The 576,716-nt window shown below is 41.2% G+C and overlaps 3 protein-coding genes and 2 long non-coding RNA genes across 11 annotated transcripts; 2 read left to right on the top strand and 3 right to left on the bottom strand.

The window, feature by feature from the left end:
- Window positions 1–82,142: 82,142 nt before the first annotated feature.
- On the top strand, window positions 82,143–92,551 carry LOC117084827. The gene is made up of 3 exons (XR_004437692.1): window positions 82,143–82,244; window positions 83,899–84,110; window positions 92,038–92,551. It is a non-coding gene; the product is annotated as an uncharacterized LOC117084827 (long non-coding RNA).
- A 58,399-nt stretch (window positions 92,552–150,950) lies between these two features.
- LOC117084826 lies at window positions 150,951–162,437 on the bottom strand. Its single transcript, XR_004437691.1, has 3 exons — window positions 162,380–162,437; window positions 158,381–158,468; window positions 150,951–151,575 (listed from the first exon to the last, which is right to left on the bottom strand). It is a non-coding gene; the product is annotated as an uncharacterized LOC117084826 (long non-coding RNA).
- A 73-nt stretch (window positions 162,438–162,510) lies between these two features.
- Window positions 162,511–247,990, top strand: GATB (glutamyl-tRNA amidotransferase subunit B). Of its 6 annotated transcripts, none has more exons than XM_033215485.1 (13): window positions 162,511–162,725; window positions 164,617–164,767; window positions 198,064–198,177; window positions 200,515–200,713; window positions 201,451–201,573; window positions 209,430–209,543; window positions 212,313–212,397; window positions 213,085–213,129; window positions 215,475–215,664; window positions 228,807–228,940; window positions 237,925–238,003; window positions 244,881–245,180; window positions 246,481–247,990. In XM_033215485.1, exons 1-13 carry the CDS (start codon window positions 162,550–162,552, stop codon window positions 246,607–246,609), a joined length of 1,839 nt encoding a protein of 612 aa, XP_033071376.1. In that variant the 5' UTR covers window positions 162,511–162,549; the 3' UTR covers window positions 246,610–247,990. The 6 variants fall into 6 exon arrangements, with proteins under 6 accessions (XP_033071376.1, XP_033071378.1, XP_033071377.1 ...); XM_033215487.1 differs by having other exon boundaries at window positions 244,881–245,015; window positions 246,481–247,270; XM_033215489.1 differs by lacking the exon at window positions 162,511–162,725 and adding an exon at window positions 170,950–171,161 and having other exon boundaries at window positions 164,636–164,767.
- A 6,184-nt stretch (window positions 247,991–254,174) lies between these two features.
- On the bottom strand, window positions 254,175–524,991 carry FAM160A1 (family with sequence similarity 160 member A1). Of its 2 annotated transcripts, XM_033215483.1 has the most exons (14): window positions 502,211–502,849; window positions 488,701–488,792; window positions 439,679–439,803; window positions 351,872–352,097; window positions 339,838–340,464; window positions 330,991–331,149; window positions 329,044–329,130; window positions 287,431–287,598; window positions 278,631–278,710; window positions 270,990–271,180; window positions 267,164–268,300; window positions 261,359–261,537; window positions 260,905–261,043; window positions 254,175–255,315 (listed from the first exon to the last, which is right to left on the bottom strand). In XM_033215483.1, the coding sequence occupies exons 4-14, from the start codon at window positions 351,974–351,976 to the stop codon at window positions 255,062–255,064; spliced, it is 3,126 nt and encodes a 1,041-aa protein (XP_033071374.1). In that variant the 5' UTR covers window positions 351,977–352,097; window positions 439,679–439,803; window positions 488,701–488,792; window positions 502,211–502,849; the 3' UTR covers window positions 254,175–255,061. The 2 variants fall into 2 exon arrangements, with proteins under 2 accessions (XP_033071374.1, XP_033071373.1); XM_033215482.1 differs by lacking the exons at window positions 488,701–488,792; window positions 502,211–502,849 and adding an exon at window positions 524,624–524,991.
- Window positions 368,311–369,425, bottom strand: LOC117086021 (28S ribosomal protein S22, mitochondrial-like). The gene is given in 1 exon segment (XM_033215484.1): window positions 368,311–369,425. A coding segment is annotated over 1 exon segment (1,083 nt). The 3' UTR covers window positions 368,311–368,342.
- Window positions 524,992–576,716: the final 51,725 nt, after the last annotated feature.

Below are 576,716 nucleotides of genomic sequence, written 5' to 3'. Positions count from 1 at the left end.
TCTACTTTGTGTCTGTGTGAATTTGCTATTCCAGGTAAAGCATCCTTTTTTTTTTTTTTTGACAGAGTCTCATTCTGTCGCCAGGCTGGAGTGCAGTGGTGTGATCTCGGCTCACTGCAACCTCCGCCTCCCAGGTTCAAACAATTCTTCTACCTCAGCCTCCCAGGTAGCTGGGACTACAGGCACACGTCACCACACCCAGCTAATTTTCTGTATTTTTAGTAGAGACGGGGTTTCATCATGTTGGCCAGGATGGTCCTCATCTCCTGACGTCGTGACCCACCTGCCTCAGCCTCCCAAAGTGCAGGGATGACAGGCTTGAGCCACCGCGCCCAGCAGCATCTGCTTTTTATTTTACTCTCCAAGTCAGGCAGTGTGCCTTGATACCCTGCTATACAGAGACTGACTACCAGGCCTCCCCACACTCATACAGAGGCCAGAGACCGTCCATTCTAAGTTGTGGTCTCTCGGCAGGAAGTCCATCCTCTGTACACATCATCTTATTTAAACCTTATAAAACCTTGCAAACTGAAGATTACTATCCCCCACCTTATAGCTGCAGAAAATAAAACTCCCACAGATTAGATCACAATGCTGGTAAGCAGCAGAGCTAGATTCAACTCAGGCTGAGTACCAATTCCTGCTCTTAACCTGTATGCTGTCCTCCCTTCCCCACTGACTACTGAAGTTGTGTATCTGCCAATTCCTTGGCAACTCAGAATAGCTGTCCTCCAGGTTCTTGCCAAGGATTAAAATCATGACCTCTGTGTTGTCCAATGTTTACACAAAATCCCAGGTTGGAAGAAATGTAACCTCTGTAGGTGGTCTGTGCACTTCACTGAGGGGCAGTATAGTATTGTGGTTAAGCACCCAGGGTCTGGGACCAGGCTGCTTGAGCTCAGCAGCTGAGTGAATTTAGCTAAGTTACTTAACCTTTGTGACTCACTTTCTACTTCTGTAAATGGAAATGATAATGAGATAATTACGGGGATGATAATACCAATCTTACTGAGTTCTTCTGATGATAAATTAATGTACATAGAATACGAAGACCACTGCCTAGTGCTTAGAAAACATTATGTGACAACTCTTATGACCTGTCATCCATTTCTTTCTCTTTTCCTTTTTATTTCTTTCTTTTCTTTTTCGAGAGAGAGTCTTGCTCTGTGGCCCAGGCTGCAGTACAGTAGCACGATCGAAATTCACTGTAATCTTGAATTCTGGGGCTCAAGTGATCCTCCTACCTCAGCCTCCAAAAGCATTAAGATTACAGGCATGACCCACCACACCCCGTCTGTCATCCATTTTTATAGCTAACTGATTCTTACATCCGTTTAGTCATAGTTTCTTCAATGGCAACTTATGCATCTCTGTATCAGTTACAATGCTTACTGATGCAAGTCATAAAAACATGATTCACATTGGCTTACATTCGATTAAAATATCTGGAAATAGCTGAAATCTAGATGTAGAGCAGATTCCAGACATGGTACAATCAGCAGTGAATGGTGTCATCAACAACTTACTTCCCTCTGTTACTCCATTCTGCCATCCAGCATCAGTGGCATCCTAAGGCTGGTTTATGGGGGCGAGATGGCTTCCAGTGGTAACCAGAGCTTTGTGCTTCCTGTGCAGATCTAGAAAAAGACAGAGCACAAACAAGCTTCACCATATGATAATTGAGCCAACTCAGGTCTCATGCTGGAGTGGATCCCTATACAAAATCAGACAGGACTAACAGCAACAGCCTCAAATCTCTGTACCCCAAAATGCAACATGCAAACTTGGCAGACAATTCCAGAAGTTTCACAGTCTGCCGATTAAGACCCTGTAGGAAGCCGGGTGCGGTGGCTCACGCCTGTAATCCCAACACTTCGGGAGGCCGAGGCAGGTGGATCACGAGGTCAGAAGATCGAGACCATCCTGGCTAACATGGTGAAACCCCGTCTCTACTAAAAATACAAAAAATTAGCCGGACATGGTGGCGGCACCTGTGGTCTCAGCTACTTGGGAGGCTGAGGCTGGAGAATGGCGTGAACCCAGGAGGTGGAGCTTGCAGTGAGCCGAGATCCGGCAACTGCACTCCAGCCTGGGTGGGAGAGAGACTCCGTCTCAAAAAAAAAAAAAAAAAAGACCCTGTAGGAAATATTTAGAACATTACCCATAGAGGAAGCCAGACTCTCAGGAAGTTGTATATATGACAACTTTCATATATACATATATTGTTTCAACCCCTCTTAGAATCACCATGACTGAATTGCATATCAGTATCATGCCATGGGTCTCTTCTTCACCTATAACAGTGTTAGGAAAAAAGTTTGCTTCTCCTGAGTGATTCATTCAATTTTATTTTATGGACAATGTAAAACATATTTAAACCATGCTCCCATCTCCCCTTAAGCACCTTAGGTTCATTGCTTACCTCAAGGAAAAAGTAGAATTAATTTTTCTGTGCTTACCCTTATTTTGTTTTATTGTTTTCTTATGAATAATTTCCCTTCCTCCTAACTCAATTCATTACTTTGTATTTCATGTAACTTTTAATATGCAATGTATGGAAAAATACATGTATACCCAATGTCAATCCCAGCATGACAGTTAATTTTAAAAAGCAAATAAATATAAATGTTCAGTTAAGGAGACAATTGAGTAAATTATGCATGTTTATAAAATTAAACACATTGCCATTAAGAGTTGTGTTTACAGCACTGAAAAATAAAGAGATGAAAAATGATACAGAAATTTTAAGAATTTGGAGGATAGGGAAGACAGATATCTAAAAAAAAAAAAAAAAGAAACAATAAATGGACTGATGTTTCATCAGAAAAAATAGAGCCGAGATATAGTGGAATGCTATCCTCAAGGTATTCAGGAATATAATCGTCAACAAGGAATTGTATACCTAGAGAAACCATCACTCAAGAGTGAGGACAAAACAAAGCAAAGAGAGTTTATCACTCACAGGTCATTGCCGAAAGAACGACTGAAGAGAGTTATTTATTTAGAAATAAATTGAACCTAGAAAGTAGAAGAGGAACACATAAAACATTGTGGAGCAAATAAATTGGTAAATACAAAGGGAAGTCCAAATAAGTATCAACTGTAGAAACGAAAGAAACACAAAACAAAAACTCTATACATAATACAATGACTAACTTTAGGCATTTACAAACAAAGAAGAACCAAAATTTTAGATAATGACGTGGATCATAAGTGAGAGTCACCAGAATTAAAACATTCTAAGGCTCTGGTATTGTTCCATGGAGGGTGGATGTGTTGATTTAATGTTAGATTTCTTAAATCAAGTATGTAGGCTAAAAATTCAAGGGTAACTGCTAAAAGAATAAAAATGGAATACGTACTTCTAAAAATATAAATATTCAAAATAAATATAATTATATTAAGTTTACCCACTAAAAGACAGATTATAAAATTGTTTTTTAAACATATGCCCTATTGGCCAGGCGCAGTGGCTCATGCCTGTAATCCCAGCACTTTCGGAGACCAAGGCAGGTGGATCACAAGGTCAGAAGGTCGAGACCATCCTGGCTAACATGGTGAAACCCCATCTCTACTGAAAATACAAAAAAATTAGCCAGGTGTGGTGGCAGGTGCCTGTAGTCCCAGCTACTCGGGAGGCTGAGGCAGGAGAATGGTGTGAACCCGGGAGGTGGAGCTTGCAGTGAGCCGAGATTGCGCCACTGCACTCCAGCCTGGGCGACAGAGTGAGACTCTGTCTCAAAAAAAAAAAAAAAAATATATATATATATATATACACACACACACACACACACACATATATATTTCCCTACTGGCCTTAAAGAAATTACATAAACATGTTACACTTTTTCCAGAAAGGCTTTGATTTAGAAGGATGCCCATTTTAATATGTGCATAATATTGATATCATATTCATTATCTTTTGATTTCTAGGTTACCTAACTAATATGCATTCACATGCATATTCAATTATTAATATGCATTTATCCTCCTAGACATGGGCAATATGTGTCAAAAGTAGAATATTCTCATCAGATTTTTGGTAGATGTTTGTCATCAAGTTTTGAAAAATATTTTTCATTTATAGTTGGTGAACAGTTTTTATTATGAACAAGTCTTTAATTTTACACTTTTAAAACATTAGAAGCTTTACAGGATACCCAGTCCTTTGTCCCAAGTTCTATTCAACATTGTTCTACAGGAGATCTTACCCAACAGAGTACATCAAGAAAAAAAATTCAGAGGTAAATGGACTAAAAAGGAAGAGACAGCACTGGCATTATTCACAAGTACTATGATTTCTTGATGTGGAAAATCCTTGAAAATTTCCATATGGACTATCAGAACTAGGAAAGATTTCAGCAACTATGTTAAATACAGCCACCATACAAATGCAAACTCACATGTCATCATTAATATTGCCTATGTCTAGAAGGACACATCATGTCACATTGTTAGAGCAGGCCTGGAAATCAAAAGATAGTAGATATGAAATTTACTATGATTTACATACTAACATTGACAGTCTATTAAACCAAAACATTTCTGGGAAAAAAATTAATACACGTGTGTATAATTTCTAAAGACCATTCGGGAACATTCCAAAATGTCAAGAATGGCTGACTCTAGGCAGTGGAATCTTCATATATGGCTTTTAACTTTCATCTCGATAATTATCTGTTTTACAAAATTTCTACAATAGGCATGTACTACTTACAACTGAGGGGAGAAATGCTTTAAAAAAAAAAAAAAAGAAACCCAGACCTATCCAGCATCTCTACCTTACCTCCCACCTCCTTGAGGAGGCATTCTAACTAGCCTGAGAGTTCTTGCCAATCCAAACTGCTTTCTGCCCCATTAGTTCCATCTTACTTCAATTCTCATTTGAAAAAAAATATTTTTTCTCCATTTCTTCGTAGTGTATGCCTTAATTTCTCCTGCTCTGTTTCCTCTACCTATATCATCCAATCATGTGGTGTTTTAGCCCAATAGAACCTAGATTATTACCTTTACTTAAACATATGGTTTCCCACACTGCCACAGTCCTTGGCAGATAGCATAGCAGAGACATTGTGAGCAAGACCTGCCTTTAACACACAGTGGAGGCAGTTGCTGGGATGGGACAGTGTCATACGATCTCAAATTCCACCATTAAAACCTTTAGGTTAAGCATTTTCCTCTCTGGGTTCGTCTTTAAAGATTTAATTCTGCTGGAAGGTAATTAAACATCAAAGAATTCTGTTTAAAATCTCCCTCACAGTGAAAAGGAGTGGAGGAGGTAGACAAAGGAAAAACAGTTTTACGTAGTCCAACTTTGGACTAGGCCCACCTTACAGTGAATTCCCAGCTCTTCTCGTGGCAAGGAAGAATCCTGGGAAGATCAGAAAGGAGATTGGCTCACCCAAGCAGACTTGTTTCATGATATGCTGGTGTTACTTTCTACTAAGAAAGACTTTTTCAGATTATTCTGCCAGAGTGTTCTGTAGAAACTATTACATCCAAGTTTCCAGAATTTGGACAAATCCTTTTAGTCTTACATCCAAGTACTTGGCTCATAAAAGTGAGTGAGAAAACCCATCAGGAAGCCTCTTTTGATAGACAGAAGTTGCTAGGATAGGGAGGTTTCTCTGCCTACCCCTCACCCCAGAGCAGGGGCCCATGCTGAGAGCAGCGGCAGGGCCAGCTCAGGGTCCCCTTCCCGGCCAACAGCCCCAGAGGGGTCTGGGCTGTGCACATGGAAGCTCCCCGATGTGATTCCAGCTCTAGCCTCTCACTCAAAACCCTGCAGCCTGGTCCAACACAGTCACTCCCTTGTCCTGTTCAGGTTGGTGTTTAGGTTTATTAGTTTAGAGGTTCCCATAAAATAGGCGTAGGGAAGACTGGGAAACCCAGAAACACCAAGTAAAACCTGGGCATCTTAAATGATCTAATTTTTTTTTTCCAGGCCCCACATGAAGTTTAAAAGAGTTGGCAATTTAGTCAGGCATACAGTCATTCACTCATTAAACAACAATGGAGCATCACCCACCGTGTAAGGCCCCTGCTAGGCCTTGGGGTCGCAGGTGGATACAGCATAATCTCTGTTCCAAGAACTTAGCAGCTAGATGGCAGGGATATAATAACAGGCAAATAACCATGAAACAAAGCAGCAGAAGAGAAGTATCATGAGAGAGTTCCAAACCAACCTTGGGGCCAAGGGGTTAGGCAGAGGGGTTGGAGTCCTGGATCTGACAATTTCTAGCTGTGTGACTTTGGACATGGCCAAGTATTTACTGAGTGTGTTCTATATCCCAGACATGGTGAAAAGCACTCTACTATGCATGATCTTGTTTTGTCTTTATAATAACCATAGGAGGTGCTATCTCCTTTTATAGATTGGGAACAGAATTCAAAGCAAACACTGAGTTTGTAGTACAAGATGTTTACTAGGGATCAGAACTTTTGAAAAAACCAGGAAGACCCAAGATTGAGCAGAGGAAGAAGCTGAACTTTGATGAAGACCAAACAAAGCCTTGACCCCAGAGCTTTGGAGCGTGAGAATTGTCTGATGGAATGTTCCACTTCGGGCTAAAATGGCTGGGCATTTACAAGGATGCAGGCTGCCCTGAGAAAGACAGCCAGTCCTCCGCAACTGAGAGAGACCCAAAGGAGCTGACAGCTTGAGGTCATTTGCTGGCCGCACCCCACTACTGGTGAACAAATCCTGAGTGACGTCTCTCTATGTCTACCACAGGATACTCCCCTGCTCAACTTAGAAGGATTAGAAATAACTTTTGTAAGTATTTGGCACAAATTAGCTGTACAATAAATTGTAGCTTTTGTTATTCAACACAAAGCATGGGTAGGAAAAATGTCGTGGTAACTCCTGGAGGATGTGTCTCAAGGAAAATATCATCCATGTTAGTTGGACCTTAAAACAATTTCTCCCCTCCTGTCTGTGGCTGAATGATGCTGAAACTCACCTTAACTACAAGGTAACACAGCCGTAGAGTGTGATGTGGAGGCCTGTTTGTAGCACGATTTTCTGAAAGTAATAGCAGATGGATTTTGTTTGTTTTGTGAGCATTTAGTAGAAATATTTTGTAGCGATAGTGTTTGTGAAAAACTGCCTCGGGTGGGTGGGGGGGCGGGTGTTATTTACCAGCAGGACAGGGAGGAGGTGCTTGCAGCAATTTGGGGAGTACATCGAAGCTGAGCTCTGAAGGAGCCAAGGTGGAGCAGGGTCTGTGTGGCCTTCGTGGTCAAGTTGAGAGGCAGTGATGGAACCGTGGTTATGAGAGACCCCACGCTTTCCAGTTACTCACAGCAAGATCTGTCCTTAAAATATAAAAATGACAACTGAGACAATAAGAAACAGGCCTTTGGAACATACATCCCACATCCTGGCTGCTTAATGCCATTGATCCTATCAGTTCAATGGAGACTAAGTACCTGATGTGTATGACATTGGGAGAAAATGGTTTATCCACCTATTATTTTTAATTAGGAAAAGGTAAGAGTCAAATATTTTACTATTTTATGTTCTTTTCTGCACGTTTGTAAAGCACTTCATAGTCTTTGAAGCATTTTCACATTTGTGGTCTCTAGGCTTCTCAGCTTCTCTCTCCTTATGGCCTCTGTCATGAATACCCAGTTCCTCTCTTGCTGGACTCTACTACCTGTCAGAGCAACTTTTGAACCTATTTTGCTTGCAAATTCAAGGAACAGGTGGCCAGCACCCGCAGCCTCTACTTCTCTTTCCATTACCTTCTTAACCTCTTGCAGCATGGATCCCACCACTCTCCCGCCCCTTGACAGAAAACACCCTCACTGCAGGTACTACCAGGTACTACCCAGACAATCAGGGCTATTCAGCATGGCCCTCTGAAACAGCTGGCATCTCCCAACTCTTCCCCTTTTAGAACTTTGTCTGATTTTCTTAGAACACTAAGCATAGCAAATACATTTAAAATTGAGTGCTTGCTTCTACCAGTTAGTAATGGTTGCTTGGAGTGCTGTGTGGAGAAGAAAACTCAAGTTACATCCAGGACACTGTGACTGATTAACATGTCTGTCACAGGCCTGAAAAAGAGAGAAGTGGCACATATTCTAGGCATTCACCTTCTTATACCACACATCTTGATTTCTCTGATTTCTCTTTGGTTTCTCCTATTATTCTTTCTCTATTTGGGCACATGATTTCTTCTGGGCCCCTAATGGGGTCAAAAATAATTGAGATGATTAAATGAGGTGATATATAGAAAGTTCTTTGAATATATTGGATTCTGAATCTATAACAACCATTATTATCATCCTCAGTTTTTTTCTATTGTCTTTATAGATTTACTTCATTAGATATCTGTGTCTTTTCTTTATGCAACTTAGCCACTGCCTTGGCTCCCAAGTCTAGTTTTCCAGCCCCAACAACTATCTACGCTTAAAAAGGAAGACAAGGTAGAGAACAGAAAGCAAAAAACTGTGCAAAGGGTAAAGCAAAGACAGGAAGTCCTAGCTAGAGCAATCACTCAAGAGAAAGAAATAAGTTTGATGATATGACTCTGTACCTAGAAAACTTTAAAGACCCCGTCAAAAGCCTCCTGGAACTGATGAACAAATTCAGTAAAGTTCAGGATACAAAATCAATGTAAAAAAATCAGTAGCATTTCTATACACCAATAATGTTTAAGCTGAGAACCAGATCAAGAATGCAATTCCATTTCCATAGCCATACACATAAAAAACTGCCCAGGAATACATCTAACCAAGGAGATTAAAGATCTCTATGAGAAGAACTACAAAACACTGCTGAAAGAAATCAGAGATGACACAAACAAATGGAAAAATGTTCCATGCTCATGGGTTGGAAGAATCCATATTGTTAAAATGGCCATATTGCCCAAAGCAACCATAGATTCAATGTTATTCCTATCAAACTACCAATATCATTTTTCACAGAACTAGAAAAAACTATCCCTTCATATGGAACAAAAAAAGAGCCTCAATAGCCAAAGCATTCTAAGAAAAAAGAAAAAAGCTGGAGGCTTCACATTATCCAACTTCCAACTATATTATAAGGCTATGGTAACCAAAACAGCATTGCACTGCTACAAAAACCAGTGAAACAGGATAGAGAACCCAGAAATAAAGCTTCCTACCTATAGCCATGTGACCTTTGACAAAGCTGATAGAAATAAGGAATGTAGAAAGGACTCCCTATTCAATAAATGGTGCTGGGATAGCTGATTAGCCATATGCAAAAGAATGAAACTGGACCTCTACCTTGCACTGTATACAAAAATTAACTCAAGATGGACTAAAGATTTAAAGGTAAGACCTCAAACTATAAGAATCCTAGAAGAAAACCTTGGAAACACCATTTTGGACGTTGGCCTTGGGAAAAAAATTTATGACTAAGTCCTCAAAAGCCATTGTGACAAAGACAAAATTAACAAGTGGGACCTAATTAAACTAAAGAGCTTCTGCACAGCAAAACAAACAAACAAAACAAAACAACAACAACAAAAAAAAATCAACAGAGTAAACAGACAACCCACAGAATGGGAGAAAATACTTGCAAACTATGCATCCCACAAAGATCTAATGTTCAGAATCTATAAGAAACTTAAACAATTGAACAAACAAAAACCAAACAACCCCATTAAAGGGCAAAAGACATGAGCAGACACTTCTCAAAAGAAGACATACAAGCAGCCAACAAATATATGAAAACAATGTTCAGTATCACTAACAATCAGAGAAGTGTGAATCAAAACCACAATGACACATCATTTCACACCAGTCAGAACGGCTGTTATTAAAAAGTCAAAAAGACAACAGATGCTGGTGAGGCTGCAGAGAAAAGGAACCACATACACTGCTGGTGGGAAGGTAAATTAGTTCAGCCACTGTGGAAAGCAGTTTGAAGATTTCTCAGAAAACATAAAACAGAACTACCATTTGACCCAGAAATCCCATTACTAGGTATATATCCAAAAGAAAATAAATCGTTCTTCCAAAAAGGCACATGCATTTCGCAAGTTCATTGCAGCGCTATTCACAATAGCAAAGGCATAGAATTAACCTAGGTGTCCATTAATGGTGAACTGGATAAAGAACTGGTACATATACACCATGGAAACTATGCAGCCATAAAAAGAACAAAATCATGTCCTATAGGAATCCTAGAAGAAAACCTAGGAAACCCAATGGATGCAGCTGAAGGCCATCAACCTCAGCAAATTAACTCAGGAACAGAAATCCAAATACCGTGTGTTCTCACTTATAAGTAGGAGCTAAACATTGTGTACTCATGGACATAAAGATGGCAATGATAGATACTGGGAACTAGTACAGGTGGGAGGGAGGGAGGGAGGGAGGGGAGAAAGGGTTGGAAAACAAACTATTGGGTACTATATTCACTACCTGGGTGATGGGATCAATCATATCCCAAACCTCAGCATCATGCAGTATACCCATGTCACAAATGTGCACATGTACCCCCTGAATCTAAAATAAAAGCTGAAATTACTTTGTAAAGTGGAAGGTGAAATTATTTTCTCCTCTAGGAGCTTGTTCATCGGTTTGTTTTCAACCTAACTAGAAAGCTCTGGAGGAAAGAACGATTTCAGAAAACATCTTCTGTGTCTTTATGCTCTAGCAGAGATAGGATCCCCCATACCAGAAACACTGACCTCAAAGTGCTCTGACCTCTGGCTCCACAACATGACCTCCTGATTACCCCACTGCCTGGCTTCCTGTCGTATCTCTTGCCTTCTGCTCACCTGCTGTGAGCCTTCTTTGAGTGCCTCTCCGAGAGTAGAAAAGCCAGGCTAGGAAGAGAAACAGAAACGCAGAAGTATTAGTAGATCAAAACAGAGAGAAGAGGGAGAAAATACGAGGAGGGGAAGCAGCCGCCAACAGTGGGGCCCTCCTCCCTCAGAGCCACTCTCAGCCTCCACTCCCCTCACCTGCGTCTGGTCCTTAGACACCAGATGCTATCCTGGCCAACCCATTGTGGAAGGATGTTCAGCCCTCACTGTCTATTTTCTGACCCACAGATGAAAGTGAAAAAGATGAATTTTGCTTTTATTATGGGATAGCTGTAATCCCACAGTTTCTCTTTCCTCTAAGCCAGGGGGCATCAGAAAGATTTCTGCTGGCCACAGACGGAGCTGTTGCCCTGGCTGTTCTTGATTAGTCAGGGCTCCCAGTGAGAAGAGCCTCGGCTTCACAGGCTCCTTATTTCACCACCCCACTCTCAGAAGAGGAGGCCTTCCCTCCACAGTCTCCTCGGGAATCGCAGATTCTAGAAAATAAAAAGAATTTCCTCCTCACAGAAGGCTTAGCCACCCCTGCTTCAGCTGGTTTCTACCACCAGTGCTAGGGCTTTTTCATGCTCAAGAGGTTGACTTTTTCACAGAGAACAATTCAACTCTTGTTTGGTGACCTGCAGGGTGTCCCTTCTGGGACTGAAGGGTGACGTCTAAAGCATGGCTCAGCCCCACTGCCTCTTGGTCTCTCAGGGATGGGTCACTCATGGTAATGACTCAGCCTCAGGGCTGTAGCTCAGGCAAAGAGCGGCTGCCTCCAGCCAGGGACTGGGTGTGGATTCTGCAGTACGCCTGGTCTCAGGCTCTCAGCCCCTCGTTCCCCATCCGAGGAGAAAACTCTCCCAACCATAAAGACATGAGTTGCCTTGTTGCATTAAACCACATTATAAAGAAATCCATTAGCCACTCTGAGCACTGCTCTCCTCTGGGGCCTCCCTTGCACAAAGATATTTTATCTTTTTAATGAATAAAACATGCCAATTTCCTAAAATTAAAAAGTGTGGTGGTAATGGAGAATTCTCAGGAAGGATTCTGAAACCTGTGCACTGTGGAGCAGAGGACCGAAAAACCCGGCTCTGCGGCTTCCTGTCTCTGCCACTGAGTGATGCTCCTTCCCCAAAGGTCCTTGCCTCTTCCTTCCTGGAGTCCACTGTGCTTGCCTGCCTGACACGGCAGCCCACCAATGAGGCGACTGCGTTCACTGAAAAATCGCTGACATGAGGCCAACCAAGTAATAGGAGAGAAAGCATCCTAATTCATTCCATGTGTATCCATGGAGGCTTCAGAATGAAGACCCCAAGACACAGGGGAGATTGTCTGTTTTTATGTTTAGGCTTAACAAAGTATGGACAGCCAGGTAGAAGTCTGATTTGACAAAAGGGGGGATGATCTAATGTTAACAGACTGAGTCAGAAAACCCAGCAAGACCTGTCTAGATCCTTCTTGGCCTCTGTAAAACATTCCTTCCCTCTGGGTGTGGGGCAGGGCCTCTCTGGAATGGGGGTCTTGTGACCCACAGTCAAACCAGGTAGGTCAGATACGTTCTTCATGGTCAGTTTTCACAGATAATATTTTCAGATTTTATGCCTGGCTTTGGGGAAAAAGGGTTCTGGTTTCTATAACCTGCCTTGAGAAAGAGGGATTCTAGTTTCAGTGGCTGACCTTGGGAGAAAACGGGAATGAGACGAGGGCAGGAGAAGGTCAGAGAGAAACGTTTGCTTCTGAGGCTGCTGCTGAGGCCTTCCTTTGGGGGTACTGTTTTCTGAGCCCCAACAGAGCCATGCCCTACGCAGAAGGTGCTCAGGAAGTTTCTACTGTCCACATCAGGAGAGATGTAGAAGCACTGTGACCTGTTTTCCTGCATTCTCCCTTCTGCATTCTTGTTGACTCGGGCTCCTCCCTCTTTCCCAAAAGCCCCAGCTAAGTGTGAACTGTAATAAATAACTGTGGAGACAGGCCAGCCCGAAAGCTAAGACCAGACTCTTACTACGTTCAGAAGACATGGCTCCCAGCTAGAAGCCACAGCCGTTTTCCCAGAAGTGTAAAGAGACAACTAAACCTGGTTGTCAATGATTTGCCTTTGGAGGAGCTAGAAACACATGCTGGGAAAACACAAAGGGTTGTAGTTTTAGGGAAAAAAAAAATAAAGTTCACAAAGCTGTGTAACTTTTCCCCTCCCTCCCTACCTCCTTGCATTTTGCTGGGTGTGGGAAAAGCAGGGAAGGAGCTCTACCCAACGTGTGGAGCTTGAGCAAGGCCAGCTACATCATTTGCAGGACATAGTGCAATGAAAACGTAAGGCTCCGTGTTCAAAAAGCAGAACAAAGCATAAAATTGAAAGCTTTTCACTTTCTTCTGCAGTCTTTCTCTCTCGCTCAACTTGTCATGGAGCTTTTTATTTGCTATTTAATGTTGTTCTAAGTAAAGAAAAATTAGAATTTAAAATTATTAGCCTGAATTTTACCATTCTATTTATATTGTGCAATGCCAGCTTTAAATGCAAATTTAAGAGCATTTAACTCATATGCAGAAGTGCTGACATTGCACAGTTTGTATTTCATAGCTGGAGTGTGCATATGTATTTTGTCCTTTCCAGAACAGGGGAGATGCTGTCTTTATTTCCCTTTGTGATATACACACATTCTACTGACATTCTTGACCTTTGACTAACTGATGAGTTAAGGAAGGACTGAAGACAAAAGTCTCTCTCTTTCCCTTTCCTTCTATGTCACCACTTTCACTTTAGTGGTTGGTCAAATACAAGGAATTAACACAAATGCTATGTGCAAATGGGACAGGAAGAAATGGCAACATGCATTATGCACACCTCTCCTCTGCTCAGGTGCGTGCACTACTTCACAAAAGACAAATTCAAAGATAAGATGATTATGAATTTCAAGATGGTGACAGTAGAGCATTAAACCAATCTGCCCCCTGGCTGCAGCTTGGGAGGGGAAGCACCAAAGACCCACCCTACACATGGGCACAGGACAAGCTGGAGGAACAACAGCTGACTGCCCTTGGTCGTGATGGGCCCTACCTTAAAAATGGCTTGGAGGGGACCAGCAAGGCTTTCAGCATTCAGAAAGAGGCCCACATATAAGCAGGGACATTGACATCCCTGTTTGAATAGACTGCCTGGAGGGGTGTGGGAAGGAGCGGCCACGGGCCGCCTGTGACCCAACTACAAAGAGTCAGGGAATCATCTGTCTCTCTCTGAAGACTTAAACTGGCTACAGACAGAGCTTGGAAGAGCATGGGGATTGAATTTGACCAGAAGTCACTAGATTGAACTGATTTACCCAAACATCACTGTTTGATACTGTCCGCTTGGTGGATCTCGGAATCAAATATTAAAATCAGTTGTACAAAGAAAGCTCTATTTCCACACACCTCCATTTTATGGATGGTTGTAATTTGTGAAATTTTCCTCCTATGAACATCAGTTGAACACTCACTGTGTCGCCAAGAACTATTTTAAACACTAGATACACATTTATCATCGCATTTAAGAAGACCCTTAACATCCTGAAGTTTTGCTTCAAAGCACTTCCCCATTTTGTCATCGTCCATGTATTTGGATGATTATTTTGACTAATGTCTGTCTTCCCAGCTAGACTGAGCTGCCTGAGGGCAGGGACCTTATAAGCCAGCCAGCCTTCCCCAGCAGCTTGCTAAATGCTGCATCAGTGGTGGTGCCGGGTGTACAATTGTTTAGGCCATGTGGTACACAAGAGCAATGCATCTAAAGAGATAGTCTTCGCATTGAAGACACTGTAGGTTTCAGTTTGTATAATGACAGCTTTCTGGCAGGTGGGAGTAAAGTGTCTTACTCTAACATATTCAATGTAGTATGACAATTTCCCAGGAAATAGAAGTAAAATGTCTTGAGCAAGGGTGCCTTTTCTAACTTTCACAAAGACATTATTTAGACTAGTGCAGCATTGCCTGATTGGCTAATCAAAACATCTCACTTCACCCTTAGTGACTGGCAGCTCTGTCCGATTAAGATGTTGCCACTAAAAACAAAAAAGTTACATATATATATATATATATATGTATATACACACACACATATATATAATGTAGTATATACATGGTTTTTGTAGTATATACATGGCTTTTGTAATATATACATTTATGAAGGAAATGTGATATATATACACACATACATATAAATTCCTTCATAAATACGAAAGGAACAGGTCATCCTGCGTCAGCCATTTGGCTGCTTTCATATACTGAAGACTCAGAGTATTTGATTTGCTTCAAGCTGAAATACAACTACATGAGCTCTCTCTCTCTCTTCCTCTCTCCTCTAATCAATAAGGAAAAAAGAAAGTCTTTTCTCACCAATTCTAACAACTGGCCTTACAGATGGGATTCATGCCCCCAAATGAATAAGTTCCAGGGTGGCAACATGCAGATTAATTAGGCAGGAAATCATCTCCCTGCAGCAGCCCGCTCCGCATTCTCTAACAAGACTAAAAATGATTTGTGCCACCTGTTTATGGCTCCAGGCATTTGCCTTGGTCCTTCAATGACTCTACTAAAAACTTTTTGATTATCTTGGTCCAATGGTCAATCTTTTGTTTGTTTGTTTCTTCGGAGTAAATAAATAGAGTTTCCACATCCTTGTGCCTGGAGAGCCATCTGGGCGAATCAGCAGCAAGTAGTTAGGCTTGAAATACCAGGAGTGTAAACATCACTCTCAGGTCTGACGTTACCTGCAAGACTCAAAATTTGTCTGATTCATAAAAACTCCATTGCGCAGATGTGCAGAGTAAACTTTCTTTCCCATTTATTTTAAGGACATTTTAGCTGTCAGGAGTTAGGAGGAAGGTGGCTTTGTTTCTTACAAGGCTGCAATATTTTTCACGGTTAGATGTTGAGAGGTCATTGCATGTGTGTGTATATACAGACACATTCCCCAGTTTGGACCTGAGTCATAATAAATTTATGTGCTATTTACACATGGCTCTAAATCATTTCACTAAGAGAAGCACACAGCCTAGGAATTTAACTGTTCTTTCTGGTGCATAAATGACTACCTCTGTTAAAAAAAAAAAAGAAAGAAAGAAAAAGTAAAAAGAAGGTAGGGAAAGGAAGTAGCAGCTTTCCCGGTCACCAGCAAACTAATGATGATAGCTTGTTCTTGTCTAGCACTGAGTGAAGTGCTCTCCCAAGTATGAGCTCATTTGATTGTCATAAAATCCCTGTGAAGTAGGAAGAACAGGAATTATTGGGCTTTTTTTTTTTTTTTTTTTTTTTAATAAATGGAGAAACTGATGCTTAGGAAAGAAACTGACCTTCTCAAGTTCATGCAGTTTGTGAGTGTTCCAAAAAAAAAAAAAACAAACCTAGACTCTGGGGATTATGCTATCCAGTAGTCCAGCAGTCTTTCTAATCTATGTGCATTTGTAAGCCACTAAGGCTTACCATCCACTACAGGTTCATGCTCCTGTGTTTTGGACATTTTAGTATAATACTTAATTTCCTAAGCCTCAGGCAGTTACTGAAAAGTTATGCCCCATTGTGGATTTGGGCCTGGATAGGACTAAGCACCATCACAGATGGACGCAAGCATATTTATTACTGGACTCCTGGAAGACATCACCATTCAGTTGCCTTTCTCATTGGCTAATGGCTCAGATCAGATCAAAAAAGAAGTTAGGTGAAGTCCTTGTGTCCTCAGAAAACACAAGCATGATTTGCTTCAGAACATACTGTTCTTTGATTCCAAGGGTGCCAAAAGAATAATGACTCGTGGCCGGGCGCAGTGGCTCACGCCTGTAATCCCAGCACTTTGGGAGGCCGAGGCAGGCGGATCACCTGAGGTCAGGAGTTCAAGACCAACCTGACCAATATGATGAAACCCCGTTTCTAATAAAAACACAAAAATTAGCCAGGCATGGTGGCATGCGCCTGTAATCCCAGCTACTTGGGAGGCTGAGACAGGAGAATCCCTTGAACCCGGGAGGCAGAGGTTGCAGTGAGCTGAGACTGTACCATTGCACTCCAGCCTGGGCAACAAGAGCGAAACTCCATCTAAAAAAAAAAAGAGAAGAATCACTCGCTTTGCTTTAGCTTGCTTCTAACTCCTTCTGAAATTGAAGGAAACAAAAAATATTTTACCCTAAAATATACTTTTTAAAATTTTATATTTGTTTTGTTTTTTATTTTTTTAAGACAGAGTCTCACTCTTGTTCTATCTCCCAGGCTGGAGTGCAATGGTGTGATCTTGACTCACTGCAACCTCCACCTCCTGGGTTCAAGCGATTCTTCTGCCTCAGCCTCCCAAGTAGCTGGGATTACAGGCGCCTGCCACCACGTCCTCCTAATTTTTGTATTTTTAGTAGACAGGGGGTTTCACCCATATTGGTCAGGCTGGTCTCGAACTCCTGACCTCAAGTGATCTACCCACCTCGGCCTCCCAAAGTTCTGGAATTACGGGCACGAGCCACTGAGCCCAGCCAAATATACTTCTTTGGCATAATTTGATATGGCTATTCAGAGAGGCTGCAAGCACAAGAATAGCCTTGCAATTTCCTCCCTTTTGGGGGAAAAGGAGATTTGCATCTGTGGAGGAAATAAAGTGAAGTAACTAGGACATGCAAACAGGCCTCTTCTGAGGCAACCCCTTGTCCAGATCTAGGAAAGATTAAGTGATGGGGAGAGAGAGAAAGAGAGAGAGTCAGACTCAGAGTCTGACACCTTTGAAGGTCTGACAGAGAAGCTGTTATTACAGGCTACTATCTACCTATTCTTTAAGGGTTGCTACCTGTGAGGTTCATCAGCATGACAGGACCATCCTCACTAGCCAGGCTAGTGGTCTTATGCTAGCCTTTTTCTCTTCTCTCCCTCTTGTAACCTGTCTTGCCATGCTCCAAGCCTCTATTTCTTCCATAATCTCAGGATGGTATAAAAACTTTAATCATCAACCCCCCACCTTTAAGCCTCATATTTTGTGTATGATTCTCATTCCCATAGGCATGTCAATAAATGTGTATGCCTTTTTTCTTTCATCTATTATCAATTTGTTTTATAGACTCAAATTATCAAAACTTCAGGGGAAAAATGTAAACTTTCCTACACCAGAATTAGCATGAGAGAGAACCTAGCTGCCACCCTAGCCAAATATTTTTGAGGAAACTGTTTTTGATTACATTGGTTACTATATAGTCACCATATTATTTCATTCCTAATCCAGTCATGACAAATCAAGGAGACACCATTACTCCTCATCACTAGAATCAGGACACTAACACAGGAAGCCTCTCAGGGCATAAAACTGGCCGAGCTCAGTGGTTCATACCTGTTATCCCAGCACTTTGAGAGGCCAAGGTGGGAGGATTGCTTGAGGCCAGGAGTTTGAGACCAGCCTTAGCAACTTAGAAAGATCTCATCTCTACAAAAAATAAAAATAAAAAATTAACCAGGTGTGGTGGTTCATGTGTGTAGTCCTAACTACTTGGGAGGCTGAGGATCACTTGAGCCCAGGAGGTCAAGGCTGCGGTGAACTATGACTGCACCACTGCACTTCAGAGCAAAGCCCTGTCTCAAAAAAAATTTTTTTAAATTAAAAAATAAACCCTATGCAGACCTACCACACCCTCTGCTGGGTGTGATTAAAAATCTATGCTGAGCCTGGACTATTGGTTTGCAAATGAACCTAAGACAGGTCATCTACCATCCCCCGCTAAGCCTCCACGGCTATAGGTGGAACTATAAAATGACGAAAGTAGCATACACTCTTCACACTCTGTATAACCCAGTATCTTAACCTCAAAATGCATTTTGAAGTTTCATTTTCTCTCTTCTTAATCTCAAGAAAACCCTTCTTTTTCTTTCTATTCCAGACATTCCCTTGCACCATATTTGCTTGTCTAATGATGTACTTGCTTAGAAGTTCCAGGGGCTAATCTTGATACAAAGCAGGCATAGAGATCCAGTTGTGGAAGTCTCCCTCACCTAGAAATTGCCCCAAGGTGGTTAATCTACAATCCAACCATTGTCAAAATGGTTCCAGTCCACACTTCAGGTGGACAACAACTCAAGATAGCCATTGGAGCAAGATATGCCAGCCTCCATTCTGCACCACTCCCACATGCTTTGCATATCAAGTTTCCCTTCTCAACCCCCTTCACACAGCCTAAAAATTTGAGATGGTTCTTTGAGACCTAAGTCCAGCTTTTCTTTTCAATGGCTAGCATTTGAATAAAACTGCTTTCCTCCATTCCATCTTGCTTCTTGTGTTTTGGCTTCTAAGCAGCAAGCAGCCAGATCTGAGTTTGGTTAAATCTGGTCATTGCGTGTCAAGCTAAACTCTTTTAATTTTCTCATAGAACTATAGATACCTATTGTCTGTCTTCAAAAAAATTAGCTGCAAATCTCTACAATCTCTGTTAAAGGGAGGCTGGTGGACCTCTCCATGCCCAAAAGGGAAAGTGAGCATTCCCCGGTGGCTTCTTCCCTGGCTTGCTGCATCGATAACTCCAGGCCAGGATGCTCCCTCTGCAAGGAGGGTCTGAGACTTCTTCTTTCTTGAACAGGAGAGTGAGCACTTTCTGCACTTGCTTCCCCAGCTTGCTCCAGTGAAAATCCCAGCCCTGCTATCTCTCTGTAGAAAGAGGTTGGAAAACTGTACTGGCAAGAATGACAGCACTCCCTGTGCCATGATCCCTGGCTTACTCTAAAGTTGAAGTCTTGGAATCTGTCATTGGAAGGATGTTGGGGGACCTCTCCATGCCTGAAAGAGGAAGTGAGTACTCCCTGCACCTTCCTCTCTGGCTTGCTTCGGTGATAAGACCAGAAGTCTCCCCTTGCTAGGAAGGTGTGAAACTTCTGCTTGCTCAAACAGGAGAGTGGAAATTCCCCACACCTTCTTCCCTGGCTTGCTCCAGAAATGAATTCAAATCTGCAGACTCTCCCTGGAAGCAGTTTCTGCATGCCCCAACTTTTCCAGCTTTCACCTGAAGGACTAGCTCCTAAATCACCTCACTATGGGAGTTGACAGACTCTGCACTCCCGAGTCTCCTAGACCACTGAGAACAAAAAGGTGACTTTTAAACTCAAAGTGAGTAGTCTGATCAAGAGTACAAGCATCTGCTTCAGACACTGTCCCTGATGTAGAGTAGAATGAGTGGAGATAAACTCTAGCTCTCAGTTTCTCTGCAAAGGAAGAAGGAACTAGAACACACATCTACTACCTAAATGTCTCCATCTGCATCTCAAAGGACTGGCTTCTATCCCACCTCTCTTAAGACAACAGCACAACTTGACACATTAATTCCTTTTTTTTTTTTTTTTAAACAGGGTCTCATGCTGTCACCCAAGCTGGAATGCAGTGGCATGATCATGTTCATCGCCCACTGCAACCTCAACGTCCCAGGCTCAGGTGATCCTCCCGCCTCAGCCCTGCAAGTAGCTAGGACTACAGGTGTGTGCCACCACGCCCACCTGACACTTTAATTTCTTGGAAGCAACTAAGAACCAAAACATCAGGTTGGTGACATGCACAAACAGTTTGGGGCACCTGGAATGTCTGGCCAGGCAAATGGGACAGGAGCAGCTCCCACAAGAGAGCAGTATAACAAGACTAGGGAATGTAGTTGTTTAAATCTAATGTGCAGAGACCAATGCAGAGAGTGAAGGAAAATGAAAAAACAGGAAAATGAAGAAAACATATTATGAAAGAAGAACAAGATAAATCTCCAGAAACTGACTCAGTGGAATGGAGATATGTGATTTACCTGACAGGGAATTCAAAAGGACAGTCATAAAGATGTTCACCAGGGTAAGAACAATGTGTGAAAAAACTGACAACTTCAACAGAGAGTTAGAAAAATGAAGAAGAAGAAGAAGAAGAAGAAGAAGAAGAAGAAGAAGAAGAAGAAGAAGAAGAAGGGGAAGCAAACAAACTGAAATCATCAAGCTGAAGAATAACTGAATTCAAAAATTCAATAGAAGGCTTTAACAATGACTAGATCAAGCAGAATAAAGAAGTAGTGAACATAAAGATGGGTTATAGAAAATCATACAATATGAGGAGAAAAAAGAATGAAAACAAGTGAAGACAACCTAAGGGACTATGGGACGTCATCAGGTGGAATGACATGTGCATTGTCAGAGTATCAAAAGATGAGGAGAAAGAGAAAGGGACAGAGCACATATTCAAACAAATAATGGCAAAAACTTCCTACTTCTGGGGAAGGAAATAAAAACTTAAATCCAGTAAACTCAACATACACCTAATAGAATGAGTCCAAAGAGACTCACATCAAGACACATAAAGACAAAGAGAGAATATTGAAAGCTGCAAGAGAAAAGTGACAGTTACTGTCAGGCTTCTGAGCCCAAGCCTGCATGTATACATCCAGATGGCCTGAAGTAACTGAAGAATCACAAAAGAAAGTGAAAATGGCCAATTTCTGCTTTAGCTGAAGACATTACCTTGTGAAATTCCTCCTGGCTCAGAAGCTCCCCCACTGAGCACCTTGTGACCCGACCCTGCCCTAACTGCCAGAGAACAACCCCCTTTGACTATAATTTTCCACTACCTACCCAAATCCTATAAAATGGCCCCACGCCTATCTCCCTTCCCTGACTCCTTTTTCCAACTCAGCCCACCTGCACCCAGGTGAAATACACAGCCTTTTTGCTCACACAAAGCCTGTTTGGTGGTCTTGTCAACGGACACACACGACGGTTACATATAAGGAGACTCTAACAAGACTCCCTGAGGGTTTTCAGCAGAAATCCTGCAGGCCAAAAGGGAATGGGATGATATATTCAAAAAGCTGAAAGATTAGAAAACAAATAAGCCTGCCAACCAAGAATACTATACTTGGAAATCCCACTCTTCAAAAATGAAAAGGAGATAATCACTTTCTCAGACTTAAAAAGGGGGGGAGTTGCTAAGCAGCAACATAAAAATATATAAAAATGTAAAACTCATTGGTAAAAGTTAAATATATGGTCAAACTCAGAACACTCATACTATAATGGTTATCTGAAAATCAATTATGTCTCTAGGATGAAAGTTAAAAGACAACTATTAAAAACAACTATAGCTACAGTAATTTGTTCAGGGACACAAATTATAAAAGATACAAAATGTGTGACCAAAAACAAATTAGGAGGGAGTAAAAGTATAAATTTTGTGCAAGTGATCAAAATTATCATCAGCTTAAAATAACCTGTTATTAGTATAAGATGTTTTATGTTAGTCTCATGGTAACCACAAAGCAAAACCTTTAGTAAATACACAAAAGTTAAAAAGAATTTAAGGGCATACCACTACAGAAAATCGTCAAACCACAAGGGAAGAGAAAAACAAGAAGGCTGGAAAATCCTGTGAGCCCCAAGATGATGGGATCAGGGAAGGGGAATCCACAGCAGAAATTCTGAGCTGGCTGTCCACATCTATGTGGGACCTGAAAGCCACTATCCATGATGGATGGGGTCCAACATATGAGCACAGGGATGCCCCAAAATGCTGAAGGATCTGGAAGAGTCGTTGCAGGAGATGGATCTGACTAAACAAGGGTTAGATGCCCAAGTGGTGGCAGCTGCAATTGGCTGGTTGCTCTGCAGAGTAGCCACTGAAGCTGACTTCACATTGCAGGCAAGTGTTTGTCAGTTACAGGATGAACCGCAATTGGAAAGAGATGCCAGGTTAGCTGAGGCTGAAACATTGGAGATCTTACTGTCCTGACTGCAGGCACAGGATGACAAGATGGAGACCCTGGATTGTCAGGTAGCCCACTTGAACAATCAACAGCTGCCACATCAATGAGTCTGAGCTATCATGACTAAATCCTCCTGAGACCCTAAGTCCTGAGACCCTAAGGAGAGCTCTAGTGGGGAGGAGAGTGAAGACTGGGATGAACTTTTAGAGGTTCCCATCCCCTCTGTGCATCTAATGGTCACCACCAAGATAAAAGCAAACCAAGTGTGCCCATAGCAGGTAGCCCTGCAGGACTTGCCTCTGCCTGGAAGACCACAGTGCACCACCATGTGGGACCACACAGCTGTGGAATTGGTGGAGCTGGGAAATAGCTTCAGGCAGAAAGGGAGAGAGGTGACTGTGGAGTGGCTTCTCTGTCTCTGGGACATGGGGGCAGAGGGTGTGGTACACTCCGTGAGTGAAATGGCATCCATTATAGACCACTGGGTCTCGAGGCAGCACCTCTGTGGTGCTGGTAATGCGGATCAGGCTGTGCCATTGGCTGGGTGATTGTAGGTTGCAAGGCAGCTTTGCCAAGTATGGGAGATGTCCCCATATCTCCTTTGCAATGACAGACTGTGGAAGAATTGCAGGACATCCTCTAGGAATTAGGGATGAAGCATGCTGTCTATGCTGGGCATTACGGAGGTCCCAATGATGAGCTTTTCAGTGCTGGCATGAAAGAACCATCTTATAGTTGGCACCAGCCAATGGTATGGCACACTAGTGTCTATCCTGAGGCCCTTGGTAGGACAGCCAGTGTCTCTTGTGGCCCAAGCAGACACTGACTTGGAGGAAATGGTGGCAGGGGTGGGGTGCTACATGGGTGAAGGGTACACACTGCTGGAATAAAAGGAAAGGAAACAGCAATGGGGCCCATCACAGTGACCCACCATCAAATGTGGCACAACCTCTTAGTGGCAGGGACATCTGCTGTGAAAACAGATAAAAAGTCTAATGCTATTCTGGTCAGACTGGGGCAGAAGCTCAAGTTGGAACAGCTCCACTAAGGAGCCTCAGGTGCATCCCACTGCCCCTTCCACAGAGAGATGGCAAGCACCAACCTCTTTAACTAGGATGCAGGCCAAAGCCCCAGGATCCCAATAAGAGCAATGATGACCAAGCTGTCCAGGGACCAGAGGCCACATGTAGAGCTGTATTTTGGTCACCTAAAAATAACAAACTGTGCATGCCTCATGGATACTGGTGCCAATGCACTCTCATATATGGTGATATAGTTTGGATCTATGTCCCCACCAAATCTCATGTTGAAATCTCATGTCCTCAGTGTTGTAGGTGAGGCCTGCGGGGAGGTTATTGGATCATGGGAGTGGATTTCTCATGAATGGTTTAGCACCATCCTCTTGGTACTGTCTTTGCCATCATTGAGTTCTCATGGGATCTTGTTTAAAAGTGTATGGCACCTGCCCCTCTCCTCTTGCTCCTGCTCCTGCCATGTGAGGTATCTCACTCCCCGTTTGCTTTCTGCCATGATTGGAAGTTTCCTGAGGCCTCCTCAGAAGCAGAAGCCTCTGTGCTTCCTATACTGCTTGCAGAACCATGAGCCAGTTAAACCTCTTTTCCTCATAAATTACCCAGTCTCAGGTATTTCTTTATAGCAATGTGAGAATGGACTAATACATATGGTAACATGCATGTGTTCCAAGGGCCTGTGATAACAATAGATGGTTATGGGGCCAGGGGGCCATGAAAGTCAGACAGGTTAAACTAGTATTACCAGTTGAGAGGCTGCCACCAAAACCCTATTAATATACATAGCTCCCATGTATGGGAATGGATATCTTATGAGCCCCCAAACAACTGCCAGGGAACTCCAACTGATAGTTGGGGCAGTGAAGCATGTGATCAGGGGAATGTGAAATGGGCACCAGCACAGTTGCCAGCCCTACAGCAAAAAGTATCCCTGAAGCAATACCAACTGCCTTGGAGCAGAGGGATGTGATGTAATCACAGGACTGTTGAGAAGTTGGCCTGGGTAGGCATTATAAGGCCAGTGCACAGCCCATACAGTATCACTGTATGGCTTGTGTGGAAGCCTGATGGACATGGAGAACGGCAGTGGATTACTGGAAACTAAATAAGGTGGTCCTCCCAGAGTGTATGCAGCTGTTCCTCCTCCAAGTATCATCTCCCTACAGATGAGGGGAGGAGAGGTACTTGGCATGTACCATTTTGTTACCGATTTAGCCAGTGCCTTCTTAAGCATTCCCATTGCCCCAGAGAGTCAAGGCCAATTTGCAGTCACCTAGGAAAGAGAATAATGGACCTTTACCATTTGCCCCAGAGATATTTAACTTCTGAGTCTTCTTCCAGTTTACAAACTACAGCCCACACTCTGCTGTCTCAATTGGGTTGGTACAGACAAAGTCCAGGGTCTAGGCTTGGCAGTCAAATACTTGGATGTCATCTTGTTGGGTAAGACTAAAGTCATTCCATCTGCCGTTATGGATAGGGTGCAGGTCTACCCATGTCGTAGCACACCAAAGCAGCTGCAAACCTTCCTAGGCCTTCTGTGGTCTTTTATTCCCCATTTGGCCCAATGTCTTAGGCCCCCATATCACTTAGTCAAAAAGGGGGCCCACTGGGATGGGTCCACAAGGAAGGATGAGGCCTTTGAATAAACTAAAGTTGCAGTGAAACACAGGATGCGGGGACTCTTGTGCAGGTACAGCCTTGTGAATTGGATATAGCTGGTTGCCCTGAGGGATTTATGTGGGGCCTGTGGCAAGGGCAAGGAAATGAATATGTGCCTTTAGGATTCGGGTCCCAATTATGGCAGGAGGCTGAAGGTGGATGATAGTGTCGTGGAGCAGTGGCTCTGCACTGCATATTGTGCCTTGCAACAGGTGGAGGACATTGCAGAGGGGGTCCCAGTGCTGGTGCATGCCCAGGATCCCATGGCAGGTTGGCTACAGGATACCTTCCAGAGACTGAGGTCTGGGAATCCCTGGATGCAGACTATGGCCACATGGCATGCATGCCTCCAACAGGGGAGCACATTGACTGGTAGCCCCTTGAGCATTGGGCTCCATTTAGTGCTTGGCCCTGTCACCTGAGCTGAAGGAGTCTTTGACAGAGGCTGCTGGACCTCCATGGATTCCCTCCTTCATACAGGAGGGACAGGACACCATTCCTAACATGACTTTGCACTAGCCTGGAATTGGAGACAACCTGCTATTGCCCTTGCCTCAGGACCTGCCATCTAAGGAGCACATCATTATGTGGCTCTAGAAATGACAAATTAGCCCATGATGGTTCACTTTTCCCACTCCATGGGGGAAGGGACTGGAACAGGATACACAGGTCACACCTATTTTGCACCCTATTCCCTCTTGTACTTCTAGAATGGTGAGTCCTGGTCCTTCCTTGGGCAAGGGGATGATTACCCTCTTACTGTGAAACACTGGGTGCCCTGGTGTCTTGCTCCGGCCTCCCACCACATGTCACAGAGGGGAGCCAATCCATTGATATTGTAAACCAGGCACCAGGTCCTTGCCAAGGGCGGTGCTCTCTCAATGACACGACTTCCTGTGTCTTGTTAAATGGTCATGACTTGCCCTTTTTTGTACCCACTAAATATCTCATCTTCTGCCCATAGATGATGTGCAGCAAACCTCTTCACCAGCTTGGCACAGATGGTGGTCTCTCTCCAGAACAAAACAGATTGTTGGGTCTGTGGAGAGCCAGCCCCTCTCCTCCACAGTGGGACTGCTATGGCATTGTTGGGTCTGTGGAGAGCCAGCCCCTCTCCTCCACAGTGGGACTGCTATGGACATCCAGGATCAACTCTCAGCACACGGAAGGACTTTTTGTTTCTGTAGTTTGTATTGCAGCGTGGCATCTGGCCACAGTGTTCCTCTGCATGCCTGGCCCCAGGGAAATTGCAGAAAAATAGATGATAAGAACATAAGGGCCATTCAAGGGCATTTTGGGGTGGAGCGTACAATAAATTCACCTGACAGCAGCGACTTCAGCATACCCTGAGAGTGACCCTGTATGGCAGATGCACCTGAATGTGTGTTAAGAAATTAATTCCTTATCTATGAAAAATATCTGAGCCCCCAGCCCAGCCTGTGAAACACTGGCCTTACAGGGAATTCAGGCCTTGAGTTTGGGGTTAAATGAAAATTGCCAGGTGGAGGTTTTTAGGGGGAGGGTCCAAAGTGAAAATGCTGTATAAACTACATGCTTTTTGCAAGTGGATGTGGTTCTTCTGCGCAGATCTCCACCGCTGTACTCTCTCCCCTGTATGTAAGCCCCCGATAAAACAGCCTGTCTCATTTACTGGCTCTGGGTCCCTTCTTTGGCTTCTTAATCCTGGTGCCGTCCCCACTGAGGTTGATAGGGATTTAGCAAAACAAGGCTTGAACTTCTTGGGGTGACCTCAGCCCATCTAGCATAGATGGAAATGCCACCATAACATGAGAATGGACTCAGCCTCCCCAGGCTGATGTCTTGAATCGGGGAGAAAAAACTGAAGTCTTTGTGTCTTCGTAAATAAGTGTGGACTGGCCTCAAATCCTACTACCTTTTGGGTGAATATCTAGAGTGTCAAAAGAAGAATCACTTGCTTTGCTTCATTTTGTTTGTCCTTCCTTCTGAGATGCCTCTACTCTCACAACTGTTATCTAAGCTCAGATATAGAAAGCACCTTTCTTAAGTTCCTCTCTTCTTTCCCACCTTGATTCCTAACTGGTAAGTTTCATGAGGTCTCTGCTTACCCCTACACACAAGGAGCCACTGCTCTGAAAGGGTCCAGCACTGTCCTGCCTAAATCTCTCTTCTCTTCCATATCCTCATTTATCCTTTGATGCTAATGGACAAATCAGGATTGGAGAAATATTTTATATAAGGATATCTAGTGTAGCATTCACTTATACCAGCAAACCCCAGAAATAACATGAACATTTATCATTGGAAGAGTAGGTAATTAATTATAGTACTTACATAACAGGGAACATTAAGTAAATTTTAAATAAGAGTATATATTGGCACAGAGAAATGCTCCTAATATAATGTTATGTGGGGGAAAAAATCAGATAAAAACTGATGAACCAGTTATATAACTATATGTATAAATGTATATACATGGAGAAATGACTAGAAGCAAAATAAGGGTATTAATAATTAACTTTCTTTTTTTTGAAACAGAGTCTTACTCTGTTGCCCAGGCTGGAGTACAGTCGCACAATCTTGGCTCACTACAACCTCTGTTGCCCAGGTTCAAGCAATTCTCTTGCCTCAGCCTCCCAAGTAGCTGGGAATACAGGCGCCTGCCACTGCACCAGGCTCATTTCTGTAGTTTTAGTAGAGACAGGGTTTCACCATCTTGGCCAGGCTGGTCTTGAACTCCTGACCTCGTGATCCACCTGCCTCGGCCTCCCGAAGTGCTGGGATTACAGGCGTGAGCCATCGTGCCTGGCCCAGTTAACTTTCAGTGTGAGATTTTGTGGGGGTTGGTTTCTTGTTCACACTTTTTGTAGTTTTCTAAATTTTCTACATGAAACATAGTATTTTATAATTACACAAAAAGCAGCATACATTGAGAGGTGTGTGTATATCAGTCACGGTTTATGATAAGAAAATAAATATCTCAATAGGTCAGTGGTTCTCAAACTCTAGTTTACATCAGAATCACCTGTAGGGTTTGTTAACCTGGATTGCTTGGCACCATCCCAAGGGCTTTTGATTCAGTAGGTCTGGTATGGGGCCCAAGAATGTGCATTTCTAACAGGTTCTCTGATGATGATGATGATGATGATGATGATGATGATAATGCTGGTCCAGGGCCAGTCTTTGAGAACCATTACTCTAAGTATTTTATGCATAAAGACTGACTTTTAAGCAATGCAGGAAGAGGATAAAATGTCAGCAAAATTATTGGCTGTGCTACAGGAAGGTAATTTAGAGGAGGTGCCACTAGTTTTCAGGTTACACCACTGTAACCTGAAATCTGTAACCTGTAATCTCATGATCCAGAGATTATGAAGTCAGGATATACTAATATCCCAGGGTCAGAAAACTGCAGGAAAACTCTGCTGGCTTCATAGCTGTCTCTTGGCCCTGAAGTTGGGACTGACAGTAGAATATGGAGTCTGCTACAAAAACTCATATCCAGTGCAGCCCATATCTTTGCCATACCTCTTTCTGCAAGAGGAAGAAGACCCTATTCTCTGCCTTCCTGGAATCAAGGAAGCCTAAGAAATATGAACTCCAGGTTTCCAGCCCCTGAGATACAAAGAAGAATATACGTGTAATTGCTGATGAATGCTCATTGACAGGAAACAATATCTAGCAGAGAGGAAGACAGACAGAAACAGAGAGAGAAAGGGAAGAAAATGGAAAGGAAAGGGAAGAGAAGAAAAAGGAGGGAAAGAAAGAGAAGAGAGCTAAGGGGGAACAGGAGAGAGAGAGAGGAAAGAAGTGCATATCACATTTGGGTGCAGAATTCTGTGAAATCACCAGTTTCAATGGGAACTGACAGGGGTTAGGGTTGGTGTGGGGAACAAGCCAATGGCTGCATCAGGCTAACAGCACAGAATTCATTCAGTTCTACAGGCAAAAAGGTGCACTGGAATCTGATCCAAAATATGCTAACAGAGAGGTCAACATTAGCTCCGACCAGGACAAGAAAAACAATCTCACCTGAAATTTGTGATTGGAATACCAAGTTTTGTGATTCCTCCTGTTAATTTCCATCCTAGGCCTAAAGTGATACAGTTTAGGTAGGGAGATAAAAAGTGCTCTTAGAACTGTAAAACACTACATAAATGTAGAGAACCATCACCTTTCTTTTTTATTTTAAGGTGGCCACCTAAGAACAGCTACTGAATTATCTGAAAAGCAGGGACAGGACTTCTTCCTAAAAGCCTCTGAGAAGCTAAAAAAGGCAAAGGAAGTCAGGAAGGTCTTGGATTCCCTTGGCCTCCTCCTCATCCCTTGCAGTTGTCTCCATGGAGAGTCTTGCTTTGCTGCACAGCCACCCATAGGCAGAACGGTGCCACACCACAGGCTGATTGGAATTGCTCTGTAACTCTACACTGATGGGCAGTAAACCCTGTTGCTTTCTCTTTTTTCTTCAGAACAGTCCACTGAAGTAACGGGTCCTCAAATGGATGAGCAGGAAGCTTCCAGTCAGGATTCTCAGGGCAACTTAGGGCTGGGGAACCATGTTCTGAGAAGCATTGAGGTATGGGAATGCCTGGGAAATTAGGGGAGATACGAAGAACAAAAGAACAAGAGGAAGCCTGGAGTGTTCTCAAAGAAAGCAGGACAGGAAGTTCTCAAAGCCAAACGATGAAGTAGGTGAAACATTCCCTTACATGACTGAGCGAGGAGACAGATTCAGGCTTGGGGAGGATGGCAGTGGGATTCTCAGGTGCATTCCCCTAGGTGTTTCTCCACACTGCCCATCTTATGTTCTCTCCAACATCCGTGATTCAGGCTAACTCCCACTTTTGAAGCCAGAGGTCTACTGAAGCTAACGAGGCAATGCTAATGACTGAAGAGGACCGTGATGAGCAGGGCCAATCGCCCAAGGCTCAGGGCAGTCTGCATCCTCTCCTGTGACAGTCCCCACCCGTTTGGCATCATGGAAACACCAGCACCTTACAGCCTTTCTCTGGGCAAGGCAGCACCTCAGCCTGCCAGAGACTCCACAGAAATCCACCCTTCTCCCTTTCACACCTTGCTTTGCTGTTGTCATTTGCTTTACTTTGCTTTGTTTACTGAATTGCCCTTGCTGGTCTCCAGCAGCAAGCAAGGCTGCTCTCCTCCACTCCCCCTGCTCCTCCCACCCCTCACCCCCATGCAGACAAGGACCACATCTGCATATCTGCCCTCTACCAAGGTCAAGGAAGCTGATGAGGCCTTAGGGTCAGCCCTATCTTATCTCCGCTGCTTTCCCCAGCTGAGAGGGGAGGTCAGACCTCAAGTTGCTGAAGAGGCTCAGGTGCCTGCCAGCTTGGGTGGGCACATTCTTTTTTTTCTCTGACTCTTCTCCGTGGCTTGTGGCCTCTGGATTGCCTTTCCTCAAAAGAGAGTGGTAACAAGTGCAACTTGGGTATAAACTTTGGGAAGGGAAAGCAAAAGCAAACTTTTCAGGCCTCTGTGGGTCCAACCACCGTATTCCTCATGACCCTTCTCCTCTGGACTTAGGCGCCACAGCCCCAGAGAATACTGGACTGCTCTTCCGCTTTGCTGGGCCCCTTGGGATGTCTCAGGTGCACGTGGCAATTGAGCATCAACTTGAGAGCTGTCTTCAGGCCATGGGGCTTTACATGAAAGCATCCATTGGCACTGAACTTGCAATTCTGACCACTCACTCAAGGCAACAAGTGACTTTTGATGTCGTCCTGAAGAAATGTGCCCTTTCCTGCCAGCCCTTGAAGCAGTCAATCTCCCATCTTGCATATTGTTTTTGTGGCCAAACTGCATTGCTTATTACATATGATTGATCAGATAAAAATTATGAGCAGAACATTCTGCTAGCTTTTCCTTGTCCTGTCATCTGGTAGAAAGAGATTTTTCCTGAAGCAAGTGGGAAACTTTTCTTTCCAGAAGTGGTGAGGTTGCTGCCTTCCTCACCCGGACACCCAGAGGGTTTTCCAGGGCTGGTGCTTTTAGACAACAGCATTCACAGCATGTCTTACAGATCTTGAAAAGGCTACAGGGTAGTATACCATCTACCTAGACATTTAAAAGGCTTTTAAAAATGCCAAATGTCTATTCTCTGTCTGGTCAGGTGAACTTCTTTCTATGCTTCATTTCCAGAGGGTTCCTGTGGAAGCCATCAGTACATAGAGAGAAGGGAAAATGTGGTCATTCTGCATCCATTTTACTGCGAGGAGATGGGGGCTAACGTGGCTGGCCAATTCACAACCTGTCTCTAATATATTCGCGTTTTAGAAACTGATCATGGACAGCTAAGTGACATGCAATTGCAACATATGATGTGCTCCCAGGAAAAACCGCGAGTAGATGAGAGAGGTTCAAGCAGCAAACAGCTCCAGGGGAAACCCGAGAGTGGGAAAGAACTTCTCTGCTGAATGAGGCTCTTACTTCTCATTTGCAGTGGGTTAAGCTGTTTCCAGGATGCCATTTTCTGTCTCTGATAATGTGTGTGTGTTTTGTTACATTATCCCAACATTTGGCAAATGGTTTCCAAGTCCAAACATTTGGTATTATTTTATGCTAGGTGAACGTGGAGCTCTAGGCAGGCTCAGGCTTGATTCAGAAATCTGGCTATGAGTGTGCAATAATTTGTCTGGATTGTTTTATTTCACAGCCAGGCTGTCCTTGAAATGCTTAATTCATAAAGAGGGAGCGCTGCTATTTGTTTTAGTAGCCCACAGTCCAGGAGAGAAATTGGGATTGAAAAAAGGTACATGTCTCTCTTGCCAAAGACCTGGATCTCCTAACGTGGTTTCTCCCAGGTTGACCCCAATTTTGCCTGATAACCTCAGTCATATAAAAGTTGATAGGCATTGACTAATACTGAGAGACACAAACTAGCCATAGATATGTAACTAAGGAAAGGTTGTTATTATAACTAAGTCTAGTTACTATGTATAACTAGACTATATATAATAGACTAGAGAACTGAAGCATGTAAATAGGGTGCCATGAGGAATAGTACCAATATTTTAATCAGGCATGTAATTAATCAGCAACTATTGATTACATCGATTCATTATTTTTTTCAAAAATGTGAACTGAGTGTCTTGAGCATCATGCCAGGTGCTGGGAATGTATCAGTGAATTAGACACCAGCCTGCCCTCAAGGAGGTCACAGTCCAATTGGAGAATCCTAGAAGTAAATTAACAATCATAGTACACAAAGACAAGGGCCATGATGGAAAGTCCAGGCAGCTGGAGGAGTACAAAGAAGGGTTCCTAACTCAGTTGTAGGGGAGAAGAATGACAGAATCGAGAACACTTCCCAGGCCAGACAATATCTACCGAGTACTGAAGGGTGGATGATAACCAGTTGGTAGCTAAGCAACAGGTATCAGTTAGGTTCATGACCTACTCTGATGCAAAGAACTAACTGGAAGCAGAAGATGAGCATAGGATGTGTGGTTTAGTGCTGTTGGGATTCAGAATTGAGCAAGAGTCAGAATTTCCAGAGGATTTTATGTGGGCCCCAGAAGATTGAAAAGGTTCACCCAGGTAGGCAGAAGAAACGAAGGCCCTTTATGAAGGAAACAAATGTACAGGAATGACTAATTGGATGCTTAGAGGTCGATAAATGTTCATTGAAGGGTACAGGGTTCTGTAGGAAGAACAAAGTCATTTATGACATGCTTCTACCCCCAAGAGCAAGAGTCAATACACTTTTCCATGAAGTGTCAGGTAGTAAACATTTTAGGCTTTGTGGATCATACAGAATTGGTCCTCAGGCTATGGTTTGCCAACCTCTGCTCTACAGGCTCACACTATTATTGGGAACACAAAATAGAGATACGAAAAATTTGTAAAGCCAAATGACCTTGCCTGGAGTCTTGGAAGATTAGTCTAGTAACAAGGCCTGGGTCAGGTTGTGGAGAGCTTTGAATGTCAGACTTAATGTTTGGATGTCAGCTGGTAAGCACTGAGGCACCATTGATGGCTTTGAGCAAGGGATTGTTTTTTGGAAGATCAATTTTGCAACAAGATGCAGAATGGATGAAAGCATAGAGAGCCCGGAGACAGGGAAACTTGTAAGAACTCTGAAGTGGTACTCAGAGCATCAAGTGAGAACTCAGATTCTGCAGGTAGTGGGGGAATGGAATGGGAAGTACAGGGTGAGAGATATTTCATAGTTTGATGACCAGATATGAGGTCTGAAGGAAGGAAGGAAACACAGATTCTTTGGGTGGCTAAATGGTGGTGCTGAATGAACAGATACAAACATTTGGGAAAGGAACATGGTATGAAGGGACAATTCATTTATCTTAATGTATGTTAGTTTTGAATTGATAGCGGTACATCCACATGAAACTGTTCTGTTCATCTAAAATACTAGGAGAGCTCATCAGTGTGGCCAGTACTGCAAAGTGGAATTGTGGGCCATGCATGAAAAATCAATAGCAACAAAAGGTAAGAAGGTTAGTAACAATGGACACTCATGGATAGCCGTTGTCCTGCCAGGTATCGCTTTAGACAAGTTACATGGATTATCTCCTTTAGTCACCCCTACAGTCCTCTGAGGCATATATTATTATCCTTATCTTACAAATATGGAGATTGAGCCTTAGAGAGGTTAAGTGATTTGCCCAAAGTCACACAGTTAATAAGGTGTCACACCACAACTAGAAGTCAAGTGTGTCTGCCTTGGAAGGCTGTGCTCACAGCATCAAACCTCAGCCTGTTGGTTCAGAGGATTTCCTTCCTGCATGCAGAAGTTTTCTTTCCTCTCCACTAGCCTGTCGAACTCAGAGCCTGTGTTCGCTCTTGGTTTCCCAACGTATATGGAAAAATCCCCTCTTTTGTCACTGCATTAACCAAAACCCCCCATGGTGCTGCTCACACACCTACTCATCCTCTGCAGGTCTAACTTCTCTCCTGGAGGCTCCCTCACTCTCTTCTGCCACAGAAGAGACCTAGGGACAAACAGCAGCATCATCTACATCCCTGCTGTAGTTGAGGTCACTGAATTCCCCTAATCAGTCCCTCTCTCACAACTTAGCATCTAGAATTCATGGTCATGGCCTCTTCCCCCCACCTGGTATGGTAGCAGGGCCAGTTCACACCTTGCATGTGTTCCTTCATATATTAGCTCCCAGAGGTAGATGGCAAAATAACCACAACCCTTCTTCTTCCTGCAACCATACCCTAAAACATGACTCTGAAGCCCCTTCCATCAAGAGGTAGAGTCTGTTTCTCTACACTTTGGGTCCAGGCTGGCCTTGTGACCTGCTTTGACCACTAAAATATGGTGGAGTGATATTTTGCCAGTTCCAAGCCTAGGCTGTAAGAGTTCTTACACACATTCACTCTCTTTCGAGACCCCTATCTCTGCTTGGGCTAGCCTGCTGGAGGAGAAGAAGCTATATGGACCGGAGAGGCATAGCCCATTGTCCCAGCCAAGGCCCAAGACATAAGAGAGCCCAGCCAAGATGAACACAACCACCCACCCACCCAACACACCAAAACCACTGACTGTGGGTGCCTGACGGAGCAAGCTGTGCCCACACTAAATTGATGACTTACAGAATCTTGAGCTAAACAAATGGTTGTTCATCTTTTTTAAACTACTAAGTTTAGAGATTTCATAGTGGTATCTAACACACTACCCCTGTCTCACTAAGATCTCAACAATATCTACATTTGAGTAGCAATCAGTTAACCGCATTTTATTCTAGAACTTCCTGGACTGCACATATTTGAGGACTCAGAGAGTCACCGACTTGCCTGTGGTTGCTATGAGTCGCCTACAGAACTGAAAATGGGAAGCAGAAGTAGACTGGCTGTACTTCTAACCACAAGGACACTCTCCTTCTCAAATGAAAAGGCTCTAATTAAAAGGCAGGAAAGATCAGATATCTCTGGAGTTCACTGTTAAAATTGTCAAAAGAAACCTCAAAGTCGCTTTGCTTCTGACTATTCATACATTGGAAGACTAATTAACTATGACAAGCTGACCAGTGGAGACCATTTTCATAAGGATGACACAATGATGGATGGGTCCATGCTGTTACAATGTCATTGCTAAAAAAGACGTAATGAGTCCAAGTTCCAATTACTAAGATACGTATACAATACAGAGGTCTTTTTCAAGCCACAGAACCCCACTGCAATGAGCTGACGTGTCACTTTTTCTGTATTTAAGAGCCACATTCATGGGCCGGTGACATACTGAGCTATGCATGCTAGGCCTTCTCTGCATCTGGCAGCTGGAACGAGATCCAACTAAATCTTGTTGCTTCAGGGCTTTGGGTACCGAATGAGGCATTAGCACAATAGAAACAAACCCAGAGCAATGTTTTCCCATCTTCAGACTTGGAGGCCTAGAGGCCATAGCAAGGACATTATGTAGATATTTATATAACCATTTAAAACATAACCACTCAAAAATGTCAAAACCATTCTTAGCTTACTGGCTGTAAAAAAGTAGGCAGCTGGCTGGATTGGGCCCATGGGCTATAGTTTGCCAACCCTTGCCTTAAATAAACAAACTTGTTAGATTTCTCACTAGTGTTATATTTCTGCAGCTAAAGTTCTCTTAGTTACAGAAAATTTCTCTTAGGTACAGAAAATCTGGTCACAAGAAGTTTGAAAAATAAACTGACATAAAATTAGATATAGTCATATGTATATGTAACATATTAGTATATGTTATCATAATATACTATTTTATATTAATATACAACATGTGATATGTGTATTAATATATTACATTACATGCATTAAATTACTATATGGCTATACTAACAAATTAAATTAATATACAAATATGCTAATATATTTTATATTAACATAATATATACTATAGTAATAAATTATATACAGTAATATATTAATTATAATTTGTTTCAGCTAAAGTCACAAACTGTTTTCTTTCCTTCATACAAAAGCTAAAGCTCCCTTACATGGTTCCGGATGTTTCTACTAACTCACAGCTCACCTAAATCTCTCAGTTTCGTAAAACAAAAAATAATCCCTTGTTTTACAAAACTGGGAGATTTGTCTTAAAAAAGCAGCAAACAAACACTGATTTCATTATTGGAAGTGGATGGAAGGGAGAATTTTGCAGTCTGCTATTTTTTGTCATCTGTTGAACGAAATGTATTTTCTGTAAGAAAGTTGAATATTCTGTGACACTAACATTTTGAATTTCAAATTTTTAGTAGAGAATACATTCACGATTCAAGAATCAAATCCACATAAGGAAATATCTTCTAAGAAATCTTGCTCTTCCTCCACTGCCATCCACCCTGTAGATAACCCAGTACGTGTTTCCAGGGCAGTTCCTGTTTGCCCCCTTTTATTTTCGAAAGGTAGCCTGTTGTGCATGCTGTGTTGTACTTTCCTCCTTTTTCCTTTAACTTAGGATCTAAGAATCGAAATTAGGATCTTTAACTTAGATCTAGAAATCTTTCCATATCAGTACATGGAGATGTGGGGGTGGATCTGAGAGAACTGAAATTAAGCAGATGTATGTTATGAGCAGTTTATTGAGCTACTTTAACTCTCTAGGGGTACAGAACTGAAATAAGGTTGTTTTCCAAACTGTCTCTAATTCTGCTGAATCCAAGCCCTTTTTTGCACTGGGTAGTGGCTCCCTTACCATTTCAACCTGACTCCAAAACTTGACAATTACTTCTGTTTATTAAAATGGTCATTTTCAGTTGTTAAGAGTGGTTTAAACACTTATTCCACACACTGTCCCACGGGCCGGATTTAAGTCTCTTGAGGCTTGGCGTGGAGCAGTCATTGGGTGGCAGGGTGGGGTGTCTGTACTCACACTCTCCCCCTTTCCCTTCAGTGTTGGGGTAAGAACGGGGACAGGGAGGGGGGCTTTCTCCTTCTGTTGTTGCCATGGAGAAGCTGTGGCCCTCCTTTGGGGCCAGTCACTAGCTGCTCATCTGGCTCACTGCCTGTGGGCTTCACGGAGATAGGTGGTGGTGGTTCTAGCTCTTATAGGCAGTGGTGGTATGTATGATTAGGGATAAAATGCTGTTATAAGTAGCAGAAAATCGAAACAATCGTGGCTTAAGTAAGGAAGAGGTAATGAGAAGTCTGGAGCTATATCGTGGCTTCACAATGTTTTCATTGACTTAAGCTCGTTCTAGCTTATTGCTCTGTCATCTTAGGGTAGCCCTCTCATCCTCATTCTCACAAAATAGCTGCCATAGCTCCAGCTATCTCATCCAAGTTACAAGAAATAAGGAAATAAGGAAGAGCAAAAAGAGCTAAAGGAGGAAAGAATATTGTCTATCACAGGAAAACAAACCTTCTGAGATATCCCCAGCAGGCCTCCCCTCGTTGACCTATTTTACTCAAACAACCCGAGCTGCAACTAGGCAATGTGATTTTTAGCCAGGTATTTTAGCCAGCAATGTTTTCTCCAATAGAATTGGACTTCTCTTCATAAAGTAGAAGGTGAGAGTGGCTGTTCAGTACATAACACACCATCTTTGCTGTATGGTTCCTTGCAAGATTCAGTCACATTTTCCAGTGAACCACCAGCACGTGACCTCACAGCACTCTGCTGGCCATGCCTCTTGCAAAATTGTAACCATCAAGTCCATCCACCCTCTTCCACCCCCACCTCCAGAATCTACTGGTGTGTGTGGTATGTGCGGGATCTACCCTTAGTCCTCCTCCGACACCAGAAACCACAGAGCGTGCTCTTGCCCCCTGTCTGCCTGGCCATCGTGCAATTCCATCCCTCTCTTGCCTGCCTCTTCCTCCAAGTACCCCCTGCAGTGCCAGGCACCCTGCCCTTCTGGAGCTTGGCGGTTTGCAAACAACTTCATGAAGGGGGATAATTGGGGCAGCCCGATCTTTATGAGGGGCCCATTCAGGAATCACTCTCCTCTCACCAGCACTGCACTTCCCCATCAAGGAACCTGCCTTCAACCCAAGTTCTCATAGATTACCAGAGGCCTGGATGGTAGTACTGTGACTACAACCAGTCACAGTCGTGGGTGGTTTCCTGAACTTAGTTTGGCATCAATTTAGAGCCTTTCATTCCTAGTCTTAAGCTTTAGATGAAACTCTGGAGTGACCAGAAAATTCCCCTTGTCTTCCAAACATGCCCTATTATACTCCGTGTGGACTTTTTCACACCCGTCTTCTCCCCACAAAAGATGCTCCCTCACCTCCTTGATGGTGCAGTTTTAGGGTTAATGGACTGTTCCGACCTTCAAGCCCCGTTATTTTTTTCACCAGTATTTATAACTACAGATGCATCGGCCATAAACGTACATCCCAGCTACTTCAAACCAGAGGGAAGCTGCGTGGCGAAGCTCAAGTCCAGTTAATGGGTTTGAAACAGTTGTTGGGCTTCGAGCCTCATTGCTTCTATCCTTTTAAAAAGCTTTGGGGTAGCAAGTCATACCAGAGGAGATGCTGTAATCCATGTCACAGATAAAATGCCTAGTTTATTTTTTCTTACATTCTGAATTTTATTTAATGCATAAGGGCTTTGGGAGCTTCGAGAGGGAACTGGGGTGTATGTGTAAGTGCTGGGTGAAGCTAAGAGAAAAGAAAGAAGAATCTCAAGGAGTCTTATCATCATCAAAACTCCTGCATCTGCAGGCTTCCTCTTTCATCCTATTTGCTGTTACCTTCCCCCAACTTCCTCCAGGGACAGATCATTCCCTTAAGCTCAGACTTTCATTCTTCAACTACCATGGCAATTTGGCTTGTTTTCATCCTGAGTTCCACAAGTGAGCAACATTTGCAGCCTTGCCTAGGAGGCTTAGGTAATACCAGGAGGGACTGATTCTACAAAGCATGCTTGGCCAGAGGCCTTGACGGAGGCAAAGGCCCTTTGGAGACCACATAAGGAGTTTTGGCAGAGGCCAGGCCTGGCTGACCCACCCCTGTTCCTGGGCCCTGGATCCTGGTCCAGTCCAGCTCAGCCCTGAGGAGGTAGGTAGGTCTGGAGAAATGTCCTGCTTTCTTCCCTGATCCACCGCAGCCCTGGAGACTCTGGGATCAAAACTTGTATCTTGTCTGTTAACTCCTAGAATGTAAGCTCCATGCAAGCAGGGAATTTTGTCTGTTTAATTCCCTACTGTAGCCCCAGTGCCTGGAACAATGCTGTCACACAAAAGCACATAAATATTTGTCAGATGAATGACAAATCTAAGGTCTAGATTTATCTGTACACTTTGTGTAGTCTCCATTATGCCTGCAAAGTAATTGTTCTCTTCCATTGAGATCTTGCACAGGATTCCACAGACTGTCCCGAGTTGCTGGTTGAATGGGCCAGGTGAGAGGCAGGCTAGACTCTCAACAACAGGGCAAGAGGGCACAAGAGGAAGCCAGACCTGGGCAAAAAGGAGTGTGGGGAAATGAAGTTCTGCAGCTGACTTGGGGCTTAGGCCTGGATCCTGGTCACAAGCGGATCAACTGGAGCAAGTTCAGATCTGATGGGTCCCATTCGGGTGTATGCACCAGAGGCATGTCCAGAATCCTACAGAAACCGTGGAGCTGGGTAATACCCTCATTACTTTTCATCTCTGCAGCCAGTGACCTGGGATGGAGTGGAGATGCTGAGTGAAGAGTGAAGGCCATTCCCCTCAATCCCACGACATTCACCTGTCCAGAGTGGCTGGGTCACTGTGCTGTTATTGCCTCTCAGGGCATTATACCAAGTCATCTCAGTATGCAGTTTCTTGTTCTAGACAAATAATTCATCTCCTTTTAAAAAAGTGAGGATAATTCAACTCACTGATCAGGCTTCCAGATGAGTCAGTTAAGCACTGAAGATAGTTTCGCTATTATACATAAAGAAAGAGAAGGTGGGAGAAAAAAGACAAAACTGAAAAGAAAGACTTATGTGGTTTACAGTTTGAAGTATTTCTTTTCTGAACCCTTAGAAAATTTTCCATGTGAGGCTTAATACAGCAAAGGCTAGAGTAGAAAGTGTGCTTATCTGAGATCTCGGATGCCGGGCAGCCTAATAAATCCAGGCCTAGGTTAAGATTAACATTGTCTGAAGCCATAGCATCTTGGTCTAATCTATAGTCATAGGGGTAACCAAACATCTTTCATGTGGATCACTGCTTAGTTGTTAAAAATCGCACAAGTAGGACCAAAGGAAAACTTTAAAGCTGATATCATTGAACTTTATAAACTGAAAATCACCTGTCTCTGCTGAATGGAGAAAATGAAGATTTGCATGAACTACCAAAGCAGCACGCAGAGAAACCCCGAGTTTTCCTAAGCAAGACTCATTCTGATTTCCTAAAAAGCTTCTAGAGTTAGAGCCCAGGGTGGAATTTGGGAAAACTGAGGCAGATAATTATTGATTCAATGGAGGGTAAAAGACTTTGGAATTGATTTTCTCAGTGCTTAAAACCCTGCACTAGCTCCCCGTTGTAAATGGAATGTCTGTGTCCCCAAAATTTGTATGTTGAAACCCTAACCCCCAAGGGGATGGTATTAGGAGCTGGGGACTTTGGGAGGTGATTAGACTTAGATGAGGTCAGGAGGGTGAGGCCCTTGTGATGGAGTTAGTGCCCTTGGAAGAAGAGGAGACACCAGAGCTGCTTCTCTTTGCCATGTGAGGACACAGCAAGAGGGCAGCTGACTACAAAGCCAGGAAGAGGCTCCTCACCAGCACCTGACCATGTGGTCACCCTGATCTCAGACTTCCTGGCCTCCAGAACTATAAAAAAAAAATGCCTGTTGTTTAAGCCACCCAGACTATGGCATTTTGTTACAGCAGCTTGAGCTGACTAAAACAGTCCCTATTTCATTCCCCCATTCCGGAGGCCTAAACCCACCTACAGGTGCTGAATTCTCTCCCTACTTCACCTCCCCCTCATTTTCTCTGTTCTAGCCTACTGACCAGGCATATGCCTACTTCAGGGCCTTTGCACTGACTGCCCCTTCACCTAGAATGCTCTCTTCCAGGTACTCATATGACCTGGCTCACTCCTTAACATCCCCCTGGTCTTTCCTCAATGTCACCTTCTCTGTAAAAGTTTCCCTCACTTTGTTTAAAATCACAACAGTTACCTCACATTGCCTGCCCTCTCCTCTGCTTTATTTATTTCCACAACATTTACACCTTTTTCTCACTTCATCTTTTCTATTGTCTATCTTCTCCCTACCAGATCATAATATTCATAAGAACAAGTATTTTTGTGTTTACTGCTATAACCCTAGCACTTAGAACAGTGCCTGGTACATAAGCCCTCAATAATCTTTTTTATTGAATAATGAGTCTAATCCATCCTAAACACTAAATCTAAGGTCTAGATTTATCTGTACACTTTGAGTAGTCTCCATTGTGCTTGCAAAGTAATTGTTCTTCCATTGAGATCTCGCACAGGGTTCCACAGACTGTTCCAAGTTGCTGGTTGAATGGGCCAGGTGAGAGGCAGGCTAGACTCTCAACAACAGGGCAAGAGGGCACAAGAGGAAGACAGGCGTGGGCAAGAAAGAGTGTGGGGAAGTGAATGGGGCCACAAAGATCAGCTCCAGAGAGGACAGCAGGCATCTCAGGCATCGCACTCCCGGTTATCCTGTGCATCCCAAGAGGATTCCTTGCACAGCAGCAAGGAATTCAGATGCCAACCAAATCCTCAGGCAAGCTATGGGCTTACTTCCAGAAAATCTGTCCATATTGGACAAGACTCTAGCCTGCGGCTCAAGGGCCAAATTCAGCCCTTAGGGAAATTGGCCCGAACGATGGATGGTATCAAAGCCTTAGACATACAGCCCTAGAAGAGTATAGACAGTGAAGAAATTAAGAGACTCCAAAGAAGTTCACCCAGGACATAGGATAGAGCATGTCACCTGTGGGGAGGGCACCCAGGGATGGGGTAAGGACAGGAGGAGCCCCTTAACTGGCCCTCTGGCCCATTGGCCTGAGAATGAGAAGTGGCTACTTCCTTGGGTCTTGCTTGCTCAGGAAGTAAAATAGATCTGAGCCTGGGGGTGCAGACAGCCCATGGATTTGGCTTTGAGAAGCTAGGAAAGGCAGAGGAAAGGGAAGGAACCAGGGCTGCTGATACCACTATGGTTGTTCTAATATTATTATCATCTTGTCCCTAAGGGGGGCTTAAGGAATTGCACTTCTGCTCTCAAGAGTTGCTTCCTAACAGCACTCTCGTCATTTAGCCTTTCTTCTCCATTCCTGGTGCTCTATTCTGTTCGATGGATGAATTTAAATTCACTATTTTAAATACCGTTGTTTTAATGAAAGCTTATCCAGGGTCCGCAGGACTTAACCAGCCCCCCAGAGTCACAGCTAACATTCCATTCAGAGCTCAAGCCAGTGGTGGATTAATTAATTCTGCCTTTAAAAAAGAGAAAGAAAAACCTTGCCTTTCTTTTAGAACCACGATAAACTACTTCTTTATTTTTTGTCGGTTTTATCAACCTTTTTTTTTTTTTTTTTTTTTTAAGAGCTGGGCTCAGCTTTATTGGTTTTTTTCTGTGCCCTTTCAAGTCAAAAGAACTTTTATTAACACTGTTCCTTGCCTGTTAAGCACCCGGGCTTCTGAATAGGATCTTCCTGGAAAGCCCTGAGTGATAGATAGCACCCCCGTGCTGTGCTGGGTTTGCACTTGGCTGCCTCAGCTGGGGAGCCTGTTCTTGTAGATGCCACAGGGCCCCAGCGACTTCTGTATTGATAAAGGTACAGATGTTTGGAAAGTGAGTGACAAAGGACAGAAGGGAAAACACTTCCCAGGGCTCGGCTCCTTTCATACCATTTTGTGCTGCCCAGCTTGGATCTGCTTTCTAATTTGGGGCCGGTCAAAAGAACAAACTGCTTTAATCAAATTTATTCTACTGCTTCCCGGTGCCCTACTCCAGTGAGCTCATCTGGGGGCTTCTTATCCAGGATCTCCAAGGTGCTCACAAATGCCGGGTCATTCTCATAATGCTCTTTCTCTCCCTGCCCTGCCCAGCTCCTCTCCTGAGGAGCCCTGTATTGTTTTCTGAGGAAGAAGACTATATAGCCTGCACCGGTCATTGCTTTTCTTAAGTCATCAAAATGTAACAGGGCCTGGACATCAGTCCATGTTCAACCCAGGTCCTGGGGACCAGCTAGGCTGGCTGCTCTTGCCCCTCCCAGGTGCCTTCACTGCAGCCACAGCCAAATTCCCCTAGTGCAGGCCTGAGTCCCTCTGAGCCCCAATCCTAGGACGGACTCTTGATTTCTTGATTTCTTCTCTGTCCCTACTCTTCTAGAACTGCATGCCTAAGGCCTTGATACCTTCCAGGTGCTGGTCAATTTCCTTTCTTATGAACCGGATTCTGTCCTTAACCACAAAACACTGTGATTCCGGCCTCCCTGAAGCAATTGGCCTCATCACAGCCCTTGCCCTTGGTCAATCTGCAGCAGCCATGCTTGGAGTACGTTCTCCAACTGTGCTTCTGCTTTCAGCCCCTTTCCCCGGCCATGGCAGAAAGAAACACTGAGCTGTAAAGCCTGGCACCTATTGTCTTCTTGGACCTGCCTGGCCACTGGGTCTCCTGGGTTGGCACCTGCTGGGAACAGCTCTTCCTGAAGAGATGTTTCTGCTACTTAGCCTCCCAGGACAGCATCCTTCTCTTTCTTAATTTTTTTTTTCTGAGCAAGCTAGAGCCAGTTCCCAACCACCATATCTCTGTTGCAACTCTGCATTGCTTTTCAAGGTGGATTTTATGGTTGTTCACAGCAGAGACTGCTCCCAGCTCTGTTTTCTCTCCTATCCCCCGAAGAGCCAGGCTTGACAAAGTAATTCTGAACATCTCCCACCAGCAGGAAGAACATCAGCAGTTCAGACACAATACAATAAAAACCACCAGCTTGTTTTCTCACCAGTCGCCTTGTAACTAAGTGCTAATGGTGTCTTCTGTTGAATTGATTAGGTCTGTTGGCTGGGTTTCTAATACCCTGGCCGATCTGCAATTATAGAATACCTGCTGCTTTTTCTGTCTTCTTACCTAATCATAACATAGCTTCTTAAGGCAAGGTAGGACATTTCCACCCACTCCTCTGTTTGGAATGAAGAAACCAAGGCATTTCATGTAAAAAGCCCATGGCAGAATTGAGCCAATGACCTTCCAAGGTTCACCTGAGCACTTTACCCACAGTCCTCTGCCATCAGGGTACTTTAGTCAATTACACTAAACAAGCCAATTTCCCTGCCCCTTGCAGAGACCCCTCAGAGCATTGTATGACCTCACCATCATGCAGCCAGGGGGACCTGTTCCCTGCCTTCAAAGCTGGCCGGTAACCGATGCAGTGGCCTGGAGAGAAAATTTTGCCAAGTAAGGACAAGGAGCTTGAACTCAGAATAGGCAAAGGGGCCAGGTGCAGTAGCTTACACGTGAAACCCCAGTGTTTTGAGAGGCTGAGGCAGGAGGATCACTTGAGGCCAGGAGTTCAAGGCTGCAGTGAGCTATGATCAAGCCACTCCGCCCCAGCCTGGGTGACAGAGCTAGACTCTGTCTCTTAAAAAGAGAGAGAGACAGAGAGTAAATAATATACAGACCATCCTGGCCAACATGGTGAAACCCTGTCTCTACTAAAAATACAAAAATTAGCTGGACATGGTGGTGCACGCCTATAGTCCCAGTTACTCGGGAGGCTGAGGCAGGAGAATTGCTTGAACCCGGGAGGCGGAGGTTGCAGTGAGCCGAGATCACGCCACTGCACTCCAGCCTGGCGACAGAGCGAAACTCTGTCTCAAATTTAAAAAAAAAGAATATACAAAGGTAGGATCAGTTTTCTTCAGGAGCTGCAGAGACTGTGGAAGCAGGGACAGAGGAACTAAGCACTAAGCCTTCATAAAGCAGAGAGCCACTGTGCGACCCAGCCTGCTGCTGCTGCATCCCCTGATACACCTGGCGGCTGTGGGATGAACTTCCTGAATGTGCCTACAGTTAAGTTATCGGTGCTTCCTAGTCATCCTCGAGGCCCTTGGAAGTTTCAGAATTCCTTATTTTTCATGAATCCTTACCATCAGCCCTCATTATTAAAGATAAAACAAGCACTGTCACATGAAAGAACCCAGCAAATATTAGCAATCATGGAAACAAACAATTTGTAATGTCTGCATTTCATTTGCTGATATACATTTTTTTTTTTTTTTTTTGAGATGGAGTTTTACTCTTGTTACCCAGGCTGGAGTGCAGTGGCGTGATCTCGGCTCACTGCAACCTCTGCCTCCCTGGGTTCAAGTGATTCTCCTGCCTCAGCCTCCTGAGTAACTGGGATTACAGGTGCTTGCCACCACGCCCAGTTAATTTTTGTATTTTTAGTAGAGATGGGGTTTTACCATGTTGGCCAGGCTGGTCTTGAACCCCTGACCTCAGATGATCTGCCCACCTCGGCCTCACAAAGTGCTGGGATTACAGGTGTGAGCCACCGCGCCTAGCCCATTTGCTGATATACATTTTATTAGAAACATGGAAGATGTTTGAGAATCATATCAGGGTTAACACTTTTAAAATATTCAGGTACAGGTCCTGCCAGCCTTCCTGAATTAAATCACAATTGAATAGGTTACTCTGGTTCATATTTGTGGGGGCAGCTAGTACAATGTCTGGAAGTTATTTAGGAATCCAATAAATGTGAAACTTTAATTTGGATATTGAAACTTATGATTGGCATATGACAGGAGAAATCTGAGTCAGAGCTTCTGGAGGAAAGATGGTAGAATGGCCCCTGGAGGGCACCTGGCCCATGTGCCTCAGACCTCTGAGTGTGGGCACAGCCTCCAGGAAGCTCTCAACCACAGGACAGGGCATTGGGAAGGGCCGAGGAGCCAGGTTCCAGGTTTTCAGGCAAGACGCGTCTTTAGTCCCTCTTAGCTCCTCTGATGATCTATTTTCTCTAGGGCCGGATTGAAACAGAAGCAAGAAAGTGGATGAAGGAGACAGAAACAGAGAACATTCCAGAGGTCTGGAGCCCAGGACAGGACATGGCAGGAAAAAAAAAAAAAAAAAAAAAAAAAAAAAAGGCTAGAAGAGGAACGAGGGATGAATGAAAGAAGGATAAGCTAAGCCAGATCTCTGAAGCTCAGTGGGGATAAAAATTCAGACTACACTTTAAAGTTGCTCTTGTTTCTTTAGTCCAGAACCAGCAAGCAATGAGTGCAAAGGCTACCCCAGTCATAAATATGCGTGATGGGGCTGAACTCTGGTTCCTCGGGGTTCAGTGGTCTCCCTGGGTCAGAGGAGCTCACTGCACAGGCTCCTTGCCTTTAAAGCACATGGCCAGCTACAGGACCACATTAGCCCTGTAGCCTGTAATGTCTTCCTAATCCCACATAAACAAGTTTCTACTCTGCCATGGTTACCTCCATGTCACCCTGTTTTTATAGGTCATCAGGCCTGTCTGGTGGTCATGGCCTTTCAACAGGTCACAGCTGCCAGAAAGTAGCTTGGCCTCCAGCCATGTCCTCTGTCTCCTGCACCCTGTCCCATCATCTCAGTGGGAGGTGGGGGAAAGGGGCAGGGGGACGGAATGTCCTGGAGATGAGAGTCTCTGAAACTAAGCCTGTGCCAGGAACAGTTTCTCAGCCTTCTCTTCATTTTCTATCACCAACGCAGGTCTGGATGATGTATACAATCCCTTACAGGAAGGGGAGAGGACAATCAACTATTCTAGAGCTGCGTGCCTGGTATTTTACATGCAATACCTCATTTAATTTTCACAGACCCTGTAAAAGAAGCATTATTACATTATTAACCCATATGATAGACAAGGAAACTGAGGTGCTGGGAGATCAAGCGGCTTCCTCAAAATCACAGAGCGAGTAAATGCCTTTAAAACCCAAGATCATCTGACGCCAAATCCCAGGCTCTTCCCCAGCACCCCGATGCCCTACAAAATTACCCAGAGCTACCCAAGTTTATAACCTGTAGGTGTCGCCGAACTCCACTGGCATTCACACATGTGGGTTAATATTAGATTGTGAGTGTATTTGGTTTATTTCAGACTTTCTTTTTCCACTCTTCCAATTATTCCACTCTGTTTTTTCTTTCTCTCATACCCCACATACAATCCTCCAGGAAATCCTGTTGGGGCCAGTCTCAATGATTTATCTAGAAGCTCACTCTCTACTGCTACCACCTTGGTCCAAGCAACTAGTCTCACTCTCCTGAATTCCTGCCATAGGACTCCTGGCCCCAGTGCAGCTACAGATGGATTTGAAACCTAAGTCAGATATATCACACTGTGCTCCCAACACTGCCATGGCTCCCCTGTTTGTGCAGAGTCAAGCAAAGTCTCTGACCTGCTCTACAAAGCCTTAGGTGGTCCAGCTCTGTTTCTCTCTCTGTTGTCTCTCTCTCCCTTGCTCTCTCTACTCCAGCCACACGAGCCTCCTCGGTGCTTCTCAGCACTTTCCCACCTTTGAGCCTTTGCCCTGAATGCCCCTACCCCTACATATCCAGTTGGCCAATTCCTTCACCTCCTCCAGTATTTGCTCACACGTCACCCGCTCCCCGAGGCCTCCCCTGCCTACCTTTCTTAATACATTTCCATTTCCACTTTCCCTGCTCCACTTCTTCTTTCTCACTTATTATCTTGTATCTTACTTATTTACTGTGTTTGTGATGTACGTCTGCCTCCCTCCCCTAGAATGAATGCTCCCATAAAGAACAAAAATCTTTGTCTGTTTTGGTCACTGATATATCCTAAGTGCCCAGAACAGAACCTGACACTTGGTAGGTGTTTGCTAACCATTGGTTGAAGGGATAAAGTGGATGCAAAGCTGACAGAATCCCAAAGTCTTTACGTTCACCTCTCCCTGGGTCTGACTGGGCACAGCTGCAAATCCATCATCCCTAATGTTCATTTCTAGGGCAAGATGCTGGTACATCGTCGACGCCTCTGCTTCTCTGCTTAACTTCTTCTCTCTGGGAGGAAACTTCCTGTTATGTATGTGTCTCAGTGAGCTATCTCAGCCCTCCAGTTCTGTTATAAATGCAAAGCATTTCGCTCTCACACAAGGGCAGCTCTTAGTTCTCTCCATTCCGCAATGAATGAAGACTTGAGGCATCTGAAACTCCAATCAAGTGAAGACAAAACCATGCAAATCCCAGTGTGCATTAATGAACAAAATCCCCCCTGCAATTCTTTTTATTGTAGTCAGAAATGGCTAATGGTGAACATCATTAGAATAACACAGGCTTAAAAACTGAATGTGGGTTAATGTTCATAACAAGAGGAATAATTAGTTTCTCCACAGACATTTACACTTAATTTCTAAAGCTTATTATTTATGATATTTTGTCTTGTTTAGGGCCCTTGGTAAACTGTTTGCATTTAACAAGTTGTTCGATTCTTCCAAGTCTTGTATTTCATACTCGAGAAGTCAAAGCAACACCTTTGATCAAAGTGGAATGCTTAATTAAATAATCATAAAATTCCCCTCAAGGAAATAATTACACCCAAAAGCATGGTTAACATAATTTCTTGTTGTTCCTCTCAATTCTTGACATTGGCCTAGTCTGGTCACTGTAACGTATTTATGTGAAGTTCAATGTTGTCTTTTTCACTCTAGCATGCTAGGGCAGTGATTGCCAAGGTCACCATCAAAACCTTGGGAGTTTCCCATGAACAAGGAGTCTCTGGAGGCTCTGATCCAATATGCAAGTGATGGGGCCCTGGAATCTGCTCCCTGGAAAGCTTCCTGGGTGTTGCTGGTGGAAACTGGATATGGGAACTGGTCCATTAGTGACTTACTCCAGAAGAGACCGAGCAAGGCACTTTGCACATGACAGTATTCACTCCAAAACATGCATTGACTCAGGTAGAAAGAAGCGAGCATTACTGAGAGTTATAGAGCATTCAACGTGGAAGTTCCAGTGTTGTGAGAATCAGAGGACCAGAGAGACCAATATGGGTGAAGAAAGGAGGATGTTTATTAAGGTGTGCACCAGCTCAGTGGATTCACATCCAAAAAGCTGAGCATAGAGTGCTTGTACTCCAGGAGAGTAAGAACTTTGCTAGTCCTATTCATAAAATTATCTCCAGTACTTTGCATAGTACTGAGAACACAGTAGGTGTAATAAAAGTCAGTTGGATAAGCCGGGCAAGGTGACTGACACCTGTAATCCTAGCACTTTGGGAGGCCAAGGTGGACAGATTACCTGAGGTCAGGAGTTAGAGACCAGCCTGGCCAACATGGCGAAGCCCTGTGTCTACTAAAACTACAAAAATTAGCCAGGTGTGGTGGTGCATGCCTGTAATCTCAGCCACTCAGGAGGCTGAGGCGGGAGAATTGCTTGGACCCAGGAAGCGGAGGTTGCAATGAGCCGAGATAGCACCACTGCACTCCAGCCTGGGCAACAGCACGAGATTCCAACTCAAAAAAAAAAAAAATTCGGTTAGATAAATGAACGTACTCTATGCCAATCACTTTATATACAGTAATCATTTAACTTACACCTTACAAAATCAGGTAAGGTAGACACTATCTGACAGACACACATATTAATATTCCAACAAGTTAAGTCAGTTGCTCAATTACCCTGGAAGTGACCGAGAAAAGATTGGAACTTGGGTTTGTTTAGCTTCAAAGCTGTTGCCTATTGCATACCCCATGGTGGCCAGGTGGGCAGGTCACAGTGGATTCAAACTGTCCCAGTTATTGCCTCTCCCAGGCCCACCTGCTGTAGTAGCTGAAGACCTCCACCCTGCAGGTTCAGTCCACTCACCTTCTCCAAGGCCCATCCTGAGCCCATGACTATCAGAAGGTAGATTCTGGAGTACATCACACTGCCGTGAGTTCAGATTCTGTTGGACTCAGGATAGCCCCACCCATCCAACATGTTCACAGAGATGGACAATCTCCATCTTGTCTGCTTTCTTCCCACTCCCTGCCAAAAGGGACCTGTCTGTAAAATACAACTTCTCCTGGATCCCTTCTTGGAATTTTCATCTCTAGTTGGGCACCTTGACAATCTGTCTGGTCCTTATTAATTCCCTTCCCAGGCTCTCCAGCTCTGCACCTCTCTCCCTACCTCCTCTTGGTCAGATTCTACTCATGTTCAAGACCTCCTTGGGCTTCCTTTGGCACATTGTCCCAGACTCCTTATTGGTCTCCTGGCTTTGAGAATTGTTCCACCCTCCAGACTCTCCCAGTCTGACTTATTAAAGTACACTTTAAGCCTTGGTACTGCCTTGTTTAAGATCTTTGAAGGGCTGTCTTCACTTACAGAGTATTGTCCCAGCTCCTTAGCAGGGCACATCCATCCTTTTGTGATCCGGCTCCTGCTTCTCTGGCTTCATTTCTTGCAAGTCATGGTGTTTCCACATATCTTTGATGTCCTTGCTCTTTCCTCTGCCTAGGATGTCTTCCCTACTGTTGTACAATTATAACTCCATTTGACTCCTCTTCTAAACTTCAGCTCAAGTGTCATCTCCAGAAAGCCTTTCCTCCATTCCCATCCAGGCTTGGCTATCTCTCTTGCATGCACTCATAGCAACCTTAGCAGGTTATGTTAAAGTCATCTTGTAAGTTCCTCAAGGGAAGGATCAAATTTAATTCATTGCTAAACCTAACATGGTGCCTGGCACATAACTGATATCCAAAAAATGTGTGTAAATCTAATTACATTGAAGTCTAGTGGAAACCCCACCACCACCAGAGAGCTCAGCCCTCCCTCCTACATGCCTGACCACCATTCTAGCTTTCTGGAGACTTCTGACCGCCTGCCCACTAGATCAGTACCTCAGGGTGTCAAAGAAAATCTGGAGCTGGTGCAACTTTTTGCACAAGGAGATACAGACCTTAGGCTTTTGCTGTGCGGCGGCTTTGTAGGCAGAGGGTCCTGTCCACTCCCAGCCTTTCCTCCATGTTAATTCCTGCCCTCAAACCAAGCCCAGCATAACTATGAGCTCCATCCTTCACACAGACCAGGGCAGAGGCCACCTCTAACCCAGGTCACACATCTAGCAAACAAACATCACTCCTCACAAAGCACCAGGAAGGCAGGGCTTGTGGCTCAGCACACTCTCTATATGAATAATTTTAAAATGGATTATCTCCTGAGTGGAGACCAAGAGCTTCCATTTTCTACATGAGTAATAGCACATCGATATGGTAACTGCTGGGTCAGTACGGCCCAGTTTTCTTACATCACGGGAACGAGAGCTCCAAGGCACCCCTAAAGCTCCGAGCCCCTCTGGCTCCTATTGCTTCTGTGCCAGGGTTCTGATGATGAAGGATGATGGTGATGGAGAGAGTTTCCGTACTGCTGAGACACTCACTCCACTCCAACACTAACGTCTTAGAGCCATAAAGGCACACGATATTTTCAAGGCTTGCCTGATCCTATTTCTTTGTAAATTGAATTAAGCTCTTTACTGTGTATTACTGATATTAAAAAAGAATGAATTCACATCTTGCAAACACAGCAAAAAGCAATCACTCCCATGACAAGGAAGTCATTGGCCAGCATCCACAGAACTCAATTTTAACTTTCGAGCCCAGTCAGCAGGCAAACATGCCGGCGTATGGCAGGGTCAGCCCTAGGCAGCATCATGAGCAGGGTAATGTGAGCTGTCAGCATCCCAGGTCTCTTGTCTTTCCTCTTTTTCCTCACCTTCCCCTTTCAATGCCTCTTCAGCCCAATCTCTCCACCCTATTATCCTTCCAGGTCTTTCCCGTGTCTTGGAGCAAGGGGCCTGTACAGTGTCCACATGAAGGCGAAGTAGCTAAGGAGCATAACCCAGGTACAAAATGACTTGTAAAGTGCTAGACACGAATAATAATAATAATAATGCCTTCTCTGTGAGCTGTCTTTACACTTTGCAAAGACTTCTTGTCATGGTGGTGTAGGAACTATTATTAATGTTTTATCCCCACTCCTTTATACCCCCAGTTGCTCTGCATTTTTGAAGGGGATCCTGGTGGTAAAGAATGAAGAAACAAAGGCATAAAGAAATGAAGGTTAAAATCTCAAGCTTCGGGAGAGTAGTGATTTTGGGTAGAGCCTAGAGAAGGGTCAGGTAGCTTTCATCACTCCTCAAGTTGCCAGAAGACAGTATCTCCCCATCTGTCTTTTGACTTTTCTTTGAATATTTTTAATGATTGGGATCAATAAAAGGGTGAAAGGAGCATGGCCTACTTTGGTATGAAATTTCCATAATCTGAACGTCCATGTTAAGAGAATGATTAAATAATATGCATCCACTAAAGGAATAAGGTAGATCTATATGTACTGACATGGAGAATTCCCCAATAAAAAAACCAAGTGATTGAATAATGTATCTAGTATAGTAGGATCTCATTCACACACACACACACACACACACACACACACACACCATGTCTGTATGTTACATATGTGATAATACATAAAATAGGTCAGGATGGATTCACCCCAAACTATCAGCAATGGTCATGGATAGGGAGGATAATGAGATTATAGCAGTAAGGATTAAAGGGAATTTTCATTGTTTATTCTATATACTGCTGTATTGTTTGAATTTGGGCTTGTAAGGAACATGCATTGATTTTGTATTTTTTCACAAAAACAACAAGATATTTCCACACCAAAAGAAATGTAAAAACTGGTCCCCCAGTGTCAGGCATTTATGACAGCCATGTGAATGGCCCCGAAGCTGGTCTCATGGCTCCAGTGAGCTGAGCACTTACTTGGAACCTGTACACCTTCATTGTGCCCAGAAGAAGACCTGCAAATTTGGAGTCTGGATAGAAAATTCCAGATAACACCAAGAACTTGCTTGTACTATATCTGACTGGAATACCAGGCCCTAACTGTTCTTCCTAATAGAATTCATGTTGAGAATCAAGGAAAATATTTTGTACATCTTTCTGTGGCATCTGGCTAAACACACATACACAGTAACCTGACTAATTATCTTGCTTTAAGATTATTTTTTCAAGGAGCTTGGAGGAGGGTAATCACAGAAATTGTACCTTCACTAGGAAAATGCTGTCAGGTTTTAATCAAATATGTGCAGAAAATGCCAACTGTGGGGTGTGTGTATCTATTTCTTCTCTACATTGAATGCAAGTTAAAATTCTGGTTGATGGCCCTCAAGTGAGGGAGTGGACCTCCATCTCTAGCTCTCCCTGTGATGGCTTCTCCATGCTGAGTCTCCAGGTGTCTGCTTGTCTGGGATGATATTTGGCCTAAGCTATGGCAGGGCCAGAATCTCCTGTTTCCTTTCTCCTGCCAGGCTTAATCAGGTTGATACCCATGGTCTCTCTGCTTCCAGCTTTCCTTCTAAGAGGAGAGAACACATGGCTCTCCAGGTTACAATAGGGTCAGGCTGCTCAACCCCAATGTGACATAATTTCTAAAAAGGTCTAGGCTTCCTTCCTGACAACCGTATAGAAGCTACCTATTGTTTCTCCTTGGGGCACTGGGTAGCCACTGCCTGGAAATATGAGTGTCTATTGATAGAACCTTGCCCAGGGCAGTCAGGAACCCAACAGTAAGAATCATTGCAATGAGATACCCAGGAAGGTGGAGGGAGAGGTTTGCCCTGGCTGCAGGCAATCACAGCCTGAATTAGGGATGAATTATTTATGGAGATTTGACAAACAATGATAGAACCAACTACAAATTGGTCTGCTTTGTATTATAATCATGCAACTGGCAATTCCAAGCAATTTCAAAGAAAAAAAAATACTCATCCCTGTTTAGATGGGTCACTGTCAAGTCCCATCCCTTCCCCGTTCAGCAATGCCCAGCAGCCTCGTAGCATAATCAGGTCAAGAATGTGAGGTATGGGATGGACACGGTGGCTCATGCCTGTAATCCCAGCACCTTGGGGGGCCAAGAGGGGTGGATCACTTGAGGTCAGGAGTTTGAGCCCAGCCTGGCCAACATGGTGAAACCCCATCTCTATTAAAAATACAAAAATTAGCTGGGCATGGTAGAACACACCTGTAGTCCCAGCTATTTGGGAGGCTGAGGCAGGAGAATCGCTTGAACCTGAGAGGTCAAGGTTACAGTGAGCCATGATCATGCTACTGCACTCCAACCTGGGTGACAGAGCAAGACTCCATCTCAAACAAACAAACAAACAAAACGTGAGGTCTGAAGTTAGACAACCTGGTTAGAAACCTAAGCCTATCACTTATTAACTCTTTGAGTTTGACAAGTTACTTAACATCTCTGAGCCTCAGTATCTTCTACCATCAAATGTTAATAAAATATCTCACAGGGTCATTGTGAAGACATAATAAGAAAACTATGTAAAAAACTTTGGTAAACTGTTAAGAGATATAAAATGTTATATAGTTTGTAGTTAAAATTAGGTTTGAACTTGAGATTCCCCAAATATGGCCAACATTTTCGCTCTTCTGTGCTTTTACACGTTGTGCCCTCTTTATACAATCCTTGCCCCCTGTCTAACTGTTAAGCTCTCATCCTCTTTATCTATATAATCTGTATTGTCCAAACCTCCCCAGCCTGCCATTTCAAAATGAGTCCACATTTCCTTTTTAAATCCAAATTGAGTTGGCCAAAATCCCTACCTCACCAGGTAGGGTATAGGATCTGTCTTTACGTGGATTTTCCCTCTCAGGGATCCCAAAGGATCACCTTCACTAACTCATAAATCAGTTCCCCTTGCCACTTACCTGCTGTCACTCTCCAGGAGCTCAGACACCCTCCAGGCTAGACTCTGCCACCATAGGTTATGGTCAGCCCCTGGGCCCTGTGGCCAAGTGAAGTGCTGCTGAGGGCTTTGCTGGAGCACAGGTGATCCGCACAGATGCTGCTTCTTTCAACCTGTATCAGCAAGGGGGCAGTGCTCCCAGCAAAACTGCCTGGGCTCCAGGGGCACAGTTCTGAGCATTCCCTCTTCCAGGTGACATTCACTATCATTCCCTGAGGATACCTCATGGTGCCAGGTGACTAAGCCAGAGGGGCTCAAGCATCATTTCCTTCCCCAATCTAGGCCAAGTGCCTGAGTCCCGGTTATTTAACCACATCCCCTCACTTATGTGGAATGCACTACCCAGCTCAATCTGTGCAACATTTGAAAATGACCCCATTCTCTGAAATAATCCCCTATTGCACACTGCCTGTTATTTTACCTGAATGAACAAAAACCTGATCCACCTCTGACATGACTTGGGTGCAGCACTTAGGCCAGGTTTAATCAGGTTGACGCCCACAATGCCAAGCCCCTGGGCAGTTCCATTGCCAACACTCCTGGGGCATCCCTGGTGGCTTGATCAGGAATCCAGCAAAGCCTTAGGGCATTAGAGGGCCCCCATTTCTCCTCATACTGTGCATCCACTCACTGAAGCAAGGGAAATTGGACTCTGGCTCAGCCAACAATGAACTATGAGAGGATGAGGAGTCAGAATGTGTCCTTTTGAACTATCTCAGGCTGTTTTGCTTCTCCAAGTGGGTGTTCTTTATAGCTAGACTTATGAAAGAAAACCTTTTCTGACCACTGTTAGAGGCCGAGTTGTGTCCACTCCCAAAATTCATATGTGAAGTCTCAACCCTCAGTACATCTGAACATGACCGTATTTGGAGACAGGGTCTTTAAAGAGGTAATTAATATTAAATGAGGTCATTGGGCTGGGCCCTCATCCAATACGTCTGGTGTTCCTTTAAGAAGAGGGAGTTTGGACATAAAGAGGTACAGAAGAGGGACCATGAGAAGAAGCAGAGGGACGACGGTCACCCAGAAGCCAAGGAGAGAGCCCTGGAACAGACGCTTCCCTCACAGCCCCCAGAAGAAACCAACCCTGCCAACGCTTTGATCTCAGGCTCTAGTCTTCAGAACTGTGAGAAAACAAATTCCTGTTATTTAAACCACCCAATCTGTGGTATTTTGTTACAACAGCTTTATCAAACTAACACAACCACTCGGTGGGGGAGAAAGAACTCCATGAATCAGGCATGCTTGGGGCCTGAGGCTCTCTTCTGGTCCACTGCTTCCCCATCTGGGTGGTCACAGTGCTTGCCAAGGTTATCCCAGGCTGCAGCTCTGCACTCGATTCCCCCAAACACTCATAGTCTTAGTGTTTTTAACAGTAGGTCTTCCTTGCAGCCACAGGAATTTGAAGCAAGACCGAAGTGCAGCAGATTGGAGGGTGAGGTGGTGGGTATTAGCAAGGCAGTGGAAGTGGTCACAATCTCTCCCTTCAATGACTGTTGAACCTTCATCCGAGTCTGACTCCCATGCATGAACTACTCAGGCGGATGCAAACAACCAACGAGACTTAGAGACAAACGGACCACCGAGGAGGGGAGAGTTGTGTGGAGACCGGAGATTGTGTGCTGCCAGCCTGTTTCTAAAAATGGAATAGAAGAATGGTGAGTATCCTTGAGGCAGAGAGAGAGAAAGAAGCTCTCCCATGAATGCTGCTGTAAGGGAAGAGGCATCTGCAACTTGCCTTTCTAACCTACCCAGATTTGTGTTTTACAACTGGCCTGATACTTGCACAGGTAACTGGCCAAGAGAAAAAGGAATCATTTGGGTCTGGTGCTTCTTCCATGTTTTTCTTTTTTTTTTCTTAAAAGAAACATTATAAAGCTGAATGCCTGAAATGATTTTGGATTCACACCCACTGTCTATGGAACAGCTTGAAGCTGACTAGTTTAGCTCGTTGAAACACTCGGATCCACTCAGACACTGCCCACACACAAGAGCCTCGCACTAGCCAGGCTCCAAGAGATCTGGTTCTTGCAAACAACTCCTTTTGCTTTCTCTCCTCCTGTCAGTTTGGGCTGCTCCTTGCTGTCTTTTTCTGGGTCTTGAGGGCAACTCCTTCCATTCCTGTCCAAGCCCCTCTCTTCCAGCTTCCAGGATATGCCAAAATTGACCACTATGCCTTCCTAGGCTAGTCTATAGTGCCACACTCCTATTCTCCCTCCTCTCCTTGATTAAACTTGTATTTCCACACATCTGAACAGGCTGCTGCACAAGCTTCCTTCTCACTCACTTGCTTCCCACCCGCTCTTGTTCTGCTTCCTCTTCTCTCTCCCATAACCAATTCACTCAGACAGAATGGATCTTATGTAACATGCCTCCCCATCACTCCCCCAAAAGGTGGCTTCCAAGCCCTGGTTGAAGCACAGACATCTGCATTTCCACTTGCAGAAACAAACACCATGTGGGACTCCCTGGCACCTCTCCAGGGCTGTGAGATCAGGAGGGGCACATGCTGAAAGAAGTGCTATCCTGCTTACAACCCACAGTCCCTCCCTGGGCTACCTGGTCACAGATTACACGAGCAATTGTCACATACTTGTCCTTTAATGTCTTCCCAGAGATTTCAACTGGCTCCAAATTGTTTTGGCTAATAAAAACTAAGGAGATTTGCAGGAAACTCCAGATGCAGTCAAACACTTGGGGGGATTGAGCAGCCTGAAGGCAGATGAAACTTAACTCAAATAAACATAAGGTAATGTGCATTGGCAAAAGTAATCTAAGATGTGAGTGCACATCTGTGCACTCCAAATTTGCAGCCGCCTCTGAGGAAGGAAATCTGGGACTAGCTCGTAATGGATGAAGTGGGCAGAGCAGCCAAGGCTATCCCGGAGTAACTACTCCTTGACAAGGAAAATCGGATCTCATTTTGTACAGACTCCATCAGTGGCCCAAAGTGGACCGTGTGGCTTGGTTCTGCTACAGATTCCATAGTGTCACTCTTAGCTTTCAGATGTGTGAAGACAATAAGAAGTGGCTTCCAGGTGCTCGCCTCTGAGGCCAGGGGGCTATACGGTGTTCCTGATGGGGTAAGTTGAAGTACGTGTCTTTGTTTGTCCGTTTTTACCATTGATTGCCAAACCCTGGAAGGGGCCGAGTTATCTGCACCTGCTGATTAATCTCCAGGGCCATGTTGAGATGAAGGGCCAGCTTCCAAATTACAGCACCCCCTGACTTCAGACAACTCTCTAATTTGTTACATAAAAATTACTGAAAAGCAGTGTTTTGGTGTGCTATACAGGGAGTTTAGTTCTTGGACTGGGAGAATATATACACACATACATATAAACACACATAATAAATATATACATATCTGTGTGTCTGCACACAAACACATGTACATACATCTACTAATTGTGATTTCTATGGGTGTGACTCTGCCCGGTCCAAGAAACCCAGTAGACAGGTAAGTGACTTTACCAGCACTTTAGAGGTACCACTGTTTGAAGGGCAGGAGGAAGCCGGCACAGGCCTGCCAATCATGCCTTGTTCAGCCAAACCTCTCTCCTCCAAACTTCTGAGAGATAGGGGCAGAAGGCCACCAGCCCCACGTCTTCAGCCTCCTCAGAAAGGTGCTGATACCTGCAAACAGGACGGGGAGTAATGGCCTGTCACTTCCCTCTTGCTGCAGCAACAGGAGCTGAATAGAGTCTCAAGTCAGCTTGGCTTACCTTACCTCGCTTCTCCCACAGGAACCATGCACAGAAAAGGTGTGATAGAACTGAGGGAGGCCATGGATTGGGAGGAGAGGTGGGGTCTGGAATATTCTCCCTTCTAGAAAGTAGCAAAGGAGTTCCAGTGCCTGGCAGTCCAAAGGTCCCTCATGGCATAGAGGAGAAAGGGAGACATGGCCACAGCCCCATCTCCAGGAACTGGGCAGGTCCATTTGACCCACCCATCACGCATGGCTCTATGTCATCATTATCCAGCTGATTGTATAGCAGTCCCACCTGGCATGTGGGAGCAGTTCACAGGGTTAGTGTATAATGTGCAGAGCTTCTAGGTGTGTGACAGCCAGTCACTGAGAGCTTTGGGCTTCTTCCTCGGTCCCCAAGAACTGAAGCCATTGCTCTCTTCAGTCAGCACCAGTGCTGCCTGGGGGCTGTGTCCTCAGGCCTGCTGGTGAGCAAAAGCCTTCTCAATTTCTCTGGTACCTGATGCCACTGAAACAAGCATACCACCCCATTTGAGAACTTTAGGAGTCTTTTATATTTAATAATACAGGGAATGGATTCTTTTTGTTTATGCATCAAATATTTTTCTACTGCTCCATACAAAACACTACACTAAGAAGTGTAGAAGACAGTGTAAATTTAGCAGCCAACTGGAAAAGAGAAACTGTACACAATTTGCAATGTCCATAAGAGCAACAAAGTAAATAAAATGCTCTGAAGAGCAATTTGTCTTGAGACTAACAAAACAAAAATTTACCTGTGAAGTTCTAACCAAGAGGACACCAAGCAATGTCATAAATGAGGAACTGATCAGTTCTTAAATTTTGCTGTGAACACTGGAGAATCTGGTTCTAAAAGTCTGAAATAGGGCTTGAGATTTTGCATGTTTCTTTCTTTCTTTTTATTTTCTTTCTTTTTGGACTGAATTTCGCTCTTGTTGCTCAGGCTGGAGTGCAGTGGTATAATCTTGGCTCACCGCAACCTCCACCTCCCGGGTTCAGGTGATTCTCCTGCCTCAGCCTCCAAAGTAGCTGGAACTACAGGTGCCCGCCACCATGCCCAGCTAATTTTTTTGTATTTTTATTAGAGATGGGGTTTCATCATGTTGGCCAGGCTAATCTCAAACTCCTGAGCTCAGGTGATCCACTTGCCTTGGCCCCGCAAAGTGCTGGGATTACAGGGATGAGCCACGGTGCCCAGTCGATTTTGCATGTTTCACAAGCTCCTCGGTGTTGGTGATGCTGCGATGCTACTGGTTGTCAGACCACACTTGGATAGCGAGGCTCTAGACCACGTGATATTTCACTGGGCTGTCTTATACAAACTCTCGGTACTGGCCAGAGGTGTAATTATACTGGGAAGGCTGGCCAAGGTTGCTCACACCTATAATCCCAGCACTTTCAAAGGTTGAGTCAGGAGGATTGCTTGAGGCCAGAAGTTCGAGACCAGCTGGACAACGTAGTGAAACTCCATCTCCACAAAATAAAAATAAAAATTAGCTGAGCGTGGTGGTGCCTACCTGTGTAGTCCTAGATACTTGGGAGACTGAGATGAAAGGATCAATTGAACCCAGGAGTTCAAGGCTGCAGTGAGCTATGAGCAAGCCACTGCACTCCAGACTGGGTGACAGAGCAAGACTCTGTCTCTGAATAATAATAATACGGGGCATTGGCACTCAACTCCAGCAATGCATTGGAGACTACTATGACACCCAGGTAATCAGCTTCCTACCAACCTGGTTGCACCCAGAAGAAGGTTCAGAATATTTAGAAAAATGGTAGAGTGAATAAGTTTTAAAACTCTTCCTAAATATCATTTTTCCCAGTCTAACTTCTTTATTCTTATCTGGCTATGAACTCAAGATGGTCGTCCCCAGCAAATAACCGGAGAGCTGCCAGGGCACCCTGGGAACATAGGCCGGGGGCAGACATCAATCTTCTAGGAAGCCGAGGGACCTGGAAGGGATTGGCTCAATTCAGAATGAGTAGGATGTGGTTAGGAAAGGACTTTCCAGGTCCTTTACATACAAGCTCCAAGAGGAGCTTGTATAAAGCCACCAATGCAGGAAGAAAACCGTAGAGTGCTTGAAGACACTGTTCGCATGGAACACTCCCGGGAGCCCTGCCCCCACTGATACGTGTGGTTTCTCCCTCACTCCCTCACCCTTTGAGTTCTCTGCTCAGATGTCCCCTCCTCGGACCCCTCCATGTAAAACAGCCTCCTCCTGCCCCTGCTGGGACTCACTAGCCCCTTACCCTGCGTCACCACAATTATCACTACCAGAGCTCTGATCAGGTAGTTGAAGAACATAAAATTATAAGTGGAGGACACAGCAAAGGCAAAACCCTGGAGCAGGAACACACTGCTGGAACGCCATCCATGAGGGCGAGAGTGTACGAGAATGTCATCAGAGAGGACACCCGGGGCCATCAGGTAGGGCTTTGGATTCTGCGTCAATCAGCTCTCGCTGCGTGGCAACGACAGATGTTCAGTGGCACATAGCAGCAAGCGTCTCACTGCACAGCAGCAGCTCAGCCTGGACAGGCCTCCTCCATGTGTTTCATTCTGGGACCCAAGCTGCAAAAGGCAGGGGCAACTGCTCTTGTTCTTGTCCTGGCAATATTAGACACGAGGAGCGTAAGTCCAACCACACAGGCTCAGGACGAGCACCTGCTGGAGTCAGGGCCACTGCCGTCCCAAGGACAAAGCACATGATGTGACTAAGTCAAATCAAGGGGTGGGAAATACACCAGGGCCACGGTGAGGCTGCGCAGAGTACCAGTGATCGAGTGTCATGAAAATGGAGACAGGAATTCATTCTATTGCAGGGTAATGTGATGGGGGAGCCATTGTGTGTGGGAGGAAGGCATTGGGCAGAGCAGTGGCATGACTGGATATGCATTTTTTGGCATCCCCTCTGGCTGTTGCATGAACAATAAACCCATTCCAGGGGGCCAGAGTGGAGGCAGAGACCCTGCTGGAATACATCCATTGATGAGCACCGAACACAGGCTCACTGAGGTCTTCCTATGTGCCTAGAGGATGTTGACCTTGCCTCAGACACTCTGCATGAAACTAGGGGGGTGCCAGGAACCACAGCCTTGAGGAAGGGGACGGCATGTATGATTTTTATTCCCATGGTACTCACAGCCCTAGCACAGACCAGCTAGATGGGAGATCGAATAAGAAAGCAGGAGGCCCCTGCTCCACTGCAGAGGTGGCTGATAAAGGCTGCTGTGGACATCATGGGAGTGGAAATAGCCACGTGGTCTGGATGGGAACAGAAAGACCCCTGGCAGTAGTCATGGGTGTGCAGTGCTCAAAACGAAGGCTGAAAACAAGGAGGATGGCATGTACCTCCTTTTTGCTGTAAAAATAAGACAGCAGGATGGTGAGTCAAAAGAAGCCGGCTGACTTCACACCCTCCAGAAAGATATGCAAGGGCTTCCCATCTTATCCCATCCCACTTCAACCCTGCGTGTGTCATGGCTCAGATCTCCCGATAGAGATGGCAAAGTGAGATGCTCTGAGAAAGCAGCCTTTTGGAAAGCAGACCGTTTTTATAAAAGGAACACACTGTAACCAGGAATTTTTATCTGTGGAGAAGTAAACAAGTTCTCTGTGAGAGGGTGGTGACAAGCCGAAGCTGTAGCAAATGTCAAGGCAGAGAGATTCCTGAACTGGGCAGGGTTGAGCAGAGGAGGTTGCTACCTTAGGCTCCTCTGTGTCCTGGATAGCAGAATCAAGCTCGTCAGTGGCCAGGTGGACAGGCAACAGTGCTGATGAGATAGCCTCTTTGTAGCACCACAGAGACTTACAAAAGAAGGACAGCGTTTTAAGGTCCAAAAGGAAAGCCATGTTATTCAAAATTTCGAATTAGCAGAAATACCAAAAAAATAAGCACACACAACCAAAATGGAAACAGAAGCCATTCAATGTGTCAGATCAAGTCACAGAACTTCTTTCAACTTCAGCTTTTTTCATCTTTAGAATGGGGTGTTTGGACCAAACTACTTTTTAACATTTCTTTTACTTCTGAAATTCTATGATCTATTAAAGGGCACCTTGTAAGAAACTCCAAAGAATGTCAAAAACAAAAACAAGAAACTGATGGCATTCATGGAATGCACAAAGGAATGAAAAGAAAGACAGAAGCGACAATGCATTAATGCTCTGCCTTGCCCTTTACCAAGGAAGATGCATGCCCTTGAAATGGGCAGATTGGAGCATTCAATAAAATCGTAGTAAATGCACAGAATGTTCTAGTCTTCTCTGACAAAACAGATATCAATAAATCACCCAGACAGGATGTGATCCACCTAGGAATTTCAAATGAGTTCATAGGCAGAACTGTGGAGCTGTTGACTGTGATGTGAGACCAGTTGCTGCAACAGCTGTGGTTCTGCAGGACAGTCGGGTTGCCAATGTCAGTCTCAGCCTGCGTTTCCAGAGGGGACCCTGGGAAACCACCAACTGTTAGTTTCTCCCTTCCATACAAGCCAGGCTGCTGGAAGAAAGTACAAATTTATCTTTAAGGAATCAGCTCTGATTTTCAAAGCTCCTTGGAGGTACACAGGGTAAGGGGAATGAGTCACTTGGCAGACTTTGGAAATGTCTTTGACAAGTGTCTACACTAAAATCTGATTATGGGTGAGTAGAGAATGAATGGATCACCATAGGAGTCACAGACTATTCGAAGTGGACAAATAATTAAATTTCAGCAAGGAAAACTGGGTAATAAAAAAGACTCATTTCTTTGTAAAAGGTAAGAGCTCTCAGAGGTCAAGAGGTGCCAATCTTGGTGAATAATTTTATTAAGAGATTTGAAGAACTAGGTGCTCAGTGAAACTCTCAGAGTGGTAGATGACCCCGAGATACTCTAAGTGAAATGGTAAGTCAATAGGAGAGAGACTTTTCGAGGCTAAACAGAAAACGGTACAGAAATTTCAACTTCAGGGCAAGTTTAAGTTAAAACACTATAAGAATAAGCAGTTGTAGAACAATAGCCTAGAAATAACCTGTAATGCCAGGAGAAGACCCTGGGAATGACTTGCTTTCCTGAGAACATGAAGCCTAACACAGGGCAGTAGCATCCAAAACAATAAAATGCCAGGCACTCCATAAATATGTGTTAAATGAATGACATGCTGAGCCATCAGAATGACACAATAGAAAATATGTCCCAAACTTGAACAAAACTATTTGTAACGGAATGTTAAAATGGAACTTTCCTTGCCTCCCCTTCGGCTGACGCACAAAAACCATAGATGTTACTTTCCAAAGTGAGACCATTATTTTTTATGGGACTTGGAAAAAGGAGATGACTGACAATCCCAAAAAGATACATACTGAATGATTCCATAAAATAACAATTATAGAGATGGAGAACAGATCAGTGCTTGCCAGGTTAGGGATGAGAGAAGGGAGTACGCTGTAAAGAGGTAGCGTGAGGACCTTGTGGTGATGGTACAGTTATGTATCTTCAATGTGGTGGTGTTTCCATGAAACTACACATGGGAAATCATTGCACAGATTTGCGAACCACACACAAGTGAGAGCATGTATAATTTGTGGAATCTGAATAAGCTCTGTGGATTGTACCAATGTCAGTTTCCTGGTTCTGATATTGCTTTACAGTGATGCAAGATGTTAACATTGGAGGTGAAAATTGCATGGGATGTCCCTGGATGTTTCTTTGCAATTCAGCTTCCTATAAGCCCACAATTATGTTAAAATACAACATCTTTTAAAAAGAGGTGGGGGATGAAACACCAGTTTCAACCCTGAGCTGACCACCCACCTCTAGCCCATATAAAAGATTAGAGAAGTCAAGAAAGGAGAAAGTGGAGGTTGAGAGAACATTTTTAGAGAATGCTCTACGTATATTATGATTCTGACTCTCTCCTTGCAGTAAGGAATAGAGTGCTGGTCCCTCGTGTTAAAATTAGTGAAAAGCCCTCAATAGGAACCCTCCGAAAGCGTGGTCTGTGTCCCCTGCAGTTGATGGACACATTAAACTGTGCCTAACCCCTAGCTGAGAAATTTCAAGAGCAAGAGGTGGTCTGGCCATCTGCCGACACACAAGCCAAGGAGAAGGGGCTGTGTTAGGGGCCTGTTCTCACAGGGTCTGTCAGTGTAAAAAATACACTTGCTTTCCGTGAGCCAGATGTGGACCATAGTCTTATCCAAGAGGGCTGCCTGAGAGATGAAGAGAGAGCAGCAGAGATAAGACAGAGATAATGCCAAATGCCAGGAAGCAGGGATAGAGTGTGCAATGAGCTGGAGAAGAGTGTCTTGCTCATGTCAATGGACTGCAGGTGAGAGGAAGGTCTCTGGTGATGGGAATGTCTTAAAACCCCACAGGATACAGATGAGAACAAGTCAGCTTAAAACATTTCCCAAGCCCAGAGAGGGTAACACCAAGCTCACAATAGTACCAGGCAAGATAAAACTTTTCTGACCGATGTTATTTTTTCTCCCTTCCCACAATCCACTGAATAGGGACCAAAAATCACAGTTAATTAGATGGAAGGGGGAGATGGGAAGCACGAAGTGCAAAAAGGTGAGGATGTATTCCCTCTCCCAGCTGCCAGACTCTACTCGCAGCAGGTCATGATCAGGAAAGGAAGGCAAAACAATATTGAACCAAGTCCAAAGTATTATCTGTTACATGAGACTGGATTTTTAAATTATTGATTGGAGAACGCTGTGACTAGAAAAACCTGCCTGAGTTTTTACCCAGACACAAGAGAAGAACTAGGCCCACAGAGCAGATTTAAAGTGGCAGTGGAGGGTAAAATGTTGGTTCGTGTTACATGCCACAGTCTTGCTTGTTCAATGTGATGGTTGCGTAGCGTGTGTACTGAGGTCTGTGTCCATTCCTATTTCATCAAGAAAGATATCACAGAACTGGAGGGGCAATGAAAAAATTCATAACGTGGGGGGAAGGAGGTCTGGCATACATGAAAAGATTTAAAAAGATGATGACTTCAACATAAAGGCAAAGGTTAAAATGGAAATTTTATTGAAATCAATACAATCATAAATGATATGAATAAGGTCAATAAAAATCTTTGCCAGACCCCAGAATACAGTAACAGGAGGGCATCACTCAAGGTAAGAGAAAGACCCAGCAAGGACAAATATTCTTGCGGAAAACATTGCTTCTCAAGAAATGATATAGGCTAAACACACAAATGGATACCTTTAAATATAAATTCAGTTGAACTTGAAAAATAAATATATTTCATACAATACTTTTAGAGAGAAGGAAGAATCCAAAATCATATAAACAAGATGAAAAGTACTGAAATGCAACTAGAAGTATCCATACTATACTCATATTTAATGTACTTTAATAATTAGCATTAATTTTAAAAATATATACTATGCAACACTTTTATGCAACAAGAGGTGTCTATGAGTTATAACCACACCGACAAGGTTCATATTAATAATCTGAAGTATCAATAACTACCATACTGACAGAAAATTTATTTCATAAATACGTAAAACCACCAATGGAATGTCACTAATGTTCCTTTTATCGATGTGACCCAGATTATTTTTCACCCCTTCTGAACAGGCTACAGAATACTTAAAAGTATTCTCTTTTAAATGGTTTGGAATCAGTGGTTATCCACCAGAGTGCACATTGCATGATTACGCCCCAAGGTCCTGGTGGGTGCATCCTCTTTCCCTAGAATGCTTGTTCCCAGCCCTGTGCATCAATCACATCTCTGCTCAAATGTCACCTGCTCGGGGGACCCTCACCTTTTTCAACCTATTTACAATTGCTACCATTACCCATCACCCCCTGAAATTCTATTATTTATTTTTTGCTTCTTTATTGTCTGTCTCGTTGCCGGAATATAAGTGCCAAGAGGGCAGCAGCCTCGCCTTTTCATCACTGTATCCCCAGGACACTAACTGGCACCTAGTGGGCTGTGGCAAAGGCTGCCATTTTCCCACCTAACGTCCATGCTCCCTTTCTTCCTTAATAATGGAGTCCCTGTATTGTCAGGTTCAGCAGTTGTGCCCAGCTATACGACTACATCTACAGCCTCTCTTGTCCATAGAAATGGTCAAAACAGAAGACATGGAGTGGAGCTTCTTGGAAAACACTTAGAAGGAGGCTTACTCTTTAAAGAAAATATGCCCTTTCCCCCTTGCTCCTTTCTTCTTCCTACTGCCTGAAACATGAATGTAATGGCTGGAGCTGCAGCAGCCATAGTTGTGACCATGAGGCAAGTTTACTTAATAGGAGCCATTCTAGGAGGGGTACAAGTCTTCAATGACCATACCAGGCCTAGACTGTATACTTCTTGACTTCTTTCCCATGGAAAAATAAACCTCTACCTGTTTAAATCACATGATTAGTGTTAATTGTTACATGTAGCCAAACCTAATTCTGATGTAAGAATGCTTAGTAAATATTTGTAGGATAAATGACTGTGTTTTTTCTTTTCTGCTTTTCTTTCTTTCTTTTTTTTTTTTTTTTTTTGGAGTTTAGTTCTTGTCGCCAAGGCTGGAGTGCAGTGGTGCAGCCTTGGCCCACTGCATGCAACCTCCACCTTCCAGGTTCAAGCAATTCTCCTGCCTCAGCCTCTGGAGTAGCTGGGATTATAGGTGCCCGCCACCACACCCAGGTAATTTTTTGTATTTTTTGTAGAGACAGGGTTTCACCACGTTGGCCAGTCTGGTCTCGAACTCCTGACCTCAGGTGATCCACCTGCCTCAGCCTCGCAAAGTGCTGGGATTACAGGCATGAGCCACAGTACCCGGCAGTGTTTTTTCTTTTAAACTCTTAAAAACATTTTTTAAAAAACATACATTGTTACATTCCCCACTCCAAATCTCTGATTAAGCAGTTCTGGAGGTGGGAACTGAGTGATTGTGGTTACTAAATTAGTTTGCACACCACTGGCTGGCTGACCCTTCCGTTAGGCTAGATCTACACAGAGGAGAATCAGAAAGCGTTCTGGAATCCTGGTGTAGTCACTTGCCCACTAGCTGTGTGACCTGAGGCCACTTGCCTCTCACTAAACCTGTCTTATCGTCAGTAAATCAGGTCAACGTTGTAAGTAGATACTTCATAAATATTTATTGTTGTTGTTATACGAGCTCTAAGGCAAATGAGGATGTTATAAGAAAATGCCATGGCTTTCCTCACATGGCTGTCTTTGAAACAATGCTGGGAAAACCACACAGGGAATCTAATCTATCGTGACAATTCCCCTGCTCTAATGCTTGAAGGAAAAGAAGGTGAGTCATATATACAGAACTCTTTTACATACAAGCTACAGAGACCCACTGGGACTAGCTAAGTTGGGAAATTTTGCTGAGCCTTAGAAGCAAATGAACTAGGGATTGAACATCCTAAGCCTCTCTCCATCTCAGTTTCCTATCCATAGGTCCTCTCTTTGTTTCTGCTTCATTCTTCTCTTCCTCTCTGCAACCTTTCATCCTCTGCTTTTCTGGTTCATAGAAAAATGTAGCTACAGAGAATTCCTAAATTCACACCATCCATGAGGAGATTCAGTCATTTACATTTCAGGTTTCCAGGGAAGAGACCCTGATGAGCTCAGCTGAGTGATATGACCCCCTCCCTGGCCCCCACCACCACCACCATGCCTCACATCCTATTGTATGGGTGGGGGAGTGAGTCACACTGTGGGAAGTGGCTGGTCCTAACAACAACATAGATGGAGACAGGAGCAAGGCTGTGAGTTGGAGGATGAACGTGACAGAAATACAGGAAGTTCATTATGATAACTGAAGTCAAGTTTTGTTTGGGTAAGCAGAGAACTTGAGCCAGAATCAGTGAAGAAGTAAGGATAGGGAGATGCTAACTCTTCAAAATGCTGGCCCACCTCAACTGGTTCCATCAACCTATGGGCTCATAACTGGGGGTGATTGAGAGATTGACCTGAATTAAGGCATCCTGGATACTGCACAGACAATTGAAGGGAAGGTGACTGGTGAATAGAGGGCTTGCAGTGCTCAAATGTTTGGTTTGATAAATATTCAACCAGTTTCCCTCAAACACCAAAGGCCTGTAATGGACTGAACATAAGAAAAAAAGGATGTTTCAGATCAGCCACTTTTAGCCTATCTTATCTCTGGGAATAAAAAGACTATTTATAGATTGTTCATCTTCTTCTGCAAGGGCTGCTTTGAAGATGATCTGCAGGCAGTCTCTGTGCCCCTCCTCTAATGCAGCTACCACTGGGCAGGTGTCCTTCCCCACTGAGCTCCAGAACCCCGGCCCCTCCCCCTGGCCCCATCAGGTCCGGGATGAGTAAGAGCACACCTGTCACTAGTTTCTGAGTTCTCTGTGTTTTTTGCTGGTTTCCCTAACTCTGCCCACACCTCCTTAAGTCTCTTCCTTTGAGAAGGAAAAAGATGATGTGTATATTGTCCCTAGGCTATCAATGGACAAATAGCTTTCTTGCTTTTCATTCCATTGATGGTTTGCTTTATGTGTCCATCAGTGATAATCTGCTTGCATCACAATTCTGCCTCTCAAGAAAGGTTCCTTGGCAACAGTGCTCTGATACCTGTACCAGGGTCTGGAGCTTTTTTAGTAGCCAGGAGCATCATCACCCATGAGTTCCCTGGGCCACATGAAAATAGCTGTTCCAGAGAAGACATTCTGTAAAGGTGGCTTAATCTCTTTCTAGATAGACCCCTCCAAGACTTTTTATTTTGACATTTATAGAAGCTTATCAGATCTAAATAGCCTAATTAAAATCAGGAGTAAATCTCCCTGTGACTTCCGAGGGGATAGAATAGGAAACACTTTTGAAGTTAATGCCATTGACTCTGAGAGATGTTGGAGGCCTGAAATGCAGGTAAAAGAAAGAGGAAGTCCTGTCTGGCCTTGCTTTTTTTGAAACATCTGTTGATTCTCTTGCAGCTCAGGAATATGCTTGGTTTTGAGGTTGCAGGCACCGGGACTTGCATCCTGGCTCTAACTCCTAGCACTTGCAAGTCCTGGGGAAAATTTCATAATTTCTCTGGATTTCTGCTTCCTATTCTGTGAAATAGGATTAGTGTGAGGATTAAATGAGATATCACGTGAAGACCTGATACTAGGCCCAGCACAAAGTAGCATCTCAAATAAATCACATTTATAGTTGAGAACACAGTTGAAACAGCACAATACATCAGACTTTCAGAAAATCTTAAAGATCTGCATCTCTGCATTTCTTAAAATTTTCTGTTGGATATTAATAATGCCCATGAGTCCTTGTCTCAGAGGGATGTTGCACTCACATCTATAGCTGAGTCTGTCTGATCATGGTGCTCACAGCTCTGACATCTGTTAGGCTTGTGAAACTGCAGAATCCGGGCTCCCGACCCAGGTCTCAAGAATGTGGGGTCCAGGACTCTGCCATTTAACAAACACTCTGGGCGAGTATCACATGGGAAAGCTTGAGGACTTCTGCGCTATATGCAATGGGGTTTTTAATTAATTAGTGATTTTTTTCTAAAGGCAGAATCAGAGAAGTGGGGGTGGGTTCGGGGCATGGTGCTTTTAGCTGGTGAGGATTAGCTTATGACGGCTGGAGGAGGTCCCCCAGGCCCTAGTCCCTGGTTGCTGGTTGGCGTGCTAACCATCCTCACGTTCCCAAGAAAAGATGCTCTCCTCTCTGGAAAATGTGTCCAAACAGCCAGGAGCCCACCCCAGATCTGAATGTACTGTCAAAATTTCATAACATTTTGGAAATTTTTTTAATTCAAAACTACTTTCTCCTTAGCAAATTTCAAGGTTTATACTAGATTAGGAAATTCTTACCCATAAGAGAAACAAGGCTGAGGACTGAGTAAAAGTGAGTCCCCCTCCTAAAGATCAGTGTAAAACTTTTAAGTGCATAATAGGTTACAGAGTCCCCCTGACTGCTCCTTATCGAAAGGCAAAGTGCCAGGAGACCTCCTGACTTATATATGGAAGCACAATACATCAGGTGTCCGGAGCCATGAGGCCCGGAATTAGCCGACCTCTGTTGTTGATCTCCGCAAAGCAGAAACAAGATGGCACATTTCCGGGTTCTTCATTAACAACCTTTCCCGCGCACGCCTAAACTTTTCCCGCGCGCCTAAACTGTTCCCGCGCGCGCACCAACCTTTCCCGGGCGCGCGCAAACATCTTTCCCGCCCAGGAAGATATGCAGCCTATGGCGCAGGCGCCATCCTGCGCCCGGGAAAAATTAGAAACCCACGGCGCATGCGCAATTGTAATTTGAGTAAGCCCAGCCTCCTGTCACCGCCCTGGCCCAACCTCTTCCTCTGCCAGCCTATATAAGGCATTGCACCGCCACCATTAAACGAGACTTGATCAGGCTATTTGTCTTGTCTCCATTTCTCGTGTTTTCTTGTCTCCTCCATTCCCACTCCCCTTTCCAGGGTCCGTTCGACTGCCCTGCAGGTCAGGACAATCAGGAAGTACAATAATTTTGGCATTTTGTGGAGTTCCTTTTCCTTCTTTCCTTCCTTATTTTTTTCTTTAGTTCCATTCATCAAAAAATGTTGTGCACCATGGTCTGAATATTAGGAAGCAAATGCTGTCTGAGGCCATTTCAAACTAGCACGCCCATGCACCCTCAGTTTCTGTGCATCTCCTCAGCCTCGATCCCTGTTTGCTGATCTCTTGCTTCTAACTAATGAAGAACAAGGAGTTTTCTCTTCCAGATCTCGGTTGAACTGTCCTTGTCAAATGAAATGAATCACATTCAATACAAGAGGGTCTTTGTGGTCAGAGGCACCAGGAATTAAGGGCCCTATTTTTTTTGAAAGGATCAAATCTACAATTAACATAAATAAAAATAAAAATATTTACTGATAGTCCTGTTGCTCTTTGCCAAGATAACGCTGTAAATAATTAACCTTTATGTTATTTCCTAATAGCTGTCTAAGAATAACATTGTGAGGGAAGATGGGGATTATCTTGGGGCTTCTAAGATGCAGAACAACATGAAGAGTACCCCACGTTGGTCCTTGAGCAATGTTACTCTACTGGTTCATAAAGTCTTCTTTTTGGGTGACTCCAGAACAATTGCTCCTTAATCAACCCTCCTTTGTTGCCTCTACAAAAGAAAACCTGAATGTGGTTAGGTCATAGGGGAACCATGTCTACATCTAGTGATGAGCTCTGTAACACAGCTGATTATGCCAAAGTTTTTCCATCTCACAAGAGCATGTGAGACGGAGGCAGATCCATTTATCTCAGGCATTTGTTCTCACCGCATGTATTTATCTCATGACAAAAGGGACCAGGAGAGAAGGATGGATAACTTATTCATAATTCAATAACTCATTCACTCATTCAACAAATATTCACTCTATTCTAAGACAGGCTCTGCGCAAGGCACAGGGGTTAGAGTGATGGACAAGGTATATTTCTGCCCTCAAGAAGCTCACATGCTAAGGGGAAGATAGGCCAACTATCACAGTGAAGTGTGAGTAGAGCGTGATCAAGATGCGATAGGAGTGAAGGAAAGGAACATCCAACCTGCCTGAGGCAGCTCAGAGGATCAGCCAACTACTGAATACAGAGCTCCAGACTCAGATCCATGGCAGGTCAGTAGGGTTACTTTGTAGTCAAAGGAGAGCATCCTGAGCATAGTTATTTGAGTGGCAGGGGAAGAAAGAGTTGCCTGTTGCTCCTGTAAGCCCTACCTCTTTGCTCAACATTATGGAAAATTACAGCCTACTTGGTGGAGATCATTTCTCCCTGACATGGGAAATCATGTTCCTGTGAATCACTCCACACCCCACAGCCACTATTTTTCATCACATATGAGCTATTAGTTCCAGCTGGGTGTTGACAAGACAAAACTGTTCCCTAATGCTTAAGTAATAGAGTGGAAAATAGTTGACAAAATATGAAAAGGTTGATTTTGATTATACATACAATCTCTTCTTTTAAGAACAAAATGTACTTGAGCAAGCATGAATCACTCCTTACAGGACTGTGAAATGATTTATATATATATTTAGACAGTTATTTAATTGGTTAGTTTTAAAATAACAACTTTATTTCTTTTGCATACATATTATAAAAACTCAAGATATACACAAAAAAAAGCAATGCATTACTCAAATCCCACTACCAACAATTACTAGTGTTAATATATGATGAGCACCAATTCAGACATCTTTCTATCTGTAATTGGGTGAAGGAATGGATGAATGGACAAAAATAATTTTATAAGAATGTCATCATGTTATATTTCTCTTCAAAATAAAAATACTAAATTTAGTTTTGCATAAACTTATTAGGAGATGAAAGAAACTAAAATGAAAATAAAGGAAATGCTAAAATTCATAGAATTAATTCATATTAATTCATTGAATCCACACACACACACAAAACCCCAATGAAATATTGACTATTATTATCCCCATTTTACAGATGAGGAGACTGAGGCACAAAAAAGGTTACTTAAGTAACTTGCTTAAATTACAGAGCTAGTAAGTGGCAAAGCCAGGATTCAAATTCAGGCAGCCTGACTTTAGAGTCTGTGGCTTTGAAGGCTTTCTTCAAGAAGGTTCTTGGGTTCTATATTCCCTGAGCACTGTTACATTTGCAAATGCTCTCCTTGTTGCCTTTACACATGGATAAAAATTTGACCAAATAAAAATATTCCAGGTCACAGTTCTTTTCCTGTGTTAGCTATTTCCCTAGAGTTCTCTGGCACTGGGAGGTGATGGGGAGGAATTTGTAGCCCCCTTAATATTTTTCCCCTTTTGCTTTTTCTGTTGGATGGCCAAAGAACTCTTTATCTTATAGGCTGACTAGCTTAATCACTGTATGACTCAATGTTGTTCATTCTGCATCAATTGTGCCTAGGATACAGTTTCATCTTTCAAGTGTGTATTAGTCTGTTCTTGCATTGCTATAAAGAACTATCTGAGACTAGGTAATTTATAATTTGTAAAGAAAAGAGGTTTAATTGGCTCACGGTTCTGCAGGCTGTACAGGAAGCATGGCTGGGGAAGCCTCAGGAAACTTACAATCATGGCAGAAGGCAAAGGGGAAGCAGGTACCTCTTACAAGGCCAGAGCAGGAGAAAGAGAGAGGGAAGGTGCTACACACTTTTAAACAACCAAATCTCATGAGAACTCTATCACTTCTCATGAGAACAGCACTAGGGGGATGGTGCTAAACCATTAGAAACCTCCTCTGTGATCCAATCACCTCCCACCAGGCCCCAACTCCAGCATTGGAGATTACATTTCAATATGAGATTTGGGCGGGGACACAGATCCAAACCATATCAAAGTGGTGATTCAGTCCTGTCATCACTTCAGGAAACGTTTCCTGTATTATGTGTTTCAGTATGTTTACTGTTTTATTTGTTGGGTTCTTATCATGAATATCAAATATCCTTATATTGAATTATCTTTGAGCTTCTTAATTAGTAGTTAATTCTTTTTTCCCCTGTATTTGCTGTGATCCCAAGTGCTGTAATTAATATGATTTTTAGTTGTGTCTACTATCTCTTTTTCTAAGTTACTCAGAATTTAATTTTGTTCCTTTAGTTGTTTGGTATCCTGTTCCATCTTATTTTGTTGTTTTATCATCTTATGTTGATCTTTTGTTTTATTTAACTTGTGTTCTTATTAAGTTCTTATATAGCACAATGCACTTACAAGGAATCTTTTTGCTGTTTTGGTTTTGGGTTCCTCCCAGACAGGATTTTTCATATGTTTTTAACATACATTATTTTCTTAGAATATTTTATTGAGATTGTGTGATTTATTTTCATCTTACTTGTGTCTAATATGGACAATTCTGAGTGACTGTGTATCACTTTGATGGAATAACATGTGGGTGAATTTCCCTTGTCATCTCCCTGCCTTATATAGACCCTTTATCTTCCCCACCCTGACTCCCTTTTCAAGTGTCCATCTGGCAGCATTTAGTACATTGACATTGTTGTATGACCATCACCTCTATTTAGTTCCAAAGTGTTTTCATCAACCAAGAGAAAGCCCTGTACCCACTGAGTAATCACTCCCCATTCCCTGCCTCCCCACCAACCTGCTTTCCATTTCTATTGGGTCTTATTTCCAATCCCCTTCTCTGTAGCCTGAAAAGGTGGGCATAAGCAAGAATAGTTCAGCTGGGCCTGAGTACAGTCCTCGCTTAGAGCCCAGTTCCACTCCTTTTTGAGATGAATCTAAGTTTTTACTGGTGCCCAATCGATCTAGCTGAGAGTACAGTCCACGCCTCTAGATCTCAGCTTGTTCCTGCAGCTCAACATATTGACCTGATAGCCCTTCCTGACTCCAACAAATCCCCCAGGGTCAATCACGGAGAGTTCTTTTCTCAAGGACTTTTCCTGGAATTTTCCCAGAATTCTTTACTCACTCCTTCAATCTGTTTCTCTTGAAGCTGGAGAGCATTGGTGAGAGTCATCTGGGTTCCATTAACTGGCCTTCCTTCCTCTAAAGAGCTTGGCTTTGGGGAAAGGGAGGGAAGGGGGCTGTGAGGTCAGGAGCCCTGTTCAGCTTCAACAGCATCTTCTGTTTCTTTTTGCGGCTGCTACTTCTTGACACTTACGGCATAAAGTTGTTCCTCTTTCCTTGTTTGTTTGGTGCTGGGGAATCAATCAATTAATCTCTCACTCACTTATGCTACTTTCTGAGCATTTTGTTAGATGGTAGGGAAAAGAGATTCTATGATACTACTACTTTTTGTCATCCTTGTTCGGATTTTTGAAACAGAAGAAATTTTCTGCCCAGCTTGCTTTATTTCTTAAAAGTGAGGTAAAATTCACATAGTAGTCATCATTTTAACCATTTTCAAGTGTCCATCTGGCGGCATTTAGTACATTCACATTGTTGTGTGACTATCGCCTCTATCTAGTTCCAAAGTGGTTTCATCAACCGAGAGAAAGCCCTGTACCTCACTGAGCAGTCACTCCCCATTCCTTGCCTCCCCACCAATCTGCTTCCCATTTCTATTGATTTTACTATTCTGGTTATTTCATACAAATGGAACCATGCAATATGTGACCTTTTTTTTTTTTTGGTCTGGCTTCTTCTGTTTAGCATAATGTTTTCAAGGTTGTCAATATTGTAGCATGTCTCAAAACTTCATTCCTTCTGTGGCCCAACAATAAAAACTAATTATATGAATATAACACATTTTGTTTATTTAGACATCCACTGATGGACATTTGTATTGTTTTCATCTCTTGGTTATTTTGAACAGTGCTGCTATAAACATGTGTGTACAACTTTTTGTTTGAATACTTGTTTTCAATTCTTTTGGATAGATACCCAGGAGTGGAATTAGTGGTATACAAAATTGCATGTGGTAATTCTCTGTTTGACTTTTTGAGAAACTACCAAGTATTTTTCCATGACATTGGCACCATTTTGCATTTCTACCAGTAATGTACAAGGGATCCAATTTCTCTACATCTTTGTCAGCATTTGTTATTTTCCTTTATTATTATATTATATTATTATATAATAAATATTATATTATTAAATTATATTATTATATTATCCAGTACACTTTTTAATAATTTTGTTTTTAATATTATTAGACTAACATCCTGGTAAGGATTCATCAAACCTTGGTCCCCTATTTACCTCAGTATTTCCCATATTGGTCCCTTGGTTAGCCTGAGCAAAGCCATTTGTCATGCCTTGCACAGACATTTGTTGACTAAATCACTAAATATTTATTGAGTACCTACTGCATGCCAGATTCTGACTAGACACTGGGGATAAGGAGTGAGGGACGCAGGGTCACCTTCAAGTTGCTCATTAGAGAACAGAAAAGACAGACATTTATTAGTTTCCTGTCACTGCCATAACAAATTACCAGAAACCTAGTGACTTAAAACAACACAAATGTATTATCTTGAAGTTCTCTAGATTAGAAGTCCAACATAGGTCTCAAGGGGCTAAAAATCAGCATGTCGGCAGGGCTGTTTTCCTTCCCAGACACCTTGGGAAAGAATCTGTTTCCCTGACTTTTCTGGCTTCCAGAGGTTGCCTACTTCCCTTGCCTCATGGGCCCTTTCTTCACCTACACAAAGTCAGCATTGAAGCTCCTTTCCATTGTCATGTCTCTTTCCCTTACCACAGCCAAGGAAAGTTCTCCCTTTTCGAGGATTCATGTGATTAGGTTAAGACTATTTGGAAAATCTGGGATAATCTCCCCCTCTAAAGGCCTTTAAAAATCCCTTTTGCTAGATTCCCTATTTAATAAATAGTGTTCGGAAAACTGGCTAGCCATATGCAGAAAACTGAAACTGGACTCCTTCCTTACACCTTATACAAAAATTAACTCAAGATGGATTAAAGACTTAAACGTAAGACCTAAAACCGTAAAAACCCTAGATGGAAAACCTAGGCAATACCATTCAGGACATAGGCATGGGCAAAGACTTCATGACTAAAACACCAAAAGCAATGGCAACAAAAGCCAACATTGACAAATGAGATCTAATTAAACTAACAAGCTTGTGCACAGTAAAAGAAACTATCATCAGAGTGAACAGGCAGCCTACAGAATGGGAGAAAATTTTTGCAATCTATCCATCTGACAAAGGACTAATACCAGAATCTACAAAGAACTTAAACAAATTTACAAGAAAAAAAATCAACCCCATCAAAAAGTGGGCAAAGGATATGAATAGACACTTCTCAAAAGAAGACATTTATGTGGCCAACAAACACATGGAAAACAAGCTCATCATCACCGGTCATTAGATAAATGCAAATCGAAACCACAATGAGATACCATCTTACGCCAGTTAGAATGGTGATCATTAAAAAGTCAGGAAACAACAGATGCTAGAGAGGATGTGGAGTAATAGGAACACTTTTACACTGTTGGTGGGAGTGTAAATTAGCTCAACCATTGTGGAAGACAGAGTGGCAATTCCTTAAGAATCTAGAACCAGAAATACCATTTGACCCAGCAATCCCAGTACTGAGTATATAACCAAAGGATTATAAATCATCCTACTATAAAGAAACATACACAAGTATGTTTATTGCAGCTCTGTTCACAATAGCAAAGACTTGGAACCAACCCAAATGCCCATCAGCAAATGTGGCACATATACACCACGGAATACTATGCAGCCATAAAAAAGGATTTCATGTCCTTTGGAGGGACATGGATGAAGCTGGAAACCACCATTCTCAGCAAACTAGCACAGGACAGAAAACCAAATACTGCATATGCTCACTCATAAGTGGGAGTTGAACAATGAGAACACATGGACACAGGAAAGGGAATATCACACACTGGGGCCTGTTACGGGGTGGGAGGATAGGGGAGGGACAGCATTAGGAGAAATATCTAATGCAGATGGTGGGTTGATGGGTGCAGCAAACCACCATGACATGTGTATACGCATGTAACAAACCTGCACATTCTGCACATGTATCCCAGATCTTAAAGTATAGTTTTTTAAAATAGTCCCTTTTGCCATGTATGCTAACACATTCTGGAGTTTGTTTCAGAATGTTCTATGACAGGTTCCAGCAATTAGGGACTAGGGTGTGTACATCCTTGTGGGGCATTATTCTGCCTACCATAGACATGTAAACAAATACTAACAATAAAAACAACTGACATTTATTAAAAGATTACTGTATGCCTGATGCCCCTCTAAGAGTTTTACCTGAATTAACTCATTTAGTTCCTACAATATTTCTATGAAATAGAAACTATTACTACTTGGATTCATAACTGAGAAGGACGCTGAAGTACAAAGAGGTAAAATGACTTGTCTGAGGCCCCACAACTGGTCAATAGCAGAGCAAGAATTTTAACCCAGCAATCTAGCTCCAGAGCCTGTGCAACTGAAAAGAGGTCCTCTACCTAATAACCCTTGTCCTACAGTGTGGAGTCTCTCCTAATTAGGCTCCCGCCTTAGGTCCTGGCTGGCCCGCCCCCTCCCTCAGGTGTGGCTGTGCACCAGTGAGGGAGGTGGTCCCATGAGCTAGGCTTCAGAGCCAAGCTAGGCTTGGGGCTCCCACCAAGGACAGACAGGAGTCCTTAAATTTTTGTGAATTCTGACATATTTGTTGTCTTTATGTCTAGCCATTGATTGAGAAAATATATACTGGCAAAAAGGCACATTAAATGTTGGCACTCATTTATTAATGTATCTTCTATTGATCAGTATATTCATACTTTTAAAATAAGACAAGATAGGTCTACAATCTCTTATCCACAATCTCAAACTTCACAAAGCACTGAAAACAGGATTTTTTTTGGTAACTTTGTCGCAAACTAATTTTTTGGGACAAAACCTGACCTGAACTAACATGAAGCTATTTATAGTCTTTCTTTATCCCATTAGTAGTGAACATTTCCATATTTAACTGCAGAACTAGTCATGTGTTGGATTATAGGGTACTGCTCAGACTCTGCTGGGAATATTATTAATATATGATATATGGTGTGTGTGTGTGTGTGTGTGTGTGTGTATATATCCTATTACCTTTCTAAAACTTGAACTATCTGACTTCCAAAACACATTTGGTCCCCAAGCTCTGAAATAAATACTTGTGGACCTGTAGGAGGTATATGTGTAAGATGTGTTATTTGTTTAGTCTATAATCAGTGCTTAATGTACACATGAATCTATTGACACCTTGCAGTAAGTTCCCTCATGGGCACAACAAGCTTCCTGGCCTACTTTGCAGTTTTACCCAGGGTCTTTTGTCCTAATTTAAAATGCCTGACTACCTAATCCAGGAACTACCTCATCTCCTAAAGGCTAGTTCCCCTCTGTTTAAAATAAATACTATATGACTCCAATGCATTTAAAGGAAACATTTCAATGTAATAAGAAGCTACCATGCTGCAACTACAGAGTAACATAGAATGGTTTATAATCACCATGTGGAATTATAGAGAAGAGTGGATCATGGAATGGCTTGTAATCACCATGTGGAATTACAGAGAAGAGTGGGTCACTGCAGATTACTTGTTACAGCATGCCTTAAACAGCGATAAAGAGTCGAATTCCCTGGCATAGAAGGCTCTGATCCTACGGAACTCTGATCCTATGGAGCATGGCAGAGAGAAGGAGCACCAGATGCTGGATTCCAATTCTGCTTCTGTCATCTCATGCTGAGTAATTGGTTCAGGGGTTGCTTTGCCATTCTAGGCCTCTATTTCTTCACTTATGAAAGGAAAGGAAATGGGTTTGATTAACTCTGCAATGCCAGATCCTGTGATTCTAAGGAGCACCCTTTGGAGGGCAGATATGCATTCAGGAGCACAATCTAATCGCATTCCAGACCCTCATTTTTAACCCAAGTCAGCTGCCTGTAGAATGAAATGTATGTTTTACATAAAGTTTAAAATTTGTACCAACTAATACATATTCATTTATATACATGTTATAACTCATAAATAACTAAAGGAATCAACAGTTTATCAAATGTTTATCTGAGGTCAGGGAGTGGACAACTCCTTGCTTTTTCTGGGACTGTTGTTGAGAAGTCAACCCAGCTCAGAGTTGCCCCCAGTGACAAGCTCATTAATTCAGTACTTGCTATGCATTGAACACTGTGCTTGGGAGAGGAGAAGCAGCAGAGGTTTTGCATTTATTGGCTTGGGGTACTGAGTAGCTATGTAGATATTATAGAATAATAGTAGCTGCTGTCCCCCTAGGTCTGATAATGATGGAAGGAGTTGTTGACTGGCATGTAAGTTGATTCCCACCCCTTTTTGATGTATCACAAATAATTAAGCTATAATATTGACGGTAAGGGGCAGGGGATTATTCTGGAATCAGGTTTTGTTTGTTTTTAAATCAGAATACTGATTTTAAACTGACCATCTGAATATAGAAAAGCATCTCATTATAATTGTCTCTACCTAAAGTAGTGGGCTTCACTCAGGGGTGGCAACACTAACCATCAGACCCAATTGGTCATGCACCTGGTAGCAAGCTCAGGGCCTCTCAGCAAGCTGGGGGTAGCTGGGTTGTGGCCTCCTTGGCACTGTCTGTGCCTGCCTAGAATGAGCAGAGGACATCAGCTGCCCCAGAACATGATTCATGGACAACACCAGTGCCCTCTGCACCTGCTCCACAGCTGCAGAGGAACAATCGGGCACTACTTTCAGCCACATCTGGCCAACAGACCTCCCTATGAGATTTGCCCATTCAGAGAAGCAGATGGCAGGTGAGACAGCCTGAGTTTTTGAGGCACATGGCTCTCTTGGCTCTGAACCTTATGATGGCTGGCAAATGGGGACCTGGACGTGCTTTGGGGAGTGAGAACCTACTGAGCAGAAGAGCTGCCTGCCATGGCCCTCGCTGGGAGCCCTGGCTGCTGCCTCGCCTACTCTCATCTTTCCCACGTTCTGATTTCCCAGGTAGATGGACAGCACTGCTGGCTCCTGGTACCAGACTTTTCTTGCTAAAATCCATTCCTGGGATCTGTGCTAGAATTACCCATGAAGGTCAGGGATTCAGTGGATTTGAGAAACTGGCACAGGGTACATCCAAAGCTTGCTGGTATGTTTGTTGAGAAACACTTTCAGTCCTCACTTCTAGGGCCTGGTTCCTTTCTGCTCCTTGGGGAGCAGGCAGAGACAGCTCTCTGGTCTATGCTGTAAAGCTCCACTGTAGGCCTGGTTAATCCTCTACCTGTCACTATCACCCAAGACTGTTAACTTCCCTCTGTCTTTTTTTTTCCCTTGTTTCGGGCCCCCCTCCGCCCTCAGATACCCATGATTCTCTTTTTGTTCTCTTCTTTTTCTGCCCCACAGGTGAGGCATTTGCTGGAGGACTCAGTCATTTCCTGGGAGGTTTGGGTGATTTGAGATGCTCTTCATTTGAGGAAGATTTACATTTGAAAAGAGACCCAGGAAGAAGGGCACCGCTTACCTCTGAGGAATAAACCAAAACCAGTGACATTTCAGCCTCCAGAGATGGGCCAAAGAGAAATTACTTTCAGATTGGAGCTGCCATACCTTAAATCAAACCACAGAGACAGATCCTCCTTCTCTGCACATAGGCCTGTACTGGTTCATCTGCAAAGTGGGTTTGAAAGGCTCTTTACCCTCTGAGGCTGAACCTGGATTGCAGTGACTGGCGGAGGGCTTGGAGGGCAGGTGTCCTTGTGGACCTTTGCCCCCTTTTCTTTTCCAGACATTCTCCTCCACTGGTTCCCTCTGAGAGGAGTGTAGGAGTGCGTTTGCCTTCTGCCATGGCCACTGCAAACCTGGCTCCTTGCTCATGTCGGGCTGCAGTGCGGAGAGGGAGTGACACAGGGATGCCGCGCAGGAGGCTGTGGCAGGAGAAAGAAAGGCGACGGAAATGGTGATCAATAAACTCCATTCATCTCCTACCCTTGCCCACCGGCCCAGATGGTAAGTGGATAATCAAAGATAAACCCACTTAGTAAGTAGATAATCAAAGATAAACCCAAAAGGAGGAGGGGGTCTCCTCAGCTGCTTTTAAAGCTGAATCTGCCTCCTCCCCTTCCTCCCTTGTAACATAGACCCCTCTGGGTGATCCGCTTTGACTGGAGAGGGAACCATGGGCAATCCCGGGAGGCAGTGCGGCCACGCGGAACTCTCTTAACATGGCCGCATGCAGAGCAAGGAGGAGGACCTGAGGCCATCTGCCTTATCCTCCAGAAGCCCACTTGCTGTGTCTGTACCCAGCTTGTTACAGAAACGGCAGGTCATTTTCCTCACCCAGCATCCCACTGGGGCTGGAGCTGGAGGAGGAGCTGAGGGGAAGGGGCAGGCAGTGCCCTCCCACGGGCTGTCAGGAGCAAAACGCTGACTTCCTCGGGGTGTTCTTGGTGGTTTGTTTTCTACATGATTCTTCCCCCTCTATCAGCCATTCTGTTTGTTAAAGGGAGTTACTTTCTGGGCTGGATTTATTGGATATATCTAGAATCTATTTTCTCCAAAGGTGTTATGGCAGATTCCCACTCTTACATTCTATCCTGGGGTGTAAAGAGATCTGAAACGGTCAAGGAAATGGAAGAAATTTAAAACCTAAGAGAAAACTAAGCGGAGTGATACAGGACAGCCAGGTTCTCCCTGAGTCAGATCATTCGCGCTACTGGTGCGGCTCCTTGGCAGAGAGAAGGATTTCTCAAATCCATTCCCCTCACAATCCTGCAGAAAACCTGACGAGCGAGGGTCTCTTATGGGTTAAAAAAGTTTTTTATTTTAATCTTCTCCATTTCCTTAATGTAACACATTCAGCCCATTTGTGAGAAATCCCAGCCATATACGTATCCAAGAGGCAAAGTCTAGATTTGTGGGATCCCACTTATTTATACAGTAAACACTTTTATATTTGGCCCTGGAGATATGACGTGATGACGTGATGATGGATTGGATATGAGGGACTTTTGTTCAGTCACCCCCGTCGAATTGTGAACCAAAAGTAGCAAAAACAAAAACAAAAACAAAAAAACAAAAAAAAACTTCAAATCTGTCCATTTATGTCTGTCTTTACTGATATCATCTCAATCAAAGCCACCATTATCTCTTATTGGAGTTACAATATGGCCTCCTATTGTACATTAGTTAGTACACAGAAATCTTTCCATGGACTTCCATGGCATCTAAAATGAAATCTGAGCTCCCTGACATGACTCCTGTTTGGGCCCTTGTTTTTTTCCTATTGTCCTCTCATGTCACTAGTTGTGTTCCAGTTTCCTGGAAGACAATTTTTCCACAGACTGGGGGTGGGGAGGATAGTTTAGGGATGATTCAAGCACATTACATTTATTGTGCACATTATTTCTATTATTATTACATGGTAATAGATATAATATTACATTTGTAATAGAAATAATTGTACAATTCACCATAATGTAGAATCACTGGGAACCCTGAACTTGTTTTCCTACAACTAGACAGTCCCATCTGGGGGTGATGGGAGATAGTGACAGATCATCAGGCATTAGATTCTCATAAGGAGTGTGCAACCTAGATCCCTCGCATGTGCAATTCACAATAGGATTCATGCTCCTATGAAAATCTAATGCCACCACCAATCTGACAGGAGGCAGAGCTCAGGCAGTAATGTGAGCAATGAGGAGTGGTTATAAATACAGATAAAGCTTCGCTCGTTTGCCCGCTGCTCACCTACTGCTGTTCAGCCTGGTTCCTAACAGGCCATGGACCAGTACTAGTCCATGGGGTTGGGTTCCCCTGCCCTATTGCAGTGGTTTTCTTATTCTTTTTTTCTCAAATATCCTCTAATAGAATTTTGAAAAACTAATATATCCCTTATCTTAGTTCACTTTGTGCTGCTGTAACAGAATACCATAGACTGGGTAATTTATGAAGAACAGAAATGTATTCTCTCACAGCTCTGGAGGCTGCGAAGCCCAAGATCAAGGCACTAGCATCTGATGAATAGAAGGATGAATGTTGTGTCCTCACATGGCAGAAGAGTGAAAGAGAGCAAACGCCTCCCAAAAGCTTTTTATTATAGAAGCCATAATCTATCTATGAAGTCAGAGCCCTCAGGACCTGAACATCTCCCAAAAGGCAACACCTCCCAACACTGCTGCACTGAGGAGTAAGTTTCCAAAACATGAATTGTGGGGGCACATTCAGACCATAACACCCTGCAGCACATTTATAACTTAGTATTTAAATTCTTCATTTATAAGTTCAAATATTTGCAAAGGATGTAATTTTTTGTATTATTATTTTAAATGCTGACTTAAAAAATCACATCACTCTTACATTTATCTAATTGAACTAAAATACTATTTTGGTGCCCATCATTCTTTAAAGTATATAGATGTGATCTTCCCTTACAGTTCCAAGTTTTACATCATTCTTATTTCTCTTTGAACTTGTATTTTTATTATATTTTCCCCACAGAATTTTATACTAGTATAAACTTCTTGGCAATAAAATATCAATATATTATAAATCTTGATAAGTAATTGTTAAGAGGCAAATTTTTTCCAAAATATAGCTTGCAATGAGATAAATGAGGCTTCTTTTTAAATTATTGATGAATCTATGGATTAACATTACTTTTTGCTAGAATAAGACAGTTTCAGAAACAATTTTACTTCTACTTACTGTGTTTTAAAATATAATTGCTGAGATACTTTCCTCACATAAATATAGATATTTATGTATTTATGGAAGGTATGTATGGAAGGTGTATATGGAAGGCAAATATGCATGTTTTAGAGATACTACTCAATTCTTTAAACTCTTTCTGATTTTCATTCCACAAATAACAAAGTTATTCTTTCATCATAAATTATTTTAATGTCTGAGAGCTGACAACTCCATTAAATCCTCCTTTAATGTTATTGAAAGCAAAGAGTTGAAACCCACCCAACTAATCAAATAATTTGGTACCCACTTACTAGAATCATCTGCTTTCTTAAATGCTGAGACATACACTTGAAAGTTTCTACCAAAATTTATCAAATTACTATCTTTTTTTAAAATTGTATAATTCCATTTACATAAATAACAAAAAAAGAAGGGAGAACTAATCCGTACTGGTACTGATGAGGATGGTGGTTCACCTTGGAGGGTGGGTAGTGATTAGAAGGGATCACCAGAAAGGCTTCAGAACTGTTGACCTTGTTCTGTTTTCTGACCTGGGTATTGTTACACAGGTGTGTTCAGGTTGTGGGAATTCATTATGCGTATGCTCGCAATCTGTGCACTTTTTAAAGCTTTTATTTCAAGTTCAGAAGTACATGTGCAGGTTTGTTACATAGGTAAACGTGTGTCACAAGAGTTTGTTGTACAGATTATTTTGTCACCCGGGTATTAAACCCAGTACCCATTAGTTATTTTTTCCAATCCTCTCCCTCCTCCTACCCTCTACCCTCTGATAAGCCTCAGTGTGTGTTGTTCCCCTCTTTGTGTCCATGTGGTCCCATCATTTAGCTCCCACTTATAAGTGAGAACATGCGGTATTTGGTTTTTTGTTCCTGCATTAGTTTGCTATGGATAATGGCCTCCAGCTCATTCATGTCCCTGCAAAGGATATGATCTCATTCTCTTTTACGGTTGCATAGTATTCTGTGGTGTATATGTACTACAGTTTCTTTATCCAGTCTATCATTAATGGAATCTATCATTAGCTTGATTCCATGTTTTTGCTATTGTGAACAGTGCTGCAATGAACACACATGTGCATGAGTCTTTATAATAGAACGATTTGCATTCATTTGGGTATATACCCAGTAATGGGATTCCTGGGTCAAATGGTGTTTCTGTCTTTAGGTCTTTCAGGAATCTCCACACTGACTTCCACAATGGATGAACTAATTTACATTCCCACCAACAGTGTATAAGCATTCCTTTTTCTTCACAACCTCACCAGCACCTGTTATTTTTTGACTTTTTCATAATAGTCATTCTCACTGGTGTGAGATGGTATCTAATTGTCATTTTGACTTCCATTTCTCTAATGATTAGTGACATTGAGCTTTTATTCTTATGATCGTTTGCCACATGTATGAATGACTGTCATTTGTACAGTCTAGTCATTCACTGAGGTATACCTTGTTTAACCTGATACACACTTAAAGGATTGGGAAAACCAAATTATTGCTTATTTCACTAGACCTTTTCTAATATTTATATTTCTTATTAAATGCCTTCGTATTATCACGTTTTAAATATTTTTAATTCAACTTACGAGATACACGTTTACCTCATTGATTAATGGAAAATGTCTGCCATATAAAAGGTCCTCATTGTCAAACCAGTTGGCCAAATCAGGCTTACTTTTTGTCACACATATCTGGCTTCGTTTATTAATCCAAATAAATGTGTTGAGACATACCTCCGTAACAGTCACCTCTACAGATAGACAGGTAACACTCCCAGCCTTACCATTGAAAAACATCCTGCCCCTGTTATTCCTTTTCGGAGTCACAGGGATCTCCCTCAGCAGGAAATGTTTCTTCAGCAATATGTGGATTATGGAAAATTCAAGGTCTTTTAAAAAAAATAGTGTACTCTATGCAGCCATAAAAAAAAGGAATGAGATTATGTGCTTTAGAGGAGCATGGATGGAACTGGAGGCCATTATCCTTAGCAAACTAACCCAGGAACAGAAAACCAAATACTGCATGTTCTCACTTATAAGTGGGAGCTAATGAGGAGAACACATGGACACAAAAAGGGGAACAGACACTGGGGCTTTTCACAGGAGGAGGGAGAGGATCAGAAAAAAATAACTAATGGGTACTAGGCTTAGTACCTGGGTGATGAAATAATCTGTACGACAAGCCCCTATGACATGAGTTAACCCATGTAACAAACCTGTACATGTCCCTGAACTTAAAATAAAAGTTAAAAAAAAAAAAAAAAGAGGCCCGGCTGAGGCAGACAGATCACTTGAGCCCTGGAGTTAGAGACCAGTCTGGGCAACATGGAGAAACCCCATCTCTACAAAAAATATAAAATTTAGCCAGGCGTGGTGGTGCACACCTGTAATCCCAGCTACTCAGGAGGCTGAGGTGGGAGAATTGCTTGAGCCTGAGAGACTGAGGCTGCTGTGAGCTGAGATCGCACCACTGCACTCCCGCCTGAGCAACAGAGTAAGACCCTGTCAAAACAAACAAACAAACAAAGAGTAGTGTATTTCTACTTGTCCCTTTGTTTGGAGTCACAGTCTTTTTGACATCCTGGGCATGTACTGTGGTATGCTTTGAGATAGGTGGGAGATACTTGCTTTTCTCTAGTGAAGTAGAAGGGAGACTATTAAAGGGAACACGGAAGAGAGAAACAGTCTTGTTTTCAGGTCACCTCTACTCAGTTTAGAAGGAGTACATATGAAAGCTGATGAACTGGAAATAGAGTCCCTTAAATCTAAGCATGCCTGTGTATCTCTTGGAAAGTCTTCATGGACCTCCAGATTTGAAGACCAGGGCCCTGTTGCTTTCCAGAATGGTCTACCTTGGGCTGCAGACTGAGCCAAAGTCCTCCCCTACAATAGATCCAGACAGCTTGGGATGATGAGGAACCACCAGAGGTTGCCCCCATCCATCCTGCTCTGGACCTGCCTTTCTTCTCACCACGTCCAGAATACCAGCAGTGGCCACAGGAGGGGGACTGCTGTGGGACCAGTTACTGCTGGATACTCTGGGTTTGGGAGCAGTCATTCTGTTCACTGAGATGGCTCCATCTTCTTGGAATGGGTAAAATGGGGAAAGCGTTGACCTCCTGGCATCTGTATTTTCAGCTCAATATCAACCCAAGGGACTTGCTAATTTTACATTCAATGACTAAGTCAAAATGAGTCAAAGCAGTTGGTTTCAGTAAATGAAAACTTTGCCCAGAAACTAAGTCAAAGTAGAATACAAAATAGAAATGAGATTTTTCATTTATTTATCCATTGACTTGTTAACACTACAGTTTCAATATGCCAGACATTTTGCATAATTATACTTAATCCTCTCAATAACCCTGCAAGGAAACTATTATTGCTTCTGTTTTATAGCTGAGGAAACAGAGGCTCAACGAGGATGGTTATCTTGCCCTGTGTCTCATGGCTAGCCAAGGGCAGGCTCAAAACCACAAAGCCTTGCAGGCTCCACCAGGCTCTGCTGCCCCTGCATCCTTTGCCCACCATGGCCACCACACACAGGCAATGCAGCTGCATCACTAATAAGCAGTTCATGCATCTTTCTTTTTGCCGTTCTATGCCAATTATTTAGACTTATGAGTCATGTCCCAATTAACTATAGAAATTGAATAGCATGGAGAAATTCAAATCGCATGTAATCCCCAAATCTCATTTTGGCCAACAATCTCAGCTTCCTATTCCATAAGGACTTTTAAAAGAGTTTCTAACAAGTGACAGTATTTGACAGATTCTATTTTCACCACCTTGCTTTTCCATCCCTACCTTGGGTAGAGATAGTAGCTTGCAGAAGGGGTATTTGAAAGTTAAACAGCAGGAAGAAAGAGAGAGGAGACTCCAAGGATTTGAATTACATCTGTATAAGATGTAAGATGGCTACTGTGATGTTAGTCCTCACTTTGTTAACTTTAGGTTAGCACCAATTTTAAATTGTCTCCTTAGTTAAAAATGTATAATCAAATGCATTGATGGGCCGGGCACAGTGGCTTATGCCTGTAATACCAGCACTTTGGGAGGCCGAGATGGGAGGATCACGAGGTCAAGAGATTGAGACTATCCTGGCCAACATGGTGAAACCCCGTCTCTAATAAAAATACAAAAATTAACTGCGCATGGCGGTGCACCTATAGTCCCAGCTACTCAGGAGCCTGAGGCAGGAGAATCGCTTGAACCTGGGAGGTGGAGGTTGCAATGAGCTGAGATCGCGCCACTGCACTCCTGCCTGGCAACAGAGCGAGACTCTATCTCAAAAAAAAAATGCATTGATGATAGCCATGAGGCCCAAATGAAACTGCTGAGCATTAACTGAGTTCCAGTTCACAGACAGAGACTGCAGCAGACACCTCTGGTACTCACCTTCTCCCTCCCCATCGTTCCCCCTCAATCCACCTCTGACTTTAGCTGTAGCTGCAGCAGACAGCTCCAAGTAAATGCCAGACTCACCTTGTTCTGTCATTGTCCATCTCAAATCAAGGTCTCATGAGCCTTTCTGCAAGCCAGTAATGATCAGGGTTCTCTGATGCCAGTGAGTACTCTGTCCACACAAGTGCACAGCCCCAAAGTCGGGGGCTGCTGTATGCTAACGCCCCTGGGGCAACACACAACCAGTAGGAAGGGTGTCAGTGCAGAAATGCACCAAACTTCCATACTTCAGAGGGACAATTCTGGGACGTATTTGTATACTTTTCTGTGTCCTGGTATAATGAAGACCCTATTGCCCATAGTGTGACCTCAATAACACACTCGTATATTTTCCTCCTTCCCTGTCTTAATCTGTTTTCTCACTCCTTCTGAGACCACCTACCAGATACACAATCCGCTTCCAAGACCCTTAAACTTTGTTTTTGAAAGAATCCAAACTAAGATCTGGAATTACCAGATATTATATACAAATGGGCCATTCTCCATGGATGCAGCTAAACAAGATAAAAATTAAATAGCAATGCAGATCATTCCAATAAGGCAGTAATTCCTGATTTACAAGTGGGTAAGTCATCAGAGAGAGGGACACGTGCCCCAGTGGATGTGTATAAGAGGCTTTAAGGGGGCTTTTCAAACCACACTCTGAAAATTCCAGTTTATCTTTGTGAGGGGTTGCAGAATTCCCTCCCTCTGAAAGAATCACGGCCTCACCAAGTCACTGTCTTGTCACCAACGCTGATGAAATATGTTGTGTGGGGCACAAAAAGAAGGTTGCTGCAATGACAGCTTTTTAAAGACATCATTTTTTAGATGCAATTTGGTGCTTTACTCAATAGTCTTAGCTATTTTTAATTGCGGTTTAATTTAACTCTGGCCTTTTTGTCCCCATGCTTGGCTTGTTGGAGCTAAATAAAGAGAAAGCCTAAGCGTTTCTTTCTAGCATTTGTGTTGAACTTGAAAAGTCCTTATCACTCCTCCAGGCCCCCTCTTGCTTTCTAAATGAATCAGAAGATACACATGTCATAGAATTGCATCTCTGCTATGACAGCATAAGACTCATGACCTGTTTTTCCATTTTGTCTTTTAAAGAAAAGCAAAACTCTCTTTTCCCAGCAACTTTCTAGTAAGAATTTGCCAACTAAATGTAACTTGGAATTTGCATATAATTCCTTTAGCAACACTCTGGATCCCTGTGAAATTTAAAACTACACAAGAGAGTTCCACATAAGAAAAAAAAAAACTTGCAGAGAATACTATCTTTACTTAGAATAAAACACTGGACACAACAAATTTAAATAAGGCCTTTTGGCATATAGATTTAAACTGGCTTTATGGTAGCCATACATTTCTAAGCATTTTAGTTGCAAGCTCGTGGTTATAGAGAATGCTTAAGCCAGTAATAGTAAAACCCAACACACATGGATGGACCACCGCAGACAATGTTAGTTGATCAAAGCACCCTTTCTCACTGAATCTGAATGCAGTGTCTGTATTCTTCTCAAAACAGCAGTCTGGTTGATCAATGTTCTTAAACTACCAGAAAAAAACTCAGAGAAGAGAAATATAAAATAATATTAAGGCTACAACCATGAAGAAAACAAAGTCTTTGCCCATGTGGAGCTAGTTTCCAGTGGGGGAAACACAAAATAAATTGATAAACACATGCATATTTAATATTTGGAGCAGAGTTATCTAATGACATTCTTGTTCTCTGTATCTCTCCCAAATTAACAGAATAATGATTTTTATCAGGGCACATGGCCTCCCAGCTAAAAGACCACATTTTCCAGCTTCTCCCATAGCTACCCACGGCATAGAAATAAATTCTGATTAATGAGATGTAAGCAGATATACTTTGTAAAAGTATAACCTTTTGGAACTTCCTCCAGCAAGTTTTTTCTAAAAAAAAAAAAAATAAGAGGTGGCAAACTCTTCTTTTTTTCCATCCTGCTGCTGGGAAACTGGATTTTATGGCTAGAGAGACCCAGTAGTTGCCTTGAACATAGAGGATGAGCACCACATTCTATACTCTGTGTTTGAGAATCTGGAAGAATCTTTAGTTCTCAATAACCATGGAGACACTCTACTGGCCCAGGGCTGTCCAACTCCATGCATTTTTTTTTATTAAGAAATAAAAGCATTTCTACCTTATTTAAGCTACTACTCTTCAAGTTTCTGTTATGACTTAACCTAATTTTAATGGATAATTTAAAAATACGTATACATACCATGCATAATATTGAACTAGACACAGAAGGGTGAAATAGATGTCCAAGAGTGGATATCAGTTGATTATAGAAGAGAAGCAGGCTTCAGTGTTTCAAGTGGAACAAACAGTTGTAGATTTAGATTTTGAAATTTGGCAGGAGTAAAAGCACATCTTTTCTTTTGTGTTTTTTTCAATTTTTTGTGGTTGTAGATTGTATTTATGGGGAGCGTCATTTCTGAAAGTTGCAGTGTTTGCACTGAGTAAATTAATGAATGGGTAAGCTGCTATATTAAATTGAGGTATTGTTTGATGTTTTAAAACAGTTTACAGAGCTATAAATTTCCCATTTGCATTGGGTAGTCCAAGGAAACATGTTTCATCTGCATTCTAGCCCTCTTTGTCTTCTTTCCTCAAAGCATCAGCACCATTGAAATGCCAGTGCTGCAATCCTATTCTCTTGTTTTTAAAGCACCAAAGCCAACCTGATTTGCATCTTAGTTGGCATAAATTTGAATATTAATTTCAATAGGCATTGTCTCTAAATCCAGAAAATAAACACAGCCTGCTGCAATTATCCAGATAACTGGTATTTAGGGCTTATGAGTGCCTAAAAGTTTTAAACCTTCTACATTTATACTCAGATTATTCTTACAGATACTCACACAAACTCACTCGCACAGTGGTCAAATTACAGGTTGTGAACTTTATAATGAACTTATTCTCTTCATTTATTTCCAGGTTTCCAGATGTCAAGGTTTCTGGTTTGCAAGATCTGATGATCCAATTTCAGGAATATATTGGTCTGAACCACTTTTTTTTAAAGCTACAAATGACAAAAAAACTAACTTAAAACTGCTTTAAGCTAAACTGAATGTATTGGCTCACTCAACTGGAAAGTCTCAGGGTTGTCTGCCTTTGGGCACAACTGGTCTCAGGTGCTCAAATGATTTCTCTCTCTCTCTACCTTTCTGCTCTGCCTGGCTCCTCTGGCTTCATTCTCAAGCAGATTTTCTCTACATATGGTAGCTAAGATATCCCTGCCAGTCCCAGTCTCAAGCCTATATTTTTCCTGCACCTTAGGATTTCAGAAGAATAAAGACACTCTTCTCTAGATCGATCCCCAGGAGAAAAACAAATTGTTTCTAGCCAACCTCAATCTAGTGCCCAGACTATATGACTGACAGCCTTGCCAGAATCACATGCAGTGAGGAATTGTTCCCAAAATGAAACAATGGGAGTGGTCAAAAAATAAGTAATGAAGGAAAGCATAGTCATTCATTGGATTTTACTGAAATGAGAATGAGATCAACTTTTCACTGGGCTAGAAAATCTGTGTCCCTTCTTAGTAAGTTCAGGCTTCTACTGTGGGAAAACCAGTAGGGAAATGGTGTATACCAGTGCTTCTCAAATCTTCATGTGCAAAAAATCACCTGGAGTTTTGAAAAATGCGTATTTCTGATTCAGTAAGTTTGAGGTAGGGCTCAAGATTCTGTAGGTAGCATAAGTTTCCAGGTCATGCTGATTCTTCTGGTTCATGGGCCACACTTTGAGTGGCAAAGGTGAACCTTGATCACTACTGAAATTCTGTCTGACCCCAAGAGCACAGCTCCCTTTCTTCAGAATTGTTTCACCATCTTCACTTTGCCAGAGCCCATGGATAAAGCTGTCTTTACTACCACCATCTGAGGGTTAACATGGCTAAGGTCCCTGCCTTTTTTAACCTCCTGGAGCAGTTTTACCGGCTTCTGCTTTGGGTATAAAAGAATCCCTAGTGGGCAAGAGCCTTCTCTGTGACTGGCACCTGTCGAAGCTGATACACTGTGCTGAGCAATTAGGCCTCGTGGCTATTTGACTGCCTTTCAGTTTGCATTCTCCTAAATAATGGAGAGTTTAGAAAAACTGTACTACTGATAGTGCTACTTTCTGGACATACAAAATTACTTTTTGCATAATTTACACCAAATTCATAAGTCTTCCTCAGCATCTGGATGTTCCTGCTCATTTAGCATGCAGGTGTGTAAAAGATGTATCAGACCTTCACTGGGATGCTCTCCAGACATCATACCCATCAGCCACATCCTGAACAATGAGAATTTCATCTAGGCTTTCACACAGGGACACGAGAACGTGAACAAGTGGAACAAAGCATTATTTGGCTGAACGTTACACTTCTGTGCCTCCTTCACTGCTTTTTTACAAGCAAAACCTGACTTCCTCCCCTACCACCACCCCACAACTGAGCCCACATCCAACTTTCTGCTTGTTACCTCTGTGAAGGAGCAAAGGGTGAAGAAACCACCTAGCAGGACTGAGGAAAATCACATCATGTACTTTTCTCCAACATCTTTAATAGGCGAATGACAATGAACTTCAAGGATGGTCTTAATCGGGGAAGAGAATTCTTGAATGGTACATGTGGAAGCAGAGAGGCAATCCTACCCTGACCTGGGAGATCTCAGGAGTTTATGGGTTGACTGCATGTAGAAGAGTGTATGTAAATTTTATTTGGAGAAACCATCTCCTTCTTCTCTGCTTTTCTGCCTCTCTGAGTCACTGCCCAAGAAGCAGCCATGCTGAGGAAGAAAGCGGGACATGTGGAGTTCGGGCACCACCAGCCGACTCCCTCACCGCACCCCACTCCCAGCCCTCCAGTTAAGAGCTGCATGCACCATGCTCTCACAAATATCTGTCCCGGAGTCATAGCTCACTACACAGTGCCTAAGAAGATGAAAATGTCAGGCTAGTCAAGTGCTTGATTGCAGCCACTTGCTTGAGGTACAAGATTCAATTTCCTTTACGCAAAATAAGCCATTCTTGGGAATCAAAAATTCATACCACATTTTGTGTAAATCTGATGGGAAATTTTATCTGGGGAAATTCTTGCAACTTAAGATATGCAAATTCACTATTTGATTGTAATGCCAACCCATGATCCAGTGCTACTACCCTGCCTCTTATAAGATGAGAGGCTATAAACACCAGTATATTAAAAATGTATTCACCAAAGTAAAATTAGTGCTCAACAGACTCTTATTTTTCTAGAATTTTATTTCTCAGATGGATTGGTATAATTTTTAATGGTACGTATTGCCAGCCTATAATAAATATGTAAGCCCATCAAAACCTGATAGAAAACTCCATTAGATAATACACTGGGAACTGGGGATTGATTCTATACTAGCCCCAGGGGATGCCCCTCGTGACCTAATAGAATGTTTCCAATTCTAATTTATCTGGTTCTGTGAAATCAATTTTTCTACAAACTATAACCAGTACATGAGTGTTTTGCAAAAACTAATCGTATTGGCATAATAAGCATGTCAAGTTACGGTGAAATGGACATTCTGTTGTTCTTTTATTGAAACTAATGGGCTAGCATTAGAAGGAATAAAATACTGGAAATGACAACAGTTTATGGCTTTGTTTTTTTTAGCTTTTTAAATTTGATGGTACAGCATATTGGCTCTCAATCTCCTTTTATGAGTATTTGAGTTTGACCCTGTTAAAAATGACAAAGAAATTGCTAGGAAGAAACATTTTCTCACTATCTTACCCTCAGCAGTGCAGTCAAGAAATAGCCATGCTATGGCATCTTCATCTGCAAGGTTCATATGTCAGCAGCTGCTGCTGGGAAGGTTCAATGAGGGAAAAGAGTTACGAGGATAAGTCTTCTGCTTTGTAATATTGACAAATTAGCCGATCACAGCTCTTCGTCTCAAAAATGCTTCTACCCAAGGAGAATCAGATGAAATTGAAGTTGGTCATGCCAACCCAGGATGACCTTGAAGGAAATAGATCTCTCTGTTTACCAGGCAAAAGAGATTACAGTGGACTCATCAGTCAGGAGGCCACCAGTGTCATAGATTTACCTTACTCATTTGAACTTCCCAGGCATTGGAAGCTAAATCCTGATTGTTAATTATGATTGTTGTCATTATTTAATGGGATTCGGAAGCCTCTCTCAAAACGGATGGGCTTTCATGTTTGATACTTTCACAATTGTGGCTGATAATTTGGGGATTATATATTTAGTTTGACTCCCCCATGAGCCTATAAGTTCTATGAAGGTAGAATTACATTTGGCATTTCTAACTATACAGCTCCAGTTGCTAGCAAGGTGCTCAGTAAGCAGAGGGTCCAGTTTGTTCAATAACAGTTTTCACATGTTGTCCTGACATAATGATTAAAATATACAGTCACTCTCTCAGTAACTATGTGTTAGATGGATGAACGGATGAGCCAACACTTGGCCATGCTTGGAAATGACACTGGGCTTTTATCAAAAGAAACTGGATTGAGTTGTAGCTCTGCCCCATATCAGTTATATGACTTGGACAAGTGACTTAAGCTCTTTCCTTCACAGTGAAATAGGAAAAAGAAAAATATGATGTCTGTCACATTGTAATTTCTCAATAAATATTTATTTTCTTCTTTTTTTTTTTTCTTCTTTTTTTGAAACGGAGTCTCGCTCTGTTGCCCAAGCTGGAGTGCAGTGGCGCAATCTTGGCTCACTGCAAGCTCCGCCTCCCAGGTTCATGCCATTCTCCTGCCTCAGCCTCCCGAGTAGCTAGTACTACAGGCGCCCACCACCACGCCTGGCTAATTTTTTGTATTTTTTAGTAGAGATGGGGTTTCACCGTGTTAACCAGCATGGTCTCGATCTCCTGACCTCATAATCCGCCCGTCTCGGCCGCCTAAAGTGCTGGGATTACAGGTGTGAGCCACCACGCCCAGCTATTTTCTTCTTTAATTAAGGCAGCACTATCCAACACAGGAATATTTCATTGTATTGCACTTCCCTTTATTGCATGTTGCAGATATTGCTCTTTTTTTTAAACAAATTGTATGTTTATGGCAACGCCACGTCAAGCATTTTTCCAGCAACGTGTACTCTCCTCATGTCTCTGTGTCACATTTTAGTAATTCTCATATTTCAAACTTTTTCATCATTATCAAATTGGTTATAATGATCTGTGATCAGCCTTTGATGTTACTATTGTAATTGTCTTGGGGTGCCATGAAACATGCTCATATAAGATGGTAAAAATTCATAAATGTGTGGCTCTGACTGCTCCAACTGACTATTTCCCATTTCACTCCCTCGCCTCAGGCCTCTCTATTCCCTGAGACACAACAATATTGAAATTAGGTCAATTAACAACCCTAAAACAGCCTCTATGTGTTCAAGTGAAAAGAATAGTTGCATGTCTCTCACCTCAAATCAAAATCTAGAAATGATTAAGTTTAGGGAGGAAGACATATTGAAAGCTGAGACAGGCCAAAACTAGGCCTTTTGTGCCAAACAGTTAGCCAAGTTGTGAATGCAAAGGAAATTAAAAGTGCTACTCCAGTGAATACATGAATGATAAGAAGGTGAAATAGCCTCATTGCCAATATGGAGAAAGTTTCAGTGGTCTGGATAGAAGAGCAAACCTTACAACATTCTTTTGAGCCAAAGCCTAATCCAGATCAAGGCCCTAACTCTCTTTGACTCTATGAAGGCTGAGAGAGGTTAGGAAGCTGCAGAAGAAAAGTGGGAAGTTGGCAGAGGTTGGTTCATGAGGTTTAAGAAAAGAAACTGTCTCTATAACATAAAAGTGCAAGGTGAAGCAGCAAGTGCTGATATACAAGCTGCAGCAAGTTATCCAGAAGATCTAGGTAAGATAATTGATGAAGGTGGCTATACTAAATAACAGATCTTCAATGTAGAGGAAGTAGCCTTTTATTGCAAGAAGATGTCATCTAGGACTTTCCTAGCTAGAGAGGAGAAATCAATGTATGGTTTCAAAGCTTCAAAGCACAGGCTGACTCTCTTGTTAGGGGCTAATGCAGCTGGTGGCTTGAAGTAGAACAGTGCTCACTTACCATTCTGAAAGTCCTAGGGCCCTTAAGAATTATGCTAAATCTACTCTGCCTGTGCTCTCTCAAAAGAACAACACAAGAGCATGTCTATTTACACCAAGGTTTATTGAATATTTTAAGCTAACTGTTGAGACCTACTGCTCAGAAAAAAAAAATATGTATATCTTTCAAAATATTGCTGCTCATTGACAATGTAACTCATCAACCAAGAGCTCTGATGGAGATGTAAAAAGAGGTTTATATTGTTTTTATGCCTGCTAACACGACATCCATTCTACAGCCTATGGATCAAGAAGTAATTTTCACTTTCAAGTCTTATTATTTAAGAAATATATTTCATAAGGCTTCAGCTACCACAGACAGTTATTCCTCTGATGGATCTGGGCAAAGTAAATTAAAAGCCTTTGGAAAAGATTCACCATTGTAGACGTCTTTAAAAACATTCATGATTCACGGGAGGAGGTCAACATACCAACATTAACAGGAGTCACGAAAAGTTGATTCCAACTCTCCACTCGTGATGTCCATGTCCCAGGCAGCAATAAGGAAGAAAGAAGAAAGAAGGATACATCCCCTGAGTTTCAAGAGACTTTCCGTTAGTCCCATAAATATTTCCACTTACACTTCATTGATGAAGATCTAGTCTCATAGCCCCATCTACCTACAAGGGCAGTTGGGAAGTGTAGTCTTTTAGCCAGGCACATTGTTACTCCAAATAAAGTGAAGGCTCTATTATTAGGAAGGGAATGAAAAGGATGTTGAGATAGGCATTCCTGCTGCAAGGGGTTCAAGACTTCAGTGGAGGAAGCAACTGCAGATGCAATGGAAATAGCAAGAGAACTAGATTTAGAAGTGGAACCTGAAGATGCAACTGAATTGCTGCAATCTCATAATAAAACTGGAACAAATGAGGAGGTGCTTCTTCAGGATGAGCAAAGAAAGTGAAAATGCTCTAAGCATTGCTGAAATGACCACAGAGGATTTAGAATACTACATAAACTGAATTGATAAAGCAGTGGCAAAGTTTGAGAGGATTGACTCCAATTTTGTAAGAATTTCTACAGTGGGTAAAATGCTATCAAACAGCATTGCATGCTATACAGAAATCTTTCCTGAATGAAAGAGTCAATCAATGCAGCAAACTTACTTGTGGTCTTAATTTAAGAAACTACCACAGCCACCCAAACCTTCAGCAACCACCACCCTAGTCAGTCAGCAGCCATCAACATCGAGGCAAGACCCTCCATCAGCGAAAACAGATGATCATTAACATATTTGAGCAATAAAGTATTTTTAATTAAGGTACATACATTTCTTATATACACTGGGAAGCAAAAATTTTGTGTGACTCATTTTATTGTGATCTTTGCCTTATTACAGTGGTTTGGAACCAAATCTACAGTATCTTCAAGGTGTGTCTGTACAACTTGCTGTAATGACAAAAATATTCAGTGTCTGAACTGTACAGTATGGCACCCAACAGCCACACATGGATATTGAGCACTTGAAATGGGACTATTGCCAACCGAGAAACTGAATTTTTTTTTTGTTTTATATCGTTTTTATTAACCTAAATTTAAATAGTCACATGTTGCTTAGTGGCTGCTGTTTCAGACAGCATGGGTCTAAGGGACTCCACAGGTTTTAAAAGGCCCAAATTGGGAAATTACAGAAATGGCAAGTTATATAGAACTTTCAGTAATTGTTCTTGGATCTTCAGCCTCTAGGATTAATGAGTATATTTCAGTTCCTTTTGTGAATCATGTATTCTGGGGCTGACCAGTGTGCATTATTTTAGTAAGTTATCACCATTGGGATGATTGTTAACTTTCTTAGCACCCAGAACAGTTCTCTAAATAGCATACATCTGATATGAAATGACTTTGCCTTTTCACCCACGAGACCCCTGGGGAACCTTCGCCTTGTCAGAAGAACCATAATTTTATAACACCACTTGGCTACATTAAAACTTGTGAAGCCACCAAATGCTTTTTTACTTATGACATAAGTAACTCATAGTTGCTTGGACTTTTTCCTAGCTTTGGTGAACAATATTTTAAGCAATGTTGGTCAACCTTTTTAATTTTGGATTTAAATTTAAATTTGGGGGGAGATAAATATGTTTTGTTCAATTAAGATTTCAGATTCTCGCATTAGTCTTTGAGCAATGGATAACTGTTCCCTTAAGGAGGGAGAAAAATGGCATGGTAGATTTTCACTGGAGTCTAGAAAAAATTAAAAGGAATAATTATTTTTGACACTTTACCTGGAAAGGGGTAATCATTTAAAAACTCAGATGACTTTTCTCTGTATCCACCTACCATTTAAATTTGTAGTCATGAATCATTCATTCAAACCACAGTAGGAAATTGCATTGTGAGCTGATTTCTAAAGCATTTTGTATACATAGTAATATCAGCGCTTATGATCACTAGAGGAATCAAATGCGTACAACTGGTTACCAAATACTCGGTATTGGAAATTTCAAAAAACTGAAAGGAGACCAAATCTGTATTTTTAATTTGTTTGAATCAGCAGTAAAACTAAGTTTCTCTAAAGATAAAGCAAGTTCTTTTTTCACTACAATATGTGCGAAAGGACCAATAATACCTAATTGGGCAGGCTGGCAGACTGCTGTTAAAGACAGTTGAATTACAGCAGCTATCATTTTGTCCCTTTTAGGTTACCTTACGCGTTTTCTTCTTTATGGATGCCCAGAACTGGCCTTTCAGAATGTGCCTAGATGAGAAATTCATTTCTAGTCATTATTGCCACAACTCTAGCTAGCAAACCAGCTCTGTTCCAAATCAGGACAAAGTAAAAGCATAGATTTTTATATAGGCAAATGCAATTTTTGACTGACTCTCCTCAGAAGCCATTGCCCCTGGTTGCCGGGTCTTTGCTGATGGAAAGCCAAGCCAGGCCACATTATTGGGTAGCTCAGTGCACAGCAACAGTTAATTATTAACTCTAGTGGAGAGTGGTTCATGAGATTACTGCATATGCTGTTACAACATGATTAACTCTCTGCTCATCAATTCAATTTTTTATCATAATTGTTGCTGCAAATACGGCATAAATTTCCTGGGCACAACATTCAGTTCCACCTTATTATGCAGCACATCTTCAAAGACATGAGGTTCCATGTCTAATTTTAATTTAATTTTAGAAGTTAGCTCTCTGGCTTGCTACAAGCTGCATTCCATTTCTGATGTTATCCACAGTTCTGAGACAGACTAGAAATACCTGTGTAGACTGTGGTAGAAAAGAATAACCCTGGATCTGGAATAAAAGTGTAGTCTCAGAAATTTCCTGGCATTGTTGAGTCTGTGCTGCAACAAAGGCAGCTGGATTCCACAGCACAGTTTACATGTGGGTATCAGCATTTGTACACCCTCAGAATCTCCTATGAAGAGTATCATGCCAATTACTAGCATCTCACAATTCCCAGAACCAAGCCACTGGCCTTTCAGGAGAGAATTCAGTGTTCAGAGAAGTCCCTCTCTATTAGAGGAAATAAATAAGTTGATGCCTTTTTAATCTGAGCAGATGCAAAGAATTTCCTATGGGGGATTCTCACAAGGATGTTTGTACTTGAATGTTTTTCTGCAAGAGAGAAGGAAGAGCCTGGTGTCCTCCTGGATCAAAAGTAGGGGCTTTTCATTAATTCTTGATGAACACCTATGTATCAAATCCACATCCACTTAAAAAGGTGGAAGTTACTCTCTCGGTTTATTGGACCAGGCAAGGATTGTGGGTCTTATTGGTTCTTAACAGAGCCTCAACAAAGCCATAATTACAGAAATTCTTCCAGTACCATGGACATTATTTAGGCTTTCTATTACCTAGAATTCACACCAGGAAAATTATGTGCACATGCAAATCAGACATCTTCCTGGGATTTATTTGTTGAGTGTTGCTTGGAGAGAATTCCCACAGCATAAAAATTATGCTTGGAGAAAAGAAAATGGAAGAATCAAAGTGAATCACGCTGCTTTTTGCAGGAACAAAGCAATACAAAAAATAAAGCCTGCGAAGAACTATTTTGCTCCCCACTGCTACTCTCTTATCAAGGAATCTTCTTTCCATTTTTTGGCCAGCCTCAATGTCCAATGGTTTCTTGGACCAATACTGCCACACTTTCTGCCTCTACAGGATTTGAAAATATGCTGAAGCTAACAAACAAGGAGTCTTTATATAAGAACCAAAAGTCTTTATATAGGTACATGTTTGTGAGCGTGTGCATGAATGTGTGCACACATACACATGTGGGAGCAATGAAGGTTACTTCATGTAACCTTGTTAAGTGAAAATAACATTAAGCACCTCAAATTCAAGCTGCTAATTTGTTCCTCCATGATTTCGGGAAAACTTTGCAAAATTATCCAATTGTTCATCTAGAAAAAGAAACATTCAGGAAGAGGCAAGAAAATGATTTAAAAGAATAAAGGAGAACTTGCTATACTCAACTTTAAAACTTATTATAAAGGTGCAATAAATCAAACAGTGTGATGGCAGCACCAGGCTATACCAATGGAGCATAATGAAAGCACACACTAAAAAATTACACAGTTTCTGCCTTGAGAGAGAAAGAGCACTCATATGTGTGTGTGTGTGTGTGTGTGTTTGTGTGTGTGTGTGTGTGTGTGAGAGAGAGAGAGAGAGAGAGTTCATGATAATGTTGGAATTGTGTGATAGAGTAGAAAGAGTATGAACTTCAGAATCAGACAAATTCAAACCTAGATTTGAATTCCAGTCCTATTACTTCCTAGCTATGCACTCTTGAGCAAGTTAATACTCTTACTGAATATTAATTACCTAAAATGGAATGAGGATGGTGATATGTATCTTTAAGGTGTGAGGATTTGAAAATCAAATGATATCCTACCTGTATTAGTCAAAGTTTTTAGTTATAAGTGGCAGAGACAGTCTGGCTAATCTGAGCAGATGAGGAATTTATTCAAGGCTCTTGTGTTGCTTACAAAATTTCTGAGAAGGGCAGAGAAACAGTCTTCGGAAAAGGGAAGAACGAGGAAGACTAGGCAGCAACCAGGACCACAGAAATTCAGGCCCCCAAAGAACATGTGAGGACTGCCAGCCCTACCACTGAATCCTGGATGTCACTGCTGGCATGGCCACATATGCTCCTAGACAGCAGTTGTTGCTGGATCACTCATCCGAATGGCGTTGGCTTGGTCCACCCTCTTCGAATCAATAGATCCAGTTGTAAATTCCAGAGAGGGTCTGTTGATTGGTTGCTCCTAACCTAAGTGCAGAGGAGTCTGGGAAAATAAGTTCTTGGCATTTTCGAGTTTTATAGTGAAGGCAACCTCTCCTTGCCTAGCAAGATTCATAAGAGAGATAATTTATCAAATGCAGGATGGAATTTCAGATTCTGGGCCACCTAGAAAAGGCACAACTCCATTACAAAACATATCAAAGCACCTGATACATAACAGACATTCAGGAAATGGTGACAACTTATATTTTCACAAATCAGTGGGGGAAAGGAACAATTCTCTATTCAACAAACAGTGCTGAGACTATTTGTTATTTGGAACAAAAAAAAAAAATCTACAATTCACCAAAATAAACTCCAACTGGGTCAAAGATTAAAAGGAGACTTTTTAATCAAAGATTTAAATCTGTAAAAAATAACTTGACCCACTGTACCCATCAATTCAGCCCCCAGATCCACAGGAAAGGATGTTAATTTAAGCTCAGTGTGTTTTCCAATGGTGTCTCTTCCAGTTCTGGAAACACAGGAGAGGCCTACAGCTCATCACTTAAAACAGATTCACATGCCCCACTCTTAATTTTGCATCTGACCTCCAGTTGAAACCCTTCTCTTTTATTTACTGAAAATAAAATGTTAAAATAGTTTATCACATGCTTGACTTCTACAAGTCTTTCTTAAGATCATTCAACCAGCGTTGTGGATAATGTTACCAAGAGTGCTTGATCAGCCGGGCGCGGTGGCTCAAGCCTGTAATCCCAGCACTTTGGGAGGCCGAGACGGCGGATCACGAGGTCAGGAGATCGAGACCATCCTGGCTAACACGGTGAAACCCCGTCTCTACTAAAAAAATACAAAAAACTAGCCGGGCGAAGTGGCGGGCGCCTGTAGTCCCCCAGCTACTCGGGAGGCTGAGGCAGGAGAATGGCGTAAACTCGGGAGGCGGAGCTTGCAGTGAGCTGAGATCCGGCCACTGCACTCCAGCCTGGGCCACAGAGCGAGACTCCGTCTCAAAAAAAAAAAAAAAAAAAAAAAAGAGTGCTTGATGGCTTGGATTCTACGACTCCACTAAACTGTGGGTTTCAAAGGCAAGGAACTTGTTTTACATATCTTTTTTATTTTTTTTCTATTATGCCTGGTACAATGCTTTCAACATAGGAGGTGCTCAATCCATGATTAAGGAAGAAAACGGAATTGCTGGTTAGCTGTTTCAAAATGTCTGGTAATGGTTTCAGCTTTGAGCACTAACCCAGATAAAGTACTAACCTCTTGGATCCTCAGTTTCCTTTTCTTTAGAACAAGAAGAACACTTACATTGCCTTTACTCCCCCAAAACTTCACATAACAAATATTGATCATTTTGTGCTTGATGAAACAATTCATAGGTGATGGCTCTTAAGATCGTAGATGGACAGCTTTCCAGAAGGTGTACTACTCTTTCTCTTCTCTTATTCATAATCTTTACTGTTCCCAATTTCCATCTGCCACTCTTATGTCCAGTTCTGAAATGCTAGTCAAGGATGAGTGAGGCTGGCCAAAAATTTTTCTTTTCTAGCTATGTTTCTTGGCGGTTACATTTTTCCTCTTAATTTATTGCGTTTCTCTATTGTTAGAATAGATATGTGATCTGAAACATCAATTTCCTCATGACTTAGGCGCTTCTTGCTTTCTTTTTGTTCATCTAAAAGATCCTAATATTATTTATTTAAAGTTGAGGGAGCACTTTGTGTCTCTTGGATGCAAATAACTGAGTGTGTATATTATTATTGTTTCTATTGCCAAAAAGGAAAAACTCCATTTATTATAGATACAGTATTTTTATTTTTAAATGTTTAGAGAGAAAAAAGAAAAAAAAATTAGCCATGATATATCCCTAAATAACACAGGAGTAAGGGTTCACTGTGTCTGAAAAATTCTACTCAGCTCCAGATCTGAAAAAGGCCATTTGTCTGGCCTCTCTGATTCATCCCTGTGAATGAAAAGGACCAAAAGTCAGTTCCCTTTGGTACAAACTCTCTTTCATATTTTATTTTCTAACGCACAGCTAATTTCTAAATTAAGACCATGCTTACAAAAAGTGTTAGGAAGTTATTCACTTCAATCCATTAGTAAGTCTGTTTTTGATTGAACTTTTAAATAACTTTTGATAATTAGTACATCTTGTTTTTTGGATTTCAAATAAGATAAAAGAATCAGTTTTCTTTCTGATTTAAAATTATGCCAGATTTAGCCCAGTCAAAAGATTCCAGAATTTCTCCCAGCAAGATGAACACTTTGGGGAATTTTTTAATTCCCCACATGCGTGCTGACCATATACTCCCATTACCAAACTTTAAGTGATCAAAGTATTGAACTATATTTGTGAATAGGTCAAGGGTCAGCAAACTTTTCCCCTAAAAAGGTAGAGGGTAAATATTTCCAGCTTTGCAGCCATACGGTCTCTGTCCCAACACCTCAACTCTGCCATGATCATGCAAAAGCAGGCATTGATCATACATAAGTGATCAAGTGTGACTGTGTTGCAATAAAACTTTATTTATAGACATGGAAATTGGTATTTCATATAATTTTTACATGACATGATATACCATTCTTCTTTTGCCTTTTAAGGTGTAAATGACATAGTCTGTGGGTCATATAAAAATAGGCAGTGGGCCAGATTTAGCCGGGGGTGACAGTTTGTTGACCCCTGCTTTAAGTGAACTGGGAATGAGCTTCTTGAAAAGTTTTCACTAAATAGCATATAACATTTATTTCAGAAAAACTTCATCGTGCTTTTTCTCTGCTCTCACACCACAAAAACCAATCAACACAGAAGACTTCTGTGACCAAATGCACGGGTTTTTTTTCCCCACCACCAAGCAGTGGACACCAGCTGGGTGTCCTCCAAGTCATCTCTGACACTACCTGGAGATAGCTTCCAATTCCACCAATTGAAGGTTCAGTCACTAAAACTGGCCCCCACCTTTCACCAGTAGAACTTCTGACCCACTGGCTTCAACTTAGGGCTCCCATGACCCCTTCTTAGATTAATTTGCTGGAGGGGCTCACAGAACTCAGGGAAACACATTTACCAATGTACTATAAAAGGGATATTACAAAGGATACAGATGAAGAGCTGCACAGGACAAGCATGAGGGAAGTGGGCGGAGCTTCCGTGCCCTCCCTGCACGCACCACCCTCCAGGAACCTCAATGTGTTTGGCTACCCGGAAGCTCTCCAAACCCAGTCCTTGTGGATTTTTATGGAAGCTTCATGATGTCAGCATTGCTTCCCCAGGGTATAGGGCTGGACCCTCTCTAGAATGAGGGGGTTATAACTGGCAATCATAAAGGCAGGGAAGATTAGAGTCCTGCCTTGGGGAAAGTGAAAGGAGAGCAGGAGAAGTTCAGATAGATTCTGTCTTCTGAGGCTTAACACAGTCATCATTATAACAAAAGCCTGTAACACGGTTTATGGGAGTTATGAGCCAGAAACCATGGACAAAAATAGATAGATAGATGGATGGATGGATAGATAGATAGATAGATAGATAGATAGACAGATAGATGATAGATAAAGATATATATGTAATAGATAATACATGTATTAACACCACAGTACTGAATTCCAAACTTTACCATATCTTCCATAATTGAAGCCCAAATTTCTTCCATTTATGCCGTGTACTCATTAAAAAGAAAGATGTGGCTGGGAATGTACTGACACTGGATGTTCCCAAGTTACATGTGGGCAGTAGACCTTTGTTTGTGTTTATAAAGGAACACTTTATATACATATGCGCCTCTATATCAGAAATGTGTAACAGTAGTTGCATCCAAGGGGGCAATTAGAGGACAAGAGTGGGCAAGTGACTTACTTTTCACCATACACTATTTTGTACCTTTAGACTACTGCAACACTTACATGAAGCTCTTTTTTATATAATATATTCATTTTTTAATGTTTAAATGCTGAAAGAAATGACTAGAGGGGTCCTGAAATCGGTGCTTAATATTGTCCAAATTAAAAGAATTGCCAGTTCTGAGCATATTTTATCAGATGACCTCTAGCTGATGAAAGGAGCTTGTACCAACAGCAGAATAACAGCCTGGACTAAAAAGGTGAGCATCTTCATAAGTGCAGGGGTATATGGACAAGAAACCTCCTTAAATACAGAGGAAATTTTGATCTTTTTACAACTTTTGCCTTAAATTTTTAGAATCGCCTCACAACCTAAAGATTTTTCAGAAGGGAAAATAAACAGGTGAACACACGAAAGCAGCCCAGTGACACTTCCCCAATTTTGTCATTAATCAGTGTTTCTATACCCAAGAACCTCCAGATCAGCAGAGCATAGCACTCCCTGCATGCACTTAGAACTGGGGTCATCCTAAACATCTGTGGGACCCAGCAAGGGTGCAAACACAGGCCTCAGCTGGTGGCTCACACACTTCTCTTCCTACTCCCACTCCCTGCAGCACCAGGACAGCTGGCATGCCTGTGTGTGGACACCACAGCCTGGGTGTCCAGACTCTGTCCGCCCTATTCCCATCCTGTACAAAGAGCTGCCCCAGGCCACCTCATAAGGCTGGGATATGCACACTAGGTGAAGTTCAGGACAACAAGTTCTGGATGCTCAAAGCCCAAGAATTTGGAGCTTGGTCTATAAGGAGAGACACTGGACTCCAGTTGGGCGATTATCTTTGGTGGGACAGTTTTCTCTAAATAGGAGGACTCTGTGGGTTGTACTGCTTCTTATAACGAAACTGCTGCTAGCAAGACAGGAGGCCAAAAAGACTACATAAAACTCTAGCACCTGTGCAGTGGCTTATGCCTGTAATCCCAGCACTTTGGGAGGCCGAGGCAGGTGGATCACTTGAGGCCAGGAGTTCGAGACCAGCTGAGCCAACATGGCAAAACCCCATCTCTACTAAAAATACAAAAATTAGCCTGGCATGGTGCCTGTAATCCCAGCTACTTGGGAGACTGAGGCAGGAGAATCACCTGAACCTGGGAGGCAGAGGTTGCAGAGAGCCAAGATTGCGCCACTGCACTCCAGCCTGTGCGACAGCACAAGACTCCATCTAAAAAAAGGGGGAAGAAGAAGAAGAAGGAAAAACGAGCTAGGTTTATTCAGGAGGCTCCATGAAAAAAGAACTCTGTAGACAATAGACTTGGAAACTATATTATAGATCAGCACTGGACAACAGAAATATAATACGCACCACAAATGCAAGCCATGCATATAATTTTAAATTTGCTAGTGGCCACATGAAAAAGAAGTAAAGAGAAATAAGTAACATCAACTTTAATAATACATTTTATTTCACCCAGTATATCTAAAATATTCGTTCAACATGTAATCAAATAAAAAATTTATTGAGCTCTTTAAAAAAAAACTCTAGTACCTGTGCTCTTGCAAAAAAAAAAAAAAGAAAAAGAAAGAAAAAAGGAAGGAAGGAGGGAAGGAAGGAAGGGAGGGAGGGAGGGAGGGAGGGAGGGAGGGAGATGTTTCTCTAACTTTCCTAACAATTTCCTAACAAAGTCCCTTAATAACAAAAAAGGGTTGAAGAGATAGTAATAGAGGCTTGGGCATGAGTCCAAAGCTAAAAATTCAAAATGTCTTTAAGTCTTATATTATCTGGAAACTTCATGTGATTTTCCCCCATTCTTTTAATAATGTCCTTTCATATTTTAAAACATTTGAAATTAACTTATCACTTATGTTAATTAAACTTTTTGCCAAAAACCTTTCATTAAAAGTGGTGACCCAGGAAGGCACATCCTGTTACCCTTTCTTTTCAAGTGCTGCCAGCACCCTACTGAGTATCCCAGCTTAAAAATCACAGTGTGACCAGCTTTATAGTCTAAATTGAAAGTCGACAGAACCTCAAATCTGCCTCTGATTTCCAGGGTCAATCTCACCTATAAAAGTGAGACACAGTCAATACTGAAGCACAGGCTATAGGTTCTTTGATGGGAGAGAAAAATTAGCTTGTGTCTGCCATAATTTTATTGAAGTCCCTTGTGCTTATTTCCTTGATGGGAAAGTACTCTTCACACAACAAAATAAGACAATGAATTTTAAAGTGCCTGGAAGAGTCCTGGCTTATAGTAGGCCCTCAATAAATAGATGGAATTCTGATTTGAATCTGAAGTCTAGATAAAAACCTTTACCAACAAGTATGTTTCTGGTGGTTTAGAATGGGAGTGGATAAATTATAATTCATGAGCCAAATCCAAACCAAAGCCTGGGAGAAAAGAGAGAGCACGAGTGAGAGAGAATGCAACAGAAACTGTATGTGGCCCACAAAACCTAGAATATTTGCTGTCTGAGCCTTTGCCAACCCTTGGTTTTGGAGCAACCATGAGGGCAAATAATGCCTTAGAGATCCAGTCCCTGAAAGAAATCAGGTAGCAAACTGAGACAGTATCAGTGAGCTATTTTCACAACAGTGCTGCGTAATAAACCATCCCAATTCTCCACGTCGTAAAATAACAATGTTCATACATCTGCGGGTTAGCTGGGCTCAGCTGAAGAGGCTCTGCTGATCTTGGCTGACTTGCTTCTGCATCTGTGGGTTGGATGAGGGAATTAACACAGGCTGCGCTAGGCTGGGGAAGTTGGCTCTACACTGCAAGTTTGTGGGTCTGGCTCCCCTTTACTGCCTCATCCTCTTTGGACCAGTGGGCTAGCCAAGACATGCTCTTCTTGTGGCAGTGACAGAGGCCAAAAAAGAGTGGAAATACGTGACAGCTGTTAGGGGCCTAGACTTGGAACTAACACATTGTCATGTACTTCCCCTGGATGCCACTAGTCAAAGCAAGCCACATATGGGATCCCAAAGTGGAGCAGTGGGGAGGGATTCTCCTTCAGTAGAGGAGCTGCCTGGTCATACGACAAAGATGTGAATAGGGGAGGGTGGAAACCCTGGGTCAATAATGTAAATTTAAACTCAATTCAATACTTACTGAGCACACCAGCCAAGCATTCTTCTGGGTCCTGGGGATTTGTCAGCAAGCAAGACTGCTTATCATCCTTGCCACAGGAGCTTAATTCTAATGGGATGTGGAGGGGGTTTAATATTCCATGCTACCCCTTCTTGTTCATTTGGCTCTGGTTCACTGTGCGGGTTAGTTGTTGGCATATTTGTGGCTGGCCAGAAGGAATCATCTGGCCTTGACCAGCTTTCTGTCCTCCAGTATTCAAACTGGGCTTTGGGCAAGGTAAGTGCTCAAATAACAAATGAATGAGTGAGTGAATGAAGCATTTTTTTAATCTCTCTTTTTTAGGAATCACTGAATCCTGTCAACTTGTCTACTGGTGGAAAGGAGAAAAATGACAGAAATTCAGATCTCCAGATTAGCAGACAATGCAAGACTGGGATGCAGAGCAAATGACAAGTGACAGTGAAACTGGATTTAAGAGAATTTGAATCATTTGGGCGAGAGAGCCTGCAGATGGCACATGCTGTTCGGTGTGGAAAAATGGGTCATTGCTCCCAGAGCAATTACCATAGCCTAAAAGACCTGTGAGAAGAGCAGAGCATTTGTGCTGCAGGCTGGTTAGGGAAGAATTAGGGGAGATTTGTAGGGACTCCAACACTGTTACGACAGCACCCACGTGGCTCATGCCCACACAGGATGATAAACCAAGCTCAAGAGAGAGTGCTGCGCCCAGTGAGGTCCGTGGCCATGGCCTTCCCTGGATGAAATGAGGGCAGCCCCACTGCACAGCAGAGAACATTTGTCAAGGCTGGCCTGGGAGCACAGTGCTGCTGCCATCATGGTGCCAGAAAGCTAGAGTCTGTGGAAAACCCAGTATGCTGACATGGCCCTGGGGTGACCACAATTGCTCTGTACAGGAAGCTGGACATCTTCATTCTGGCCCCTGCTCTACTCCCTGAAAAAGGCTTCCTGACCTTAGTTTCTCTATCTGTGAAATGGGTACTGAGATACTTACTGTTTAGGTTACAGGATTTTAGTGAGGACTGGGAGAACCAGCAAGTGCAGAAACAAACCAGAAACTGTCAGCCCTCAACCAAAATAAGGATGACTCAGGGAAGATGAGTAGGATTTGGTCTCATCTCAAGCAAGCCAATGATGCTATGGGTTTGGAGAATGGATGGAATGCGTGAGGATAAAGAAACCTTCAGGATCATGAAAGAGACTGTTTTCAAAGTTGAAAATAAGACATCCTTCATATTAGGAAAAAAATAACTGTGAGAAATGGTTGTTTGAAGCTTGAAGAGTGAAAGTTTCAGAGGCCCAACTCCTTTTAGGAGGATAAGTATGGAAAAGAAGTTACTCTTGAGGGTAATTAAATGAAACAGAGAGTGAATGAGTCCAAAATGCACCTACATCCCTTTCAAATGGAAGGGAACAGAGAGCTTAAGAAAAGAGGGAAGGGGCAAGGAGGTAAAGATCAATGTTAAAAAGGTAAACATGCTCTTTTTTTTTTTTTTTTTTGAGGTGGAGTCTCGCTCTGTCGCCCAGGCTGGAGTGCAGTGGCGCAATCTCGGCTCACTGCAAGCTCCGCCTCCCGGGTTCACGCCATTCTCCTGCCTCAGCCTCCTAAGTAGCTGGGACTACAGGCGCCCGCCACCTCGCCCGGCTAGTTTTTTGTATTTTTAGTAGAGACGGGGTTTCACCATGTTAGCCAGGATGGTCTCGATCTCCTGACCTCGTGATCCGCCCGTCTCGGCCTCCCAAAGTGCTGGGATTACAGGCTTGAGCCACCGCGCCCGGCCTAAACATGCTCTTTTCTTCAAATGAGTGTGACCTCAGACATGGGGTTAGCGCAACAGGTGTGCCCCAGCCCCGTAATTCCCTTTCGAACCTAGTCACTGTATTTGCGCAGGCGCTGCCGTTGGAAAACGCTCTGCGAGCTTTCCTGGGATTGCACCTCAAGAGCTGTCACCTGTCACTACTTGTATTTCAAGCCTACCTCTTCCTCTCCCTGACCTGTGAGATGCTAAGAGGAGGAGGGATGGGGTGTCATGCAATATGGAAACCATTTTAAACATCCACTGGGCTGATGGCAACAACAAAATTTATGTAATCCATGAAAGCACAGAATGGGGTAATAAAACGGGATAAATCATTTCTCTTTGTAAAGCAAATTCTCACCAACTGCCACGCAGATCATAACATATGAGGAGCACTGCTCTTCACCTGGACGCACCTGCCCCCACCAAAAATGAAGTGCCTTGATGCCTCTGAGGATTATGCAGATGTAGGCATTATTTATACATCTGTGTGATGCATCAAGTATCCGAAGGTGTCTCCCGGCATGAGTCACAAGGCCTCTAAAAGCAATGACTCTTTTATAGGGTTTTAGATTATGGTGATTTTCCGTAAATCCTGCCAGAGTCACACAACAGGCCAAGAGCAATTAACATTAATTAAACGATCCCCATAAAGAGGTTGCCTCGCTGACACATTGATAACCTCTAAATGCACTTAGCCTGCTACATTCTTGAGGGTGTTCCTTCAGCTGCTCCAGGGGCACTGGGCAGGCTCCTGCTGCCCTGGGCGGCTGCACACACAAGTGGAACACCACTGCTCCTGCTGCAATGTGTGTGTGTAAGAACTACCTGGAGATCATGCTGAAATGAGATTCCGATTCAGGAGGTCACAGATGGCACCTGGGATTCTGCATTTCTAACAAGCTCCTTGATGAGGCTGACGCTGCTCATCCCCAGACCACACTTTGAGAAGCAACATTGCACAAGCCTGGGACACAGACCCAGGGAGTAAGAGGAGGAGGTGGCCTGGGTTGGGTACAGGAGAGCAACTCTAAACATCCAGGGCATTATTAATGTGCTGGCCTTTCCAGCCTGCTTTTCTTATCCCCTAGGAACTACCAGTGAAGAGAACCAAGCAAGCAGGATATTGTGCAGATGCTAGGGTTAACGTCAAAGCTAATCAAAACCAGCTTCAGAGAAAAGGGAGTCCAGGAATAGCTCCACCCTCAGTCCCTCTGTGTTTTGCACCTGTCTTTTAGAGAAATCACCTGGGGTTTTTCTAGAGCAAGCTATACCCCACCATTATGAACGTCTTGGAGTTGGAGCTTTTTCCAAGATGGAAGGGTGGGGACCAGAAGACAGCCTCTTTAGTGGCGCCAAGAACCCCTGTCCCTAGGCAGAGAGACACTTCTCTGTCTTTACACCGCAGGGCACAATGATGAAACCGGATTTAAAGGCTGACACACGGCCAGTAATGAGGGCCGGGGTGAGAAGTTGGGGACTATAAAGGCCAAGAAATCAGTATGTAGAGAGAGGAGGCGGGAATAATGTGAGTAGTGGGTGCGTCAGGAATGGGCAAAGGTCAAACATTGGAAAAATAGCCCAAGACGCTTTGGCAAGGACTTCCTGACTGTGGAGTGGTGACAGCTGTGAGGGGTGACCCAGTGTGGCAGCCAGCAGAAGGAAAGAGCACTCGGTCAGGGCCGGGATGGGGAATCTAGAGAAAATAGTACAGAGAGAAGTGAGGAAGCTACCAGGGCCCATCTCGGGGAGCAGATGTGAGGTTGTGACAGTCCTATAAAATTGTAGGCCAATCAGTTGTAAAATTATATCACAATGTTATAAAGATGTGCCTGCAGAAAGCATCAGTAACAATCAGGAGTGGAAGGTTTCCATTTTAATTCAGTAACGACAGGGATGAAGTTAGAAATGTCTCATGAGCCCACAGAAAGGGGTTTGGATACTTTTCTTAAAGTAACCTTGTAGCATTTCCTGATCAAACATAAATTCAAGCATGAAAATATTGGGAAAGGAAAAGGGGAACATTCACTTTGGTGGATGAGATCTTAGAAAAAGAACTCACAGGAGAAGCGGAGGAGAAGGCCCAGGGATTTTACACAGAGAATTCTTGGGATTCCTCAGAGACTGGAGTCATCTGACCAAGAAATATGCCCTTGGGTCTGTAGCCTTATTCTTCTCTCTGACACCCTTCCTCCGTGGATTTTCAGTGCAACACAAGCCAAGCTGGCTATTAATAGAGCAAGAACAATTTTACCACGGGATGTGGTGTTTAATTTAAAGAGACGTCAAAGGGTGAGGGGCAGATGGCTGGGCAGGCAGTGCCTCCCAATGACCTTGGTGAGCCCCTGACTCATCCCAAATCTCACAGATCCAGAAATGTGTTCTGACGAATGAGCCCTGAGTTGATCAAGCTTTAGTGAAAAAAGAAGAAATGGATAAGCCAGGGGCCTGCCTGTTAATTTCTAGTAGATCTATGGGTAGCTTGAGAAACGAGAACAGTTATCAGTTTGGGTGATCATTTCTGGAAAGGTGTTCGACTCAAGGGACTCAATTAGATATTTCAAGATCACCAGCATGTGGAAGATCCCAAATCTTAAAGTTCAAACAGAAAAACAAGAAAGTAATTCTCAAAACACTCCTTCCTCACATCATAGTGAAAGAATGACCAATTCTTGTTTATCCCACTCTACCTTCCCATACATTTCGTGCACCCCACTCTCCTGCAAGCACAGCTTCACTCTACCTGGTTATTTGATTGGTTTCCTAGGGCTACCTTAACAAGGTACTACGATTCAGTGGCTTAAAACCAGAAGTGTATTCTTTTCTCATAGTCTGGAGGTCAGAAGTCCTAGGTCAAGGTGCCAACAGGGCCATGCTCCCTCTGAAACCCATAGGGGAGTCCACTCTAGCCTCTTGCTAGCTTCTGCTGGCTTGCTGTCAACCTTTGGCTTTCCTTGGCTTATAGCTACCAACTCCAATCTCTGCCTTCATTGTCACACGGCATTCTCCCTGTGTGTCTCAGTGTCTCTTCTCCTCTTGTAAGGACACTAGAAGTCTATCCTACTCCATTATCTCATCTTTTATCTGCATCCGTTATCCTCACCTTAACTAATTACATCTGCAACAACCTTATTTCCAAACAAGGTCACATTCTGAGGCACTGGGGGTTAGGACTTCAACCTTTTGGGGGACATAATTCAACCCATAACATAACCATAACCATAACAGTTATGCCACAGTGTGGTTCAATTTGCAGGCCGGTGTCGAGACAACCATGGCTAAGTCCAGACCCTGCCATTAAGGATCCCACACTCTATTGAAAGATATGTATGTATACACACACACACACACACATACGTATATACATATAATTATATTACACATAATGTAATATATGTAATGTAATTACATATGTAGTGTAATATATGTAATGTTATCTCATATTTTATTTATTTATATATGTATATGAAAATTTAGTTGGCAGTTTTCCCCTGGCTCCAGGAAAAATCCCCAGACCAATGAAACCACAAAAGCCCTGGGCTGGATCCCAGCAGAATCAGCGTATATTTTAACAGTTTCCCTGGTGTAATGATGAATTGTATGTCAACTTGACTGGGCCACAGGGTACTCAGATACTCGGTCACATATTATTCTGAGTGTGTCTGTGTGGGTGTTTAGGGGTGAGATTAACACTCAAATCGATACACTGAGTGAAGCAGATTGCTCTCTTCAATGTGAGTGGATTTCTTCCAGTTAGTGAAAAGCCTGAATAGAACAAAAAGCCTGATCCTCCCCTGAATAAAAGGGAATTCCTCCTGGCTGACTATCGTCGAGCTGAGATGCTGGGTTTTGTTCTTTTTTTTTTTTTTTTCCTGCCTTTGGACTTGAATTGAAACATTGGCTCTCTGTGGGTCTTGATCCTTCTGGCCTTTGGATTGGAACCACACCATTAGCTCCATTGTGTCTCCAGCTTGCCTACCGCAGATTTGGGATTTTTCAGCCTCTGTAACTACATGAGTCAATTCCTTATTATAAATATCTATCCTATATATTCTTTCATATGTACATTCTGTTGATTCTGTTTCTCTGGAGAACTCTAATGAATACACCAGGTGGTTCTAATATGCAACCAGTATTAAGAACCACTGACCCATAAATCACCGATAAGAGAATGATTAATTCTGTCTGCGGTGGTGACTTCACAAAAGCCATCACATTTGAGGTGGGCCAGAAAAAAAATGAGTATCATCTGCCTTGCCAAACAGATAGAGGCAGAGGAAAGGGTATTAGCAAGAGAAACAAAGAAGAGAGGGTGGGGGCAAAGGAAGGAATAACTGGAGATGAAATGGATGTGTTGGGCCTGATTCTGCCTTGCTGCAGATGTCATGGCTAAATAATACAGGGAGCTACTGAAAAGTTACCCAAGGGAGCAATGTGCCATTACTGTATTTTAGGAAAAAAAATCTGAAAGCTGTGTAGTTGAGGGAAGAAAAGATTGAAAGTGAGAGGGAAAATTAGGACATCAGTGTAAAAGCCTGTTACGGAATGAATGTTTGTATCTTCCCCAAACTCACATGCTGAAGCCCCAGCCCCCAATGTGATGGGACTAGGAGGCAGGACTTTGGAAGATAACTAGGTTTAGCAGGGGTCAAGAGGGTGGATGGGGCACTCATGTTAGGATTATTACCCCTATAAGAAGAGGAAGAGGTACCAGAACATCCCTTCTCCTCCATGTGAGGACACAGGAAGAAAGCAGTTGTCTGCAAGCCAGGAAGAAGGCCCTCACCAAAAATCAAGTCTTTCTGCATCTTCATCTTGGACTGCCCAGTCTCCAGAACTGTAGAAATAAATGCCTATTATTTAAAGCTCCCGTTCTATGGTATATTGTTATAGTGACCTGAGCTAAGCAAAGCCCAAGCAAGAGATGGTGTGGTCCTGGACTAGAGAAAAGGTTTTTCTGTATGTTTTAGAACTAGATTCAGCAGGATTTTGGTGACAAGGCTTGGAAAATGAGGAGGAGAGGTCAAATATATCTTCAAAGTTGTTAACATGGGTGACTGGGAAGATGGTTGTGTTAAGATTGGGAATACAGGAGGAGAAGCAGATTTTGTGGAGAACATAATGAGTTCAGTTTTGGACACTTAACTTTGAGGTGCCGCCAAGTATTTGCTTAGAGGTGTTCCGTAAGGTGATAAAAATGGATGAGTAAAAGCTCCCCAAGGCCTCCCCAGAAGCTGAGCAGATGCCAGCATATTCTTCCTGTACAGCCTGCAAAACTATGAACAATTAAACCTCTTTTCTTATTAAATTACCGAGTCTCAGGTATTTCTTTATAGCAACACAAGAACGGCCTAGCACAAGTGTACTTACACAAAGCTGGACGGTATAGCCCACTACACTCCGAGGCTATATGCAATAGCCCATTGCTCTAGGCTTCAAACCTATGCAGCATGATACTGTACTGAGTACTGTAGGCAGTGGCAACACCATGCTAAGTACTGGGTGTCTACGTATACCTAAATGTGGAAAAGCTACAGTAAGGGTACACTATAAAAAATTTAAAACAGTGCACCTCTATAGGGCACTTATACCATGAATGGAGCTTGCAGGACTGGAAGTTGCTCTGTGAGTCAGTGAGTGAGTGGTGAGTGAATGTGAAGGCCTGGGACATCACTGCACACTACCTTAATCTTTATAAACTCTGTAGACGTAAGCTACATTACATTTATCTAGAAAATAATAAATTAACTCACAGCCTTCAATAATAAATTAACCTCAGCTTACTGTAACTTTTTTACTTTATGCATTTTAAAATTATTAAAAACTTTTTGACTCTTTTGTAATAACACTTAAAACACAAACACATTGTACCAATGAGAGAGAAATATTTTTTCTTTATATCCTATTTTTAAAGCATTTTTCTATTTTTAAAATTATGTATTTTTTTTTTACATTTTAAACTTTTTTGTTAAAAACTAAGATACAAACACAGACTAGCTTAGGCCTACACAGAGTAAGGACAATGACTCTCACTGTCTTCCACCTCCACATCTTGTCCCACTGGAAGGTCTTTGGGGCAGCATGGAACTGTCATCGCCTATGCTAACAATGCCTTCTTCTAGAATAGCTCCTGAAGTAACTGCCTGAGGCTATTTTGCAGCTAACTTTTTTCTAAGTAGAAGGAGTACACCCTAAAATAACGATTAAAAGTATAGTGTAGTAAACATATAAACCAGTAACACAGTTTATTATCATGATCAAGTATCACATACTGTACATAATTGCATATGCTAGACTTTCATGTGACTGGCAGCACAGTAGGTTTGTTTACACCAACATCACCACAAACACGTGAGTAATGCGTTGTGCGACGACTTTCCCACGGCTACAACCTCTCTAGGTGATGTAAACATCTTAGCTTCATTATAATCTTATGGTACTACCATTCTGTATGTGGTCTGTTGTTGACAGAAACATTGTTATGGAGTATATGACTGTATATTCGTCCCACGGAGGTCAAACGGGAGGGATTTAAAATATTTGCCGAAAATAATATAATCTAAAATTTAAAAAATTATTGGTTTTGTCAAGTGTTTCAAAGATGTCCAGTAATTAGAGGGCGGGGAGGGGAGGGGAGGAGGAGACAGGGATAGCCTTGACTATCCCTTGGGTAAGTGATGAATAATCTAAAACATTATATTTTATTTTAAAACAATTATGAATATATCACAGAGCAGAAGGAAAGGTTAACATAAATTTTAAAGACTAAGAGGAGAATTCAAGAAAAAGTATTTTCAGGTACATTTAGAACTAGAGCCCAGCAGCACGCATCCCTCTCTTCTGCCACTAGGGGCACTGTGCTGGGAAAGTCTAAGGCAGCGCCATCTCCCTGAGAAGATGCTCAGAAACCTCAGCTGAAGAAACTACCCCGTGAGCCTAAATACCAATCCAGGAATTTATAACCATCTTGGTCATCCAGCGACTTTTTTTCCTTTTTAGAAAAGGGAAATTGTTGAAGGAAATTTAGGATTTTGCAGAAGTCACGAATCTTACTGGTTCCCAGGATTTCTTTTATTTCTTTAGAGGGAAATTATTTGGTGGTACAAAACACCTTTTAACAATAAGCCTATAAAGGAAAAGAAACATCCTCCCATTTGACTGACTGAGAATTCAGATAAGTGGCACTCCGGTCCTCTTGTCCAGTCATTCCAGTGATTGTGTGATCAGTGGTGACCTAGTATACTTTGTCTGAAAATATAGCATGTCCTCATTCTCTGGGGCCTGATTATTGAAAATTGGCCACTACCATTTCAAGACCCTTTTCTCTACAAAATATATATGGTTCCTTAACTTATCACATTTTTAAGAGAAAACCCAGAGCATCCATACGGCCCCTGTGGACAGTAGTTATCAGGACCTCCATTTCCTCAATGAGTTGGGCTAGATGATCTCCACGGTTCTGTCTCCAAGGGTCTCAGAGTCTCTAAAAGAATTGCTAGAATCAATGCTCTGCCTCACTTGCTATGACAGTTCATTCATTGATGGCTCCCAGTGAAACACCCCTCCTGGTGTACACAACTCCTGGAAGTCAGGACCTCATGTACTCCCCTCCGGCTTGGGGCTGTGACTTGCTTTAACCAAGAGAGTGCAGTGGAAGTGATGCTGCGCCTGTTTCAGGACTCAGCCTTAATAAGACCTGGCAACTTCTACTTCTGCATTCTTAGAAACCCTGAGGTGCTATAGAAGATGTCCAGCCTCTCTGCTGGAGAGATCATTTGGAGAAAGCCAGGCCCCTGAGTTCTCAAGACAAGAGAAGGGAGAGAGAGAAAGAGAGAGAGAGAGAGTAAGGTCCAGCCATGCCAGCACTCCCACTGAGCCTAGGCCACAGCTGTCCAGCTAGCTAAATGCTGTCATATGAGTGCCCATTGGCAAGGCCAGCAAAAGAACCACCCAGTTGAGCTCAGCTCTAATTGCGGAATCATGAGCAAATAAACTGATTATTGTTTTAGGTCACTAAGTTTTGGGATGATTTGTTATACAGAAAATAGACAGCCAAAAAAGAAAGACAAGTATGATTCTATGAAACAGAGGTTGCAAGGATTGTATTATATGTCAAAGGTCTGACCCTTTTCCTTGTGGGGATGATAAAAGGTGGTACAGATAATTTACTTCCAACCTATAACTGTTTTAATCATCTTTTTATTCTGTATTTCTGATGTTTTGATATCTTGGGGCCTTGCTGATCCTGAAGGGACTGCTCCTCCCAGGGACAGCCATGCCTAAAGATAGTAAACATGGGTACTTCCTTTTCAAATGCAGATCAACCAATCTGGGGCCTATACCCCCAAACACCCCTTTTATTAGGCTCTCACACTCTGGGTCACTGTCCACCTAATCACCCCAGGGCCAGGAGCCAAGCAACTAGAGACAGCCCCTGTGCCCCGGAGCCATTAAAATGGTTCAAACCAGCTAGTCCTAAGCCTGCTTACCCTGCATGCTTGTTCCTTCATAGAAACCACAATAAAGGCTCTCGCCCACATCTTCCCCCCTTCCTCTGCCTCCTGACTGATCCCAGTGCTTCTCCAGGTGGCCCTCCATGGTGTGGTGTGCCCCTCCCCTTGGCATCTGTAAGTGTAACAAACTATCTTTTCAATGGCCAGTTGTTCCCTCATCTGTTAGCCTTGTCATTCCTGAATTATAATAGAATCTACATTTTAAAACAATAACCTTTGAGTCTAATTGAGTGGGCAAATCCATAGCCAGTGTGACTCTCATAGGTAACTGAGATGGTCTAGGCAGAGGTGACTGGGAAGATCCAGAACATTGTGCCACTAAAAATAACAACTATTACTTTTTAACATTCCCCATTGATCCTCTAGATAACTCCAGGAAGTGGATTTTATTGTCCCCAATCATCCAGAAGTGAAAATTAAGGCTTAGATTAAATAATATGCCACTAGCAAGTGGCAGAACTGGGATTCCAACCCAGTTTTCCTCTGATCCAAAACCATAACTCTTTTCCTAAGCTGTCCCAAGGATCTTTGCTAGGCTTGCCATAGTTGGCCAACCCTTCCTATTTGTTACATGCCACCTTGGTAACTTTTTTGTCTTCAATTTTTGAACAAATGAGTTTTCTATTTTTCATCATCTTTTTCTAATTATAAAAGTAATAATTCTCATTGACAATATGAAATATAAAGAAGAAATGTAAAATCACTCATTTAAACACTCAGAGGTAACCACTGTCAACATTTTGGTGTGTGTCTTTCCAGTCTTTCTTCCATGCATATTGTACAGATTTTACAAAATTTAGATTAAACTCACTATCTCTTATCACCTACTTTTAAATCTATCAATAGATTGTGAGCATTTTACCATGCCATCAAATGTTCTCCTAAGATAGGAACTTTAATGGCTAAATTTTAGTTTCCCAGTTTATTTATACATTTATAAATGTTTATAAATATTATAAATACAAAAGCCATTTATTAATCCTTCATTTGTTTTCATGTGAATTATTTATAGTATTTTGCTACTGAAAGTGCTTTGATGAACATCATCATCTGTCCTGATACATAATATTTTGTGAGCATCTCTGATTAAAACTTTAGGATAAATTCTTCAATGTAGAATTGCTGAGTCAAAGGATATGTGAGGTTTCTTTTGTTTGTTTTTTTGTTCTTTTTTTAATTGAGACAGAATCTCACTCTATTGCCCAGACTGGAGTGCAGTGGCGCGACCTCGGCTCACTGCAGCCTCCGCCTCCCAGGTTCAAGCGATTCTCGTGCCTCAGCCTCCCGAGTAGCTGGGATTACAGGCACCCACTACCACATCAGGCTAATTTTTGTATTTTTGGTAAAGGCGGAGTTTCACCATGTTGGCCAGACTGGTCGTGAACTCCTGACCTCAAGTGATCTGCCCACCTCAGCCTCCCAAAGTGCTGGGATTACAGATGTGAGCCGCCGCACCCGACCCTGGATATGCACGTTTTTAAGACTTTTGATACTTGTTTTGTCAAATTTCCCTCCAAATATGTGGTACCTGTTTCCACTTATTCCAGAGTCCTTTGTTTTTAACATAATATGAATTCCTACTAGGGGCTACTCTGTGTATATTTTTGCATGTGTGTGCACGTATGACTGAAACACACACAGGATCCTTTCCATACTCAGTTCAAACAGAGTGTAGTCTTTGATTAATATCTATAGTTGGTAAATAGAGAGGCCCCTTAGACTTGAAATCTCTATTCCAAAAGAGAAACTAGGTTTCTCAAAAGGGCTCACTAACCTGGTAGTGGAGTAAATATTGTTATTCAGTCATACAGAACGGTGACACATGACTGCCTATATTGCTTAAATGACAGTTGTATGTGCACTCCTCCAAGTATATTCAGATTATGTGTACTGTACCTGTGTACAGTAAGTTTGGAGAGAAGGCCAGTAAGCAATGCATTCCATTTCCACAAAGGAAGGGTATCTGGAAGAGGTGGCATTTTAACAGATTCTAAAGAACTGAAGAGATTCACAGAGTCCCAGAATGCAAATAAAAGGCTGTATCACTCCCCCTACATCTATAGGCAAAGGAATATGCACTTACCTGGTATGACCTAAAGTGTCCCCCAAAGAGACTCGTGCTCCCAAATATCACTACCAACACACACCAGCCTTCTGTGCCCTAAATTCTAAGTAGTAACACCTTGGCCTTCAAGCTGAAAGTTGCCTGTTAAGATGCAAATAGATGAGTCAGAAGGGCACACCTTACAACATTAGCTGCATTAACAACTTAACCCAAATGAGCTTATCAAACAGTTGGAGTCCCTTACAGAGGCCCCAAGAAAATGAGATCGGAGTATGTGGTATTACTACTTAGTGTCCAAAGTCAAGGTAGAGTGGCAAAGAAGTTTACTGGATGACCATGGAGAGAAGGACAGCTCTGGTGACAAAAGAGACAGCATAGAGTGTTTTTGACGACCCTGAAGAGAGTTTTAAGTGTGGTTTTCAGTGTGGTTCGGGCAATTAGTTGGACTTGCTGGACTGAAACTTTGAACCCATTCCCTGCTGATAACCACACTAGTTTGTAGCTCCCATTTCCTGCCAATGACAGAACTTCCAGCAGACAAATTATTCTAGGTGGCCTCACTTTTTTCTTCTTCCTCCCACAGGTATGTACAGGTAAGTATCTGAGACCTTCAAAGATCTGTTAACAAGGCACTGGTTATATCAATGGCAACTCTGAGATGGTTTCTCTATGCTGAAGTAAGGCACTAAATATAATAGCCTCTTAACTGGCACGTTGTTATCAGTATTATTATGGCTTTCTCTTCATGCCTGTCACTGGATTATGGTAATTTTTTTTAGTCATAGGTTTTAATCGGAGTTGAAGTCTCTGAGTTACTGACAGCTCGGGAGAGCTGTAAATGCTCTAAGATTGACTTCCCACTGTCACAAAATCATAACACAAGCAAAAAGTAGAGGTTCTCTCAAGCCTCCTCATGCCAATTAGGAACAAAGCAACTTTCTAAACAGCAGGCTTCTTTTCCAGACTTCACACCAAAGGAGAGGGAGGCAGAAGGCACCCACTTCTCTCTTCATCCTTCCTCCAAGGTTCAGTGCAAGAAACAATGACCCTGGCAAAGACAATAAGAGAAGCAGATACTGCAATTTAGCTAATGGTGTCTACAGGAAGCTAGAAATCATTCCTTTGACATGCTGTGATACTAAAACAGCATCAGGCCTTGGTGAGTTCTCCTGACCTCGCAGCAGCTGCTCACAGACATTGCCTATGTTCACTCATTTGAATAACCACAATAGAGCTGGGAAAATGAGTCATGTTAACTATCCCCTTTGGAGGTTATGAAACAGAGGCAGTGGCACCTCTGGCCTTGTCTTCTTGTCACCATGGAAGTTCCCTCCTGACCAAATGCGACCCCCAGCTGGGAGGCATCTAGGAGTAGGCCAAGTGTTAGACAGAAAAGACTAAATCTCTTTTCTGTCACCATGGAGAAGTTGTATCAGACCACAGTACCAATCTTAGATAAACCCCAGCTATTTTTTCATTTTGGCTTCAGGGTCCTTCTACTTCTTCCGTTTGCAACCCTTTCCCCCTTTCTCATACCATCATCCTTAGGCCTCCCATGACCAGAATAGACAATTCTGGCATCTAACTTGTTAGTCCTTTATATCCATCCAAATCCTTATTTGTCTGAGGTCCTGTTCTCAATATAACAAGAGTAACAACTCAAGTAATTATCACAGAATGAGATGACCTGAATATATCAGCCAGGATAGGCTAGGTTATGCTGCAGTGATAAACAACCCTAAAATCTCAGTAGCAAAAAATGAGGATTTCACACTCATTTTGGATATCCACCACAGGTTGCCAAAAGACTCTGCTCCCCAGAGTAACTCAGTAACCCAGACCATCATCAGGGATCCAGATCACCATCTTAGAAGTCACCACCATCATCCCCAATAAAGGAAAGGAACTACAGTCATATTCTGACAATTAAATGCAGTGGCTGAGAAATTATATTACTTCCACTCACAAGTCATTGGCCAGAATTCATCACACGACTTCATCCAACCAAAAAGGGGCCAGGCCAGGAATTACAATCCTCTTCTGTGCATCAGAAGGAACAGAGCCAGAAATATTTGATAGGTTGCATAAATGATTAACATGACAATTATTTTGCACTAAGGAAAAAATGAAGATCTGCAGAGTAAAGAGTTACCCCTCCTAGTGCTGTTTGCTATTACAGTAAAGCTTACTGTGTTCAGTTCTCTTGTGCTAGGCGGGATTGACCAAATAATGGAAAAAAAGAAAAACCTCTCCCCAATTCAGACCCTATGCTTGCTTTATTTGCTCACGGTTCTCAAAGTGGTTTGCCAGAGTGAATCCAAAATTATATAAATATGTGCTGAAGATGAAAATAATAGGGATGAGAATACGAGCTAAACAGCTTAAATTTGGTGGGGAGGAGGGAGGTACAGTGGAAGGAGAATGAATTGGAAGCCTAGACAGAAAACTGAAAGGGATTTTTTACTTATCTGAGATAACAAAAACAAAGATGGATAAGGATAATTTTTGCTACTAGCTGCTAGCTTTCTGGAAGCATGGGAAAAAAAAAAAAAAAAAAAAAAAAAAGCCAGGATGAAGATTGCATCAGTCTAAACATGAAGCAGTTCAGGCTTTGGCAGAGTCTGAAGGAAAGAGACATTTGAGATGGTGGTGGAAAAATAATGAATGCAAAGAGGTGATGTTGTGTGGAAGAATGGAGACGTTTGTTGTTCCTGTATCCAGGAGAACTGCTGAGCTTTAGTGGGAACGCCCTGCAGTGGCAGCACAATGTTCAGTTTCAGAAAACAGAACTGGCAGCAGAGTCATGTTCTTATGCCCTAGCAAATGCTATATATGTGCCCAGGGCAAAAACAAGCAAAGGAAGACACAAACCCCAAATATGACCAATAGTTGAGCACCTATCATCAAGGCTAAAGCAGAAGAGAGGAGAAATCTCAAAGATCTTTGTGTACCTTGTAGCAATTCCAGGGAAATGAGACTGTGAAGTGATCCCACATCCAATCTGTCAGCAAATTCTGTTGACTTTGCCTTCAGCATATAACCAAAAGTAGAATCCACCTTCACACCTCCACCTGCCACCTTCTTCCAAGCCACTCTGATCTATTGCCTTGATTTGTGCAGTAGCCTAACTACTCTCCTATTTAAACCTTTGCCTCCCAATTGTGTGTTTTCTGTGAAGCAGCCACAATGATCCTTTCAAAATGTAATTTCTCTGCTTGAAACTCTCTGATGGCTTCCCATTCTTCTCAGATGATCCCAAAGCCTTCCCTTGACTTAGAAAGCCATCTAGGATCCAGTCCCCCAAATATTCTGGGACCTCATGCCCCATCACTCCCTTTCTGCCCACTTGACTTTGGTCACATTAGCCTTGCTGTCCCCTCTGCCAAGCCTTCTGTCTCAGGGTTTTTGCACAGGCTGCCCTCTGTGCCTGGGGGGCTCTTCTCCCAGAGACCTGCATCAATACTGTTCCCATGCTTCCTTGGAGTCTCTGCCCAAATACCTTTTGATCAGTGAAGCCTTTCTTAACCATTCTATTTAAAAGAACACACTCCCACCCCAGCCGTGAAGGCCTTCCTAAACTATCTTTCCTTAGCTGGTTTTGAGTGAAATGGGTTGTCACAGGTACTGATTTAGTTGTAGTTATAAGTACTCCAAACAGGCAGAAAGGATTTTGCTTCATTTGTTCACTGCTGTGACCCCAGCATCTAGAACAGGACCTGCCAACAGTGTGAGCTCAATAACTACAAGTTGATTGAACAGATTGAAATTCATCCCAACCCTCCCACCACAGGGATCTAGTGTCAAAGAGATATTCAAGGAACAAGGCGTCTCTCTCTCTCTCTTTTATAATACCCTGTGAGGATTCAGGGCCTCCTCCTCCTACCTGGTATCAGCTGCCATGGATACAGGTTTCTTAAAGGGGTCAAGGATGCAACAGATGCTTCATATTAGCTTTTATGTTCTCAATAAAATTAACAACAAGCAAACCTTGAGTAACAAAGCTATAATTCTGTCTTGCAATTCCGATTCGATACAGACTGTAAGAGCTTGGCTCTTGAGGCTAAAAGCTGTTTCCAGAACCCTCAATGGAATTATACCTCTGTAATTCATTTACTGTTATTCATTTTATGTATGTTTACAGATAGAGCCAAAACAATCATACAGCCAGCAAAATCAAAGCAAAGAAGAAAAGATACCTAGTGGTTTTCATTTTTAAATTACAATTATTATGTAAGTTACAGTATTTTGCCACACTACAGCACTTCTAGGCTAAATAAGAAATACACTTAACAGGAAGGTAAACATAATAAGATAGCTTTTTAAAAAATGAATATTACCTTGCTCTGTCTTCAGGGATGTTATTTTCAATAGCAATATCAATTCACAAAGAAAAGTCAAGAGAATAATTATGGATGTTTAGCCAATAGGGCTGGTACATGTAAGCAAGATCAGAAAAAGTACTGGATAGTACCCTTGAAAGGCCTCTAAAGCTATTGTCCCACCACAGCCATTTTCAACTACACAACCAAAAACAATCCAATAAGCTTTCATCATTTATGTCCAAATTTCTAATGAAACAAGCCTCTTGAAAAATAAACAAGTATACAGATGGGCTTGCATAGATCTGGCATCAAATCGACATTTTATGTTTCTTTATTTTATTTCATTTTAAAATAATTTAGGATACTCAAAAGTGGTCTGTTAGAAAGAATTATTGGAGGGACAATAACATTTTTCTAGCACCAGACACAAACTAGATAATGATAAGATATATACACTTTCCTCACCCAATGAGCTAAAACTCCATTTAAGAAGGAACATCAAGGATTTAGAAGGTTCTCTTGTTTAGATCTCTTTCTTCTTGAGACAGGGTCTCTCCTGTCACCCAGATTGGAGTGTATTGGTGCAATCATAGCTCACTACTACAGGTTTAAACTCCTGGGCTCAAGTGATCCTCCTACCTCAGCCTCCTAAGTAGTTAGGTTTACAGGTGCATGCCACCATGCCTGGCTAATTATTTTATATTTTTTTATTTTTGTAGAGACAGTCTTGCTATATTGCCCAGGCTGGTCTCAAACTCCTGGCCTCAAGCAATCCTCCCCTCAACCTCCCAAATCACTGGGATTACAGGCATGAGCCACCGTGGGTGACCTTGTGTGATTTCTGTCTACAGGACACTTGGCTGCCACTTATAGCCTATTTCATATATAGACTGCTGAACAGCCTCCAGACAGTGTGTATAAAATTTTACGAATGTTTTCCTTGTTTCAATCAGGCATGACCTTTAAATATATGAAACTGTACATAAGAAAGGTGCCCACAAGACTTCTGGAAGAAATGAGCAAATTCAATTCACAAATATTTTTGAGCACCTACTAAATGTGAAGCATCTTTCTAGGTACTGAGGATACAATTGTGAACAACATAGACTTAAAGCTCTTCAAGAAGCTTCTATTCTAGTGTACTGGGGGACACGGAGAGGAAGCAAAATAAGTAAATGACATATTTTTCAAGTGAGAACTGCTAGGTGCTCTAGAGAAAAATCAAGTGGAGAAGAGCCGGGGAAGGTGGGGCAGGGGTGCAACTGTAAAGAGAATTAGGGGAGACCTTGCTGGAAAGGAGACATTTAAGCAAAGACTTGATGGGTGCCAATATCTAGATGAGCTTTCCAAGCAGAGAAAACTGCAAATGCAAAGATCCTGAAGTGGAAATGTGCCTGGCTGTGACTGAGTGGAGAGCAGTGGATGAGGTCGGAGAGATTGGGGGGCCATATCCTGCAAGTGACTTGACATGACCAATGTTTTCAAAGGATTACTGGCTGCTTTGGAATAGTTGGAGTGGGCTAGGGGCAAAAGTAAAAGCAGGGAGACCAGTTAGAAGGCTTTAGAGTGAATGCAGGTGGGAAAGTTTGGCTGCTACCTTTGGATCAAGGTGGTAGCCAGTGAGTGGTTGATATGATATAGTCAGATTCTGGGTATCTTTTGCAAGTATACAAAATAGGACAGGGACAACAGGATTAGGACCCTTCCAAAGATTCATATGGCCACTTTAGGTAGCTATGATCCTCTCCCTACTAGGTCCAGAGCAGTGTTATTTTCAACATCACTCACACACCAAAACTTAATGGGCATCAGTGAAAATGTTTTTTTAAGAGACAGAGTCTAGCTCTGTTGCCCAGGCTGGAATGTAGTGGCATGATGCTAGCTCATTGGGCTCAAGCAATCCTTTCACCTCAGCCTCCTAAGTAGCTGGAACAGTAGGCTCCTGCCACCACACCCAGCTATTTTTTTATTTTTTAAAAATATTTTTGTAGATATAAGGACCTTGCTTTGTTGCCCAGACTAGTCTTGAACTCCTAGGCTCAAGCAATGCTCTCACCTCAGCTTCCCAAAGGGCTGGGATTACAGGCATGAGTCACCATGCCTGGTCTATCAGTGACAATCTTAAAGGATAGCTCAGAAATGTGGGTTCTTTGGGAAGATTAAGAACCCATGTTAGAATGAAAGGGTTCCTGAGTCAACAGAGGTGTAATGTTTCTGCTGCTCAGTGTGCACACGTTGTTGGGGGGAAGCCTGTTACCCTGTCTCTCCTCTAATCACCCTTCCTCTCGCTGACCCACCATGAGTCTGGGAGCTGTGAGCAGTGGAGCCATAGAGCGCTATTACTGTGCTCAACAATCCCCAGTTTACTTTTGGAGAGGCCTGTGAAACTCCCTCCTCCTTCCTTCTTCTGATCTGCTTCCTCTCTGCTTTGCTTTTCCTCCTCTGCCTCTGTCAGATTTCCCTGGGAAGCTCAAGGCACCAAGATGCTGTCTTAGGCTCTTGGCGAGACTGACCTCCATGGAGACTGTGCTTGGGGTTTTTCCTGTGCTCTTGTCTGCAGTCTGATGTCAGTTTCAGTAGTGTCCCCATCAGGAGTGGCACGGCCCTGCCTTACACTTTCCTGTATTACTTCTCTTGGCCCCTGGGTAAGGTGAAGCCCCAAACCAAGCAGGGCCTGGCCTTAAAAACTCCAGGATCGGCCGGGCGCGGTGGCTCAAGCCTGTAATCCCAGCACTTTGGGAGGCCGAGACGGGCGGATCACGAGGTCAGGAGATCGAGACCATCCTGGCTAACACGGTGAAACCCCGTCTCTACTAAAAAAAAATACAAAAACTAGCCGGGCGAGATGGCAGGCGCCTGTAGTCCCAGCTACTCGGGAGGCTGAGGCAGGAGAATGGCGTAAACCCGGGAGGCGGAGCTTGCAGTGAGCTGAGATCCGGCCACTGCACTCCAGTCCGGGCAACAGAGCGAGACTCCGCCTCAAAAAAAAAAAAAAAAAAAAAAAAAAAAACTCCAGGATCAACTCAAGACTATTGACAGTGTGGCCTTCCTTGGGGTCTTTAACTTAGATGCTCAGTGTGCCATGGGCCTGCTCCTACCAGGGAGGAGGAAGAAGTCAGGCATGCCCTTTCCAGCAGCTGGGTTCCATCTTCCAGGTTGCTTAGACCTTTTCGTGAACAAACCCTCCTGGCGCCAGAGATCTGCAAAAAGTTGTCATTATTTTGGCTCCTGATGACTATAAAAATACAGCTAAGATTTTATACTGCAGATCATGTGGGCCACGGAAACCTGAATTTTACTATTTAGTTTGTAAACCGTGCCTTTTAAGCATATGCTGTGGCAGATGGTAGGTGATATTGTGGTGTGTTTAGTTAGATGGGATCCTTGCTAAAGCTCACCCGTCCCATCTGCATCTCTAAAGGCCAGGACATTCTGTTACCTGAGCTAAGAAATCCATCAGAACCAAGAAGACGTTGAAAATGGTAAGTAATAATAATGGGTCTGTGCTGGGTGTGTGCTAATAAAAATGCAGAGCTTCTCCACCCTGAGTGGAAAAAAACCAAGGTAAACCCAGTATCAGCGATTCTTCCAGAAAGGCTGTCACTGTGATCTGTGAGGCACTATCAAGATGAAATTGGAACCAAGTATACTTTATTCAGAACATCTTTGAGATAAAAAATATAATGCTCCTTTTCTATCTTTGTGACATTGTTCGCAAAGATGTGATTTGGCTGTTAAAGCCACTTGCACTGTATCTCAAGGCTAAGGCTGACAATTCAAATAAAAGCCTCTCTCTCTCTCTCTCCTCTTTCTCTTTCTCTCTGGTTTGTTTTCTGAGCTGCAGCTAGCTGTCATGGCCATCTACACAGTGGGGCACCTGGGAAGAGGTGAGGCGTGTGCCTGGCCTGCCATCACATCCCACCTGACTCCATGCTTTGGAGCTCCACTTAACTTTCTGGAGCTCTGGGAAATTTTTGTTTTGTTTTGTTGGATGACCTCAAAAACAGGTGCAGTGTTAAAAGGCAAATGATGGTGTTTAATTTTTAATAATGTTATTGTATATGCTTTGTAGAAAATTTAGAATACATATTGGTACAGAAAAGAAAATAGGATCCCATCATTTTAGATTAGCACTGTGAATATTTTAATGTATTTCCTTCCGATCTTTTCTCAATTCAATATGTGTGTGTTTTGTTGGTTTGTTTTTGTTCATAAAAGGGGTGGGGTGTTTGAATGAACAATTTTGTGAATTCCTCATTAACAATTTATGACAAACATTTTCCAACAGCATTTAATTCTCAACAGATGTGGGTACACTACTTTTTCCCATCATCATTAATCTGCAGAGAACACCATTCCAGATGAGTATCTCTGAATTATCATAAATCACTTTAGAATCTTCATTAAAAGAAACACTGTGAAATGTCTCTCCCTACAAAGATGCAGTGTCACAAGGGCAAAATCTGATCTGAAATACTCAAATCCACTGGCCCTTCTGACTAGCTGCAGCAAGCGCTATATTCTTGTTTGCCCAACCTCAAGTCCCCTCAGAACCTCGAGTCTGTCTGGTAGTGGGGCCATCCTGGCCTGCAAAGGATCCCCCTCAAGATAACCTACTTGTTACCCCTTCTCACCTAAGGGTGTCTTTGGCTTTCTGCAAAGTGAGTCATCCTTACAACTAAATTCAAAAAGGCTATTTCCCTATACAAAGGCCACTTTCAGATAAATAAATGTGTACATTTCTCTTGGAGGCACTAGGTTGTTGAATTGGTATTGAAAGGTATTGAGAACCCATTAAAGGCCTGTGGCACTAAGAGGGTGGGGAAAGAGGAGCAGGTTAAACATGAGAAGAGGAGCTCTCTAAAGTCACTCATTGGGATCTAGATTTGGCTCATAGCTATTCAGTCAGCCCCAATGTTTGATGTTCATTGGCTGGTGACATTGTCTTTTAACTACGGCATATTCCCAGTAAGACACTCTCAGGGAAAACTGTAGTGGATCGCAGTGGTTTGAGGAGGAGCAGTTTGGCCTCTTTGAAAGAAATTTCACTTTTGGAACAACAACAACAACAGAAATGGTGTGCGGTGCACTCACTTGTCTTTTGTCCTCTGAGCTGCCTTGCATTAAATTTAGGCCAACTGTAGCACTTGGCTGAGATTTCCATCTGGTAGGTGGAGTGGTTAGAACCAGCCGGGGCTGCCAGGGTAGATGTATGTGTCTGAGACCAATGTTCTCATTGAAATTGTAGGCAGAAAGGTGCCTGTTTATTTTCTTTTGTTCACAGTCAACATAGATGTTCATTTTCAATCACGTACAAATTTTTCACCATTTTGACAGGTGGAGGCAGAGAAATGAAGGCATCCGCATCAGCAGGAGATGAAGAAAACCTATTGTATTAAGTTGTTTTCTTCCCCTTTCCTGGGTGGTGGAAAGGGAGAGGAAAGAGGAGTTCTCAAACTTCACTGGGATGTTTACAAAAAATCTTGTCTAAGATGTAGCTCAGTGATTGCTAATAGAAAAAGTCGCACATGTGTCAGATCTGTAATAGATTTCTTATTTTAGGCAGTCGGCAACCGGCTATGGCACTTCCGTCTCCAACTCTGATTGTTTGCTTCATTCCTTTCATCACTTTCAGCTATTCCAATGGGCAAATCCCAGGCTTCTAAACAACAGAGTTAATATATTACACTGGGACATGCGACCTGAACTAAACTCATTGATTGTATGGTTAAAAATCCACAATCACTGACAGCAATCTCTTAGCCAATTGATTATACTTTGTTATGCTAGTTTTCATGCTAAAGATAATGGACAATCAAAGTAAAAAACTGTCGAAATGAGTTAGGGAAGAAAAAACTGAAAACATAGCTTTCAAAATAAATAAAATTGGGCTCAAGACCCAGCACAAAAATTAGAGAAAATAAAACAAAATTTTATTTTTACAGAACAGGTCAGGGTCAAGGGCACTTCCATTAAAAATAATATATAAGCAAGGAAATCAGCCAGTTGTTCTCAGGAAATGTTGCCAGAGCTAGGAAAAAACTTGCAGGTGTTGACATTTTCACTGGGTAACAAATTCTGACCACGAAGGAAATACATCAACAAATGCTTAACCTAGAAAATTTAAAAGTGGAAATCTAGAAGAAAAAGACTCATCTTCAGAGAAAAACCTAAGCAGTTCTTAGAAACCAAGAAAGGGGGAGATGGTTGGGAAACTTTAGAAGAGAAGGAAACCCCAGATTAATCATGCCCATTTGGTGGTATGAGAACAGGAGAACTGTAAGAAATGGACAAGCTGATGAAACAGAACTCCCAACTAATGTACGTAATCGAAGTTGTTTAAAGGACAATTCATTGAGGGGAATTGCCTGAGACAATAACGTAGGTGCCTCTGCCATTGCCTTGGGAAGAAGGCAGATTTTAAGCTACAGCTTTGAACAGTTGTTTTCATTTCATAGAGCCTGCATCACTGGACAACTGGGTTCTGCAGTTTGAGATTCTTTTGGTTACATTAAGCTTTACAACCAACTTCCCTGTAATTTTAGAGGGATAATTTATTTGAACCATTCAGAAGTCAAGGACAAGCTTGCAAGATAAAAATGAGGCAAAAGTTTGAAAATTAATTGAATAAATCAATTTGTAAGTAGTCAAAGAGTCAAAAAACACTACTGATTTTTGTTTTCAGGGAAAGTAAATGGCTTATCAATTAATAGATTTGAGATTAAATGCAGTCAATTATCAATGCTAATGGAGAACAGGCAGGAATGAGAAACAAAATCCACAGAGAAGCCTGAAGCCTCATTTCCATTTCAATCTTTTCCCCCTTTTCCATTTCAATCTTTTTATTGAACTAATTTGAGATTTAAAAGCCTCTCTGTTTCCATTCGAGTAATTAAATAAACACGTATCAAAGGCCTACTGTGTGCCAGTCCCTCGACAAGGCATCCAGGAGAAAGTAACCCGGCCAAGAAGCTGACTAGGACCCTAATAATAACCGAGTTGGCTTCAGTTGTTTCCTTTTCTCATCTCAGCAAAATGCAGAGCATAAATTAGAGCTAATGAAAAGGAAAAAATGTCCTTACTAAATAAGGATATCTTTATCTCAATTTTTCTGTAAAATAAAATTTTTCACTAGCTCTTATTCTTTTTTTTTTTTTAATTTCAGCTTCCTCATTCTTAATCCTGATCTATGTATGAGGAAGAAAATGGCAACTAGGGAAAAATTGAGAAAGGACAGAAACTAAGCAAAAAGCAAAATAAAAATGTGTAGAAAATAAGACAAAAAAAAGAAAAGTAGAGTATACTTTATTTATGAACAACATTAAAGTTGACTCCAATTTTTCCTAGTAGATAAAAAGCAATAAAAATGGATTTATACATGTGAATGTTATGATTGACAAGCCAGAGGATAATGTGGAGATAATGTAGAAATGAGACAGAAATAATGTCCATTCCAACAAATAGTCAGGAAGAAAGGCAGCTGCAGAGACCAGTAAGCAGCAGAATTTGGTCTGTATTTATTACAGAAGTGACTGGACAAGAATGTCTAGGAAACAAGAAGTAAATCAGGGCAATTAATGATGAGCTCCTTCTAGAAATCATTTTCTTATTTACTCATTCCACAAATATCGGAGGTGCACCTACTGCGAGACAGGCACCCACAGACCCTTTCCAACTCAATGGTGTACAATAAATGTGTTTTTTTCTGGACCAAGAAATAAAAGAAAATAATGAAGGAATAAGCCAATAAAATAATGAATGAATAAGCCAATACTTCAGAAAGTTCTTTTTCACCTGGAGACTTCCGCTAGGTGCCTTTCCTTGGCTCCTGTTGGACTCTTTCTCACCTACTCATTAATAAGGAATCTGAAATCCCAGTTATCACGACTTGAAACTCTCATAGGCCATACCCATCGAGTGAACCCAAGTGAATCTGGTCTACTCATTTTGAGGAATCTGAATAAAGGGAGGCTGCAGAATTTCAAGAAATAAGAGTAATGATCTTATGCTTAATTCTATCAGTCATGGGCAAAATGAAAATATAAGCATTAGGTTACCAAATACCACAGAGATAGCAGTCATCTTTGTTAGACAGTGCTAATCTCTTGTAAAGAGATGTGCCCTCCCTAGAGCCCTCATCCTCAGTACGCCACCTTTCTGCTGTAATAAGAAGGCAGCATATCCATGAGATGATCTTGGGCAATGCATTAGTGCTCGCTCAGACATCATGACACTGGGTGAGACAACATTGCAGGTTTTATGGTAACTCAGTTATCCCAAGCTGTCTGATGGTGCAGCACATCCTCAGGCTAAAGTCAAATCTGTGATGCCAAGGGCTGAGACAAGAGGATGGAGAGGACCACAGGCTGAAGAATGTCTCTGAAATGCAGGCCAATGCCAACACCAGGAACAGAATTAGCATGGACTCAGTTTAATGACAGAAATCCAAAAGGAATCCTTCCAGAATTCAGCACCTGATCAGTGCTTTCCCAGAAACTAGGACTTAAGTAATAATAAACTCTTGCATACTGACATGTATATATGCCTTTAAAATGCCCCAAGTGATTCTAATGTACAGCCAAGGTTGAGAACCACTGCCATGGTATGGGAGAGAAAAATGATACCTTTTCCTCACCCATCACAAGGGTCATGGCTGACAATCCTATAACGAAAGACAGGTTGACAAGAGAAAAGCATAACACATTTATTTAACCAAAGTTTTATGTGACACAGGAGCTTTCAGAAATGAAGACCCAAAGACCTAAGGAAAACTGTGTATTTTTATGCCACATCTGATGAAAGAAGTGACTAGTTATTGAGAGACATGCGTGGAAAAAAAGGAAGTATAGGCTGGGCGCGGTGGCTCACGCCTGTAATCCCAGCACTTTGGGAGGCGGAGGTGGGTGGATCACGAGGTCAGAAGATTGAGACCATCCTGGCTAATATGGTGAAACCCCGTCTCTACTAAAAAATACAAATACATTAGCCGGGCTTGGTGGCCGGCGCCTGTAGTCCCAGCTACTAGGGAGGCTGAGGCAGAAGAATGGCGTGAACCCAAGAGAGGGAGTTTGCAGTGAGCCAAGATTGCCACTGCACTCCAGCCTGGGGACAGAGCGAGACTCCGTCTCAAAAAAAAAAGAAGAAAAGAAAAGAAAAGAAAAAAAGGAAGGATGAACAAATAGTATTAAACTTAGGGGAATACTGAAAGCCCTATTTGTTCAGATTGTTTGCTGTGTGTCTGTAAGACATGCCTTCCCCAAAACCCCAGGTATGGGGCAGGACACAGGAGGGAGGTGGGAGGAGAATGTCCTAGGTCTTATAACTTGACCTGGGGAGAAGAATTCTAGTTTATATGACCTGCTTAGGGGAAGAAAGCAGGGTGGGAGATAGGAGGTCAGAAGATCAAAGGGACCTTCTTGTTTCTGAGGTGTTCCTGTCTTCTTCAGCTCAAAAATACGCAGCATGCCAAGGTGCCATACTTGGGGATATTGTGTTTTGAGTCCTGACAATGGCATCAAAATAAGATTCTAGTTCTTCCTCTTCCCTCCTCTAGGCTCCAACATGAAAATGGTAGATTTTTAGAACATTTAAAAAATCACTAGATAAGGGTCTCTGAGAATGTCACAAACTTTACCCAAGACTAAATCACTTAGAAGATGCTTGTCGGTCTGAAGTAAATGGGGAAAACTGCAGAGTAAAATTAAATGGTTGGCTGGTCAAGGCAGTGGTAAAATGTGGTCCATGACTTAATGAAGAGAATAATATGGTCTCTTTGGGGCCCTCCTGCTAAGTTTTTCTCCCTCCAAGGTTGTTCGGTGGGCTGGAAAGCCCTCTGTAAACTCCCCATCAAGTTACTCATGCTGTCTCATCACCCAACTGATTTCTTCTTTGGCATTTGTCACTGTGTAACTTGTAATTACTTAATTTATTAGAAGAGATATTTTGAAAATTACTTAATCAGCTTTTTGGTTAGTTTTTGTACTAGTAGGCCCAAGGTATCCATCTGCCTGGGGGAGACTAGAATTTATTGTAGAAGTAACAAAGAAAAAGGGGGAGGATAGTATTCACTTCTGACATGCAAAATAGGATTATGCAGCAAAACAATAGCTTTACAAGCCAGGCATTTGTATTGAGAGGATTTTCCAAATTCCTCTAATATCCATTTTATTAAGGGGCCTATATGGAGCTCTTCTGTGGTAAGAAGCTATCCCTTTCCCCCAAGACAGGTAAGCCAGTAAGGTTTGTTGCCCCATAAGAAGAGGATGTAAGACAGGGGATGAAAAAAAAAAAAAAAAAAAAAGCCTGGGGAAGAGTCAGGGAGTGAGGAGGAAGAAGAGAAAAGGAGAGAGTCAGTGGGCCAGCTTTGGACCAGAGAAGGGTATTTGTTGTAAATAAGTGAGGATAGTGAGAGCAACACCAAGGGCAAATGTGAGCACTTGCCCTCTGCTCAGTCCACCCTCTACTTAGTATTGCGTAAGAGACCACCCCATGTAGGGCTTGGCTCCTTCAAATTGACCTTGCAATGCCATCAAGCAGAGAAGACTGAGCTTTTTCTTTTGTGAGCCACTCTCAATTCCCATTAATATAAATTCTGAGTTAAATGCAAGGAAACTTGACATTTTGGTTAGCCTGTACAGCCTTTCTCTGTATACACATACCATTTCTATCAGATTTATTGAAATATTGGAACTAGTTTTATGAAGTAACATTGTAGTGTTTGTTTGTACCTACTGCAGTTAACATCCAAAGGATAATGGATTCTAGACACGTAGGCAAGATCCTAGGGTCCTTCTTTCTATCAAACATCAACACATCCCCAAACCCCAACACAGTGATTATGAATAGGCATAGTTTGCTTATTCATTAATCAGTCATTATTTACTGAGCACTATGATGTACCAGATGCTGAGATATATATAGTCGAGAGAGAACTGTCCCAAAGTGCTCGGAACTGAAACTGCCTTTGCAAAAATTATGACAGTGAAAGAAATCTGACATAGTTGACTCCACCTTGCTTCTAATCTTACAAGCTGTCTTTTTTAACTTTAAAACAAAGATGATTACAGTCCTTTCCAGAAACTAACTCCCTTTTTGCTCAGGGACCAAAACCACCTTTGTAAGACTAATGCAAGGCTGCAAGGTTATGATTATGGAAGGGGACTACATTCTGGAAGACATAAGCATAGTTAAAGAATAACCAGCCATTGTTCCCTATCTTGCCTTTCTAAAATCCCTTAGTGCTGAGTCATGGAGTCGAGGTCACAAGATTTGTGACGTCCCCAATTGGCTCCTATAGATAACATCATTATTGTCAAAACCCAAGATAAGTCTCTGACATAATTTTCAGACTTTTGCATCTGACTGGCTCCACCAGACCCATAACACATATCAAGGATTGATTTAACTGGTGACCATCACCCAGGCACTAACTCAGTAGGCATGGACAGTTTGGACACTTATGATTTCATCCCCAACCAATTAACAGTACCCATTCCAAAGCCCCCTGTTTGCCAAATTAACCTTAAAAACCCTGGCCTCCAAGCTCTCAGTGAGGCAGATTTGAGGAATGTCTTCTGTTCTTCCACTTGGCTGGTCCTATGATAATTAAACTCTTTCTTTGCTGCAATACTCACCGTTCTTGGTGCATTTGTTTTTCTGGGCAGTGGGCAAGATGAACCCACCAGGCTATTACAAAATAAAGTAAAAAAGGTAACAATGTAAACAAAGATTATAACACTGTTGTGGATTAAATTGTGTCCCCCAAAATGATATGTTTAAGTTCTAACCCTCAATACCTGTAAATGTGACCTAAATGGAATGTGATCTGAGAGACCAAAATAGATGCCCATTTATCAAGATGGACCCAAAGATTAAGGAAACAAAGTTACCTATGGTCAAGCGTTCAGGTCCAGGCTTGCATGACTAATTTCTAAATTCCTATGGCTAAACTTCCTAACAACAGGAGCTATGGGCTCTGATTTATAACCCAGACCACTACAACTCTGATTGCACAGCAGGACCAGCCTTAAAAACGTTCTTTTCTGATAAGCAATTGCAAACCTTACACCAGTTTCAACCAGCTTATAGACTGTGCACAAACTGTCATTGCATCCCATAGTTCACCTTTTGACATAAAGAGCCAAATTCTATGTCATTTAAATCTAAAACCCCTCCCCAAAGTGAACATAGAATGTATGTCACATATGCATTTACCCATTACACATGTGCTCAGTTACCCTCATAAATATATACAGCTTCTCTCCTGAACCTACTGAATATTTATGACTCTACTGTCTAATACAGACCCTGTGGGGCATGAAACCCAACCTGCCCCCCTTCCCCTCTTCAAAAAGAGAGCACCTTCATTCTACACTGGAGACTTTCTCTGCCTGGCTTGTAAACTGATATCGCCAATAAACCTGTCCTTTCTACCATTTAGCCATCTTGGTGGTCTTTTGGACAACAGGAAATAGGGTCCTTGCAGATGTAATTAAGTAAAAATGAAGTCATACCAGATGGGGGGTGGGGGGCGGCTAATCCAACATGACTATTGTCCTTATAAGAAGAGGATAAGAGACACAGACACAGACACAAACAGGAGAGGATGCAATGTGAAGAAGTAGGCAGAGGTGGGAGTTAAGCAGCCACAGGCCAAGGAATGCCAAGTCTTGCTAGCAAACAGTAGAAGCCAGCAGAGAAAAGAAATAGATTCTCCCTGGGAAACTCTAGCAGGAACCAACCCTGCCAATGCCTTGACGTTGGACTTCTGGCCTCCAGAACTGTACAAGAATAAGTTTCTCTTGCTTCAGGCAACCCAGTTTGTGGCCGTTTTTGACGGTAGCCTGAAGAAATGAACAGCAATACTCTGCAAGGAAACACTTCAATAGGGTATTCGCCCAGGACAGGGAAGAACACAGAGGAAGCAAAGCCCCTTGCACAGAAAGTGGGATGTTCTCTGTCTCTTCACAGGTGCAGAAGTTGTTTGGAGGGTATAGTTGCAGGTGGGTTGTTAGCTCAACCAGAACATGTGGGATATCTAGAAAAGACTTCTCCATACTCAGAAACTGTGCTTAGTGGCTCCAAGAGGAAACAAACATAGGTGCACCAAGATGGAACTCAACCTTAAGCACAGGGCAAGAAGTTTTCCAATTGTATAGTTAAAGGTGATGAGGAATCAATGATAAAGCTTGAAACAAGGGCTGAGACAATGGTTCTCCAAGCATGTGAGTTGCTTTTAGGGCCTTAAGTAAAGATGCCCAAGGAAATGAGGCATTGGAGAGCAATGTAAATTCATGATCTGAAGATTCAGTACAGCCGGCCCCTGGTGCTTTATGGAAAAAAGGAGATGAAATATTGCTCAATCTGTTTTCCAAAGAGATATTATCATCTTTATTATTATTATTTCCACCAAGTTGACACTTTGCCAAGCTGATATTTCGAGAAAAGCTTTCTTAGTCAAATGGATTCCTATCTTTTTTTTTTTTTACCAGATTCTGAAAATAAATGCATACCCCAGAGAATGTATATTTAGAATTCTAAGGGATTTCCTAGGTAAAATCTACTCTGCCATCTTTCAAAACAAATGAGTTCAGTTGCACAAACACATTCATGCCAAACCACTTCAAAAAGAAATATAGTCAAGTTCCATAGGTCATATTTGAGTTTTTTTTTTTTTTTTTTTTTGAGACGGAGTCTCCTCTGTTGCCCAGGCTGGAGTGCAGTGGCCAGATCTCAGCTCACTGCAAGCTCCACCTCCCAGGTTTATGCCATTCTCCTGCTTCAGCCTCTCGACTAGCTGGGACTACAGGCGCCTGCCACCTCGCCCGGCTAGTTTTTTGTATTTTTTAGTAGAGACGGGGTTTCACCGTGTTAGCCAGGATGGTCTCGATCTCCTGACCTCGTGATCCGCCCGTCTTGGCCTCCCAAAGTGCTGGGATTACAGGCTTGAGCCACCGCGCCCGGCCATATTTGAGTTTTTATTCCAATATTAGATGTCATTGTAAATTACAGAAAGAGTAGGGGTCGAAAAGCTGGAGCAATTGTTTCATATTGCAGGAAATGTTAAATTTTTTCTAGTTCCAGTTTAATTGAAATGATTGACCAAGTTAAATATGTTCTCCTTGCAGGTAAGTGCAGGAAAATGTTTTAAGATAGAGGTAGGAGGAAACACACACATTTTTCTCAGTAAGACTATTGAGCAGTCTTTGTTAAGTCTTCTGGGAAAAAAATTAATTAACTCTCAAATTTTCAGAGACTGAATATCTACATCTGTCTTCCTTCCTGCTAGTGACTGAATAAAGTCAGAGAGAGAAGCTGGTTGGCTCAGGAGCTCCAGGTCCTTCTTGGTCCTTGCTTCTAGCATATTGGCATTTTACGCTTTACCTCTGTTAAAGGGATTTCCTTCGGAAGAACTATTTTATGTGCCACGGCCTAAAACCTCAGCATCCAGTAAGCAACATTTTCCTCCTATGATGGGTAAGGCCAGTTCTGCAAATCCAGGAATAAGTGATATTAGAAAAAAAGAAGTAAGACAGAAAATCTACATGTAATTAAGGACCCCAAGTCCAAATGGCTGGTTTTGATTAACATGTACCCTTTTTCCTAATGCTAATTCATTTGTTCATTTATTGGAGTTTAAAATTGCACCCTGTGCCCTCCAGCCTCAGCAAACAAAGACATAATTTAAAATACCAAGACACAAATGTTCTATTTGTTGCTGTGTACAAGAGCCATTATTAGAGTGACTTATTTTTTTTCTTCAGGAAACTAGCTCTTTTCAAGTTGTTTATCATGTTGTCAATTATTACCATCCTTAATAATGATAATGATAATCATTGAGAACTAGCAATGTGCTGAGAAATACATGGAGCTCAGAGCTAGGCATGGTTGCAGTCTAATGAAACAATGACGATTTTGTCTCATCCCCAATTTCACAAAGGGAGGAAGGCAGATATCAGGAAACTTCTTACCCAGTATCCTCCCTCATTTTTTTTTCTTTCTTTCTGTCTTTTTTTTTTTTCAAAGCTCACATTTTGCAATTCCTTGTGCATATACAGGGTGTTAATTCACAGTCAGCCTCTTATGTATGACCTGGCATGCGAGGCCCCCAGCCCTTGCAGTCCTTCGGACTGGCACTAATTGCCAGATTTCTCCCAGCTGAGAGGGACTGGATGTTAGTCCCAGTGCATACACTATTAATGGAATCTGTTATCAAGTCACAAGACAAGATGCCAGTCTGGCACTATTCTGCGAACTGGAAGTGCATGGGGGAAACACAGACACTCTGTCTGACGATGAATAGCTAAGCTGTGAAACCAATTGACTGGGCACCTAGGAGAAATTAGCATGTCACGAATGATTGTACTGTTATGAGCTGGAGAATCATGTGTTTGTGTGTCTATTTATTGGCATGCGTGTTCTTCCTTCAACTTCATACGTGCACGTGTACGTATGTAAGGAAATAATAACTACAGTTCTTGGGCAGTGTCTTGCTTGGATTAATGTGTTCTGATAACATTATGAATGTAAATCTAAGTGAAACATTAGGGAAAAGGGTAGAAATTGTATAATAGCTCTTTTCTGAGGAGAAATCACTTTGGAATAATTTATTGTCACACTATTTTCATGGATGCCTAGAATAAATATGTAATTTATTTTTATCATTTTATGGAATTTGACTTAATACACACTTAAATGTACACCCCTTCCCCCAAATGTCAATGATTTTCATTCTGGGATTTTGAAGCTGAATTTTAAACATGAGGAATATGGCTATGGAGGAAAAGTAGAAGACCTTCTTATTTTTCTTCTGTCCCCTCCTTGGCTCAGGCATCTACAGAACAGGGATTAGAAAGAAAACCAAGCGGCCGGGCGTGGTGGCTCAAGCCTGTAATCCCAGCACTTTGGGAGGCCGAGACGGGCAGATCACGAGGTCAGGAGATCGAGACCATCCTGGCTAACACGGTGAAACCCCGTCTCTACTACAAAAACGCAAAAAACTAGCCGGGCGAGGTGGTGGGCGCCCGTAGTCCCAGCTACTCGGGAGGCTGAGGCAGGAGAATGGAGTAAACCCGGGAGGCAGAGCTTGCAGTGAGCTGAGATCCGGCCACTGCACTCCAGCCTGGGCGGCACAGCAAGACTCCGTCTCAAAAAAAAAAAAAAGAAAGAAAACTAAGCAATGCTAGTGGAGGGAAGCACTGGTGGGGTAGACCCTCGTTGACAGTGTGTCTGTTTCATGGCCGCAGTTGCTGTTTGTCCCATTTCCTGGCCTCCAACAGACTACTAACTAATCACAGAGGACCAGAAGCTCCCACCACCAGCACCATCACAGGAACCCCTAAAACATAAGTTTTTGTGAAAGCCACAGGTGGATATTATTACACGCATACGTGTTAAAGATCAACTTCTGCCCTTGGAAAAACACACATTATTCTGAGATCCAAATATCACCTTAGCTTTTGCATAATCGTCACAGTGGGAGTTATTTATGTGCATCAGGGCGAAATTTGGTCTAGGCTAATTAAGTTTGTTTCGCTTTTTATCATGTAGACAAGGTAGAACAGTATCTTCAAAATATGTTTATTATGTGTTTAAGAAAGAATTTTTCCTCTCCACACCTACATGTTAAAAGTGCTGTGGCTACCTAAGTAAGGACTTGGTTGTTAATAGCTCTCAATTTTTTCTTCACTGGGAGTTATGGACCTATATCAGTTTATTTCTGACACATGTTTTCCTTCTGTTTTTAGAAGATAGAAAAGATAGGAGTATTGAGCTTTTTTATTCAAATGACCTGAGATTTGTGCCTTTAAACTTTCAATTACAGGGCACAGATTTGCTGTGAACCTTCTGTAAACCTATCAGTTAAAAGCCTGTGCGGTTTTATGGCATGTCACCTCCAGCCTCTGATTAGCAAATTGCAGGCCAAGTTAAAACACTTCAGCAGTGCTGTTGCTTGTCTCATTTTGGAGAACTAGATCATTACAGTTTAGTAATTTAGATAAATCCTTGCAGTCTATCCTTCTTTCCTCTGTAGAGATCTGTTGCACAGAGAAGGCACTCAGGGCCAAATTACATACTGTGTTTTCCTTATAAGAAAATGCCAAAAAGTTTGCACTGATAGAATTTATGAGGGATTTTCTTGGCTTTCACTATCTGAAATTATCTTGTTCATTTATTCGTTTGCCGCTTGCCCCCCTCTCTAAAATGTAAGCTCCATGAGCTCACAGACCTCATTTGTCTTGAGCACTGTTATATCTCTAGATCATTGCTTGGAGCTCAACAAATATTTGCCTAATGATAAATTCATTCATTCATCCATTCCTCAAATTACCCAGATAACAAATAAGTCCCCTGCCTTTGAGGGGTTCACAGTTTTTTAAAGCAGGCACAAACACAAACCCACTACAGTGCAAGTGCCATGAGCTTAGGGTAGGGGAGCAAACACTACATATCACCTTTAAAACCATAAGCTAGATATTGCCTTGATATAGCAGATATATGATACGCTAGGAACGCATACATACTCAGTATATTACCTCCTCCTCCACTGATTATTCATTCAATAAAATAGTCATTGAGTGCTTGGGCAATGCTGCCATCCTTATAATTTGGAACCATGCCAGGGTGTAGAGCTGGCAGCCCAGTGCGGAGGCACTGAGTAGCTCTGCAGCCTGATGAAGCTTAGAGCAGCAGTCCCCAACTATTTTGGCACCAGGGACCCATTTTGTGGAAGACAAATTTTCCACGGACTGGGCTAGAGGTGTGTCAGGGGGTGGTTTCATGAGGAAACTGTTCCACCTCAGATCATTAGCCATTAGAGTCTCATAAGGAGCACACAACCTGGATCCCTTGCATGCGCAGTTCACAATAGGGTTCATGTTCCTACGAGAACTTAATGCCACAACTGATCTGACAGGAGGTGGAGCTCAGACGGTAATGGTCACTAGCCTCTTGCTGTGAAGTCTGATTCCTAATGGGTCATAGACTGGTACCAGTCTGCCGCCTGGGGGTTGGGGACCCCTGGCTTAGGAGATCTCCATAGTCCATCCAGTCACTGGGTGGAATAGCCAGCTGGTATATGGATATCTCAAGTTAGGAAGGCAAGATTCAATAGGTTCTATAAGATCTCAGTTTTTGCATCAAACGGAAAGGCCATCGTGTCTGAAGCTATTTGGTGATGCCCATGAAATCTGGAAGGCTGATTTGGAGATAGTTGATCTTTCTTCCCTTTGCTGTTTTTCAATTTAGGGCCTTTTCTTTTCAGAATCAGTATCAGGACTTGGCTAAGAGCCCTGACATCAGAACATATTCAAATGTTCTCACCCCAGCCCTGGTTTAAGGACCTATGGGACCAGGAACACAGAACTGGAGGCCCTTTAGATAATGAGCCACCTGACCTTAGGACAAGTAACTTCTATTTATTTATTATGTGCAAATTTACTGTAGCACATGCTGATCTGAATAATTGCATCCCCCCTAAATCCACTTGTTGAAACCTAACCCCCAAGGTGATGGTATTAACAGGTTAGGCCTTTGGAAGGCAATTAGGTCATAAGAGTTCCACCCTCATTAATGGGATTAGTGCCCTTACAAAAGGGGCTGAAAGGAGCTTGTTTAACCCCTCTACCATGTGAGGACACATAGAAGGCATCATCCATGAGGAATGGGTCCTCACCAGACACTGAATCTGCTGGTACCTTGATCTTAGACTTCCCAGCCTCCAGAACTGTAAGCAATAAATCTTTGTTTACAAATTGCCCAGTCTAAGGTATTTTGTTGTAGCAGCCCAAACAGACTAAGACAGCACACAAATTAAATTGCAACTTCATTTGGACTCTGAATGATGACTCAATGCACGGTTGAAATAATTACTATGTTTATAAGCTAACAACAATCATAATAGCTAAATTTTATTAAGCACTGATTTTTATGTGCCAGGGCTCTATTATAGATACTTTCCATTAACATATTTAAGATTCACAACCACTAGATGAGGTGGCTAATGTTACTGTCCCATCTTACAGATGAGGAAAGAGATACAGGGAGGTTGAGTCATTTGTCCTCAAATCACTTGACTCATAAATGGCAGAATGGGACGGAACCCAGACAGCTTGACTCCAGAGCCAGTGAGCCTAACCACTGATAGTTGCTACTATTTATTGGTTGCCATCTGTACCAAGGGCTTTACATTTATTTTTGTCTCTACAAGTCTGTTCCTTAAAGCAACACTACAAGGTAGGTATTATTTTGCTCATTTTGAAGAAAAGGATACTTTATGTATGATCCAGTAAGTCCTGAAATCAGGGTGTGAATCTTGTCTGTCTGTCTGAAAGGCCTCCACTCCATCCACTACCCAGAGCTTCCTCTGTGATCTTCCTTTCCACTGATCTTGCTACTATCTTACTGGATTCTTGCCTTAATTTTTCCCTTGGCCAAAAAGAGCAACAGCATGTTCTAATTGAGCATTCATCAGGAAGTTCTATGTTCCTTTTGGAGAATTATAATCTTTCACATTTATATGCCACTACATATCTTTCCAAAAATCTTCATTTACATGCCCTCATTTGTTCATCATGACAAGCCTGAGCTATAAACAGTGAGTATTATTGGCCTTCATCTCTGAAATGAGTAAACCTAGCAGTAGCGAAGGTGGATAATGTGCCCAAGGGGCTTGCACCTGGTCCTGCTCTACTTTAATTTACTTGCCTTTGTTTCTACTTTGTGTAAATATCCTAAAGAGTTTGATAAGTGGGCGAATCAGACCAGAAAAAAAAAAAAAAAAAAAAACCTGGTGCTCATCTCAGTCATGGCATATGGATTTCTACAATAGTTTCCTTACTTGCAGTAAAGTATCTGAAAAGAGAGCAGAGGATTCCAGTTAAATGCTGAGGACTGGACATATGCATTTACTGTTACTTCTTGAAATTATGTTAAAATGACAGAAATTCATAAAACAAAGCATAAAGCCACAGTATCAAAGATACTGAGAGAAAAGATCAGTCTAGGAGGCTCAACATGCAAATAGTAGGAACTCTGGAAAGAGAACAGACAGGAAGAAATTACCAGGGAAATAATTCAAAATTTTTTCCAGACCTTAAAGTTATAAATTTTCAGGTTGAACTGGTCAACGAAATGTCCAGCTTAGTACATGAAAACAAGATCCACATAAATTGACACTGTTATGAAATTTGAGAACACCAGGAATAAAAAGAAGATTTTAAAAACATCCCAAGAAGAAAAAAACCAGGTGACATAAAAGGACTGGAAAGCAGAGTGACACAGCACTTTTCAAAAGGAACACTAATGAAGAAAAACTCTAATGGCTTAAAACATCTAGGAGAAAAAAATCTGTTTTTAATTCTGGGGAAAATTATTTCCACTCTAGAATTCTAAAACCATCCAAATTATCAATCAAGCATGAGGCTAGAATTAAGAGGTTTTCAGATATATATTTCAAAAATAGTTACTTTCAATGTGTCTGTTCTCTGGAAGCTACCAGAGAATGTGCCTTACCAAAACAAGAGAACAAACAAAAAATGAAGATATAAGATGGGAACAAGGAAATAGGAGACCCAACACATGCAAGGAGTGAAGGGAATCCCCAGGGTGAGGGTGATGAGATTGCTCAGGAAGACAGTTATATATCAAGACCAGAGAGCAGATATTCCAGGTCAGAACTAAAAGAAACAAAGGGATACAGAAGCATGTCCCTCAAATGAAGATGAAATTGGTAAACAAATTTGACTGTACTGAGAAGCAATGTATACTTAAATTAAAAGCTCAGGAATAAACTAGGACATATAAAACTAAGCAAATAAAATTTTTTTTTAAATTACAGTATACTACATGACTCAGCTTTGAATAATATTAACATGATCATAAAAATATAAACATTGAGTGAATAAAATTATGACAATTATTTTGGAAAAATGGGTGAAGGGAAGTGAAAGTGGTATGGGAATAAGGGTACAAGAGAGGCAAAATCCTCATTTCATTCTATTTAAAATAAGGAAATAATGAATTAGCAGCACAATGTTGTTGTCTGAATATGAAATAAATCCTAGGGAAAACAGTTAAAAGAGCTAAAAGTTGTTGCCTGTAGGGAGTACAATTAGAGTGAGAAGGAAGATGGCTCAGGAGTCCTTCTTAGAAATGATGCCTTCTTCCCTTTGTTCTTGGTAATAAAACCCCAATTTTACTCATAATAGCAGTAGGCTCAGATAAAAATCCATGCTTCTCAGGTGCTCTTGCAGCTGGATGTGGCAATGGGACTTTATTCTGGCCAATGAGATGTAAGCAGAAGTTATCAGATAGACATGCCCCTTTGTCTTTCCCTCTTTTCATCTTCCTGCTGCCTGGAATGCAGACACGAGTGACTGGAGCTTATCTGACTAAGGATGGAGAAACAGAAAGGTAGAAGGAGCCTATGATTCCAATAACTTCAGAAACTGCCAAACAAGCCCAGGACTGACTAGCACGCAGCAGCTTTTATTATGAATGAGTAAGCTTTATATATTTAAGACCCTGTTATTTGGAGTTTCTGTTAAATACAGATGAAACTAATTCTAACTAACATATATACCTTAAGAAACTATCTAACTTATTAAACTATGCATAACATGGATAAAAATTATTATTGAAAAAAGGGAGGGTCAGCAAATGCACAAAGAGAATAAATCCCAAACACCCACTTTGGAAAAGTTAATTTGGATCCTGAATGTCTACCTGGTGAATGTGCTTCTTCCTTCACAGACCTCACTGTGAAAGGTATATCTGAGATGAAAAATACACTGTATGGTACTCACAGCAGATGAAACATTGCAGAAAAAAAAAAAAGATTACTGAACTTGAAGATACAGCAATAGAAACTATTCAAATAAAAACATACAGAAATTTTAAAAATTTAAAAACCCTCATTAAGCTGTGGGATAACTTTAAGAAGCCTAATATATACGAAATTGGAGTCCCTGAAGGGCATGAGGGCGGAGGAGGCCAGAAAAAATGTTTGATAAAATAATCACTGAAAATTTTCCACATTTGGAGAAACCTATAAATCCATAGATATAGAGCTAAACAAATCTTTTTTTTTTTTTTTGAGACGGAGTCTCGCTCTGTCACCCAGGCTGGAGTGCAGTGGCCGGATCTTGGCTCACTGCAAGCTCCGTCTCCCGGGTTAATGCCATTCTCCTGCCTCAGCCTCCCCAATAGCTGGGACTACAGGTGCCTGCCACCTCGCCTGGCTAGTTTTTTTGTATTTTTTAGTAGAGACAGGGTTTCACCGGGTTATCCAGGATGGTCTCGATCTCCTGACCTCCTGATCTGCCCGTCTCGGCCTCCCAAAGTGCTGGGATTACAGGCTTGAGCCACCGCGCCCGGCCAGAACTAAACAAATCTTAAGCACAAGGCACATCAAACAAAACTGATTAAAGTCAGTGATAAAGAGAAGATCCCACAAGCAGCCAGAGAGAAAAGACATTATTCACAGAAAAACAATGATAAGGACTACAACTGATTTCTTGTCTGAAACAATGGAAGTAAGAAGATATTGGACCAATGTCTTTAAAAGAAATAAAAACAAACTAGCTGTCAATCTAGAATTCTACATACAACCAAAACGAAAAGTATTTAATAATGAAAGCAAAATAAAGACTTTTGTACACATACAAATGCTACAATAATTCATCAGCAGCAGACTTGCATATAAGAAATGTTAAAGGAATTTCTTTAGGCAAAAAGCAACTGATAACAAACGAAAAGATATGTATATATACACACAAGGGAGCAAGGAGTGCCAGAACTGGCAACTATAGAGGTAAGTATACAAAAGCATACTTTCCCCTTAACATTAAGAACAAAGTAGGAATGTGCATTCTCACCATTTCTATTTAACTTTGTCCTGAAGGTTCTAGTCAGTGCAATAAACCAAGACAAAAATGCATCTAGACCTTAAAATAATAAGTAAAACTCATTTTACTTGAAGACAACATGATTGTCCATGCAAAAAATCTGATGGAATCTACCAAAAAAATCAAAGAATGAATAAGTGTTTTCAGCAAGGTTACACAATACATTTCAATATAAAAAATCAACTATATTTCTATGAACTCATAAACAATTAGAAATTGAAAATTTAAAGCAATGCCATTTATAATAGCACCAAAAATAATGTAATTAGAGATAAATCTGACAGAATTGTGTAATACAAATACACTCAAAACTATAAAATATTGCTGAGAGAAATTAGAGAACTAAATGGAAAGAACTCAATAAATTAAACATGACTCAAATTGTTAAAATATCAGTTCTCCCCAAATTAATCTACAGATTCAATGCAATCTCAATCAAAACCCCAGCAAGGTTTTTTTTGGCAGAAGTTAGCAAGTTGATTCTTAAATATAAATGGAAAAGCAAGGGATAGCCAAAATGAATTTGAAAATGAAAAACGCAGTTAAAGAATGAACATTAACCAATACCAAGGTTTATAATAAAGATATGATAGTTAACACAGTATTGTATTGGTGGAAAGATAGACATATAAATCAATGGAATAAAATGGAGAATCCAGAAATAGATCTACGTATACACAAACAACTGATTTTTTTTTTACAATGGTGCAATGGCAATTCAGTGGAGACATGATAGTCTTTCCTTCAAATGATGCTGAACAACTGAATATCTATTTTTTTAAAAGAACATTGATCCATACCTCACACCATAAACAAAAATTAACTCATGTATATTATAGACCAAAATGTAAAACCTAAAACTGTAAGATGTCTAGGGGAAAGCATGCAAGAAAACTTTGTGACTGATTCCCAGATCCATAATTTTAGAATTTCTCTTCTATAATGAAAAAAATTTCTTTGCATATGTAGAGCGACATCTGGTCATCCCATTACCCTAAAATGGGAGAATGGAATGTGGGGAACCCACGTGGTTATAACTCTGCCTCTGATCCAGAAACCTCATGTTTGCTCCCAAGAAATAAATAAACAAATGTATCTACTAAAAACTTTTAAAACATATTACGCCCTCCACCCCTGTTATGGGTAACTCCATCACTCCATCACTCTCATGTCTTCACTACCACTGATCTGATGACTCTCAAACTTACCTTTTCAGTCCAGACTTCTTGACTTTCAGACTGGTATTTTCCACTAGCCCTGCATACTTAGACGTCTCACTGACATCTCAAATCCAATGTCCAAAATTGCAATTAATATCTTCTTCCACACATCTGCTTATTTTTTCATGGTGGCATCACTTCCACTTAGCCACCATTCTAGAAACCTGGTGATCACTGAAAACATGATAATATCATTGAGTAATCAGATATAATTTCAAAGTTTGAGGCTGGAATGACTGAGAGAGTGATTTGTCATTAACAGAAAAAAAAAAAGTCCAGAGAAAGAACATTTCTTTCAGGAGGGAAGATGCTGAGATTGTGGATGTGTCAATTTCAAGGTGCTGGCAGGGCATCAAGGTGGAGATTTCTAGCAGTCAGTTGGAAATGCCACTGTACATGACAGATCGCTGATCTTGGTTACAGGAATGAAAGCTCAAGAGCTTTTCTGTAAAGTTTAAGCTGTGGTTTGACAGGAATCATACTGTTTCTAAGAGTGAAAACACTCAGAAGCATTCAGCTGTGGAGGACAGACCATCAGGGAGGAAGATAAAGAGAGGGACACTGAGAAGAAGGAGGAGTGGTATTTAGAGTATGCTTTCCTGGCCAGTTAAGGAACAGGAGTACAAGTCAAATTTTTGTGGTAGGTCCTCTACTAAAGTGTTCCTGAAAATATGGCTTTTTACTAGATAAAATCTCTCCCCTCTGTTTTCTCTTCCCTCCCTTGCTCCTTTTTTTTTTTTTTTTTTTTTTTCTTTTTTCTAGCCTGGGAGTGCCAGCATGGGAGCACACAGTGTGAAGGACAAGGGCCTGCCTGTAGGTTTTTCACTCCAGTGCATTAGGAAGGTGGACAGTAAGGAATAGGCTAGCAGAAAGTCTTCAGGCTCTGGCTGCCTTTTTTGATTTGTGCATTAATGCTGCAGTCGACAGCCTGCCTGAGAGAGAGGCTGAAGGGACGTGTGTTCTGTATATCTGGAATTTATTCCGTTGGCTTTGTAAGATGTGACACTGCATAATGGCCACAAAGAAGTAATTTTGATCCTGTGACTATCTTGGCAACAGTTCCAGAAAGACATATGGACATAATCTTCTGGACATTTGTAGAAGAGCCTTCCCTTGGGGACTATCTTTGCAGGCTTGCTCTCACTTCCAGTCTTACAGCTCTTACCTTGGCTTTATCCTGTTTTTACTTAGGAGATAAAAGGCTAAAGTGTAAGGACAAAAAGTATATTAATGTAAGAGTAAGTCATCATCATGACACATATCAATTTCTTACCTCAGGCAGTGTACAAAAGCAGAGCTCTGGATATTAATCCAGTCAGGATTAGAGACAAAAGGGTCTGGATAGCTCTAGATACACACTGGGAAAATACGAATTTTCTCCATGCTGGGATCCAGCATCTTCATCTATAAATTGACAGAGAGGTGATATTTTTAAAAACAAAATCTTCCCAGGGACAATGATTTGCCTAAATATTATTCTGCAACAAGTGCTCTGCATCTATGACCCTAAATTTTAGGTATATTTTGAGAAATTATTCATTTCTCATTGGAATATATTTCTTTTTGTTTCGTTTTGCTTTTTGAGACAAGGTCTTGCTCTGTCGCTTATGCTGGAGTGCAGTGGCACATTCTCAACTCACCACAACTTCTGCCTCATGGGCTCAAGTGATTCTCCCACCTCAACCTCTGGAGTAGCTGAGACCACAGGCCACCACGTCCAGCTAATTTTTTAGCTTTTTGTAGAGGTGGGGTTTCGCTAATGTTGCCCAGGCTAGTCTCAAACTCCTGAGCTCAAGTGATCCACCAGCTTCAGGCTCCCAAAGCGTTGGGATTACAAGCGTGAGCCACCACACCTGGCTAGAATAGATTTCCATCTGTACACATCTTTATTATAAAATACTTGACATAACACAATATCCAGCTAATTTCCTCCCAAGTTTCTGTGTATAACTTGGGAAGTAATCACTTGTTAAATTTGAATTTCATGTAAGACCTTCGATTTACCTTGATCCTTCTTTCTTTCCTTGAAGAGTCTAATAGGGTAATAGAAAAAACTCAGAAAATGCCAAAGCCCAGGTGCTAGTCTATGAACACTGACTGTGTCCTGCCCCTAAAGTTGCCCTGTAAAGCTAGCTCCCTGAAGAATGCCAGTCAAGAGGTCTGCCAGGAGCCAATCTTTACTCATTTACCAGAGTTTTGTAAATCCTCTTTGAGAAAATTATTGGGAGTTGTACTATTGGGAAAAGGAGAAGGAGACTGAAACTGTGAAGATGGAGGTTTCCTGGGGTATGAGATCCTTAGACCTTAAGCGGTTTTCCCCTAAGGAAGCACTCAGAATCATCTTGCAGTAGGAATGCTAACAAATTGCCTTGACTGACGGTTAGCTTTAAAAGGATAGGTTATTTTTGTTCTGTGGTTTCATTTTGTTTTTATCTTAGTGGCCACTACACTATCAAGATCTAAGCAACTGACTGTTCCATGAACCTTACCCAAGAAAAATGAAAGATCAAGAACTCTTTTGCATTTTTACACATGTATGGCTATAGATTAGGTTCATTTTGCAGAATCTGGTCATAGGCTCAGAGAACTACAAAAATGGAAAATGCTCAAGAGGTTTTCTGTTCCAGCTTCCAGGACCTCAAAGCTCGTGGACAGTAAGTTGCAGGTCAACAGAAAGACTAGCAAACTATTAGTACCTTAGATGATATTTGGACCATTGCCAGCACATGTCTGAGATACAATGAAACGATGTGTGTTCAGCCCATCAATGGCATTCATCACAAGGCTGAAAGCAAGCCAGCTGATAGGTCCCCAGTTTTATCCAACTGGGACTTTTTTTTCTTAGTTCTGGTACAAACAAACCAACCAGAAAGGTCTCTGGTTTTACCTGCGTTAGATATTCTCTTCCCCTAGCACTCGATAAACCATGGCTGGTGTGGGAGGTGGGAAGGTCAGCACAGCTGGGCATGAAACCTGTGTGGTTGCACAGCGACCTGACTTAGAAGGGTCTTATGTTTGGCATAATGCTTCTGCCATCTAGAAATTCTGAATAATTTTTGAACACATTATCTTGCATTTTAATTTTACATTGAATTTCACAAATAATGTAGCCAGCCCCGGCATGGAGTACTAGCTCAGTTTGGCAGTCCTTAACATAGCCATGTGGATGGGTTTCAGTGGGGACGGGAAAATAGTTCCCAGGAGCGGTGGGTAGATGATGGCCAGCACAGCTGGTATAGCCCTGAGAACTGAAAGGACACTGAATCATGGACAATAATATGGTTCTTGCCCTCCAAAAATCTCAGTCTGGTAGGATAAATTTTATTTTCAAAAAGTTGTTTCTCCAATCCCCACATATCCAATGAATATATATATATATGTGTGTGTATATATATATATATGTGTATATATATATATATATCGAGTGTGAATGGGAATATCCACCTACCATAGAAAAGTAATAAATAGGAAAAAAATATATAGGGAGAATGTCCACCTTTGCTCTCAACATGACAAAGACTAGTTTTATCAAGCGCAAGCCAGTCTATGATTACAGATGGTATTAAGAGTCTCTTGTACAACAAGAGGGACAGCATTCTAGCAGCAGGACTTAATATTACAAACTGTTACAAATATTCTTTCTACCAAGGTCCATAAAGAATAGGACAACGTAGGCACCGGAGGGGTGCCTGTAGCCTTGCAAGGACTCAATGAATAGAGTACAAAAAAGAAAAGAAAGTTAAATGACAAAGAAATGGAAGCAATGCAAGGGAAGGAGGGAGAGAAGTTGACCAGTTAAGTTTTTCAAGGTACAGGCAGGTTATCCAGGAAGATATGAAATAAAAGGTAAGCCATATTTAGAGCAATAAATTTTATGAAATGTTAATTGGGTTTACTCTCAGAACTCCCCTTTTTATTATTATGTTTAATACCAAACACTAAAAAATTAATCAGGAAATTCCATCTGGCCAACAATTTCAGTTTATGAAATTTCTTTTGCTTCACATTAAAAGCACTCCTCTGAGTGAACTGAGTATTCCAAGACAGGCCCTAACATCCCCAAACAAAGACTCTAGAGTATCATTTTCTTTTATATTGTAACATCGTTGAGTCACTTGCAATCTACAAATAAACTCGCATTTTACAGAAATCCCTCTACATAAAAGTAGCAGCATGCTGGAATTCAATGCACGAGACTATTTTTAAAAGTGTTTTTATTTTTTTTATTTTTTTATTTTTTTATTTTTTATTTTTTTTTTTGAGACGGAGTCTCGCTCTGTCGCCCGGGCTGGAGTGCAGTGGCCGGATCTCAGCTCACTGCAAGCTCCACCTCCCGGGTTTACGCCATTCTCCTGCCTCAGCCTCCCGAGTAGCTGGGACTACAGGCGCCCGCCACCTCGCCCGGCTCGTTTTTTTGTATTTTTTAGTAGAGACGGGGTTTCACTCTTAGCCAGGATGGTCTCGATCTCCTGACCTCGTGATCCGCCCGTCTCGGCCTCCCAAAGTGCTGGGATTACAGGCTTGAACCACCGCGCCCGGCCTGTTTTGATTTTTTAAAAATTAATTATAGGCCCTGGATAACACAAGAGTTATAACTTGGCTTACCACAAGTTTTATGTTTCTTAACAACACTTTAAAACAATCCTTCTACATTTGTGCTTTAAGTGTGAATTTAGTACAAGTGCAACCTTTAATGTTAATTGAAGATTTTCTTGATTATGGCTGCCTTGTTCTATGATAAGGAAAATGGAATCAGTAATATTCTGAAATCAGTAATTAATGTTGTTTATCTTTACAAAAAAAAGTTGCTCCTATTTTTAGATGTCTTGGGTTTCCCTAGGTGTAACTCAAGAAGTTATCTGACACCAAAATGAATCTTTGAAACAAAAGCTCTCCTTTAAAAGCATATAAAAGAGAAAAGTGAGGAAATCTGGGGCCAGTGTTTTCTTCCCAGAAGGCATGTGCAACTGTAAATCTATGAAACAGGACCATCATGAATAATAAAAACTTTGGGCCTAGATATATTCGTTCAACTGAATTTGTTAGTTGATTTAGATCAAGAAAAGAGTTCATGACATAGATCCGATTTATGTGAAATCACATGCTTGAGAAGCATTATGGTCTTTACCTTGTACAAAAAGGCATAGATAGCATAATATAGAAGTAGTATTTGAAAATTTTAGGCCTCAGAAACTAAATGATAATGTCTCTTTCAAGAGTGTGTGGTTTAAAAGTACAGGAAGAGAGGAAGTGATTCGAGGAAGAAATTTATTTCTGTCTCTATCTTAATTGACAAAGATTAAATGTCTAGGTCCTATAGGTTTTTGCTCTAGTAAAAAAGTCTTTGGTTGATTTTCTCCTAAGAATTCCTTTGGAGAGAAATGGACATTAGCTACAGTAACCAGAGACAGAACAAGACCTCAGATACATGACTCTTGTAACAGGAACTAATTGATTTTCTGTAATTTGGCCTGTCTGGCCACATTGTATTTCATACAGAGTGAAAATTACCATTTCTGTGCTTGCCATTTCTTGACAATTGAAAATGAGTTACAGTATTTTCTGAAAGAAGAAAGAGTAAACACAACATTTGATTAAATGGCGGCATAGAATTCCAACCCAAAACACATACTCAATGTTATTTTTCGAGTTCATGGACAACTTCTATTAACTTACACAGTGAGAACCACAGTTCATCTGATCCACTGCACAATAAAACCAATCCAAAAGGATATTATCACTTTGAAATAAGTGATACCTTATATCTCTGTTGGCTAAAGAGAACACAAGGGCATAAGGATAAGCCTAGTAGAAGTTTCTAGAAAGAGTTAATAAACAATGTAGGCCAGTTGCAAAATATTCTTGATCTTCCTTGGAGAAGTAACCAGCATTGCTATAAGAGGAATGGTTATATAGCAGCTAATTTCCTCTAGTTATAGATTCCAAGAAAAGGGCCTCAGGTACCTAAAATGATGGCTGGTCTAGGGTAGGGGTCCCCAAGCCCTGGACTATCGACCAATACTTGTTCGTGGCCTGTTAGGAACTGGGTCACACAGCAGGAGGTGAGCGGCAGGCGAGTAAGAGAAGCTTCATCTGTATTTACAGCCACTCCCCATCACTCACATTTCCACCTGAGCTGTGCCTCCGGTCAGACCAGCAGCGGCATTACATTCTCATAGGAGCACAAACCCTACTGTGAACTGCACGCGCAAGGGATCTAGGTTGCATGCTCCTTATGAGAATCTAATGCCTAATGATCTGTCACCATCTCCCATCACCCCTAGATGGGATTGTCTAGCTATAGAAAAACAAGCTCAGGGCTTCCACTGATTCTACATTATGGTGAGTTGTATAATTATTTCATTACATATTACAATGTAATAATAATAATAGAAATAAAGTAGACAATAAATGTAATGCACTTGAATCATCCCAAAACCATTACTCCACCGCCCCCCCGAGTCCTTAGAAAAATTGTCTTCCACGAAACTGGTCCCTGGTGCCAAAAAGGTTGGGGACCACTGGCCTAAAGAACTAAGCAAGGCAAATGTTTTCTTTCCTAAACTCAAGATTTTTCATTTTGACATTTGCTGAAGACACTAAATTCTAAGAGACTGTGAAATGTCAAACTGCCCTCATAAATGATGAGAACATTTCATGAGATTCTGTATTTCAATGCAATAAGTAGAAGATAATGCATTTATTTAATAAATTCATGTAAAATGTTAAAATTCATCGTTCTCTGAAGTACTACAAAATGTTTCCCAAAGACATCATACCAGCATGCTACAGCAGGCGAAAGAAAGATAACAGCTATAGGGAATGAACACAAACAGAATATTGGGCTAGAAAACCTCCTCTTTGCTAGAGAGGCATTTTACATATTCTTACTTTCTTTTGTCTTTTGAAAAACACAATACCCAGTCCCGTTCTTAACACCATTTGTCTTCATTCTTACCATATGTGAGGGGACGAAAATGCCTTTTAGTAGCCAAGCTGATGTAAGTGTGGAATTCACACCAACTGAAATCACTGCTAGGCCAAGTCATCAAAATCGTACTGTTAAATTCGAATCTAGACTCAGACTCCAAAGAGACATGAATAATGTGTGTGCTGGTCTTTCCCTAATTAGTATTCATGAATCCTTGGGAATTCTCTCTCTGTCTCTCTCTCTCTCTGCCCATTTATCTCAGTGGTTGTTTCATCTGATTGTTGCTTGATTTTATTTTATTTTTTTGTTGTTTTTTTTTTTTTTTGAGACGGAGTCTCGCTCTGTCACCCAGGCTGGAGTGCAGTGGCCGGATCTCAGCTCACTGCAAGCTCCGTCTCCCGGATTCCTGCCATTCTCCTGCCTCAGCCTCCCGAGTAGCTGGGACTACAGGCGCCCGCCACCTCGCCCGGCTAGTTTTTTGTATTTTTTAGTAGAGACGGGGTTTCACCGTGTTAGCCAGGATGGTCTCGATCTCCTGACCTCGTGATCCGCCCGTCTCGGCCTCCCAAAGTGCTAGGATTACAGGCTTGAGCCACTGCGCCCGGCCTGTTGCTTGATTTTAATTCAATCTGGCACTTCTTGATGGAGCACTAAATTTCTTCTCAACGGCTATACATTAAACTGTGGTGAGCCCTGAAGGCTCTGCCACCAACATGAGTTCAGCCTTTATTGCTTTGTGCAGTCCATCCATTCTTGGTTCAAGGGTGGCCTAGATACAGAAATACCAGTTCAGATACGCACAGGTGATGACACCAATTACCTGGCAGGATGTGTAAGATAAGCTCTTCAGTTCTCTTCTGTACCACGCTGATGGACTCTGATACATCTTCCCTTCAATTGCAAGCAGGAGTTCATTCACTGAAAGGTCTCATCAAAGTCCACGTGTCTTGGTGGTGGAGTTCTTTAACGCCATACATTTCAACATCTTTAGGCTTAAAATCAGGAGAACCATCTGACATACAAAAACATCATCTGTTCTGAAACCTAAAAGTTCCTATTATTGGAGCTCCTGAATTAAGATACTGCTTACAAGTGTGTGTGTGGTGATGTGTGTGTGTGTGTGTAGTGTGTGTACAAGCTCTCTAACTTTGAAGACCAAATATCCAATTCCAAAACACAAAAGAGAGAACTTCTTAGTACGTAGAGGGATATGACCACATGCAAAAACATAGTTTATAGAAACATGGAGTTTAACGTGTTCTACCACCCATTACTTACAATTCAGGAGTATCTTCTTTCAAGTACATCATGAAGCAAAGGATGTATGGGAATGAAGCTTCTTTTTCATACATCATTCTTGTTGGCTCTGAGGGAGTAGACAGATTTCTAGAAATTTCTAGAAAACACCTGGGAAAGTGCAAACCATCCAAACCATTCCCTGAGATTAGATAGAAGAAGGGAGACCATAGAGAACTTCTAGTTTATAGTCCAGGCATAATAGCAACAATGTGCTGGCCTCATCTTCCCCATATGGCCCTTCATCTCTACAAGAACATTGAACAGGGTGTTCTATTTCCTTGCACTGGAAAGGAAAAAGGAGTTATAGATTTCTTTGCTGCGAAACAATCTTTTAGAGAAAGCAATTGTTCCCTCTGCATCAGTATTTTATCAGAATCAAGACTTTAATGGTAAAATAAAAGGAAATGAATCCTGTTTTCCCAATTGCTTGGCACGCATGTATTCCCAGTCTTTCTCTTTTCTCCTAATGACACCTAACTGGATTTTAAAATGTATTTTTTCTATGAAGGAACTTCGTGTTTTCAGAATGCTTTCTCAAAAACAGGAGCTCTTCTAGTTGCAACATAAATGATGCTATTAATTTCTGTTATATGTACATCATCTTATGTGGGTTTTGTTGTTGTTACCGCTGTGGTTTCTTTCTCTTTTTTTAAGATAATATATACTGACCTAGCCATCTTCCATCTCTACCCATGTGGCATAAAGTTTCAAGACAGCAGGCTGAGTTCCATAGCCACAGAACACACAGAAACTCACAGCCAAGACAGGGATCAAGCTCACAACTGTGCTAAGAAATACTAAGATAACCATCTGCTTCCAGCTCTGTTAGACTACAAGGGGCATTTTGTTTATTAGCCTGCTAAATGCTTTTAAAGCATTGCCTTTGTTTCCACAGGACAAAAGTAGTTAATCAAAGACTACATTAGTTAATGCAATTTTAACTGGAAAGCTGTATGCAAATAGATTTCGAGATACAGTGCCAGGATAGTGGAAACTGTCTCTTTTTCATTTTACTTGCAATTTTAATGTTTCTATCAAAACTATGCATTTCTTTTAAAAAACAGAAACTTAAAACCACCTGTATTATCCCCTCACATTGTACCTACCTTACAGAAGAAACTATCTATCCTAGGACGTTGGGTTTTCATATTATTTCCCCCATTGTGAACTAGTGAAAGGGAATGATTACAATTAAGCACAACTTAGATTTGAGATAAAAAATAACCTGTGTTCAGAAATCAATGTGTTTTTATTCATAGTTTTGAGTCAAATACAGAGGTGAGCCAGTTCATTCCAACTCTGACATTCAAAGACCCACTGAAGAGCACTAAACAAAACCAAGCATGTTATTTTAGACACATCTAACTATTGCCATTTGTAAGTAACGACTCGAAATTCTGCTCTGCTTTACATAGCTTTTTAAAAACCTGTTCTAAATCTATTTGTACTGTGTATCAATTTTATGGATAAAATAAGAGCCGAGAGGCTCTCCCTAAGAAAAATGTTGTTTTTGCTAGAAACTCTGCCCAGCTACCTTCTGAGTTCCTTGAAAATGAAAATCTCTGTGTCTCCCAGATGACAGCCACCTTGTTGGTGCAACCAAAATAGCTCTCGCAGCTAGAGAGCTGTCTGTCAGTAATAGTTCTGACAGATATCAGATTTGGCATGCAGCAGGAAGGCTAGAAATGGTCCCACAGAAGGCGGTTTGGTGGGAGTATGACCACCTAAGGAGCAAGGCAGGGGGAGCTCTCAGAAAACAGTGCTCCTGTTTTCACAAGGAAAACTACAGGTATTTCGGGAAACGACAAATAATCTTGAGGGAGAGGAGAGGCAAAGAGATGGTTATTGACAAGTCTCTATTTCCACGATTAGTTCTACAGGATTTTTGAAAGGGCAATGATTAGATAGAGATAAGATGCAGGAAACTGGCCGGTTTCCATTTGTGAAAGGAAGCAAATACACTTACATGCGTAGGATTTTTATCTCCCTCTAGTGGTGGGGTGGGGCCTTTGAGGCGACAGCCTATTACTGCATAATACTGCTTCGTAAACAAAGATGAGCTTCCCTTATAGCGCGTTTTACCCATAAGATTAGAATTGTCATTAAATGTGTTGCTCTCCCTTATGGTGGTTTTCAAAACATTCCCAGTCTTCCATATGATGGAGTGAATTGCCTTCTAAGATGCCGATTACCAGCGATGAGGTAGCAAGTGTCTCCCTCTCTTTTTAGCTGGAGATACAAGGTTCCATTCTCCTCTGTTGTTCTAACAAAACTGAAGCCATTTTGTGCTCAGAGGCAACTCCCCTGACCCCAGTCTGGGCCAGAAAAACCTGAGGAGCTAAATAAGAAAGAGAAAACTAGCTTACCTAGAGTAAAGGTGGAAAACATGGAAACTCAGAGGGAAGACTCTAGTAAAGGATCTAGAGAATCATCTGAACCTTAAAGTGCAACAATTAGAGAGAAATTTTGGAACAAGTCTCCACCACTCCCTTCTAGTCCCTGTCATTTTTGTCATTTTCATCCTTGGTCAAATGACCGATATTTCTGGTGTAGCAATTTAGATTAGTGATAGTGGATGAAAAAGTAGAAAAGATAGAAAAAATAAATGAGGACAATTTTAACAAGAGTAACTAAAGTTTCCTTCTTCCATATGGATATGCAATTTAAGAGTATTAAAGGAAAAGATCAAAGGTTACAGCCATTTAATCAATGGATTATTGATCAATAACTGAAAACCTATCAATGTGAAGTATACAAAATACGCAGCTTTTCCCCTTGCCCTGCTCTATACTCAGAATTAGGCATCACTGATGTCTACTCGATTCCTCCTCTTGAATGTCTCCAAGGCAACCAAACTTATATGTTTTCTTTGCAAACCTGTTCCTTTTCTGGTTTCCTTATCTCGGTGGATAACCTCATCAGCCAGTCATGCAAGCCAGAAATCCAGGAGTTACTTGTTCCTCCTAGCCTTCCACCATCATATCCAATCCATCAGAGTCCTTCAATTTTACTTCCCATATCTATCTCAAATAAATCCATTTCTCTTTGCCTCTGCCACCATCCTAATTCATCATCTTTCCCCTAAACAATTACTGCTCCAAAGGGCATCCACTCCATCCTTTGTCAAATGCATTCTCCACATTGCCCTACTTTATTCAACAAATATTTTTGAGGAACCTACTTTGCACTGTAGTAAGACAGACAAGAAATTTGTGGAAATAGAAGATAAACATCAGGTACTCAAAAGCACTACGAGGACAATCAAAGTAGGATGATGAAATAGAGAGTGGCTAAATGACTACTCTAGACTGTGTTCAAATACAAAAAATCGGTGGCAGTTTTAACAAGGGGTATTAGTTTTGACGCAGGAAATGAAGGAAGTCTGCTGGGACGATGGTATCTGCTCCTAGCATACAAGGAGTGTGTTTCTGATACTGGCTAATAATAAAAAGGAGGTTAAAATGTACATGAACATTCAATCTAGGGTTGTTTCTCTCTAAATACCTCTGCTTAAACATAGCACTTACTACCTATATGGAAGTATCTTATTTTTGTTAACTTCTGTATGTCTCCCTTCTTTAGAATGTAAGCTCCATTAACATGCGGGCCTTAACTGTCTTGATCTCTGCAGTAACTACAGTGCCTAAGAACTGAGCCTGGCATTACGGTAGGCATGCAAATAAGTATTAGTTGCATTAACGCACAAATTGCTAAGCGAAGTAGAAGAGTAGGCATAGAATACAACGGAGTAGGTTTGGGGGCTCAGGAAGTCTTTGCTGAGATGTCAAGGTCATTTACTTCCCCTTGCAAGGTTAACTGGGTTATAAAACCCGGCAACGCTTCTTAGCACCAAGCACCAAGTGCTCACACTCAAACTCATACACACGCTCAGAGCCACAAGCCTCTCCAACTCCCCGCTAGGAGGAGTCACACCTCCCCACCCTTAAACCCTCCCACCCTCTCCTCTATTTCTCTTACCCTCCCCTCTCTGCCGGGTTCCGTCAGGCTTCGAATCACCACGCTCGCCGGGAGTAGTAGTCTTCCGGTCCGAGCCTACAGGGTTTTTAATACATTTCCGGAACTACGCTTCCCAGGAAGCCTCGCGGCACAGTGTGGCTGAGTCACCTGACCAAGACCCTGTCGTTACAATGGCGGCGCCCATGCTGCGCTGGGTCGGCCGTGGAAGACGTTGGACTTTCGCCCGGGTTGACGGCGGTTCTTGCCACCGAAGAGGGGCTCCGACTGGGTCCACATCCAACCGGATTAGGGGACAGAGCTCAGTGGCTCAGCAGCCCCTCTACACGACCCAGAAGCCGAGGAAAGGGTATTCTGTTTCATACCATTTCTGCCCACCTAACTGTAAGGTGGAACTGCAGGACTGGGGAAAGGATGGCAATTACAGCCCAGCTTCTAGACGTTTTGGCTGACGAGAGGGCGTTGAGTTATAACCTGGAGCCCCGAAACCTAAATAAAAGCACAAAACAGGCCTCTATCAGCTCTGCCCCCATATATAAACCACTATTTTCAAATAGACGTAGTTGGGGAATTTGCGAGTGTAAAATAGCAAGTATTTTCTTGAAGGCTGCACAGACAGAAGAGTGGATTCGGTCATCTTACTAATAGCACTAGCAGTGGGGACGGTGACACGAGAAGCGGGATCATATTTAGCTGATTTTATTTAGCCCTAGTATTGGCCGGCAGTGTTCTAAAGGGAGAAAGGGAGCCTTTACCTACAAGCTCTGGGTAGTGGTGGGTTATTGTCTTTAGTCAGAAAACACTAGCTAGCTGTGCAGGCGTTTTATGTTGAATATGTGTGTCTAGACCTAGGAGGACGCAGCCAAAAGAAGAGATACTCCCTCGGGTTATATACAGAGTTTTGCTTATTTGGCTGAACAGCTGTTTATGCTTCATTATGTAAGAATTAAATAGTTTCTCTTTAAACACAGAAACATATGGCAAGTTTCTAATATTTTGTTTATTCTTTGAGACTGGTTGGCATTATTTTTACTTTCAGTTGGAGGAACAGAGGGAAATTGTCCAGAAAGAAGTATTCAGTTTTGTATTCTTTTCGTGAATTAGATTGTTTCCCTGTGAATGGAAAGAACATTTTTTCTCTCATGTAATGGAACTGCAAAAATACTTTGAATGATGTTTTACTGCATGCAGAATTTCTAATGAGTTCTTACTTTAATTCACCTCCCTTATGGGCTGTGTTTCCAAACTTTAAAAAGGACTTATTCTTACAGTACTTCAGATATAGACCTTTATGTGTTGAAATGATTGAAACAAAACAAAATGATGTAAAATCTGTATATATGTATATATATAATACATATACACACAAAACTGCTTGGGAGAAGAGCAGGATAGGAACATACCTGGATTTCACAGGGAATAAGCACATTTATAAGGACCTGGAGAGGCCTATGTACAGACTCAACAGAGTAGGACTGGCCAGATAAGAGAGATTATTATAGCATCTAATAGCTTCTTAGATTTCATAGCAAATAAGCATTAACAAAGTAACCTGAAATTAGGTCTCAGGAATTGCAAGTGATTTGGGGGACCAAAAATATGCCACCTCAGATGGTTTAATGTGATGGGGTTTAGCAAAATTTTTTCAAGAGTATCATTTAGTGGTGATTTATTATATCTGTGTCTCTCTAGTTATTATACTTGCAAGCCATTTTTGTGAAATGAATTCAAAACATGGTTGCGAATTTCCTTTTTAAATAAGAAATGTGGGACTATTTATCATTATTTCTCTAGTAGTAGAATCTTGCCATTTATGTTAATTCTAAATAATGGGGAAAGATCAGCTTTCTTCATTTACTGAGTGATTACTTGGTAAGGTACAGTTAATTTGTTAAATGCTGCTTTTCACTGAAGTCAGCCAAGCAGTTGTCACCTGATACCCATTTCTAAATTGTTTTAAGACACCAAATTGTTCCTTTCTCTATTGCCTTCATGTTTATATCATCAGCCTCCTGATGCCATGTTGTAAATGAATTTTAGTTTGCCAATCTCAGTGTAGGCGCTATTCTGAATTGTTTTTTATTTAGTCACTGATAAAATATGACATTTTTAATGTGAGGATATAACATTGTAATAAGTTTAAAACACATATAGGAAATTAACATTTGTGGTTTAGACTTACAGAAATTCATTCATGGTGACAAACAATTACATCTTAACCATTATCTCTTTCTTCTTAGTGAACACAAATGGGCTGCTGTGGTAGGTTTGGAAATTCATGCCCAGATTTCCTCCAACTCTAAACTCTTCTCTGGATCTCAAGTTCGCTTTTCAGCACCTCCAAATTCTTTGGTTTCTTTTTTTGATGCATCTCTACCTGGAACTTTGCCGGTAAGATTTTTATTTAATCCTATTTTCATTAGAAAAAATGTTTATTTTATATTGAACATGGAAAATTATTTTCTTATTTTAATAATAACACAACTCTTTGGAAATAGTTCTTTAGGGAATTTTGGGTGAAGTGGGATGTATTAAATGTTTTCTAAAGACCCATCTCTGTGATGCTGTTCTAAGTCTAAACATATTCATACACGTATTCATCACTTCACAAACATTTTAGCATGCCTAGTAATACCAGATACTGTGCTATGAGCTGGGTCATAAAGATGAGCCTTGCCTTTAAGGAGTTCAAAAACTAGTAGGGGAGATGTGTCTTATAAACAAATAGAGGACACTGTGATTCCTTCTTTGAAGGTAATATGCAGAGGATGGTTTTGAAACCCAGAGAACGGACAACTAATTCAGTAAATGAAAGGACTATTGTGAGAAATTTAGGTAGGGGTACCTTTGGTTATGGAAGTGTTACTAAAGAGGTGGTGGCCTGAGCTATTTGAGAAGCCCAGTAGAATTTAGGCAGATAAATGAGGGAGGAGGAGGAGTCAACTCAAAGGAAGCAGCATATATCACGTGATTTTAGTGTAAGGCCAGTAATGATTGTGGTTGTTGCAAATTAAGAAACACTCAATAATGTAGAAAACAGCCATAATATGCAGTGAGTTAACTACTGTATTCACTTAACCACTCATTTTTACTTGATCCTATGGAATGACTGGGCCCAGTATACCCATCAGCAAGACTTTTTGCATATATTTTTAGATAATTGATTGGATTTTTAAGAAAGTATGAAGGGAACAGTGTAAATGTTTTAGCCAATAAACACCATATGGTCTGTGCAGGACCTATAATATCAACTATGTTTGGGGTTTCCTGCCATCTTTGGAGGTAATGTGTATCCATGGTGGTGACAAAGGTGGGGAGGGGCAGACATTGTCATGGGTGAATTCCATGCTTTCAAACATTTAAATAACAGTGGAAGCTGGTTGAGGCCGGGCATGGTGGCTCACACCTGTAATCCCACCACTTTGGGAGGCCGAGCGGGCGGATCACAAAGTAAGGAGATCGAGACCATCCTGGCTAACATGGTGAAACACTGTCTGTAGTAAAACTACAAAAAATTAGCGGGGCATGGTGGTGGGCTCCTGTGGTCCCAGCTACTTGGGAGACTGAGCCAGGAGAATGATGTGAACCCAGGAGGCAGAGCTTGCAGTGAGCTGAGATCACGCCACTGCACTCCAGCCTGGGCGACAGAATGAGACTCTCTCAAAAAACAAACAAACAAACAAAAGACTGGAAGCTGGTTGAACTGAGCACTGGCAGGCTTGCAGAGGCAGAGGTGTACTTTTCTCAGTCACTGACTGAAGTGGAAGATTCTGGGCAGTGCCTCCAGTGTGCCTGCCTCACTCAGCTTTGGCTGTATTGGGGCAGTATCTTTGTCTTGGAACTTTTACTCACATTTTCTGTCATGGAGGACTCCCATCCCTGCAGACCCTATCAAAGAACACCTTTGATGTGCTGCTGGGTCCCTTTGGGAGAAGATAGATGTGGAGATGTGCCCTCCTTCTCTTTCTCTGACTTAGAGATCTATCTACAGAAAGATTTTTTGTTTGTTTGAGAAGGGTGATTGTTTTGGTTATAAATATATGACATATTTTTTGGGCAGAGATTCAGATATAGTAGAAATACAGTAATATTTAGACAAGTAAAATGGAAGGCAAGTTGTCATAACACCTCTACATTTTCCCTCCCAGATTCAAAACATTTTTTTTCCCATGTGGTAGTTACTTATCAAGCGATTAGGCATAAGCTCTGAGTTGCTCCTAGGTTTCTCCAGCTGTGAGTGTGATGGCTATCAAGCCATACTTATTATAGTTCACTTTAGAAGCAGATCCATTTGCAGATAAGCATGTTTTCTGTAAATAGACTCTCCAATTGCACCTAAATTTGGTCAAAAATTAGACTTAATTAGAAAAATTCAAAATAATTAAAATGCCAACATTTTAATTGCTTTGTAAAACTTGTCATGCACCAAAAAAGAAGGTGCTTGTTCACTGGTAAGCGTATCAGTAACACAGTAAAGGTGTTTGAGACATTTGAGTGTTGAGAGCTTGGCTTACACTAATTAAATGGCAGACAAAGTCTGGAAATACAGGTTTGCATGAGCTAGGATTTGTTTTCCTCTTCAGAGCCTACAATGCTTATGGTTTAAGTAGCCTAAATAGGTTATTCTGTAGACAGAGCAGATCTACCTCTTGTTCAGAAATATTTCTGCCTTTAAGGGACCTCATTTAGTACGTGAGCAACATTGTGCCTAAACTCCCAGAATTAAGCATTGTCACTCAAAACGTTTCAAAATCTTTTTATTTACCTCTAAATAGATTTAAAATGTGCTAAAACCTTTAGACAGTTGTCCTTCCCTAAGCCCTATGGAGATGTATAAAGATGCTCTAATAGCCAGACTCTGCTTAGAACTCCATTTATAACAAACCAATAATTTGAGAATATGTTTGTGCTTCTGAGGATTTTAGTAGAACATTATGTTACTGTTTTGATTAGGTAAACCAAAAGTATAAGTGTGATTCATGATGATGCTTGAAACTCTTTCTGCCCAGGGCTTATATTGCTCCCTTCTCTCCTGCTTCTTCCCTGTCCTCTACTGGCTGATTGTGCCTTCTTACATGGCTGTGTTCTGCCACTTAGCCCTGAAATGTTGGTTTCCCATGCCCTCTTCTTTGGCTCTCAGTTATTCTGTAACCTGTGTTCCCCTGAGTAATCTTTTTATCCTCAAATAAACCTCCCCTCTCTCTTTTAGGCAAGAAACCTGTATCTATTGTGTCCTACTATACATTTCCATCTGAATGATTCATAAACATCTTAAATTCAGCAGTTACAGTATTAAGCCTGTTATCTTTTCTCCCCAAAGTTTCACTGCCTCCTGACGAAAGAATAAACCAAAAAGGGAAAATATATATACAAAGAAGCAAAAATCAGTGGGAAGAGGATAAGGTATTCAACTGATAATTTTGGAATTGGTTAGCTATTTGGAGAAAAAATATTGCTCATTTCGTACATCAAAACAAAGTTCATACATATATAATGTAAGTTAAATGTCAAATTAAATCCAAAAAAATCTAGGAAAATATTTGTTTGTCCGTGGGTTGGGGAGAAACTTTGTAGGCATAAAAGCAAGAGAAAACAGCTAATTAGGCAAAATTGATGGCAATTTGACTGCTTTATTCACGCAACATATATTTATTGACCTAGTAATTCTTTTAGGAATCTGCCCTTGGAAAATAAACATGTGGGCAAAGACTTATATACAGAGATGTCTATAGCAGATCTATTTTTAAAGGTAGAAAATTGGAAGTAACCACAATTTCTCAGTGATGGGAGAATCATTGAATAAATTATAATACATCAGTATAGTGCAACATTATGAAGCCACTGATAATGTTTATAATAGACTTTTAGTGGCACAGGAAAATGCTAAAGATAAAAATTCTAGTGAGATGAATAGAATTTTCATGTAGATTACTTAATCTTCTTTGCATCAGTTTCTTATAAAATGGGAATAATTGACTCATTGGATTTGTGTGAGAATTAAATGAATCAGTACCTTTAAAACACTTAAGACAGTAATTGCATGTAATAAGTGCTCTTATTAACAGATAATTAACAAGTAATAAGCAATTAATTAAAAAACTCTTAGTAATAGATAAGGTAAATCTTACCTACTAGTATACCCATAATGATTGGTGGCTTTCATCTTTACAAAGGCTCTCCTGAGTTATTGTGCACAGTTATGTTGCCAGTGAGAGCAAAAGTAAATGCTATACATAACAATTGGTCACTTAACCTTGATTCCACTAGTTAAGTGATCTGCCAACAAAAACTAACCTGGGGTTCTCATCACCTCAGAGATGTATAGAGAATTAACTAAATAATAAAAACTAGTATATTGGATAAAATTATTTCTGAATTATAAATAATTACTTTGATTGCAAAAAAGAAGGCTTATGAGCTTTTTTTCCATCTGTAATTATTTGGAGTGTTTCTTTGGTCCAACATGGTATTGGCACTTGATTTAGTAAAAAATTAGGATTGTTACTTAAAACAGTTGTGATAATGTGTAGTCTTTCTGTAGACATTTCATTCTTCTCTGTCGGTTGTGTCTTCATTCACTCAGCTGGCATATATTGGATGCCTATGTTATGCTAGCCCTTGTGTAGCTCTAGTGACACAGTTTTGAATTTGGTAGAAGATTGATATGGGTGTTGCCCACATGGAGCATGAACAAGCAAGCAGGCAGTTGCAGTACCTTCTACTAAACATGTTAGTCATGGAAATACAAGGTGCTTGAAGAGCACGTAGGAAGAGTATTCAACACAGATACAAGGAATTGATGAAACTGGCCAAGTAAAAAGTGAATAGGATGTACAAAGACCAGAAGAAAAACAACGTGGCTTGCTCTAGAAACTGAAACATTTTCCATGTGTTGTAGCATAGAACTTGAATATGGGCATTGCAAGAGGTGAGGCTAGAGCAGAAAGCATAGCCTGTACGGTATAAGCCCTGATAAGGGGTGTGGATCCCATTTACAAAGAGATAAGAAGACATAAGGAGAGTACAGGGCCAGAAACTCCAAGGAAGTGAGTGTTTTGAGGAGGAGGGAGTACAAGAACATTGTATGCTACTGAGAGGTCAAATAAAGTAAGGACTAGGAAGTGCCCATTGGATTTATTAAGGGTATCCTTTGCAAGAAGACTTTGAGTGGGGTGATGGAAACAGAAGGTAGGTGGCAGTGGATTGAGAAATGTCAGGGCCTTAAGCTAGTAGATGGGTTTCATTTTGTTGTGTTTTTCTTTGGTGGTGAGGTGGGATATGGGATTGTTACTGTGTTTTGTTTTGTTTTTTTAATTAGGTGATGGGTAAACGATTTGGAGCTCCCAAGAGACAGATTAGTAGTCAAAAGCATTTTTAAAAACAAGATTTGGCCGGGCGCGGTGGCTCAAGCCTGTAATCCCAGCACTTTGGGAGGCCGAGGCGGGCGGATCACGAGGTCAGGAGATTGAGACCATCCTGGCTAACCCGGTGAAACCCCGTCTCTACTAAAAAAAATACAAAAAAACTAGCCGGGCGAGGTGGCGGGCGCCTGTAGTCCCAGCTACTCAGGAGGCTGAGGCAGGAGAATGGCCTAAACCCGGGAGGCGGAGCTTGCAGTGAGCTGAGATCTGGCTACTGCACTCCAGCCTGGGCGACAGAGCGAGATTCCGTCTCAAAAAAAAAAAAAAAAAAAAAAACAAGATTTATTTTTATTTTATATACAAGATAACATTAGGTACTAATCAAAGATTACCTGTACTGGCATCTCAGCCTTCTGCTGGTGAAGGTTTTTTTTGTTTGTTTTTTGTTCTTAAAATCCAAATAATGAAGCCCGGACCACACCCCTGTTCTCACAACTCTTACCCTTACCCTGGTTTTAGGAGAAATAGACTTACGCACATTCTAGATCCATCCATACTCAAGCTCATGCATGTGATGGGTCTGTCTGCTTCCCTGGGGGAGACATGATCTACCATCCTTTTTTCTGCCTGACTTTATGGATTTGTATATTACCCAACTTACCTTGGTAGGGTTTTTAGGGAGTGGGTATATTTTATTTTTGGATAGAAATATAATTTAGCAGCTGGGCACAGTGGCTCATGCCTATAATCCCAGCACTTTGGAAGGCTGAGGCAGGTGGGTGGCTTGAGCCTAGGAGTTGGAGACCAGCCTGGGCAACATGGCGAAACCCTGTTTCTACAAAAAAAAAAAAAAAATACAAAAATTAGCCAGGCGTGGTGGGGTATGCCTGTAGTCCGCTACTTGTGGGGTTGAGGCGGGAGGATCACTTGAGCTTGGGAAGTATACCACGGCACTCCAGCCTGGGTGACAGAGTGAGACCCTGTTTTAAAAGAAAAGAAAAGAAAAAATATATAATGCTTGGGTAAATTCTTGTGATAAAGTAAGATAAAAAAATATTGCAAAATGTCTCATATTGTTATTCTCTTACCTTGTAACTTACATCAGTTATCTCTTAGAAATGGAATGGGCTAAGTCTTGGGAGTCCATGTTCTTAAAATAAAACAAGTACACTGTGTCATTGTGACAGTTTATCAAGTCTGTCTTTCTTCCAGATTAAGGAAGGATTGTCACATGGCAAATGGCCAGGAGCCTTGGCCAACAGATGATGGATTTTCCAAAGGTCCCCTGGCGCAGGCATATTATTTAAAAATAGGAAGATAAATACCAGACAAGACAGCTCAAAGATCCAAAGGTGGTTGCTGCCAGGGAACAGGACGGGACCTAGGAAGAGGTGGGACAGGGGACTGCTGCTTTTCATGATCAGGTATTTAAAAATACATGTCTGTGATATTTTGTTTAAAAAACTTAAGTTAGGTTTAAAGGAATACAGATATAAGGGGGAGGGAATTATTGATAGAATAAGGTTCCTGAGAAAGCAGACAATGTCTCCGGAACCATGGAGAAAGAGCCCTCTCCCACTGTAACCCGAGGGGAATGTGTGTCCCTCCGCCCCAGGTGCAAGGAAGTTTTGAGGTTTGGTTGTGAAAGGTTGAGGAAACACCTCTGATTTTTTTCATTTTCTAGCAAATATTGCTTCTTATATCTCACTCTGCTTTTGGGCACCGTTTTCTTCCTGTGTCGGTGGCTCTTGCATTCCAGGTCTGTGGGTGATGAACTCTCTTAGTCTGTGTGTGCCTCCAGCTGTTTCTGTTTCCCCCTCACTCTGGAATAGTAGTATAGAATTCCAACTTGACATTTATTTCCCCTTGGCACTTGAAGACGTTTTTCCATCGTCCTCCGGCATCTGTGATTGCTGATGAGAAGTCTGCATCCCTTGTCGGTAATCTGTTTTGTCTCTCTGATAGCTTTAGCCAGGATGTGTCCAGACGTGAATTTGTTTTCATTTATGCTGCTCAGTGTGATTTTTAACTTAAGTACTGTACCCTGGACTATGGAGGTATCTCTATGGAATGAATTCCTGGTGGCCTCTGCCAGGGCCCATTAGGCTTTATTGAATGAACTGGTTTCTATGTTAATTTCTTGGCCCCCTAACTGCCACACAGCTTAAATAGTGCCAACATCAAGCTCCACACATCCAAGCCAGGAACAGGGTCAAGGGCTCAGATTTCTCAAGACTCTTTTTCACCCATGGCCTGAGGCGGCTGGCCTCCTCCATAGCAACTCCTCCAGTTGGTGGCAAAAGATTTTCTAAATGGACTAGAATTTTTTGGCTCACAGCTTTATGCAGGAAGCCATACCATTTCCCTACGACATGGGCTCATGGCCTTGACTTCTGCCCCCAAGGTGCTTTAAATCACTGACACCTGATGTCTCATCAGCCCAGTTAACAATAATAATGGTAGTAAAATCAACTGCCATGTACCAAGTGCTTACCATGTGGCAGGCACTGTTCTAGGTGCTTTATATATATTCACTTACTTTAACCTCATAACAACCCTACCAGGCAGTTGCTGTCCTTATCACAGTTAGAAAGTGAGTAGAAAATGTGCTGTCCTGTCTCTCCTTATTACCCCTGTTGTCACATGGCTTTAAACTACCTTTACTTCTGTGGCCCCAGGGGATTTTCTTGCTTGCTTTGAGCTTGGCTCTGGGCATGTACACATCTGTGTTTTTGTAAATTTATATGTATATATAAATGTATGTGTGTGTAAATAGAATACTTCATTTCTTTCTCCTGTCGCCATCTCCCTGTTCTCCAGCATGTCTGGAGCACACCTGCTGTCTTGACCAGCCCCCTCCCCATTCTGATTAGTGACCCTTATTCTGAATGTTTTTTTAGGATCTTTTTATTTTTTTATTTTCCCTTAGTTTTAGAATTTTATTTAAGCCCATCATAAATCTTCAGGATGAAAAGGTCAGCCAGCCCATTTCACTGCTTATAGGCAGGATTACAGCTACACTAAGGACAGCATTCTTTGTTTTTATTAGCAGGGATTCAGCTTAACTTATTATTTTGACCTAGTGAAATCTCTTTACTGTGGTGCAGAGCCTTCCTTAATTGATTAAGGAATTATTCATCTGTAGATCTATAGACAGGATCTTAGGGTGTTTGCTTAAAGTTAGTTATTTCCTGTTTAACAATATCATTCCAATTTTTCAACTTGTAATACTTTGTATATGGATGTGAAATGGGAAGAAAAATAAGAAAGAAATATATTTGTTTGGTAAAATGTCATGGGATTTACAATTCTGTTTGTTTCATAATTGGCCAAATAATATTTCCAGTAATGGTGAGATTTCAGCAAAGAATCAAGCTTGTTTGAAATGTTTGCATGTGCAAACCCATGTTTACACACACATACACACACACTCACTTTTTGTGATCAGAAATGCTTGCCCTCTCCTGGTGTCAGTTCCCATGCAGGAGAAAGGGGAGAGGACACCGTCGGCTCTGCCATAGCTGGCTGGTAGGAATGCTCAGTGTGGCACAGTAGATAACTCCTGATAATCAGGCTGCACTACATTCGATTAATAAGAAAGGAGGAACTCTGCTCTTGTTTTGCTTGTCTGAAAACTCTTATCTGTATGTAACACAAAACTCCCTAGCAACTGTGAATGCCTCTTGTTTCCGGAACTGGGGAAAAGACCATAAAAGCTGTTTTTCACACATGTATGCAAGAACGTTCTCCTCTTTTCTCAGGATCAGCCTGTCTAAAAAAGCATTCAGAGCTCTCCATATCAAAGGTATTTAGAATTGCCCCTGGAAGCTATGGAATGAAAACAGGAATGTTGTTTACCACATTTTACAAAACTTTCTTTTATTCACAAGAGTGCATACTATTATAAGCCAGAATAAGGGGAATGAACAGGGGAAGAAATATGATGTGAATAAATATGATGTGTTGTCTGCCCGCTGGGAACTAACAAACAATGCGAATGCTGTGCTTTCTGCTAGAGATTCCTTCTGGAACATATGTATGCAGATCGCAGCAGAAGGGGGCTTGCCTCCCTAAAGAAATGGTGATGTGAATGCTTTTCTAAAGTACTTTGGAATTTATTTTTTAGATTCCTTATGACAGATTTCATTTAAACTAGGTAAATCTGCAGCATTCTGACTCTGAACATAGAAGATACTGGTGATAACTTTTGTTTTGAAGAACCTGCTAGATTTAGAAACACTTGACTAGTCTAGGGAGCATCAGGCTTTCTGAAATGCTTTTCTGACCCTTAATTCTAAACATAATTATAAAAGTTGTTTTTAATTCAAAATGTAGAAATGAAACGGAAATTGAAGATAGCATCATTAGGGAGAGGTCTTTAAATACATACATTTATAATGAGATCTATATTTATCTCTGTCCATTCGCACTTAGATGATGTTTAGTTATTTAACTAAGAAGACAAAATGTGACCATTTTCTATGAAATTTCTTTCCATTTCAATGATTTGCTTTAATGTAATCTGGAAGATTTATAATTACATTGTATGCTCAGACTTGCTTCTTGCCAGTCACTCTTCAAATCACTGCTATAGTTATCCTCCATGCTTTTGAGAGTGAAGTGTTACAGGGGTGAGGTGTTTTGTACTGTGACCTTTGTCACCCTAAAAGAGGTATATGTCTGTGAGCTCATACCCACAAATGTGGAAGGTTCCTTTTCAGCTCTCACTCTTGTGATGGTCTAAACCTGCCTTATAACTTCGTTAACTGAATGTTTCCCATGAATTCAGTGACTCATGACGATGATGACTTTCACGTTCAGCAGGCAGCATGATCTCACCTCCCTCCCTGTGGGAAGCATTTGACTCCTTCCCTGCCATAGATCTTTTTCTGACTTTCAGTGGGTTCTTGAAAGCCTCTCTCTTCACAGCCATTTTCACTTCCCCATCTCTCTACCAGTTTTACATGCAATATTCCCCACCTGAAACCTAACCATATGAATAATAATGCTTCTACTCTTTTTGTTTTTATTTTTTTTAGAGACTGGATCTCACCATGTTGCTCAGGCTACTCTCTAACTCCTGGGCTCAAGCAGTCCTCCTGCCTCCGCCTCGCAAGGTGCTGGGATTATAGGCATGAGCCACCATGCCTGGCCTCTACTTTCTATCAATATATATTTGTTTCATACAGTTGACTGAACATCTTTTTATGTTTTATGTATGTTGCTCATAAGGATTTCTGTGTTTTATGATAAGCTTCTAAAAGAGCAATTCATGCATCTTTCTTGGTCCACTAGACAGTACCTTGCATAGGACGTGTGTATAGCACCCCTAATAAATATTTCCCTATATACTTGCATACACTTACATACGCACACATGAGGCATCCATATGAAAGGATTTTCCTGTCTAAAACCCTTTAGCTATATTTTAAACTTCTTTGTGGGTCTCTTGTCCTGGCTGAACATAAGACAACCTTTTCTTGATTACCCAAGCTTATCAGCAACATCAGTTATTGCTCAGTGTTATAATGGTGCCTTCAAGGTCTATTGAGGTGTGTAAAGCTTTTTGATCCTACAGTAAATGGCTAAAGATAGCCATTGTTTTGAGGTTTCATAGTACAGTGTTTTTCCCTGCTTTTGTAGTTACCTGTTCCTCACCAGGTTTTTAAAGCTGCTGTCAGTATATTTGGCTCTAGGAATCCCTACTTGCTCATTTTTCACTTCTCAATGATTATTTCTGATTAGTTCAGAAAGTCAGAGTATCACATTTGTAAATATAAATAAGAACAAAGCTCTGAGTAGAAACCTATCCTACAAAATAAAGTATATGGATGCTATGAAAGCTATTTAGCATCACCATGTGACACTAGAATAGAAAGAGGTCCTGAAAATCATTCAGTTCAGTCCTTTTAATTTACAGATGAGGGAACTGCTGTTGGGACTTGTCCATGGTCACACAGTTTCTTAACATTCCATTCAGATTAGAACCAAAGTTTCTCACTTCCACTTCAGTGATTGGCTCCCAACCTGTTCCACTATAGTTGGAGCTGCTGGAAGTCAGATTTATGTAGGTGGCTATTATTTTACAGATATGTATATATGAGTATACATCCAAAAACATTAATCTCATTAAAAGATATATATGTACTAGGTTTATAGATGTATGTCCACATGGTTATATACATACAGAGGCATTGACTACACAGCACTGATGCTGTGTTGATGGTTGTATGCACCATGTATTATGATGCCCTCTAGGTGTGAGATCTAAACCTAGGGAGAGAGCAAAGACGAGAGTGCTGAGTCAGAAGAAGAAATGGATAAAGGAAATCTCACCTAATTAGCCTCTAATTCAGGGCTCTGTGCATCAGATTTCCCCAGACTCACCATGAAGAAAGCAGGCCTGTCTATGGGCAGCTCTTAGCTGTACATACCACCATGCAAATAGTGGTCACAGGAAAGTTCATTTAGGATCTTTTCTCCAGGCTTCATTCTGGCCAGTTTTCTCTACACTGACTTCTAGTTCACTAATTTTTTTTATAGTAGTCACTCTTTTACATATCCATTGAGGTTTTTAGTTCACTAGATCTTTCAATTACAGAAATTCTGTTTTTCTCTTTTAAATCTCTCTAATCCTTTGAAAATATCTTGTTCCTTTTTCATGTATTCAGTTATTTCTTTCTTTCATAATTTTACAGCTACTTATTTTACAGTCTGTGTTCAGTAATTCCATTCTGAAGTTCTTGGGTGATCTTGTTATGCTTTTTGCTTGACTGCTGATTCTGGCTGGAAGTAGATGATTTTCTGGGGTATTTTGTAATTTTTTTTTATTATGAAGTCATATCTGACAGGGCTTTATTAGTGGTATCTTGTTGAGAGTCCATCTCTTTAAAGCACTTTTGCATTGGCTTTTGCCTGATGCTCCAGTCTAAGCGAGGGCCATTTTCCATATTTACCTCTTAGTTTGGGGGCTTCTGGACCACAGAGTTAGTACATCTGACCCCAAGCCTGTCTGAGAGCAGACTATCAGTTCTTAGGGCAGACTCCTGTACCCCCTGTCCCACTGCCACCCACCAAAATCTAAAATCTGGGCTGAAACTTTACTAAGGTTGAAACCTTATAGAAGGGAGGGGATGAAGCAGGCTGTGAATATGGGTGACTCAGAATGGGGCAGAGAAGGCACCTTTAACTTCTCTTTGGCCCCCTTGCCCTGTCCCATTAAGATATCCCTCCCTTCCCATTGTAATTCTCCTGTGTCGTTTTGTGTGTATTGCAATTCACACTAGTTAGGGCCAAGATTGGTGCACATCCCAGTACCTCTTACCTGCCCTCTCATCACAAACACGGATCCGGTGACTGAGCTCTTTCCAAATTCCCGCTAGATGTGCAAGGATGCACTCTCTCACCTATTGCCTTTAAAGATGATCAGTTTTCCAAAAAAAACTTCATCCTTAATAAAATGATTCTCCCTTAGCCTTTGTGTGGAAATGATGATGCCATCTCATTCCTCTTAAAGAACAACAAAAAGCAATATGATGGAGTTGACAGGAGTAGCTGGCTCTAGTGGGAGAAATCAATGAGGAAATTGAGAGTTCACTTTCCTCTCCACCCCAGCCTTGGTGAACGTGAGGGACCTTATCTGGCCTCCCCTTGGGTGAATCTTCTGGGTGTGCAGAGCATCTCCCTGACTCAACAATGTTTCTCAGGAACTTGGTGCTCCTTTCCTAGTAATGGAAGTCTCCTGGCAGCTTGCTCATCTCCCCACAGATTCATTCCTGAGCAAGAAACTGCCAGTATTGTTTGGGAAAGGCTTTTCTCCCATTTCCACGTGCTTTTAGTGGTTTGTTTTCCCTCAAAAATATGCACGTGGATGAGATATTGAGCAAAACAGTAAGCCCTTATTAGAGAAGATAGTGTTAGAATTATTAACTATTCAAAATGAATTTTGTACACTACTGCAACCAAAAATCTGTATTACAATAGTACTGTCTTATCTGTAGTTTCACTTTCTGTAGTTTCAATTACCCTCAATACAGGAGAGTAAGATATTTTGAGAGAGACCACATTCATATAACTTTGATTACAGTATATTTTCTTTTTTTTTTTTTTTTTACTGTTTATCTCTTGCTGTGCATAATTTATAAATTAAACTTTATCATACATACCTATGGATAGGAAAAAAAATAGTCTATGTCAGACTTGGTACCATCTGAGGTCTCAGGTGTCCCCCAGGGATCTTGGAACCTATCCCTCATGGATAAGGGGGCACTCCTGTACTGGAAAGAGAGGTAGGAATGTGCAGAAAATAAAGTATGAACACATTACCAAAGATGCCTGGGAGTACAAAAGCTTAGGAGTCTTTTGGTGATATAAATATGTAGTAGTTCAAAAAAAAAAACCTAAGAGTGTTCTGTGACACTATTTTTGTCTCTGCCATTCGAGTAGCTCATACAGGCTTTGTTCTGGTGATTTATACTAGAAGCCTATAATAAAAACGCAGCCTGAAATCATGCAGCTGGGTACCCTTCATTTTTCTTCCATGGACAGTTCCCGAACTTAACAAATTACAGCAGGCCTGGCAAAGCTCTTCCTTCAAAGGAAATACATGCCTGGCCATGGCAGCTGCCCTCTTGGGTTTCTTCTGTTTTCTGGCATCATTGGTGATGCTGTGGGGATTGCTAGATGGTTTTTATGAGTACATCATGTACTGCATAATGACATTTTGGTAACAACAGACTGCATATATGATGGTGGTCCCATAAAATTACCGTGGAGCTGAAAAATTCGTATGGCCCGGTGATGTCATAGCCATCTTGTCATCATGGCATAAAACATGATGATATGTTTAGATACGCAAATGCTTACTGTTGTGTTACGGTTGCCTACAGTATTCAGTACATAACATGCTGTACAGGTTTGTAGCCTAGGAGCAATAGGCTATATCCTGTAGCCTAGATGCATAGTGGGCTATCCTATCCAGGTTTGTATGAGCACACTCTTATGATGTTCATACAACAGCAAGGTCTCCTAACAAGGCATTTCATAGAACATATCTCCATTGGTAAGTGATGCACGACTGTACTAGAAAAGAGTTTCTAGGAAGATATTATGTCGTTTTAGTGGGTCAATAAAATAATACTCCCTTCCCGTCTTGAGTCAGAACCAACTGAGAAATCAGCACAGAAGTCAGACAGATGGAAATGAACATACCAGCTTTATTACAGATAATAGCTTGATTGAAAAATGCAATGTGATGTTTAGCCACATGCTTTTTAGTACTTGCTGCCTCTGTTGAACTCAGGTCTCCAAAACTGCAGGCTTTTCACTTGTAGAGGATGAACTTGCTTCTGCAGAACACTTATCATGTGGCCAGAACAGAGCCGACTGTCTCATCATTGTGGGCATGTTGATTAGAAAGAACTCATTTAGGCTTTGTCCTGATAATTGATACTGCAAGCTTCTATAGGAATGCTCAGCCACGGGGCCAACCCACTCATGTGGTTCCATTTTCCAAAGTCACTTGTCAGAAAAGTCACTCTTTTGGGGACAAGAGAATATGGAGTAGAAAGCAAAGTCCTGTCACATGGAAACCTAGGGGCAGGGGAATGACTGTTGCCCAAATTCTGCCCTCAAAAACATGAAGCCAGTGTCACATCATGTCTGGGAGTAGATGTGAGAAGCTCTTTTTGGGTGAGTCTTGCGGAATTCTTTGTTTATACCGCAAGTAGACACACTTGTCATCTGAGGTCATTGACTTGGCCTTTCTTACTTGGCCATATTTATGTGTGTTTTCGGCTTCACGTGTAATATTGTGGGGAGAGTTAGCTATTTTCTACACTGCAGCATCTTGGGGAGTTTTTTTTCTCAGCTCATTTAAAAATCTTGGCAAAGTTAGGAAGTGATTTTGCCATTGGCATGCCAGAGATGACAAACGTAGGCTAGGTGATTCTGGCATGGGTAGGTCGTCAGGCTGGGCTCCTCTGAAGAGCATTTTATTCCTCATGGCAGAGGGTTCTTGCTAGTGAGCCTTTGTGTTCCCCAGCCTTTCACTGCTGGGTGCGTCATTATAATAAGGATTGGAGCTGGGGCAGGGAGAATAACTGGAAATCAAAATACATTAGTGCTCCCGGGAGCCTTAAAATACTCTGTTCTAAATTTTGATGCACGAATCTCCTTTTACAAGTATAGAAGCAAGAAGCGTAATCAATCAAGGGTCTTTGTCATGCTTTGCAGCTTTCTTAGGAAATGCAGACAGGCAATATGTGATTATCAATAGCGTTTTGAATTTTCAGTGCTATTTGCCAACTCATAAGCCATCCCAATGAGCAAGGTCAGGGGCTCCAACCCCAGCTGATAGGAAAGGAAACTGATGGCCTTATTGACTTATCCAAGGACACAAAGAAGTCAGGAACCCAGCTAAAAATAGAAGTGAGAATTGCCTGGTCCCCATTCTTAGTATAAGCACCAGATTACATTCCCTTCTGCAATACTTGCTAATTGTTCATTTCCGACAAAACATAGCGGGAATTTTTCCTTTATAGCTGGTTGTAACATTTAAGATGCCTGTAGTCACTCATAACCTCTGTTTACTTATCACAGCCAGATAGCTATTTTATTTACCTTATATTTGATTCTTTTTCATTTTTACATCTGTGCAGAGAAGTTAATGTATGTGAAAGCACTTCATAGATTCTCAAGTGGCATGTAAATTTTACTTGGTGTTATTATAATACTTGTATTAGTCATTTTTACACTGCTGATAAAGAGACACCTGAGAGTGGGCAATTTACAAAAGAAAGAGGTTTATTGGACTTACCATTCCACCTGGCTGGGGAGGCCTCACAATCATGGCGGAAGGTGAAAGGCACGTCTCACATGGCAGCAGACAAGAGAAGACAGCTTGTGCAAGGAAATTCCCATCTGTAAAACCATCAGATCTCGTGAGACTTATTCACTATCACGAGAACGGCACAGGAAAGACCTGCCCCCATGATTCAATTACCTCCAAGCAGGTCCCTCCCACAACATGTGGGAATTCAAGATGAGATTTGGGTGGGGACACAGCCAAACCATATCATTCCACCCCTGGCCCCTCCCAAATGTCATGTCCTCACATTTCAAAAACAACCATGCCTTCCCAACAATCCTTCAAAGTCTTAACTTATTTCGGCATTAACTCAAAAGTCCACAGTCCCAAGTCTCATCTGAGACAAGGCAAGTCCCTTCCACCTATGGCCTGTAAAATCAAAAGCAAGTTAGTTACTTCCTAGATACAACGGGGGTATGGCATTGGATAAATACAGCCATTCCAAATGGGAGAAATTGGCCAAAACAAAGGGGCTGCAAGTCCCATGCAAGTCCACAATCCAGCATGGCAGTTAAATTTTAAAGCTCCAAAATGATCTCCTTTGACTCCACTTCCCACATCCAGGTCATGCTGGCTGGTGCAAAAGGTGGGTTCTCATGGTCTTGGGCAGCTCCACCCCTGTTGCTTTGCAGGGTACAGTCTCCTTCCTGATTGCTTTCACGGGCTAGCATTGAGTATCTGTGGCTTTTCCAGGCCCACAGTGTAGACTGTCAGTGGATCTGCCTTTCTGGGGTCTGGAGGAAGGTGACCCTCTTCTCACAGCGTGGTACCTCAGTAGGGACTCTGTCTGGGGGTTCTGGGGGCTCTGACTCTGTATTTCCCTTCTGCACTGCCCAGCAGCAGAGGTTCTCCATTTGGACCCCCCAACCCGCTGGCAGCAAACTTGCCTGGGCATCCAGGTATTTCCATACATCTTCTGAAATCTAGGTGGAGGTTCCCAAACCTCAATTCTTGATTTATGTGCACCCACAGGCTCAACACCATGTGGAACTGCCAAGGCTTGGCAGCTTTCACCTTCTGAAGCAACAGTCCAAGCTGTACCTTTGCCCCTTTTAGTCATGCTGGAGTGGCTGGGATGCAGGGCACCAAGTCCCTAGACTGCACACAAGCAGGGGCACCCTGGGCCTGGCTCACAAAACCATTTTCTCCTAGGCCTCCAGGCTTGGGAGGGGCTACTGTGAAGACCTCTGATATGCCCTGGAGACATTTTCCCCCTGTCTTGGGGATTAACATTCTGCTTCTTATTACTTATGCAGATTTCTGCAGCCAGCTTCAATTTTTCCTCAGAAAATGGGTTTTTCTTTTCTATCACATTGTCAGGCTGCAAATTTTCCAAACTTTATGCTCTGCTTCTTTTATAAAACTGAGTGCCTTTAACAGCACCCAAGTCACCTCTTGAATGCTTTGCCACTTAGAAATTTGTTCTGTCAGATACCCTAAATCATCTCTCTCAAGTTCAAAGTTCCACAAATCTCCAGGGCAGGAGCAAAATGCCACCAATCTCTTTGCTAAAACATAACAAGAATCATCTTTGCTTTGGTTCCCAACAAGTTCCTCATCTCCATTTGAGACCACCTCAGCCGGACCTTATTGTCCATATCACTATCAGGCTTTTGGTCAGAGTCATTCGACAAGTCTCTAAGAAGTTCCAAACTTTCTCACATTTTCCTGTCTTCTTCTGAGCCCTCCAAACTCTTCCAGCCTCTGCCTGGTACCCAGATCCAAAGTCACTTCCACATTTTCAGGTATCTTTTCAGCAACACCCCACTCCTTGTACCAGTTTACTCTATTAGTCCGTTTTTACACTGCTGATAAGGACATACCTGAGACTGGGCAATTTACAAAAGAAAGAGGTTTATTGCACTTACAATAAACCTCCACCTGGCTGGGGAGGCCTCACAATCATGGCAGAAAGTGAAAGGCGTGCCTCACATGGCGGCAGACAAGAGAAGAGAGCTTGGACAAGGAAATTTCCAGTTTTAAAACCATCAGATCTTGTGAGACTTATTCTCTATCACAAGCACAGTGCCGGAAGGACCTGCCCCCGTGATTCAATTGCCTCCCACCGGGTCCCTTCCACAACATGTGAGACTTCAAGATGAGATTTGGGTGGGGAACAGCCAAACCATATCAGTACTCATGTTTTTGACTTTGCATCGTTAAAATGTCAGCACAGATACTTCCCCTTCGTAGTGGCCATAGAGTTGGGCTGGGAGTGGCAGTGGTAAACACTTACCTCATACTATCCTGACATAACTTAGGATGGCATGTATTCACAACAGTATGAGTAACAATAAATGAGAAGTTTTCAGTCACAGATGTCTTTCAGAGAAGCACAAATTGATAAATATACATGTACACTTACATAGGCAACAGAATGGAAGCACTGATAGAAAATAAGACACACATAAACTTTGGGAGAAGCTAAAAGTATTTTCAGCTAGAAAAGATATAATTGGGGGAAATTATTTTCCTACCAGTTGAAAGAACAAATCTTCCTTTCATACTCTTGATTGTGCATGTATATGGTGTCTATTTGCAGGGTTTGTATACTTTTCTATAGATACTGTGGAATTCTCTTAACAGAGTTTGGTTGCACCATACTTGATTACATACACAAGGGCCTTAGTATATCCCATAGCTTAATTGAATCTATGGCATAGAAAAGTTTAAGTAGATAGCTTTAATATCTAATGTTTCCTTTCTAGAACTGATTTTCAGCAGCAGTGAATGGAAGTGGCAGGATGTGGGGTTTACAAGTCAGCATTAATTTCTTTTTTTTCCCATTAGTTATTGGGGTACAAGTGGTATTTGGTTACATGAATAAGTTCTTCGGTGGTAATTTGTGAGATCCTGGTGCACCCATCACCCAAGAGTATACACTGCACCATATATGTTGTCTTTTATCCCTTGCCGCCCTCCCACTCTTCCCCTCGAGTCCCCAAAGTCCATTGTATCATTCTTATGCCTTGTATCATTCTTATGCAGCAATGGCTGCAAGGCATGGAGAGACAATCGGTCTGTCTAGAGGAGGAAAAGCACAGTAATTGTGGGACTTTGCATTGGAACTCAGTGCTGCCTGTCACAGTAGAAAGCAACACAGGGCAAAATTCAGCTAGCACCCAGAAAAGAGCATTTTGACTGGATCAAGCCAGAGGAGAACTGTCCATCCCAGTGGTTAGCTCCCACATATCAGTAAGAACATACGATGCTTGGTTTTCCGTTCCTGAGTTACTTCACTTAGAATGATAGTCTCCAGTCCCATCTAAGTCATTGCAAATGCTGTTAATTTATTTCTTTTTATGGCTGAGTAGTATTCCATCATATATGTGTATATATATACACACACACACACACACATACATACATACATATATACATACCACAGTTTCTTTACTTGTTGGTTGATGGACATTTGCATTGGTTCCACGATTTTGCAGTTGTAAATTGTGCTGCTGTGAACATGCGTGTGCAAGTATCTTTTTTTTGAATAATGACTTCTTTACCTCTGGGTAGATACCCGGTAGTAGGATTGCTGGATCAAATGGTAGTTCTACTTTTAGTTCTTTAAGGAATCTCCATACTGTTTTCCATAGCAGCTGTACTAGTTTATATTCCCACCAGCAGTGTAGAAGTGTTCCCTGATTGCTGCATCCAGGCCAACATATACTGTTTTTTGATTTTTTGATTGTGGCCATTCTTGCAGGAGTAAGGTGGTATCACATTGTGGTTTTAATTTGCATTTCCCTGATCATTAGTGATATTGAGCATTTTTTCATATGTTTGTTGGCCATTTGTATATCTTCTTTTCAGAATTGTCTATTCATGTCCTTAGCCCACTTTTTGATGGGATTTTTTTTTCTCACTGATTTGTTTGAGTTTGTTATAGATTCTAGTTATTAGTCCTTTGTCAGATGTTTAGATTGTGAAGATTTTCTCCCACTCTGTGGGTTGTCTGTTTATTCTGCTGACTGTTCCTTTTGCCATGCAAAAGTTCTTTAGTTTAATTAGGTCCTAGCTATTTATCTTTGCTTTTATTGCTTTTGCTTTTGGGTTTTTGGTCATGCAATCCTTGCCTAAGCTAATGTCTAGAAGGGTTTTTCAAATGTTATCATCTGGAATTGTTATACTTTCAGGTCTTAGGTTTAAGTCCTTAATCCATCTTGAGTTGATTTTTGTATAAGGTGAGAGATGAGAATCCAGTGTGATTCTGCTACATGTGGCTAACCAATTATCCCAGCACCATTTGTTGAAAAGGGTGTCCTTTCCCCACTTTATGTTTTTGTTTGCTTTGTTGAAGATCAGTTGACTGTAAGTATTAGGGTTTATTTCTGGGTTCTCTATTCTGTTCCATTAGTCTATGCCTATTTTTATATTAGTACCCTGATGTTTTGGTGACTGTTGCCTTATAGTATAGTTTGAAATCAGGTAGTGTGGTGCCTCCAGATTTATTCCTTTTGCTTAGTCTTGCTTTAGTTATGTGGGCTCTTTTTTGGTTCCATATGAATTTTTCTAACTCTGTGAAGAATGATGGTGGTATTTTGATGGGGATGTGTTGAATTTGTAGATTGCTTTTGGCACTGTGCTCATTTTCACAATATTGATTCTACCCATCCATGAGCATGGGATGTGTTTCTATTTGTTTGTGTCATTTGTGATTTCTTTCAGCAGTGTTTTGTAGTTTTCCTTGTAGAGGTCCTTCAACTCCTTTGTTAGGTGTATTCCTAAGTATTTTATTTTTTTAGCAGCTGTCTTAAAAGGGGTTGAGTTCTTGATTTGATTCTCCACTTGGTCACTGTTGGTATATAGAAGAGCTACTGATGGTGTACATTGTGATTTGTATCTGGAAACTTTGCTGAATTCTTTTATCAGTTCTAGGAGCTTTCTGGAGGAGTCTTTAGGGTTTTCAAGGTAAACGATCACATCGTCAGCAAACAGGGACAGTTTGATGCCCTTTATTTCTTTCTTTTGTCTGATTGCTGGGGCTAAGACGTCCAGTACTATATTGAAGAGGAGTGTGAGAGTGGGCATCCTTGTCTTGTTCCAGTTCTCAGAGGGAATGTTTTCAGCTTTTCCCCATTCAGTATTATGTTGGCTGTGGGTTTGTCATAGATGGCTTTTATTACATTAAGTTATGTCCCTTGTATGCCAATTTTGCTGAGGGTTTAATTATAAAGCGTTGCTGGATTTTGTCAAATGCTCTTTCTGCATCTATTGAGATGATCATGTCATTTTTGTTTTTGATTCTGTTTATGTGGTGTATCACATTTATTGACTTGTGTATGTTAAACCATCCCTGCATCCCTGGTATGAAACCCGCTTGATGATGGTGAGTTATCTTTTTGATATGTTGTTGGATTCAGATAGCTAGTATTTTGTAAGGTTTTTAGCATCTATCGTTCATCGAGGGTATCTTCTTTTTTGGTTGTGTCCTTTCCTGGTTTTGGTATTAGGGTGATGCTGGCTTTATAGAATGAATTAGGGAGGGTTCCTTCTTTATCTTGTGGAATAGTGTCAAAAGGATTGATACCAATTCTTTGAATGTCTGGTAGAATTCTTCAGTGAATCATCTGGTCCTGGACAGACGTTTTTTGGTTGGCAATTTTTAAATTACCGTTTCAATCTCGCTGCTTGTTATTGGTGTGTTCCGGGTATCTAATTCTTCCTGATTTAAGTTAGGAGAGTTGTATTTTTCCAGGAATCTATTCATCTCTTCTAGGTTTTCTAGTTTGTGTGCCTAAAGGTGTTCTTAGTAGCCTTGAATGATCTTTGTATGTCAGTGGTGTCAGCTGTAATATCTCCTGTTTCGTTTCTCAGTGAGGTTATTTGGATTTTCTCTCTTCTTTTCTTGGTTAATCTTGCTAGTGGTCTATCAATGTTATTTATCTTTTCAAAGAACCAGCTTTTTCATTTGTCTTTTGTATTTTTTTTATTTGTTTCAATTACATTTAGTTCTGCTCTGATCTTGGTTATTTTTCTTCTGCTGGGTTCGGGTTTGGTTTGTTCTTATTTCTCTAGTTTCTTGAGGTGTGACCTTAGATTGTCTGTCTGTGCTTTTTCGGACTTTTTGATGTAGGTGTTTAGGGCTGTGACCTTTCCTCCTAGCACCATCTTAGCTGTATCCCAGAGATTTTGATAGGTTGTATCATTATTGTCATTCAATTCTAAAAGTGTGTCCAAAGTTTCCTGAATTCTTTATTGTTTTTTCTTTAAGCTATCTATTTCCTTGAATATTTCTCCATTCACTTCTTGTATCATATTTGGGATTCCCTTGCATTGGGCTTCGCCTTTCTCTGGTCCCTCCCTGATTAGTTTAATAGCTGACCTCCTGAATTCTTTTTCAGGTAAATCAGGGATTTCTTCTTGATTTGGATTCACTGCTGGTAAACTAGTGTGATTTTTGGGTTGTTGAAAAGCCTTGTTTTGTCATATTACCAGCGTTGGTTTTCTGGTTCCTTCTCATTGGGTAGGCTCTGTCAGAGGCAAGGTCCAGGGCTGAAGGCTCTTGTTCAGATTTTCTTGTCCCACGGGGTGTTCCCTTGATGTAATACTCTCTCCCTTTTCCTGTGGATGTGGCTTCCTTTGAGCTGAACTGCAGTGACTGTTGTCTCTCTTCTGGGTCTAGCCACCCAGTGAGTCTTCCTGGCTCCAGGCTGGCACTGGAGGTTGTCTACACAGAGTCCTGTGATGTGAACCGTCCATGGGTTTCTCAGCCTTGGATACCAGCGCCTGTTCTGGTGAAAGTGGCAGAGGGTGCAGTGTACACCGTGGGGATCCTTAGCTTTGGTGGTTCAATGCTCTATTTTTGTGCTGGTTGGCCTCCTGTCAGGAGGTGGCGCTTTCCAGAGAGCCTCAGCTGTAGTAGTGTGGAGACACACCAGTGGTGGGTGGGGCCGTAAAACTCCCAAGGTTATATGTCCCTTGTCTTCCACTACCAGGGTGGGTAGGGAAGGACCATCAGGTGGGGTCAGGGCTAGGCGTGTCTGAGCTCAGACTCTCCTTGGGTGGGTCTTGCTGCCGCTGCTGTAGGGGATGGGGATGAGATTCCCAGGTTACTGGAGTTGTGTACCTAGGAGGGTTTATGGCTGCCTCTGCTGAGTCATGCAGGTTGTCATGGAAGTAGGGGAAAGCCGTCAGTCTCAGGCTTCACCCAGCTCCCACACAAACCAAAGGGTCTCACTCCCAACACACCCCGAGTCTGTTTCCAGGCAGAGGGCCAGTCGGGCTTGAAAACTTGCCCTAGGCTTTCTGCCCCCAGAGTATTTGGGGTGTCTCCCGGATCCTGTAGGAGCAGTCTGTGAAGATCTGTGGCTCTTCTCAGGATTGCTGGCCTGCTCTTGCAGTCGATCTGGAGGTAAAATTCACAGTGCAAGCCTCCGCATGCTGCTCTGCCTGGAGCTGCAATCTAGTCCTGCCTCCCATCTGCCATGATCCAACCAGCATCAGTTTCAATAGCTCCTGCCTCCTTTAGGGTCTCTCCTTCTTTTCTTCATAGTTAATAGATTCCTTGAGTTTTGCATGGGAGGCTTGTATCATCTCACCTAGATAGAATTACCTAACCCTTCCACTCTCTTCAACATTTTTTATTTTGAAAAAATTAAAAATTACAGAAAGGTTGAAAGAATAGCACAAAGAAATCCATCCTGCACCTAAATTTTTTTTTTTCTTCCTTTGGACGAGCCATTTAAGAATAAGTTGCAGGCATCATGGCACTTCCTCTCTAAATATCTTAGCATCTATCTCCTAAGAATAAAACTGTTCGCTTCTGTGATTGCAGTATGATTATCACAGTCAGGAAAGCTAACGTTGATGGAATACTGTTACTTAAAACATAGTTCATAGTCAGGTTTGCACAGTTGTCTCAGTATTGTCCTTTATTTTTCCCCCAATAAAAGATCCAGTCAAAGAGCACCCGTTGCATTTAGTTGTCATGTCTCTTTAGTCCTTTTTCTTTTTGTTTCTTTTCCTTTCCTCTTTCTCTCTCTTCCTTCTTTCCTTTCTTCATGACATTGACAGTTTTGAAATGTCCAGGCCAGTTATTTTATCTTACTTTCTACTCCTAAAGCAAACATAATTAAGGAAATAAGGAGTTTGCCTTATGAAAATTTAGAGTTTTTTTCTTTCTTTCTCTTATGAACCTCCATGATTTTCTGACTTACTAAGAAGCCTCTAAGAAGATGCTATATTCATTCCTATTGGATGCATGAAATTAAAGGTAGCTTTTTGTTCCTAAAAGTCTCTGTCCTGATAGGCTCTTCCAAAGACTCACTTCTCAGAACATTTGTGAGGCTGGCGAATATATAGCAGGTGCACTTTTGACAGAATGGCAGGTGTCTCTAGGAATTTGTTTCTGATATTCATAGGCCTCGTTCATACCTGATTCTGTATTCATATCGATAGTGAATACTTAGCTGCATTTCTTACTTAGAGTTTGGTTGGTTCAAGTCAGTTACTTTGTTTCTTAGCGATAGTCAAATCTTTCAACTTAATACTAATCATATATATAAAGAAGAAAGTAAATCTCATTCTGATCATTAGAGCTTTTCAGTCATGAAATTAATGTTTCTTGTTACTATCACTGATTCCTCTTGAGGTTTCAGTGATGTGAAATAGTTTGTCGTTGCATCAGATCTCTCCAGGTGTCAAGTCTGATGAGTAAATTTTAGGACACGTCAGAAAAGACTTGGCAGTTTCAGTATGGAGCAAATCTAAAATGAATGACTAAGACAAATATTCAGAGTTGAAGTTGGAGAAATCTTTCTTCATTAAAGATCCTGGCCATATCCTAAAGTTGTATTCAAAAAGAGCAATATTTTTGATTGTTTGTTTAGTTTTGTGTTTTTACTTGATTCCCATGTCCTTTATACAGCTCTTCTTCATCAATTCTCATTGAATTTCAAAAGTAGCTACTAGCTTAGAAGACAGGAACTTACAGATGTGTGGCAGGCAAGAGTGAGATGTGAGTAAAAATTGACTCAGTTAACTGGTTTGTAACTTCAGCCTGTTAGAAGCTTGTTTCTTTTAGTGCACATGGGAGCTTTTTTTGGTCATGCGAAAGCATACAAGGTTATCCAGGAAATTTTTCTCCGTTATGAAGTCATATGAGCTCCCTGAGACATTAAGAAATATAGTCTGTTCCACTGGAGATAACACAAGTAATTATCACAAAAGGTGTTGGTTATCATTTAAAGGGGAAATATTATGTTGACATAATATATAATTTCAGCATCTGTTGTGCCTTATTTTGGATTATAAATCCAGACTAATGGATCTGTGGAGCTGTTTAGCTCTTTTCTCATCAAATTCCCATGCCTCCTGGAAAAGTTTACATGTGAAAGATTCAATTGAGGTAGGCATTTTGCATTTAATAACACTTTCATTCTGAAACTAGTATTACTAAGTGTCTGCTGTGCGAAAAGTTATTTAATTCATAGGTCAATCCTGCCAAGTAACTGTTCTTCCCTAAACAGATAAGGAAAGTGAGGCCTAGAGAGGTAAGGTAATTTGTACGAGATAACATGGTTAGTGTGAGGACTGAGGTACTGGTTTTGCCCTAGTTCATCAATTAGTATAAGTCTTCTCAGAGATCAGGTTAATCACCAGTGAGTAATGCCAGATTAGTAACTGTTGAGAATGTTGTGGGAATAAGGAATAGAGACCAGTTAACCCACACACCCCGTCTTGTCTTTTACTGGCCGCCAACCACTGTAACCTCCCTATCTAACATGGCTAAATGGCCAAGTATGAGACTTCACAAATGTACGCTGTAGTAGTTGGGCCATTGGCCTCCAATCCCAAAGTGAAATCCAAGCAAACCAAACTGTATCATGGCAGAGCTCTTTTCATCCAGGTTAGGTGTGGACCTAGGACTGATGTAGGCCAAAGACTTTTCTGTCCTTTTTTTAAAATCCCAGAGGTAAATCTCAGATCTTAGTATTCCAATGGTCCATGAAAAAGCAATAGAGGGCCAGGCATGGTGGCTCAAGCCTGAAATCTCAGCACTTTGGGAGGCTGAGGCAGGTACATCGCTTGAGCCCAGGAGTTCAAGAGCAGCCTGGGTAACATAGCAAGACCTCATCTCTTCAAAATATAAATTAAAAAATTAACCAGGCGTGGTGGCTCACACCTGTGGTCCCAACTATTCAGAAGGCAAAAGTGAGAGTATCCCCTGAGCCTGGAAGATCTAGGCCACCTTGAGCTATGACCGGGCCACTGTACACCAACCTGGATGACAGAGTAAGACCTTGTCTCAAAAAGAAGAAAAGAAAGCAGAAATAGCCCCAGTACCAAAAGCCATGCTGGCATCAAGTGCCTGTCTCATAGTGACCATGGCCTCCTGAGCTTGCTAGGTAGGCAAAGGCAGGAAGAGGATGAAGTCCCAGATGAGAAAAATGGGACTTTTGACACTCTGGACCAATGAAAATTTCCTCCCCTTGCTCCTGATTGCCCCTGGGGAATGGAATTAGTATAAGAGAGCTCAGAATAGAGAGAAAACTGGGAGCTGAGGACAGCTGAGCCTGCCAGACTACACTTCTCTTCTTTGGACTCAGAGTTGCTTCCTGTGCAATGGCTATTTGATTTTCTTTCCCCTTCAGGAAAGAGAGATTTAAACAAAAGAGGAAATGTAGCCTTCACATTCTCCTTGTCCCTAGGCAATGCCTGTGTTTAAGGATAAAGAACATATATATTTATGTGGTTCTGTTAATATAAATACTTAATATCTGCATAAAAGGAGTACCTTTGGATGGTAAATTTCCACTTTAAAAAATTAACTGACCAGCCTCAGCAAGCTTAATTATTATAGCACAAGAGGTTTTGTGTTTGTTTTGGGTGATGATAAAAGGGCTCAGTGGTAAGAAGCGGTGTAGGGGTGCGGAAACTGGGGAGCAATATTCTCAACTGTAATGAAAATTTATCCGTGTGGTAACTTTTGCTTTGAATACGAATCAGAGGGAGTTCATGCTTTGAGACAAATTTATGGTTAGCAGTAAGATAAAGGCCTGTTTTACTGCCTTCTTTTAACTTAATAAATCTTAATTGCTTTCTCTCCATAAATTAAAGCATTTACCATGCTATATCCTAATTATCATATTTGTCATGTATAGCATCAGTTTCCCAGAGTAATTGCCATGTGGGCTTTTTGGAAAACATCACCTTCTACTCTTTGTTTTAATGCCTGATAGGAATTGCCAGCTGGATCTTCAGTAAAGACTCTAGTCTTGCCATATCGCCTCAATTTTTTAAGGATGTACTGATACTTATTGGACTAACTTTCGGTGTTACAGCATCATGGGCTCACCAATTGATGGCAAAGTAGGAAGGGGAGAGAAATGGTGTGAATTGTGGACTATTCTGAAAGACCTTCAATTTTATTCCTTTGAAGTACATAATAAGATATTTCTCAGTATAGATCCTAGAGACTGGCTTTTGTGAATAGATTTATTTGTAATTAGTGGAATTTCACATAAAAGCACTAAAATTCTAGAGAATATTTTATGGACTTAAGTAAGTTATATAATCTTCTTTATTCTGTTAATATGCTTAGCAAACCCTTTCCTGGTATGTAATGTAGATTTATAGTTCAGTTCAATCCAGATGAGTTATCACAAATGTTCCTTATAAATTAGTTAGATTTCATAATTCTTTGCTCCATGCATGTGAAAAGGGTATCCACACAATTTTTAGTTTTAAGTTGACTGGACAGACTAGAGAGTGGCATTGTTTTATTGAATAGCTGTTTATTTATCAAAAGAAAAAAGGACAGAAATGAACATAGAACTGTATGTATTTGCTGTGGTAGTTATGGCCTGTGTGTTCTCAGCTCTGTGCTACACCACTTCTCTGCTCCACTCTGAATGGCAGGGAGGCTGCTGCTGCAGGCTACAGATCCTAGAGCCCCAGCTTGGCTGGCTTCTGGCTGGGTTAGGCCAGCAGGAGGCTCTGATAAGACTAGACGTAGGAGGAAAGGAGCAAGAGGGTATTTCGCCTTTCCTCTCTGCCTCCAGCAACATCTCTGATAGAGAGTGGGTCTTACCCATGGCTCCAGCTTCTAGTGTGTTTCCAGCATCCTCTGATGGCTCCATACCCTGGGATGGGAGTGGGCTCCTGCTGTTGAGAATCTCTTCATTTGCCCAAATGTGCCCTCTTTGACGTTTCAGCTGCTCTCTCTTGTGTAATAAGGTCTCTGTGTTAAAAGAGTGGTTTCCTTTTCCTGATTCATATATTTTGTAGAACACTTTGCTTTTATGTCATAGCTTATAGTCTTTTGGATGTTGATAAAGGAAATGTTAACTTATTCATTATCTCATTTGATCAGCTTGGTATTATATTTAGGTGATGGGGCAAAAAAGAATAAGACAAAATGACCTGATTGCCCTCGGGGAACTCAGTCTGTTTGGGGAGACAGTGTGTTCCCCAAGTGCCAGGGGAGCTAAATGGAAGAAAGACCTCGACTGTAGTAGTGGTGGGAAAGATGTCACAAAAGAGGTGACATCTGAAAGTCTTGCCAGATGCTAAGATCTTGCCAAAGCAGATGCGGAAGAAGGGCATTCCCAGCAGAAGCAGCAGTTTGTATGAAAGCGTGTCTCATGTTTGGCTGCGGGAACATGGTGGAAGCAGCAGTTTGTATGAAAGCGTGTCTCATGTTTGGCTGCGGGAACATGGTGGAAGCAGCAGTTTGTATGAAAGCGTGTCTCATGTTTGGCTGCGGGAACATGGTGGAAGCAGCAGTTTGTATGAAAGCGTGTCTCATGTTTGGCTGTGGGAACATGGTGGAAGCAGCAGTTTGTATGAAAGCGTGTCTTATGTTTGGCTGCAGGAACATGGTGGCCAGGGGGACTGGAGGAAGAGGAAGCTAGAGAGGTGGTCGGGGTAGACCACCAGGGGCACTGAAACCTCTGCCAGGTAATTGGACTTTATCCTGTTAGAACTGGGAAGCAGTGAAAAGGATTTTAAGCAGAGGAATTACATGAATGGATTTATCCTTCAAAAAAGTCACCCTAGGAGAGATGTGGAAGAGAGACTAGAGGGCTGAAAATGGAGGCAGAGAAACCTCCTGGCCAGGTGGTGAGTGGCAGAAGTCCTGGTGGGAGTGGGTGGTGTTTAAACAAAAGACCTGAATTAAAACTGAAGGCATGGTATGTTAAGAAAGTCGAATGTGTAGAACCTGGTGATTTGTTTGAAAGTGTTAGGAGTTGTTAAATCATGGTCTCAGAGATCAGGGAATGGTTGTCTGGTTTAGCTAAATAAATGTTAAAACTAGAAGCCTGTTTCTCAAATTGGGGTCGCCGTGTCCTCTTAGAGGTCTCATGCAAACTGAGTTGTTTACGTTGCTTATGAGCTGGATGTATCTTAGGTTTCAAACAAGTTATGGTTGCAGCACTACTCAGGTCTTACAATAAGCCAAACAAGCAATTCTTTATTAAAAAGCATTTGCTACTCCCGCCACCCACCAACCCAAGATCTTTTTCCTGACCATGATGTGCCTTATCTCTCTCTACTAGTCATACAATTTGTTGGCCACGCACTGTGTATTTATCTCATTTCCTACCTCTACCCATCACAGCTTTCTCATCTTCTGATTGAATAGAAGAATTAGCCTCTTATTTGATAAATCATTGTATGGGTACCTGTGTCTAAGGGTTTCTGAAGTCTAGCAATAGAACATCCTCTGCTCGTTGAGAAAACATGTAGGCTTACCCGTCACCAAGCCCTCACCATGTCAGAGACTGCACTGAAAGAACACTCAATTCTTTCATTAAGAGAATACAATGCTTGCCCTCTGGGAGTTCAACATCTGGAAGCAAATCTAAAGAGGGAGAAACTGGCAAGGAGAAACACATTAGAAATGGCATCTGCCTTAAATGATGTTCAGTGGGATTTGGGTTGAGGTGCTGCTCTGGAGTTACGGCCTGGTGTTAGTAGTCTTGATAGCTAAAACTAACATGCTTCTTTCTTGTAAGATTTCAGATTGAATATAGTGTTTGAGAGCCTGGGTTCTGGGGTCTGACTTCCTGGCTCTGCCACTTCCATGTGTCACCCTGGCCAAACTATGTCATCTCTATGCTTCCCGTCACTGTAAGATGAGGATCATAATAGTATCTACCCTAGGAATGAGAGGATTCAATGGCATGTGTGTGTGATGTGTGGCACACCTCCTGACACAATAAATACTCGCTGCTGACCCTTCCTGAAGGCAAAAAGAAGCCTCTGACGGCTCAGCTGAGAAAGTTGTGCTATGTGAGTACTAAAGATTGCTTGCCTTCTTTCCAAACAAGAGCTGCTATGGCTAACCCTGAGATCCTTTGTAGTCATTTAATTACAAAGAAATTCTGGAACATACTTTCTTCAAGCCAAGTTAGTCTTTTTAGTTTTTAAGTTACATCTTGATCATATCACACACAATCAGTTGTCACTTCAGGGCACTTCCAGAAACAAGTTTGCAGGCCAGCATGTGGCAAACGACACCTTAGAGGAGACTGGGGCATCACTGCCTCTCTGAAACCTTCCGTTGATACTCATCCCCTCCCTCCTCCTTTGAGTTCAACACACATTAATCGAGCACCACAATTTTTCAGGTTCTGTATTAGGCTCCAGGGATATAAGGGTGGACAGACAATTCCCATCCTCATGAAATTTGCAATTGTGTGGAAATATATGTGAACAAATTCAATCCACTGTAATAGAGGCCCCAATGGGAGTGTGTAGAAGGTCAGAAGAGGTACACAGAAAAGACAACAAGGAAGACTTCACAGAGGTGGTGACATCACACTGGGATTTTGAAGGGAATAAGAATGGGGAGAATCAGAAGATCCGCATGGTTTGCACAGGAGAACTACACCAGAGGTGCTGTGGGGAGACGTGCTAGTAGATGAAATTGAAGATGTAGGCAGGAGCTTGATCATGTAAGAGCTTGGCCTTTGTTGTGGGAACATCAGGGGCCATTGAGGGACTTCAGGTAACAGAATGCCACAGATTCACAATTTTAGCAGGATCACCCTAGTATGAAAGACAAACTTGAAAAGGGTTTACAGACGCTGGCAGGTTCATGTCACCACTGTGGATTCATTGAGGGCAGAGACAGAGTCCTGTTTATCTCTGTATCCCTAAAGTTTAGTGCTTTATAGACATTTAAGAATTTTTTTTGGAGCGAAGACAGCCCAAGTTGAATTTTCCCATTCTGTATCCTATCCTCAGAACATGCTGACCTCGACCTCCATCTGTCACAAGCAGCTTGACTAAGATCCTAGGAAATTCCTTTTTTTCTTGGCATTCTTTTAACTGGCAATCTCTGTTTACTAGGCCCTCGGTGCAGCTGTAGTGTGTGATGATTGATGCTTATAATTCTGACCTTGAAGTACTTCATGGCTTCTAAATCATCAAAAAAAGATTAAAGCATATTCTCATTATCACTGTAGTGTTTGTGTGTTTTACTGCCTTCTTCTCTGGAAAGTGGTGGTTTATGCAGTGCCTGTGTACTTGTGTGCACACGGACACAGTGAGAGTCTGTGATGGTCCTCAACTCTTCATCCACGGGGAGGCTATGGTGCATGCTCAAAAATAAACAAACAAAATAATCTGAGTTCTCTTCATGCCTAGAAGGAGGAAGCACTTGGTCCGAGGGGCAAAGTGGCTTGAAATGAGAGTGAAAGCAGTGGTTAGGAAAGCAGAGGGAATGATGAGGCAGAACTGGTACAGACCAGGAGTCAGGCAGTTTATGAGCCAGCCATGGCTGGCTGCATTCTGGCCCCAGGAAGAGCAGAGCCCAGGGTTGGGAGTCCAGTTTCACGTTCTGTGTGCCTGGACCCGAATCATCAGGCTTGGATTTGGCAGGATTTTCCACCCAGCTATAGTTGTATCTCAGTAACAACCGCTCAGTAAAATGCCAAACGTTAGGCAAGTGAAAACATCAATAATTAGAGCCTCCTGTTCCCCACACAGCTTTTCTTGAAAACCTTTATTGCTACAGAGCTGACATTATTAGGCATAGAATGAAGAACTCCAAATAGAAACTGTGAAATGGCTCCATCTTATAACCTGAGTCCTAAAAAATAAGGGTGTGATGTTGTCACTAGGAGGGAGATTTGTTTGGGTTTTCTTTTTTTTTTGAGATGGAGTCTCGCTCTGTCGCCCAGGCTGGAGTGCAGTGGCAAGATCTCAGCTCACTGCAATCTCCACCTTCTGGGTTCAAGTGATTCTCCTGCCTCAGCCTCCCAAGTAACTGGGACTACAGGCGCTTTACCACTTGCCAGTTCTGTGAATTTGGGCAAATGTTTTAGACTCTTTGTGTCTTAGTTTTGTTTTTTTAATCTGAAATATTAGAATAATACAGATTCCTTATTTTACAGGGGTGCTGTGAGGCTGAAATAAAATGGTGGATGTGGAAATGCTCAATTAGAAAGCCCTATCTATATCAATAATAGCATATTAATACTAAAGAACATCATAAATATCCTAATAAAAATAGAAATATATTTCATCTGCAAACATGACGTCCTCCAAAATTTTCCCAAAGTAGAGTGGGGAAATGAACTATTTATTGAATCTCTACCTTAGGGGAGGTATTCCAGCTATCACTTTATCCCTTCTGCAAAGTAGATCTTAAATCCCAATTTTAAACACAAGGAAGCTGAGGCTCCTAGTCACAGCAGAAGTGGGATTCGAACCTGACTCAAGAACTTAATGCTCTTTCTCCTTGGCTACATTATCTCTCATTGTCTGTCTAGTTCCAGACCCCCAGTGTTCTTAAAGGCTGCTCACATTCTTTGGTGCTGGGAAGTGTGCCAGCCATTTCTTGGTCATTCACTCCTGTAAGTGGGGCAGGGTGGGACCCAGAGGGAACTGGGGTGCCGGGTGCCCCCAGAGAGACCAGCAGCACGGAGTCATCCGGTGTGTGGGACAGGCCCTCCGTTGGTGTTCCACTTTTAGGGAGTTGGCCTGGCATGGACAGAAAGCCAGGCAACAGCTATGCCACATTTCCTAGCCCTTGAGAAGATGGCTACGGCCCTGTCGTTTTCAGTTCATTCTTTTTCTGTCAGAGTGAAGCCACCCTTCATCAGGACTCCTCTCAGGAATCAGTGCCTCTCGTGTGTTCTGACCGGCCCCTTATTCTGTTTGTAGAGGGAGTGAGATTAGATTTATTCTATGTAGTAACCGCTCCGCTAAGCTTTTCTGGGACTCTTCCTGTAGCTTTGATGCCGGGCACTGGGGGAAAGGGTTCCCGATGTGGCAGTTCATTAAGTGCCTAGTGGGGCCCACCGCTGCGTGCATTTTCTTTTTTCTATCATTTCCCTGATTCCCAGGCAAACAGTCGGCTTGTGAACTGGAGCTGCCCACTCAGAGAACCAGAGATAATGCCTGTTGAAGGGCCAAGTTGCATATTCAGCGAGGATGTCAGTGTGTGGGAGAAGCATTTGTTCAGCCTGCGATTCTGAGAGGAGCTGTGTGTTGTGTTCCCATAGGTTCTCAACAGGAGGTGTGTAGAAGCGGCGGTGATGACAGGCCTGGCTCTGAACTGCCACATAAACAAGAAGTCCTTGTTTGACAGGAAGCACTACTTCTATGCAGACCTCCCTGTAAGTACACTTTGTGATCCACCCCACTGCAAGTTCTCAGAGCAGGGCCAGCCCTGCTATGGGGGGTCGGAGCAAGGGAAGGGGGCTGCGCCTCTTATGTTTTCAGCCAGCACTGTGTCCATCCCAGTGGGAAGTTCTGCCCAGCCCTGATGCAGGCAGGTGCCCCTGATGTTTACTAGATTGGATGCAATTGTCCTGATTGCCGACTTCTTGCTTACCTCATGCTTCTGGTGGCTCGCTCATAATTGCACAGGGAGTAGAAGCCAGTGTTCACAGGCTCAGCCTGGCCGTGGTATTTGGTGCTAATTGCCTGTTAGTACAAAAGCTAAGCCTCTGGCTGATGCAACAGTAAATGCATACTGTAGCTCTGTCGGCAGAGCGAGGGCGTCTCGCTTTTAAGTTGAAGTTCCCAATAATAGGGCTGTCTCCTTTGGAGACATTTCTGTCATCTCACAAGGAGCAAGTAAGTGGACAATAGTAAGCGGAAACATGAACCGGAAACCTGGACCAAGAACAGTAATTGGCGGAGCAGTAAACTCCATATTGACCTGCTTTTTTCTGAAAATTAAAAAGTTTTTTTTTTTTAAGCCACACCATGTGAGTGAGAGCCAATTTTTCATACCATCGAACTGGAACAAAACTGAAATGTTGAATGAGTTTCCCAAAATAATGTTTCATTTGGTCTGATTCAGAAAAACAACAGTGACGATGTTACTTTACCTCATTCTCCTTGAACTGAAGATTGCAGGGAGCTGTTTTTTGGTGGGTGAGGGCATGAGTAGAATTAAATAAAAAATACAAGTAAGACTGCGTTCTCCAGGGACTGCTGCTTTTCCCCTCTGGCCTCCAGCCTCTCAGCAAGTCTACTGTTTGGTAGGGCAGAAAGAATTAAACCGCCTTTCTTTATCTTTTAAGAGTGACAGACAGTTTGGCTGAGGTGGGAGATTTAGTAATAATATGACTAAAATGAGATGTTTTGGTCATCTGTGGCTTTCTGGTCTTTCTGGCCCAGATAGTTCAAATAATCTAGAGTTTCATAGGACATACTCATATAATAAAGCATTTGTTGTTTATCTGAAATTCAGATTTAACTGGGTATCTTATATTTTATCCAACAACCCTACCCAGAGCTTAGTTTTATAAATTGAGACTTCTCGTTTCAGCATAGAAAACGGGTTAGCCTTTTGCAGGATTCTCCAAGTGTGGTCCCCAGGGCACTAACATCAGTATCTCCTAGGAACCAGTAAGAAATAGAACTCTTCAGGCCCCACCCTCGACCTACTGAATTGGAAACCTTTGCGGTCGGGCCAAACAGTCTGTCTTTTGACAAGTACAGTAGTATTTCTGATGCAGTTAAAGTTCTTAAACTGCTGACTGGCCAAGTGGTGAAAGACATGGATTTTGAAGCCTGACCACCTGAATTCAGACATGGACACTGATGCTCACTAGCTCTGTATGTGACTGTGGGCAAGGTCCTGATCCCTCCGTGCCTTGTTCCTCCTTCCTAGGGTTGTTGTGGGATTAACTGAGTGGAACACAGTGAGAGCAGTGCCTGGGACCTAGAAAATGCCACAGATGCCTTTGCTCTTATTCTCTGTTCTTCTCCAATTCTCCTCATTGACCTGCTATCTCTTTAGTGCGTGTTGGTGCCTCTGTGCACTTGAAAGTAATTCTTCCTTTCCACTTAGAAGCAGGTGAAGGATCCTTGCAGGATCCATCAGTGCTTTAGTACCATGTGCCTTCCGTTAACGGAGGGGGAGTGGCACAGCGTTTTCTGGCTGGAGGAGCTAGGGAAGTTGGGTCAGAGAGGGCAGCTGCCATGATTGATTCCTTTAAAAAGCAGAAACAAAACAAGCTTAAACACACACTAGCAACTGCTGTTGGCCGTGTGGAGAGTAGATGGCAAAATGCTTAGCCAGCATTCCGAATAAGGAGGGTTTGCCAGGAGCCTGGTAATGAGATGCAGAGTTTAGGCTAATGAGCTGGATGGAAACAATAAATTCTTTTCTTAGGGGTCCCTGACAATGATGTTATTGTTATTCCCCAATACAGCACTTTAGTGAGGGCGATGGGCTGAATTCGTGTCGTTTATTGTGTTGTTATCGGGAGTGGAGGATTTGGGGAGGGTGAAGGGGTAATGGCAGGGGCAGAAGAGACCAGGTTCAATGATGGCTGCAATGCAGCGACTAATTTTTTTCTCCTTTTCCTTTTTTTTCTTGTTACTGTTTTTGCTTTAAGTAGACCTGTCTTTGTATGACATTGTAAAAGGGATAGTAAACTGAATCCCAGCTTTTATGTGTGGACCAGTGACTGTGTGTACCCTATGTTTGTGTGCAGGCAGGCTACCAAATTACCCAGCAGAGGCTCCCAATTGCTGTGAATGGGAGCTTGACATACGGCGTCTGTGCAGGGAAGAAGCAGAGGCAGGTGATCCCCAAGACGGTGAGGATCAAGCAGATCCAGTTGGAGCAAGACAGTGGCAAAAGCCTCCACGACGACTTGAGGTCGCAGACGCTCATTGATTTGAACAGGGCAGGTAGACTTGGAGTGTTTTCATTACTTCTCCTTCCTACTTCAGTTCTTGGATTGCAGGCCCCTCTTTTCATCGTTAGAGTTTTCTTAAACAAATTGAGAAAGCAGTCACAGGAGCCTAACAGATGGAGACCAAAATATCAGCATTGGAATTGGCGCAGCTGACTAGCGAACATGGCTTGAACTGCAATTATTAGGCTTGCTAGTAACTCACCCTAAAGTTAGACAAACTTATCCACTTAGTCACAGACCCAGCAACTGGATATTTTAAGCAGTCATTAAAAGAAGTGAAACAGTTAAAAATTAAAAAGTGGGGCCTAGGGGCCTACACCTGTAATGCTAGGGACTCAGGAGGCTGAGGTGGGAGGATCCCTTGACACAGAGTTTGAGATCAGGCTGGGCAACATAGCAAGACCCACTCACCAAAAAATTAACAGCCAGGTGTGATGCCACACACCTGTAGTCCCAGCTATTCAGGAAGCTGAGGTGGGAGGATCACTTGAGCCCAGAAGTTCAGGGCTGCAGTGAGCTATGATCACGCCACTGCACTCCAGCCTGGGAGACAGAGCAAGGCTCTGTCTCAAAAAAAAAAAAAGCTGGAAGGGAAGAGAAATGATTGAGAGGCTAGAACCACTCTGAGAGTCCATCAGTAAGGCAGGATCTTCCTGAAACTTAAGCCTAATTTTTCTATTGGTGAAATTGGAGAACTGCAGTGAGGCTGACTCTGGCCCTCTTTGGTAGGCGTGGGCCTTCTGGAGGTGGTCCTGGAGCCCGACTTGTCCTGTGGAGAAGAGGCGGCAGCAGCTGTCAGGGAGCTGCAGCTGATCCTTCAAGCCCTGGGGACCAGCCAGGCGAACATGGCAGGTAGAAGCCACAGAAGCAGCCTTCTTCTTTCCCTCTCCCTTCCTGCCTCCTAGAACCTCTCTGACTTTAGTTTTATTTTCTGTCAGTTATATTGAGATTGTTTGCAGCCATTTTTTTCCCTTTTGCAACCCTGTTTTTTAGAATTTTCCTTGGATTCTTTGATGAGCCCGCAACCAAATATAAATACATGACCAACAACATTGCAGACACACCAAACCCTTAATGAAATAATGGTTTTGAACAGTTCAGTCTTTCTCAGGAAGAAGACACTGTGTTTATCAAGAACAGTTCTTAGTTAGTGAGTTCCGTATAGATAGCACTTTGTCATTAGTTGCCTCTTTTCCTTTGAGTCTGTTTCTTTTCTTTCGTAGATTTTTCATCCATATACAGTGGAAGCCAAATTATGTTGACTGTAAGCCAAGATTATGAAAACTTTACCCTGAGATAAAATCTTAATTAAATTCAGTGGAAATACAGTAGGAAACTAAAACAAATAAAAGAAACACTTGCACCCTTGGAACCAGACTATACATTTGAAGCATTTGCAAATTGCATATAAAGATCATAGGTTTTGGTCACACTCGATTTCCTCATGACTCTAGATGTGCTTTGCCCTGGCTTGGTACTGCTTTGCTCTCCCATAAGTCCCTAAAGGGTAGCCTCTGCCATCGTTTTCTCCTATACTCTGTTCCTAGGGACTTTTTGAAAACTTCTGCCACCCTCAGAGCACGCCCTGATGGAGAGGAGATAAAATATAGGTTCTGAATCTACAATTGCATTTTTCCATAGCACGGTACAGTGGTCACAGCAGGTGCCCAGGAAATGCCGTTGATGATAATGTTCATCTCCGTGCTGTCTGATAATACTATTTACCAAGCTTAGCATGTCACATAATGTATTTGCACATTACAGGGGAACTTCTGGATTTGTAATGCCACATTTGTCATATAGAATGTGTAACAAGCAACAAATTATAACATCAGAGCCCTGGTACATGTTGAATCTGAGGAGAGAACTTGCTTATTTGCTATTTTCTGTAAGCTTAAGACTGGAAAACACAGCCACATGAGTGTGAGTGGCATAAAGGTTAGCTGCCTACAAGTTTCTTTACAGAGACAACGGTCTCTTTTAGAGTAAGAGAATTCTCAATTTTAGATTTATTGCTCATGCCACTTTTTTTTTTTTAATCCACAGAACACAAATGAAATATGGGCACGTTGGATGGTTATCCATTTATGCTCCAAGTGTTGATTGCTTTAAGAAAGTTTTTATTATCCCATTCTTCTTCAAACTAACTGTGATTCCTACCAACCCTATGGGATCATAAATAGGCCACCTGTTAGCTGAGAAACAGTCCCATCTGGGTCCTTGCCAAGAGATAAACCATAGTGGCAAGAACTCATCAGTCAGTGACAGCTGAGAGTGTTCATTAAATCTCATTTGTTGTGACACTTTTTGTTTCTTTTAAATACAAATCCAACGGCTCTTAGCACAGCAGCCGAGAGGCTTTGGTTGTTCTAAAGTTCTGTGGGAGCTGAGGTCTGCCTGGAGTCTGCAGGGAGCCAACTCCTTGGTGCTGTGAGCATTTTATCAGCCCCCTCTCCTTTGCTCATCCTTCCGTCCCTCCCCCAACCCCTTTAGGACCAGTGTGTTGGCCTTGGAGCCTGCAGCTCAGGAGCTGAGGGCCACCCTGAAGAAGTGACACTGAAGACTGGTGGACACCCAGGGTGCTGTGGAATGAAGCCTAATTGCTTCTGGGCTGTGGTTCAGTGAGTTCCTGATAGTTTTGCTGATGAGCATAGAACAAGTCAGCCCAGGTTCCAAGTCATTTCCTTCTCAGTGGACAGCCTTTTGCCCCTGTTGAGGAGATGCCCAAAGTATTAATAGTTTGTTAGGTTGAATGTGTACAGAAGTAGACATGCTAAGTGTTTCAGCGATAATAATATCTACCAGTTGGGACATTTAGTATGTGCTCCTCAGTTCACTAGGCATTTTTAAATTAATTTATCATCTCATTTAAATTTTAATGACATTGCTGAGAAGTAGGTGCTAGTGTTTGCCTGTTGCAGGTGAGGAAACTGAGGTTTAGAGAGGTGGGGGTTATTTGCCTAAGGCTCATAAGAAGTAACAGAGCTGGGACTTGAGCCCACGTGTGTCTGGGTCCAAGAGCCCTTTCTCTAAGCACAGCATCATACCACTTCCCTAGTGGCAGCCATGGCAGTGTCGTGACAACATCACAGATGCTAACTTAAGAGAGGCAGGATAGCAAGGCAGGGTGCCAAGGGCTGCCAGGTCCCGGATCTGGCTTGGAATCCTGTCCTACAACTTCTAGCTATAGGTGCCCAGGCTTTGATTTCTCTGAGCCTCACTTTCCACGCTTAAAAAACATGCCCCCAAATAATTTTGTATAGAAAGGGAAAAGAAGAAACCAGAGAGGAAAAGAAGTCATCAAGGTCATCTGATAGAGTTGCGGCAGCTGGCTGAGAGGAATTACTTTGTGGGAGAAAACATAGAATTCCAGTTTGGACAGGTTAATTTAAGTTTGAAAGGCCTCGGGAATAGCTCAGTGGCTTTGTCACCAAAACCAACAGTCTCCAACCGTTTTAGCTCCAGGGACTGGTTTCGTGGAAGACAATTTTTCCGTGGACTTGGGGGGGCCAAAGGTAGGGTGGTTTCAGGATGATTCAAGTGCATTGCATTGATTGTGCACTTTATTTCTATTATTACATTGTAATATATAATGAAATAATCATACAACTCACCGTAATGTAGAATCACTGAGAGCGCTGAGCTGGTTTACCTGCAACTAGATGGTCCCTTATCTGGGGGTGATAGGAGACAGTGACAGATTATTAGACGTTAGATTCTCATAAGGAACAAAAGCCTAGATCCCTCTCCTGCACAATTCACAATGGGGGTCGTGCTCCTATGAGAATGTAATGCCGTGGCTGATCTGACAGGAGGCGGAGCTCAGATGGTAATGCGAGGGATACGGAGCAGCTGTCAATACAGATGAAGCTTGGCTCTCTTGCTCATCACTCACCTCCTGACCTCCTGCTGTGCCTCCTGGTTCCTAACAGGCCACAGACCAGGACCTGTGCATGGCCCCTGGGTTGGGGACTTCTGACTAAAGGTGTATTACAATGAATGTACTAATGTCAAGAAATGTACTAATGAATGTACTAATGTCTAGAAAGCTTAGGACAGGGCCTCGAAAATAGCCTGTGCTGGGTACATGTTCAGTGCTCTTAGTAACAGTAACAAGTAGTAATACTTTTATGGAATTACCACTCATCTAGATGAATGAGCTTTGTAAAATATGTTCAATAAAATTTGGTCACTTTTTTTTTTGGTCAAACCTTGTTATTTTCAGCGATCAGAACGAGATAGCTTAACAGACCTTCCCCACCACATCTTTGGGCCCCTGCTGTTTGCAGAAACAGTTTTCTATCTTGATGTTATATTTCTGTTGTGTGAATGTGTTTTAGAGAAAAATATGAAACTGCACTTTATTACTGTGCTCAGTGGTACAGTTTTTTAGTTTTGCTGTTATAAATCTCGACTTCTAGAAGGTAGAAATTGAGCCTGATGCCATTCTCATGATGTGTGAATGAAGGCCCTCCCTCGGTGGTGCAGAACGCGTTGAAGGAAACCTAACTAGTAAAGCTTTTGTGCACTTGAGGCAATTTAACTTAATTTGTTTAAAAGGTATTTTGTCTTCACTAGATAGCACGTCTTTTGTTAATGTTTGATACTGCATTTGAATCCAGGCTAGCGAACTCTCTTTCAACACTGCAGGATACTAAATGATTCCTCTCAGGTATTTATGGAGTGTAGTCTTCTCTGGGAGAGACTGAAACTCATGCTTTTATTCCTCTTCCAAATTAGAATTCTAAATTGTGAACGATGCTTTCATTTTTAAAAGCAGGCAAGGTCCAATTCATGGTTCCCTGAGTTCAAAAAAAGTTGTCTCCCAAGTATTGCAGTTTGGTTCGATGGAGCTCAGCACACTTTGGAAGTTTTCCTTTGAGCTTAATGGGCCTTTCAGAGGATTCCAACTGCAGATTAGTCCTATTCAGACAGAACTGTGAAACTTACTGGGAACCTACTGTGAGACCGAAACCAGTCTGCTTACTCACTGCTCAGGAAAATGCCAGCGTTCTGGCATGCATCGCTCAAGATTTCATTTATTCAATAGTCACCAAGTGCCAGACCCAACTCTAGGTTCCGCAGAAGGCATTGTTCCTGCCACATGGATCTTATGTTCAGGAGGGTGACAAATACATTAACAAATAAAACAAAATAATTACAGCAACAAATGCTTCAAGGAAATAAATGGGGTGCCACACTACAGAGTCACATTGGAAGGTGACAGTGTTGTTTTTAAAGGCCCCTCAGAGGAGGTGACATTTATTTAAAACCTGAAGAATGATTCAAGGCTCAGGCAGCATAGAGCCAGGAGACGAGCATTCCAGAAAGCAGCTGAGGCCAGGGCCCTGGTGAGAGTCTAGGGATGGGGCCCCGAGGTAAGCAAGGTAGCACAAGGCCACTGTGCCAGAAGCAGAAGGAGCAGTTGCATCAGGTGACACTGTAAAGGCGGGCAAGGGGTAGATCAGAGATAATGGCAGGAAGTTTAGCTCTCAACCCAGGTGCAGTGGTAATCACTGAAAGGCTTTTAAGCAAGGGAAAAACATAGTCTGATGAATGTTTTAGAAAACCACTCTGGCTGCTCTGTGGGAAGTAGATTTCAGATGGGTAAGAGTAGAAGCCAGGAGACCAGTTAAGAAGCTTTTGCAATAGTTCAGATGGAAGACGCTGCTGTTTTGAACAGCACTGGTGGCAGTGAAGATGAAGATGGAGAGACAGGAGAGACGTACAAGATGGTTTTTAGAAATAGGCTGTGTGGAAGGTAAGAGACGGGGAGGAAGCACAAATGACTTTAGGGAAGTTGGAGAAACTAGGTGGTGGTGCTGTTTACTGAAATTGGAAGATGAGATCGAGAATCTCTTTGTGCAGGGGCAAATCAGGATTTCCTTTTGGAAACTGAGCTGCCTATGAGACCTCCAAGTGGAGGTGTCAAATAGATACCGGAGCTGTAAGTGTGGAGCTCAGAGAGGTCTGGGCTGGAGAGACAAATGTAGGCATCCTCAGCACGAGGTGGTATTTAAAACTGTATCCGCCCACCCAGAGAGTCTAGATAAGGAAGGGGGTCCTGGGTTTGGATGGGAAGGAAGGCATCAGCAAATGAAATGGAAACAAAGCATCCAGAGGAGGAAAACTGGGAGCAAAAGGCGGCAGAAGCTGAGCTAGGAAGATACTTCACGAAGGAAGGATCGGTTGGTGTGTCACATGCTGCTGAGGTGTCCAGTACGTGAAGACAAGCGTGTCCTGTGTCCACTGGATATGGCAGCCAGGAGACTATTGGTGACTCTGACAAGGGCATTTTTAGAGAGATGGGGAGAGAAGCCAGGCTGACATGGGTTTAGGAATAAATGGGAAGTGAAATAGTGGAGACAGTATCTGCAACAAACAAAACTTGTTTAAGAGGCTTTGCTGAAAAGGAAACCAGAGAAACATAGCTAAGTGACTGATAGAGTGAGAACTGGATCCAAGGGAATAGGTTTTGGGGTTCTTGTTTGTTCATTTAATGAGAAATACTATTGCATATGTATATGTCAGATGGAATGCTGAGAAAGAGTAATGACTGGTATGGGAGAGAAGGGATAACTGAGAGTGACACCCTTGAGAAGGCAAGTGGGGGTTAAAATCTGACCCAGGCCTCAGGGGCCTTCCACTCTGGTCTTAAAGATGGAGGCCAGTGCACAGTAGACTATGGTCACATACTGAATTATGTAGTATAGATTGTGAGTATTCTGATAGTTTAGGGGACCCACCAGTGCAAGCCAGCTTGCTGAGGAGGGCTTCTAGGAGGAGGCGGTAACACTCAAGTGAAGCCTTGAGGGATGAGGAGAGGGACAGTAGCTCTGATAAAGAGAGCGTGCTGGTGGAGCGGACAGGGATGTGTATGCAGAGGGCTGCCCTGATTGGGGGAGATCTTTCTCCCGGAATGAGCAGTGGGAACATACGGGTTGTGTCGACTGAAATCAGATGAGAGCTGTGGAACACCAAGCAGAGGAGCCCAGATGATCCGGTAGGAGCTGTCTGTGCTGTTGAGTAAACAGCAGGAATGATGAACCCAGACTGTAGCAGTATGAAAGTCACAGCCACATTGCCAGTCCCTGGACAAGGAGGGAACTGTGTTAAGAGTCAGGATGTGATCTTATAACCTAAGCCTGAAGCTCGGAGACCTCAGGTGAGGGACCTTGGGCAAGGGTGGTAGCGACAGAAATGGAAAGGCCGTGACAGACATGAGGGATATTTGGCAGCTTCCAAACTGATAGGGGCTAGTTGCCAGGTTGGATATAAGGGGCAAATAAAACAGAGAAGTAGAAGATGACCTCAGAGTTCCTAGACCGAGAGTCTCAGGATGTCAGGAATAGTTGGGACTGCCTGAGATGCAGAGACACACAACTTGTCAAAAAAGGGATTAAAAATAAGGGGCTACAGAATTCTTGTAAAAATGTTGAGAAGTCAATGCTGGAGAGAGAGTAATGTCTGAGCTAAGAGGCATCTTTTCCCTGTCAGCATGGGTGGCAATTGGGCGAACCTTTCCCTTTCTCTGAAAATGAGTGGTGAGGTGTCAGCCACCGGCTGCCGGTGACCTCCAGCTTGGTATAGGCTGCACCGCCCAGCACTGGGAGAATGACAGAGAACCAGTTCCTTTTCACGACATGGAATTCATTTTGACTACTTTATTATTTTAATATGCTTTTGCTTTGGAATCTTGGGAAATGAATTTATTCAGCCCATCAAGACACTCAGGTTTGGCAGATTACTTTTTAATTTAAAAACTTAACTAGGAAAATAAAATCCAGCATTTTGTCTTCTCACTCTGTTCTCTTTTAAATGTTGTAAATGAAACGGGGAATAGAGAATCTGAGCTTTACTTTCTAGGGTGCCAAATGTGATTCTTTCTTACCTACATCTATTTGTCTTGGAATTTTTTTTCCTCTCTCTCTCTCTTCCTCAAGAGCCTTTTAGTCCTCTCCACACATTGCCTGTTTCTTTAGGGCTTGTTGCTCCTACTCTGAGAGGCCTCCAGGGTCAAAGAAGGTCCTCCCAGCATGGGGTCAGCACCTCTCTGAGTCCCACCACAAACTCCCGACTTCGTAACAGTGCTGCCTTTCTGCTGTGGCAAATCGTCAGGAAGGATTTAGAGTCATGTTTGTGGAAGGAGGAGATTATTACAGTACCTGGAGGAAGGAGGAAGGGGAAAAGCCCAGGTTTCAGTTCTTGCCTTTGAGCTGCAAATTCTCAAGGACTCTCCTCTAAATCTCCTGGAATCACTGTTAGAAATCCACATTCCATTGGAGAGCAGTGTAGGGTTATCAGCTATAGGAGGCCTTTCCTCCAACTCAGCTCTGACAGTTTGAAAAAAACTTCAGTATAAAACTGCAGAGTCCATCTCCGTTTTAATAGTTTTGTTTTTCTTATTTAGCACAAAAAAATTAGATCTCTCCAGCTGGCGTGTCTAAAACTTCTCTTTGGTATGTGCATACACACACATCTGTATGTGCTCACATGTACAGGCGCACACCGAAGGTGCCTCAGGACTGTAACCCCTCTCGAGGGAACAGAAGTACCAGCCATGTACTTCACAGCCTAACTCTGAAGTTAGGCTGCTGTAACTCAACAGCAGGTAGAGTTAGATGCTGCTACCTTTGACACTCCCTGCCTTTAAAAGACCATGTCACCTCCAAGAATTTCTAAGGAGTTGTTTTTTTCTCTCCTTCCAGAGGGCCAGTTGAGAGTGGATGCCAATATATCCGTGCATCACCCTGGGGAGCCTTTGGGCGTTCGAACGGAAGTGAAGAATCTCAACAGCATCAGGTTCCTGGCCAAAGCCATAGGTGAATGCCAGCTGCCGCTCCTAGCGTCCTTCTTCCTATTGTTTCTCTCTTGCTGGGTAACAAACAACCCAGAAACGTAGTGGCTTATGCAAGAACTACTTTCGTTTTCACTGGTCCGTTCTGCCGGTCCTGCGTCAGCTCACTCATGTGGCCGTGGGAAACCAGCAGGCCAGCTGAAGCAGAGGGTCCGTGGTAGTCTGTCTCACACCCTAGGGCCTTGGTGCCGATGTCTGCTGGGCTTCTCCATCCATGTAATCTTTCTTCATGCACTTGCCTGACCTTGGCTTTCTTATGAGGCAGTGGGAGCATTTCAGGGGGATGAAGGCAGAAGTGAGTCCTAAGCTGTAGAACTCACACAGTGTCACTTCCAGTGTATTCTATTCAAAGTAGATTGAAGCCAGGCACAGTGGCTCATGCCTATAATCCCAGCACTTTGGGAAGCCAAGGTGGGTGGATTGCTTGAGGCCAGGAGTTCAAGACCACCTGGGCAACATAGCAAAACCCCATCTCTACAAAAAGTTAAAAATTTAGCCAGGCATGGTGGTATGTGCCTGTAGTCCCAGCTACTCAGGAGGCTGAGGAGGGAGGATCACTTGAGTCCAGGAGTTTGAGGTCATAGTGAGCTGTGATCGCGCCACAGCACCCTAGCCTGGGCGACAGAGCAAGACTCTGTCTCTAAGAAAAAAAAAAGAAAATTACATTGAATTCAAAGCAGACTTGAGGGAAAATTAGACTCTACCTGTTTATCAGAGGATCCACAAAAGATCATGGCTATGTTTTACCATTTTCTACCTTCTTTCTGATAAGCTTGAGATTTATAAGGGCATGGTTGTTCATTTTAGATTGACCATGGCTTGACCTAAATGGTCATTATGTTTTCCTGCTTTTTATATTCTTTTTAACTGCTAGGTTATGTGCCCATGCAGTCAAAGAGTAGTCTTTCTGGAGCACACACTGTGGGTATTTCATTGATGATAAATGCATAATAATTAAAATAGTTTAGCAAGATAAATATCTGGGCAGTCCCATAGATATAGGTAACTGTGAATTCAAGGGGAGGACCTCAGAGTACTAAAAAGATTTTTTAAAACCGAAGCTATCTAGAGAGGAAGAAGGAGGGATGGAGTTTGAAGTGTACCGCTTCAAGAGTGCACAGAGACCAAGACAACTGAGTTTGTTGCCAAAGTTTTGCTGTAGCCAAAATGTTTAATAGAGCCCTGGTCTTGTCAAGAAAATATTAGAAACAGTACAGAAAAGACGATTCTAGTCTTGTGTTAAACCTATTGTCCTGAACCTGAAGTGAATCAACCAGCCTCAATGAAGACAGTCTTCAGGAAAAAGGCATTAAAGTGGTCAAAGGGGTAGCTTATGGGAGCAGAGAGGGAAGGGATAGGCTCCCATATGAAGGCAGACTAAAGATGGTGAACTGTTCTCTGTTCTGCCTCCAGAAAGGGACATAACCCATGTTCCCAAAGCCGGGAAAGGTTTGAGTCAGGGAAAACCCTTATAAGCCAAGTTGGTGGGAAGCCTGGAACAAATGGAGGACATGCAGGTAGTAGTAGGCTGGGCGGTAGTGGGCTGGGACCTGTTATTTTAAGAGTCGGTGATAGTAACCTAAAAAAAGCAGCCGGATTTTAGGTAGAGTCATCCACAAGTTATGAAGGAGACCCCGGCATCTTTTTGGCTGTCCCTAGCCTCCTCCTGTCCTATGAAGAACTCTTTGGAGGACCAGTCTGAGGGAGAATTCTCCCTGTGGTCTGACTCAGAGTGGAAGAGCCAAAGCTTTACTACTATGGGTTCAATTCTCCAAATCTGTGATTCTTTCCACCACCTTTCTCTCCCAGTGTCAGGCCATTTAGCCATCATCTTGTGTCAACCAAAGAGATCACTGGAGTTGGGGAGAGATGGGCAGCAAAAACTGACATGTGTTGGTGTTGCTGCCTCTTAGCAGCTCGGATAAGGGGTTTAGGTTTGGGCAAGGGAAGGTAGTACATGGTGGGAGGGAGAGTTAAGGTGAAGGCTCAAGATATTTTCATAAAGAAGCTTAGCAGGCTGGGCTCAGTGGCTCATGCCTGGCCTGTAATCCCAGCACTTCAGGAGGCCAAGGCAGGAGGATTGCTTGAGGCCAAGAGATTGAGACTAACCTGGAAAACATAGTGAGACCCCCATCTCTAAAAAAAATTTAAAAAATAAAAAAAAAAAAAAAGCAGCAGCTTAGCAATTGTGATTGTGTTTTGATTCCCACAGCCTCCCTCATTTGATGGTGAGGCATGGATCCATGGATCTTAATCATTCAGGGCCATGGGTCCTTCTGAAAAGATAATGCAAATGCTGGACCCTCTGTCCAAAACCCGCACATATGCACACAACCCACACTTTGTGTATAATTTTGGGGGTACCAGAGCCTTTGAAGCCCATCCCAGGCTCCCAGGGTAAGAACCCTTGGTAGGCAGCAATCTCAGACCTAGATATTGGGCCCAGCCCCACTTCTGCCAAGTCACATCATCTGCATGGGGTTGCGTGATGATCTCTCTGAACCTGAATTGTCTCAACACAGAGGGAGCCTGCCTTCCTAAGGCCCTTTCCAGCACCAATATTCTACGATGGCAGTAAGAAGGAAATACAGCGTGTAAGGGAAGGATAATTATAAACAATCTTCCTGATTTTTTTTTTTTTACTTAAAGATTGAGAAAGGTTGTTTCTAATTATTGCTTGACTAGATGAAAGGTATAATCAAAATATGATGCTAAATTAGTATGTTTTTCCTAGACTATGAAATTCAGAGGCAAATCGATGAACTTGAGAATGGAGGTGAAATTCTGAATGAAACACGCTCATTTCATCACCAGCTGGGGTGAGTTCGCATTGCTGAGCGTCCTGACCACAGCCAGGCGGGGTGCGAGAGGGCTGGGCTCAGCCACTGGCCAGCCATGTGACCGTGAAGGAGGCACTTAGCTTCTCCACTCTTAGGTTTCCTCAAGTACAATTAGAAAAGTAGTGTACCCTATAGGGATATAATACACCCTAGGGCTGCTGGGGGACTTGAAGTGACCCAGACTGTACCCAAGAGCTTAGTTTTAGGCCCTTTTCTTCTCTGCTTCCAGCTTACCTGCCTTGTGGCAAGAATTTTTACTTCCTTAATCTATTAGACCTCTCCCAGCTGAAGCTAGAGGCGGAACAGAGTGAAGACCTGGTTGTAGAGATGCCTTATTTTTGTTTAGATAACTTGGGCCTTAATTTTCTAATTCAAAATTTTGAGCATTGTATACTTTAAGCAGAATACTGAAAAAAGCTCACAAGCTGAGTTTGAGCTGGCTGAAAGCTGGATACATTGAAGTCATTCTTTAAAAAAAAAAAAATTATTCTGTACATTTTGCTTTCTTTATGATTTTTTTTTAATGTATTCACTTAAGGTTTTCCCATGGAAGGCCACAGAGTTTGATTTTGCCTGTGTCCCTTATTGGTAGGGGAGCCCTTCCCCGCATACAGGCTGGCCAGTGCTGCTCGCAATGTTTAATGTTTTCTTATTTAACTGTTGCAGGTGCACCATGTCAATGAGAGACAAAGAAGGAAAACAGGACTACAGGTGGTTACTCCTTATGGCAAAATACTGCTATATATCGGGGGCTGGGGCATATTTCAAGTTCATTTAAAGCTCAACATAATGATCCTGAACAATTTTGAGGAACCACTTTTTGTCGTTGTTACATGATGGGACATCTAGACTTCCTCTTCAATATGCATACTGAGAGAAGTACTAGTTTCTTGATTTGGTAGCCTCAGAGTGCCTTGTTTGACCGATTCAGCTTTTGAAAGAACTTGTTCATCCACTTTTGTGTCGAAGTTGTCATAGTTGAGCTAAGAGGATGGCAGTTGAGGTTGGGGTCTAGGCTCTTCTTTTTCTTGTGTTCAATAACCGATTCAGTACTATGCTGAATGAAGCTCCTTGAGAAGAAATGAGAAAGAGATGTTGATAGCATATGTTGATGGTGGTTCCCTTGAACCTCACATGATGCTATTTCATGATAAATTAAGTTGAACTACTTAATATGAGACCCACAAATAAAGCCGATACTAAGAACAGGCATAAGATAAATTGCAATTTTTATTTTTTTTCTCATTGAGTTTAGCAGGTTGAAGTTTTAAGCAACAAAGTTGTGAGATCAGCCACCTTTCCTTTGTGAAGGGCAGAAAGATGCAAGTGTAGCTGTTGTTATCAGTGAGAATCAAAATTAGCATGCTTATGTGGGAAAGAAGAAACTCATAAACCCTTCGCGTGAACCTCACCCCAAGAACTCCCATTGTGTGTCTGCTAGAGTCAACATTATTTTAATTAACCGTGAACTTCCTGGATGAGTCTGTTCTCCCAGGAGCCCACTTTATTCCTGAGTGTCGCTCCCTGCGCTGTTGGTGTGCCTTCCCCTAAGTGTGGAGTCTGGCTTTCCATCCGCCCGTGGCTTCAGTGTGATGCCTCAGATGATAATGAGCTGCAGGAACTTTCCGTGGGTTTCCTCTTGCCTTCAGAAGCCAGATTAACTCACAGAAGAGATCTGGCAGTGAGGCGATGGGTAGCGTGTGCTACGAATCCATTCCCTCCGAACCACCACTTCTTCTGAATACCCTGCTTTCTTTACGTAAGCCGTTTGACAAAAATGGGCAGAGAGAAACCATTAGTGCTGGACAAGAACAGAGGGAGGGACATCTTGTTTCATAAGATTACATGCGATGGTGCAGCTTTCACATTTAAAAAAATTAATTCCTCTCATTTTTTAGAGCAGTTTTAGCTTTACAGTAAAATTGAATGGAAAGTCCAAAGTTCTCAGGTACTCTCCCTCCCCACTCTACCCCCCAAGTCTCCTGTTATGTCCCACAGTAACGCAAGATGCTCATTTGTTACAATGATGAAACCAATATTCACACCTCCATATTGGCTAGAGTCCATGGTTTACACTAGGGTTCCCTGTTGTGTGGTACGTTGCGTGGGGTTTGACATATGCACAATGACATGCATCCACCATCGTGTCGCACCGAGAAAGACGTTCCACTGCCTCGCTATGCCCCGTGCTCCACCTCTTCATCCCTCCCTCCCTCTCCTCCAGCTGTCACATTTTATTTAGGCAAAATATATTCATTTCTTCTATTTCTCAAGGGTAAATTTTTTTCCTTTCATTTTTTATTTATGTAAATGCTGCTAAAAATAGTAGAAATGTTGAAATGGGGGGAAGTCACCTTTCCTTCTGATAAGCAAATTGTTCTCATTCGGTCCTATTTTTTCCAGCCTGTGTCTTTATGAAGACATAGTCCTGCATGCATATGGATGCTTCTGTCAACAGTGAATCATGTATGCTGCAAGAGTCCCATGAGATTATCACATGGCATTTTTACTCTCCCTTTCTTGTTCAGACATGCTTAGATACACCAATGCCATTGTGTTACAGTTGCCTACAGGATTTGGGACACTCAGTAGCCTTGGAGCAGTAGGCTGTTCCACATGGCCTGTGTGTAGTAGGCTGTGCCATCCGGGTTCATGTGAGTCCACTCTGTGATGGTCCCATAACAAAATCACCTAACGACACATGTCTACGAACATATCCCCATCATGAAGCAACACGCAACTGTAGACACAATTCCTGATGAACTGTGGAATGAATTATGTACCCACAGTTACAAATCCCAGTGTGGCTTCAAGCCTGTGTTGTCCTTTCACTCGTCTTATTTATAAGCATGGAGAGGAGTAGGTTTGGAGGTTTTGACACCGATGCAAAGGCTTCCCTGGGAAACAGAATTGACATAATAGGACATTTGAAGATTATTTGCAAGTAACATGGCATCTAAACACAGAAACATTCATGTTACCGGGGTAGATTTTGTTTTCTCATTAATCCAAGTACTCTAGATTCAGGTCCTGTCTGCTCTCCTCTGTCTGCCCAGGTTCATGCCAGAACCCAACCTGCCTCCCCTGGTGCTCTACGATGCCACATCTCTGCCGGCAGGTGCAGACCCACAGCAAGTGATCAATGTTGACCAGATTCGGGAGACACTCCCGGAGCTCCCCAGAGTGACCCGAGAAAGGCTCGTCCAAGAGTATGGGATGCTGCTGGAACACAGTTTCACTTTGCTGGTAGGTATCCATCGGATGCCAAGACAATCTCGGCTCAGCAGATAGGGCAGTGTCCTTCAGAGGCCTGCCACACACAGGCTGCCATGGGCTCTAAGTGGGGTGGGCATGTTTCTTAGGTTGTACTATAGATGCTACTGAGAAGAATAAGATGTAGTAACCTTTGCTCACTACCGTGTATGGTAAATGCTCCTCATACAACCAGAAGATGAAACGCAATCTTGTGTTAGTCATTTCTTCTGTGTAGAAATGAACGCCTGCCCACAGCAGCTGTGGAGACTTCTTGAAGACTGTCCAAATGTTATGGATGAGTTTTTCCCATGTGTCTGAAGGACAAAAGAAAATCAATATGTAGGGTTTCTGGATGTCTAGCGGTATCCAGCCATGACAGGGCTGGCAGGATGTTGCATTCCCAAAAGCCAGCCAGTTGTTTTGCCAATTTCAGAAGAAAACATTTATTCCACACGAAATGCCGAAAATTCTGACTAAAAGTATCAGTCCTTTAAGGCTTGAGGCTGCGTCTGATGGGGCTGGTGGAGAACTTGACACTGTCGAGATCTGCTTAGGGATTTTCCCTCCTTTTCAGAGATGCCTGGGGCTTTGTGGTTTTCTTTGTCATGGCAGCATTAAAGTGATGCAGCATCAGTGAGGGCAGCATTTTGTCACAGTTGTCGTCGTTTTGTCTGTTAGGAAGTGGGAAGTTTTGTTGCTGCATCTTAGGGAATCAGTATATGCCACACTCATCTTTTGGGGCAGCAGGATCTATGGAAACTCTGGATTTTTGCTTTTTGGATGGCCAATCATAACTACATTGGGATGCTGGAATATATGTATTTATATCTATTTATACACTTCCAATAACATCCTAGCATTTACAGTACAACGTAGGCAGTCAGATGCATGTTGAAAGAATGATTCTCTCTTCATCATCCATAAATCAGCTACTTGGAGAAGCAGAGTTGGTCACTGCCTCCTGTGGGCTGCTGTTTGATCTTCTTCTTACCTCTCTGGCAATTGTATCACTGTTTTTTAGGTGCTTATTAGTGTATGTTGTTCAGCATCTTGAAGGCAAGGACTGCTTCATCTTCTCTGCTACTCAGCACAGATGAGCACAACATCAGCAGTGCTTAATGCCACACTTTGACTATGACTCAGTCAGTCAGCATTCCGTACAGGGGACCTCTTAACCCAAAGCCTCTTACAATTCATGTATTTTTCCTAGGTTGATGTAACAAAACTATGTTTCAGTCTTATACATCTTCCCCACCATCTTGACCACTTGAGTTTCCAACCTACTTGAAGTAAACACTGAATTCTAGCCCTCTCTTTTATTACTGTGTATTATTGTGAAATTACACAGGAGATGGGAGGAAGGTACCAAGGCTACTCAGCCTCAAAGATTTAAGTTACCTCCCTCCACTCAGCAGGAGCCCAAGCCTACCCTTTGAGGTAGTGTATGATGAACCAAGAAATGGCCAAGGTTTCTTTGCTCAAAATGTGATTTCATAGAGAAATCCACTATATATAACATTAATTTGTGTGTGTGTACATTAGCTGCCTCCATAAGAGAGTGAAAGAAACTTTCAGAATCTCCTCTCAAGAATATAGCTGTTTCTGTTCAAGGCACTGTATGAGAATCTGTGCCCCCTTCAGAGGGCATTTCCATAGGATTGTCACTCTCGGCCGTTGCTGAGGGGTAATGGGGACAGCGTCTGCCTCACCTCACTGAGCATAAGCTCCATGAGGGCAGGAACATTTTTGTGTTTGTGTTTGTGTCCTTGTCTTTATTCATGGGTCCTGCATGGTCCCCAAACCTAGTAGGCCTGAAATAGGTGTTTGCTAGGGGCTGGCAAATGAGTGAGTCTATATTTTAATAGTGTAAAGGCCTGTATGGGGAAACCTACCTTCAGTTTTTAGTTCAGCGCTGTTTTTTTTTTTTTTTTTTTTTTGAGACAGGGTCTCAACTCTCGCCCAGGCTGGAGTGCAGTGGCATGATCTCGGCTCACTGCATCTTCTGCCTCCCGGATTCAAGCCACCTCCCACCTCAGCCTCCCGAGTAGCTGGGATTCCAGGCATGCGCCACCACTCCTGGCTAATTTTTTGTATTTTTGGTAGAGATGGGGTTTTGCCATGTTGGCCAGGCTGGTTGAACTCCTGGCCTCAAGCGATCTGCCTGCCTCTGCCTCCCAAAGTGCTGGGATTACAGGTGTGAGCCACCATGCCCGACCTAGTTCAGCACTTTTTTTTTTTTTTTTTTTTTTTTTTTTTTTTTTTTTTTTTTTGTTGAGACGGAGTCTCGCTCTGTCGCCCAGGCTGGAGTGCAGTGGCCGGATCTCAGCTCACTGCAAGCTCCGCCTCCCGGGTTCACGCCATTCTCCTGCCTCAGCCTCCCGAGAAGCTGGGACTACAGGCGCCCGCCACCTCGCCCGGCTAGTTTTTTTTTTGTATTTTTAGTAGAGACGGGGTTTCACTGTGTTCGCCAGGATGGTCTCGATCTCCTGACCTCGTGATCCGCCCGTCTCGGCCTCCCAAAGTGCTGGGATTACAGGCTTGAGCCACCGCGCCCGGCCGTTCAGCACTTTTATTAGCATCTTCTGTGCAGCAGGTACTGAGACAGAAACAAAAGATTTTTTTTAAGATTTTTTTTTGACTTCCAAGAATTTATACACACACACACACACACACACACACACACACACACACACACTACAATAACCAGCCCCTAGGACAGATTACACTAGATAGATGAATAATGTAGGATCAGGGCCCACAAGAGGTAGTGGTTAACTTGGTTGGAAAAAAAAAGGGTGAATTTTTTGGCCATTTTTGAAAGGACTTTTTTTGATACCTTAAAAACATGCTTATTTTTATGGCTTGCAGATAATGTATTGGGTGATTAGTATTTCTCCTTTAAAGGGCTAGTACTTGAAATTTCCAAGTTAAGTGAGATTAGAATGAGATAGGAATGGGAAGAGAATGATTCAGACAAATTGTTTTCCTGAAATTAGGCAGCCTGAGCCCTTTATGACTTTGTAATCATTGGAAGCTGCGTTACTCATAACATACCCGAAAATGATATGTTCATGTTTTTTCCTGCCTTCATCAAAAACACAACAGATTGCTGAGAAGGGCAGATGCACAAATCTAATGAACCATCTTTCAATTTAAAGAGCGCCCAGGAGTATTCATTAAATAAATAGCAGTGGTGGAGGTGTGCTTTGCAGAGCTGCGACTCTGTGCTCTGTGTCTTTGGATTGCTTATTAAATTAGGCATTATGCACATGCCCACCCCCACGCACACCTCACCCACAAATGATGACAAACTTCAGAATTTAACTCCAGGCTTTAATTTACCTTGTCATTTTATTGTGCAGTGAGCACCAAATTATTGTTAATATTTACAGAACTCTAATGTTATACTAGCGTCTACCACACACAATACCTGACACATAGTAGGTACTCCATGGTTCACTGGGTGAACAGATGGATGAGTGAATGGGATGTTATCACAGCACACAGGAAAATCCTGGGAGAAGCAGCGTTCCTGATAACAGCCTCCCTGTTTCCAAAGGTCAGATATATAAACCATGCTTTGGCAACCCAGAGAATCATGGGGTATCTTGCCCCACCTAAAACTTCAACCTATTTAGCTAACCTTGCTTCTCTAGTTTATGTCAAGTTGCCTTGATTTCATATATATATATATATATATATATATGAAATCGATTTCTTTTATTTATGTATGAAGTCAATTTCCTGTATGAGAAATCAAGGCAACTTGATTTTGTGTGTGTGTACGTATATATATATCTATATATATATCAAGGCAACTTGACATAAGCTAGAGTAGCAAGGTTAGCTTTTTTCTATATATAAATTTATATAATAAAATTATAAACAAATATTTATGATTATAAAATTTATTATAATATAAATTTAGGGGCTACATGTGCAATTTTGATACATAGATATATTGCATAGTGGAAAATCTGGACTTACAGTGTAACCATCACCCAAATCATATACATTGTACCCAGTAAGTATTTGTCATCCCTTATTCCCTTTCCACCCTTCCAAGCCTTCAGTGTCTGTTATTCCACACTCTGTGTCCCTGGGTACACATTATTTAGCTCCCACTTATCAGTGAGAACATGTGGTATTTGATTTTCTGTTTCAGTGTTGTTTCACTTAAAATAGTGGCCTCCAGTTCCATCCATGTTGTTGCAAAAGACATGATTCCATCTTTTTTATAGCTGAATAATATTTCATTGTGTAGATATACCACAACTTCTTTATCCAGTCGTCCGTTGATGGACACTTACGTTGATTCCATATCTTTACTATTGTGACTAGTGCTGTGATAAACATTTGCGTGCACGTATCTTTTTTAAATGATGATTTCTTTTTCTTTAGCTAGATGCCCAGTAGTGGGATTGCTGGATTGAATGGTAGCTCTATTTGTAGTTCTTTAAGGAACCTCCATACTGTTTTCCATAGAGGCTGTACTAATTTACATTCCCAGCAGCAGTATATAAGCATTTCCTTTTCTCTACATGACCTCATTTGTAAAGATTAAAGAATAGAAATGTTGAAGCTGAAATCCAGGCATTAGGATTCTGAAAAACAAGAGATTCTAATAGCATAACAAGTTTTTCTCTGAGTCAGTATATCAGTAGTCGTTATTATAATAGAATGATCAGAATTATATGCGTGTGCATTTTTCTTAGCAAAATCCTCCCCGGCTGGTATCCATGGGGCATCTCTTCCTAAATTCTGTGCTTGACTTCACTCAGAGAACACAAAAGCATTGTAGCCATTTGCCTAAGCAGCCTGGAAAAGGCTGCCTGCTTCTAGCATGCTCTGCAAGTCACATTGTACCACTTTTTAATCTATCCTTACAGCAACCCTCTGAGGCAGGGACTGCTGCTCTCCCCATTTACAGGTAGGGAAATGTAACCTCCCTGGTGCAGTAACTTCCCCAAGCCCGCGTTGGAGCCATGTTCAGATCATGCTGACTTCAAGGCCCAGGCTCTTCATTCCTAAGCCCTGCTGCCCGCTTGCTTGTAAAATGTACATTAGTCAAACAGAAATAATGTTTTTAGTTAATTGCTGTTGGTGGTCACTTTTGTTTCATTAGTGGAGAAAGTAGAGTTTTTACTTTTGTTAACGTTCATGCCACTAGCGTTTTGTTCTGCACAGTCACAGACCATAGATTCATTTAAAAGTTGTTACCACTCCTATTGGTTTTTAAGATGCCAGACTGCCCTATAAATAAACATAAAGTGCCATCCACTAAATTTAGTGAAAATCAGTCAACGCCAATGAAAAGCAGAAATCATGTCTATTTTCCAAGTGGAAAAACAAAGTTAGAAGAAAAGTAATATAAGCTGTCCTCTGCAGCTTTATTTATTGTGTTTTTTAAACTTTCTGCTGGAGGCACTTGAGTCCTGTCTGAATCATTGGGAAGTTCCAGGCACAGTGACTCACACCTGTAATCCCAGCACTTTGGAAGGTCAAGGTAAGAGGATCCCTTTTGGCCAGGATTTCGAGACCAGTTTGGGCAACAACATAGTGAGACCCCTACAAAAAAAAATTTTTTTTAATTAGCCGGCCATGGTGGCACACACCTGTAGTCCCAGCTACTCGGGAGGCTGAGGTGGGAGGATTGCTTGAGCCCAGGAATTTGAGGCTGTAGCAAGCTGTGGTCGTGCACTGCAGTCCAACCTGGGCAACAGAGAGAGACCCTGTCTTTAAAATTTTTAAAAAGTAAAAAGAATCTGAAAAGTGTCTCCACGTAGGGCAGAGTTTGTGGCTTGATTTTGCCTGGTACCTCCTGTCCTTCAAGCCTGACACATAATGGGTACTTGGTAGGAAGCAGAGATGAGCTCACAGGGCCCTGGCTGTGCATGAAGTCAGTAGGTGGGAAGATCTGAAGCTCATCTGTGGGAGATTTCAGTGGAGGAAGCCAGAGCATCCCAAGTTGAGTGTTTTTTTGAGGGCCTGCCACCCTGACTACAGTGCCTGATGCTAGTTCCCAATGTCAGTGCTTCAGCTTTTCCATGTCTCTCCGGAGCAGCCCTACAGGGCATTGAGTTAAAACACTGACTCGGGGACAGACACCCTTGATTCCACATCTGACCTCTGACACTTTGGAGCTGGGAGGGCTCTGCAGGATAACCAGAGCTGTTTCCCTCCCCAGCTGAAAGAGGGGTGATGACTCACTTACCCCGACGATGACAGACACAGCCACATCTTCAATGAATCTAAAAAAGCCTAAATACAGCCAAGCAGACTCCAAAGAATATGCCGCCAGGGACAAGAGTGTTGACACCAAGCAACACGCTAAAATGGTTCTTTGAGAGCCACGAAAGGCAGGGTTGTAGAAAAATCCAGCATGGCCCCAGTGAGACTGTGGAAGATGTGCTTGCAAGCCCTCGAGTCAGCACCCTGGGCTGCCATAGGCTTATGTTTGTCTTTATGGTCAGCCTCAGGATGTGTCATCTTACTTACAACTTCATTCTCTCCAGCTGGTTCTTCCACTTTTAAGATCATAATCCTTTGTTTCTGACATCATGGAAAAGGTTAAGGTGTCGCCAAGGGACAAAGAAACAGGAAAGATATGACTACAGCTGGTTGTTAAGTGGATTGTTTTTCAAGAATTTTCCGTCAAATGGCTGGTAAGCTAGAAATGACCAGGTTTGCTTTCTGGATGAATCGCCTGTAAAATAATTTCCCGTGATAAATATCTATCTATCCCATATGTAATACTACTTTAAAGCTAATAGTATCTAAAACCATATTGACTGGTTTTAGACTGGCCAGACTTACTGAGGTGCAAAGTAACTCACCTTCTAACTACTGTTGAAGGAAAATCCATTTGGCCAACATCGTCAGGCATCATATTTCAGCTCCGTGCAATTTTCAAAATTGATTTTATTCTTCATTTTATAAAAATTGCCAACAGAGCTTGCTAGCTTAAGGGTGCTTTTACAGTGACTGTACACTAGAAAAGTAACCAAGTTTTGTTCCGGTAAGGTTGAATAAAAAGATGTATCATCTAACTCTACTTCTGTAAAACCAGCAGTTCATTTCTTTTGGATGCAAGGGATGAGGAGCTTTCAAAGGGGAAGATGCTTTGGGCTCAGAGCCTCAGGATCCTGCCCAGCGGGGAGACAGTGCAGGGAGGAGTGCCAGCCTTGGGGACCCACAGGGGTTCTGTCCTCAACCCACCCCAAAGCCCAATTTCCTGTGGAATAATTTCCTTTTCAGGATAAATATATATTATTTCAGGTTTCAGGCAGATCTTGGAGGAAGGGAGCAAATCCTCACTGCCTCTGTTGCTGTTTCTAAGCTCCAGCCAGAAAGCTCCTATTGAGCAACTCAGGTTCCTTCCACGTGGGGACGATTTGGCAGAGGTGGTGTTCGGCGCACTGGAATGTGACTACAATTGGAATTGATTTCTTGACAACACACTGCCTGTGTCCCATTCGTGCAGATACAGCCTTTTAGCTGTGCCGGTCTGCTGTCAGCTTGTAGTACCTGAATTTGGATTTTGATTATTCGGGGGAAGTTGTTATTCCCAAATTGGTTTCCTTCAGCATCTCCCCTGGAGTTACTGCATCTCAGAGGATGTAAGATCATTTTCACGTTAGTCTGAATATCCACTGAATGGAACTGGTGCCTGAGTTGAACTCACGATCTGTCTACTTTCCGGCTTTGCTGTGAACATAGCACAAGGGAAATGGTTGGGACCAAAGGTTTGCTCAGATTTTAGGGGCTCCTAAGCCCTGCTGGGGAAGTGACCCAGGAATAACAATTGTGGGGACCAGAACAGGGCCCTGGAGCACTAGTTGTGTGTTGCTTGGGAGAACACAGCCGTGGTGTTTGTGGGTCCACATCAGAGCCTCTGCAGATCCCTGTATTCTTGCCAGCGGCAGTGGAGGTCCTGCATTGTTCTAGCTTTCTCCTGACACTCTCGAGGGGGTGGTCGTGTTTCCTGTGGCAGCCTCACACCACCAATGAACTTCCTTTTGTTTTCTCCACTGACAAGGCCTCTCTAAGTGAGTAATTTTTCTGTTCACAGGAGCACTCGCGGAAGGATTTTTGCAGAGGCTTCTTGTTTCTGTGAAAAGCAGAAGGGGCACCGACTCCCATCACCCACCCAAGCCACCGCCCCACTGAGCGTTCCAGTCCTTAGTCTTGCCCTGGCGCCTGCTTTCTGGCTGAGAGCCATCACTGTCCTGGGCCTCTGCTTCATTGCCATCCCCAGCACTAGCATTTGGTGTTATTTTCAGGGCCATTTCTTTACATAGCTGTTGTATTTGAGTTCTGTTTTTCTCACTTTGTAGGAATGACCAAATCCACAGGAATAATGAAACAGCAGAGCCTGTCTGATACGCAGGTGATAAGCCTCCTCCAGCGCCTGCACACATGCTCAGCAGCTGCTCACCCCAGCACCCCACTGCAAAGGGGACAGATGCAATTCCAGTGTGTGCCTCTGCAAAATGACACCTTGTGACATGGGAGAGCCTTGTCCAGTGGAAACCCCTGTGGTTCCATCTGCAGATGCAGAGCCTCTGTGTAGTCAGCAGCTCCCATCACAGGCATGACCTGCCCAGTTAGGTAGGAGTTACTCTATTAGAGGAATTAGAATGCAATAATAAATAAAATACAATATGCTTAATACCAAACCAATATAAGAAATAACAGGATTTGTCTTGATCAGGATTGTGCAGTGTCCAGGTCTGGGTGTGCTCACAGGACCTCTTCTGGGGCAGCAGTAGCGTGGAGAGGGGATGCAGAGGCAAGGCAGGGGGCAGGAGAGGGGCAGAGGAGCTCTGGCCGCCCTCCGTCCCCAGAGCCCAGCATGGTCTGTGCGGTGGGCATGCAGCTGTCTTCCTTCCTGGTCTGGGAACGGGTGTGTGTCGTGCCACAGCTGAGTGCCATGTGGCCTAGGTGTACACTGGCAAAGGCAGAAAGTAAACCTTCCATTTTCTCCTTCTGATTTCAAAGTTAATTTCCTTGCAACATTTTTAATATGTTAAGAACCTTTGAACAGCTGGCAGCTCTCAAATAGAATAATGGAAGTGTGGGACAGCGCTTTCTTTTTTTTTTTTTTTTTAATTATACTTTAAGTTCTAGGGTACATGTGCATAACGTGCAGGTTTGTTACATATGTATACTTATGCCATGTTGGTGTGCTGCACCCATCAACTCGTCAGCACCCATCAATTCATCATTTATATCATGTATAACTCCCCAATGCAATCCCTCCCTCCTCCCCGCTCCCCATGATAGGCCCCAGTGTGTGATGTTCCCCTTCCCGAGTCCAAGTGATCTCATTGTTCAGTTCCCACCTATGAGTGAGAACATGCGGTGTTTGGTTTTCTCTTCTTGTGATAGTTTGCTAAGAATGATGGTTTCCAGCTGCATCCATGTCCCTACAAAGGACGCAAACTCATCCTTTTTTATGGCTGCATAGTATTCCATGGTGTATATGTGCCACATTTTCTTCATCCAGTCGGGACAGCGCTTTCTTCAGAGGAGCTGGCTGCCTCCCATTGCGCCTGGCATTCCTAGGTGCTCAGTTTCAGTCCCCAGGCAGGCAAAGACCATGACCTTTCTTTCCTCAAAGGCAGAGCCACGCAGAGGTTAAAAGCACAAACTGCAGAGGTTGGTCCTAGTTCTAGTGCTCTCTTGCTATGGGACCTCAAGCAAGTTAGTGCCTCGTGTCCTCATCTGTAAAAGTCCTGAGAGTGCTGAGCTCAGACGGTTGGTGTTGGGATGAACTGAGGTAATGTGGAGAGTGTGTAGATGGTGCCTGGCGCCCATCACCGCTGCTGCTGGAACTCTGGTTATCACTGTCCTCAGCAGCAGCAGCGGCCTCATGCAGCCACCCACAGGGCCCGGTGCTGAGCTCTGTGTCTAGCACATATTCAGTAGATACTCTTGAGTACCTCTGACTAGCCCAGAATGGTTCATCTGGGGTCCCTTGTAGCTGTCGGAGCACTCCCTGTCACATAACCAGCTGTTCCTCAACTTGCATTCTTCTGGGCTGCTTTTTCTTCTCTGAGTCTGCCACTGGGCAGCTGGCTCTATCAGGTTTCCTTCTCGTAAATAAATAGAGTCCACCTCGTTTCTGGCCTGTCATCAGCTTCACAGGGTGTGTGACTTAGAACAAGAAATGCAGTTGAGAAATCAGCCTTCATCGTATTCCAGCTGGAACGTCTTCCAGCATTTGCATTTGATCATCTCTGAAGGTGGGATGCAGAAGGCCGCTTCAAGGCAGGTTGCTCCCAGGGCCTAGTGCAGGGTAGACCAAGGTTCCTTCCCTGAGCAGGCAGTGGCGGTGAGCAGGTCCCTCTGCTTTGCCTCACACCAGCATTGATCACCTGACTAATCATTAGTATTCAAGGGTTCCTGTTCACGTCTGAGAGGCGGAGCTGGCCGTGGCTCTGGGTGTCATTCAGTGCTTTGGGAAATTTGATTAAAATGTGAAAAAGATGTTTCCCAGTCATAGAGCTGTAGAGATTGTCAGGGATTGTACAAAAGGCAGGACCAGTCATGCCTGCTGCTTTAGCCATCTGAAGGAACAATTCGAGTCGCCGTCAGCCAGGGGACTGGACTGTCTGTGTCGCCGAAGTTGCAGTTCTGTCGCATGTAGTAGATTGATCCCGAGGCAAATGCTTGCTTGTGGCTTTTGAGGAGGACGTTAAAGGCCCGCTACTGCCGTGGTCTTTCTGCATTGCTCTTCATATGATTTTTATGTAAGGGAATTACCGGCTCACTGTTTTTCTGAGAAAACCAGATGGCTGCACTGACATGTTCACCAGAGACTTCTGAGATTCGTGCCAGGCTTATTAGCATTTGCCAATCTCATGGAAAAATGAAGAAGACGAGGAAACTACAATGTGTGTGTTTCTTCCCTGAGAAGCGGCTTCCGCTATGAAGAGCAGAGCGGGCAGCCCATGTGCAGCTTTTATTGATCCATCATTCCCTGGGTGGCTGCGGCTCAGCCTCCTTCAGCCCCGCTCCCTATAGCTCACCCTATCACCACCACAGATTTTCTTGTCTGCTTTAAATTGTGGACTGAAACCATGTATCCCCTAGTGAAGTACAGTTCCAGCTCAGAGAGGCTTCATCACAGCACTGACATGAAAAGACAAACAGAAATCTGACTTGCTGTGTTATCCATCCAATAAAAAAACCACCCAAGGGTAGAGGAATAGATATTCATCACGTCCCAGCAACTCAGCCAAGCCTGTGAGTCTGTGAGTTTAAGTGCAATATTTCTAGGTGGATTTAGAAAACTCTTTCCCTGGCAAAGCAAAGAGTTCTCCTGACAGCTCATTTTACCAGTGGGCCAGCCTGTCTGGGTTAGAACAAAGGGATCCTGCCCGTCTGATTTGGGCCAGATAGCAGTTTTCTGCTTCCCCAGTGATCTGTGTACTATTGTGGAAGTTTGAATACTTTTCCATAAGTTAAGCAGAACTTCCTCTTCATGTTGCCTGGCTCTGCCTTTATCTGTAGTCAAGCTTGGGCTGCCGAGGTGGCCTCTGCCCTGGTTTAGCATGAGCAGAATAATAGCACTGGCTTGAAAAGAGATTCAAGAGATGATTACAGGATTATTCAGTAGGCTTGTCACCAGAGAATTTATCTGTTACAAAGAATATGTAGGGTTTTTTGTTACGGAATTTCTGCTGTGCCTGTGTGTATGTTCCAGCAGCTACAATAGCTACACTTGCAGAGCACTTTTGGTAGTATATCTTGCTTCTTCCCAGTATCTCATTTTTTCCAGAAGGTTCTTTTGGTTAAGGAAGGGTCTCTGAAAGGCGCAGGGGTAGGAGCCTTAGGTGCAGTGTGAACTTAAAAGGAACATTTCAAGAAAAGTGTAGTTTGATTTGAATTTCTGCGGGTAAGGGAAATCTGCTACTTAAAATGTATATCCTCTGAATTTGGAAATCTCAGCCTTCCCTTTCTGAGCAGCACAGTTTTTATTTTTCTTATTGAAATAGTAGGACTTAGCTAAATTTCTTGATTGTGTCAAATCTATCTGAGCTGGCAGCAAGCTGTAGTATAGAATGTGGTAGGTGCCTCAGGGCTGGTCATATGCGTAGTTGTGGGAGTTGCAGTATTTAAAGGTGAACATGGTATGATAAGAATGTGTGCTCGTGTGCGATTTCTAACACACATACATGCTCACGGGAGATCCCAATGCCGTCTGCTGATGTTAGGTTGGTGCAAAAGTAATTGTGGTTCTTGCCATTGAAAGATGGTAAAACTGCAATTACTTTTGCACCAGCCTAACACCGAGCATCTGCCATGGCCCACATGGACTTAGCTATAGCTGCTCCTTTAAAAAGGAGAGCACGGCCCTGACTCATGGGGCTGACAGTGCAGAGGGGGAGAAGTGGTACAGTCTTGATGAAACAAGTCTTCAGCTGATCATTTTCCCAGAACACGATGAGAGGCAGGGCCTGTTGTACCTGGCTCAGCTCAGAAGGCTGGGAGGCTGCTGCCCCATCTACCTGTTGTTAAGTGGCCTAAGTGGGTGACATGTGTCCCTGTTCTCCCTCATTTTGAAAACATTTCAGAACCATTCCTGTCTACTTCTTGTCATGATGTGAAGATCAGTACAAATATGATCCACTTTTGATTTTTTACAGGTAGAATATTCTGTTTGTTCTTTCTTGATTTTGTTTTGTTTGTTACCCTCTTTTCTAGCAATTACTAGGACTTCAGCAGAGGACAGGCCTGGAAAGAGAAAGGGCATTAAAGTCAGGCCAAACATTTTAGGCCTAGTTTACAGCTCAGGGATGGAGACTGTAGGTTACACACAGCAGACAGAGAAAGCAAGTGAGTTTGGAGGATGTGGAGTTTCACCATCCCTCTGGTCTGCAAAGTCGGGGCTCTCTAAAATGTGTTTATCCTTTTGAGAAAATGCTATGTAAATGCACAGTGACAGTAGTAGAATAGTTGTCATTAGCTGAAAGTGATCAGAATTTTCTGGTGACATCTCAGGGTTTAGCAAAGAAAAAGTGGCTGTCTCAGAGGAGGCAAAGGGTGATAGTTTCCGATTTGCCTTCAGAATGCTGATCTTTCATTTTTGGGAAGGCTTTATGTAATTTTCTTTTTTTTTCTAACAGAACGAAGTCGGCCTACTGGAGTTCTTCCAAAATGTGATAAAAGAAACTAGGGCAGAGCCAAAAAAGGTGACTAGTTGGGTCCTCAACACTTTTCTGGGCTATTTAAAGCAACAGAACCTCGCTGTCAGTGAGAGGTGAGTGAGGTCTGGGATTTCTTTCTTCCTTTGTGGTGAGCCCTGTCCAGAAGCGCTGGAAATAGGGCAGGTCCATTTTTTGGCTCCCCCTGTTCTCCCTCAGGATATCCTGACATGACACAAACATCCCCTGTGGATTCCACATTCTAAATATGTTCTCTAGTCCATGTAAAAATGTGTTTATTCCTTCAAATCTGTGACTGTCCACTGTGTCCTTCGCACTGTGTCAGAGGCTGGGGGCACGAAGATGAACGAGACAGACATTTACAAACTCATGGAGGATACAGATCTGTGAGGAGGCAGCCACCCCAGGGTGATCCTGTCACGCCAGAGGCACGCACGGGGTGCTGGGAATGCACAAAAAGGGGAGCTGAACGGACGCTGGGGAACCAACCAGGGTTCCCCTCGGGAGGGTATGTTTGAGCCATGCCCTGAAGACTAGGGAGAGTCGCCCCACGGTGGGAGGGACAGATCATGCAGACAAAGCAGAGCGGTGTGCAGCTCAGAGACCAGCAGGCAGAGCAGGCTCAGGAATGCCAGAAACTGCAGGGGCCTGAGGCAGGCAGGTGGGAATGGTAGGGACAGAGCTGCGGAGATGACCAAGGGCCGCCTGGAGAACTGTGTCTGCCTTTATCACCAGCTCTTGTGGCCATAGACTACAAGCTCATGCCAGTTTCACACTGAGGAAATGCAGTGTGGCTCACTCAGCTCAGGCCACTATACCAGCATTCCACAGACTGGGTGGCTTCAGCAACATGTCTTTCCCATGATTTTGGAGGTGGGGAAGGTCCAGGATCCGGGTGCCAGGTGATGCAGTCCTGGGTGAAGCCCTCTGCCTGGCTCACAGATGTCCTCACATGGCAGGCAGAAGTGGAGGGGTGAGACAGGAAGCGGGGAGGGAGAGAAGGCCCTCCGGTCTCTTCTTACAGGAGCCCCATTCCCACCATGGGGACCATACCCTCGTGACCTCTTCTAGACCTCGTTACTCCTCCAGGGCCCCATCCCCTAAAACCATCACGCTTCAATATAGGAATTTGGGGTGGGACACAAATATTCAGTGTCTGAGAGCAGACTGGAAGCAGGAATTGCATTTGGGAACCTCTTTCAGGAATGCGGATGAGAAATGCCCCAGGCCTAAGCCAAGGTGGCTGCGACTGGGCTGAAGTGCACTAGGCCAAGTTGAGAGCAATTATCTCAACTGGCACAACTTCCAGATTTCTTGCTTGGGCAGAGGTGAAACAGAGGGCAGACTTTTTCAATGCAGGAGGAGCTAAAGGAAGAGGAATAAACTTTATAGGCCGGGGGTGAGGGAAGATGCCATATTCCATTTCCAGTGCTGACTTCAAGCTGCCTGCGGGACAGACATTCCCCTCACGGGGCGAACCAGTAGGCAAGATCTATGAGTCTGCAGCTGATAAGATCTTGGAGAGGTTTGCAGTTGAGAGTTCTCGTCGGTTCATTATTCAGCTCATGTTCACTTAGCCTCTGCTGTGTGCTAAGCTCTGTGCCCAGCATGAGAAGTACAGTTCCCGGGACAGACACCGGCCCTGAATCAAAGGACAGGCAGCCTTGAAGCTGGTGGCTGCAGTCAGGGACGGGCGTGCTCTGAGAGGGAAAGAAGGTAGCCACTAAGCTAAGAGCTGCGGAAAGGATGAGCAGGGACAGGCCAAGGTTAACGGGGAAAAGTTCCAGACATGGGGAACAGCACGTGGAAAAATCTGAAGTGAGTCTGGGCATGAGAGTTTGGGGAATCCAGGGACACAGCACAGTGTAAGTGGAACATGGACTTAGCAGCATCTGTACTTGAAGCTGTTGGACTGATGAGAACTTTCAGGGAGAGTGCAATGTGCCAGGGTGGCTGGGGAACGAACCTGAGGCTCTCTAGCCTTTAACTGGGAAGCATGGGCAGAGAAGAAGGAAATGGAGGCGTGATGGCACAGAAGTAGAAGGGAAACCAGGAAACCGGGCGGGGACTGGTGACACAGAAGCCAAGGGAAAAGCAAGTTTCAAGAAGGAAAGAATGGGCAGTAGGTGTCACTGTGGGGCATCAGGAAGAGAGTTCCCGGCGGCACATAGGCAGGCAGGTAGCAGGGCCCTTGCAAGCTCCCAGGGGCAGGGGGAGTCCAGGCTGGGTGGGTGTGTCATTGTCTCAGCAGCTTCCCGGGGAGTGAAGACAGACAGATATTGACAAATAACTCCCAACAGTTGTTTGCTCAAAAAGGTTAACTTTAGATGATGTCAACTCCATGTTCAGCCGCTGGCTAGGAATGCGCACATCCCTGTGTTAGTGTGGCCCGGGCGTGAGTTCCCTTCCCGACGCGGCTGCTCTGACCTTCAGTTTCCTCCCTGTAAAATTAAAATAGCCGGACCTGCCTCAGAGCTTTTCAGGGGAAAATTCACAGTGTTGGCACGTTGTGGGCCTCGGTGTCAGCCACCTTCTCTTTGCCAGGGTGTGCTAAATGCCACAGCACCTGCCATCCTCCTGAAGTCCTGTGGCATCTGCTGCCTCTTTGTCTTTTTGTTTTGTTTTGTTTTGTTTTTTAGACAGCATCTCACCTTGTCACCCAGGCTAGAGTGCAGTGACACAATCTCTGCTCACTGCAACCTCCGACTCCCAGTTTCAAGCAATTCTCGAGTCTCAGCCTCCTGAGTAGCTGAGATTGCAAGCGCCCACCACCACACCCAGCTAATTTTTATATTTTTTCAGTAGAGACAGGGTTTCACCATGTTGGCCAGGCTGGTCTCAAACTCCTGACCTCAAGTGATCCGTCCGCCTTGGCTTCCCAAAGTGCTGGGATTACAGGCGTGAGCCACTGCACCCGACCTGCCTCTTGGTCTTTCATCCCTGTCCTCCCGGGCTTGGCCTCTCCTTTCAGAAATTCTGCTGTTTATATTGAAAATGCTGTGGCCATTCTGTGGAGGCAGGAGCTGTGCCGAAGAGTTTATGGACGGGATACAGCTCTACCAGAGCCTTCAAGGTTGGACAGGATTTGGTGAGGTAGAGGGCAGTGTCTACCTGGAGCCCAGGTGCAAGAACGGCAAAGAACTGGCATGATTGGGAAGGAGAGGAGCGTAGCTGGCAGGAGCAGAGGGTGGAAAGCGGCCAAGAATTGTGGCTGTGTGCAGAGCCAGAGCTGAGCCAGAATCGGAAGCCTCTGGAGCGCCAGGGGAATTCAGCCGTGAACTCATCAGGTGCAGAGCCCCGCCCTGCGGTGTGTGGGGATGCCCAGGACCCGGTTCTAGCCCCACAGGTGCTGTCAGCCTCCTGGGGAAGACTAGAACTTGTGCATAGAATTTTAATTCAAGGCGGAATGGGATGCTTCCAGTGTTAGAAGTAGACAGTGCAGTGGCAACAGCGAGGAGAGAGATTCACATTAGCCAGAAGATTCCAGGAAAGCTCCAAGAAGATGAGGTGTTTGTGCTTCTGGAGGAAATAGAAATTTCTTAGCTTTAAACTTACAGTTTTTCTATGTTGTTGGTTAAAATTTATGGAATTGCTGAACTTTAGTCTTGGAAGAGACCTTAGGGATCTTCAGCTTTTTCATTTAGCAGATGAGGAAACGGAGGCCTTAGGAGATAAGGTGACTTGCCTCAGATGGCACAGCCACAAAAACTGGAAGCCAAGTTGCCTGGCTTGTGATCAACTTCTTTATATGTAGGTCTGTGAAATTAGGGGTTTAACAACCATTTGGGTGGCCTCTAAAGGAGCTGAGAGATAAATTAGCCTGTTGAGTGGACCTGGAGCCCCTGGTATTTACCCAAGCAGTTCATAAGCACTAAAGTTTTAAGAACCTGAAGGGTACCCAATTCTAAATAAAAGTAGGCTTGGTTGTTCCAAAATCAAGTAAAGAGGAAGCAGGCAACAGTTCTGTTTTACAGTTTAAATGGAACAAGGACTGAGAAGCCAAAACCAAACCATAGCAGCTCTTTTCCTACACAGTTCAAAGAACATTTAGCTGGACTGATATACTAGGCTACCCAGAGAGCAAACATTAATGAACAGCCTCTGCTACTAGGGCTAATGTTTCCAGAGCTTAGAAGGACAGTAGCTGCAAAACTAGCTAGAGTCTCATGGTGACACCCAGGCAGGGAACACTCTGGAGATCAAATTGGTAGAGAATGATTATGTGAATTAGCATTCATCTTTAAAGGCCTCTCAGAAGACTGATGTTTGAAGGGTCCAACCTCTTGTTGAACTTGGTTTTTTAATTGAGTATATTGCTTTGAAAGGTTGGTTTACAACTTCTGAATTATGAGTAACAGAATTGGTTTAGTTAAGAAAGTGGACATTGTAGATTTCCTGACCAAGTATTTTGTGGTCAAATTAGGCAGGTACAGCTATCCAGTTGTCCAAGCCAGTTGAGTGTCCCAGTGTTTCAGGTGAGCTGCGGGCTACAATTCCTGAGCACTGGAGCAGGGAAGGATTTTAAACCAAGAAGGGACTGGAGGCGAGAGGAAGATGTGTCCCACAGCATGAAATGTAGGCTAGCATCCAAGGATGGGCTGCAGGCATTGCAAACCTGTTGAGCTCACTGTGACCAGACCTACAGCAAGTCAGAAGTGGTGGTGCTGGGAGCGCAGAGGGCAGGATGGCCGTGATTAATGTTTGGAAGGATCACTAGGATCTGGTAATAAGGTACTAGATTTTTCAGGGAGTAGGTGATGAATAAAGCAAAGATAACATGATAATCTGCACTCTGGTACCTAGAAGCATGGTGTTGTCATCATTTGAGACACAAGGTGGGTGGTGGGAAATACAGAGGAGCTGGTCTGTGAGGAAGACAAGTTTGGTTTAGAATAAGGATTGGGAAACTATAGCATGTCAGCCTCTGGCCTGTTTCTGTAGAGCCTGTGACTAAGAATTGCTTTTACCCTTGTTAAGACAAAGCACATATGACCGAGGGCACTCACCAAGCCTCAAATATGCGCACTCGAGCTCTTTCCAGAAGTTTGCCGTCCTAGTTTAGAGCACATTGGGTGTGAACGGGCCTCTCAGGAGGTGGTTGAAGTCAGCCAGGGAGAGAAACGGCACCTGAGGCAGCAGCGGCAGCTCTGGGCATCCTCCTCATGACTAGGGGTCAAGTCCGAGGACTCAGCAAGAGGGCACCAGAGCCACCTGCCATGAACTGGCAAGGAGCAGCCGAGGGACAGGCAAGGAAGAGGAGGAGATTCCAGAGGCCCAAGAAGGGGGTTTCACCAGGAACTTTTGATGCAGCCCCAGGAGTCAGGGCGCAGCAGATGAGGAGAAGCTGAACGTTTGGCCACAAGCGACGGGGGTGATTTTTAAGAGAAGAGCTTCTGTAGAGGGGTGGGCACAGAATCCAGATGGCAGGTGCTTACACAGGGTAGCTAGTAGCCACTGATGCTAGATCGTTATTGCTACAATAAGGCAAGAAACTGGGTAGACGCAAGTGACTGCAAGGTCAGCCAAAGGCATTGTCAAGATAGGGAGGATCGGAGCATTTGTGAAGCTGTGAGATTCAAGCCACAGGACACAGGAAACCAGCATCTGTGGTTCGGAGGAGTGGCAAGTGTGGGGTTCTGAGCAGGGGTGGAGGGGTTTTTTGATGGAAGAGGAGGAAGAGAGTGCCCTAGAAAATTCTCGACTGTGGCTCAGCTGATGTCCTTGTGAAATGGGAGGTGAGGGCATGTGCAGAGGAGGGGAGCAGGAAGGGGGCTGCGTGGAACGGGTGCTTGGTGGGGCACCAGCTAGGGGCACCGTGAAATCCTCAAGATGAGCACAGAATCCTCGTGTGCAGCAAGTACCACCTAGAGGCCCAAGTCCCAGTGTCTTCCTCCTTCTTACATCCTATTTTAACAGAAGCAGAGAAGGTGGACTTTGGGCCTGAGATAAGCTTGGGGATTGGGACAGGCAGCACGGTTCATGGGGGATCGGGAGTGGTTGCAGAAGCATCAGCATGTCTGGTCTCATCATCCAAGCTGTAGACGGAGCTGTGATCCTGAATGAGCTCTGAGGGACTGGACAAATTTTGGAGCTTTGAAAGAGCCCCTTTCCCCTCCTCTGTTGATCCGTGACCTCAGAGAATGGGAGGGAAGAGAGCAGCATGCAGAGCTGAAGGCCGCCGTGTCAGTTTCTTCAGCGGAGACGCATTCACTGTGCAGAAACCAGTATTACCTGACAGCAGCAAATTAGTAGCCTGTGCTGCTGCTGCCATTGCGTGTCGAGTCTGAGGGTTTATTTATTTAGCTGATGAGTGGGGTCTTTCAGGGTCGGTGTGACAGGTACTGATCTTTGTCATCATCTGACTCAAGTTTAGCCCTGGCATATGTGGAATTAGCATGTGCAGTCTGCCAGACATCCCTGTGGGTGTGAGGAAGCCTGTGACACAAATATGATGACCTACTGTGTGACAGGCATTGTAGGGACAGAAAGGTGACGGAGAGATCCCAAGTGTGATTACGTCCGTGGAGAGATTCTGTAGTCTAAATTTATGACCCAACTGATGAATTAAGGTCCTTAGATGAACTTGTCAAAGGTGACGTTATTTTTAGTTATTTTGTGTTCCTCTTCCGTCCCTCTCCCACCCCCAGGTCTTTTATGTCATTGCTGTGGTCTGAATGTTTGGATCCTCCCCCAAATTCCTGTGTTGAAATCCCGACCCCTAAGGTGACAGTATGAGGAAAGGGAACCTTTGTGGACGATGAGGTCATGAGGGAGGGGCCTTTATGAATGGGATTAGCTGCCTCATCAGAGAAACTTCTGAGAGCTCCCTCACTCCTTCCACCACGTGGGGACACAGCAAGAAGGTGCCACCAGTGAGAAAGTGGACCCTCACTAGACATGGACTCTTCTGGCGCCTTCATCTTGGACTTTACAGCCTCCAGAGCAGAAATAAAGTTTCCATGATTTATAAGCCACGCCGTCTTTGGTACTAACCTGTTAGAGCAGCCCAGACAGACCAAGGCAATCATCGACTCGTATAGGGCTTTTTGCACGCTCAAGAAATCCACTTCCACCTCAGTGCTTATTATGGGTTCTACACACAGTCTGCATTCTAAGATAATGAGCCGTTGTATTTTCTAGGATTGCAGAACATCCAAGCAACCCATGCTTTTAGAAAAACCGGCCTTCCTTTTACTTGTCAGTAAAGGTAGGAGGTTTATGAGTGTGTTCAGCAGCCTCTGCCCCTCTTGCTTTTGCGGTTTAATCAGGGTGGTTCACAGATGTTCTGAATACCAATTTAGTAACACCAGATATTCTCCAAATCTAAGTTTCACTTGGAATTGCCTTTTAGTCATACTTTGGGATCAATAGACACTTAAAGGACAATGGGCCGCCTCAGTACATCAGCTGTTTTAAGTGGACAGCCCCAGTAGGGTTTCACTGCCCTTGAGTCAGAGTACAGTAAGTCACCTGGTTCACGCGCACTCCGTTGGTTTGGAGTCCGGGAAATCGGCATAGGGACTAAGCTGTAGTTTCCTCTGTATTTTCTAAGCACATCCAAAGAAACTAATTGTGCATGATGGGAACCCAGACTTAAATAGAAGGTGTTTTCAAGTGGCATGAAGCATTTCAGAAGCCCTCATTGACACAGTGTAACACTAATATGCTATTGATGTCATTCCTACCTTTTTAAAACCATTCCCCAGATGATCTCAGACAGCATTTCATGAGCCTAGTTGCTGTGTATATAGGTTGAGTATCCCTAACCTGGAAATTCAAAATGCTTTAAAATCTAAAACTTTTTGAGCATTGATGATGATGCGCCAAGGAAATGCTCATTGGAGTATTTCAGATTTTAGACTTTCAGATTAGGGATGCTAAACTGGTAAGTATAATGCAGATATTCCCAAATCCAAAAATATCCAAAATTGGAAACGCTTCTGCTCCCAAGCATTTCAGATAAGGTATACTCAACCTGTATTTAGAAGTCAGAAAACCATACATTTTTTTTTTTTTTTGAGACGGAGTCTTGCTCTGTCGCCTGGGCTGGAGTGCAGTGGCCGGATCTCAGCTCACTGCAAGCTCCGCCTCCTGGGTTTACGCCATTCTCCTGCCTCAGCCTCCCGAGTAGCTGGGACTACAGGCGCCCGCCACCTCGCCCGGCTAGTTTTTTGCATTTATAGTAGAGATGGGGTTTCACTGTGTTAGCCAGGATGGTCTCGATCTCCTGACCTCGTGATCCGCCCGTCTCAGCCTCCCAAAGTGCTGGGATTACAGGCTTGAGCCACCGCGCCCGGCCAACCATACATTTTAAAAGAAATAGTTTGTAATTCACTGTTGTCTTTCCCATAATTTAGGCACTCACCCCTACCATTAGTTCACTTTAAAGTGAATTAATGACACTTCACTGTTTCACTATGCTTGGTTGCCCCTGACCTTTTATATCGTAGGATATTGGCCAATAAGTCACATCCTAGAAATATAGGTATGTGGATTCTAGGCCCTTCTGCGTCCAGAAAGCTATGTGAGCCTGGAGGAGAGAGTATGTATCAGGTTCCCAAGGACGGATGAAGATGTGGCTGGTAGTCACTGTGTTCCCTTGCATAAAATCTCTTACAATTTAAAGGAATTTATATTTGCACAGCAACACTCAGAAACGTGACTTTGTTAGCTGTTTTTTTTTGTTTGTTTTAAGTAATTTTTAGGCTGATCTTTCAGTTGAAAATATTTAATTACTGGAGTTTGTTTTCCCTTTCCTGTTGTGGTTCATGAATTTTGCAGCCACCTCCTTTTCTTGACTAATTGCACTGAGCAGTTGTCTGTTGCTACAACTTCTGCCAAACAGCTGTTATTGTTGAGTGGTAAAAGAAAGAACACTAGTCACAAAAATTTGTTATATCCTAAGATATACAACAAATAAGTAAAATAAAAGGGAGCCCAGTTGGCCTGCTGCTTTCATCCCTAGGTGTGGGTCTGATATTTACACCCAAGAGAGCAAGTGTTCTGATTCTGAACAGCCATTCATGGATGCCCTGACAGTGTGCAATGTAAATGTGTTTTCTCTTTTGGGGGCCACCAGTCCTGTCACACCCTCTGCACTCGCTGAGCTTCTTGACCTGCTGGACAGCAGAACGATTTCTTCAGCAGCAGCTAAACAGGTATGTCCACACTCCCTACAGCTTCTGACTGCGCCACTGTCCCGAGAAATGTTTTCTGTGACACCCAAATGCCATCACTGAGTGACTTTCATCATGGAAGTATTAAATGCTTGTAGTGATGTGTTTAATGCTGAACGGTAGCAACATTTCATTTAGCAAGGATATGAAGCCAGTATGTGCAATGCAGGCAGTCTGCTTCTCGTCATCATTGCTAACCTGGGGAAATAGTCTTGCCCTGAACATCTCCCCCTGACATGTCTCCCCTAGCCCTTTTACGCCTGAGCACTTTCCCTCGTGCCCAAGGCAGCCTCAGCTCAGCTCTCAGCCTACCTGGGGCTCTTGTCCCACCCCCCACCGCCTCCCAGCCACTCCCAGGGCCTGCCTTGTCCCTCCTGCATGGTTGCCCTCGGAGAGTCTGTCCTCAGCAAGGAGGGTGAAGTCAGACTGTGCACTTTGTAGATAAAATGTTACGGACATGCCCAATGTATGAAAACTCAGAAAAATAGCATCATCCTAAGCAGCCTTTTGTCTGTCTGTACCTCTGCCTAAGTGCTGGGTGAAAGACTCGTGGAATTCAGAAAATTCTTACAAATACATACCCAAAGGGTCGGGCACAGTGGCTCATGCCTGTAATCCCGGCACTTTGGGAGGCTAAGGCAGGTGGATCACAAGGTCAGGAGTTCGAGACCAGCCTGGTCAACATGACAAAACCCCGTCTCTACTAAAAATACAAAAATTAGCTGGGTGTAGTGGCGGGTACCTATAATCCCAGCTACTTGGGAGGCTGATACAGGAGAATCGCTTCAACTGGGGAGGTGGAGGTTGCAGTGATGCGAGATCACACCACTGCACTCCAGCCTGGGTGACAGAGCGAGACTCCATCTCAAAAAACCAAAGAAAACGAAACACATAACCAGAAAGATAAAGAACACTCAGGTGGCTGCCTCATCTCAGCTTCAGAGATTGCAGCTGTCAATGCTTCAGCCAGGAGTTTAATGTTATTTTAATGGTGCCTTTTGCATGTAACGTTTATCTGCACCGACAGTAGTGGCAGGTTACAAAGGGAGGCTTGGGGAAGGTGGCTGCTTTGGGATAATTATGAGGTACCATCGCGTACACACCGGGCTGGGTGCTATGGAATTGGAGACAGGACTAATAAAGGCTCTGTTTACCCACCTCGAGTGAGGCTGTCAACTACAGGGACCTCACCGCGTTGAGGAAAGGCTCTAGCTTGTCTGGATGTCAGGGGAATACAAATGTTTATGACAATGCACAGCAGCTGCAGGAAGATCAGATGGCCTGAGGGCAGAAAAAAAAGCTATATATATATATATATATCACTATATATATACACACATGATATATATATGTAGAAGAACACATGAATTATTGCATGTGAAATGAAAGAAGGAAAAAACCTTCCCCTTTTCCTACCTATCCTGCCCCACAGCACAACAAAACAAAACACCTAGTGCAGTGAATAAGATAGTTCCAGTAAGAAGAAATGGAAAATGGTGGAAGACGCTGACAGCTGGGTTCAGATGTAGGGACGCTTTCAGATTTTGTCAGCTTCCAGCATGTTTAAAGGAGGTGGCTTCTGTGGGGCAGTCAAGTGAAAACACAAGTCTGGCGAGAAGGGCGTCTAGCGTGTGTTGCTCAAGGGGGTCCCCTTACGTATCATTGCCTTGGGGTTTGTTTGTTTTTCTACCTTTTGTTTTCTCTTTTTAGGAAATTACTGATTTTCTGGGGGAAAGTAATATATGTTGATTATAAAAAATACAAGTAATGCAGAAAAACCAAGATTCTACCACCTTGAAATAACTACCTTTAAATATTAGATGAACATCATGAAGGAAGAAGGTAGGAGGGAGGAAGGAAGGATAGCAATAAAGACTTTTAAAAACTGAAGTTATAGTATACTTTTTTAAGTTTAATTCTTATTATTATATAGTGTCCTGAACATTTTATCTGGATATTTTATGTATTTATTGATTTTGTAGTATTTATTTTTATTTTATCTGGATGTTTTATGAAAAGTCCATCTGCGTTGCGGCACGCATCAGTCCTTCACCCCTTTTTAGGGCTAAATGGGGCTGCTTGTCTGCTGAGCCCGTCCACCATTGTATGGACACACTCCATTTTGTCTGTCCATCTGTCAGCTGATGGACATCTAAGTTGTTTCCACATTTTGGCTATTAGGAATAATGCAGCCTTGAACATTCATGTACAAGTTTTTGCACGTAGGCTGGGTGTATACCTATAGGAATGGAATTTCTGGGTCATATGCTAATGCTGTTTCATTCACATTATGAGGACGTGCCAGACTATATTCTAAAATGGCCGCACCGTCTTGCAGTCTCTCCTGCAGTGTGCGAGGGTTCCAGTTGCTCCATGTCCTCACCAGCACTTGTTGTTGTCCATCTTTTTGATTCTCTAGCCATCCTAGTGGGTGTGAAGTCATATCTCACTGTGGATTTGATTTGCATCCCCATAATCTCTTGAGAATATTTTTGTATCTTATTTTTATAGTGTACTTTTTTAAAAAAGAAAAAATATGTTGCAGTTATTTTTTTTCCAAATTTAGAAGAAGAGTCCAAGCATGACTTGGGTTTTCGAAAGCTGTGAGCGAGGACAGAGACTGTCTGATCCTACCGGTTATTGGTGTTCCTCTGGCAGAACTGGAAGAGGCTCCATTAAGTGATTAGATGACCAGGGGATAAGGAAGAAAGGTGACTGAGTGACTGACTCCTAGGGATGACAGACACACAGAAAGAAGAATCCTGTCCTGATTCTTCCGAGAGCAGAATTCTGAATTCCAAAGAACCTCCCACTTTGTGCTCTAATTGGTTATGAATCTGCTTTTCTCTGCCTGTCTCTTACCCACTTCCTTGTGCATTATCTTCATTCCTTCTGCCTTTCTCTGCACCCTCCTCCCGGTGTCCTGCCAATGCTCCCGAGATTTACAAACCTCATCCCTTCAGCACCCCAGAGCCAGGGGAGTTAAGAGGTTGCTGCCACGAAGCAGCCCTGTTCTTCAGAATCAGAAATAGAAGCTGGGAAATTATATATAATCACAAGCAGTTATCTCCTGGTAACTGTAGACAAAAGCATCCCGTGTGCCCCTCACAAGACCCAGGCTGCGTATTGAAGTGGCAGGTGGCACCCTGTCTCCTCCCCTCACTAAAGACGGAGTCAGCTTGGACACATCAGACTCCCAAACTGTCAGAGTCACAGCTAACCTGAAAACAGCCTCCCAGGATTCCCAAGCTTCTTGTGACTCGCCCTGGATGTTGTCCAGAAGGCTGGTCGGTCATTGTTCAAGGGAAATTATATGGGGTGTAAGTGCATCTCCTTCGTGCACGTCTGAAACAGATGCAGATGATCCACCATGCCCTGAGGATCGTCCAGTTAATGTTTCTGGCAGGACCCAGCTGAATTGCGTGCCACAGAGATGGAAGTCGCATTTAACACACAAGCGTTCCATAATAACCAATCTCTTGTCTACTTTGGGTTCTGCTTTAAAGAGAAATCGCCAAAAACCTTTTAATGTGCAAAACGTTATATATCATGCACCGAAGCTGTATTACAGATGACTAGATGTCTTTACCTCTCTTTTAGTGCTTTAGTTATCTGCACAGTTTACTGGGCCCCACTTTCTTAGGGGCTTGGGTTGATGTTTGTGCCTTTCTACAAAAGTAACCTTTCACAATACTTGCCTTTGGCCAAAAAGGGGACTCCCTTCTCTGTAACTGTCACAGCTCCCTCCCTGCCATGTCCCTTGAACAGGTCTTTCCTCCATATCCTGACCTTGGAAACCCAGGACAGGCAGGGAGAGGCTAGAGGCTTGTGTGCTTTCCTTCAGGATACTTCAAAAATAGCTTTAGCTAGAAACATTGGGTGGCAGTTAAGAGGGTGTGTAAATTCAGTCCTCAGGGAACCAAAGGCTGAGTCTCTGCCCCATGTGTCAGAGCTGGCTCCAGTGTCTGTGTGTGATGGGGAGTTCCCAGCTTGCGTTACCCAGTACTCCTGGTCGGCCATTTATTAACACAGAGGACCAGCACTGTGCTGGAAATTCCTTGTTACGTCTGTCTTGGGTAGGCAGCAGCAGGGCCTGGGAGCTGCGCTCCTGGCTAGAAACAGTTGCACTTGGGTATCACTTCTCAGGGTGTGATGAAACTGACAAAAGCTGAGGATTTATGCTGCAGCACAGGGCCCGGCAGCCACACAGGCCACTCTGTGATCGTCAAGAGGGCCAGGAGCAGGAGAGTCTGGCCTGGAGACAGGGTCCCGCCACTACCGCCCAGTGGCTCCCACCCTCCTGGACTCCAGCCAGGAGTGCACAATCCTTGTCTTAAATAGGGTTGAGCAGAGGATGGGACAACCAGCATCTGTTGTATAAGCCCAAGGGGCTGGGCACTGGGGGCCTCGACTGTCATGGCCACTGCACTAATTTGTGGAGTTAACTAACATGTGTTCTAACTCTGGGAGGAAAGAACATTTCAGCCACCAGGTTCCCATGGTTCCAGGAGGCTGCTGAATGATGTTTCTCTAGCATCACTGCTTGGTACCCCCACCCCGCCTGGCCCTCCTTCTCGGGGAGCAGCCAGCCTCTGTGTTTGAAGGCATCTGTCCTAGCGGTGCACTGCTTCTCCTTCTGAATGGTGTGATTGGAAGTGATCCCCAAGCACCCCGCCACTCTTGTGCTTATTTTGGTCCAGGCAAATCCAGCCAGCTGTGGGTCCCATCAGGCAGAGGTTGGCCTGCTGGCCAGCATGCTCAGGGTCTGCTGTGTGCTTCAGCAGCTACCACAGGCGCAGAGAAATCGCTCCCTGGTCTGTGTCTGCAGAGGCAGACCCAGGAGTGGCCCCGCCTACTTCCAGGCACAGGCTGCTCATCAGTCCGCCTGGTTTTCCTGGAGGGAACTGCTGCATAGACTTTTCATGAGCAAGTCCTTACAGGTGGTTTCTGTTTTGAGCCAGGTTTTCAGCTAGGAGCTTTTTTGGGAGTCTGTGCAGATGAACAAAATCAACACTGGTCAAAGTCTAGATATCTATGAGGAGGGGATAATTAATTAAATTATGATAAATACATCTGACGGATACTAGATCTATTTATTAAGAAAGTACTTCTGTGATAAATGCAAAAAAGCAGGACACAAACTGAATATATGTTATGATCACAAGTATGTTACAAAACAGAAAGAAAAAGATGGGAAGGAAAAACACCAAAATACTAACATTGGTTTTCTTGAAGAAATGGGAATTCCAGTGATCTCTTTTGATCTCTCCTGTATTTCCTTATGTTTTCTGCAGTGGATGTGTATTAACTTTTATCATTAGAAAATGTATTTTAAAATTTAAGTCCTAGTTCAAAAACTAAACGTGTCAGAGGAAGGAGGCAGACAGACTCCTCAGACTTACAGGGCAGCTCCATGGAATGCCATCCAGGTCCCCAGTGCTTCTGCTGCCAACACTCCACTGATCAGCATGTTGAGAATGAGGAAGTTTCTTCCTGCTTCTGTGCCCCCTTCTCCTGATGGTTTCCTCATTGTCAGGCCACGTACATATCTGCTGAATTGAGTTGGAGGCATATGCGTTCTGGATTTTTCTAAGAGTAGGGCCAGGCTTTTCCTGAGCAGTCGGGCAGCAGCAGAGGGGTGCCCTGTGGGGAGCTTACCCAGGACCTGCCAAGCACACCTCCTTGGCCACCGTCACGGCACACGTTCCGAGGCGCCAGGCTGGAGGCGCAGTGCCTGTCGTAGCAGTGATAAGTATTTGTGGTTTGTTTTGATTCAGATTGGGGAAGACTTTGAGCCCTGCTGAGACTCAGCATCTCTCTTTCATTTGCTTTGCTGTTCGTGCTAATTATGGAAGAGCTCTGTTTTTCCAGGAGGAATGGCTCCTGGTTGGCCCATTCTTGGCCACCAAGGTAACAGGGAATGTTCAGTGTTCAGTCGTGACTGTGGGCTGGATGGAGGTGGCACTGGCAGGAGACCAACAGAGGAAGCCCTCCTCCCCGCCCGCAGTTCTGGCTTTCGCTAGAAAACAAGAGGAATGAGGAAAACAGCTACCCTAGGAAATGCCTTCCTTGAAAATGGTTTCCTTTTTCTCGGGTTTGATGAGTTTGGGGATTTGTTGTTGTCATTTTTTAAGTAGAAAAATACACCGACCATTAGCGTTCATTATCCTAGTCTGATTTGGGTCCGGCTCTACCTGTAGGAGATGAATGTGGTAGGCCAGGAGGCCCCTGTGGATTCTAATTTATGTTTTCAGTTGTTTGCCATTTTGTATCTTCATTATGGGGTTACTTTCCTGCCCCCCTAAAGTCATCTTTCCCAGCAGGCTGTTTCTGGACTTTATTTAGTACTGTGGTTACCTCCTGCAGGCTGTGTGGCCCCATCCTTCACCAAAATGTCACCTCAATTAATTCAGTCGCCACGAGACAGATCCATCACTGGCCCTCCGATTCCCGCCAGCGGGCGCCCATGAGTGGTGGGCATCTCCACCCTCCCGCGGCCCCTCCCGTGTGGAGTCGGCCGGGCAGGACTCACCATCCCTCTGGGCGCGGGGGCACCTGGCTGGCCCAAGTCCTCTCACACCCTGTGCTGAGGGAGACATCGCCTCAGGGGGAGACCCCAGGCGCGTTCATTCCACCTGGCTGGCCTTGTTCCCCAGCCCTGCTCTCAGGGATGCCTCCGGAGAGCCAAGGCCCTGGCAGGGCAGCCAGGCGCCCTTTCCCTTCGGCCAGGCCCAGGCAGCGGGGTCTTCATTGAATCTGCTCATTCCCACCCCAGCTCCACACAGCACAGCAGTGCACATGGAGCTGGCAGAAGAGCTGACTTCTCGTTTCTCTTTCCTCTCCCTTCTCTGGCCCGTAGGTGTTTGAGGAACTGTGGAAGAGGGAAGGCAAGACTCCAGGGCAGATTGTTTCAGAAAAGCAGCTTGAACTGATGGAGGACCGGGGGCTACTGGAGCAGCTCTGCCACTCCGTGATGGAGGCCCATCCTCAAGTGGTGACTATCTCGGGCAGGGGAAAGGGCCAGAGCCACCTGCAGAGCCAGCCCCAGGACACGCCCAAGAGCCTCGCCATCACTCTCTGTGGCAGCCCAGAGGCTCTTCCTAAGAATGACTGGCCCAGTTTCATCTACAATTCCCTCATTGTCATCTTTTTAGTTAAGGTCAGAAGAGATGAAATAGGTAGATACTGGAAAAACACAACTTCTTTTCCTATAAGGATACCACCCCTGGAGTTTACTGTCCACGGAGGTGTAATTTAAAAGGGTGTCAGCAAGCTCACGAAATCCAAGCTGTGACGTCCCAGGCGTGTCGCCCTCTCCCAGGGTTGGCATTTCGAATCTGTTGTGGTTAGCGCTACTTCCTGCGGACCTCCCAGTAAGGGACCAGCAGGTGCGCCTGCAGAGCAAGGAGAGTACGGGAACTTCGGCTGCATGCTTCTAAGAAGTGGGAAGAAAGGCAGAAGGGAAAAGTATTTATAAATTGTGGAGAAAATCCCTGACAGGAGCATGGCTGAAAACCAGGTCATTTTGTGTTCTTAGCACGGCACAAGACAGAAAAGCTAAAACAAGTGGCATCCCTTCCTCCCCAAGTCTTGTCATATTGTCTGGAGATACTTTTCCGTGGGGAAAAAAATTGTGAGCCACTTTCTCAGAATAATACCCACCCACTCATCAGCTTCCCGGGGACACTTACAGCTCTGTAGAGAGCCCTCGATAAGGAAAGTGAGCATGCACCGGGCCTCAGCAGTCTCATCTTCCTGCCTCATCTGTGGTGACTGATAAAGACGTGCTAGTAGTTTCAGGCTTGTTCTGCGGCACTTGAGTGCAGATCCTCATGTCATTGCCCTTGGAGATGCTGCAGAGCAGGAGGTTGTGCGGCGGCCCTAACAGTCAGTGGCTATTTGATAAGAATTCAGTGCCTCCCGGCTTCCTCACTCCCCCCACCCACACAGCACACTCCCCCGACCCAGTGCTCCAAAAGACTTAGCCAGTGTGTAGATCTGCTTTCTGATAAAGGGATCTTCGTGGTGGGGAGCATGGGGAGAAGGAAAGCCGCACATTTCAGCTGAACGTCACTGAGAATCAGACAGGTCTCCTCACTGATTAGACGCAGTGATTCATCTCAGAGAGATTATCCCTCCCCAGACTCAGTGTCCTCGGTCATTGTGGCATCCCAGAGGAGAGGGCCCTGCCTCCCACGTGCCAGCTTCTCTGGCTTTCAGCAATCACTTCTTGCTCATTTTAATCAGAAAGTAGAGTAGCAAAAATCTCCTTTGACAGAAGCCTGGAAACCTACTCAGAAGTTAGCCCCCCCCCCCGCCCCTTTTTCTGTTCTTCATTTTATATCTAATACTAGTGGAAATAAGCAGAATTTAATTTTCAGTAAACTTAAGCCTTAGTTTGGGATTTGGGGGCATGAGTCTCTTCATTTTCTCCTCTTAAGTAATTTCTGTCTTTCTAGGTAATGGATTTGAAGGAGGGAAACCCCAGAGCTATAAATAAACTGATTGGGTTGGTCCGGAAAGCGACACAAAGCCGAGCAGATCCAGCCATGATAAAGGAGATCCTGGAGAAGAAGCTGTCTTTGTGAGATGTTTGGGGTCCCCATGCCCAAGGGAGAACAGTGCAGCCTGACTGGGAGCAGGATCCTGTGAAAGCTGACGCCCATGTGCCCTGAGAGCTGCCTCTCAATCCCTGTCCCGAGCCACAGCTATGGCGTTATGTGTCACCAGTGTTCTCACCCTCTAGGCCCCGTGCCTGGAGGTGCCTCCACAGCCAACCAGCAGCCACCCGGCCTGCTTCATCCACATCAGGAGGGTCCGGTGATGGCTGTAGCAGTGGTTAAGGAGTAACACCTTCTTGTATTAAGGAATTTTAAACTAAATAAAATGTTATGTTAGAGATACTGTTACCCATTCTAAGAAAACTTTTCATTCTGCACTTCCTTCAACAAATATTTTTGAGCAACTCCTACGGGCCAGCCATCGTTGTAGGTGGTGGGCATTAGCGGTGGTCAAGAGAGACTGTAATTTGGATATACTGTTTTCAGACCTAAACACAGGTTAACAAGGATGAAAACACAACCAAATAAACTGGCACGGTATAAACGCACATTTGTGTAAGGACGTCTCAAGAGGGTGGGAAAGGAGGATATTATTAGAATTAATTAACCTATTAACTGAGTAGAAGTGATACTGCCTGTTCAACTCCCTACCCATCCCAGAAGGCACAGGCCTGAGAATAAATGAATTTAAAAAAGTAAATTTTCAAATAAATTTAATCAATAAAATATATACTGAAATATCACATAAAAATTAACTTACACTTCAAAGATTGTGCAGTTGAGAACTCCCCCCAATTCCCCCAACCCTCAGGCCAAACAAGATAAAAAGAAACAAGAAAAAAGTTGTAACATGAAATTGACTTGTTTTGCTTGGAAATAAGATTATAAATTAGTAAATCACAATCTTGACCTTTCACGATAATGGTGGTGCGCTGCAGGCATGACAATGAAGGCAGGACTGTCTGCACCCCTGTGCTTGTGACACTAATACTGTTCTCTCCGCTGCACCGGAGCACACCTTCATTCGGTATATGCCTTTGTTACCTCTGACTCACGTCGCTTAAAGACCAGTTTTGCAAATGTTGTTTTTTAAAAGCATACTTGTCAAAACTGTGATGTAAGAGAAGAAAATGCTTGGAGGCCTTGATTTGAAGCTGTGAACCTGTAGCCTACCAAGGACAGTACAAATATTCCCGTTGTGAACGCTGCTGCAGAAGCAGCTGAGAACTAGAAAAAAGCGGACACCCCTCCACCACCAATTCAGTGACTCGTGCTTCCTGGCTTGTACAGTTGCTCAGGACTTCCCTGAGAGTGAGAAAGGTGCCCCTCTTCCCCAGCCCAAAAGGTAGGCAGAGAAAGGTAACCAGTTGTGTGGTTCATTTTGGACAGGCATGAGGAGGTGACTTTTTAAAAAAAAAAAAAAAATCTTTTAAAAGAATTAGTGACAGAATTTTAAGAGACTATGTGACCTTACCCGGGAAGCCAGGTGCCCCGCATCCTGTTGCGGTCCAGAAAACTACTGGGTCTAAAGTAACATGGTTTTCACTACACTTCTCACAAGAGAGTAAGGCTGAATCAGTTCTCTCCTCGCTCTGCAAGTCTCTGAATTACAAATGGGCAAAGGTGGTCTGAGACTAGAGTCTGACGGGATCTTTATTTTGTAAGAAAGGATAAGGTTCAGTTTCGTTTTATAAATTCCATTTTCACCAAAAGTTCTGGCTTCTTGGTGACTAAACCTTACAGAAAGCATCGAAGATCTTTCCAGACCATTTAAAATTAAGGGCTTACTTAAAAGGGGGTGCAGCCAGATAAAGACACTTCACCAAAACAATGATGTCAAGTGAAAACCGCATTAAGGACCGAGTATTCCCCCAGGAAGATGCCGTTGTGAAAGCCCTTGATTTGCCCAGGCTGACTCTCATTTAGCTCTGACAACTGCCTGTTGTCTTGAATGCCGGCTTCTGAAATCCTGAAAGCCAAACCTTGTAAGTTGATATCACTGCAACTAGGAAAAAACCAAAGCATGGCTCTGACTGAAACCCGATGAGATATTCTAAAGATATGTTTACATTAACACCCCAAGAAATTCGCTAAGATGGCTCTGCTTGTAAAGGGGCCTCTGAAATACAATTTTACATTCTTGCATGAGTGTGCGTTTAGTCTGGTCTAGTGGTTCACTCTTCAGGGAGAAATCTCATTAAAATGGATGAATTGGCGCCACAGGTGATGCCATTGCCATCTGTCTCAGGAACCCACACACCTGTAGGCTAGGTGTATAATGCTGAGACTCTGACTAGAAGTTGGAGTGTGCTGGAAAACTGGCTCTGCCCCAGGCTGGCTTGAACCAGCTCTGCCTGGTCAAGCCCAAACCCTGTGTTCTGTTGCCTGGGGAGGAGGTTGGAGGGTTCTGGTGGGAAGGCGGGAATAGGTCAGCCCTAGCACTCTGCATGCTATCTAACAGAGGGAGTATTCAGTAAAAGCTCGCCTACTGTATGAAGCAAATTAATGGACAAGCTTTTGTGGGGCCCTTTTGAAGAGACTGGTGATACCAACTACTCGGCTTCTACATTCTGGGTCTAGAAAAGAGTTGTTTAATCTCTGTCCAGGGTTACACATCAAAGTGAACTTCTGCTCCTGTCTTTCAAGGTGTAGGCCTAGGCCTAGGAAAAAGAACCTAGATCATTATTGCACCAAGATAAGGATATTGTAGCTGAGCTCCCCCACCCCACTAACATTTTAGTAATTATTGCTAAGGTAATTACTAAGAAGGCCTCGAAGTTTCGGAAAGTACATGCCCTCCTTCAGCTTTGAGTTGGATAGTTGAGGACACAGCTTACGGTTCGAAAAGCACACGCCCTCCTCCAGCTTTGAGTTAGATAGTTCAGGACAGCTTACGGCCATGCCCCGCTCTTTTATATTGTGTCTTTCATTTCCATTGAATTTAGTTGCATAGTTTCTACATAGTGACTATTAGGGAAAAGCCACCACATCTATCTGAAAGGCTGTGCTCTTTACCCATTACCAAAAGCAGCATGGAAGTGGCTGCCGTGCCTCTTCAGCAGGTTTTAGACAAACATATTCATGGATTATTTGCAAACAGAGCTGACCCCTGCCTGTGAGGCGGGAAGCATCTGATTGAAACCCTTAGTCAAATAGCTTAGCAGGAGTTGTGTAAATAAGATTGTCAACACCAAATTCCCTCTTTTAAAATATCCACAGGGCAAAAAGGGGCCTTGTTACAGGTGGGCCTTTCATAGACCTGTCCCAGTAAGAAGTCAGCTGACACACTAAGAAGCACAGACTTCAGGAGGCTCCGCTCCATGAAATCTAATCTAGCCTAAGAGCTTCCATCATCTTTGTTGTGTTCTGAAATGATACAGTAAATCTAAACTCCCCGAAAGATGCCTGAGTGCATGTTGAAGTCGTGCTGACAGGTCCTACTGGCTGTCTTGTTACTTGTGTAGGTAATAGTGGACTAGGTTAACTTAAACCTTTTAAGACAGGAACAAAATTCACAGTGACCCTACAAGCTAGGAAAGGTCAGTCCTAGCTAAAATCATGATGAGTTTTAGGATTCTAGGTGCAAGAGGTCAAAGAACTGAAGGCTTCTACCCATCCTGTCCTGGTCCTTCTTTTCCCTAAAGAACCTCTGAAAATCTTTCACTAAAGTCCTGTTTATCCAGTTAATGAGCTGCCAGGATAATCTGTAGTCCCAAAACAAGTAATGGCCTAATAAGTGTCTGAACATAGAGAGGATTTACTGAGGCAAAATTATCCTAAAAACCATTCTCAGTCTTCTGAGAGCTCTTTCTAAAGCATTAGGTTTACGATGGTCATTCAAAAATAAGGGGGTGGGAAAGAGTCAACTTCATTCTCTGACAATGTTTCCTCAACGATGTGATTTAAGGGTGGAACATGAACTGGTTTGACAGTGTTCTGTTTTAAGCTGTGACTTGATGGAGAATTAGTGTTGGCTGATTTATAGACTGATGGCTGAAGCAACAAGGGGCCTAGAATATCTTCTTAATGACCTAAAGCTGATGTGGCATCAGCTACAAGAGACTGCTGTTTCCAGGAAGAGCTCACACTGCAAAACAGGCTGCCGTATGCAGCAAACCACACATGACACCAGCCTGAGCCAGTGATAGCACGTGCAGTAATAGCTGACCTGCAGTAAAGTGTTTCATAAAAACGGCAAGCATGACAGACAGCCATTTCAGTAAATCCAGGGCTGGTAATTAGCAATTACATTGAACTGCCCTTAAATGAGAACTGGGGCATATGCAGACACTGAACAGCACACCGGGACCATTTAAAATTAAGGGCTTACTTAAAAGGGGGTGCAGCCAGATAAAGATAGTTCACCAGAACTAAGATGTCAAGTGACCGTATTAAGGACTGATGATTCCCAGAGGACGATGCCGTTGTTAAAGCCCTTGATTTGTCCAGCCTGCTGCGGCTGTGCTTCCCTCCTGAAGACAACCTAGACACGCTGATCCAGATTCAGAAGAGCAGCCCATCCACAACCCTACACCTCCGACAGACCTGGGAATCAGTCCACATGACGGGACAGCCAAGCTGATTCAGAGACACTGGAAACAACTTTCAACCCGGAGTACCCACTGGCTGCCCAAATTAAACAGGCAACCTCAACATTCATGGAGCCTGTTTCTAGATTCTGTTCATAAGAGGATGCTTTCCTGACAAGACCCTGGCTCCATGATGTTTTATCCTGGACAGACACCAACTATATCTGACCTAAATGAAAGCTACCTGCTAAGGAAAGGGTACTCCTGATGACCTATAAAAATACTGAATGCATCCTAACAACACCTGACAGACATCCACTCCAACCCAAGCACATCAAAGTATTTTCCAAAATAATACTCAACAAAATGGGGACAACTCCACAATTCCTCTAAATACCAGGGAAAGGAGGTATTGAATGGTAAAGAAAAATCACACCTCTAACTGGCTATCCCAGCACTCCCATTTCATGGTTGGGACATTGTATTTTACCAGCCATGAAATTATGTTTTAGGGTGAACCTAACCTGGAATTTCTTTGTGTAAAATTTTAAGAACATTTACTTGGCCATTTCCAAAAAATCAATTTTAAATATCCCAGTGCTCTCATACATTTTGAACCACAGAAGTCACTCAGTCTGGAACTTTAAGTCAGGCCCTGAATTATGAATTGAGGTTAATGTTGTGATACTCCAGGAACCCTTGGCTACCTCACCTTTCCCGCCCAGGCCAGACGCAGTGACCCCAGCTCAGGGGCTGTGCCAGGGGGCAGTACCCACGGTTTCTCTTCCCCTACGTTCTTCCAGCAAGGGGCACAGCGACTGGTGTGGGAGCCTGTCACACAGAGAAGCGTCCACACTCTCGGACCATATTTTTAAGCATGCCAAACATATTTAAGATTTTCCCCCCAATTCATTGCAAAAAAAGATATTTCTAAGGGCTTGCCGATTTACTTTAGGACCGGAATATTCTACCTCATTGCCAGTGATTTTTTTTCCCAACAAGGAGTTCCCACTCCCACCCACTCCCTGGTTTCTTCATATCCACCTAGATCAGTGTTCACCTCCCTGAACCATGCAGGATTTGCTCTTCTCCTGTGGGTAGACTCAGTTCTCTGCTGTTTTTCTTTTGGCATGTCTAGTCACTCCCTAAAAAACCCACTTCTAGTTATTTCACTCAGCCACATGGGTTTTCCCATTCTCTCTATGTCCAGCTCCATTTTCTGACTTCATTTTGCAAAACCATGGACACAAACCTCTGAGGACTGTGATGGATTCAGAAATATGAGCCGGTTTCCAAATCCAAATAGGAAGTTAGCATTATCGTGTGAGTTTGCTGCCAGCACTCCAGCATGGAAAGTTAAATTCTCCTGCCTGTCACTGCATACACCAGTCATCTCTGTCGTCATTTAAAGTAAGTCTACTTCAGGCTGGGCCCAGTGGCTCACACCTGTAATCCCAGCACTTCGGGAGGCTAAGGCGGGATGATCGTTTGAGCCCAGGACTTTAAGACCAGCCTGGGCAACATGGTGAAACCCCATCTCTACAAACTGTACCAAAAAGTTAGCTGGGTGTGGTGGCACATTCCTTTATTCCCAGCTACTCGGGAGGCTGAGGTGGGAGGATCACTTGAGCCCAGGAGGTGGAGGATACAGTGAGCTGTGATCACACCACTCCACTCTAGCCCAGGCAGCGCAAGACCCTGTCTCAAAAAAACAAAATAATTAAGTTTATTTCAGTACCTATTGAAAAAAACAGTCAGATGCACAAAATCAATCTTCTCCCAAAGGAAACCTTCCACACAGGGGACCATGGTGTTCTACAATGCAGAAATATGGATTCAAGAAGAATCAGCACCACCACCAGATAATGGAGAGAGGTGTAAATCAAACCACGAAGCTAAAGAATTCCATTTCCAGATGTGGCGTTAAGATTTTATGACTTTGTAAGTCCAAACAAGAAGATAAATACTTGTGCAAAAACAAAGTTAGAGTATAACAAATTACAGCCGAACTTCCATCTTCAACTACTCCTCTTTCTCTATCTTAAGCTACCTTCTTTTCTAATGGAGACTTGTGGGCTGTGCAAATACAAACAGACATCAGGAAGCCAGGAGCAGGTCAGTCTCTGTGCCTCATCCCTTCTGGCGGCTGCACCACAGCTGAGCAAACCATTTGTCAAGACAAAGAGAAACGTACAGTGAGTAGGAATCTTTGGTGTCTTGCTTGGACTGTGAAACACGAAAGCAAGGCTGGCTCCTAACAGCTCACCCTGCCCGGGTCAAGTCTCCTGTTGTCATTTCACAGGCCAGCTCTCAATTTCTCATTTGCTCAATACAAAGCTGCTTCAAGATTCCTGAAGCACAAAAGGGCCTCCACCGCTCCACTGCATCACAGGTGTGGTTCCTTCCTCCACTGCCCTGCCTGTGCATGAGGAGCCTCATGAAGACCAAACCAGTGCTCCGGAGGCACAACCAACAGACCTGTGGCTGCCCTCGGGGCTCTACAGAGATGCCCACAAAGCACAGAGAGAGCCGAGGCTTCCAATTTCCCTCCAAACAGTCAGGCTCACGTCCGTTACTTGCTTCTCACCTGCAGAACTGGGCCCAAAATAGACGGGAGTGGAATTTAATATCCATAAAAATCAGTTGTTTATGGTCTCATTTTCAGCTCACAATTATTCTGTGTTTTCCCCTCTTGGTGGTGGTTTAACATGGCTGGGCTCTAAGTATAATCCTGCCTCTTGGAGCAGGCTGCAAAGCAGCAGAGGGTTACTCATACAACACGGTGGGGCCTTCTAATGAACCCCATTACTCGGAAGGCAGCATTTCCATGCAGAGTGAGTCACCAGCAGGCACTTGGCTTTGCAGGGCTCCAGGTGACCTGTTTGCATTTACATCCAAGATCCCGAAGTGGGCTGTACAGTTCCTGTTTCTCTACAAAGTGCAGCTTATTAGCAAAAGCGAATAGAATTTTAAATAATGACCAGTGTTTTTACAGGCTACGTTTAGTTTATCTCCCCATCCCACCCAGCTTACCCTCCCTGAAAAAACCCACTATGAAATGGCTTCACAAGTTAATCAGTTTGTTTTTATAAAACACTTATAAAAATAATAATGGTTGTCTTCTTACATACATATGTGAGACCATACTTTCTTCATCTGATAAAACTCCTAAAAACCAAAGTAACAGTTTGCAAAGGTATACTTAATTTTGTGCAAATCTTACTAAAATAAGGCCATCTTCAGTGTTTAGATAGTGTCATGCTGATTAAAGTAAGCCCTCAAGAAATACGAAAAATTCTCTGCATTCCAATTTCTCTCCAAAGACATCCAACTTCCCAGGCAGAGAGCTGAGACCAGTGGCTCTGCCGGCACCATAAGGCAACACATGCTGGGGAGGACACACGTCCTGGAAGTAAAATCCAAAGGGACAGATGATATGTGCTTTCGTGATGGAGGCAGGAGGGGCTCCATCTTTATTCTTCCTTTATAAAACAGAGGCCAAAATGCAGGAGGCAACAGGACCATTCGCGCAGTTGCAGGTGTACAGTCTTCCTGTGGTGCTGCTGCTGAACAGCTGGAATTCTGACATGGGGCACTTCCAGACATCACTGAACCCCAATATTTGCTTGGTGTGATCTGAGCTGCAAGATGAATCACTCAAAGGGATAGGAGAATGACACCCAAAAAATATAAGGAGGAAAAAACGGAGCAAAGAAAACTGCCATGGGAGCAACCAGCTTATGAAACTTACATTCTATATATAACATAAGGTGGAAAGGCCCGGCTAGAGAGAGAGAGGAAAGATACAGAAAATTCCCCTCCCCATAAATCAAGTATTGTCAGGAAACATTAAAGTAGAAATCTTTGTAAGCAGCTTTGCATTTAACATTCAGTCAAGACACTAAAACCTTACAAAACAAGAACCTCTATTAAAAAAAAAGAAAAAGAAGCTAACAACAGGAGTCCTCAAAGTCACCCAATATCTTGTAGCACAGAATGGAGTGTTCCTGGGCCAAGGCTGCCAGCTCCTTCAGGAACTCTGGGAAGAGTGCAGCAGCCAGCATGGGGTTCCTCACTGGCAGGGGCAGGTTGGGGGGTGCCTCAGCCACCTTGGTTCTGTGGGTCAGGAAGGGCTGAAGCACTCTTGGAGGTCCATCCAAAAGGTTCTTGCCACTTCCTGTCCTGGAAACCTCCTGAATGGGATCTGAAAGCAGAAAGAAGACCATGATGGCGTCCCTCCATAGCCTTCCCATCCACCTTCTTCAGTGGAGCATGTGTTGGGGGGCAGAGTTGCTGGAGAGTATCTAGTTATAAGTGCAGTTCCTATACTGGACTAAATCCTGAAGATGCAGCCCTTGTGCACTCCATGACACACATATTTGCCCAACAGATATCCTCCAGCATATAGCAGGTGATATGAGACTTTCACCCAAAATTCCTTCTAAGGAACTTCACGCAGAAATCATGGAAAGAATATAGGTTTGTCAAGAACCCTCCATGCCAGATTATGGAAATGGGGAAAACTGACAAAGGCATCTCCTGTCACTGGCTTATTAAGGGGCGATAAGTAGCCCCACCTGCTCTCCCAGCCTCCAATGCTGTGATGACTGTTCTGCCTTTGCCGGTTAAGGCCTGACAGCACAGCATAGCTCCAGCAGGGAGGCTGGGTGCACTGGGTCACTCCAAGCTCTCTGCGGCGGGTGCTCCAGCCTCTCAGGCTCCCCAGTGACCTCCAGTCTTCTTCTGGCTGGGACTACCAACGTTTGACATAAAAGGAGAGCGCAAGATTCCTTGAGATCAGCAGAAATAATGGAAGGGAAGTTGGGTGCTAGTAAGACCAGAGTAAGAACTTCCTGCAACCATGGGGAATTAGTAGTATCAAATGGCTTAGAAGCCTACATTGAAGGAGGGTTGCCAAGGGTTTCCATCTCAATTTCAATAACATAGGCGTAAGATGAGTTCAAACTTTAACATATCCAAGTGATTTGCATTTTCTTATCAAATTACTTTTTACTAATTAAAATGGTTCAACTTCCCTATTTGATTCCTGAACATCACCAGCCCTCATATATTTGTAGGAATTATTTATGCCTTCCTCTGCCCCCTACCCAAACAATCTCATTACTCCTTATAAATCATTATATTCAAGTTCTTCATTATTTTGGCTGCTTCTTAGAATTCAGTACCATTTTTCAACACTCTTCTCAGAGTGTTGCTTAACTACAGTACTAAAAATTCTTGACATTTATAATACTTTCCACATCTCACTACTATAGTCTTTAGTGTTAAAAAAAAAAAAACTTCCACTTTCCTGCTTTAAATATCCTTTTAGATTAAGACTTATCACAGCTTTAATGCCATAAAGAACTGGAAAAGTTGCTGAGAATCTGTCTTCTGCTACCTTTCAGCAGAAATTCATGCCCCGGCAACAGAGTGAGCACAAAAGTGTTGATATCACTGAGGTACATGTCAACCTTGGAGAGCACGCCTTCTCATCCCCAACCATAGCTCAGGCCCTGTCACTCTCCAAAGCACCCAGCAAAGCTCACAAAGGAAGCTGGCCTGCATTCCTGTGGGGAATGGGACCCTGTGGACACTACTCCCAGACCGAGACCTGCACTGCTCATGCTGGTTCCTCCACCTGGAATTCCCTGCCCCATTTCTCTGCTCACCTAAATCTTACTAGCCTTAGAGGCATTATTAGTATAGTGGTTAAGACCACAGAGTCTGCCACTTGCTGGCTGACTTCAGGCAAGTTGCTTTACCTCTCTGTACTTCGATTTCCTCACCTGCCAAAAGCTCATAGAGTTGTTATAAGGATTAAGTGAGTCAATAGGTATAAAGTACACAGGGACCTCTGAATGGGTGTCAGCTACCTCATCATCCTCATCAGTACAGTTGCCACCAAGTTCACAATGAATTTCCAGTTTCCTGCCCCCAGAATTCATTCCTATAGTCTTTATGCCTTCCTCTGCCCTCTACCCAAACAGTCTCATTCTAGCCTCCTCTCCATGTTATTGACCAACTAAGGCCTGCACTGCCCTTCAGCCTCACATTGTTTACGTTTTATCTCCTCTACTAGACTCCAACCTTTCTCAGGGCTGAACCCTATCTGATAACATGTCTTTAGCAATCCCTAACACACTTCTATATTCATAGTAGGAGCTAATAAATATTTGCTGAATGAGTGAAGGAACTGATCTCATCAGTCTTCCCTACTCCTGATGCTCCCTGCAGCTGCTCATATTCCTCATCTCCCCATTCTCCTTCAAATTCATTCATTCTCTTCTCCCCTAAAAAGGGGTTTTGTGATTCATTTATCTAGCTTGAGCTGTGAATAAAAAGTGTCATTGCTAAGGCTCATTTACTCAGTATGAATCCAAGAATCAGAACTGTCTTCACTAATGAAGACAGGAGAACACCCAGTGAGGGAGACCAGGGGCTAGCTGGGAGATCCATAGCACAATTCCATCAGCGGCTGCAGCATGTTGACCCGGGCTCCCCTCCGGGGTCTTGGCCTTTCAGTGTGTCACCAAGCACCATCAAATTCTCCATTCAAAAGCAAGTAGACCCGAGTTATGGTCCCTACCTGGCCACCAGCTCATCACAGAATGTCTCAGTTTCCATCTCTGTAAACTGGGTACATTATCTACCTGATCTCCCTTCTAGAATTAGTGCCCAGTAAAAGAGCTCTGAACATAAGTAAAAGCAGTAAACTGTTACTCTGTGGTTTGGAAAGTATTTGAGTACAAAGAGAAAGGCCTGGCAAGTGGCTGAATCTCAGAGACCAACAGCCTCAAGAATAATAATGTATAACTGGGAACAGGACATCCGCTTGCTCTGGAGCGGCGGCCACACAGACTTTTACTGCTGTTGGAAGCATTCGTGAGCAGGCTCGTTTTTCACCGGAGCTGCCAGGAGGCAAAGGGAATGCAGGGCCTGCCTGATGGAGCAGCTCTGGCTGCAGGCGCCTGAGTTACGCCCCTCATAAAAGGGTCCAACAAGCATACACGAGCACCTGAAGAAAAAGGCAGGGCGGAGGGAAGTATAAATAAATGTCACAATTAGGAATGGCTTCTGAAATGTTGCCTTGGGTCTGAAAAGCTGCAACAGAAGGTTTTCAAGACTAATACTGGGAAGATTTCAGAAGTGAGGAGAGAGAGACGTTATGTGTTCATCTCCCTGGCAGCAGTATTAGGCAAAGGGCAGAGCACGCAGACACTTGGACCACCAAATATTTGGCCCATTACCATAATTCTTCATTGTAAACTGCTCTGCATCCCAGTGAGAACAGGCCTCCCAGATTTGAATCATTTATAGGAAATCACGTCACAGTAAATGCTTCAGAAGTCAGCTTTGTATAAGGGGACAGGAAACTCTCGTTCTGTCAGTTAAAGATGCTTTAAGTGGGGGAAGAGTATGACTTGGCTAACCTGGAAAAGTTAGAAAGTTAATCTAAAAAAAATCAAGTAAAAGAAAAGTGTTATACCCAGAGAGAAGATTCTTACAGGTCAAAGCCCTGGAGTGTCACAGACCTTGCTTAAGGACCATGGAACCCAGCTAACTAATTTGACAACCTTAGGCAGTGAGAACAAGTTCCCGAGGCATATATTTCGCAATCATGGCCTCCAGATATTCTGAAACCAGGACAAGCCCAAGGTGTGAGTGACCCTCACCCTTTCCCTGAATGTGGGGGTTAAGGCTCAGTGTACTCTGAGTATCTAGTGTACCTCAGTGTATCTAGGTTGGCCAGTGTGTACACTCGTCTCTGAATTAGCTAAGATGGGCTCAGGCATTTGAGTTTCATGATCCTAGATGAATACCCCAGACCTCTAATTTTGGCTTCCTTAATGAAAATGAAGCTAATGGTACCTTTTTTGCCCTTTTCAGAGTGCTATTTGATAATGAAAATTGACTGCCTGAGAAAGAACCTTATAAACTGTAAAATACAATGAAGACTAGGCCTTGTCTAGGAGACTACAAAATGCCCACAACTTGTTGCAGCTCTTCCCATCAAGCGGTAGGGTTTTTGCTCCATTCTTCAATCTGCGCTGGCCCTGTGTCTTGCTTTGGCCAACAGAATGCTGCAGAACGGACCTTACACAAGCTCTGAGTCTGAGCCTCTGAAGATTTTCTATGCTTCTGCTCTCACTCTTGGAACCCTATTAACTGTGACATGGACCAGCCTGGGCTACTCTGCCGGATGGTTAGGAACACCCCCATCACCCTCACCACTCCAGCCAACAGCCACAGATGTGAGTGAGGCCATCCTAGACATCCAGCCACCCACTGATGGCAGCCACACAAGCAAGTCCAGGCAAAATCACCCTGGCCCAGATCAGCAAAACACCTAGATGACCACACAGATTCATACGCAATCATAAATGGCCTTGTGCTAAGCCAATGAGTTTTTGCAGTGGTTTATTATACTGGTAACTGGTGCACCTTCTCTCGTGGGGTGGGTGGCAGCAACATGCGCCCTGTTCAGGAGGAACACAGCTCACACACTGACCACCCGTGTGTCTAAGGAGGCCACATGGCACCTGAAGTCCACCTTCCCACGGAGGTGCCGGGGTCTTTCACTCCATGAACGCCTTTGCCTGCTCTTCTCAAAGTCCAACAGCCTGAAGCCCGACTCCTCACTTCATCAGTGGCACATGGCCTACCTTTCTTTCAAACCCTACCTTGCAGTACCCTAAGGGCTCATCACAACCCAAGTTCTGGCTTCAGCTAGAAAGCACCTAAGAGATGGAGAACAAATCCTTCATTGAAAAGTCAAGGGACATTGGGCCTGTGAGGTAAAGCGACCAAGATCAAATAGCTGCACAGGAGCAGCGTCAGGCCTTCAGAGTTCTGGGTTCTTTCCAGCTTCTTTGAAAGGTAGAACAATTGCCCTGACTTTCATTTCCACCACTCACTGCCAATCTTGTTTCTGATCACTTGCCTTTGGCCCAGGACCGAGAGCCTTACTCTCTCCATTGTTCATCTGCCACAAAGAAGCCTGATTGGTCTGTGTGTGGAAAAGTAAAAGCCAATGCAATATGTGGCATTCCTACTTTGCTCCTACCAAGGCCTAAGTTACAGCTCAGGGGACAATGGTCAGCAAATCGGTCCAACCAGAGCTTAAATAAGGTAAAGCAGCAGTGGTGCTCCCGGGCCTGGCCAGCCATTCTCAGTGCTCCTACTAGCACCGACCCATCCCCTGCCCCCACTCCTCACTCTGCCAGAGCCCTGGCCTAACGCCTCCTCTAGAGCTCATAAAAGGGAACCTCTCAGAGGTTTTAGGCTGAGCATAAACTTTACTTCTCACAGTCCAAACCGTTTTTTTGTTTTATTTTTTGTTTTACCTCCTAGGGCCCTAAAGCACACTTATTTTTGGCCCAAGAGCCTCTGAAAACATAATAAAGAAAACACATGCCTTCCTCAGGACAGGGCTGCCCAAAGAAATGGCTCGAGAGTGCACATAATGCCTCTTTCTGGCCCATGTGTGCTGTATGAGTTATTCTAGCCTGATAATACCCTACACGCCAGCTCCTTCCAGGCACCACTCTCAGTTAAAAAACCAAATCCCCTCTAGACCCTCCACAGAGGAAACAGGCCAGGTGTGAGCAAGGGAGACCTTTCTTTAGGTTTAAGAATGTGAAGAGGTGGTTCCTCCCTGTTGCATAAAAATGAAAATATCTGAATGCTTCTAGGATCCAGAAGCCAGTGCAGCGTCTGTGAACTGAGGCCAGTAGGCCAGGGACGTGGAGGAGGAATTTAAGGAGGGGCGCTGTGGAGAAACCTGGCTTACCTTTGGTTAGTGCCGCAGGGGTCATATCAGACATGTCCACACGGAAGAGCAGGTATTGCTGGGCTTGTATGAGGAGTCCTGGGAAGTCTCTCTCCACAGAAGCAAACTGTTCAATCTTGTTTTTCACAGATGCAAGGACCTGTCAAAACAGCATTACTGATGTTAATGCCTCACCATGAACTTCCACTCTTAGTTATCAATATATCTTGCAGGTACAACCCTCATCATGGGAACTATTATGATGTTAGACATTTGCTCATTTTTAACTGCCTGGGTGTTCTGCATAGGGCACCCTCAAAACATCGAACTAAATAAGCTCTACAGTTTGTTTAGAATAAACTACACAGTGAGCTTAATAGGACAGGGAAGGAAAGCAAATGAATTAGAGCAGAGATGCCCTACAAATTAGCACCCACAAAATCAACAGGTATGGATGTGGGCTCAGCTAACATACCTGATAGAGAGAGCGGACGCTTGGCTGGAAGACCATGTTGGTGTTGAGCAGAAAGGAGCGCAGGAGTGGCTGGGGGTAGCTGGCTAGCTGAGTAATGATCCCAATAAGCAGCAAATTAACATGTAAAGAGTTCTCCAGCATGTTCTCCAGCTTTGACAGGACCACGCTGATGAATGGGCCTGCAGGAAGAACATAAGGCTTCAGGGCTGGCTGGGCTCACATGGATGCCTTTCCCTGACAACGGCAGAACCATCGGTACCACAGCTCCCAAACCACCATGGGCCTGCAGGTGCAAGCCAGACAGCAAATACGGCCAAGTTTCCTCCTGCCTCGAGACCAAAACAGAAAACAAACCACCACGGCAAAAAGAAAACAGAAAAATAGGCATGGCTACTGACATTTTGACTCCATGAGCAGTTTTGATATTTATTAACATTATCACAGACCTCGAAAAAAAACCAAATAATTTAACTTTTTAAAATTAAAATATGCTTTTCTACATTGTTCCTGTATTTCTTGGGGCTGCCAGTGCTTAACACATGACAGCCATCATCTCATGATGCACAGACTGTATGGACTGTAGCGTTTCATGTAAGCACCAGAGGCCATTGAAAGTCTTAGTAACGAAAAATCTGTGTAAAGAACACCAAAAATGCACAAACTATGTTTATCAAATAGCAACACTGAGAACAGGGGTTGCCTATCCTGAACAAGCACACTGAGAAAAATTTTGGTTTTGTCAAGTGTCGTAATGTGGAACAATTAAAAAAAAAATAGGTGAGAGATGGAGGAGCACCTGGTTATAACCTTAGCAATTCACTAACCACACCTGAATTTTCACAGGAGAGAGAAAGGGGTGTCAGTTTTGGGAGATATAGTTCGGCGTGTCATAGATTTCTTAAAAAAGAAAATCCGTATGACTACAAAAGCAGTCATTTAGAAAAAGCAGTTTAAAAAATTAGTCATATAAAAGCAGTCCATTAAAAAAAAATAGGCAAAAAGAAGTTTCTGCTACTTTGGGTCACTAGAAAATTAATATGCTTTGAGTTCACTAAGGGCAGGGAAAACCAAAAATAAATCTGGCATTAATAAACTTACTTGAAGATACTTTAAATTTTTACCATAAAAGTGTTCTGTTAAACACAATCAATGAGAATTTTGCATTTCCCTTGGTGGAGCTACTGATGATGCTACTAAAATATGACATGTTTATAACAAAAGCACACATCCCTTGATAAATAAGCCATGCCTTATGAAGATGTCACCAACATTAACAAAAACATACTTCATCACAAGATGCTTCATTCAGAAGCCCTGGTAGCATAAGAGAGTAACACCCTTTGCAAGGAACAGAAGCTCTGTGTGTAGAATGGGAACACCAAACCGAAACCTTTACCACACAGGGGAGGAAGAGGGTAACTGCAGTATCTCCGTCTCCAGGAACACTGAGGATGTCTCTAAGGGATCTCAACACAAGAGGCACCATCCCCTCATGTGTGGCATTTAGCCTCAACTTCCCCATCCTTGGGATGGGAGGCAGAGGTCTTTAGTCACTTTCCATGACATAAGAGGTCAATGAACTCTTCAGATAGAGACTCTTTGGAGATGCTTACAAACAACTGGGAGACTTTGCCAAACACATTTGGAAACTCTGGATAGGGACCCCAGTTTGAAAGCAATGAATGGTTTTCTCATAAAGAACCCCAGAAGTGTCAATGGTAACTCTTAAGGCATCACAACACAATTCTGGCTTTCCAGGTAGATCTAGAGGGGGAAGGCTGCTGTCCTCAGCTTCCTCTCACCTGCTCCCCTACAGTCCCTGGCTCAGCATCTATTTCCTTCTAGATGGAGCAAAAGCAGGTGAATTAAGACATACTTAGGTGGCCAGAGTCTTCTGTAAAACATATGACCCTAAAATGATCCCTCAACTTCTCTTCCCCAGTCCCAGATTGTGCCTGGCCACATCCAGCCATCCTACAAACTCTAAACTGCTGACCATGCAGTGATCAGGGGAGATCATCCACAGGACATCACTACTATAAGGGGTGAGGTGAAGTGAGAGGGTTCCCACAAGCTTGAATCCCATGCCCTGTGGAGAGGAAGATCATGTCATCATTGACCTATGTGAATGACAGACTATTATTAGGTCAAGGCCAGTAGACTGTAATGATACAAATGGAGTTCACTTTGACATTATAATTAGTGTCCGCTAATTAAATGACCCATCACTCCTTGGGCGTGTGCAATAAAAAATGTGTTAAAACTTTCAAATTCCTACTTTATTCTTAGTTTCTAGCACTACAAAAAAAAAAAAAAAAATCCTGCTTAACAAAAAGTGCATAGGGGGATCTGGTAAGCAGCCGAAAATCGAAAGACTCAGCACAATTCAGGAAGCTGCAGGTGTGTCTGGAAGAGAGCGGTTTTATTTTCTTCCCACATCTCCTAGGAGCACAGATAGACTCCCCACCTCACAAAGTATTACATTCTTCAAAGTCACTGAGACTATCTCCACTGCGCCTCCTGTCATCCACCTCACCGCTCTCCCCTGTTCCCCTGCCTCCATCGAACCTGCCTCCATCGAACCTGCACCCTCTTCCTGCACTTCCCCTGTCCAAGAATGGAGCAGCTGTCAATTCTGTGCCTCCACTCAGCAAATTCCACCCTGGACATATCTCCTGATGTGGACCTGAAGTTCCACCTCCCCTGCTCCACTGCCTGAGGTCAGTCTCATTTCTGGTCTGGACTCCAGCAACAGTATTACTATGTTAATAGAGATTTAATTTAATTATTATCGAAAACAGTTATTAAGCACATCCTATCTGCCAGGCAGTGTGCTGAGCACTTTTCATGTATCAACTCACTCAAGATTCAAAACAACCCTAGGAAGTATATTTATTATTTATCCCCGTTTAAAGAGGAGGCAGAATGCTAAGTGCACCCAGCTTTGAATAATAGAATTTTAATTCGCACCACCTGTTCCAGTGCTCTTACCCAACACATTATCTTGCCTGCCAAGGAGAGAGAGAGAGAGCGCCAGAAAAAGAGAGACAGAGAGAGACCTAGCATTTGTAACAATACACCCTGGAGACCACACCTCGTATCAACACATACAGAGCTGTCTCATCTCAGGACCACAACACATTAGATGGCCAGGGTGTTGCACAAGCAAGTCAGTCTCCCACCGGTGGGTATTTGGGTTGTTTCCAGTCTTCTTCTATTCTAAACAATGCTGCAATGAACATCCTTGTATGTACACCTCAGCACACAGTGTGAATACAGCTCTGAGGACATTCCTAGAAACAGAATTACTAGCTAAAGGCACTGGCACATTCTGAATTCTGATATGGCAATAAGGGTGTCTCACTTGTTTTTCCTGGCACCAACCTCTCCCCATTCCAGTGCTCGGCCCACACTCCTACCAAAGCTGGCCTTTTCAGATCCAGTCACATCATTCCTCAACTTTATACTCCAGGGGCTTCTTCAGTGCCAGGGCACAAGGTTTCCATCCCTCGGCTTGGCCCAAAGGCCCTCCATAAGCTGGCACCAACCAAGCTTTTTGCCTTTCTCTCCCACCTCCCCACCCCACATCATCCATGCGGTCATACCCCACAGGCTGGCAGGCTCTTTAGTCTCCTCCTGCTGTCTCCTCTGTCTGGACTATCATTCTCACCTGCTTTCACCTGGGGACTTCCCTGCACTGTCCATGCCTCTCCTCTGTGAGGCCATTCCCACTCCCCTCACTGGGTTCCCACTGGACTCGGCATATGACAACTAATCATGCATTTCCCACTAAGAGAGTACACTTCTTTGTTGGGGTCTCCTCTGAAAGTCTGTGAATTCCTTTAATGTTGTGTCCTTATTTCCTAGCATAGCACCTGCCAAACATCAGGGGATCAATAAAAGATTGCTGAACACATGAATAAATAAAATTAGACAAATGGAATGCTTTGATTTTGCTGGGAAGTGAACTCATTTCAGTGGAAATCAGATGCCCTGGAGAGAAGAAGTGAAGCCTAATGCTACAGAACACACTCAGAAGTTCAGAAACTATAAAGCAGACATACATGGAAAGAGAAATGTTTCCTAAAGCTGTGTACAAGGTTCAAAAGAGGAAAAAGGAAGGTTTTAGTGACAATTACCTGTACGTATCAAAGAGCTTGCAGTATGTTTTGTCAGTTCTCAGGTGTATTATATGTAAAATATTGATGTTATTTAATTGGGTGTTGGATTAGCCTTTTTTTTTTACCTTGCCCTGAGCTATACTTTCTTTCCTCTGTTTACACATTTCCCAGGAATGAAGCTCCTCTGTAAGAAAGCTGGCATTCTGAAGAATAATCTTCATGGCCATGGGTAGCCCAGATGTCCTACGAGAAGGCAAGCTGTGACATGCCAAGTTACTGCTGCCCTTTCCCTCCAAGTGAACTCTTCCAGCTCCCCCTTCCTTGTCCCCCTTATCAACTGGGAAAAGTGAGATTATCTAATCCATTTTACTTATGATTGACTGACTGATTGAATTTTAATTAAACCTTATTCACACTGAAACGTTATCTCAACTAGAACCGCAAGCCTTTAATTGTGGAATTAAAAGCTTTCTTCCTGTATATACAAATCTTCAGGCATCAGTAAACAGATGAATAAAGGAGGAGGAGGCTGGAAGAGCTCCTTGAAATCACATAAGCCTACTTGGCTGGCTGGACCAGAAGGCAATCTGTTTTCATCTATTTTGGGTTACTCCAAGAGGTAGGAGCACAGTCCCTCCTCACCAAGCTTCTCCAGGGAGCTACCTGTCATAAAATGAATAATGACCTCCCAGTATCTCATTCAGTCCTCACAGGAGCAAACGGAAGGCCTGGGATGCTAAGGCCACATGCTGCTAAATGCTAGAGCTAGGACTCAACCCCTGGCCTGGCTCCAAGACCACTGTCGCCCTCCATTGCTACTATCTTCCAGCCCCTCTCCTTGCTACCTAAACACCATCCAGTGGTCCCACCCTGGCCCTCCCTGGGCTTAGTGAGCCATCTCATCTATGGTGATTCCCATTGCACCATGATATGTAAATGCTGGTTTTGTTGGCTAATATTTAATGATGTTTTCTATCATAAGTCTTCACCCCAATCTGCCTATCTGTAAATCCTAACCTATCCCCTTACCTCTTGCAAGATTCCTACCTGTGGCTGGTGGTGTATCATTGAACACACTCTTTCAAAGCGCTCTTAGTTGATGTGGGTCCACTCCACTTATTTTTGGATAAAGATTTTGTGATTCTCTGAAATGAGCTCCCAGGCAAAGGCACAGCTAACCCCGATGCCTCTGATGTGTGCACAGCACCCAACAAGGACTCTGAGCACCTATTCTGTGCTCTGTTCACTCTTCCAGTGCTAGGGATAGGGCTCCACCCTCACAGAGCATGCATTCTACTCAGGGAGACAGTCATTTGTTAAAAATAAATGTAAATAAGTGCTAAGGAGAAAAATAAGTTAGTTACACTAGAATAAATGAAGTCATTAAATAAGAAGTCTGGATTATTGTGTGGTTTAATCAGTCCTACTATTTTAACACTGACATATCAAAAGAAGTTACTAAGTAATAAAATCTAACCCCTAGCTTGAGAAATACATAAGATAATCATTGCAAGACTCGCAAAATAAAAATAAAGTCACCCCTCTTTGCTCTTGACAGAAATATTTTCAGCCCTCTGTTAGACAAACCGATCATATTCCTTACCTTTGCCTACCTTACTTTCCTGTTCCAATACATACAAGTACTTTCAAAAGCAGAAACCACAAAGCAATGTGAGATGGTCACCTGTGAATGGGGTGCTTTGAGTCCTCACGGGATGGCGACTGGCAAAGGCAGCCTCATCTCTCCCCACAAACGGGGAAAGCACAGTCTCTACAGCAGGTGTCTCCACTATAAAAGAGTCAAAGTCATCCTCCTCCTCTTCTAGCTCCTTCTTCCCCTCCTTCTCCTTTTCTCCTTTGCTCTCTTCTTCCTTCCCTTCTCCCTCCTTAGTGAGAAGCAAGGGATCAGGTGTGGGGAAATTCTGTTCCATCAAGCCCTCAGTGCTGGAATCCAGCTCTTTAATGATTTGGTCATACTGGGCAATGAGATCCTCGCTCTCCGGGTTGGCGGCCGTCAGGTTAGAGCCATACTCTGCCTCAGGGGCAGGGGATGCTAACTCTGAGTTGGATTCTGTGGCTGCTTCAGGTTCCCTCTCTTGCTTTGGCTCCATGGGCTCACTGTGAAACGGGTCTGAATTGTCCCTATTGCACTCCTCCTCTGAATCTGTCTCTGGCTGGGTGCTGAGGAGGGAGCCGTTGTTGATGGGAACACTCTGAACTTCAGCCTGGGCTTCAGCTGGTGGCCTAGCAGCTTCCTCCTGAGAATCCTTCACGTCCTCGGAGTCCTTCTCCGCACACAGCCTGTACACCATCACATCATCCTGAAAGTCCGACTCTTCTATGTAAGACCCTTTGAAGAGCAGGATGGCATTCTTCTTCATCTCCTGGATGTGTTTTGGGGGATCGATGGGTGCCAGGGGGCATGAAACCTCCAGATCATCATAAGGCCCCGGGGAGCCCACATCAGCCCCTGAGGAGATTCCAGTGTCATAGCTGTCATCCCATTCCAGCTCTGTCTGGCTCTTGTCCTTTCTGGGAGCCAGCTGAGGTCCCGTCTTCCTGGGGAGTTGTTGCGGGAGCCCAAACACAGGGCAGGCCGAGCTCACACTGCCCTCCTCTGTCAGACTCTGGAGAAACGTCTCAGGGTTGGGGGAGTCGCCATCATACAGGGCGGACCAGACACGGCAGTCCCTCATGCAGCGGAGGATGTTGGTGTGGGCCTCCCACAGGTACTGCAGGTAGCTGATGTCCAAGGCTTTCCCATACTCCACAATGCAGGCTGACTGGGAGAACGCTTCAGGGAATGGCCACTCCACAGGCCCTGCACAGGAGGCAGAGATCCATTAGAACAAGGCAGGTGTGGGGACAAAGGTCGTGGATGGGGGTGTGATCCATTTGGGCTAAGACTGTGTCTTGCCAGCTACTTTGGGTCTAATTATATCTGATTAAATAACCTCTGAATAATATGGTTAGATTGTAAGAAGGAAAGATTAATAATAGAAACTCTACCCTCACAGAAGATAGAAAAACAATATAGCCAGTCAATAGTGGCTATAGCCAATGGAAATCTATTATCTGGTACGAGTCATTAGAGAAAGAAGAGCTGATGATAGCAATCTCTCAGGTTGTTGAGAGGATCAAATTAGGTAATACACCTGATATAGTACCTGCCACAGAGTAATAACCTTAAAGTTTTTTACTTTGAATCTAAAGTGGAAGGCTGATAATCCATGAATTTGAGAACCAGACTTTTTGTAGAAAAATCCTGGGTTTTTAGAAAAGCCTATTAACTCATTCTGCCTTCCTGGGGACTATCGGGGATGTTGATATTATCAAATGGTCTCTTAAAGTAAAATCATATTCACTACAAAAGTCATTTCAACCTAAGAATGCTGCTTATGTTACCATGACTGCCTTTGATGTTAAAAGTTCCAACTTCACTACTGAAATAGCTGTGAAAATATCTTCCTGTAAGTTTACATTTTCCCTCAAAAGAAAAAGACAGAGGGAAAAATATATAGTCTATCATTTCTTAAGCATCTAGTATGCTGCAGGTGCTTTATCAATGCTATCTAATTCTCCCAATGATCCTGTATGGTAGATATTATTTTCTCCATTTTCAGATAAATTGAGGCTCAGAGATGAAAGAATGCCCAACCCAAATTGTGGAAGAGCCACAATTCAAGCACAGGTAATTTCACACTGACCTCCATTCTTACTTCAGTGCCACATCTTTGCAAGCCTCACGTCTCTTCATGCTCTAAATCTCTACCAGACTGGGTCAGAATTGAGCCTTTAAGGATACCCATTTCCAGGGCATTAGGGTAGACATAATTCATATTTTACAGCTCTACTGCTAAAATGTTAGTGTTTATCTCTTATCTATGTTATGTAAAAAGACATCAAATACTACTACTAGCAATTTTTACTGTGCACTTACTACATGCCAGGCAGTCTTCTAAGAGCTTTAACATGTCTTCACTTGCTTTCCTGAGAATAACCCTTTGAAGTAGGTACTATTTTACAGATAAGAAAAAAAATTTAGAAAACTTAAGTAATTTGCCCAAGAAAGTAGTAGAACCAAGACACAGAACCAAGATGCAGAACCTGAATCTTGGCTCTGCTACTTTCTTGGGCAAATTATTTACCCCTATACAGTAATTACTCTGGCTAGCTAGCCAGCTATGTCACCACACATCCATTAGGGCATTTATCTGCTGTAAGGCAATTCCAGAGGCAGGAGAGTAGAAAGAACATGGAATCTGGAACCAGAGAACCTACTTAGCTGTATAACCATGAACAAGTCAATTCCTCTCTGAGTTTGTTTATTCATCTGTAAAATGGGAATACTACCTTCTTCAAAGCATTAAAAGTGATCACACAGGGAAAGAAGTTGGCAAGTTATGGAGAATCATAGGTTTAACTTGAATTTTGAATTCTGAGGCAAGGCTAGCCACAGAATCATTCTTGAAAAACCTTTCATAGTAAATTTAGAAAAGATATCCATTTTAAAATATGTTTTTAAAACAACTTTTAGGTAAGAAAATATAAAATATCCATACTAACTTGCCTAATAGGAAAATACAATTAAATTACATAAATTGCTAATTTCCATGCATCTTTATATAAAGACAAAGAATCAGTAAGACAACCTTAATTTCTACAAATTATATTAATATCAAACATACTGACATTTTCTTAGTCAAGTAACCCAGCTTTTAAATACACTTTATCTAAGAAAATTATAGCTGGGTGGACAGAATGACATTGTTAGGGTGGATATCAGAATATAAACTGGAAACACTTGACTCAACACCAGGATTGGGGATTTCCTAGTGGTCACAGGACATGCAGAAAGTTCCGAATTGAAACAGCCATATGACCATCAAAGATACACAAATGCCCCCTTGCTCCAGCTGCCTGCCAGAGAGCCAAGGTTGACAGAGATTGCCATTTCAATTTTGCTTGTATGAGGTGAACCGTAGCTGGCAAATAGCACCGAGCATCATAACCCCTGTAAAGTGTTTATGGCAGCCTTCCTCATTAGGTCAATCAAATGCATGTGATTCTGCTGTCACATCACAAATTTCAAGTTTTAAAGTGATATACAATAATATGTAAATCCTTATGACAGATTTCTATAACTGGCTCATTTTAGAAATTAAAATAAGGGCTGATTCTGTCTCAGTAATAGCCATCTCCACACCTCTCACTCCTGTCTTGTTTCCGAAGACAAGCTAGCACACGTTTTCACATTTTGACTCTGAGGATCCCACTAGAAAGTCCACATAAAATAAAGATCTGGCAACACTACGTAATGTATGGGCACGTCAATGAACACTGATTACATGTCCATAACTCCTTATAAAGCAGAAAAGGATCCCAACTAGTCATTCATAAAAGAAACGGGACCCACTACATAATTCCCTGTCCACCCAAAGGGACACGCATCCCAAGGCGAGATGAAATGGCATCCTTTGGTTTAAAGATCATTACTAGCGAGTTCCTACCTGAAGTGTCATGCATACACTTTGACCAGAGAATATAATCCCTCTCTTGGTTCCCCAGCGTCAGAGTGATCCCGCTGGAGCAGCAGACAGGAGTCAAGGCAAGCAGCTTGGCCGCAGAAACAGAGTAACAGTCTCTCTCCTTCACAGCCCACCTCTGACTCAGCATCATGTGATTGCAGGGGATCAGATACCTAGAATGACAAAAAGAACCAGCGTTTGGTCTCTGCAATGTCTTGAACCATTACTGGGACTAACTAAACCATAACAGGGACTCCTTGTGGCCAGGGGCAGACTCATCCTCTCCCAGCTCTCAACTGATCATCTCATCAGCCACCAGGGTTTACTCCCTAGCTTAATTTCTGAAAGAACATCCTCTTTACAAAGTACTTAATGTTCTTTACAATTTAGTCTCCAGGAACTTCTGCATCTCTTAAATGATCCCTCTTCATTTCCATGCCTTTGTGCCCACTGTCACCTTTACCTGGCCTGAGATTTCCCCTTTTCTCTGCCTGACCAATGCCTTTCATTCTACAAAGTCCAGCTTCAGTGTCACCTTCTTTGAGAGGGAGCTAATCCCTCCCTCCACTATGCTCATGGGCCTCTATTAAGCACTATTACCTTGTATCACGATTACTTCAGTGTCTACCTCCTCAATATAATGTGCTACCACAGCAAGGAGCTGCTTCGATCATTTCTCTTATAATCCCAGAAACTCTGGCTCATCGCAGGCACTGAATGGCAGCAGCAAACAACCACTCCACAGTGTAAACCTTTTCTTTACGTTCTCACGGGTATGTTCTCACGGGTGACCAGGAGAAAATATAATGGAAAATGACTCATTGAGGATCACTGGGCCCCATTTCACACAAAACACTTTTGGTTGGTGATCAAAAGCATCTTAGTATCATTATGAACCTGGGGACAAGAAAACCTGAGCAACCATTTCTGACACACCTGGAGCACATCAGTGGGCTTCATGGCTAGAATAAAGTGTGTTTAAATGACTTCCTTTCTTAACAGGGGAAAAAAACGTACTGCTTATTTAAACAAAAATGGAGCAAATGGGATAAAGAACTTATAGCCAGAGCCCAGCATCACACACGTGTGCAGGAGCCAATTACAGATGAGCCCAAGCCCTTATGTGAACAATCACAATCTTTCAATCAGCCAGCATGTTTTTACTTCTGTATTCAGCATTTGAGAAAGAAGCAGTGCAGAGAAAAACAAGCTAAGATTAAGCTTTTCATTAAAAAAAGATAAAAAGTACGACTTTCAGGACATCTCTTCAGGCCTGTAAACATTCAACCATCTTCCACACCTCCTGTTGATCCAAATGAGGAAAACCTAAGTTGATATTCACAACTGATCCACCACAAGAACCAGAGTCAGAGAGGGAAGAAAGATTCCGTTCTCTTTGTGCTACTTGATACTGAAGGTTTTAATAATACTTTCCAGGTATGATATGGCAAACTTGCCACTTAACCTTCAGTTCTCAGAAAAGGCAAACCATCTAGGTAAGGCGGTCCTCACCCCCTCCTCCCACTGTCCCCATGGGCAGATATATATTGTGAACCTGCTATCAGTAAGAACCAGACACACCCTGCAGGTCTGATGTGGTGGCATCTGTTTTCATAAGCGCAGTTTCATGAAAGTAGAAGGTTACAAGAACAAAAAGGAAACTACGGAACAGGGGGCAAGCCTGTTCTGATTCTTGGTTTAGTTTTGGGGAATTTAGCAATGAGGAAAAATGGATGTTGCAGGCAGAAAAGAAAGGAGCTCTTTTCCACAAGGATATCTGTGAGTAGAGATGCTCTGGTAACCAGAAATAACACAGGAGAGAGAAGCATTCTCCCACCTCTATGTGAACCTGCCAGCTGTGAACAAAGCACAGCTGGACCCCAGTGGGCACTCAGAGAAGGCAATGCTGCTCTAGCACCACAGGAAGGTGCCGGGGTGCACAGCAGGAACAGGGGCAGCGGGTTGGGGGGTGGGAAGGGTAGGTAGCAGCAACAGAAGGGATCAGAGCAGGAGAGGGGACCATGGCTGATGCTGCTGTGGCAACCGTGGTGGGAGATTTGTTCATGCTTATATGGAAGACTCCTCATTGGGGGTGGGGTACAGTGCCTCATACCTGCAATCCCAGCATTTTGGGAAGCTAAGGTGGGAGGACTGCTTGAGGCCAAGAGTTCAGAACCAGCCTGAGCAACACAGCAAGATCCTGTTTCTATAAAACATAGAAGAGTTAGCCGGGTGTAGTGGTGTGCACCTGTAGTCCCAGCTAGTCGGGAGGCTGAGGTGGGAAGATCACTTGAGCCCAGGATGTAGAGGCTGCAGTGTGCTATGACTACACCACTGCACTCTAGCCTGGGGGACAGAGTGAGATCCTGTCTCTAAAAAACAAAAACAGAGAAACAAAAAAGATTTCTCACTTGGTGATCCCTAGAAGTGATGGGTGATACTTTTGTGTTAGGTGGGGGATTTAGGGGCGGGTCCAAGGTTTTCTATGAGGTGGCTGGGGTGAGAGCTGGGAAAACCTGTCCTGTAGCCATTGATGTGAACTCTTCCCACAGGCTGGTGAGGCCTAGAGAAATTCAGATTACACAGGATTTACTGTATCCTTATTTTGGTCATTAATTATTTAAGAAATAAACCGCTTCGATGCTTTTATATACTGCTGGAACAGCAATGACTGCTTACGGCTCAAACTAAGCATATTTCATGATTTAAGTTGATATTTATAGATTTTTATTCTTTGTTTGAAGTATTAAAAATGGAACACTGGATCAAAGTTAATAAAGCTATTTATCAAATATTACCAGTGAGTAGCTTGAAACTATATTAGAATAAAGACTTATTGGGGAATTGCAACTTTACAAATACATACTTTCAGTAGAAACTAAAAATTTTCTTCTGAATAGCTCAAATCAAGGGAGATCCCCTATTGGTTGAAAGAGAGAGTCTACGAAACAGGAAATGGGGAGTATTCAAATGAATAGCCCGCCGGTATTCTGAATGGTGGTTCTCAGAGGTCATTATATTAAGTTAAATAAGCCAGGCACACAAAGACAAATATCGCATGTTCTCACTCATACGTTGGAGCTACAAAAGTGAATCTCACAGAAGTAGAGAGCAGAATGGTGGTTACAGAGGCTGGGAAGGGAAGGCGGAAGAAGTTAGTTAAGGGGTACAAAAATACAGCTACACAGAGTGCTAGTATTTAATAGTACAGTAGAGAAATTACAGTTGACAATAATTTATTGTATATTTCAAAATAGATAGAAGAAAATAATTGTAATGTTCCCAACACAAAGAAAAGATAAATGCTTGACATGATAGATATCCTAATGATCCCGATTTGATCACTACACACTGCACGCATGCATCAAAATATCATGTGTACCCCAAAAATATGTGTAACTATTATACATCAATTTTCAAAAGCAAAGAAAAAAAGCAGTGGTTCTGCTGTATCTTTAAAATGAAAGATCATCCCAGAAGAAAGAATAGAAAAAAAAGACCGTGCCCCTCTGTCTCTGTCTTTTCATCACTCACAGGAAAAGATTAGAAATAGAATAAATGCCAGAATATCCCCAAATGTCAAATATCAAAATGAATTGGCTGTCAATAGCGGAAAAATCACTTACGAATTTAGTATAGGTATTTATCCTTAAACTATCTTTTCATTTATACGATATTTTATTTGAGAATTTAAATTCATGAAACTATAAAAATAATCAGAGACTAATAAATATCTGACTTCAGAGGTCCAGATTTTGCAAAGCCATGCCCCAACACAGAAGGAAAAAAGGAAAAAAATGTATCTAATATATAAATAAAATATGTATCATATATATATCATACATATTGTCCTCCCTGATTTTCACTATTTCCCCAACCCTCTATAATCCTGGGCCTATTTCTTATTTTCTTGGATATTGGTCATTAAATTAAACCATCATCACTTCTAAAATATTCAGTGACAATCAGTTGATAACAAAGCACACATATTGCCCTATGCTACACTGACCATAAACACAAGCAAAACAAGGCAGTGAAGTACAATGAGCTAAGTGAAGCACTTCTTCTGAGATGATAACTCCAACAATGCACCCATAGACCAAAATCTACAAAGCAATGTTAGTGAATTCAAAAAGATCATTTGTGATTCAAAGAAGTTCTGGCCATATTTCTCCTATTCATTTTCCCCTAGGCTGGCAGGCTTTATGGGTTTTTGGTTTTTGTTTTTTTTTTCCTTTCCTCCAGACCCCTAAGTCCTATGCAAAATGACAATGTTCCTGAAGTACACATACAGCTTCTCTTCAGGCAAAACAACCTCTATCTGAACACAACAGGCAAGGCAGTTCATAAACCTGACAATGGACCAGTACTTCTGAAAAAACTCTCTAACCAGAATATTCAGAAATAGCATTCCATGTATTAAGCAATTAAATTTTGTCTCAACTGGGAGGTTCCAGGAGCATGGCAGATATTTGTTACCTCACTGCTTGTCAGCATTTCCTGCCTGCCTTTGGCCTATCATATGTCATATCCGTGGAAGTGGACAATTTCTCCTTGGTTTTCTGTTCACTAAAATATCCTGTCTTTGGGGGTACCTTATTTCAACTCACTTTTCTGATATTTTGTCAAATGAAGAAACTAGTATCTGTTACAAATGGATCATCATTTTGAAATGTTGGTATTTATGAGTATTTGGGTTGTAACAAAAATTGACATATAGTTATTATTTATTTACCACATAACAAATACCTTCATTAAACGCAGTCACATAATCTTCATTGCTCTACTGCCTCTCAGATCTGCAAGTTTATCATGTATATTCAAATGACTGTAGTGGCAGCAGCAAACAAAAAGGACAGATTATAAATCTATTTTTTATGTCTCTTAAAATAATGTTCAAATGACTTGAAGAATAAATTTTTTTTTATTGGCTTTGCTTTTTGCACAGATTCTAAATCGGGAAAGAATTATTTTCATTAGTTTAAAATGTCCTTTCTAGAAAATTCCCTCCCTTAAATGTGTGTTATACTTTACAGCAGGGGTGTCTAATTTTTTGACTTCCCTGGGCCACACTAGAAGAAGAAGAATTGGGCCACATATAAAATACACTAGCGCTAATGATAGCTAAAAGAAAAAAAAATTGCAAAAAAATCTCACAATGTTTTAAGAATGTTTACAAATTTGTGTTGGGCCCCATACATGCGGCCCACAGGTCAAAGGTTACAGAACCTTGCTTTACAGCATTTCAAAACATTTTCACAGACATACCACAGTTGATCCTCCCAATAACCTTATGAGGTAGCATATTCCAAAACCAAAACAGGCTGAGTCACATCAGCAGTGCAGAAGGAGGAGACCAGGAGCCAGTGGTTTCTTCCATGCCTATTATGTGCCCAATCAACTTCTGTGTATGTCCTCTCAGTTTCTCTCCTGGTGGAACCCCTCAAGCAGCACCGCAGAATTAGAAACAGAGGAAGTATTCAATTAAGAGCAACTATATTATTATTATTATCACTATCATCCTCATTAAAGAAATTTAGGCCCAGAGAGCCTAGGACCAGGCAGTCAAGCCCATGTCCTAACCTCAGGTCTGGCACTTTTTTTTTTTTTTTCATTACTCCATTTAGAACTTGTGATAACATAACATTCAGGCACTTCCCTGGGATATTTGTCCTCACTCACCCTAGAAATGACTAGCCCTGACTTGAACATTTCTGTATTTCAACCATGAGCTGATCTCTTCATCTTTATAAGGTACAAGTCTGGGTCTCCAGAGAAGCCATTATTGATGCCATCTCTGAGGACACTTTTTTAACACAACAACCACCACTATATGAGCAGTAAAAGGGTGATTAGCGTCACCTTGTAAAGGTCACTGAACACCCAGCAAGCAAGAGCTTCCATCACCTGGACTAAATCTGACCTGGTGACCCACAGCTGGGAAGCCCTGCACCTCCAGACCAAGGCCAGGCTTCCAAGTACACTGAAAAAAGACAGCTGGTTTTCCTACCATCAAAGAAGCAGCATTTAAGAATTTAACATTTAAATATCATCAGGTTTTACCCACTTTGGAGTAAAAGCCTGGGTTTTTTTGGCAGTAAAAACGGCTTTGCCAAGTTGTTCCGGATTTCATTCAGGCCTTGCTAATGCATTCTGTCATGTATCAGTAGAGGCTTGATGAGGAGCTAACATAATCCTTTTAGGACAGATAACTAATGCTCTACCCAGACTATCCAGGGTGTTTCTTTAAGATTGGATTTGTTTTCTGCTAATCCTTAAGATTAGTTACTGATGACCTAATCTAAAACCCTAAAAAGTTCAAAAGCTCTTTTAAACTTAAAAAACTAATAGGTGATACTCTCCCACCAATTCTGTAAGGCCCTCCACAATAGGCCACCACCAGTTTTTTCAGACTCGTTTTGTAATCATTCTCTTTTGCAAGATGTTATGCCTGCACGGCACCACTCCTCAAACAAAGTGGTTCTCAAAGTTAGCACCCACCCTTATTCCCCAGGACTGCTCCAATGAAGGGTCAGGAAGTCCACTAAGGAAGGAGGAGCAGGGAGTGCATGCCGGAGGACCCCGGTAGTCCCACTTTTTCATTTTTGCTTCCACACCACCAGAAGAGCATGTAAGAGCACAAACCCTCGCAACTCGGAGCTCCTCTCAGCCCTAGCCCTTCGCTCCTCTCTCAGCTTTGGGACCACATTCTCTCTGGGTCCGCTTCTTGCAGTGCTGGGGTAGGGTTTCACCAGAGTAGTCAACTCCAAGATTCAGGATCTGGGTTTACCAAAAAGAAGGAAAGACGTGCACCATGGTCTAACCAGGGGTTTCTAGAGTTCTGTGCAGAGATTCAGAGCTAAATCATGAGCTAATAAGGAAGCATCATTGCTTTCCTTCACAAAAACAGATGCTTCTCACAGGTTCTGGAGAAGAAGAGGTATTGCTGGGCCAAGACAAGATTTGGTGTTCCTGAGTTCCCTATTAAATTGCCAAATGACTGTCTTCTTAATAGCTGTGCACTTTGACTCCTAACACTCATCTTCAAATCCCAATCACTTCATAAAACCTTTCCCACCTGTACTGTCCAAAGGACAAACCTTTGCTACCTTGTATATAAGTCCTCAGTTCACAGCAAATACTCATCAAATTTTTACTGAATTTAACTGAAATATGCTCACAGATCAGAGAGTAAACACTGTGTGTGTATCATTATCAAAGCATAAATCAAAGAAATTATATATCAAAAGCATTTTATATTTGGAAAACTTCCTTTTAATAGCAAAAGTCCCCTATAAATGTACTTCAGGAGAAAGACGTTCAGCCACAGACCAGAATAGCTTTTATAATACTTCTGAACATTCTCAAGCATTCTATCTATAATTTCCAGGAGCATATTTACAATATAATGCATATGGCCCTCGACAAACTTTTAATAGTACAAATGAAATTAACCTTGGGAAACAATGCAAAAAATAAATTAATGTTCTTGATAATTTTCTTCCTTAGATGCATGGCCCCTATTTAGCTTAAATGACCAAAGTAATATAAAGTATATGAATAGAAAGTAATATAAAGTATAAAGTGAATTTTTCTTTAAAGGAAACAAAAAAGGCAACTCACCTTAGAACTAGCTGTAACATCACATCTTCACAATGTAAACCAATGAGAGTTCTGAATAATGCCAGGGACACCACACAAAGCTGGGAAACAAGAGACACACATTCTAGTTCAGATGCTGGAACGATAACTCCACTCCCCACAGATGGTAAATAAATCAGAATTACAAAATAAAATGGGCCTTTTTTTTTTTTTTTTAGCAGTTTTGATAAAAAGCCTGCTGCTGCCAGAGAGAATGTGTATTCAGGATATCAATTCTCCTATAGGATTTGATTAGAAAGCCAGCGTCTGGAATTACGCCACTGTGCAGAATTATCTTCCTACAAAAATGCCTGGGCTCGTATTTCCAACTTTTACAGATCCAGACAGATAAACATTCTCCCTACAATTCTCCAATTCTCTCTCTCTCTCTCTCTCTCTCTCTCACACACACACCCACACACACACAATCTCTTATTTATGTAATTTGTTTTCCTGAGTTATTTTTCAAACATTAGTTATTTACAAGACAGGGCTCACGGAAAATTGTATACAACCTAGCCAAGTCTCCCTTCAGAGTTCTTAGCCTCAAGCTCAGCTCCTCTCTTGGCTTTAGGGCAAACATTTTCCTTGGTTCCATTTCCCATTGTGCTGAGGGTGAGATAATGTTCTTTTCTAAAAAGTTCTTTAAAAAAACAAGAATTCTATCAATGCTGATTTCCAAAAAGAAAAGGTAAACTGCCAAATAGGGGAGATGCCCAAAGGTGTATTGTAAAATCTTTGTACCCTTTTGAGAGTAAGCTTTTATCAATCTACTGGTCCATTTAAATAATTTTAAGCTCTCACTCTTTGTAGAGTAAATGCTAGTCTGTTTTCTAGGCAAGTTGGGCTTAAAATCTGGCCAATGAAATCCACAACAATGCTGTAAAGAAAGAGCTGTACTTAGCCTAATCCAAAACATCTCTTATCCTCAGGGCAGGTCATATACGTGTAGTTAGCTAGAAGCAACATACCCTTTTCCCATTCCAATTCTTTGCACTTGTGGTTCCATTAAATGCAACGCCTTTTCCTGACTCCTCCAACAGGCTAACTCCTATCTATTCTCAAAGTCTTAGCTTAGGCCTCATCTCCCTTAAGAAATCTTTCTGTTCTGTCTCACAATATTACCATCCAACACCTCCTTTCCCCAACTCAGTTAGGTTTTCTTCTTATCCATTGCCACAGTAACCCCTGCAAATCACTGTTAATTTATCAGACTGCATAGTAACCCCTACCCCTCACTGTTAAGGGTGAGCCACAGGGTGTTTATCTTTTTATTATTGAGTTGTAGGAGTTGTTTATTCTGTGTACAAATACCTTATCAGACATATGATTTGCAAAAATTTCCTACCATTCTGTGAATTGTCTTTTCAAGTTCCTGTTGTTGTCCCTTGAAGGCAAAAGTTTTAAATTTTGATAATTTCCAATTTATCAATTTTTTCATTTGTTGTCATTCATGCTTTTGGTGTCATATCTAAGAAAACACGGCCAAGGCTACAAGGATTTACTCCTATGATTTCTTCTAAGAGTTTTAGAGTTTTAGCTCTTACATTTAGGTCTCTGGTCCATTTTGAGTTAATTTTTATATATGCCATGAGGTGTGGATTCAGCCCTATTATTTTGCACGTGGATATCCAATTGTCTTAGCACCATTTGTTAAAAAGACTATTCTTTCTTCCACTGAGTGGTCTTAAAATCTCCTTGAAAACTAATTGACCATGGATATATGAGCTTATTTCCAGATTTTCAATTCTGTTTCACTAATCTGTATGTCTATCCTGCACTACACTGCTTTGATTACTGTAGCTTTGTAGAAAGTTTTGAAACCAGGTACGGTGAGTTCTCCAACTCGTTTCTTCAAGTTTGTTTTGACTATTCTGGGTCCACTGCATTTCCATATGAATTTTAGAGTCAGCTTATCTATTTCAACAAACAGGCCAGAGAGGAGTTTTATAGAAAAACACTGAAATGGTAGATCGATTTGTGGAGTATTCCTATATTAACAATATTAAGGCTTCTGGTCTATGAACATGGGATGTTTTCCTTTTTTTTAGGTCTTCTTTAATTTAAACAGTGTTTTACACTTTTTGCAGCATAAGTTTTGCACTTCTTTTGTAAAATTTATTCATATTTTCTTTTGATGTTGTAAATTGATTTTTGTACATTAATCTTGTATCTGCAACCTTACTAGACTCATTCATTCTAACAATTTTAGTGCATTCCTTAGTTTTTACATACAAGAGCATGTCACCTACAAATACTGATTATTTTACTTTTAATATAAATGTGTTTATTTCATTTTCTTATTTAATTGCCCTGGCTAGAACTTCAAGTACCATCTTGAATAGAATTGAGGAGAGAAGATATCTTATTCCTTATCTTAGTGAAAAAACATTCTTCACTATTAAGTATGTTAGCTCTGACTTTTTCATAGATGCTTGTTATCAGATTGCTAGGAAGTTCCCCTCTATTTCTAGTTTGTTGAGTATGCTGTTGATAATCATGATGTTTTCCTTTATCTTGATACGATGTATTACATTAATTGATTTTCAGACTTTAAACCAGCTTTACAATCCTAGTTTGATAAACCCCATTTGATCATAGTGTATAATCCCTTCTATTTATTCTAGATTTAATTTGCTAGTGTTTTATTGAGAATATGGGGAGCCCATAGTCATAGTTAGTATATAGTTTTCCTGTGGTATCTTTGTTTAGTTTTGGAATCAGAATTAACACTGGCTTCACAGAATGAGTTGAGATGTATTTCCTCCTCTTCTAATTTTTTAAAGAGTCTGTGAAGAATTTGTATTAATTATTCATTTTTTAAATTGATAAAGAACACACAACATAAAAGTTAACATATTAATGATTTTAAGCATACAAATCACTAATGGTAACTATATTCACATTGTTGTGCAACAGATCTCTCAAACATTACATTTTGCAAAACTGAAACTCAATAACCATCAAACAACTCCCCATTTTCCCCACCACCCAGCTCCTGGAAACCATCATTTTACCCTCTGTTTCTTTAAGGTTGACTATTTTAGATCCCTCACATGAGTGGAATCCTACAGTTTGTCTTTTTATGACTGGCTTACTTCACTTCACATAATACCCTCAAAGAGCATCCATGTTGTAGCATGTAACAAGATTTCCTTCTTTTTTTAAGGTTGAATAACATTCCATTCCATTGTATACATATAACATACTCTCTTATCTATTCATCCATCAATGGACAATCTGGGTTGCTTCAACCTCTTGGCTAGTGTGAATGACGCTGCAATAAACATGGGTGTACAAATATCTGTTCAAGATAGTGCTTTAAATTCTTTTAGATATATTACCAGAAGTGGGATTGCTGGATAATGTACTAATCCTATGTGTTATTTCTTGAGAAACCTCCATGCTGTTTTCCATAATGGTTGCACCACTTTACATTCCCATAAACAAGGCACAAAGTTTCCAGTATTTCCACATTCTCACCAACGCTTACTTTTTCAGTTTTTTGGATAGTAGCCACCCTAACGGATATGAGATAATATCTCATTGTGGTTTTGATTTGCACTTCTCTAATCTTTTCATATGTTTTTTGGTCCTTTGTATGTCTTCTTCATAGAAATATTCAAGTACTTTGTTTATTTTTAAGTTAGATTATTTGGGTTTTTGGTTGGTGGTGAGTTACAGAACTTTTTATATATTCTGGATACTACCCCTTAGCAGATATATGACTCATAAATATTTTCTCCCATTCTGTAGGTTGCCCTTTCATCTTGTTGATTAGTTCATTTGATATGCCTAAGTTGTTAAGTTTGATGTACTCCCATCTGTCTGTTTTCCCCTACGCTTCTGGTGTCATATCCAATAAATTATTACAAAATCAATTGCTATGAAGTTTTCCTCCATGTTTTCTTCTAGGAGTTTTGGAGTTTCAGATCTTATGTTTAGGTCTTTGATCCATTTTCAGTTAATTTTTTATATGGTGTAAAGTAAGGGTTCAACTTCATTCTTTTGCATGTGGAAATCCAGTTTTACCATTACCATTTGTTGATGAAATCGTCCTTTCCTATTGTGTAGTCTTGGCATCCTTGTCAAAGATCATTTGACCATAATACAAGTGTTCATTTCTGTTTCATTCTGTTTCCTATTCTGTTTCACTGGTCTTTATACTAGTACCACACTGATTTTATTACTATAGCTTTGTAATATGTTTTAAAATAAGGAAATGTGAGCTCTCCAACTTTTGCCTTCTTTTTCAATATTATTTTAGCTATTCAGGGTCCCTTGAGATTTCATATAAATTTTAGGATTTTTTTTCTATTTCTGCCCAAAAAATGCCACTGGGATTTTGTTACAAATTGCATGGAATCTGTAGATTGCTTTGAGTAATATGGCCATTTTAATGAAAATAAGATTTTCAATCCATGAACATGGAATGTCTTTCCATTTATTTGTTGTTCTTTCATTTCTTTCAATAATGTTTTGTAGTTTTCAGTGCACAAGTCTTTCACCTCCTCAGTTTATTCCTAAGTATTCTATCCTTTTTGATGCTATTATAAAGAGCTTTTTAAAATTTCCTTTTTGAATTGTTCATAGTTAATATATACAAATTATTTATGCGTGTTGACTTTGTATCCTGCAACTTTACTGAACTCACTTGCTAGTTCTAACAGTTTTTGAGTGACATCTTTAGGATTTTCTATATATATGATCATGCTGTCTACAAACAGACACAATTTAACTTCTTTCTATCCAATTTAAATGCCTTTAATTCTTTCTCTTGCCTAATTGCCCTGGCTAGGACCTCTAAGTGGGCATCCTTGCCTTGTTCCTGATTTCGGTGAAAAAGCTTTTAGTCTTTCACTATTGAGTAAGATATTAGCTGTGGGCTTTTCATATAAGGGCTTTAATATGTTGAAGTTGTTTCTTTATATTTCTAGTTTGTTGAGTGCTTTTATCATGAAAGGGTGTTGAATCTGTCAAGTGCTTTTTCTGTATCAATCGAGATGACCCTGTGGGTTTTGTCCTTCATTCTGTTAACGTGGTATATTACACTGACTTTCATACGGTGAAGCATCATTGTGTTCTAGGAATAAATCACACTTGGTCATGTTGTACAATCCTTATCATGTGCTGTTTAATGCTTTTTGCTAGTATTTTGTTAAAGATTTTTGCATCAATAGTCATCAGGGATACTGGTCTCTAGTTTTCTTGAAGTACCTTTGTCTAGCTTTGGAATCAGGACTATACTGGCCTCATAAAATTAGTCTGAAAATGTTCCTGGATCTTCAAGTTTTTAGGAATTCAAGGAGGACTGATGTTAATTCTTCTTTACATGTTTGGTAGGCTATTCCAGTGAAGCCATCTGGTCCTGGGTTTTTCTTTAAGAATTTTAAATTATTATTACAACTTTGATCTCCTTACTAGAGGTAAGTCTGTTTAGACTTTTTTTTTTTATTTCTTCATGATTCATTCTTGATAGGTTCTATGTTTCTAAGAATGTATCCAGTTTCTTGGTGTATAATTGTTTGTGGTATGCTCTTTTTAATTTCTGTGGCATAAGTTGTAATGTCCCCTCTCATTTCTGATTTTAGTTATTTGAGTCATCTCTCTTTTCTTAGTTAATCCAGCTAATGGTCAATCAATATTGTTGTTGTTGTTTCAAAAACCAAGTCTTGGTTTCATTGGTTTTTCTATTCTTTATTTCACTGATTTATTTCACTTCCTTCTGCTAACTTTGACTTCAGTTTGTTCTTCTTTGTCTAGTTCCTGGAGATGTATAGTTAGGTTGCTGCTTCAAGATTTTCTTTTTTTTAACCTAAGTGTTTACAGCTATAAAATTCTCTCTTAGTACTATTTCACTGCATCTCATAAGTTTGGCGATATTGTGCTTTCATTTTCACTTGTCTCCAGATATTTTCTAAATTCCCTTGTGATTTCTTCTTTGGCCCAAGAATGTGTTGTTTAATTTGTATGTATTCATAATTTTTTCCACTTTTTCTTCTGCTATTTATTTCTAGTTTCATTCCATTGTAGTCAGAAAAAAATTATTTGTGTGCTTTCAATTTTTGTAAATGTGTTAAACTTTGTTTTGTGACCTCACAAATGGTCTACTTTGGACAATGTTCCATGTGCACTTGAGGAGAATGTATATCCTGCCATTGCTGAGTGGAGTATTTGGTATATGTCTGTTAGGTCCAACTGGTTTATAGTGTTGTTCAAATCCTGTTTCCTTCTTTATCTTCTGTCTGATATTTTTATCCACTATTTAAGTAGGGCATTGAAGTCTCCCACTATTAATGTGCAGCTGTCTGTTTCTCCCTGTAAATCTGTCAATGTTTGCTTCATATATTTGAGAACTCTGATGTTATATATAATATTTATATCTTACTAGTGAATTGACCCTTTTATCACTACATAATGTCATTCCTTATCTCTTGTGTCTTTGTCTCTTTACCTTAAAATCTAATTTTTTAAATATAAGTACAACCATCTCTGCTTTCTTTTAGTTACCATTAGCATGGGATATATTTTTCCATCTTTTGACTTTCAGCTTATGCATGTTCTTAGATCAAAAATGAGTGTCTTTTAGACAGTATATGCTTGGATCATGTTTTTTTTATCTATTTAGCCAGTTTATATCTTTTGATTGGAGTGTTTAATCCATCTACATTTGAAATAATTACTGAGGTGGAAGGACTTACTATTTCCATTTTGTTGTTTTCTGTGTGTCTTACAGCTATTTTATTCCTCTTTTCCCAATAAACAGACAGAACATAAGCAGCAGGGTGAAGCCAGCAATTCACTCTTCTCTTTCCCTCACAAAGTAAAAGTCAGCAGTTGGAAGTTTTCTCTGCATCTTGCCACACTGTGTTGGGGAGGGCACATGGCTAGAGCAGGTAATAATGCCACCTATTTTCCTGCACACTTCAATATGTCTCTTCTTGGCTTTGCGCTACAACCTCTTAACTGGTGTTCTTACAAAATTTCTGTAGTTCTCACAAAGGCAATTTGGTCCATACATTTTGTTAAGTGGGTTTCTCTGTGAGGGAATAAGGGCCTGGGTCTTCCTATTCCACCATTTTGCTGACCTTACTTTTTAACTAGTGCCTAAATGTTTGAAAGAATTCACCAGTGAGGCCACTGGGTCTGGGCTTTTCTTTATGAGTAGTTTGTTTAATTTCTATTTTAATCTTATTTTGATATTGATTTATTTTGATATAAATTTATTTAGATTTTCCATTTCACAAGTTTTTGTCTTTCTAGAATTTTTCTATTTCATCTAAGTCATCCTTTGGCATATAGTTGCTCATAGTATTCACTTATTGTTTTTATTTCTGTAAGGTTGATAGTAATATCCTCCTCTTTCATTTCTCATTTTAGTAATTTGAGACTTCCCTCTTTTTTTCTCAGCCTAGCTAACGGTTTGTCAATCTTGTCAAAGAACCAACTTTTTATTTCACCTATTTTCTCCATTGTTTAAATTTGCTGTTTCACTAATTTCTGCTCTAATCCTTATTGTTTTCTTTTTGCCTGCTTTGTTTGATCTTCTTTTTCCAGTGTATTATGGTAGATGCTTAGGTTACTGCTTTGAGCTCTTTCTTCTTTTTTTAACATATGTGTTCACAACTATATATTTCCCTTTAAACAATGCTTTCACTGTATCTCATAAGTCTGGGTATATTTTGTCTTCATTCTCATTTATCTCAAAGTAAATTCTCATTTCCCTTGTGATTTCTTCTTTGACCCACTGATTAGAAGTGTGTTAATTTCCATATACTTGTGAATTTCCCAAATTTGTTTCTGTCAATATTTTTTTAATTTCCATCCATTATGATCAGAGAACATACTTTGCATGATTTCAATCCTCTTAAATTCACTGAGGCTTGTTATATGGCCTAGCATATGGTCTGTCTTAGAGAATATTTCATGTACATTGGAGTAGAATGTGTATTATGTTGCTGTTAAGTGTAGTGCTAATTGAGTATTTTCTTAGTATAACATTTTAATTCCTTTAAATGATTTTTCCACTACATTTTTTAGTTATTTTCTTAGTGGTTGCTCTAGTGCTTCCAGTATACATTTTAACTTACCAGAATTTACTTCAGATTTATATTAAATTAGCTCTAGTGAAATATAGAAATATTACTCCTATATAAGTCTATTCCCTCTTTCCCCCTTTGTGCAGTTATTGTTATACATATTATCTCTATATATGTTACAAACTGAATGATATATACATTCTCATTCTTTTGCTTTTAAAACAAGAATTGCAATTAAATAGGGACAGCCTTTGGGGAGGAGTATTTTTCAAGTTAATCAGAGCTTCAAAATGAAGAATGACCACCCAAATTCACAACTTTCCAAACTTCCATTTCAGGAAAACTCATGGACAGGAATACGATCTCTAATATCCAGACCTGATGCACTCTGGTTCCTTGGTTTTATCTGCGCTTAAGTCCACGTGTTCCCCTGCATCTTGCCCCCACAAAAGTGCATTCTGCTAGTTCTACAGAAGAAAGTACTAAAACAGAGAAATCGCAAAAGATGTCCTATGAAAGGCAGTGTCACCTCTTTGACAGAAGGATCCTTGAGAGCAAAACACATTATCCCATTCATCTCTAACCAAATAGAAAGAAGGTAATGGCCACAGAACAACAACCACCAAAAAAAAAAAAAAGAGAGAGAGAGAGCAAAAGAGAATATTCATAATTTCATTCCCAAAACAAACTCTCCTGAAATCTGCTCTTAGTTGTAAGTTCCCTTCCTCTGGCGCTCTCCTTACCCGAAATGGGGTGTTGATTCGACTTGTGAGAGTGTCTAGAATGTGGACATTCTCGTGCTGGTGCAATAGGATAAAACGGAGGAAGATCTCAAGTAGTGCCGGCTCGGAGATGCTACGCAGGAAAAGGTCCAGATATGCAGTTGTGGTCATGACCTCCTCCACAGTCACCTAGAACCAACAACAGAGTGAGCGCAGGTGAGCATCCTCTTGATGCTGTGATACACGCCTCTCCCGTGGCCCCAGCCTCACCACAGTGACCCCATCAAGGCAAGAACACGACTGCCCACGAAAACATACTTCAGAGCTTTATTGAAACCCATAACCTATTCACATTCCACAATACCTCATGCTGTTTCCACCCTTTAATTCAATAAGGAAAAAGAAAGGCATAAAGAATCAGTTCAAGTGTTCTGACAATTCTAATCATCAAATGCAGTTCAAATACCATAAAGATTTTAGAGTGTAATCAGAAATGAAGAAAAAAGATAATGGAAAGTATTTACGTGGATTGTAAAGGATTAATTAGAAAGCTCGGAGTAACTTGTTTCATTATTAGTCATTCAATAAACATTTATTGGGACCTATTATGTACAAGGAGCTGAAAACATAAGAACACTCTTTATGTCCAGGAAGATGAGCTATAACAAGCAAAATGATAATACAAATTGCAAAGGAGCAGTACAGACACAAAGTACTACAGATGTTCAGATGTGTTTCTGGAGAGATGTAAGTCAAATTTTTTATAACTGAATAATACACATAAAATGTTATTTATAAAGTACTATAAGAACTCACTGCTTATAAAGTAACTGTGAGTTTTTTATAATACAAATTAATATTTGCTACCTGGTATAATTTTCTCATGTAGTAAAATGTCCATTTTTCAGTGAATAAGACTCTGAAGAGCCAAGTTTTTCAAGAAGCTGAGGATTTGATGCTTCAAGTATCAAAATTCTAACCGTAAACATTTTTATTAGGAGTATTTTAAGAGCTAGCATATACATCTTTGTCCTCCTAAGATGAGAATATACCATCTCTTGATGAATAGAGGCCATTCCCAGGGTCATCAACTGCCCCGCAGAAGCATAAAGAAACAGCCACACCTGAATGCATGCAAATCACCAGAGAAATAGTTCAAACATTCAGATTCTAATACCACACACCCTAGAAATCTTAGCAATCCCTCCACCATGAGTCAAATGCACTCGATTCTAAAAAAAACAGATGGCAATACAAATTGAGTGATTTTTATTTTCCCTTTTCCATGTTTTAAAATCTTCTTTCTTTCTCTTCCTTTAAAAGCGTTAGTTGTCACATTATCTTACGGTTACTGGGCCATTCCTTTTATATTCCATTCCTCTTCCCCTTTTAATTTTCAGCTTTCAAAATCCACAGATTAGTTTAGAAACCAGATGTCCAGATCTGCTACATAAGTGTAGATGAGCCCTGAGTGGATGCATCTGTGCATAAAGGCTTGGCGCTATCTATTTTGGCTGCTTAAATTACTTTTAAAAAGTTCGGGTGCTCAGCAGATGAGCCCAGGTGGATAAAATATTACCAAGTCAGTGTGTCTGTTTTCTTTATCCTAAGCAAGGCATGCTTATCCAGTGCTTTAGAATCTAATGAGAAGTCATTCCACAGTGGTCTGAGTACATATCGTAGTGCAAATTCCCTTCCCCCAGCTTGGTGCCAACAATGCAAGCTCTCAGACATTCAATACACCACTATGTCATCTGACCAACTGTAAAGAGCTCTCTGTGGCCCAAATACAGCAATAGAAACAGGTAACCATGAACCACTTAACAAATAAATTGCATTGGGAAGAGTGCTTTTCATGGTCTGCCCCTGATTCTGAAACAAACTACTTCCGTGTTTGTGTTTCCTGATGTTTTCTAGTCCCATGTATGGAGCACTCCTAATGCTGTCCTGGGATGCACATTGTGTCTTTTCCTTTATTACCCCAACGCAATGTACAAAGCCTGGCACACAGAACATACTTCTTCCTGAGTGAATGACAGCCCCAAAGATCTAGTGATTTATATCTGTCAGAGTTTAGTTTAACTTTTGATTATTCTTTATCCTCCACATGTGTCCTGAAGGCCCCAGAGAGTAAAGACATTTTTCATAAAGATCTCTGTAATAACTGATGTCACCAATCATGGCTAACGGGGAAATGACTCACAACAACCCTACATTAGCTCACATCCACTTCACTACTGCAAACTTGGGATCCTTTAGCAGAAACTTAATCCTAAATGATTTAGGCAAAAATCTAATTCCCCAACAAACTTGATCACTAGAAAAAAGTTGCATAATCATTCCAAACAGGCTATGTATGTAGTTTCTGTAATACAATATTTTCAACTTATCTACGGAACACTGCTGAACTGACGTGTCATACAGAATTCCAGCCTTTGTACCAATAATGTAGCATCAGCTTTTCCCCCTTAAGTTACATATGACCTTAGTAAGCTCGAAAGCACAGCAATCAACTCCTTAGACTATAGTCTCAGTCTCTGTGGCCTAACATGAAAGGAGGGAATTAAGTATCTATTGTTTACTACTGTTAGGCTGGATAAGTGAAAAGATTTCATTTCTTTTTAGAAATCAAAGCTGTCATTTATAAGCTAAGAGGATTTAAGAAGCACTTGGAGGGACAACGTTTATATAACATGCTATAAATATTAAAAACCCAAGTCCATTAAGCATTAAGTTGCATATTTTTATGAACTGAGATCATACTCACATTAAACTAATACCCAAACCAGGAAAATCTGGCTCCCTTCTCCTTCCATCTTTTCCTTCCACCATATCCGCAGAGCCCTTAGGAGCTTTTTATACCAGAAAAAAAATTTTCTTTTTATACAAGAAAATTTTCCTGTCCCATTATCTTACTTTCAGAAACTTCCTCTAATCCCCTCAAATAGGCAACCTCCTTAACGAGGATGAGACCAGAGCCTAAGTGTGATCACTGGAAAGCTAACAATAAACCTCAAGGGAAAAGATGCTCTGCTGTGCAGAATGTAAAACAAAATCTTCTGCTAATGCCCCAAAGAAGTGTTAGCAAGACTGGAAAGTAGCGTCTTCTTCATGCACCCATTATGAAGGACAATCTGCTGTTAATATAAGTAAGATCTCTGTCTTAGAGATGACTATCAATATTTATTTAAATTGTTCTATAAAGAATTGCAGGTTGCTACGAGTTTACATAGAAATACTAATAGAAACAGTAAATGACGTTCTACCTTACTGCCATATCATACAAAATAATGAAGTTTAGGGATACTAAAGCTTAAGAATGTTATTTCATACTAAAGGTGGGCCACAATGACTGAAATCACCTAAAGAAAACTCAGTGTCCACAAACAAATAATTATCCTTGACAAGATAAGAACAGTTGTTACTCTAAAGAACGTATCTGCTTAGGCGCTATTACGTGATTACTTTTCAACCCAAGTTCCAGAATAGAGGCCTGACTCAGGTACTTGACTTTACTGCTATTGAGTCCCGTTTAGTCCATCCTTGGAAATAAATCTTTTTCTGCCCGTCTTCTGTACATTCCCATAGCCCTTGTCTGGGTCCTTCTTCATGCCAAGAATCTTCACCAATCCCTCAAGCCGGTGTTTTTGAAACTACAGTTTGAGATCAAGAGTGGGCAGTTAATTCAGTTTATTAGTTCATTAATGGTTTAGACCAGATTCCAGTTGAAAATATTAGAGTACCCTGCACATAGTAAGGGCAAGTCCTGTTTTGTCAAACTTGTGTATACATATTTTGTTGAAAATATACATAATGCAATATATTAAATATATGTGCTTTGCTTGCAAATTCAGTGAATATACATATATATGCAAACATGCAAAATATTATTTCTGACTGTGAGCTGCAGCCAAAAACATCTGAAAAACACCACAGGAGCACAGTTCACCATCATCTACGCCATCCTTTCACCCACCAGTTCTCATCACCAGTTCCCTATGCTCCAGGCTATAACCCAGCATGGGCTGGCCTGGAAGAAGTGCACACATAGGTGAGATCAGTTTTCTGAACAGGATGGCAACTGAATTTACAATCAATCTACTCTTTTTTGTCTTAGGCTAAGAGCTCCAAAAGTGTGTTTTTATTTTTTATTAGAATTTCAAGCTTCTCAGAAATAGGTCAAATGGACAGTGTGTTTTCTTTTAAAAAGGAGGTGGCTGGGGAGGGAGGAGGTGACACCACGCATCACATTCTACTTCTATAAAACCAAAGCTCTCTAAAAAGAATGAAAGCCAGAACCAAAGCCAGCCATCATGCCCACAACTGCAGCAGCACATTAACTTACTGCACAGCATAGGAGTGAAATTGAGCATATAGACATTCTGACCTTTCTGTAATCAGCTCTAGTTGGGCCATCCCATTTGCATCTAAATTAGCACCAGAATCCTCCCTGTAATGGCAGGTTTATGTGTGTCCTGAAAAATACATTTCCAACCTGCTAATTGTTTTTTTGTGATCTAGTCACACTGGAACAAACAGATGGATCCTACCTTCTGTCACTCAGGCAGGTGGCAGGCAGTGGGGTCAGGTGACTGTGGCACCCTCTCCAAGTTAGAAGCCACCCTTCCTTGGCTTTTCCTTTGATAACAGAGTAAAAAACTAGCTAACTGCTGGTTCACCTGGGTCATCAGTGAGTCATCAGCCCCAGTGGGTCCAACCAGAGTGAAGCTCCCACTGAAATCAGCAGAGGGGAAAAGAATGACAAGGCTGGATCACACAAAACAGGAGTGAAAGGGTCTTAACAGGGAACACAGGCTACGAGCCCGCCTGCTGCTGCCAGAGAGAGCCAAGCCAACGGACAGGCGGGAGGCATATCCACCCACCTGCAGCCAAGGGCAGCAGCTGGATGGGCTCCTTGCAGCCATCTTCTCCCCTCCAAGGACATGAAGCGTTAAGAAGAACATTCAAGTACAAAAGGGAAGACAGACACCCTGGTTCTCAGCAAGCAGCTCTACTGTTTCAGCCAAAAATTCAGGACAGAAAATGTTCAGTGACTCCAGATCTGAAAATAGTCTGCAGTTGATGATTCCGGCTCCCTCCCATCGGCTCCCCTATGCCTCCCTTCTGCTCCCCGACCTCTAGGCCACACGCTATACTGCTAGCACCGCCAGAGGCCAGCTGGGGAGGTGAATGGAGGTGACAGCCAAAGTCAGCAAGTTTGCTGATTTATTCCTAAAATATTTGAGGAAGGAGGAAACAGAGTGGCTACAATGAGGATTTCAGTAACATATTTTGAGGAAAGTATATTAAAATAAAAGCCAGTCTCTGCCCCTTTTCTCCCAGCATTTCTTCAATGGATCTGTAATACATTAAATATATTAGTATAATAAATTTATATCTTCTGGGAGAAAAGGGAAGCAGTGAACAAATGGCTTTTCAGGGTCCTCCCAGGCCCTGAATAGTGAAACACCACTCATCTCCCCAGTGGAAGTAGGAGCTGGGATCTGTCTGCCTGGGGAAAACCAGGTGCCAGAGACACAACGTGGGAGGCAGTGCCACTCAAACCACAGGCAGTGGTGGTGCTCCCAAGGCCATGTGGCTTTCTCACTGAGCACTGCTTCCCTGGAGCAGATCTCAATGCATTTAACTGGCCCAAATTTGAGGTACTTGAATAAACACTGACTACCTGTCCCCGAAGTACAAACTTTATTATCTGGGATCTGGTTGACTGTTTTTCTGCATTTTCCATTTTGTTCTCAGTGTTCAGATTACCTTGTCATGAATATTGTCAACTGCTATGGATGCTGCACCTTTGGGGTTCCTAACTTTTCCTACACCTCCTTGCAATGGGAACATATCAGGAATGGACCTATTCAGCAAACATTTATGCAGGTGTGAAAGCTCTGCACTGGGTCCTGGGGACAGAAATATGAACAAAACACAATTCTGAGTGCTTTGTTGTTGTAAGCAGAAGCCAAATGCATTAGGAAATTCTACTTAAAACCTGAACCTGTGTGAGGTCTATACCAGGAGTTACATTAGCCTTGCAGGGAATATGGTTGCCAGCCCTGAGTAGAAAATGAGGTTTTGAGGAAAACAGTGAGAGGAAGATAATAGAGAGTGGTTTTCAGAAAAAGGAGAGGCTTTGGAGCTATACAAACTAGAGTTCAAATCCTAACATTTATTACCTGTATAACCTTGATTGTGTTATTTAATCTCTCTAAGCCTGTTTCCTCCTCTGCAAAATGGGGATAATCCAATATGTTTGAAAGTATTAAGAGGATTAAAGAGAATACACATAAATCTCAACACATAGAAGGGACTCAGTAAAGGATGGCTATTATTTCCTGACTTGGGTCCTCAGTTTAAAATAAGCCAAATTGAGGCAAAAAAAAAAAAAAAAAGAAGGACCAGGAAGTCAGTGGGAGTGTTGGTGGCAAAAGAATAACATTTGCCTGTCTGGACATGTTTTTGGGAGTGGGGGTGGGGGGGAGTACAACCACCCCTTATAGAAAATGAACACCTCATCCATTTCCACTCCCTCCCTATTCCCTCCCAGGCATTTTGTAGAATCAGAAGATTTTGAGGTGGTCACAAGGGATGGGCTACATCAGCCCCAAAGATTCAGTGTGTCCTAGAACAGGCTGTAGTTAGCGGGGACACAGAAACTCCCTAAAACATATTTTCATCTGTATTTGCCAATGCTAGCCAATCTAAACCTCATTTTAATCCCACAGGACGAGCTGACCAATACTGACAGAACAAGAATAAAGCTGTCATTGCCAATAAAAATGGTCCTATGTCCAATGGGCCAATGCTGCAACTAGGGTTGGCCAAGTTGAAGTGTTACTGCTTTTTTCACATCAAAAGTTATTTTCGCTTGCTTATCATAAACCGCTCTCCTTGGAGGTTTCAGCAAATGCCTATGTCTATAGCCATTTGGCTATGTCTATACTATGTGTGCATAATTTGTACCCTATGGCTTCATTATGATATAATTTATTAGAGTATAATGCAGTATATGATCCATCATACTTGAACCTCACCTAATAAAGTTTAACTATTGAATACCCAAATACTCCATAAGAAAGGTAATTCATAGCATGGGCCTGAGGTATTAACAAGGAAACATGCGGGCATTTTGGCTCAGAAACAAAGATCTGAGGGGTATTCCAAAGACCACTTACTTGGTTCTTCTCTTTCCTGTTTACTAATTGTTCCAGAAAGGGTCCCTTTTTTATTCAAACTTCTCAGTGACAATTTGAGAAACAATAAAAACAACATCACTGACCAGTTATTGAGTACCTAGTACGTAACTAAGGACTATTCTAAGCATACTGTTTCAGTTATTTGAGTCCCAGCAATCTTATGAGAACTAACTCCAGATGGTCCAAGCAAAAAAAATACTTACTGAAGGGGTGTCTCACAGAATCACCAGAAGGCTGGAGAGACAGGCTTAGAAAGAAAAAGAGGTCTGGTGCTGGGCTGCCAAAACACAAACACCCACGACACCCTTCTTTCAAACTCAAACAGAGATTACACAGCTTCTTTGGGCAACACAGCTTAGTCGAGGCTCATAATTTTTGAATCAGAAGAAAGTACTCCTCATTACAAAGGGAGATTCCACCTGCTGTAATTTAAATTGTACCTTACCCTGCCCTCATCTTAATAAGTGTTGACGGAGAAATGCTGTCCCCACAAAACTCAACTTTCCTATTCCGGAATTCTTATTAAACCTCTCAGACTTCCCTTTTCTAGGCTGTCAGTTCCCTTTCTCAGTTTTCTTTTTTTTTTTTTTGAGACGGAGTCTTGCTCTGCCACCCAGACTGTAGTGCAGTGGCCGGATCTCAGCTCACTGCAAGCTCCGCCTCCCGGGTTTACGCCATTCTCCTGCCTCAGCCTCCCGAGTAGCTGGGACTACAGGCGCCCGCCTCGTCGCCCGGCTAGTTTTTTGTATTTTTAAGTAGAGACGGGGTTTCACCGTATTAGCCAGGATGGTCTCGATCTCCTGACCTCGTGATTCGCCCGTCTCGGCCTCCCAAAGTGCTGGGATTACAGGCTTGAGCCACCGCGCCCGGCCTCTCAGTTTTCATAATACACACATTCATCCTTTAAGATTGCAAACTTACTGCAGAAATGACTACATCTGACCTGCAATGTGAACTCTCAAAGGACCTGATGCACCGCCAGGTACTCAGAGTAATCAATAAATGTGTCAAGATGGAAATCAGCAGCCCTGTTACTAATAAAAACACTGGATTTTCACAGCCCATGTTGGGGATGTCTTCCTTAGCAGGGTAGTTATATTAATTTTACAATGCCATAACAGCAGGGGAAATTTTCCACTTATAGTGAATAACATTTCATTGAAAATACAGAGTGTAACTCATGCCATGCTCTTGAATTATGGTAACCTCGAAAAGTGATCCGCTGGAAAAAAAAAGAAATGCTTCCTCAGGCTTCTCCCTATTTATCTTCCTGATTAATAAGACAATACTACTGAATGCTGATGAGACTGACTTTAAAACCCACAATGGAGGGGAAATGGTCCATGGGCCAGAACCCCAATCGGCAGCTTCTTTAGAATGAAGCATCTGAGAACCACTGCAAGAAGGCAGCATCTAATGCCTGCCCTTCCACGCAACCGCCTCAACTCCTCCCCCACTCCCTCCGCCCCGCCACCACACGCACACAGCTCAATCTCCCTGATGGGTTAAATGTATCATTTGGGAAAGGAATTGAAATTTAGACCCATTTTCCTAGACACTAAAACTGTAACAAAGCAAGCTCTGATAATAAAAGACAGATTTCACTCCTCGCTTATTTTCCACGAGCACTGGAAAGACCTCAATACAATGGGAAGGCAGAAAACACACACGTATCTGCCCCAACAAATTCAATAATTACAGTCATTCTGGTTGTTCCTCTCTGTTGTCCCAAACCTGCACATCATCTGCCACTGGATAATCACAGAGGAGCATCCCATCAGAATGACTCCGCTTTACCTCGCCTGAAACGCAAGTCAGACACAAAAATGACGGGACAGCAAGCCCTCAAAAAAAGTTAGTGGGGGGCGAGAGAAAATTATAGTCAGAAGATAAACAGACTAAACTCCTTCTCTGTTTTCCTTGCTTTTTGGTTTTCTTACTCGAAGAAAAGCTTGCAGGGCCTTTGTTGCTGATACATTTTTAATGTTCTCTTAGGAGAGTGCAGGGAAAGAATAAAAGATTCACACCAACTTTCAGACCAGATCTTCCCTCCACTCTCTGCATTTGTTTCCAAGATGAATACCACCTGGTTGTCTTAGATAAGGTGGGGTTTTGTGTGTGTGTGCGTTTTAACTATTATTTCTCTGTGTATAGGGAGGGTGGGACCGTTTCTATCTTTTCATAATTCTGATGCTTAAGAACTCAATCATTTGGTACCATTATCTCCCTCATGCACTTGTTGAAGTCAAAAACAAAAGATATCTAATTTTCCATTTCAAATCAGAGATCGATGTAAGCTTAATTTATAACATGAATTTCCTTTCCTACAATGGAAGAGAAGTGACGTGAGGGGCTACGAAGACGTCAGGGATGAGGAGACTCTGCAGGACCGGTAGACCTGCTCAGCCTCTGAAAATTTACTCTGTGCCTATTTGTGATAAGACAATGCATAAAGTTTTGACAGCTAACTTCTATTATTTTAAAAATATAAAACCAGGCAAGAAGAGCTATACTAGAAGAAGGGGCAGAATCAGGTATGTCAGGGTCAAATGCTTAAGACGACCTCTAGGCTAGTTGAGACTGGCCTCTGAGCCACAACCAGCCCATATAGGGCATTTCTGCAAATTCGAAATACATCTCTTTGGGCAAAGTAGCCCCCCAGGCCCACAGTTCGGTAAGCAGATGGCTTGGCCAGAGAAGAAGGTGTCTTCTGCCAATTAGATAAGGGTGCCTCTTCCCGTGGGTGGACACAGCCCCATGCCAGGACACAAAGTCTGGCAAACAGAACATGAACACCATTTCTCCTATCTGCACCCTCAGCAGGCTGCCCTTGTGCAGTAGACAACCTGCCCAACTCTATGCAGTGGCCCTGCCAACCCTGTGCCTTTCCAATAATTATAATAACAGAAATTTCCAGTTTCCCATCAATGGAAACGAAATTTTGTTTATCTGTAAGAAGTTTTGAGGTTTATGGCAGGCACTACTAAATGTCTCCCCAATATTTATTCTCCCTCTCTTCCTTGGGAATAAACCCTGACTTTATAATAAAAGAACACATTTTGCATCTAGATGTTACTATGTGTGTCCTGGCAAGTGAATTGTAAATAGAAGTGGTGTGCGGAATACGAAAGGATCATTAAAGCGAGTTTTCTGTAATATAAAGGGAGTTTTCTGTATCCACAGCTAAACCTTAGGCACACCAATACACTGTTTTCTCTGAGTAAGAGAAATAAGATATGCTTTGTAAGTAAATTGCTATAGATATCTCAACCCCAGCAAACACTTAGAACAGTGCCTGGCATACATTGGGTGCTTAAAATACATATGTTGAATGAAATAATTAACTAATGAATGTTTTAGACCAAAAGAATACCAACTAATATTTATTTGTAGCCCATGATAAAGCAGAAATGTAACATCAAGTAACAAGTAATCTAGTAACATTCTCCCATTCAGTGTTTTCACACTTTTTAATACCATGACTCATCATAATAAAAATATTTTATAATAATATCTAATACTCACCATTACTAAGTGCAATGCACTCTGGTATTTTCTATTTTATTCTACTTTAAGAGCTAATTGTGACCACCAAATTGACTTCATGACTTACTTATGTGACAACTCAGTGTTTGAAATCTGTTTAAAAATATATACTAGACAGACTAACTTCTCTATTAGCTTTTCTGTTAACTAACCAATAAGAGACAAAACTAACATTTAATTTTTTAAGTTAAAAACCAAAAATTTTTTAAAATTTTACTGGAAAGAAACATTGGCACAAATGACTAAAACACTACTTTTATTTTGTTTGCTATTTTTGTACAATAGTTAAATATGATCACGGATGTCTTGAGAAGCCTACAACAAAGCAAGTAACGAGGCTGTCCTGGAAACCCCTCACTGAGGGCTGGTTAGCTGACCTGTCCTTCTCAGGTATCAGCTCCCGCTTCCTGTTCTACTCTGGCACAGGGCAGCGTCCTCTCTCAGCACTCATCAAAGCCATCCTTTCTCCAACCTGGTGTTCATAACCTTCTACCCTGGGTGCTTCAGGTACTTGCACTAACCGATCTCTTTGCTGATCAGGGATTCACAAATGTGCTTCCCTTCTCAGCCAGGATTCTCTCCGGGTCTCCAGATGATCTTAAAGAAGAGAAAAACATCGTGGAGTAGTAGAAAATGGTCTACAATGGGAAAGAATATAAGACACTTGCATTTTAATTCTTAGCATCTGGTGACCATGGGCAAGTGAAGTAATATTCTGGTGTCTCAACTGCTTACAAATGGAAAACAAGCCTGATGTCTCAGGCCTGCATACTATGTAATCTACCACAGTGAGCAGACATGTGTCAATGAAGAAGGTTAACGATGAGATGTGAAGGCTTCTGTGAAAAGTGCTTTCCTCCACAGATTTTGGCGAGCACATAAAGAAGTGAGGATCGACAGGATAATAGAAAAGCACTTTGGAACACTTAGAGGACCTTCTAACGCAAACATAAAGCTACCACATAAACCTTGTAAACATAATCAAATGTTAAAGAATTGAAAGATCATCTGCTTCATATCCTCTATTCCTCTCACAAATAGTAAGCTCACAGACTCCGAACATTTCTTTCCAAATCATGAGCCTTTGTTTTCTCTGCTGTAAAATGATGATGATCTACCCTCTCTGTTACAAGTCTGTTCCAAAGCATTCTTTGATTCCACATCAGTGACATAAAACTAAGTGCTAATCTCAAATCTTTGTCTTGGTATTTCATTTTCCAGCATAACCAACACATCACTCTCTTCTAATATAGTGGTAAGAGTGCTAGCCACTTTCTTTTGACACATCTATTTAACCAACTGCATATATATTGAGTGTTTTCCAGGTGTACAATATACCAGCAGCTGAGGATACACAAAAGCAGCATAACAAACATTTATCCCTCAAAAAACTTACAACAATTGGCAGACAAAGCTCATTTGATGAACAAGTACTAAGCAGTGCAGTCCTATGTGAAAGTTCATTGGCAATTTGGAGATGAGAGAAGTCAGCATACGCTTCAGTGCAAGGTTTCTGCCCACAGTGGTTCTTGTATTGAGACCTAACAGATGAATACACGTTTTTTGTTTGTTTGTTTTGTTTTGCTTTTTTAAGACAGAGTCTCACTCTGTCACCCAGGTTGGAGTGCAGTGGTGCGATCTCAGCTCGCTGCAACCTCCGCCACCCGGGTTCAAGTGATTCTTGTAATGCAGCCTCCCGAGTAGCTGGGATTACAGGCACAAGCCACCATGCCTGGCTAATTTTTGTATTTTTAGTAGAGATGGGGTTTCACCATGTGGGCCAGGCTGGTCTCGAACTCCTGACCCCAAGTGATCCCCCCACCTCAGCCTCCCAAAGTGCTGGGATTACAGGCATGAGCCACCGTGTCTGGCCCAGATGAGTACACTTTGGATGAACAGGCAAGAAGTGGAAAGGATAATCCAGTAGGAACACAGGAGCAAGAATGAACTGTTCAAAGGATGATGAGGGCACTAATCAGACTTTAGATCTGCATTTGAACATCATAAAGGGAAGGAAGGCTCATAGGCAGGATGGAGCCACATCAGGAGAGGTTTTCAAAACCAGGTTAAGGACTCTGGATTATCTTCTGCAGGGCCCAGGGACCATGACATGTTCTTGGTGATGGGAGTGACATTTAAACCACTACCATTTGTTTTTTTTTTAAGTATGAATTACTCCTTCCAAATTTGCTAGAACTTAGGTTGAATTTATGCAGACATGATAGAGTAAAATGAAGTCTCCAGTTCTCATGTGTCCTCCCACATGCAGGATCTCCTAGCACTGTACTTCTGGCCTCTCTCTGACTCCCCCAGTAATTCTTCTCCAGGAGAGGAGGAGTGACTTGTCATTTTGTTGAGCTTGGGATTGAGCCTGTCCCATCCTCTCTTCTCCGGGGAGCCAGGCTTCCAGCAGAAAGTACATATTCGGGAGGGGGCACAGAGGCTCACACCTGTAATCCCAGCACTTTCGGAGGCTGAGGCGGGCAGAGCACTTGAGGTCAGGAGTTCAAGGCTAGCCTGGCCTACATGGTGAAACTCCATCCCTACTAAAAATACAAAGATTAGCTGGGTGTGGTGGCCTATGCCTATAGTCCCAGCTACTAGGGAGGCTGAAGCAGAATGATCACTGGAACCCAGGAGATGGAGGTTGCAGTGAGCCAAGATTGTGCCACTGCACTCCAGCCTGGGCAACTGAGTGAGACTCTGTCTCAATAAAAGAAAGCACATATTTGTCTCTGCTCTTCCCCAGCACAGGTTCTATAATGTGTCTGGGTGAGTCTGTCTGTCTAATTCTCAGGTTGAATATTGGGAATGTTTGTCTTCAGGAGTAAACCCTATTCTCTGGCATCAGTTCTACTGGTAATAAAGACGGTGTTTTAATCTTCTTCCATCTGCCTCATTTTTTGTATTTCTCAACTTGTCACAACTCAAATGGGGAGGAGAGCCCTTTATACCTCAATTAAACTATACTGACTTTTCTGAAACTGCAGTACAGATCCTCAGCTGTGCAAATTCAGTTTCCACTGATTCACAAAAATGCTTTATACTCTAGACCGAATGCTTCAATGAAATGGAACTGTACTCCAGACACTGTCAACTGATGCCAAATGACAGAAGGGACACCAAGACAAACTCATGGCAACACACAGGCAATCCTAACAGAGAAGCCTGCACAGGAAATTCGAAATTGTAGTTGGGTCCCCACCACCCTCCTGTCACCCATTCTGGCATCTCCTCTTCTCAACTTCTCAATAATCTAACCTTTCCTGGGTGTCCAAACCCCACACCAAACCATGACACCAGGTGTGACTTATGGCCAAAGTAATTCCCAAATTATATTTTCCCCTCTCCTCTACTAACCCCCTGTCCACACTGTGTACATAAAAATCTGTATTATAGGCCCTCTGAATTAAACAGCAGGGTGTACACAAAATGAGTAATCAGTAAAATGAACTCTTCTAGAGAGTGACTGCATTTTAAACGATTAATATGTGATGAGACTCTAAATTATAACATGCTGACTATGTGAGGATGAAAATTCTGAGTACACCCTTCCCGGATGGGCCTCTGTCAACACCCCCTTGCCATCCTCACCAAAGGCTAAGGGGACATACAGGCCATTTCCAAAGGTGGGGGGGGAGTTTGTTTATTATTATCATTATCATTCATTACTACCACTATTAACAGTAGTTCCAGAAATAGCCACCATTTATGAAGTACCAGTTCTGTGCCAAACATTGTGTTAGATGTTTTACATGTATTATGTTAATCAATTCATCTTGATAGAGTAAAATGGTAGGTAGGTATTAGGATTCTCATCTTACAGCTAAGAAAAGTGAGGCTCAAAATTTTGCCCTAGAAGCATACGGCAAGTGGCAGAAGCCACATTCAAACCTAAGTCTACCTGATAATAAATTTCATGTTTTTTACACTATTTTGAGGAGAAGGCATCAAGGCAAGAATTCAAACAATTTCCTGGCATTCTTGTCCCCTGCCCTCTGAAAACACAGCAGAAATCCTTTGAAATTGAATATCTGTATCAACCATTTGGAACACGTCGTCAAAGACACTGTCTCCCATTGTAAGAGTTCAATTGATGGCGTTTTAGAGGATTTATAACCACTCCCTGCCCTTTTACCTCCCTGCCATCCTTCTGCCAACCAGTTCAGCTACATTTGTCAGAAGAAAGCTGCTCCCAGTGACAGATCAGGACTTGACTGCAGAAAACAGCTTCTGCAGAGAACTCACAGAACACCCTACTCCTGGAAACCACAGAAAGAGGTGAAATGCATTATTAAAATGATAAGAGGGGGAAAAAAAGCTTTATGTGAAAGACACCCACTTTCCTACTGTCACTGGAACAAGGGCCAACAATATAGAATCAATGCCCTCAGATGTGTACAATTACGACAACGCATTAAGCTGCCACTCACAGAAGCATTAACTTCTGGTCCTCACTGCTCCTGGCAATCCCTGAAAGTACTCACATTCCTCAAACCTGGGTCATGCACAGGGACTGACTCCACCAGCACCTCTGAGAGATGTAAAAATGGAGTCATTTAGACACAATAATAACTTCATTACTCTAATCACAAAACAGTGCAGTTCCTGCTCCCTGGGCCCCAGGAGAATACTGGTTATCAAATATGGATCTCCAATATTCAAATAATTTAAAAGCCAGAAAATATACATCAGACTGCCAAACTTGATTTGAAATTCAAGGTTCACAAAACTTTTTTTTGTTCATTTTGTTTTTGTTTTGTTTTTGAGACAGGGTCTCACACTGTGGCTCAGGCTGGAGTACAGTGGCGTGATCACCACTTACTGTAGCCTCAACGTCCTAGGCTCAAGCAATTCTCTCTTTTTTTTTTTTTTTTTTTTGAGGCGGAGTCTCGCTCTGTCACCCAGACTGGAGTGCAGTGGTGCAATCTCTGCTCACTGCAAGCTCCGCCTCCCGGGTTCACGCCATTCTCCTGCCTCAGCCTCCCGAGTAGCTGGGACTACAGGCGCCTGCCACCTCCCTCGCCCAGCTAGTTTTTTTTTTTTTTTTTTTTGTATTTTTAGTAGAGATGGGGTTTCACCATGTTAGCCAGGATGGTCTCGATCTCCTGACCTCGTGATCCGCCCATCTCGGCCTCCCAAAGTACTGGGATTACAGGCTTGAGCCACCGCGCCCGGCCTCAAGCAATTCTCTCACATCAGCCTCCCAAGTAGCTGGGACTACAGGTGCATGCCACTACACCTGGGTGATTTTTGTATCTTTTGTAGAGACAGGGTTTCATCATGTTGCCCAGGATGGTCTTAAACTCCTCAGCTCAAGCAATCCTCCTGCCTCGGCCTCCCAAAGTGCTGGGATTACAGGCATAAGCCAAGCGTGCCTTGCCTTACAAAACTTTTTTTTTTTGAGATGGAGTCTCGCTCTGTCACCCAGGCTAAAGTGCAATGGCACAATCTTAGCTCACTGCAAACTCTGCCTCCTGGGTTCAAGTGATTCTCATGCCTCATCCTCCCGAGTAGCTCAGACTACAGGCGTGCGCCACCACGCCTGGCTAATTTTCATATTTTTAGTAGGGACAGGGTTTCACCATATTGGCCAGGCTGGTCTCGAACTCCTGACCTCAGGTGATCCACCCACCTCAGCCTCCCAAAGGCTGGGATTACAAGCATGAGCCACTGCACCCAGCCTGCAAAACATTTTTAAGAATATCTTGTGGCAGTGGTTCTCAACCCAGGTTCCATGTCAGAATCACCTGGTGAGTTAGCTAAAAATACCCATGCTCATGCCCTATCCTGATCCAGTTAATTATCTCCAGGTCTACTGCCAGGCATCCCTTGTTGCTTCTGATGTGCACCAGGCTGTGGACCACTATCACAAAGCCTCCTGGTCATTATGACCATCAAGCACAACTACACAACACAGGTGCTAAGGTGCCACTTAAGATATTTCAGTGATGGAGTAACAAAAGCTTTTTTTTGTAACCTAGTTTTTTGCTGAGCAGTACTTTGTACATACAAAGATGACCAATCACACTCTTCAAAGAAAACTCAAGCCCAGGAGGTTAACAGGCATTTCAGATCACAGGGCAATGTCAGTGGTGAGGCCCCTGGCCTGCACTGCCCAGTCGATCATCAAGTTATCCCGCTTGACAGATACTGTCTTCTACCACCTGCCACATGAGACAAATATTTTCCAGAGCATGTAAAAAGATTTAAAATCTCCATTGAAGGAAAACAAAGGAATAATTTGAACGCTTCTAAAACTTCATTATCCATTGGATAGAATGCTGTACATTCTTGAATAAGTTAATTGTCCAAATGAGCACTAGTGGGTTTCCCAGGAATAATAGGATTTGACTAATTCCCAACTAGGACGGAAAGACCCATTACAGAAGAGCCAGTGTTTTCAATTAATGAGAACAAGAATCCAAGCACTGTTGAAAAACCAAGGTTGTAATACAGCAGTGGTTCTCAGCCCTGGTTCTATGTTAGAATCACCTGGAGAGTCATCTAAAAATACCCCTGCTCATGCCTTTCCTGATCCAGTTAAATCAGTTAAATCCAGTTACCCACTTTGTGGCCTGTTTTCCACCACTAAAAAGAAGCACGGTCAGTAAGGTGTCACATCTCTAGCACTATGAAGTACAAAGTGACCCTAACTTCATTCTGTGCTGCTACTGCCACTCTCGTGATAAAAAGGATTCCATGTGAGAATGTGCAGATTCATTAAATAAAAATATTGTTCCTTCTTTTTAAAGTAAGGTCACCCAAAATTTAAGCCTAAGAGTCTCTTCTTAGATCCACTAGATGGTGCAAGCTCTCTTTTTCCAGCAGACTTACCAGGAGGAAAGGACATTAAAAAATTAATATGGGAGGCTGAGTGCGGTGGCTCATGCCTGTAAACGCAACACTTTGTGAGGCTAAGGTGGGCATATCATTTGAGGTGAGGAGTTCAAGACCAGCCTGGTCAACATGGTGAAACCTCATTTCTACTAAAAACACAAAAAGTTAGCTGGGTGTGGTGGTGCATGCTTGTAATCTTAGCTACCTGGGAGGCTGAGGCAGGAGAATTGCATGAACCCGGGAGGCGGAGGTTGCAGTGAGCCAAGATTGTGCCACTGCACTCCATCCTGAGCAACAGAGCAAGACTCCATCTCAAAACAAAAACAAAAACATATGGGTGCCCCCAAGCAGCCCATGCACTGCACAGGATCCTTGAGAGGAAGAGGAGTTGCTGTCTCAGAAATCTTTCTATTTTGCAATTAACACAAACATAAAATTTTTCCTAAATTCTTCTTTGGGAGCTCAGGAGTTAAACCTAGCCGTGAAAGGAATCATGAAACCAAGATTTATTTCCAAGGGGCCTAATGGAAAGAGATGATACTGAAGTCTAGAGATCTGGAGATCTGGAGATCTGGGTTAGGTCCAAGCTTGACATAATATGAGCATGAGCAAGTCATTTAACCTCTCTGGTCCTCAATGCCTTTGTCTGAAAAATGAGGAGCTGGAACTAAATAATCTCTGGAATTATGTCTAGTACTAAAGTTCTACAAATGTACATAACAATCATTTTTCTATCTCCAATTTAATCTCTCCACTTAGATTTGGCAAGAACCTTAAACACAAAGGACATGTTTCATGAAATCAATCCATCCAATCTGTGAAGTTTTTAAAACTGAGATGTTATTAATTCATTTCGAGAAAAACCGACATATTATTAATTCATTTACTGAAAAACACTTATACATAGAGCACCTACTGGTGCCAAGCATTGAGCTAACACTGTGTCAGGCAAAAAGGACAGAGACAGATGAGTGCCTCACCTTTGCTCCTCCATGAAACTGAAATGGATTCTAGTTTCAGACAAACAAAATGCTATCTTCAAAGAAAAAAACTGGATGGTTAAAATCTATTCACAATAGCAAAGACTTTGAATCAACCCAAATGTCCATCAGTGACAGACTGGATTAAGAAAATGTGGCACATATACACCATGGACTACTATGCAGCCATAAAAAAGGATGAGTTTGTGTCCTTTGTAGGGACATGGATGCAGCTGGAAACCATCATTCTTAGCAAACTATCACAAGAACAGAAAACCTAACACCGCATGTTCTCACTCATAGGTGGGAACTGAACAATGAGATCACTTGGACTCGGGAAGGGGAACATCACACACCGGGGCCTATCATGGGGAGGGGAGAGGAGGGAGGGATTGCATTGGGAGTTATACCTGATGTAAATGACGAGTTGATGGGTGCTGACGAGTTGATGGGTGCAGCACACCAACATGGCACAAGTATACATATGTAACAAACCTGCATGTTATGTACATGTACCCTAGAACTTAAAGTATAATAATAATAATAATAAAAAGACTATTCTACTGTAAAAAAAAATCTACTCATTGTATTAAAGCATTTAACATAAATATAAGTATTACATATGCTTAGTCAGAAAGTTTGATGTCTTGATAAATAACCATAGCAAAGATATATTGCCAATTATTGTACCTTGATATCTCATAGGCAACTCAAATGAAAACCAGTATAGAAAAGTCTGATGCAATGATACAATTTCATTTCTACATGTAGAGAGCACATTTCAAACATCATTCTTGGAGCCATGACTCATTCTTCAGAAATATTTTTTGGTTCATTTTTCATAGAATACCTATATCTTCCTTTGAATTTTTTCAGCAGTATCTGTCTCGACTCTGGTTCTCTTTTGGACTTCCACAACATTTAGGAGTTGCTTACATAGAGCACCTACTGGATACCAAGCAACAGCCATCTCTAGCCAATCCTAAACACCACCACCCACCCCTGTGCAAGTGCCTCAATTTTTTCCCACTCCATGCCACCCCACAATGCTAGCTAAACATCAGTTCATCAACCTAACCTGACCACTACAGTTCTCGTTAGCTTTCTCTCTCATTCCCTCACGTTTGCTACATACACACACATACACACACACACAGGCTCCTACCTACTTACCATATCTACATTCACATGTTCATTTATTCAAGAGATGTCAAAATACCTATCACATACTTGGCAATGTACTATAAATGCTGCTATAACATTTGTTCAATGAACGAATGAATAAACAAACATGTATGGTTCCCTACTCTCATGGTGTTTACCACCTGGTATGAGAGGTACAACACAACAAATCTATAATGATCATACAAGGTAATCTTCAAGTGCCACTTGGGTGATGCCAGCAAACTCTAGAGAAGTGAAGGGTTATTGCCTATGCCTGGACTGATCAGGAAGAATGTGGGAGGTGGCATGCAATCTGGACATTGGAGGATGAGAAGATTTGGATAAATATAGTTGGAAGAGAGATAAATACAGTTGGCATCTCAAGTGGAGGAAAGGCATAAGCATGGACATTTAACTAGAAGGCTGGAATCACACTCAGGGTATAGCAAATGGCCCAGAATAGCTGGAGAAGTGAGTCTATAGAGAAGGAGGTAGAAGGAGCTTTGGGATTAGCCTAGGAAAAGATTCAAATGGTTGGGTTCCACCAAGTCTACATCTCTGAGTTATTTCTCCTAATAAACCTGATTTCTACAATTCTCTACCTATTTCCTTCTGGCAATATGCCAAATTTATCAATATGCCAAATTGATAAATTACAGTGGAAATATGATACACACAGAGCCTCTTCTTAGATCCATTAGATGGTGGCATTACGGGGTGGCATGGAGTGGGAATAAAAGAGCTGTTTAGTCATCTAAATCTATTATTTTTCCAACAAGTATATAACAATAAAAACAAAAACAGTAAAAAGAGTTAACTCATACACATTGTTCCAGGCACCATTTTAAAGTATCAACTCATTTACGCTTCACCAATCCTGTAAGATAAAGCATTATTATTATCGCCCCTATTTTAAAAATGAAGAACACGGCTCAGAAAGATTAAGCATTCTCCCAAAGGCACAGAGCTAGCAAGTGGCAGAGCTGGGAAACCAATCCGGGTAGTCTGACTCCAAAATCCACATCATATTAAATCCTTCACAAAGAACTTATTCGCTAGATACCACTACATCTAGGTTCATGTCAATGAATAAATGTGCCTTCCTCTTTCCTCTCTATTTTAAGTTTACTTACTTAAGCCAGCATTTTTATTTATTTTAGTTTTGGGGGGGTTTTTGTGTGTTTTTTTGGCACAGCATTAGATACAGCATTAAAGTGATGGGATGCCTCAAGATACTATCAAGTTGGCTATTGGCCAAGGTGATATAGATCCTATGGCCAATTAGTTCACTACTTGTTGTGTGATTATGCAAAATGAGAGGAAAGATCTGGGCTTCCGTTCACATAACAATATGCCCAGGTATCAGCTGAACACATGCCACGTGCCTTACAGGAAGTCTCCTTGTCTACAAAACATTCAAAGACACAGTGCTTAACTACCCTGGAAACTCAGCACAAGACTTCAGATAGTAATTACAGATATTCTTAAAAAAAAAAAAAAGAAGCAAATATTCCAATTGCTTCTATTATATTTCCATATTCTCAGAGGCTTTCCACCATAAACATTTGTCATTTCTTTATGTTACACAGTTGCTCCACAGTATAGCTCTGGGATAAATAATGGATTCTTACAGGCTTTTCTATATGTAGATGAAGACAAAGCATATTTGTATATGGATGTAAATGTCTGGGTACATCATCTTTCCACTTAATAACCTAGAAAATGGGAAGTGAAAAAAAGTAATAACGGTTATACTCAGCTGAAGAAAATCTTCCCTTTCACATCTTTATTACGTAACTTCAAATTATAAGGAACACTCTTTTCCCTCCTGTCCACAGCACCAAGGCATCTGGCAGGACTGGGTCAGAGGCAGAACAGTGATATCTTATAGTATTCTGTGATATACATGACATCAGTGAGTGGCCAGTATTGCCATCCCAAGCTGATAACATTCCCATTCGAAAAAAGTTTTATGGTATTGAAATCACTGTCCACATATCTTAATAGCACCACACAGCAGAGCAGGGTTGATTTCATAGTAATAAATAATGCCACTTGGCCAGCATCCTGAACAATGGGAGGTACCTCGCCCAATCAAACACTCCTCACACATTAGAGACTGAAACACATTCTTGAAACACGTAATACTTAAGAACCCAACAATCTCCTTTCACTACTTGCCTTTAGATACTACTACTAAGTCTTAAGTTATATGAAATACTTTGAGGTTCCTTATCTCCACTTTAATATCTTGCTCATTTGGAAAAGTCTTCACCAAAGTGCTTTTATCTACCTTCTCATCTGATGTTCACCATAGTCTTGGGAGGCTGACAGGGTGGGGATTACCATAGAAGACAAAACTGAATCCTTAACTGGGTTAAGACCCTTGAGAGCACACATAACTAGAACCCCTGTCTTCTGAATCCTAGTCCAGCAAAACAGCATAAATAGCAAAAGTGCCGGCACAAGGGCATAGATCAGTGCTCCTCCAAGTGTGATCACCGGAGCACCTGGGTGCCAGCTCATATGCAAATTCCTGGGCCTCAACCCTACCTATTAAAGCAGAATCTCCGAAACCCAGGAGTTTGCAATGAAGAAGTTCTTCAGTAACTATCTGTACATTCAAGTTTGAGAACATGTGACACTGAGAATTAGAATAAATAGGAAAATAATTATATAAGCAACTGACACCACATTCTGAGAGAAATAAAAGAAGAGAAAATCAAAAGTTAGGGGTCAGGCATAGTGGCTCATGCCTGTAATCCCAGCACTTTAGGAGGCCGAGGTGGGTGGATCACCTGAGGGCAGGAGTTTGGGACCAGCCTGGCCAACATGGTGAAACTCCGTCTTCACTAAAAATACAAAAACTAACTGAGCACCGCGGCACATGCTTGTAATCCCAGCTACTCGGGAAGCTGAGGCAGGAGAATCACTTGAATTTGGGAGGCAGAGGTTGCAGTGAGCCGAGATCGTGCCACTACGCTACAGCCTGGGTGACAGAGTGGGACGCGGTCTCAAAAAAAAAAAAAAAAGAAAAAATCAAAAGTGATGCTGGCTGTGAAATAATATAACAGTATGTTAACGAGCAACAAGCATATTATCTAAAATCAAAACACTATAGTGACCAAAACTGGTATAAAATTTATTGGCTACTAACACACAGTGTCATGTGAAGGATGTCTCATTTTAGAGATTCAGCTGGTTACATAAATAAGTAATAATAGGTAGTATGTATTTAGCACTAGGTGCCAGAGACAATGATAAGCACTTTAAATGCATAATCTTACTTAGTCTTCACAAAAGCCCAATAAGGTAGGTATTATTATCTATAGATTATACATATACACAGATGAGAATACGTGCCACAGGCACATAAAGTAGCAAAGAACTAGACTCAAACCAAGGTCTTGCTAACCTGAAAACCCATTTCTTGAACTGCCAAACTAGACAGCTTCCCAAAATTGTATCAGTTGAATATAATGCATTAATTGAAGATATTGGATGGTACACACTTTTAGTTTTCAATTCATCAAGAATTTCCAAGTCAAAGCCTCTTACAATTGTCGCTAAAATTTTCTAGATCTACTTAATAGCTGGCTCTCACTGGATAGAGAAATTATTAATTTAATCTGTCTAAAACTGGTCTGCTTAATATGATTTTTTCAATCCAGATTTAATAGTGCTACCATCATTCCATGTTACCTAGTTGCAGGCCCACAACAGGACTGGGCCTTTTAATTACCTCATTCAACTGCGTTTACTGACTGATTATCGTGATGGTTACATCTGGCCCTCTGCTTCCACGGTACTCTTCTGTTTAAGTCCAGGGGAACTGAGTAGACAGAATGATTGCTTGGGCTCCACCACTCCCATCCCAGCTGAGCCAGGCTCCTTAATTATGACTCCTTTGGTTACAACTGGATCTCGGACAGCATCTGATAATGTAAGTGTGAGATGGCACCAGGGGCATTGAGCTTCCCTGCCAAGTTTAAGAATCCCCAGCTTCCCCAATTGCTGGGTGGCTCTAAAGGGAATACCTGTCTGTCCCAGAACCAGCTGGAGCCTGCCTGTAAAGCTGTGGAGACAACAGCAGCAACTTCTACGAAGAACCACCTCATTTCTGCAGGACATTGTTGGAATCCCCCTAACTTTATACCAGACCAGCAATCTGTGGGCTGAGGTGGGCACACAGGTATGCTTTCAGCGCAGTGGAGAACAGAATCTAAGTCACTCGTTTACTCTAGGCATGGTAAGAAACAGGCAAAGTTCCACACGAACAAATATAGCTCAAGATTATGACAGGAAGAGGAATAAGCAGCTAGCAAAAATAGAACAAGACAATGTTCAGGAGCCTTCAGTGATTAAAAACAGTGGGTCAATAAGGTTGACAATGTTTTGTGGGGTTTTCTGCAAATTATTGAAATATATAAGTAGAAATATGAAATGCAGAGATCAAAAAAAGTATTCCTCTATATCTTTTAGTATGGTTCACCCCAGAGATGGTGCCTCGTTTGGGGCTCAACTAAGTCAAGGGAAGCTACAAAAGATTTAACAAAGCACCACCAAACTTAAAAAACAGAATTTCAAAATTCCAAAGCCAAGGTGGTATCTTACATTCCGTGCTTTTGATTCCTTCTTCCCATTTTCCACTGAAAGGAAGGACATGATCAGTGAAATTCCACAGCATTCTAGGAAACCAGGCATAAAACTTAAGATGTTTTTCCTCAGGAAGTGGCACAGATGACAAGTGACAAAGAGCACAGACTGCTAAAGCAACCAAAAATCCAACAGGAAGTCTGCCAGAGAACAAGAGGACTTGTGTCTACCCTTCTCCTACTCCAGAACCCCCACTACTGTCTCCCAGACTAGAGAGGCATGAGGAAGAATGGACAGGAGAAATGAAACTAAATCATGGTTGAACGGCAGGCTGTCCTGCCCACTCCTCACTATGACATAAGCGATCAGTGTATTCCTCCTGCAAACTCAGCACCAAATTATAGCCCATTAATATTTTATAATGGTGATAATAATTTGAAGATGGTACTTAATTGCCCTTAAAATCTTCAGTCACTATTTTCACTGGGCATAAAAGTCCAAAATATGCCTAGCCAGTAAGAGCCAAACTGGGATCCACCGGAGTTCCAGCCTGCCCACCCACACACACACTAATAGCAAGTGGGCAACTCACAAGTGTGGCTGTTCTCAGCCTCTCAAAATTTCCATCTTTACTTCTCTAGTCCCCAAAAAACTTCCATCCATCAACCTAAGTCAATAAGCCATGAATTACTGAGCTTGCAGGATGCAGATCATGAATATGTATGTGCGTGTTTGGAAGACAAGATTGTAAAACAAATGGGCTCCACCGCGGCTTATATGAACCCAGTACACATGCCTTTAAGGAAATGGCTGAAATTATTCTACCCAAGTATATTGTTCAAGCATGGTTTCAGCACACAAGAGATGGTGGAAAAATCAGTTTTTCTGGTAGATTTTTTGCTTCTGTCTTTCCAAGTGCACTTGTATGGAATAATCTGTTGAATGAAACACAGCTGGCTGCTCCTGGCAAAAACCAAAGGTGCAGGCTTTCCTTGAGGTCACAGTTATCATTGCTAATGCCTGTGAGCTGCCTGCAGAAAGGATGGTATGTAATTATCTTCCCTTCCATCCACCTCTTACTTCAGCACATTCACCTCAAGGTCTCTACCTCTATCCACCAGAGATAGTCCCAAACTTTTGCCATAATTTCCTAACAATCTCTTTTCAAAAAGGAGCAAAACAACCCACTAAACAAAAGACTACCCTACCCTAGTTCACAAGACATTTGACAGAAATAATATGACTGAGCCTGAGGTGCTACTTATACAACCTTTTCCCATCCAAGCAACCTACCAGTCCCCTCTTTCTAATCCTGCCAGATCCAGGACAAGCACTGAAGCCATCTTTGGCTGCAACCGCCAACTTTCTATGGGTCTCCCACCAGCCCAGAACCCTGAAACCACACATCTGGATGGAGATTTTCCCAAGCTAATGCCAAAACCAATCAGACTGCTTCACTTGTTTTTGTCTGCTACAAACCTCATTTCCTGTTCCACATCAGTTTTTATATGATACTTGCTCTTAAACACAGAACCCACCAAAAACTCATTTTTATGTATTATTATTATTATTTTGAGATGGAGTCTCGCTCTGTCACCCAGGTTGGAGTACAGTGGCATGATCTTGACTCACCGCAACCTTAGCCTCCTGGGTTCAAGCAATTCTCCTGCCTCAGCCTCCTGAGTAGCTGGGTCCACAGGCGCCCACCACCATGCCCAGCTAAGTTTTGTATCTTTAGTAGAGACGGGGTTTCACCGTGTTGGCCAAGCTGGTCTCCAACTCCTGACCTCAGGTGATGTGCCCTCCTCGGCCTCCCAAAGTGTTGGGATTACAGGCGTGAGCCACCACGCCCGGCCCAAAAACTCATTTTTAAATTGCTAAAGCCAAATTGAGAGTAATGAATATGATTTCATGCCAAAACTGCCATTTTGAGCTGGTAGTTCATGTGGTGTCCAACAGATGTCACCGTGTTTCCCTCATACCCTGAAAATAGCTCCTAGCACCCCTGTGAGTTATTTGAAAAGGCCCAGGGCTCCTTGGTGCACTCTCTGGGGAATGACAGATGCAGGCCCTTCCAGGGGTTTCTGGAAAGAGCAGGGAAGCAGGGTCAAATGCAAAATCACCTAACAATAGAAAGGAGCACGTGCTCGGAATAACAGGGGCATTGAGAGCTGCCAACTCTAGGAAACAGAGAAGCCTAGAACCTCCAACATCAGGGATAGCTGCAGGAGGCTATGGGATTTAGGCTGGTCCTTGAAGAAAGAGTAAGACTCCACCACAGAGGAGGAAGGAAGAGAATGTTCCAAGCTGAGAAAACGGACTAAGTATACGAGAGAGGCCTTGAACCAAGAATGAGGATGGCATGGAGTCAGGGCTGTGACACAACGCATAGACTAAGAACATTGTAGGAAGTGGAACCACGCAAGGTTTTAGAGGAAGGATGATGTGTTTAGAAAATTTAATCCAGCAGTTATGTGTGAGATAATCTGAAGAAAGAAGTTGCAGTAAAGAGACCATAAGTGAAAACTAACCCCAGTCAAGATATGTGGAGATGAAGACCCACAGTGACACTACTGGGAGAAGAAACAAAAAAACAGACTCAAGAACCTTGCAGGAAAAGGTTGGCACTATATTTGGGAAGATTAAGAGAAAAAATTCAAGGATGATTAAGGCTTCTATGCCAGGAGAGAGGGAAAACCGATATTATTCACAAAAAGAAGGTATGCAGAGGATGAATTAAGCTAGCCTCGGGAGAAAGACATTATGAGTTTGCCTCCTGACATTTTAACTTTGAGGAAGTAACAGGTCATTGAGATGAAGAGATCTAGCCAGTGGTCGGAATACTCAGCCCCAGCAGCTTTTTAGGCCATCTGTGCAGAGTGAAGATAGCAATCATGAGGGTCAATCAGTGGAAGAACAGTCCCTGAGGCATGCCCTCATTTAGGGAAAGACAACATCCAGTCAGCAGAGCAACATCCAGTCTCCTTAGGTTCTCCTAAGGAGAACCAAGGAGTTCAGAGTTCCAGGGAGTCAGAAGCCCCAGGGGCTGTTAATAAAGCAATTCTTTACAATCTCTTTGTGTTTTTGTTTTGTTTTTGTTTTTGTTTTTGTTTTGAGACGAGTCTCGCTCTGTCACCCAGGCTGGAGTGCAGTGGCGCTATTTCGGCTCACTGCAACCTCTGCCTCCCAGGATCAAACAATTCTCCTGCTTCAGCCTCCTGAGTAGCTGGGACTATAGGGGCCCGCCACCACACCTGGCTAATTTTTTGTATTTTTTAGTAGAAACAAGGTTTCACCATATTGGCCAGGCTGGTCTCTAACTCCTGACCTTGTGATCTGCCCGCCTCGGCCTCCCAAAGTGCTGGAATTACAGGCGTGAGCCACTGCACCCAGCCACAATCCCAATATTTTTAAGCAAATGCTAAGTGCATTTATTAGCCTGGTGAGGAAAAGGCTGGGCGCAGTCCTTAAGGGAGAAGCAGTCGTCTCCTTTAGGTAGTGTGGAAAGGTTTTACAGCTAGGGACCAGGACAATCCCTTCTCTCTTAAATCTTGAATTGCCTGTGTCCGTCTTTTTCTCCACCCCTTTCCCTTCTCTTGAATCCCCTGCCTTACTGTTTTCTTCTGTTCATCACCACACTACCCAGAATGCCAGTCCACACTAGTGGCCTTATTTCGTCACCACAAGATGGTTCTTGAGACCCTTATCTGACTCCCTCTACACTGCTTCTTATGGATATCAATGTTCACCTGCCTTACAAATCACATTAGGGTCTTTTCTCAGTCCTATGGTCCCTGACTTCTTTTGGACATCACAGTTCTCCTGGTGTATTTTCATCCAAACACACTCCTCCATGCCCTCCCTACCTGCTCACCTTCAAGGTTCAGCACAGTGTCACTCTCTCCCTCCCCCACCCACCCTGGCTACTTTCTCTGTTACAGCACTTAGTTTTTCTTGCTTAAATTAACATGTCAGTCTCCTGGGTCCCAGATTATAAACTCCATGGAAATGACAGTGTTTTTCAGCCACCTTCATTTCTCCACAGAGTCTGGCAGAATACTTTGCACCTGGTGCACACTGACTAAATGGTCTTTGAACAAACAATATTATCCTTTTACTGCATATGAGATGGCAGAATCTGTCCTGCAATAGTTATAATACCTTCGCATATAACAGTATATGATTTTTCAGAATGCACTTATATTTGATTTTCATACCCTATACGGAGGAAAGAGGAGTACTACTATCCTCATTGTGTAGCTGAGGAAATGTGATATGGCTTGCCCAAATCTCATCTGGAATTGTAGCTCCCACAATTCTCACATGTCGTGGGAGGGACCCAGTGGGAGGTAAATGAATCATGGGGGCAGGTCTTTCCCATGCTCTTCTGGTGACACTGAATAAGTCTCATGAGATCTGATTTTTTTTTTTTTTTTTTGAGACGGAGTCTCGCTCTGTCACCCAGGCTGGAGTGCAGTGGCCGATCTCAGCTCACTGCAAGCTCCGCCCCCTGGGTTTACGCCATTCTCCTGCCTCAGCCTCCCAAGTAGCTGGGACTACAGGCGCCCGCCACCTCGCCCGGCTAGATTTTTGTATTTTTTTAGTAGAGATGGGGTTTCACCGTATTAGCCAGGATGGTCTCGATCTCCTGACCTTGTGATCCGCCCGTCTCGGCCTCCCAAAGTGCTGGGATTACAGGCTTGAGCCACCGCGCCCGGCCTGATCTGATGGTTTTATAAACAGGTAGTTTGCCTGCACAAGCTCTCTCTCTATGCCCGCTGCCATCCATGTAAGATGTAACTTGCTCCTCCTCGCCTTCCACCATGATTGTGAGGCCTCCCCACCCATGTAAAACTGTGAGTCCATTAAACTTCTTTTTCTTCCCAGTCTCAGGTATGTCTTTATCAGCAGCATGAAAATGGACTAATACAAAATGCGACTCAAGGAGGTTGGAAGCTTTGCATAAGCTCACACAGCAGTAGTAAATAAAAGAGCCAGTACTAGAACCCAGATCTCTGACTCAGTCTAGTGCTCTTCCACTTCACACCCTGACTCTGCTTAAATACGTGTAATAATAAGCCTGATTTGGTGATGGCTACCTGTGCTTCAGATATTCCTTCATTTATTCGTATCTAGTATGTTGTTAGCATTTCTACCTGTCACCCTGGAGTCCAACTGATTTTAGGTTCCAGAGGACAAGGTTCAATAAACAGAATGAGGCAGTGACTATAAGCTATAAAGAGTGGATTCACTAATGTGTTTCTAGAAAATTTTAAGCTGCAATTTACTTATGCATTAAACCCAAACACACTCTACAGGAACCATTTCCACCTGCCAATTATTGCTCTAAGATGCTGATACTGGTAAATGAGCACGCTGATTGCTTCCAACGGCCCCTCTAAATCTACTCTCCACCTTTTCCACCTTGCCCTGTGCCCCAGTAGACCTGTATAGACCTTTCTCCCATGGTTCCCTTCCATATGCTTTCTACTTGGGTTCACCCAGTGGGGTTCTAGCAGGAGACTGGAAGGAAGGAGAAGGAAGCTTGGCTATTTATTCCCCTGACTCCCCTCTGAAGGGTTGTCTCAGGCAGGTTGTAACCCATGACTGAAGTTCATGGCTCTTATCAGGTGGGCCTCTCTGCCTATGTCTCTTTGACCCTTTACAGCACATTCAGACTTAAGGGTGGAAACTGTGGTAAACCTGCCCAGAATATGGCCATAAATTATTTAATACTGCTACTATAAAGAGGTAGGGTCTATGTCCTCTCCCCTTAAAAGTGGGTGGTCTCTGTGCGACCATGAACAATGAAATATGGCATAAGTGATACTCTTCCAGGTTCCAAACCCCAGCCTTAGGAGACTAGCAGCTTCTATCCCTTGCCTCTTTGGCGCACTCACTCTTGGAGCCCTTGGAGTTCAACCAGTACAGGAATCCAACTACCAGAGGCTGCCACAGAGGCTGTGAAGATGCCCAAGCAGCCCTGTGGAGAGGCTGTGTGGAAGGAGGGAAGAAGAGAGAGTAAGATCTAGTCAGCCCCAAGCTGTTCGAGCCCCAGACACCACAGAGCAGTGATGAACTGTCCCCACCATGTCCTGACTGCACTCCTGAACCAGAGAATCGTGATTTATACTAATAACCAACAGCTGGTTTAAGTCACTAAGTTTGAGAATAGTTTATTACACAGCACTAGATCACTGAAACACCACAGTGTTGTAACTAGTCCACTTATTAAGTTCTCCTCACTACCCAGTCTGAATGCCATCCACTCCTTTTGAGGCCTTGACTAAATATGTGACATATGACAAATATTAGGGCTAATAATCATATTCTAGACTTCTGAAGAAATGGCAGAACTGCACTTCCCCCTGAGGTCAGATGTGGCCTGGTGACTTGCTTTGCTTTAGACAATGAAATGTCAATAGAAATGATATGTGTTACTTCCAAATAAAAGCATCAAGAGCCAGTGGGCCATTCACAAGGTTCTCTTCTCCCTGACATCACCTTGAGACCGGTGATATCAGTTCTGGATAGTGGAGGCTCCATCAAATTGGATCCCTGAGTGAGGATAACATGGAGAAAAGCTAGCTACAAATTACTCATCCCACAATCAAAGATGCAGTGATGATGCAATGCAAAGATGCAGGGTGAACAAGAGACAAACATTTGTTATTTCAGCCCCTGAGACTTCAGTGTTGTCTGTGACTACAGCATAATCATCATGACTGCTACTATAAGCTCCTCTGTCAAGCTAATCCTGACCGAAATGCCCCCATGCTTTAGGGGTCCATTTGAACTCTTGAATATTCTGTACACCAGGAAAGAGGTCTCTAAGCAAATATATACGACCATCTTGTACACATCTATAATCAGAAAAACCATGGAAATCCATCAACCATTGTAGTGGCCTTAGAAATGCACCTCGCAGACTTCCAACTACAGGGAGCATTACTGAGCTGGGGCCCCTGCTGCTAAACTCTGGAATGTTCTCCACATTTATCTGAGGCTACACTTCCTGCAGGTTGTTCCCAGCCAGTGACTGGGAGCACTGAGTATAGTAAACATACTAAGGCAGGCCTGTTCCTGAGAGATGCAGGCCTCTAATAGCCTTTCTCAGACTGTTCAACAGTCTAGGACACTTCCAGCCAGTCTTCTCTGCCTCTCTCATCACTGGGGGTCAGATTGGTGTTGCAGTCTGAAAACTCTCCCAGCCTTCCCCCATCTTGCTCCTATTTTCTCTCACACAGGCATTTCCCCAAATAAAATCCTTGCACATTTAATCCTATCTTGGCATCTGCTTCTCTGAGAACCCAGACTAGTAGAACTATACCAGTGAATATTCAGCCTTGAAAATTTAGCTTTGACGAATTAAACATACAGAGACAACAAAACCAGCTCTTGTTGAATAAGGGCTGTCCCATTAATCTGAAGTATAAATAACCAGTTTTGCACAAAATGATATCCGTATCTATAGCTGGATCTAACTCCTATATTACCTATGTTAACATAGTATCATTTTATTTAATATGACTTTTACAAAGTATGATTTTAACCCTAAAGTAAAAATTTATCCTTTCCCCATATGTCCAAAATAGGCTTCCAATCCCTTATCCCAAACCCTGGAGACCATGTGTATTTTGGAATGCAAAACTTTAAGAAAAGTAATGTACATCTGCCATATTTGACAGAACATCCCCCAGGGGTGATGGGGGCAGTACCTTATAATCAAATATATTACAGCTTTTTCTACAAAACATACAAACATTAACACAAGTGAGTTAAAAGTAAATAGCCTCGAAGTGGTTCAAGTAGGGTTCAATACCAAATGAGTTCATCAAAGGTTAGGTTGTGAACCAAGTGAACTGTAAGAAAACTGAGTTTCCAGAGCTTTTGAAGTTTAAGTTGTGAATAAGGAACTGTGACCCTATTCACACTGTAGAAAACTATGCAGCCCTTTAAAAAAATCAGAAATGCCATTTTACTAACACAGAAAAATAAATGCCCACCTGGATGAGGAAAGCACGTAACACAAGAACTTATGAGAACAACTTGCAAAGGCTAAGTATTGTATTATCCTCACATAGAGTGGGAAGAGGAAAGCGGAGACAATCTTCACTTGTCAAGGATTTCCACTCCTCACCTTTTATTACCTGCAACACTTTGAGATGACTTCTTCTCTGGTTCAGAAATGCGGTAGAAATATTGTTTAAGCATGAAATTATTTATATTATTTATGAGACAGAGAGAATAGGTTCACCTCTGTAAACTGCCTACGCTGATGGCAGGTAACTAAAATGTTATGCATAAGTTGGTGGCTGAGAGAGTGCACAAAGAAAATTTATTTAGGATACTAAATAAGCCTCATAGAATAAATAGAGGTGGCTGGTAAGATGGCCAAATAGGAACTGCTCCAGTCTGCAGCACTCAGCAAGATCAAGCAGAAGGCGGGTGATTTCTGCATTTCCCATTGAGATACCCACTTCATCTCACTGGGACTGGTTAGACACTGAGTGCAGCCTACCGAGGGTGAGCCAAAGCAGAGTGGGGCATTGCCTCACTGTGAAGCGCGAGGGGTTGGGAACTCCCTCCCCTAGCCAAGGGAAACCGCGAGGGACTGTGCTGTGAGGAATGGTGCATTCCAGCCCAGATACTACACATTTCCCACAGTCCACAACCCGCAGACCAGGAGATTCCCTCAGGTGACTACACTACCAAGGCCCTGGGTTTCTAGCACAAAACTGGCTGGCCATTTGGGCAGACACTGAGCTAGTTGCAGAAGTTGTTTTTTTTTTTTTTTTCATACCCCAGTGATGCCTGGAAGGTCAGCAAGATAGAACTGTTCACTCCCCTAAAAGGGGGGCTGAAGCCAGGGAACCAAGTGATCTAGTTCAGTAGATCCCACCCCCACACAGGCCAGCAAGCCTGAAAGCAAGCCACTGGCTTGAAATTCTCATTGCCAGCAGAGCAGTCTGAAGTCGACCTGGGACACACGAGCTTGGTGCGGGGAGGGGCATCTGCCATTACTGAGGCTTAAGTAGGCAGTTCTCCCCCCACAGTATAAACAAAGTCACCTGGAAGTTCGAACTGGGTGGAGCCCACTGCAGCTCAGCAAAGCAGCTGTAGTCAGACCGCCTCTCTAGATTCCTTCTGTCTGGGCAGGACATCTCTGAAAGAAAGGCAGCAGCCCCAGTCAAGGGCTTAGAGATAAAACTCCCATCTCCCTGGGACAGAGCACCTGGGGGAAGGGGCGGCTATGGGCACAGTTTCAGCAGACTTAAATGTTCCTGCCTGCCAGCTCTGAAGACAGCAGCAGATCTCCCAGCACAGTGCTCGAGCTCTGCCAAGGGACAGACTGCCTCCTCAAGTGAGTCCCTGACCCCTGTGCCTCCTGAAAGGGAGACACCTCCCAGCAGGGGTCGACAGACACCTCACACAGGAGAGCTCCAGCTGGCATTTGGTGGGTGACCCTCTGGGATGAAGCTTCCAGAGGAAGGAATGGCAGCTGTTCCTTTGCTGTTCTGCAGCCACCACTAGTGACACCCAGGCAAACAGGGTCTGGAGTGGACCTCCAGCAAACTCCAGCAGACTTGCAGCAGAAGGGCCTGACTGTTAGAAGGAAAACTAACAAACAGAAAGGAATGGCAACATCATCAACAAAAAGCACGTCCACTCAAAAACCCCATCCGAAGGTCACCAACATCAAAGACCAAAGGTAGGTAAAACCACAAAGATGAAGAAAAATCAGCACAAAAAGGCTGAAAATCCAAAAACCAGAACACCTCTTCTCCTCCAGAGGATCACAACTCCTCACCAGCAAGGGAACAAAACTGGACGGAGAATGAGTTTGACAAATTGACAGAAGTAGGCTTCAGAAGGCGGGTAATAACAAACTCCTCTGAGCTAAAGTATGTTCTAACCCAATGCAAGCAAGGTAAGAACCTTGAAAAAAAGTTAGAGGAATTGCTACCTAGAATAACCAGTTTAGAAAAGAATGTAAATGACCTGATGGAGCTGAAAAACACAGCACAAGCACTTTGTGAAGCATACACAAGTATCAACAGCCACATCAATCAAGTGGAAGAAAGGATATCAGAGAGTGAAGATCAACTTAATGAAATAAAGTGTGAAAACAACATTAGAGAAAAAAAAGAATGGAAAGGAAATAACAAAGCCTCCAAGAAATATAGGACTATGTGAAAAGACCAAACCTATGTTTAATTGGTATACCTGAAAGTGACGGGGAGAATGAAACCAAGTTGGAAAACACTCTTCAGGATATTATCCAGGTGAACATCCCCAGCCTAGCAAGACAGGCCAACATTCAAATTCAGAAAACACAGAGAACACCACAAAGATACACCTCAAGAAGAGCAACCCCAAGACACATAATCGTCAGACTCAACAAGGTTGAAATGAAGGAAAAAATGTTAAGGGCAGCCAGAGAGAAAGGTCAAGCTACCCACAAAGGGAAGCCCATCAGACTAACAGTGGATAGCTCTGCAGAAACCCTACAAGCCACAAGAGAGTGGGGGCCAACATTCAACATTCTTAAAGAAGAGAATTTTCAAGCCAGAATTTCATATCCAGCCAAACTAAGTTTCCTAAGCGAAGGAGAAATAAAATCCTTTACAGACAAGTAAATGCCGAGAGATTTTGTCACCACCAGGCCTGCCTTACAAGAGCTCCTGAAAGAAGCACTAGATATGAAAAAGAAAAACCAAAAGCAGCCACTGCAAAAACATACCAAACTGTAAAGACCATTGACACTATGAAGAAACTGCATCAACTAATGGGCAAAATAACCAGCTAGCATCATAATGACAGGATCAAATTCACACATAACATATATTAACCTTAAATGTAAACGGGCTAAATGCCCCCAATTAAAAGACACAGACTTGCAAACTGGATAAAGAATTAAGACCCATCAGTGTACTGTATTCAGGAGATCCATCTCATGTACAAAGACACACATAGGCTCAAAATAAAGGCATGGAGGAATATTTACCAAGCAAATGGAAGCAAAAAAAAGCAGGGTTGCAATCTTAGTCTCCGATAAAACATACTTTAAACCAACAAAGATCAAAAGAGACAAAGAAGGGCCTTACATAATGGTAAAGGGATCAATGCAACAAGAAGAGCTAACTATCCTGAATATATATGCACCCAATAGAGGAGCACCCAGATTCACAAAACAAGGTCTTAGACACCTACAAAGAGACTTAGACTCCCACACAATAATAGCGGGAGATGTTAACATTCCACTGTCAATACGAGACAGATCAATGAGACAGAAAATTAACTAGGATATTCAGGACTTCAACTCAGCTCTGGACCAAGCAGACCTAATAGACATCTACAGAACTCTCCACCCCAAATCAACAGAATATACATTCTTCTCAGCACCACACTTATTCTAAAATTGACCACATAATTGGAAGTAAAACACTCCTCAGCAAATGCAAAAGAATGGAAATCATAACAAACAGTCCCTCAGATCACAGTGCAATCAAATTAGAACTCAGGATTAAGAAACTCACTCAAAACCACACAACTACATGGAAACTGAACAACCTGCTCCTGAATGATAAATAATGAGATTAAGGCAGAAATAAATACTTTGAAACCAATGGGAACAAAGACACAACATACCAAAATTTCTGGGACACCGCTAAAGCAGTATTTAAAGGGAAATTTATAGCACTAAATGCCCACAGGAGAAGGTGGGAAAGATCTAAAATTGATACCCTAACGTCACAATTAAAAGAACTAGAGAAGCAAGAGCAAACAAATTCAAAAGCTAGCGGAAGACGAGAAACACCTAAGATCAGAACAGAACTGAAGGAGATAGAGACATGAAAAACTCTTCAAAAAAATCCAATGAATCCAGGAGCTGGTTTTTTGAAAAGGTTAACAAAATAGATAGACTGCTAGCCAGACTAACAAAGAAGAAAAGAGAGAAGAATCAAATAGACACAACAAAAAATGACAAAGGGGATATCACCACTGATCCCACAGAAATACAAACTACCATCAGAGAATACTATAAACACCTCTACGCAAATAAACTAGAAAATCTAAAAGAAAGGGATAAAGTCCTGGACACATACACCCTCCGAAGACAAACCAGGAAGAAGTCGAATCCCTGAATAGATAAGAAGTTAACTAATGCCTACCAACCAAAAAAAGGCCCAGGACTAGACAGATTAACAGCCAAATTCTACCAAAGGTACAAAGATGAGCTGGTACCATTCCTTCTGAAACTATTCCAAACAATAGAAAAAGAGGGACTCCTCCCTAACTAATTTTATGAAGCCAGCATCATCCTGATACCAAAATCTGGCAGAGACACAACAAAAAAAGAAAATTTCAGGCCAATGTCCCTGATGAACATCGATGTGAAAATCCTCAAGAAAATACTGACAAACTGAATCTAGCAGCACATCAAAAAGCTTATCCACCACAATCAAGTCAGCTTCATCGCTGTGATGCAAGGCTGGTTCAATATATGCAAATCAATAAATCTAATCCATCGCATAAACAGAACCAATGACAAAAACCACATGATTATCTCAATACATGCAGAAAAGGCCTTCGATAAAATTCAACACCCCTTCACGCTAAAAACTCTCAATAAACTAAGTACTGATGGAATGTATCTCAAAATAATAAGAGCTATTTATGACAAACCCACAGCCAATATCATACTGAATAGGCAAAAGCTGGAAGCATTCTGTTTGAAAACTGGCACAAGACAAGGATGCCCTCTCTCACCACTCCTATTCAACATAATAGTGGAAGTTCTGGCCAGGGCAACTAGGCAAGAGAAGGAAATAAAGGGTATTCAAACAGGAAGAGAGGAAGTCAAATTGTCTCTGTTTGCAGATGACATGATTGTATATTTAGAAAACCCCACCGTCTCAGCCAAAAATCTCCTTAAACTGATAACAACTTCAGCAAAGTCTCAGGATACAAAATTAATGTGCAAAATCACAAGCATTCCTATATATCAATAATAGACAGCCAAATCATGAGTGAACTCCCACTCACAATTGCTACAAAGAAAATAAGATACCTAGGACTACAAGTTACAAGGGATGTAAAGGACCTCTTCAAGGAGAGCTACAAACCACTGCTCAAGGAAATAAGAGAGGACACAAACAAATGGAAAAACATTCTATGCTCATGGATAGGAAGACTCAATATCGTGAAAATGGCCGTACTGCCCAAAGTAATGTATAGATTCAATGCTATCCCCATCAAGCTACCATTGACTTTCTTCACAGAATTAGAAAAAAACTACTTTAAATTTCATATGGAACCAAAAAAGAGCTTGTATAGCCAAGACAATCCTAAGCAAAAAGAACAAAGCTGGAGGCATCACACTACCCGACTTCAAACTAGACTACAAGGCTACAGTAACAAATACAGCACAGTACTGGTACCAAAACAGATATATAGACCAGTGGAACACAACAGAGACCTCAGAAATAATACCACATATCTATAACCATCTGATCTTCAACAAACCTGACTAAAACAAGCAATGGGGAAAGGATTCCCTATGTAATAAATGGTGCTGAGAAAACTGGCTAGCCATATGCAGAAAACTGAAACTGGACCCCTTCCTTACACCTTATACAAAAATTAACTCAAGATGGATTAAAGACTTAAATGTAAGACCTAAAACCATAAAAACCCTAGAAGAAAACCTAGGCAATATCATTCAGGACATAGGCATGGGCAAAGACTCCATGACTAAAACACCAAAAGCAATGGCAACAAAAACCAAAATTGACAAATGGGATCTAATTAAACTAAAGAGCTTCTGCAGAGCAAAAGAAACTAGCATCAAAGTGAACACCCAACCTACAGAATGGGAGAAAATTTTTGCAATCTATCCATCTGACAAAGGGCTAATATCCAGAATCTACAAGGAACTTACACAAATTTACAAGAAAAAACCCCATCAAAAAGTGGGCAAAGGATATGAACAGACACTTCTCAAAAGAAGACATTTATGCAGCCAACAAACATATTTTAAAAAGCTCATCATCACTGGTCATTAGATACATGCAAATCAAAACCACAATGAGATACCATCTCATGCCAGTTAGAATGGCAATCACTAAAAAGTCAGGAAACAACAGATGCTGGAGAGGATGTGGAGAAATAGTAGCACTTTTACACTGTTGGTGGGAGTGTAAATTAGTTCAACCACTGTGGAAGATGGTGCGGCAATTCCTCAAGGATCTAGAACCAGAAATACCATTTGACCCAGCAATACCATTACTGGGTATATACCCCAAAGATTATAAATCATTCTACTATAAAGACACATGCACACTAACAATATATATTATATATATTTCAGCACTACTAACAATAGCAACCCAAATGCCCATCAATGATGGACTAGATAAAGAAAATGTGGCACATATACACCATGGAATATGCAGCCATAAAAAAGAATGAGTTCATGTCCTTTGCGGGCACACGGATGAAGCTGGAAACCATCATTCTCAGCAAACTAACACAGGAACTGAAAACCAAACACCGCATGTTCTCACTCATAAGTGGGAGTTGAACAACAAGAACACATGGACACAAAAAGGGAAACATCACACACCGGGGCCTGTCAGGGGGTGGGGGGCTAGGGGAGGGATAGCATTAGGAGAAATACCCAATGTAGATGATGAGTTGATGGGTGCAGCAAACCACCATGGCACGTGTATACATATGTAACAAACCTGCACGTTCTGCATGTGTATCCCAGAACTTAAAGTATAATAAAAATAAAATAAAAATAAATACACAATTAAAAAAAAAATACTGTTCATGTCAAGGCAGTGGACATGGAGTATAGAAAACACAGACAGTAGTCCCTCCAGTAGACCTGAGCCCAGACTTCTTGGTATCATTCCCCATATCAAAGGGGGAAACATAGGATATAGGATATGACTGCTCTCACTGGGAACCCCTCAAGAAACATCCAGTTCTAGACTTCTTTGTTCAAGTGCTTCTGATTTCCTGTCCTGCCACTCGTGAAATGGCTCCTTTCTTCATCAACCACATAGGGAGCCAAGAGCCACAGGAGAGGCTATTCACCTTCCCTGGCCTGCTCCCTCCCCAACCCTGTTCATTGTAAATGATAAAAAAGCAAAAAACAAAAAACAGACGGAGAACAGGGAGAAAAATTAATTAAGAAGGAAAAAATCCGTCTTTGTTCTCCCTAGTTGCTATACAGCCCTTAGAGAAATTGTCTGCAATGGATACAAGTTAAGGAATCTTAATTAGGGGTTGGAAATTCAAACCTAATACAGTAACATTCGCTTTTCATTTTACATATTCAGCATTGACTTTTTTATTTTTACAATAAGCATGTATTAACTTTATGGTTTTAAAACTCTCATTTTAATTATGGGCACAACTGAGGATATTACATAATACATGTAAAGTGCTAGATCAAATGTCAGCTATTATTCTCTTACAAACCACTGTCTGGGAAGGTACTAAGTGCCAGCACTCTGTTGGCACTTTAACAAGCATTCCATTGGTGTGTTGTTTCGTCAGCCTCCTAAGTCTAAGGTACTGTGTTCAGCACTGGAGATATCCCAGTGAACAAAACACATGTGATAATATGCCATACACGGAAGTGTGCATGCCACTGTGGAGAAGACATTAAGCAAGTAATAGCACACGTAATGATTTAACTCTACTTGTGCTAAGTGCTATGAAGAAGAATTGTGGGGTGACCAGTAAGATCCTCGTAACAGCTCTCTGAGGTGGTTTTCATCCTCAATTATGGATAAAGAGCTATCATTAATATTTGTAACACTAAAGTGTGCTAATTATAATAACATAAAATTTCCTGAACAAATAGTAATTATAATAATTGTCACTATTATAATAATGACAGGAAATTATTTTATGTCAATAGGTCAATGAGGAAAAGGATGGAAACGAATGAAGAAAGAAGTCTAAATGTGTGAGAGTATATATATGGATAATTACTGCCAGAGAATTTCTATAGCACTCTTGTGTTCCTCCAAAGAGGAAAATTCTTCCGTGCAGAGGTTTAGAGGTCTTCAATGCAAGATACCCATTCCACCCCCGGAACAATGGAATACTGACAAACACAAAGTTAGCCTAGAAACAAATACAAGTTCTGTATTTTCCAAAGTTAATCCCTTATTTTCCAAGAGAGATCTAATTTCACAGACTTGGTTCCTTTGTGCCCATAAACTACTAAAATAACATGGAAACCTCAGTATTTTTATGTTTAAACCACATCAAAGATGACCTCTTGAACCTAGAAATAACATAAAAATCTAAGTCAAACCAAGTACTCTGTTTGGCTTGGAAAACATGGCCACTATGCTGGAGAGGCACTAAATAGTAAGAGATGAACATCTTCTGTCAAGATCTGCTCTAAACCAGAAACCCCATCAGCTTGGATGGCAAGGTTTCAACGTTACCATAATCAAGTATTTTTGGCTTCTGTAAAATAAAAGCCTGTAGAAATTGAAATTCAGGATGCAGAATGGTGGGCATTCCATCAAAACAACATATGATCAAGTTGCTCTTTGCTTCTGTCCCTGCCAGAGGTGTGATTCCAAAATCTTGACAAAGATCCCCTGAACTAAATACTGCACAAGTCTCTTTATTTAGTGAAGGAAAAATGAAAAATCAGAATTCTAGGCCCAGGGGTGTCGCCTGACAGCTCACAATGGAAAAGATATCAGTTGATTTATCATACAAAATCAGACAGCCATAAGAAATTCAGAGTGGTGCTAATGAGACAGCCAGCCTTTGATGGGACCTTAACTTGGCTTCACTTTAATTTTTGCTGTCACAAAACTGTTACAATAAAGAATTATGTTCTATTAAGTAGATGGCAAATCTATGGCACTTGTGCTACTACTGCTCCTCTCCATGCCCACAGCATACCTTGCATTCTCTATGACAGACTTAGCCTTGGAGGACAGCTTGACAGTTCCAAGTAGCCACCACCCACAAAGCGAAGCAGGCACAGAGTCGGAGTCTATCTGCCAATGTTCCTTTGGACTGAATATCCTACTTAACACTCACAATACTGTATTCTATGACACCAGACAGAACCCATCAGTTTAAGCTGTGGCCATTTTAAGACCTGTGTTTGATATTGCTAAGAAATAGAGATAGAATGAGAAGAAAAATAAGGCTAAAGTCACCATCAAATCAGTTACACTATGTTTACCCTCCTCAGTGTCCATCACTTATATTATAGAGACAGAAGATTACATGAGCCAATCACTGACCTTATGGAGAGCAGGAGCCAAGACTGGTACCAAAAATCCATTGTAAATATAATTGACAAGCTGATTTCGAATCAAGGGGTGAGCCACCTAAGAGAGACGCAGACAGTCAAGAAAAAGGCAAAGAGTTCAATCTTCAGTTCTTAAAATAAAACAATTCTGTGTACATCCTGAACTCAAAAAGGAAATCCAAATTTTGGCCATTTATTCTGTGATTAAAGAACAAATCAGACCTCATACTGTCATGTAAGCCCTTCAAATAGCTTATTTCGGCATAAATAGCTTGGTTAAAATTCACAGAAGTTGAACTTGCAAACATAATATTGGTAATTTTAAACTGTGTGTTTGGAAAAAACACAATAAACAGACTGAGTATGTATAAGGATTCACAAATTAAAGTTTACAAACTGGAAAGTTTAATTTTTGCCCCTTACTTTCTTCTAAATCACATCTCAACCTGTAACTAATTTTAAAAACTAAGCATAACTGTCAAAACGAACAATTAAATACATTTATTTTGCTAGCAGAAAACATTTTCTCATTTTAAATATGTATTTCCTGATAGTCACTTATATTAAAGAGAAAGGCATTTTAAAATATTTTCAGAAAAATAGATAATATTTGAAAGCAGAAAACATTATCAGAGGTACAATACTTCTCACATTTGATTTCCAAAATATATTTAGTGTGGATAACCCTCTACTAATATCTTTTATAAGTAACCTTTTCAGTAGTCTTCCCCAAACAAAAAATCTTAAAAGTATATGGTTTCAATGTCAAAATACAGTATGAAATATATAATTTCCCTGTTCTTACCAGGCCTATTAGCTTTATTTCTCTTTCTTAAAAAAGAAGACAATGAAAAAGAGGAAGAAAGTCAAACAACAAAGTAAAAAGCAATTTCTAGGAAAGTGAGGCTAGATCTTTAAATTACTGATAATCTCTCTGTGTGTATATATTTTTGGGGAAGAACTAATAGTAGTTCCATCTTTTTTATTTCCACAAACTGCAAGAAAATGTTGATAGACTCAATATTAAAGGAAAAAATAAGATGTAATCCATTTTTTTATATATATAAATAAAACTTCCTTTGACTTAGCAATAAAAATGAGATGGAACTAAGATAATTTACTTGTATTTTCTTCCAGAGGCTATTTCTTTATTTGGTAGATAAACAGATTATAACTAACATTTTTCATCCCACAATCACTATAAAGAAAACTTGATTTCTTAATAAATCTAATATTAAGGTAATATTTATGCTATATGGAACAAAACATTTTAATGAAAACTTTAATATATACACATCTTTAAATATATATAAAATCTGATTTTTATTGAAAACAGTAACAAGAAATCTAAAGGTAAAAATCTAATCAAGAAGCCAAATACACAGGAGTTCAGTGGTTGTTTTTTTTCCCCCCAAACAGGCCAATTTCAAAGCAAATTTAATTTGTGTTTCAATGAAAATGCTTAACTTCTTCTAAATTCAATTGAGATAACACAGGGGAAGTACACACAAAAACTATTCTTTATGTAGTATGCACCATTAAGCAAAATAAAGTGTTCTCCTTTATAAATTCCCAAGAAGACCTTGAAGTAAAAGTAGTATAATCTGGAGTACTTAGAAACCTAAAAATATCTATTTAATGAGTCAGGCATTGAACTTATTTTTTGATGGCTAAGTAGATAATCAAAACAGAATTAACACTTTTTATAAAGAAGATAAAGAAAATCTACTCATTTCTTTTTCTCAGTTAAAACTTACAGAAACCTACAAACTAACATTTTCACTCATTCAAGGACATTCCCTTGGCTTAAAGTAAAGCACCAATATTCCATAAACATTTATTAACATTTTAAAAAGTGAATGCTTTTAAATTAATCCTTTGCAATGCTTGTGCTCTGAATGAAGCTATAGCAAAGGGATCCTTTATCGTGCTCTGGTACCTGTATGACTGCATTGCAAAACTCCAGGGAGTTCATGAACTGGACAAGAGAAGGAAGTAGAAGCCAATCATCTTTCAGAAGGCAGTGCCATTCCTCGCCTTTCTCTTCTAGCTTTGTAGGCAGGGAAGAGTAGAGACCACTGAGCCCAGTTGCAAGTACCTGTATTCAGAAATAAAAACAAAATAAATGCTTTTCCAAAGTTCTCAACCTGCAATTAACAGCTCACAGGTGATGCCAATGCTGCTGGTTCCAGGTATAAGAGCCCATCAGCCAGCTAAAAACGATGCAAACAGGTGGAGACAGTAGGGAAGAACAACTCTGGTAGGACAGCAATACCAGAACTATCTGGCTAATATACACATAGTTGGTATGGGTTGTTCATCTCTCATGTGCCAGGCACTATGCTGGCCTTGGTGCAGGGGAAGTACACACAAAGATGAATGAAACATTATTCTGGCCTCAAGAAGTTCAGGAGAGGAGCCAATTCATAAACAACATCCTACAGTACAATACATCAAGGGCAAATACAGAGAAGGCACATACCCCAGCCTAGAGAACCCCGTTTTGAGGTGGTCCAGGACAGAAAGTCACATACACTGGAACCATGAGCTTTATGAGAAAGATTCCATGCAATTCCTTGCATGCTTGAGGTCATGACTGACAGCTGCACGTTTGTAGTTTAGAAAGCACTTCCACATATATTTTCTCATTTGATCTTCACAAATAATAGCAAGGAGCAAGAATTGGGGGACAGCAATCAGCTAGTTAGATGTAACGACAAGATTCAAGCAGAGATAAAGTGAGTCTACATTGGAGGCATCAGCACTAGGAAAAGAGAGGAGGAAATAAAATTTGAGTATCACATGGAAGGTGGATATGAGGGTGATCTAACCATGACATCTATCGGTCTGGCATTAATCCAATACTCTTAGGGCTTGCTTCCTCCCTTAGTGTTCTGTTCCTTAATTTAAACTGACAGCCTTTGGGCTTGGTAAGTGGGATAACTCAAAACTGTCAACTTACCCAACTTGGTCACCAAGAAAATGGTGATGCCTTTAATAGACACAGAAATGTAAGAAGACAACACACTTAATGCTGAGTGCTTGTTGATTTTACTTTGTGGAATATCAAACCAGGGAAGCAATGAATTTCATAGTACTGGAGGCCTCCCAGCTGGGAAGTGATACTGAACTAAGCAGCAACTTGGAGATCCTGACTTGCTAGATATGTATAGGATGGCCAGATACAGCACAGAATGAATGCAAAGGAGTCAGCTATGGGGCCAGGGGTGGTGGCTCATGCCTGTAATCCCAGCACTTTGCAGGGCTGAGGTGGGTGGATCACTTGAACCAGGAGTTTGAGACCAGTCCGACCAACAAGGCGAAACCCAGTTTTTACTAAAAATACAAATGTAGCTGGGCATGGTGGCATGAGTCTGTAGTCTCAGCTACTCGGGAGACTGAGGTAAGAGAGAATCACTTGTACCTGGGAGGCGGAGGTTGCAGTGAGCTGAGATTGGACCACTGCACTCCAGCCTGGCCGACAGAGCTGGAGTGCCTTAAAAGAAAAAAAAAAAAGGCCAGCTACAAAAGTCTTTGCTCTAGCACAAACCCTGAGGTGACAATGGCCTCGAATGAGATGGAAACATTCAAGAAAATATAATGAGGCAGGCCCAGAAAAGAAACAGTGACATACTCATTGATCTCACTGTCTAATGAGAGATTAACGGGCAATTAAAACAGTGTTAGAAATGCTCAGAATACATAATAGAAAATGTATAGTGCTGTGGGTGTACAAAAGACTTAACTCAGATTTGGAGGGTTGGCAGCAGGAAATATTCTCAGAAGAAGTGATGTCTAAGCTGATGAAGAGTAAGTAGGAGTTAGCCAGAAAAAGAGTAGGGGGAAGAATATTCCAAGCAGAGAAAACAGCATATACAAAAGCTCAAAGGAGAAAGCAAAGACGGTATTCTCCAGGAACTAAGAGAAGCGCAGTATTGTTAGAGTGCAGAATTACAGGTAGAAAGAGGCTGGCAAGGTGAACGGGAATCAGATCCTGCAGGGTTTTATACGACAACATGAGGAGCATGTGAGGCATCCAAATGGAGAGCCCAGTATTCAGATATGTGGGGCTGATGCTTAAAAGAGAGCTGTGGGCTAGAGACGGAGCCGTCAACATGTAGATGAGACCTCAAGCCATATGAACCAGAGAGAGAAGGAAAAGGAGATTTAGACAGATGAGATATGACAAAATAATCCACAGTGCCTGGAATCACAAACAGGAAGTCAGAAGGAGGGGTGGGCTTAGGTATGTTAAACTTGGAAAAAAATTATCTGTAGACCTATTGTTGCCTCCCTTTTCCCCCTGTCCTGTTCCCACAGCACTCCTGTATGCCTTTGTGTAGCAATCATCTTTCTTGCATGTATTAGTGTATTGCCTACCTTCTCCATCTCTCCTGATCTGATTTGTTCATTCCAGTCCACACTGGAGGTATGGATGATTTGTCCAGTCAGGTATGTTGAGTTTCAGATGCTAGGAGTCCTTCCCATGAATAACATACGCAACTCAACAACAGAGTACAGGTCGGGGAGGTCTTAACATGGAGAGACCATATGAAGTCATGGGAGGGTCTAGGAGGGGTGGGGGAGATGGTATAGGAGCCCCCAGTGGAGTATAAAGGACAGGGAGACAAATAGGTGAACCATTTCAGTACTAGAGAAATCAAAAAATTATATACATTTCTCTGTTCTATTTCCTGGTTCCTGGCAACCTTTAATCATTCATTCATTTACTCACTCCTTAAAAAAAGAAATACCAAACACTTACTTCAGGCCAGGCACTACGTTAAGAAAATACAACCGTAAACAGGACAGTACATTTATCTCTTTTTAAAAAATCAGGGCATCTGTGGTCCCAAAGGAGAATGTCCCCTGTTCAAAGTGAACATACCCATACAAACACTTTCATTCCAGTTTTGAATGTGACCCAAATGAGTTGCTTCTTAGAAATCAGAAATCTCCGGCAAAAGAGAACAGAAACCAAAAGTTCTCCTCGAAGAGAAATCTAATCTTGATGCCACATTTTTTTAAATCAATTACATTTGCTAACTCATGCTAAATTAACCACAGAACAAAGGCTTTAATTCTGCATACTCCTGATTTCTTAACCACTTTGAGGCTTTGAAGATGAATTCATAAAGACAGGCTTAATTTGTCTGACTAAAAAGCTGGGAATAACTATTCAGTATATCAACATAATTACAGCAACATTAATTTTCAAATTACATACATCAGTGACGGTAATTAAAAATAACACATACGTAATATTCACTTTTTAAAATGAGTATTCTGAAAGGGCATGGCTGAGATGTGAACAGAAGCCTGCCCATCCAGAAGGACGGTCCCTGTACAGAAGGACACACTCTATGCACAAGGATACTCCCAGAAGACAGAAGGACGTTGTCCGTACAGAAGTGACAGCTGAACAGGAAGTCCTATCATGGTCCTGCCACTACAAAAAGTTTCTCTGCTACCTCCTTCAGAATGGCAAAGAAACAGAGGAGAAAATATTCTGCAGAACAAAGAGTCTTATACAGTCTTAGGAACAAGATTCTAAATCTTTATGGTATTTATATCCTCCCTTCCTAGGCTATGCTCAGAGTTCAGATTCATTCACCCAGACTGCACATATTTCTAGAACACAGACTGTGGGCCAGACATACGCAAGATTGGTCCTGGGGAAAGATTAGTGAACAAGTCAGACCAGGAGAGATGGAGAATATGGCTGATAAACCAATAAATGCAAGAAAGATAATTACTACTTAAGGGGATACAGAGTGCTGTGGGAACAGGACAAGGAAAAGGAAAGATACCAACAGGTCTGTAGCTAACTTTTCTAGGTTAAGAGATGAATAGAACATTCGATTTACTTTTAAATTTCATTTTTTAACTTAGAATTAAATTATAAAAGTTTAAATATAGATGTATTCAACAGCTCATTAAAAATAAAATTCCCATCCAGTATTTTAGACTTTTATTGATCCTTGGATTCCCATTCACACACACACAAAAAAAAATTGCAAAATATTCTATTTATTCCCAACACATTACGCATTAACCCATTTTTCACTTATTTTTCACTTATGTGCACTTATTTTTCACTTATTTTCCCTCAAGAATCTCTTTAAAAGAAACAAATCACATGTAAAACCACAAGGATAACAACAGACAAAAAAGCAAACAACTTCCCTGGTAGCAGTATAGCAACACAGTTGCTGAGACCAAGGATTTTAATATCAGACAAACGTGGTTTTGAAACAGAGTCTGCCACTGACAGGCAGTTATTAAAGTTCTCTAAATTTCCGTTTCTTCACTGAGTTGTTGCCAGGATTAAAGAAAATAATGCATGTACCAAGATTTGCATAATGTTTTACACATAATTTGATTTGCATAATGTTTTACACATAGAAATGTTTCCAATGAAGGAAAGAAAGATGACATACAAAACAAAAAGAAAAAAAGAAAGAAGACATGTACAGAGCAGTGAACAAGTAATGTTTAACTTCAAACATCTAATGATATCTGGTTAATTTTAGCAAACACAAAGATTTTTGGCAGATGGCTTTAGTCTGAAGCTCGCAGCGTAACACCTGGTAGGGACTATTTGATACAACTTGCCAAAATAAAAAGCCTCATAAATTTTGGATATGGGATAAATAACATTCTACCTGCGGCTGTGTACCTAAAGGTCGCTTGCTTTAATTTGCATTACTTGATTTATGTATACACTGTTTTCTACATTTGCCAGTATATAATAGTGGCATGGGCTTAACTGTCAATATTTGGTTTTTTTAAAAAAAAAGTGACAGGGTCATTTAGTCCCCTTTTGTTGGCACCAAATTGTTCCCTAGAGTATCTTCATTCTCCTTCTTTTCCTGGGAAAGCACATCTTGAGTTATCAGGCAGCAGAACCAGCAAGCTCTTCCTATCAACTATAACAGTAAAGGTTTACAAAAGTGGTCCAATTTCCTGAAAGAGTCATTACTCTTCCAACAGCCTGATGTTAACACACTTTGACAATCATGCTAATTAGAGAAACCTTTTTGTCAACTGTGGTCCTTAGCTGGATGGTTAATAGAGTATGCTTTTATCTTCAACATAAAGAGGCCTTTTTTTTTTAATTACGTTGTCAGATGTAATTATAGAAAACTGGGTACAAATGAGATTATGGGATCTATCCTAAGGGGCAACTTAACACAATGAAGCTCGTGTTCCATTGTAGCAAACAAGGTCAGCTGGAGATGTTGTTTTCCCTCCAACTTTAATGATCTGTACAGTGTTTTAAAATACATTTTTATAAAAGCAACACTCAACTAAAATCTGCTTATGACACAGTTAAACAGAAATTTAAACATTAAAAATGGTCTATTCTTGTCATAATATATTTAAATTTTTAAATTATGAAATATCAAAAATACACAAAGCATAATAGAAACCCATCACCAAGACTTAACAGATTTTAATATTCTGCAAAAATTTCTTTATAACACTCTGATTTTTTCAAACAATAAAAATTAGAAAGAGAACTACACCCCACTCCAATCTCATTACCATCCCTTCTCCTTCCTTCACCCCCAGAAAGTCACAGTCTTGAACTTCGCATATATTATTATCCTTGCGGTTGTTTTATAATTTTACTGTATACATATGTATCCAAAAAACAGCATACACTAAGATTTTGTGTTTTAACATTTTATGTAAACTCTAGGCGGCACAGTGGCTCATGCCTGTAATCCTAGCATTTTGGGAGTCCGGGCGGGCAGATCACTTGAGGTTAGGAGTTCGAGACCAGCCTGGTCAACATGGTGAAACTCTGTCTCTACTAAAAATACAAAATATTACCCGGGCATGGTGGCACACACCTGTAGTCCCAGCTATTCGGGAGACTGAGGCATTAGAATCACTTGAACCTGGGAGGAAGGGTTGCAGTGAGCAGAGATCACGCCACCACACTCCAGCCTGGGTGACAGAGCGAGACTCTGTTTCAATAAATAAATAAATAACTCAACATGTTTTTTGATTTACTGCTGTTCATACATATAGTTACATGACAATACACGATTCATACACTTTGAATGCTGAAAAGTATTCCACTGATGTATGAAGTATGAATAAATCAGTTTATCTTTCACTTCACGTACTTCTATTTTTCTGTTGTTCAAATCACTGTTTTATTGAACATCTTTGTATATGTATCCTTGTAAATAAGTGCCAGATTTCTCCAGGCCAGATATCTAGAAGGGAAGTTGCAGGATCACACGGTATGCAAATATTCAGTTTTACCAAACATTGCCATACTGCTTTCCTGAGTTACTATGCCAATCTATATTCTCAAAAGTTCTTGGTTTTTTTTCCACACTCTTGACAATACAGTTACCACTTAATACTTACTACTCTAATAAGTACTAACTGGGGTCTCATTGTATCACCAACAGTGGAATAACTTAACACAGGCTCCTTGCTGTAATGGAATAAGTATATAGCATCACTTGTAAAGTATCCTTGCCAAAAATATTTAACCTAAATTTAACTGGGCATGTAGATCTAAGTCCAATTTGTAGGAAATGCAGGGTTAGGGACAAGCCAAACTACACAAGAAACAATCAAACTCAGAATGTGGGGATGTTTTACAGCTTGGTCTCTTAAAAAGTCAATGTCATGGGGAAGAAAAATGGCAGGTTGTTATTATATTAATAGAGACTAAAGAGACCTGATAGCTAGATGTATATATTTTATTGGACTCTACAAAGGGTGAGAAAAAAGCTATGAAAGTAATTTGGGGCATAATGGGAGAAATGAATACTAGATCATATTAAGGAATTATTGTATAATGTTCTTAGGTATAATAACAGTATTGTGGTTATGTGGGAGAATGTCCCCATTCATAGGAGATACAGACTAAAGTATCTAACGTCTGTAACTTAATTTCAAATGGTACAACAAAAACAAATAAAAGCATAAAATACCAAAGAATGGCAAAATATTAACAACTTTGAATCTAGGTGGTGTGCATACAGTGTTCATCTTAGTGTTTTAAATTTTCTGTATTTTACTTTTTCTCAAAATAAAAAGTTTTTAAAACACAAATTGCATCAACTTTATAGATTAATTTGCAGGAATGTCTCATCTGTACAGTATCTACAAGCTGTAGAGCTTTCCATTTATTGAGATCTTTTATGCCCTTTATAATTTTCTCCATAAAGGTCTTTCATGTATTTGTTAGATTTATTTCAAGATACCTTATGATTATGTTGCTCTTGTAAATGGTATTTTCTAAATTGCCTTTTGCATATTGATCAAGTGAACCATCTGAATATTTTGATTTGTTACAATACCTGCTCTCCTTTAACAGCAGAATTACACAACTGAATTAAACAATTCAAATCAGCTAAAACCCAAACCTCGTATAGCTCCCTCTCAAAACTGCCGTTAAGAGGTTTTCTTTAGAGCAGTTTAAGGTTCACAACAAAATGGAGAGGAAGGTACAGAGATATCCCACACACCCACTGCCCCAACACACGCACAGGCTCCCTGATTATCAATATCCCCTACCAGAGGGCTACATTTGTTACAACCGATGAACTCACAGTGATGCAGTAGAGTCACCCCAGAAAACATAGTTTACATGAGTGCTCACTCAGTGTTTTACATTCTATGGGTTTGGACAAATGTATATTGACATGTACCCACCATTCTAGTATCATACAAAGTAATTTCACTGCCATAAAAGTCCTCTGTGCTTTGCTTATTCATCCCTCACCCTGCCCCAATGCTCAGGGGAAGAAAATAGTCTTTTTATTGTCTCCATAGTTTTGCCTTTTCCAGAATGTCATATAGTTGGAATCATATAGTAGGCACCCTTTTCAGATTGGCTTCTTTCACTTAGTAATAAGCATTTAAGGTTCTTCCATATCTATTCATGGCTTACCAGCTCATTTCTTTTTAGCTGAAAAATATTCCATTATCTGCATATACCCCCACTTTATTTATCTATTCACCTGCTAGAGGACATCTTGTTTGCTTCCAAGTTTTTGGCAATTATAAATAAAGCTTCTATAAACACCCATGTGCAGGTTTTTGGGTGGACATAAGTTTTCAGCTCATTTAGGTAAATATCAAGGAGTGCAATAGATGGACCACAAGGCAAGAGTATGTTTAGTTTTGTAAGAAACTGCCAAACTGTCTTCCAAAGTAGCTGTACCATTGTGCATTCCCATCAGCAATGAATGAGAGTTTCTACTCCTCCACATCTTGCCAGCATTTGGTGTTGTCAGCGTGGTCCCTACACACTGACTGTTGAACTCCCACTCCACCACCCCATGTTCCTATGACAACAAAATACACTAAAACTAGCGGTCATTTTCTTGCTGAGAAACAAATTAATTTGTGAAACCAGCAGTGGAGGTCTCATCACATGCCATGATTCCTTGGAGCAAAATCAACCTGAAGAGCTAAGGAATCAGAAAGCACAGGTTTTACCAGTCTCTCAGGATATGCTCCTATGCCCCTAGAACAATTAAAATCATTCTTAACGCAGTAAAAATTAACCAAAAACGGTAACACATCTAGCTTCCTCTGTTGGCTTATGATGAGCTGACGCTGCTCAGACAAATAGCGTCTCAACTTAGACTCCTCTGCTCCCGCCAAACGATTTCCTCTAAACATCTTTCCATAGGAGGTGCCAAGTACAACTTACTGGGAGAAAAAAGGGAGTAAGATAGTATTCATCATTAGCAACAGAAGAGAAAAACGGGAGTGAGTGGAAAACACGCCAAGGAGAGAGACTTACTGGACAAAAGTAGGTGTTCTCCACGATGTGATGGGCCACCATGCTGTTCTCAGCAGAGAGAGACATGATGAATAACAATGCATCCCGAGCTTGCTGGCCTACTGCCCCCTCTCGGTGAATGAAGGGAATCAGAAGGGAGAAGATGAGGAAGTTGGCAGCACCTTGGTCTTCACTGGTGTGGAAGAAGAGTTCTAAAATGGATGGATCTTTGGCAAGAATGGAACAGAGCTGATTGAGTAGGACAACCAGCTTCTCCTCCACAGTGGGGGTGGTTGTTCCTGAACAAGAGCTCAACAACATCATCAGAGGCTTCAGAATGGGTTTGTGGTGCAGTAGAGGCTGGTGCGACTGGGTGACCAACATCTCATACATCTTTAGTTGCTCAATTTTAGTCTCATCAGTAAATTCCCTTCTCAAGCTCCAAAGGAAAAGTTTCTCCATGATGTTCTCAGAGACCACAAATTCCAGAATCGGCCCCATTGCAGCATCCTTGGCTTGCTCTTCAATCAACAAGAAGAGCATGTGTTCTACATAATTCTGCACAGCACTGGCCTCATCTGGAGGGATAGACCCATATTTTGCCTGGGTGTTCTTCAAGGGGTCGTGCTTCTCCAAGATTTTCACAACCTGTAACCAAGTCAAACATTTGTCATCTATCTGATGTTTATCATAATTACAAAAACACATCACCACTGATTTTACCAAATCTTCACCAAAAATGCAGGAGCCACTGCCCACAACAAGATACGTGTGAGCATTGTGTGTGTGTGTGTGTCTCCCTCTCAAACACTAAAATGAAGGAGTTAAACTATAGAAAGAAGATATCTGAAGATGTTTACTTACAGTTATAAATTTCAACAATCTAAATATCAAAGAAAATAGTATGGTTATATAAATTAAGCTACATGCATTCTTTGGATTATTTATTATGAACATAATTGAGGAAAATGAGAAATTGTAAGTGATAGATGAAAAAAGCAAGTTATTTGTAGATGTTAGATGCATAATAATCAATTATGTCAAAGATGTATGTGAAAAATATGCAAAAAGAATCGTTTTTATGTTCAAAGTCATGACAAATTCTTAAATTTTTTTCTAGATTGTAGATGTATAACATTGCTTTTTAATTTTAAAATACATTAAATAAGCACGAGGAAACCATGCTACTCATGTTCTCCTACAAACAGAATTGCCCTGGAGATCTCAGCAGAGGAACACAGCTACTCATATGCCCTTGGCAGAACAATATCCTCCCTTCCCTACTTGGATGGATGCCCTCTTCAACCAAACATGCAGCAACAGAAAAGATTAAAGGAAACTGATAAACGAGAGACATACAACTAGTAGAATCAACCCTAACATGTGGCATATACTGAAACTGAAAAATGAAGGGTTTGAATGCTGTGTTTCTTTAAGCTTAAAAATTCTGAGACAACCAATTACAAAACAAACCCCTAAAGTTTGGAGGGATTAAAAAGTTTTGGAAATAGAGCTGATAAGTAAGCACTTTGGGAGGTCAAGATGGGAGGATCACTGGAGCCTAGGACTTCAAGAGCAGGCTGGGCAAAATAGTGAGACCCTGTCTCTACAAAATAACTGTAAAAATTAGCTGGGTGTGGTGGTGCATGCCTTGAGACTCTGAGGTAGAAGGATCTTTTGAGCCCCAGGAGGTTGAGGTTGCAGTAAGCTTTGATCACGCCATTGCACTCCAGCCTCAAACAAAACAAAAAACAAAATGGGTTAAGGTGGCCTATTTTGTTATATATACTTTACCACAAAAAAACTCAATTAACAATTTAAATAAAAATTCCTAAACAGGTCACCTCACAGCCCTGGTCAGCTTCTCTCCTTTCCCACTGCTAGCATTTGAAGGTTTCTCACTTTCTCTGCCAACAGATACTTCTACTTTGCAACCTGGAAACTGAAACGATTTTTTATCTCAACTTCCATTTAACTTTATGACTTAGAATTTCTGGTATAATACTCATTCCATTTACTCCTTTGAAAATATACACATACGATAATTTTTAAACAACCAAACATTTATCAATGACTTTATCTTTGTCCCTTTTTGCCTTTCTGAATTGCATGGAATCTATGTGTCTTTTGCAGTACCCTCCGGGTCCAGTTCTATGATGTGCTGTTACATGTTCTGTACGAGTATTTAGATTATGGAATTTTTGCAAGTCACTGGGGAAGCTGGCAAAGGCATAATGCTATGTCAGCATGCATGAGCAATGAGGGAAATTTATTTCTCAGGGAAATGTCTAAGTCTCTCCCTTGTCAGAAACGGAAAAAAATCTTTATAGACCAGGCAAGTCCACCCTTACAGAATAAAAGAATTTCCACAGAATCTATAATCTCCATTGACTTCCATTATAAAGTTGATAATGCTGTGTCACAAAGGCAAAAAATCACTCCAACACCCTTGAGTTGACATTTTTAATAAGGAAGGCCTTTGGCTAGCCCCTACCCAGGGAGTACCTGGCCCACTGACTAGTGGCCACAGGACAGCCACTAGACATCCTCTTCTCCTTTGCTGCATGCCTGACTCCAAAGTACACCCACTATCCTACAACCTCCAGCAAGCCCTTCAGGATTCCTTGCACCTGGTGACCGTCCTAGCAGCAGAAACACTGGGACCTGGCTCTCCTCCATCCCTTTGTTCTGGGCCTTGCCAACAACTCAATAGAATGCAATCACAGTACCACACTGGTCCAAAGGGACCCTCTACCTCCACACCACACATTGTCCAGCCCCAAAAGTCCCTAACTTCAAGCCTCCACATTCTGAAGAACAAAAGACATGCCTTATCAGTTCTATAATTTCAAAGTCCATATATCGAGTTTACTCACGAGAACTATCTTTACAGCTGGACCTCAGGGTAAAAATGTAATTATACTTTTCATATGTGCCCAGACTGTCTAAACTATCTAAAACTGGGGCTGTGCTTTATACATTGATAGCGGAGTAGCAAATTAGCTCAATCTTTCTGGAAAACAATCTGGCAATATGTAATAGAAGCTATAAAATTGTTCCTGCCCTTTGACTTGTTAATCTGACTTTGGGGAAAATGCCCCAAGGAAATAATCCAAAAATAACTTTTTAAAACATGTTCAATTTTCCAATAATGAAAAAAATACTATTGACTCAAATGGTCAAGAATAAGAGAATTACAATCAAAATATGTTATATCACCATACAATAGAGCCATCAAAAAAAAAACACTAAGTAAATTCATTTTCTATCATTAAAATGTAAGTTAAAAAGCAAATACATTGCCAAGCAGATATATGATTAAAAGTGAGTCTAAAGAGATACAAATGAGAGTTTAAGGTTATTTATTCTTTCCTGTAAGTTTATCTAATTTCATAATACAAATAAAAACAAAGGTAGACAAAGTAATCGTGTACTAACGTCCAAAAAAGACCAAACCATTGAGTTAAAAACAATTAACAATTAGAGATCTCTTAAGTCTCAGCAATTTCTAAGCAATATAAATTTATACATATGCATATGTATATTTTATATATACTATATATGTGCATGCAAATATGTAAGACACAGCAAAAGTCTTCATTTACATAACCATAAATTGTATTTTTCTCATTAGTTAACCTTCATTTATATTATTTATTCCAATTCATTCCTTTTACAGACCTCCTTTTTTGCTATGAAAAACCTTAAAAAGAGAACTAAGATTTTTATACAGACTGTTTAGCAGCTTTTAAACTGAAGCATCTTTACTCTCTTAAAGTAGTTCCCTTATACTGTCTTCAGATGGAGCAGATACATTGAAGACCCAGCCCTAACCCACTGGTTTTACTGCCTGGAAGATGGGTGTGTTATAACCAACGTATGTGAGTCATGAAACACACAATGTTCAGCAAAGTGCTGATTATGCTTGTGTTGCCACATGTCCTTAACCTCTCTCCTTAGGACCTTCCCAGGGTACCTCCTTTTCCTTTCCAGGCAGACACACCCATGACCTGCTTTTACTAGCGGGCTCTGGTGGCCCAACCTTGGGACTGGTTCCCATATTGGCAGGGAATGCCTAAGAAGCTTCTTGACTAGAGCACAATTTGTACTGAAATGGCAAAGAACTTCTATCCCAAGTCCCAAGTTTGTCACTCCACTGGTGTCATAGTTCTTTCAGTTTCTGTAAACTGATCTCTGATATGACCTCGATTTTTCCTTATTTTTTCCTTTTGTGCCCTCTTTTCATATCACTCCCATCAAACTCCAATATTTCTGTGTCTCTGATTTCTGCTTGCTGCCAGTTCCACCCACACACCAACTTTTACGTTCCAGTGCCATGGACGCCACGATTTCACGCTGCTCACAGTGGCTCCCCCAGGCCTGGTCTACTCCTGATTACCAGCTGTCTTATACTCTCGACCTTGCCTCATTTCCCACACCTGGCTTCTTCTCAGCTCTCTAGACTCAGTCTCAAGGATTCAGCTCAGAGGAAGAAAAAACACAATTAATGGGGCCGGAGGGATCTCAGTAGGTAAAAGAATGAAAGCAAGCAAAATATGCTTTGCAAATATTTCCAAATTATAAAACAAATTTACTTTGTTAGGCTGAAAATACCATTTAAAAAAACTAATCAACACCTTATAAAGCCCACACTCATTAATTAAGTAAACCAGCTGAGATCAGAAATAGCAACTTAAACGTTTTGCGGATCATAGCTAGATATTTGTTAATCTACAAACTTTAAGAAACACAGACGTGTGTGCCTGTGTGTGTGTGTGTGTGTGTGTGCACCATTAGCCTTCATCACATACAGATCCTAAATGTAAAGTATCACAATTCCAAAAAGAAAGAAACACATAAAAATCAACAGTATGAACAATGCTGTTAAAAATATCGAATTCATAGAGCTAAATTTAAGCTAATTTCAAAGCCATTTGACTTATAAGTGTGAGAATTTCTGGGGCTAAATAAGATTAATAAATAGCATGTTTCTTTCATGAGCCACCGCACCCAGCCATGTTCAACCACTTTAGAGTCTGACAGAAGTGCATTAAGTAGTATCAGATACTCCTATCCTTATTCCTTATGATGGCCCCTGTGAGCCAGTGATAATTGGCCCAAATTTCAGATGGGGACAAATTCTAAACAGGAAGTGCAAATGCTTTCAAAATGAAAGCTCTACATAAATCACACAATTGTACCTCAGCTACAAATGATTACCCTTCAGGATAAACACAAGTGTTTCTCTCTCAGGAGACTAGCTTTGATTCCAGTTAATATTGTTCCATGTCTTACATACATGCATGTATCAGTAGGTGATTATTTATGCTACCAAAGTTAGAGCCTAGTTATTTTAAGAAAGTCTTATGTGTAAAACCCATACTTCCAAATCCTTTGGAATGCTAAAATAAGGTGGCATTGTGGAAAACACCAAGTTACTATGCAATATTTTCCAACACACTGAAGGGCAAGATTTAGCTGTCTAAAGCCAAATTCCACTTAATGTATCAAATAACAACACAAAAGTTTCCATGCAGCCCTTGTTCATGACTTAACAGCTGTGTCTTTCAGTATTAAGTGTTCCTTATGCATCTATTTCCACAGGGAAATCTCTACCAAGTCACTTCTTTTCACATTAAGATAACAGCTTTATAATACGTATTCACTTAACACAAGGTTTTTAATGTCAGCTCCAGTCCTGAGCTCCAGAAGCTTGCCTAAATCTTGGATAAAACAGTTATGGAAAGGCCTTATGAGTAATGATCTAAATAATACTATTTCAAAGAACACTAATTTCAACCACAGCAAAAATCAAACTTACCATCAAGCACACAGTAGGAGAGTTGCTGACATTTCAACATGCTCAATCATTTTATTTTTATTTTTATTTTTTGAGATGGAGTCTCGCTCAGTCACCCAGGTTGGAGTGCAATGGTGCAATCTCGGCTCACTGCAACCTCCGCCTCCTGGGTTTAAGCAAGGCTCCTGCCTCAGCCTCCCAAATAGCTGGGATTACAGGCATGTGCCACCACACCTGGCTAACTTTTGTATTTTAGTAGAGATGGTGTTTCACCATATTGGCCAGGCTGGTCTCAGACTCCTGACCTTAAGTGATCTGCCCACCTCGGCTTCCCAAAGTGCTGGGATTATAGGCATGAGCCACCGCACCCAGCCATGTTCAACCACTTTAGAGTCTGACAGAAGTGCAAGTTAATGCCTCAGTACTCTAACTTAAGAAGTATACCTTTGGTTCACTTTACCTTCTACCATCAAGGCTAGAGCTACCTGTAAGCCTTGGAAGGGACACGGAACTTTTTGAAATGTTAACAAACATCAATTTACTAAGATATTTAGAAAATCAGAGTTCTCTAACATTTCTCAACTGTTCAACTCTCAAAGGCTTTACTTAATTTTTCTCTGTCATTTAGTCTACTACAAGCCACAGAGCAAAAGAATGGAGATGAGCAGAGCAAGGAAATGAGACTCAAATATAGTACACGTGTCAAATCCATGCATGGATGCTCTAGACTTTAGATTTGGGCTACTTGGAGCTCTACACAAGATACCATACCTCAAGTATATTATCTATTTTTGACTATCATGGGAAGACATTTGACTTAATTAACCAATCTAGATGGTTCTGTTTTTTCCCATCCCTACCCCTCTCCAAGATGAAAAAGGTTACTAAACCCACTGACTTTTCCTCATCCATCACTATTACTCTATTTGAGCTCTGACATTTTCTTAGCCTAAAAATGTTTTAAACAGCTTGTTTTTAGAGGCTGACGGTAGACAGAAGTCATTCTGGTCTATTAATTAACTAGAAGCAAAGACAGAAATGTGCATTTCCAATTGTTAACCCACCTCCTCTGTTCTCCTGGCTCTAAGAGCAGAGACCTTTTGAAATTCAACGCTTGAAAGGAACAGAGAGAAAATGAATAGAGCAAGGTCCATGAAGCTTCAGAAAGTACAACTGTGCCATCAAAAATAACTAGTGTAGGGAATTTAATTCACATGGCAGTCTAGTTGAATAGTTTATTGTCTGGTGGGCTAATAATGTTTCTTACTGTTTCTGTCTTCTCTTCCATTCAGATAAAAACAAAGACACAAAGGCAAGAGATAAAAACAACAGTCTACTAGATTATAAACTGTTCTTACAGACTACTATAAAAATTAAGCACATACACACACTCTTCCAGATCATTTAATGCAAGTCCAAAGATCTTGCTGGTGACAAATTATACAATGTTTTAAAATTAGTGTACATTGAAAGCTGTTTCCTAAGTTGCCTAGGTCTTTTAAACTTGTATTTCATTCTGACTGCCTTTCAATTCAATTTTTTATTGAACATCTACTATATGTCACAGTCTGTTCTGGGCAATGGGAATATCAGTTACAAATGGCCTCCGATCTTGAGGAGCTTGTAATGAGTTTGTGAAGAAGATAGTGTATATGCAATTTTAATAAAAAGTGGTTGGGCTACATGCAGTGGCACATATCTGCAGTCCCAGCTATTTGGGAGACTGAGGGAGCAGGATCTCTTGAGCCAGGAGTTCAAGGCTGTAGCATGCCATGATCGCACCTGTGAATAGCCACTGCACTCCAGTGCAACATAGCTAGACTCTCTCTCTAAAAATATAAGTAATTAAATTAAAAGGTGATTGGTGTAAGAGTGATAGAATACTCAGGTTAATGCTTGAACATGGGGTGGGAGCATGAAAGAGGGCAGAGAAGGTTTCCTAGGGCAAATGATGTCTCAAATGAGGCCTGTAGAAGGACAGGCATTTAACCAGTGGGAGGAACATTTCAGGCAGAAAGAAGAATGACTGCCTAAGGCACAGAGGGATGCAGAGGGATGAAACAGCATGATGGACACTGCCAGGAGACGGGGTGGCTAGGAACCCCAAGCAACTTTGCATTTTTGGAGATTAAATGAGAGGCAGAGAGTAACAGAAGCCAGGACATAACAAATTATGTGTGCCATCCTGGCCTGTAGGTGGCCAGATGCCACTGAAAGGCTCAACTAGAGGAATGAACCAGACAGATCTGGGTTTGAGATTCATCGCTCTGGCAACTTACGGCACAAGATGGCATGTCAGAAGGTGAGAGGAAGTCCGGGGCTACTTTCTACAGCCCAGACTCTTCAGTGTCACTATTAGGAATGCAACCATTCCTGAAAGTATACTCTAGAATGATTCTGGGATGCCGCGGGACCACTGGACCCAGACACAGTTTGGAACTTCAGGTGCACCACTGGCCCATTTAAGGTCTCTCCGCTGGCAACCCCCTGAATCACAGACTGATTGGATGACGGCTGGTTGTATAACTAGCTGCCTCTGACAGGCTCTAAGGTGTAAGTGGGCAAGCAGATCTCCTCCATCAGCGTTTGCTCTTTAACTCAAGCTCTGGAATAGAAGCTATTAACAAATAGCAGAACAGAACCTGTCAAATACAAGTTAATTATGTTGAATTTGTACTTAAGTCTCCTAACGAATAGAACTCAGGATACCACAGGCTTTTGTTGCCTTCATTTTTTCCTTTTTTTTTTTTTTTTTAAGACGTCTTGTTCTGTCGCCCAAGCTGGAGTTCAGTGGCGCAATTTCAGCTCACTGCAACTGCCACCTCCTGGGTTCAAGCGATTCTCCTGCCTTAGACTCCCAAGTAGTTGGGATTACAGGCACGCACCACCATGCCCGGCTAAGTTTTGTATTTTTAGTAGAGATGGGGTTTCACCATGTTGGCCAGGTTAGTCTCAAACTCCTGACCTCGTGATCTGCCCGCCTCAGCCTCCCAAAATGCTGGGAACACAGGTGTGAGCCGCAGCACCCGACCAACACTTTTTCCTAATTTGACATTTAAAAAAGCATTACACTGGGCAGGTAATGGGGCATCTGGGCAAATAAAATGCTTTCCAGCTTTGTCTATGTCTCATTCCCTACCAGCCTTACAGATGTTTTCTGAGTCGCCGCAGGGGAACCCAGAGGCTGCAGTCACAGTAGGCCTAGGAGCTTATGTCAGACTTGAGCTCTTTTCCCAATCCTCTGCACTGCTCTTCACTCACCCCAGCCCAACAACTCACAGCCAAGAGCTAATGCATGAACTCCAAAACGACATGTAAGTAACATTCATTCCCACCAACTGAAGATCTCATTCCTTATCTTACTCTTGGTCCCATACCTCTGCCTGGCTATGATTTTTTTGCCTTCCCCTCCTTTATATTTACCATCCAAAAAAGCTAAAATTGAGCATTTGTTCCCAGTATCCATTCTCTGAAATATTCTTTTCCTATCTGTCATCAAAACCTTCCTTTTCCATAGCCATCCTAGCAAAATCTCACTTTCTCCATTCCTAGGTCATTTCCAGCCATAATAGCCCCTTCTCTTGACTTAATTCCTGTAATCATGATTATCCATTTTGTAATAATGTATCTTGCATTGTCATCTGAATTAGCTTATACATTTTTTAAAGCCCAGACCAAGGCTTATACATTGTCAAGTCCCACCTGTGATGCCTACAGTGACATGCCTGGAGTGTGGGCTCAGTAAATCTCCATTGAACAATAACACTTTCACACTCACATAAATTTCTTCAACCAGTATTTTCATTCACAAAGATAACAGAGAGGCCCTCAAAGGCCTCTATAGGCAGCAACTGAGAGCATTTTCCGAATTTATTTAAAAGGAAACGTTAAGCCTAAAAAAGGTTAAAAACACCTGCCCAAAGGTAAAGAAATGGCTGAGCCAACAATAAGATCATGAGTGTCCCAACTTTATAAAAGAAAATATTTAACAACTAAACAGCATCCCCTCTGACAAAGTTATCCTTACCTTCAACTCAAGACTTGTCTGCACTGAGTACTACGTATCTGTACTGTGCTTTAGAGTACCCAAAATGTCCGAAAATACTGAAGTCGTTTGTATTGTTAGGGAAATGAATAATATGATTCTGGGACCAATAGTCTTTCAACAATGTGACACATTGTACTGACACATTCCTCACGTTTGGAGAAAGCCTGCCGGGGACAGAATCTGACGGGGCAGATGACCCACCTACATATGATCGAGAAGCTGATGATATATCATGTCTTTGGAAAGTGGCACAGAATACTAAATGGATCGTATCACAGTTACCCCAGGAGAAATGATTATAACCCAAGGTATTATGCACAAACAAATAAACAAAATGGGGCTGGGAGTGAAGACTACGTAGTAGGATAGACTTCTTCAGCCTAATGAAATGACTGGAGTTGAAAATGTTTTCAATTAAAAACATATGATTGTGCGCTAATAGGTTTTTTAAATGAGCACAAATAACTAAATAAATTAGTAATCATACAGGTACTAATATACAAATATATAATGTACATTTTAAACACAAAGCAGAAATTTGTAAAAGGTAAAGATAGAAACAGACCTTCTAAAATATTCTTCCTACACCCAATGGACTACTGGGCTCATTCCTTAGGATTCACCACCTCGCTTTGGAGATACTGCTTTAAAATATTCATAAAAGTGCAGGCCGGGCGCGGTGGCTCAAGCCTGTAATCCCAGCACTTTGGGAGGCCAAGACGGGCGGATCACGAGGTCAGGAGATCAAGACCCTCCTGGCTAACACGGTGAAACCCCGTCTCTACTAAAAAATACAAAAAACTAGCCGGGCGAGGTGGCGGGTGCCTGTAGTCCCAGCTACTTGGGAGGCTGAGGCAGGAGAATGGCTTAAACCCGGGAGGCGGAGCTTGCAATGAGCTGAGATCCGGCCACTGCACTCCAGCCTGGGCGACAGAGCGAGACTCTGTCTCAAAAAAAAAAATAAAAAATTTATAAAAGTGCAAAGCCAAAGGTTATTACTCTAATTATCTGGAAAACTCCTAAATTACTTTCTTCCCTTAACTAAAGCGTATGTGCCCTAATGTCCATAGCAAATTCATTAAAATTCTAACGGTAAAAAGTCAGAGAATGCACAAATAATCGGAGGTTTATACTGGATAGTAACAAGAAGCTACAAAGTATAAACGGCTCAGAAGCAGAATTGATTTTGCTCGTTTTTGATCTAAACTGTGTCCCCTATAATTGTTGTGATTTACAGGCTCAGTGCTTTGACCCGTGTGCTGTTTCCGGCCACAGGAAGGAACTGGGTAGTCTTTTAAAAACTGTCACATAAATAGCCACTTACCAGCTCACCTGGGGAGTGCAATGTTGGGCAAGTAGTAAAGAATGCCAGTTTTACTTATTTTACTACTTGTAAACTCCCTAAGGAAAGGGGCAGGATAGTAAATTTTCTGAACATTCAACCCTTAATTATCCACACAGGAGATCAGAGAAGTCAAAGTAAATAATAAAAAAAAAAAATTTATAATCACTTTGTAATGAAGACATATATTCAGGTATACTCAGGATTTTTTCATTAAGTTACACAGGGACCACCAGCCGCAAAACAGTAGAGCACAGAGATCAAACACATGAGTTTTGGAGTCAAGAGACCAAAGCCTAAGTAACGGGCTTAGTAACTTACTAGCTGCACAACCTCAAGCAAGTTATTTAACCTCGGTAATTTTCTATTCCTTCTTCTGTAAAATGAGGAAGCTAACATTAGCTACCTTACAGGTTTGTGGAGAAGATTAAATGACATAATACATTTGAAGTACTCAACAGAGTACTTGGTAAATGTTTAATAAATGTGTATTTTAGTATTATTAGAGCTTAAGAACTGGATGGAAATCAGCAGGGAAGAGAGAAAGAGAGAGGATGTAATTATGGTCAAGTATATTGCAAAGCGATATAAAAGTCACTTTAAGGAACAACTGCTGTTCTTCTAAAAATATCCAAGGAACATGCATGTACCCTAATTGCTTTTGTGAAAACCTCGGGTTTTGACCAGATACCTATACTAGGAAAGCAAGATGAAAAAGTTACTTTTCTTCCTACCTGAAAGAGTTTCCCTCCCTATGTTTCTAGAAATCTAGTTACCTATCTCAGAGGTAGGAAACCCTGATTCAGTGTGATGGAGGCCCCTGGGGTTACTGAGACCAGCAAAAAAAGTGGAATTCATACATTACCTGTGCCCAGTGGTTTTTAAATACAATCATGCAGGTTTCTGGGTCAACTCCCTGTAGGCTCACAGCCTGCTGGAGTTTGCTTCCTGTCGAAACCGATGACATCATAAGACTTCATAAATCAATACTTCTAAGTCATATTTACTTTTCAGTAAAATTTGGTAGCAGTCACTAACTTTCAGGTTTGAGAAATGGAACTTCTTCACATTTCATTGTCACCTTCCAAAACCTGTAATGGCAATAACAAAAAAATGAATTTTATTATGTTCATAAATTAAATAGGACACTGACTATTAAATTTAAATCAAAACTTAGACATTCTTAAAGTCCAACACAGAAAAAAATCTACAAAACAGATATACTCAATCTAAAAGCTCTCCTATTTTCTCCTACTTTGCTACCAAAAATACAAAATAATAATGCTACCTAAGCTACATGAATAAATGAAACAATTATTGGGTTTCTTCTCTCCACTACAACCAGCCACAACCCCCCAAAATTACTATTCTAAATCACTCAAGTTCAAATCTAGTTCTTAGAATCAAGCAAGAAACTATTAGGTTGGTGCAAAGTAATTGCAGTTTTTGCCATTACTTTCAAGGGCAAAAATTGCAATTTATTTTTGCACCAACCTATTATGATACCAATGTTTGCAGAGCTTAAAAACACCCAGTAACAGGAAAACCATGAGTTAACAGCTAGAGAAATAAATGGCTTGATGCAACTTGGGGGAGGTATTATAAAACAGCACCCAGATTCCTGGGTCTAATTTGATTGAATATTTTTTTAAATCAATGGCTGTCAGAATTGAAAGGATTCTCAATCATTTTGTGGCTACAAACTAGGTTAAAGTTTCTAGCTTTTCTGAAAAATAATAGAATTCCAAGTAACCTTGACAAATCAGAGATAGAAATGATCCATCAAAAACAAGATAGTGTTTATTAGGTGTGAGTGCAAGGCAGCACACTTACAAATGAAAAGTGAAACATGGAAAAAATACAAAGAAATCCTAACTACAAGAAAGTAAGTAGGGGAGAAAAGAAATTGAGGTCATAGAGTGTACGGTGAATATGATCCATTTGTGTGGCACTGACGAAAGCAGTAAGACAGTGGTATTGTCTCACTAGTTTGATCAGTCCATAAAAGGACTAAGTATAATTGAAAATATTATTTTTTTAGTGTACAGATTGGGAAGAGTTCAGAAAAAAGTAATTACAATTACCAGAACCCTGGAAAACAAAAATCATAATAAAAGTTTGTAGACTTGTAATGCCAAAAGAAAACGGGGGTAGCTATTTTCAACAGAGTAATATGAAGGTTATTACAAGGAGAACACCAATCGGCTGTTCCTCCCTGCAAACAGTAAGATGGGAGAAAGTGGGCTTCAAAGGAGACTTAGGGGTTAAGTTCCTTGTGGGGAATAGAATCAAACACTGGAAAATAGTTAAGAAGTATTTAAAACGAGCACTTCTGTTAATAGGAGGGCAACTATTCATCATGAAAAGGTCTTAGAAAGAATTTTTAGGACATAAGAACAGAACACTTGCAAGCATAGTTCTGAGGAAAGAAACATTTTTGAAAAAGAATGGAGGAGAGTTAAGGTACATAGAAAGGACGGCCTGTTAAAAGAAGTACACAAATCACATACTCAAGGAAAACTGCCTGTGTGTTTCTTCTATAGCTTTATTTTATTAAAATTGAATTCCCCTAACAAAAATTCCAAATAATACAAATTTGTTTTCAATGGACATTGTCCACTGCCAACCACGGCTCTTTGCTACTATTGGGTCGATCTAGTGTTTCAAAAATCAGAAGTGGCTACCCCATATATGCAGGGAATGCATTCTCCCGTCCCCACAGTCCCTGCCACTCCCTGTGATCTTACTGCCAGAACCTTCACCTCATTCAGATTACCTCACTAGCCCTTATAAACATTTACGTTTACAGCCTTGTTTTAAATGATAAGAGATAAAACAAGATTCTGAATCAACTTCCTCATTATTCTACACATTACATTTCTGTGAAAATGTCAAGGCCTTTTATTTAGGTTACATAGTGATAATAATGAAGAAAATCAAAGTTGTGATTTATCCCAGAGATCGAAAAACTACAAGACTCAAGTCATTCCAGCTCCAGAATTCAAAGATTCTTCTTGAAAGGTTTGAAAGGAACATACATCATGCCAATTGCTTCTAAGTCAAAAACAGAAACATATGCTAAGATCCTTCAAGTTAGTTTTCAGAAGGAATTTACATGCAATCTTCTCAGAAATGGCAAGAATGCAGTAGAGACAGACAAATAGCCAATGCCGTGAGCTTACTAGTTAGTTTGCTGTTGTTGGTGGTGGTGGTTGGTGGTGGTGGTGGTGGTGGTGGTGGTGGTGGTTGTTGTTGTTGTTGTTATTGTTGTTGTTGTTGTTTTATTAGAGACAGAGTCTCAATCCATCACCCAGGCTGGAGTGCAGAAGCCATCATAGCTCACTGCAGCCTTGAACTCCTGGGCACAAGCAATCCTCCTGCATCAGCCTCCTGACTAGCTGGGACTACAGGCATGTGCCACCACACCTGTCCAATTTTTTTTCATTTTTTGTACAGACAGGGTCTCCCTATGTTGCCCAGGCTGGTCTCAAACTCCTGAGCCCAAGCAATTCTCCCGTTCTGGCTTCCCAAAGGGCTAGGATTACAGGCATGGGCCACCATGCCCAGCACAAGTTAATTTTGATAGAAACAGAATATAAATCTCTGTATTCCCAGTCCAGTGCTCTTTCTGGGAAACTATATTCTCCTTTCTAAGGGCTATAATCGCTGGCCCTATTCTCTAAAGGAATTTGTAACATTTCTAAGAAAAGTGCATCTCATTTTGTTTATTCTTATCCAACTATACTTTTGAAACAGATGCCTAAAGAATTAAAATGTATCATGAATGAAGAAACTACAATATAAAGAAAACTTGGGAGAGAAAGAAGGAATGAGGCAAGTCAAACAAGCTAAGTTTGAGAAGGAAACAAGTATGCCAGAAGATCCTACAAATGAAAAATACTACCTAGCACACCCAGAGAACAACAAAAAGTTGGATATTTTCATTCTCTCTCTCTCTCTCTGTCTCATTCCATGTTAGAGTATTAAAACACTGGCATGTGCCGGGCGCGGTGGCTCAAGCTTGTAATCCCAGCTCTTTGGGAGGCCGAGACGGGCGGATCACGAGGTCAGGAGATCGAGACCATCCTGGCTAACATGGTGAAACCCCGTCTCTACTAAAAAATACAAAAAACTAGCCGGGTGAAGTGGCGGGCGCCTGTAGTCCCAGCTACTCTACTCGGGAGGCTGAGGCAGGAGAATGGTATGAACCTGAGAGGAGGAGCTTGCAGTGAGCTGAGATCCGGCCACTGCACTCCAGCCTGGGTGACACAGCAAGACTCCGTCTCAAAAAAAAATAATAAATAAATAAATAAATAAAAATAAAACACTGGCATGTCACCAGGGCAATATATTAATAAAACTGAAAGAGATGGCTCCATATTTATAAGAGATGCATAAGGACATATTTCCTCAAGCACTAAGGTGTTCAACACACTGCATTTTCCTGTTACTGGTGTTTTTTCCTTTTTTGCAGCCACTCTAAGCTTTTTATTAAACTCTCAAATCACAGCTAAACCTCCCAAGAGAAGAACAAAGGACAGAATGAAGCCAAGGTAAGTAGGTAAAGGGGCTGCAGTTATTAAATGTGAGTCTGTCAGGACTATGTCATCATCAGACGTTTCTCCTTTCTTTCCCTCTGCACTCTTCAGTCTAAGGTACGTGATGCCGAAAATGTTTGAAGCAAACCTTGCCACTATTGGCGCACATGCAGTCTGTTCTTCCCGTAAAGTCACACGTGCACATCGACTCAAGCTTCACGCCTCAGAGAGAGCTCTACAAACCACTTAGATGCCAAGGAGTGATTTTTTTTATCTTTCTTCAAAAAAACCACCAACACAAAAAAAATACTCAAAGTGGGTGCGTGTAGGTGTGTGGTGTGGTTGAGTTTTTTGGTTGGGGGAATGGGCAAGAAAGAGATGAGCTGTCAAAATATATATACAACAGCTTGATATTTCAGCATACATTCTACACTGCAAAGACAGAACTGACTATAGACATTATTGAGTGGCCATATTTATATCTCATTAATATTATACATAAAAATACTTTCCATCAATAAGGAAAGAAAAAGTCTATTAAATATTGTTAGAGATGGGGTAACTGGCCAAAGAATTGTATCAATTTTATTTGCGTTTTTCAAAAATATATATTTTTATTTGACTATGAAAAAAGCAAAACATATGCTTCCACCTTACAGAATAATAAAATACATAATTATAAAAGCTCAGATTCTAGCCATCTAAATCACATCTCTTTTCCAATGTAAAAATTTCTTCATTTTTTCCAGTGTAAAAATTTCATTCCCAGATAGACATCTTACCCAACTTCAGACTCTTTGGAAAGCTACAATAATTAGAAAAGCTAAAAATATGTCAAAATCGCATTTTTTCCTGAACTATCAATAACTATATTTTGATATATCCCTTTCTTACTATCAGACTAAACTTAAACTATAAATATTTTGGCATTTAAATATTATCTCATACCATCCTTCAATTCTTTTATCTATTTAAATAAATATCCTCTAATGACGAATTTTTAAAAATTCTTAAGGGAAAGAAATAGGATAGCCACCTTAAGGGGAGACAGAGCCAAAGGAACATTTTTATTCAAGGAAAAGTGATTATATTTGCAGGCCTAATGGGAATGAACCAATGAACACACATAATTTGAAGATATAAGGAAAAGAATTTTGATGGAGCAAAAGAAGCAGAAGAAAGATGAGATCAAGAATACAGGTAGGAGAGTGCTAGAGATAAAAGGGAGGCAAAGTTAAGTCTTTCACGGTGAGTTTCCAAACCAAAACCACTACCTTATACTTGATGGAAAGCACAGCTGGCTGCCTTTCTACCCCTCCTTTTTCATCCCTTCTGATATCACTCTGACTGGTTTGCGAAAATGGCTAGAGAATTTAGGTAGATTTAAAGTAGGGAACAAAGGATAATGGCTAAGAGTTGTTGACTCAGTCCAAGTCTGAAAGTCTAAAAATTTAAAGTCCCAACCCGGGAACCTGAGCTTTGAGCTAGGAGGTAGGGACAGAAAACTCTAGTTCTAGCTCTAACCAGCTGTGAAACCTTGAGTGAAAAGTGGGACTCTTCTTCTGGAATGTCACTTAGGTAAGCAGTTAGAACTAAAGTAAGATTTCTTAGGTCTCTTACAGCTTGAGTCATTATTTTATGTACTTTATCACAACTGTTATACCAACTGGAGAGGGGTAATCAGATAATCATTAAAGAAGGATGATGGCCTTTGTACAAAAATCTTCATAAGAATTCTAGTTGCAGATGGGATTCTATCTGTATTCTTTTTTACCATTAAGGCATATTTCACTTAAGGAACCTACAGCACAGGAAGCAGCCACAGTAAATATAATTCCATGGTTGAGGTTTTGTTTGTTTATTTCCTGAGCAACTGCCAATAGAAAAATTAATTGTTTGAGAATGTACTTTGGAATGCCCTGAATTGGTGGCTACTAAATACATAAAAAATATATAAAAAGTCTATTACTGTAAATGTGCTTATCATGTAAAATTCCATCTAAGGATGAAGACTCATCAAATATTGAGAACACCTTAAGAGAGGTGAACCTTGTGCCCTCAATTATAACTAATAGCAGTATTGAGGAGGGTGTTTCATTTTGGGTCAAACTACCTCAGACAACCTCTTCTTAGAGCCTCATAAAATCCTATTAAACCTAAATCCTCCCTGTGCTCTAATCTGCTGGCCCAGTTCTCTTTTCTCTCTCACTGCAATATCACAGGGCAATGCTGGACTGTGAAAAATAAAGCAAGCATCTAATAGCCCCCTATTCTTCTGGACCTTGTGCTTAACCCTCCCTTAACTTGCCATAGTTTAACTCCAGTTCATTCACTGTACAACGTCCATCATTTCAGTAAATCAGAATCTTATTTCATTCCACCAGCTTCTAGGTCACCAGTCAACACACAAAATGTGCGCAAAGAAAATTCTCTCAATACACACATTCCAAATGGTTTCCAGCTTTGGAAAATACATGCTTCAAAATAGTAACAAGATGCCTAAAACTTAATAATCCCATGAAACAATCCTACCTCGTTTTACACCTTAGTTTCACAAGAACAGGCTACCAACTATGTCATACCCATGTGCCATGCAACTGACTGATGAGCAGAATAAATGTGAAAAGAAAAATTAAAATTAATATTCAAATTCCTATCTGAAATTTGTTTTTGGACTTAATTTTAAAGCTATTTAAGAAAATAAGTAGATCAATTATACCTTGATAAAGATCAAAATTTTAAAAAAAAATTTTAAAGAAGAAATTAAACTCCTACAGGCAAGGATTTAGAATGTAAAAATTATGTATTTTGAAATTGATAGCAAGTATTGAGACATCAGCTCATTGGTGATTGAGCAGAAAAGTTTCTTATACACGTAGGGTGATTTGTTGGAACCTAAAAATTGGATCATTCTTGGGGAAAGTCTCCCCAACAACCCAACTGATCGCTGTACTCTTGATAGTACACACCACCCTTTTACATCACTATTTTGTTGAAAGCTATTAAAAAACACCTTGTTTAAGATTTCTGCCACAAAACCCTGTAAAAGTTGACTAAGGTAAACGCAGAAAAAAATGATCTGACAACTTCTATAGGGTAGAACTTGAAAGGAGAGACTTGAAGTAGATGCTCTGAATCTTTCTAAGAAGAACCCTCTCACTTCATAAAGTTCTTTTCAAAAATGTTCCTGGGAAAAAAAAGAAATGTAAGTTTTTGTCTTGGTCATGTTCTCTGGAAAAGCAGGTACCTTTGACGAGTGATGCTGTTTAGTCTAATACCTGTATCTACAGTTTTATCAATCAGAATTAGTTCCCCACCCAGTGCTTTAAATCCCTTCATGTGAACATGTGCAGCTTTGCAACCTGTAGTGTTACCCAGATGATGTGATGCTTACCTTTTGAAACATGAAAAATATCCTTTAAAAAAGGTTCTTCGTCCACACATGACATAAAAGTGCTAAGTGTAATTAGTGAAATAACAGTAAAATTCCATATACATCCATGAATCTCATAAACTGTGGGCATATTTTTCTGAAGAGAGGTGGCCGTAGTTTTCAGCCAATTCTAAAAAGAGTCCATGAGGTGCCCCACTTCAAAAAAGTTTAAAACCCACTTTAAAGATGCATTCATGGTAAAACCATTGAGAATCGAGTCCCAAAACACGCTAATAGCCAGTTCACATTCTAATAGTATTACTGAAGATGTAGTTGTGGAATTTTGTGACTTCTGTGATAACAAAAAGTTCTGCTATGAACAGAGCAGAAGTAAAAACAACTCATCTCATGACAGTCACACAGATATCATGGAGTCTGACTCAGACTATCAAGTCAGACCCAGACACATTCTCTTAGCCACCAGTACCTCTCTAACTATAGCTACTAATTACACTAGTACCTTGCAGCATTGTTTAAATGGTAAATGACTGAAAAGACCCTACATATCCATCAATACTGGTTTGGTTATATAAACGATGGTACTTCTGTGTAATGGAATACTATTTACAATTAACAAAAAAGACACAGCTCTTAATGTACTGATAGGAGAAGGTTGCCAAAATGTAAACAGAACAGCAAATACAGTATGCCACCATTTGTGTAAGAAGAAAAGCAATGTATTAGCCCATCTGATTGTAAATGCATAGAAGATTTCTGAAAAGATACACAAGAACTCTAAGGTGGCTGAGTCAGCACAGGGCACTGGGGGCTAGGGGACAGCTGAAGGAGAGAGACTCACTTTTCAAACTGTACCTTCTTTGACTTTTGAATTTTGTACCATATTTATCTACTACTTAGCAAAAACATTTTTTATTTAACCAAATAAAAGCAAAAGAACAACTTAAATAAAAGGAAAAGTACTTGCTCTATCATAAGCATAGCAATGACAACAGATTTGAAGACTCTTCTGAGTCTCAATATGAAATGAAAGTACCTGCAAAATGAGTATAGCCTGATGAGTTGAGTAGGGATAAAAGAGTAGCTTAATACAATATGCTATTTGACTCCATCATAATGACTCCAAAATGTCTGAAAGAGATTTGACAGAAAACATATAAAGGAAAACCAACTACATCTGTACCTAGAAGACTTGTTAACTTCCAATGGAATAAATATACACAAAAATAACATATCAGGAAAATGTAAATAATTCAGAAGAGTAGTAGTCTTATTTTTAGAAGTACTTTTTAAGTGGTTGTCTTAATATTATTGTTGCACAATACTCAGTGAATTAAATGTATGCAATTTACTTTCAGTCTAAAAGATTCCTAACTCTAGGAATTTGTAAAATTAATCTTCTGCCAAAGTTTTTGTCAGTCTAGATCAGTGGTTCCCCAAATGTGGTCTGAGGGATCCTGGGGTTCCCCAAAACCCTTTCAGGGAGCCTCAGTGGTTCTCAACAATTTTTTCTAGGACCTCTTTTTAAGGAACAACAAAATCAGTCAAACTACAAAGTTTCTACTATCCAGAAAAGCTTCCTGCACTCAGCTTACTATAACTTCACTTGAGCAGTTTGACCACTATTCACCACAACTTTTTTTCTTTTTCTTTTTTTTTTTTTTGATAGGGTCTCGCCCTGTCATCAGGCTGGAGTACAGTGACGCAATCTTGGTTCACTGCAACTCCCGCCTCCTGGGTTCAAGAGATTCTCATGCCTCAGCCTCCTGAGTAGCTGGGAATACAGGCGTGCACCACACTTGGCTAATTTTTGTACGTTTAGCAGCAACATGGTTTCACTATGTTGGCCAAGCTGGTCTCGAACTCCTAAGCTCTAGTGATCTTCCCAACTCAGCCTCCCAAAGTGCTCGGATAGCATGTGCCACTGCGCGTGACTACACCACAACTCTTACGTTGGCTTTTCTTATGAGATTGTTCTTCTACTCGTAAAAAACCTGTTCTCTCAGACTAAGATTTATTCTGAAAACTAAATATCGTTATGCACCTGTAAATAAGTTTCTTAAACTTCCTCTTTAAAATATTGCACTCACTAACGGCAGATCTAACTGCTTTGAAGCTTTCGTTTTGTCCCAAGCATGATTTGGTGAAATTCTGATGAAATTGTTTACCCCTGAATAAAGCAGTACTGTATCTCACTCAACAAAGAGTACATTCTCAATGTCTCTCCCTTGTACCTAGAGCAACATACACTGTAGCACACACACATACACGTGTAAGTCTAGCTCAGCATACAGATGTAAATAATAAGCAATAGTTGTTGCCTTTTCAGAGACCCTACAATAGAAAAAGCCCCGTGTCACCTTTAATTAGCAAAGGGTAATGGAGGCTCTAATATCTGCTTGGAGGTCCAGAATTCAGGCTTACCATGCTGTATTTCCAAGAAATAAAAGTAAAAGCTGAAACAACTTATACTGAGCAACTAACTCCTCTGCCACAGCAAAGATGGCTTATTGACTGGATGGCCGCCACCCCTCCCAGCAGAGAGGCTGTATCTATGGAGAAGAATGCATTAATTTATCCATAAGCCTCCAGAAGCAAGTGGGTAGATCACAACTCTCCCATATTCTGCTTCAATTCATCTACACTTGCCTCTAGAGTGACTGGCATAGACTTGAATGGTTTCAGGCTATCTATGCTTCTTTAATTAAAAGTCTCTCCACTAAATTAGCATGTGCATATCAATGTCTTTTGTACAGGGGGAAAAAAGAGAAAGCAAAAGCAAGAAAAGAAAAATCAAAGGCTATTCTAAATTAAGTTTTGCTTCAGATAGATTTTGCATTTGGCACTACTTCTCCCTAGAGTTGGTGCTTCAGGTAGAAAACAATGAGCAAGAATAGGCAAGGTTCCTACTTCCCCCTTGAAAGCATCCTGCACTTTGGAGTTGATTGACTTCTAAAATCAAAGGAGTTGTGAAGAGCAACTAGGTAGCAAAAGAGGAACCTAGGTAGTTCCTTTTTTATAAAAACAATTTTATACATTATTAACACATATATTTACAATAATTCACTTCCATTTTCTGCATTAGGGAATTACCAAAAATTGATTATCTGACTCAATACTATTAAAGTGAAATTGCAATATCTGAGGACTAGGTTCTGATGTTACTGAATAAGGCAAAACATTAAAATACCAAAAATTACCACCAAACATTCCTTAGTAAGGCATCTGTTGGAAATCAACACATTTTTTTTTCTCATTAAGTTGGAGAAACAGCTGAATATCCAACAACGCAGTAGGCATTTGGGGTCAGGTTGTTCAAAAAATAATGTATGTCTTCAAATGCAAGAACTACTTTCAGCACAGAGAGACACCCACACTATGAGAGGCTGGTGGAAAGAGCAGGTATACATCTATAATTCCTGAAGAATAAACTCAAAATTATCCTAACCTTGTAAATGATTGTCCTCCCTCTCTACACCTCTCCCTTTCAATCTCTGGTTTTAAGGGGCAGATAATGCCAAGAACATATACAATGAATGAAATGACTATACAAAACTGGAGTACCCTGGAGGGGCTTCACAAACGTTACTAATTATACACTGAAATCTACACAGAGTTCCAAGTAAATTATATTTCCTGCTTTCATAGAAAAGGAATGTAATACAGGTAAGCCATCCAACAGACAACTCAAGTAAAATTAAAGACAGATTTTTCCATTAAGTAAACATGTCTGTGTTTCTAAAATGTTTTGAAAACCCACAAATATAGCATACAAACACTGCTAATTAGAATTCAATAATAAACATCATCCTCTGTCAAAAGAATTTTCAAAAGTGAGGGAAAGGATGATGACAGGATAGAAACCAAACAATTACAAGCATCTGAATTTTAGTGGACCTGATCATACTAATATTAATAATTACAGAATGAACTGGTAAGGAAATTAGCAGCAGTAACTTCCAGATTTCCCATATAAGTTGCTCCTTTCTACCTTCTTTCTATGAGAAATGTAAAGAGAACTTTCAGCTTTAAAAATCTGACCATATTTAGTTCTGAAGGCTCCCAAAAATAAGCATATTATAATTAAAGTATACTTAAAATATAAGAGTATTTGCCTTAGCACCAGAGAATCGTTCACATTTATGCATTGTTTATTGAGAGAATAAAATTATTTTCTCCAAAAAGTTGCCACAACCTTTTCTATTGTTTGTTCTGAGAATGTAAACCTTAGAGTAAGAAAAAATAAAAGGAACGCTATGGTGCTTGAATTAAATATTTTATGATTATATCACAATGACATCTTCTTTAGTCTAACATAATCAGTATTCTATATTTGTTGCTTGCACAAAACCATAATTACTCGTTGATTTGATCAAAATTACTAGCTGACTTGAGCAATTCAGTCAGCCAGTCAGCCTTCGGGGTAATTAGTCAAATCAACAGTCTATCAAAGTGACTAATATATCTCTGAATCATGGATTAAACTATCTACAACATCAAGGCAATTCTTAGATTTGTTCCAAAACCTCAGTTCATCTTGTTTAACTCCATAGGTTATTTTTCTCATAATTTAATTTACTCTGTACACAGTTGAGAGTTTTTCCTCCCCTTCAAGGAAGAAAATGAAAGTGACAATAAAAACCTTTTAAGAACTTTTTTATTTCAGAAAAGTAAAATTAAAAAGTACAGAATTCAATGAAATCAGATACTCTTGTTTCAAAAAATAAGAGGAGGAGGAGAAGAGTTGTTTTTGTTATTGTGTAAGCAGGGGCACAGTCAAGGAGAAAGAGACAAAAATGGATTCTTACCAATCAAACCACTTCACAGTGCCTCAAATTCCATTAAAGGCCACAATTCTGTTGATTTGATGCCAGATGCCTCTAAAATGTTCTTACTCAAGAAAAGTATGTTTTTTGAAAGAACAAGGAAAGCAATACATTTAAAGGGTAGAGAAAATTTTCTTCCATTTACTTGGGTCAGTGAAACATCCATCATACAGAGACACAAACACCTTATAGAATAAAAGATCAGAGGAGTTACACTAGTAGAAGATCAAAGAGCCAGTGCCTCTGGGGGAATCAAACAAGTAACTGCCTGAACAGAGTCCCCTGTGATTTCTCTCATAAATCTAGCTTATGTGATTGGGGGGAGAACCACAAAGCAGAACATGCTGTCCCAAAAAAGTGATTAAGAAATAATTAATTCCAGTTTGACTCTCTCACTCTGGAGAAAGAATCTTTTCAAAGTCATTAAGTGGAATGACTCTATAATGGAAGTTTTAAAAAAGCAAAAATGAATTATCTACACACACTAACTACAACAAGGCATATGAAATTATCATATATATTCAGTCTAACAGCAAACCAGAAGAAATGAAAACATATTTAGTAAATGGTTGCAAAAGTATAAAAAGAAACTGGATGCTTTTAACAGATGCCCTCAGATTTAATTCCACCTACGTGGGCTAAAAGGGAGCGCTCGTCCATCCTTGTCACATGTGCAGGTAAAAGAACAAGTTGTCATTAAAACTGAAGGGTGTAAAATTTCACAGTAGAAATAGAACATGTCCAGAAATTTTCAGTATCCCAAAACCTTTGGCTACCAACATCAAAAACACTACGCTGAACAAAGTGCCTACTAAGTACCTGCCTTAAACCTGCCTATTAATATCTTTCTCCTCTAAACCTTTTAGTTTAACTACATCTCCCTATGGTGATGTAGTTTCTGCTTTGTGCTGTGGTTATTTCAGAACCAGTCTGGTCTCCTTGAAGGTAGGGATCGCATTTTTATGTTATTCATGTATTGATTTAGTAAGCATTTAATCCAAGAGCCCAAGATGTGCAGTGTGGGGATATGAATAAAATCGACTCCCAGGCGTCAGGGATAAGCAGCTTACTATGGAGAGGTGTTTGCATCAGCAGGTAACAGTAACAGCCACCAGTGAGAAAAGCCACTGCTTATTGGGCACTTACTCTGTGCCAGGCACCACACTAAATTGTCTGTTCAATTCTTATAACCACCCACTGAGATAGGGTGTCATCCCCATTTACAGATGAAGAAACTGAAGCCTAGGGAAAAGTGACTGGTCACATGGGTAGTAAGAAGCAAAGTCAGAGCACTGGGAGGACTGGATGGGAGCCAGGAGTCAATGGGCAGCTGTGATCAGAAGAGGGGCTTAGGAATGGCTTTACCAGGAAGGAACTCCTGCATAAATACCTTGTTTGCATAGGAATAGATCCCAGGGTGATACAAGGAAGCAATTCACTTAAGCAAATAAGAAGAGTGCTGATAAAAACATGATGTGATTTCCTCCAGTTCAGTCTCTAATGAAAGCTCTACATTTGTTTTTTTGTTTGTTTGTTTGCTTGGCCATAGGTCAACAGAACAGTGTCTTGAAACTTTCACCTATCACAAATCCAACTTTTAGAGAGATTAAAACATTGGAAATAGGCAAAACAATGACTTGAAGAAGGTGTAACAACTGGTTTACTAGTCATTGCTACCACCACAATGTATCACTGAGTCTAGAAACTTGGCATTTCAGCCACTACAGATATTCCATTTCCCTGGTTAAGTCAAGTCTAGCTACACAAATCAAGTCCAACTGGTTAGTAATTCTAATACATGTTAGAAATATAAACAAAACTGATTATCCTACCATGAAAAAGAAAAAAACACTAAATATTAATCACTTAAAGTATCTCAATTAATACTTTATTCTAAAGGAAAGGATACGTTAACTGTATTGAGAGATAAATTACCCAAAATGCAGACTAAAAAATTTTGTTTCTTCCCTTTCATATGGCAGATACTGATCAATAATACAAGGAATAGCCCATAAATTCAGCTGTATATATTCCCTGTTTTAATACAATTTAAATTAGCAAATTAAGATGTAATTATATGTGATTTTCTTGTAATTGTTTATGAAATACAAAATGATGTGATATTATAAATAAAAATTCAGGTCACTCATCACATTGATCTTCATATTAACTCTCCCACTGTGGATCAGATTCTGCAATTTGACTCCTGGTTTTATAAAATTTCTGCAGATCATATTCATCTTCTCCATGTCACATAGTCCCAGATTTTTCCTCAAATAATTATAATACAAAGCACATTCCTGTATGTGCAATTTAAAGATCTGTGGCTTAGCCAGGTTTGGAATTTAACACTAGAACAAATCACACCATGAATCAAATAAATTGTGTAAGAAAGGTGGTTCTATTTTTAAAGAGTTATGTACCAAACCTGCTTAACATAAACACACACACACCCGAGAGAAATGGATCTGTTAATGGATTACATCTTTTTGTTTTTGTTTTCTGTTTTTTTTAAATTATACTTTAAGTTCTAGGGGACATGTGCACAACGTGCAGGTCTGTTACATATGTATACGTGAGCCGTGATGCTTTGCTGCACCCATTAACTCATCATTTACATTAGGTATTTCTCCTAATGCTATCCCTCCCCCATCCCTCCACCCCATGACAGGCCCCAGTGTGTGATGTTCGCCACCCTGTGTCCAAGTGTTCTCATTGTTCAATTCCTACCTATGAATGAGAACAAGCAGTGTTTGGTTTTCTGTCCTGGTGACAGTTTGCTCAGAATGATGGTTTCCAGCTTCATCTATGTCCCTGCAAAGGACATGAACTCATCCTTTTTCATGGCTGCATAGTATTCCATGGTATATATGTGCCACATTTTCTTTCTTTTTTTTTTTTTTTCACCATGAGTGGCCAGGATGTCAAGCTTCATTTATTGTAACTACAGGGTGGAAGTACATTCATGACTTCAGATTCTGAACTGCAGTAAATACTTTTTTTTAAAATTAAGAGCTGATATCTGGGATTTAGGAGAAGTTCATAGGTAAATTATGATTTCAAAATATCTCATTTCATCATTGCTTTATTCTCTGATAGCCAAATGAAGAGAGAAATGTCATGGAAGAGGCAAAAGGCTTTCAGCCCTCAAGATCTACAGCTCAACAGGTCAGCAGAGTACTTCATGTGATAAATTTGGCTGAGATGGTTCACTTTTAAACATCATCTCCCACTTCCTAATTCTGATCATCCTTCTCTTGGGGGAAAACTTTAAATTCCTGAGTAGATTCCCTTGTCTTCATACATATCTTCACTTGGTGTTTCAGGAACTTGATGGGAAACCTGCTTCTCCTACTCCAGTTGTTGTGGCCTCCCACACAGCCAACAAAGAAGAAAAGGTAGGTCAGACATCATACTCAAACCTCCCTCTACCCCATCCTCCTCCCCATTAATATTTGGAGAATACATAGGCCTCTGTGGTTTAAGTGACAGAATCAAGTTTCAGAACAGGGGCTTTGAAATGGGAAGATGCTTTTTTTGACTATTAAGAAAATTTTAGTTCTTACTTTGGATCATGAACCCACGGATAACTTTCCTTTAACAGTACTGTAAAACTTAATTACCCTCTTTGGTTTGCAGAGTTTACTGGAACTAGAAGTAGATTTGGATAATTCGGAATTAGAAGATATTGACACAACAGGTACCAATCTGGATGAAGATATTTTGGATGATTGACTGTAATGCTTTCCATTTACCTGACTAAACAGATCATTATTATATATAGGTATTGATTGCTACCCTGACCACAGTGCTTTGGACTATGAGAAATTTCTTAGATTTTTATATGCAAATACTGTGGACCACTGGGAGCATAATGCCCACATCATCTTAAGAAGAGTTTATGTGCAGCATTTAAATCACTGTGTTTTCCTTGTTAACTAAAACAGACATGGGCTTTGATTTTTTCATACTATTAGACTGTATCTCATAAAACCTTCTGAATTAATGGAAGATACTTCTGTTTCCTTTCTCAATAATGAAAATAGGCTTCTAGTTTTAGAAGGCTGAGCCAAAACTACACCTTGCCTAGGGATCAGCCCCACTCTTTTCTTCGCATAACTAAATCTGCATTTTCAAATGCTGTCAATCACATTTTTCTTAGAGCTGAACATCCATTCTGTAATTCTCTAAACCCTTTTTCTTGACCTCATTGCATCATTCCACAGGTCTTGCCCCAATTTTATCTAGCAGCTACCCATTTCTGGAGTCAGGATGTGAAACCTCTGTTCCTCTGACCTCATTAAGCTGGGGTCCTTCTAAATTACCATTTACCCTATTTGGTAACACAAAAAATAACCATACTTTTTAACTGTACACTCATCTAACATGATTCGAGAAATTCATAACCAGGCACTCAAATATCCTTGTAGCCTAGAAAAGTGAGTAGGGTAACAATTTTTGCTTTGTAGGGAGAACTACAAATTGATACCTTTTAATCTGGCCATTTTTTAACGTTTAGCTCCATATTAACAGAGAAATGTAGTCAGTATTTAGTAAAATAAATGTATTTTGAAAAACTTTTTAGGAAGCTGCAGAATGGCGACTGAGTGCTTCTTGATAAGTTTGCAGTGTTAGTTCTACATAGGCTCCCTTCTGTGCTTCTGTTTTTGCAAAGACCTTGATTAAATTTATTCCCTCAGCAGCCTGATCCTTGGCCTCTTGAGCCGACTGGCCGTCTGGATGGAGTATGTGAGACAGCTGGACCAAGCTGGTTGCATCATCGATTAAATCTCTCTGAATCTGGTCAATCAGCAAACCATCAATCTTTTTATTATTTACAAAATACCACACCATTCCACCAAAGTATCTTGTTGAACATAAAAGGTCATATTTTCCATTTTTATCTATATCTTCATAGGTCTTGCAATGAACCTTGATATACTCAGTGGAATCTGGCTCAAACTGGGCAAAGCAGTGATTGAGGACATCAGCATGCCTGTCCTGACTATACACAGTCCTAAGATTTTCTTCCTTGAAAATTATTGGTGTCAAAACTTTACGACCTTCTTTTGAGAAATAAACTTGTATCATCCGGTCCCGTTCTTCCCAAGAGGCTTTGTGTAGTGTGCCACTTGGTTCTCTAATGACAAAAAAATGCTCCCGGTGTGGTATGCTATATGATATATCAATAAACACATATTTGGTTGTTTCTGTTCCTTCCAAAATCGTATCTTCAGCTAACACATCATTCATTGGTACTCACTCTTCCAGAACCGGTGGCATTTTTAATCGTACTTTAGCTGCCTCAACTGCCTGTCTTGTAGCCTCTTCCAAGTGTGCCTGAGTCATTAGCTTATAGGTTGGTGGCTTCAGTTCTTGCACAGCTGATTTAAAAGTCTTCTGCAAGTTCAAGTCTGTCATTTTCGTGAGTATGCTTTGAACTTCTTCATCCATAAATGTAGGTTTCTTGGTCTCTGGGCTACCAGATTCTGCGGTCTCGGAGGTGAACTGGCAGTGTGGCAGCCCCACCTCAAAAGAGAAAGGTAGCCGTTGGAGCAGGCCACCATGCCAGGGCTGGATTCGAGCCCGGAAACAGACCCTTTCCACGCCTGCAGAACCCCTCAGGAGGCTCCACAGTGACACAGTGGTTCTGAGGGGCGCCATGATTATCAGTGCCACATTTTCTTAATCCAGTCTATCACTGATGGACATTTGGGTTGGTTCCAAGTCTTTGCTCTCGTGAATAGTGCCACAATAAACATACGTGTGCATGTGTCTTTATAGTAGCATGATTTATAATCCTTTGGGTATATAGCCAGCAATGGGATCGCTGGGTCAAATGGTATTTCTAGTTCTAGATACTTGAGGAATCGCCACACTGTCTTCCACAATGGTTGAACCAGTTTACACTCCCACCAACGGTGTAAAAGCATTCCTATTTCTCCACATCCTCTCCAGCATCTGTTGTTTCCTGACTTTTTAATGATCGCCATTCTAACTGGTATGAGATGGTATCTCATTATGGTTTTGATTTCCATTTCTCTGATGACCAGTGATGATGAGTACTTTTTCATGTGTCTGTTGGCTGCATAAATGTCTTCTTTTGAAAAGTATCTGTTCATATCCTTTGCCCACTTTTTGATGGGGTTGATTTTTTCTTGTAAATTTGTTTAAGTTCTTTGTAGATTCTGGATATTAGCCCTTTGTCAGATGAGTAGATTGCAAAAATTTTCTTCCATTCTGTAGGTTGCCTGTTCACTCTGATGGTAGTTTCTTTTGCTGTGCAGAAGCTCTTTAGTGTAATTAGATCCCATTTGTCTATTTTGGCTTTTGCTGCTGTAGCTTTTGGCGTTTTAGTCATGAAGTCCTTGCCCATGCCTATGTCCTAAAGGGTATTGCCTAGGTTTTCTTCTAGGGTTTTTATGGTTTTAGGTCTAACATTTCAGTCTTTAATCCATCTTGAATTAATTTTTGTATAAGGTGTAACGAAGGGATCCAGTTTCAGCTTTCTACATATGGCTAGCCAGTTTTCCCAGCACCATTTATTAAATAGGGAATCTTTTCCCCATTTCTTGTTTTTGTCAGCTTCGTCAAAGATCAGATGGTTGTAGATGTGTGGTGTTATTTCTGAGGCCTCTGTTCTGTTCCATTGGTCTATCTCTGTTTTGGTACCAGTCCCATGCTGTTTTGGTTACTGTAGCCTTGTAGTATAGTTTGAAGTCACGTAGCATGATGCCTCCAGCTTTGTTCTTTTTGCTTAGGATTGTCTTGGCAATGCAGGCTCTTTTTTGGTTCCATATGAACTTTAAAGTCGTTTTTTCCTATTCTGTGAAGAAAATCACTGGTATTTTGATGGGGATGGCATTGAATCTTACACTTGCACAATTACTTATCTACCTTAACACTATGTTCATCACACAGAGATTATCTGATGACCTTTTGTCCACTTCCCCTACCCTTTTACTAAATTTCAAGCATTAATAGCACTGTAATGGATACTCTCAGGTCCCCCTAAATCCCTCCAGGACCAAAAAATTTATTCTCCCAGCTGCTAAGAGTGCTGTTGGCTGTCAGCCCTCTCCAGAAGTTTCCCTCTGCCAAAGAGGGCTGCTTTGCCCATGATTAAGCCCTCCCCCTTAAGGGCAGTTCATATCCATGACTAAAGGAGGATGTTGTCCCCAATGCCAACTCAGGACAACCCTGAGGGGGTCAACCCAGTTTCAGAGTTTCCTGTAGGGTCAGCCTAGGCGTTAGAAAGGACTTGATGGCAGTCTACCATCATCCTCTGCACAGTCCTGCTTCTCTCCCCAACAGGTGCTGATTCAGAGAACGTACCCTAACAAACTCCTGCACGTAAATCTCCACCTCAGAGTCTCTGCATCCCAGGATGTCAAGCAACTAGAACCACCAGTATCCATCAACTAAGAAACTACATATCTAAGGTTATTAAAGACACTTAGAGAGAGGGAAAATACTAGTTTTTTAAATTCAGAAACCTTGTAAATGGTACAAGCCTTCAAAAACCAGTAAAGAATATTACTTTGCTAGACAAACTAACGAAAACACACCAAAGCTGCTTCAGTAAGTTCAATCAATATTTTCTAATATTCCACCTTTAATAGTTCTAAATGACCCCAAACCAATCTTAAGAATAAACACAAAAACTAGCTTTTACTCTACGTACTTACATTACCATTTTAAAACTCTTTACCCTTCATGTGAGGCTACTAGGTAATCTGGCTAATTTAAAAATACACACATAGGTTTTCAGGAGGAGGTGGGGATGGCTAATGGGTACAAAAAATAGAAAGAATGAATAAGACCTACTCTTCGATAGCATAGCAGGGTGATTACAGTCAGTAATAACTTAATTATGCATTTTAAAGTCAGAGTACAATTGGATTGTTTGTAACATGAAGGACGAATGCTTGAGGGATGGATACCCCATTATCTATTATGTGATTATTTTACATCACATGCCTGTATCAAAACAGCTCATGTGCCCCATAAATGTATACACCTACTATGTACCCACAAAAATTAAAAATAAAAAACTTAAAAATATAAACAGGCAAACAAATAAATACCAACAACCTGGAGAACAAGAAAAATAATCCTGTCACTCACTTGTTCTTTCAAAAATAAACCCTATTTAAAGATTTTCAAGTCTAAATCTTCTGATTACAAAAGTAGAGAGTAAGGGAGAAAAGAGAAGGAAGGAGAGATTTTCCCCATTACTTTAACACATACCTATTTCTCTTTCAAAGACTACAGGCTAGTCTTTTTTAAGCTACATTAAAAAAACAACATGTGTCCCATACTACATTTTTTTTAAGGAAACTTACCAGAAAGGGTTCCCGATCCAGACCCCAAAAGAGGGCTCTTGGATCTTGTGCAAGAATTCAAGGTGAGTCCATAAAGTAAAGTGAAAGCAAGTTTAGTAAGAAAGTAAAGGAATAAAGAATGGCTACTCCATAGGCAACACAGCCCTGAGGGTGGCTGATTGACCATTTTTATGCTTTTTTTTTATTATATACTAAACAAAAGGTGGATTATTCATGAGTTTCCTGGGAAAGGCATAGGCAATTCCCAGAGCTGAGGGTTCCTCCCTTTTTCAGACCATATAGGGTAACTTTTTTTTTTTTTTTGAGACAGAGTCTCGCTCTGTCGCCCAGGCTGGAGTACAGTGGTGTGATCTTGGCTCACTGCAATCTCCACCTCCCAAGTTCAAGCAATTCTCCAGCCTCAGCCTCCCAATGTTAAATATAGTGAACCCCAAGTTTCTCTTCAAAGAATCAGTATGTCAGTATGTTCAGCTCTCTTATTCTTTGATTCTCCATTTTAAAGTTTAACTTCCTGGTTCTCTTCGCCCACTTGCTTCTAGTTTCAGTAAATACTTTCCCACCAGTCCAAATCAGTAGTTCACATCTGTTCCCCTGGTCACCTGCTCTGTCCTAACTCATCCCGATCGCCTGCTCTGACCTAAGTCACCTTTAGTTACCTGTTCCTAACTGTCCTTCCTGCCAAACTATTCACCCCACCACTCTGGCTCATGCCCCTGCCCTCTTTAAAATAGCCAATCGTAATTAGTTTAGACTGTGCAGTCCAACCCTAGCCAATAGGGGAACAACACAGCAGTAGGGAATACCTGCGTCAGGAAAAAGAACTCCTGCCCCTCCCCTGTCCAGGTGTGCTCTCGCCATTGTTCCACCTGTGAGGGGCACCCTTTCTGCAGAAAGTAAAAGTTGCCCTGCTGAGAAAATTAAATTTATGTTCGAGTGCTATTTCTTTATGGCACTGGGGAACAAGCACTTTGCATTTCTAATACCAAGTAGTTGGGATTATGGGTGTGCACCACCACATCTGGCTAATTTTTGCATTTTTAGTAGAGACAGGGTGGTGCCATGTTGGCCAGGCTAGTCTCGAACTCCAGACCTCAGGTGATCTATCTGGCTCAGCCTCCCAAAGTGCTCAGATTACAGGCGTGAGCCACTGTGCCCGGCCATATAGGGTAACTTTCTGACATTGCCATGTCATTTGTAAACTGTCATGGTGCTGATGGGAGTGTAGCAGTGAGGACAACCAGAGGTCACTTTCATTGCCATCTTGGTTTTGGTGGGTTTTAGTTGGCTTTTTCACCTCAAACTGTTTTGTCAGCAAGGTCTTTATAACCTATAACTTGTGCTGACCTCCTGTCTTATCCTGTGACTTAGAATGCCTAATTCACTAGAAATGCAGCCCAGCAGGTCTCAGCCTTATTTTACCCAGCCCCTATTCAAAATGGAGTCACTGTGGTTCAAAGGCCTCTGATAAAACTGTTTCCATGGAACTAGCTCACTTATTAAATATTACTCTGATATTTCCAAAGCAGTTATCTATTTTGGTGTAGCACAAAGAACACTAGACCAGGGGTATGAATTCCTGGGTCCCAGTGCTGGTGCTGGCATGAACTTGTGGCATCTAGTGATAAGAGTCCACTAGATTATTAATTAAAGGCATTGAGTGGTTAGTTACAGAGACCCAGATTCAAGCACAAGTTCTAGCACTTACTAGCCATGTAACCTTCAGCAGGACATTAAACCACTCTAAGCTTAACGCCGCATCTGTAAAATAGAGGTGATCATAATGGTGCCTACCTCATGGGACTGCAGGGGAGATTAAATGTGACACTGTGGGTAAGTGCTCAGTACAATCTTTTTTTTTTTTTTTTCTTTTGAGAGGGAGTCTCACTCTGTGGCCCAGGCTGGAGTGCATTGGTGTGATTTAGGCTCATGGCAACCTCTACCTCCCAGGTTCAAGTGATTCTCCTGCCTAAGCCTCCTGAGTAGCTGGGATTACAAGCACCCGCCACCATGCCCGGCTAATTTTTATGTTTTTAGTAGAGACGGGGTTTCACCATGTTGGCCAGGCTGGTCTCGAACTCCTGAACTCAGGTGATCCACCCGCCTCAGCCTTCAAAAGTGCTGAGATTACATGCATGAGCCACTGCGCCCAGCCCAGCACTGAGTCTTTCTCACTGCAAGTACTGATAAAAGTGAGCCATTACTATGAGCTATTTTTCCATCTGTGTCTACCAGAATCCAAGAGCTTTGGAGAGAAGCGGTGCTTCACATATTTTTTAAAATGGTGAATATTAAAACTCTCTAAGGTGTCAATTCACTGCGTTTTATCAAATTTATATTCTGGATTTCCACAGAAGGTTTTGTTGGGGGGAAGAAAAGAGTGCCTAAGAAAGTTTTAAGAACATTAGACTAGATGATCTTATAGCTTAAGCCTTACCTTTCTGTGAGCCTATGGCCTCTCTGCAGGGTGGCTTTTCTCTTGGAGCAACCATTTACACACTAAAATAGAGAAGTGTGTCTTGACTGTTTCAGACATACCTTCTTTCTAACATATCACCAGCACTGTATCTGCAGGTATTTCTGCCACTGCTCACACATACAGTAGCAATTGATGGCCTATAGTCCTTTATGACAACTCTTCAGGGGACAAGATACAGCCAATCAAGGGTACCACTGCACAAAAGCATGTCACACTATTCTCTCCTGGTTTCCGAGTAGCAGTAATCCACTCTAATCAGAACTGCCAACCTAGAGAAAAAACTGCCATGCAGTTTTCAAACTAAGGAACAAGTAGCAAGGCAGGGGGTGGCGGGTGCTGCTGGAACTGATGAAGTGGGGACCAAAGAGAATGTCTTTGTGATTGGAACCTGAGACCTTCAATCTCCCCCTACCTCTTGAGGCCAGCCCAACTGAAGAAACAAGATTTAGGCTCTAAAGTAGCAGAAAACATTTTTTGAGATAAAGACTCTGTTATTAAACCTAAATATTCTCATGGTTCTCCTTCTTTAACATGTTGCATGTGTACATCCACATTAACAGTCAAGTCAAATACTGAATCCCCACTTTCCCATTTCCAGATCCAATCATGGTAGGCATATTCTTCAGTCCTGGGTAACTGAGATTTCTCACTCCTCAGGTCTCAGCCTAGATGTCTCCATTACTAGGAAGAATTCCCAGAAGAACTTGTCTTTTTGTTCCTCAAGACTACAAACTCCGTGAAAGCAAGGTCTACATTTTGTTCACTGCTACATCGCCAGTGCCTTACACAATGAGTATCACATAATAGTCTGTATCAGTCAGAGTTCTCCAGACAGACAGACAAGAGAGTATTTACTAGGGGAATTAGCTCACGCAATTATGGAGGCCAAGAAGTCCCACAGGAACCCATCTGCAAACTGGAGACACTGGATGCCAGTCGTGTGGCTCAGTCCAAGTCCAAAAGCCTCACAACCGGGAAAGCCAATGTTAATTCTTAGTCTAAGGCCAAAGGCCTGAGAACCTGAGAGTGGCGTAGTGGGGGCTGCTGGTATAAATACTGGAGTCCAAAGGCTGGAGAGCCTGGAGTTTGATGTCAAAGGGCAGGAAAAGAAGAGTGTCTCAGCTTCAGGAGAAAGAGAGAGAGAGAGACAGAGGAAATCACCTTTTCTCTGCCTTTTCTGTCTATCTGGGCCTGTAGGCAGATTGGATGTTCCATATCCACACTCAGGGCGGATATACCCCACTGGTCTGTCCACCTACCCACATACTGATCTCCTCTGGGAACACCACACAGACACACCCAGAAGTGACACTTCACTAACTATCTAGATATCTCTTAATCCAGTCAAGTTGACACTTATAATTAACCATCACATAGGCCCTTAAGAAATACTTGTTGAGTTTCTCATCCAAAAGCATAATAAACAGCATAACAGCATTCAGGCATTCACCTTTCCCTGAAGGTGAGACATTTTTCAAAGCAGGTTTCTTTTTCAATTTTTTTAATAGGGAAATTTTAATTCAAAATAATTCTTATAATCAACTAGTTACATCCTCTGTTCTTTGTTAAGGACAGGAGGAGTGATATAGGTAGGTTATTCTGAAAACTAAGAAGGATAAGGAAATATCTTGCCTTGGAAATTTTAGTCAATCTTATTAGCAATATGGGTGGGTATGAATTTAACTTGTATGTTCTGCCTTGAAACTACTAACCTTTCTATGGCTTAATTATCACAATATCAAAGACAGATTAAACTGCAAAAAGTCATTGCATTTACTTTTCATTCCACATTATCAATACATAGAAATATTAATGCATGCTACCCAGACCTTTCTAGGAAACCAACTGCTCTTTGGGGAAATGTAAAAATAGTGAGGGCAGTGAGGATTTCCACACTTCTTGTTTTTAGACAGAGTCCAACTGTGTTGCCCAGGCTGGAGTGCAGTGGCACGATCACAGCTCACTGCAGCTTTGCCCTCCAGGGCTCAAGTGGTCCTCTCACCTCAGCCTCTCCAAGTAGCTTTACAGTTGCACATTACCACACCTGGCTAATTTTGTATTTTTTATAGATACGGCGTCTCCCTATGTTACCCAGGTTGGTCTCAAACTCCTGGGCTCAACCTCCCAACTTCCACAACTCTGAACCTGCAGAGCAGGGCTATATTAAGATGACAGCTCAGAGAACTGGTTCCAGGTGCAAGATTAAGTCAAGCTGAGCCAGCTTCCATTGATTTCCTCTTCTCAATACCATGGTAGTAGAGGGGAAAGGCCACAGAGCCAGACATTGCAACTACCACTTAAACCCATAACCCCTAAGAATCCTATTTCCAAGTACAAAGCACCAAACAGCATCACAGGGTCTAAGGTCTCAGTCTGTGAGGGACAGGCCATATTTCAGGTCCCCATCTTCACATTCCCTCCATTTGATCTTAAACATTGGCACCTGGGAAACTCTAAGCAGGTAAAGGAGAAATTAAATAATGACAAAGTTGGACTGTTTAGTGAGGTTAATCAGAATCCCTGTATCTTAGACCCAAAGTGTTGAAAACATTGATTATTTTGATATATGGTCATAAGCTGCACCTCCAAGTTTGGGCAGCTATGTCTCACTGTAAGTGAGGCCAGACCGGGGTGAATGGGTTAAGGTAAGTGAAAAACAATGTGACATAGTGAAAACAATCAGAGCTTGAAAACTAGAAACATAATACTTACTCTGCCCCAACCAGCTATACAAACTTGGACAGTTACTTCACTACTCCGTGTCTCACTTTATCTTCAAAATATGGAGCTTTAGTAAATGATTTTGTCCCATCTCCTCCAGTTGCTAAATCTTAGAATTCTACAAATCCCACCACATCACTATTGAAAATTAACCAAATGAGTACTCATGGAGTACCATGTGCTTATTACCTAAGCACTTTGGTTCAGTGCAATTTTAACCATGACACTTGCCCTAGATCATCTATCACATTAGTAAAGATACATCAAAATTTTCACAATGGGTGCCCTGAAACACCCTAGAGTTTTCCACTACAGAAGAAGTAATAAATAGATACAATCTGTTGCAAGGCAATTTTGCAAACATACCAGAAGTCTTTTTTAAGCCACAATCTTTGATCCATTTAGTTGTAGAAATGTTTGTAGTTATAAAAAACTGGAAGGAAACAATACGTCCACTACAGACTAAATAACAAATTAAATTGTTTATATTCATTATAATGGTGACTTAGAATATTTAACAATAGGCAAATGCTCACACTATAATATTATGCAAAAAATGCAAGATGCAAAATTATATACATGGCATGACCATAATTATGTATAATATGTGTATGTATAATGCCTTATATTATGAAAGATATATGTATGATATTTACAAATAAGTTTAGGAACACAGATAATCTGTGAATAGTAGTTATCTCCAGGTGTATTGTATTTTATTCTTTGGTGTCTCCATATTCCAAATTCTCTATTATAGCATGCAATAATTATAATTAAATAATTTTTTCATATATATACAGGACTGCAGGATACAAAACAATGAAGGTTTTAGCTTTTTTATGCCTATTAAATGCATTAGGAGTTCAGGGAGCCATCACTATGGGCTGAGGGGGAGCTAAGCATAGAGTTTTGGAGGGGGTTCACTTGACAGGATGTTTATCACACAAGGAGAATTTAGGTTTATAGTACAGTGCTTAAGAGCACAGACTCTAGAGCTGGATTTCCTACGTTCAAATCTTAGCCCTGCCACCCTGCTGGATGAGGTTAGGCAAGTCACTCCAACTCTGTGCCTCAGTTTTCTCATCTATAAAATGGGGTACCAGTTCTTTCCTCATGGAGTTATTGTAAGAGCTAAACAAATTCATAAAGGAAATAGTTTCAGGACAGTGCCTATCCAACACATAGTAGCAATGCATAAGTGCTAACATAATTATTAGAAGGGCATCTTAGGCAACATAATAATAATAGTTCACCCTTTTGCTAAATTCTTACTATGTGTCAGATACATTACACAACTCATACCTCATAAGTATATGAAGGATGAACTAGCATTATGCCCAGTTTATAGATGAGAAATCTAAGGCACAGAGAGGTTGGCTTCCTAAGGTAAGTGGCTGAACCAGCATTTGATCGCAAGCAAATCTGTTCCAGTGCCCATGCTCTTAACCATGGTGCCATGCTGTAGGGAGCGGGAAACAATACTGCCCCTGGGCAGACAACTGCCTTTTGAGGAGCAGGAACTGCCACTGACAGAGTGCATGGAACTGAGTAATGACAGCCAGGCAAGGGAGTCAGGGCCTAGTTCATGAGGCAAATGGGAGCTCATAAAGAATTCTGAGCAAAGTCACTATAGAACAAAAGAGGGATGTAAGGAAATGAGTCTGGCAGAGAAACATGGGATAAGTTGGCATGAGGCAAAAGAGGCCGTTGAGAGAGAGAGAAAATACTGCAGGCAAAGCAGGTAGTATGGTGATGCGGGACTAAGCCAGGTGATAGCAAAGACTTGGACAAACCAAAACCACTTTGAAGGGAAAATTAAGAGAGCTTACAAATAGTTAATACTGGGAATAAAAAAGGAGGGGGGATGTGGAGGGGACAAGTCACATCTCACCAAGGACTGGACAAAAACATGTTTCCTTGTATTTTGATTTCCTTAAATGTTGTTTTGTGCAATTACTTATTTTTAAAGCATTGTTTAAAAACCTAACCAAAGGCAGCACAAAACAAAGCACCACACACACAACACTGTGTCGTAGAAAAAACTGGGTTCTTGTCACACAACCAGGAAAAGTTAGCCACACATATACTTTGAAGGGTGAAGGGGAACAGAATTCATTGGGCAAAAAAGAAAAAAAAGAAAACCTCTCAACAAAGTGAGATAGGTTCCTTTTCACAGGAAAGGAGAAGCCAGGCTCCCCCGCAACAATGCAAATGGTGTGAACTTCCCAAGGCTCCACCCTATCCTCCCAGCGCACATGCCAGTCAGAGATTCTCCGGGGATACCTTTTTACTTGGCTGTCTCAATTGTACTCTGTATAAGCAATGCTTGGTGACTGAAAAGGCGTACTCTAGTAAGTGACAAAAGTAATTAGCAAGGAATCATGGAGCATAAACATCTATTGTGTAAAGGAGCAACTTTTTACAAAATCAAGATAAAAGAACCCACTGATGGCTACTACCAACAGAGCCCAGGTCTGATAACATCTCCCAGCATAAAGGCAAGCTGATTTACCCCTTGTTTTAAAGAGGCAGCCAGAGTTTGCCAACAAAAATATGTGATTGATCTACTTAGCTCACTGAACTGAGGAAAACAGTGTGCCAAAATCATGTGTACTCACAGATTACTCCTTCCAGGACAAAGCAGTATTGCATAAAAGCCTATCCTTCAACCTAAACGTTCACACTCATTAAAAGGGATGAAACCCAGCAGTACTCAGCATGCAGGAGCTTAATGAATATTATTGGATTGTGATGACACAGACATGAGTCTCAAAAGAATGAGCTCTTTTGATGGAAAAGAGAAAGAAACATAAAGAACTATAAAAATGTATATGCAGTGGCTAAACTCCAATTACCAGCTTAGGCCAGGCAATTTTACTACATTATGCCTGCATTAACATTCCCACTCTCAACTTAATGCTTTATTAACCTAACTGATAATGTCCCTCTTCACTCAGGGTTATTAGCAAATACAAGTCTGTTGAGATTGGCAAACTAATTCATTCATTCAACAAATATTCCTGGGTACTTACCATCACAGGTAACAAATAATGATCTCTAACTAGTCTTTTTGTTACTAATGCGAGAGAGGGTCTAAAAACCAGTGTACATATCTTAAAAAAATCCTTAGTGGGAAGAGACGAACACCCTAGAGAAAAGTAACAACACTAGCTTCATCAAGTAGTCTGCTGATGACTCACTGGTTAGCTTTAGTGGATACGTACATACTCAAAAAGCACAAGAATATTATTCTACTGTGTCTCATTCGTGGACTGGAGCCAAAGTCAAGATAAGGAAAATTTTTATGTAGTTGTTTATCCAAATTGTCTTGTCTGTTCTACCTTCAACATCACTGCCTAGGGGGAACATTGGGCCAGGAAGCCATAGAGGTTCATGCTCCTGGAGCCCTGAAAAGTCTGGGAATAACCTAAGCAGCAATGCAGCCTGCCTGACTCAGGAGAGCAAAGCACACCCAGAAAATACAATGGGAGCAGAACAAAGATTTGGCCATATAAGCTGACTGTTAATATTTTTTATTTTCTAAACTTATTTTTACCACTAGGATCTTATATAAAAAAACTATCAGTTCATGTCTCACACGTCTGAAGTAAGGATAGTTTATTATACCCAATTTTACTGCCGTAGAGTATTCTGAACACCTTTGGGCTTAAAAACGAATCACTTTATATTGAATAAGCACCATTTAATGAGAAATTTTTCACAGGAAGATAAAATGTCGATTTTACCATTCTATGAAATGTATACTTACTTATATTTAAGTATTTGAAAAGCTAAAACTAGGTAGAACTAAGGTATAAAATGAAAGGATCAAACTTAAAAAAAAATTTTTAAGGTATTTCTGGATACTCTGCTTTTGAAAGCACTGTTTTCTCTAACAAGAGATCCTCTTCCCAAGTTGGCTGCAGGCTAGTCTTGGTTAGCTACTCTTATTTTATCAGCAATATCGCTCTGTGGGATGGAACTACAGAAATCCTATTGCAATTGGGATGATGGCTTGTAACTTAAGAGAAAATACCATTTAAGGTACATAATGATTTTTTTTAAATGGTACATATGTTCCTACTTTAAATATTTAATCATGAAACTTAAAAAAGCAAATTTATTTGCCAACATTTTCACATAGGCCAAGGCTATTTCTTTAAGTACAGGTCTACTGATTGAAGTTCAAAGTTGTCTTTCTTACATAAACCTAACTTCCCATTTAGGTTACTTGAAGGTGAGAAAAACCTCAGTATGAATCAATTCAGCGTAGAATCTTTCCATATTGTAAACATCTTTCCCAGTCATTTAGAGTTCTCTCTTCCACATCCAATTTGACACCAATATCTTATGACAATTTTGCCTTTAGTCTTTCCAAAGAATTCAACTTCATCAAAATAAACAATTTCCTTTTCACACACATATTTCATCACTATACATGTTATTTAATGAAACTATATAATTACCGTAAAAATGCACACAACTCAACACTGGGAGGAAAAGTTTGGAACCTTGAGCACACACCAGAAATAGCCTACCAGAAAGGGCACTCAGCAGGGAGTAGGCACAAGTCAATATACTTTCCAGAGAGAATGGAAAGCACTGGTAAACCGGGGAACCACATAGATTGGTTAAGAGAACGTCCACTGTAATTTTTTTTTTTTTTTTTTTGAGAGAGTCTCCCTCTGTTGCCCAGGCTGGAGTGCAATGGTGCGATCTCAGCTCACTGCAACCTCCGCCTCCCAGGTTCAACCTTTTCTCCCACCCCAGCCTTCCTAGTAGCTGGGATTACAGGCACCCACCATCATGCCTGGCTAATTTTTTATTTTCACCATGTTGGCCAGGCCAGTCTTGAACTCCTGACATCAGATAAGCCACCCACCTTGGCCTCCCAAAGTGATGGGATTACAGGCATTAAGTCACTGCACCCGGCCACATCTACCATACTATAAAAAGAAGTCAGTTGTATTCTCAAAAGCTAGCCTCTAACTTAAAACAGTAACTTTAATCAAGGTTATTCCTGCTTAAAGAAAGTATCAGTTAAGTCTCTCAGAGAGGGATTATCTGTGGCTTTCTGCCACATCCTTTGTGGGAGAAGTGCTACAGAGTTATTGTTTTTGAAAAAGGAAGCATATACTGCTATCTATATAGCCTAAGGTTATCCCCAGAGTTTAATTTGCAATATTTACACTGGACAATAATCCCTAATAGAAAGGCTGGTAGAAAAAATATTGGCCTTGAGTAGCGCACTTACAAGAAAATTGACAAAGAGATTTACAAATTTATATTCTCCCTCCCAACCTCACCTAAAGACACCGCTCCATACCTATGTAAAACCATTACAAATTGGCAGCCAGAATTCTGAAACCAGCCCACAGGTTTATGTTTTATTTCATTTGGAGACCTTTGAATATAACATTCATGCTCTAGTGTGTCATAGAACCCATCGCATTCTATGGTCTCACATCCGCCTGACCCCAGTGTGCATGCCACTGAGCCAGCCAGATACACAGTTCTGCCATAACTTGACTCTGCATAGAAAGTTTGGTTAGCTTCTGGCAACACCAGAAGTGTTCTTAGAGAGGAGGTATGCGCTTTGGTAGAAGTACCCAACCACATCTCTAAAGAAAGACTAGAGAGCTCACTTACCATGGAAAAACAGCAATGGCTCAAGGTAACTATTCAAAAACTTTAGCATTCCTAAGAACCATGTGGGAATCTTTCTGAAATGTAATTCCTAGGGCCCTATCCCTTCAGATTCTGATTTGGAAGGCCTGGGAATGGAAATCCAGGAATCTGCATTTTAAAAAGCACTTCAGGTGACAGGACAGATGCAAGAGGTTAAATAATAAAAATGTTAACAGCTATGAGCAGTTACCAGGCCCTATACCAAGTCCTTTACATGTAATAACTTAATCCTGGAACAACGCTATGAGATAGCTACTATTATTATTATCTTCATTTTACAACTGAAGAAGCTGATGAAAGAAGAGATTAAGAACATGCCTGTGCTTATACAACTAGTCAGGGGAAGAGCCAGGATGAAAAACCAGGCCATCAGGTCAAAGAGTTCACCCTCAACCACTTCCCTTATACTCCACTACTACTATGGTCGAAGGGAATGTGCTCAACATGAAATACAAACCCCTCAAAGTTTGCTGCTTCTGACTCAGTCAAAGCCACTTATCCTTCACCCATGAATCCCCACTGTCACATTCACCACCATCCTTCCTGGTCAGGATGAAGAGTTCTTTTACATGTTACAACTACAGAAATGGTGGAAGAATTGGCAAAAGAGGCTCTGACTGGGATGAATGCCAAGATTCAGATGCCCCCATTCTGAAGCAGGATTGCAACATTTCAGAAAAGCTCTGACAGCCTGAAAGAAAAGAGAGCTATGCCATTCTCCAACTAAAGATATGAGAAAGGAAAAAACAATAGTCTAGTTGTTAACAAAGCAAAGGATATTTGAACCCAATTCCTAACACAGTTACCTCAAGCTGCAAAATTATGACCAATGTTAGAGGGTCTCTAAGGGATGAGTCAAAAGTTCATACCAGCTAGGAAAAGAGTTCTTGACACCAAAAGCACAATCCGTAAAAGGAAAAACTGATGAAAATCATGAAAATTTAAAACTTTTGCTCTATGAAAGCCCACGTGAAGAAGATGAAAAGGTAAACTACAGACTGGCAGAAAATATCTGCAAACCAAATACTTGAAAAAGGACTAGTGTCTAAAATATTAAACTCCCAAAACTCAACAGTAAAAAATTAGAAAAGGGGCAAAAGACATGAACAGAGATTATTCTGAGGAAATACAGAAGGCAAATAAGTACATGAAAAATGTTCAACATTATTAGCTATTAGGGAAATGCAAATTAAAACCACAAAGATATATTACTGCATATCTATCAGAATGGCTTAAATTAAAAATAGTGAAAATCGTAAACATCAGAAAGGATGTAAAGATACTAGATCACTTGCTGGTAAGAATATAAAATGGTATAGTCACACTGGAAAACATCTGGCAGTTAACCAAACATGGGCCGGGGACAATGGCTCACACCTGTGATCCCAGCACTTTGGGAAGCTGAGGAGGGAAGATCACATAAGCCCAGGAGTTCAAGGCCAGCCTGGGCAAAATGGTGAAACTCTGTCTCTATCAAAAAAAAATAAAATAAAAATAATTAGCTAGGTATAGTGGTGACCACCTGTAGTCCCAGCTATTCAGGAGGCTGAAGTGGGAGGATCACTTGAGACTGGGAAGGCAAAGCTGCAGTGAGCCGTGTTCATGCCACTGTACTCCAGCCTGGGCGACAGAGTAAGACACTGTCAAAAAACAACAAAAAAATAAAAAAGCAAACATGTAACTACTGTTCAACCCAGCAACTGACCTGCTGGGCATTAACCCCAGAGAAATGAAAACTTACCTTAACACAAACACCCGTACACAAATGTTCATAGTAGTTTTATTTCTAAGAGCCAAAAACCAGAATCAGCTCAGATGTCCTTTAATAGGTAACTGGTTAAACAAACTGTGGTACACCCATACCATGAAATATCACTCAGCAATAAAAAGTAATGAACTATTGATACCAACAACAGCTTGAATGACTCTCCAGGAAATTATGCTGAGTGAAAAAAGCCAATCTCAAATAGTTTCATGCTGTATGATTCCACCTATATAACATTTTTTAATGATAAAATTTTAGAAATGGAGGATAGATTTGTGGTTGCTAGGGATGATGTATGGGAAGATGGGGGGAGTGAGGGCAGGAGGGAAGTGGTGTGACTGTAAGAGGGCAACAGAAGGGATCCACATGGTGCTGGAACTATTCAGTATGTTGACTTTGGTGGTAGATACACAAACCTACACAGATGGCAAACTTTACAGAATGTAATGCCGGCACACACAAAGAGTACAAGTAAAACTAAGGAAGATGTGTGAACTGTATCAATGTCAATAGCCTGGTTATGATACTATACTATAGTTTTGTAAAATGTTACCATTGGGGGAAACTGGGCAAAGTGTAGGAAGGATCTCTCTGTATAATTATTACAACAGCACGTGAATCTACAATTATCTCAATAAAAATTTTTATTGGGGGAAAACAGTTCATATTCTCAAGTGTGAACTCAGACAATGCATTCTTTCACTGGGAATATACCATGGCCCACTCTTTCCAGAAGGCATTTCGCAATGCTACCAAAAGTGAGAAACTCACATAACCTTTTATCCAACAATTCCATTTTTAGGGTATTAATTGTTATGAATAAATTATAATATGTTGAAAATTAAGGGACAAAAGCATTTATTTCAGTAATGGCTTTTATACTTAAAGACTAGAAACAACTAAATGTGGAACATACACCCTACAAAGTTCTACCTAGTCATCAAAATAATATTTTGGAATTAAACAGTGAACCTGGAATGATGGTCAAGATATATTCAGTTGCTCCACAAATACTTATTCAATTCCTTCTACAGACCAGGCACCGTTCTTGCACTAGGAACTTTAACAAATGCCAAATAAGGTATGATCCCAGTGTTTCATTAAACTGTACAGTCTGAATGACTGTTAGTGAGTAAAAAGGTGAGAAAGGATTAAACACATATTTCTGTGTGTGTAGTTACAAATACACACATAGGCCGGGCGCAGTGGCTCAAGCCTGTAATCCCAGCACTTTGGGAGGCCGAGACGGGCGGATCACGAGGTCAGGAGATCGAGACCATCCTGGCTAACACGGTGAAACCCCATCTCTACTAAAAATACAAAAACTAGCCGGGCGAGGTGGCGGGCGCCTGTAGTCCCAGCTACCCAGGAGGCTGAGGCAGGAGAATGGCGTAAACCTGGGAGACGGAGCTTGCAGTGAGCTGAGATCCGGCCACTGCACTCCAGTCCGGGCGACAGAGCGAGACTCCGCCTCAAAAAAAAAAAAAAAAAAATACACACATAAATATGGACACATATACACATATGAACATAGATACACACATAGATATGTACATACAGGGTAAATTCCAGAAGGACATAACTGGAAATGTTAATAATGTTTCCTCCTGGAAGGTGGGATTGTGTGTGTTTAGTTTTGTTTATCTGTATATTCTAAATTCCTATAATTAATAAGTATAATTAGATTTTTTTTAATTATTGGAGGAAAAAAGGCTGGTCCCCAGAGAGTGCCATTTTATGACATATTTGGCATTAAATAGGTTTATTTAACCAATCTGCTCATGGCTGGATATTTAGTTTCCTTTTAGGTTTTCAGTGTCATAAACACTGTGCAAGGAACTTCTTTTTTTTCCTTTGAGACGGGGTCTTGCTCTGTTGCCTAGGCTGGAGTACAGTGGCAAAATCACAGTTCACTGCAGCCTTGACTTCCGGGGCTCAAGCAATCCTCTCCACCTGAGCCTGCCACATAGCTGGGACTACAGGTGTGCACCGCCACGCCCATCTGATTTTTTTTACTTTTTGTAGAGACATAGTCTCCTTATGTTGCCCAGGCTGGTCTTGAACTCCTGGGCTCAAGTGATCCTCCTGCCTCAGCCTCCCAAAGTGCTAGAATTACAGGTGCGAGCCACTATGTCCAGCCTAGGAACATTCTCTTAACTACGCATTTGAACATACCCATGATTTTGTCCTTCAATTAGAATCCCAGAAGTGGAAACATTAGCTCAAAGAGTATGAATATCTGAAGGCTTTTGATGTAAACAGGCTCCTCGTAAGTTGTATGCTTTATACTCCAATAACTAGTGATCCGTTTTCTCCATGCTAACTCAGGCTGCTAATCAACAATGAGGATTAACGTGTTCTTGGACTCTCTAGAATTTCCCTTTTGGGGGAAAAATTATTTTAACAGCAGATTAATACACTATAATTACTTGGTTGTCAGTTAAATTTGAAAATATAATTTGTCAATTTTACTTTCATTGCAGAATTCTGACAGACCCGCGAAGATAAACAAAAAATCATCTCTGTAGAACTCTATATTTAATTCAATGATCTTTACTTAGATAATCATTGTGGATTCATATCTGACATCTCTAAATCATTAGCTTACAGAGATCAGCCTCCCCAACAAGAACTCCCAAGCTAAGGACAGAGGTGGCCTTTTTATAGTAACTACCTCGTAGGAGCAATATGGGAAAAGGTGACACAGTAGAAGCGCCATGTGCCTCCATGGACATATTAGATGGTTCCCAGATGCTGTTTACTATTAGTGTTTCTATTATAAGTAACAAACCTTTAACATAACGTAGTGAGAACTTGAATAGCAGCTATTTCAATCCTCTTTTCATTTTACAGATGAGAAAACTGGAGTTTGCAAAGGTGCACCTAGAATTCAGGTTTCCTTAATGCCAGTCTGATACTCTTTATCTAACATTATTTTGTCTTTTGGTAGGTTTTCTACGGACAGACTGAAAGCTAGAGACACCTTAATTCTCACAATTACACTTAATCAGAGCAATCTGCAATTTAATATTTAAGTCTACATGCTCAAAATATACTTCGTTTACAGATATCCACCTGGTTAATAATAATTCTCTAAAGCAGATATTTTAAGTTGCAGGCTAAAAGTAAATGGGTTTATATCTGCCTTAGAAAATGATGAATGATTGATTACAAATCTTTACTCTGATACAGGGTTTCTGATTGCATTAGACACAGGGCCTGAAGACTAATTAAAAATGTTCATATATTCATCACCGTTGATTGTGCATAATCCACTGCTGAAAGTACCAGTGCAGCACCTTCTCTAAAATGACAGAGAAAACAGATGAATTTCCACTCAGAACTCCCAGAGGCTATCTGTCTTGATTTCAGGGTAAATGGGCTTTCCCTAATAACCTAAATCACAAACAGAATGACAGTTAAAAAACCCTAGACCAAATTTTACTATTCTATCTGAGTAGGGGCTGGCTAGGCCTGGTCACATGTTATGTGATCAATAAATAATTACAGATGGACTGGTAAACAGATCTACAGGCATATTCCACAAATTTTCAAAACTAATTTTTCTAGATGCCTACATAATTGGAAGTCACAATTATGTGTTACAATGAGCCAAAGGAAATAGATCGTTTTTGTTTGTTTGTTTGTTTGTTTGTTTGTTTTGAGACAGGGCCTTGCTCTGCTTCCTAGGCTGGAGTGCAGTGGCATGATCACAACTCACTGCAGCCTCAACCTCCTGGACTCAAGCAATCCTCCTGCCTAGGCACCCCCCAACCCCCACCACCACACCAGTAGCTGGGACCACAGGCATGCACCACCATGCCCAGTTAATTTTTTTTAATTTTTGTAAAGACAGGGTCTTGCCATGTCAACCAGGCTGGGGAAATAAATCCTATATACCACCAAAAACGCTCCTTAAACTTACTCCCTTATATACATGCTCCAGCCCTAGAGTGGGTAGCTAGTACAGATCTTTCTCCACTCCTAAAGGGCTACAATTATTAAATGACAGTCAAGTGTTGCACTCACCTGCAAAAACACCAACAAGGTTGATGTGGTTTGGCTGTGCCCCCAAACTTCAACTGAAATTGTATCTCCCAGAATTCCCACGTGTTGTGGGAGGGACGCAGGGGGAGGTAATTGAATCATGGGGGCCAGGCTTTCCCATGCTATTCTCATGACAGTGAATAAGTCTCACAATATCTGGTGGGTTTATCAGGGGTTTCCGCTTTTGCTTCTTCATTTTCTCTTGCTGCTGCCATGTAAGAAGTCCCTTTCACCTCCCGCCATGATTCTGAGGCCTCCCCAGCCCTGTGGAACTCTAAGTCCAATTAAACCTCTTTTTCTTCACAGTCTCAGTATGTGTTCTCCTATTATCTGTTCTCCTATCATCTGTGTTCTCCTATTCCTCAGGAAGTGTCTGTCCTCTCCCTGACTCCACCGCCATCCCAGAAAGCACACCCCCCTCCCACACCAGGTTCCTCTTTGATCTGATTCAGGAGTTAGAATCCTTACCCAGCTTTAGGACAGAAGGATGGCACTCACTGTGTTGCCTGAAAGTGCCCCAGTACTAAAGGAGCATATACTAATCTTCCTCCAGGAGGCTCTTGTGGCACCTCTGGGTGTCTGTAATAAGAGTGGCCATGAAGGTAGAAAAAGAAAGAGTATCTTGTCCATGAAAACTGCACAACAGAGTGTGTGTTTGGAGGACTGGCTTAAAACTCAAAATCCTGTTGAATGAATATACTTGAGGTACTAGCTTTTGACCCACTTAATGTACAAAGGATCTGACAAATGAAAATAGATTAGAAATTACATAATCTATATTAATAGCAAGAAAAAGATTTATGAAATTCAACACAGCAACTATAAACCTAAGGTGGAAAGGGGAAAAAATAATGAAGACTCTGAGCTTGAAAATCATCCCAGTTTAGCAATGACAAAACCAAAAAAAAGATATAGACCAAACAATAGCAGAGTTGTCACGTAGCTACTCAACTTCTGCTTTTAAAAAAATCATCAAATAGCAGCATTGAAACATGCAATGCCACATATCCACATACTCTACATTTCTTCCATATAAAATGCTAGTGAGCAAAATTTACCTTTTTTATTTTGTAACTTTCTTTTACATTCCTTATATATTCCTATATCAATTTTTTTAAATTCTTGCCTTCTTTACCTCATTTTCTTCTTCACATACTTCTTTTTGGGCCCTAGAGATCCAGATTCTGACCTAGGCTCTGTCCTCGTAGATGCCAATATAATTTACATAAGTACCAGTGGGCATGCATTGCACATCAATTTACTCAATAAATTCTACTCTGTACCAGAACCAGTGCTGGATACAAGGAAGACAACGGTGAACAAGTCAAACATGGTTCCTCTGTTTATAGAGCTTAGATATGAAATCAACAGTCTCTTTCAGTTCTCAAAGAACTCTTCTTCTCCCTCCCTCATGGAATGAACTTCATCTGTTTCATTTCCATTATTAATCACCTTTAACACTCCCATAGCAGTCTGTCTCATATGAAATTTTACTTTGTAAGAGAGATTTCAGCCAGACTGGTTCATAAGGCAAAAGAAAGAAGAAAGAAGAAAGAAAGAAAGAAAGAAGAAAGAAGAAAGAAGAAGAAAGAAAGGAAAGAAAGGAAAGGAAAGGAAAGGAAAGGAAAGGAAAGGAAGGGAGGGAGGGAGGGAGGGAGGAAGAGAGGGAGGGAAAGAAAGGAGGGAGGGAGGGAGGAAAGAGAAAGAAAGAAGAAAGAAAGAAAGAAGAGAGGGAGGGAGGGAGGCAGGCAGGCAGGCAGGCAGGCAGGAAGGAAGGAAGGAAGGGAAAGAAAATGCAGTAGAGGGATTCTACAAAAATCAAGGCCTTGAAAAAATATGCACAGTAGTGTTGTTTTAGATGAACACAGAATGTGAGTAAACGTTATAGGAAAAACTGGGCAGGGGAGAGGAGGAGAAAGCACAGAAGGCCCCGCCGCCTCAACAATTGGAACCTGATCCAATGAAAGTATGGTCACTGGGTCATTCAGTCCTGATTGCTTAATGAAAGTGTGCAAATCAGCAGATATTATGCCTGAGTGTTCCAAATGTCCCTAATTATGACCAAGCAGATGAAGGCCTTAAAAATCACACTTCACCCTATTTGAAAGGGTTGCTGGCACATCATTAATTAAAATACCTCAGCTCCCAAATACATTAGAAGCATGATAATTATCTTCATACAAAATTTGCTTTAAAACACTTGAAATGCTTCAAATCCTAGGCTGACAACAGAATATAAACAGAAAGACCATGCATTAAGGCGCCTGTCCATTACTATGTTGCTGCAGACAAAAGTTAACAGCTCCCCTCTTTGGGAATAAGAAGCGTAGACAGCCCTGAGAAAGAAATGCGGCAATTATCCTGACTATTATAATAATAATAATAGCACCATGTAACTTTTCTTGAGACATTACCATATGCCATGCACTATGCTAAGTGTTTTTGTACATGCTCCAAGCTCAGAGAGACTGAGTAATTTGCCAAAGGTCACCCAGCCAGAATGTTTCAGCGCAGAGAATTAAATTCAAGTCTGTCTGGCTGCTCCAAAATCTATACTGTTTGTTAGTCACTACAACGCCACCAAAGAGGCAATGTCAAAAGAGGGGAGGAGGCAGGAAGGAGATGGAGCTGACAATTGCAAATGTTTTCCCGGAGTTCATTTACAAGATTAAAAATGGTCAAAACCACAGAAGTTGAATGTTGAACCACTAGAGAAGCCCAAACAGAATTCCAAAGATTCCCTAAACAGGGTATCAGAAAACTTGCCTTCTGTTCCAAGACGGGTAAAATTTGAACAAAGAGGCTGGGCGTGGTGGCTCACGCCTGCAATCCCAGCACTTTGGGAAGCCAAGGCGGGTGGATCACGAGGTCATGAGATCGAGACCATCCTGGCTAACGTGGTGAAACCCAGTCTCTACTAAAAATACAAAAAAAAAAAAAAAAAACTAGCCGGGCGAGGTGGCAGGCGCCTATAGTCCCAGATACTCCTGAGGCTGAGGCAGGAGAATGGCGTGAACCCAGGAGGCGGAGCTTGCAGTGAGCCCAGATAGGGCCACTGTACTCCAGGCTGGGAGACACAGCAAGACTCCGTCTCAAAAAAAAAAAAAAAAATTTTTTTTGAACAAAGAGAAATGGTAAGTCTGTAGCACGAGGAAAGAGTGATCCATCAGGAAGGTGCCTATCTGAGGAGAGGCAGTGGAGCCACATGGGTACCCACTTTCACCCAGTTACCCAAACAATATGTATTGTATGCCTACCGTGTGCAGAGGCCCACCTACTGCCCTGGTCTTGGGCCTCCATGTGCTAAAGGGTAACCATAAAACCCTAAAGGAGGAAAAGATCCTGTGCACAGAACCTGTGAAGGGGAAATGAGCAGGACTGACAGGATATACTCAGGAATGCTCGGTTCCAGGGTTCTCCAACTCGGGCGGAGACTTCTCAGTTGAAGAATCACCCCCACTCCAATCCCGAATTTAGCTGTACTATAGTGAGAACAGTATTGACTCCAAAGCATTGAGTTCTAATGACTTATTTTCAATAAATGAAAACTCAGAATCTTTCTTAGAAGGCATTTTCCTAAAGATGAAAACAGGAAACTACTCTGGTTGTGTGACACTAAGGGAAAACAGTTCTGAAATCTTACAGTCTCTCCAAGAATAAGAAAGGGCCAGCACTGTTCGTGAAGTTTTAATATGGCCCCACCTCATCTTTGAAAGACTCACATGTCATGGCCTAGTGGAGCCAAATACATCTGGCTTCAAATCCCAGTTCCGCTACCTACTAAGTCTGTAACTTTAAGCAAAGTACTTAACCTCTTTTGGCTCCAATTTCCTCAGTTTCAAAATGGGGATAACCTCCATCCTCCAGGCATCTTATGGGCATGAGTGTACTCTTCACCCCAGCTGTGATGCATTCCCTGCCCACAGCCCCCACAAAGGGCACTGGTTATATTGCCAAGCACTGCTTGGGGGCAGCCTTAGATAATGATTTTCTGTACCAAAACATACACACACCATCGACCTGCTAGTCACAGGGAATGGAAGTTGACAGAACGAGGGATGGGAATCTGATTTAGAAGCAACCAATCCCTAGGCTGGCCTTTAACCTATGATGTGCTCTAATGTCAGAGATAATCATCAATTAGTTCAGCCTTTCAAATTATCCTGGGGATTTGAACTAGGAGGTAAAGCTAGATGGCAGCAGGCAGCAAAGCGGGTAAATCCTGAGACACAAGGGCAACTTAGAGAGTAGCGGGCTACAAAAACAGCGGACTCCCAGAATGACAGTCCACAATCCCTCAGCCTTTTGATTCCAGCCTCTTAGGTGACTAGCTCCGCTCAGCCCTTGCCCTTCCTGAAGCCTGGCTATTCCTTTTCCCTAGGATCTAACAGTAAGTTTCCTACTACCTGAGGTCACAGGAGGGTATCTCTATTCTTTGCAACCAGAGATAAAGCAGGTGGGGAGCCTACACCCACCTGTGAAAGAGGCCACGAGGAGGCAGAAAACCACTCACCAAGCTGCTTTGTTGGACTTCACTGAACAGATTGGGAGGGAGAAATGGTATGACCCATCTAACTGAGGAGGGCTCAAGATGCCTCTCACAGAGGCAGGCTACCAGAGGAAGCAACCAGAGGACAGGTGGAGGGTAGAACACTCCAGTTATGATAAGTATAGGATAACTTCAAGAAGTTCCATGAAGTCAAACACCAAACAAAGTCCAGAAGCTCTCACACTTTTGCCACAATTTGTGGCCGCAGCTGAGGGGGTTGGGGGAGCACTACTCTAACACTTCAGACTGAAACAAAGCCACATGTTGCTGGTTTTCTCCTTGAGATAAGGTTTCATTGAGGAATGAAAAAACAAAGACTATTCAACACCCTCCAAACAAAAACCAAACGACAACAGTGAAAAAACCTAAAAGCAAAGTTTCCCTCTGCCCCCCCATCCAAATACATAATTTAAAAAATGATAGTCAAAATAACAAGCGGTATCAATCCTGCAGGAGCCATTACGTGAAGCCTTACCCAGTGCTCACCTCCTCCTAGCCTGGCCTCCAATCCTACGCCAGCTTTTCTGGAGCACCTGTGGGGTCCCTTTCCATGTATCATTTATTTTATTACCTAGCTTCCAATTAAAATTTGTTCCACTTCATGTTTTCTGGTTTAAATATATGAGTTCTGTATTTCAACAGAATGGACAATGGGTTTCAGCAGATACCCTTGATGTACATTTCAAGCTATCCACTTCAGTGCCTTTCTCAAATTTGCATATAACTGAAATTTGTTTACCATAGATTTTAAAGAGGCAGTAGAGGAACACTACTGCATAAATCAAAGCTGGGAGTAAAACAGGGGTACTCTAACAGGCCAAGGCATAATTTATCCAGATTTATTTTTCGTCAGACCACTACTCAACGGGGCATGAAAATTATTGTTCCTATTGGCTTTTCCTTCAGTCACCAAAAGAACAAGTAGTTGCTGTATTGACAAAGTATTCACTTCTCACAGAGGTGGGAAGCAGCAGAAAAAATCAGATCTGAAGCCACTGGCCTGGGTCCATTCAATAAGCTATGAGAAATACCTGAGATAACGCTTGGGCTTCTGTTTAGAGCTACACGGTTTTTATTCTACTCTCTCACTGTACAAAATTCAATATCTTCCTGGTGTTGAGTGGCAATAGCCCAAGGTGATAAGCAGTGAATCACAACCAACTTCACTGAGTGGTTTTTTGCAGCCTATAAATAAAATCAGAATCTCTGAAGCTAGTAAACATTGTGAGGTCTGAATATCTCAAGGTTATTCATTTCTGAACCACTCTGGAAAGAGTATAAACATAATCAAAAGAAATATGGTTTATGATTCACAGAATTTCTTCTTGCACAAAAGTTCAACTTTTAATTATCAGAGCATTATATTAAAGCATTGCAGACCTTTAACTTCTCAGCCCCTGTGTTACCAATAAAAATAATAATAATAATAAAGTCAGTTTTCCAGCAGTTAAAAAGTACAGAGATAAGCAGCAAAACATTAGCTTCAGGAAAACACTGCACATCTAAATTGTTTCTAATATGATGAAATTGATTAAATGGAAAGAATAAATGTAATTCCCCATTATGCCACAATGAAATTTCAAACAGTTATTCAACAAATGCAAACACTTCTTTAGAAATCTGAGTAACTTGAAGTGGGGATTTTCAATTTGTTGGGGGCATCTGCCAAGACCCACTTCTCTGTCCCCCAATACTTCCAATTCAAGGATGGGATCTGGCACTGCCATTTTGGTATTAGATGAGCCTGGCTGCTCCACCTCCCACCTTTGCTGGGCAAAAAATGGGCTGAGCCAATCCGATTTTTGCTCCCAGGAATTGAAAATACAATCAGAAAATGCTAAGTGTGTTTCTTAAGTTGCTTCAATAACTGAGACATAAACTCAGAAGCTATGGTGCAGCCTGTTTTAGCCATGTGGAGTGAAAGCCAGTTTAGTGAGAGAAAGAAAGAAAACAGAATAGGGTGCTGAGCTGGCATTCTAATTCCTGATGTGAGTCCTTCCTCAGGCCCAGTTGAGCCTGAGTTCCATAACCTATCAGAATTCTTTCAGTAAATTTCCCTTTTTGTTTAATTTAGAAGATTTCTCTTAATTTCAATCTATTTTAAACAGGGTTGGAGTCACATACGCAGGGGATGAGAGGTAAGCAATGCTAGAACGATCTTTCTGCAAGTGAAAATAAAATAAGATAATCATCAAAATTCAGAGCCAGAAAGCCCTTTGATCAAAAGAGATGGAGCTGACGCACCACCTGAGAATTTGATTCCTATTTCTGTCATGTATTTATTATAGTATCTTAGTTCAAAACCAAAGAGCCTCAAGTTTCTACATGTCGAATAGGCAACACTTCCCTTCCAAAGGCATTTCCTGCTGTCCTCCCTGCCCCCAACCATACTGATACTCAGCAAGTATCTCTTGCATCTTCCCTCAATTGTTAATTTGCTGATGTTTAGCTTCTTCTCAGAAGCCTACAATGGTTTCCAACAGCTTGATGTGTCAAATTAAAACTCCTGATAAAGTGCTGCACCCTTTAGTTCTGCATTATCTAACCACTGTTGTAACCCATTATGCCTAAGTCAGTCCTAGCATCAGCCCTCTTGTTCACCATCCATGGCTACAAGATTCCCACTTTAAGTTGAGAGCATGGCAGCTGCTGATGCCTCCTCTCAGAAATGGCCCATCAAGAGTAAAGGTGAGGAATCTTGGAGTCTAGACACTTGGATACCAGTCCTGATTCTTTTATTAACCTGTCATCATTTCATTTCTACAGGCCTGACTTCTCTATAAAATGAAGATGCTGAGGTTTGACCACTGGATTTCAGCTTTTTTCCTGCCCCAAATCATCTAAAAGGGATGGCAAGGACACATGAAAGATTAAGTAATAACTTTTTTTTTTTTTTGAGACAGTCTTACTCTGTCACCCAGGATGGAGTTCAATGGTACCATCTTGGCTCACTGCAACCTCTGCTTCCCGAGTTCAAGTGATTCTCCTTCCTCAGCCTCTTGAGTAGCTGGGATTACAGGTGTGTGCCACCATGCCCAGCTAATTTTTTGTGTTTTTAGTAGAGACGGGGTTTCACTGTGTCAGCCAGGCTGGTCTCGATCTCCTGACCTCGTGATCTGCCTGCCTCAGCCTCCCAAAGTGCTGGGATTATAGGCATGAGCCACCACGCCTGGCCACTAATAACATTTTTTAAAAACAGAACAAAATATGTCACATCAACTGAGTAAAAAAACAGCCAGAAAGACATTGCTGTTGCCTTTGATAGCATCACAGCAGAGGTAAAACTTGGCTAAACTATGAAGGATAAGAAGGACATGGATCAATGGAAGGGCTGTGCTCATGTCAATTAAGCTTTCATTTACTTTTATGCTGGTTGTTTGCAAATAGTATTAATAAATCATTGGAAGAAACATATATTAAGAGACTGGACTGGAAAGGAAGAAACTGTTCTAAACACTTACCAAACACATACTGAGAAGGTTCTTGATAAGGCTAAGGATAGGGCTAAAGGAGAAACTGAAAGACAAATGGACATAATCCACGGCAGTCTAGCCTCTGAGGCCAAGGACCGTATCTGCTTTGCTCACACTGTGCTCCCAACCCCTAAGAGCACCTGGCAACAAATTAGTTGAAAGAATACAAAAACATAGCTCCTACCTTTAAAACCTATGATTGTTTAAAAAAAAAAAAAAAAGAAAAAAAAAAACAGAGAAGAAGAAAAAACAGAAAACAAAAGAGAGTATGTTGTTCCTTCCCTTCTGGATCCCTAATAAACACAGCATCAATTTCACTTATGGGGAGCCCTCCAGGGGATAATACAGGGAGGCATGTAAACTTCACACAATAACCATTTTATACAATAAATGAACAAACCCCACTGTGTCAGCAAGTAAACAAATCTGTCACTTGACTCATTCTCTATGCTTACCATTAGCTGAGAATGAGCCTTTTAACAGAAAAGAATAAGTCACTCCACAATGGTAAGCCCAAAAAAACCCCTGAAATATACATTAATTTACTTGAAAATGCCACCTCTTCTTAAGTTGATTTTCTCCTGCAACCGCCTCAACCACAGGCAATTATGTCACATGTGCCAGATCCATGTGGTCCAAATGACAAACAGCCCCCCTAACCAAATGTATTACCATAGCAACAAAGGGACTGCATTTGCCGTTCTCTACCTGCCAGGGCCTGATCAATTATTTAACATGCCTATACTACAGTGACACTGTATAAATGATCATGTTCATTAGCAGCAAGAGTCAGCTCTCAGAAAATCACTGACAGTTAAATTGATCACAAAACCAAACACACTCTCCTTGACGGTGATGTTAAAGATCACAGCGTAAAGGGATGGAAGAAGAACAAACTGTTCTTAGTTTTAAGCTTCCACTTTAGAACTGCATTAGCATTCACTCTCCTAAGCTCTTATTGTGAAAAAAGGAAGAAAGAATGAAAGAAAAAAGACACACAAATTGATTTTATACAAGTAACACACATTATCAAAAGTTGCTGAAAATAATATGATTAGGTGAGAAGATTGGAGAGCCAAAGGATAAAATTTGTCTTAAGCTTGTTTGATGGTTTTGGGTTTTGTTTTTCTTCTGTTCCACTTCTGGGTTATTTCTCATTAGAAGAATAGGCAGGGAAGTGAAAAATTGGATACTGAAGGGAATTTACAGTAGGCAGCAGCCAGCAGTGACTGTCCTCTCTCCCAATCTGGTTAAACCTCCACCGACTTTCCACAGGGAGATTCCTGAACAGAGAACAACTGAGGATGTCCATTTGGTTCTGTGAGAAAGGAGAAATCATTTCATCAAGAATTAACCAGAGATTGAGTTCAGTCCAGGACTCTGGCAATTCACTACACAAAACTTTAAAGCCAATACAACTAAAACAAACAATTCTATTTCAAACAATTTAATGAGCTGAATCCAGGTTGGGATTAAAGTGTATTAGAATGGCCCCCATACCCTGTATTCACAGTGATCCAGAAACTGGATCAGCACTGAAGGCTGGAATCAGCACTGGGGCTAGAAGGAAAGGCAAATAAATGGCTTTTTCACTCACTTCATTGTGTTCTTTCATGGAGGAAAGAGAGAAAATGGAGACAACCCGCCTAAAGATTCTCATTGATTTATAATAGATCATAGTGTGACAGTGAAAGTTTCGGACAGATAAGTGTTTTTATTTTGCTAAAAATAACCAACATCAGCCAGGCATGGTAGCTCACACCTGTAATCCCAGCATTTTGGGAGGTCGAAGTGGGAGGGTCACTTGAGCCTAGGAGTTTGAGACCAGCCTGGGCAACATGGGGAGACCCCATCTCTACAAAATATTTTAAAAATTAGCCGGGTGTAGTGGCACATGTGTGTACTCCCAGCTACTTGGGAGGCTAAGGTGGGAGGATCACCTGAACCTGGGAGGCCAAGGCTCTAGTGAGCTGTGGTCATGCCACTGCTCTCCAGTCTGTGTGACAGAGCAAGACCCTGTCTCAAATAAATAAATAAATACACACATACATACATACATACAAACTGACATAGCCAGAAAGGAAGCCTCTAATTTACTGACAAATTAGAAGGCAGATATAAAAGTCTGAATAACCCATTCTTATACAAGGTTCCTATGACACTGTTCTAGGTATAGTCCTTGGTCTTTGTGCTCTACCGCAATCTAGCTTCCCACAAGCTACAGCTATCAGACGCTGACTAGACCACATAGATGACTAAATAATTTATGAAAAGTGTAGTTTTCTAGTACGGTAGTCCTTCCATTACAGATATTAATTGTTATTATGGTAAATGCAAGAAAACCTCTTAAAAGGTAATGATATACAATTATTTCACTGTTCCTATGGACAAGAATATGAAAAAAATTTTTAAATCTTCATCCAAAATGACTGTTAATCCCTTAAAATCCATCTTCCCCAAGAAAAGAATCACAAATACTTGAAATAAAATCTAGGGTGGCCTATATACCACAAATTGCTCCTCTAAGTGGATAAATCATCACATAAAGAAGCTAAGCATTTAGAAACACTTCATGCGGCGGTATAATTTTATCTATACACACATAATATAAAAACATGCACCTCAGGGATCATTTACACAACTAAATGTCTTTCTGATTACCATACAATAAAGCTCAAGACAGATAACCTCTCACATCTGACAATACATAGGATATGAGTTATGACCACTGTTCTATTTCCATAATTGAATGAGTACCTTTAAACAATTGGCCAAATATCTGACTCCCATTTTCAGTCAGGCGACATGCATGCAAATACATGTTTACAATATATCATTTACAATATATTGTGGAACCCATGGAGAACACTAAGTTCTAAGAAAGTCTTTTTGAAGTTTTTGTTCTTTATACTTCTCTACTCTAATAATTTTAGTTGCCAGTATAATAGCAACAATCCATGAATGACATTTAGAAGCAAAGTGAATTTTCTTCTGCCAGCTGACAAGGACTTCACAGCTGCTGGTCACAGCACTCACTCTACCTTCTTGTCAATAGTAGGCACTATCATTTGTCACTGAACTAAAAATTAGAATATATTATGTAAAACTAAAAGTAATCTTATACTTGTACATATTTGTCTTGAATTTTGTTTATAGATTATTTCTACCACTTGCACTCAAGTAAAGATTAAACAACAGAAGTAATATACATCACAGTACAGTTTTTAATAACAGAAAATGATAAACTCAAAAATGTCCAACAATGGCAAAGTGATCCATATGATTTATGGAACATTCATACAATATACCACTACTAAAAATGGTACAAGACCAAAGTAATCAAAGGAGATCAATAGAACAGAAAGAGTCACAGAAACAGACTCCCACGTATACAATCAGGATTTTCAATAAAGGCACCAACACAATACAATGAGGGAAGAAAAATCTTCTCAACAAATGGAGCTGGAATAACTGGATATCCATATGGAGTGATATTAATCTTGACTTCTGGCTAACATCACTCAAAAAAACTGACTTGAGATATAATATAGATAAAAACGTAAAAGCTAAAACCATAATGCTTTTAGAGGAAAACACAGGAGAACATCATCTTGACATGTGGGAACAGGCCACAGAAAGCAATAATATACGAAAAATAGTAAAGTTTACTTTATCAAAATTAAAAACTTCTCATTAAAGACATGGTTAGGAAAGAGAGTAGGCAAGTCACAAAATGGGAATAAAGATCCGCAAAACATACCTCTGACAAAGAACTGGTATCTGAATTTAGAACTCTAACAGCTCAACCCAATTTAATAAACAGAAAAAAGATTTAACTAGACACTTCACAAAAGAAGATATACAAATGGCCACTAAGTGCTTGAAATAGGCTCAATATTATTATTGGTGGTAGTGGTACACTACCCACCAACCAGAATGACCAAAGTTTAAAAACTGACAACCCGAGGATATGGAGCAACAGAATTCTCGTACATTATGAATGGGAATGTAAAATAAAACAACCACTTTGAAAACAGGCCTGCCAGTTTCTTACAAAGGTAAATATAAATCTCCTCTATGATCAAGCCATTCCACTCCTGGGCATTTACTCAAAAGAAACATATATAGAAATAAAAACATATATATGAATGTGGATATGTATATATATACATATATTCACACATACACTTACTATACACACACACACACACACACATATCCACAAAAGACTTGTAGAAGAATGTTCATAGCAGCTTTTTTCTTAATAGCTAAAAGATGAAAATACACTCAGATGTCTAACAATAAAATAAGGAAACTGTGATTCATACAATGAAATACTACTCAGCAATAAAAAACAAGCTACTAAAACATAACAACCTGAATGAATCTCAAAAACATTATGATGAGTGAAAGAACCACAACATAAAGAAGCATATATTGTATGATTTCAATTACATAAAATCACAGAACAAGGAAAACTAACCTATGGTGGAAAAAATTAGAGCAGCGGTTGTCTTTGGAAGGGTGGGAGGTAGGGATTGACTGGGAAGGGTCAGAAGGGAAACTTCCAGGGTGATGATATTATATAATCTATATTATGACAGACTTAAAGGTGTATGTGTTTATTAAAACTATATATATAGCAAATATATAATTAAGATGTATGCATTTCATTTGAGTACAAATTTGGTATCAAAAGAAAAACAAAAAATATTGAGTTAATATTAATGACAGATATGCTGAAGCACTTAGAGGATATTTGCTGAAATCTGCAACTTACTTTGAAAGGTATCAAAAAATTAAGATGCAGCTAGGTGCAGTGGCTCAAGGCTTTGGGAGGATAAAGTGGGAGAAATGGAGGCCAGGAGTTCGAGACCTAGAGACCAGCCTGAACAACATATTGATGTTTTGCAGATTGCCAATTTTTTGTCATAATAAAAAAAGTTTTAAAAAATTAGCTGGGCGTGGTGGCTCATGCCTGTAGTCCCAGGTATTCAGGAGGCTAAGGTAGGAGGATCACTTGAGCTCAGGAGTTCAAGGTGGCAGTAAGCCACGATTGCACCACTGCATTCAAACAAAAGAAAGGGGAGGGGAGGGGAGGGGAGGAGAGGGGAGGGGTGAGAAAAGGAGGACAGCAGAGGGGAGGGAAGGGGAGGGGAGGGGAGGGAAGGAGAGGGGAGGGGAGGAAGGAGAGGGGAGGGGAGGGGAGGGGAGGGGAGGGGAGGGGAGGGAGGGAGGGGAGGGGAGGGGAGGGGAGGGAAGGAGAGGGAGAGAAGGAGAGAGGAGGGGAGGAGAGGGGAGGGGAGGAGGGAGGAGGGAGGAGGGGAGGAGAGGGGAAAGGAGGGAAAGGGAGGGGAGGGGAGGAGATGGGAGAGGAGGAGAAGAAAGGAAGGGAGGAAGGGAGGAAGGGAGGAAGGGAGGAAGGGAGGAAGGGAGGAAGGGAGAAAGGGAGGAAGGGAGGAAAATGGATAGTTATGTGATAAAGCAAGTATAGAACAATGTTAATGGTAGAATTTGGATGATGGGTTAGGTCTTTCTTTACTATTAAATTCCTTCAACTTTGCTCTATGTTTGAAATTTTTCATGATAAAATATTGAAAAACATAGTATGAGAAGAATATCTGCTGAAATCTAAAGAGTATATGAAAACATATACAGTCACATGTTGCTTAACAATGGGATACATTCTGAGACATGTATCCTTAAATGATTTCGTCATTGTGAAAACATCATAGAGTATACTTTCATAAACCTAGATAGTACAGCACACTACACATCTAGGCTATGTGGGAGAGAGCCTATTGCTCCTAGGCTACAAACCTGGACAGCATGGTAGTAATGAATACTGCAGGCAACTGTAACAAAATGGTAAATATTTGTGTATCTAAATCTATCTAAATGTGGAAAAGGTACAATCACAGTATAAAAAATAAAAAATCATACACTTGCTTAGGGCACTTATGAATGGAGCTTGCAGGACTGAAAGTTGCTCTGGGTGAGTCAGTGAGTAGTAAGTGAATGTGAAGGCCTAGGACATGACTGCACACTGCTGTAGACTTTATAAACACTGTACATCTAGGCTACACTAAATGTATTCTTAAAATATTTTCTTTCTTCAATAATAAATTAACCTTAGCTTACTATAACATTTTTACTGTATAAACTTTTTAATTTTTTTTTTGACTCTCTGTATTAACACTTCGCCTAAAACAGATTGTACAGCTGTACAAAAATATTTTCCTTATTTATATTCTTATTCTATAAGCTTTTTTGGATTTTTAATTTTTTTATTTATTTTAGTTTTAAAACTTTTTTGTTAAAAGCTAAGACACAAACACCCACATTAGCCTAGGCCTGCACATGGTCAGAATCATCAGAACATCACTACAAGGCAGGAATTTTTCAGGTCCATTATAATCTTAGGGGACCACAGTTCTACATTCCGTCTATCATTGACCAAGGCATCATTATGCGGTGCATGAATATATATATATGGTAGGATATAAAACAGCATCTACAAAGTAATCACATTTAAGTTTTATAAAGGTAAAAATATGCACAAAAAAGGGCTGGGAAGACAACCAAAATCACTATATTGGTGCATTTAATGAATATTTGAACTCTACCCTATGGAGGAATAATATATTACCCATTTGTAAAATACCAAAGGACTGAGAGTCCCCTGAATTTACCTAGGCCATCTTAATTACAATTTTAGATTGAATAACACATACTATTTCACAGTCTCCAAAGAGCTCTCTGTCCAGTTGGAGCAGCCTAATGGGGATTTGTCATATCAGGCTAGGTTTCAGGGTCTCCTTCCATGTTTTTCCAGAGCAGCCTGTAAGCACCTCTACCACAGCATTTCCATATTGTTTTGCAATTGTATATTTCCCCAAAAGATCATAAAGTCTTTAAAGGCAAGAGCTACATCTTGAAATTCAACTTAGTATCTCTAGAGATTAGTATGGTATCTGTCATATATGGGACAGTCAATAAACGCTAAATGAATACAAAAATCAATTTAAAAAAAAAAAAGTCATTTCAAGAGTCCCAGCAAAGACTCTCAATTCAAAAATGTCTCCTCCATCCAGATTCTACTATAGCTGAAATTTGATCCTAGAAACTGTTACCTTTAGATTCCTTACTGCTGTTACCAGAAAAACATTTTTAAATGTGAAAGTGAGAAGATAAAACATTAGGTCACTAAAACCCACTGCTAGATTGCTATCTCCTTGAAGGCAAGGGAAAGGAACCATGTCAATGTTGAATCCTGACTACAGTAAGATCCCTCGGACAAATGAGGTTCAAAAAACGCACTCAGTAGAAATCACACATCAAACTGATAACAGGTTAAGTAAGAGGTTAACATTAAGGGAAGCTGGGTGAAAGGTCTACAAGAATGCTCCATATTATTTTTGCAACTTTTCTGTAAATATAAAATTATTTCAAAATTTAAAAATCTCTTTTAAAATGCTGATAGGGCTGGGCATGGTGGCTCATGCTTATAAGTTCCAGCACTTTGGGAGGCCAAGGTGGGAGGACAGCTTGAGGCCAGGAGTTTGAGACCAGCCTAGGCAACATAGTAAGACCCCCATCTCTACAAAAAATTTTTACAAAAATTAGTGGGCACAGTGGCATGCACCTGTGGTACCAGCTACTCAGGAAGCTGAGGTGGAAGGATCACCTGAGCCCAGGAGCTCGAGGATGCAGTGAGCCATGATTGCACCACTGCACTCTAGCCTGGATGACAGAGTGAGACCATGACTCCAAAAAAAGAAAAAAAAAATGCTGGCAGAGAGGGTCCCAGGCCATATGTAAAGCGAGAGAGCTAAAAGCAGCAGGAAGTTTGCAGGCACATGGAAAAGGAAAGGCCAGAGTAGGGACAGCAATCTCTCCTTCCGGTTTCCAACCCTGTCCAGGACCTGCCATGTTTTAAAGACACTTTAGATTACAGGAAAATTATTGGGCCTCCCAGAATGTTCCTGCCCAACAAAGAAAGATAAATCATTCCTTGACCAAGCTGATGTTTCCAATCCAGATCATAAAATTCCAGAGAGATATATAGTGGGGGAAAATTAATTTCTTTAAATGTATATATACCTATACACACATGCATACACACACACACACACACACAAACATAGGGACAGTATTTTTAACGTACTTCCAGCAGTTCAATGGGAAAGGAATGTGGAATAAACAAAGGAGGTGCCTGAGGTGCAGTGTACCTGAATGCTAGCCTTCTATTGGCCATCATTATTCCCTGCCGCAACCACTATTTACTTGTGTGTCAGCTGAGAATGACAACAGAGGTACACTTCACACAAAAATGAGCTCACAAATGGTGCCCTCGGTGTCCAAGGGCAGAAGTCATATCTGCTAATGTAGTCTGTACCATCCCTGGCTCACTGACCCATGAAGGAAAAGAACTTGGCCAGGCGAGGTGACTCATGCCTGTAATCCCAGCATTTTGGGAAGCCGAGGCAGGCGGATCACAAGGTCAGGAGATCGAGACCATCCTGGCTAATGTGATAAAACCCCGTCTCTACTAAAAATAAAAAATAAAAAAAATTAACCAGGTGTGGTGCCAGGCGCCTGTAGTCCCAGCTACTTGGGAGGCTTAGGCAGGAGAATGGCGTGAACCCGGGAGGCGGAGGTTGCGGTGAGCCGAGATTGCGCCACTGCACTCCAGCCTGGGCAACAGAGAGAGACTCCGTCTCAGAAAAACAAAACAACAACAACAAAAAAAACCCACTTAATAAATGCTTCCAGTGATGCCAGTGACTGAAAGAGTCAGTTTGCTCCCCAGCTCATTTACTCTCCTTGAGCAATATTTATTTAGTATTCATTTGTACATGGGAAGCCCCATCCTAGTGCTGTAGCGCTATTTATATTCTTCCTTAAGAATGTCTAACACCTGCTCAAAGAGAGGAATTTCATCCAAACCCAAAAGGAGGAAAAACTGTTGTTTTAAGGTTTTCCAGATTTTTTTGGGGGGGGACAGAAGTTTTAAGAGGAGTGTTCTTTCAACATTGTGGGTAGCTTTTAGGGAGGGCTGGCTAGGGAGAAAGAGAGTATTTAAGACCTGACTGGCAGGGAAATGGCCTTTTCCAATCTTTGAGCAGGCTATTTGCTCTGCTCTGTCTCTGACAGGGTCAAGCCAATCCCAAGAAACCAGCATTACAGGCCGGGCGCGGTGGCTCAAGCCTGTAATCCCAGCACTTTGGGAGGCCGAGACGGGCGGATCACAAGGTCAGGAGATCGAGACCATCCTGGCTAACACGGTGAAACTCCGTCTCTACTAAAAGATACAAAAAACTAGCCGGGCGAGGTGGCAGGCGCCTGTAGTCCCAGCTACTCGGGAGGCTGAGGCAGGAGAATGGCGTGAACCCGGGAGGCGGAGCTTTCAGTGAGCTGAGATCCGGCCACTGCACTCCAGCCTGGGAGACAGAGCCAGACTTCGTCTCAAAAAAAAAAAAAAAAAAAGAAACCAGCATTACCTGGTTCCAGGATTCAGTGGGTTCCAAATCCAAGTTACCTATTTTTGGTAAGCCCGTGATTCTAAGCCTTCCAAGAGTAAAAGTGTCAAACCTTGATTCTGAGAGCCTTTCTATGCAAGTATACTGCTGAATTTTTTGGTTTAAACAATGGTTAGGGATGGAGGGTGTGCTACTGTTCACCTACAGGGTGAGAAGAAGGCAGCCTGCTCTTTCTCACCAGTCATCATTTACCTACAGCTTCAGCCTGGGGCCACCTACAGCCACATATTCCCAGCTCCTGTGCTCTGATGGGAAACTTGTAGATGGGCCAGATTCCAGCTCAAGGCAAGAGACTAACAATTCCAGAACCAGTAACCAAAGGAGACAACCCTGGCCAGTGGTCAGATCTCAGTACACCCAACATTACTAGGCTGCACATGAAGGCAGGTCCCACGAATCTTTCTCCTCAAATTATTGTGCCTGCTTTGTTCTTTTCCAGATCTTAAGTTCCAAAAGAGGTTGTTTTCCATTTGTAAATACTGCGTCTCTCTGAGATATTCTAAGATTAAATAAAAATCGAGTTATTCAAAAGCACAGAGCCATGTAAAATTCTGCAATCCTGTTACATAAGTCCTACTTTATCTACTTAGTTCCATCTCTGTGCCACTCCCAAACCTTTCATAAATCTCCTGGGTAAGGCCTGTCTGATTTCTTGGTCTTCCTGTACCACCTCCTCCAGTCTTTACCTCAAAATAGCCTCTTCAGTTTTCATTCTATATTCTATCTTCCTCAGAATCCTTCAGATTCAAAATGCCTCAGGAAAGAGACTCTAAGTTCTGTACTACTCCTGCTTCCAGGATCAACAACATTTACCTCCCCTGTTTAAATAATATATAACACGGCCGGGCGCGGTGGCTCAAGCCTGTAATCCCAGCACTTTGGGAGGCCAAGACAGGCGGATCACGAGGTCAGGAGATCGAGACCATCCTGGCTAACATGGTGAAACCCCGTCTCTACTAAAAATACAAAAAACTAGCCGGGTGAGGTGGCGGGCGCCTGTAGTCCCAGCTACTCCGGAGGCTGAGGCAGGAGAATGGTGTAAACCCGGGAGGCGGAGCTTGCAGTGAGCTGAGATCTGGCCACTGCACTCCAGCCTGGGAGACAGAGCCAGACTCCATCTCAAAAAAAAATAATAATAATAATAATAATAATAATAATAATATATAACACAATCTCGCTGGTAAGCACTAGCCTTTACCATTCTTTTCAGTTCATGATCCCTTCTATCTCTGTAAATATCTCCATCTCTCTCTCTCTCAGAGGACAGAACTGTAGTTCTCAACGTGTTTAAATCATGAGGAGGTGGGGGATGAGGAGAGCAGTGAGGGTTTTTCTATGGGTCATTACAATTTTGAAAATAAATATGGAAAACATCATAGATGCCACTGTTCACTTAATAGCCAAGAAAGCACATCCTACAACATACAATATGCATCTAAGATCACCTGCCACACTACTTGACAATGTATAATGATATGAAAATTAAAATCCACTAGAAAATCCTTAACTATCAAATACTAATAAATATACATATTAAATGGAAGGAGGGAAAAAAATAATCTAGGTTAAAAATAATAGATAACATGTTCTAACTTTTTACATTTTTTTCTTATTTTCTCATTTTTTCCTCACTCATTCCTTATTGTAATCCTAGCACTTTGGGAGGCCAAGGCAGGAGGATTGTTTGAGCCCAGGGGTTTGAGACTAGCCTGGGCAACACAGCAAGACCCCATCACTACAAAAAATTTAAAAATTAGCCAGGTGTGGTGGTGCAAGCCTGTGGTCCCTGATACTTGGGAGGTTGAGCTGGGAGGATCACTTGAGCCTGGGAGATCAAGGCTGCAGTGAGCTGTGGTCATGCCACTGCACTCTGACCTGGGTGACAGAGTGAGACCCTGTCTCAAAAAAAAAGGTGGGGGGTAGAGAAAAGGCTTTCACAGCATAAATAGAGGTAGTGGAATGAATCACTTAATGAAGCAGTGCTATTCTGGGTAGGAAATCTCAACTAGAAACAAGTACCTCGTGTTCAAGATTATGGAAGTCTCATTTTTGCCTTACGTGCTAATGGAATGTCATATTTGATTTATTTTTTGTTGAAATGGGAAGATCTGTCCTCTGTCCCAGGAAGCAAAGTTGTTTGTAAATACATTTTTAAAATAATTACAGTTCTAAATCTCTTCCCATATTACATAAGTGGTTTCATATTTTTATGTTAATTCAGCACTCTTTGAAGGTATGTGATATAGTTTAGATATGTGTCCCCTCCGTCTCATGTTGAAATTTGATTCCCAATATTGGAGGTGGAGCCTGGTGGGAGGTGCTCAGATCATGAGGGTGGATCCCTGATGAAGGGCTTAGTGCCATTTTCTTAGGAGTGAATAACTTCTCACTCTTAGTTCCCACAAGAGCTGATTGTTAAAAAGAGCCTGGTACTCCCTCCCCTCTCTCTCACTTCTGCTCTCTAACCATGTGACCTCTACATATACCAGCTTTCCTTCACCTTCCACAATGAGTAGAGGTTTCTCAAGGCCCTCATCAGAAGCAGATGCTGGTGCCATGCTTCTTCTACAGCCTACAGAACCATGATCCAAATCAACCTCATTTCTTTATAAATAACCCAGCCTCAGGTATTTCTTTATAGTAACATAAATAGACTAAGACAGTATACTGCAATATACTTTTTTTTATTTAGTGAAAATACTTCCTTAACAAAGTTCATAGAAAACTCAGTGTAGCCTTGCAGTCATTGTAAATATTTTATTAACTATCCTGTTCCAAAAATAGTCCTTCTCTACCTACTCACCACTGAAGTCAATTTCTTTCCCCCATCTAGGCCAGGCACAGTGGCTCACACCTATAATACTAGCACTTTGAGAGGCCAAGACAGGGGGAATGTTAGAGGCCAGCCTGGGCAATGCAGTGAGAGACCCACCTCTACAAAAATGAAAAAATTAGCCATGCATGGTGGTGTGTGCTGTAGACCCAGCTACTCAGGAGGCTGAGGTGAGAGGATTACTTGAGCTCAGGAGTTCGAAGCTCCAGTGAGCCCTGATCACGCCACTGTACTCCAGCTTGGGCAACAGAGCGAGACTCTATCTCAAGAAAAAAAATTCCATTATCCCATTTCCCACAACATCATTCAACAACAACAAAAAAAAGAAGGGTAAACTGGCTGTTGGAACGTAACCAGTAGTTATAGATGGACAGCAAATCTTTTGTGTAATCTTCCTTGAATTTTTAAAAAATTTTCACTATATTGCCAAGGCTGGTCTTGAACTCCTGGTCTCAAGTGATCCTTTCTTCTCAGTCTCCTGAGTAGGTGGGACTATAGGCTCACACCATGCCCACCTAAATGTTATTTATTAAAACTAACTTTTGATAAAGACTCAACAGCAGAGAATTAAAGATTTTTCTCTTTCTGTGAACATTCAGGGTTCAATTATTCAAAATTACTGATCAAGAATATATTCATATGCTTCACAGTAGTCATCTGAGTGGCAGATTGCTGTCCCCTTCTGAAAAATTTTAAGAAGTCTAGCAATGACAGCGGAATAAATGGCCACTTCACCTTTGCATGGAAGGAGTCGATGGTAGACTGTAATAGGTAATGATTATGGGTGTCCTGAATGTTTTTCTCTCATTGCCATTTGGTCATAGCAGCCCCTTCCATTTGGGGACTCCTTTCTTATTTCATGTAGTTTTGTAAGGATAATAATCATGTTTATCTATAGCCTCCCTAATTCCTATCTTCCATTCCTCATCACAAAGGTAGGTAATGTGACCCACGCCTAGCTAATCAGAGACCCCCATTTTCCAGGCTACAGTGATGTATTCAGGGAGAAGCAAATGATCTCATTAGACAAGTGAGACCCCTCCTTAGAACTTTTGTGATACAGTCTAGTGGGTAAGACATTTACATTTTTAGGACAGAAGTACAGGACAATTGATAGCCTGGAGCTGTTTTCCTGTGTCACATAGAGTATATACATACAGCAGAAGAAAGGGAAGCAAGGAGACACAGAGACAAACAGAGACTGGGTGGGTGGGTAATGGGCAAGAGCAAATGAATTTTTCTGACAGGAGAGTCCTGACAGTTTTCTTCTATTTTATGAGTTAAAATTTCTTCCCAGGCTGGGCGCGGTGACTCCCGCCTATAATCCTAGCACGCTGGGAGGACGAGGCGAGTGGATTACCTGCGGTCAGGAGTTTGAGACCAGCCTGACCAACATGGTGAAACCCTGTCTCTCCTAAAAATACAAAAATTAGGTGTGGTGACACATGCCTGTAATCCCAGCTACCCAGGAGGCTGAGGCAAGAAAATCACTGGAATCCAGGAGGCAGAGGTTGCAGTGAGCTGAGATCGCACCACTGCAATCCTGCCTAGGTGACAGAGTGAGACTCTGTCTCAAAATAAAATAAATTTTTTCCCAGCTAGATGAGCTAATAAATATCTTGTTTTGCTTAAACAGGTTTGAGTTGGGTTTCTATCATGCATGATGTCAAACATCCTGATTAATATACTGTCTGAGGAAGTATCCGGGGATACAGTCCTAATTTTCTTTTCTATTCACTTAAATACCTGGCTTAATAAACCACTGAGGGCCCAGTGTTCCATGCTGAAGGGGATACTCATGTTAAGTCTAACCCAGAATTTTTCCAAAGCTGGCATTACTAAATCATGGCCAGCGGAAAAAAAATCACAGTGTGGAAGTGATCAGTAGCCAACTGTACAGGCATTGTAGCTTGTTCCTGATAAATGTTTGAGGATAAGTGAGTTGCAAACATTTTTCCTGAGAGATGCTATCCCCATTAAATGTAGGGAGATATATACTTTAAAATGTAATTGAGGAGAATCATCAGACTAAAGGGAATAGGTTTAGAACAGTTGATCTCAAGTTACTGTTGGTAAGGCTAATTTGGTAAGAAAGTTTTCTCTTTGGGCTATTGTTTGTACAAACATGACCATATAAGGAGTTGGAGAACATTTACCTTTAGGTTTTGTACAGTTAGGATTCAGGCACCCAGGGGACATTCCTATTGTTCTGCATTCAAAGTAAATCTGAGTGGAATTCTGATTCCTAAGGATGGGAACAGAATTGATGGAGGATCTAAGAACAAAGAATTTGAGGTTAAGATCTACCCACAGGCAGTCTATGCTATAGAGAAAGTCTGGTGTTGTTACAATAAAGTAGGCCTTTGGAACCTAGTATGTCCTAATACACTTGGGGAGAAGCAATGAACTAAATGGAACCTGAAAGGAATAAGCATGCCAGAAGAATTCAGTATTTTTTTCATTTGTGGGATTGTAACCAAGTATCCCCATTTTTCTAAGAGAAACAGAATGAGTTGGGGCTTTTAAAAAAATGTTTTCTCTTCTTTTCTCTTTCCTCCTTTCCCCCTGTTCCCTACTTCCTACTTGGCTCTTTAGAAATGCAATGAGAACCTGTATCTTCCCTTCACCAGATACTTTCTACAGAACAAGCTTATCTAACTGTGTGCTTGGAAGCTCCAGAGCCAGAAACCTCTGCCACCAGGAGACAGCCTCAAGAGATGACAGTCAATTTACAACCTAAAGTATGCCCACTACAAAACTCATTTCTACCTGGAGAGTATCCTGAGACAAAGACCACTTTAAAAACTAGTTCTGCCCATGATGGTGCCAGCTCAACCATCTGGTAGATAAGGTATCAAAGTGAGTCACACAGACCCTTACCTGTTCACTCCCTCCCCTGTATGCCATTCATGCCAAGTTCCCCCTTTAAAAGCCCCTGCTTTCTGCTCCAAAAGCAAAGCAGCATCCATAAGGCAGGAGCCTGTACTACTTCCCTTAACCTACCTTTGGAATAAAAAGTCACTTTCTTTATACTAGACCTCACTCTTGTTAATTAGACTCTGCAAGTGATGAGCAACTGAACCTGTAATTTGGTTACAAAATTTCGGTGAAATTTTATTTGTTTCCTCAAAGACAAATAAGGCGCAAATGTGGAGAAACATAATGGGCCCATTCCAATTTCAGAAGAAGAATATGAAGTTAACGTAGTAAACCAGATGTTTCAGTATAACGGTCATTACATTTCTTTACCTGTATTGAAAATATGCGCCAACATCAACCATGTAAGGACCACACGAAGACAGACAAATGACACCTCTCTAGCACTCTCTGGTCTGCACCCAGCAGTGTGTTTTTAGTTGTCCTCGCCTGCTATGAATTGAACACAAAATTGTATATTGTTGGAGAACATTAATAATAAACTGAATGGCCACAAATGAAACTCTCCTTCTGTACTCAATGGCTAGCACATTGCCCCTTTCTCCTTCTCTTCTCCTTTTAGGATTCCCATAATGCATGTTTTAGGTTTGATGGTATCCCATAGGTCCCTTAGGCTCTGCTCATTTTTCTTCATTCTTTTTGCTTTCTACTCCTCAGACTGAGTGGTTCCTGTTGCCCTATCTGAAAGTTTCCTAATTCTTTCTTCCACCTGCTCAAATCTTCTTTTGAATCCCTCTACTGAATTTTTCACTTCAGCTCTTGTATCTTTCAGTTCCTGAATTTCTATGTGGTTGCACTTTATAATTTCTATTTTTTTACTGATATTACCTATTTGGTCATGCATTGTTCTCCTGATTTCCTTTAGTTCTTTTTTTGTTTTGCTTTATTTTTTGTTGGTTTGTTTGTTTTGAGATGGGGTCTTGTTCTATCACTCAGGCTAGAGCACAGTGGCACGATCACAGCTCACTACAGGCTTGATCTTCTAGGCTCAAACAATCCTCCCACCTCATCCTCCCAGTAGTTGAGACTACCTAGCTAATTTTGTTTTTGTTTTTTTTTTGTAAAGACAAATTCTCCCTATGTTGCACAGACTGGTCTCAAATTCCTGGGCTCAAGTGATCCTCCCACATTGACCTACCAAAGTGCTGGGATTACAGGCATGAGCCATTGTGCCTGGCCCCTTTAGTTCTTTATCATGGTTTCTTTTTTTTTTTTTTTTTTTTTTTGAGGCGGAGTCTCGCTCTGTTGCCCGGACTGGAGTGCAGTGGCCGGATCTCAGCTCACTGCAAGCTCCCCCTCCCGGGTTTACGCCATTCTCTAGCCTCAGCCTCCCGAGTAGCTGGGACTACAGGCGCCCGCCATCTCGCCCGGCTAGTTTTTGTATTTTTAGTAGAGACGGGGTTTCACCGTGTTAGCCAGGATGGTCTCGATCTCCTGACCTCGCGATCCGCCCGTCTCGGCCTCCCAAAGTGCTGGGATTACAGGCTTGAGCCACCGCGCCTGGCCTATCATGGTTTCTTTCAGCTCTCTCAGCATACACAATTTAAAGTCTTTGTCTAATAAGTCTAATATTTGGACTTTCTCATAGATGGTTTCTATCCATTTCTGTTTTTCCTATGAATGGCCATACTTTTGTGTTTCTTTGTAGGCTTTGTAGTTTTTGTTGAGAATCAGGTTTTCTAATAAAGCTTTAGTATCCAGAATATATTAAAAAAAAAAAAAAAACTCTTATAACTTAACAACAAAATGACCAACAATTCAATTCAAAAATAAGCAAAGAACCTTGAATAGACATTTCCCCACAGTAGATATACAAATGACCAATGTAAAAAAACATGAAAAAATGTTCAAAATTTTTGATTATCAAAGAAATACAAATGAAAACCATAACACTTTATACCCACTACAATGGCCATAATTTAAAAATTAAAAATTTAAATTTAAGAAAACAGAAAATAACAAGTGTTAGTGAGGATATGGAGAAATAGAAACACTTGTACATTGGTGTTTCTATTAAATAATGTATTAAATATTAAAATAGTGTAGCCATTGTGAAAAAGTTTGGTGGTTCCTCAAAAAGCTAAATACAGAATTACCACATAGCCTAGCAATTCCAGTCCTAGCTATATATCCGAAAGAACTGGACAGGTACTCAAGCAAATACTTGTTTGTGAACGTTCATAACAGCATGATTCACAACCAAAAAGTTGTTGATCCAAATGTCCATCAACAGATGAATGGATAAACAAATTATTATATATAAATTCAGAATCTAACTTCAACCTCAGTGAGGCTTAGCCCCCTCAGGATACCTGCTGTTACATCGATGTGAGGTTTCAATTTGTGTCTCCCTGTATTTGATCCAGCTGTTCCTACAAAGCTTAGATACAAATTTATGATCCATAGTCAGAAACAGGGCAGACCTTGCGAAAGCATTTCCATGGGTTTTACCTTATTATATTCCCTTATTTTCACCTTGACAGTTTTATCTTTCTTATCTTACCTTTCTATTCACTACCTCAATTTTGAGGGAGGACAAGATGGAATATAAATAGCAGGAAAATAAAAGTGAATGTCATATTACCAATCTATATGGGAGTAAGCAACCTGCCTATAGATGTAACTGCAGCCCACCTCTGTGCAATGGTGAAATAATCCACCATTAGGGTAATAATACTTAACATAAATTCTTTAACTTTCCTTATATAGTAGCAGCTTGCTTTCAATCAACGATATTAAATTATGGCACTTATCAGAAATCTTAATCTAAAATGATATACTATCCAGTTCCTTTCTTAGACCAGGGGAATTATTAATACTTGACAGGACTAGCCTTCTAATACAACGGTTTTCTCCATTTTAACATATAATTTTATCCTTGTAATAATCGTTCAATTGTATTTTTGTGTTTTATTGTCAGCTTCAAATCTATTTTGAAAATAAGCAAAGTTAACCAAAGAATGTGAGAATAACTCAACAGCCAATACTTAATTCCTGGTGTTGAACTCCTGACCTCAGGCAATCCACCTGCCTCAGTCTCCTAAAGCACTGAGATTACAGGCGTGAGCCACTGCGCCTGGCCACGTATAGCATTTTTTAAATATCAAGTAAGAAAAAAGTGTGCACAAGCACATCAAGTTATATTCTTACCCCAATTTAGGCAGCACTAATCTAATAAACAGCAACAATGATGTCCTGAGTGACCAGACAGCCAAGAGAAGGGGTTACCAAAATCAAAGCAATATAATCTTGGAATGGCTTCATATTCACACTAGTATTAGTGGCAACAGAGTGGAGGTCTTAGCCTAAGTAAACACCTTGATGATGTACAGGCACTACCAGGACCTAACACAAGCTCTCCACAAAAGACAAAGATTCAGATCCTACAGACAGTGGCAGGCCACTACATCTCTGAGTACCACCTAAGTACTTGACAACACTGCTATCCTATGCTTTTATAGAAAATGCATTTATTTTCCACTAAGTGTTCTGGCATACAACTTTACTGGAACCTGTTTACACAGCTACTAATGTATTCAAAAAAGAGAAAATACACACAAAAAATTTCACTACCCGCAGGATATGTCACAGTGAATGGTAATTAATCAAACGGTTTCCCCTCATGTAGAAAACTAGCCACAGAAATAACCATATCAAGGATCAATGGAGCATCTGTCTCATCCTTTAATAAAATCAACAGGCAGAATGCTGCTCACATTTTCTGATGTGTTTAAAGAAAAACATTTTTAGAGAAAGGAGCTGTATTTTTATTTAAAAAAGAAAAAAGAAATCCATAATCTCTTTCCTAACTTCATTTACTACCTCAATTAATTTCTTTTACATATGAACACAAACATATTAACACAGATGCACTTGATTATAAATGTACATAAAAAATACAGGTCATTTTGAAGATAAATGTGAAGATAGAGTTTTAGGAATTTCTGTTGGTATTTTAGGAAAGCAAATTTCATTTAAGAGTTCTGTATGTCTGTTTCTATACATCCAAATAGTATAAGCATGTTTATTTTAAATGTCTAATCTTCTGAACTCATGTCTACCTAACAAAGTGATGGAAAATTTCCCCCTCCATATATGGCAAGCTTATTTTATAAAATAACCTAAATGTGGGTATTTGTATTGCCTTTATTACTGCTGATATCACCAAAATTCAAACAGAGTATTTTGTTATCTATGCCCAATCTAAATCCCACAGGGAGCTTCACTCCTATGCTTTTCAGCAAATCAATATTCGTACAGTGAAACCTGAATTTAAACGAGTGCCATTTTAACCAACACAGCAGTACTTTTCAGTGCATTGGCAATTTTTGTCAGCTAAAAATACTTTAAACATAAAAGTACATGCTGGTGCGTCCGTGGTGAGTAACCTATCTGAAAAATATATAATTTAACACCTCCAACAATTTCATTTATCTTTCTGATTTAATGTATTTCAAAGAATTAGGATTAGGCTTTTTTCCTGGAAATGTCTGAACATATTTCCTGGAATGATCTAACAATACCTATGGCTAGATTAGGGCCTTAACTCTAAGACCACAATGAATACTATTAATAGTACCTTAGGCTTCAATAGCAGTTACAATGTGGCCTGCACTGCTTAAATTACTTGACATATAAATAAATATAGTCCTCACAACAACCCTACGAGGTATGTATACTATTACTTTCTCCATTTTATCACTGAAGAAACCGAGGCAGGGAGAAGATAAGTAACTTGCCCCAAGTGACAAGGGGCAGGGGTCAGGATTCAAACCCAGGCAGGCTGTCCAAAGTCCTTTTTTTGTTTGTTTTTTGTTTTGAGAATGGTTGACCTCAATACAATCCAAGAATAAAAAAGATAATTCTCTTTATGAACTTAATAACAAATAGTAAATTAGTAGATTCAACCTAGCTACTTAAGAGACAGTTGCCTTCTTTTATTGAGTTGCCAGGATACCTAAATGGTGTTTTTGAGGCCTAGAAAATTAAAGAGTAGCCATAAAGTCCCCTATTCTGCTAAGTACAAATCTCCTTCCTTTCTCTGCCCAAAGTTTAAAATTTCCGCATGTCCTCTGAACATTTTCTGTGTTGTCAATCACATGTCATCAGAACAGTCTCTAATAAAGGCCTGATAGTGGCCATAATATCCGTACACAAATATTCTACCCGACAATAGTCAAAGACCTATAAACAGTAGCAGGGTCTGCTCTAATGACTTCCAATTATTAAAATGAAAGACTTCCAAAAGAAAATGAGAAAAAAGTAGAATCTATGTGGAGAATGGAGGGGGACTCATATGGTTTGGTTCTGTCACCACCCAAATCTTATCTTGAATTGTAGTTCCCATAATCTCCATGTGTCATGGGAGGGACCTGGTGAAAGGTAATTTCATCACGGGAGGTGGTTACCCTCATGCTGTTCTCATGATAGTGAGTGCGTTTTCGTGAGATCTGATGGCTTTATAAAAGGCTTTTCCCCCTTTTGCACTTCTCCTTCCTGCCATCATGTGAAAAAGGATGTGTTTGCTTCCCCTGCCATGACAATTGTAAGTTTCCTGAGGCCTCCCCAGCCATGCTGAACTGTAAGTTAATTAAACCTCTTTCCTTTACAAATTACCCAGCCTCAGGTATGCCTTTATTAGCAGCATGAGAATGGACTAATACAGGGATGCAGACATGAGTTCAACTGGCATGCACAAGGGCTTTGTGACCAGTGTGTAACTATGCTTACTTCACGAAATCATATTTCAGAACCTGGTCGGGAATAACATGGTCAAGAAAAGTTCAAGATATACAACAAATGGAATCATTAGGTACAGTGGTTCAGATAACCAGGCTGAACTTGTACTGGGCAGATCTAGATTCACGTAAAAATAAGAGAAATTAAGACCAATAGGTAGGCCACAGAATCCACTTTTTTGCCCAGAGAAGAAAGCTTTAGTTTAGTTAATTTCAAAGTCACAGAGAGAGAATAGGCTTCAGGGCTCCAATTCTTAGGAAACAAGTAGGCAGAAAAAGAGGTTCTGGGACTCAGGTATGTAAGAAGGGTGGATCAAGTCACAGCTTTGAAATTTTTCCTTTGTCTTTAGCTTTCTCTTGACTCTCACCCACTAATGAAGATCTCTAACCTCCCAAATTTCTAGCCCAAAATACAGATACACATTTTCAGACCCAATGTGTGCTCTTTTGTTCTCTTCAACCATACTTCTAAACGAGAACCAGGGCAGATATAATCACTTCTATTCATTGCTTAATAACTGTTTAAATCTGTTTTAACAAGCTCATACATTTGCCTTTCTGTATTTTACCTTAAATTGAAGACTGCAAGGCTTCATCTTTTAATGAAGATATCAACAGGCAGAAAAACAATGAGGAGGAAGGGAGGTTGATAATGAAATCCCCCTAGACAGAGAATCAACCATATTTCTTTTTTTTTTCTTTTTTGAGACAGAGTCTCGCTGTGTCACCCAGGCTGGAGTACAGTGGCCACAGAGTAAATATTTTAAGCTTTGCAAGATACATACATTCGATATGCCTATTCTTGGTCTTTTCTTCCGAGCTATTTAAAAATGTAAAAACCATTCTTAGCTAGTGGGCCATAAAAAACAGGTGACTGGCCAGATTTAGTTCACAGGCCATAGTTTGGGGAAATCTACATTAGACTAATTCCCACTCTTCAAATAGATATAGATGGCATATAGATAATGTCACAGCTAGCGAAATATGGATTTATTTAAAAGTATGATTAGAGTTTAAGTAACTTTCTATCAATATTATTTTCTCAGTTAAGAGATAACAGAATTAGAGGCAGAATCTTGTAGCATTCCAAAGTATGTTTTTACATTATAAAGGCTTGTTCATTCTCAAACAGACTAAGGAAAACCACTCTAAAATGTTTACATGAATCTGCGTTTTTCCCGCTAAACATAATCTAAACCTTGCATTCCCATCCCCAGGTCCCAAAATTCCCAGCTATATATTGTTGCTTTCAGGGTTTGTTTTTATTGTTTCTTTTTTAACTGACACTATTTTGGTTTATGTTTAACATGTTTTTCATACTTCCTCTCTTTATCTAGCATTCTGGAATACAGCCCTATAATTAATCTATTCCTGGCCAAGTGCAGTGGTTCATGCCTGTAATCCCAGCACTTTGGGAGGCCAAAGTGGGCAGACAGCTTGAGCTCAGGAGTTCAAAACCAGCCTGGACAATATGGTGAGACTTCATCTCTACCAAAAATACAAAAAAAAAAAAAAAAAAGCTGGATGTGGTAGTATGCTCCTGTGGTCCCAGCTACTAGGGTGACTGAGATGGGAAAAGCAATCACTTGACCCTGGGGAACGGAGAATGCAGTAAGCTGAGATTGTGCCACTGCACCCTAGCCTGAGTGATAGAGTGAGATGCTATCATAAATAAATAAATAAATAAATAAATAAATAAATAAAATTAATCTATTCCTGATATAGGGTCTGTGAATATGAAATAGGGCAGTGGGACACTTCATCTTTGTTAAGGGTCAACTACATGAGAGCATTTGTGCACAATGTGCCACAATCTTCTCAGCTTTTCCCTACAAAAACAAATATATATTCATATCAGGATTGCCCTGGAAATAGTGATGCTAAAAATAGCCACAGGACTACAAAGGGTATACCACAATCCAGCTACCAAATATGAGTATTTAAGCTTTTAAGCTTTGTGGTGCTTTTGTTTTTAACAGCTACAACAAATGCCACAGAAAGAAAAATATATACATAAAATATATATAATCTTTTGTTTATTTAATTTACTAGATTCCATTAGGTGAGATCTAAATTACTAGAATAAAAAGGAGGAAATGTCTCTAAACAAATGCAGGAAAACATGTCCAATATGTAAATCCCAAATCCTATAGGATATATCTGCCATGGGCTTATTCTTCCTTGATTAAAACATCAATATTAAAATTTCAGCTTTGATGCTGAGACCCTAAATAGCAAAGCAGCAGCTGATCATCAAAACAGTAGATACATTCTTTATTTTTAGCAGAATTTATTTTTAAATCATAAAACAATATATAATCATTGTAAGAAAAGAATATATAGGCCAGGCACAGTGGCTTATGCCTGTAATCCCAGCACTTTGGGTGGCCAACGCAGGCAGATCACCTGAGGGCAAGAGTTCAACACCAGCCTGGCCAACATGGCAAAACCCTGTCTCTACTAAAAATACAAAAATTAGTCAGGCATGGTGGCACATGCCCGTAATCCCTGGTACTTGGCAAGCTGAAGCAGGATAATCACTGGAACCTGGAAGGTGGAGGTTGCAGTAAGCTGAGATCACACCACTGCACTCCAGCATGGGTAACAAGAGAGAAACTCCATCTCAAAAAAAAAGAATATATAGCAAAAAAAGATAATAAAAATCACTCATAGCACCAACATGAGAGACAAACCATTTTTAAAACTTTAATATTTTTCTTTCCAGTCTTTTGTCTTTTCTTTATTTTTTTTTTTCTTTTTTTTGAAACAGTCTCACTCTGTCACCCAGGCTGGAGTGCGGTGGTGCAATCTCGGCTCACTGCAACCTCTGCCTCCCAGGTTCAAGCGATTCTTGTGCCTCAGCCTCCTGAGTAGCTGGGACTACAGGTGTGTGCTACCACATCCAGGTAATTTTTTATTTTTAGTACAGACGGGGTTTCGCCATGTTGGCCAGGCTGGTCTCAAACTCCTAACCTCAGATGATCTGCCCACCTTGGCCTCCCAAAGTTCTGGGATTACAGGCATGAGCCACCGCACTCAGTCCCTTTCCAGTCTTTTTTCTATACTTTCTAATAATTTGATCAATTTTATAAAATCAGGAGCATAATCCAAGGAGAGAGGAAATCAAACTATCTCTGTTTGCACACAATATGATTCTATACCTAAGGAATCCCATAGTCTCTGCCCAAAAGCTCCTAAATCTGATAAACAACTTCAGCAAAGTTTCATGATACAAAATTAATGTACAAAGAAACAGTAGCATTTCCACACACCAACAACATCCAAGCTGAAAGCCAAAGCAAGAATACAATGCCACGCACAATAGTCACAAAAAGAAAAATACCTAGGAATACAACTAACCAGGGAGGTGAAAGATCTCTACAATGAGAAGTCCAAACTTGTCATTGTAAATTTCTCAGAGAAATCAGAGATGACACAAACAAATGGAAAAACATTCCATGCTCATGGAGAGGAAGAACAAATATTGTTAAAATGGCCATACTGTCCAAAGCAATTTACAGATTCAATGCTATTTCTGTCAAACTACCAATGACATTCTTCACAAAATTAGAAAATAGTATTTCAAAATTCATATGAAACCCCAAAAAAGCCCAAATGGCCAAAGAAATTCTAAGCAAAAAGAACAAAGTTGGAGCATCATGTTACCAGACTTTAAACTATACTACAAGGCTACAATAACCAAAACAGCAAGGTACTAGTACAAAAACAGACCATAGACCAATGGAACAGAATAGAGAGCCTAGAAATAAAGTCATACATCTACAACCATCTGATCTTCAACAAAGTTGACAAAAACAAGCAATGAGGAAAGGACTCCCTATTCAATAAATGGTGCTGGCATAACTGGCTAGCCATATGCAGAAGATTGAAGCTGGACTTCTTCTTTACAGCATATACAAAAATCAACTCAAGGTGAATTAAAGACCTAAATGTAAAACCTAAAACTATAAAAACCCTGGAAGATAACCCAGGAAATACCATTCTGGATATAGGCCCTGGCAAAGATTTCATGACAAAGGCACCAAAAGCGATTGCAACTGCACAGCAAAAGAAATTATCAACAGAGTAAATAGACAAGCTACAGAATGGAAGAAAATATTTTTGCAAACTATGCTTCGAACAAAGATCTAATATCCGGACTCTATAAGGAGCTTTATGGATGAGTTTTTAGGGTTTCCTAAGTATTCGATTCTGTCATCAGTAATCAGTGACAATTTGACTTCCTCTTTACCAATTTGGATGCCCTTTATTTCTTTGTCTTGTCTGATTGCTCTGGTTAAGACTTCTAGTACTATGTTGAATAGAAGTGATGAAAGTGGGCTTTCTTGTCTTGTTTTGGTTCTCAGGGGGAATGCTTTCAACTTTTCCCCATTCAGTATAATGTCGACTGTGGGTTTGTTATAGATGGCTTTTATTACCTTAAGGTATGTCCCTTCAATGCTGATTTTGCTAAGGGTTTTAATCACAAAGTGATACTGGATTTTGTCAAATGCATTTTCTGCATCTATTGAGATGATCATACAATTTTTGTTTTTAATTCTGTTTATGTGGTATATAAAAAAGAAAACTACAGACCTTTGTTAATGTCTATGTTGATTTCCTTGTTGACCCAAAGATCATTTATTGATTTGCATATGTTAAACCAATCCTGCATCCCTGGTATGAAATTCACTTGATCATGGTGCATTTATCTTGTTGATATGCTATTGGATTCAGTTAGCTAGTATTTTGTTAAGGATTTTTGCATCTATGTTAATCAGGAATATTGGTCTGTAGCTTTCTTTTTTTTGTTACGTCCTTTCCTGGTTTTGGTATTAGGGAATACTGGCTTCCCAGAATGATTTAGGGAGGATTCCCTCTTTCTCTGTTGGAATCATTTCAGTAGGATTGGTAGCAATTCTTCTTTGAATGTCTAATAGAAGTCAGCTGTAAATCCATCTGTTCCTGGACTTTTTTTTGTTGGTAATTTTTTAATTATTGTTTCAATCTCACTAATTGTTATTGGTCTGTTCAGAGTTTCTATTTCTTCCTGGTTTAATATAGGAGGTTGTATATATCCAGGAATTTATCCATTTCCTCTAGGTTTTCTAGTCTGTAGCCATAAGGGTGTTCATAGTAGCCTTGAATAATCTCTTGTATGTCTGTAGTATCGGTTGTAATATCTCCCATTTCATTTCAGATTAAGCTTATTTGGATCTTCTCTCTTCTTTGTCTTGGTTAAACTAATCTATCAATTTTGTTTATCTTTTTAAAGAACCAAGTTTTGTTTCACTTATCTTTTGCCTTTTCATGTTTGTTTCAGTTTCATTTAGTTCTACTCCAATCTTTGTTATTTCATTTCTTCTGCTGGGTTTGGGTTTGGTTTGTTCTTGTTTCTCCAGTTCTTTGAAGTGACCTTAGACTGCCTATTTGTGCTCTTTCACACTTTTTGATGTAGACATTTAGTTGCTATGAACTTTCCTCTTAGCATCGCTTTTGCTGTATCCCAGAGGTTTTGATCAGTTATCAGTATATTATCATTCAGTTCAAAGAATTTGTTAATGTCTATGTTGATTTCATTGTTGACCCAAAGATCATTCAGGAGCAGATTATTTCATTCCCATGTTGAGGGGTCCTGTTGGAATTAATTTCCAATTTTATTCCACTGTGGTCTGAGAAAGGAGTACTTGATATAATTTAAATTTTCTTTTTTTTTTTTTTTTTTTTTGAGATGGAGTCTTGCTCTGTCACCCAGACTGGAGTGCAATGGCATGATCTCAGCTCACTGCAACCTCTACCACCCAGGTTCAAGCAATTCTCCTGTCTCAACCTCCCAAGCTGCTGGGACTACAGGCGCACACCACAACACCCAGCTAATTTTTGTATTTTTAGTACAGACGGGGTTTCACCATATTGATCGGGCTGTTATTGAACTCCTGACCTCAGGTGATCTACCCGCCTTGGCCTCCCAAAGTGCTGGGATTATAGGAATGTAATTCCAAAGTGGCTGGGATAATGCAACCATGCCCAGCTCAATTTTCTTAAATTTATTGAGACTTATTTTGTGGCCTATCTTATAGCCTATCTTGGAGAATGTTCCATGGGCTGATGAAAAGAATGTATATTCTGCAGTTGTTGGGTGGAATGTTCTGTAAATATCTGTTAAGTCCATTTGTTCTAGGGTATAGTTTAAGACCACTGTTTTTCTGTTGACTTTCTGTCTTGACAACCTGTCTAGTGCTATCAGTGGAGTACTGAAGTCCCTCACTATTATTGTGTTGCCATCTATCTCATTTCTTAGGTCTAGTAGTAATTGTTTTGTACATTTGGGAGCTCCAGTGTTAGGTGCATATATATTTAGAATTGTGATATTTTCCTGCTGGACTAATTCTTCTATCATTATATAATGTTCCTCTTTGTCCTTTTTAACTGTTGTTGCTTTAAAGTCTGTTTTGTCTGATATAAGAATAGCTACTCCTGTTTGTTTTTGATTTCTATGTTTCCATTTGCATAGAATATCTTTTTCTACCTCTTTACCTTAAGTTTATGTGAGTCCTATGTGTTAGGTGAGTCTCTTGAAGACAGCAGATACTTGGTTGGTGGATTTTTATCCATTCTGCCATTCTGTATCTTTTAAGTGGAGCATTTAGGCCATTTACATTCAGTGCTAGTATTGAGATATGAGGTACTGCTCTATTCATCATGCTAGTTGTTGCCTCAATACCTTGTGTTTTTTTCATTGTGTTATTGTTTTATAGGCCCTATAAGATTTATGCTTTAAAGAGGTTCTATTTTGGTGTATGTTGAGGTTTTGCATCAAGATTTAGAACTCCTCTTAGCATTTCTTGTAGTACTGGTTTGGTAGTGGCAAGTTCTCTCAGCATTTGTCTGAAAAAGAGTTTATCCTTCATTTATGAAGCTTAGTTTCACTGGATACAAAATTCTTAGATGATGATTATTCTGTTTAAGGAAACTAAAGATAGGACCCCAATCCCTTCTGGCTTGTAGGGTTTCTGCTGAGAAATCTGCCATTAATCTGATAGGTTTTCCTTTATAGGTCACCTGATGTTTTTATCTTACAGCTCTTAAGATTCTTTCCTTTGTCTTGACTTTAGATAACCTGATGACTATGTGCCTAGGTCATGATCTTTTTGCAATGAATTTCCCAGATGTTCTTTGAGCTTCTTATATTTGGATGTCTAGATCTCTAGCAAGACCAGGGAAGTTTTCCTTGATTATTCCCTCAAATCAGTTTTCCAAAGTTTTAGATTTTTCTTCTTCCTTAGGAATACCAATTATTATGTTTGGTCATTTAACATAATCTCAAATTTCTTGGAGGCTTTGTTCATTTTTTTAATTCTTTTTTTCTTAGTCTTTGTCAGATGGTTAATTCAAAGCCTTGTCTTCAAGCTCTGAAGTTCTTTCTACTTGTTCAATTCTATTGTTGAAACTTTCCAGTGTATTTTGCATTTCTCTAAGTGTGTCTTTCATTTCCGGAAGTTGTGATTATCTTTTGTTTACAATATCTATTTCTCTGGAGACTTTTTCATCCATATCCTGCATTGTTTTTTTAATTTCTTTAAGTTGATTTTCACCTTTCTCTGGTGCCTCCTTGACAAGTAGCTTAATAATCAACCTTCTGAATTCTTTAACTAGCAATTCAGAGATTTCTTCTTGGTTTGGATTCATTGCTGGGTAGCTTGTGATCTTTTGGGGATCACATTCTGTCATATTACCAGAATTCCTTTTCTGGTTCCTTCTTACTTGGGGAGACTGCTTCAGTGGAAAGATATGGAACTCAAGAGCGGCTGTTCAGATTTTTTTTTGTCCCACAGGGTGGTCCCTTGACGTGGTGCTCTCCCCCTTCCCCTAGATACGGGGCTTCCTGAGAGACACACTGCAGTGATTGTTATTGCCTTTCTGGGTATAGCCACCCAGCAGGCCTATTAGGCTCTGGGCTGGTGCTGGGGAATGTCTGCAAAGAGACCTGTGATGTGATCCATCTTCAGGTATCCCAGCCATGGACACCAGCACTTGCTCTGGTGGAAGTGGGAGGGGAGTAAAGTGGACTCTGTGGGAGTCCTTGGTTTTAGTTTTGTTTAGTGCACTGGTTTTCTCAAATGCTGGTTATGCTAGCTGTGAAGCTGTCACATAGACAGACTCAGGACCTCTGGTTAGCCAGGGTATTGCAGGTGGTGGAATTAGCTGTTGTTTTCTCCTTCTTTCGAGCAGGGTTCTGTTATGAGTTGCTATAATAACTTGAGGTGGTTGGTCTCCTGCCAGGAGGTGGTGCTTTCAAGAGGGCACTTGCTGCAGTAGTAGAAGGGGGATATAACTTTGCCCTACATAGGCAAGGATAAGTGCTCTGCTTTCTCAGGCGATGGGCAGGGCCATAGAACTCCCAAGAGTTTATGTCTTTTGTCTTTGGCTACTAGGATGGGTAGAGGAAAAACATCAGGTGGGGACATGGCTAGGTGGGTCTGAACTCAGACTCTCCTTGGGTAGGATTTGCTGCAGCCACTGAGGGGGACGGAGGGTAGTTCTCAGGCCAATAGAGCTATGTTCCCAGGGAGATTATGCCTGCCTCTGCTACACCATACAGGTCATCAGGGAAGCAGGGAAAGTCAGCAATGACAGGTATCACCCACCTCCCAGCAAGGCCAGTCTCACTCCTGCCATGCCTGGATAACAGCACTGAGTTTATATCCAGCAGCTGGCAAGCAGGGCTGAGATCCTGCCCCAGACTGCAAGCCTCCCTGCTGAGAAAGCAAGCAGGGCTCTCAGGCCTTGCCCCTCCCCACCTGCCTGCACCTTTGGCTACAGCTTCAGCACTCGTATCTGCACTTCCTGTTCACTCCCCAACCCTAGATTCTAATCAGGAAAATTCATGCTTAGTCAAAATTATTACAAAGTTCAGCTAGGAGTTTCCTTTACTCTGTGGCCCCTCCCCAATTCCACTGGCTGCCTTCCCTTCCCCAAAGACCCCTGTGAGATAAGGCCAGGAATGGCTTCCCTGGACTCTAGCTGAGGACCTGGAGTGCCTACAAGGCTCTTCCCACTACTTCTTCTACTTTTATATTTCACTCAGCTCCCTAAATCCGTCTCAGCTCTAGGTAAGGTTAAATCTCCTGTGACCTGGATTTTCAGGATTTTCAGGTTCCCAGTGAGATATGGGTGCAGAGGCAGACTTTTCCTCCTCTCACATCGTGGGAACTCATGTAGCGTTTGCAGCAGTAAGCTGCTTCTTTCAAAGGGTCTGTGAATTCTTTCAGTTTTCCTGATATGTTCCTGTGGTGGTTCTTGGAGCAAAAGTTCACAATGTGAGTCTCCATATGCTGTTCTGTCTGTCTAAGCGGGAGCTGCCCGTTAATCCTGTCTCCTATCTGGCATTTTCCCACTCTCTCTCCAACAGCTAGAGTTATTTTACAAAGGTAGGAAGCATGTAGAATTGGTAGAAGTCAGTTGGCTCATTTAAATATTCATTGTTCTTTCATATAATCAATATTCAATACTTATGTTGGGTGATGGACACACAGAAATAAATAAGATGCAGCTCACAGTCTAAAAGAGGTAACTGAACAAACAACTAAAACAGTTTGATGAGTCAGATGAAAGGAAAATAATGGAATACTATGGCAGCATTTGCAATCCCATTACTGGGTATATACCCAAACGAATAAGTTGTTCTGCCAAAAAGACACATGCACTCACATGCTAATCACAGCACTATTCACAATAGTAAAGACATAGAGTCACCCTAGGTGCTCATCAACAGTAGATTGGATAAAGAAAATGTAGTATATGTACACGATGGAATATTATGCAGCCACTAGGAAAGAATGAAATCACATCCTTTGTAACAACATGGATGCAGCTGGAGGTCATTATCCTAAGAGAATTAATGCAGGAACAGAAAACCAAATACCACACGTTCTCATTTATAAGTGGGAGCTAAATATTGTGTACACAGGGACAAAAAGATGGGAACAACAGACACTGGAGACTATTAGAGTGGAGAGAGAGGGAGGGGGCAAAGAGTTGAAAAATTACCTATTGGGTACTACACTCACTACCTAGGTAACAGGATCATTTATACTCCAAACCTTAGCATCACACAATATACCCATATAACAAACCTGCACATATGGATAAAAGAGAAGCATTGTCCACAATGAATGACTGACTGTGGAGGAGCTACACTGGTGAATGCAGAGGAGTGTCATGATCAGAATACGCTGGCCATAATATAAAGAAATGAATGGAAAGAAAACACCAATTATAGTGGTTGAGAAGAGAGATGATGAAGGCCTGGACCACATTCCTTACAATGGAATGTGGAGAAGTAGAAGTGTGGTTTTAAGAGAGATTTAGTAGGTGAACTCAAGAGTCCCAAGCAGATATGCAGGGGGAAGAGAATGAAGTCAAGAATAATCCTAGATTTCTGGCTTGAGCTACTGAAAAAGAAAGGCAGCAAAGCACAGTAATTAGGACTACACGCTGTAGAAACAGACAGCCTGGTTTGAATTCCATCTCCACTAATTAATACTTTTGTGACCTTGAGATAATTTCTTAAACTCTATGTGGTTCAGTTCCCTTATCTATACAATGAGAAAAACAATAGAATGTATCTCAAAGGATTTTGTAAGGGATTACATGAAGATCTTAGAATAGTGCCTGGCACACAGGAAACACATGATAAATGTTAGCTACATTTGGTTGATGGTTGATGGTGATGCCATTCACCAATACAGGGAATATGAAAGAAGGCACGGATTTCAGGTGTGAAGAACAATGAGTTCAATGCCAGATATGGTAACCTGACCTGACTGTGGGACATCCAGGAGGCAGCTGCTACGGGGCTAAAGCTTAGGAGAGAGTTGTGGGAGTTGGATGCTACTTGATAAGGTGGATGCTAAGGTGATGTCTGAGCAAGTTCCTAGCCAACATGAAAAAGCAGGCCCTGAGGGAAGAACACGTGAGTGAGACGTGGAAAGAAGAAAAAGCTTGGAAATTTCCTAAATCCAAGGGATGAGCAGAGGAAAAAAAGACTGAAAAGAAGAGGAAGACTCACGAACGATTCTTCTAATAAAGTACCATAAAAACTAAAGAAAAAAACAAAAATATGAATGACATTGAGATGAGGGAAATATATCATCATCCACAGGGAACAGGCTTAGAGATAAGAAATGAAGGGCAGGAACAAAAGATACATCTCAATAAAAAGTGGCATTCCCTAGAATAGTGTTTTAAAGTTTACTATTTGAAAGAATTACCTAGAAGAACTGCATAATGAAATCTCCAAGTTTATAAGGGCCAAAGGCTCTTTTCCTTATCAAGAAGGAGAAGCCTCAGAAAATTGTTATATACTAGGTAAGAAAATATTTTTCTTTCTTTTTTTTTTTTCAAATGGAGTTTCGTTCTTGTTGCCTAGGCTGGAGCGCAGTGGTGCGGTCTCGGCTCACTGCAACCTCCACCTCCCAGGTTCAAGTGATTCTCCTGCCTCAGCCTCCCGAGTAGCTTGGTGTAAATTACAGGTGCCCGACACCACGCCCAGCTAATGTTTGTGTTTTTAGTAAACACGGGGTTTCACCATGTTGATCAGGCTGGTCTCAAACTCCTGACCTAAGGTGATCCACCTGCCTCAGTCTCCCAAAGTGCTGGGATTACAGACGTGAGCCACTGCAACCGGCAAGAAAATATTTTTCAAGGAAAGAAATCAGAACATAATCTGGCTTCAGCAAAAAATAATCCAGAATGCATTTTGCAAATAAATTTCTGGCCCCAAGTTTTCAGTTACTAAACCCAAAGAGCCATTTTAAATCACATCAATTTTGGGCTTAAAGAAAGTGAGAGACATCCATTTAATCCAGATCATAGACACAAGAACTACTTTGGAGAGCTTGTTAAAATGCACATAAACTGAGTTATCCAAGACCTATTGAATCAAAATCTCTTGGTATGCGGTCAGGAAAAATTATCTGCTTCTTGAAATGTCTAAAACAAGGTTACCAGATGATTCGTATGCGCACAGTTTGAGAACTCCTAATGTATCTGCTCAGGAGACCAACGACAAGAAAAAAATAAATGGCTTGCACAATAGCACATATCAGAATCATCTAGAGCAGGGGTCCCCAACCTCCGAGACCCAGACTGGTACCAGTCTGTGGCCTGTTAAGAACCAAGCCTCCAAGCAGGAGGTGAGCAGTGGCTGAGCATTACTTCCTGAGCTCCACCCCCTGTTAGATTAGCAGTGGCATTAGATTCTCATAGGAGCGCAAACCTTATCATGAAATGAACATGTGAGGGATCTAGGTTGCACGCTCCTTATGAGAATCTAACTAACGCCTGATGATTTGAGGTGGAACAGTTTCATTTTCAAGTCACCCCCTCCCCATCATCCATGGAAAAATTGTCTTTCACAAAACCCATCCCTGGTGCCAAAAGGTTGGAGACTGCTGACCTAGAGGGCTTCTTAAATATAAATTTCAGACAGGCACAGTGGCCCACGCCTGTAATCCCAACACTTTGGGAGGCTAAGGCAGGCAGATTGCTTGAACCCAGGAGTTCAAGAAGGTAGGGCAACATGGTGAAACCCATCTCTACAAAAAATACAAAAATTAACCAGGCATGGTGGCAGATGCCTGTCATCCCAGCTACTCAGGAAGTTGAGGTGGGAGGATCGATTGAGCCCAGGCAGCCAAAGCTTCAGTGAGCCAAGAACGTGCCACTGCACTCTAGTCTGGGCAACCAGAGTGAGGCCCTGTCTCAAAAAAACAAAAACAAAAACCAAAAAACAAAATTCTGAGCTCCACCCTCTGAGCTTCTGAATCAGCCCAAGAATTTACATTTCCAACAAGTTCCCAGGTGAAGTTTGCACCATTCATCTGGGGACCACACTTTGAGAAACTCTAGTCTAGACTAGAGTTGTTAGAGACTTTTCTCTGAGTACATCAGTTCAGTGTGGCACTACATACTTAAAGATCAAGACGGAGAGGGGCGGAGCAAGATGGCCGAATAGGAACAGCTCCAGTCTCCAACTCCCAGCGCGAGTAACACAGAAGACCGGTGATTTCTGCATTTTCAACTGAGGTACTGGGGTCATCTCTCTAGGGAGTGCTGGACAATCGGTGCTGGTCAGCTGCTGCAGCCTGACCGCGTGAGCTGAAGCAGGGCGAGGCATCGCCTCACCTGGAAGCGCAAGGGGGAAGGAAATCCGTTTTCCTAGCCAGCGGAACTGAGACACATAACACCTGGAAAATCGCGTAACTCCCACCCCAATACTGCGCTTTAAGGAACAGGCACACCAGGAGAATATATCCACACCTGGCCGGGAGGGTCCCACGCCCACGGAGCCTCCCTCACTGCTAACACAGCGTCTGCGGCGATCTATCCGCAAGGCAGCAGCGAGGCTGGGGGAGGGGCACCGCCATTGCTGCGGCTTAAGTAGGTAAACAAAGCCGCTGGCAAGCTCGAACTGGGTGGAGCTCACAGCAGCTCAAGGAAACCTGCCTGTCTCTGTAGACTCCACCTCTGGGGACAGCCCACAGCTGAGTCCAATAGGGAAAGCAGCGGGGGCGGTGCAGAGGCGAAGGACTCTGTCTGACAGCTTTGGGGAGAGCCGTGGATCTCCCACGCGGAGGTTGAGATCCGAGAACGGACAGACTGCCTGCTCAGGTGGGTCCCTGACCCCTGAGTAGCCTAGCTGGGAGACATCCCCCACTAGGGGCAGTCTGACACCCCACACCTCACAGGGTGGAGTCATCCCTGAGAGGAAACTTCAAAGGAAGAATCAGACAGGTACACTCGCTGCTCAGCAATATTCTATCTTTGCAACCTCTGTGCTGATACCCAGGCAAACAGGGTCTGGAGTGGACCTCAAGCAATCTCCAACAGACCAACAGACAGTCCTTCTGACTGTCAGACGGAAAACTATCAAACAGGAAGGACACCTATACCAAAACCCCATCAGTACGTCACCATCATCAAAGACCAGAGACAGATAAAACCACAAAGATGGGGAAGAAGCAGGGCAGAAAAGCTGGAAATTCAAAAAATAAGAGCGCATCTCCCCCTGCAAAGGAGCGCAGCCCATCGCCAGCAACGGATCAAAGCTGGTCAGAGAATGACTTTGACGAGATGAGAGAAGAAGGCTTCAGTCCATCAAACTTCTCAGAGCTAAAGGAGGAATTACGTACCCAGCGCAAAGAAACTAAAAATCTTGAAAAAAAGTGGAAGAATTGACAGCTAGACTAATTAATGCAGAGAAGTCATAAACGAAATGACAGAGATGAAAACCATGACACGAGAAATACATGACAAATGCACAAGCTTCAGTAACCGACTCGATCAACTGGAAGAAAGAGTATCAGCGATTGAGGATCAAATGAATGAAATGAAGCGAGAAGAGAAACCAAAAGAAAAAAGAAAAAAAAGAAATGAACAAAGCCTGCAAGAAGTATGGGATTATGTAAAAAGACCAAATCTACGTCTGATTGGGGTGCCTGAAAGTGAGGGGGAAAATGGAACCAAGTTGGAAAACACTCTTCAGGATATCATCCAGGAGAACTTCCCCAACCTAGTAGGGCAGGCCAACATTCAAATTCAGGAAATACAGAGAACGCCACAAAGATACTCCTCCAGAAGAGCAACTCCAAGACACATAATTGCCAGATTCACCAAAGTTGAATGAAGGGAAAAATCTTAAGGGCAGCCAGAGAGAAGGTCGGGTTACCACAAAGGGAAGCCCATCAGACTAACAGCAGATCTCTCGGCAGAAACTCTACAAGCCAGAAGAGAGTGGGGGCCAATATTCAACGTTCTTAAAGAAAAGAATTTTCAACCCAGAATTTCATATCAGCCAAACTAAGTTTCATCAGTGAAGGAGAAATAAAATCCTTTACAGATAAGCAAATGCTTAGAGATTTTGTCACCACCAGGCCTGCCTTACAAGAGACCCTGAAGGAAGCCCTAAACATGGAAAGGAACAACGGTACCAGCCATTGCAAAAACATGCCAAAATGTAAAGACCATCGAGGCTAGGAAGAAACTGCATCAACTAATGAGCAAAATAACAGTTAATATCATAATGACAGGATCAAGTTCACACATAACAATATTAACCTTAAATGTAAATGGACTAAATGCTCCAATTAAAAGACACAGACTGGCAAACTGGATCAAGAGTCAAGACCCATCAGTCTGCTGTATTCAGGAGACCCATCTCACATGCAGAGACATACATAGGCTCAAAATAAAGGGATGGAGAAAGATCTACCAAGCAAATGGAGAACAAAAAAAAGCAGGGGTTGCAATCCTAGTCTCTCATAAAACAGACTTTAAACCATCAAAGATCAAAAGAGACAAAGAAGGCCATTACATAATGGTAAAGGGATCAATTCAACAGGAAGAGCTAACTCTCCTAAATATATATGCACCCAATACAGGAGCACCCAGATTCATAAAGCAAGTCCTTAGAGACCTACAAAGAGACTTAGACTCCCATACAATAATAATGGGAGATTTCAACACTCCACTGTCAACATTAGACAGATCAACGAGACAGAAAGTTAACAAGGATATCCAGGAATTGAACTCATCTCTGCACCAAGCGGACCTAATAGACATCTAGAAACTCTCCACCCCAAATCAACAGATATACATTCTTCTCAGCACCACATCGCACTTATTCCAAAATTGACCACATAATTGGAAGTAAAGCACTCCTCAGCAAATGTACAAGAACAGAAATTATAACAAACTGTCTCTCAGACCACAGTGCAATCAAACTAGAACTCAGGACTAAGAAACTCAATCAAAACCGCTCAACTACATGGAAACTGAATAACCTGCTCCTGAATGACTACTGGGTACATAACGAAATGAAAGCAGAAATAAAGATGTTCTTTGAAACCAATGAGAACAAAGATACAACATACCAGAATCTCTGGGACACATTAAAGCAGTGTGTAGAGGGAAATTTATAGCACTAAATGCCCACAAGAGAAAGCAGGAAAGATCTAAAATTGACACTTAACATCACAATTAAAAGAACTAGAGAGCAAGAGCAAACACATTCAAAAGCTAGCAGAAGGCAAGAAATAACTAAGATCAGAGCAGAACTGAAGGAGATAGAGTCACAAAAAACCCTCCAAAAAATCAATGAATCCGGAGTTGGTTTTTTGAAAAGATCAACAAAATGACAGACCGCTAGCAAGACTAATAAAGAAGAAAAGAGAGAGGAATCAAATAGACGCAATAAAAAATGATAAAGGGGATATCACCACCGACCCCACAGAAATACAAACAACCATCAGAGAATACTATAAATGCCTCTACACAAATCGACTAGAAAATCTAGAAGAAATGGATAATTTCCTGGACACTTACACTCTCCCAAGACTGAACCAGGAAGAAGTTGAATCCCTGAATAGACCAATAACAGGCTCTGAAATTGAGGCAACAATTAATAGCCTACCCACCAAAAAAAGTCCAGGACCAGATGGATTCACATGAATTCTACAGAGGTACAAGGAGGAGCTGGTACCATTCCTTCTGAAACTATTCCAATCAATAGAAAAAGAGGGAATCCTCCCTAACTCATTTTATGAGGCCAACATCATCCTGATACCAAAGCCTGGCAGAGACACAACAAAAAAAGAGAATTTTAGACCAATATCCTGATGAACATCGATGCAAAAATTCTCAATAAAATACTGGCAAACCGGATTCAGCAGCACATCAAAAAGCTTATCCACCATGATCAAGTGGGCTTCATCCCTGGGATGCAAGGCTGGTTCAACATTCGCAAATCAATAAACGTAATCCAGCATATAAACAGAACCAAAGACAAGAACCACATGATTATCTCAATAGATGCAGAAAAGGCTTTTGACAAAATTCAACAGCCCTTTATGCTAAAAACGCTCAATAAATTCGGTATTGATGGAACGTACCTCAAAATAATAAGAGCTATTTACGACAAACCCACAGCTAATATCATACTGAATGGGCAAAAACTGGAAAAATTCCCTTTGAAAACTGGCACAAGACAGGGATGCCCTCTCTCACCACTCCTATTCAACATAGTGTTGGAAGTTCTGGCTAGGGCAATCAGGCAAGAGAAAGAAATCAAGGGTATCCAGTTAGGAAAAGAAGAAGTCAAATTGTCCCTGTTTGCAGATGACATGATTGTATATTTAGAAAAACCCATCGTCTCAGCCCAAAATCTCCTTAAGCTGATAAGCAACTTCAGCAAAGTCTCAGGATACAAAATTAATGTGCAAAAATCACAAGCATTCTTATACACCAGTAACAGACAAGCAGAGAGCCAAGTCAGGAATGAACTTCCATTCACAATTGCTTCAAAGAGAATAAAATACCTAGGAATCCAGCTGACAAGGGATGTAAAGGACCTCTTCAAGGAGAACTACAAACCACTGCTCAGTGAAATCAAAGAGGACACAAACAAATGGAAGAACATACCATGCTCATGGATAGGAAGAATCAATATCGTGAAAATGGCCATACTGCCCAAGGTTATTTATAGATTCAATGCCATCCCCATCAAGCTACCAATGAGTTTCTTCACAGAATTGGAAAAAATGGCTTTAAAGTTCATATGGAACCAAAAAAGAGCCCGCATTGCCAAGACAATCCTAGGTCAAAAGGACAAAGCTGGAGGCGTCACGCTACCTGACTTCAAACTATACTACAAGGCTACAGTAACCAAAACAGCATGGTACTGGTACCACAACAGAGAAATAGACCAGTGGAACAGAACAGAGTCCTCAGAAATAATACCACACATCTACAGCTATCTGATCTTTGACAAACCTGACAAAAACAAGAAATGGGGAAAGGATTCCTATTTAATAAATGGTGCTGGGAAAATTGGCTAGCCACAAGTAGAAAGCTGAAACTGGATCCTTCCTTACCCCTTATACGAAAATTAATTCAAGATGGATTAGAGACTTAATGTTAGACCTAATACCATAAAAACCCTAGAAGAAAATCTAGGTAGTACCATTCAGGACATAGGCATGGGCAAGGACTTCATGTCTAAAACACCAAAAGCAACGGCAGCAAAAGCCAAAATTGACAAATGGGATCTCATTAAACTAAAGAGCTTTTGCACAGCAAAAGAAACTACCATCAGAGTGAACAGGCAACCTACAGAATGGGAGAAAATTTTTGCAACCTACTCATCTGACAAAGGGCTAATATCCAGAATCTACAAAGAACTCAAACAAATATACAAGAAAAAAAACAAACAACCCCATCAAAAAGTGGGGAAAGGATATGAACAGACATTTCTCAAAAGAAGACATCCATACAGCCAACAGACACATGAAAAAATGCTCGTCATCACTCGCCATCAGAGAAATGCAAATCAAAACCACAATGAGATACCATCTCACACCAGTTAGAATGGCAATCATTAAGAAGTCAGGAAACAATAGATGTTGGAGAGGATGTGGAGAAATAGAACACTTTTACACTGTTGGTGGGATTGTAAACTAGTTCAACCATTATGGAAAACAGTATGGCGATTCCTCAAGGATCTAGAACTAGATGTACCATATGACCCAGCATCCCACTACTGGGTATATACCCAAAGGATTATAAATTACTCTACTACAAAGACACATGCACACGTATGTTATTGCGGCACTATTCACAATAGCAAAGACTTGGAATCAACCCATGTCCATCTGTGACAGACTGGATTAAGAAAATGTGGCACATATACACCATGGAATACTATGCAGCCATCAAAAAGGATGAGTTTGCGTCCTTTGTAGGACATGGATGCAGCTGGAAACCATCATCTTAGCAAACTATCACAAGAAGAGAAAACCAAACAACGCATGTTCTCACTCATAGGTGGGAACTGAACAATGAGATCACTTGGACTCGGGAAGGGGAACATCACACATGGGGCCTATCATGGGGAGGGGGGAGGAGGGAGGGATTGCATTGGGGAGTTATACTGATATAAACGTTATGACATGTTCCTAGAACTTAAGTATAATAAAAAAAAAAAAAAAAAGATCAAGACAAGGGTATTTCAGAAAGGATCTTAAAAATGAAATGGAAAACATGACCAAACATAAATTATACATATTTATTTTAAGCCATTCTGGTCAATTAGAACAGAAAAAAAAAAAAAAAAGCTGGAAAAGATCCAAACTATGCTAGAAAGAAATTATAAGGGTCATAGAATATGTGAGGAGACCAAAATGGATGAATTAATTAAAAAGACTACATTTACAAAAGAAGGCAGAGATAGACTATAATCTAAAAATCGATAAAATTATGAAAAGATATGTGCAAAATGAACAAATTTCAGATTTACAGTATTATGCAGGTGGTTTGACTATTTGACCCAAACAAGTCACTTTTGGGGTATCTTTTTGTGTTATTTACTAAAACAGTTTTGGGGCTAGATTTTTATTCAAAGCCACTTTTGAAAATGGTTTCCCACTGGCTCCTCACACAAAGCCAGGGAAGCCACAGAGAAATATTCCTCACTCACCATCCCAATTCTGCATGACTCAGACATTCTCGGCATTAAATTAGAAAGGACAGCCTTCTAATGCTGCCATAACTGCTATTCTTTTCTCATGTAGACGACTTTTAACCCTGAAATAGCATATTCAAATATACAATTCTCTCAACAGCTCAGAATATCTGTAATTCCCTCTATCCAACTGCTATTTGTCTCACTGTTCTGAGAACACATCCAAATTTCATATCAGCTGAATTCTACTGACAGCTTCTCCTCAGGACTATCATACACATTTTGCATCACACTGTCTTCAAGCTTTCAGAGTCCATCTTCAAACACATTTTCCACTTGGGTGGTCCTTGTTATGCTACCTTTAGTATCCAGCATCATTTCCTCAGAAGAAACCAATACACCCAAGTGTTAGATCCTTTCATTATCCAAGTCAGTCCTACAACCATCTAAGCTATTCTCTCTACCTTCTTAGTATCCTTGCCAGGCCTTCCTGTTTACATATATTTGCTTTTGTACTCTTCACATCCCACTCCCAAAGTCTCCTGCACAACTCAAAATAACCTCACATCTAAGGCAACAATATTTGGTTTCTGACCTTTTCCAAACCAGTATAAATATCATTCTATCACTCACGCTGCTTTCTAGAAGAGGCAAGAACATGTTCCAAACAACTTCTGCTGTACAGACAGGTGAATGGTTGTAAATTATTCCCAGGATTCATGAGTGGCTAATTTTTTATCATAAGAATGCTGATTCTGCTTATGACCTTGAAATTAAAGCTCCCTTAAACATCAGGGGATCTCTCATTGGTTGGAGTTAACTGGGAAAAGCCCTGTAACAGGGGATACACACACACATTCTGAACTTAAGACCGAAACTCAGAGTTCGTCAGAGTCAAATCCCAAATTTAAAAAGTCACTACCCAACAAATGACTAACATAAACTTAAACATAGGCTCAATGCCTATTAACAATTATTAAATCTTAGTCTAAAATGAGCTCCAAATTTATGCAATATCACTCTGTTCCTGAAATACCTTAATTAGAAACAGAACTTCATGAGAATTCCTACATGGACATAAAACAGCTATTTATGATTATCAGCTTTTCTTTTCCTTATGTTAAACTGTCCCTAAAATGATAGACTTGGAAGAGTAGGAGGAAGGGAAGGTTAGAGAGAGATTTCTTAAAGGACACAAAATTACAGCTAGATAGTTAACTAGTCATTCTACCATGGTATGGAACAGGATAACTTATTCCTCCTATCTAGCTGTAATTTTGGATCCGTTAACAAATCTTTCCCTAAGGCTCCCTTCCCCCCACTCTTCCCAGAAAAGCACACAATCATAAATAGCTGTTTTGTGTCTACACAATAACTTGCACTAAATTTTTTAAAATACAAAGATCCTAGGTAGAAGTCTGATTTTACCGGACCAGAGTGTCAATCTCCGTTGACATTCACTTGCAATATGCAGATTCCCAAGTCCTGCCCCTACCATTCTGATTCTGATTTTGACACACTAGTTTCAGGCCTACTAATATGAAATTTTTAATGTGTATTTTTAACAAGCACTCTAGTAACACTTTGGGACATATTGCAAAATACCCCCCCCACCCCCACAAGAAGATCATTTATAAGAGGCAAATTATACAGCCTTAGAGGTATATCTAGTAAGGAAGTTTCTGATTAACATAGGAGCTCTTCTATGATACTAACAGATTGACTTACTGATTTTAATAAGAAAGAATATCAACATTTATACAGTCAAATAAATTGTATATGCCTCTGTAAATTATGAAGCCTGATCAATTATTTTAACAATACTACCATTACTTGAAACTCAGAGTCACTTCTTAGAATTCATTTTCAATACAGTGTATGAGTCTTCAAATTACAAATTACAAAAAGGAAAATTGGTTTCCTTATGTTATTGCTCCTTCTTGGTTTTGATCAAAATTCGAGAACCCCAGGTATGATCATCACCCAAGCTCTAAATGAGTTTAGACTATTTTCTAAGTATATCCTTACAAGGTTGATATCTGCCACTAGAGAAAACAGGATGCTTAGAAGAATACTACCAGAGGGTCAAGATGCAGTTCTTAATATTTTTTAAATGCTTTGCATAGAGGATAGAGTATAGCCTCTCCCTAAGACATTTTAAACAAGACAATGTTCACTTGGATGTGTAAGTTCAAGTAGACTTGCTTTAAAAAAAAAAAAAGTATAACATATTATTGAGCACTACTGAACACATGTCAATAATAATGAGAAAAGAAGACATTACCTGGGGCTGCTGTCTTCAGTAACCTACTGCTGGGTTGTATTTGCTCACTTCACTCTTCAGAGGAGCGGAAAGATTTCTCTAACATTTGGCTCTGCTGGAAACCCCTAGAAGAAGACTTTAAAAATCTGTGAAGAGGAATAAAAATAATAATTAATAAACTGCAAAATCCAATCTGAGTATCTCTATTTTTTCTCCGCTCCCATTTACCACTACATGTTGTACACTGAGTGGGTTCTCCCAGTGTGCATTTGTCTTCACCATAAAAAAATAAATAAATAAGCAAAAAGCAAATCTTTATTTAGAAATCTGAATGCTAGCCAAAAATGAGAAACTCCTGCTGGGTAACAGAAAATAAAAAAGGATTCTTCTATCTTATAAGAGATGTCAAACAATTATGTGCTTCTTTTAGGAGTGAAAAAAAGTGTGAAAGTAAATCCACATCCATGGGACAACAGCATCATATTAAGATAATAATCATAGCATAATATAAAATAGCAAAGAAAAGAGCACAAAAAACTTTTTATAAACAATTTTTTAAAATGTACAATATTCCCAAATATTTCTGAGTAACTCTGACCTCTCTAGATACTGACACTCTGACCTCTCTAGATACTGACAATTGAAAGTTCAGGTTTTTGCCATCCAATGGGCAAAGTCTACTTTGGTCTTAGACACACATCTCCTATCATCAGGTCTAACTGGCAAGATCAAATGTGTCGCTTAATGCCTATCCTACAACCAGAAAAACATGAGCTTGAAGAGAAGCAGGCTAGGAAATTATCCTACCTGGAAGAAACACAGAGAACAAAACCTAGACGTGTCCAAGAGAGCAATAAGAACATCTAGAGAGTCTAACCCTTAGCAGTTAGCCAGAAGCTAACATAAATACTAAACAAAACCACAAGAAGCCACTATTCAACATCACAATAAGTGGAAGCCAGAGAAAATGTCCAAGAGAGTACATTTTTAAAGGAAATAATAAATACTATACTTAAATTTAAAACACAGAAACAGGCTGCTATGCCTATGGAGTAGCCATTCTTTTATTCCTTTACTTTCTTAATAAATTTGCCTTCACTTTACTCTATGGATTTGCCCCCAATTTTTTCTTGCATAGGTGCAAGAAGCCTCTCTTAGGGTTTTAAAAAAATAAAAAATAAACATGGAAACGATTTAAATGCCAATAACTGAGGAAGTCAGTTTGTCACAAACCGTACATTTGCCACAACCACATAATTTACTTAATCACAATTCTGTCGGCCATTAAAAACTTTTTATTCCATAATGTGTATATAAAAAATACTTCAAAACATCAAGCTGTACATAATACCTACAATTTTATGTCAATTTTTTAAAGTAATTTTTAAATAAAAAAGATGTTATGAGTTACAATAAAATGAGAAAATATAGTTTATAATACAAAGTGGAAAGAAAAAGCAGTGTACAATGTTATAATTACATATGATCACAACTACTTATGCTAAAGAAAAAAATAAGATGCAATTTCTTCTGATACAGTTACAAATAATGGGTAAAATAGTTCCTATCTTTAGATGGGTTGAGGGGAGCAATTAAAGTCCTGTACAACAAATATCTTTTTGAAATCTCTATACAGCCATGATTTCTCAAGCCCCAAAGGTTAAGCCACTCATTCACATAATTTTTCTGCAATAGTCCAATATAATAAAAGATGGCCCTAGAAGTCTTTACAAAAGGTGTTGCGTATGTGTGTTTAACCTATGTGTGTATATGTGTCAAAGGCTTAGAATGTACCTTTTCTTTTAACAAATATTTCGTGAAAAGAAAACAATGGGGGTATGGGGACACAATGTGACCTAAATCTTCAAAACTAGGCACAGGAGTAACAGTGGCCAGGCATGAGAAGAGTGGAGTATGAAAAGTAAAGGATAATGTTTTGCATGCAAAAAACAAATTCTTCATATTCAAATTTCCTCAATACCCTCAAATCAGCCTTCTTCGCTCTAATCAATTAATCATTTATTAACCACCTGGAAACTACTAGTATCACCTCATAACCAAATCTCAGGCCATTTAATCACAAGGGGTTTTACAAGTAACAGAATTCTCTTTTTTCCATACTCCACATGAACAGTTTTATCATCACGTGCTGGAGAGATACAGGCTCTTTTACCTCCTCTTAAGAACTACAGATTGCTGCCAGATGCTTTTCAGGTGATTTCAAGGCTTTTCTCATCTTGCAACTTGTGAATTATGAAAGGACATCCCTAACTCATGAGAAATACTTCTCCCATCTCAGTGTCCATTATCATATATCCTCCCCTTACACTCTACAATTTTAGGCACTCGCACACATATGCTTTTACTTAGGTAATAAGGCATTACCGGGTATCAGTTAAGGGCTTTACTAAGAACCACTCTTATATTTTACCATCATGATTCCGCCAGCAGCAAAGCTTCATGACTTCAAAGGAAGCCAAGTCCTTTGACAGTAATGCACAGAATGACATCGAAAGCAAGGTTAAATGGAACTCAAGTAAATTGAAAGAACTCTCTTAAAATTCACGGTTCTTGTTAATTCTCTTGGTTGTCATCTCATTTAAAAACAAAATATGTCTCCTGCTAAAAAGGGGGGAAGTTGGCAGTTAACGATTCAGTCATACTCAAATCTCTCCCCAGGCAAATGCTTTCCTTCTAACAAAACATTCTACCTCCACATAATAAAATCAAATTCAGGCTCACAGTCCTTCTGTGTAATAGCTATATCACATCCCTAATTTCAACAGAGGAACAAAATTTAAAGCTCATTTCCAGATGGCATAAGTTCAGTGAATTTAGACCTCTACTATGTCAAGTTCAGAAATATGCTAATAGGCAGAGAGTACACAAAAGCACAGCAAAACCACCAAATGAACACTTTGTTGGGGTGGTGAGAAAGAATTAATATCCACATCATGGATTTCTCCATACACCAGAGAAACAAATGGGGGTGGGGTGCACATTTATACAGGAGGTGTGGATTATCCATAGTATTGTATTAATTGATCTGTAATATAATCAAACGCTTTCCTGGAGGATAATTAACCAACCAACCAATGAAGAGAGAAGTTTCAAACAATTCAACAAGTTTTCAAATACCTGAAGCTGACTATGAGCTAATTATTGAATAATTTCATTCTCAAAAAGGATTGAATTGGGACAGGTAATACATTACATTCACATGTGGAAACTCCCATAGTAGAACAAAATATTCTACACAGGTCCACAAACTTCACTGATTCCATTAAGCACGCTAATAATAATTTAAAGTCTTAAAATGGATGAACCCATACTGATCACTTAAATGCAATCCCTGAGTTTTACAGAGGATAAAACACAGAGAGGATGAGTGACCTGTTCAAAATTAAGTTGTGGTAAAAGATGAAGACAGAGGTAGAAGCCATGTCTTCTAAGTCTCACAGTTATACTGTCTTCTCCACATTAAGCTCACAATTACTCAACAATGTATCCATTAAGTTGATTTCATTCCTCCTCTCAACAGTAAACTTCTAAAGCTTTAGGAAAAGTTGAACCAAATGAAGCTTCAATCTTCAATTTCCATTCAATCAATCCCTGAGATTTCACATTAATTACATACAATTCTTTTTTACCCAAGAAACTCAATGTAATTTGGGTGACTTTGGGAGGGTCTCAACTACAAAACAAATTCATGAATTGGTGCATATCACAAGGGAAGGAAAAAAAGCAGGCAGAGACCACAAGTATCTTAGAAATACACCAAGAATACTGACTTATTAAAATGAATAATGAAGGTGAATGAAACCAAATTCTAGTATTAAAGCGATGTTTCCCAATGTGACAACTACTCATAAGGTGGTTTTTTTAAGTAGTCATTGTTTATAAGTAGTCAAGTTAAATAAATTTGGGAAAATGCCACATTCTAAATGTTCTTCTTGAATATTTACAAAGCACAGTATGTGTATTAAGGCTCTAAGAAGGCCTTGTAGAAAATAAGTTTGCTTAGTTTTATTCAGCCCGGTATTATTTGACATCTTTGGTTTGCAGAGCTAGTATTGACAACCTCTAAGAAACATACTTCAGGAAGTATATACAGTATTCTTGGTAAAAAAAACCCAAGTCTGACACTCATTAAGCAGTATTTATAATGAGATGACCTCCCTCTTCCAGACTCAACTGTTAAAAATCAACTTGTGAGGCAAAGGAACCTTGTTTTTACAATGAAAACTGCCAACACCACTAGCATGTAATAAGTGCTAAGAGCAAGGCATGTGCTATGTGCAGATTTTTTTTGAAATGAGGCTAGGCATGTCTTCAGCCACCAAGTTAGCTTTCCCAGAAATTGCACCTTTTCATAGATAAACAAAACATCTTGTATAAACCTTTTTTACACAAATAAACATATTACACTATTTTATACATTGGCAATGTTTCCAAATTGGTACATAAAGAGAATTCACTGGTGTGAATTTTTATGACCGCACATTTTCAAGTGTACAGCAGTAACATAATGTATTGATTCAGTATCCTATTATGAGCATTAGGTTGTTCCCAACCTTTAGCCATTATAAACACTACTACAATGAGTACCTTTGTACATAAATAATTTTCTCATGCATGTAATAAGTATGTACAGTATATGCAGAATACATTCATAGTTTGTATGAATGTTTGTATATCTAGGAATGTGTTTTTGTATCTATGATAATTTTCTAAAATTGAAATTCCTGGACAAAGCAATACAAAATTTTTCATATTATAGATTTTGCCAATTGCCCACTAAATAGACTAATGTTTTGCACCTATACGCTCTATAGAATAGGTTATAAGACTGTAATCTTTGTCCATCTAACAGTGATAAATGGTACCTCGGTGTAGTTGTAATGTGCATATCTGTGATAATGGGTGAAGTTAAGCATCTTTCCATATGTTTAAAATGTTTAATGTTTAAAAAGCCACTGTTATTTGTTTGTTTAAAAGCCACTGTTATTTCCCTTCCTTTAGACTATTTGTATCCTTAGTCCACTTTTCTTCTGGGTTGTTGGACTTTTTCTTATGGATTTTTAGGAGCTTTTTATTAAGAAAATTAGTCCCTTCAAGATTTGAGAAGCAAATATTTTCCTCAATTTTCTTGTTCCTTGAAGTATGCAGAAGCTATTCACGTTTTTTTAAAAATGTAATCAAATATATCAATCTCTTCTTTTATGGCTTCTCAGTTTTCTGTCTTACTTAGAAGGGCCATATGTATGTACTCCAAGATTATAAAATAATTTTCCCATGTCATTCTACAATCTAGTTTATATTTTAAATTTGTTTATCATAGATTGATTTTTGGCTTAACATTTGAGATACTGCTGCAAATAGTACCTTTTCCCCCAGACAGCTACCTGGTCATTCCTCAGTCCTGGAACTCAGCAACTTTACCCAACTAATTTGAAATACCACCTTTATCATATGCTAAATATGGTATCTGGCAATACCAATGTTTCAATTATTGTAGACTTACTAAGGTAGATTTTATTCTCTTTTTCAGAATTGTCCTATTTGTGGTTGTTTACTTTTCCAAATGACCATAGAACCAGGTTGCTTAGGGCCCCCAAAAAACCTGTTGTTATTTTTACAGGAATTACCTTAAAATACAGATTAATTGACAGAGAATTGGCATCTTTGCATCCAAGAATATGATGGGACATTTCAATGTTTTCATATCTTTTTTTTACACTTCAGGAGCATTTTTAAATGCCTTCACATATTATTTTCTTAAGTTTATTCTTAGGTGTTTCATCCTTTTTATGCTAATGGCCTTTTTCCCCAATGTATCTTCTAACTGGGTATTGTTAGCATATATGGAAGTTATGAATGTTGACACATTACTTTGGTATCCAGGCACATTTATAGATTATCATATTCTTCATAATTAGCTTTTCATTTTATTCTCTTGGATATTCAGGTCACATATTCCCATTATTTGCAAACAACATTCATTTACCTCCTTTCTGATTTTTATACCTTGATAACTTCATTTTTTTCTCTCATCCGGTAGCACTGGTTTATGATTCCAAATACCATTAACAATTAGTGAAAATAGTGTTTTTATTTTGGGTTCTGATGTTTATGGAAATGCTCTCAAATTTCCTATTTAGGCTCAGATGGTTTTGGGTTGAGATGAACATACTTTACTTTGCTAAGGGTATTTTCCTACTATATTTTGAAGGGTTTTTATAAAATCAATAATAGGGCCAGGTGCAATGGCTCACAACTGTAATCCCAGCTCTTTTGGAGGCTGAGGTAAGAGGATTTCTTAAGGCCAGGAGTTCAAGACCAGCCTGGGTAACATAGCAAGACTTCGTCTCTACAAAAAAAATGAAATAAAAAAATTAGCCAGGCATGGTGGTGCACACCTGTAATGTCAGCTTCCCAGTTACTCAGGAGGCTGAGGTGTGAGGACTGTTTGAGCCCAGGAGTTTGAGGCTGCAGTGAGCCATGATCATGCCACTGTGCTCCAGCCTGGGCAAAAGAGTGAGACCCTGTCTCAAAAACAAAGCAAAACAAAATGAAAACGGCCAGACACAGTGGCTCACGCCTGTAATCCCAGCACTTTGGGAGGCCAAGGCAGGCGAATCACGAGGTCAAAAGATCGAGACCATCCTGGCCAACATGGTGAAATCTCGTCTCTACTAAAAATACAAAAATTAGCTGGGTGTTGTGGTGGGCACCTGTAGTCCCAGCTACTTGGGAGGCTGAGCCAGGAGAATTGCTTGAACCAGGAAGCGGAGGTTGCAGTGAGCCAAGACTGTGCCATTGCACTCCAGCCTGGTGACAAAGCGAGACTCTGTCTCAAAAAAAAAAAAAATAATAATAATAATAATAATAGAGATTGAATTTTACCAAATGCCTTTTCTATAAAAAGAAACCAGATGACTTTTTTCTATTTATATTTAGTAACATGATGAACCCTTCTTGCATTCCCAAAATAAACCTCAACTGTTATAGTGTTTCATCCTTTTACTATGTATAAAGTACATGTTAAGCATGTTATTTCCTAAGCAGTCCTACAAGCTGGGCACTACTACCATCCTGCTCTGCCCCTCCCTCACCCTACTTCAGCCACTTCAGCCACACTGGCCTCTCCTCACTGCCCCTCTGACACACCAAGCTTGTTTTCACCTCAGGAATGTGCAACTCCTGCCAGACTTGCTATTCCCTGGAGCCTCTAACCCCAGATATCCACATATATCATCCTCCTCTTCATTTGTGTCTCTGCTTACATATGACCTATTTACAGAAGCCTTTCCTGTCTACCCCACATGAAACAGAAATCGCTTTCCAATCTTACCTCTACCCCTGATGCTCTTTCATTTTGTCTGTAGCAATTGTCATCATCTCATATATATTCACATGTGGAAAATACACGAAATGTTTAATTTATTTTAATTGACATTCCATTTCCCCATGAATTGAAGCTCCATGACAGCGGAGACTATTCTCTTCTTTGCCCATTGGTCGCTTCCCAGCACCAAGAGTGGGCCTGGCACGTGGGAAGTACTTACTGTTTATTGAATGGATGAACAAATGAATGAATGGATACTTATTTTATACGTAAGAAAACTGAAGCTTACAGAAATTAAGTAACTAAAATCACACAGAAGCACAGCTGAGACTAAAACCCAAGTCTAACTTTCAATTCCTGACCCTTAACCATTAAAACAAATGACAGGTGACTTTAGCCCACTGAAAATGCTCATATAATCTTACAAATTCTAAAGCACAAGTTAATGACACCATTGTTCAAAGTCTGAGGAAACCTGTATAGACAGCCCCTGTACAAGGTAAGCAAAAGAATCAGAGGATGGCCTCCAAAGAATTCCTTGGACATTATGGGAATTACACTGTTAGCTTTCCTACTGACACCCATGAGCCTCACAGCAAGCATCATGAAGCTGTGACCTTCATCCACACATGCCCTTGTATATCCAAAAGATAAAACTGGACGCTTTGGGGCCGAATGGCCAATAAACACGTGTTTATTACTGGCATGGGCAGACACACATACTAAAAGTACCATTTCCCAGGAGACTAGCCATATTATGATCGGTACAGACACTAAGGATTTAGCTTTGAAAACACCATTTGTTCTTCCAAAGCCGAAGAATCTTCTGTGATTTCAACAGGCAAGTTACAATCAGGTATTGTTAATGTTCTTTTCCTCCTCTATCACTGGGATACTTTCTTTCCTTCAGACAACGTCAGGCTAAAAACAAAATTTCACAAGTCTCCATTTCTCACACTAAACAGTGCAGTATCTTTTTTTTTTTTTTTTTTTTTTTTAGAATTTAATCAAACCCTAAATTTTAGAACTGTGGGGTTGATCCAACATTGCAATGTGTCACATTTAATTCCATCAACGTAAAGCATAATGAGCAAAGACTGAGGTAGCGAGGCATAACTAAATGTTTTGAACCTGTGAATTTCAAAAGCAAGGCCCATTTGTGTTATTTCTAAATAGTAAATAAAATCATTTTCCAACATTTTACTATCAAATTATAGTAATTTTTCCACCAGTACACACTTGAGGAAAGCCACAAAAGGACTTTTCCAACAGTTCATTCTGTTATTGCTCATAACCTTCTAAATACTTCTCCTCATTGGCTTCTATTCAAAGGTAAATGGAAAGCAGTAAAATTTATGGAAAATATATTCAACTGCTTAAAATACATCAACCAAAAAAAAAAAGATTTTAAAGCTGTATTATGAGTTGTGAAACTGCATTGCCTTCACTTACCTTTCAGTTTCATTGGTAGGTAACACAACTGACAGACTGGTCAAGTTCCAAAACATCCCCTATACAGAGCCTGACTCTTCCATCTCAAATTCTCACCTTGGTCAGCGTACATCACTTTGTACGCTGCAAATATAAGCTTTCATACCAGGGAGGAAGCAAATTCCAGGACACTGGAAATATTTCTACTCTCTTAAACCAGTCTGTTGATTGTTCCCTTGACTTTCTCAGCTATCAAGATGGTGAAAGGAGGAAAAGGATCTTTCTGTAAAACTGTAAAGTATAACCAGGTAAGTTTGCCCTTTAAGCTTTTCACACAGAGAGGTAAAATAAAACTCAAGTCTAAGTTTTAAAATTTAGCTATGAAAATTATATTCTAGCACTAGACAAAAATGTTGCAAGATTTTAATAAAATAATATTATTAAAATCAATTTTTACATTTCATGGGCCAAGGAGAGACATCAAAGAATGTTTAAGTAACATTTTAAAGATACTATACTTTATAAAGTTAAGAGGAAAAATGACAATTGTACCAGTTCAGAAATGCCTTAGAGTAGGGAAATGAAGAAGCATTAACTATTAATAAAGCTAGAGTCCTAAAATAAATTTTTAAATAAAGATTAGCATTGAGAAAAAACTCACCTTAATAAAACTTGGCTTAATAAAGGAAAGTAGTTTATTCATCTTGCATAATACTATTTCATTTTATTTAGTCCTTTCTCTAAGGATTCTAGAGAACTTTATGAACATTATCCAGCTAATCCTTCATTTACCAGTATAAAAGGAAAAGACATCGACTGCTATTACATTTACAAACAAGCAAGAGATAACAGCAACAACAACAACAACAAACAGAGAGAGAGATAAAATTTCAGGAAACTTCAAAGCAAAGAAGACAGTAAGTAGACCCTTTCCTGGCATGGGTTTTTTGGAAGGGAGAAAGGTGAAATATACAATAAAAACAAATATGTGCAATATTAAGACTGGCTTAAGTAAGCAGATTTGGAGTTTATTGTGCAATGGTCTTGCCACAGACTTGCAGGAAAAAATAGCTTGGTATAAACCCAGTCTACAATACAACATTCAAAAACAGCTTTTTTATACCAAGTCCTAAATGTGCTACATGTTTTATAATCCCAACAAATACACTAACTTCAGGAATCACCACTTACATTTCTGCCTTTTGAATGTTGGAAGCAAGAACAGAGTGACTGACAAAATTCTAACTTTCATATGAAATCCCTAACAGAGTAAACATTAAGACAATGAAGTAGTTGCTACAAAAAAAAAAAAAAAAAAAAAGCAAGGCAAGAGGAAAAGATTCCACTATTTTCAGAGGCAGGCTCAAAGAGGAAAGTGTAATAAACATCCTTGGCAATCACAGGGCACCTTGCAACATGTTTCTATTAATATTTGTTTACATGTTTTTATCCCCACAAGAGGCTGTGATCTCCTTGAAGGCAAGGACTTGGCTTTATAGCACCCAGCCTGTCAGCCATCAAAGTCAAAAAAATGGGCCAAGTGTTGAGTCAATAAACTTTTCTTAAATTCTCTTGACCAAAAATACTCATAGTGTTTGTATTATATGAATTTTATCTCACATTATTTTAAAGTATAAAAAAAAAATCATGATCTGAACACATGTTAAAAGCCAACTAACAGGAAAAGAGCTGTTTTAAGTTATTAGGGCAAAGCTATTTTGAAATCAGATCATATGTCACCAGACTCTAATTTAATGGTAATATGTTTTTCAATAAAAATAAGCCCTCTAATCACATATGTATTTCTTAACCCTACATATGTCCAGTGTCCGTCCAGACAAAGGAGTATACAACTGCAAAACACCCTCAAGTTATAGCTTCTCACAATTTGCAATTACAAAAATGTGGAACCAACCCAAATGTCCATCCATCAAGGAGAAGATAAAGAAACTGTGGTATATATACCATGGAATACTACACAGCCATAAAAAGGAATGAATGAATGACATTCGCAGCAATCTGGATGAGACTGGAGAATATTATTCTAAGTGAAGTAACCCAGGAATGGAAAAACAAACATGGGATGTTCTCAATCACAAGTAGGAGCTAAACTATGAGAATGCAAAGGCATAAGAATGACACAGTGGACTTCGGGGACTACAGGGGAATGGGTGGGAAGAGGGTAAGGGATAAAAGACTACAAATTGGGTGCAGTATATACTGTTCAGGTGATGGGTGCACCAAAATCTCACAAATCACCACTAAAGAACTTACTCATGTAACCAAACACCACCTGTTCCCCAATAACGTACAGAAATTAAAAAAAAAAAAAAAAAAAACCTCTCCCATGTGTTTACCATATTGTGTGAGCACTCATTTGGGCTAATAAACATTTCTAAAAAGATCTTAGATTTAAAATTATGAAACATAGGCAACAAATAAAAATTAGAATATAAATTTTCTTTTAAAAGTTATGGCTTCTAGGTCTGCTGATTGGCATGCTGTTGAAATTATAAGTTACCTTCCTTATTTAGGTGTAAACAGATTCCATAATACTAGGTTCCACCATAGGAAGAAGAGATTCAGAGTGCTGCTTTAGTGGGTTTTTTTTTTTTCTTATTGGAAAAAATACAGTAAAGTTAAAAAAAAAAAAAAAGGAACAATTCCAAGAGAGTTTCAGAGTTAAAAGGAACTTTGAGGAAATCTAGGGAACTGCTTTGCTTCAGGCTCCCTCCTATCCTCATATCTTGAATCTATTATGCTTCCAAGAAATGTAAAGACCACCACACAGGTTGAAGGACTGATTTATAAATGGCTCTGGAGTTCCTGAACCAAGCACCTGTCCCTCATTTATATGCATTTGTTGATCCCCAGATACTAAGATTCCCTCAGATTGAAACAGCAAAGGCCGGGCGCGGTGGCTCAAGCCTGTAATCCCAGCACTTTGGGAGGCCGAGACGGGCGGATCACGAGGTCAGGAGATCGAGACCATCCTGGCTAACACAGTGAAACCCCGTCTCTACTAAAAAATACAAAAAACTAGCCGGGCGTGGTGGCAGGCGCCTGTAGTCCCAGCTACTCGGGAGGCTGAGGCAGGAGGATGGCGTAAACCCGGGAGGCGGAGCTTGCAGTGAGCTGAGATCTGGCCACTGCACTCCAGCCTGGGCGACAGAGCGAGACTCTGTCTCAAAAAAAAAAAAAAAAAAAAGAAACAGCAAAGAACCTCATTGAAGTAAAAATGCGATCTTTAGTATTGTGCTCCAATTTTGAAAGGTCAAGTCCACTCCAGCCAGTATTGTAGGCAATTAGCTAACATCACGCCTACTGTCTCTGTCCCACAAATTAAAATCCTGGAGCAAAAATACAGTAAGGCCACAGGCCAAAGAAAGGAAAATGAAAACTTCAGTAGAAGGATGCAAAGGGCAAAGATATTATTATTGATTACCCAGTCTAAACTCATAATACTGACATCAATGACTAGAAGAATACAGAGCTTTCACATGATCTGTCAGGTTTCACTAGATAGACTGCAGGATGTCAGGGCAGGAACCCTCTTCTCTTTATTCTTATTGTATTACACAAACCCTAAAATTAATACCGATATTTTGTATGTCCCCAAGAAACTGTCTGAATGACATTAATATGCATATTCCTCACAAAAAGATGAAGTCATTTGTTCAGAGTTCATTGTCACAATCAAACCTCTAACTTGGCAGCAGAAATAAAAATCACCCACACTCCACTAATACCTTTTTTACTGACCCGATAGCAGGGAACTGAAATAAATGACCGACATCTATTCAGTGACCCCACTGAAGTAAAAAAGGAATTCAAGTCTGAACAAGAATATTTATAAAAAGTTTTCTAAGCACAAATATTCCTTTTGGAAAACGCTCTGGCCCCAAGCCTCAACACAAACATCTTTCCTATGACAGCCTGCCTTAACACACAGCATCTGTTTATCAACTAAATCATAGATATAACACATGTGCAAAGTAAAAATAAATTAAATATCTATACACACAGCTTTCTTTTCTACACTATTAATCAAAAAGCACAAGTGCAATATGCTGAGGCACTAACCTCTGGCTTAAAGACAAATGGAATTATCCTGTTGCTCTACCACACATTGTTTAAAAATGCAGAGCACCATTCTTGAGTTAATTTGTCACTTGGAAAAATCACTGTGCTTTTATGATGAGAATTCATTTATGAGAAGCTCTTAGCGCAGTTTTCCCCTTAACCTTCTCAATTTATCTTACATTTGCTACTCTTCCACAGAAAACTTTTATATGCAATTTTAAGGCTGTGTAATGTAAGTTACAAGGGCACTAGTCTTTGAAACCCAAAGAACAATCTAATGAAAATAAGGTGATGCCACCAGCTGGCAATGATTTGCCATCTCCTGACCCGACATCCTAAAATATATGATTGAACAGTATTTTGAAAGATATCTGTGGAAGACAAAAGAAGAGGGGTTTTATTTGACTGTGAAATGGGGAAATTATACCTATATCTAAGTTTTATTTTTTAAAAAAATTAAATAAGGAAAAGCAAAAAAGAAATCCATTGAAATGATCCATTTCCTTTAGAGACAATAATGATTTAATGTGCCAGTAAACAGTCTTTTAGACATAATGAACTTTTGAGACTTTTCTAGGCATCATTCAAGCATATTTGGAAGCAACCAGACCATGAGCGTAGTGGGAGTGTCCAAAGCTTTTACGTGATGGGTAAACCTAGTTTTTAGTGACGTCATCACCTATAAGCCCAGTGTCATCACCTGTAAAAATAGGGCTAATATCCTCCTGCTCTATATATCTCACAATATGAAATTTTAAAAAGAAGCTATACCTGAAATTGCTCAATAAGCTGGAAAGCATTATCCCAATGCATTACTATTGTTGACGGTAACAAGCATGCACTGTTCTCAAACACCAAAAACAGACAATAAGATTGCACAAGTATAGAACCAGTCTTACTCAACTTAATGTACACAGTAATGCCTGAGTAGACAAGAGAGGCTAAAATAGGATTGTGAAATTTAAGCCAAAAGGTTAAATTTCCAGTTCAAATGGCTGCAAATCTTGTGAACACTTCTTAAAGCTATTATCCAAAAGCAACTAAAGCAATGGTAAATCAGCTTTTTTGAGGGAAGAGAGTGAAAGGCAATAGAGCCTTTTCAGAATCTCATGAAGACTATTGACCTTCCACTTACAAAAAGTATAACCACATATTCAACCAAAGCTTATTTTTCTGCTCTCAGGGGTGGTTCTTGGGATCCCAGACTAGGAATCCCTTACTGCAGGATACTGAATAACTGCCTAGTGAATCACCAAGACACAGAGAACAGAAACAGGTTTATAATGATAACAAAGTACCCCAGATAAGATGATCATGATTACACAGGTGCTGCCCTTAGGAAACCCTCCATCAGACCTTCACAGTAGACATGTAGCTGAAAGGTCTACAATTCCCAAGTTACCTTAGCAGTATTCAGACCAATGAGGACCTGGTAAGTTAAGCAGAAAATCACTTCCTCTGATAAATGACCAGGCTTCCAACTAAGGTAACATCTAAAAATTAGTGTACATACACATCCAGTGGCTACTTTAGAATTTCTACAGAAACGGGGAGTGGGGTGGCAATCTAACTGGAAGTCCAACCTAGGGTATTAGTTTTGAAGCTAAAGTTGCCTGAGAGTTCACGTAAGAGTGAAAAAAAATACTGAGTTTCCATAGCAAAGCAAGAAGAATGCTAATAGAAAGGGGATGCAGGGTTAAGGCACCCCAGGCCAGCCTTTGGCATTGCCACTGGATTCACTGACACCAGTGGTTCTCAAACTGTAACAGGCAACAGAATCACCCAAAGGGTTTATTAAATACAAATTGCTTGGGCTCCACTCTCAAAGTTTCTGATTCAGGAGATCTAGTCACAAATTTGTATTCTTTTTTTTTTTTTTTTGAGACGGAGTCTTGCTCTGTCACCCAGGCTAGAGTGCAGGGGCACGATCTCGGCTCACTGAAAGCTCTGCCTCCTGGGTTCACGCCATTCTCTTGCCTCAGACTCCTGAGTAGCTGAGACTACAGGCACTCACCACCACACCAAGCTAATTGTTTTTGTATTTATAGCACAGATGGGGTTTCACCATGTTAACCAGGATGGTCTTGATCTCCTGACCTTGTGATCTGCCCGCCTCAGCCTCCCAAAGTGCTGGGATTACAGGCGTAAGCCATCGTGCCCAGCCCCTTTTTTTTTTTTTTTTTTTTTTTAACGTTCTGGGATACATGTGCAGAATGTGAGGGTTTGTTACATAGGTATACATGTGCCATGGTGGTTTGCTGCACCTATCAACCCATCATCCTGGTTTGAAGCCCCACATGCATTAGGTATCTGTCCTAATGCTCTCCCTCCCCTTGCCCTCCACCCCCTGACAGGTCCTGGTATGTGTTGTTCCCCTCCCTGTGTCCATGTGTTCTCATTGTTCAACTTCCACTTATGAGTGAAAACATGTGGTGTTTGATTTTCTGTTCCTGTGTTAGCTTGCTGAGGATGATGGCTTCCAGCTTCATCCATGTCCCTGCAAAGGACATGATCTCATTCTCTTTTATGGTTGCATAGTATTCCGTGGTGTATATGTACTACATTTTCTTTTCTTTAGTCCTTCATTGATAGGCATTTGGGTTGGTTCCATGTCTTTGCTATTGTAAACACTGCTGCAGTAAACATACGTGTGCATGTATCTTTATAGTAGAGTGATTTATAATCCTTTGAGTACATACCCAGTAATGGGATGGCTGGGTCAAATGGTATTTCTGGTTCTAGATCCTTGAAGAATTGCCACACTGTCTTCCACAATGGTTGAACTAATTTACATTCCCATCAACAGTGTAAAAGTGTTTCTATTTCTCCACAGCCTCACCAGCAACTGTTGTTTCTTGACTTTTTAATAATCACCATTCTGACTGGCATGAGATGGTATCTCATTGGGGTTTTGATTTGCATTTCTCTAACGATCAGTGATGTTGAGCTTTCTTTTTTTTTTTTTTTTTTTTTGAGACGGAGTCTCGCTCTGTCGCCCGGGCTGGAGTGCAGTGGCCGGATCTCAGCTCACTGCAAGCTCCGCCTCCCGGGTTTACGCCATCCTCCTGCCTCAGCCTCCCGAGTAGCTGGGACTACAGGCGCCTGCCACCTCGCCCGGCTAGTTTTTTGTATTTTTCAGTAGAGACAGGGTTTCACCGTGTTAGCCAGGATGGTCTCGATCTCCTGACCTCGTGATCCACCCGTCTCGGCCTCCCAAAGTGCTGGGATTACAGGCTTGAGCCACCGCGCCCGGCCGAGCTTTCTTCATATGCTTCTTGGCCACATAAATGTCTTCTTTTGAGAAGTTTCTGTTCATATCCTTTGCCCAGTTTTTTATAGAGTTGTTTTTTCTTGTAAATTTGTTTAAGTTCCTTTTAGATTCTGAATATTAGACCTTTGTCAGATGGGTAGACTGCAAAAATTTTCTCCCATTCTGTAGGCTGCCTGTTCATTCTGATGCTAGTTTCTTTTGCTTCGCAGAAGCTCTTTAATTACATTCCATTTCTCAATTTTGGCTTTTGTTGCCATTGCTTTTGGTGTTTTCGTCATGAAGTCCTGAATGGTATTGCCTAGTTTTTCTTCTAGGGTTTTTATGGTTTTGGGTTTTACATTTAAGCCTTTAATCCATTTTGAGTTAATTTTTTTATAAGGCATAAAGAAGGGGTCCAATTTCAGTTTTCTGCATATGGCTAGCCAGTTTTCCCAGTGCCATTTATTAAATAGGGAATCTTTTCCCCATTGCTTGTTTTAATCAGGTATGTCAAAGATCAGATGGTTGTAGATGTGTGGCATTATTTCTGAGGTCTCTGTTCTGTTCCATTGCTCTCTATGTCTGTTTTGGTATCAGTACCAGGCTTTTTTGGTTACTGTAGCCTTGTAGTATACTTTGAGGTCAGGTAGTGTGATGCCTCCAGCTTTGTTCTTTTTGCTTAGGACTGTCTTGGCTATATGAGCTTACTCTTGGTTCCATATGAAATTTAAAGTAGTTTTTTCTAATTCTGTGAGGAAAGTCAAGGGTAGTTTGATGGGAAGAGCACTGAATCTATAAATTACTTTGGGCAGTATGGTCATTTTCACAATATTGATTCTTCCTATCCATGAGCACGGAATGTTTTTCCATTTGTTTGTGTCCTCTTATTTCCTTGAGCAGTGGTTTGTAGTTCTGCTTGAAGAGTTCCTTCACGTCCCTTGTAAGTTGTATTCCTAGGTATTTTATTCTCTTTGTAGCAATTGTGAATGGGAGTTCACTCATGATTTGGCTCTTTGCTTGTCTATTGTTGGTGTCTACAAATGCTTGTGATTTTTGCATATTGATTTTGTATCCTGAAACTTTGCTGAAGTTGCTTACCAGCTTAAGGAGTTTTTTGGCTGAGACGATGGGATCTTCTAAATATAGATCATGTCATCTGCAAACAGAGACAATTTGACTTCCTCTCTTCCTATATGAAGACCCTTTATTTCTTTCTCTTACCTAATTGCCGTGGCCAGAACTTCCAATACAATGTTGAATAGGAGTGGTGAGAGAGGCCATCCCTGTCTCGTGCCAGTTTTCAAAGGGAATGCTTCCAGCTTTTGCCCATTCAGTATAATATTGGATGGGTTTGTCATAGATAGCTCTTATTATTTTGAGATATGTTCCATCAATACTTAGTTTATTGAGAGTTTTTAACATGAAGGGATATTGAATTTTATCAAAGGCTTTTTCTGCATCTATTGTGATAATCATCTGGTTTTCATCACTGGTTCTGTTTATGTGATGGGTTACTTTTATTGATTTGTGTTTGTTGATCCAGTTTTGCATGCCAAGGATGAAGCCTACTTGATTGTGGTGGATAAGCTTTTTGATATGCTGCTGGATTTGGTGTGCCAGTATTTTATTGAGGATTTTTGCATGGATATTGATCAATGATATTAGTCTGAAGTTTTCTCTTTTTGTTGTGTCTCTTCCAGGTTTTGGTATCAGGATCATGCTGGCCTCATAAAATGAGTTAGGGAAGAGTCCCTCCTTTTTCAATTGTTTGGAATAGTTTCAGAAAGAATGGTATCAGTTTCTCTTTGTACCTCTGGTAGAATTCAGCTACGAATCTGTCTGATTCTGGGCTTTTTCTGGTTGGTAGGATATTAATTACTGCCTCAATTTCAGAATTTGTTATCAGTCTATTCAGGGATTCGATCTCACTGGTTTAGTCTTGGGACAGTGTATGTGTTCAGGAATTTATCCATTTCTTCTAGATTTTCTAGTTTATTTGTGTAGAGTTGTTTATAGTGTTCTCTGATGGTAGTGAGAGGTGACAGCATGCTGGCAGCCCTCGCTTGCTCTCGGTGACTCCTCAGCCACAGCGCCCACTCTGGCCGTGCTTAAGGAGCCCTTCAGCCCACCGCTGCCCTGTGGGAGTCCCTCTCTGGGCTGGCCGAGGTCGAAGCCGGCTCCCTCTGCTTGCAGGGAGGTGTGGAGGGAGAGGAACGGGCGGGAATCGGGGCTGTGCATGGCACTCACGGGCCAGCACAAGCTCCAAGTGGGCGCAGGCTCGGTGGACCCTGCACTCAGAGCAGCTGGCTGGCACCGCCGGCCCTGGGCAGTGAAGGGCTTAGCACCCAGGCCAGCAGCTGCAAAGAGTGCACCGGGTCCCCCAGCACTGCCGGCCTGCCCACGCCATGTTTGATTTCTCACTAGGCCTCAGCCATCTCCCTGCGGGGCAGGGCTCGGGACCTGCAGCCAGCCATGCCCAAGCCACAGCCACTCCGTGGGCTCCCACATGGCCCGAGCGTCCCCGACGGGCGCCACCCCCTGCATCGCGGCGCCCAGTCCCATTAACCACCCAAGGGCTGAGGAGTGTGGGCACGTGGCAGGAGACTGGTGGGCAGCCCCGCCCACAGCTGTGGCTCGGGATCCACTATGCAGAGCCAGCTGGGCTCCTGAGTTGGGTGGGGACTTGGAGAACCTTTAGGTCTACTTGGAGGGTTGCAAACGCACCAATCAGCACTTTGTGTCCAGCTCAAGGTTTATAAACATACCAATCAGCACCCTGTGTCTAGCTCAAGGTTTGTAAATGCACCAATCAGTGCTCTGTGTCTAGCTCAAGCTTTGTAAATGCACCAATCAGCACTCTGTGAAATCGGACCAATCAGCTCTCTGTAAAATGGACCAATCAGCTCTCTATAATATGGACCAATCAGCTCTCTGTAAAATGGACCAATCAGCAGGATGTGGGTGGGGCCAGATAAGGGAATAAAAGCAGGCTGCCCAAGCCAGCAGTGGCAACCCACTTGGGTCCCCTTCCACGCTGTGGAAGCTTTGTTTTTTCACTCTTCACAATAAATCTTGCTGCTGCTCACTCTTTGGGTCCACACCACCTTTAGTAGCTGTAACGCTCACCACGAAAGTTTACAGCTTCACTCCGGAAGCCAGTGAGACCATGAACCTACCGGAAGGAATGAACAACTCCAGACATGACACCTTTAAGAGCTGTAACACTCACCGCAAGGGTCCGCGGCTTCACTCCTGAAGTCAGCAAGACCATGAACCCACCACAAGTAACAAACTCTGGACACATCTGAACATGTAAAGGAACAAACTCCAGACTCACCATCTTTAAAAACTGTAATACTCACCGCAAGGGTCCACGGCTTCATTCTTGAAGTCAGCGAGACCAAGAACCCACCAATTCTGGACACATTTTGGTGACCCAGATGGGACTATCGCCTATCGCCAAGTGGTGAGACTATTACCAAGCAGTGAGACCATCAACTATCGCCAAGCGGGGAGACTATCACCAATTGCCAAGCAGTGAGTACCGTTGGACCTCTTTCACTTGCTATTCTGTCCTATTTTTCGTTAGAATTTGGGGGCTAAATACCGGGCATGTGTCGGCCAGTTAAAAATGACTAGCATGGCTACCAGACTAAAGACATGGGTGTCAGGCTTTCTGGGAAAGGGCTCTCTAACAATCCCCGACTCTTTGGCGTTGGGAGCATTGGTTTGCCTGGAACCAGCTTCCGCTTTTCCTGTACTTCTGGGCTGAGGCAAGGGTTGACAGAGAGGAAAGCATTCAGCTCCAGGGTCCCAACAACAAGTTCGTTGACCCTGCAGCCATGAGCAGAACTCTCAAAAGGATGTCACCCAAGTGAGACTCGCCCATCTATCCAATTTATCCTGACCTTTGCCCCCTGGGTCCTAATGCCTGCCAGACAAACTTCCTCTCACCTCTCTTCTCCAAGGCTAGTCCCGCTTCTAAAAATCACTCCCTGTCTCTGGTGCTTTTCTAATTTCTCCTATAAGAATGATTTCTAGTATAAACTCCAGGACTCTGTTACCTTCTTTAGGCACCCGGGCTCACCAATCAGAAAGCCCCATGGTAGGGGAGACTATCTGGAATTTTAGGATCCCTCCTCAGACTAACAGACCTAACAAAAGCTCTTCCTGAAGCTAGGATATGGGGAGCCTCAGAATTGTATCCTTCCTATTCATATAAGTAAGAACAAAAGGTGTCACTCTTCCAACCCTGGAGATGCCTTCCCTCCCTCAGGGTATGGCCCTCCACTTCATTTTTGGGGCATAACATCTTTATGGGACTTGTGTAAAGTCCCAATATTAACAGGAGAATGCTTAGGTTTAGAATGCTTAGAATATAACAGGTTTTCAAGAATGTGTCAGTAAGGGCCACTAAATCCGATTTTTCTCGGTCTTCCCTGTGGTCTAGGAGGACATGCAAGGGTGCAGGTTTTCAAGAATGCATCAGTAAGGGCCACTAAATCCGACCTTCCTCAGTCCTCCTTGCGGTCTGGGAGGAAAACTAGTGTTTCTGCTGCTACGGCAGTGAGCGCAACTATTTCAATCAGCAGGGTCCAAGGACCATTGCGGGTTCTTGGGCAGGGGTTGTTTCTGCTGCTGTGTCAGTGAGCGCAACTAATCTGATCAGCAGGGTCCAGGGACCATTGCGGGTTCTTGGGTAGGGGGAGAAACAAAGCAAACCAAAATCACAGGCAGTTTTGTCTTTCAGATGGGAAACACTCAGGCATCAATAGGCTCACGCTTGAAATGCATCCTAAGCCGTTGGGACCCATTTGACCTGCAAACCCTGAAAAAGAGGTGGCTCTTTTTTTTCTGCACTATGGCCTGGCCCCAATATTCTCTCTCTGATGGGGAAAAATAGCCACCTGAGTGAAGTACAAATTACAATACTATCCTGCAGCTTGACCTTTTCTGTAAGAGGTAAGGCAAATGGAGTGAAATACCTTATGTCCAAGCTTTCTTTTCACTGAAGGAGAATACACAACTATGCAAAGATTGCAATTTACATCCCACAGGAGGACCTCTCAGCTTATCCCCATATCCTAGCCTCCCTATAGCTGCCCTTCCTATTAATGATAATCCTCCTCTAATCTCCCCTGAACAGAAGGAAATAAGCAAAGAAATCTCCAAAGGACCACAAACCCCCCCAGGCTATTGGTTATGTTCCCTTCAAGTGTATGGGGAGGGAAATTTGGCCCAACCTGGGTACATGTCCCCTTCTCCTTCTGTGATTTAAAGCAGATCAAGGCAGACCTGGGGAAGTGTTCAGACGATCCTGATAGGTACATAGATGTCCTACAGGGTCTAGGGCAAACCTTCTATCTCACTTGGAGAGATGTCATGCTCTTGTTAGATCAAACCCCAGCCTTTAATGAAATGAATGCGGCTTTAGCTGCAGCCCGAGAGTTTGGGGATACTTGGTATCTTAGTCAAGTAAATGATAAAATGACAGCCAAAGAAAGGCACAAATTCCCTACGGGTCAGCAAGCCATCCCCAGTATGGATTCCCACTGGGAACCTGACTCAGATCATGGGGCTTGGAGTCGTAAACATCTGTTGACTTGTGTTCTAGAAGGACTAAGGAGAATTAGGAAAAAGCCCATGAATTAGTCAATGATATCCACCATAACTCAGGGAAAGGAAGAAAATCCTTCTGCCTTCCTCGAGCAGCTACGGGAGGCCTTAAGAAAATATACTCCCCTGTCACCTGAATCATTCAAGGGTCAGTTGATTACAAAAGATAAGTTTATTATCCAATGAGCCACAGATATCAGGAGAAAGCTCCAAAAGCAAGCCCTGGCCCCGAACAAAATTTGGAGGCATTATTAAACCTGGCAACCTCAGTGTTCTATAATGGGGACCAAGAGGAATAGGCCCAAAAGGAAAAGCAAAATCAGACAAAGGCCACAGCCTTAGTCATGACCCTCAGACAAACCAACCTTGGTGGTTCAGAGAGGACAGAAAATGGAGCAGGCCAATCAGCAGTAGGGATTGTTATCAGTATGGTTTGCAAGGACCCTTTAAAAAAGATTGTCCAATGAGAAACAAGCTGCCCCATCGTCCATATCCACTATGCCAAGGCAATCACTGGAAGGTGCACTGACCCAGAGGACAAAGGTTCTCTGGGTCAGAAGCCCCCAACCAGATGATCCAGCAACAGGACTGAGGGTGCCTGGGGCAAGCGCCAGCTCATCCCATCACCCTCACTGAGCCCCGGGTATGTTTAACCATTGAGGACCAGGATATTGACTTCCTCCTGGACACTGGCGCAGCCTTCTCAGTATTAAATCTCCTGTCCTGGACGACTGTCCTCAAGGTCCATTACCATCCAAGGAATTCTGGGACAGCCTATAACCAGGTATTTCTCCCATCTCCTCAGTTGTAATTGGAGACTTTGCTCTTTTCACATGCCTTTCTTGTTAAGCCTGAAAGTCCCACACCCTTATTAGGGAGGGATACACTAGCCAAGGCTGGCGCTATTATCTACATGAATACGGGGAACAAGTTATCCATTTGTTATCCCCTACTTGAGGAGGGATTCAACCCTGAAGTCTGGGCAGTGGAAGGACAATTTGGAAGAGCAAAAAATGCCTGCCCAGTCCCCACATCAGGCTAAAAGACCCCACCACTTTTCCTTATTAAAGGCAATATCCCTTAAGGCCTGAAGCTCGTAAAGGATTACAGGATATTGCTAACCATGTAAAAGCTCAAGGCTTAGTAATGAAATGCAGCAGTCCCTGCAACACCCCAGTTCTAGGAGTACAAAAACCGAATGGTCAGTGGAGACTAGTGCAAGATCTTAGACTCATCAATGTAGCAGTAATTCTGCTATACCAGTTGTACCCAACCCCTATACCCTGCTCTCTCAAATACCAGAGGAAGTAGAATGGTTCACGGTTCTGGACTTCAAGGATGCCTTCTTCTGTATTCCCCTGCACCCTGACTCCCAGTTTCTCTTCGCCTTTGAGGATCCCACAGACCCCCCACACATTCCAACTTACGTGGACGGTCTTGCCCCAGGGGTTTAGGGATAGCTCTCACCTATTTGGTCAGACACTGGCCCAAGATCTCAGCCACTTCTCAAGTCCAGGCACGCTGGTCCTTCAGTATATGGATGATTTACTTTTGGCTACCAGTTTGGAAGCCTCGTGCCAGCAGGCTACTCTAGATCTCTTGAACTTTCTAGCTAATCAAGGGTACACGGTGTCTAGGTCGAAGGCCCAGCTCTGCCTACAGCAGGTCAAATATCTAGGCCTAATCTTAGCCAGAGGAACCAGGGCCCTCAGCAAGGAACAAATACAGCCTATACTGGCTTATCCTCACCCTAAGACATTAAAACAGTTGAGAGGATTCCTTGGAATCACTGGCTTTTGCCAACTATGGATCCCCGGATACAGCGATATAGCCAGGTCCCTCTATACTCTAATCAAGGAGACCCAGAGGGTAAATACTCATCTAGTAAAATGGGAACCAGGGGCAGAAACAGTCTTCAAAACCTTAAAGCAGGCCCTAGTACAAGTTCCAGCTTTAAGCCTTCCCACAGGAGAAAACTTATCTTTATATGTCACAGAGAAAACAGGGATAGCTCTTGGAGTCCTTACTCAGACTCGTGGGACAACCTCACAACCAGTGGCATACCTAAGTAAGGAAACTGATGGTAGCAAAAGGCTGGCCTCACTCTTTAAGGGTAGTTGCAGCAGTGACTGTCTTAGTGTCAGAGGCTATCAAAGTAACACAAGGAAAGGATCTCACTGTCTGGGCTACTCATGATATAAATGGCATACTAGGTGCCAAAGGAAGTTTATGGCTATCAGACAACCGCTTACTTAGATACCAAGCACTACTCCTTGAGGGACCGGTGCTTCAAATACATACGTGCGTGGCCCTCAACACTGCCACTTTTCTCCCAGAGGATGGGGAACCAATCAAACACGACTACCAACAAATTATAGTCCAGACTTAATGCCGCCCAAGATAATCTCTTAGAAGTCCCCTTAGCTAATCCTGACCTTAAGCTACATACCAATGTTCATTTGTGGAGAATGGGATATGAAGGGCGGGTTATGCCATAGTTAGTGATGTAACCGTACTTGAAAGTAAGCCTCTTCCCCCAGGGACCAGTGCCCAGTTAGCAGAACTAGTGGCACTTACCCGAGCCTTAGAACTGGGAAAGGGAAAAAGAATAAATGTGTATACAGATAGCAAGCATGCTTATCTAATCCTATGTGCCCATGCTGCAATATGGAAAGAAAGGGAGTTCCTAACCTCTGAGAGAATGCCCATTAAATACCACAAGGAAGTCATGGAGTTATTGCACGCAGTGCAAAAACCCAAGGAGGTGACAGTCTTACACTGCCAAAGCCATCAGAAAGGTGAAGGAGAAAAGGCAGAAGAAAACCATCGGCCAGATGCTGAGGCCAAAATTGCTGCCAGGCAGAACCTCCCATTAGAAATACCTACGGAAGGACCCTTGACATGGAACAACCCCCTCCAAGAGATTAAGCCCCAGTATTCCCCGACTGAAGCAGAGTGGGGACTTTCACAGGGGCATCGTTTTCTCCCCTCGGGGTGGTTGGCGACAGAAGAAGGAAAGGTACTTATACCCGAAGCCAGCCAGTGGAAAATACTTAAAACCCTCCACCAAACTTTTCATATGAGTATTGAAAACACTCATCAAATGGCCAAATCCCTATTTACAGGGCCAGATTTCCTCCAGACCATCTGACAGGTAGTCAAAGCCTGTGAGGTGTGCCAAAAGAATAATCCCTTGGTTCATCGTAAGGCCCCTTTGGGGGAACAAAAAATAGGTTACTATCCTGGAGAGGACTGGCAGTTAGACTTCAACCATACGCCTAAGTCAAAGGGATTTCAATACTTGTTGGTCTGTGTTGATACCTTTACAAATTGGATAGAAGCTTTCCCCTGCAAGACAGAGAAGGCTCAGGAAGTGATTAAAGTCCTAATTCATGAAATAATTCCTAGATTTGGGCTTCCCAAAGCTTACAGAGCGACAATGTTCCAGCTTTTAAAGCCACGATAACTCAGGGAATTTCCAGGGTGCTAGGGATACAATATCACCTTCACTGCTCCTGGAGGCCACAATTCTCAGGGAAGGTCAGGAAGGCAAATGAAACACTCAAGAGACACTTAAGGAAACTAACACAAAAAACTCATCTCCCATGGCCTACTCTTTTGCCCATGGTCTTGTTGAGAATCCAAAATTCTCCTCACAAAATGGGGCTCAGTCCATATGAAATGCTGTATGGACAACCTTTTCTCACAAACGACCTCCTATTTGATCAAGAAACGGCCAACTTGGTCAAAGATATAACTTCTGTGGCAAAATATCAACAAAACCTTAAAAACCTACCTGAAGGATGTCACAGAGAAAAGGGAACAGAGTTGTTTTAACCAGGAGACCTAGTGTTGGTCAAATATCTCCCCTCTACCTCCCCATCTATGGACTCTTTGTGGGAAGGACCATACTCAGTAATCCTCACTACTCCCACCACTGCAGTTAAGGTGGCAGGAGTGGAGTCTTGGATTCACCACACCCGAGTTAAACTTTGGACATCCCCTGAGGAACCTGCGGGACCATCAGCTAAGGAGTCCCAAGAGCAGCCAGACCAGCCTCGATACACCTGCAAAGTGCTGGAGGACTTGCATCTCCTATTTAGGAAGGAAACATCCCAGACTAAAAAGGCTCCCACCACTGATCCCGAGGAAAAACCCCTTCCTCCATAAAAAGATAAGTGAAAAACTACATAATCTTTATCTTTAACAGCTCTCCTTGCCCCTTTAATGGAATTCTTTTACTGTTTCATTATATTATTAAGCAGCATACTAACCATACTCTTTGCAATAGGACTATATACTGTAGCTCCTGCTGGGATGAAAATCCTAATCACATCAACCTTCTTTCTATCATCCTTCCTTCTGACAGCAATTTACTCCTACCTTTAACTCAGGCTAGACAAAATGATCTCTTTACCTTCCTATTTACTCTTTGCCCATCTACCCCTCCTGCTTCCTTGGATACCTCATACAATTGCCCCTCCCTTTCCACTAGCTCCTAATTACCTCTACAAGACTCTCAACTTAACTCATTCTCTATTAAACCAGTCCAATCCTTCCCTGGCTAATGACTGTTGGCTTTGTATTTCTCTATCAACCTCTGCTTACGTGGCCACTCCCATTCCCGCAAAAAACGGTCTTTACCAACTTAACCTACCACCCTCATTATGAAGGAAAAGATCCTTTCCGACTTCTAAATATGCAATCATTAGCCGACTTTCCCGTCTCTGATAGGACCAAGAATACCCTAACTGGACATGCAATCCAACTTTTACATTCTTATATTTCCAACCTCACCTATCACACAGGCAATGAAAAGCCCATACATGGCCCTGTAACTACGAATACCATCTTAACTTTCCAAGCCCCTTTATGCATCCAATGTGACCTGTTGTCAGGCCTGCCCCTGGGACACCTACTACCGCATCAATGTAATTACACCTTACAACTTCAAGCCCCAACTGATCATAGTAACTTCCGAGTCACCCAAACAGCTCCATTCAAACGGCTTGTCTGCTTCTCAGGGCCCCAAAAATCATCACCTTCTCCCTGCTTAACAAACAGTCCAGGTTTTGTAATGGCAAACATACTCCCTGTATGACCATTCACCCCTGGACCCCCTGTAGCAGTGCCCCCACCACGAGTGAATCACTCTTTCAATCACTCTCTCAAATGGTTCCTAGTGGATACAAAATGTTTTTTTCTCCAATGGGAAAACAACACAGGGAGCCACTCAGTTTGCTCCCAACACCCCTTTCCAGCCACTCACCGGAGCTACCTTGGCAAGTACTCTAGGAGTATGGGAAAATGGAAACAACAAACTCACACACCTTTTTAACACACATAACCAGTTCTGTCTACCCAGCTAAGGTATATTCTTCTTATGTGGAACGTTGACCAACGTCTGTCTCCCCACTAACTGGACAGGCACCTGCACCTTAGTCTTTCTAAGTCCCAACATTAACATTGCCCCAGGAAATCAGACCTTATCAGTACCCCTCAAAGTTCAAGTCCGTCAGCACAGAGCCATACAAGTAATACCCCTACTTATGGGGTCAGGAATGGCTACTGCTACAGGAACTGGAATAGCCTGTTTATCTACTTCATTATCCTACTACCATACACTCTCAAAGGATTTCTCAGTTTGCAAGAGATAACGAAATCTATCCTTACTCTACAATCCCAAATAGACGCTTTGGCAGCAGTGACTCTCCAAAACCACCAAGGCCTAGACATCCTCACTGCTGAGAAAGGAGGACTCTGCACCTTCTTAGGGGAAGAGTGCTGTTTTTACACTAACCAGTCAGGGATAGTACAAGATGCCACCCAGCATTTACAGGAAAAGGTTTCTGAAATCAGGCAATGCCTTTCAAATTCTTATACCAACCTCTGGAGCTGGGCAACATGGCTTCTCCCCTTTCTAGGTCCCGTGGCAGCCATCTTGCTGTTACTCGCCTTTGAACCCTGTATTTTGAACCTGCTTGTCAAATGTGTTTCCTCTAGAATCAAGGCCATCAAGCTACAGATGGTCTTACAAATGGAACCCCAAATGAGTTCAACTAACAACTTGTACCGAGGACCCCTGGACCGACCTACTGGCCCTTCCACTGGCCTAGAGAGCTCTCCTCTGGAGGACACTACAACTGCAGGGCCCCTTCATCGCCCCTATCCAGCAGGAAGTAGCTACAGTGGTCATTGGCCAAATTACCAACAGCAGTTGGGCCGTCCTGTTTAGAGGAGGGATTGAGATGCGACAGCATGCTGGCAGCCCAAGCCAGAGCCTCTTCGGCCTCAGCGTCCACTCTGGCCACGCCTGAGAAGCCCTTCAGCCTGCTGCTGCACTGTGGGAGCCCCTCTCTGGGCTGGCCATGACCAGAGCCGGCTCCCTCTACTTGCGGGGAGGTGTGGAGGGAGAGGCGTGGGTGGGAACTGGGGCTGTGCCGAGAGCTTATGGGCCAGTGCAAGCTCCGGGTGGGCATGAGCTTGGTGGGCCCTGCACTCGGAGCAGCCAGCCAGCACCACCACCCCAGGCAGTGAGGGGCTTAGCACCTGGGCCAGCAACTGCGGAGGGTGCACCAGGTCCCCCAGCAGTGCCGGCCCGCCCACGCCATGCTCAAATTCTCGTCAGGCCTCAGCCGCCTCCCCACGGGGCAGGGCTCAGGACCTGCAGCCCGCTAGGCCTGAATCCCACCCCCCCATGAGCTCCCATGCGGCCCAAGACTCCCCGATGGGTGCCACTCCCTGCTCCGCAGTGCCCAGTCCCACCGACCGCCCAAGGGCTGAGGAGTGCCGGCGCACAGCACAGGACTGGTGGGCAGCTCCGTCCATGGCCCCAGCGCGGGATCCACCAGATGAAGCCAGCTGGGCTCCTGAGTCGGGAGGGGACTTGGAGAACTTTTATGTCTAGTTGGAGGATTGTAAATGCACCAATCAGCACTCTGTGTCTAGCTCAAGGTTTGTAAATGCACCAATCAGCACCCTGTGTCTAGCTCAAGGTTTGTAAACACACCAATCAGTGCTATGTGTCTAGCTAATCTAGTGGGGACTTGGAAAACTTTTGTGTCTAGCTACAGGATTCTAAATGCATCAATGAGCACTCCGTCTAGCTTGAGGTTTGTAAACACACCAATCAGCACCCTGTCAAAATGGACCAATCAGCTCTCTGTAAAATGGACCAATCAGCAGGATGTGGATGGGGCCAGATAAGGGAATAAAAGCAGGCTGCCCCAGCCAGCAGCAGCAACCCACTTGGGTCCCCTTCCACGCTGCAGAAGTTTTGTTTTTTCACTCTTCACAATAAATCTTGCTGCTGCTCACTCTTTGAGTCTGCACCGCCTTTATTAGCTGTAACACTCACCACAAAGGACTGCAGCTTCACTCCTGAAGGAACGAACAACTCCAGACGCACCGCCTTCAAGAGCTATAACACTCATCACGAGGGTCTGCAGCTTCACTCCTGAAGTTAGTGAGACCACGAACCCACCAGAGGGAAGAAACTCTAGACACATCTGAACATCTGAAGGAAAAAACTCCAGATTCACCATCTTTAAGAACTGTAACACTAACCATGAGGGTCCATGACTTCATTCTTGAAGTCAGCAAGACCAAGAACCCACCGATTCCGGACACAGTAGTTTGTGTTTTTGTTTTTGTTTTTTGCTTTTTAAAGAGACAGGGCCTCACTTTGTCACCCAGGCTGCAGTGCAGTGGTGCAATCACAGCTCATTGCAGCCTCGGACTTCTGGACTCAAGGAATCCTCTCTAGTAGCTAAGACTACAGGTGTGCACCACCATGCCTGGCTAGTTTTTAAAACATTTTGTAGAGACAGTCTCACTATGTTGCCCAGGGTCTTCTCAAATTCCTGGCCTCAAATGAGCCTCACCTTAGCCTCCCAAAGTACTGGGATTACAGTTGTGAGCCGTGGCACCCAACTCCCAAGAATCTGTATTCTAACAAGTTTTGGAAGATGCTTATGCTGCTAGTCAGGGGACCACACTTTGACTATCACTGATCTATACAATTAGAGCCTATCTCATCTAGTACATCCCAATCTCTTAAGTGCTATCCAGATGCCATGCTCATCATCAAATAAAAAAGTGAATACCACTCTGTCACTCAGGTCAGCCTCTCACCTGTGGTACCTACAGTGCATGGTGGTTGGGCTGAACATTCAAGATACACAATAAGCTTCTTGATGACTGGAGAGTGTCTGCAGGTAATTCACACTACAGACAAATGCAGAGGAAGAACTTGGAGCAGTTTTGTTTTAAAATTTTATCCTCAGGAAGCAATATACAAGCAAATTGGTGCTAATTGGTGCTAGAAGGATTTACCTAATACAGTGTCCTTCCATTACTCCAGAACTATTTTTTTTTTTGAGGTGGAGTCTCGCTCTGTCGCCCGGACTGGAGTGCAGTGGCCAGATCTCAGCTCACTGCAAGCTCCGCCTCCCGGGTTTCCGCCATTCTCCTGCCTCAGCCTCCCGAGTAGCTGGGACTACAGGCGCCCGCCACCTCGCCCAGCTAGTTTTTGTATTTTTAGTAGAGACGGGGTTTCACTGTGTTAGCCAGGATGGTCTCGATCTCCTGACCTCGTGATCCACCCGTCTCGGCCTCCCAAAGTGCTGGGATTACAGGCTTGAGCCACCGCGCCCGGCCCAGAACTATGGTTTTCAAAGTGAGATCCACAGAGCCCCCAGATACCTCGAAGGCTGGGTTGGGAGGAGAGTGGAGAAATGGTGTTTGGCCCTTCGTCTGTGTTCCTCTCTGAACAGAAGTTCAGCTTTCTCTGATTTACAAATTGGGATAAATTACATTTTTAATGGTTTTAATATCCCTTTAGAGAGAATAAAAGGCTTAAAAACCACAGGATTTAATTACTTCTAGGAGTCCCTCCATTTCTGTGATTCTATTATAATACAACAATCACTGGATAAATGACACATTACAGAAATAAAAACATTGCTGGGCATGGTGGGGTGCACTTACAGCCCCAGCTACTTGGAAAGGTGAGGCAGGAGGACTGCTTGAGCCCAGGAGTGGGAGTTCTAGTCCAGCCTGGGCAACACTGTGAGACCCTATTTCTTGAAAAAAGGGTAAAAAAATAAGTAAATAATTAATAAAAATATCAAACTGGCTAAGGAGGCTGACAGAAGGCTATATCAGAATGAGAGGTTAGCAGTCAGATCATATTCACATCTGGTAGGAAGATCTGGATGTCATATATAGAAGCTTCCAAATTCACCAAGAGCAGTAACTAAACCTCTCTAAATGGAATGTAAAAAATAGAAAAACTCAGTGATAATTATATTTACTTAATCTTGCCTGGTCTAGCAGACACCTTGCAGAAACCAGGGTATTTTCAGTCAGTGTCATGGTGATACTGTGAGACACAGAACAAAATGCCACATGCTCAGTATTGTCATCAGACAAGGCCACCTACCAAACAGTTAAAACTTTTCTTTGTGACACATAATTGTAAGCTACTGGGCAAGTTGTGCATAAAATACTAGGATCATTACTGTAGAGCACAACTGGACCACATTTAAAAGGAAAGAACACAAGGCTGGGGGCATATCTTTTATGAGCAGCTTTAATTTATGTCACCCATAATTCCAGAGTTCAAAACCATCTGCAAGGGGCAAAGGAAGAAGTGTAATCTTCTAATTGGAAGGTCATCCATTCCTGGAATGCCAAAACTGTCTGTGACGATCAAGGTGCCCTGTCATGACACAGAAGATATGGATTCAGTATAAAACAGAAAGGATAATAAGAACCACTTCAGAGCCACTGGGATCTCTGACATACCATCATTCTACTTTCAACCATCCCCACTGCCACCTTCTTTGGCTAGGGCAGCACCAGAGGTAGGAAGAAAAGATGGTCTCAACAAGTCTATGACTTGCAATCCAGTTCCAATAGACAGCCTAAATCACTCAGCAAAGCCCATCTCTTCTAAACCAAAACATCTAGAATGTGCCCATGCCATGAAAATTATTTCATTCAACAAAAATATTTTCTGAGTTGCTTTGGCAATGATGAATAACACACAGTCCCAATCTTTTTTTTTTTTTTTGAGACGGAGTCTCGCTCTACCGCCCAGGCTGGAGTGCAGTGGCCAGATCTCAGCTCACTGCAAGCTCCGCCTCCGGGTTTCCGCCATTCTCCTGCCTCAGCCTCCCGAGTAGCTGGGACTACAGGCGCCTGCCACCTCACCCGGCTAGTTTTTTGTATTTTTTAGTAGAGACGGGGTTTCACGGTGTTAGCCAGGATGGTCTTGATCTCCTGACCTCGTGATCCACCCGTCTCGGCCTCCCAAAGTGCTGGGATTACAGGCTTGAGCCACCGCGCCCGGCCAGTCCCAAATCTTAAGGAGTTCACGGGAGCTCTAAAAGACCTACCCTCAACTGGCCAACACTGTGACGTCATACCTAATAATGCAGGGAACTGGATTAGAGTCTAAAGTCAAACCAAGGCAGCAATTACAAATAATAAAACTACCCTTGAAAACTCCCTGTAATTCCTCATAAAATACAATACTAAGCCATCTCTCAGTAAGTCCACAATGAGCCATCCAGAAAACACTACTGTCTGTTCAGGTAAACATCGGAGAAAGTAACTGGCTTGCATTTTATGGGTCATGCTGTTCAGACCAAAATGCTCTCACTCTGAGAGGAAATTAAATCTCCCCTATAAACAGCAGGCTCACATCTCCCATTTTATGCTCACTCCAGGACTAGGCTCATCATATTTCAATCACTGTTTTGCCCTTCTTTTTTCTTTTGGCCAGGTGCATTAGTTGAATTCCCATGAGTAAAATATGCATATATATGACTCCACTGTAATATCAACATCTTAATATTTACTCAAAGGCATGCCAAAAATTTCACCATTTCTTCGAGTTATGTAACATACTATGAATCCTTCTTTTGAACGTAAATATATAACAGAGAAAGGGTTATAAATTAACCCTACACAAGAGAATGAATGATTTTACCAATTAGCTCCAGTTATCTGAAGAATCTAGTGAAACTATCTGAAGAAACTGTTCAGACAGTGAACAGGCAAGTATTGGCATGTAGAAAGAAAACCAAGATACAGAACATGAAGTATACCCCCAGCACACTGGGGCCTGTCAGGGAACAAGGTGAACCCATGGTGCCTCTCAGGAAGAGGCTTAGAGGGAGCAAAATGAGGACCTTAATGATACATATTAGAATATGGTCAGTCTTACTCTCAAAATATATTTATTTTATTTTATTTGTTAGAGACAGGGTCTCACTCTGTTGCGCAAGCTGGAGTACAGTGATATGATCATAGCTCATGGCAACCTCAACTTCTCAGCTCAAGGAGTCCTACCAACTCAGCCTCCCAAGTAGCTGGGACTATTGGCATGCACCACCATGCCTGGCTAATTTTTTAATGTTTTGTAGGGACAGAGTATCCCTTGTTGCCCAGACTGGTCTTGAACTCCTGGCCTCAAACAATCCTCCCGCATCAGCCTCCAAAAGTGTGGGACTACAGGCATGAGCCACTCTGTGCCTGACCTACCCCTACCCTCAATATATTACAGAGTCAATCCCATGCCCAAAGTCCTGCAGGTCAGGGATAATTCAAGAAAAAGAAATGAGCCTGTTAGGTTACTCTGCTCTGACTCAATTAGGCTATCCAATCACTTATATAGTCCCAGCTGCTACAGTCTTCCACTTCCTTCAGGGTCATACATAACTGTTGTGGCTCCACATTTCTCTGGAGGCCAGTATAGCTCCTACATTCTTTTCCATTTTTAAAATTTTTTAATTTTATTTTTAATTGGCATACGATAATTATACATATCCATGGGCTACCTAGCGATGTTTTGATCCATATAATGTATAGTGATCAGATCAGTGTAATTAGCATATCCATCATCTCAAACATTTACCATTTCTTTGTGTTGGGAACATTCAATATCCACCTTCTAGCTATTTGAAACTATACATTATTACTAACTATAATCATCCTACTCTACTATGGTATTGTCACAAGAATGAGTGCCATGCCCACCATACCTCACACTTAGATAGGCAGCATCAACAAAATAAGCCTGACCATTTGCTGGGAAACCTGGCCCTCTCCTATTCCCAGAGATGCATATATGCATTATTTCATCCAACAAGTTTTCTCAAAAAACATCCTGCTTTGTGAGCTGAGATCCGGCCACCGCACTCCAGCCTGGGCGACAGAACGAGACTCCATCTCAAAAAAAAAAAAAATCCTGCTTCTTCCTAAACATCTCTTCACCTCCCTTTTATTCAGTCCTCTTTCCTTTATATGGCAGAATGTAGATTCTACTGGCTTTGCCCATGGGGAGGCTGCACGTCTAACTCTTGTTTGTTCTCCATCATGCTATCATTATTTTCAGCTAGCTGGGCACACTTTCCTCTTTATCCTCTCCAGATTCCACCTTATCTTCATCTGATTTTCTTCAACCTTCCAATTATCTAATGCTTAGCCTCTAGTTCCCTAGAAGAATAGATGGCATACTTAAATGCAAAAAAGGCACAAAAGAAAATAATTTATACCAGTCAAGTAAACTTCATACCCATTGCCATACAACTACACAATTTAAGCCCTATTCCATTTTCCTAAATACAAATGCTTCAGAAATCCTCCACTCTTCCACAACAGGCTTAAAATCATTCATCTCTTCATTTCCTTCCTTCAGTGAATTCCTGATCTGCTCAGAATTTTTACTTGACCTCAGTCCATACTTTTCACAATCTTAAATTCTTCAGCTGATTTTGGAAATGAAAAATTTTAAGCAAGCAATTAAAAAAGACTAGTAAATCTGTTCTTGACAGGACTAGACTTAACTCTAATGAGACAAAATGACAACTACATGGCCTGCTGCCAAGGTATCAGGAGCAGTTTAAGAATTAGACTCAAAATAGCTGATACAATCTGAAAGACAGAGTGACCTTCTCTATATATGTAATCTTTGCTTGGTTTGCGCTGTGTGCAAGATATGAAACTTAAAACATTAAGACAGCAGTTAAGGAAGAGACCATCAAGTCAAGACTCAGGAAAAGGTGGTGGTGGTGGTAGGTATAACAGCAGAAACCCACTAACTAGATGTGAGTAGTTATTTTTATCTGCAGGGAATATGAAATATGTAATACATAGTTTTCCCAAATGTTATGCTCTGAAACACTTCATTCGTTTTTTTGTCCAGCCACGGGAAATAAAATGATCACTTATTTGCTAAAATGTTTACCTCTCACACAAATTTAAACCTAATAACAGGAAGACCTTTACTACAGGGCCTCTAAAACCTAAATTAAATGTAGAACATATTAAAAATTTACCTACATTTAAAATAAACAATATGTTGGTATTCATATTATCATAATAATGTATCCTCAAATATCAAAAAGAAGTGTCATTTTTCAATAGGTAGCCACAATTTCAAAAATAAATGTTTTCCTACATTGGAAGAAAATTAAATTCTTAAAAAGATAATCATAAGCATTCGAAATAGCAATCTAATTTCATTTGTCCACAAAATTAAGAGCATCTGTCATATGATTATATATATATATATTATATATATATATATAAAGCTGAATTCTAAGTGTATGCAAAAGGTCTTTCTCATTCTCGCTCTCTCTCCCATCAACCTTAATAAATAGTTGTTGTTTCTGGTAGCTCTACAACAAGGGTATTAACACTTTAAGCCATTCTAGCTTCAGTCACTGTTCTGGTTTCTTGCTTCTGTCGCAAACCAACACTGAAGATAAATAACAAAGATTAACGCGGTACTACCTGGAAGAAGCAATTAAAAAGAGGCTGAAAAGCAGCAACCAAACCCCAAACCATTCGCTCTTCCACAATAGGAAGCTGAAGATAATCTTGTTTGCTAAACATAAATCACTTGAGATCTGGCCAAATTCTTGAATGATATTCCACATGGAAACGCTGCAAAGTCAGGAGCTGCTTACATAAGTATTTACTTCCAACTTTGAAAACAAACGGGACCAGTTTTTCTTGTTCCTTCTAGGAAAGTGATCATTTTAAACCAATGAAACAGTTAACAGAAGGGCTTCCCTAGACCCACTCTTGCTGGACTTTTGGTCCCACCCCCACTCACTTTGAGACATACTAGGTTTCTTGTAACTAAATGTGCTTCCTTCTCCTTCAGTATCTATTTAAAAGTCTTTAGGCGGCAGAAAGTAAACTCCATCAATCAATCTTACCTTCTTATAAATGTTTGTAGTATATCCACTTTTTTCAGGAACGAAAGTCAAGATATACTCCTGTAATTCCTTTTGTGTGTGTGTGTGTGTGTGTATATACACACTTTTTTAAAAAACTTCTCTTTAGGGCTCTGTGAGGTTTATGCAAGCAGGCCTTTCACAGAGGCCGCTGTGTTTCCTAGGGTTTATGTTCACATGCAGCCGGTTATACGAACAGATTGGCTTTACTTTTCATTTCCTTGTGTTAAAGTCACTTAGACAGAGAAGGTTTGAGAATGACAAGGTACAACAAGTCACTTGTTTGCTTAAAGGTGCTATGTTAACAGCGAATATTTTGGTGGTGCTGGTTGGTTCAACAACCAAAGGTTTGTGAGGATACTTTCTCTATGACCCCTTTTCTGCTAAATATCACGGGAAATGCCAGTGATCCTGATAGAGATCCACTATGCCCAAGAAAAGAGACTCTGTGGTGTGTAAGTAGAAGCCGACTAAGATAAGCCAAACAAAAGACAGTCCCTTGCGCCCAGACTAAAACCTCATTCAGTTTTAAAGTGTACTGCAACAAGAATCCCAGGATTAAATCTCAACCCCATACATTTTAGTTATTTATTCTATAGCTCTAGATATTCCCACATACACAGTTAAGGAGAGCCAGGGTACAAAATATTCCAGTGGACCTTACTCAAATCTGCCAAAACCTACATTACAAGCTCCTACTAAACTTCCATTTAGTCTGATTTTCCCCTTCTATATGCTGCACAGACACCCCCACCCACAAACCCACACACATCTTCTGCACCTCACGGGAACTATTACTTTCTTTACCCTCCACCAAAGACATCACTTCCCAAAGTACCTGGTGAAGACTTTCCTAGAGCCTGTTCACACCACAGCTGACCTGGCTAGGCTGTTTCCTCCTCCTTATAGGACCAAGAACACTGCCCCTTTTTCCAGGCCTGGCTTCTTTCCCCAAGGCCACAAAACTGGCTGGTGCCAACACTCTGAGTAGCTTAACCACTGACTATTTTCTTCCAAGTCCAATTCAAAGTTCTGTGGCCTAAAGTCAAAACACATCACAGAGCTCAAGATTCTGAGTTAGACAAACCTGGCTTTGACTCTGCTACTTATGATCTCTGCGACATGGACAAAGAAACTCTATAAGCCTCAGTTTCATCTCTAAGGTGGGGATAATAATAACATTTACCTTTACCGTGAAAACAGAATAAGATAGCACATGTGTCTCGCACATAGTAAGTGCTCAATAAATGTTAGCTATTTTTACAATCATTATGATCACATGACTACTCTACTACCATTATTATTACAGGAACCATAAACTGGTAGGCTTCAAGCCAAATTTGGATCTCCTGTTTGGCCATCAAAATGTATTTCTGTTTCTGTTTTATTTGAATTACCTTTGGAGAGATAAGTATTCTTCAGTCTGTCATAGTTCTTACCATTCCTCCCTAGAAACTTATATTCATATTATACTACCTGCATGGCCTCTGAGTTTATGATCCCCACCCCTCCAAAAAAGGTCTCAGAGATACCTAAAAAAGGGGTGGGAGGGGAGTTAAATCAAAGACATTGTAGAACTAGGGCAGCCAGACAGTATACTAAAAAACATCTTTTTAAAAATCACAGCAGGGAGCCACTAATTTCCAAAAAGGTTAAGATTTCTCAATCAGTCAAAAGACACACATGCAACGGGTGGAGGGAAAAGGAATAAACTCTACTTTGCAGTTTTATGGCGAGTAATAACTTCTGGAACATGGAGAATTTGAAAGGTTCTTCTAAAACACAAAACCCCTCTGCTCCCTTTCCTGGTAGGGTACAAAATGGAGAGACCAAATAGAATAATTTCAGAATCAGAAAGCACACTTCCAGGGCCAGGGCTCTTCCCTATATGCAGAAGGCCACTACTCAGGCAATTTCCTGTTCCAAATGCACCTGTCAGTGGTCAAGGGCTTAAGTTCACCTAATAGCTTCACACATATCAGAAACATTAAGTTGTCTGACATTTCACATTTTTCTGTTCTTACTTAGCCCACACAGGTTTTCTATTAATGACAAAGGGACATAACTAATAATTCAGAAACACATACCTTCTTAACATATCTCATCTACGGGAAAAAAAAAATTGTTAAAAGTACCAAAAAAAGCCCCACTGTAAGACTATAAAGACATTTACCTATTACAGAGATTTATTGATATGAGAAAATTAAACAACTATAACTCTCTAATTTATTAGAAAAATCTCCTTCTGTCGTTCCCAGAAATCTATCCATTGAAAAGATCCTCTTTATTTTTTTATTTTTTTTATTTTTTTGAGACGGAGTCTCTCTCTGTCGCCCAGGCTGGAGTGCAGTGGCCGGATCTCAGCTCACTGCAAGCTCCGCTTCCCAGGTTTACGCCATTCTCCTGCCTCAGCCTCCCGAGTAGCTGGGACCATAGGCGCCCGCCACCTCGCCCGGCTAGTTTTTTTTGTATTTTTTAGTAGAGACGGGGTTTCACCGTGTTAGCCAGGATGGTCTCGATCTCCTGACCTCGTGATCCGCCTGTCTCGGCCTCCCAAAGTGCTGGGATTACAGGCTTGAGCCACCGCGCCCGGCCGAAAAGATCCTCTTTAAAATAATGTCATTAGCTTTCAAATACTCTAAAATAATCACAATAAAACTGTAAAATAAAAACAAATAGGTTTTTTTCAAGGAATACAAAAAGTTTTCAAAATAACTGCAAAGTAAAAGGTAGACAGGGTCAAAATTATTGTCACAATAATGAATACAACAATCTTATATGAATCTAACTCATTATTTTTATGGAATCTGTTTACCCTCTGCTCTGGGAACCCAATGTAAAATCATTTACATTGGAAAAAAAAGTAAGGGCATAACAATAGTTATTTCTAGGTGGCCAGATTATAGATGATTTATTTTTCTTTTGTGTGTTATGTGTATATTTTCTGAGTCTTCTGCTCTATAAAAGTTATTACTTTCTTTTTTTTTTTTTGAGACGGAGTCTCGCTCTGTCGCCGAGGCTGGAGTGCAGTGGCTGGATCTCAGCTCACTGCAAGCTCCACCTCCGGGGTTTACGCCATTCTCCTGCCTCAGCCTCCCAAGTAGCTGGGACTACAGGCGCCCGCCACCTCGCCCGGCTGGTTTTTTTGTATTTTTTTTTAGTAGAGACGGGGTTTCACCGTGTTAGCCAGGATGGTCTCGATCTCCTGACTTCATGATCCGCCCGTCTCGGCCTCCCAAAGTGCTGGGATTACAGGCTTGAGCCACCGCGCCCGGCCAAAAGTTATTACTTTCATTAAGAGATTTTAAATGTTTATATATTTTAACAATACTGTATGTAACCATGATTGGTGGATCAGGGTACATTTCCAAATTGCCCTTAAGGAGTCCCATAAGGAGTCAGAAGCAAAGGTGCAGAAAGTAACTCTCTACCTGTTTTCCTCATTTGCTTTCCCTTCATTTCATCTTCCGAGAGGTTTAATGCTCAACTCTCCTCACTTGAGTTCCACAGCACTCCAGCTCTGTACCACACAATGAAATCCTTAGTCCTTTCCACCACCAGCTGGCCCTGTCTACCTTTTACTTTGCATTTATTTTGAAAAATGTTTGTAAACCTTGAAGAAAAGCCCATTTGTTTTTATTTTAGCGTATTGAAAGCTGATGATGTTATTTTAAAGAGAATTTTTGTCAATGGATAGGCTTTTGGGAATGACAGAAGGTGATGGAGATTTTCTAACAAATTAGAGAGTTATGGTTGCTTAATTTTATCATATCAATAAATCTCTGTAATAGGTAAATATCTTTACAGTCCTATAGTAGGTTTTTTTGGTGCCTTAATGACTTTTTTTTCCATAGATGATGTAAAGAAGGTACGTGTTTCTGAATTATCGGTTACGTTCCTTTTATCATTAACGGAAAACCTGTGTGGGCCAAGTTGGAACAGGAAAATATTAATTTTTTCTATTCTGTTCTCTAGTGCTCAGTGCTTCTATCTTATATTCCAGACTGCTTTCAACAGGAACTGTGTTTTATATGTTTTATATACTTCCACAGAGCTTAATGCAGCTCTCAACAAACAGCAGACTCCTGATATCTGTTTGTTAAACATAAACGAAACAACTCATCAGTTAATTAACAGTAAAGTAAACCCAGCTCTCTGCCTCTTTGCCTTTAGAAGCAGAGCTGTATTCTGTGTAATAACAAAGACTGAAATGTGGTCCCACTGACCAAGATCAGGACCACTGTTGGAAGGCTTTCAGAAAATACCTGCAGCACTGAAGGAAGAAGTGGTATCTCCCTGAACCAGCTCTGAACTTCCAAAATACAAGGAAAAGACCTTGGAGGGTGGGGAGGCACAACTCAAGAAAGTAATGAAATTGACTCCTAGTCCTTCCATGATTCCTTTGGAAAGGCATGCAGTGCTAGCTCTAGACTCCTAATCCAGCTTCACTATTACAAAGAGAATTAAATCAGCAAACAGTAGGAGGCAGGAGTACCTGATCCCTGCCGGGGGATGACCTGCCCTCCTTTAATGACAGCAGTGGTTATCTCAGTTTACAAAGCCTATAAAGGATTGGCAAGGTTTTTAGAGTTTTTACACAAGGTGCTATTATTACAGTGACACTGAAGACTGGGAAACATCCTTATATTCTTTGGCTTCGATAGCTTTAATTATATTTTCTGTGAATTCTCAATCCAGTAAGTGTACAAATTGCATGAAGAAAAATACAAGTTGTGTGTGTAAAATTAATTTTACTAAGCCTCGTGATGCTACTGTTGGTCCCTAACATTGTGAACTTGTAATTGTTAAATGGAGCAGCTTCAGAGTCAAATTATCATCTATACAAATCAGAGTTCAGAATGGCAAAATATGGGGAAGGGTTCCTGGGATTTACCTTCCCAATAAGATCTGGTAGCTCTGTCCCAAACCATAGTGAAGAATGATTTTTTGTTTTGCCAGTGTAAGCCACCAAGAATTGCAACTGGGGTATGGGGAAATCCAAATAAGGGGTCAAGGAAAATTAACAATAAGCCACATAATCTTCTCCATTTTCACACACAAGCTAAAAGTTAAGGAATGTATTTATAAATATTGCTACCTCAACTTCTTTGACTCACTTTCCAGGTAGTTATAATGAAACATTCATAGTCAAACATTCAGTTCTCATGATTTCAAAAAATGTCCTTCAACGCCCAAGTGTATCACCTGGGGAAAAAAAAAAAAATGTCCTTCAGAGAAACACCTGCGCATCTCCCAGACTTTTTGTGTTTTACTACAACCTCTGCTTCGGATTTCTAAGGCCTAATTTGCCTCAACCTTGCTCAGAGGAATTTTCATTCATTGGACTGGAATTTTTAGGGACATGCGTGTTTTAAAGAAACACAGCTCTAAACACTTAGGAATATAAAATTCTTACATTGAGGGAAAAAGGTAACAAACTTACTAGCCTCTTTAGTTCTGCAAAAGAGCTATTTCAGAGTCTCTGTAGTGGAAAATGCCTGCATTTTGGCATAGCTTGTTCTGTGTCATACAAGCAGACCCAAAGTTACCTGTAGGAATAGCTGGCCCAAACAGGGAGGAAAAGAAATGGCTGCCTTTCACACCAATAACTCCAGTGGCTCCTGATGTGCCTCCAAGGGGATATGCCTAAATCAATAGGCAGAAGAATGCCATATCACAACCCTTAAGAATCAACTCTCTGTCTTAACCCAGTGATAATTAAAAATCCATATTTTAACACCACTTTTCCATAATAAAATCAAAAGGACACTGTATTATACCTGAAAGCTGTGATGCCCAGTAATATCACTTCCAGGAAATGTATATTATATATGTTCCCATGGGAAAAAATTATGTACAAAAATGTTTATTCATCACAGCATTACCTGTAATAATGAATATTTGGTTTTTAAAAAGTGTCCCATAAGGAAGTGGCTAAATATATTATTATATATTCATAGGATGAAATACTATAAAAAATTATAAATCATGGTTTTTGGTGGTGTTTGTTTTTTGCTTATTTATTTATTTTGAGATGGAGTTTCGCTCTTGTTGCCCTGGCTGGAGTGCAATGGTGCTATCTTGGCTCACCGCAACCTCCGTCTCCCAGTTAAAGCGATTCTCCTGCCAAGTAGCTGGGATTACAGGCATGCATGACCACACCCGGCAAATTTTTGTATTTTCAGTAGAGACGGGGTTTCTCCACGTTGGTCGGGCTGGTCTTGAACTCCCAACATCAGGTGATCTGAAATCATGTTTTTAAAATAAGAATAATATCAACTCAGCAATTATAACATCTCAGGCCTGTTCTGAATATTTTACATGCATTAGTAAGTTTGTTGTATGCGTTACATGAATTTAATGCATACAATAAACTTGTATAGTGAGTATATCATTATCTCCATTATTATCCCTATTGTAGATGACAAAATAAGGCACTGAGAGGTTGAATGACTTGTCCGAGATTGCACAGCTAAATGGCAAACCTTGTAGAATATTTAATGGTATGGAAAAATGCTTATATCATAATAGCAAATGAAAAATTAAAACTATGGGCCAGGTGCAGTGGCTCACGCTTATAATCCCAGCATTTTGGGAGGCCAAGGCGGGCGGATCACTTGAGGTCAGGAGATCAAGATCAGCCAACATGATGAAACACTCTCTACCAAAAATATAAAAATTAGCCAGGCATAGTGGGAGGCGCTTGTAATCCAGCTACTCAGGAGGCTGAGGCAAAAGAATTGCTTGAACCCAGGAGGTGAAGGTTGCAGTGAGCCGAGATCATGCCACTGTACTCCTGCCTGGGTGCAAGACTCCATATCAAAAAAAAAAAAAAACTACGTCCAGTATAGGCCTAATTTTATAAAATATCAATGTATGTTTGTATATACATATATGTTTCAATGTCTGCAGACATAGGAAAAGGTAATACTAGAAATAAATATGACAAAATTTAATGGTGGCTATCTCTAGATGATGGCATTACAGTTTTTTTAATATATGCCTTCTATATATCTAAGATGTTCTAGAATATAAGTATGTCATATTTTTTTGAGACAGAGTCTCGTTCTGTTGCCCAGGCTGGAGTACAATGGTGCTAATCTCTGCTCACTGCAACCTCCGCCTCCTGGGGTCAAGCAATTCTCGTGCCTCATCCTCCAAGTAGCTGGGACTACAGGCATGAGCCACCACACCCAGCTAGTTTATATATATATATAAAATAATATATTTATTTATAAATATATACATATAAATATATAAATATATTTACATATAATAGATAATATAATATAAATATATAAATTTATTTATTTATTTTAGTAGAGACAGGGTTTCACCATCTTGGCCAGGCTGCTCTCATACTTTTGGCCTCAAGTGATCCAGCCACCTCAGCCTCCCAAAGTGCCAGGATTACAGGTGTGAACCACCGCGTCAGCCTGATGTGTCACTTTTACAACCAGAAAAATTTACATGTAAAGAACTAAATGCTTAATTAAACCCTGGAGGTAAAATGTTCATATCTCCTTTCACTAAGGTGTCCATGGTTTCCAAGCAAACACATTTTTATCTGCCAGAATACACAGCATTAAAAACCAAAGCATTTTTCAAATGAGCATTGACAGAGGTAACATCTTCAAGTTTTACATTTAATAAAATCTCCTTTGAGAACCATGTTAACGCATCTAATCTACTGATTTTCAGAAAGCTTACTAATAACAGAATCCTTGCTGAGGTTTAACTTGAAAAATACATCCAACTGCAGCCAGGCGCGGTGGCTCACGCCTGCAATTCTAGCACTTTGGGAGGCCAAGGCAAGAGGATTGCTTGAGCTCCAGAGTTCAAGACCAGCCTAGGCAGCATAAGGAAACCATGTCTCTACAAAAAATTTTCAAAAATTAGCTGAGCATGGTGATGTGTGTGTGGTCCCAGCAACTTGGGAGGCTGAGGTGGGAAGATCTCTTGGTAGCCAACACGATGAAACACCATCTCTACTAAAAATATAAAAATTAGCCAAGCATGGTGGCACACACTTGTAATCCCAACTACTTGGGAGGCTGAGGTGGGAGGATCACTTGAGCCTGGGAGGCGGAGGTTGCAGTGAGCTGAGATCGCACCACTGCACTCCAGCCTGGGGGACAGAGCGAAACTCTTGTCTCAAAAAAAAAAAAAGATGAGAAAAAGAAAGAAGAAATTAACAAAGATCAAAACACCACTGAAACATTTGTCATTCATATGTACAAATATTAAAAGTTGTTGAAGGTGTGCGTAAAGAGAAAAATCTTATAGAAATTTGATGCAACAATTTTGGAAGGCAAATTGGCCTATCAGAGTATTGGCCTGTCAGTGGTATTACTCAGCAATATCACTGATAGTAATTTATCCTATATATATAGTCATGTAAGCATACCAAGATATATGGACAAGAATGTTCACTGCAGCATGGTTTACATAAGTCAAACAAATACACAATCCAAATTTACATTAGAAGAGGACAGATTAAATAATGGTATATCCATACAACAGAACACAATTCACCCCTTAAAAAGTATATGGTCTATACTTTTTAGTCTATAGTGTGTATGTGCTAAGAAAAAATATCCAAAAGATATTATTAAATGGAAACAGCATTATATTATGATCTTATTTGAGTAAAATGAAACAGTACAAAGAATGTATAAAAAACTATTAGGCTGAGGCTAGACATTTTATTTTTACTTTCTATTTTACACATTTCTTTACGTTTGAACTTTTTGCAATGTATAAGCATTGCTTTTACTAAAATAAGTTTTTTCAAATGATACTTCTTGGATTCCACATCACCAATCAACAAACGTACATTTTAAACTTTTATGAAGTGTGTGTTCATGATAATCCCTATCAACACCATCAAAGTACATCTTATTTGTAAAATTTTAAATTTGAGGGAATTTTTGAGTAAAGATGTCAAAGTACTCAATATTTAGAGCTGATAAAACTTAAGATTTCTAAACTCAGAGAAAAAAGGAACATGCAAATGTATTATTTAAAAAATCATCACAGAAAAACTCAAGTTTAAAAAAATATATAATGTAAACCTTCACAGACTGTCATTTCATCAAAAGCAAAATACGAGTTTGTGGCATTATTTAACACCATCCCAACACACCGCAGGACACATGCTACCTCTAGAGTTAAGAATGATTAGAAGCATAAACTTTGTATAGACAGACAAGTACTAAGATACCACCTCCTTGGGGAAAGGATGGGAGAGGGGAGGATGGGGAAAAGTTGGTAGAGGGGAAAAAAGTTACAGTTAGACAGGAGGAATAAGTTCCACGTTCTATTGCACAGTGGGGTGACTATGGTTAACAGTAAGGTATTTCATATTACAAAATAGGAGAGAGGTTTTTGAATGTTCTCACCACAAAGAAATGATAAATGCATGAGGTGATGAATATGCTAACTACCCTAATTTGAACATTATACAATATATACATGTATTGAAATATCAAGTTGTACCCCATATATATGTATAATTATAATGTGTCAATTAAAAAATTTTTAATTTTAAGATGCTACCTCCAACACTCACTAACTTGCTTAATTCTGAGCAAGCTACTTCACTTCTCCATACCTCAGTTCCCTCATATGTAAGTGAGGTTACAAATACTGCCTGCCTCAAAGGATTGTGTGAAAATAAAATTAACATATAAAATATGCTCAATATTGTACCAGGCACAAAATAAGCACATCATGTATTCATTCATTCAGTTAGTTATGTAATCATTATTTTTGAGCTTGCTATGTATCAGGCATCATACTAGAAAGCCATAGCGATACTAAAAAAACTACCATCATCCCTGCTCAAGTGTACAGTCTAGTTGAAAAGGTAGACACTAAAAACATACAAAATGCATCATTAGAAACTGCAGTAAATGTTATGAAAGAATATAATGGGGTACCATGAGACAGACTAATCAGAAAGACCTAACTAAAAAACTGAGAGACTGGAACTCCTGTGTACTGTTGAAAGGAATGTAAAATAGTACAGCTGGTAAGGAAAACAGTATGGCAGTCCCTCAAAAAATTAAAGATAGAACTTTCATATGATCCAGCAATTCTGAACTCCTAGGTATTAAATATATATACCCAAAAGAAGTGAAAGTGGGGACTCAAAAAGATATTTGTGCACCCATGTTCATAGCATTCACAACACCCAAAAACTGGAAGACACCCAAGTGCCCATTGATGGATGAGTAGATAAATAAAATGTGGAATATGCACATACACTGGAGCATTCAGCATCAAGAGGGAAGAAAATTCTGGGCCGGGCGCGGTGGCTCAAGCCTGTAATCCCAGCACTTTGGGAGGCCGAGACGGGCGGATCACGAGGTCAGGAGATTGAGACCATCCTGGCTAATACGGTGAAACCCCGTCTCTACTAAAAATACAAAAACTAGCTGGGCGAGGTGGCGGGCGCCTGTAGTCCCAGCTACTCGGGAGGCTGAGGCAGGAGAATGGCGGAAACCCGGGAGGCGGAGCTTGCAGTGAGCTGAGATCTGGCCACTGCACTCCAGTCCGGGCGACAGAGCGAGACTCCGCCTCAAAAAAAAAAAAGAAAAGAAAAAAAAAGAAAATTCTGACACATGTTAAATCATGGATGACCTTTGAGGATGTTATACTAAGTGAAATAAGCCAGTCTCAAAAGGACAAATACTGTATGATTCCTGTCTAGAAGTACCTAGAGTAGTCTAATTCATGGAGAAGTAGAACTGTGGTTGCCAGGAGCTGGGGGCCAAGGGGGATAATGGGGAATTACTGTTTAATGGGTAGAGTTTCAGATTAGCAAGATGAAAACAGTTCTGGAGAAGGATGGTGGTAATGGTTGCACAACAATGTGAACTACTTTATGCCACTGAACTGTATGCTTAAAAATCGTTAAAATGCTAATTTGTGTTATGTATTATATTAGTTTCCCAGGTTGCCATAACAAAAAACATACTGGGTGGCTTAAACAGCAGAAATTTATTTTCTCAAAATTCTGGAGGCTAGGCCAGGTGCAGAGGTTCACACCTGTAATCCCAGCACTTTCGGAGGCTAAGATGGGAAGGTCACTTGAGGCCAGGAGCTCAAGAGCAGCCTGGCCAACATGGTAAAATGCGATCTCTACTAAAAAAAAATACCAAAAAAGTTAGCCAGGTGTGGTGGTATACGCCTATAGTCCCAGCTACTCCAGAGGCTGAAGTATGAGAATTGCTTGAACCTGGGAGGTGGAGTGTGCAGTGAGCTGAGATTGCGCCATTGCACTCCAGCCTGGGCTACAGAGCAAGACTCTGTCTCAAAAACAAACAAACAAACAAAATTCTGGAAGCTAGAAGTCCAAGATCAAGGTGCAGGCAAGGCTGGTTTCTTCTGAGGTTTCTCTCCTTGGCTTGCAGATGACTGTCTTCTCACTATAACTTCACATGGTCTTCCTTTGGACCTGTCCGTGTCTGTATTTCCTCTTCTTATAAGGACACCAGTTGTATCAAATGAAGGGCCACCCTTATGACCTCCTTTTAACTTAATTACCTCTTCAAATAACCCCCATCTTGAAACACAATCATATTCTGAAGTATTGGGGGTTAGGCCTTCAACATAAGAATTTTGAGTAGGCACCATTCAGCCCATAAAATGTATATTTCACTACAATTTTTTAAAAATAAATAATATAAATGGGAGTGGGCAGAGGGTGAAGATCAACATATGGGAAGGTTCTAAGTCAGGAAAAGTATGGTGGTTCGAGGAAATGAAAGAAGACTCATGTGGCTGCAGCACAGAGGAAGTGATAGCTAATACTTCGAGCAGAAGTGAAACGAAAATGCATTCCTTGAAAAACATTTCAAATGTTTACAAAAACTCTAAGAACATGTAAGCCTTCCCAAAAGAACCGTCATGAGAAGGACCAAGCAGCTTACGTAAAAGATGTATTGCTAGTTACCATATATCAATACTTTGAATGAACATTTGGAAGACCTCTCTGCATTCAAAAACAGACAAACTATTTCAGAGTTCATTTTTGCACTTTTGTTATTACAGTCCTAAGAAGTCTTCCAAAAAGTATCTTTTAAAATAAATTACTAATGTGGTGAAATATGCAAAGATTTGCCATTTTATTAAGTTTTTATCCATAGATATCACCACTTAACAGAAAATATCCCTTAAGTTAACTTCAGGGTAAATCATTAAAAGGAAAAAAGAATGGTTACTAATTAAATGTTATAATTTTATTAAAGCCAACTTATTTTTCCATTAAATTTCATAAACGTGCTAACTACAGAATCAAGAAAAACACTAGAGTTCTCATATTATAAGTCTGGATCAGCATTTACAAGCCATCTCCTCAAGGGCTGGCCAGACTGTGGACTGATACCTCCAAAACAGCTAGATCTATCAGCAGAGCCAGCCTCACAAGCACCAAGCACCACAAGCATCTGAAGCGTCATACTCCAACTTTAATAGTGTGCACTCTAAGGAAAACATTCTGGGTTACTGAATGTCAAGGATACATTCTCAATCACAATGTTTCACAACAGAGGTAACAGATTAGGAGATGAAGGAAACAAAGACTCTAAAACGTTTTAAAGTACTGAAACTTCCCAATTTTGTCAAAGATTAAACTATGACCAAAAAAAAAAAAAAAAAAAAGAAAAGAAAAAGAACACCACATTCATATTTACAGAAAACTGACTACTGGACATAAGCACTGCCTTTTTCTCCTGGTAAAAAATCCTACAAAAAAAAAAAAAAGGAAAGGAAGAAAGAAATCCCATGACATTATGTGTGTATATGTACAGTATATCCAGAATATATAAGGCACATCCACCAGTCTAAAAGAGGAACTAATTGGAAAGATATGGCAAAAATTTATAGAAGAGAGAGCATGAAATGTTAGTAGCCATATGAAAATAAATCCTTAAAAATGAAAGTTAAGGCCACAATAAGGTAAATTTTAGTACATATAAATCACATCTCAATTTTAAAAACATGCAGTAAGAAATGATTCCATATCTACAGGCAAAAGATTTTAAAAATCTGATCATACCAAGTGCTGTCCAAGATGGGGAGCCACAGACAATTTCATACACTGATATACTGTATCCTGGTACAACCACTCAGGCAAAGAGTTGTCATCACCTAGTAAAACAAAACACACATATACTCTAGGAAGCAGCAATTCCAGTCCTAGGTTTATATCCTAGAGAAACTCTTGTGCAACAGCGCTACCTTCATAGCAATCTTTCTCATGATTATATGATTACACAAACACAAATGTTCACCAGCATCAGAAAGTCTGATACTGCAGTATAATAACATATCATATGAAATACATATATATTTTTTAAGAGATGAGGTCTCTCAGGCTGGCATGCAGAGGTGTGATCATAGGTCACTGCAGCCTCAAACTCCTGGACTCAAGCAACTCTCCTGTCCTAGCCTCCTGAACAGCTGGAACTAAAAATGCTCATGTATTTCATATTATAGAGGACCTATATATACATTTAGTCTTTGTCCCCTGATTCCTGACACAGGGTTTCTAAAGCCCTTAACATTTCCTGAGTGATGGGATAAGAGGGACGTCTTTTATTATTCATAATAAGCCCTTTCAAACACACCTGAATTTATGTTAATGAGGTGACTCTTGGAGGAAAGGGGCTGGTTGTCATCAGAGCCAATCATTTAATTAAAGGGTTGGAATTTTCATCCCCACTCCTCCACTCCCCCACCCCACTTTGCTGGGGCTGCAAATTGAGTTCAATCACCAATGGCCAATGATTTAATCAATCATATCTACTACATAAATGGAACCTTCATAAAATCCCTAAACTGTGGGATTCAGAGAGCTTCCTAGTTGATGTACAAGAACACATTCATATGTCGACAGAGTGGCATATCCCAAAGTCCACCAAGACACAGGTTCCTATGCTCGAACCCTTCTAGACCTCATCCTATTTATCTCTTCACCTGGTTGTTCATTTGTATCCTTTAATATATACTTTGTAGCAAATTAGTAACAGTAAGTAAACTTTCCTGGGGTCCTACAAGCCTTTGTAGCAAATTATCAAACCTGAGGAATGGGTCATGAGAACCTCCAATTTGTAGCCAAGTCAGATAGAAGTTGTAGGAAACCTGGGGACCCCTACTTCTTACTGGCATTTGAGGTAGGGGGCAATCTTGGACTGAGCCCTTAACCTGTGGGCTCTCTGCTAACTCCAGGCAGTTAGCGTCAGAATTAAATTGTAGGATAAGTAGTCACTGTCTGCCAAGAATTAAAGAATTGGTTGGTGTGGGAAATACCCACACACATTTGGTATCAGAAGTGTTCTATGAGTATACAGTAAAAAATTTTTAATCCTCTTTTAAAAAGATAATTAAATTGTAGTATATCTTACAATGCAGTGCTACGCTGTAGTAAAAATAAATAAAATATGGCTTCATGAATAAACATGGATAAATCTCAAAAACATAAGCTTGAGTAAAAGAGCAAGGTACAGAAGTATACATGTCATGGAATTCCACTTGTAGAAAGAGCAAAAGCAGCTAAAATTAAATAATATATTGTCTAGATATAAATATATAAAAGACAAATGCATTTTTTAAAAAGCAAAGGAGTGACTAAGAAATGAAGGATAATGGTCACCATAGGAGAAATGTGGGGGGTGGGTGGGGGACAAAAGGGATACAATGAAGGGAGGACAAACGGGTTTCTAAGGTACTATTCATATGACATTCAGTTTCTTAAGCTATATATTAGGTATCCAAGTTCATTTTATTAATTTTCTTTAAATTATACATGTACTTATATATATTCTTTTACATGTATATGTCTCATTTTAAAAAGCAAAATAAAAGCCAATAATCAAATTCTATTTTTTAAAAGAACAACCTGATGTGGCTTCCATTTCAAGGTGCCTGACAGCCTGGATGCCCCTCCTGTGTCCCTAATGCAGGGAAAAGCATCAAAGAACAAAATGGAAGAATTCCATACTATTGAAAAGAGCTCACTGAAAGGAAAGTTTAAATGGGTAAGAGATTTCAACAAATTCCTGGAACACAGAACGGGTAAGGAGTATGCACTCACAGATGAAACAGAGGGGAAAGCTGCTCTCCAAGGCCACCAAGGAGGCAATCTGCTCAACAGAGCCTGGGTAGGCTCTGGGCTCTGAGTCAACAGGTATCACAGAGTGGGGAGAGGATCTGCGGCAGGAATAGGGGGATGAAGTGATGACAGTTAGCACTCCCATCTCTCCCTTGCCTCTAGCACAGCCTTCATACAGCCTGGCCAAGTGTGATGACAGACAACACATCTCAGGGTTCATTTCTAAAGAAACTGAACCAACTGTGGCAGCAGGGAATAAGAGATGGCTTGTGAAGGCTTCTGATGCGAATTTTGATACCTCAGAGTAAGTACTTCCTTACGGCATTCTGGGGGTGAAGAAAAGCTGGCCAGCAGACAACCCAGTACTACACACACACACACACACACACACACACGCACACACACAGAGCGTTTCATTTAGAATTCTCACTCAGAGAACAGGGACAGCTGAGGAAAAAGAAGAAAAAAAAAAAGCTCTACATACAGATCTTTTTAAAAGAGTAGAGGAAACTTTTCTCAGTCCTTCATTCCTTATTATGAATAGGGAACCAAGTCTATAAGGAAGACCAGTAACAGGAGGAAAAACTGACCCTGAAAGCAAAGTGTTAATCTGGGAAACAAAAGAGTACCGTACTTCAAAGAGTGGCCGAGGCTGGACGATCCCTTAAATCCAGGAGTTCTAGACAGCAGTGAGCTACGATCACACCATTGCAATCCAGCCTGGGTGACAGAGCGAGACCAATACTCAAAAAATGGTTTTAGTATCTTCTTGAATCTTTTTTTTTTAAGACAGTCTCGCTCTGCCACCCAGGCTAGAGTGCGGTGGTGCAATCCCAGCTCACAGCAACCTCGAAGTCCTGGGCTCAAGCGATCCTCCTATCTCAGCCTCCTGCATAGCTGGGACTACAGAAGCACACTACCACATCTGACTAATTTTTAAAATAATTTTTTTTGTAGAAACAGGGTCTCGCTATGTTATCTAGGCTGGTCTTAAACTCCTGGCCTCAAGCAGGAGCTGAACTTGAACTCCCACCTTGCCCTCCCAAAGTGCCAGGGCGATAGCCATGCACTGCACCCCACACCCAGTCAACTATAATCATTAAAGAATAAGACACAATGAAAATAAAGTGATTATAGAGAACAATAAAAAAACTTTTTAAATATTTCTGAAAATGTGATTGCCAAAATAGAAATTTAATAAAATTACCATAACAGTAAGGAAATCTCTCAAAGCGTATAACAAAAAGACAAAAGGATAGAACATACGGAAGAACAGATTAGAAACAAAGGACCAATGCAGGAGACACAATATCCAACTATTAGCTTCCCAATTTGTACCATGTAAATCCTCCCCTACTCCAAACCCTGAAGAACACTGAACACAGGGTAGCAACCTGATCCAGCAGGAATGACTCCACAGGCTAAATGAAGTCAATCAAATGGTCTCTTTTGGGAATATCACTTATGAAAAATGCAGGGTCTAATACAGGCCTTAAAACCAAAAGGTCATGTCAATGCTGGCATGTATAAATATGTTGACCCAGGTGAGAGAGAAGAGAATAGAGAGCAGAGAAAGGAAGAATAAGAGAGGAGGCAATGACCGTGATTCTTGACTTTCTATTTCCAGCTCATGTCATAGTCCCTAATGGGTCTACCGGTGCCACATAGATTGGCTACGAGATTCTACATTTTTCAGGTTTGGGTTTTTTGCTTTTTTTTTTTTTTTGTAGTTAATTTGAGTGGGCTTCTGTTCTTTGCATCCAACAAACTCTGACTAAAACTGCAGGTATCTATTGTCTGGAACTGCACAGTAACCAAGAGACACTGCGTTACAACATGGGAACGCCCCGCCCCTTCCCCTGCACCAATCAGCCATGTGGCACATAATCTTGGCTCCCACTGCCTGTCATTCTGTCAGCATTCCACATAAATGTGAGCAGTGTGGTATTGTTGAACATTATTAAGATTATATGTGAACAAATGTTCCTAATAATTAAAATGTCAAAATCCAAGAGTAAACATATAGTGAATTCAATGAAACATTCAATGAAAACTTGAGATTATGGAACAATTACAGAAAGGAAGCAAATGTTAACTTGCCTTACAATATGGAACAAGAGAACAAACACAGTTCAAGATTTGGGAAGAAAATGAACAAATTAATGTCTTTTGTATCCTGAGTGCTTTCATCAGCCTGAAAAATTAGAAAGCCATGTAAAATTTCTCTTTTGATGACCTTAACAAAGCTGATTTACTTAAAAAGGGAATGGAATGCCATTGTCTAGATTAATCTGCACAGAACAAGAAAAAATATTCTTTGAAGTTCAGGAAATGGAAGGAGGGTGTTTTTACATACATGGAAAGTAACTTTCACACATCTCCTAGCTGGACAACCAGAATCAAACCACAACATGAGAATCTTAAGCCAATGTCTGAGATCCTGAAGAATGAATATTTTGAGCCTGAGCAGAGGAGAGAACAGCCAACAATGTGAAGGGATAGAGTATGTATGTATGCTTGTGTGATTAGCAACCATCTTTCCCAAACTCTCTGATATCAGAGATCCATAAAATTACTTCTAAAAATATATAATATGTATGTACATATGTATACACACACGCAATCAATTCAATTGCCAATGTTCTATTTTTGCAAGTACAGATAATTCATTTGAAGCCATTACTATTACTAGGTATTATCACTATCATCCGGTTTTTTTTTAAAGGTCATCTTAATACAAAAAAACAAAAGTAGAAAGGACTTGATCTCAGAATTTTCTAAACCCCTTGAAAACTTCATCACAGGCCAGTAAATGCACTTACGTTAAGTCAATTACATTAATGGTTTTGTGGGTTTTGCTTTAGCTAGAATTTGTGATTCATTCACGAATCCCTACCTCTATTATTCCACTAGTCTCTGTCCTCAAAAGGTTATCACAAGTGAGGAAAGCAGGAGATAAGCAATGAAATATTTAAGAATAACACAGTGTTTGGGAGCCCAGAAACATGATACGGATGGCTTCATGCAAGTGAGGGCTGAGAAGCTGCTGTATTCAATTAGAAAAGTTGGATTTGAATGGGTGAAGAACAACAGCACAGTGAACAGAGGGGCTTTAAAGCAGAAGCAGGACTGCATTCGGAGACGCAAAGGAGGAAGTCTCAGCTGAGCAGACAACTGACAAGGGGCACTTGGAACTGGATGCCAAGCCACAAAAATTGGGAATTTGCTTTCCTTATTGGAAGCAATAAGGAATCTCCAATGGAACTAACATGACAGAGGAAGCATATCAGGCATACCCGACAGAAGCTATGATTTTGTAATAAATTTTGGTCACTTGAAGCAATTTCCTGGGCAATTGGCCAGTCACTCCCAGTTCTCTGTTTGAGAAGATTCAGCCCCATCTACCTTGTGTGAGACTGTACTGCTACTGTTTCTGTACCCAGGGCCACGATGGTGGTGACTATCCTAAATCCCCTTGAAAATCACTGAATTTTTCTGTTCTAGGTGTGGCTGCCAACTTCTCTAGGATTTTGCTCTTGACAACATGCAGGTAGTGTCACTGGCGGAGATAAGAAAAATCATGAAAGATAGTTGCTTCAGAAAAGAACTGGAGATGACTAGTAGAAATCGTCCAGTAGACAATTGAAAATCTATTTGTTTGTTCATCCAACAATGTTTTTGAGCCCCTACTTGGCACCTACTATGTATCAGGCACCTGAACAAAAAAGACAAGGATCCCTGCTTTCGTGAAGCTTACTGATACGGTTCGGCTGTGTCCTCACCCAAATCTCATCTTGGATTGTAACACTTGTAATCCCCACGTGTCATGAGAGGGACCCAGTGGGTGGTAATAGAATCATGGGGGCAGTTCCCTGAGCTGTTCTCATGATAGTGAGTGAGTTCTCACGAGATATCATGGTTTTACAAGTGTCTGACACTTCCCCTGCTGGCACTCATTCTCTCTCCTGCTGCCCTGTGAAGACGTACCTTCTGCCATGACTATAAATTTCCTGAAGCCTCCCCAGCCATGCAGAACTGTGAGTCAATTAAACCTCTTTTATTTGTAAATGACCCAGTCTTGAGTATTTCTTCATAGCAATATGAGAACGGACTAATACACTTACATTCAACAGGGAGATAGAGACAATAAACATAATAACTAAATACATTACATAGCATGTAAAAAATGCTTTAGAAAAAATATATAAAAGGAAAAACAAAGATTGGTAGTAATTTATAAGAAAACAACAACAACAAACACTAAATGAAGCCAGGAGAAGGGAGGAGTTCCCCAGGGAGGAGTGTTTGGTTAATGCCTTTTTGGTTCTAAAATTCTAAAGGAACAACCCTAACATTCTTGCTGAAGCAGAAGGTAAGATCAAAGAGTCACACAATTGTTGTGACTTGAAAAGATATCAGAACTTGGAACTGTCATCTTACAGATGTCATCTTAGACCATCGTGTTACAGAGGAGGAAATGTAGAACCACCAAATTCAAGAAACTTCATCTTAGAACAAAAGACGGCTAGGGGCAGAAGGGGGAGTTCCAAAACTCTAGCTTTTCATTAACTTCTACTAAAAGCAGAAGCCCTTTCAGTTGCTTTGGAAGAGGCTCAAATCCTTTTAGATGTAAGGCAATGAAAAAAAAATTTTTTTAATTATACAAATAAATGGCTTAAGCCACATAATAGCAATCATAAAAACAGCAAACACTTATGTAGCACTTACTTTGTGCCAGACACTATTCTAAATCCTTGTCATAAATAATAAACTCCTTTAGTCCCCACAATAACTCTTTCCCAAGGAAGACTCTGGAGTCAGTCCATTTAATGCCAAGCCTTCCTCTTCTAAATATTTATGCATAACTTCATACAGCACAATCTTTATCGTTAATTAGGAAACTAGGTTCTAGATTTTTTATTTGAGTCTACCAGAACTGAAACATATTTGTATGTGGAAAATACAACCGTTTAAGCTTCATTTGAAGAAAATATGCTTTAAAAGAAAAGAAAACTTGAAACTATATAATATAATCAGTATTATGCTGAGTACACTGGTATTTCATTAATTCAATAAAGAGTCCCTAAAGGCCGGGCAGGGTGGCTCAAGCCTGTAATCCCAGCACTTTGGGAGGCCGAGACGGGCAGATCACGAGGTCAGGAGATCGAGACCATCCTGGCTAACATGGTGAAACCCCGTCTCTACTAAAAAATACAAAAAAAACTAGCCGGGCGAGGTGGCGGGCGCCTGTAGTCCCAGCTACTCCGGAGGCTGAGGCAGGAGAATAGCGTGAACCGGGGAGGCGGAGCTTGCAGTGAGCTGAGATCCGGCCACTGCACTCCAGCCTGGGCGACAGAGCGAGACTCCATCTCAAAAAAAAAAAAAAAAAAAAAGAGTCCTTAAAGATATGTTTTCAACTACATACTACTTCAAAAGACACTTTCAAGAACCTAATGTAACCTTTCTTTTTTAAATAAAATTCCGGAGGCTGAGGTGAGAGTATCACTTGAGGACAGAAGCTCAAACCCAGCCTGAGCAACACAGCAAGACCTCATTCTCTACAAAGAATTTTAAAAACTAGCCAGGTGTGGTGGTGTGTACTTCTAATCACAGCTACTAGGAAGGTTGAGGTGAGAGGATCACTTGAGCCCAGAAATTGGAGGCTGCAATGAGCTATGATCATGCCACTGCACTCCAGCCTGGGCAACAGGGCCAGATTCTTGTCTATTAGGTTGGTGAAAAGTAATTGCAATTTTTGCCTTAAAAAAACAAAAAAAAAACGACAAAAAACACAATTACTTTTGCACCAATCTAATATAAATAAATAAATAAATAATTCTGGTAAGGTAGATTTGTTTTGTTTTGCTTTGTTTTGTTTTTTAGTTAAATCCTATACTTTGGTTTTCAGATGAGGGAAAGAGAGAGAGAAATACAATGAAAAGAATTAAATTCTTTTTCTGGTTAGTGTAGTGTGACAGATCCCCCACTAGGTTACCAGTATGTTCACTGCCTGAATGATGCAGGCTAGGCAGTGAGCCAAGGCCATGGTGCCCAACCCAGGAACAGGTATTCCTGAGAACCCAAACATCTCGGAGAGTATCTAAGAACCTACCAAGGAATATAGTCCCAATACACACAAATAGTAGGCAAAAAGTCAAAAAACTAGCTTAAAAGCACCTTAGAGATGGGAGACAGCATGGATCTCTAGGGCTGTTCTGCTGCCACCCAGGAGTACCCCATATGTAAATCTTAATAAACCCATCTACTAATCAAGCTGGACTCGTCTGCATCATTCTTTGGTCTCTCAGCACTTTCCCAGTTTGGGGGGCGGGGGGCGGGGGGCGGGGGGCTGGGGGCTGGGGACAATACAGTTCCAAGGTTTTCTCTTTACAGTTAATATTTTTCTAAGCATGTGATATTTAAGATTTTACTATCAGAATCATGACATGAATAACATACAACACATGCTGATAAAATATAATAATATATTTTTAAACTAAAAAAATGAAGTTTCCCTTTTCTATACAACTGAACATAGACTTTGTGGAATGCATTATAAAAAGTTACCAACTGTAGGCCGGGCGTGGTGGCTCAAGCCTGTAATCCCAGCACTTTGGGAGGCCGAGACGGGCGGATCATAAGGTCAGGAGATCGAGACCATCCTGTTAACCAGGTGAAACCCTGTCTCTACTAAAAAATACAAAAAACTAGCCGGGTGAGGTGGCGGGCGCCTGTAGTCCCAGCTACTCCGGAGGCTGAGGCAGGTGAATGGCGTAAACCCAGGAGGCGGAGCTTGCAGTGAGCTGAGATCTGGCCACTGCACTCCAGACTGGGCGACAGAGTGAGACTCCGTCTCAAAAAAAAAAAACAAAGTTACCAACTGTGTGTCTAAAGTTGATGATCTTTGCCTTTAGTTAATGAGGTTCATCTTCATTTCAATAGGCTTTCTTAGTATTATTAGAAGGTTTGACTATGTGTCACATGCCATTACAATTCACTCTATAGGTGTGTCCACCCATGGGTCTGTCCAGTTGTACTGGAATTTAATCACATGGAACAATAGTTGAATACATGGATCATCAACTATGGCATTTTATTACCATGTTAGAGGTAATGTAACCTGCTTTACACAGTAGGAATGGTCTATACTATTTATATGCGCAGACCTCAAAGCAACTTCGAAACCCTCATGGATTAACTTGTTCAACTCCAAACAAGCTCTTTATCTTTTTTCTATGAAAGAAGAGAGGTGATTTTTCTTCCTGGAGCAAAGGTGGGAGATGCCAGGTTCCCTACTTCAATAAAGCAGTACATTCAGATATGATACAGAGGAAAGTAGCCAGTGTTGGCTCTTATATTCAACATTTTTGGTCATCCTTGGGAGAATCTCATTTCATTAAGCTATATTTTCAAACACACAACCTCTAGAACCCCCAGCGTATTTCAAAAGTTTCACTGGCATACTATACACATATACCGTTCTCCTTAACATGATCACCACGGTTTTGAATGGCTTCCTAATACTCAATTCAGCCATTATTTTGCATGCAAAACATATGCAGGCCAATATTATAGCACTGTAAAGAGTATAAAGAGTACTACACTCAGCCTTCCATATCCATATCCATGAGTTCCACATCCATGGATTCAACTAATCAAGGATAGAAAATATTCAAAATATTCATGTCTGTACTGAACATATGCAGACTTTTTTACTTGCCATTATTCCCTAAACAAGACAGTATAACAACTATTTGCATAGTATTTACATTGTATTAGGTATTATAAGTAATCTGGAAATGATTCAGAATATATGGGAAGACAGGTGTAGGTTATATGCAAATACTATGTCATTCTATATCAGGGGCTTGAACATCCCACCGATGTTGGTATTACTGTTGGATACTGGTAATTCTACTGGATGTTAGAATTACTATTTTTAAAACAAACTTCCAAAAAGAATCTTATTTGATATTCATATGATTCTACAAAGATTTCTTACACCACTTAGATTTAGACCAGCACAGGTTTATATTTTTCCACTTAATGAGAACTGAGAGGGTGATTTGAGACAAAGATGACACTTTGTCAAGTTTAAAACTGGAAAAGTCCTGGAACCAGTTTCTCACAGATACCGAGGGATGACCACAGTAGAATCCTTGTCTTCAAGCAGCTTTTAAACGAGTAGGGTAATATGTGTACCAGTAACTGTAGCCACAAGGTAGAACGAGAGCCAGAAGAGAAGAGCCGTAGATGTTCAGCTTAGAGGGACTCTAAGCTTTGCTGCAGCCAACACGCAGAGAGAAACATGATCTGTTTTAAGATTCAGTGTCCACAGGGTAAAAATAAACCAGTTGCTCAGAGAACTATTTTTGATACTGAGTCAGAAAGAAATTTATCCTGTGGTTCCTGATAAAAGATTCTGTTTAATGTAATAAAAACCCTTAAGTTGAGTGGGGCTGAGAAACTCTAATGAAAACCAAGAAATATAACATGAACACCAGGCAGAGGAGCAGGGATTTGCTCAACCATGTCAGTCAGGTCCATACCTGCAGCTTCCAGAGAAGACACTGAAGCATCACTGCCATATTTAAGATAGCTGTATTTCTTCTGGGGGAATAAAATGCAGATAGGATCTAAATAAGTAAACATCAGTGTGTCACTTAACTGAACTCACTTTTTTCTTATACAAATTAAATCACAAAACATTGTGATATCATCATTTTGGTATTCCATAAAAATGGAAAATAGGTCATCAGTCTGAAACAAACAAAACTTACAGCTAGGAATTACTATTTTCAAAACAAAATTCCAAAAAATCTTATTTGATATTCATATGATTCTACAAAGATTTTTTATACCATTTAGTTTTTGTGTTTTTTTGTTGTTGTTGTTTTGTTTTTTGGACACAGAGTTTCAGTCTGTCACCCAGGCTGGAGTACAGTGGCACAATCTCGGCTCACTGCAACCTCAGCCTCCTGGGTTCAAGTGATTCTCCTGCCTCAGCCTCCCAAGTAGCTGGGATTATAGGCATGTGCCACCATACTTGGCTAATTTTTGTATTTTAGTAGAGATGGGGTTTCCCCATGTTGGCCAGGCTGGTTCCAAACTCCTGACCTCAGGTGATCCACCTGCCTCAGCCTCCCAAAGTGCTGGGATTACAGGCATGAACCACCACACCCAAATCCATTCAGATTTATACTAATACAGGTTTAGAAAAATTTTTTACTGGAGGTTAAATAGGGCAAATCCAGTCATCACAGATACCCCTTTAATTATGACAATTTTAATCTAAAAGATTTTTCTAAGATTTATATACCACATGTTCTCACTCAGGTGGGAGCTTAAAAAGTGAACCTCATGAGATAGAGAGTTGATTGGTAGTTACCAGGGGCTGAGAAAGGTGGAGGGAGGAGAGAATGAAGAGAAGTTGGTTAATGAGTAGGAAAACAGTTAGATAAAAGGATTAAGTTCCAGTGTTCCACAGCACAATAAGGTGACTACAGTTAGCAACAACATATTGTATAGCTCAAAATAGCAAGATTAGAAGAATTGGAATGTTCCCAACATAAAGAAAAGATAAATGTTTGAGGTGATAAATATCCCAATTACTCCAATTTAATCATTACACATTGTATGCCTGTATCAAAATATCATATGTACCCCAAAACACATAAAACTATTATGTATCAATTTTTGTGAAAGATGTGTGTCATAAAGGTGTCCAATTCCTCATCTGGCCACCAAAAGCAAGGGTTTCCTTGCATAGAGTGAAAAAGACAAGATATTTTCTTAGACAACAGAACCAAGGAATGCTTGGCAGTAGGAGGTCAATTCTTTTTACCTAACCGGTGACCTACTCATTACTCAATAGTAAACAACCAACTAACACTACACAGTGTTCTGAGGGAAGATCTGCATAAATTGATTGGAAATAAAATCATTACCAGATCAGATAAGCTCAAATTCCAATGATTAGTCACATGTCACTAATAATATAAACTCCAAGTTTCCGAATGAGCCAACTGGTAACATTTATGAATGACTGGGGAAAAAAATCCAATTCTTACTGCAATGATTCATACACCTGGGAATGAATAATTGACCAAGAGGCAGAGTAAACTGGAGTCAATGTGCAAATATTTGCTCCTGAATTTGACTCCCTGTTATATCATTTTTCACACAGTTTTACAGTCTGTGATTATATGTACTACTTGTCTAAAGCTATCAAAGTTTCATAGAAAAGAAAAAAATATGAAAATTTAAAATATGTTGAGTCCTTGTATTTATATATTGATCTATAACATTCTAAGAATATCTCATTCATATAGTAAGTAGTATAGTGACATTATTTATGAATTCCCATCTAATCCTACAAAGAATTTGATGTAGCTTATGAGAAATGCATATGTTAAAGAAGAAAACTAGAACTTATGGCCAAGGAGTATAAAATAGGGTAGTAAATGAAGAATGTGGCCAAGATAAAAGAAAATGGAATAGAATTCAAAATGGAGACCACGAACTCTTACACAGTAACTACAGTTCAACAGAGAATTTGATTTTGTGCTTTATAGCAGCAATGGTGAAAATGTAAACATGATTAGTTATATAATTTTCCATCAGGAACAAACATTTGCACTTCTTCAGGGAAGCAAAGTCTTTCCTACCACTTATTATGAAAAAGTTGCTATAGGAAACACTGAAAGATATGATGGAAAAATTTCCCAATAGCATCCCTATAGCAAATGAGGACACAGAGCTGTTTCATATGCTGTCCCTAATTAAAACTCAACTTTACAATAGAATCAAGATAATATGGCCCAGGCGTGCAATTTTTCAAGAGACATAGTAGATTGAGCAAGAGATTCTAAAGGGCTACGAGTCCAATAGTGTAGTTTGATTCAGAGATTATGAGCAGTAAAGTACAAAAACAAAAATAAAAATAGCCAAAACTGTGATGTTTCTAAGTTTCCACCTCACCTCCCTTCTCTCTTTGAGCAAGTCCCCGGCCACTGTCATCTATCTCACAGCCTCCACTCCCATGCCCTTAGTTAACACCCCTTCTAACTCAGAGCTAAAAATCCCATTTTCATTTACTTATCTGACACTCATACTTCAGTGTCTCACCAGCACCATTAACTCTTCAAGATTCAAACTAACCTAAGTAGTCTGTCCTCCTAAACAGACTTACTTCTGCCATCCCAACTTTGTCACAGAAATTCCATCTTCCCAGTCATCTGGGCTTACATTCTTGGAGTCACATTCTTCCCTTTCTTCTCCCTAACTTCCCACATCCAATCAGTAGACTGCCTTACTATTCCTACCTCCACGGGTACCCATCCCATTTTCTCTAGCCCCAGGGTCACCATCCTAGATCAGAACTCCATTACCCACAGGCCTTCACAATAGCCTCCTCGATTCTCTCTCAGCCACCTCTCTCACCATTCCAACTTACCTCATACACTGCTGTAAGAATAATATTCCTAAGGCTGTGACTGTATCAATTTAGTCAAGAACCTTCAACGCATTCCCTCTGCGCATCTGAAGCAACCTGGTATTTCAGGCCTAGCCAAAATGGCTTTCTCCCTCATACACACGCTTGAACTTGCCAATCAGTCTAACTACTCCCAAAATAGGCTGTATCTTTCCACTTTTGCTCATGAGTAATACAACCATACAAAACCCTTCCCCTCATCTCTGCATGTTAAAAGACCAGGTTTAAATGGTACCTCACCCAGGAAGCCCTTTCTAGTTCTCTCAGCAAAAAGTAAGCACTTCCTCCTCTCTCCCTCCCCCTGCACTTGACTAGGGCTGTACTTCCAGAGAGTAATCATCACATCTTATCAATCTCTCTCCTGTCCAGCTTAGACTTCTGACTGCTTCAACCTTACTACCCAAAACACACCTCTGATGCTGTCTGCACAGTGCCTAGTCATCTCTCAGTTTCCTCATGAGGATATGCAAGGCTCTCCACAGTTGGATTTACCCAGCACATTTTGTTCATACATTGATCACTGCACAAATGGAATCACACTAAAGTTACAAGTCCATCTCCTCCAGAGCAAAGACCAGGTCTTAACTAATTTTTGCAGTCTCATATAGCCACTCAGTCACTCTCTGCAGACCATCTGACTTTAATTCTCTGCAGAGCAGGTCTTTTCCTGCTTACATATTTATTGTCTGTCTCTTCCTCACTCACCCAATGAGAATAGAAACCTTGCTTGCTTTGTCCTCAACTATATTCCCAGCACCTAGAACAGTGCCTGGCACATAGCAGATCATCAAAAGTTCAGGATGAATTTATGAATTCATGACTAGATGAATGATTCTCAGTGTCTACCCAAGTCCTGGCACAACATAGGTGCCAAGTAAATATTTGCTCGATGAATGAATCTTGTATTATATGAAAGTTATTTTCACACATATTTTAAAAGCTCTGAGAACTGGTGATCTTGATAACCTCTCTGGCACCTAACATAATGCTTTACACATACTAGGCCCTTGACAAATTTCTATTAAATTGGATTGCTAGTTCAATACAGGCTCAAGTAATTTACTAACTTATCTTCTAAATCTGAATTTGTCTCAATTTTCAATAAAGAGGAGTTTGCATTATTTCTTATGACACATAATGCCTCTCTCCCAGAGGAAACGCTGTACTACAGAGTAGTTAAGGTCACCAGCTTTGCTTTAGAGATCTGGATTCAGAACCCAGCTCTGTCACTGATTACCCACATGACTTTGGGCAACTATTTAATCTCTCTTCACTTCAGCTCCCTCCTTAAAAGATTAGTAAACCTATCATACAAAGCAGCCAATTTCCTTCACAGCTAAATGATCCATCCTAAATCCTTTATTACCCTTTCTTTAACCAGTTTTAAATTGTTCAACTCATGTCAGAATATTTCAATATATTTTGCTCAAACTTGAATGGGTCATTATTTAAAATAGTAGGGGATTATGTTTACAAAGTATTAATTCTCGTTAACTTTTCATGACCTTACAGCGTTGCAGTGTTCATCCAGTGAACACAAGTGACGTTAGAACATTATTGCCCTCATGCCTAAGACTTCCTGAAGCCACAGCAAAATAATGTCCCAAAGTCGCACTATCTCACACAGAAAAGTAATTCTCTTTCCCTTAACACTCGACACAGGAAATGGCATGACAATCTGCTAAGTGATAAGAACATGAACTGTACCTATTAAATACATTACAAAATAACATGACCCCAGCTTAAGAATGATTTAAAAAACAATAAAAATAAAAAATAATGAAGGGCTTAATGCAAATGTAAGCGCATCATCTCAGTCAAAATGCATTTGACATCATTCAAATCCCTCTGTGGGACAATTGCATTTGGAGGTAGGGAGTGGTTGGCCAGGGCTCACAAGGATTAATGTCACCAATTCAGGTTAGAGCTTGTGACTCAAACACAGTCAGGACTGACCGAGATTCACACAGATGGGTGGAGAACATAGTGAGCCTCCTGCACAAACACTGAAAGGCCTTTCCACCAGGCTTATTTACCAGAAAAGCAGTGGCCTGTTAAAGAAGATATTTATCCTACAAGCAGTCTTTAAAAGATCAAATTCAAAAGATCATTCTCTCACAAATCTTGTTATTATTGCAAGGCACAAAAAAATGTATTTGCATAAGTAAATACAGTCTGCACTGAAGCAGTATGAAAATGTAAGCTTTTATTGGCAAGTAGTCAACAAAACAAAAAGCAAATGAAAGCCAAACCTCTGTTGCTCAAGTGCAAACAAGAATACTAGAATAAAAGGTCAATAGAACTTTTGTTACTATCCATGTAACTAAGGCTTTCTACCAAAATGTTAGGCTTACAGAGCCGTCTACTATGCTGAAAGCATCTATATCATGTTGATTTGAGTGCATTTTCTCAAAGGTAAGCAAGTGAAAAGTATAGTCCTGGTGGTAAGCTGAATGGAGCTGTAACAAATATCCTGCTGGAAGGTAATCTTCAATAGCTGCTGTTATCAGTTCAATATATCCAAAAGTGTTCACACAGATTAAAGGCAAAGACATATATGTGTTATTTTAGACTCAATTACTCCTGCTTAAAATCAATGCCAATTTAAGCTATTGGAGAAAGGTGTAACACACAGTAAATTTCTTCCAAAATCAGAAAGTAAAAGGGCAGTACCTAGTACAAAAAAGGATAAGTGCTGGCAGCTAAGTCAATGAAAATATTGAATAAATAATCTTGAATAGTAGAACGTGGCAAGAATCCCTGATGCTTTTAAACGAAAGAATGTGGTCCCAGTTCTGTGATCTTTCACACTAACAGGGACTGTTCTTAGGCACAGAACTCAACACCTGGGAATGTAAGGCACTTTGTAAGTGTTAACTCAACTCTCTATTACATTCCTTTCTAGTAAAAAGCAAATTCTGTAAGATTTATTTTGACCATGGAGGACAAAAAGCACAAAGATGAAGTGAATGACTTAAAAAGCTGAAACACATCCCTCCACCTCATAACCAGAAGCAAAACTGAAACATCCTTTCTTCATGAAGAGAGGCTTTGTGAAAGATTTTAACAGAAACAGCAAAACCCACACATCCAAAGGAGCGTTAGCCTCTTCAAAGACAACACACTTATTCCAAAAATGCCCGCCAATGCTCAAAACATTTTAGGAACAACTCTTTTAGGACTGCCTTCATGCATATAACATTCCTTTGAAATTTTCAACTGTGGCAAATTTGGTTATTTGAAAGTGGAATTTGATATCTGTAAGTTGAAAAGTACATTTAGAATATGAAGAGAATCATAAGGTGGATTTTTTTTTTTTTTTTTTTTTTTTGAGAGGGAGTCTCACTCTGTCACCCAGGCTGGAGTGCAGTGGTGCAATCTCGGCTCACTGCAACCTCCACCTCCCATGTTCAAGCAATTCTCATGCCTCAGACTCCTGAATAGCTGGGACCACAGGCACATGCCACTACACCCGGCTAATTTTTGTATTTTTAGTAGAGACACGGTTTCGCCCTGTTGGCCAGGGTGGTCTCAAACTCCTGGCCCCAAGTGATCCACCCACCTTGGCCTCCCAAAGTGTCGGGATTACCGGCATGAGTCACCCTGGATATTATTTTTAATCAAAAGGATAAGTGCTTTCATCCTTTATGTGGCTTGTAAACTACTTCTAAAGACAATTCTTTAGAGTTGCTCCAAAATTCCTTTCTAACAACAGCAGCTATGAAATAAGGAGGCAGCCGCTCTAGATGGTTTCTTTGAAGGGCACGTTTCACTTTTTACAATGTCTTTGGTTTTGGTACTGGGTATGTGCTTAATTAACTAGATGATGGCCATATCTAATTCCATTCTTTCATGTTATTCATTCATTCAACAAATATTTATGGTGTACCTAATCTGTACTAGGTACTGAGCTAAGTGTTGGGGATACAATGGTGAGTAAGTCCAATGGAAAAAAAAGATACATAGTAATGTAAATGCCTATAATAGTGAGACCCAACTAGGGTAAAGATTTCCCTAAGGAAATGGAGCCTGAGCTAAAGATAAATAGGAGTTAACTAAGCCAAGGTGGCTGAGGAAGAGATGTATCAAGATGGTATGGGAGGGGGAGGAATGGTGTTCCAAATACAGTAAACAGTGTGTGCAAAGGCTCTGTGGCTTTTTAAAAGAGAACAACGCATTAAAAGAACTGAAAGAATGACAGTGGTCCTCAAGTACTGAGAGTTAGTGAGAGAGTATCATGAGATGAGGCTGGAAAGATAGTTGGGGAGCCTTGCACATATTAAGGATCTTTATTTACTCTTAAAGTGATTAAAAAACAAAAGCCCCAAAAGGATTTTAAAATGGGAAGGAAGGTGGTGGAGGGAGAATGACATGATGAAATCTATATTGTTTAAATATTACTAAGGGTGAGGTAGAAGGGAGTGGCCTGGGGAGAAGCAGGAAGACCAGTTAAGAGACAAATGTAGTAACACAGAAGAGAAGGTAGTATTAGTAAAGATGAAGAGAAATTAATAAATTTGAGCAATATTAAGGATACAAAATCAGTTTCATTATTTACTTAGAGATAATGCTTTGTTTTTGCCAAAGAGTTCGTTAATTATTTGCAAACTGAAAACCATCCTACAAATGTTAGGGTTCTTTTTCAATCAGCCTTCTGCATCACAGTTATGGTATTTGTATAGCATATTTTAGATAAAGAAGAAAAAGCAGCAAAGAGAAAAATTAAACTCAAGACATATCTCATTTCATGTAAAAATGTGTGTTCCTGAATAAACATTACTTCTTTGCACAAAAGCATATACTATAAAATGCAAAACAGATTATCATGATACTATATCAAATGAAATACAAACCACTATCTTGATTATTTCCATACATCATTTCTCCTTTATTATAGGGTACATAAATTGGGTGATTTTATAACTCTAAAAGGATGGCATGGTTCAGAAATTTAATAATCACCATCGAGTTTCATAATAAACCATTTAGTAGCAACTAGAATGCCCAAGAGGCCTGCAATGATTTAGATCTATTCCTTCGCCAATGATTTTACTCACATGGAAAAGTCATTTTATATCTGTATTACCATGATATGCTATCTCTAGTTCACATCCTCCAGAAAACATAGCTTACCCATAAGCCTGCATTACAATGTCATGGTAATGTAGTAAGAAGTTCAAAATGTTCTCTTCCTGGTCCTTCGCAGAATTAGGAAAATGGGGTTGAGAGGGCAAAAAAATTCAAATTAAAATTAAAATTTTAAAGTATAAAATGTAGTCAGCCTTACAGACTGTATGAACACATATACCACAAAAAGTCTAATTTTATACTGACTTGCCCACATGTTTTTGTGTCGGACTTATACAGAACAATCTGTACCACAGCTCAGTGCAAACATAAAGAAGGAGCTGGGTTTTACTAGTCTCATATATCAACAACAAATGTACCATCTAAATTCTAATTCCATGAGCTAAAAAAAGACAGTCTAATTTTAAGCTGTTGCAACTACAGTTTATACCACTCCTACAAAATGAAGCTTTTCATTTGGAAAGAAACAAACTCAATATAAAAAATCACTGATGAAAAAATATAAAACCATAAGTCATTAAACTGACTTCTAAAGGCTAAGTGCACTTTTAAACATGTTGCTTTTAAGTCACAACCTAAGCATTATTTAAACAGAGATCCTGCATATGAATTTTGTCCTCTTTCCTTAAAAAAAAAATTAAAGTACTAAAGTTTATGTGAAGTAACTTGAATAGCCTATAACAGGATCTTAATAGTCACCATCATTTATAACACACATGCTGAAGCATGAATTGGGCATATGTGTTTTAAGAAATATTACATTTCTGATATACCACAATAGCTCTTTAAAAAATGCTGTGCTCTGCTTTCTGTGATTATATTTTAAATGTACCTTGAAACCTTTCCAGCACAGGGGTGAGGAGGGGAAAATCACAAAAACTCTCATTATTTTTGGTTTTTAAAGAAAAATACAATAATTTAGTTTAGGAATTAAAATCTTAAGCCTTGTAACACCGTAAGGCTACCTAAAGAAAATTCACAGGAAAATATTACCACCAACCTATGCCAGGCAGTGCTCTCTGTATGCCAAGTTGCAGCTCACTTAGACATTTTATGCTCACATTAAAACAGCTGAAAGATGAGGCCCTGCCTATAATAAAAATGTTGCCCCTTTATTGAGTTCATCTGCCTGGCAAGATATCATGATAAGTTACTTTGCCAGTGAGTCTTCAAATACAACCACATCACTTCATTCATTGACCAATAGTTCGGTAAGAAGAAAAATTGATTATCCTGTTTTAGCCTCAGGTCATTTTATAATTTCTGAATTTCAAGTGCAGAGATTTGCATTCACCCTTTACTTTTCGTGAGAAGCACAAAGAAATATGTCAGAAATGGTGGTAAGAAATGGCAGGATTAGCCAGGATATCCGAAGTATCATACCTAATTTTTATGAACAGAAAAAAAAATTAAGCGTTGTATTTATCAATGTTAATATGGTATTTTCTAGGTTCTGAGAGGGAATAATTACTAAAGAATCTTGGTGTGAGAGTTTACTTTTTTTGTTTGTTTTTTTGTTATGGAAAATTTCAAACATATACAAAGTAGAGAGACTCATACAATGAACTGCCATGACCCAGCTCAGAGTTAACAATGAATGGATTGCCAATTTTGATTCAGCCAGCTATAATCTTTCATTTCCTCTCTTTGCCCCTGCTTGTTTTTTCAAAAGCAAATCTCATATATCATATTGAAGACAGGCAGTAAAAAAAAAAAAATGACCTCCCAAAGAGATATTCACTTCCTAATCCCCAGAACCTGTGACTATTACCTTTGTATGGCAAAAGATGTGACTAAATTAAGGATTCTGGGGAGGAGTTTATCTTGGATTATCCAGGCAGGCCTAAATGCAATAACATGTCCTTCTGATTTTAGTATATTGCTGCTAAAGTGAGCACACATGTATTCTTCTAAGAGCAAGGCAGAAAGAAATTAGAGACACATGTAGAGGAGAATGATGCAAAGACAGAGCAGAGAGATGCAGCCACAAGCCAAGGACAACCACCAGAAGATGGAAAAGGCAAGGATTCTCCCCTAGAATCTTTGGAGGAAATGGGGTCTGCCTATACCTTGATTTTAGACTTCTGGCCTCCAAAACTATGACAGAATAAATTACTCTTTTTCTAATCCACATAATTTGTGTGATTTGTTATAGCAGCTGTAAGAAACTAATACAGTATCATATAATCTGAAAAAAGTCTATGTGAATCTTTAAGAAATAAGAACTCTTTTTAAAATAATACCATTATTATTTCCTTAACAAAAAATAGTCCCTTAATTTATCTACTATCCAGAGTTTAAATTTCTCATATTATTCATGATCATATATTTATAATATATAACTTTAGAGTTCATTTATCCAAATCAAGATCCAAACATGGTTAATATGTCTCTTAAGTCTGTTAATAATAGTTCCCCTTCCCTCTTCTTCTTGTCATTTATTTATTGAAAAAACTGAGTAATTTGTCCTGTAGAAATTTCTACACTCTGAATTTGGCTGATCACATCTTTATGGTATGGTTTGACATAGCCCTCCTTTTCCTGTGCTTCTTATAAACGAGTAGTGAGATCTCAAGTCTTGATCAGAATCATGTTCAGCTTTCTGGCAAGAAACTTCACAGGCGGTTCTGTGTATTTCCTATACAGAACCTATTGCATCCAATTAAGAGGCATGTAACATCTACCTCTTTCTCTTTTGTAATGATAGGATTGACCAGGAGGTTCAGAGGTTATTAGCCCAATCCATGAGCTATAAAGTTCCCCATCAACCTTTGACTCAATAGTTTTAGCAGCTACTGATGACCATTCCCTGAATCTATTATTTCATTGGAGGTAACAAAATGGTAGTATTTTATGAATAGCATTCATTTTGCACTTATTAACTGGAATTCTTCTAAAAGCAAGATTTTATCCAAATCATCAATTTGGTTATTCTGAAATACAAGGTTTTTTGTTGTTTTTTTTGTTTGTTTGCTTGTTTTTTACAGGAAAGATAAGACAAATGCTTGATAGCATCTAGTTTTTAAGATAGTACCAGGATGGGTATCTGCCTCTTGACTACAAAGATCACCTCGTCTACAATCAATGAGTATAACTTCTCAACTGCACTCAAGTTAGTTCTCAAGTTACCAATTTAAATACTTGGCATATAATAGGAAACCTATTTTTAAAAGATCCAATATGACTATATCAATCTGATGTTAGTCCTCAGGGTTTATGCCCTATCAGATGGGTCCAAACTCCTAAACCAACTACTTCAAAGCATACACTCTGAGTCTACTTTATGCTATTTCACTAACACAAACCATCTTCTCATTCTAGATTCCATGCCTTTGGTTCAGTGCTCTAAGGTCCCGCCTTTCTCCCTACAGCCAGATCAAGCCCTCCTGCTTCCCCCCTCGGGAGTAAACAACACCTCCTGCTCTTGCCATCCAGCACCCCTCCTTTTCTCTAAGAATGGTAGAAACCTTTTTAAAAGAAAATGTTCCTCTTCTCCAGCCCAACTATGTAATTCTAGATGGGGCTGCCAGTTACCTGGCAATCTGTGTCCCTGGCCAAAACAATGGAGACATCTCACAAGCTAGGCCAACCAGAACCATTCCTGGGATTTTGAGAATTTAAATGAAGGGAAGAAGGTCAGACATTCTTTCTGGGTGATCTCTGCCTTGCTGCAGCCACACCCCAAGACGTGGAGAAAACTGACACAAAAAAAGAGGCACAGAGATATAAGACAGAAAGTGTAGGTGGTGTGGAGTTCCCAATTCTGGCTTCCCTGAAAACTACCTCACTTCTCCCACACTTTAGCCATGTAAGCCAATAAATCCCCCTTCTATACAGTTTAGATTTATATAATGTGTGACCAAAGGAATTGTAATACAACCCCCATAATGGTTCTTGAAGACTCTGACCACAGTGACTTCTACCTTTTCAGTTTCTTGAACTTCCTTTCTGTACAATTAACACTTTATTATATACTGTCCTGATTTTCTGTGTCTCAGGTACACATTTGTCACTATCTTCTCTGGCTCTGCAGACATACATGTTGCACACCTTTTGCACCTCCACCACAATCCCTAGAAAGTGCTAATATAGCCTCAGTGCATAGGTAGCAATTACCATGTATTGATTAATACTTCCATGTTAAGTATTTTGCATGTGTTATCTTATTTAACTCTCATAGAAACTCCCTGTATGGGTATTATTATCTCTATTTATAGATGAGGAAGCTAAGGTTCATCAAAGAAAAGCAATTTGTGCAAGGTCACATATTTACCAATTGGTAGGTCAGAAATTTGAAACATATTTGCACCCAAACTGCATTCTTTCCACTAGGCACATATAGCCTCACACAATGTTAAACACTTGCTAATTTAACTTGAGAGCATAATTGATCAAAGACCTCCATGTAACCCCTAAATTTCACTAACCTCAAAGTGTGTGTTCTTCCATAATTAAAAATGGTAAAATTAATATATTAATATATAAATAAATGAGCTATACGAAAATCAGTATCTTGACAAAGTTATAATACAATTTCTCCAAAATTACTACTGGCAGCCTGAAGACTAAATGCTGGCATTTCTCTTCAAGCAATGGGTAAAAGGAATGAATATTTAAGACTACTCTGTCAGAACAAGTTGTATACAACTCCCTTGGCAGTGATATTTCAAAATAGCAAAAAGAGATTTGTGAACACCTGTCAATGGGTGACACGCCTACAGCTCTCCAATTGCTCAGAGAAATATTCCTGTGTCATCATTAGACACTAATAGTTATTGATCACTCCCATGGCTAGAAGGCAAGAACAGAAGACCTTTAGGAAGAAAATGATTCCCTCTTCATATTAATAGCTTAGAAAGAGAGGGGCTAGAAAGACAGTGATGGCAATTCACTGGCAGAGAACCTAAAAGCCACCAGCTCTGATCTCTACACGATTAGCATCATTCAGATCAGCCTTCTCAATTCCATGCTTGTATCTCCAATTCCAGCTGGGCAGGCTACATGGAGCTCCTGCTATCAAATTAACTTTAGGGCAACAGGTTTTTCAGGATCTAGTGAAGTACCTTCATTGAAAAGTGTCTCAGGCCATGCGCAGTGGCTCACGCCTGTAATCCCAACACTTTGGGAGGCTGAGGCAGGCAAATCACTTGAGGTCAGGAGTTTGAGACCAGCCTGGCCAAGATGGCAAAACCTGTCTCCACTAAAAAGAAATATTAAAATTAGCTGGGCATGGTGGCTTGTGCCTGTAGTCCCAGCCACTCAGGAGGCTGAGGCACAAGAATCCTGTGAACCCAGGAGACGGAGGCTGTAGTGGGCTGAGATTGCACCATTGCACCCCAGCCTGGACAACGGAGCAAGACTCTATCTATCTCTATATATATACATATATTTTAATGTCTTATAAATATTTGTTAATGGTCATCTGCTTTTTTTTTTTTTTCCTTTCCCATTTTTTGTCACCTTACTTGAAGATCTTATTACCATACAGGCACTTTTTGAGGAATATAATGAATGTTCCTCATGGGCCAGAAGACTTTGTCAAAGCAGCATACCCATCATACATAATTTGACAACAGTGCAGCCAAGTAAAAAAATAGGCCTGGAACATTGTTAAAAATGGTTGCATCCCCTAGTAGAACAAGATTTTGCTAACTTGCATACTTTGGTAAAAGGCAAGCCCTAAAGTGTACCATCACTGTCAAGATTCAAGAAGACCTCAAATGAGATCATATATGTGAAAGTGCTTTGCAAACCATGAACTGCCAAGGAAACTGCCACTTCTGTTATTGGTGGCTATTACAAAGGCACAGACCTAGGAAGGAGATAGTTGTATGGGTTGAAGGAACTACCTAGGTCTAGATAGAGGGGTCTTCAGCAACAATAAGAAAAAAATAAAAGAGGTCCCAGAGGATGCAACAGGAAGCCTCAATTAGCAAAGAGATTCAGGGGAGGAAAAGGTTCCAGGTTAGCAAACCCCAACTCAATTCAACAAATATTTATTGAATGTCATGCACTGGTCTATGTATTGGGATATATAGCCAAGACTATCAAATATCACAAAGCTTTACACTCTTATGTGGGGAAAGAGTTAATAAACAAAAGACACTAACCAACCAGGGAACCATCGAAAAAAATTTTTTTAATTTTAAAAAGACATAAGTAAACTAAAATATGTTAAAAGACAAGTGCAGGAGAGCGGAGTAAGGGGGATGAAAACTACAGAGGATTTACAATCCTTTGAGCTTAGAAGACTAGCCAAAGAGGAGAATGAGGTCAGATTTCAAATGGTGTCCCTCAAAAATTACATTCAATTGCAGGAAAAATAAGAAGAATCACATTGTGCTTATATGAAATTTGTGTAAAACTTGACAAATCCAAATTTCCTAGGAACATACATCTCATTTTCCATATTGATCTCCTTCACCATTGTTCAAAATTATTGACCCAAATGTGCTATACAGAATATATAAAAAGATATAAAATGACTTAGCCAGAGGCAGAACAAAGGGAACTACAAGGGACAAAGCAAAACAGATGACAGCAAAAATCGTTGCAAATCAGTCCCTCAGGAAAGGACAAATTCAAGAGGACTTTAAATACGACTCAATTTTTTTCTTAGAAAAGTTGGCTCTAGGTCAAGGATGATATAAAAGTTCCATTTCTAGTAACAACCTCAAACAACCGGCAAGGCCTCACTGGAGCACTGCATTGAGAGAGCTCTGGGTCCTGTGGGGAATTAATTAGACATTTCTGCCATGGGCTCAAGATGGGGCACTGCAGGCATGCAAGCCCCTCATCTGCCTTTCCTTCCCTAGGTTGATCTTAGTGCTTTAAAATATCAGTAACCATTCACTGGCAGCCTACTAAGTGAAAGAAAGGCAACACCACGAACAGTGGAGGGATGTGGAAATACAGAGTTAGGTTCCAGTCCTAAAGGAGTTTAGGATCTAATTGGGAAGAAGGACAAATGTATAAAAGATAACACTGGATGGCAGCAAATGACTAAATTCCTAAAATTTCAGTATGGAGATTCAGGTGCCAGGAAACTGATACAGGAAAAGACAGCCAAGAATGATTTAATGGAGGTCACAGCTCTGAACTAGGCTTGGAAGAATGCACATCACTAAAATAACTGGAAAGAGGAAGGACTGGTCTCAACAAAGATGGGGAAAAAGGAAGAGGTAGATACGGTATGTTCAAGAATGAGGAACAGACCAGCATGGCAGTCAAAGCAAAGGATTTGCACAGAGCACCAGATCATAAATGCCCTGAGAATCAGTCAAGGGTTCTCCAGAGAAACAGAACCAGTAGGAGATATATGTGTGTGTTATAAAGAGACTTATTATAAGGAAGTAGCTTATGCACTTATAGAGGCCAAGAAGTCTCAAGATCTGTAGCCAGCAAGCTGGAGACCCAGGAGAGACAATAACATAAGTTATAGTTTGAGTCTGAATCTGAAGGCAGAAGGAGACTGATGTCCCAGGTTGAAAACAGTGAAACAGAGAGAGAGAGAGGAGAGAAAATTCTCCCTTACTCAGTCTTTTTGTACTATTGAAGCCTTCAATAGACTAAATAAGGTCCATCCACATTGGGGAGGGTAGTCTGCTTTACTGAGTCTACCAATCCTAATGCTAATCTCATCCAGAAATCCTCTCACAGACATACCCAGAATGTTTAACTAAATACCTGGACACCCTGTGGCCCAGGCAAGTTGATACATAAAATTAATTAACCATCACGCCTTGAGTTGAGTCATTACCCAGCAGGCAACAGAGACTATGATAGGTGACGTGAGCACAGCTATAGTTTGAAAAATCAATTGACTATGGAATGAAAATAGATTAGAGCAAGAAAAACTGGAAACAGAAACAAAATGAAAAATATTATAATTGGCCATATAATAATAAGAGGCAGATCATTAATAACAAACATTTATAGGATTCTATTCAGTATAAGGTGCTCTGGTAGGCGATTAAGATGCAGAGTTACTCTCATCTCCCTATAGTTTACTTTAATGTCAGGATCTAAACATAGACCTATCCAGCAGGAATTGGTTAGAAGCAAGCCTAGGATCCAAAGGTCAGCAATGAGGGTATGGATTTAGGAAGTATCTGTATAGCCAAGACAGCCAAGTCACGAGTTTGCTCCTGGCATCCCGATGTTGACAGAAACTCAGAACAGGAGGTTGAGTTAGCCAGACTGAGTCAGGAAATCCTATCAAACCTACTCATTTTGTGATTCACTGTGAAGGAATGACCACTTCTCTGTGAAACCAATCGTAAGACATAATCAAGAGGTAGAATTACTTTAATGACAAAAAAAAAAAAAAAAGTCTTCAACTGTTGCAAGCTGGTTCTTACTATCTATAACAACTCCACGGTGTGTTTTTCAAATAGGACATGCAAGGTCCTAAACACACTGGAAAAGTACAAGGAGAAAATTCAGAGGTCAAACTTAATCAAGCTGATAAGAAATGAACATTAACCATTAAGTTTTTAATACAATCAGTAGGTAAATATCAAGTCAGTTGGTGTTTCCTGAAACAGATCAAAGTCAATGAATATCCTGTTGTCAGAGTTTTCTTTTTTTTTTTTTTTTTTTTAGAGACAGGTTCCTACTCTGTCACCGAGGCTGGAATGCAGTGACATCATCCTATGTCACTGCAGCCTCAAACTCCTGAGCTGAAGCAATCCTCCCACCTCAGCCTCCCAAGTTGCTGGGACTCCTGGGGTGCAACACCATGCCGCCTAATTTTTTGTTGTTGTTGTTGAGACCGGTCTCAGGATGTTGCCCAGGCTGGTGTCAAATTTCTGCCCTCAAGCAATCTTCCTACCTTTGCTTCCCAAAATGCCCAGGATTACAGGCATGAGCCATTGTGCCTGGCAGATTTTTATACAAGCAGTTAAACTACTACATCTTGCTTAAAATAAGCCAAAAGTACAAATGTTTTGTAGTATCCACAAATTAGAAAGACTTAAAACTTCAACTTACCAAATAGTGACTTAGTGTTAGAAAATAAGCAATAATCAAGACTAATACATGGTCAGGTATGGTGGTTCCTACCTGTAATCCTGAGGCAGAAGAACAGGGTCTGGAGGCAGGGAACCTAAGGCTGACTCACACTGACTTCCTAGAACTAAATGAAAAGGAAAACCCCAACTTTCCACACCCAAGTAACAAAAGGACCAGAGGCTATTCCCTTTGCAACCTCCATCTCCTTGTTCTGCATGGCAGATAAAAATCTGAAAGTACCTCCGATTGGTCCCCTCCGGAAACCAATGAGGCTGATCACGAGCCAAGTCTTCATTTGCATAGAAATACAATTTTGTAACTTCAGCCGCTGATTGGTCACTTTCCACAACCAATCAGATGTTTGCATAGGGTGTAACTTTGTGACTTCACTTTAGCCTCTGCTTGGTGCTTGGTCGCTTTCTGCAACCAATCAGACAGATTGTGGGCCCCTACTTCATTTACATAGGGTGTACACCAAGTAACCAATGGGAATCCTCTAGAAGGCATTGAAACCCTAGAAAATTCTGAAACCAGGCCCGTGGGCTGCTTGGGCGGGCCTGCTCCACCCTGTGACGTGTGCTTTCCTTTTCAATAAATCTCTGCTTTTGTTGCTTCATTGTTTCCTTGCTTTGTTTGTGCATTTAGTCCAATTCTTTATTCAAAGCACCAAGAACCTGGACACCCTCCGCTGGTAACACTAGCACTTTGGGAGGCCAAGATACAGGGATCTCTTGGGCTTGGGAGTTTAAGACCAGCCTGGGCAACCTGCCAAAACCTTGTCTCTACAAAAAAATACAAAAATTAGCCAGGCATGGTGGCATGCACCTGTAGTCCCAGATACTCAGGAGGCTGAGGTGGGAGATTCGCTGGAGCCTAGGAAGTTGAGGCTGCAGTGAGCCCAAACTGTACTAGTGCACTCCAGCCTGGGTGACAGAGTGAGACCCTGTTTCAAAAAAAAAAAAAGGATAATACAATAGACACGTATTTTCCCACAGAAAAGATCAAAATATGAATATATACAAACTATAAGTTTCCCGTGTCCTAAGAAATTCTTATTTTATTAACAAAAAATTTTATACCAAGAAAACCAAGAAACATTTTTTCTAAAAAATAAATACGGAGACAGCATCCTTATTTTGAGGATGTACAAAGTTTTCTATTAAATGACCTGATGAAGATCATACTTTTAAAACATTCCTTATATCACTATATACTTAGGCATAAATATACATATGTGTAGAATACATACGTGCATATATAAATATGGGGGTATGTGTGTATGTGTGTATAGAAATTATATTTGCAAACATATTTTTCTATACTCATTCTAGTACATTATAAAGAAAATCAACCTAAAATGAATGGAATCCAAATAAAAGTTCCATGAACACAAACAAAATAGAAGATATTCATTTTGAGGAATAAGACACACTCCTCTAATGAAATGGTTATGAAAAAAAGCTTGGACTAAATAAAAATATTAATCAACTCTTTTAGACAGTCAGTAAAAACTTTGCCACAGGAATTCCTGAAATGTTCCCACCTCAATGAGCCTGAGTCATGAAACTTAGCCAAAGTATCTTATTTCACATTTTCCACACACAGAGGGAAATCAGTTCCTAGAACTTTCTACAAGTCAAAAGATCTCAAAATGGACCCGTGACCAATATTTCAACAGAGGTAAACTTTAACAATTTAAAGAGAAGAGCTAAAATACACCCTGCATTCTGCAAAACCTAGTGGATTTTCTGAACTCCTTAATGGCATGTCCTAGAATAATGTTCTTAGGAAAATGTTAAAAAAAAAAAAACTATGCTCCATAAAAACTAATTAGCAGCTCAACCAACAGCTGCAGAGTATTTTTATAGCTGTTACCAATTACTATCTTCTCTTGGGGAAAACATTAAAATCAAAAGAACCTGAAATGTGAGGAAATTAGGTGAACCCTACCTAAAAGCTCAGCACCTTTTGCTGTTATGACCTCTTATTTCAGGGGCTGGTCATCTATTAATAATTTCTCTCTTCAGTCTCGTGCATTCAGAAAAAAAGAGTGTGTTCATATAACTAAAAATGAAGGGACACTGCTAGGGGAAGTGTAAATTAAAGCAATTTAACATTTTCATAACAGTGACTCATAAACCTTTCCTACAGAAAACACAAGCGTACAATGATACACTCTCAAGGATGTTCTCTGAAGCACTGTTCTTAATATAGAAAAATGGAAAACAACCCAAATTCCCAACAGAAGGAAATTGTTTAAATAAACCATGTTACAGGGCCAGGTGTGGTGGCTCACGCCTGTAATCCCAGAACTTTGGGAGGCCAAGGCAGGTGGATCACCTGAGGTCAGGAGTTTGAGACCAACCTGGCTAAACCCTGGCTCTCCTAAAAATACAAGAATTAGCCAAGCATGGTGATGCACACCTGTAGTCCCAGCTACTCAGGAGGCTGAGGGAGTAGACTCACTTGAACCCGGGAGGCAGAGGTTGCAGTGAGCTGACATTGCGCCACTGCACTCCAGGCTGGGTGACAGAGCAAGACTCCATCTCAAAAAACAAACAAACAAACAAAAAAAAAAAAAACTATGTTATATCTATTCAATGCATTACTATACAGCCAGTAAAAAAAAAAAAAAAAAGAGAGAGAGAGAGAGAGAATGATCTGCATGTATAATCATAAAAATATTTTCAAGGTATATTATCAAGTTAAAAACAAAAACCAAGTTGAAAGTTGCATAGGATTACTCTAGTAGTTACAAATAACCATGTTAATAATAAACGTATTTTTAAATAGAGGAAAAAATGAAGGGAAATATACCTATTTACAGCAGTTTCTCCAGAATATAAGATTACAGTGTACTTTAACTTTTAACATTATATATTTCTATATTGTTTAGAATTTGAATAATATGTATGTAATAAGAAAATTAAGTCTCATTTAAGTTAGTGATATAATTGGAAAGGAAGTAGGAGAAAATCATATTTATAAAGAAAAGGATAAACTTAAATGTGTTAACTTTTGATAATAGCTCTAAAATATCATTTGTCTCTACCTCTCTTTTAGAAGGCAATAGTATCCTCACTCTCAGAACTTCAAAATTAAGCAAAACACATAGATACTGGAAAACTCCCCTTAGCATCCCTTCTTAGTAATGTCTTCTGAGAATAAAAGTTTAGCCCAAATTCCAGTATTTATCAAAGTCAACTGGGCAAGCATGCCAGCTTCTAAACAGTTGCAGACAAACCGCACATCTCTATTTCTAAGTAAAAGTAATTACAGAATTAACAACAAAAAGGTACAGATTCTGCAGACTCTAAAACCATTTGAAGCATTTTCAAAATTGAAATTTAAGGAATTAGATAAAAATACTTTTGAATCTATAGTCCAGTAACCTGTTCAAAGACTGTAAAAACTAGATAGAGGCCAGACGCAGTGGCTCACGCCTGTAACCCCAACACTTTGGGAGGCTGAGGCAGGCGGATCACCCAAAGTCAGGAGTTCGAGACCAGCCTGGCCAACATGGTGAAATCCCATCTCTACTAAAAAAAATACAAAACTTAGCTAGGCATGGTGGTGCATGCCTGTAGCCCCAGCTACTCAGGAGGCTGAGGCAAGAGAATCACTTGGACCCAGGAGGTGGAGGTTGCAGTGAGCCGAGATTGCACCACTGCACTCCAGCCTGGGCGACAGAGTGAGACTCCATCTCAAAAAAACAAACAAACAAAAAAACTAACTAGATAGAAAGCGAAAGAATTGCCTAGAAAGGAAATTGAAGAATCACTAGCAAGGTAAAACTTTCTACCTGCCTGGGAAAAGGTGTGACCTTGTCTGGGAGAGGTTTGTCTCTACAGTTATGTGACCATGACCAAAACATTTAAATTCCTATATCTCAATTTCCTCACCTGTAAAATGGAAAAACTGGGAATAAATAATCTTTGTGGTCCTTTTTGGTTCTAAAATTCTAACAAAAGACCTTCGCTCCATCCTTGACAAAGGGCTTTTTTTTAAAGTAATACATAAGAGGCCAGGAGTGGTGGCTCACTCTGTAATCCCAGCTCGTTGGGAGACTGAGGCAGGCGGATCACTTGAGGCCAAGAATTGGAGACCAGCCTGGCCAACATGTTGAAACCCCATCTCCACTAAAAATACAAAAAATAACCGAGCATGGTGGTGCGTGCCTATAGTCCCAGCTACTTGGAAGGCTGAGGCAGGAGAATGGCTTGAACCCAGGAGGCGGAGGTTGCAGCAAGCTGAGATCATGCCACTGCACTCCAGCCTGGGCAACAGAGCGAGACTCTGCCTCAAAAATAAATAAAGTAAAATAAAGTAATATATATGTACACAGTATAAAATGTGATCTAATATTATAAGGTACATAGCCAAAAACAGCAGATTTCTGCCTGGCTCTTCCTCACCCCTGAGTTTCATTCCCCAAAAGAAGGTGCTTCAACTCTTCTAGCTATTTCTTCTGGTAATTACTTCTATATTTGTAAATCATGCACTTAAACCGCTATTTACAGAGTTTTTCAATTTTAGACATTGCCAAAATTCCTTATTCAATCTATCAGGGTATTTATTCACCTATGCCACTTCCCAAGATTTCCCTTCCAAATTTAATGGAGGTTACTTCAATTTTATTGTACAGCTATACTGTTGAGATGCTAAAGCTATATAAACTATATGTTATATGTGTACACACAGTTATACATACACATATATGCACATATTCATATATAGTCCTGTCATCCTGTCTCCACATGAGCTCATATTTTGATTAATAAGAAATAAGAGGGTCAGGCACGGTGGCTCACATCTGTAATCTCAGCACTTTGGGAGGCCGAGGCAGGTGGATCACCTGAGGTCGGGAGTTTGAGACCAGCCTGACCAACATGGAGGAACCCCGTCTCTATTAAAAATACAAAATTAGCCAGGTGTGGTGGTGCATGCCTGTAATCCCATCTACTCGGGAGGCTGAGGCAGGAGAATTGCTTGAACGTGGGAGGTGGAAGTTGCAGTGAGCTGAGATCGTGCCATTGCACTCCGGACTAGGCAACAAGAGCAAAACTCTGTCAAAAGAAAGAAAAGAAAAGAAGGGAAGGGAAGGAAGGGAAGGGAAGGAAGGGAAGGAAACGAAGGAAAGGAAGGATAGGAAGGAAAGGAAAGAAACGAAGGAAAGAAAAGAAAGAAAGGAAAGAGAAGAGAAGAGAAGAGAAAGAAGGAAGAGCACATTTCACATCCAACCACTTCACAAAATGTAACAGGGAAAAAAGTGAAAGCGTGGCCTATAAATCAGAAATCCTGAATTCAGGTCTGAGTCCACAATATATAGGAGCAAAGTATGCACATAAAAGTCCCTTATTATCAGTCGAACACAGTGGCTCACGCCTGTAATCTGAGCACTTTGGGAGGCCGAGGTGAGTGGATCACCTGAAGTCAGGAGTTTGATACCACCCTGGCCAACATGGTGAAACACCATCTCTACTAAAAATACAAAAAAAATTAGCCGGGCATGGTGGTGGGTACCTGTAATACCAGCTACTCAGGAGGCTGAGGTAGGAGAATCACTTGAACTGGGAGGCGGAGGTTGCAATGAGCTGAGATCACGCCATTGCACTACAGCCTGGGCAACAAGAGCGAAACTCCATCTCAAAAAAGTCCCTTATTATCTCTGAGCCTCATCTGCTTTCCTCCCATGTAATCTAAATACAATGGCATCTACTACAAAATGGTTAAATCACAAGGCACAAACATGGTACATGAAAGCACTTTGTGAAACATAAAGCACTACAGAACTGTTCGCTTCTGTTATTGTCTTCATTAAGAGATCCCTATAAATGAAGTCCCTGGAGTTTCTTGTCACTATTGAGCACTGTTGCCCTACCTGGGCTAAAAACCAAGGGTTGGAAGTTGCTAAAAATAAGGATGAAGTAGATCTAAATTGTGTTTCAATGGCAGAATCTGATCCAGATCTTCACTGGGCCTATGTAACAACCTAGGAGACAAATGTACACAGAATAAAGATCAAGTGTCTAAACAGATTAAATAAGGCAATTTTGCTTTATATTTGCAGGGAGAAAGGACGTTCCTTATTAAATTTTCTTTATGAAAGTAATACAAGAGGCCAGGCGTGGTGGCTCACACCTGTAATCCCAGCACTTTGGGAGACCAAGACAGGTGGATTGCTTGAGTCCAGGAGCTCAAGGGCAGCCTGGGCAATGTGGCAAAACCCTGTCTGTATGAAAAATACAAAAAATTAACAGAGTGTGGTGGCATGAACCTGTGGTCCCAGTTACTCAGGAGGCTAAGGTGGGAGGATTGCTTGAGCCCAGAAGATCAAGGCTGCAGGGAGCCGAGACCATGCCACTGAACTCTAGCCTGGGCCAGAGAGAGACCCTAACTTTAAAAAAAAAAAAAAAGAAAGAAATATAATTTCACTCCTCAGAAGCAATTCTTGTTTTTTCTCATTTTACCTCCATATCTCTACATAATATATTTGTACATCTGCTTCTTGTTTGCACTCATTATCTATCAAGTTCCTATTAAAGAAAGAACTTAGCAAAGAAAGTATTTTGAACCAATCTTGGGAGGCAGAGTACAGAACTGTCCAGCAATGCATTACTCTGACTCTGTAAAAATAAAACACTCCTTTTATTTCTATTCTTCAAGTCCTCCATTAAAAGTTCTACATAAGGTCTCTATATAGCTGGGCAGTTGGACCTAAATTTTTAGACCACTCTCAATCACTCTCTGAATCCACTTCAGTGATGTTCAGTTTCTCTCACCCTTTCCAGCCACCCCACACAGTTTAATCCTGTTCCTTGTCCTATAGGACAAATGATAAATTGGACTCTAAACTTAATTTATTTCAAGACAGGCAAGGACATAATTCTATGAGCTCTGCGGAAAGGGATTAACTGAAGCTAAAAAGATATCAACCTTTAATTATGAGAAAAGTTACCTAAAGCCAACAAGTATGCTGCATTACAGAGCAAATTTATGAACTAAATCTCCTGTTCAATTTCTGTCCAAAGAAGACCTTTGAAGTTCTCCAAACGTGGACTTCAGCTATGGTTCACTACATGTGGACAGCTTCGGGGACAGCATCCTGCCTAGTGCCAGGTGTACAAGTGAACTTGAGGTCAGGCAGGTGACCCTGACAAGCAGGCATGGTACATTAAGGAGAGGAAATCTTTTCTCTCATTAATCAACAGGATAAAGGTGATTAAGCAGGAATTATTTTTCAATGACCTATATAATTTCATCAGGGCTGCTATGGCTATTAGCAGGGAGCAGCTGACTTCCTAACGAGATGAATCTGATAGCACAGCCCTTCCAGAGAAGTCAAGGGAGTGAGCTCTATCTATAGGGAAGCAACAACTGGTAGGCACTGTTTACTCCTTCTCCTCCTGAGAGCTGTCTCTCCTTCTCAATATTTGGCTCTTTTCCTTCAGGAGGGTTTCCCTGTCCCTGGATGGCTGGGGCTGCAGCATCTGCTGAACAGTGGAAGCTGGATCTGCTGTGAACGGGTGGGTCCAGGAGGCTGGGACAGAACTGGGCTAATTTACCAGACCTGCTCATATGATTCCCAAAGTCCCAAGCCAACAAGGTTACCGCCCCCTGCACCAACACCTCGCTCTGACCAGGCCTGAAATAAGACAGCAGGTAGTTCCTCCTACTCCCTAGCAGAAGTGGAGTTAACAAGGGACCTTTGTTGAGCTAGAGGAAACACAAACACACACACACACTATCAATAACAACCACGACTTGAATGGAGTTTCATCAGAGAATTTACGAAATTGAGCAACAGCTACCCAACAAGTAAGTCCTTACACCAGGAAAGGGCTGCAACCCTCAGAGGGGCACCGCCTCTGTTTCCTATGCAAGCAAGGTGATTTACAAGGGAAACCTGAACTGCACATCTCTTTGCCTTTGCCTGTACCTCCCAGAGGACCCAGGGACTAATGAATGGGATGGAGGGTCCTGATGACATCTTCCTTCGTGAAAACAAGCTGGCTCTCTCTATCCCAGGGTCAGTTACCGTGTAACGCCCTGTCCAGGAGCCCGAAACCCTGGGAGTCACCTCCTCCCCCTGGCGCCCCGGCCCGACGCAGCGACCTCGTTTGGAACGTCCCCAGCCTTCCCCCAGCCCAATGCCTGCTCCCCCTGCCCAGCTGGCGGACGCAGAGAAGGGACATTTCGGGTCTCCCTCCTCCTTCAACCCCCTAAAATAAAAGAATCCCTCAAGCGCAAATCTCCGGCCATCACAGCACCTACCTGTCCCCGACCGTGGCTCCTCCTCCCCAAGCAGTGGCGCTCGCTGGACAAGTGTCCTCAGACAGTCCAGAAAGTTTGCGCTGCGGTCCCGGGGACGCCTGCGCTGGACCCCGCGAGGAAAGCGGGGCCGGCTCCTCGCTCCGGGGGCGGCAGCCGCTGGAAAGTCTTGGCCCAGGTCCTCCAGGCCCAGCTCTAACTCAGGAGTGCCCGGGAAGAATGTAGGTCGTGAGAAGGTCGGAGCGCAACTTTTCGAGGGTGCGTCAGCCACTGGCTGAGCCGCGTGGGTCATGAGCTCCCCCACGCCTCTCCCTAGTGAGCGCGGGAGGGGCGGGGGCGGGGGCCGGGGTTGGGCCCAACCTGCCGGGAGGCCTCGGGGAGAGCGCCCCGGCCCCGCCCCGCCGCCGCCGCCGCCGCCGCCGCCGCCACCGCCGCCGGCCCCGCCCCTGCAGCTGGGCCACGCCGCCGCCAGGTGAGCCGGGGACTCAGGCAGCGCCGCGCCGCACGGCCTGCGCCGGTTTCCAAGGTGAAGGAGGAGGAGCCTCTGAGAGAAAGTTTCCACCGAAACTTGAGCTGGGCGCAGTGGAGCACTCGCACCCTTGGGGGCTAGCGTTTGGCCGGAGCTACACACTCTTTACTCGCGCACGCACACCGCCCTACACAGCACAGTTGTTCACCGTCCCGCCAAAGGCTTGTCTCTCCGCTTCTTCCGAGTGGAAGGAGTCGGACAACGCCGCACGTCACGGGCGTTTCCGATTCCTCGCTTCCCAAAGGTTTGACCGCGGCCACCGGCGCCCCGGCCCCGCTCTGCTTTTCTTTGCTGACTCCTTCCTTGAGGTGTGAATTCTAAAATGCTGGTACCGTCCCAAGAGAGCTGAGTCAAATGAGGCAAACGTTCGCCAGTTGTTCTCCTGACAGACCCCCTGCAGTGGACAGGGGAAATGTGGCCTTGGCCGAAGTTAATGAAGTGCCAGGATGGAGGGAGGGGGCCTGCTGATTTGTTCTGTTTTGCTTTTTAAGGGTAACTATAGCGTTACTGGAGTCGTTTGTGGGTTTGGGGAGTATGTGGTGCGTGTGTGTGTCACACGTCCACTGGCAACTCCCGCCAACCCCTTCCCAAGAAATGAAGGCTCTAAGGTGGGTAGTTCTACAACAAAGGTGAAACTTCCCCAAATCACGATTCCCCCGCAAGATGAGAGAGCAGGTGCAGCATCCATTTCCCCACTACCACGCTTGAGATGGTGGCTTTGGGCACTGCCATGTGCCCCGACATCCTTCCCAGAGCCCAGCCTTCCCACCGGGGCCTGGCCCTGCGCGGCCGCCTGCCTTTGCATCAGAGACCGCAGCGGTGCCATTGCCAAGCTGGGCAGCACCGCCTCGCTTCCCCATTTCTCCGTCTCCCACGCCTCTTGCATGCCTGGGTCGCGAAGTGAAGGTTCTGCTTTCAGGACTTTAAATCCCGGAGGAGGAATGACAAACTTGGTTAATGGCTCTCTTGGCATGTTCATAGCCCTGCGGTTGAAGTGGCTGAAACCTGCGGTGAGCCTCAGTCCAAGCAGCTGGGGCCACACCAGTTTGCAAAGGCGGGTGTGGCAGTTTTCCACCGCAGCAGCAGCCTGCTGGCGCCTCGTCAGATTCTACTTTGGAGGAAGTATCTTCTTGCCTTCATTCTCAGTGAATGGCATCCAGAGATAACCAGAATCAGGTGTATCTAGTTTCAAGTTCTGTCTTGCAACCGTGATAATTGGAGGATGCAAACCTTACACTTTCTTCTCTAGCTGTCTACCACCACTGCTGCGCTTGTGGATGACAGCAGGAACGCCAGGTACTTGCCACAAGTATCTCTCCAGATTCACCAGCCTTTCACCTGTGACAGGCTCCGTCAAGAAGTGCCTCCTAAGTAAAAGCTGGGGAAGAACAAGGAAGATAGAGCTCAGAGTAGAAAGCTGTGAAGTTCTGCAAAACAGGTCCCCTTGGCCTGCTGTAACAGCTGGAATGTGGGGGAAGCATTCATTTACTCAACAAATATATACTGAGTGCCTTTTGCGTGCTAGGCACGCATTTAGGGGTTAAGGACACTGCAGAGAGCACAAACAACAACTCCAGCCCTCGTGGAGCTTACCTCTTCCAGGTAGGAAAGACAGATGGTAAATGTATAAGGACAGTATATGGACTGCTGTATTATTAGAAATGTTATGGAGAGGCCAGGAGTGTTGTCTCATGCCTGTAATCCCAGCAGCTTGGGAGGCCAAAGGAGGAGGATCGCTTGAGGCCAGAAGTTGGAGGCCCAGCCTGGGCAACATAGCAAGACCCCCTATCTACAAAAAGTTTAAAAATTAGCCAGGCATGGTGGCATGCACCTGTAGTCCTAGCTATCCAGGAGGCTGAGGTGGGAGGATTGCTTGAGTCCACTGCACTCTGGCCTGGGCGATAGAGTGAGACCCTGTCTTGAAAGAAAGAAAGAAATGCTGTGGATAAAAATTAAGCAGATAGGGTACATAAAAAGTATGAGGGGTGCTATGTTCGGAGGTGGGTGGTGATCAAGGAAAGCTTCTGGAGGAGGTAACATTTGAGGAAAGACTTGAGGGAAGATAGGGATATCTGAGCAAACAACTTCCCAGGCAGAAAGCATAGCAAATGCAAAGGCCCTGAGGCAGGCCAGAAGGTGCCATGAAAGAATGGAGAAGATGAAGTCAGAGAAGTGAAAGGTGGGGGTGATGCAGATCAGGTAAGGCTTTTACTCTGAGTAAGTTGGTTGGAGCCATTGGAGGATTTTGTGTAGAAAAGTGACATTTTCTGACATTGTGATTGGATCACTTTGACTGCTGGGTTAAGAATAAACAGTAGGGTGTAAGGGTAGAAGCACAGAGACTGGTTAAGAGGCTACTAAAGTAATCTAGGGTCAGCAGGGTGCGGTCGCTCATGCCTGTAATTCCAGCACTTTGGGAGGCCAAGATGGGCGGATCATGAGGTGAGGAGATCAAGATCATCTTGGCTAACATGGTGAAACCCCGTCTCTACTAAAAATACAAAAAATTAGCTGGGCGTGGTGGCACGCACCTGTAGTTCCAGCTACTCAGGAAGCTAAGGCAGGAGAATGGCTTGAACTCGGGAGACAGAGGTTACAGTGAGTGGAGGCTGCAGTGAGCCAAGATCGCACCACTGCACTCCAGGGCAACAGAGCAAGACTCCATCTCAAAAAAAGATAATAATCGAGGGGCAACAAGATAGAGATGTGGACCAGAGAAATACTAGTGGAGATGATAAGCTGATGGTTTCCTCAAATTGAATGTGGGGTATGAAGGAAAGGAGATAAGGAGGACTCTGAGGCTTTTGACCTGGGCAGCGTAAGGATGGAACTGCTATAACAAAGTTGAAGAAGACTTCAAATGGAGCAGGTTAGGGTAAAATCAAGGCAGGAAAGGAAAAGCACATAATTTGAATGATCTTCAATTTCTTCAACTTGTAAAATGAAGAAAATAATACCATCCTTTGTTAAGGATGACATAAATTAGCATAGCGAAGTGTCTAACACAATGCCTAATACATGATAGGCACTTAAGAATGTTAGTTCCTGCTCTACAAATATGAATTTCATTCATATCCATTATGCCCTCTGGGAGTGAAACAGACTCATTCTTTTGAGGAAATAAGTTTTACTAAAGGTAAAGGGGCTGTCTCCTTCTCCCACTCTTGCCATGTGATGCTGCCTGCTCTCTCTTTGTCTTCCACCGTGAAGACGGGCATGGTAGCTCACGTGGAAGCTCCCTGAGGCCCTCACCCAGAAGCAGATGCTGGAGTCATGTTTGTACAGCTTGCAGAACTGTAAGCCAGTTTTGCAAGCTTTTCTTTTCTTTATAAATTTTCTTTATAAATTAAAATAAATGTTTTATTTTTTTCTTTATACTTTTCTTTATAAATTAAAATAAATAAATAAAAACAAAGGATAACCAAATGTGCTGGTACAGGCCTAGAGTCCCAACTGCTTAAGAGGCCAAGGCAGAAGGATCAGTTGAGCCCAGGAGGTCGAGGTTGCAGTGAACTTTGAGTGCCACTGCATGCCAGCCTAGGCAACAGAGTAAGACCCTATCTCTTCTGTTGAAAAATATCTATTACATGGAAATATATTTATAATATATTATTGTATAAAGTAAGCCTAGTATAAAAGTAAGTGTGTAAAGTAAGATTCTCTTCACAAACATTAATAATGATTATATCAGCCAGGCATGGTAGCTCACACCTGTAATCCCAGCACTTTGGGAGGCCAAGGCGGGTGGATCACCTGAGATCAGGAGTTCGAGATCAGCCTGACTAACATGGTGAAACCCCATCTCTACTAAAAGTACAACAATTAGGCGTCATGGTGGGCACCTGTAATCCCAGCTACTTGGGAGTCTGAAGCAGGAGAATCACTTGAACCCGGGAAGTGGAGGTCGCAGTGAGCCGAGATCGCACCATTGTACTCCAGCCTGGGCAATAAGAGTGAAACTCCATCTCAAAAAAAATCATAATAATGATGATGATTATCTCAATACTAGGATGACAGTTTATTTTTATTCTCTGTGCTTTTCTCTACTTCCAAATTTTCTACCATAGGAAGGTATCACTTTCTCTTATGAGTGGAATTGTTGGATGATAGGCTGTATATACAATGAGATTTAGTTGATACTGCCAAACGGTTTTCCAAAGTGGTTATACCAATTTATGCTCCCACTGACAACATATAAGAATTCCGATTTGGAGCAATGTGTTTTTTAACAGCGTCATCCAGTTAAACAGCAATTGATTTGAACCTACCGCTTTAGAAGTTACAATAATTAATTAAGCAAAAGTTAAAAATAAGTATATTGGTTGTAAATGCATATATTAGCAATATAATAACCTTTTCTAAATCGTGTTTTTTTTTAATTTATTTCATTTTATTCTTTCTGTTTTGTTTTGTTTTGTTTGAGACGAAGTTTCACTCTTTCGCCCAGGCTAGAGTGCAGTGGTGCGATCTCAGCTCACCACAACCTCCACCTTCCAGTTTCAAGTGATTCTCCTGCCTCAGCCTCCTGAGTAGCTGGGATTGCAGGCACCCGCCATCATGCCCAGCTAATTTTTGTATTTTTAGTAGAGATGGGGTTTCTCCATGTTGACCAGGATGGTCTTAAACTGCTGACCTTGTGATCCACCTGCCTCAGCCTCCCAAAGTGCTGGGATTACAGGCGTGAGCCACCATGCCTGGCCCCACTTTATTCATTTTTTATACTCTTTAGCTCTGTTATTATAGTACTTTAAAGCAATGAAATTATATTTCTTTATTGTAGAAGCCAGAAAAGACTCCTCCCTCTTTTCCTTACCACCTTTATTTCCACTTTAAAATGTAATTATATTTGAAATTACGTATTTCGCAAATTATTAAACATGTTAAATACTAGATGTTCAGGATTACATGAACAAAGGAGAGAAGTATTTCATCATTCACACACACATGCATACATACACAAATTCTTCTTTCACAGAGTTCATAGGACTATAGATCTTAACACTCCTATGAGAAAGTAGACAAAGTGCATCATCTGTATTTAAGAAAAACAGAAGCTAAAATGCAACAAAGGGAAGTTGTCCCAGATACCTTGGAATTGAAAGCAAAAAGTACATGAAGACATTATCATTTGTAGTCAGATTAAATCTAAATTTAAATTATCTTCTGTAGTTGCTTCTCTTTAGAAAAGAGCTCAAGTGAACAGTGTGTATTCTGTTATAATAGTAATCATGCTGTCAAGAAATTCTTTTTTCTAACAAGTACAATTAATAAAAATACATTAGCAGAGAGGGTAGTGGCAGAGATTCCCACAATAGTACGCAGTGCTCAGTCTGGTGGAATTGGCAGTACATGCTGCAGTGTTTTTTGCCAAATAGTGGTAATAATGGCATGTCCATTGGAGTAGATCTGTAATATGATTGGGTGTTGTTCCCAGTTATATAGCCATCAAGTTTACATAACCTCTGTGGACAACTTTATAGACTCAATAAGCTACTTAATATTATAATAAGTTATTTTCTTTTGAATCAGCTGCATATGTTTTCTGCAGTTTGTAGCAGAACTCTTGACAGAGCTATATGTTACATTTATTTTTGTCTGTTTTCAATGGCCAAGACATCAAGTACTATTTTGCAAGGTGGTGGTCGTAGTGGGTGTATTAGTCCGTTCTCACACTGCTATAAAGATACCACCTGAGACTGGGTGATTTATAAAGGAAAGGGGTTTAATTGACTTGCAGTTCCACATGGCTGAGGAAGCTTCAGGAAACTTACAATCATGGTAGAAGGTGAAGGGGAAGCAAGCACCTTCTTCACAAGGCAGCAGGAGAATGAGAGTGTGAGCGGGGAGCTGCCAAACATTTTTAAACCATCAGATAATGTGAGAACTCACTCACTACCAGGAAAATAGCATGGGTGAAACTGCCCCTGTGATCCAGTCACCTCCCACCAGGTCCCTCCCTTGATACATGGGGACTACAATTCGAGATGAGATTTGGGTGAGGACACAGAGCCAAACCATATCAGTGGGGATCATTGTGTTGTTATCAAACCTAAAGGGAATACAAGGCAGACACTACTAGTTACCTATTCAATTTCAAGTCTCTATTTTTATCTTTCTACCAGAACGCCACCCCCCCCCTTTTTTATAGCAGCAAAATGCAACCACCTTTGCAACTACAGGTAGTTATATGACACAGTCCAAGCCAATGGAATTTAAGAGAATGTTCTTGCATGTACTTTCAGAAAGCCCAGCTGGCTTAGTTCCATGAATCTTTGCCCTGCTTTCCATTCACTTCTTCCTGCCTGGACATTGGTTACCTGGAGAGCAGAAGCCATCTTGAGATGATGAAAGCAAATGTTGAATGTACGGGATGATGGTGCAGAAAGCCAGAAGGGGCCTCCAGAACATAGCTGTACTGACCACCTCTAAACTTCCTGCTCTGAGATAAAAAACAATCCTTATGTGTTTATACTACTGTTATTTCAGTTTCTTTTAAGTATAGCAAACACATTCAAATAATACAGCATCTGAAGTTTTTGGTTTTGTTTTTAAATTTTTTTTTAGGGACGGGTTCTGGCTGTGTTGCCCAGGCTAGAGTGTAGTGGCTATTCTTCTTAGGTGCAATCATAGCTCACTACAGCCTCTAACTGGCCTCAAGCAATCCTCCCACCTCAGCTTCCAAGGTAGCTGAGATTACAGGAGAGCACCACACTAAAGTTTCTGTTAAATATAATGTTTGCTATAGATTTTTAGTTGATGTCCTCTGTTAGATTGAAAGCCTTCCTTTATTTTCCTGTGAAATTTCTAAGAGATTTTTAAATCATTAACTAGTATTAAACTTTATAAAATGATTTTTTCGTGTCTGAGATGATCATGTGATTATTTTTCCTGTTTATGTCCCTTGATGTGATGATTTTTATTGTAGATCTTCCTATGTTGAACCAAATTTACATTATTTGTATTAACCTTATTTGATTGTAATATATTTTTAGTAGGGTATTAGACTCTGTTACCTAACATTTTACTTGGCACTATTTTGCATCTATGTTCATAAGTCAAATAGGCCTTTTTTTCTTTATGTGACTAGGTATCAACATTATATTGGCCTCATAAATTATGTTGAACACTTTACCTATTTTTTCTATTTTTCTAGAGCAATTTGTATCATAGGAATCATCAAGCAATAAGATGCAGGGAAAACTCTGGATACTACATACCCAAAGTTGAATACATTTTTCTTCTAACTTTTTGAAACTTTTAATGCACGTAAAGACAAGTGCACATATTGTAAGTATATAGTTCATTTTATTTCCACAAACTGAATAAACCCATGTAATCACCACCCAGAAAATGGAATCTGGAAGCTTCCTTGTGTCTGCTTCCAATCACTATTTCCCCTCAAGATTAATCCTGACTTCTAACTGCATAGATTTGTTTTGTCTATTTTAGTACTTTATATAACTAGAATAATAGAATAGATACTCTTTTGTGTCCGTCTCTCTGGTGCTTGTTTGTTAGATTCATCCATATTGTTGATGTGCTTATTGGTAGTTTATTATTGCTGCATATAATATTTCATTGGGTAAATATTCCATGAATTAGTTATCCATTACTACTTATAAGTGTACAGCTCAGCTTATTTTCATAAGCTGAATAGACCCATGTAATTGGTGGTTGTTTGGTGACAGAGAGAAAGAGGTTTTTTTTAACCTTTTAAAATGCATGGCAAGAAAGTAGAATATCTTAAGTACTAAAAAACAATAAGAAGCGGGAAATTAAAATGGTGTAGCTACTTTGGAAAACTGTCTGATAGTTCCTGAAATGATTAAACATAGAGTTACTATATGACCCAGCAATTGCACTCATAGGCATATATGCAAGACAAAACATATGTCCACACAAAAACTTGTACATAAATATTCATAGCAGTATTAGCCATAATATCTAAAGGGTGAAAATAATCCAGATGTCCAACAACTGATGAATGGTTAAACAAAATGTGGTATATCCATATAATGGAATATTATTTGGCCATAAAAGGAATGAAATGGCCAGGTGCCATGGCTCACACCTGTAATCTAGCACTTTGGGAGGCCAAGGCAGGTAGATCACTTGAGGTCAGGAGTTCACAACCAGCCTGGCCAACATGGTGAAATGACATCTCTACTAAAAATACAAAAATTAGCCAGGTGTTGTGGCGGGTCCCTGTAATCTCAGCTACTTGGGAGGCTGAGGCAGGAGAATTGCATGAACCCGGGAAGCAAAGGTTGCAGTGAGCCAAGATTGCGCCACTATACTCCATCTTGGTTGACAGAGCAAGACTCCATTTCAAAAAAAAAAAAAAATTGAAATATTAACAGACTATATACTGCAATATTGATGAAGCTTCAAAATATTATGTTACATAGAAGAAGCCAGGTATGGAAGATATTATTGTATGGTTCCATTTATATGAAACGTCCAGAATCAAAATAGACAAATTCGTACAGGCAGAAAGAGGCTTGGGGAGTTAGAGTTAGAGAGACGAACGGGGCATGACTGCTAATGGATACAGGTTTCTTTCTGGTGTCATGAAAATGCTCTGGAATTAGATTGCATTGATGGTTCTACATGTAAATATACTAAAACCTCTCAATGTATACTTTTAAAAAGATGACTTTTACAGTGTACGAAATATCTGTCCATTTTTTTTAAAGGAAAGTAGAATAAAAGAGTGCCAGAGCTGGCACTTGTCTGGAAATTATCCACTGATCCCTGGTGGCCTACAGCCTGGGTTACAATGGGTTATAAATGAAGGGACAGGAGACAAACCTTTCCAGGAAGACACTAGGAGAAGGGGGGTGGCAATGGAATCCACGGAGGAAGACAGTGAAGATATGTGCCTTTTTGAGCCTTGGGTCTGGGTGGAATGATTTTAAAAAAAAAGTTTCCCCTGAAAATCACTAACCCCACACCTAATTTGGAGCCAAAATTAATATTATCTATGTGGTCCAAAAATACTCCAAAAGTTTAGATCCTGGATTGGTTGTACCTCTAGATGCCCAGTCGGCACAACAAACACAAATCTTGTTGAGGAATGCATTTTAAATCCAGTCTTCAAAGCATTGCCACAGATAAATATGCAAAGAAATTTAATATTATACTTTTCCTTTGGATTTCAGTTTAATCCTGGCTGTTTTAGGAATTTTTTTATTGACAGAGCTGTTTAAATCTACCTTTTTGTTATTAATTACTTATTCTAGTGTTTTGTTGTCAGAGAACATACTCTGTGTGATGCTAATTATTTGGAGTTTATAGAGGCTTCTTTTGTAACCTAGTCCATAATCAATTAATATAAATGTTCCATAGGTGCTTTAAAAATAGATATTTTTTGAGATATTTTTTAAAGCACCCATGGAACATTTATTTTAATTGATTATGCATTTATATTATGGATTTATAGTATGCATTTATATTAATTGATTATGCATTTATACTTATTGATTACAGATGTGAGCACAGTGAGATTACACCTGTAATCTCAGCACTTTGGAAGGCCAAGGTGGTTGAATCACTTGAGCCCAGGAGTTTAAGACCAGCCTAGACAACATGGTAAAACCCCATTTTGACAAAAAAAAGATACAAAAATTTTCTGGGCATGGTGGTGCACACCTGTAGTCCTAGCTACTTAGGAGGCTGAGGTGGGAGGATTGCTTGAGCCCAGGAAATCGAGGCTGTACACTGTGACTGTGCCACTGCACTCCAGCCTGGGTCACAGAGCAAGATACTGTCTCTTTAAAAAAAAAAAAAAAGAAAGATATTAGCTTTTTGGGTGTCCATAGTTAAACACATAGAACAATAGAAAATGAAATGTATTAGTCTTGTACATTTTGTGTGCTTATTTTGTATCTGCCTTATCAAAAAATTTTAAAGGTGTCTTGTTAGATATTACCATGTGTTTGTTGATTTTTAAAAATTTTCCCCAGTAGTCTGCTGGTCCTTGCTCCCTGTACTTTGAATGTATATTTGATATAATTTGGATGATTGTCCCTTCTACATCTCATGCTGAAATGTAATCCCCGATGTTGGAGGTGGAGCCTGGTGGGAGGTGTTTGGGTTATGGGGGTAAATCTTTGGTGCTGTCCTCGCAGTAATGAATGAGTTCTCACTCTATGAGTTCACATGAGATCTGATTGTTTAAAACAGCCTGGCACTTCCTCCCTCTCTCACTTGCTCCTTCTCTCACCATGTAACACGCTGGTTCACCTTCACCTTCTGCCATGATTGTAAGCTTCCTGAGGCCCTCACCAAAAGCAAATGCTAGCACTATGCTTTATGTATAGCCTGAAGAACCACAAGCTAACTAAAGCTCTTTTCTTTATAAATTACCCAGCCTCAGGTATTTCTTTATAGCAACACAACTGGACTAATACAATATTATTTAGTGCGTATTTATTTCATCATTAGTGTTTATGATATATTGACTTTTTTTTTTTTTTTTTTTTTTTTTGAGATGGAGTCTCGCTCTGTCGCCCAGTTTGGAGTGTAGTGGCACGATTTCCGCTCACTGCAAGCTCCGACTCCCAGGTTCATGCCATTCTCCTGCCTCAGCCTCCCAAGCAGCTGGGACTATAGGCCCCTGCCACCATGCCTGGCTAATTTTTTGTTTTTTGTTTTTTGTTTTTGAGACGGAGTCTCGCTCTGTCGCCCAGACTGGAGTGCCGTGGCCGGATCTCAGCTCACTGCAAACTCCGCTTTCCGGGTTTACGCCATTCTCCTGCCTCAGCCTCCTGAGTAGCCGGGACTACAGGTGCCCGCCACCTCGCCCGGCTAGTTTTTTTTAGTAGATACGGGGTTTCACCGTGTTAGCCAGGACGGTCTCGATCTCCTGACCTCGTGATCCGCCCCCCTCGGCCTTCCAAAGTGTTGGAATTACAGGTGTGAGCCACCGCGCCTGGCTGACCTTTTTTTTTTTTAACTAATATGCAATAACCCACTTTATTCTTTGTATTAGTGCTCTCCATGAAAACAGAACCAATTGGATGTGCGTATACATAGAAAGAGATGTATTATAAGGAATTGGCTCATGCGATTATAGACACTGTCAAGTCCAAATCTACTGTCTAGGCCAGAAGTCTATAGCTAGGGGAGCAGATAAAGTCCAGCAGGGAGAGAATTTCCTCTCGCTTGGAAAGGCTGGTCTTTTTGTTCTATCCAGGTCTGCAACTGATTAGATGAGGTTCACCCACGTTATGGAGGGCAATCTGCCCCACCCAAAGTTTACTGATTTAAATGTTCATCTCATCCAAACACCCTCTAAGTTGAAACATAAAATTAACTATCACATCCCTTGTAACTTGTTTTTTGCCTTAAATTCAAACTGTATATTAAAATTATTACCCCAGTTCTCTTCTGGTTCATAGTTTGCTGGTTTGCATTTTCTACACTTATTTTTTGCCTTTCTTGAACTGTTTATTTTATGTCTATCCTCTGTAAATGACATATTGCTACATCTAATTTTTAGAAATACATTCTGAGATTTTCAGGTTATGATGTAAAAGTTGAATCTACTCATATATATTCTAATTTCTGATATATCGGCACTCTATTTGCCATCTTTTTCAAGTTTTATTTTTGCTATACTTTCTTTTTTGCCTACATTTGATAGATCAGATTTTCTTCTGCTTGTTTAAAATTTATGTATTTTGTTTTTATTCTTCAGGTAGTAATCCCCCCCTTTTTTTTTTTTTTTTTTTTTTTGAGACAAGGTGTCACCCTGTCACCCAGGCTGGAGTGTAGTGGCACGATCATCGCTCACTGCAGCCTCAAACTCCCAAGCTCAAGCAATCCTCCCACCTCAGCCTCCTGAGTAGCTGGGACTACAGACATGTGCCACCATACCCAGCTAAATTTTTTGAAATTTTTTGTAGATATGCAGCAGTAGCCCAGGCTGATCTCAAACTCCTGGGCTCAAGTGAACCTCTCACCTCAGCCTCCCAAAGTGCAGTGCTGGGATTACAGGTGTGAACCACCACATCTGGCCCTAGCTTACCGAGGATCATATTTACACTTATTTTTCCTTATCAGTGTCTAAAGTTTAGCAACTCTTACCTCTCTCTAGATTCTCTATTCATACTTCATCTTCCACTGTCAGTGGGGTTTTTTCAATTTTATTTTTTAGTGTTACATAATTCATATATTTGTGGGATACATGTGATGTTTTGATACATGCGTACAATGCGTAATGATCAAATCAGAATAATTAGGATATCTGTCACCTCAAATATTTATCATTTCTTTGTGTTGAAAACATTTCAAATCTTCTAGCTATTTTGAAATATTAATAAGTTATTGTTAGCTATAGTCACCCTACTACGATATTGAACACTAGAACTTATTCCTTTTATCTAACTGTATTTTTGTACCCATTAACTAATCTCTCTTCATCCCCCATACCCCCATTTCCCTCATAGCCTCTGGTAATGGTCATTCTACTTTCTACCTTCATGGGATCAACATTGTTAGCTCCCACATATAAGTGAAAACATGCAGTATTTCTTTTTGTGCCTAGCTTATTTCACTTAATGTAATGTCCTCTGGTTCTATCCATGTTGAAGCAAATCACATAATTTATTCTTTTTTATTGCTAGGTCATAGTCTATTGTGTATATAAACCACATTTTCCTTATTCATTCAACTACTGATGGGTGCTTAGGTTGCTTTCATATCTTGGCTATTGTGAATAGTGTTGCAATAACCATGTAGTGCAGATATCTCTTTGATATATTGATTTTCTTTCTTTGGAATATACACCCAGAAGTAGGATTGCTGGGTCATATGGTAGGCCGATTTTTAGTTTTTTGAGGCACCTCCATACTGTTTTTCATCGTGGCCATACTAGTTTACATTCCCACCAACAATGTACTGGTGTTCCCCTTTCTCCATAACCTCATCAGCATGTTTTTTTTTGTTTGTTTGTTTGTTCTGTGTTGTTTTGTTTTTGAGACAGTCTCACCCTGTCACCCAGGCTGGAGTGCAGTGGCACAATCTCAGCCCACTGCAAGCTCTGCCTCCTGGGCTCAAGCCATTCTTGTGCCTCAGCCTCCCGAGTAGCTGGAATTACAGGCATGCACCACCACACCCAGTTTATTTTTGTAATTTTACTAGAAACGAGGTTTCACTTTATTGGCCAGGCTAGTCTCAAACTCCTGACCTCAAGGGATCCACCTGTCTTGGCCTCCCAAGGTCCTGGGATTACAGGCATGAGCCACCGAGCCCAGAAGCATTTGGTTTTTCAATAAATATAATTTCCATTTTTATTCAGGATTAGATTAGATTTAGATTCAGGGAGCACATGTGCAGGTTTGTTACTTGGGTATATTGTGTGATGTTGAGGTTTGGGGTATGAATGTTCCCATCACTCCAGTAGTAAGTATGGTAACCAATAGTTAGTGTTTGAGCCCTTCCCCCTCCTTCCTCTAGAAGTCCCCAGTGTCTGTTGTTGCCGTCTTTATGTCCGTGAGTACCCAATGTTTTGCTCCGACTTACAAGTGAGAACATGCTGTGTTTGGTTTTCTGTTCCTGCATTAATTTGCTTAGGATGTGGCCTCCAGCTCCATCCATGTTGCCACAAAGGACATAATTTTATTCTTTTTATGACTGCATAGTATTCCATGGTGTATATGTGCTACATTTCCTTTATCCAGTCCACCACTAATGGGCACCATGGTTGATTCCATGTCTTTGCTATTGTGAATAGTGCTGCAGTGGAACATATGGGTGCATGTGTCTTTTTGGAAAAATGGTTTATTTTCTTTTGGATATATAGCCAGTAATGGGATTGCTGGATCAAATGGTAGTTCTATTTTAAGTTCTTTGAGGACTCTCCAAACTGCTTTCCACAGTAGCTGAACTAATTTACATTCCCACCAACAGTGTATAAGCATTCCCTTTTCCCTGCAGCCTTGCCAACACCTGTCATTTTATGACTTTTTGATAATTGCCATTATGACTGGTGTGAGATGGTATCTCATTGTGGTTTTGATTTGCATTTCTCTTATGATTAGTTACTTTGAGCATTTTTTCATGTTTATTGGCCACTTTTATGTCTTCTTTTGAGAAGTGTCTGTTCATGTCTTTTACCCACTTTTTAATGGGGTTGTTTCTTACTTGTTGAATTATTTAAGGTCTTTATAGATTCTAGATATTAGATCTTTGTCAGATGTATGTTTGTGAATATTTTCTCTCATTCTGGAGGTTGTTTACTGTATTGATAATCTATTTTGCTGAACAGAAGCTTTTTAGTTTAGTTCTAACTTGTCAATTTTTGCTTTTGTTGCAATTGCTTTTGGGGACTTAGTCATAAATTATTTCACAAGGTTGCTGTCCAGAATGGTGTTTCCTAGATTTTCTTCTATAATTCTTATAGTTTGACATCTTTTTTTTTCTTTTCTTTTTTTTTTTTTTTTGAGATGTAGTCTCGCTCTGTCACCCAGGCTGGAGTGCAGTGGCGCGATCTCGGCTCACTACAAGCTCCACCTCCTGGGTTCCTGCCATTCTCCAGCCTCAGCCTCCCTAGTAACTGGGGCTACAGGCACCCACCACCATGCCTGGCTAATTTTTTTTTTTTTTGTATTTTTTAGTAGAGACGGGGTTTCACCATGTTAGCCAGGATGGTCTCGATCTCCTGACCTCGGGATCTGCCCGCCTCAGCCTCCCAAAGTGCTGGGATTAAAGGCGTGAGCCACCACGCCCGGCCTATAGTTTGACATCTTACATTTAAACCTTTAATCCATCTTGAGTTAATTTTTGTATGTGGTGAAAGTTAGGGGTCCAGTTTCATTCTTCTGCATATGGCTACCACCTAACCCAGCACCATTTATTGAATAGAGAGCCTTTTCTCCGTTGTTTTTTTTCTCTTTTGAGACAGGATCTCACTCTGTCGCCCAAACAGGAATGCAGTGGCATGATCACAGCACACTGGGCTCAGTATGCCTCAGCCTCTCGGGCTCAAGCAATCTATCAACCTCAGCCTTTCAAGTAGCTGGGACCCTAGGCAAGTGCCACTACACCTGGCTTTTTTTTTTTTTTTTTTTTTGGTAGAGAAAAGGTCTCACTCACTACATTGCCATTGCCTGAGCTGGTCTTGAACTCCTGATGTCAAGCCATCCTTCTGCCTCAGTCTCCCAAAGTACTGAGATTACAGATGAGAGCCACCACACCTGGCCCCTATTGCTTATTTTTGTCAGCATTGTCAAAGACCAGAAGGCTGTAGGTGTGTGGCTTGATTTCTGGGTTCTTGGTTCCATTTTATTGCCCTTTGTGTCTGTTTTACTACCACTACCATGCTGTTTAGGTTACTGTAGCCTTATAATATAGTTTGAAGTCGGGTAATGTGATGCCTCAAGCTTGGTTGTTTTTACTTAGGATTGATTTACTATTCAGGCTCTTTTTTGGTTCCATATGAATTGTAGAATAGTTTTTCCTAGTTCTGTGAAAAATGACATTCGTAATTTGGTAGGGATCATGTTGCAGCAGTCTATGGCAGCATGGCCATTTTAACGGTATTAATTATTCCAATCCATGAGCATGACATGTTTTTTCCATTTGCTTGTGTAATCTATTATTATTATTATTATTATTTTTGACAGTGTTTTGTAGTTCTCCTTATAGAGATCTTTCATCTCCTTGGTTCATTGTATTCCCCTAGGTACTTTATTTTTTGTGTGGCTATTGTAAATGGGATTGCATTCTTGATTTGGCTCTCAGCTTGAACATTATTGGTGTATGGAAATGCTACTCATTTTTATAGATTGATTTTGTGTACTGAAACTTTGCTGAAGTCATTTTTTTAATCAGTTCCAGGAGCCTTTTGGTGGAGTCTTTAGGGTTTTCTAGGTACAGAATCGTATCATCACTGAAGACAAATAGTTTGATTTCTTCTTGTTGTATTTGAATATTTTTTTCTTTTTTTATCTTGCCTGGTTGCTCTGGCTAAGACTTACTCCTGTGTTGAATAGGAGTGGTGAAAATGGGCATCCTTATCTTGTTCCAGGTCTCAAGGGGAATGCTTCCAGCTTTTGCCCATTCAGTATGATGTTGGCTGTGGGTTTGTCATATTATTTTGAGGTATGTTTCTTTGATTCCTAGTTTGTTGAGGGTTTTTATCATGAAGGGATGTTGGATTTTATCATAGACTTTTTCCCACACCTATTGAGATGATCACATGGTTTTTGTTTTTAATTCTGTTTTATGTGGTGAATCACACTTACTGATTTGCATATGTTGAACTGACCTTGCATCCCAGGAATGAAGCTGACTTGATCATAGTGAATTAACTTTTTCATATGCTGCTGGATTTGGTTTGTCATATTTTGTTGAACATTTTCGTGTCTGTGTTCATTAGGGATATTGGCATGTAGTTTTCTTTTTTCATTGTGTCTTTTTGATAATAGTTATTTTAACTGGGGTGAGATAATATCTCACTGTCGTTTTGATTTGCATTTCCCTGATCATGAGTGATGCTGAGCATTTTTCAATATACCTGTTGGCCATTTTATGTCCTCTTTTGTAAAAATATCTATTCAGATAATTTGATTATTTTTAAATCAGATTATTATTATTGTTATTATTATTTGTTATTGAGTTGTTTGAGCTCCTTATATATTCTGCTTCTTAATCCCCTGTCAGATGAACAGTTTATAAATATTTTCTCTTATTCTGCAGATTGTCTCTTCACTGTGTTGATTATTTCCTTTGTTGTGCAGAAGCATTTTAACTTGATATAATCTTATTTGTCTATTTTAGCTTTTGTTGCCTATAGTTTTGATGTCTTAGCCAAACAATCTTTGTGCAGACCAATATCCTGAAGAATTTCTCCAATGTTTTCTTCTAGTAATTTCATAGTTTCAGTCCTTACATTTAAGTCTTTAATCCATCTTTATTTGATTTTTGTATATGTTAAAACGTAGGGGTCTAGTTCATTCTTCTGCATATGGATGTTCAGTTTTCCAAGCACAATTTACTGAAAAGAGTATCCTTTCCTCAATGTGTATTTTTGGCATCTTTCTCAAAAACAAGTTGGCTATTAATGCACAGATTTATTTCTGAGTTCTCTATTCTGTTCCATTGGTCTACGTGTCTGTTTTTATACCAGTACCATGCTGTTTTTGTTTCTGTAGCTTTTTAGTATATTTTGAAGTTTGGTAGTGTAATACCTCCAACTTTGTTTCTTTTTGCTCAGGGTCTTTTGTGGTTTCATACAAATTTTAGAATTGCCTTTTCTATTTCTGTGAAAAATGTCATTGGTATTTTGATAGAGATTTCATTGAATCTGTAGGTTGCTTTGGCTAGTATGGTCATTTTAACAATATTAGTACTTCTAATCCATAAACATTAGATATCTTTCCTTTTTGTGTGTGTGTCCTTTTTAATGTTTTTCATCAGTGTTTTATAGTTTGCCTTGTAGAGATCTTTCACTTCTTTCATTAAATTTATTCCTGGGTATTTTTTTTGTAGCTATTGTAAATAGGATTGCTTTCTTGATTTCTTTTTTAGATTGTTCACTGTTGATGTAGATAAATGCTACTGATTTTTGTCGATTTGGTATCCCGCATCTTTACTGAATTCATTTATCAGTTAATTCCAGGTTGTTTTTGTTTCAGATGCCAGTCCTTTCTGGCATCTCCAAAATGTTTTGTGCATGAGTAGGAGCCAGAGCCATGCTTATTTCACCATCTTACTTGAAACCAGAAGTCTCTAGTGTAATGCATAAAACATTCATGCAAAGACATTTACATAATTATGATTACATGCCTCAAGAATAAGTGGTATGCCATATATTTGCATGTGCATGTGTGATGTGTGTATGTATATACATATATAGTATATGTATGTATATGTATACATACACATTTATTTTCTTTTTCTTTTTTTCTTTTTTTTTTTGAGATGGGATCTCACTGTGTCACCCAGGCTGGAGTACAGTGGTGCAATTTTGGCTCACCTCCACCTCCCGAACTCAAGCAATCCTCCCACCTCGGCCTCCCTAATAACTGGGACCCCAGGTGCGTGCCACCACACCCAGCTAATTTTTTGTATTTTTGGTAGAGATGGGATTTCACCATGTTGCTCAGGCTGGCCTCAAGCTCCTGAGCTCAAGCGATCCACCTGCCTTGGCTACCAAAGTGCTGGGATTACAGGCATGAGCCATTGCGCCCAACCATTTATTTATTATCTTTTATTTATTTATTTATTTTCTTCCTTCCTTTCTTCTTTCCTCCCTTTTTTCCCAAACATTGCATTAGGCCTTAAGAGAGTCATAAAAATGAACATAATATTATCTTTACCCTCATAATCCAGTAAGGAAAATAAACTGTCTAATCAGTATAAACAAGGAATAATATGAATTAGAGTTATAAGGAATTTTTAAAAGAGGAGCAATTTATCTGGGGCTAAGACTGGGAAGACCTAATAGAATAGTATTTGACCAAAATCTGATGGACTTTATAGATTTTTCAACAGGTCAAGATTGGAAAAGAAGGTGTTTCCTGTTTAAAAGAAATATCAACAGAGACATGAAGCTAAAAGGTATATGCAGGGAATGGAAAATAGAATCCAATTGGACCAAAAAGGAGTAAACAAATAGATTTGCAAGAGTTGGTATAAATTAGGAGTACCCGGATACATATATGATATTGTCTCTATGTCCTTGGCTGGATATATGTAAAGCTCTAAATTGATAAGATCGATTTTTATGTTTAATTTGTAGAGTACCTCATTGTTTTATGGTCATAGTTCTTACATGATAGCCACAAAGCCCTATGACCTCTTTCTCACTGAAACATCCATGAATATTTGGTTCATTATCCCAGATGATATCTTTAAGACCCTTTATCCAGCTGGCTGGCAAGATATGATCTCTGTTAAAATGGAAAAATTCAAATACCCTAAAATGGATATTTAGATGTTCCCTTTCTCTAATCATCCCGTTATTATTATAGAAAAAGTTAGTCCTACCTGATTTTCTCTTTAGAAAGTTAAGCCAATAAGTACACTGTTTCCCAGTGCCTTGCACATTTCTTGGTGATTGAGCAATTATTCAGGCTAATTAAATTATCTTTCTAAGCTTTTAATATATTACCCTAAAGTCACAAGGCAAATTCTCTCCCCCTCCTTTAAAAAAGATGGATGTTATATTTGCTCTTCCCTAGGAATGTTTTTATCCTATTGTTATTGGTGCTATTGGTGGATCTGCTGTCATGTAGTCCCATTTTTTAAAGGTTTCCTGCTCTTAGCCTTTCCTGATATGGTCCAGTTTTTACTTTAACATATTATTCAAGTTTTCATGACATCTGAGCTTTTTTTTTTTTTTTTCTTTTCATGGAAGGCACCTACTCTAACCAATCGGTGATAAACTTTTTCTTTAAAATAGTCGTGAAAAACTCTAGCATTTTCCAAATCATCTACCCTTCCTTTTGTTCTTTATTTTGTCTGTTGTTATAGTCTAAAGAAATGGTCCCCAACCCATGGGCCATGGACTGGTAGTGGTGGCATTAGTTTCTCATAGGAGTGTAAACCCTGTTGTGAACTGCACATGCAAAGGATCTAGGTTGCACACTCCTTATGAGAATCTAATGCCTGATGATCTGAGGTGGAGGTGAGGCAGTGATGCTAGCACTGAGAAGTGGCTGCAAATACAGATTAACATTGGCAGGAAGATTTGACTGCACAAGGATCACAATAAATCAATTGCTTGCAGACTCATATCAAAACCCTATCAGTGAGTGGCAAATGACAATTAAGCTGCATCTGATGGCAAGCTTTATAAAGGCAAATGAGTTGATATGCTTCAATTGTACAGCTGCATCTAGTGGCAAGCTTTAAGTCAGAATCCAACACTTATTTTAGTCTGTGTGTGGCCTGCCCATTTTATTTACCACTTCCATCTATTATTTATTTATTTATGTTATTATTTTATTTACCACTTCCACACTGTGCACTTGTCTCAGTCACAGTTTTAGTAAGCCCACAAGCTAACCCTAGCCAAAAATGAGTAAAAACAAACATCATTGGAGAAATTCTTTGAAAAGGGGGAAAGACCCAATCATAAGACAGCAGAAGACTCTAAGACTACCAACAAAAAGAAAGCTGCATTTGAAAGAAAGTTTCAAGAGCCCTACTTAAATTACAGGTTCATTTAACGGGTGATTCACATTCTCCAAGCCCACTTTGTATAATATGTGACCAAAGTCATTAAACCTTCAAAACTGCTTTGCCACATGGAGACCATGCACCCTGCATTAAAAGACAAGCCTTTGGAGTTTTTCTTTTTCTTTTTTTTTTTTTTTTGAGACGGAGTCTCGCTGTGTCGCCCGGGCTGTAGTGCAGTGGCGCGATCTCGGCTCACTGCAAGCTCCGCCTCCCGGGTTCCCGCCATTCTCCCGCCTCAGCCTCCGAGTAGCTGGGACTACAGGCGCCCGCCACCGCGCCCGGCTAGTTTTTTTTTTTTTTGTATTTTTGGTAGAGACGGGGTTTCACCGTGTTAGCCAGGATGGTCTCGATCTCCTGACCTCGTGATCCGCCCGCCTCGGCCTCCCAAAGTGCTGGGATTACAGGCTTGAGCCACCGCGCCCGGCCTGGAGTTTTTCAAAAGAAAAAAAAAACGTGAACACAAAGAACCGGAGCAATTATTGAAGGCCACCGCTTCATCAAATGTGTCTGCACTGAAAGCATCATTCTTAGTGACTAACTATGTTGCTAAAGCTAAGAACCCCATTACTATTAGTGAAGAGTTGATCCTATCTGCTGCTAAGGATATTTGTCATGAACTTGTAGGAGAGGCTTCAGTTCAAAAGGTGGCATGTGTTCCTCTTTTGGCTAGCACCATAACTGGATGAATTGATGAAATAGCAGAGGATATTGAGGCATAATTGTAGAAAGCATTAATGAGTCACCATGGCACACAATCCAGGTTGATGAGTCTACCAATGTCGACAAGGCAAAAAAGCCTGTTTTTGTGCCGTATATTTTTCAGGAGGATGTGCATGAGGATATGTTATGTGCACTTTTGTTGCCAACAAACAGCACAACCGCAGAACCATTCAAATGTTTGAATGACTGCATATCAGGAAAACTGAATTGGTCATTTTGTGTCCATATATGCATGGATGGAGCAACTGCCATGGGTGGACGACTTTCTGGTTTCACTATTAAGGTCAAATAGGTCGCTTCTGAATGTGTCTATGCACCATGTCACCCATAGAAAAATGCTGGCTAGCTGAAAAGTGTCACCTGAACTTAACAACATTTTACAGGATGTGATTAAAATTATCAACCACATTAAAATATATGCCCTTAGTTCATGTCCATTCACACAGCTCTGTGAGGAGATGGATGCAGAGCACACACGTCTTCTCTTGTAACAGAAGTGAGATGACTTTCTAAAGGTAGATCACTGGCCAGTTTTTGAGTTTTAAGAGCCACTCCAGAGATTTCTTTTCGAAAAAACAGTCACCACTGGCAGCACATTCCAGCGACAGAGAATGGGTCACAAAACTTGCTTATTTGTAAGACATATTTAACCTGCTCAACTAACTCAATCTGTCATATCGGGGAGAATGCAGACTTTGTTAAAGTCGACAGATAAAGTGGCTGCATTCAAAGTCAAACTGGAATTATAAGAGTGATGAGTGAACATTGGGCTTTCAATATGTTTTAAACATTAGCAGAGATTTTGAAGGAGACTGAGCCAGGGCCTTCTTTTTTCCAGCTGGTTCATGATCACCTATCTCAACTTTTAAAAGAGTTTGAGCATTACTTTCCAACCACAAAAGGCCCTCTAATTGGGAAAGAATAGATCCATGACCCATTTGTGAATAAGCCAGGTAAATCGACTTTGTCTGTGCTGGAAGAGAATCAACTCCTTGAGATCGCAAATGTTGGTGGCCTCAAAAGTATGTTTGAGATTACTTCAAATCTCCATACATTCCGGATTAAAGTGAAAGCAGAATATACTGAGATTGCCACAAACGCACTAGAAAGTCTGCTTCTATTTCCAACATCCTATCTTTGTGGAGTAGGGTTTTCTGCCATGACAGCAATCAAAACGAGATTGCAGAGTAGACTGGACATAAGCAACACACTTCAGGTGTCACTGTCTCCCATCACTCCCAGATGGGACAGTCTAGTTGCAGGAAAACCAGCTCAGGGCTTTCACTGATTCTACATTATGGTGAGTTGTATACTTATTTCATTATGTACTACAATGTATTAATAATAGAAATAAAGTGCACAATAAATGTAATGCACTTGAATCATCCCAAAACCATCCCCTACCTCCACCCCAGTCCGTGGAAAAATTGTCTTTCACAAAACCAGTCCCTGGTGCCAAAAACGTTGGAGACTACTGATCTAAAGAATACTTGTCAGTTATCTTTTTAGGTTTCTCACATATTGCATCCTCTCTGTGCCTTACTACATACATTTCATACTGGATGCTTTATTTTCAGTCCTCAGCTACAAAATGACACATTAAACTCAGATACTTAAGAAATCTACAGCCAGTTTCAAGAGGTTTCTCTGAGTAGGCAGTGAGAGATTATAATTAAGCTGCTATGTGCTTTTAAAAAGGAGATTTTCAACAAAAAATTATAGCCACAGTGAATTATTGATTACTCACAGGATAAAACTGTATGAATAATTAAAATCTATAGGTTATCCTAATAAAATCTGTTTCCCTCTATGCCACCAGCCCGTATTTCCTACCAACCATTCCCATCACCATAGTTCATAACTCTGATCATCCAAAATTTAAAAATGTGGCAGAATTATACAATTCACTGTTGTCGACAGAAAAGGAAATATTGTTTATAAATCAAATGTATCCATATGCAGGATTATGGGAACGCATATAAAAACACATCCACATATCCAAATATGTGCATGCTGGGAATCTTTCAGTAGGACATTTTATTCAATTGAAAAATAAAAACAGACACCAGATTGAAACCATGTTAAAAGGAAAACAAAAAAAGTCCTATCAAATCAAAAATCAGTTTGAAAGTGTGTTGACAATTCAAGAATAAGGAATAATAGGAAACACCTGTGATTGGCGGAGTCAGTGTTTAAAAGATGTATAAAAGAGTGGTTCACAAAGTGTGCATTGTCCTCTCTACCCATAGCAGCATACTATCATCTGTGAACTTGCTAGAAATGGGATTTCTTGGGCCCTGGCCTAGACCTACCAATTAGAAACTTCAAGGGTAGGACCCAGCAATTAATGTTTTAACAAGTCAGGTGACTCTCATGCACAGTAAAGTTTGGGAACCGCCGGTGTAAAATCCAGGGGAAAAAATAAAGGGCACCTCTTTATCATATCCAATCTGTATTCCTCTAAATCTAAATAGCCATGGGATTTGGCTACCCATAGCTTATCTATGACCTTGTGAAGTGAAAGCTATAAGATCTGCCACAAAAAAGCAAGCATGATGTCCTGTTATCAAAATAATTCCTTAACTAAACATATCAGGTTGGCTGCTCTATATCTCAGTCATCAGGGCTTAATTCTATAACATAAACAAGCAGCTCTTCTTATTCCTCTCTTAATCCTCTTATCCCCTCGACAGGTTTCTCTATGTCTACAGTCTTTGACAGTGAATTTCAGTCTCTAATTGTTTTACTGCCCAGAATTCATGAAATTTTAATTATTGAACAGTGATATTTCCAAATCTAAGTAGTTTAAGAAAGAAATAGGGAAACTTATGTATGGCCTGGATAATCAGTTCTGAAACATAAAGATTTACATTTTTTTAATTCTAAACGTGTTTACATTTCTTTAATATGTTTCTTTTGCCAATACATTTTACTTTTGAATGTTTCATGGAGTTGGAAGAAGATACCATTAAGATACAACACTTGCCATAGGGTTGAAAAACTATTGGATAGTATGCTCTGTACATGGGTGATGGGATCAATCACACCTCAAACCTCAGCATCACACAATATACCCATGTAACAAACCTGTACATGTGCCCCCTGGATCTAAAATCAAAGGTTTTTTGTTTGTTGGTTGGTTTTTGTTTTGTTTTGTTTTTCTGAGAGAGAGTGTTGCTCTGTCACCCAGGCTGGAGTGCAGTGGTGCAATCTTGGCTCACTGCAACCTCCCCCTCCTGGGTTCAAATGATTCTCCTGCCTCAGCCTCCTGAGTAGCTGGGACTACAGGTGTGTGCCACCACACCCAGCTAATTGTTGTATTTTTAGTAAAGACTGAGTTTCACCATGTTGGTCAGGCTGGTCCCGAACTCCTGACCTGAGGTGATCCACCTGCCTCAGCCTCCCAAAGTGCTGGGATTACAGGTGTGAACCACTGTACCTGGCTGAAAATAAAAGTGTTTTAATTAAAAAACAAACAAACACTTGCCATTGTATATCAAAGGGGAATGTGATATAGTTATAAAAAGAATACCATAGGCAGTTTATAATTTAAGAGTTCTTCAAAAATATGTAAGTCCTTGAAGTCAGATTCTCTCTAATATGTTGAAATATTGGAGAAGGCTATACATAGAACCATATTGGAATGCATGCTTTTTATGCTCTTAAATCTACAAACTGCCTTTACAACAATAAGTAAAGCAAATAAAAAGCAACATCTGTGATCATTACACAGTAAACTCTTGCTTAATTTTGTAATGGTGGGAGTCTCTCTAGTACAATGACTCTCATCCTTGGTTGCATATTAGAATCACCCAGAGAGCCTGTAAAAGCACCAGTGCTCAGGCAGTACCCCAAAACAATTACATAAAAATCTCTGGGGGCAAAAACTAGATATCAGTATCTTTTAAAGCTTCCCCAGGAATGCTAGGGCAGCCAAAGTTGAAAACCAGTGCTCAAGTTGATCACAGCTCTTTCACAGAAAGGATTATATGTGGGGGGCGGAGCAAGATGGCCGAATAGGAACAGCTCCAGTCTCCAACTCCCAGCGCGAGTAACACAGAAGACCGGTGATTTCTGCATTTTCAACTAAGGTACTGGGGTCATCTCTCTAGGGAGTGCCGGACAATCGGTGCTGGTCAGCTGCTGCAGCCTGACCAGCGTGAGCTGAAGCAGGGCGAGGCATCGCCTCACCTGGAAGCGCAAGGGGGAAGGAAATCCGTTTTCCTAGCCAGGGGAACTGAGACACATAACACCTGGAAAATCGCGTAACTCCCACCCCAATACTGCGCTTTAAGGAAACAGGCACACCAGGAGAATATATCCCACACCTGGCCGGGAGAGTCCCACGCCCACGGAGCCTCCCTCACTGCTAACACAGCCGTCTGCGGCGATCTATCCGCAAGGCAGCAGCGAGGCTGGGGGAGGGGCGCCCGCCATTGCTGAGGCTTAAGTAGGTAAACAAAGCCGCTGGGAAGCTCGAACTGGGTGGAGCTCACAGCAGCTCAAGGAAACCTGCCTGTCTCTGTAGACTCCACCTCTGGGGACAGCCACAGCTGAGGTCCAATAGGGAAAGCAGCGGGGGCGGTGCAGAGGCGAACGACTCTGTCTGACAGCTTTGGGGAGAGCCGTGGATCTCCCAACGCGGAGGTTGAGATCCGAGAACGGACAGACTGCCTGCTCAGGTGGGTCCCTGACCCCTGAGTAGCCTAGCTGGGAGACATCCCCCACTAGGGGCAGTCTGACACCCCACACCTCACAGGGTGGAGTCATCCCTGAGAGGAAACTTCCAAAGGAAGAATCAGACAGGTACACTCGCTGCTCAGCAATATTCTATCTTTGGCAACCTCTGCTGCTGATACCCAGGCAAACAGGGTCTGGAGTGGACCTCAAGCAATCTCCAACAGACCAACAGACAGTCCTTCTGACTGTCAGACGGAAAACTATCAAACAGGAAGGACACCTATACCAAAACCCCATCAGTACGTCACCATCATCAAAGACCAGAGACAGATAAAACCACAAAGATGGGGAAAAAGCAGGGCAGAAAAGCTGGAAATTCAAAAAATAAGAGCACATCTCCCCCTGCAAAGGAGCGCAGCCCATCGCCAGCAACGGATCAAAGCTGGTCAGAGAATGACTTTGACGAGATGAGAGAAGAAGGCTTCAGTCCATCAAACTTCTCAGAGCTAAAGGAGGAATTACGTACCCAGCGCAAAGAAACTAAAAATCTTGAAAAAAAGTGGAAGAATTGACAGCTAGACTAATTAATGCAGAGAAGATCATAAACGAAATGACAGAGATGAAAACCATGACACGAGAAATACGTGACAAATGCACAAGCTTCAGTAACCGACTCGATCAACTGGAAGAAAGAGTATCAGCGATTGAGGATCAAATGAATGAAATGAAGCGAGAAGAGAAACCAAAAGAAAAAAGAAGAAAAAGAAATGAACAAAGCCTGCAAGAAGTATGGGATTATGTAAAAAGACCAAATCTACGTCTGATTGGGGTGCCTGAAAGTGAGGGGGAAAATGGAACCAAGTTGGAAAACACTCTTCAGGATATCATCTAGGAGAACTTCCCCAACCTAGTAGGGCAGGCCAACATTCAAATTCAGGAAATACAGAGAACGCCACAAAGATACTCCTCCAGAAGAGCAACTCCAAGACACATAATTGCCAGATTCACCAAAGTTGAAATGAAGGAAAAAATCTTAAGGGCAGCCAGAGAGAAAGGTCGGGTTACCCACAAAGGGAAGCCCATCAGACTAACAGCAGATCTCTCGGCAGAAACTCTACAAGCCAGAAGAGAGTGGGGGCCAATATTCAACGTTCTTAAAGAAAAGAATTTTGAACCCAGAATTTCATATCCAGCCAAACTAAGTTTCATCAGTGAAGGAGAAATAAAATCCTTTACAGATAAGCAAATGCTTAGAGATTTTGTCACCACCAGGCCTGCCTTACAAGAGACCCTGAAGGAAGCCCTAAACATGGAAAGGAACAACCGGTACCAGCCATTGCAAAAACATGCCAAAATGTAAAGACCATCCAGGCTAGGAAGAAACTGCATCAACTAATGAGCAAAATAACCAGTAATATCATAATGACAGGATCAAGTTCACACATAACAATATTAACCTTAAATGTAAATGGACTAAATGCTCCAATTAAAAGACACAGACTGGCAAACTGGATCAAGAGTCAAGACCCATCAGTCTGCTGTATTCAGGAGACCCATCTCACATGCAGAGACATACATAGGCTCAAAATAAAGGGATGGAGAAGATCTACCAAGCAAATGGAGAACAAAAAAAAGCAGGGGTTGCAATCCTAGTCTCTCATAAAACAGACTTTAAACCATCAAAGATCAAAAGAGACAAAGAAGGCCATTACATAATGGTAAAGGGATCAATTCAACAGGAAGAGCTAACTCTCCTAAATATATATGCACCCAATACAGGAGCACCCAGATTCATAAAGCAAGTCCTTAGAGACCTACAAAGAGACTTAGACTCCCATACAATAATAATGGGAGATTTCAACACTCCACTGTCAACATTAGACAGATCAACGAGACAGAAAGTTAACAAGGATATCCAGGAATTGAACTCATCTCTGCACCAAGCGGACCTAATAGACTCTCCACCCCAAATCAACAGAATATACATTCTTCTCAGCACCACATCGCACTTATTCCAAAATTGACCACATAATTGGAAGTAAAGCACTCCTCAGCAAATGTACAAGAACAGAAATTATAACAAACTGTCTCTCAGACCACAGTGCAATCAAACTAGAACTCAGGACTAAGAAACTCAATCAAAACCGCTCAACTACATGGAAACTGAATAACCTGCTCCTGAATGACTACTGGGTACATAACGAAATGAAAGCAGAAATAAAGATGTTCTTTGAAACCAATGAGAACAAAGATACAACATACCAGAATCTCTGGGACACATTTAAAGCAGTGTGTAGAGGGAAATTTATAGCACTAAATGCCCACAAGAGAAAGCAGGAAAGATCTAAAATTGACACTTTAACATCACAATTAAAAGAACTAGAGAGGCAAGAGCAAACACATTCAAAAGCTAGCAGAAGGCAAGAAATAACTAAGATCAGAGCAGAACTGAAGGAGATAGAGTCACAAAAAACCCTCCAAAAAATCAATGAATCCAGGAGTTGGTTTTTTGAAAAGATCAACAAAATTGACAGACCGCTAGCAAGACTAATAAAGAAGAAAAGAGAGAGGAATCAAATAGACGCAATAAAAAATGATAAAGGGGATATCACCACCGACCCCACAGAAATACAAACAACCATCAGAGAATACTATAAATGCCTCTACGCAAATCGACTAGAAAATCTAGAAGAAATGGATAATTTCCTGGACACTTACACTCTCCCAAGACTGAACCAGGAAGAAGTTGAATCCCTGAATAGACCAATAACAGGCTCTGAAATTGAGGCAACAATTAATAGCCTACCCACGAAAAAAAGTCCAGGACCAGATGGATTCACAGCTGAATTCTACCAGAGGTACAAGGAGGAGCTGGTACCATTCCTTCTGAAACTATTCCAATCAATAGAAAAAGAGGGAATCCTCCCTAACTCATTTTATGAGGCCAACATCATCCTGATACCAAAGCCTGGCAGAGACACAACAAAAAAAGAGAATTTTAGACCAATATCCCTGATGAACATCGATGCAAAAATTCTCAATAAAATACTGGCAAACCAGATTCAGCAGCACATCAAAAAGCTTATCCACCATGATCAAGTGGGCTTCATCCCTGGGATGCAAGGCTGGTTCAACATTCGCAAATCAATAAACGTAATCCAGCATATAAACAGAACCAAAGACAAGAACCACATGATTATCTCAATAGATGCAGAAAAGGCTTTTGACAAAATTCAACAGCCCTTTATGCTAAAAACGCTCAATAAATTCGGTATTGATGGAACGTACCTCAAAATAATAAGAGCTATTTACGACAAACCCACAGCTAATATCATACTGAATGGGCAAAAACTGGAAAAATTCCCTTTGAAAACTGGCACAAGACAGGGATGCCCTCTCTCACCACTCCTATTCAACATAGTGTTGGAAGTTCTGGCTAGGGCAATCAGGCAAGAGAAAGAAATGAAGGGTATCCAGTTAGGAAAAGAAGAAGTCAAATTGTCCCTGTTTGCAGATGACATGATTGTATATTTAGAAAAACCATCGTCTCAGCCCAAAATCTCCTTAAGCTGATAAGCAACTTCAGCAAAGTCTCAGGATACAAAATTAATGTGCAAAAATCACAAGCATTCTTATACACCAGTAACAGACAAGCAGAGAGCCAAGTCAGAATGAACTTCCATTCACAATTGCTTCAAAGAGAATAAAATACCTAGGAATCCAGCTTACAAGGGATGTAAAGGACCTCTTCAAGGAGAACTACAAACCACTGCTCAGTGAAATCAAAGAGGACACAAACAAATGGAAGAACATACCATGCTCATGGATAGGAAGAATCAATATCGTGAAAATGGCCATACTGCCCAAGGTGATTTATAGATTCAATGCCATCCCCATCAAGCTACCAATGACTTTCTTCACAGAATTGGAAAAAACTGCTTTAAAGTTCATATGGAACCAAAAAAGAGCCCGCATTGCCAAGACAATCCTAAGTCAAAAGGACAAAGCTGGAGGCGTCACGCTACCTGACTTCAAACTATACTACAAGGCTACAGTAACCAAAACAGCATGGTACTGGTACCACAACAGAGAAATAGACCAGTGGAACAGAACAGAGTCCTCAGAAATAATACCACACATCTACAGCCATCTGATCTTTGACAAACCTGACAAAAACAAGAAATGGGGAAAGGATTCCCTATTTAATAAATGGTGCTGGGAAAATTGGCTAGCCACAAGTAGAAAGCTGAAACTGGATCCTTTCCTTACCCCTTATACGAAAATTAATTCAAGATGGATTAGAGACTTAAATGTTAGACCTAATACCATAAAAACCCTAGAAGAAAATCTAGGTAGTACCATTCAGGACATAGGCATGGGCAAGGACTTCATGTCTAAAACACCAAAAGCAACGGCAGCAAAAGCCAAAATTGACAAATGGGATCTCATTAAACTAAAGAGCTTTTGCACAGCAAAAGAACTACCATCAGAGTGAACAGGCAACCTACAGAATGGGAGAAAATTTTTGCAACCTACTCATCTGACAAAGGGCTAATATCCAGAATCTACAAAGAACTCAAACAAATATACAAGAAAAAAACAAACAACCCCATCAAAAGTGGGGAAAGGATATGAACAGACATTTCTCAAAAGAAGACATCCATACAGCCAACAGACACATGAAAAAATGCTCGTCATCACTCGCCATCAGAGAAATGCAAATCAAAACCACAATGAGATACCATCTCACACCAGTTAGAATGGCAATCATTAAGAAGTCAGGAAACAATAGATGTTGGAGAGGATGTGGAGAAATAGGAACACTTTTACACTGTTGGTGGGATTGTAAACTAGTTCAACCATTATGGAAAACAGTATGGCGATTCCTCAAGGATCTAGAACTAGATGTACCATATGACCCAGCCATCCCACTACTGGGTATATACCCAAAGGATTATAAATTACTCTACTACAAAGACACATGCACACGTATGTTTATTGCGGCACTATTCACAATAGCAAAGACTTGGAATCAACCCAAATGTCCATCTGTGACAGACTGGATTAAGAAAATGTGGCACATATACACCATGGAATACTATGCAGCCATCAAAAAGGATGAGTTTGCGTCCTTTGTAGGGACATGGATGCAGCTGGAAACCATCATTCTTAGCAAACTATCACAAGAAGAGAAACCAAACACCGCATGTTCTCACTCATAGGTGGGAACTGAACAATGAGATCACTTGGACTCGGGAAGGGGAACATCACACACTGGGGCCTATCAGGGGGAGGGGGGAGGAGGGAGGGATTGCATTGGGGAGTTATACATGATATAAACGTTATGCACATGTACCCTAGAACTTAAAGTATAATAAAAAATAAAAAATAAAAAAATAAAAAAATAAAAAGCCAAAAAAAAAAAAAAGAAAGGATTATATGTAATGCAGTTAACATATAGAATCTGAGGATGTGAATGAAGCGTCTAATAATTATTATTGGCAACGACATCCTTAGCTCACAATCATTTTATGTCACTTCATTTACTCAAAAACGTCAGTGGTTATAGAAAATAACTCAAAATGGGACCGAGCGTGGTGGCTCATGCATGTTATCCCAGCACTTTGGGAGGCTGAGGCCAGCGGATCACGAGGTAAGGAGATCGAGACAATGCTGACTAACACAGGGAAACCCCGTCTCTACTAAAAATACAAAAAAATTAGCCCGGCGTGGTGGTGGGCGCCTGTAGTCCCAGCTACTCAGGAGGCTGAGGCAGGAGAATGGCATGAACCTGGGAGGCAGAGCTTGCAGTGAGCTGAGATTGCGCCACTGCACTCCAGCCTGGGCAACAGAGCGAGACTCCATCTCAAAAAAAAAAAGAAAGAAAGAAAAGGACAGAACTCAAAATGGATCAAAGACTTAACCATAAAAGCTAAAACTATAAAACTCTTAGGAAAAAACATAGGACAAAAGCTTCATGACATTGGATTTGGTAATATTTCTTGGCTGTGACACTGAAAGCGTACTCAACAAAAGTAAAAATAGATAAATTGGACTCTATAAATATTAAAAACTGTGCATCAAAGGACACAATCAACAGAGTGAAAAAACAACCTATTGATGAAAATAGTATAAACTGCATATCTGATAAGAGATTAATACCCAAAATATAAAAAGAATTCTTACAACTCAACAACAACAACAAACTAATTACAAAATGGGCAAAAGACTTGATTAGGCATTCTGCAAAGAATATATATAAATGGTCAATAAGCACATGAAAAAATGCTTAACTCCAGTAATCATCAGCGAAATGCAAGTCAAAACTACAATGAAATAGCACTTCACACCCATTAGGATGGCTACTATCAAAAAAACAGAAAATAACAAATATTGGCAAGGATATAGAGAAATTGGTACTCTTATGAACTGTTTGGGCATATGTAAAATGGTGTAGATACTATGGAAAACGATATGGTGGTTTCTCAAAAAATTAAAAATAGAATTAGCATATGATCCAGCAGTTCTAACTCTGGGTATATACCCCCAAAAATTAATAGCAGTACCTCAAAGAGATATTTATACGCTGATGTTTACAGCAACATTATTCACAATAGCCAAAAGGTGAAAGGAATCCAAGTGTCCATCAACAGATGAATGGATGAACAAAATGTGTACAGACATACAATGGAATATTATTCAGCCTTAAAAAGGAACAAAACTCTGACACATGTTATGACATGGATGAACCTTCAAAGCATTATTCTAAGTGAAATAAACTGGTCACAAATAGACAAATGCTATATGATTCCATGTATATGAGGTCGAATTCAGAGAGACAGAAAGTAGAATAGTGGTTGGCAAGTGCTGGGGAGAGAGGGAATGAAGAGTTGTTTATTTTTATTATTATTATTTGTATAAATTTAAGCACAGTTTTTGTTATATGGATATAGTTGCATAGTGTTAAAATGTGGGCTTTTAGTGTATCCGTCAGGTGAATAATATACATTGTACCCATTAAGTTATTTTTCATTATCCGCAGCCTTCCAACCCCTATACCCTTCTGAGTCTCCATTGTCTATTTATTTTTGTTTGAGTTGTTTCACCTAAGATAATGGCCTCCAGTTCTACCCATTTTGCTGCAAAAAACATGATTTCGTTCCTTTTCTTTCTTTTTTTTTTGGCAAGGTCTTGCTCTGGCCCCCAGGCTGGAGTACAGTGGCATAATCACAGCTCACTGCAGTCTTGACCTCCTGGGCTCAAGCAATCCACCCACCTTGGCCTCCCAAGAAGCTGGAACTACAGGTGGGTTCCATCATGCCCAGCTTTTTTGTATTTTTTGTATAGATGGGGTTTGTTGCCCAGGCTCATCTGTAACTCCTGGGCTCAAGCAATCTTCCTGTGTCAGCCTCCCAAAGTACTGGGATTATAGGCATGAGCCACTGCACCCAGCCTACTTCCTTTGTGTGGCTGAATAGTATTCCATTGTGTATATATACCACATTTTCTGTGTCCATTCGTCTGTTGATAGACACTTAGGTTGATTCCATATCTTTGCTATTGTGAATAGTGTTGCGATCAACATATCAGTGCAGGTATCTTTTTTGTATAATGATTTCTTTTCCTTGAGGTAGATACCCGGTAGTGTGATTTCTGGGTTAAATGGTAGTTCTATTTGTAGTTCTTTGAGACACCTCCATACTGTTTTCCATAGAGGCTGTACTAACTTACATTCCCACCAACAGTGTGTAAGTGCTCCCTTTTCTCTGCATCCTTGCCAACATCTGTTATTTTTTGTCTTCTTAATAATAGCCATTCTGACTGGTGTAAGATGATATATCTCACTGTGATTTTAATTTGCACTTTTCTGCTGATTAGTGATATTAAGCATTTTTTATATGCTTGTTGACCATTTGTATGCCTTTTTTGGAAAAACATCTATTCATATCTTTTGTTCACTTTTTAATGGAGTTATTTGAGATTTTTGTTGAGTTGTTTGAGTTCCTTATAAATTCTGGATATCAGTCCCCTGTCAAATGGATAGTTTGTAAATACTTTCTCCCATTCCACAGGCTCTCTGTTCATTCTCTTGATTATTTCTTTTGCCATGTAGAAGCTTTTTAGTTTAATTAAGTCCCATTTATCTATTTTTTGTTTTGTTGCTTGTGCTTTTTAGGTCTTAGTCACGAATTTTTTGCCTAGGCCAATATACAGAATTTTCTCTAGTATTTTTATAGTTTCAGGTCTTACATTTAAAGTTTTTGATCTACCTTGAGTTGATTTTTGTATATGGTGAAAGATAGGGATCCAGTTTCATTCTTCTGCATATGGCAATCCAATTTTCCCAGCATCATATATTGAAAAAGATGTCTTTTGCCAGTGTATCTTCTTGTCAACTTTGTCAAAGATCAATTGTAGATATGTAGCTTGATTTCTGGGTTCTCTATTCTGTTCTATTGATCTATTTTTGTACCAATGCCATGCTGTTTGTGTTACTATACCCTTGTAGTATAATTTGAAGTCAGGTAATGTGATACCTCCAGCTTTTTTTTTGTTTGTTTGCTCTTCGGAGTTTTGTTCTTCTTGCCCAGGCTGGAGTGCAATGGCATGATCTCTGCTCACTGCAACCTCCACCTCTTGGATACAAGCGATTCTCCTGCCTCAGTCTCCCGAGTAGCTGGGATTACAGGCACCTGCCACCACACCAGGCTAATTTTTTGTATATTTAGCAGAGACAGGGTTTCACCACATTGGCCAGGCTGATATCGAACTCCTGACCTCAGGTGATCCACCTGCCTTGGCCTCCCAAGGTGCTAGGATTACAGGTGTGAGCCACCATGCCCCGCCTACCTCCAGCTGTGTTCTTTTTACTTAGGATTGCTTCAGTTATTTGGGCTCTTTTTTGGTGCCATGTGAATTTTAGGATTTTTTTTCTAATTCTGTGAAAAAAAATGACATTGGTTTTTTATGGAGACTGCACAGAATCTGTAGATTGCTCTGGGCAGTGGGTAATTTTAATGATATTAATTCTTCTGATCCATGAGCATGGGATGTTTTTTCATTTGTTTGTGTCACCTACAATTTCACCAGTGTTTTATAGTTTTCTTTGTGGAGATATTTCGCCTCCTTAAATATATTTCTAGGTACTTTTTGTAGTTATTGTAAATGGGATTGTCTTTTGGATTTGGCTCTCAGCTTGAACATTATTGGTGTATAGAAATGCTATTGATTTTGGTGCACTGATTTTGTATCTTGAAACTTTATTGAATCTATTTATCAAATCTACCAGTTTTTTTGGTCATGTCTTTAGGGTTTTCTAGATCATATCATCAGTGAACAGAGATAATTCAACTTCCTCTTTTCCAATCTTTATACCTCTTATTTATTTCTTTTGACTGATTGCTGTGGCTGGGACTTCCAGTACTGTGTTGAGTAGGAGTGGTAAAAGCAGGCATCCTTGTCTTGTTCCAGTCTTAGAGACAATGCTTTCAACTTTTCTTTGTTGAGCATGTTGTTGGCTGTGCGTTCGTTGTACATAGCCTTTTCTATTTTGAGGTATGTTTCTTCCATGCCTAGTTGGTTGACTGTTTTTATCATGAAGGAATGTTGGCTTTTATAAAATTATTTTTCTGCATATACTGAGGTGATCATATGCTTTTAGCCGTTCATTGCATTTATATGATAAATCAGAATTGTTTATTTGTGTATGTTGACCCATCCTTGCATCCCAGGTATAAAACCCACTTGATCATGGTGTATTACTTTCTTGTTGTGCTATTGGATTTGGTTTTCTAGTATTTTGTTGAGGATTTTTGTATCTATGTACATCAGGGTAATTGAGCTGTAGTATTTTGTGTTGTGTCCTTGTCTGGTTTTGGTATTAGGGTGATACTGGCTTTGTAGAATGAATTGGGGATAATTCCCTCCTCCTCAGATTTTGGAACAGTTTCAGAAAGATTGGTACCAGTTCTTCTTTGTACATTTGGTAGAATTTGGCTATGAATTTATTTGATCCTGGATTTTTTTTTTCTTGGGAGATTTTTTATTACTGATTCAATTTTTCTACTCATCATTAGTCTGTTAGGATTTCTGTTTCTTCCTGGTTCAATCTTGGTAGGTTGTGTGTTTCCAGGAATTTATCAATTTCCTCTAGGTTTTCTAGGGCATGAGTGTATGGTTCTTAATAGTCTCTGATGATCTTTTGTATTTCTGTGGTGTCAGTCATAATATCTCCTTTTTCATTTCTGATTTTGTTTATTTGAATCTTCTCTCTTCTTTTTCTGGTTAGTCTAGCTAGTGGTTTATCAATTTTGCTTATCTTTTCAAAAAGCCAACTTTTTGTTTTATTGATACTTTGTATTGTTTGGGGGTCTCTATTTCACTTAGTTCTACTCTGATCTTTGTTATTTCTTTTCTTCTGCTAACTTTGGGTTTGATTTGTTCTTATTTTTTCTAGTTCTTGAGGTGCAATGTTAGATTGTTAATTTGTGATCTGTGGATGGTTTGATATAGGTATTTAATTCTACAAACTACCCTCTTAGCACTGCTCTTGCTGTATCTCAAAGGTTTTGGTATGTTGTTTCATTTTCATTCATTTCAAAAACTTAAAAAATTTCTGTCTTAATTTATTTCTTTTTTTCCATCTTAATTTCTTCGCTGACTCAGTGATTGTTTAGAAGCATGTGGTTTACTTTCCACATATTTTTATAGTTGCTGAAGTTCCTCTTGGTATGGATTTCTAGTTTTATTCAGCTGTGATCTGAAAAGATACATGATATTATTTCAATTTTTTAAAATTTGTTGAGACTTGTATTGTGGCCTAATATATGGTTTATCTTGGAGAATATCCCATGTGCTGATGACGAGAATGTATATTCTGTAGTTGTTGGGTAAAATGTTCTGTAAATGTCACTTAGGTCCATTTGGTGTAAAGTATAATTTAAGTTAAATGTTTCTTTGTTTATTTCCTGTCTCATGATCTGTCTATTGCTGTGAGTGGGGTGTTGATGTCTCCAACTTTTATTGTATTGCTGCCTGTCTCTTTTTTAGATCTAGTAATATTTGTTTTATGAATCTGGGTACTCTGATTTTGCATGCATATATATTTAAGATTGTTATATCCTCTTGTTGAATCAATCCCTTTATCTTTGTATAATGACCTTTTTTTTTTTTAACTGTTTTTGATTTAACGTCTGTTTTATCTGATATAAGTATAGCTACTCCTGCTTGCTTTTGGTTTCCATATGTATAAGATATCTTTTTCCACTCTTACTTTCATTCTAAATGTGTCTTTACAGGGAAGGCGAGTGTTTTGTAAGCAGCATATAGTTCAATCATGTTTTCTAAGCTATTCTACCAGTCTGTGTCTTTTAAATGGAGCACATTTCTGCAAAATGAAGCTGACATTCAATGAGATGAAGAATAAAATGGGAGAATCAAATGTGATTTTAATCACAATTGGAACTGCATTACAAAATGCTTAGCATCTCTAGTATGATCATTATTGTGCATGCCTTATGATGTGTGTGTATATATATATATATATATATATATATATGGAAGAGTTTCCCTAGGGAAATAGTTTTCAACCAAGTGGCCCCACCCTGCTTCTCAAACTTTAATATGTTTCCAAATCACCTGAGATTTTGTTAAAATGCAGTTTCTGATTCTCTAGGTCTGGGGTGGGGACCTACCTTTTATATTTCCTTTTTTTTCCCTTTGAGACAGGGTCTCATCCTGTTGTGCAGTGGAGCAATCACAACTCACTGCAGCCTCATCCTTCCAGGCTCAAGTGATCCTCCCACCTCAGCTCCCCCAGTAGTTGGGCCTATAGGTCGCCACCATGACTGGCTAATTTTTTTTTCCATTTTTTGTAGAGACAGGGTTTTGCCATGTTTCCCAGGCTGCTCTCCAACTCCTGAGCTCAAGTGATCCACACGCCTAAGCCTCCCTAAGTGCTGGGATTCCAGATGTGAGCCACTGCACCCAGCCTACCTTTTACATTTCTGACAAGCTCCCAGGTGACACTGATGCTGCTGGTCCAAGGACCACATTTTGAATATCAAGACATTAGGGTACCTTAAGACTGGGGGCGATGGCTCATGCCTGTCATCCCAGCACTTTGAGAGGCCAAAGGGGGTGGATAACTTGAGGTCAGAAGTTTGGAACCAGTCAACATGGTTAGCCAACATGGTGAAACCTTGTCTCTACTAAAAATAACAAAATTAGCTAGGTGTGGTGGCGTGTACCTGTAATCCCTTCTACTCTAGAGGCTGAAGCATGAGAATCGCTTGAACCCAGGAGGCAGAGGTTGCACTGAGCCAAGACCATGCCACTGCACTCCAGCTTGGGTGACAGAGCAAGACCATCTTACAAAAAAAAAAAAAAAAAAAAAGACAGTAGGACACGTTAAAATTTGTGGGAGGATTTTTTCATTGTTACAGTGTCAGGGAACACTCCTGGCAACTAGTGGTGAAGAGCCTAGCTGTTAAACTTCCCACAGTGTGCTGGAAAGTTCTACATAGTGAAGAATTGTACCACCCAAAAATACCAATAGCTTATTTCTTAAGAGATAGTACCCTTATTCCTAGTGGCATCCAAGAATATGAGGGCACTGAGAAGTAAAAAAGTAAGGAAGTAGCTATCCAGAGGCACATCAGCAAGAACATAAGAGACTGGAGAAGCAGAGAGTGGAGTTGGCGAGCAGAGAGGACAGCCAGTGTGTTGGTGATTGGTTATATTGAGCAAATGAGTAAATCAATTAAGTGAATATAAATACATTGAAAAAGCTGGAGAAAGTACTTAAAAATATGGAAAGAGGGAACCCTAGAAAGAAGTCTATTAGATTAAAACTGCAGGGATCATATAAACTCATGTTTTTACATGTATATAGAAAGATTTAGAAATAGTTATAGGTGTGTGTTTGTGTGTGCGTACACATACATATACTTACTAGCTTTGTCCACTAAGAAGTCCTAAAAGCAATGCCCCTCTCCATCTCCCAGTGGCAATGAGCACACCAAGACCCAGTTCTTGGTTTCTAAATACCATCCTTCACTGAAAGAAACTTAGGGCTTCCTGGAGAAATGGATGATTCTAGGCTGGGGCAGGAAAGGCACAGGATGAGCCTAGAATATCTTGTGTCAAAAAGTTAGGAAGATGAGCCTAGAATATCTTGTGCTCAAAAAATAATTGGAATATATCAAGAAGACACAGAAGGCAGCTTGAAGGTGTTTCCACTCAGTAAATTTGGTACAGTTTGAACATCAAAGAAAAAAACAAGATAAGAAACAAATACATTCTTAAAAATGGACACAAGTGAGTCCATACATATCATAAATAAATAAGTGGAAAGCTCTTCCTTACAATAGAATGCTAAATGATAAGTATACAAGGAATGGTGGAGATATAAAATCACCATTTGGCAACCATCACAATGGTAGTTGATTCAGGTAGGAGTTGTTAAAAGATGCTAATGCTGTTGGGTAGAGGTTTGATAAAGAACAAGGTATTGACATAATCTCAGAATATCTTCCCATAAAATACTAATCAATTAGAAAGGAGAAAATGATGAGGTTACAGGTGAGAAACCTAGCAGACACCAACATGAGTAGGTCATCAAGGTTAACACAATGGGTTGACATTATGTGCCTCCCGAGGTGATACACTGTAAAGAGAACAGCATCAGTTTTACGGTGTTTCTGCCAAGAAAACATGACCTGATACTCATCATGCATGAGGAAGCACTGGACACAGGTTGAGGATCATCTATGGAATGTGAGGTCTGTACTTTTTAAAACTGTCGAGGACATGAAAGGGAGGGAAAGACTGAAGAACTGTTGCAGATTATAGGAGACAAAAGAGACATGACTAAATGCAATGCATATTTTTGGATGAGATTCTGGACCAGAAAGTAAAATGAGATATTTTATGGATAGTTGGTGAAATTTGAATGCGGTTTGGAGAATGGATGGTAGCATAAAATCGATGTTGATATCCTGACCTGGAGAATTAGAGAATGGTTATGTTTTAAAGAAACATATACTGGAGAGTTTAGAAATGATGGGGTTTTATGTCCATGCTTTGCTCTCAAATGGTTCAGAAAAATATAAACTAATGATAATGGGTATGTGTACCTAAACACACACACATACATACTTACATATATAATGGAGAAAATGCGTGATAGAGCAAAGAGAGTGTCTGGGTGAAGATAATATGGAGGTTATTTTAATATGGGGCTATAGGAATGTAGAGAAGCAAGAGAAGGGAAGTATCAGGACTGGATGGAAATTCCTCAAGAAGGAGGTTGACTTAAACTTGAGTAATGGATAATATTTAGAAAAAAGGAAAGGAAAAGAAATAATATCCTAGTAGAGACAAACAACATGAGCAAAGGCTTAGTCTTAAAGTCTGGGACAAACATGGCATGATCAGGAAACAATAAAGAGACTGACTTGGGCAAGATAATCATGGAGGGCTTCATATTAGGGAGGAGTCGGAGACTGATAGGGTTTGGAAATTTGACTCTCCAATTCTCATGTTGAAATGTGATCCCCAATGTTTGGAGCTAGGCCTAGTCGGAAGTGTTGGGGTCTTGGTGGATGGGCAGATCCCTCGTGGATGACTTAGTGCTGTCTTGGTGGAAATGAGTGAGTTATCGTTCTATTAGTTCACACAAGAGCTGGTTGTTAAAAAGGAACCTGGCACCTGTTCCCCTATTTCTTGCTTCCTCTCTCACCATGTGACATACCTGCTCTCCCTTCACCTTCCCCCATGAGTGAAAGCTTCCTGAGACCTCACCAGAAGCCAAACAGATGCTGTGCCATACTTGTACAGCCCACAGAACCATGAGCCAAATAAACCTCTTTTCTTTATAAATTACTCAGTCTCAGGTATTCCTTTATAGCAGTGCAAAATGGAGTAACTCAGAAATAACATTGATATTAAGGTAAAGTAGATTGCTGTCATTTTTGAGTGTCTATGACCCCTATTTTCCTTGAGGAACTGCATGTTCTCTATTCCATGTGGTCACTGAAGTAAGTACAAGATCTGTACCTGGCCTATCATAGCAGCTTATCTTTTTGGTAAAAGTGATTAGGCCAGGGACAGTCACATGTCCTGAACCGGAAAAATCAGAATACATCCCTGGATTGCCATAAGGATGCTAGAAGCTGACCTGAATCTTTCTCCTGGGACTACTAGGTTGGAAGAATGAAAATCTGAAGCTGCCAGTTGTTTTGCCCATCACTGAGAGTACTGTTAGTTTTTAAAACTTCAGTGTTACTTGTCCAGGAGCGGTGGCTCATGCCTGTAATCCCAGCATTTTGGGAGGCTGAGGCGGGTGGATCACCTGAGGTCAGGAGTTTGAGAACAGCCTGGCCAACATGGCAAAACCCCATCTTTACTAAAAATACAAAAAAAAAATTAGCCTGGCGTGGTGGTACGTGCCTGTATTCCCAGCTTACTCTGGAGGCTGAGGCATGAGAATCACTTGAACCCAGGTGGCAGAGGTTGGCAGTGAGCCAAGATCACATCACTGTACTCCAGCCTGGGCGACAGAGTGAGATTCCATCTCCAAAAAAAAAAAAAAAAAATTCAAACTTACATAAAGTACCTTCCTTCTTTCATAATACTATCCATTCTTCTCACTTGATGCAAGTTGACCTCTTTCATAAAAAATTTCCAGTCAATTTGGATATTTTCTCTCTTCTCTGAGTTTCTATAGCCTTTGCTCTCTTTGTATCTGCTACATTTTAAGCTTAACCCCTTAAGGTTAAGCTTGGTATCTGCTACATTTTAACGTTGACCTCTTAAGGTTACCTGGACTTGTATTGCTATTTAACTGCTTTGCATGTGTATGCTTTATCCTCCTAACAACATTGTAGATTTCTAGAAAGTGATCAGAAAATATCTCTGGATGGAAGTCACTAAAGCTTTTATGCCACATGAAAATATAAAGTGACACTCAAGAAAAATTAAAACCACAGTAAATGTTTAAAGGCCATTAAGTTTTTTTATTTTTTGTTTTTATAATACCATTAAAGTTTTAGCATCTATTTTTCATGTGCTTAAATGAAAACTTAACCTGATTCCAAATCCTGTATTTAATCTTTTCAAAAATACATATAGTGTTGAGTAGCCAGATTCTTTCTCCAAATTTCATGTAAATGTTCATGTCTTGGTGATATAAATATAAGTGCCTGTATATATGACTGGAACAGGTGCTTTGAGGCGTTTTAGAGAAAATGTGAATTCTGTGCTTGGTAGAAGCATGCCAAATTTAGATTAGACTCCAACTTCTGCACCCTTTCTCTCTTTCTCTCATTTCCACCTTTTTTTTTTTTTTGAGACAAGAGTCTTGCTCTGTCACCTAGGCTGGAGTGCAGTGGCGCAATCTCAGCTCACTGCAACCTCTGCCACCTGGGTTCAAGTGATTCTCCTGCCTCAGCCTCCTGAGTAGCTGGGATTATAGGCACACACCACCACGCCTGGCTAATTTTTGTATTTTTAGTAGAGGCAGGGTTTCACCATGTTGGCCAGGCTGGTCTCGAACTCCTGACCTCAAGTGATCCACCTGTCTCAGCCTCCCAAAGTGCTGGGATTACAGGCGTGAGCCACCATGCCCAGCCTCCACGTCATCTTTTTGTTAGACATTTGGATGCATAATCTATTATACTAGGTTCTGAACATTAAGCCAAAATGGTACGGTCTGTGTTTCTGGAAATTTGTGTAATGTTAAAGAAACAGGCTCTAGTCCCAAACAGTCTGGATTCAAATCTTGGCTCAGTCAGACACTTATTAGTTGTGTAACCTTGAACAAATTACTTTACTACTTAGTTTCTCATCTGTGAAATTGGATAGTACTGGCATCTACTTCCTGGGGTTGTTATGGGTAATTAATAGACAAAAAACCTAGAATAATGCCAGAGAAATAGTAAGCATTCCAACAGATGTTTATTATTGCTAAAACGTCCATTGTAATGTTTTAAGTGGTATGTTGTACGGTGTAGTGTAGGAGGACAAAGAAGCATCATAGTATAAAGAACATCTTCTTACATGATACATGTGAAATGGTCAATAAGACAAATGCAGTGGGGTGTTTCCATACAATTGAAAACAATTCCATAGTTTAGCTCAGTGGTTCTCACTTTAGTGTGCACCAGAATCACCTGGAGGGTTTGTAGAACCTTAGATTTCTGTGCTCTCCCCCGCAAATTCTGATTCATTGGGTGAGGGACAGAGCCAAAGAATTTGCATTCTAACAAGTTCTGAGGGGATGCTGATTTTTTGACATTTTGAGAATCACTTGTTTAGATCAGGGTTTCTCAACTTTGGTGTTACTGACATTTTGGACCAGACCGTTCTTCATTGCAGGGAGCTATCCTCCACATTGTAGGATGTTATCACTGGCCTCTCTACCCACTAGATGCCAATAGCACCTCCCTCCCCACCACCCACTGTGACAACCAAAAATATCTCCAGATATTGCCAGAGGTCCACTGAGGAGGCAAAACTGCTGGCCAGCACGGTGGCTCATGCCTGTAATCCAGCACTTTGGGAGGTTGAGGCAGGCGGATCACCTGAGGTCAGGAGTTCGAGACAAGCCTGGCTAACATGGTGAAATCTGTCTCTCTCTACTAAAAATACAAAATTAGCCGGGCGTAGTGACAGGGGCTATAATCCCAGCTACTCAGGAGGCTGAGGCAGGAGAATCACTTGAACCTAGGAGGTGGAGGTTGCAGTGAGCGAAGATTGTGCCACTGCACTCCAGCCTGGGTGACAGAGCAAGGCTCTGTTTCAAAAAAAAAGAAAACAACTGTCAAGAGACATTGGCTTAGAGGAATGAACTAGTAACATGAATCAATCTTTAAAAGTATAGTTTTAGGCCAGGTGCAGTGGCTCATGCATGTAATCCCCAAATTTGGGAAGATGAGGCAGGAGGATTGCTTGAGCTCAGGAGTTCTAGACTAGTCTGGGCAACATAGCAAGATGTCATCTCTAGTAAACATTTTAAAACTCAGCTGGGCATAGTAGTGTGTGCCTGTAGTCCCAGCTACTAGGAAGGCTGAGGTGGGAGGATTGCTTGAGCCCAGGAGATCAAGGCTGCAGAGAGCCGTGATCGTGCCACTGCATTCCAGCCTGGGTGATAGAACAAGACCCTGTCTTACACACAGACACACATACACACAAAATATAGCTTTTAGTTTAAAAAGCAAGCTACAAAAAAAGAGATACAGACAGCATACATCCATTAATGTGAATTTTAGAAACACACAAAACAATGTACTTTTTATGAATAATATATATGTATTAAAATTATCAAAAATGTGGACTGGAAGGACACACAGCACAATCATGAAAGTGAAAGAGGTTGGAAAAGAAGGACAGTGGGCCTGGGGCAGGGCACTCTTATCTGTCATGTTTCAGTGTAGTGTTTTATGACTTAAGTATTTGGGCTCATTTGACTACATGATAATCTTTGTTAATTCTGAGTGATGGGTATGTGGATGTTTATTATACTATCCTCTGTATTTTTCCATATTCAGAGTATTTTTTCCAAAGTAAAAAAAAAAAAAAAAACACACACACACAAATATTTAATGAGTAAAGGAACTACCCACATTACTATTTGTGTTATTCATGTTTCTGTTGAAAGTGTTTTCTTTATAACTTTGTCTTGAATATTGTCTTTATTTTGGTTCTGTATATATGCTTCTGCCTAAACCTTATTGTCCAATTCCCACAGCCAACATTCTGAAATTTCTAGGTCAAGCCACTGGCCACTAACTACTCTGACCAGATAATTTGGGCACCATTGCCCTCTTGGCTCAAGTGAAAAATATAGCTTTCTTAATACATTCTGATAATCTTTTCTAATACAGCCTGCAGTTTCTTTCTAAGGGCAATTATCTTCTCCTCTTAAATAAAGTAGCATAAGAAATGTCAAACTAGGCCACACACGGTGGCTCATACCTGTAATCCCGGTACTTTGGGAGGCCAAGGCAGGTGGATCACTTGAGGCCAGGAGTTCAAGACCAGCCTAGCCAACATAGCAAAACCCCATTTCAACTAAAAATACAAAAACTAGCCAGGTGTAGTGGCACACGCTTGTAATCCCAGCTACTTGGGAGGCTGAGGCACAAAAATCACTTGCACCCAGGAGGCAGAGGATACAGTGAGCTGAGATTATGCCACTGCACTCCAGCATGGGTGACAGAGTGAGACTCTGTCTCAAAAAAAAAAAAAAAGAAATGTCAAACTAATCACCAACATTCTTTCTCCAGCTTCACAGTTGCAAAAAGAGGCCATGTTATAAAATAAATTCTCTCTCACACACACAAACATACATTTGTATGCAACAAAATGACTTAGAAAATTATAAAGTAAAACTAGCAATGGCTAACTATGTAGAATTTTTATTTCTTTTTTATTATCTGTACTGTATTTTCTATAATGGACATGTATTTTATAATTTTATAATAAGAAATTTTATAATTTTATAATTAAAGGAATAATAAGTGCTATTGTAAGTTTTTGTTTTTTGTTTTTTAAGGTGCTAAAGTATATATAAGATAAAATTTACAATTTTAACCATTTCTTATTGTACAGTTCTGTGGTATTAAGTACATTCACATTGTTGTACAACTATTACCACCTCCATCTCTAGAACTTCTTCAACTTCCCCAGTGGAAATTTTATACCAGTGAAGCCCCAACTCCCTTTTCCTCTTTCCCCTCAGGCCCTGGCAAACACCATGCAATTTTCTGTCTCTATGAATATGACTATTCTAGGAACTTCATATAAGTGGAATATACAATTTTTGTCCTTTTGTGGCTCGTTTACTTCATTTAGCATAGTGTCTTCAAGGTTGACCTATGAAGATGCTATGTTGTAGCATGTGGCAGAGCTATTATGATTGTTTTTTAATAAGGAAAGGATTGACTTTTCCCTCCTAAAAAAAAAAAAATTCACAGTGGCCTGCAGCCTCGTATTTACAGTAGGATGTATTTGTTTGAAAGAAGCAGAGGAATTCCACATCTCGGGTAATACGTTTCCCATAGGGGAATATACCTTGCTTGTTTTCATTGAAACCAAGGGTCTCCAAATTGATACAATAGTAAGTAATCATTTTTTCTTACAAGAAACTCAGTCTGATAGTTCTGTTCAAGTCAAGTAGAAATTTCCTAATAGTTTCAGTGAAGATAGCTGTAAAAATTGCTTAACTAGAAAGCTATTGGGTGTCCAATTTATCCTGCTCACTGGTTTCTGTATTTGATAGGACATGGTAACTGTATGATTCAACACAGAATGGCTCAAAATACAGAATAGGGTTTCATTCAGAATCTGAGCTCCCGTATTCCATTTGATTGATTTTGTTTGTGACAAGTGACAACCTTACCCTTTTAAAATATGTATTAAATTTGCACTCATCAGAAAACCAGTTTTATTTCCTCTTTCATCATTAAGAAAATAGAATTTTCTCAAGTAAGGATTCAGTTATTTCATTTATCTCTAGAGCCTTGGAGACACAGCACTGTGAATACTAATGAGGTGGTCTTGAAAGAATTGGTTGTGGCTGGGTGAAGTGGCTCACGCCTGTAATCCCAGCACTTTAAGTGGCTGAGGTGGGTGGATCACTTGAGGTCAGCAGTTCGAGACCAGCCTAGCCAACATGGTGAAACCTCATCTCTACTAAAAATACAAAAAAGTCAGCCAGGCTTGGTGGCACGTGCCTGTAATCCCAGTTACTCAGGAGGCTGAGGCAGGAGAATCATTTGAACCTCGGGGGCAGAGGTTGCTGTGAGCCAAGATCACGCCACTGCAATCCAGCCTGGGTGACAGAGTGAGACTCCACCTCAAAGAAAAAAAAAATTGTCTGGATGTTTTGTTTTGTTTGTCTGATTGGTTGGTTGGTTGTTACTCTGCCATACAGTGCAGAATAAGGAAATCCATATCTCTGGAAAAAGAAATTGTTCCCATCCCTTCAGACTGTCTTATGTTTACTCTTCTTCCTATTTATATGCTACATTATTATATCTATCATGCATGAAAAAAGATTTAAGAAATAGCTTACTAAACTATTTACTAAGTTATTGCCAATTATTTTTAAAAATCATCTGAACAGAATTCAATGCTCTAAAAGCACTTACTGCAATTCCCACCATCTTTTTTTGAAAACTTACAATTGTCTTATCATTTATAAAATCATTGAACTTGATATATTTCAGTGTGCAGTAGAGCATATTCAAGTCAAACCATGATAAGAGATACAGTTTAACATTTGCAGCTTTGAGTGGGTATTTTAACTTTCGTCCTTAATGTTCATGAATTACTACAATTTTTGCTACTTTTCCTTTCACCTAAACATTTCCTAAAGTTCTAGATAAAGTCAAGATGTTGAGAGAAAACCTTCTCTAATATAAACTTTTTTTTTTTTTTTTTTTTTTGAGACGGAGTCTTGCTCTGTCGCCCAGGCTGGAGTGCAGTGGCCAGATCTCGGCTCACTGCAAGCTCCGCCTCCCGGGTTTACGCCATTCTCCTGCCTCAGCCTCCCGAGTAGCTGGGACTACAGACGCCCGCCACCTCGCCTGGCTAGTTTTTTTGTATTTTTTTAGTAGAGACGGGGTTTCACCGTGTTAGCCAGGATGATCTCGATCTCCTGACCTTGTGATTCGCCCCTCTCGGCCTCCCTAAGTGCTGGGATTACAGGCTTGAGCCACCACGTCCGGCCTAATATAAACTTTTAAAATAGCCCTATCCAGGTTATTTGTATTTAATGACTCATTAAACTAGACATTTTAACTTATTGAATATAATTGATAAACCAAAAGCATTTCATATACTGTTTCTACAACTTTCATTAGTCAGCCTCTTCTAAATATTATGTGAAAGTAGGAACACATTGTAAGCCTAAAGTATCTAAAAAGCTTTTGTACAACATGGAAAACACAACAAAAATAATATTTAATAATTGCATAGAGCTTTACAGTTTAGTGTTTTCAGAGTAAATAATAAGGACTTGTCAGAAATTCTCAAAGTAATTACTAAATTCTTTGCTCTTCAAAGCTATGTAGCATTTTCCAAATGTATATTTATAATTTTTGAACTGATAAAAAGAAAAATTTTACTCTGAAAATATAGAAACATGTAAAGCACTTCCGTTTCCACACAACATGGAATAACAAAAACCAGATTTATTGTCCTTTCTGAAGCAGCCAAAAAAGGAAAAAGACCAAACATAAGAAACCATAGTTTTCAAGGCAACAGACATCAGACAATGTAGAAGAATGAGGTCTGGAAGATAGGACACAAGCAAGGGGAGCCTTATTACTATTAACAAAATTAAATGTGTAGTTAAAAACCTTCCCACAAAGAAAACTCCAGGGCCAGATGGCTTTACTAGTGAATTCCAGCAAACATTTGAGAAAAAAATTCTACCAATTATCAACAAATTTCCCTAAAAATTCAAAGGGAGCAATACTTTTCAGTTCACTCAAGGCAAGCATTTTCCTGGCACCAAAACCAATTATGGACTAATATATAGACTAATTATCATCCATTAACATAGATCTAAAATTCCATAGACTAATTATCATCTATTAACATAGATCCAAAATTCTAAAGTCTCCGATGTATAGAAAGGATACGTCATGACCAAGTGGAATTTATCCCAGGAATGAAAAGTTGGCTTAAAATTAGAAAATGAATCAATATGGAGCTGGAAGCCATTATAATAATAATAATAATTATTATTATTATTGAGATGGAGTATCTCTCTGTCACCCAGGCTGGAGTGCAATGGTGCAATCTCAGCTCACTTCAACCTCCACCTCCTGAGTTCAAGTGATTCTCTCACCTCAGCCTCCTGAGTAGCTGGGATTACAGGTGTGCACCACCACGCCCAGCTCATTTTTGTATTTTTAGTAGAGACGGGGTTTCAGCCAGGCTGGTCTCAAACTCTGGACCTCAAGTGATCCACCCGCCTCAGCCTCCCAAAGTGCTGGGATTACAGGCATGAGCCACCGTGTCCAGCCTGGAAGCCATTATTCTAAGGGCAGTAAATCAAATACTGCATATTTTCACTTCTAAGTGGGAGCTAAGCTATGGATGTGCAAAGTCACACAGAGTGGTATAATGAACATTGCAGACTCAGAATGGGGAAGGGTGGGAAGGGATAGGTGATGAAAAGCTACATATTGTGTCCAATGTACACTACTTGGGACTGGTATGCTGAAATCTCAAACTTCAACACTATACACTTCATCTCTATAACCAAAAGCCACTTGTACTCCAAACGCTATTAAAATTAAAATATATATGTATTTTTGTGTGTGCATGTATATGTGTATATATATAGTAAATCAATATAATTCATCATGTTAACAAACTGAAAAAGAAAACCACAAGATCATCTCAGTAGATGCAGAAAAGGCATTTGACAAAATCCAAATCCTTTTTCTCAACAAGCTAAGGAATTCATCAACGTGATAAAGGGCATCCATAAAAACCTATACCTAATACTTAATTGTGAAAGATTTAATGGGTTACCCCTAAAATCAGAGCAAGTCACGGATGTCTTTCCTCTCTCAATACTTCTTTTCAACTTTGTACTGAAAGCTCTGGAAAGAAAGAAGTAAAATTGTTCTTATTTGTGGACAATATGACCATCTATGTCGAAAATCAAATGGAACCTGCAAAAAGCCACTCCAGCAACTGAGTTTAGCAAGGTTGTAGGATATGAGATCAATATACAAAAATAAATAATAAGAACCTAACCTATGATATTGTAATGGTGGACACATGACATTATATCATTTGTTAAACCCCACAGAATGTACAACAGAACCATGAATATTGGTATAACAAATATACTGCAATAATTCAAGATTTAAATAACAGGGAAAACTGAGAGGTGACAAGTGTATGTGGGAACTCTGTACTTTCTGATCAGTTTTTCTGCCAACCTAACACTGCTCTAAATAGAAACCTGTATTAATTTTTTTTTTTTTGAGACGGAGTCTCGCTCTGTTGCCCAGGCTGGAGTATAGTGGCGCAATCTCGGTTCACTGCAACCTCCGCCTCCCAGGTTAAAGCGATTTTCCTGCCTCAGCCTCCCAAGTAGCTGGGATTACAGATGCATACCACCGTGCCTGGCTAATTTTTATATCTTTAGTAGAGACAGAGTTTCACCATGTTGGCCAGGCTGGTCTTGAACTCCAGACCTCAAGTGATCCCCCAGCCTCAGCCTCCCAAACTGCTGAGATTACAGGCATGAGCCACTGTGCCTGGCCAATTTTTAAGAATAAACTAATTCTCCCCAAAATGATTTCTAGTTTCAGTGATATCCCAGTTCAAATTTGGTTTTGTTTTTGTATTTTCTTAGAAACAGGCTGGCCTCAAACTCCTGAGCCCAAGAGATCCTCCTGCCTCAATCTCCCAAGTAGCTGAGACTACAGGTGCACACAATGGCACCCAGCTAAAATTTCACACATTTTTTTGTAGAAACTGAAGGTGATTCTAAAAGTCATATGGAAATATAAAAGACCTAGAATAGCCAAAACAACTTTGGAAAACAAGAACAAAGTTGAATGACTAACCATACCATGTTTCAAGACTTTATCATAATGCTATGATATTCCAAAAGATACTACTGAGGAGAGTGTAAATTGCAGCACCCTTTCACTTGGCAAATGGATGAAATGTCTTTGATCCAACAATTCAGTTCTAACAATTAATACTAAGAAAATATCAAAGAGACACAAAAGCAAACAGATATTAACCTCATTCTTACCAGCTAAAAACTAGGCAATAAAAGAGATATTTAACAATAGGAGATTGGCTGAATATGTTATAGTTCATACTTATATTAAAATAAGTATTCAGCCCAGTTATAAAAAGTCATGTACTTAATGACATGGGAAAAGTTCAGGATATATAGTTATGTGAATTTAGCAAGTCAGAAAACAATAGGTTTCTATTTTGTTACAAATATCTGTTCTGCGGAAGCAAGAGGACCCCTTGAGGCCAGGAATTAGAGACCAGCCAGGGGAGCAAAGCAAGACTCTCATCTCTATAAAAGTAAAACTAAAAATAATTAGTGAGTTGTGGTGGCGGTCGCCCCTAGTCCTAGATACTTGGGAGGCTGAGACGGGAGAATCATTTGAGCCCAGGAGTTCGAGACCAGCTTGGGCAACATAGAGAGACCCTGTCTCAAGCAAGCAAGCAAGCAGTCTGGGATCTCACTGCATATTGTTCGGATTATGCTTTTTTTCCCACTTTTTTCTCTTTATCATTTTCTCTGTCTTTAAATAATCTGCAGAACAGATTTTTTTTAATGGAGGCATTGTATTTCTTTGTATAAACATACCACAAGTCATTTAGCCTCTGATCATTGGACCTTTTCATTATTTCCAATTTTTTTTTTTTTTTTTTTTTTACAAGGAAAGCCCACTGTTTACTGAGATGGAGGGGCTTGTAGCAAGTCCTGTAGGGTTCATTGTTTTGCAAACATATTTGTACTCCGCATGAATTTATGCTAGACTTGATAGATGTGGGGATAGATGATAGAAGAAGGAAGTGTGGAGGCGCAGAAATGGGGCTAATGTGTTCCACCTAGTTCAAGGACAGCTGTATTTGCTGCTTTGGGGAGGGATTCCCTGGAATCCCGCCCCTCAACTATTCTGCTTTCCGCTACCCACTGTCGACTGAGCTGCACTGCTCCCCTGTGGCCGAGTGGTGGCAATGCAGCCCAAGAACGCCAAATCATAGTGGCCTGATGGAAGCCATTTGGGTTCTTGACTGATTTTTTTAAACCCAACTTAAAACTGTAATATTTTTCTTCAGTCCACAAATAGAAATGTACATGTTCAAAAATGACAGAATGTGTGAGATTTCTGTCTGGAATAAACACTCCTTTAGAGCCCTGAGCATTTAAATAAAGATAAACATACCACTTAGGTCCTGGGCTCTTTCCCC

This window comes from Trachypithecus francoisi, unplaced genomic scaffold, assembly GCF_009764315.1.
Source record: "Trachypithecus francoisi isolate TF-2019V2 unplaced genomic scaffold, Tfra_2.0 Lachesis_group1, whole genome shotgun sequence".
Classification (NCBI taxonomy): domain Eukaryota; kingdom Metazoa; phylum Chordata; class Mammalia; order Primates; family Cercopithecidae; genus Trachypithecus; species Trachypithecus francoisi.
Note: the sequence above shows the minus strand (reverse complement) of the source record. Positions and strands in the feature narration are given on the sequence as shown.

Excerpts from the sequence above, each read along its gene's own strand:
- GATB (XM_033215485.1), top strand. The coding sequence starts at position 162,550 with ATGGCGGCGCCCATGCTGCGCTGGGTCGGCCGTGGAAGACGTTGGACT. Across the intron at positions 198,178-200,514 it reads ACTTCTATGCAGACCTCCCT|GCAGGCTACCAAATTACCCA; the intron begins GTAAGTACACTT and ends GTTTGTGTGCAG. Across the intron at positions 215,665-228,806 it reads AACACAGTTTCACTTTGCTG|AACGAAGTCGGCCTACTGGA; the intron begins GTAGGTATCCAT and ends TTTTTCTAACAG.
- FAM160A1 (XM_033215482.1), bottom strand. The coding sequence starts at position 351,976 with ATGATGTCATCGGTTTCGACAGGAAGCAAACTCCAGCAGGCTGTGAGC. Across the intron at positions 329,131-330,990 it reads TTTGCAATGCAGTCATACAG|GTGGCTCACCCCTTGATTCG; the intron begins GTACCAGAGCAC and ends CGTCTCTCTTAG. Across the intron at positions 278,711-287,430 it reads GAATCAACACCCCATTTCGG|CTTTGTGTGGTGTCCCTGGC; the intron begins GTAAGGAGAGCG and ends CTTGTTTCCCAG.